The following is a 477645-nucleotide window of genomic DNA, read 5'->3' as shown; positions in this document are numbered from 1 at the left end:
ATTCCGTAGAAAGCCTTCCCTCTCTCTACCTCATCTAACAAAATTTACAACGTTTTTAGCTAGGAGAGCTCCTGAATATCTTACCTCTTACCCAAACATCATCAAAGAAAAAGCAATATGAATCTAATATTTTTAATAGTAGTGTTATTTTTAATCTTTTAATAACTAATTACTTTGAATAAGTAAAATTTATTTTACTTTAAACACAACTAAATTAAGAGTACAAAAGTGAAATATCTAAAAATTATAAACTAATTAACTTTAACAAAGATAAAAATACATCTCAGTAATCACTTTAAAATGAATAAAATAAAAATAGATAAGCTAAAAAAAAAACTAAAAATATTTGATTACATTAGGGACAGCAATCTTTCGAAAATGAAGCACCAAAAACGCAATTTTAAGCGATTTAAGGTATTTGGAGACTTTCCCTGGATATTTTGCGAAACTGAAGATCTGGAAATGAAAGTAGAGATGTTTCGCAAAATGTTTTTTATGTGAGGGGGGGGGGGGACTAGCTGACCAATTAGCTGTAACTATTGAAAATTTTTAATTCAAAGATTTCTTTTTAAAAGAAAGTGAGATTTATCCTAACATCATTATTTTTTTTGAATTAAAATCTCTTCTGCCCTGTTGTGTTTCTCAAATACGTTTTGATTTAACATAATATTTTAACAACTAATTCTAAAAACACGAAGTAATAACTTTTAATGTATATTCAAAACTAAAAACAAATAATCTAAAACATTTATGATTTCTTCTCTAAATCGTCATTATGGTACGCTAATTACTTGAAGACGAGTCAAAAAGGAGCAAACAGTCAAATCTTGTGCAAATAAAGCCTTTTTTTTACTGCATGTCGTTTATTTTACATAGCCCCAGTTGCATAAGATAAACATTCAAGCTATGTAAAATAAACAACATAAAGAAAGATAACTGTCTCTGAATCCTGCTGCAAATACAGTAAAACCTGTCTACAATACTGTTGGGAGCTAAAAAAAATATTGTTATAGTCAGGTTATTGTTGTAGACAGTTTGGTTATTTATGCTGACATTTTGCTGGGACCAAGGAAAACATCGTTATAGACAGGTTTCACTGTTTTGAGGTTCAGTGCATTGGTGTTGAGGGGGGAAAAACAGATAATCCACACTTCATTTTTTTAAAAACTTTTTTGCAGATTATACTCAGGACACTACGAAACACTTTTATTTCAAGCATATATGTACAAAAAAAAAGAAAAATAAAAAGTTATGTTTTTTTCTCAAAGTGAGGAGGCTCGGACGCCCTCGCACGAGCCTCCAATGATCTATGTGTTTATATATATGTGTGTGTGTATATATTCAGGGGTCTGTCCAGGATTTTTCGCAGGGTCCGTTTTTTGTGAAAAATCAAATAATTTTGTGAAAAATCAATTAATTTTGTGAAAAAAAATCAAATAACTTTGCAAAAAAAAAAACTTTTTTTTTGTAAAAACGAAATTTTATAATTTTGATGGTTCAAATACTGCATTATTAAAGCTTAAACTTGAGTGTTTTTCTCTTTTCTGTTGAGAAAATCATTATTGGTTGTTTTGCTAGCATTTGGGGGGAGGGGGGGGACATCGCTCTCTGGGAGATGGGCACCCCTCAAGTATCAATATTTATATACAATTCTACATTGTGTAGAAAACACAAGAAATCTTAATAAAGCGAAGTTAGCTTGAAAAAAGAATAAAATGTGATTCTCATATCGGATGTAAAAAAGATTGCACTTTTCAAAATGTAGGCATTTAAAGAAAAAAAACGGTAAATAAAGGAGTTAATTTAAAGTCAATCATCCTTGTTAGCATTGGAAAAACAAACCCATATAATTTTTTACCAAAATAATAGTTACTGATAGCATCGCAGATATGCAAGTATTGCATAACAGGTGAGAATATTTTCTAATCAAGTGACTAAAGATTTAATGCCAGTCGCTAAGTGGCGAAGTTGGTAACCCAATCTGAAGCGATCACATTTTTTCCCCACCAGTACTCCGTTTGCAGTTCTAAGTTCATTTTCTGATATATATTATTATTGTTTATTAAATCATGAGCAGGGAGAAAAGTGCTTAGGAGGCAAAGTGCTTATGAGCTGCCTTTTCAGAGCAGAGAAGATGGCAACAACGCTGCAAAATAGCTATGATAAAACAAACAAGCAAAATTATTTAAAACCAAACTGACTTTCAGCTGTTAATTTCTTTCAAAGGAACAAACAAGCATTATATTTATTTGGCAGTTAGTAGTTATTTGTTTGTAGAAAGGGCACAAGTGCAGATTTTTTTTTCTGCAAAATTAGCAGATTTTGTATAAGCTCATCCCTCTAATTTAACTTTAAAAAAGGTTTTAAAAATTGTTTTTATACACGGAAAAATATGCGTTATTTTGATTTCAGACTTGCTCTTTCAATAAACAATTTGTGAAAGATACGTTTTTGTTTATTAGAATTTTGTGAAGGGTCTGTTTTGGTTGATCGGGATTTTGTGAAAGGTCCGTTTTAGTTGATCGGATTTTTGTGAAGGGTCCATTAACGGACCCAAATTTCCTCTGGCCAGACCCCCTGATATTTTATTTATATATTAAAGAACCATCAATTTTTACAATAAATTTTTTAACAGCATTAAGTCAAAAACTAGCTTTGCTTTGAAGCTTGATTCTATTTCTATTCACAAGAAAATAATTGAATACACTTTATTTCTGCACATTTTTCAAATATTTAAAGAACTATGACACAATATTTTTTTTAAAGAAAATGAACTATTTATTCACAGCCATTAAAAAATACATTTCGTTTTAAATTGCACAACAAAGAGTATTGACCTGGTTTGACTAAAGTAAACTGGAATATACATCCGTAAAATCCAATTTTATTTTTCATTTATTGTTTAAAAAAGCTATATTACAAGAACAGTGAAATTCAAGAAGAAATGCATTCATGGCAATAAGTCCAAGTAATGGTATTTTACAATGCAACTTAAAGAGCTACTTTTTCTTGAAACGTTACTAATAATTGTCTGAAATCCCTGCAAAACGTCTTCTTGCAGGAAATTCTTCTTCACGGTCTAAGCCCTCCCCTTTCTCTCATTCTAAAAGACTGTTCAGGGAAACGATTTCTTGGTCGTGCTGTATGTAAAAAAAATAAATAAATAATTATGTACATGTTTAACAATGTAAACATACATCTCCTGCACACTTAATACTAATTAAATTACAGAAAAGAAAACATGTTCAATGAAATGCTTAAGCAAAATATTATATGCTTATTCATATTTTATCACACTTTTGATTTATTTACATAAATCAAATTCTTTGAAAAAAAAAAATCTTTTTTGAAACTCAATAGGCTTGCCTACAAAATTTAAGTCAAAGAAAAAAAAAAAAAAAAAATTGTGCCCAAAATGAAATGATTTGGAAATGCAGCTTCGAAAAAATTTCCTTTTCAATGATAGTACAATAAAATGTAGGGATAGAAAGTTTTAACCATTGAGGCCTCTAATTTTACAATGTAACAAAAGTTTTAAATCATCCTGTATCCTAGAATCTCGGAATGCACATTTTTCTCTTCTATTTTTTAAAAATGAAGCACCAAAATTTAAACATTCCAAATGAATAAAACAACTTACATTGGAAAGCATTCTCTCGCAGAAACTGTCTTGGTTCAATAGGTAAACAGACAAGTTCGTCGATGGTTTGACTTGTAATGGAATTACTTTCCTTTAATGATCTACACAACTGCTCAAATATATGGCTTGTTTCTTTATCATTGATTTTATCTACTGATTTCTGAAGAGCATCAAGCTGTGGAAAAATGAGCAAATGAACATTTCAATTCTGTCAAAGTAATCTACATGATACAAACATTAACGTAAAATCCCAAAAGTAACCCCCCCCCCCGTATTTTCAAAACAAAATTTGTTGATTTCAGAAGGGGGGGGGGGTTATAATCGAGATTTTAAAAAAAAATTAGCCAAAATAATAGTTTTAAGTAGTATTAATTTTAGAGTACAGAAAAGAAATAATAAGTAAATAAGAGTGAATGAAGAGTGAGAAATTAATTAAAACCTGTCATAATTTTCTTGTAATAAATTGCAAGTGGGTGCCATTTTTTTTCGAAAGAAAAGATTTTGCATCTTAGTTGGCAAAACTCCCTATAATTTATCGCTTCAAAAGAAATCATGTTCTGAATATAATAAGGATACAGTAAAAGAAGCAAAATCCTAATGTTCTTGTTTCAAAATAGAAGCAAAAATCACAATTTCAACATCAAATTTGTAACAAAAATCGTAATTTTGCAAACTGCGCATTACAAAATTTGCGAACGTAAAAACAGACAAATCTCTTACTCGATTTAGTAAAATATACATTTCTGATGATCCTAAACTCATTCAAGTACTTTATTTCTCCTTTAAAAAAGATTATTTTTAACTTTTGCACTACTTTTTAAAAAACGCGTTTCCAGTACAATTGCATAAATTTCTTTTGTAATACATATGAACAAAAAAAAAAAAAATTGAATTTTGACATCTTAAATTCAAATTATGTTTTTCGCAATCACATGTTTTTTTGCGTGTGTGTGTGTGTGTGTGTAGGATATGAACGCAAATATGGAGAAGGTTTTCGCTAGAGGAGCAGCATCCTGAGGCCGGTCGATGGTGGTGCTGCAGAGGGAGGCGGGGGAAAATAAAATCATAGGAATTCAAAACTGCCAAGTAAGAACAATAAGCAATCGTGATTGCTCAAATAAATAAATAAATAAAAATTCATTTGAATTTTGACATCTGGAATTCAACTTATGTTTTTCGCGATCACGAGTGTATGTAGGCGTGTGTAGGATATGAATGCAACCTGGAGACTTTTCGCAAGAGGAGCAGCATCGAGAGGGGACAATCAACGGTGGTGCTGCAGAGGGAGGCGGGGGGGGGGATAAAATCATAGGAATTCAAAACAGTCAAATAAGAACAATAAGCAATGTGATTGCTCAAAAAGACGCCCTTGCTTCAAAAGGAATCTAGATATTTTCCAATGAATACACTGTGGAGACCATTTCTCTTTTTTTTTTTAAATCAGTGTTTTCTTTTTTTTTTTTTTAGATAAGAAAACCTGCACATGGAGGGGGAAACTAAACCTCTGTAAAGGCTTTCTAAGTAAAGCAGAAAATCTTTTTTTTTTGGAGGGAGTGGCAAATGAAAATGATCGGAAAGGTAAAGATAATTTTTAGGTGAAGGAAAGGGGGGGGGGCTATAATTGATAGGGGAGTTACTTTCGGGATTTTACGGTACATACATTAATGAAATTTTTTTAAAGAAAGTTGCGCACTTTCAGTGGAAATTATATAATTTTTTTTACTCTTGATTTTTTTTCTTTACGTATTTTATTTATTTGTATATTTGGGAATACATATTGTTAGATAATAAATTATAAAAATAGGTTAAATACATAGGTTAATACATGTGATGCATTAGAAAGGAAAATATTTAAATAGCATGACTGTATGAACAAGAACAATATTGTCAGCACATTATACCTGACAAGTTCTGAAGTTTCCCCCCTTCTATAGTGCTGGTAATTTCAATTGAATGTGTGAAATTTAGAGGCAGGCAGATGTTGAATGCTTGAGACTTTTGGGAGAGCTTAGTTGCCTGTAGAGCCAATATTGTATCGTTTTACAATAGACACCAGATATTTCCTTCTTTTCTAGCTCCCCCTTATTTTTCATGGAACAGAATTTTTCCTCCATCAAAAACTTGACTAATTCATATAGAGTACCAAAAAATCCCATTTCTGATTTATTTCAGAATAATTACTGGTATTAATGAGAGCAATTAATTCAGGGTATCATACTACCTACATTTACCAGTAGATTAACAGAAACTACAAATATTGTGCTTTATTACAGAAGTAAATACGAATAGCTGTTTTGGTATAGGCAAATACTAATAAAATGTGTGAAACTTGGGGGGGGGGGGGGGGAAATGAATTAAGTCATACCACAGGAGCACACTCATAATCAAATAAGAAAGGAGAGCTCCATACCTTTCAGATGAGCCTAAGGTAAGAAGAAATTTAAATGACAAAGACTTTGCCCTTATTTTATAAACGAAAATTCAACACAATTGGGAAACACAAATCATAGTGAAAGGTTTATTGTTTGTACATCATGTATTATTTTCCACTAAATAAAAGTACTGTCACTAAACAGCATAAATTTTTCTTTAATAATTTTTTTTCCAAAACAGCAAAAAAGGAAACTGTTTCAGCAAGGGCAGATTGGAACCCTGGGGACCCTGCAATGATAACTTTTCAATATTGAATTTAAAAAAAAAGAATTTTAGAGGACTTTAGGCATTTTTGAAGGGGTGAGGGAAAATATTTCGTAGATAAAGTCAAAAATAAAAAAAATAAAAATAAAAAAAAAGCAATTGCAGCAGGGTTTCCATGGGTTCTTGAAAATCCTTTTAAGTGCTTCGTCTTAGTGCTATATTACAAAAGGGCTTAATTTTGAACAAAAGTTCTTGATTATTTTGACAAGGTGCTTTATTTTTGATTTTTTAAGCAAGTCTTTACAATAAAAAATTCTTTAATTTTTTTTTAAATCACCTCTTTCTTCAAATCCCATTGTTGATTTCTTTTACTGAAATTTGACATTTCAATGAATTACTTTGTTAATGATTTCAAATGCTTTTTTTCTTTTCAAAATTAATACCAACCACTTTCAAGATGCTTCTCTGCTCCTATTTTCTGCTTACTGTTACAATTACTGAAACTCTGCAAAGAAGTTGGATTTACTTCGAATTTCTTGAAAAAATTCATCAAAAGAGCTTTTTCAAGCAATTGCATATTTTTCCTGTCGAAATTTTTGCAGACTCTTGTATTCTTTTTTTTTCTGGTCCTTTCTCTTGTATTACAGTTGAACTCTTAATACTATGACATTTAATACTAAATCACGACTAAAACAAACATTTTGTTCGTTAAGTTTGGTTTGCTATCAAATTACATTAAAAATTTTAAGCACAATGCATATATTAAATTGAAAGTCTCAGCTTAGATGAACAAAAAATTCTCACTTCTCTACTTAAAATATCTGTGGTTGAATACTGTAATTTTCGTTTTTAGAAATTATTCATCATTTTGTTAGGGTAGTAAAAGTCCCATTGTGTAAAGAGAAGAAACTATTAAATATTTTACATAGAAAAAAAAAGCCAGAACCTGTGGACATTTCAATTTACTCTACCATAAAACTATTCATCTTCCATTGTGGATTACAACCTATTCCATAATTGCCGATTATCATTTTCCTTTTTTCAATATTTTCCAAAAAAAAAAAATTCATTTTAAGAAATAAGAGATTTTTTTTCTGAATGTACTAATACAGTAAAACCTCTCTATTACGGACACCTACGGGGACATAAATATTGTCCGGTTTAAAGGGGTGTCCGCTTTCCCGAGGGACACGTAAAAAAAAAAAAAAATTAACTCTAATTTGAATTCCGAAACTTTGAATTCAAATTATGTTTTTCGCAATCACGAGTTGCGACAAGACTCTACTGGTTAGAGTTATTGTTTCTAGAAATGGCTCCCCCGCCCAAGCATGTCCCTCCTCCTGGGTGCTTACGTGTATATAGTTGTGTGCATGTGTGTGTAGGCTTACGTGTGTGCACGTAGGCGTGTGTATGTGTGTAAAGGCGCGCGCGTGTTGGCGACTATGTATGCGCATGCGTGTGTAGGACATGGACGCCACCGCCCAGCAAAAGTGGATTCCGGGGGGACAGTGCTCAGGATCAGCCGCGCCGCCGCCGCGGTGGACGGTCGTGCTGCAAGCCTGATGGTCCAAGCTGAAAAAGGAACCGGAACATCATGGACTGTCAAGTGAGAACAATAAGCAATCGTGATTGCTCAAAAAAAAACGAATTTTTAAATAACCTACTTATTACAAAATAATTAATAACACTTCTTAAAAGAAACTTATTCTGAGATCAAAAGTTATATGCTTGTAATTACAGAAAAGTAACGAAATGTAATAACTGTTACATATGCTTCAATTCAAGGTTTTCAAGAAATAAACTATAAAACAAACCCAGAGAAAATACAAAAACATACCTATGTCAGTTTCGTGAAAAAAGATGTAATTGAAGTTTGTTTTGAGTAGTTTTTGCTCATCATATCTTCATGATAAATTTTAAGTTCTTGCGTTAATTTTACCCCTACTTCATCATTTCTTTCGGTGCAAAAATGTCTTAGTTGATCAATGTATATTTGAGCATCACGTAAGCTTCTAATTTTCGTTTCTTCAGAAGATACTTCCACTACTATCTGAGGATCGTCGTCTTCTCCTTCACTTTCGGTTTCGTTATGTGTTATGCTTTCAACTATTTCCTCCATTTCTAAGGAATTGATTTCACATTCAACATCACCATCAATTTCAGCAAATTCATTGCCAATTAAAACATTTTCACCACTGAGGCGTATTAATTTTGTTAAATCATTAACGGGTTCTTCGTTATTTACTGTTCCTTCTTCGGCAACAGGTAGATCTTTTTTGAACCCAGCTTTGTTCGCTTTCCATTGAAAGCCAAGTTTTCGCGGATTCATACCTTTAAAGCACCTTGGCTTTGCCGCTTTTCCTATAATTAAGGGTTGCTCTTTAACACCATCCATACTAGAGCATAATAAGACCGTTAAACACTCTTTTGACATTTTGCCACCATGACATTTTTCACCTTTAAAGCACATGGCTTTTTCAGGTAATGCACGGTAAAAAAGCCCTGTTTCATTGGCATTTAAAATATTTTCGGGATCATAGTCTTTAATTATGGATGACAGTTTCTCGACCCATTCATTTGCCGTTTCTGGATTTATAGTAGCGGACTCTCCACTTATTGCATTAAAAGAAACAGAATGTCTCTTCCGAAATCTTTCAAGCCATCCATTCAAGGCTTTAAAATCCTTTACTCCAAGGCTCTGCGCAGCTTCTAGTGCTTTTGTTTGCAGCATTGGTCCTGACACAGAAACTTGATTGCTTCGCACTTGGCAAAACCATTCGAACACGCATTTATCAATTTGATATGAAGGTCCCTCTTCAGATGACATTCTGTACTGCTTGCTTTTTCCATTCTCGCACCAAGCTTTCATTAACTTTTCTCTATTTTTTACAATTTCTGCCGCTTGTGTTTTTCCTATGTTAAAATGCTCTGCTAATTTTCTTACACCACATTTTTCACTTTTGTGATATTCGAGCACCTCAATTTTTTCTTTTAAAGTCAAAGCTTTGCGAGGCATTTTTTCCAACGTCGATTCGGATAAGGACACACTCGACTACAGGGTCAAATGCAAAACTTATTCCAAAAACTCTTAAAATGAAATAATCCTTCCAAGGAAGCTGCTCCACCTCCCCTTTCTTTGGCAACGATCCCCCATTATTCCGATCCATAAATTTTCAGCTTTCTTTTTCCCTTTAAGATAAACTCAATAACTGGAATTAAGAACGCATCACTTCTCAACCATCGGCCCCGTCCATTAAAAGGCGCCGATGAAGAACAGCAAAGGCCGCAGTAATAAAACTTAAAAATATATAAACGAATCACCAATTCTCTTTTGTAAACTCTGAAGACCACATGGCAGACAGTTTAATTACTCTTGGGAAAGATAAGGTGTTCGGCCAGTGTACCATGTGTTTTGTTCACTTAAGCCACACTCAATGACCAACAATTGCCTTTCTGGGAATCTGAGCTGTCCCCAGGAGCCTAAAATGTACTCCCTACCCCCAAACAATAGGTTCTACATTCATTTCCCACTTCAGCAGATTTTTTCCTGGCAGATTCTGAACCGGTTGTGCATTTTCGCAATGGGGTGAATAAATTTTATGGTTTATTGTGGAAGGAGGAAAGGTGTTGCTCATTGTTATCTCTGGTTCTCTTTGTGTCAATTATTGAAAAAGTCCTGTATTGGAATAAATCTCTCTTTTTTCTTTCAAGGAGAAAGAGTCAGGTTTGCTGAAATAGTCCGTCGGTGTCCGCTTTAATGAGAGAAGAAAGAGCTTTTTTCCAAGAAATGTTGTGTCCGTGTCCGGTTAAGTGAGTGTCCGCTTTAATGAGGGGCATTTTAATGGCTTAACCATAGAAAAGGGATGGGAAAAAAAGAAACTGTCCGTAAAGAGAGGTGTCCGCTTTAAAGGGGTGTCCGTTAAGCGAGGTTTCACTGTAGTTAGATTACAATGTGGGTATTAATTGTAATGTTTTTAAATATAGGTAAGCAATAAGCATTTCTTTGTTTTTTCATATTATCATTCATTGACGGTTGTTACGAATAACGGCTAATGCAAACAAATTTGTGGATTTTTGACATTTCGTATTAACCGAGTTTAACTATTTTAATTTTCAATAATTATTTTAAGCTTTGAAACTTTAACTAAAACTTTTAGTATTATTCAGTGTTTTCTATTATTATATATTGCTATTTTAAGATTATAATCATATGTGCGGATATGGGAACTTAAATTTCTTAGTGCTCAGAGTTTGATTTAGTTTATTTTTTGTTAATTAAATTCTAATAAATATTTTTATGCTTGCGTTTTAAATTATCAAAATACAAACACAAACCTTAGGTATGTTTTTAAAAATAATTTTTAAACGCAATATTGGACCGCTCTGCAAAATCACAAGAAGCTCCACAAAACTTCTGTAAATGATTCTCGAATCCTTGTTTAACAATTTTAAATCTTGCAATAAGCTTAAATTTTGTGTTTTTAATATCAGTATTTGTTTATGCTGTTGTCCTAGTTTTTAAATTTCATTAAAATTTATACTTGTCTTCCATCATTTTTTACTGGGATCTTCATTAACCATGTATAAAGAGACAATACAGGGTGGCGACAGGAACTGTGAAAAAAAGTTCCCTGACTTTTCCCTGATTAAGTTCACCAAATTTCCCTGATTTACGTTACCAATGATAATGGTTTCCTTCCTTTGCTCTACTTGAAATCCATTGTATGTTTGTATAAAATACAGTATTTTAAACGTGTTAAGTTGTGAAAAGTTGATGAACTAAAGATATATTTAAAAAAGATGCTACTTTTTTAACAAAATGGTAAAAAAAAAACATATCAAGTGAATTGTTTTTGGAAAAAAAAACTACAAAAGAGTACATTAAATTTTTCTACATGGAAAGATTATAGAAAATTTTTAAAAAGTACTTTACTTCTAGAAACCACTTAGCATAAGAATGTATTAGAAGAAAAATTAAAATCACTCTTAAAAACATATGTGTATTTATGAGAATGAAGAAGGAATTGAAATTATTTTGAACTAAATTTTCAAACAGTATAATAATTGTTGCAAGAATAACAAGTAATAGTGAAAGAATGGAAGTAATGTAGTTATGCTTATTTAACTAATTGACATTTATGCAAAACAGATGAAACCTTTTGACATCCATTCATAGGGAGATTTTCTCTAATCAAGAACATAGGTTTTAATGAATGAATACAACATTTTAACAATAAAAAAATAAAGATATTTACTTAAGTACACAAGTTAACTCTATTTCAAATGATTTAAGTATGTAACGAAAAAATCTTAGATCGCTTTTGTAAGAAACAACTTTGAAATGCAAGGAAAAAAAACAGAAAAAAAAAGCAATTAGTCAACTTTAAAATATATAAAAGAAGAATATAACTTGGTTATAAAATAAAAGAAACATTTAAGTCTGAAGAAAAGAAAAGCTTTATAATCTGCGGTGACATCAAATAGTATAGCGGCAAAAATCTAAGTTTTTTTTAAGTAGTATTAGAAATCAAATTACCCCCCCCCCCCCCTTGAAAAATTTCAGCATCTGCCCTTGCGTTTGAGTAACATCTTGAAACATAAAGCTTACCGAGGTCTGGCAAATTTCACCACGAATGCGAGTCTGAAGGGGTGCATCTTGATCAGTAGCTCGGCGAAGAATATCAAAAGCATCTTGAACTCGATCAAGACCAGCAAAACACATTAGCTGGGGGAAAAAAAGCCACAAAATTTACTTTAAGTAATTAAAGAATTTGCTACTGATGAACAATTGGTTTGCTTAAACATTTTTTATACTAAAGATAACAACTATGGCAAACTATTCTACTTTTCTAAATATATTTTTTCAATGCATTTAAATCCCCAAATCCTTTTCAACATTTAAACAAGGATTTTATTTCTTTAACATAAAAGTTGAACCAGAAAAAAAAATCTTACCTTCAAGTTATTGCCAGTTATGTTATTGAATCGATCAATGCTGGATAAAATCTCAAGAGCTACATCAGGTCTATTCTGCAATGAAAAGAAAATGCATTAATTTATAAGAAAATATAATTACAAATAGCATTTTAAACAATAACATACATTAATCAAGTAATAAATTTTGCATGCATATTGCAGAATGATATTTTAAGTGTCTATTCTATACAATACTTTTTGAAATCCACAATTGGTATACAGTCAGATCCCGCAACAACGCGACCCGACTTGCCCGAAATGGCTATAACGCGAGTATTTTTTTTTTATGAGTAATGAATTTTTTATTGCGGATACAAATTGCTCTCCTGCAACATGAATTTTTTTGAAACGAGCGGCCACGCGTCAGAATCGGTTTCGTTGACACTAAATATTGGTTTTGTGAATGAACTTTCATCCCTTTAGCATCTCTGAAAGTGGAAGTTCAAACACTGTATTTATACAAATAACTGCTCTGATTCCAAAGTTTTTTTTCTTCACTTCACATATGAACATTATGAAATAGAATGGCTCCCAAACACGCTTTTTTGTCTAAGGTTTGGGGGAAGTGGAAATAAAAAGAGAAAGCTTCTGACCATTAAAGAAAAGGTCAAGATTCTCGATATGATTGAACAATTAAACAGTAATTTGAAGGTAGCACGACAATTCGGTATGAGTTAATCTTCGATACATACAACTAAAATTCAAGAAAAGGAATTCCATAAATGTTCAGAGCTTAGTTTTAATACTGAAGCTCGGAGAGTAGTAGTGTTTGAGCAAAATAAACATCATGAAAATGGGAGCTGCTCTTTCATTGTGGCTTGAAAAGGGCAGAAAGAGGGGTGTTCCCACACTGCATAAACAATCATCTTTGTCATTTAAAAAATTATAATTAAGTTTAAGATATCTACTGTTCAGTGCTATTATAATGCAGTAATGTACTTAATGTAAGCACTGTACTGTTTTAAGTCATATCTCTCATTGATCATTGATTTTGAGCATCCTAACAGTAATTTATATTAAATGGTTATGTTTTTTTTCTAAAATAAAGTAAAAAATCAGTTCTTTATAAAAGATACGGTAATATATGGTTAAGAAATGGTTTAAAACAATTTGAGGAATGTTAACACACGTCTGAAATAATTGGAATTGCTTATGAAAATTTCCAAACATATGTTGTTCCACAATGTGAAATTTCAACTTGGGTGAGGGGTCTTGGAACGCGTCCATCGCGTAAGTAGGGATCCAACTGTACTCCAATAATATTTTCGACAAATAAAGGAGCCAATCTTTCTGATAAAATAGATGAAAAAATTTTGTATGCCATACACAGTGGCTTATGCCTCTGTCAGGGTTCATACTCATTTTTAAAAGTGAAAATTAAGGACTTTTTAAGGACTCGCAAAAAAATTTCAGGACTCATCGAAAATAAATAGATAACTGTAGGTGCACTATTTCAAAATTTTCCAGGGGGGGGGGCAAAGTATTTGATACATATTATATTTACACATGCATTGTTCCCAAAATGCAGGTAGAGGTGCAAGTGACTGCAATGCCCCATTTTCAGTGAGTTATATTTTTTAGCCTACTTTCCCAGTAAAAGTCAGAAAAAGAAGAAAAAAGCATGAAAGAAGGTTTAATGCATCTTAAACAAAAAAACGCGAAAAACAAAAAAAAGTAAAAAAAATTAAATAATTAAATATATATTGAAAAATTAAAAATTGGAAAGTAGGGTATTGAGATGGGAGAAAATGTCTGTCTGTCCCCCCCCCCAAAACTATTGAATGAATAGTCTGATTCGAACAAACTTTTTTTTGTTCGAAAGATCTCGGCGAGGACACCTCATTCCCCTATTTCACTTTTTGATTTGAACTATTTTTTGTTCCATTTTGAACAGTTAAAAAAACTTAACATTAGTGCCTACGGGGAAATTCAAGGCAATTCCAAACTGTGAGGCGAATTTGCTTCAAACTTTGTAGGAAAAAGCTTTTGATGAAAAATTTGTGTATAAAATATCTTTGATTTGAACAATTTTCTGTTCAATTTTGAACAGTTCAAATCCCTTAACATTAGCGCCTACGGGGAAACTGAAAGTCGATGTAGATTCCGTACTTGAAGGTGGATTTACTTCAAACAAATTTTGTTGGAAATAGCTCTTGACCCCAAACTCGGACTCCGAGAATTTAGGGGCACCTGACTCCGACTCCTGTGCCCGACAATTAATCGGACTCCGACTCCTTGACTTCGTAGCTTTGGCAAAAATTTATACACGGAGGACAAATGACTGACTCCGATTCTTAGATATTTGACTCCGACTCCTTTACCCTAAAATGAGATTGACTCCGACTCCGCAGCTATGTTTTTGACTGTGAAATAATTATTGTTGATCTGACTTGTTTTTATTTTTACGCTAAAGTTTTAATTTAGGTATTCAGTTTTCGGTATTTTTTTTTTTTTTTTGACAATGAAAATTATTTCTTTAAGTTGACATTTTATTGTTTTTATTTGTTTTGGTAAGTGCATTAATTCATTTGAAAAATTGGTTATGGCAACAGGGGAAAAAGAAACAATTTTTTTTTTTTGATATGATGTATTTATCTTAATGAGCTTATTATTTTTTCGTTTTGAAAGCTGTTAAAGATTTTTTTAATAGAAAAAAGTGTATTAGCTGCTTTGTTCAAAAGTTGCTATTTTATTGGTTCGTTTTTTTTTTTTTTTTACGGATCTAATTTTTTTTTAGATAAGTGAGAAATATTTTATTCCTAGAAATCAGCTTAAAGTATTTTAAAAATATGTTTGAAAACATTTGCGATTTTAGCTATTTTTGAGAATATTGATCAGGTACTAGAAGGTAGTATGGGTATACAGGAAAGTAGGCTCATCTAGTTCTAGACAGAGCTTTTTGTTAATTTCATACATGGCAAGAATGAGAGTGGTAAGAGCAAAAAAAGAATTTTTTAAATGATGCAGAAAAGGGATGCGATCAAAATAGCCCCTGGAGTCCATGACATTCCAATTCAACAAAAAATGACTATTTTACCAGATAATACAAAACGTTTTGTTTTAAATAATTGTTTAGTAATTTATTTAATACATGGCACCAATGGTTGGAAGTAGCGACGCTACTGTAGTAGCTACATTTTTCAGTAGTTTGTAGTGTAGCACAGTACTTTAAAAAAAAAAAAAAAAAAAGGATAGTAGCAAGTCGTACTGGTTCAAGTCTTACAGAATAAAACTTGCATCAGTCCGATTCTTAAGACTGAAAAATACGAGCTGACAGACATATTTTGACACCATATATTCTGTTTGACACCATTAGTTTGTTTGGCATCAAAATTTTCACATTTCCCCAATATTTAACTTCAGTAGAGCATGGCTCAGAAAGAAAAGAATAAGCCATAATTGCCAAGTAGTACCACATTTGTGTTTTCTGTCAGCAGAGAAGGTCCCGTGGATAAACATTTTAGATGTTCATTAGATTATTGTGCCAATATCCTCCTAATATGGAAGCTACTGTAAATATTATGTAAGAGAATGATATTGAACTGTCTTGGCCGGCTAACAATCTCAACTTACGTGAGGGATGCGTTCCAAGACTTCTTACGCAGGTTGAAATTTTGCTATGTGGAAAAGGGTACCTATAAGATTTTTTTTTAACATACCAATTATTTTAGATAATTGAAAACTTCCATCAAACTGTTTTAACCCATTTCTTAACTTCCTATTAACAAGAATTTGAAAATATATTTTCAAAAATATCCAGTATTTTGATATATATCTGATACTTTCAATCAGCACAAGTTAAAGTCTTCAAGATAGTAAATGCATCCTCAAATCACTTTTAATTTTCTTATATTATTACTACAATACGTAGACATAAAATTAAAGCTTCTTTCATTATTTATATCTAATATTTCAATTTACATTTTTATCAATTTTAATGGTGTAAATTTAGCATTAACTGTTATATGCATTCTTCTTCTGTATGCTGCTTTTACAGTTATATGATTCAGAAATTAAAAAAAAATATGCATTAGTCGGTGCACAGTCATTAGACATTTTTTTTTCTAACCAACATTTTATTTAATTAGGCACTATTAATATGACTTAAAATTGTTACATTGCTAATAATTTTATCAATCTTTACTAAAAAGATTAGGCTTAAACTTAAGACTTTACTTAAAGGTGAAAGTCTCTCTGTCCGGATCTCTATCTGGATGTCTGTGGCGCACATAGCGCCTAGACCGTTTGGTCAAATTTTATGAAATTTGGCACAAAACTAATTTGTAGCATGGGGGTGTGCACCTCGAAGCGACTTTTTGAAAATTCGATTTTGTTCTTTTTCTATTCCAATTTAACGAAAATTTTTCCAAGCAAAATTATCATAAGATGGACGAGTAAATTACCAAGTAATCATAACGTGGAACTGTAACATGGGCAAGCCAATTGGTAGAAAATTCACCATATATTATTTGTAAATATACAGGCGAATCAAAAGACCTTTTAATTTTCTACTACGGGCAAAGCCATGCGGGTACACTAGTATAAAATAAAAAGGAATATTATATTACTTTGTTATATTAATGATGTAATAATACATCATAAAAATATAGTACATACCTTTTTGGTTATTTTTAATAATAAATGAACAATATTACTATGATTAATAGAATTTTTTGTATTGAAAATACTGTAGTCGGAAAAATAAATATCGGATATATATCTTGATATGTATCAAGATAGATATCGACTGTATAACGGTGAACCCTGCTATTACCGAATAATAATACTGCAGTTAAATAAAAGCTCTGTTATTGAATAAAAATAAGGTTAGAATGCACAAAATCAATGGGAGAGAATGACATAAAATTAAACAGACAGTACATATAGTATGTAGCAATAATAAAATCCAATAGTACAATAGTATTGTACAGTAGATACAGTAATTATATTCAATGCACTTTTTAGTTGTTCCAAGCATATGGAAAATCTTTAAATTTCTTTAGTTGTCTGAAATTTTCTATTTTTACTTCCATTTAAAAATTTGGACAAACAGCCCGCTTATGTGAAATTATGTTTCATTAACTTCATATTTAAAATGAAAAAGATGTGGAGTGGGGATTTGTAAATTAACAAAGCGATGTTTTGACTAGTACAGTGTGAGGTACTTTTGCTTTCAATGATGGAAGGGAAAAGTCCATTCACGAAACTAATATTTAGTACCCAATAAAGAAGGTGATACCTGACCCTTGCAATTCCCTCCGGAAAACTTTCGTGTTGCAGGATGAGGAATTCGCCTACACTCCAAAATTGGTTACTCGAGAAAAACTCGCTATTTAGAAATTTCACGTAAGTTGAATCACGTTGGAGCGCAAGTCCACTGTAGTTTAAAACTGCACATTGAATTAAAATAAGCATTTTTAGCTGTGTTTCATATTTCCGATATTTATTAATATTTGATTATAAATACTAGTAACATTGCAGATATTTTTCCTATTTCTTTATTTTTTCTTTTTTTCTGATTTAACATTGATATATCAAGAAAATAAAAGTCCATTATTAAATATTGTTAGTTTTTGAGGTCATTCGGAAAAATTGAAAATTGCTCTTATTTCATTTTATCAGTAGCGTAAGAAAGGAAATAGTGTCCAGGTCTGTACCACTAGCCTGAAGCTGAAAATCAATTAACTAGTTCCTACAAAATATAAGCTCCTATAAAATTAACTCCTATAATGAAAATTAAAGTTCTTTTTTGTTTAAAAGATGTTTTTTACCATCTAATTCAATTTTATGTACATATATGTATGTCTGTATGAAATTTTAATCAAAATATGACTGCATCTATTCACATTTTCTTTGCACTTCTTGAAAGAAATATTCACTGTCAGGGAGGGGCGGATTCAGTAATTTTTGTAAGGGGGGTCAAGTTTTTATGGTCAGTGTTACACCTAATGCGTAAAATGGTTAAGCGGAGGTGTTTAAATGAGCCAATTTATTAATCTAAACCACTTTTTGAATTTTTTTGTCCAATAGGGAAGTTTTCGATTTTTCAATTTTATTTTTATGTATGAACATCATTGGTGAAAAAATTTTTGCGATACGATAAGTAGTTTTTTTTAAATTAATTTTTAAAGTTCAAGCTCTGGTGACGTCAAATGGCATAGGAAGTGACGTCATCCCCTCTCCTGATAGGGGAGAAGCGAAGGTCACGCATTCGACTTCGAAGACGAAACGTAAAAGGCTTTCTCCTCGCATTTAACACCTCGCGTTTCTGGAACATTAAACCTCTCATCCTCTCGAAAATATTCGAATATCTCATTGGTGTTACTTGAGGAAGATTATTTAGATTGTGCTTTAACGAATCCGGCCTCCATAGTGTGTTCAAATGGATTATTGAATTTTTAAAAAATAAAAATATCAGCGCGCTCAAAATGTTCCTAGCGAAAACAAGGGATCTTCGGCGGAAGGCTGCCCATTCGCGCCCTGTGACGTAGGCTCGTGACGTTTCAGAAGCGCGCACTTTTGCGCATGGATTTTTAAAAATTCATTAAAAATTGTTGACCTAACAAATTTTGTCTAACTCCCGCAAGGAAGGTAAACACTAAGTTTAGCAGATGCCTTCTGTTTCACATTACTGTAGCTATCAAGTGAATGAAATGTCAGAATTCAAGTTGTATGGCTAAATCATTTTATTTATAATTATCCTATAATTAACAACTGTAAAACAAACTATAACATGAGTAAAATGTATAAACAAATATGAGGAATTTCAACTCTCAAAAACATCCTTCATGTTCCAAAGGAACATCCTCCAAAAAAAACACATTTGACACCCTAACTTGACTTATCCTAAAAATGTTTCAAAAATTTTAAGTCCCTAACTCTCATGGTGAAACTCTAAAAGCCATCCCCTAAGTGCAGGACGTCGCCACAACAGCGAACGATCCTCTCAAAAAATACGACTATCGTCAGTCGAAAATGAGAAACGCGAGCAGAAGCGATCTCCTTCTCATTTCCCCCTGCTTATATAATACAGCGCACTCTATGCACGTCACGCCGGATATGCCTACGTAAGAGCTCAGTCTGGATGCTTCCAGAACATTCGATTTGCCGCGGAGCTATCGGGAGATTACATCATCTCCGTTCGTGCTCTGACGTCACATCCTTCTTCCTGACGAAACACGTCGTTCGAAGTCGTTCTGATGTTTACAGGTTGATTCTCCCGTACGCGAATTGAAACAAGCGTCCTTTAAGGGACAAGATTAACTGCCTTTTCATTATTAAAGAAATACAAGTGAGTAAAAACATTTACACTTAGTTTTCACTTAGCTTTCAAATTGAATTGTTGAGAATATTTCTCAAATAGACATTTTTGGCTATCAAAAATCAACCACGGTGTTTTAAAATTCGGCGATGGTGAATTTTTTAGTTTTGAGGGTCAATTAACAATATCCAACAGCCAAAATAGGAACATTTAATAGGTTGCAACTTCCCTATTCTCAAACGGTGTGTATGTGTATGCTTTTCATTTATTTATTTTTAAAAAGTAGCGACTACTTTTCAAAAGCAGTTTGTAGTTGCTGCATTTTGAAAAAAGTAGTTGTAGTTAACTACATTTGTAATAAAGTAGTTGTAGTTTGCTCCAATAAAAAAAGTAGTTTTTCCAACCACTGCATGGCACATATTGTTCTTAAAGCATAGGTGTTTATTTTTCAAACCTGGGTTATGAAAAAAGATCAGGAAAATGAGAATAACATTATTATGGGGAGAAAAATATTCGTATATTCAAGTATTATTTTTTTGTTTTTTTTTAACATACATTATAGGAGTGCGAGGCAAATTGAAAGAAAAGAACTAAAATCCCTTTTCATTAAGATATTTTAACTATGGTTTTGTTGTTATTGCTTTTCATCTGTTATTATTAATATCCCATTTTGCTGCATTGCACCCTTTCTTGCAAGTTTGTGTCTATAAAAATTTTAATTTTGAAAGAGAGGCAGCAATTTCTAACCCCTGAGTCCTGCAATAAAGGGTTGAGGGAACTAGAGTTCAATCTTGGCTACATCACTCAATAATATCAATTTTTCATATTTTTAAGAGAACAAGATTTTTTAATTAAAAACATTTAAGGTATTGAAAATGAGAATGTTAATACATCACTTGCTACCTTCCCTCTATTGGGACCTTCCCTCTTGCTAAACAGAAAGGGCCTTGTGAACTTAGGGACCCTTGAGAAAGTGACGGTCCCTGGTTCACCTTTCAGAAAATTAAGTTTTTTTTAAGGGTTTTTTAGGGACCTTAATTTTGCTTGATGAAATTCAGGGCATTGGGTTTCTTAAAGAAGTACAAACCCTGTCTGTGTGTATAGGGGTTTCAAGTTCATAAACAATATGATCTATTACAGAAAATATACAATTAAAAGATGAGAAAAACAAGGTAAAACGAGATTCCTTAGTAAATATTCAAATTCAAGAATCATACTTGTTTCAAGGCAAGAGCAATTACAAATGTCAGTGCTTTTCGAATGATAGGCACTCTTGCCTCTCGAGCTTGGGTAACTAAATCTGTAGCGAATTGGTATGTTTCTGGAGTATTCTGTAAAAAAAGTAATAATTTAACAATAGAAGAAAGCAAAAATGTTAAATGACCACAATTAAAGAATAGTAACATTTTATTTAAATTTGTAATCAACATTTGTAATAGGAGCTAAAGCTTTATACAAATACAATATTAAGTTAAATCCCAAATAATATATTATTTTAGAATTAAAATTCTTAATACTTTTTTGATGCCTTTTTTGTTTTACAAGTAAAAAAAGTTAAAATAATTCAAAATGTAACAAAATTTATGAGCTTTACAGTTAATTTACGTTTTCAATCCAATCTAGAAAAATGGTTATTGTCTGTAAATCATTACAACTACTACGTAAATAACTGATTTTAAAAAATGTTCTTCTAAGCCTTTAAAAATATGTAATAATACTTAATTATTTACCATTTGTTTCATACAAATTCGAGTCATAAAACGTAACTACATAATACATAGATGACCACAGAACCTTGAAAAAGTCGAACATAAATTAAATTTCAAGTTTCTTAAACATTCATAATTAAAAATAGAAACACTTACCATTTTATAGCAAGCTCCTGTAGCTAGTACCATAGCTTCTCTGGGAAATTTAGTTTCTGCTAATTGTTTTGCTTGCATAGATTTGAATGCTTCTACAATTTCTGGAAACATTTCGTTCTTAAAATAAAGATCCATGGCCAAAAGATATGATTTCAATTGGTCAAAGAATCCATCAAGGTCCTACATGTTAAAAGCAATTGGTAAAATGAAACATCTCATCAATTTAAGAAATTTTCAATATTAATAACTTAAATGCAGTAGATTTCTATAATTTATTATTCTTGCTTATTTTATTATTTTATGTCACAGGATTAAACTGGTTAGAGGGTTTTCAATTCGGGCAAATTCATGTAAAATGCGGACCAAATATGGATGAAATACCAATCGTTTCAAAAAATATTGACCATTTTTAACTGAATAATCAACTTAAGTCAGAAAGAATTAAGTGGTAAGTTATATGAACATAATACTAGCAAATTATGCCATCGCCATCATCGATGAATATCTTATACATTAGAAATATATTAAGGGATTTTTAAAAAAACCTTTTCATTAACTTAATTTAAATAGCAACTGGTGATATAAGAAAGCAGTGTACAGATAATTTATGATGATTCACTAAACATCCTTAGAAAATATACTTTCAGGGAAATTTTCTCATAGCATGGGAGAAAAAAAAAACTTTCTGATAAGCAAACAACTTGTTCGTATGTTTTAGCTAATATTTTTAGAGCCCGGAAAATAATAACTTTCGTTCAAAACCAATTCAACTTCAGGGTTAGTTTTTTGAGAAATAGTGTAGTTTTAATAATTTAAAGTGTCTAAAAAATTCCCCTATCAAATTTTTTTCCCAGCAAAATCCAACACCAAAATCGGTTGAGAAACTTTTTTAATTTTGGATGGAATGATAGATCAAAATATAAGTATTTGAGCTGTATTATACATTTTTGGATAATTAAATTGGTAAAAAGATACATCATTAACTATCTAATCCGAGAAGAGAATTGTTTCTTAAGAATGTGTAGCTTAACTGTTGTAACAGTTGCTTAACACTTTCAATGTAATTTTACTAATATTTCCATCTTTTAGGAAATAAATAAGTAATATGAAATTATAAATGAAAAAAAAAAAATGTTGTACATAATCCATTACACATATGCTTTGTGGTACACTAATCTATGGTGCTATATATATATATATATATAAATAATAATAATAAAAGTGAAAAATATTGGAAAGACCATTCTCTTTTAGTTCATAGTTAAAACTTTGGTCTTTTGACCATAATTAATGAATCCTCCACGGCTGATGAGCTCTGGATTCATACTTTATCTTTTTCTACTTAATAGCTGTTTGCATTTTTCCTTCTTATCATCTTTTATTATTTATAATTTGTTTAATATTTGAAATTCTGTTTGCTTAATTTTATATATATATATATTTATTGTAAATCAACATTTAAGTACAAAAAACACGTTTGAAGAATAATACATACAATAAGCATTGAAAGAAAAACAATGCTCTCAGTTACACCCAAAAGCAAACAGAAGAATCCAAAGAAAAAAATCAAAAACGCTACATATCTTTCAGAAGAACTCGGCACGGCAGAACATGTGCAAGACATTGTTTAGATACTAATAGTGATGTAAAATACTCGGGTATTTATTTTTAGGGGTAAATACCCAAGGTATATACCCGGGTAAATACCCAAAATGGGTAAATATCCGGGTATTTATTTCAAAAATTTATATTCAACTAAAATACTTTTCTGTATGTATTCCATTTTGTATATATACAACCAACCATATACAAAACAATAAATTTTTGGCCCAAAAATTGTATTTTTGATCACATATTTAGAGAATTATTGTGTGAAACAGCTTAGCAATCTAATATGATATTCGCATTAAATGTGTTGGATATGCCTAATCAATGTTGATAGCCAAATTTCAGATATAAAAAGCCATTCTACAAAAAGAAAAAAGCTTAACTGGTTACAAAAAAAGCTTAACTGGTTACAAAAAAGCAAACATCAATTTTTTAAGGTCCTAGTCTTTTATAACCCAGTAATATGTCCCTGCATGACATCAAAATGTAACGAAATGTTGCTCAATTGATTATTACTATTTATTTACCTATATCTTATGCAGAAATTTCCTCCAAACTTAGTTCAATTGTTCAGGTATATTCTGTATCACACACACACACACACACACATATATATATATATATATATATATATATATATATATATATATATATATATATATATATATGAAAAATCCTTTGCTATATATATATATATATATACACACATAATATACATAAACATTTAAAATTCATTTAAAATTTTTAATCTTTTATTTTAGGGTTTATGTTTAAAAAAGAAAATAGTCACCTTTTAATACTACCTAAAAATTTTTTGCAAAGTGCACAATTACTAGGGGATTTACCCTGCCTTCGGATAAACACCCAAAAAAATATTTACCTTCCCACCCTACAGGGGAGCAAATGCAAATGAACAAGGCAACAGAAAAGAAAATTTTGCTTTTTTTTTTTTTTTTTTTTGCTTATTAATGTGAAAACTGTTTCTATATTTTCCATGTTATCACTTAACTATCAATAAAATAAATAACACCATAGTGTCTTAATAACTTCTCAGTTTATTCTTCCAAACATCCCTCATGCTTCCTTTTTTTTCATTTTGGATATGACTAACCTAGATTGTGATTTTGAAATCCGGAAGTTCATGATGAATTGCTTATACTTCTCCAATTATGACATTGAAAAGAAAGATTCTTTGGTTCACGATATGTTTCTTTCATGATTTCATCAAGTCTTTCAATAAAAAATATTATAAACTGTGTAATACATATGTATATATCAGTTTTACCAATTATTTCATATTTAGATTTTTAAAAAAAATTCTCATTCACTTTTTTGCACTTTTTATAAAATACCCAGTTTTTGGGTATTTACCCAGGCTTTGGGTAAATACCCAAAAAATATTTACCTACCCGCTGGGTATTTACCCGATCCACATCACTAGATACTAATGAGTTAATATTTTTAGCAATTTCATGGTTCACTCTTTTTTGCCACAATAATAGTTGATGTCAGAGGTTCCCAACCTTTTCTCTCTTGCAAACAACTTCCAAAGTCTGAAAGAAGTTGGCAAACCCCTTGGGTACTAGGTAATAAGTAACAAGCAAAAAAAAAAAAACGTGCGCACACATACGTACGCATAGATAAAGTTTGGGAGATTTTTTTTAGTTTGATGCTGCTCCGTAGTTTATAACGAGAATGAAACCACAATTCAAAATACAGAACTACAAATATTGCTATGAACTAAAATGATCGCTAAAAAATTAATACAATACAAATTCACCAAAAGAATAAACACAGTAATCATTCTGTGCTTCAATCAACTTTGAAAAACAAAACTTTTTGAAAAAAACATTTTTTTCTTGTGAAACGAAGAGGCTCAAAGTTTGGCTGAAATTTTTCGGACACTAAGGTACATTTATCTCTAACCACTGTAATGAATGAGTAACCAACCTTTTCGACTTTGTGCGCCGGAGACCCATCTCCTCGATGTTTCTCTTGGCATATTATATTTCCTTGCAGCTGCAGGAATTGCTAAATCACCTTCAACTTAAAATTAGTGCAGCCTCTAAATCATAGTCTGAATTTTTCTTTTCCCTTTTTCTTGCATACACCCCAGGCATTTTCATTAAATAAATAAAAAATTTGAATTAGAAAAGAGTAGGTAGGTAATAGGTTGTAAATATGAATGACAAGTTTAGCTTTTGAATTCTACACATTAATAATACATACTTTATTTTTGTTACCTGTAAAAATCTTCTAAATTTCCGTTTAAGACCTATTTATGGATTTTGTCAATTTACTTTCATTATGAATTAAAATTTGCTAAGCCTAACTATGCCCCATTTCACCCCACCACATGAAAATAGCAACAAAAAAAGAAAGAACTGATACTTTTTCTACCTGTTTTTTGCAAATTGTAGATGAAAGTCTGTTCTAACTGATAACACTTGAGAAAATTGAAAAAAAAATGTATAGCAAGATTTTAAGAAGTTTGTCAGGCTTCCTAAAAATTCACATGTGACTTGAGAAACAAAATGTCAGTGTAGTGCTCCCAGCAATTTACACAGAAACTTTTAAAAAATCAGAATTGTAGCCAAAAAGCCCCTCATAACTTGTGTAAAGTTTGAGAAAAATTCAGCCAGACCAAAAATTTTTATAAATAAAAATACACAGCATGACCCATTTCACCCCATGACCCATTTCACCCCACCTGACCCTAACGAGAATGAAACCACAATTCAAAATACAGAACTACAAATATTGCTATGAGCTAAAATGATTTTAATACAATACAAATTCACCAAAAGAATAAACACAGTAATCATTCTGTGCTTCAATCAACTTTGAAAAATTTTTGAAAAAAACATTTTTTTGTGAAACGAAGAGGCTCAAAGTTTGGCTGAAATTTTTCTGACACTTAGGTACATTTATCTCTAACCACTGTAATGAATGAGTAAAACGTGTCTATTGAAAAATAATAGAAACTTCTATTTTCAATATACGCATTTACTCCAATTTTTACACAATATGTAATTTTTATACACAATACGTAATTCACTTACTACCAGAGAAATTTTCTACACAAATTTCATAAATTCCTTATTCACATATACCGCAAATTAAGTTGCATGGTTAAATTCCGTTGATTTTTTTTAACTGTGTAAACCTGACACTGTCTTACTTTCACCCACGAAATTTTTTTATGATAATTAATTTTTCATACTTCTTGTGGTATTCTTGGATTGCTAGTCATTCTTTCCCTTTTTCGACAATAAAGCGCGGAGTAAATTGCAGTCATTGTAGTGTGAAAATTATAGCAACAAACAACAACATGATCTCACTTCTATGCATTTGACTCAATACTAGAGAAGAGTGATAGCTCTTTGTCGGACTCAAATGGTAAAGAAACTAAAGATCAAAATATTTTAGATGCTCGTATATGCGCCATGTAATGTTTTAATCATGTTTAATCAATCTTTCCAATCAAAAGCATCTGAGGAAATGAAAGCCTTCAAATTCTTTCATCTGAGGACATTGTATTCATAAGTAGAGCTTTTTCAACATGGCTTCAGGGCTATCATTGTCCAATGGGAGAGTAAAGGGTCATTCCATAGTGACTAACGTAACATTCACATCTGATTTTCAAACTCTTTTTACTTACACCGGGAGTAAAAATAAATGTGTTTTGGTTTAATATGCAGATTTAAAATGTAAAAGGTGACTATTTTTCATTTCTACCAAGAATTTGAAGCAAAATAAGCGCTGGCAGGTGTTTTTTCACCAAAAAAGGCATCATGACTAACGTAACATTTTTGCAACCCTGAGAAACAATGCTTATGTTACAAGACAAATTTTTCTGAAACTTACACAGGCATTTGAAATTGGCCGATATATTTGTAAGAGGTAAACAATCTATTTTTAAAAATGTACTACAGATTTGTTACAGATGAATCTTTTTTGGCCCTTAAGGGTACTTTTACTAAAAACTGTGTGTGACTAACGTAACGGGACTAACGTAACCATCGAATAGCTAGCAACGAATGCATATCAAAAACTTTTTATAATTAATTTCTTGCTCTTATATAACTTTTACACTTTTTAGGAACCTTCTTTGTGTTGCATTATGGTTCTTTCTTTACTTTTTTTCTATATTAGTGTAAGAAATTGAATGGAAGGATTCAGTTCAATTAACTCAATTTGAATGTGTGAAAAAATGAACAAATAAAAAAACTGCTTTTACAAAGTAAATAACATCATTCTTGAGCTAATTAAATCCTAAATATCTCTCTTTTAAAAAATTTACTTTATGCAAGTTGATAGTTTCACCGAATTCTAGTAGTCTGTCGATATACTAGTTATCATCATAAGAAACTCCGCAGTACTTTTCAGTGACATATTATATTTTAAGGTTTACTGATTCATCGAACGAATAGTGTTGTGCATTTTTTGAATTAAAATGTAATGTTGAAAAAAAAAAATCGAACGTTTTTACAGAATGCATTTTAATTCCAGATATCACTGCAAATGTTTGAATTTCTAAATGATCATTCTTGCATTTTCTGAAATATATGGCAGCAGCGCTTATTGTCACTGCATCATGTAACGTCTTCAAATGTTTTCCAACGAGCAGTCATTACTTCATTTTAATAATAGGTGGAGATGTATTTTCTAAAAAATAGAGACGTTCTTCTCTGTTAAGACTGTATTTCTATTATCTTAATTCTTAAGCTTGTATTCTTGTGTTGAGTGCACATTCAGGAGAGTACTCATTTTGCTTTACTCACCTTTTTTTCTTTTTTAATAATTCTTTAAATTGAAAGTATCTTTTTAAAGACCTTTAAAAAAGTATTTTTCTAAGTAAACAGAAGGCCTACAATGTAATGTTACTGGTATTTTTCACCCTTTATATTTTTAATCAATATAGAATACCTACATATTCAAAAAATTGTCCATGAAAATTTACATTAAATTAAATAAGTTTTAAATATTAGCAATCATTTTATAAATGTTACGTTAGTCACATGCAAACTGTTGCGTTAGTCACAGCTCAAATGTTACGTTAGTCACACTAGTTATTTTATATCTACTGATACTAAAATAAATATTTTGCACTTTTTAAGTAGATATGACACACATGTAAGAAAATAAAAAGTGTTGTTTGGCTCAATCATCTGGTTTAGTTTTTTAACAGAAAATAGTACATTTTCGTGACTACCGTAACGAAATATTTTCAGTGAAATAACCAAACTAATTGAAATACTTATCTTATAATGTATGCAAAAAGAACAGTCAATTTTATTCGGCCAACATCTAATCATTTAGAATAAACATAGTTCTTTTAAAAATTTGGAAAAAATTTTACATTATGCAAGTGAACTTAGACGCATGTTTTTTGTGCATGCTAAGCCTTTTCTACAACCTCGCACGTTTACAGCCAGAAGAAAAACACCAAATGGAATTTTTTCAAACTGTTACTGGATTTATGTACTAGAAAGTATGCTGAATGAAATGATAGGTCACAATTAAGGCTTTGTGGGAAAAAATTTCTGAGGTTGAGGTTGACATTTCTATGGAATGACCCTAAACTATTTAAATGTAAAATATGTCAGGAAGCATGCAAATATTTTCATGTTAAGAGTATTGAATGTGCGAGAGACAAATGAATAAAAAAGGAGCAAAATTTGGCTGAAACCACTTGAACATGAAACTTTATCAGAAACAAGAGCGTTAAAACTCCGCCATCACGACATTTTTTTCGCGAACCACTGGTTGGGAACCGCTGGTTTATGCCTACCAAATGACTTTTCCAGTATCAACTAAACCAAATGCAAAGTAAATAAACCTCAGTATACACAAAAGAATTTTCTTGATAAAAATAAAAAGAGGAAAACTTTGGGCAGTTTAAGTGACAGAAATTTATAAGGGGCTCTGAACTGTAGGATAAAGTGAGAAAATGTCTCAAAATGATACAAAGCAGGAATTTTCTTAAGTTTAAGCAATCTTTTCATATATGAGGAACTATCAGCATTAGCTTATCTTTTTCTGTGCCTCTAGTATCTATAACTAACTGAACTGCATTAAAAAAAAAAAGTTAGCCTTCCACTGTAAGTCTGTCATCAACTTATTTTATGCTTGAAATGACGAAAGTAACACTTTTTGAAGCACGATATGACCCAGGAAAATCTCTAGTTAGACTTAACTGAAAGTTTCTTTTTATGAACAAGTATAAAAGTTCTTTCTTTCAGCTTCACAATAAGCAGTGTTTGATTGTCTTACTAATTTAAATAAATTTACTAGAGCTTTGAGAAAAAAGATCAAAAATGCCAAATTTTACTCATTTGCAGAGCAAAAAATAGCTATATCTCCAAAATAAAAAAAATTTCTGAGAAAAAAAATTCCAGTTTGGGAGCACAGAATATTAGTGCTTTTTTCCTACCAAATTTCATAAAAAACAAAAATGGTGTGGCACAAAATTTTCTGAAAATTTGTCAATTTTATATGGAGTGATCCTAGACAGAGAACACAAAATAGGGTTTATTTCATGATGCCCAAAATTAAAAATTATTAATGCAGAAAAAGTATTTTAAAAAATGAGGGGAAATACTTAAAAGTAACTTTAAGAAAAAGCACTCTACCATTTCAAGAAAAGTTTGTTCTTGTTATAAAGAACTTGATTTATTTTTATCAAATGACAGCTACTGATATCATTGTGAAATAAAGACATTGAATACACAAAGCTGTAATAAAAAAAAAAAAAAACTAACAGAGGTCATTAACTCAACTTGGATCTCTAAAATAAATCACAATCTTCAAGCAACATGTTAAACACTTAATGAGAAAAATCAAAAGAATCTGAACTCACTGGATCGCTGAAAAAATTTAAAATGATTTCTTTTTTTTTGAGATAGTAGAACAGTCTCATAGCTACAGGTCCGAATATAAATGTACCAAAGCGTAATTCTTTATTCTGCTTATGAAACCTTTGGGAAAGACAAAAGTTTTTTCACATATAAATTAAGACTTAAAAAGATAATAATGAATAATTGTTAAATGCTGATACAGAAAATGCAAAATTTTGACAATAAAGTAACTTGAGTTAAACTTGAGCTAAAAATGTTCAGATAAAACATTACAAAGAAGTCAAAATTCAAAATCGTTAAATGCCTTAAAATATGTTTGAAGAGGATAATAAATTCAGAAAACTTCAAGAATAAAAAATCCGATTCAGGGCTGTCCATAAAAAGCAGGGGCGTAGCTAAGGGGGGGACAACCCCCCCCCCCCCCGAAATGTTTGTCTAAAAAAAAGGAGAGAGAAAGGAAGAAAAGAGAAGAGAAAAAAAAGAAAAAGAAAAAAAAATCAAAACTACTTATTTTCTAAATAGTAATGGTGAAAAATTCACTTCGCTCCCCCCCCCCCCCCCGTGCCATTGAAAATCAGCTCCATGAGTGACCCTTAAGCCTAAAGACGCCTCACTCCTCACTCTGCTGCGACATTTTTTTTGATAATTGAGTGAAATTTTACACTTCGCTTTAGAAATGAGATTGACTTGTTAAATCCGCGTATATGTAGCCTTTTTTTGTCATAGATTCTGCAAACTGTTAAATATGTTTAATTTTTATGAGCGGCGCAGTGGGAATATTACATACAGTTGAATCTGTATACTTCGAATTTCACAGGAAGGAAAAAAATTGAGATAAAGAGGTCTTAAGATAAGTGGGCTTTAAAAAACTTTATAGAAATTTGGAATATGATGGTGAAAATTTGAAATCCATACTAAAGACAATATGGGCTCTTGATCAAAATTACCCCGTATTAATTTTGTTAGGTCTGAATTCTATTTTTACATTATTAAGGGGAGTCAGAACCCTGTATACTGTCAGTGTTAATTTGCAAAGGCTTTCTGAAAATCTATTAAAGAAACAATTAAGAAATTTTTTCTTTACCTTAAGTAGACTCTTTTCTCTATACTGAAGTAAAATTTTTACAGAAAGAAAGCTTAGTTTTTTTTTTTTTTAAATTCTAATGTGTAAGTTAATGTATTTTTTTCAAAAAATGTATTTTGCAACACGAAATCAGCTTTATTAAAAAAAAATTTCGAATGTGAGAAATACAGTAAAACCTGTCTACAACGATACTGTTGGGACCTAAAAATACCGTAATAGACAGGTTATCGCTATAGACAGTTTGATTATTCATGCTGACATTTTGCTGCAGCCAAAAAAAAATTATTGTTATAGACAGTTATCGTTATAGACAGTATCGTTATACACAGGTGTCACTGTATTTTACTTCAGTATATGCAATTTGATGTATGGAATAGGTGGTAAAAATTTCAAAGCCTAACACAATTTAGTTTTGGAGAAAAAGGAACATTTAGTTTCAAAAATACCATTTCGAGATATTGCAATTCAAAAGGATAAATTATACCTCAACAAAATAGGTTTATAATTTTTTTAAGTTTATTTAGACTTACTTCTAATATGAGCACGATCAAGAAGTTTGTATCATTAAAAAAGTATTGAAATGGAGTTTCAAAACATATAAAAATAAAAGAAAATTGAAATTTTGAAAGTATTTTGGGTACTGACTCCCCTTAAGTGCTTAATTGCGAATTTAAGGAATCATTTTGACAGTAAAAGAAACTTTAAGCATATCTTTTTCAAGAAAAAGTCTTTTTTTGCTTCTTAGTGCCTGATTTTTTTTTTTTTTTTGATTCATTATTTATCTTCTTGAGGTTAGCAATTGCTGCAAATCTAACCTGGCCAATATTCTAGGATTTTCCTTTTTTCATCACTTGAAAAAATCTTATACTTTCTTTTCACTCCTATCATCTCGGTTTTCTGTAAGGAATCACAATTTTAAGAAAGAGAGCGACCAAAGAACAGTACTAAACCATATAACAGAGCAAAATGGCTTTTAACTTGAATGACCTTTAACCATGAACTTGAAATACTCATCCATAATGCAACTAATACTCAACTTGTGAATTTCTCCAAATTTAAATGGAGGAAAAAGAAAAAAAAAGTTAAATTTTCCAAAACACTTTTAAAAAATAAATAAATAAAAATTCTTTGCTTTTGTTTGACACAAGTATCGAACTTGGGGCACCCCATTCCAAAGTATGTAAGATTCACTTCCCTCCTCTTACTATTATTTTTTAATACTAAAAAAAGTTTATATATACATATATATATATATATATATACATATAGATATTTACATATATATACATATATATATACATATTGTTACAAATCCTGCAAATAGTAATTATTGTAGTAGCGTAACCTGTAAATAGTTTCCCATAATGAATATACAACCCCTTTCCATTCGGCTGAAGTATACGTCCCCCTATTTCCTTTTCTTTTCATTGATAAAATCTGATAACGGTCTACGCATTTCGAGAAGCGGTAAGAATGTTGTGGAAACTTCTTTGATGTTTATAAAAGTGTCCTGCGTGATAAAAAGAGAATTTGTTCTGAGAGTGTATTAGCTCTGTTTATTGCGAGGCATTTCGCTGTGTTGTTTTCGTATTTGGAAGTAAATACGTGTGTAAACGTTGAGTTTACGGTGTTGTGTGATAATTGCTTAATTGCTGATGAATAATTTAGCAGTTGTTGACGATATTTCCTGTGCATAGTGTAAATAAATTCTCTGTGTTTTTAATCAAGAACTGTGTCGTCCTTTCGAGAAGTTGGAAGCCTCACCGAATCCGTTACAATATATATATACACATATATATATATACACACATATATATATACACACATATATATATACATATATATACATATATAAAAGAAGTAACCCCCCCCCCCCTGAATGTCGGGTCTAGCTACGCCTCTGATAAAAAGAATATCACTTTTTTTTTTCAACATATTTGACCAACTTGTCACACTTCACCATACACCCTCTCGTTGTCACACTATACATCAACATAAAACTGGAAGCAAATCTCAAAAACAGGAGAGTTTGCAGGTCTGCCATATAATGCTAGTGATTTCCACTTGTAGTTAGAAAATCTTCACTCTTTTGGCACATTTTTTCGTTGTGAAACCTACGTGCAATTCAATTGTCGTTTTTAATTGCCAGCCCCGTTTTGCCGAAAAATTTATAATTTATTTCAAGAAACATCTATAAAACGAAGATTAGATCTCATGGTACAAAATTCCCTGGGAAATAATGGGAAAAAAAATTTGGGGAGGCAAAACTAAAATATTCCCAGACTTTTACCGGACATTTTTAACGATGTCAATTTCCCAGACAATTCCAGGTTTTCTCAGAGTGTTATGAACCCTATATATTTTACAAACACATTGTTATAAAAATGGTCTTTATTTCAACCAAAATGTGATGTCTCGCTTCATGTCCCTCCCTTTAACAAACTTAAATTTCACAAAATCCCCTCAAAGCTTAATATTTATGAATGATACCTTATTCAAAATATTTAACAATTTTATTTGCAAAAAGAAAGCTTAAGTGTAGTTCTAAAAAGGTGGGAACAAAAATGTTGCTTTTAAGTCATTTTAAAATTTTGGAATTTGAAATCAATTTTGCTTTTATTGCATAGCATGTACACCTAGAACATCAAACACAAACATAAAAAGACAGCAGGTATTTATAAAAATTAATAGCAAATTTAATGATCGGTCCGACACTGTTGGCGAAAACCGGAATTCCTCTCTGGTAACCCTTTGCTTATCGTACGCTGTGAGTTGTCGCCAATCAGGGTTTGCTTGGCAATTTTTGCCACCTTTGTTTATTATTCGTTATGATCATAACTTGAGTTTCCACTGTATGTATATAATGTTAAACGTATTGATTTGTGAAAAATATCAATGGATTAAAGAAATTAACATCATAATAGCCTTTTTTAGTAAGGTTAAAAGACAGAAGATCATATTATAATATTGAATAAATGGACAAAATTATCGGCGTCTAGATCGTAACGCAATTTGGACATCTCACATATGAAAAATTACCATATAAGCTTTGTGCTACAATATGATCAAGGTGAAAAAGCAACGTAAATAAAGCACAAATATTGGAGAAAATACAGCATATAGCTATTTCAAGGCTACAATGGAGCCTCTTCAACAGTGCAAAAAGCTCACCAACACAACCAGAAGTTGCGAGAGAACTGACAACAACCAGGTGGACACCGGCTCCATTGTAGCCTTGAAATAGCTATATGCTGTATTTTCTCCAATATTTGTGCTTTTATTTATATTGTTTTTTCACCTTAATCATCTCACATATATGTTTAAGAAAATGATTTTGCTTCAAAGATACTGCATAAAAACATATGAAAACACTTTAAAATGATTGACAATTGATTTTGAGGATTGAAAAATACCTTTAAAACATATGAATCATATATTTAGTACTCAAATAATAGCATTGTCAAGATCGTAACTTTTGGATATAATGAAACTTCCAACTTCCTTTTTTTCTAAAATGTTTTACACAATAAATAATCTGTCTTTCATTTTTTAATTTGTAGAAAATTTTATCAAAAAAATATTTAGTTTGAGATTCATACCCTTAATTTTGTTTTGAAACGTTTGGAAATTATTTTAAAAAAAAATTTTTTTGATGGTACATTTGCTTTGTTAATATTTTGAAAGTCCAAAATTGTGCCTTTTAGCAAAGAAAATATTTTTAAAAGGGTATTTGAAGAGCATTTTTCCATAATTTATGTCCATTCTTGTCTCTATAAAGTATTATTATTTAACTCAAAAAAATTTGAGTCAATTAAAATGAAAGTTATTTGGTGTTGAAGCTTCAAAGTTGAGGTCTGTGTTTGCTCCCACCTTTTGAGAACTGCCCTTAAAACAAATTCAAAAAATCGAACCTTTTCATCATCTGGATGCATAACTCCATTTCTTCGGGCTTATCTTCACATGAATGAACAACAGTTTTCAAATCTTCCGTGAAAATCATCGATGGTACAGAGCTATTCAGTTGAGCTTTCATTCGATTGTAAAAATTATCTATGTGGTAAATTTTAAGTAATTAATACTGTAGATGAATACATATATTTTAAAGATCAATTTTAACACTAATATAATTTCAATATGTATATACAGTATTCTCACGATGTCACAAAGTCAAAAGTACAGTAAAAAAAATTCGAGATAGAGTTTTTGAGATTACAATGTTATAATCATAATAAAATAATATTCTAAAAATTAGTCACAATAGTTAAAAATAAGTAGAAACATATAATGAAAGTTTTTTAAAAAATCTTAAAATAAAAAAAAAATTTATTTTTTAAATGAGCCAAAAATAATAGAGAAAAAGAACACTCTAATGAAATAGTAAAATGTAGTGATTTACCACGGCTAAACGTATCAAAGATTTGGATTACCATGTTGCAGAACGGTTTCGAAAAAGTTTTTTGTGCCCCGGAACAAAAGAAAATGGGCAAAGGATGGCACCATTCCATGTGTCTCTAAAGGGGTTTCCTGTTCATCTCCCTTTCTTAGGGAGGTGGAAATAGAGTCAAAACTCAAAAGGTCCAACGAAGTGACCAGAGAAGGGGGGCGAAAAGTTTAAGGTAAGTTTTTTGGGCTTCTCAGGACTTACATTTTCTGACACCCCAGGGCTCTAGAATGTAAGTGACAGTAGATAAGCTTCTCCGAATCATTCCTAGCCCCCTGAGGGAAATAAGAGTGTGCCCAATTTTTGGAAACATTCCTCGTTACATCAAGACTAGAGATGTAAAATTTCTGGAAATTTTGAAATGATGGAAAGAACCTTTATTTACCGGTTTTTTTCGGAGAAAATGGAAAATCGATTTTTTTATGAATAAAAATAGAGTTTCTTAATAGCTCAGTGTTTCTTGGAACATATAAAGAGTTAAGCATTAAAAAATATATGCAATCCACAAATCTTTTTCTATTCGACAGAAGTACACATAAAGGTAAGTTTAATTAGGAAGAAAAAACCTTTTTGTTTTGTTTATTGTCCTAGTTTTTATAACTGAGAGCTTTCTTGGTGAAACACCAGAAATAAGTCAAGTCGTTGTGCAGCCAGTAATATTGGGTAAGGTGTATCTAACCTTAACAATTACATTTTCTATTTTAGATTAAATGTGCTTGCAGTGACGTCATCTTCGGTATACGGTTGCGTTCGAATAGTAGAACCGGTGGATTCTTGATTTGGTTATTTCGCTGTTGTCGTTTATGTTAAATTCATTGTGTGAATGTTAATTGATTTTCTTTTTAATTTGAAATTTGCTTGGCGAATTTAGCGATAAACAGTGAAGTTGCGCATTATTTGTTTATTTTGCATTTAAGTTTTTAAAGGGTGTTCATGCATTTTAGTTAAAAAACATGATTATTGATTTTTTGACATCAGAAAGGGGATGGGGAGGTATTTTTTTTAACTCTAGAGGTTTTTTTTTTTCCTTTTTCTCAAATGTTAGCTTTCCTATAGTTAAATTTTTAATGTGGGTTGCAGGATTTCCTTTTTGTCCTAGATGTACTGTGTTTTTTAATTGTGTTGTTTTTCTGCTGGAGAGTTGAATCCTTTTCCGTACAGGATACGCAATTTCCTTTTTGTCCTAGATGCACCATGCTTTTTAATCGCAATTGCATATCTGCCAGAGTTCGTTTCGCTTGCTAAAGGGCGGTTCACTTATCGGCCGTCTGTCCCGTCCATCCGGTTTTTTTGACGTGACGGACTGCCGATGAAAGCAGAGTAGCATTCACATACCAGACTTGCCAACCTTATGAAAAGAAAAAACAGGAGATCCAGTCAAAGCTTTAAGGGAGAAAAAGGGAGATTTTAAACGATGCTATAATAAGTAAAAAACACTGTTATAACAAGTATTTATTTAATTTTTTAATGCAAGTGAATTCACTCATATAATCGCTCTTTTTGTTTGTAGATTTTTTTTTCAGACATCGCTAAAGATGAATGTTAAACTACAACGCACGCTGTAGATCAAGATGAAAACACGGGGCGCAGTTAGCATGCGTCTGAAAACTGAACGATACCGCGAAAACGGCAACGGTGCATGCGTGAGATAGAAGTGGAAGTGAGAACGTAGAGTTAAACCAAAATACCATCTCCGGAAGCATTTCGGTCGACACTCCGAACGCACCCATCGGATGTTTGCCGCTCACCTTGCGTTCGACGAACCTCACCGGTCGATCGGTAAGTAACCGGTTACTAGAGACGTACCGAGTAGCACTTTGGCCGAGTAGCCGAGTACCGAGTACTCGGCCTTTCACTACTCGGGCGAGTTTCCCAGTACCAATTATGTTGAAAGAAGGACCACCGACATACACCGATGAATTTTGAACTTATTGAAATAGTAGTATAGACCTTGTCCATATAATAGTTTTTAAACTAAATTCCTGCTGAAATTTAACTACAAAATTTTGCAAAAATATTGTTTAAATTAAAAATGAATAAATAAAAGGTATGACTTATCAAGTTAGAATTAAAACAAATTATACAAATTTATTCATTATAGGTCTAGTTCGCTAAACATAAATAATTATTAAAAGCAAAAAAACCAATGTGCAGGAACACTGCAGACACGTTTTTCTGTGTTACAAGGATCGTCTTTTCAGTGCATAACATGTGAACTAAAGACTGTAAAGGCATACGACAAAAAATTCGACTTTTGCTGGATGCCTTTAAATCAACGAGCTCACATTTTGTGCATTGAAAAAGAAATTCCTTGTAACGCCAAAACACGTGTCTGCAGTGATCCTGCACTGTGCTTCTAACGTTGTTTTATTTCCTTTTATTTTTAAAACTAAGGTATTTTTATATATCTTATAATTAATTTTAGTTTGTAGCAAAAATTCCTAATTTGCACAATTTTCAACAAAAAAGTTTTATTAACTTTCGAGACATTCGAACCAAGATTTATTTCATTGAAGTATTTCAAACTTCATTATTCTCAAAATTTAAATTTGAATTGTAAATGGTTGCAGAAAATTATATATGCTTGAGCTTTTTTGTAAATTTTAATGTATTCAATTTCTTGCAACTACTCGGTATTGGCCGAGTATCTGATCAAAATTTGGCCGAGTACCGAGCACTCGGCATATTGGCCGAGTACCGAGTAGTTACCGAGTACTCGGTACGTCTCTACAAGTTACTAACCGCAGCGTTCTATGATCAACCGGTTACCGTATCCATTACCATTCTAAGCAGTTGATTGGTTGATTGGAGCACGTGATCATTAGCTGTCACGTGATTAACTAACCGGTCATGCTCATTGAACGTGAGCTCACTGAGCAGTGCGGGTTTGCTCTGCTAGCCATGCCATCTATTAGGGCTCTAACTATTTTAAGGAAGAAAATTAAGTTTAATTTAAAAAAAGAAAAAAACCCGAAAAAAATAAAAAAACGGGAGAAATGGATACTGAAACGTACAACCGGGAGAATGGAGTAAAAAACGGGAGTCTCCCATGAAAAACGGGAGAGTTGGCAGGTCTGACATACGGTTGCTGTATATAAATTATGTGACTGAATTCACCCATCAGAGAGAAGAGCACGCTGCTTGGCGGAAGCCAATGAAATGCCGTTCTACTTTTGACGGCCATCAGATATCAAGGTTCTTCTAATCGAAACCGGTTCCGTCCAAGATGGCTTGCTGTCATGGCAACTGCCAATCTGCCGTAGGCGGTGAACTTGGGTAAAAACAGGGGAGAGGAGCATAGATTTTTTTAAATTCAATGGACTTGATGATGGGGTGAAACCCATTTCTAATAATTTCGTAAATTAGCAGAGTATAATAAATGACTTTAAATTTTTTTAAAAGAAGAAATAGCTTCATTTGCTATCAACACTTCAAATAAAAACCATAATCATTTTTAATAAATATTTCTACGATGACCAATTTAATCCGAAGTAAAAAGCTTTAAAAAAAGTATTGTACTATTAATATGAGTTGTCAGGATAAAATGAATATCACTGGTAATAATCATTTTTCTATTATTCAATAGACTAACTCTGTAAAACTATCTTCTAACACAATGCCATTGTGATGGGAAAAAGAGCGAAGTCTTCCGACTACACAAACATCGTGCATTAGATCGCGGAGTGTAAGTGACGAAGAGACAAAGACCAGATTCTTTTATCTTCTGCCTAATTACCATATCATTCACTAATTACCATATCACCACATAAGACCAGATGCCAACGCCCATTACACGTGTATAATGCAATTGGCTCGAGTCAGCAATGACGATATAAGCCACTCATTCTTCAGCGTCACACTCGTGCCACTGCCCTTGAATGACCTTCACATTTGTGCGGACGAAAAGAGAGCAAGATAACATCCGATAAATTTCCGATTAGGAATTGGTGAAAAATACAATGTAGGAAAGTACTAATAATAGATTAATATAATGCAGATTGAATAGTAAAAAGTGAGAAACATAAAAGAGCATTTTTATGCAACAGAACTTCCTTTAAATTCTTAGCACTGGCATCACCGTGCGGTACAGATAGTATATTACAGATAGTATAGCTTTTAATTTTAGGTTCAAGTTCTTTTGGTTTATTGTTTAACATGTGGTGTGTTTAGCCCAATGTTACTCTGTATTGCATACACCTGGAGCTTAAACATTCTCTTTTTAGTTTGTAGTTTAATTTTTTGGTCTTTTGACCATATTTATTGAATTCTCCAGATGATGAGCTCTGGATTCAACCTTTCGACTTGTTTCTATTAAATTGATGCCTGTATTTTCCTTTTTCTCATCATTATTTTTCTTAAAAGATGTTTAAAACTTATTTTGCTTGCATAGAGGGTGGTCCAAAAAAGGCCCTTTTTAAAAAATTCCTGATTTTTATTGGTCCTACCCCCTCATTCGGTTCCATCTGAGTAAAAAATAATTATTGTGAAGTTTGAGCTCATAATTTTAACATTTATAGGTAGCTCAACAGCCTCAAAGTTCCGCGTTTTACCATTTTATGCCATAAATGCAGACAGAAATAAAATTGACGCTAGGAAAAGCATATAATTTAATTAAAATTGCCAGCATTTTGTAAGTTAAAAATAGTTACATAATAATAATATTTCAACAGTTATGTATATGGCTTTCCTTAGTACACATTACAAACTCTGCTTTTTACATCCGGGACAATGTTCTGCGACAACTTGCAACAAGAATTGGAATTGTTCTTCATTGCGTGTCATTTCTCCATTTAACTCTTTTATAAGGGCTATACCCCTTTCAGGATTATCATTAACCACTGAAATTCCTTGAATAATCCTTTTTGCTTTCTTAAAATCCTCCTGAAGCTCCCAGATTTCTGGATCTACGTGGATGAAGGTATCAGGTAAACCAATGCTTTGAAAAAATGAAATTGACCCCTTTGTCACAAGTTCTTCAAATTTCATATCCATAAAATGTGTTAGCAAAATCTTAGGGCGCTTCACCACATTATTTTTCCCGTTTACTTCACTCATCGCCTTCACCATCTGTCTTTTAATGCAGTGTGGCACTTTATTGGCAAAAAGAGCTAATGCCACGAGCTCTTCTGACAAATACCGCAGGTGATTGGCAAATTTCAGCGTTGCAGTTTTGCTTATGTCTTCATCAATCTTTTTATACTTCAATAAAGATTTCATTGAAATCATTATACGGTGCATTTTGAGGCATAGAAGCAGTCATCCAAGCCTTTAAATACACACGTACAACAAATATGCATAGTTTTTTGCAATCCCTTTTCTTCTATTGACGTGATGGTAAATTGACAGCTAAACATCCATATTTTGAAACAATACAAAATTTTGGACAGACATCTAGCATGATGCATAGCCCCAGATGCTACAAATTTGATACCATGTGAAGGAGCTTTACTGAGAAATATTAAGCATAGTTCAAGACATTCTCGATAATCATCTCTCACTTGCATGTCATTTAGTAATCTTTCAGCAAATACTATTGTATCATCCTTTACATCTGTCATTTGTGCTAAAATGTCCTTATTGTTGATGCCTATGATGTATTTGTCTTTGTCTATGAATTCCTAGTAGGCCTAGAATCGTTTAAAAAGAGGTACGTCTGGTGCGTAAGAAAAACTCAAACATTTATTAAACACTGCACCAGTAATTAATTCCATAATATGATGTCGACATGGAAAATATAGTAACCTTTTCTTTAGTTTTTGCTCTAGTAAAACACGGGTACCCTTGCTTTCCCCAGTATTGACACTTGTTGTATCAAAGCACATTGCAGAAACTTTGTCAGTTAGGCCCCAGTCCTGCAAAGCTCATCTTCTTAAAGGTCAAAGATTTACGGTCGCCACTCGCCACGTGGCGACTCAGTTTTCAAAATTGGCAACCCCAAAAAATTTCTGCAGTCGCCAACTTTTTTTGGGGGTTATTTTTATTTTAGATCCCAAGAAAAGAATTCCACACCACTTCACAGATGCATCAGTACAATAAGGATTCACCGATAGAGACCGTTCTCCGACTGAATGTTGTATATTTTACAAAGCTTGCATGTTCTCACTTCCTGCCTGTATGTTGGTTATTTTACGTTGCTTGAATGTTCCTCTTATGCAACATTCAAACAGCATCCGCACATTAGTTCGCCACGTAAAGCAGACAGAGTAACGTTTTCTGAAACGGGACAAGCATTCATACTTTGCGGAACGCGAAAAAGGCACATGTTAGTCTCTCACCCAATAGAGCGAGCTCATCTCGTGAAGACCAATGAAATGCGACGCCCAACTCTACGGACGTCAGAGCCGTCAGATATCTGGCTTCTCGTCCCGTCGACGGGTCCTGTACAATACGGCTTGCTGTCATGGCAACGCCGGTCGAAAACTGGTTTCTGGGAGAAAAGCATACGTCAGTGACGGATGTACGGACGCAGTGTGAATGTTGCATTACGCGATTCAGGTCATGTAAAATAAGCTAGAATACAGTGAATTAGGAAACCATTTGCACAAGATTAGAGCGTTTCCTCTTTTGTCTCGATTCTTTGTTTTTCAAGTAATTAGTGTACTATAATCATGATTTCAAGAAGAAATCATTATATCTTAGATTATATTTCAGATTAATTTTTATTATGCCTTGAAAGTAATTAGCTTTTCACGTTTTTAGTTTAGTTTCCGAAATGGTATATTAAATTGAAAATTTATTCTTTTACATTGTATTATACACAGCCTCCAATTATACGAAGCTTTTTATTTCTTCAGGCATTTTTTTTTCGTCAGGGAAATTTCAAATTTTGCCACAAAAAAAAAATTTCCCAGGGAATTTTGTACCTTGAGTTCTAATCTTCGTTTTTATCGAAGTTTCCTGAAAAAAAATGTATAAGTTTTGAGGCAAAATGACGCTGGCAATAAAATAAAAAAGGCAACCCAAAAAAAAAAAAAAAAAAAAATCCGTGGACGCCATTTTTGCCCCCAATAGTTCCAAAGAAAAAAATAAATTCCTAGGGTGAACAGGAATTGTGCACAAATTTAGTGGGAGAAGATTTTCCTGCATCTAAAGCACAAGCCTGCAGATGGTAGGGTCAATTGGGAAAATCATTTTTTAATCGAAAAATCTTTTCAGCTACAAATGAAACGTAGTCGCCATTTTTGGTCATTCATAAGATGGAAGTAGACACGATCATTAAATGCCTTTGTTTCCAAAAACAAAGCAGAATTGGATGTTTTCTTTAACTGCAAACTAATGAAAACAATGCAAAAAAATTATTTCTTAATTTTTTGTCATAGCCGCCATATGTGGTCATTCCCAAGATGTAGTACACAAGACTTTTTAAGTGCCTAAGTTTCCGAAAATGGCATTGGATGTTTATTGCAATGCAAAATATTGATAACGCAAAATGTGCCTTTTTTTTCCGGGTAATTAGTAATTACTTTCTGGAAAAATGCGAAATTTTATCTCCAGAACATTTTTTTTAATTCTAATTGATTTAGACGCTTATATGCTAAAAACTGACTATTTTGTCTTAATTGTAGATTTTTAGGGATTAATTATTATTTATAACTACCTTTATGCTACAAATTCAAAAATTTACTCATTGTCTTAAATTTTTTACTTAGTTGCCATATTTGGTGTTTGCGATAGAAGTACACAAAAATTTACAAAAACATAATTAGATGTTTATCTGAATGTCTATTGAAAGCAAATGTGCAAAAATGAAAATTTTTAATTTTAATGCAAGCATCCTTTATATGCAAAAGGGGGAAAAAAACTGATTATTGGCATTGGCCTATAATCGACGGATGTTGACTTGTGTTAGAATGCATTATATGGTATGCCCATCGATGCAACTAGTTAATCATATTTATACTGAAAAATAGCTTTGTACTTTGCTCAATATGTTTTGTGTTTCATACTACAAAGAAAATAAAAAGATTCGTAAACCAAAAGCGGAGAAAGATTGCTGCCGATTACAGCAAAACGCTAATATGCATGACATATGGCATCAAAGAAATGCTAAAATAAGTTGAAAGTACATTGTTTTTAACAAATAGTTAACAAATAAAAGCAATTTTCAACAAAATGTTTAAAAAAAAAACTTGAATTGCAACAGAAATTTTGTTAAAAAAATCCAAGTTTTTTTTATTATTATTTTACAAGTGGAAAAGTTTCAGTTCTTACGCATTGCTACTTTGAACAATTTCGACTATTTTGAAAATATTGTTACTTAAACTTAATTTTGAATGAAGCGAGTAACCTGGACTTTACTAAAAAATAACCGGGAAAACCTGAAAAAGTCAGGGCATTTGTTTTAACCAAAATTGTATGAACCCTGTATTACTTTTTTCAAATTCTTTTTCTAAAAAAGTTTTATGTTTTGCTTTAAAGCTTGTTCTGAAAGTATGAAAATATTATGCAAATTTTGGCTCTTTTAAAGTGAAAAAAAAAAGACACCATATTGTATGTTTTCTTACATAAACCCTCGAAGGTCGTTCCGCTCCTATTTGATTCCCAATTAACTCAAACAGCCTTTATTCTGAAAATCGTCAAAATAGGAAGACAAATTTTTTAATTTGAAACTTGAAAAGATAACTTGTTTTTGATCGCACAAAGCCCCCCCCCCCTTTAACATTCCTTTGCTATAGTCAATGTTCTATGTTGTCCCATGAATCCTGCATTTCATTGAAAATCCTATACATGATTAAAAATAGGGGAAAAAAATTGTATCACTATATTTCTATAAACTAGATCTTATATTTCTGCTGTGATGTGGACAATAATACTCGCGATCGATTAGGAATACGTTCCATTGAAAATCGTTTAAACAATGGGGGCTAATTTCTATTTATTCGAATAACTATTGTAATTTTTTAATCTTCAACCGCATCAGATTAAAATATAAGCCAAATAGCCAGTCCTTTGATTGTTTACCCATCATAGTCTTCCTAACATGGAGATGCTGCGTATGGAACGTAGTCGCCATGTTTGGTCAAACTCTTAGTTCAAATAATGCAAAAAGGTTTTTTTTTTTTGGAAATATATTCTTGGTAAATGCCAACTGGAGGAGGTTTGTATTTAATTATTTTTATGCCAAAAAAACCCCCAATAATCTTAATTATTGAAAAAATTCAAATCATATGTTTATCTAATATTTTTTCCATTCCCTTCATGCTAATTTTCTTACAGTTAATTCTTTTCATTAAACTAGTTACCTGAAAAGTGCATGCTGATTTTTACTGCCATGGCGTTTGCAATGATTTATAAAACGATTTTAAAGGAATTCATTGTTTTTATGGGAAATACCTTTTTTTTTTTTTTTTTCACTGTGGGAACATGTTACTGTGCACACTACTTTATTTTTGGTTTAATGATATTTTTTTTCTTATGAAAATTTAAAACGGTTGGTTGGAATGAACCATTTGCTTCAAGAACTCTCAACCTTCACCCAATGCCTCTTATATTTCCATGATTAATATAATTTACATTTCTTGTTAGCATTCCTTTAGCATCACTTTTTTGAGTCTAGTGGCCATTGGCCACTTGAAAATTTTCTGAATCTTGAGGTCTACATCTTCTTTATTTTTTTGTATCACTGTACTTCTGTTTTTGTTTTGTTTTTCAATAACTTCCATTGTTACTAATGTTTTTCTAACTTGGGATGACAGTTCTGGGCTCTTTGTACAGGTATTCTGGCTTTCTGCCAAAATTTTGTTATTTCTTCTATTCTATTTCTTGAAGATTCTCTTACGGTTTTCTTTAATTCAATATGGTTATGAAAAATCATAGCCAATACCATATGAATTGAAGGTAGTTTACTACCTGTCAGCTCACTTATGGTTGAACTAAGAAGATAAACCTCAGATTTTGATCTAATTGATGTATTTGCCATGCTCAATTATTTTAAAGTAAAGAGACATATGCATTTCAAAAACAAGTGCAAACTGCCATTCCAACAGTGGTGAAATCAAAACCAAAACAATTAAGAATACATACATAAGCAACAACAAGTTGAAAATTTATTCAATCACGACTGTTAAAGGAATAGATTTCATGCATTTATAAAAGTATTTTCATAATGACTACTGTTAAGTCTCTATATAAAATAGAAATTTTATAAAGCAATTGTTTTCTTTTTAATAAAAATAGCAATTGTATTTTACCTTAGTGAGGTCAATGGTCTTGTATCGTATGCGTTCTATTCAGCAATGATGAAAACTTTATCTGCATTGAGCTACCTCTAAATATTATCGAAATGTTTTCAAATTTTGTCTGATTTATTTTTTAATACATTGGAACAAAATTGGAGGGTAGGACTCAAAAAATGTTCACCTTCGAAATTTTGGACCACCTTATAGCATACTTTATATATGTATATTAGAGTGGTCCTTATTTATATAGGAAACTTTTTTTGGGCGGAATTCAACAAGTGATGCCCCCTAGTTTTGTGACACTATAATAAAAAGTAATATGTGCAAAATTTAACTCGATTGGTCAATAATAACACTTGCCGCTAGGACATTAAACTTTGACACTTTTGATAATTTTCTCACAAATCTTAGAGTTTTTACTTCAGACCCTGTACATTGTTTGTTCTACGTTTGCAAAACATTTTTTTAGTGAGGTTGCACTAAAATTAATCTTTTTAATTACTTCATATCATCTAAAGATCTTACATTATATAAGAATGAAATAGTGCTTTAGAAACTTTACCTCAATCCAGTGGTGTAGCTAGAGTGTTTGCCGCCTGGGGCGGTTCCTCAGTTTGCAGCTTTTTCGTTGTGAAACAGCTAATATATAAAACTGTCAAAGATGCTTAAATTAAAACTAGCAATTTAATTGAAAAAAAAAAAAGGCTTACTTATTCTCTATATACTTTCAAAAGAAAAAAAGAGGGAGGATACGGGCCACACTTGGAGAAAATTGTTAAACTTAAGTAAAAAAACAATTTTAGTAAACTTATTAGAAAGGGCACGTTGGTTTGCTCCCGATTTTTTAAAAAATTAGTCTCTTTTAGCGTTTTTTTGTTGACCTTAGGGAATCAGTAGCAACGAAAGGAAATCTTACGAAATTTTAAAATGCAGTAAGGCTACTTAGAAAAAGTCAAGGAAATCGAGAATGATCGGATATTCGATGCAATAATTTTAAGCTCTGAAATATGCAATTTTAGGCTATCTGTGGCAACACAATTCCATGCGTATTCCAACGCAGTTGTAGGCGTTAGAGGAGAGAGGGGCACTGAGGTTTCTTACTGAAATGTTTTTAAAATTGAAAATTTTTAAGGGTATCTTTGGTGGTTTGAGTGAAAGGTGAAGGTTCAGGTTCTTTCCTTGGAAATTTTTCGATACGAAGACTCAAAAACGCAGTTCTAGGCTGTCTTTGGTGACGTTGAAGGGTTCCCTAATGGCTTAAAAAATGTTAAACCAGGAGGTTCTCTCCTGAAAATTTTCCGTAATTGACGTCCGACTTTGGGCTTTGTTTTATAATGTTAGGAGGAAGAGGAGACAGAGGGAGGTTTTCCTCTAGAAATCCTTCTTAAGGTAGAAGTTCATTTTAGACTATCTCTCAGAAGGAAGGGTTAGCGAGCTCTCCTACTCACTTAAAATTTGGGCTATCTTTGAGGACGTTAGGAATAGGGGTAAAGAGTTCTTCCTTGGGAAATTTTCCAAAATTGAAGTTTTTAAAACGCAGTTTTAATCTTTGGAGACGGTAGGTAAGAGGGGGAGGGCGATTAAATTCTCTCTCAGAAAAATTCCAAAATTGAAGTCCTAAAAACTTATTTTAGGTTATATTTGATCACGTTAGGAGATCAAGGAAAGTCAGGATTCAAATCTTGTTTTTACAAATTGATATTGAAGTATCGAAGCTTTAAAAACATAATTTTAAACTAGATGCTGGGACTTTACAGAGCTGCCAACCTCAAAATTAAAAAAAAATTGGAGCACTTAAGGGGAAAAATAGGAGCAATGAGGGTTAAAATAGGAGTACGAAATCGTGGCCTGTGCTAAACCTTACTTCCGTACCGTAAGCTTCTATAAGTTCTAAGCACCATTACAATGCTTTTCTGAATTTTCATGTTAGATTTTGAACCAAACTACAACCAAGTTTAAAATAAAATTATTTTACATTCAAAAAGCATCATTACGTAGGCACATATTGAAAAGCTAAAAAAAACGTGATTATTGTTTGATTTAATACAACTGCAACCTTTTTTAAAAATATTCTGTTATACATATCCTCATGGGTGCAAGTTTGGTGATGTGTTCAAGACAGAAAATATTTTCAGACACCCCCCCCCCCCGTCCCAAGCATGCATGCTTAAGGAAAAATTTATGTGTATAAATGTTGTAGATTTTATCTATGCCAGTTTTGGAATCCATGTTTGATTTGAATTTCAAGCTTTTGACTTTTCTAACAACATGAACGTAGTTTAAATTGTAATATTTAAGCGTTTTGATATTGTAATTCCAAAAACCTAAAAACCGCCAACAACGGGGGGGGGGGGGGGGGGGGGGGGGATCTCACCCATAATTTTTTTTTAATTGACGTCTATAATACCCAATGGTAGACCATTTTGGTAAAGTTTAGGGAAAGGAGATGTTCAAGGACTCTCTAACATCAATTTTTTCAAACTGATTACCCCAAAATCACTCTCCCCGAAATTGAAGCTTTAAAAACGAAATTATACTCCATCTTTCATAACGTTTATACGTTTTTTGAATGCATTATCGAAAGGATGGAGTTCAGGAACTCTCCTTCGGCAATATTTCGAAATTGAAGTTCCAAAATCGCAGATTTAGACAATGTTGGATAATGTTAGGGCTAAAAGCGTTCGGGGCTCCCCGCCGTTAGTTTTTTTGCCGATCGTAAACATTTTTATTGCCGCAATAAAATCGCTTGGGACATAAGATTTTCACTTTTGCAACATAAATCAATTTTGATCGAAAAGTTTACCTACGGTAGCGCCAATTTAACCAGAAAAGCAGGAAATATGGGGGAAGGGTATGGGCGACTAATGATAATAAACTGGCAACATTCCCCCACAGTCTTCATTTGGAAAAGAATTATTTAATAAGATAGCAGATGGTGAAATTTGCCATAAAAAAACCGCTTCAGTGAAGTAGATACTATTTTCAAACGAGGTATATTTTCCAATATTCATTAATTTAAAAAAGCATTAGGGGAACTGAATCCTCACCCCAGGGAGGGCCCTCAAATCACATTCCTCTTAAGGCACTCAAATATAGCCTTAAGTGGCATTTTAAATATTTCAGCTTCGAAAAATTTTCGGAAGAGGACTCCCGAACCCCTTCTTCTGAATTCACCACAAATATCCTAAATTTGAGTTTTAAGGCTTCAGTTTCTAATTTTTTTCTAGGAACAGTACCCCCCTTTACATATATACATGACTTATGACAGCTCTAAAGTTTTAATACTTTAATTTCGGAAATTTTTGGAAAGAAGCTTCCGACTCCCTTCCTCCTTAAGTCATCCAAAGATATCCCAAAACAGAGCTCTTAAAATTTCAGAAACAGAAATATTTCGGGCTGGGCGGCGGAATACCCCTCCCCCCCTCTTTGTGTTTATAAAAGCAGTATAAATTTGTGTTTTAAGATTTATTTTTCTATTGAAGGAACAACTCCCCTCCCCTCATCACCAAAGACAAACCGAAGATTTAAGACCCCGAATTCCCTAACTCTTACTTAACTCAGTCAAAAATAGTCAAATTAGCAGTTTAATACTTCAGCATGGAGAAATTTTCGGGGGAGAGAACCATCCCCCCCCCCTTAACTTCTTCCCCTAAGTTCACTAAATTTCACTTAAATTTGCGGTTTCCCTTATTCATCACCGAAGTTTAAAGAATTTCAGTTCTAAAACTTGTTGAGAGAAGGCCTTCGGACTCCTTCCTTAGTCCCCAAAGACTATCTAAAGCCGAGTTCTAAATACTTCAGCTTCGAATTTTTTCGGGGGAAGGGGGACCCCGAACCCCAAGACGGTTGAAAGTTGCGCTTTTAAGGCTCCAGTTTCGGAATTTCGCCTAAAGAGAGCCCTACCCCTTGACATTGCCAAAGACAACCTAAAAGTTAAGACTTCAATTACAAACACTTTTCGGGAAAGGGTCCCGAATTCCCTTTCTCTGAAGAAACTTAAGAATAGCCTCAAATAGTTTTTAATACATCAGCTATAAAACATTTTCAGTTTAGAACATCAAAACCATCTCATCAGTTCACCAAAGATTGCCCAAATTAATGTTTTTAAGACTCCAGTTTCCGATTTTTTTTTTTTATAATAACCTCCCCATTTTTACATCATTAAAGACAGTCTTAACATTTTTGGCTTTTAAATTTTTAAGAGTTTGCAGAGGAAAAACCCCGAAACACTCCTAGCTTCAAAAATGACTTTCAATTCAGTTTTTCAATATTTCATTCCGGAGCCCTTGAGTAGCCACCCCCTCCCTCGTCTTAGATTGTCCAAGTAAAAAACCTTTAAAGACCTCAGTTTCGTGGGCTAATTTGCGGACTCACTCTCTTTGCAAGAGCAGCGTTTTTTTGCAAATTTGTGTTTCCGTTATTTTTCTTGTTTCCTTTTCTCTCTCTCCCCCCCTTCCCCTCATATTTTCATTCTAGCAAGTGTTAGATTGAAAGACATTAGTATTTAGTGATTCCTCAAGTCTAAGAAGATTTTACCAGAAACATGTCGAAAATGCAGGAACAGTTGCCCATTCGTGTTTCAAAACCAGCTTGAAAATTTCCCGATTCTTTCCAAAATTCCCATTTTCACTAAAATCTTTAAAGTCCCTGATAGTTCCCGTTTTGCCTGGTGTGTGGACGCTAGGGTGGAACGAAAAAAAAAGATTTTGATTTTCAATTTGCCGTAGTGCGGAAAAGTTGCCTTTTCATGCAAACAAGATGGAAAAAAAAAATATGAAAAATATTGAAGCACGTCTTGAGGTGCCGCAAAGAGCATAAAGTTTTGCAAAATTGCAATTTTTGCTACATTTAAAATTTTTTTTTAAAAATTTCAAAATTTATCTTTATGCTTCCTATGCTGTCGAAAAGCAATTTTTATGCTCAACAGGTCGCACAATAACTTTTTTTTTGTTGCTGTTCGGATTGTGTCTTGAGGTGCCGCGAGAGCAAAGTAAGTTTCGCAAAAACGCACTTTTTGCCGAATGCAGTGGCATCTGGAAACTTGAGTCATTGCAGCTGCGGATGTTTAAATGGGGCGGGGCTGGTCAGCAGTGATTTGTGTGAGTGGGGCTAAGCTCAGATCAGGTGTCAATTTCTTTGTCGAGTTGAGTTAGTGAGCAACGTGAAATTTCGTTGGTTGGTAAGATACTTCATTGTTGTGAGTTGCAATGGCTCATTCTAAACAAGTGCAGATGAGACAAACATCAGAATGTCCTATTTTTGGAATTTTTAGCAATTTCAATGAAGTTTTACAACCTACTTACGAAGATGTTATAAAATGCTACTGTTTTATTAGACACTGCTTAAAAAATGCAGCTGGAAAAGATCTTTCTGTAAGTGAAATATATATGACTTTTTAGTTTCCAGAATAGATTACATTTGGTCAAGAGCTTCTTTGAGACAACAGGAATAGAAACCTAATGGATTCTTAGATGGTAAAACAAAAGAATCAAACGAATTTAAAGACAAAATAGGTCAACAGCTGGAAACCTTTTCTAATCTTCCTGTGGTTACTTCCTTACCTATTGAAAATAACCTTCTTTTTGAGAACATACAGGACGTAAGTACCGATCACAAATATGTATTGGATATGTGTGTCACTATATCAAGTGGGACTTGCTCACTTGATTTATCTTCAAGGAACCTGGGAAAACTTCCCCACTCCAGATGACTTACATTTGCAAACCGCATATTTCGATTCTACGTGGCATCTAAAAATCCGACTAAAAATCTCAAGACTCTGACTCAGCACATTGTTAAAGTGTAGTAAAGTATAGTTTCCTTTATATGGGCGCGGCATTTCGCTAAAATTGTTTGAAACAAATAATAATACTGAAATATATTAATAGTAATCATAATTCATTCATTAATTTTCAAGAAAGGATCCATTTCTTGTATAGATCAAGTGGGCAATGCGTATGCTCCTGTGTGGTTTAACATCAAGTTAAAACCTACTCGTACTTACGGCTCTAAACATTTATTTGAACGTATCTTACATTCACGATATCTCTCTCATGATTTTAAGAACATTATAGACCGGGTTATATAAAGAAATGGGTATTTTGATGCAACAGAAAATCTCCATTTGGCTATGTCATGCAAAGAGTGTAGAAATGTAAGAGAACTTGGATTACAACATGTGTTGAATGCAGGAACACAAAGTAGAGGCTGGGTTATAAGAAGTTTAAAGTTTAACAAACAATTTTTGCTGCCAAAGATTACATCGATTTGATCTCATGGGGTGAAAATGAAATAAACGAAACCCCTTGGTAAAACAATTGTCTAGTGAATCCCTCAAAGTGAAACTTGTAACCCCTAAGCAGCTCTTTAAAAGTATGGTTCAGTCGCAGGAGACGAAAAATTGACTCAAGAGTTATTTAGAAGAAAGAGTCACTTGGTACAAAAAAAAAAAAAACACATTAATGTGTCAAAGAATTAGACACAAACATCATACAGGTTTAACCATTTATTTACAATCATTAAGAATACTTTAAATGGTAAAAATGGAATAGTTAATGTCTTTTATAGTATACTAGTGATATCCACACGGCTGTGCCCGTTGTAGAAAAATTAAAAGGTCATTTGGTTTGCTTGTATATTTATAAATAATGTAAGAAGAATTTCTCGCCAATTGGCTTGCCCATGTTACGGTTCCACGTTACCCTTGGTAATTTACTCTCCCATCTTATAATTTTGCTCGGGTAAATGTGATTAAAATTGGAATAGAAAAAGAACAAAATCGAATTTTCGAAAAATCGCTTCAAGGTGCACACTCCCCATGCTACTAACTAACTTTGTACCAAATTTCATGAAAATCGGCCGAACGGTTTAGGCGCTATGCGCGTCACAGAGATCCAGACAAAGATATAGATCACCAGACAGACTTTCAGCTTTATTATTAGTAAATATTATAATTTTTTTTTAAACTGTGTTTTATAATTAGCATTTTTTTCCTAATGTAATGCTTAAAAAATGTATTTACAGTCATATTTTGTGCCGTTATCTACAGTAGGAAAGCATAAAAAGAAATTTCATTGTTAAATGGAAATTTCGGTTATTATCAAACTTGAAGCTCGTTGCGGCACCTAAAGATGTTGCAGTAAAGCAATGAAATTTCTTCTGCTTCTTTTTCAATTTAAATGACAACTTTTCCCCCCTACGGCAAACCAAAAAATTGAAAAAAAAATTTAAGGTCATTTTCGTTCCACCCTAGTGGACGCCCTTTACTGTGGCGTAAACATTTCATCTCGTCAGCAATTACTCTCAATCGGGAATTCAGATTCAACTCTTAGACATTTTTTGAAAAAAAAAAGCGAAAGGATGATTGCAAATGGAGAGAGAAAAGGCTAAATTTTCAAATAGAGACGATTAATTCGATAAATTAGGGAGAATAATGAGGAACTTCGCGGTCCGCAATGCAGTGAGTTGGAAATAACAGAGCAAACTAAAAAAAGTCTAATGGCGCGAGTCTAAAAGTCACTCCTCCAAAAGCACGTCTCAAACAAAACAAGCCCATGGCGGAAAATTGAGATAATGATGACAAATTCGCAATTATGGAACGGTCCAGTAATTAATGCATATTTTTTAATCACTCAATTTTTTTTTAAAGTAAAAACTGAAGGAAAGTCATCGAATTTCTTTCCGTCCCGACCTCTGTCTCGGAAATTTCGTCCAAGACGGAAATCCGTCCTGAGACTGAAGTCTTGCACCCATGCATATCCCACATGTATTGAAAATGCATTGCGTAAGAACACATTGAAGATTAAAAAACAATTACTTCTTAGACTAGGAAGTAAAGCAACTTCATAGTAAAGGTCAAGACTTGGAAATTTTCTAAGTGACCACTAGACTCCAAAAACTTAGTGGCCAACACTGTCCCCAAGTTTTGAAATACAAACTGGAGGGGGGGAGGGCAGTTTTTACAACTTCCATAAAAAAATAGATGAATAGAACTTTGCATATTCTAAAAGAGAGTTATTCAAATTTTTTTTGCACACGGAAAATTTAAGAAATTTAAGTTAAAATAGGTTTCTGATTTATTTTTAAAAAATAAGTAAATAAATGAGAAGTCAGCAGGAACCTTCATTTTAGATGAAATAGTTTCAGTTTATAGCAAAGCCTCCAAGGCAATGAGAGGATCAAATACAGATAAAATTTCCCCTTCAAGAAAATAATTTAAAAAAAAAACATAACTTTTTGCTTTTTGTTATTTTTAATAGTTTACATTGAGACAAAGAACCAATTCTGTTTTTGGAAACTAAGGCTATTAATAATTGTCCACTTCCATGTTGCAAATGATAAACATGGCAAAAACACAAAAAATTTAAGATGATAGATTTTTGAAATTTTTGCATTAAAAGTAATTATAAATAATTAATAATTCTTAAAAAACTAAAATTTAGATGAAATAGTCAGTTTTTAGCACATTAGCGTCTAAACCAATGAGGATAAAATAATATGCTGAAGAAAAAAATTTGCTGCTTACAAGAAAAAAATTAAGAATTTTCCGAAAAAAAAAGTTCATTTTGCATTATTTTCAATAGTTTGCATTGCAATAAACATCTAATTCCGATTTTGAAAACTAGGCCACTTAAGAGTCTTGTGTACTTAAATCTTGCAAGTGACCAAATATAGCGACTAAGTCAAAAATTCAGGTATTAAATTTTGAATTTGTTGCATGAAAACAATTTAAAAATAAAAAATCGCCTTGAGACAATTTAATCGAGAATTTTCAGCACATTTGTGTCCAAAGCAATAAGGATAAGATGAAATTTTAAATAGTATAATTGTTTTCATTTCTCAATAAAATTATTTAAAATAACCAAAAAAAAAAACATTTTGCAGCACATTTTGCTGATTTTCATTAGTTTGCAGTTAAAAGAAACCCCCAATTCTGCTTTGTCTTTGAAAACGAAAGCACTTAAGCATCGTCTACTTCCATCTTCTGAATGACCAAACATGGCGGCTACGTTTTGCACGTAGCTGAAATGCTCAATGGAAAAACGACATTCTCCGATCGATTAGCGCTCCCACTCAGTGTTTATCTTGACACTAATGCTTCCAGGGCATTAAATTGCCTCCTCTTTTGTTGAGTTTGTGCACAATTCCTACCTTCGAGGATAGAGAAGTTTTTTCTTTTTCTTCAGAAATCAAAAAGTGTACAAGCAAAGTAAAAAAAACGGAGTTTTTTGGAACAAATCGGATTTTTGGAGTACACAAGAAAAATTCGAGAAACTCCAGGAAAAACCAGAGCACTTGGCAAGAATGACTTTAGAACAGAGGCAGGATGAGAGTTCTCTCCCGGAAAGTTTTCAGAATTAAAGGCCTAGATATGTACTTTTTGGCTGTGTTTGCTATGGTAGAGGAAATGGTAGGGTTAGGGGATCTGCTCAGAAATTTTCCAACATTGAGGTCTAAAAATGCGTTTTTAAACTATCTTGGGTGATAGCAGGAAAAGGGATGATATTTGAGGGCTGTCCAGCCTAAAAACATTTTCGCACTATTAGACTACAGATTGGAGGTGGGAGAGGTTCCCAAACAGAATTATTTGAAACTCAAAATACTTTAAAATGCATTTTAGACTATGTTTGGATATGTTGAGGGTCCAAACCAAGTTTTGAAAAATGAAATTCGCTTACTTTCCATAAGGAATAGACTAACATGCGTGATCCAAAATTGTCGGATAGATTATCTACTCTCAAAAGTAGGAAAACGGAATTCCCTTATACTTCCTTTGAAGAAGAGAACTCTTGTAAAGAGTGGGAAAAGCAAATTCTGCAACATATAAAGTGTGATGAGCAATAAATTGTTTTGTGTAACATTTTACACCTCCCCTCTTTTTTTTACTCTTGTCACCATTTTCCTGAAGTAAAAAAAAAGGAAGTTTTTGTTTCACGAGCAGGCTTTCAAGAAACTCTTAAAATCCTGTATTAGCTTTTTCTTATAAAAAAAATTGGAAAAGTTCATTATTTTTGTCTTTCTGAAGGTAACTTCTAGCCTAAATAACAGATTTTTTAAAAAATACTATGCACTTTTCATAACAGACTCAAAAAGACAATAACTTTTCTGGGTCAGAATGGAATATTAAAATATTCCTTTAGTTTTCAACTATTGCAATAAAACAACATCACAAACAAAGAAAAGTACGGCTCAAGTCAGGTAGAGAACTTATTATCAAGCTTTCAATCATAAATTTGAGTGTTGAAACACGTATATTTTTCTGGGAAAGTTTGGTTTGAAATGACTTGAGCCTCACTTATCTTCATCTGTGGTGTCATTCCTTGAAATAATTGAAAACTACAGGAATACTTAAATTGTCTATTATGCCCCAGAAAATTTTATTTTGTCCTTTTGAGTGCTTTAAGAAGATATTTTCTGGCCTGCAATAGCAGATGAAAAGCATTATTTCCTTATTTGGAAAATGCGTTCATTTTTTCCACATAAAAAGGGCCAATTTGCCGCCCTTAGAAAAGTGCTGCCCGGGGCGGACCGCTCCCCCCCTAGCTACGCCACTGCCTTAATCATACCTTTTTCCCAATGTATCTGAATCGTGTGCATTTTTTTCCGATAGTTTTGGACTGTCTGTAAAATAAATTGCTTTTGTGACTCATATTTGGTAAATTGATTGTGAAATTCCTCGATTAATTGTGCTCCTCTTTGAGTTGCATCATTCACAACTTTCAGCATTTTAACAATATCTCTTTCTTTTGAAAAGCTTCTTTCATTTTGCCATGAATCAGAATCAAATAGGAAAAAACCTTTTGGTTTTTGTAACTTATTAAACAGTTTTATTGAATTGTAATTGATACTATTAAGAGGAAGATCTTTACTAAGAAAGTATTCCAAATTATACTGTTATCTGAACTTTTTTATACAGTCATGAGACACGTCTTCCATATTGGCAAGCAATTTTTGGAGTAGCCTTTTCCTATCTTCAAAGTTAATTCCTTCATCCAGTACGGACAAAGCTAGTTCATCCCCTAAATAATATAAGTGATTTATAAATTTTCCAATCACTGCTTCTGCTACATGTTTGTCATCATTTTGTACACTACTAGTTTTTTAGACACTTTTTTTTTTAAAGGAAAATAGGGAGGTTCGGGTTGCTGCGAAAAATCATATTTTCATACAGAATTTAACTGAAAAACAGCGCTGTAGAACAGCATTTACAGGCTTTCTCTTCATGTAAGGTCAATTTAAATTGCTTCCTAAATATATACATTTTCAAACAATAAATTCCTTTTGCCACCCATCTGGTTCTGGGATAAGCTCCAGGTTGCCGAAAACATATCCCTGTATGAAGGACTTCACCAGGAAATATTATTACAAGTTATGCGAATTTTATGTAATCTTTCTCAATTCCACATTTTACGACCAATATGTCATCAACTTCGTCTTTTAGAATTTAAGTGTTATGTGTACTTGATTGACATGTTATTAGTTCTGAATGATGGAGATCTTTCCACAAAATTTTGAAGCAATTAAAAAATGGTATATCGGGTCTAGAACTAAGAAAGGCAAGAACTTCTTTAAGAACACAGTCTGCAGTATGATTTCAAGTGCATGATGATAGTAATCCAAATGTAATATATATCTGTTCAGTTTTTGATGAAAAAAATGCATGCGCAATTTAAAAGGCTGGTATTGCAAGCCGTTGTATCAAACACAACAGCTTGAACAGTTAGTAATAATGAGCAATCATCTAAGATAGCATATACAACTGAAGAAATATATCAGGAATTAGGAGTAGCTGTTCAACAATTGGGACCTGAAGCTATCACAGTAAGCCTATTGGCTTTTTTTTTTTTTTTTTGCTGTTACATCTGGATATAGCTTTGTATTAGTGTGAATAACTAAAAAATCTAAATTTAAATTCATTAATTTGATTTTACCTTGAAGATTTTCTCTTGCTCTCTTAAGGTATGTACGATTGATCACAAGGTCGTTTGGATTTACATTTACTTCATCTACATAGGCTTTTGATAAATGAACAGCATCTTTGTACCTAATATGGTATTTGTCTAACAGTGATGAAAGGCGAGCAGATATCAATAGTTGTCAAGCTTTTTTGCCTTGTGGTAAACCAGATATAGAAAAAAGTTTCAACAGGTTAGTATAGATACCCATTTTGGTTTTAAATCTTGTGAATTGCAAAAAGAATTTGATGATAATAAGAAGAAAATTAATTTAAAGTATAGATTTTACATTATTCCGATCTGGAATTTATTTAAATTTATATTTTAGATATGGAAAATACAGTATATTTTTATGTTAGACTAATCGAGGATTTTTCAAAATTTATATTTTAAGAATTAAAAATTGCATAAACATTTAAGTATATTTATAACTAAAGAACAACAAATCAAACTATAATTGCCATTACTTATAATTATAGCATACCTGCCAACCTACGAGAAAAAAAATCCGGAAGATTTTTTTATTTTTATCCACAAGATTTTAAGGCAAAATAAAATCAAACAGAACCCATATCCTCTTTTTATTTAACAATATATTAGTTATGAATTTCATATCAATTGAACTTACTTTCGTTTAGTAAATATTACTTTTATTGCTTTCTTTAAAAGTTTGGAAATAACATTTGGTACTCATTTTAAAAAAAGAACAAAGCACAAACAGCTCGAACTGAGAGAACGAGAAGATAATCGGCGCCGAAATCGAGCCCCTAGTTGCCAGGCGCGACGCTTGCTTTGATTGGATCCCAAAGAAGTCATGCGCTGTATCACTCCGCGACGTCATAACCTTGCCTCACTTCTTCTGCCATTCTCCTACGGCAACCTTTCCTTGGCTACTTGGCCTAAAACGTTCCACAAAAGAACCGTTAGCGCCAAAATTGGCGAGATACAATTTTTTTCCTACAAAACGTGAAAAATCCGGAAGATTTTGCTCATAACCGGAAAAACGGAAAAGGAGATAAAAATCCGTAAAACTTCCGGGAAATCCGGAAGGCTTGGCAGGTATGTTATAGCATTGAAACCTTGCAACCCTATTTGCCACACCTATTACATACACAGGAAATTTTGTAAATCAAATGAGGAGGCAATTTGTTGTTGTCAAAGATTATTCATTAATGTCTTAGGCCATTCATTAATATCCTTTAGAATCCTCTGTGTTCATGTTCATTTGGTGGAAAGAAATGTTCACTTGCCGCTTGGTTTGAAACAAGCGCATAATAGTGGCATGCCTTACCCAAGGCCATTGGTGCACTTGTACCCTCTGTAACATGTAAAATTTTAAGGAATGAAAGTGAGAGAATGGTCGGTCTGGAAGAAACAATATCTATTGAGGTTCAAAATAAATTACTTTAAATACGAAACGTAAGAATATTTTAACATAAAAATAAGAAAATCCGAAATTTTTTTTCGAAACGCAAAAAAGGGGCCCAAGGGGCACAGGTTAATATTCATGGATTGACTTAAAATTTTGCAAGGATCATTTATTTGTACAGTAAAACCTGTAAAGTTGACCACCTTTGTAAGTTGACCACCTGTCTATGTTGACCGCTTTTGTCAGGAACGGAATTAGTCCTATCTTGTATAATGAAGGAAAACCTCTGTAACTTGACCACCTTTATATCTTGGCCACCTGTCTATCTTGACTACTAATGTACCCCAAATTTGGTTTGGAGTATAGTAAAAAACCCTATATAAGTTGACCACTTGATTTATTTTTTAAAACTTAATTTAACAAATTATTTTATTTTATTATTATTTTTTTATAGCTTTCCAGGAATATTTTTGATGCCAGACCAGCATTTTGCCAACTAAATAAAATAGCATAACCAAACCTCCTTGTAAGTTAAACCACACTGAAAAACTACTAAGAACCCTTTTATTCTCCAAACTTGTTTTTCTTTTGATCTTCTATTTCAGATTACCTTTTATACTCTCTGTTCAATTAAAACATGTGTCAGTACAAAAATTTTTTTCCTGTTGTAATATTTTGTGGCAACACTGGAATTGTGCTAGAGTAAATGTTACTTGCATTGCAGTATTTCTGGTGCAAGGGATTAAGAAATAGAACATTTTCATTTTCAACTGCCTTTTAGACCTAACAGAATCCAGCTTGTTGCTCTTTATGTTATAGTTTTACATAAAATGGCTTCAAAAAAAAAAAAAAAAAAGTTAGTTGAACTTGAGATTGATAAAAAGTATGAAATATTAAAATTGAAAAGGGAGAAATCCAGAGAAAATTAGCCGACACATATGGAATTTCCAAAACTAGTGTCTAATAAGTGCGCCAAACTTCAATAGGGAGTTATTTTTTTGAAAGGTAGATCATTATGGTTATATGTATTAAATGTATATGAGAAAAAAAAATAAGCGCAAAATTTGTTATTTTTGATTAGCTATGAATTTTTTGGAACTATTAATATCAAATAACTTTTTATAAACAATGATTTTTGATCAATTTACTGAAATTTTAAATTTACATGACACATTATACGTCATTCTGAGAAAATAACCTCTAAAAATATTTGAATAACATTTTAAATTATTGTTTCAAAGTAATGTTAAACAATGAAAGTGAGTTGAACGGAAAGAGTAAGTGTCAATTAGTCAAAAAATGAATACATGGTGCAAGAAATGACAAAAAAAATATATAAATAAATCATTACCCCCTTTATAAGTTGACCACCTGTCTAAGTTGACCACCAAAGTACTGCACCGCAAGTGGTCAACTTACACAGGTTTCACTGTATAATGGAACAAATTGAGGGGGAGTTGCGTAAAATATCTACAACTTCAAAAATAAAGACCAACCTAATGTGTATATATACCACAGAAAGATAAAAGGCACTGTGTCAGAAAAATAAAATTTGCCAGGAGATGAGATTGAAGTTTTTCTTTTGTAACGATTTGTATTACTGGTTTGTACACCCATATGTGGGTGTAGATACACAGAGTCACATTCAAGGGGTGGATTTGTAGGGTTCAAAACACATCAAAAAATTTCAAAATCATTCCAAAAAATGCTTACAAAAATTTCAAACAAAACAAATACAGCATTTCCCTTCAGATTTTAAAAATCTGATGCTGAAAAAAACAAGATTTTTTTTTTTAATTAAAAGGGACAAATATCTGTATTTAACATATTTTTATCACTGTCAAAACACATAAAGCAGTATTACTTCGAGTGGGTGAAAATGAGTATATGCATCTATTCTTTTCAGTTTTCGAAAAGACATCAATTATTTAATAGCGGTACAAGCAAGTCATGTAGTGTGCACTTTTTTTTCTTCATTTAATAGATTTGTCATTTTCATTTGCTTTAAATAACTTATTATAACAAAAATCAAGCAAATATATGAATGAAATAAATTTTAATTGATTAATTAGGTTTCAACAGAAATGTGTTTGATAAAACCTTTGAAACAAAAGTCTGGTGACGGCACAGTGCACATACAGTATAACCCTGATTTGACATAGTAAAAAGAGTGGAAAAATTTGTTGTTCAATCAAGGATATCGTTAAATCGAGGAACATACACATTCAATGCAGTCAAATCTGGAGCAGGGAAATATATCATTAAATTGTGAAAATCGTTAAATCAAAGTTATACTGTATATAAATGCACGTAACAATTTTTTTTTAATGCAATTTTCTGTAAAACCTCACAACTAAAATTTAAAAATTTTTTAAAAAGACATTAGATTTTAGAATTTATATAGAAAGCTATGGTTTTTTAAACTCTCCGATGGTTTTGAATAGAGACGTACCAAGTAGCACTTTGGCTGAGTATCGAGTACTCGGCCTTTCACTACTCGGCCGAGTACCGAGTTCCAACTATGCTTTAAGAAGAACCACAGACACAGACGTGATGAATTTCGAACCTATTAAAATAGTAGTATAGACCTCCATGTCCATATAATAGTTTTTAAAACAAAATTCCTGCTGAAATTTAATTATGCATTATGTCAAAAATTTTGTTTATGTCAAAAATTTTATAAAAAGGCAATTTTTAAAATTAAAAATAAACAAATAAATTATAAGTATGATTAATCAAGTTGGAATTAAAACAAATTATATCAATCGATTTTAGTTCTAGTCGGGGGGTGCACAGAAATTTTAGGGTCTGTCACAAATGACTTTTCTGGGGCCCCCTCCGTATTGTTTACCTCTAAATTTCATGCCTAGTTAAAAAAATATTAGGCCGTCTACAGGCTTGGGCCAACAGGGTGTCCCTTCTCTCCACCCTCCCTGTTCAAGCTCCTGGTTCTAGTCCGCCAAACATAATAATGTAAACATTTCATATTTTTTACACAGCTCTTTTTAATAAAAAAGTTTTATTAACTTAGTGGACATTGAAAAGATTTACTCCATTGAAGCATAACAAACTTCATTATTCTCAAAATTTAAATTTGACTTGTAAATTTGAATTGTAAATGATTGCAGTATATTATATGGTTGCACTCTTTATTAATTCTAAAATCTGCCTTAACAATATTCCATTTTTTACAACTACTCGGCATTGGCCGAGTATCTGATCAAAATTTGGCCGAGCACCAAGCATTAAACGGGTAATCGGTGCGTCTCTAGTTTTGAACGTCTTATCACGCCCTAACAAGCATGTTTTAAAAGCATTTTACACTTTTTTTTATGTTAAATGTTGTTGTCAAATGGTCCAAGGAGCAGGGCGATTGCCAGGCATTGATAGAAGGATTTACTTGATTTAGATGGCAAGTTACTCAAGAAAAAAAAATTATGGGGAAGAATTTCAGGCATCTTACTCATGACACCGTCAGAAGGTTAAGTTGCCGTATTTTCCTGCGTATTATCCGCAGTTCCTAAAATCGGCCTGAAGAAAAAAGCTTTGAATAATCCGCGGGTAATAGGATGTAAAAAAAATGAAGTTTGAATTTAACATACCATTTGAGCAACTAAACAAAAAACATAAAAAGAAAGCATAATCAATATTAATCTGAAATATAATCTATATATAATGATTTCTTTTTGAGATCAAGATTACAGTACAGTAATTACTTGAAAAACAGATCCAAGACAAAGGAACAAATGGTCTTATCTTGTGCAAATGGCTTCCTAATTCACTGTAATGTTGATTATTTTACAGGGACTGAATCGCATAAGAGGAACATTCAAGCAACGTAAAATAACCAACATACAAGGAGGCAGTGAGAAGGAACATGCAAGCAATGTGAAATAAACAACATTCAGTCGGCGTACCGTCTCTTATCGGTGAATCAGTGTTGGTGTTAAGAAAAAAAATCGCAGATAATACGCGGCAGCGTATTATCTGCGACCTCATAATATATCCGCACCTCATAAACTTTACCTTATTTAACAGATAATCCGAGGATTATACGCAGGAAAATATGGTATGTATATTTCTGCTAAAAAGAAAATATGGATTGCAGATATCTTTGAGTACAAGTAATTTTTTCAAAATATAAGACAATCGACATACAATGGGAGAAAAAAGAAGAAACAAATGCTACCTACCTCTCATGTTTCCTATGCGGCTGATGGTTCGTTGGCGAGCCTCTGCATATTTATCTATACCCAGGAACTGTTCATTATACAGAAATCTTACATCTGCAAAAAATATTAATAAATTATACAACAAAGACAGTTTGAATAAAAAAATTTCACTCAACAGCACATTTAAATATTCAACATAGGCTGAAATATAGCTACAGAACATTTTGCTTAATTTATAATGACAAATTTTATCCCAGCAAAGTCCCAACTTTGACATGGTTTACATCTTTTATTTTTACAGCGAGAATTTATTCATTGGATTAGATACACAGTTCTTACTAGGGCTAGACGACATACCAATATACCATCCTATACTGAATATCGATATATATTTACTACAGCAATACGATATTCAGATTTCCATCCATCATCATTGGACCAGACTTAATTGCAAACTAATTGATATAATGACTAAAAAATCCATAATTATTCAGTTCTGTATGCTTTCTGGGTGTATCATGCTTGCTAACTCTTTCAGATTTCCCAGAAGTTTTAAAGGTTTTCATACCTTTTTCGGTTTTTGTGTTTATTAGTAAAATCTTCAGGTTTTTTCATGTTAAAGAGAAAAGAAAAATTTCATCTTGCCACTTTTGTCGACTTCGAGACTTTGCGCAATGTAGCGCCAAGCTGTGTCTTTATAGCCAGGGTTGCTGTAGGAGAATTCACTCTGCAGAAGCTGCCAGCAGGAGTGTCAAGTTGCTTGGATTGAATGAGTAAAATCAATATAATATTGGTATTTCATTTGATAACAGCTGAAACTTTTCAGAGAGTTATTCAGAGTAAAGGACTCACTCCTATGAGTCTCATGTTGAAAACATTATTGCGTTGCATAAATCTATTCGCAAAAAATACTTTACTTATGTAATATGCATTAGGGTCAGAAGGGGGAAAATGGGTCATAAAACCATAACATCTTAATAGTTTCTGAAGTATAAAAGATTAAATGATTTAATTTGACATGGAGTAAGCTTAAAAAATTTAGAAATAATTCAAATAATTCCTTGATCTAAAATTGCATTATTATTTATTTTATTTAAATTAAATGAGTGACGAAGAATTTCCCGTATCGGGGCAATTATGGGTCACACATGGGGTAAATATGGGTCACCTCCCTATTTTTAAAGTAATCCTTGTTAAAAGTAATTAACCATTCTAAATTATTGTTTCTTAGCTTTTTAATGACAAAAAATTTTATATTAAAGAAATAACACATTATAATTGAAGTAATTTGATGTTACTCTTACTAGTCGACTACAATTAGTTATTGCTCTTTACTCTAAGCTCAGGATTCCATGAAGAAATTTCTTTAATATTTGTGTGCAACCTTCAACAATCATGTTTCTGTCAACTGCAAGTTGTCTTCTTTATAATTTCAATTAACTAGACAAAAAAAAATATGCACTTAAATTACTTCTAAAAATATCTCACTTGGACAAATAAAATTTCCGACACCTTGTTCCAGAAAATTCATTTCTGCCTTTTCCTTGTCCACATTTTAAGCTACTTTCCCATTGTAGAATATGCCGTTATCATCATTCATCACAAAGTCTATCTGATGTTCAAGCACAGAATGAATTCGGTTGTAGCACCATCTTTAAACATTTTTAAAGAATGAATATTTTTGCAATTGAGTTATTGCAGATTCTTCCCGCTTTTTCTCGTTGTCATAAACAATTCCAAAACAAGTTCATTTTGCATTAAAAGCCAGCCTATATCAGCTTGTCGAGGTATTTTTATTTTTTTGGAAACAGGGTTTTCTCGATGACTACATCTGTGCTTTGCATATGATTTCTCTTTTCTGCTTTTTTTCCCTTGCAGTTCCAAGATTTGTTATAACTACTGAATTTATCCCCTTATTTGGTACTCTAGGGATTCATATTAATTTGTTTCCCATTTTGATACTTGATGTGTGCCAATATTGCATGCCGAAATAGTTTATCTTCAAAGCTGGAATTAATTTGCTAGCCAAAAGGGCATACTTCAGCAGCAATTGAAGATGATATATCTTCCAATGTTGCACTTGGAGCATTAAAATTTCTTTCTGAGAGAAAGTTTGGCACAGAAAAAGATAAGTTGAAGTTAACACTTAATATTATTCACATAGAAATAAATAAGAAAAACATCTAAAATATCAGAAAATATACTGACCAAGAATTATACCCCGGTGACACAGATTTACACCACTAGACTGGGGTATAATTTAGTATACTTTTAACACTAACTATTTTTAAAAAGAAAAAAAAAAGAATGTTGGTATGAAAAGCTTATACCATTTGCTATTAAAAAACAGCATCAACAAAATTGTTTCTTCAAAAGTGTTACCTACACGAATCTTGAAAAAAATCACGATTTTCCGAAACAATCTCTTTTGAAGATTTTTTTTAGAAGTGTGAAAACTATATTTTTTCTATTACAGTGAAGCACTGTTTATACGTTTCTCTTTTTTATAAGTTTTCATCAATTATACGTTTTTAAAATTGGTCCCTGCAAAGTCTAATTCACATTATCCTATACTTATTATACGTTTTTTCGTTTGTACGCTTTTTTCATACAGCTCCCTGTGTTTTCATATATGCTCCCTGTGTAATTGGAAGGGCCATTGACAAAAAATGGCAATGGGGCAAAGACCCCAAAGAAAGGACACCAAGATAGGTTTATAGAAAGGTAGGTTCTGCAAAAAAAAAAAAAAACTGATACTAAACAGCATTTTAAAATTAAGATTATTTTTAAATTTTAAGCGATAAGTGATAAGTTCAATAGGGTTTATTACCTACCATAATTCTTAATTCCCAATAAAAATATAATTTGAACAAATAATCTGTTACGCAGATGAGTTACATGGAGAAGTGAATTAAATGCCCGATAAAACGGCTTGGTACAAAGGATAAAAAGAGCTTATCAAATTGTCGGACAACTAATTTTTGATAAATAATATAACAAAATGACAAGACACTATATGATGCATAATTCATGATGAAAAGGAAGATTTTTGTACAATTAGTGTATTCAGCTTATAATAATAGAGTGAAATAAAATGGACATTTAATATACTTATTATGCTTCTTTTCTCTTGAAATACGCGGGACAACAGGGTATTACTGGTTACACACCGTCTTAAAGAATTCATAATGATACTTTTTTATGAAATATAAATACAATATTATATAAACCGGCAACGTGACTTTGGAAAAATCAAAGACAAGAAGGCACAGCGCAGAAGACCATTAAAACTGCGCATGAGTTTAGCTGTACGCTTGTTTCTGTGTATTTACGAATCAATTTTAAAAATGTATAGGGTAAAATAATAACTTTCTAGCACAATCCTCAAAATTTGAAACTTATCAGAAAGGAGTTTTTGTTCGAAAAGTAATTTATTGATGTCATTGATCTCTTTCTTCTTCAAAGATATCACACCATGACTGTAACGCGTTCATTTATTATTGTGTTTACTGTTTTTGTTGTTGTTGTTTCTGTACCTGTAAAATCAAACGCAGTCATTCCATCTTGCACTTTTGATTTTATTTTCCAGTATCCAGTCATGATTTGTCTGCAGTAATCCGCCAAATTTATCTATGTGTTATGTTGTAAAAAAAGAAATTGTCAATTTTATATGATCCGTACATCTGGTTTATTTTATGTAAGCGGCAAATGATTTTTTTAAAAATATTTTATTATACTTTTTCAAAATAGTATTTTTTATTTTGCTTTGTCATGTATGCCCATTATAAGATGTTTCATATGAAATTTTTTTTCTCCTCATTTGTTTGAAAGTCTTCAGTAAAGATTGTTGAAGTACACTCTCCTATGTGGAAATCCTATGTGGTCATAGGATTATTTCAGAGAGAATGAAATATTATTTTCCCTTTTTTATTACAGTCAGAGTGCCCATCCAAAACCACCGAGAGGGTCCGCAACAGAGCCAGCCTTAACGAATGTGAGGTTTGATTGGGTCCCTTTACAGAATAATTGTATTTAATTTAAGACACAAAAGCAGAATGAGAGTGAATTTAAAAAACGTTAGACACTGATAAATTTTTGATGGCAATTCAGTGCTTTGACAGAAAAGTTTCGTACCTATAGCATATATAATAATAATAATAAGTTCAGCATTTAAGCATAAATCAAACTAGCATAAACCCAACTCTCAACTATTTATTAATAACTCGCATTCCATAAATATTCAATGTTGCCACTCACATTGTAACAATACTACATCCATTCTTTTCTTTTCTTTTTCCTTTTTTTTAAACTCAAAACAAACAAAATTTTGAAACAAATAAAAGTACACTTATGTACAGTTCTTACGTGAAAATATAGTCCTGGTGCCACTTAGATTTTTGTCTATGTTGTATCGGTGGTGATAAGTTTGTTGACATGGTTGATGTTGAAGCGTTTGGATCTACCATTAATGTAGATTGATCTTCCTGTTCATCTTCATTCGCATCTTCAATATCAGCTGCAGTTTTCGAATATTTTTCATTTGTATGACTGATATATTCCTTAACATGAGTTATATTTCTTTGGTAGCAAACTCTGTTTGGATCTTTTATAGTAACTGCGTTTCCTTTTCTTCCAGCAACAGTCATCGGTATTTATTTGAGCGTAGTTGTCAATTTATTTTCTTTCTGTTGCTTCACAATTACTATATCCCTTAGATTGATGTTACTCGCTTTGGCTTTGCGTTCTTGATCTGCATATTGTTTTCCTTTATCCTTAAGAAATTCATCTTTATCTTAATCTCTGATTTCTTCATTTGTGAATTTTACAGTATTTTCTCTTATATCAGGTAGCTTACTTCTGATTTTTCTTCCAAACATTGGTTCTCCAGGAGGAACACTGTTAGTAGAATGTGGTGTGACACAATATACAAAAAGGAATTCTTGCCTCCAGTTTTTTCTTGTTGCATGTGCAATTGTCAGTCTTTTCTAGTGATGTGGATCGGGTAAATACCCAGTGGGTAGGTAAATATTTTTTGGGTATTTACCCGGGTATTTACCCAAGGCCCGGGTAAATACCCAAAAACTGGGTATTTTACAAAAATTGCAAAAAAGTGAATTTTTTTTTTTTAATCTAAGTATGAAATAATTGGTAAAACTGATATACACATATATGTATTACACAGTTTATAATATTTTTTTATTGAAAGACTTGATGAAATCATGAAAGAAACATATCGTGAACCAAAGAATCTTTCTTTTCAATGTCATAATTGGAGAAGTATAAGCAATTCATTATGAGCTTCATGATTTCAAAATCACAATCTAGGTTAGTCATATCCAAAATGAAAAAAAAAGAAGCATGAGGGATGTTTAGGAGAATAAACTGAGAAGTTATTAAGACTATCGTGTTAATTATTTTATTGATATTTTAGTGATAACATGGAAAATATAGAAACAGTTTTCTCATTAATAAGCAAAAAAAAAAAAAAAAGAACAATATTCTTTTCTGTTGCCTTGCTCATTTGCATTTGCTCCCATGTAGGGTGGGAAGGTAAATATTTTTTGGGGTATTTATTCGAAGGCAGGGTAAATCCCCTAGTAATTGTTCATTTTGCAAAAAAAAAATTTAGGTGGTATTAAAAGGTGACTATTTTCTTTTTTAAACATAAACCCTAAAATAAAAGATTAAAAATTTTAAATGTTTATGTATATTATGTGTGTGTGTGTATATATATGTGTGTGTGTGTGATACAGAATACACCTGAACAATTAAACTAAGTTTGGAGGAAATTTCTGCATAAGATATAGGTAAATAAATAGTAATAATAAATTGAGCGACATTTCGTTACATTTTGATGTCATGCAGGGACATATTACTGGGTTATAAATGACTAGGACCTTAAAAAATTGATGTTTGCTTTTTTTGTAACCAGTTAACCTTTTTACTTTTTGTAGAATGGCTTTTTATATCTGAAATTTGGCTATCAACATTGATTAGGCATATCCAACACATTTAATGTGAATATCATATTAGATTGCTGAGCTGTTTCACACAATAATTCTTTAAATATGTGATCAAAATACAATTTTTGGGCAAAAATTTATTGTTTTGTATATTGTTGATTGTATATATACATAATGGAATACATACAGAAAAGTATTTTAGTTGAATATAAATTTTTGAAATAAATACCCGGGTATTTACCCATTTTGGGTATTTATCCGGGTATATACCCTGGGTATTTACCCCTCAAAATAAATACCCGGGTATTTTACATCACTAGTCTTTTCAAAATTGTCTGGTTTCGCCTTTCAACTTGGCCATTTGCTTGTGGCCATAAAGGAAATGTATGATGATGCTCAATACCCCTTTCTAATAAAAACTTCTTGAAATTTTTATCAATAAATGTCTTACTGTTATCAATCATAACATGTTTTGGAAAACCATATCTAGCAAACATCTCTGTCACTTGAGTAATTAAAACTTGTGCATGTAAAGACCTTGCAATTAAAACTTCAAAATATATACTATAATAATCCACAATATTCCGCAAATATTCTCCTGTTGGTAGGGGGCCTAAATAATGCATCGAGATGTACTCCCATGCCTCTGATGGTAATTCAGTTCGTGTCCTTGGCTCAGGTGGATGTGGAATAGTAACCAGTTGACATCCATGACAAGATCTCACGAATTTGTCTACAGCTTTGTCCATGTTGTACCACCATTACCTTGCTTCTTAGTAACCTTTTCATTGCTGTCATTCCTGTAACATATTGTATACTAATGAGCATCGACTTGTAGCGCATGCGCGGTTGCCAATGCTTTGGCTGGGAAAGTCAGTCCATGGAGTGTGAATAAAACAGTTAGACGTTCATATGATTTATAAATATATAACAATTCCCATATAACCTTCATGTGCTAATTCTAAACACTTTCTTTGATGATCCGCTGGGCATATAATTCTTGTACCTCTCAACAGAATTCCATTAATTTCACAAAATTAAGTTTTTATTATCTCATAATGTCTCTGATCTTTAGCCCAATTGTTTGTTCGTAAACTGTTCTTCAATTTCTGAAGATGGCGATCTTTATTTGTAGCAATTTTTATGTCTTCTAATTTAAGAGCTATGGGCACATTAACTTCAACAATATTATGTATGAAATTCTGCTCTTCATTAGATCTTGCTTCATCTTCTACCGATTCAGAAATATCCAATAATCTTGATAATGGATTTGAAAAATTTGTTTTTCCAGGCTTGTAGACGATTTCGTACGAATAGCTCATCAGCCTTAACACCCATCTTTCAATTCTTATGCATGATGTATGACAAATGCTAAATATTGTCTGCAAAGGCTTACGATCTGTGACCAGTTCAAACGTTTTTCCAAATGTATAAATGTGAAATGTTTCACAGGCCCAAACTAAATCAAGAGCTTCCTTTTCTGTTTGAGAATATCTTTTCCCCACACTACTTATTGCTTTACTTGCATAGCGAATGATTCTGGGTCCTTCCTTCTGAAACTGGACCAACACTGCTCCGAGTCCTACTGGACTAGCATCACAGTAAATTCTTGTACGTGAATCTGGATTATAAAATCCTAAAGTTGGCACTTTGGCGATTATTTTCTTCCATTTATCAAAAGCTTCATTTTGTTTCGGTCCCCAGTTAACAGATTCATCTTTTTTCTTTAGTTTTCTTTAAGGCTCCGCAATTGTTGCAAGATTCGGAATAAGTTTTGCAGAAAAATTGACTGATCCTAAAAAACTTCTAACTTTACTGACTGTTTTGGGGCATCGAAACATCGAAAATTTTCAACTTCATTTTTATTTTTCACTGTTGGTTCAATACCTTCTTTGCTAATGTGGTGATTTAAGAACGTTATTTCTTTTAACCCAAAATTACATTTCTCTTTATTTAATGTAAGTCCTTTTTCTCTTACAACATTTAAGACATTTTCTAAATTTTTGTCATGTTGACTATTCTTTCCATTAACGATTAAATCATCCATATAAATGCAAATTCCTGGGTGGTTCTGAAATGTTTGAGTCATTACTTGCTGACAGGGCCGTCCAAAGCTCTGACGGCACCCGGGGCAAAAGTTTCCTGGTGCCCCCCCCCCCCCGAGACAGACAGAAAAATCAAGTTAGCTATAACATCAGTGCATAATACATACTTGAATTTCTTACATATTAATGAACAGAACAATCAGAAGGCTATGCATACTACAAATTAAAAGACAAGCAATGAACATAAGAAAAATAAATACCTTTGTGCTGAACATTAAAGTAAGACAAAACAATGTAAGCAGAAGCACAAATTTGTAAATTACAGCAGACACGTGTTTCGGCGTTACAGGGAACACCTTTTTCAATGCAAAAAATAATGAGCTTATGGATGAAAAGACATCCGACAAAAGCCAAGAGCAGATAAGCATGCAGCTTAAAAGATAAAAACAGCGGATTAGCCAAACACCAATGACAAAGTTATAAACCGATCCGGAACCAATAGGAATGCAAGCAAAGGCCAAGAGCTTTCTCTTAGGTACGAACCCAGATTGAAAGAATTCAATTGGACAAAGATTAAGCCGAAGCTTAAACAAAAAGAAAAGAAATTGTCAGTAACCGTGAACCGCAAGAAAAGGAAAGCTGAATGGAAAACCATGAAATAAAATAAACAGAAACAAAAAATATTCAAAAAAAGGAAAAATAAAGATAAATAGAAGAAAATGGGGGGGGGGGGGGTGTCAGTCAAGACAAAAAGGTAAAAATAAACAAAGGAAGATAGATAAAAATGAATGGGAAAAGAGGGGGGGGAGTGGGGAAAGGACAGTATTAAAGATATGGGAGCCAAATGTTAGAAAAATATGGAACTGCACTAAGATCGTTAACTAAGTTAGAACTGTTCCTCAAAATATGAGAGGATTCCCTAAAGTCAAGATCTGATGAATTGGGGCATTTTTGGATAATCTGATAAGAGTTAAAATCAAAAGAGTGATTCGAATCCCAACAGTGTTGAGCAATACTAGACTTATTTAATTGTTTTTTCACATAATTTTGATGCTCTTTCAAGCGAATTTTTAAAGCACGCCGAGTCTGTCCAATATAGGCAAGTTTACAACTACAATTAATTCTATAAATTCCACAACAATTAAGAGGGTGAATAGGATCTTTAAGAGAAGAGAATGAAAGTTTATTAATAGGAGAGAACACCACCTGGAATTGGAAACGTTTTAGAATCTCAGGGGTCTGTCCAGAATTTTTCACAGGGTCCGTTTTTTGTGAAAAATAAAATAATTTTGTTAAAAATCAATTATTTTTGTGAAAAATCAAATAATTAAAAAAAAAATTTTTTTCTTGTAAAAACGAAAGTTTAGACTCTTGAGATGGTGGAAACTGCATCATTGACACTTAAAGTTGAGTGTTTTCTCTCTTTTCTGTTGAGAATATCATTCTTGAGTGTTTTTCTAGTATTTGAAGGGAGGGGGAGGCATCGCTCCCTGGGAGATGGGCACCCCTCAAGTATCAATATTTATCTACCATTCTACATCATGTTAAATTATACTAGAAATGTTTTTTGTATAGTATTTAAAATAACTGTAAGAAAAAAAAATTAGGCAGGGGTTCAGCATTTAACTTTTTAACCCAAGACACTGTTTAACAGCACAGAGTTTCGTTCAAACCTTATAAACTCCGTGATTTTCACAAAAATAAAAAAATATTTTATTTGTTTACCTCTTAACTAAGCGTACTAAACATCAAAAATTCAAAAAATCAGATTTCCACAGCGGATGCAGAGAGATTGCAATCCTCAAAGTGAATGAATCAAAAATATAACAAGAAGTTCTGTCTAGAACTAGACGAGCCTACTTTCCCGTATACCCATACTACTTTCTAGTACCTGATCAATGTTCTCAAAATAGCTAAAATCGCAAATTGTTTCAATCATATTTTTCCAATATTTTAAGCTACTTTCTAGGAATAAAATATTCCTCACTCATCTAAAAAAAAAAGCAGCACTTTTTAAACAAAGCAGCTAATACACTTTTTTCCATTAAAAAATTTTTTTTAACAGCTTTCAAAACGAAAAAATAATAATTAAAATTAATAAGCTCATTAAAATAAATACATCATATCAAAAAAAAAATCGTTTCTTTTTCCCCTGTTGCCAAAAATAATTTTTTAAATGAATTAATGCACTTAAGTAAAAACAATTAAAATGTCAACGGAAAGAAATACTTTTCATTGTCAAAAAAAAAAATCGTCTGCGCGTATCTTTATGTAGAAACATAAATGACTTCGAGTTTATTCACCGGAAACTGAATACCTAAATAAAAACTTTAGCGTTAAAACAAAAACAAATCACATCAACAATAATTATTTCACAGTCAAAACCATAGCGTTGGAGTCGGAGTCAATCTAATTTTGGGATGAAGGAGTCGGAGTCGAATATCCAAGAATCGGAGTCAGTCATTTGTCCGTGTATAAATTTTTGCCAAAGCTAGGAAGTCATAGTCGAAGTCGGGGTCCGATTAATTGTCGGGCACAGGAGTCGGATTCGGATTCAGGTGCCCCTAAATTCTAGGAGTCGGAGTCTGGAGTTCGGCGTCAAGAGCTATTTCCAACAAAATTTGTTTGAAGTAAATCCGCCTACAAGTATGGAATCTACATTGACTTTCAGTTTCCCCGTAGGCGCTAATGTTAAGGGATTTGAACTGTTCAAAATTGAACAGAAAATTGTTCAAATCAAAAAAATATTTTATATACAAGTTTTTCATCAAAAGCTTTTTCCTACAAAGTTTGTTTGAAGCAAATTCGCCTCACAGTTCGGAATTGCCTTGAATTTCCCCGTAGGAGCTAATGTTAAGTTTTTTTGAACTGTTTAAAATTGAACAAAAAATAGTTCAAACCAAAAAGCAAAATATGGGAATGAGGTGTCCTTGCCGAGATCTTTCGAACAAAAAAAAGTTCGTTCGAATCGGACTGTTCATTCAAAAGTTATTAGGGGGGGACAGACAGACAGACCGACAGACATTTTTCCCCATCTCAATACCCTACTTTCCAATTTTTAATTTTTCGATATTTATTTAATTATTTTATTTATTTTTGACTTTTTTTTGCTTTTCGGGATATTTTTAAGATGCATTAAGCCTTCTTTCATGCTTTTTTCTTCTTTTTCTGATTTTTACTGGGAAAGTAGGCTAAAAACGGCTTGTAAAATAAATATTTTTGATAAAATTACTTTTGAATTGCATTTTAGAGTCCTATGATAAACATATCATTAATATCTGGACACAGTTGAAGCAAAAATAAATAAATAAATAAATGAAATAAAAAATAAACCATCGATTCAGCATTTTAATTATTGACTCATAAAAGAAAATGGAATTCCCCTATAAAAACTTGAAATAAGCTTTGTTACAAAAAAAAGAGACTTTTCATTTATTTGCATCCTAATAAAGCAAAGTTAGCTTGAAAAAAAGAATAAAATATGATTCTCATATCGGATGTAAAAAGATTGCGTTTTTCAAAATGTAGACATCTATAGAAAAAAATAACGATGAATAAAAGTTTATTTAAAGTTAATTATCCTTTTAATTATCGAAAAGCCAAACCCGTATAACTTTCTCCCAAAATAAGTTTAACATCGCACCACCAGACGCTAAGTGGTGATAAGTTTAAATTTTGTAACCCTATACCGTAAAATCCCGAAAGTACCCCCCCCTATCGATTATAGCCCCCCCCTTTTTTGTGAAAAGTGAAATCACTTTAAAATCCTGAATATACCCCCCCCCCCCCCCTTCACCTGAAACTTTTCCGATCATCTTCATTTGCCACTCCCTGCAAAAAAAGGATAACATTTTCTGCTTTACTTGGAAAGCATTTACAAAGGTTTAGTTTCCCCCTCCATGTGCAGTTTTGCTTTTCTAAAAAAAAAGAAAGAAAGAAAGAAAACACAATGATTTAAAGCAAACAAAAATTGTCTCCATAGTTTATTCCTTCCAAAATGTCTAGACTCCTTTTGATGCAAGGGAACCCTTTTTTTTTGTTCATAAGTATTACAAAAGAAATTTATACGATTGTACTGCTTTTTATTCCATTTGGAAGGAGCATTTTTGTTCTGATTTGTGAAACTGAACGATCTTCAACACGGAGCCATTTTGAAAACGTGACACCATTTTGGAAACGTGTTGCTTAAAAAGTAGCGCGAAACTTAAAAATAACCTTTTTTAAAGGAGAAATAATGTAATTGAACGAGTTTAGGATCATCAGAAATGTAAACTTTACTAAATCGAGTAAGAGATTTGTCTGTGTTTGCGTTCGCGATTTTTGCAAAGCTCAGTTTTCGAAATTACAATCTTCGTAACGAATTTGCGGCCGTGATTGCGATTTTCGCTTCTTTTCTGAAACAAGAACATTAAGATTTTAATTCTTTTACTGTAACCTTATTACTTTCAGTACATAATGAATTTTCAAGCGATAAATTATATGGGTTTCGCCAACTTAAGGTGCAAAATCCTTTCTTTCGAAAAAAAAGTGCGCCCTCATGCAATTTATTACTACTAAAAAATTATGACAAGTTTTTATTAATTAATTTCTCTTTCTTCATTAATATTAACTCTTATTAACTTATTATTTCTTTTCTGTACTCTAAAATTAATACTACTAAAAACAATTATTTTCACTAATTTTTCAGAAAAATCTCGATTATAACCCCCCCCCCCCCTTTTGAAATCAACAAGTTTTGTTTTGAAAATAGGGGGGGGTTACTTTCGGGATTTTACGGTATGAAGCGATCACATCCGCCCCACCCGTACTATCCTTTGTAGTTCTAAATTCATTTCACTGTATATATTATTGATGATTAAATCATGAGTGGGGAGAAAAGTCCTTACTAGGCCTATTCAGAGAATGTTGACGATTTTCCAAAAAAGTTTACAACAACACCGCTGCATAAAACAAACAAGCAAAATTATAAACCAAACTGACTTTCAGCTGTTAAATTCTTTCAAAGAAACCAACAACAGGCATTATATTTATTTGGCGGTAGTAATTATTTATGGCTTGCAGGAGCATCACAAGAATGCCGATTTTTTTTTTCCTTTTGCAAAATTAGCTGATTTTGTATAAGTTGATTCCTTTAATTTAACTTTAAATATGCTGTATTATTTTAATTTGAGATTTGCTCTTTCAATAAACAATTTGTGAAAGATCCGTTTTTGTTTACCAGAATTTTGTGAAGGGTCCGTTTTGGTTGATTGGATTTTTGTGAAAGGTCCGTTTTGGTTGATCGGATTTTTGTGAAAGGTCCGTTTTGGTTGATCGGATTTTTGTGGTCCGTTAACGGACCCAAATTTGCTCTGGTCAGACCCCTGAATCTTAGCAACCTGATAGCTTACATATGGAAAGAATGGCAAAACAACCAAATTCTTTCTGATGAAGGTTCGGTTTAGAACATTAGTTTGGGATTTATTTGAAAGTTTTTTATAAATGGAATCAATCAAAGTTGGCGGATAGTCTCTATCAATTGCCACAGCTTTAAGATAATTAAGTTCCACTTTAAGAAGTTCCGACGAAGAACAAATATTAATTGCGCGATAAACAAAAGAATTGAAAGCAGAATATTTTTGATTTGGAGGATGAGACGATAGTCTATGAGGAGGTAAAGAAACAGCAAAAGGTTTGCGATAAACAGTAGTTTCAAAACCAATTTCAGATTCCTTTCAGGCCGATTGTTTCCAATATTGGTACAGCTTCGTACAAACTTGCAAAATATTTAGTCTTTGTGTTTTCTCCCCTTAGGAGTCACAATTTATTTACTATTAAAAATTCTGTTGAGTTTGTTAAAAAAATTCATAGTTTCGTTCCAAATAATTCTTTTATGGCTTCTTTTGACGTTAACTCTTTATTTACGAACGTTCCCGTCGAGGGTTCATTGTTATGCCTTCGTAGAAGACTTTCTGAATTTCATTTCACCAATACGGAAATTGAGGATTTAATTTTCCTTACCCGTACTTGTCTTAAGCAATGTTCTTTTTTTTTTAATGGGAAATTTTATATTATGTTAGATGGTCTGGCTATGGGAAACCCACTTAGCCCCATTCTTAGTGATATTTACATGCATTATTTTGAGGTTAAGCTGTTCCAAAAACTGAGGTTTCAATTTTATGTTCGGTATATTGATGATTGTTTTATTCTAATGAACCAGAATCAGTTTGAGTGTGATGAGGTTTAGTCTATTTTAAACTCCATTGATCCTCATATTCAGTTTTCTTGTGAGGAAGAACGGAATAATTGCATTTCATTTCTTGATGTACTTGTTTCTCGTACTGAAATTGGTTTTGAAACTACTGTTTATCGCAAACCTTTTGCTGTTTCTTTACCTCCTCATAGACTATCGTCTCATCCTCCAAATCAAAAATATTCTGCTTTCAATTCTTTTGTTTATCGCGCAATTAATATTTGTTCTTCGTCGGAACTTCTTAAAGTGGAACTTAATTATCTTAAAGCTGTGGCAATTGATAGAGACTATCCGCCAACTTTGATTGATTCCATTTATAAAAAATTTTCAAATAAATCCCAAACTAATGTTCTTAACCGAACCTTCATCAGAAAGAATTTGGTTGTTTTGCCATTCTTTCCATCTGTAAGCTATCAGGTTGCTAAGATTCTAACACGTTTCCAATTCCAGGTGGTGTTCTCTCCTATTAATAAACTTTCATTCTCTTCTCTTAAAGATCCTATTCACCCTCTTAATTGTTGTGGAATTTATAGAATTAATTGCAGTTGTAAACTTGCCTATATTGGACAGACTCCGCGCTCTTTAAAAATTCGCTTGAAAGAGCATCAAAATTATGTGAAAAAACAATTAAATAAGTCTAGTATTGCTCAACACTGTTGGGATTCGAATCACTCTTTTGATTTTAACTCTTATCAGATTATCCAAAAATGCCCCAATTCATCAGATCTTGACTTTTGGGAATCCTTTCATATTTTGAGGAACAGTTCTAACTTAGTTAACGATCTTAGTGCAGTTCCATATTTTTCTAACATTTGGCTCCCATATCTTTAATACTGTCCTTTCCCCCCCCCCCCTCTCTTTTCCCATTCATTTTTATCTATCTTCCTTTGTTTATTTTTACCTTTTTGTCTTGACTGTCACCCCCCCCCCCCCCATTTTCTTCTATTTATCTTTATTTTTCCTTTTTTCGAATATTTTTTGTTTCTGTTTATTTTATTTCATGGTTTTCCATTCAGCTTTCCTTTTCTTGCAGTTCACGGTTACTGACAATTTCTTTTCTTTTTGTTTAAGCTTTGGCTTAATCTTTGTCCAATTGAATTCTTTCATTCTGGGTTCGTACCTAAGAGAAAGCTCTTGGCCTTTGCTTGCATTCCTATTGGTTCCGGATCGGTTTATAACTTTGTCATTGGTGTTTGGCTAATCCGCTGTTTTTATCTTTTAAGCTGCATGCTTATCTGCTCTTGGCTTTTGTCGGATGTCTTTTCATCCATAAACTCATTATTTTTTGCATTGAAAAAGGCGTTCCCTGTAACGCCGAAACACGTGTCTGCTGTAATTTACAAATTTCTGCTTCTGCTTACGTTGTTTTGTCTTACTTTAAAGCAATGAACATGTTTCTAATATTTGTAAAACATTAATGCCCCAAAAACTTTTTGAAAAATGGAAATGTTAAAAATTCAAATATTTATCTAGTAAAATATTATCGCACTTCATAAGAAACTAACAGTTAAAACTGAAAAGGGTTTTTTATATTGATCAAACTCAGAACACAAATAAATAAGTTGCTGATTATAAATAGAAAATGTATTTAAGTAAATTACATCAAAATTAGATTTCGATCTGGACTCATCCAATGATTCTTTTCAAGAGTTTTTTGTGGTTTTACTTGTATCAACTTAATACCAACTTTCATATGTGTTATAAACAAAGATGTTATTCTTTTGCATCAAATATTTGTAAGTTTTAGGGTGAAGTCCACAAATACTCAACAACATCGAAAATCACTCAGAATTGCGTTTTGGAGCTCTAATTTCGAAAAATCACTGGCCCTAATATTACAAAATAAGGCCTTACAAATTGCGTTTTAAGACTTAAGTTTAAGAAAATATTTGTGCAAGGTTCCCCATGCCACCTTTCTTTTATATCACAAAAAATGGGTTTTTTAAACAACACTTACAAAAAAATTTAAGTGGAATTGCCCCTGAATGTAAAAGATGGCATAAAGTTTTTGAACCATAATTTTAAACGATTTTCCTGGGAAATGCTCCAGATTCTCACGTCCATAAAATCTTCAAAGTTCGTCTAAAGTTGCGTTTTTGAAACTTCAATTTCGAAAACTTGCAGGAGGAGAAGGAATTGATTTCAATGTGTTTAAAAAAAATAATCGATCGGAAACAGTTTCTGAGCTCCCTCCCTAACGTCAATAATCATGGCCTATAGTTGCGTTTTTAAGGCTAAAATTGCGTTTTCAAAACTAAAAGCTTCAAACTTTTGACTGGACACCTTTTGACATTTTTTGCTATCAGATCAAAAAAAAAAAATCTCTTCTTTGTTTTTTCAATGTGCCCCCTTAAACTTTTTCTGGTTACGTCACTGCACGCAGGGGGAGAATTCTAGCAAATTTTGAGAACTAGACAAAGGAGAAGTGCCTTTTGTTTGATTCCAAACAGTTATATTCTCAGAAATTGTATGTGCTTCAATCATACAAAGTAAACTAATGTTTTGGAAACAGAGAGAGGAATATTTTCGTGCCCTAGGAAAAAAATAGAGAATCATTGCAATGATTCTGTATTTTGTGTTTTTCACTGTGTATCTATGATACATAAAATGAGGGGGCGCCGCAAGGCGCCCTTAATTTTATGCAATCGGGGCATTTTATACGATGAGGGGCGCCTTGCTGTGCCCTTCATTTCGTGTGAATGTCGTCGTGTTCCATTGAAACGAGGGGCGCTTTGCGGCGCCTCCTCATTTCGTGGCGCTGATACATTTCTGGTCTACAATTTACTCCAATCATTAGGCGTTTATAACGAAATAAACCTAAATGTGTACAAAAAGTAGTAATGTTTCTAGATTTTTCTTCGAGTTCAATTTGATGATATTCCCATTTTATACCCAGTTTACTGAACACTGTGCTACCATTTAGTTCATGTAAAACTTCATCGATTAGAGGAATAGGAAATCTTTCTCTTTCTATATCTTGATTTGCAATTCTCATGTCTATACATAGTCTCTACTTTCCTTCTTTTTCAGGTGCAACAACAATAGGTGATACTCATGGAGTTGAACCATCAACTTTTTCAAATATGTCATGTTTCAGCAAATCATTTATCAATTCTTTCACATGTGATCTTAAGTTGTACGGTAACCTTCTTACTGGTTCTGCAACCCCTTTTGCATCATCTTTAATTGGAATTTTTAATTGAAAGTTCTATAATTTACCAATGTCTTGAAACCCATCTTGAAACTTTCCAACAACATCTTCACAACTTGGATCCTTCTCTTCAGATGAAATATTTGATTCCTTTACATTTTATCCTAACCTCAGTACATTAAGTTTAATAGCAGTCTCTTTATCTAATAATGAGCTTCCTTCACCTTCAAATACAAAAAATTCAATATTTTCCAATTGTTTACCATGCATTACTTTTATACTAGCTCTAAAAGCACCCAATACTTTTAATGGATTTTTATCTCCATAAGAATACATCTTCTTATCAACTAAATTTTTGCATTTGATTTTAAATGATTTTAATCTCTCCCATTCTTTTTTTTTTTTTTTTTTTTCAATTACATTACAGCTAGCACCTGAATTAATAATCATAGGTACCTTAACACTTCCCAAAATGCATGTAATATACTCACTTTTGTTATTATATGGAAGTGAAAACACAAATTCATTTTCATCTTCATTATCAGGAGAATTAAAATTTTTTACAATCTTTTCTTTCTCTTGGAATTTTTTTGGCGCACTGTCAATGACTCAGTTTGGGCCATGGTGGGGTACCCCCTGGTTGTACTTAAATTATAATCATACAAAATCTTCAGAAGTGTTAAAATCATAATTTGTGTAATATGGATGCTCATTATCCAATCAACTGTTGTATAATATCTCCACTACTTAAAACCACACAATATATGAGGCCAAGGAGGAAGGATTCACTGAATCGCTTGGTTAGTTGGTACTAACGGCAGCACTAGACACCTAGCCATTCCTGAAAAGATGTGAAAAGTACGGCTGTTGTTGATCTTTTGTGTGTTAAACAAAAAAAATTTTAAAGTATGCATCTAAATATTGACAATATAAATGGAAAGAGCGTACATGTTGTAGTAGATTTGTACAGAAGTGTTACATAGAAAGTAGTGGTGTAATTGTAATTTTCTGTCAGAAAGAGAGGAGCATATAATTCCTTACATATGTATCATGGCGGACTCCCATTTTTGGGGCACTTTGCAATGCATTTTTGAAGTCCCTTTATGTTATGTAATGTAACCATTTTTTCATGTGTGTTTTGGATTCCTATTGGGGCCCTAATGTCATGAGGGCCCCTCGCATTTTTGATGTAGTAAATCTTCAACTGTATAACAGTTGGGCTGAAAAGTTCATAGGTTAGCATAGTAAAACATATTTTTTCGGTAAAATTTGAATATATTATTTAACATAGTTGCCTTCGAGGGCGATACAGTGATTATAGTGATCATAGTTTTTCAATACCAGTTTTATTGTATGATTTCTTCTTAGCCTCAGTTTCGGCTATTCCCTCAGCAGAAGTGCTTAATATCTTTTCAGCGAGAATTTTTTTGAGGTATGCAAAGAGGAAAAGGTAACTGGGGGGCTAGATCTGGAGAATACAGTGGTTATTGAAGCAATTCATAGCCTAACTCTTGCAATTTTGCCATAGTTTTCATTGATTTGTGTCATGGTGCATTGTCTTGATAAAACAGAACTTTTTTCTTCAGATGAGGCCGTTGTTTTGTGACTTCAGCGTTCAAATGCTCCAACAGCCTTATACAGGGCGAGTCAAAATTAATATAGCGATTACTAACGGCTACAACAATTTAATGAAAAAAAAATTATCAGTAAGATTTTCACAGAATGTAGACGGAACTTCAAAATTATTTACGTAAAGAGAAAATTTCGTCGGCGATACAATCAAGAACCTCCAAAACGAACAACATACATAGATAGCTGACCAAGTACTTCAGAATGTATGGAATGAAATGGACTATCGCTTAGATGTTGTCCGTGAAACCCGAGGAAATCTCATAGGAAGTCTCTGAGGTATTCATACAAAATTTTGAAATTCCATCTAAATTCTGTAAAAATCTTACCGATCAATTTTTTTTATTAAATAGTTATAGCCATTTGTAATCGCTATATTCATTTTGACTCACCCTGTATAATAAATGCTGTTGATGGGCTGACTATTTTCGAGGCAATCTATTAATACACTAAACTCCCGATTATCGGTGGTCAGTTTATCCGCAGCTCGGATTATTAGCGGGTCTTTTCACTATTTTTTTTTAAAGGTCATTAAATGTTTTTTAAACTTATGATTATGTTATTGTTCGTTTTTAGTTTTCACATATGTATTTTTTTTTACATTCAGTCTTAGTAGATGGAATGTAGATATGTTCTTTGCAAAAATTTAAATGTATGTGTGAGTGTTATTCATATTTTTTAGCTATTGTATACAGTTGCATTGTTTTTTAACTATTATTCGGACTATCCGCAATTTTCGCTTATCCGGGGTTACCATGCCATCCTATTCCGCGGATAATCAGGAGTTTACTGTATAATATGTGCACCCCAGAATAGTGATGCCATAACCTTGCCATCCTACTGTTGTGTCTTTCTACACTTTGGATTCGATTCATCGCGTTCAGTTCATTCGGCTGACTGTCAATTGGACTCTGGAGTGCAGTGATGGAGCCATGTTTCATCCATAGTGATATATTGATGGAAAAATTAGATTTTATTACGGTTGAATATCGATAAACACTGTTCCGAATCTTCAAAATGTTGTTGCTTTTGAGCCATTGTGAGCATGAACGGCACCCACTTTGCACACATCTTTTGCATGTCCAAATATTCATTCATGGTATACCCAACACATTTCTTTGATATCTTAAAGGTCTCGACTATCTCAGTCAACCTCACTTTAAGATCAAAAATATTTTCTGGACTTTTTTGATGTTTTCGTTGGTATCAGCCTCTTTGGTATGTCCACTACATGCATCATCTCCAATGTTGATTTTGTCCAGTTTAAATGTAGCAAACCACTTCTCAACGGTTGAGCTACCTGTTTGAGTCGTAAATAATGTATCTCAAGCCAAACTTTAGCTTCAACAGTATTTGTTTTCTCCAAAAAGCATTGTTTCATTGACGCACGAAATTCTTTGTTACTCATTTTTTACACAATAGCAAACGTTTCTTCACTCTCAACACTATATCTCACAAACCAGATATCCAACAACTGTTAAGTTAATAAGTATATCTTTTGAAGGTTGGTACTAACTAAAAACAGCATGGATTTAACTCTATTAACGTCCTCTATATGTCATTCTACGAACTTTTCAGCCCACCTGTTAACACACCAGAACTTCATTAATCCAGCCCCCCTTTATCTGGATCTCCAGTTTATCCGGATCAAATTTGTAGAGTTTAAAACCGTCTTATATTCACACTATTAATATTTTTTAAATTTTAATAGCTGAACTGTTAGTGCCCCAAACATTTGCTTTTTATTTTGATTAAATGTACAACTCTTGCATACATTGCACAATAAATTTTAGCAATCTAACCAGTGATTGTATTCAAATCTGGAAAGTATAAGAATAGATGACTGGAGCTAAATATTAGGGAAGTGTAGGTTTAGGGGGCAATTTTTTCTGCATACTTTTGTATATGTATGTACCAGGACTAGAAAAATCTTAAAGACTTTACATATCCTACAGGGCATGTTTGTCTAAAAGGTACATGCCCGAATAAACTTTTACATACCCAGGTTTTTTTTAAATTGTATAATAATAAAAATATTTGAGTTTGTTGTCTAGCATTAATCACACAAAAAATTAATTTCACAGCTTTATATCTGAATGAAGAATTATTTCAATATACAACATAAAAAAGTTTAAATAAATAGTACATAAGTCATTAAAATTAAAAATACTTAATTTAAAAATTGTAATAATTACATGCCCGGCTGGCATGTAAGGGTAAAAGATTCATGCTCGATCGGAATTTTTACATGCCCCAAGCATGTTGGGCAATATAATTTTTGAGCCCTGGTATATACAAATTATTAAGGGCTGAAAGTTAAAAATTCATTAATTTAGTGAAGATGTGGTTTGTTAAGGAAAGAATTGTTTTCCTAACAATTTGTTAAATTAGCAGTAAGTTACCACCCCTAAGCAAGGGGTGGCTAAGGCATGCCCCAATTCTACATGCAATGTACCAGACAGCAAAGTTATCACATCCTGAAATGGTAGTAGTTTTGTTCTTATTAGAACTCCTCATTCAGGAGTAGTGAATAACTGAGCTGGGATGCAGATGTCATCTCATTGAAGCTGAGAGTGCCGACAAACTGGTAGATAAAGTGAATTTATCTTACCAGCGAGTGTCCAATAAATTCAATTTATCTACCAGTTTGTTGGCACTCTCAGCTTCAATGAGATGACATCTGCCTCCAGCTCGGTTATTCACTATTCCTAACTGAGGAGTTAAGAACAAAACTGCAGTCTCAGGATGTGACAACCGGGTTATCTGGTATATTGCATGTAATTTGTTTGATTGTTGTTGTTTTTTTACTGAAGTTTACCTGTTACATGCAGGAAACACTTTCGGACATCAATTTCAGACTTCTGTATTCTAGCAAAATAACTTCCCAACCCATAATTGCAAATTTTTTATTGGCTTTATTTTCCCACTAATTATTTTTGAGCGCTAATTTCAAACAGAAACAAAAAGCAGGCTATTCCACAGAAAATTAGACATTTCTTCCCACATGTAAAGTTCTACATTTTATTTAAAAAGCAATATTTAAAAAGAAAAAAAAAAAACATTTTTTTGCCATATGAGGCATTGAGCAAAGGGATGTAAGTGGCAAAATTAAAAATTTAGAGATAACTAGTACAATTAGAAGGGGAACCTCTCCTCTGTCTTGGGGCAAGATATAGTACATGTTGCCCTGGTAGGTGCTGGTGTAGAGCATGATTAAGAAGAAAAAAATCAATAAAAGCCTACCTAGGATATTATCTTTAAACGTGTTTTACTCAAAACTTGAAAATGTCCTCTTACATCCCTTTGCTTCTCACTGCCTCAAATGTGTGATTCAAGCATTTTTAAAGCTTTTTTTTTTTTTTTTAAGTTTTAAGATGAAATACAAAGCTTTCATGTGCAGGACCGAATGGCTGCTTTTTGTTCGTACAGCCTGTTTTCTTCTTATCAATAACTATACCAAGTTTTATTTAAAATCTTTTCAGGCTGTATATCCTTTGAAAGATCATCATGAGCAATGTATCCTCACCGAGTAGCACTGATGGGTATTCTGTTTCATATGAAAAGCAGAAGAGAATATTCAAGATAATTGTTATTGGTGATTCCAATGTTGGAAAAACTTGCTTAACATACAGGTTCTGTGGTGGAAAGTTTCCTTTGCGAACAGAAGCTACTATTGGAGTTGATTTTCGAGAAAGACAAGTTATTGTTGATGATGAACCAATAAAGGTGATATTTTCTTTTTTAAGTGAACTATATATGAGTCATATCAAAACATTTTATATTTTTATTTGACTACAAGAGTTTTATGGATTTGTTTCGATATATTTTTAAGTATCTTTCACTCAATATAGAATTTTATTCTTTATGGTTAAGAGTATTATTTATTTATTTATTTATTCATTTTTTAATTTAGTTTTTGCTTGGGGTATGTGTGCTTCTGCTTTATTTTTCATTTTTTATTTTACAGTACTGTATAAGCACTTGTTTTCGCAAGGCTTTAATTTTCGCAAATCTCATGAGCTCAGCCTGATTACGAAAATTTAAGCCTCACGAAGTATTTCAACATATACTCATATTATAAACTTTTGGTTCCGTTCACAAAAAATCATGAAAATTTTCAGTTCTCAAAATCACCGATATCTCCATTTTCGCGAAAATTTCAGCTTGCGAAATAAGTGCTTTTTACAGCATTGTTTATGTTATTGTTTCTGCAATGAATAAGACAGATATTGACAAAGGTAATTTTTTGCACAAATGCACTTTTATAGAATATCCATAATTATTTTCCAATTAACAGCTAATGAGTGCCTGTAAAGAAGTCCTTTGATAAAAGTTTAAGTGCCAACTTCAAGCAAAGTGTATATCTATAGAAAGTTGTTGAACTAAAGACTAATGTATGATGAGAGTTTTTGAAACCTTAAGTTGAAAAAATGAGTGAAGTTTTGGGATTTAAAAAAAACTAATACGTTTAAATTAATTTTGAGTCAGAAAATTGCTCTTTTCTACACATTAATGGAAAATTTTACCTTTTTTTTAAAAACTTGATTGCTTGGCATGTTTCATTTGACACAACTTTTATTTTAAAGGTAGGTCATGTAATGCTTAGCAATGCAGCTAGTTATATATATATTCAACTATCTCAACCTTTTCCATAAACTATTGCAAAACTCAACAGTAGCATAGCTTTTTTTTTCATTGAATATAAATTTTTAAAAAAGCATACCAGTTTGTTAAATTTTCAAATCAATTTTTTGTCAAGGAGGGAAATTTAAGTGTACATTTCCTCTCTCGATATCCAAGTCTTTGAGTGCTTGGTCAAGACCTTTTATTGGTATTTAAAAGCCTGTCAGATAAACAGGGTTGTGAACAGGAAGGGAGAAGGGACACCTGCTGGCCCGGACTCGAGCTTGAAGGGGGCTCAATATATTTAAAATAAGGTGTGAAATAAAAGGGTAAACAATATGGGGGGGGGGTCCCAAAAAAGTTATTTATGATGGGCCCCAAAATTTCTGTGCACGCCCCTGCAGACACCTACTGGACAATTCAGCAATACGGACCCATTACTCAATAATCCTCGATTTGCGACCCAAAGCACTTGTGTACAATATTGTTTAAAAATGTTGTCTTGCATTTAGTTCTCGTAAGCATTTATTACTTTAGTTTTGTAGTTTTAATTTCATTATTTATCTGAGTATCTTTTTCGTTAACCTGTCCTTATATAAAACTTTTTATTCAAAGCTGCAACTCTGGGACACTGCTGGTCAGGAACGCTTTCGAAAAAGCATGATTCCCCATTACTATCGAAATGTACATGCCGTAGTTTTTGTCTATGATGTAACGAAAATGGTTTCTTTCCAAAATCTCTCTCACTGGATTGGTGAATTCAATATGTATCAAGGTCAGTGTGCAGATATTCCAAAAATATTAGTTGGGAATAAATGTGACTGCAAATCTACTATAGCTGTAAGTACTAATATGGCACAGAAGTTTGCAGATAGTCATGACATGCCGTTGTTTGAAACTTCTGCTACCGATGATAATGAAGCAGATCACGTTGATGCTATTTTCATGACTTTAGCTCATAAACTGAAAAATCACAAACCAATGATGACACCTAGTTCATCAAGAAGTTTTAGCAGTAGGAATTCAAGACCAGCTCTGCAATTAGATTACAAAAAATATGGAGAAAGTGAATCTGATTCCAACAAATTTGGCTGTTGCTAGTTGCTTTGTGAAGAAATGATTCTTCACACCTAAAACTTTTATATTATATTAATACTCAAATTTTAAATTTTGATATCCTGTTAGCAGCTGTTTACATGACATTCTTTTGTTATTGTAGATCTTGTATGTAATGTAATATAATAATGAATTCCATGTTTTGTGGTTGTGTGATGTATAAAGGCTTCTGTCATTGATGTTATCTTAGAATAAATTATTTGTATCTGTAAAGTTTGATTTCTGTCAATTCAATGAGCTGCTTATTTATTTCTTTTTTAATGTTACATGTAACTTGCAGACAATGTCTTATAGCTAATGCAAAAATGTAAATCTTACGGATTGCTCCGAAATTATGCAGTCTGAAACCATAAACCCAATGTATAAAATTGTTGTAATTTATAGATTGCTGTGCAGTATATATTAAAAACTTTTTTCTACAGAATGGTTATTCTGTTTTTTCATTTTTATTTCTTTGTGACATCATTGCCCATCTTTTATATTATTTTAATAAACACGTTTAAAAAAGGGTTTGAATTTTTTGAGAATTTTGTTGCTTATAAAAATGTTAAGAACCTTTGTACTGATGAACCTTTGTACTTTGAAAAATGATGTGATTTTTGTCCATAGGATATTTAGTTATACTGAAAAAGAAGCATATACCTTAATTGGGAGATAAATTATGTCTGTACCCTCAAAACAAAACTTTTATTTCCAAAATTTTTCTCCATCTTTTACATCATTTCTTTATTCCAACTACAGGCACTTGGACGATCTCTAAATGCTGCTGTTCTCAGAGTATACCTATTGTTCACAAGACCAAAGAGAGCATAATTTTCGTTTTTATGGCTTTAATTTCGAAACTAGAGAGAGAACCCCCTTTTCCCATGCCCTTTCACAAATGCCTTGGTATGTAGCAAAAAAATTGCTTTCTTTTATTAGGCAGAAATGTCAACGGAAACTAGCTTATCCAGCCCTTATCAATTAACTTGCTTAAAAGCAACTTAAATAAAAATTTTTGGGACTTCAATTACAAACGATCTTTGATAGGACCCCTCCCTCCCTAGTTTATATCGTTATGATAGCTTTAAAAGAAGGTTTTTGGAGGAGCTCGCGAATTTTCCATCCCTTTCTAAAATATGTATAAAAATAGTAAAAAATCGAATTTTTAGAGCCTCAAATGCAAAATATTTCCAGGAAGGAAGGATTCTAAGCTCTTCCTTAAATGTAAGCAAACATTACCTAAAGGTGCATTTTTAGGATGGACAGCTGAAGAGCTAGAAGAGCATCCCTCCTCTTCTTACTTCTCAATGTATAATGACAGACTATATTGGTTTCTAACTAAGCTTTATTTTCGAAAAGTATTTTGGGGCCAGCACCTGAAACCTGACCTTTCTCGGTACATAATCAAAAATAGACAAAATACGTTTTTAGTTTCCTAATTTTCAAAAATTACTCGGCAATTAAAATCTTGAAACATTTTCAAGGGAGATTCCTAAATCCACCCCCTCACCTAATGTCCCGATACCCCGAAAATTGAGTTTTTAAAACTTCATTTAAATAAAATTTCTGGGGAGTTTGGAGTTTGTTCAAAAATTTCGGATGGCCCCTCCCAAAACGATCTACTGGATCTGCCACTGTGGGTACATAACATATAATGAGAAGGAACGTTTGATATCATTAAAAAACATTTTTTTTTTTAAAGAAGAATATGTTGCAATATTATCTACAAATTTTCGTCAACAAAATTTGCCGAATAAGGAATTTTTTGGGAACTCGCGGTGGTTTCCCAAAATTGTGCACTCCTGAATGTGAAAAGGCATTTCTTCACAAGCTTGACAGTTTATATTTTGGGAGCAGTTTTTGACATGTTTTTGAGATTTGCTTCTCTTATGGGAAGGGGGTGGCAGATTTCAAATCTGCTAGGGGCGTCATGGACCTAAATTTGGCCTTGGTGTGGTCCCAAAATCGGAATATTTGGAAACATTTCCAATTTTATAAAAACAGTTGAAGGTGTTCAACCCATGTTTTTTCACTGCATTATCCATCAACAAGCCTTGTGGGGGAACACTTGAAAGTAGCTGAAGTAATGAACGTAGCTGTCGAAACAGCTAATTTCACTTGATCAAGTTCTCTAAAACACCGTGAATTAAAAAAAATTCTTGCTGAAATTGACAGCGTTTACCCAGATGTTCCGTACCATTGTGAGTGCTTGTTGAGCACAAGCAAAGTATTGCGGCGGTTTTCCGAACTTCGAGAAGCAATTGACATTTTTATGACTGAACAGCGTAGCCATGTACCTGAACTTTTGACAGTTTATTTGTATGTAAATTGCCTGACGTTGTTGATATCACGACGCATATTAATTTTCTGAATTTGAAATTGCAAAGTGAAAAATTTTCAGTATCCGTTTGTGACTTGTACTACCGTGTCAAAGCTTTTAGACAAAAACTCATACCTTTGGAAAAGCATTTAGGATCTATAAAATTTGATTACTTTGAAACATGTAAGAACTTAAGTGCACTATGCACTGACCTTTCCCAAGGATTACGTTTTGGAAGTCATGTCTCAGCTACGACATGAGTTTGAAACCCGCTTTGAAGAAACTCATTAAAAACCCTTTTAAGTGTGATATTGACAAGATGCCTTCTGATATGCAACTGGAACTGGAAATCATCGAGTTAGGAACTAAGGACTTACTCAAGAAAGCTTTGTAATAATGCCACAAGAAAGGTAACCTACTTCCATTTTACAGTTCTCAGGCATCGCAGCGTTCCTATATTCCTATATTTCAGGAAAAGTTCCTATTTTCCAATATTTTCAGTTTCCGCTTCCTTTTTTTTTTAAACTTCCCCCCCCCCCCCGACTTTTAGCTACTGCCTCTTCCGCGAGCCACGTGCAGACGCCATTTTATCTTAGCAGGGCTGCCAAATGGTCCGATTTTCCCGCCAAAGTTCGTTTTTTATGGTAAAGTCCGCTTTAGACCGCTTTTTAACATTTTGGTCTGATTAGTTCGCTTTTATATTGTTTTTATTTAAATATCAGATTTTAAAAGTTTTTCATTTCGTTAAAAGTTACTTTACACCCAAACGCTCCGCCGAAGCACGTGTTAAACCAAGTTCGTACGCCCATAAAAAAAACCTTGAAAAGTTCTTGGGGAAAAAAAAGGTCTTTTTTTTTCAAGTGTTTGAAAGCCTTGAAAATGTATGAAAGTTTCTTTATTGCTTGAATTCTTTCAAAAAACATTGGATTGTGTTTCAATAGTGCAATTTTCTGAACATATATATTCGGTTTGGTTTATCGCGAAAATTCGCTTTCGTGTTTGAGGTTTCAATCGTTTTGCATCTTGTAAATATGTTGATGTTTTCCACAATTGGAAGTTATTTTAACATTTGCTACTTTAGTTTAGCTCATTTTTAACATGCTTTTATTAGTTCGTTTAATTTCAATAATTGACGAAGGAAATATTTTAGAAACCATGGCAACATTGAACTTACTCGGACTTCGCGGAAAAGTGCTTCTCGCGTCTGAAATTTCAACCCTTTTGCATCTTGTAAATATTTTGATGTGTTCCACAATTGGAAGTTATTTTGACATATGCTACGTTAGAGTAGCTTATCTTTCGTTTAATTTCAATAATTAACGATGAAATTACTTTGGCAACCATGGTAACATTGAGCTCATTCGGACTTCGCGGAAAATTGCTTCTCGTGCTTGAAATTTCAATCCTTTTGCATCTTGTAAACATTTTGATGTATTTGACAATTGGAAGTTATTTTGACATATGCTACTTTAGATTAGCTTATTTTTCATTTAATTTCAATAACTGACGAAGGAAATATTTTGGAAACCATTGCAACATTGAATTTACTCGGACTTCGCGGAAAAATGCTTCTTGCGTTTGAAGTTTCAATCCTTTTGCATCTTGTAAATATTTTGATGTTTTCCACAATTGGAAGTTATTTGGACATATGCTACCTTAGTTTAGCTTATTTTTCGATTAATTGCAATAATTAACGAAGGAAATATTTTGGAAACCATAACAACATTGAGCTTATTCGGACTTCGCGGAAAATTGCATCTCACGTTTGAAATTTCAATCCTTTTGCATCTTGTGAACATTTTGATGTTTTTAACAATTGGAAGTTATTTTGACATATGCTACTATAGATTAGCTTATTTTTCATTTAATTTCAATAATTAATGAAGGAATTATTTTGTAAGTCATAGTAGCATTGAACTTACTCAGACTTCGCGGAAAAATGCTTCCCGCGTTTGAAATTTCAATCCTTTTGCATCTTGTAAATATTTTGATGTGTTCCACAATTGGAAGTTATTTTGACATATGCTACTTTAGATCCGCTTATTTTTCATTTAATTTCAATAATTAACGAAGGAATTATTTTGGAAACCATGGTAACATTAAACTTACTTGGACTTCGTGGAAAATTGCTTTTTGTGTTTGAAATTTCAATCTTTTTGAATCATGTAAATATTGAAATATTTTGCCCAATCGAATGTTATTTTCCCATATGCCACCTTAGATTAGCATGTTTTATGTTTGATTTAGTAGAAAATAAATATGTTTTATGGGAAACATGCCAACATTGAACTTGGTTCATGAAAATATGCTTCTGTGAGCTTTCAATCGTTTTGCATCTTATAAATATTTTTATATTTATGGCAATTAGAAGTTATTTTGACATACTACGTCAGATTAACTCGATTTAATTTTTATTTAAATAAATAAAAAATTAATATTTTTTGTGTTTAATTCAAGTTTATTTAGTTTTCCAAACTTAATTTTGCTTATTATTTGCTTATTTTTGTTTATTAGTTTTTTTTTTGTGGGGGGGGGATATTAAATTTAAACAATTGAGTACATAACATTTTAAAGTGGCATTTGTATATGAAACAAAGTTGAATTACGTAGTTTTATGAAGTTGAATTTGTGTATATCATTTCATTGTCATGATGCCTGCTGTTGTTGTTGTCATGTGCCAGCTAGGCTGGCAATTTGGGGTGCGCTGCTTCATTTTTCCAACCGTACCGTCATTTGGTGTGAAGTCTGACTTCCACAGTAGGTACACATGTCATAAGGACCCGTTTATAGGGTAGGCAACCAGTCACAGCATAACAACACATTCACACAAAGAAAGGACAAGAGAGAGAAAGTATGTCCCTGCCCGAGCTGGGATTCGAACCCGGACCTTCCTGTCCTCAAGACAAGGCAGGCGGCGTGATGCCTGCTAAGAGGGAGGGGGATTTATTTTTCCTCCCCATAAAAGTTCAAAGCACTCATGGCCCTGCAATCATGGAGTAATTTTTTTAATGTAAGCTTTATGATTCTCGAAAATATACTTTGAATATGAAAATTGCAAAACTAAGCCTCATGTGATCTGCTTCCCTTTCTGATTGAGCATCTCAGACATTTTTAGGAAAACTTTGAATACAGTAGATCTGTTTGGTGTGTGATAGATTCATATCGGTTGTGAAGGGATATAATGCTACTAAGAAGCATTGCAAGACAGAAAAACACAAAAATAATTTTAAACTAAGGAAAGATGAAGCACAGCTTCATCTATCCCTTCTGTGGGACTACCAGCATCCCTGGTTCAATTCAAAATGTATCATTATGCCTATTTAATTCTAAGGAGGCTGCCTTAAGTGATGAGCTGAGTGCCTCCCCCCCCCCCCTCCCATCCAAATGTTTGTGTAAATAATATTATTCAATGGATAAAAAGATCAGTTGTGCAGAAGATAATAAAGGAATTGTATCATTAAAAATCTCAGTATTATGGTTAATTAACAAATTATCTTCACAGATTTAGCAGCAGGCAGCTAATTTGCCTTTTGGTGCTTCCTTGGGTTTAAATGGAATGGTCCTCCCAAGGTCCTTTTTTTAATCCTAATGGGTCCTCTTGTTAATTGAAAATGGTCCTCTTTTACCCTTTTCTAAAGCTGAAATGTGTTGGGAGCCCTGTACCGTGTTTCTTCCCGAGTTGAGCAGCGTTCGACTTCAGCTCGTCTGCGCAGCTCAATTCTGCGTCCATGAAGCTCCTGCGCAAGTCCTCAAAACTTCACTTTCGAACTCGGCGTCGATGAACTTGGGCGATTTTGACGATGTCATTCTAGGAAGGGCTCTCCGGCTAACTACCGTTTCGGGTCTCCACACGCGCAATTTTTTTCTTTTTCCGGAACTTTGTGTTTGGCTACAGCTGCAATTATTGCTACTTGCGGGATAGCTCATCTCAACTTCGATTGTTTTGGTTTTAATTGTGCGGAATGTAGGTGCTGCAGTTCGCGTATCAACTAAACGTTCATTTTAATAACAATGCCTCCAAAGAGGTTGCACAGCCAAATTTTCAGAAAAGAATACGCAAAGCTGTTCTCGATTTCAAAGGAATCGAGGAAATCGGAAAGACATACACACTTTGGGGTCATTCCAGACGCAAATTGGGTCCGCTTTGCGACCCCTTCACAAATTTACGCATCATAAAAGCGACTTTATTCACAAAATTCCACATCTCAAAAGCAACTCATTCACAAAATTTCACATCCCAAAATAAATATACAAATAACATAATAGAGTAAATCTGGAGCTATCATTTTTTCCAACCGGAAAGCTACCGGACCAGCAGCTAAGCAGCTACGAGTGAAACATAGCTGCCATATTTGGTCATTCACGGGATGGAATCAGACAAGATGCTTAAGTGCTAAAGATTATAAGAACAAAGCAGAATTGTATTTTTAGACTTATTTATGCGCATGTATTGCACTTATGTCAGGTAGTGTTATTACATGTTTTTAATCGAATAGTAGTAGTATTACATTTTGAAAAAAAAGTCATACTGGCCAGCCTTGTTATAAAAATTCCTGTATATATCCTTTTTTTCCCCAAAATGTTCCTATATTATTTCGAAAAATTCCTTTATTGTTCACAGAAAATTCCTATATTTTCTATCGAATTCCTATATTTTTTCCAGAAAATTCCTATATTTTCCTATATTTTTGTTGGCAAATATCACTTCTATCCCTGAGTTCTCTACCAGAAAAAAATTTTAAGATCTGAAAAAATCATGCTAGAGCAATGTTTTTTTTTTTGTATCCACTTACAAATATGAACAGACATTTTCAAAATTAAAGTATACTAAATCTAAGTAAGATCTTTTTTATCAGACGAGCCCTAAAATCCGCTACTGATCATAAACTTATGATTTGCTTTCTGACCCGCCATAACTCTTCTAGGTAAGCACATACATATGCATTTTTTTATGTTAATTACTAATTCAATGAAAAAAGAAGTAATAGACAAATCACGATAATATATACCCTTGGGTTTAAAACCAAGGTTTGAGTTACATATCTTTTTTTCGCACTGTGCTTAAATTCCAATAACACTCGAAAAGTAAACAAAAATGATAAGGGTAAGTTCAAATTTTCTTCTAGGTATATTCAAATATTCTTTACTTTTTATATGAAGTAATAATTAAAAATATATATATAGTTACACACGCACAAAATTTCCGCACCACGATGCCCGTGAAATTTTTTTTAAAGATGTCCCTTCAATAAATGAAAATCCCCCACCCCCACCCACTCTCAGTGTAAATAATCCTTTTTCTTTAAATAAAATACGTGCACATTAGGGTGTCCCAGAAAAAACGAAAGTTGGATTTTTAAGTTGCACACCCTCTTATATATTTTTCTTTTATTTCAAAACAATTGTAAAAAAAGTTTCATTTAATTTGAACAATGGCAACCTGTGCCGACTGGCGCTTGAAAGTGTATACCAGCTCTGCAGGGCTATAGGGGCAACGTTTTCTCAATATGACGTTTCCAAAAAAAAAAAAAAAAAAAATCCGATTAGGTCTAGAACATTGCTGGTTCCCACTTTCAGTCGCAAGTCGGCACAGGTTGCCGTTGTTCAAATTATATGAAACTTTTTAATTTTTTTGACCTGAAAAGAAAACTATAAAAGAGGTTTTCCCGACTTGAAAAATCGACTTTCGGTTTTTTCAACACCCTCCCTACTAGCAAAATTTCTTGCATCAACCTTGACAGATCTTGATATTATGCTGACGGCGTCAATATTGACGTGTTTTATACTGCATAAAGCTTGCATAAAGATTAAAAAGCAATATTACAATAACAACATGTATGCAACATTGCATTCATCTTAAAATATCAATATTGATATTACCTTAAAATAACAACATTGCATACATGTTGACACCGTCAAGATGATATTGATTTCATGCTGTCGCCGTCAAGGTAATTAGTACACAATAGAACAGGTGGCCCTTCGTTGATACTTGCGCATGCGCACAGTTCTTTCTACCCAGCGTCCCTCGCATTGCTAGCACATCTTCCTGCTTCAACCTGCGATTCAGTCAGTTCAGAGGAGATGCACGTGGCCTTGCATTCTTTAGGCTTGGTTAAGTTGGTTGCTTAGTTATTAGTGTGGAATAGCAGAGGCGTAGGAACTTTGTAAAAGTAGGGAGAGCTGGGGAAAATTTTTTCTCCGATGAAATTAGCTTCTACGCTCATGCTTCTCTTTTTCCCAGCAATTTTTTCAATCATATTTAATACATACATTGTATATGGAGAAAATAAGATGATAAAAGTAGGGGTTCGGTCAATATTCGATGATGAGCACGTAAAGATAGGAGGGAGGTCCAGAGAATCTCCCCCGGAAATTTTTCGAAATTCCAGTTCTTAAACGTAGTTTTAGGCAATATTTGTTAACGTTAAGGGGCGAAAAGGTTCGAGTACCCTCCTTGTAAAGTTTTGATTTTGATGTCTAAAAATGCGATTATATATCATATTTGCTGACGTTAGTGAAAATGATATGACTTCAGTGTCCTTGAACGATTTTTCGAATTGATTTACATCTTCTTCCGAATGTTTCGAATTTGAAGTTCCAAAAACACAACAGTGGACAATTTTCAATGATGTTAGGGAGAAGAAGTGGGGGGAGGTCTAGGGCTTTCCCAGGGCTGGATTTAGGGGAGGGCAGGCGGGGCTACTGCCCTGGGGCCAGTGGCGTATTGGTTGGAAAAATCGGCCCTGGCATTAGGAGATGTAGCGGCCCCATAGCTCTTATGGATATTAAATTTTACCTAACGATTTTGGGATATCACTCAAATATGAGGATATTATTCTTAACAACTAAATATGTTTTATTTAAACAAAATTTAACAGATATGAGCATTTCTGCGCTTTAATGGTGAACAAATTGATACAGCATTAGCTAAACCTTATTTTGGGGAAAATTTTTGATTGTAATTGTCCATTTAAGTATTTTTATAATGCCCAGAACTTGATTGAATATTTCCTTAATGATAACACTGCTTGGCTATGGGTCCTGTCATAAACATCCCCTTTTTTATACTGCCATATCCTGACGACCCCAGACTCGATGTGAGGTTAGAAACCTGGTGGGAGGGGTCGGATACGAGTTTGGCAGACCCTTAATATTTCTTTAAATGCATATATCAATACAAAGAGAGAGAGACAGAGAGAGTGGAGTTAGCTTTTCTGGCTTCTGGGAGTCATTAAAGTATTAGCAATATAAACTGAATGGAAAGATTAACATTGAGTCTGAAATAGAGGGGTCCGGGGGGCAAAATTTTCAAAATTGTAGTCTTAAAACCTCAATTTTAGACTATTTAATGATGTTAGGGGAGCGTAAGTTCAGGTTTTCTCCTGCTGCAATTTTTCAGAAGTGGAAATCTACAAAACAGAATTTTACATTATCTTCGAGTGTATGGTATGAAGAGCGGTTCCCGGGGCTCTCCTCTGAAATTTTTAAAAATATATTAGCTCTGAAAACGCAGTTTTAGAAGATCATTGGTGGTTTTAAGTCGAGATAGATTCCAAGGCCATCCAATAGAAAATTTTCAAATTGAAGCCTTAAAAGCCAGCAAAACTTGAAAATTAAGTTCCAAAAACGAAATTTTTGCCGACATTCAGTGATGTTAGGAAAAGGAGTTTTCAGGAGGCTCACCCCGGGAAATTTTCGAAACTGAAGCACTAAAAACGAGATTTAAAACGTTTTTCATTGATGATGCCGAGAGAGAGGAGGGGATGGGGCACTTTCCCAGAAAATTTTTGATACTGTTAATTTTAAAAGTTTTAGACTATCTTTGGAAATGTTAAAAAAAATGGGAGAGGTTCGAGTACTTTCCTCCAGCAAATTTTCGAAACTTGATGCTCCTCAATGGTATTTTAAGATTGCATATTTTAAAATAATTTTACGGAAAAAAATATTTTGTCACTTTTATTCCAATTGTTATAAACAGGGTCGCCGAGAGCAAAAGCGGATCCGGGAAAAAAATGACAAAGGTCAATTTTTCACAAGCCTCCTTCAGTTGCATTTTATAGCAATTATGAACTGTCATTTATAAATAAAAGCGTCAAAGAGACCAAAGGTATTTTAACTTTTTATGACCGCTAAGGTTCCCCTGATTTTTTTTCTTTTTTTTTTAAATTTATTCATTTATTTTTATTATACCACTAAAAATATATTGGCAGCCCCAGAGCTGGACTAACTAAAAGTAAGGCCCTAGGCCCACATTAATTTGGAGGCCCCCTGAAGACTATGCACTGTTTGAGTCACATTTTTAAAGCACAAAAGCACTTTTGGAGGCCTCTTTGTCTATTCACACAACTATGCATAAATCACTTATGTGCACTTACGAATCCCCTTTGGACCCCGTCATAATCATGACCAAGTAAATTCGTTACTGGCAGAATGATTAAAAATTCCCCTTTGAAGAAGTTTTTTCCAATTAATAAGTCATAGTTTTTTATTTTTTTTTAAAATACATGTATTTTTCATATCGTTGCAATGTTATGCATAATTCTTTAAAAAAATGTGGGGCCCCTTAGGAACATTCGGCCCAGGCCTAGTCAGTCTGTGTGGTAATCAGGCCCTGGGCAGCCCCATTTCAGAAATTCCCCCTTCTCCCCTCGTGCTGACGGCCCTACGGTGCGAGTTTGCGTTATTCTAAACACATGCGCGCAAAATTTACATTTTGCAGTTAGTAGACAGACCCGAAAGTCTTTGCTGTAAGTTGATCGGCCCCAAGCATGACCGGCCCACCGGGCAAATGCCCCGGTTGCCCGCCGACAGTATCTGCCACTGCCTGGGCCCTCCACAACAAAGGGGCCCCCGACAAAAAAAAAATGTACAAAATATCCTAACTTTCACAGGTCAGCAAATTTTTTGTTTTTTCTCCCAGACATTTTTTTTTTTGGTTTGTATTTCTACAAAGAATGTTTCATAATATCATATGAAAATAACCTTAAAAGTACTTAACTTTTAAAATGAAATGTATGCTTAGATATAAATAAAAAAAACCATAATTTTAAGTCTATAAATTATTATAATAATAATATAAAAAAATAAATAGCAGTAACTTCAGGCTGTACTTACTATTAAATTGTTGATCGAAAATATCGGATATATACATATATATCAAAATATTCGGATACATATCAAAGTATTGGATGTTTTCGAAACCTTTTTGAACCCTGATTAGGGGCCTCCACATTTCTAAATCTGGCCCTGGGCTTTCCTCCAGAAAATTTTCAGAGCTTCTGCAATGGGGTTATCAAAAGAGGTTCAGAGATTCCTTCTCCTTCAATTTTTCAAAATAGTAGTCTAAAAAACGAGACTGTGGATCTTATTTACTGGCATTATGGGCCCCTAGCATTTTTTTGAAATTGAATCCCCAAAAACGGAATATTATATAATCTCCCATGTTGTTGGAGGACAGGGCATTCATCAGGGACTCTCTTCCGGAAATTCTCAGGAAATCGAACAATGAAAACAAAATTTGAGGCACTGTAATAATTTGGAAGGAAAGGGAGGGCTTCAGCAGCATAAGCATTTAGAAGCTTTTCTTATTTTCTGAGAAAAGGGAATAGCTGAAAAAGTTCGTTCCATATTATATTGTTCTGGTAAATTTGGTTATTTTAGTAAAAGTACTCGATAGAGTACTTAATATTGTTGGAGCTTTTTTCTGCAATAATAAATAAAAAGTAAGAATTTTAGCATGAAAATACATCTATCTGTAAGTGACAAAAAAAAATCTTATTTTAAGAAAGCAAAAAATAGGAATATTAAATATAACTTCGAAAATTATAATATGTTAAAAGTGTCATTTCAATAAATTCATACCTTTTAAAACTGTTAATTGTTTTTAGAATTATTGAAAGACTTTGATGAATATTGTAATGAATATTTCACCGATTTTGATTGTGAATTTTTGTTCTTGTAGTACCATTAGTATTCTTTGAATGATATTTATCTTTGCAGTTTTACAACTTCATATAAAAAATATCTACCCCTGACGGTTTTAAGTAAAACAAATTGTTTTTTTAGATTATGCTTTCAATTTCAATACATTTCCAAGGGAGAGCTTCCACCTATTAATCCAATGTTACAAAATATAGCCTGAAATTGGGTTTCGAAAACTTCACTGTCAAAAATTTTCTGGGGACAACCTCTGATCCTTCTTTTACCGTCATCAAAGAACTGCATCTTCATTATAATTTCTTTCCCCCTCACTTAACGTGCCCAAAGAGTGTTTAAGATTGAGTTTTAAAATCGGAAACTTTCAGATATTACCGGGGGAGGGCCTCTAACAATCACTACAGCTAAAAATTTTGTTTTCCCGGTCCTGCCAAATGTCTGGAACACTACTTTAGGAAGTAAAGTTTAATTCTTCCATATTGAGTAGAGTATTTCACTTTTATAACAAAATTAAAAAATATATTTTGGGAAAAGACATGATGCAAAACCTCCGACAGAAAGTGTTGCAGTGATATGAATTCTATTTCATGTATTGCCACAGTACGTTTGCTTTTTAAAAGAGCAATTTACTTCTGGTTCTTTGCACGAAAATTAAAATTTATCAAACATGTTATTTCAAAACTTTTTTTTTCAAACAAAGATCATGAGTTCTTGTTCTTTTCACCTGTCAGTAGTTGACTTCCTTTGATTTTATTTTTCTATGATTATAATGCAAACTTCTTTGTTGCACAGGCCTCCACAAACATGTCCCTCCTCCTCGTTGATGGCATCTTTTTTTTTTTGACAAATATCTCAAATGTAACATGTATAAAAGGTAGTTTCACAAAAACGTGGACGACCTGCAATTGACACTTTTCATTTCAAAATAGAATTCAATAACATCATAATTTGAAATGTAAAGGAGCTAATCCATGAGCCTCTGTGAGCATGTCTCTTCCCCTGGGTGATGTGCCTCGGAATTGAATTATTTATAGACGACCTTCTCTACTTTACAACCCTTATATGCAGAAATAGTATCCAGCACACAGCATTCATTTGAATTTTGACGTCTTGAATTCAAATCATGGTTGTGATAAAAGCCTTTAGTAGAACCAAGAAATCCAGACATAATTTGAATTCAAGATCTCAAAATTCATTTTTTTTAATAATATCTTTTGTCTTTTGACAAATATCTCAACAGTAACATGTACATAAGGTAGTTTCACAAAAACATGGACGTCCTGCACTTGACACCTATTTTCATTTAAAAATAATAGTTTTGAAATGTAAAGGAGAAATCTTTTCCATTTTGTTAAAATTTGGTTTTGATAATCTTCATAATTTCCTTCCTCAAACTCCCTTTAAGCGATGCAATTATTGATAACAGCTCGTTAGCCCAGAGGACAATAATCTAGACTCTTTCTCTAGCCATAAAACAGTTTTGCCTTCAACGGAACAACGTATAAAAAAATTCAGAAGCTTTGAAAACTCGGAAGAAATTCTGATGATTTACAAACACCAGCAGATGCCACTAAAGAAACAACAATTTATCAATCAATCTCGCGAAAGCTGAACTGGTTTGCAAAGGAGTGGCCGGATATCAGATAGTTTAAAATCAGCCAGATATGCAGGATACCAGATAGTCACTGGACATCCTGTGCATCCCTAAAAATAAATCAATAGAAATAAATTATAGAACAATGACGGAAATAAATTACGTTTGATGTAGCATTGTGACAAATACAAAACACAGCAGTGCTAAATTTGCAACAATACAATAGTAATATTGCAAACATGATATATATTTATTCTAAACTTGGTAATATACAGATAAAAAATAATTTAAAACATGAAATTTAACACTTAAAAAGGAAAACAGTTTCTCCTTTATAAGTTTAAACCACAAAGTCATTCTTAATACAAGCTTGATATTATTGGTTTGTTAAAAGCTGCTGCGGTTGTCTGACACCTTCTAGCTTTTCAAAATGCTTTCTGGCATTCTTTATATTGAGCAAAGTGATAGCAGGTGCTAGGGGGAAAAAATTGAAACTGTAATACAAATAAAGATTTTTAAACATTACAAAAATATTATGTACAGTCGCAACAGCAATTCAATACATTATTTCCTTTTCATTGCTTGAGGATATGTACCACTATTTAAGGAATAAGAAAAATGATAAATCAAAAGTAGGAATCTTTTTAATGCCATGGATAATACCTTCACTTATTAAAATTTTAGTGTAACTTTCACAACAAATGAATTTTCCTAAGTAGAATTATAACAGGGTTTTCTACTTCCCTCAAGATTAAAAAATTTTATTTTAATTTAAAAAAAAAACATCAAGCAGAAAACACTAACCTATCATCAACTATCACCATAGATAGTAGGTGAAGAACCTGCAACCTCTGCATGTTTGTTTTGCGACCTAAACAAAGCTGGCTCTGGTATTAATATTAAACTAAAAAAATTGTAAATACCAAGACATGGATCTTAAAAATTGTTACAATAAAACAATCCAAATTACTTGCAAAATAAGATGTCTGTGTTGAACTATCTTTAGTCATCAGTGTAAAAATGTCTGGTCAGTAAAATTAAGCATTCTAGAAACATTCAGGTGGCTTGGACTTTTTCATACCAGAATATATATATAGAGGTTTTCAGATTTTAATGAGCATACCCAACACGGACACCCCTGCCGTGAAGCTGAGATTCGAAATACATTTAATAGATATATCGAATATGCCTAGGGAACAGCAAATGAAGCTTTTTTTTAAAAAAAAGTTTCCCACTATGTAGTCTTATCCAAATATTCAATTACTTGCAAGACAGAAATAAAAGCTGAAGTTCCACTTGTTTTCATCGGATTTTGAAATTATTTGATTTTTTTTTTATGTTAAAAATTTTTAAAACTGAAAAAAAAAACTGTTAGTTTTATTCATAAATATTCTTTTAAAAATATCACTGGAAAAAAATAGGACCATTATTATTATTTTTAATGCTTGAAATGTGAAGCATTACAAAATATTTTTCTTAATTTCATTCTAAGCAATATTCAAACAAGTAATTGTCAAAAAATCTAAAAAAAATCTTGTAGCAAATGATTATTTGGGTGTAAATACAAAAAGATTTTTGATTGTAACCTATGTTAAATAATAAATAAACGACTTGATTTTTTTTCCTATTAATTTTCATACTGTGAAATAAGTCAATAAAACTATTTATACCAAAGCTATAACAATCACATATAAGTTGATTTTATGTGTTTATCAACTTATTTGGCCTCTTTTAGCTTGGCCTTATTAAACTCTTCGTTACTGGAGAATTTAAATGAGTCCTCCAGTGGCAAAAAAGGTACCCCACTTCCAGCCATAGATAATAAAAACATTTCCTTGTACTGCATGTCTGCAATGATCAACCACCTTTGCAACCACCAAGGAGAGGAATTGTGTTGCTTTTAAAAGAAATAAACAAATATGTGCACTTTCAGATTTGTAGAGTAACATAAAATTCGAAAATCAATTTATTACTACCAGAATAACTTTCAAAGTGCTTTGACATTACGAAACAAAACTAAAACTTCTAATTATATCATAACAATTGCATATTGTAATTTCAAAAATAATACAGATAAAAGATTCAAACTGCAGCTGAATATTAATTACCTTTTAAAATTGTTAATTAAACTTACATTCAAACATTAAATGTGAAAAGAGTTGAGTTATTCAATTTGGTATGAGGAAGGAAGAAGTTTCAAGGTAAGGAAGGGCATGTTCTCTGTTTTCCAAAATAAATGAACTCTTTTTTACTACAGATATTTTACAATGTATTTAAATCAGTTAAACTGTAAAGTTATTTCCATAGCAGAATTTTTTTAGAAATTTATTGAAACTAATAATGCAATAGATATTGCAAACCAGAAAAAAATCGGAAAGTTTAACTTACTTATATTTGGGTCGGATATAACAACCATTACGTAAGTATTTGGCGTAAAAACATCTATGTATGCAGAAAAAATTTCCATTGGATAATTGCATACTCTGAAACTGAGCTGCTATCTTGCTACAACTTAGCTTGAACTGTTTGATAATATTAGAAACTTTTTCAAAACGATGGACATCTCTATGCTCTTTTCTTTCAGCTCTAGCAATGACCTACAGAAAATAAAAGTTTTTAAAGTTTTTTTTTTTGTACAGAAATTGAATTTAGTCATTATCTAACATTTTAAATGAAATCAGTAGTAAAAGGTTGTATAAAAAATGATTCAATTATACATGTTAAAAGAACAAATGAAATGTCTGTAGCACATTAAAATATAATTCTGCACATTTTCCTCAATAAAATTTTTTGGGAGGAAAAAAAAGAGAACCAACTTTAAAACGGCAAGCTGGAAATTGCTCTAAAAAGCAAAAAATAATTTTATTCTTTAAACAGAATAGATAAAATCAGGCCCGGACCTATGCATTTGCAGCCCTTGGGGGGGAGGGCACACACATCTAAGGAGATGTAGCCCCAAGAAACCGAAAAAAACTAAATACATTGTTAAAAACTAGACTCAAATATTAACAGTTGAAAATATTTTTATAATGCTTTGCAAAAATGCGAGGAAAAATTTTAACTCAACACATATTAATTGAGTACATAAGCGAGGAGTTGGGGGTGGAGCAATGTAAAGTTATGAGAGACTTATTTTCTTGCTAACATAACTTATAAAGGAAACAAGTAAATTAAAAACCTTTAAACAGTAATGGCAATACATAAATAAATAAAACGAGTTGAAATATTGAAGCAATTCAAAACATGCAACAATCACTCGTTAAAAACATTCAAGATATTTTTGGGGAGGGGGCAGAACAATCTAGTGGATGGTTAGACAGGGTTCATACACTTTTGGTTAAAAAAAGTTCCCTGACTTTTCCAGGTTTTCCAGGTTGTTTTTTAGAAAATTCCAGGTTACTCGCTTCATTAAAAATTTAAGTTTAAATAGTAATATTTTCAAAATAATTAAAATTGTTTAAAGTAGCAATGCAGAAGAACTGAAACTTCTCCCCTTAGATTTAAAAAAAAAAAAAAAATACTTGGATTTTTTTTCCTTTGTTTTCTCTGTCAAAATTTTAAGTTTTTTTTAAACACTTTGTTCAAAATTGTTTTAATTTGTTTACTATTTGTTGAAAACAGAGTACTTTCAACTTATTTTAGCGTTTTTTTGATGTCACGCGTAATAATATAGCGTTTTGCTGTAGTCCTGCAGCAAGCTTTTAGCATCCGCTTTTGGTTTGCAATACTTTTTATTTTCTTATAAGTAGGTTACACAAAACATATTGAGCAAAATGCAAAGCTAAATTTTTAGTATAAATATCGTTAACTTGTTGCATCAATTGGCATACCATGTAATGCATAGTAACAAAAAATCAACATCCGCCGATCATAGGCCAATGCCAATAATCTTTTTTTTTTTCACATATTAAAGGACGCTTACATTAAAATTTCAAATTTTCTTTTCCAGAAAGTATTAGTTAATTTTCAAAAATTCAGAACTTTTTGCACATTTTAATGTTATTTTCAATGTTACTCATTGATATAAACATCCAATTCTGTTTCTGGAAGTTTAAGTCTACTTCCATTGTGCAAACGATCAAATATGGCGACAAAGTGAAAAATTTAAAATAAGTAGATTTTTGGATTTGTAGTATAAAAGTAGTAATAAATAATTAATAATCCTTAAAAGGATACAATAAAAGCAAAATAGTCAGTATTTAGCACATAAGAGTCTAAATCAATTAAAACAAAAAAATGTTATGAAGATTAAATTTTGCATTTTTCCAGAAAATAATTACAAATTATCCGGAAAAAAGGCACAATTTGTGTTGTTTTCAATAGTTTGCATTGCAATTAACATCCCAATGCCGCTTTTGGGAACTTAGGCACTTAAAAAGTCATGTGTACTTCCATCTTGGGAATGACCAAATATGGCGGCTATGCCCAAAAATAAGAAGTAACTTTTTTAATTTGTCGCATGAAGACAATTAAAAAATAATCTTCATGAAACTACAATTCATTGAAAAGTTTTTATCACATTTGCGTCCGAGGCAGTGAGGATAAGATTAAATTTTAAGAACAAAATTTTTCATTTCTCAAGAAAATTATTTTAAATAACAATAGAAAAACAATTTGTAGACCATTTTTGTTATTTTCATCAGTTTTCAATTAAAGAAAACATCCAATTCTGCTTTGTTTTTAGAAACTTAGGCATTTTAGGATCGTATCTACATCCATCTTGTGAATGACCAAAGATGGCGACTACGTTTCACACGTAGCTGAAATGAATTTCCGATCAAAAAAAAAAAAAACTATTTCCCCGATCGACCTTCCCATCTACAGGTTGTGCTTCCGAAGCAGTAAATTGTCTTCTCTCCTTTTGAGTTAGTGCATAATTGCTGTTCCACCTGATTTTTTTTCCCTTGGGAACTACTGAGAGCCAAAAATGGCAACTGCTGAAGATTTTTTGGGTCGCCACTTTTTTCATTGCTTTAAAATTGTTACAATTTTTTTTATAATACATCGATAAAAATGAAGATTAGATCTCATAAAACCAAATTCCTTGGGAAAAAATTGGGAAAAGAAAAATTTTGGGGACACATTTGGAAAATTCCCTGACATTTTTGACTATGTCATTTTCCATGATAATTCCAAGTTTTCCCGGAGCGTACGAACCCTGAACCGAATAGAATGTTGTGGCAACCCATCTAAAACTTTAGGCAGTAGAAAGAAATGCGTTCCCCTCACTGACTCCATGCAAGAAAATCTTCGCTCTTTTGGCGCATTTTTCGTTGTGAAAAAAAAAAAACGTTTATTTCTCGATCGCAGTTTTTAAGTGCCCAGCGTCGGTTTAGATAAAAATTTACAATTTTTTTTCGTGAAATCACAATAAAAACGAAGACTAGATCTCATGGTACTTAATTCCTTGGGGGAAAAAAATGGAAATTTTTTTTTTTGGAGGACAAAATTTGAAAACTCCCTGACTTTTCCCTGACATTTTTGACAGTGTCATTTTCCCTGACAATTCCCGGTTTTCCCGGAATTCCCGGAGCGTACGAACCCTGTTAGAGGCCCTGCTGATTTTTTGCAGAGGAGCCAAAAATTTATAGATTGGAGCCTAGATAAAATCAGATTTAACAATAGTTCAATTAAAAATGTAAATTTTAATGGACCTATGTTCTTCAAAGCATCTGCTTACATTACATTAATAACAACACATCTGTGCATCAGTATTAATATTTTATTCTTAATTTTGACTAGTTTTCACAAAAAATGTTAACAAAAAAGGGTTACACATTCATTTCCCTATCCTTTTTGTGCTGACTTTACTTTTTAGAGTAATTTCCAGCTGCAGGTTTGAAGTTGATTCCTTTTTTTTTCAAAAATATTTTATTAAGCAAAACTGACAGCATTACTTAAAAAGAAGTTGTACTGTTACGAGGAAACTTTATGGAAGTCCAGTTTCATAGAGGACATTTTTGTAGTACTATAGTGCCTAGAAAGAGTAGTGTGCCGGACCGGCGCTTTTTCCCCACGATTCTTGAAGACAAATTATATGAAAACCGCTAGATGGCAGTGCGGACGAGGTGTACGTTCAATTTCGCGGTGTTTACATTAGTAGACGCAGGATTTTGTTACAATTTAGTTCCGCGTTTCTCTTTTTTACCTTTATTTCGTGAATATTTCATGAAACTGCGTTTAAGGCTTTTAACGGAGGCATCAAAGTTGAACATCGGAAGAAATAAAGCTTTATCTTGTTTCGTACCAGGGTGCAAAAGTGGGTACAAAACATGCAAGGAAAAAGTTACGCTTTTTAAAGCTCCAGTAGATGAAGAAAAACTAAAGTGAAACTCGTTAATTCCCAGGTTAGATAAAGTTTTTGATAAATATTGTTTAATTTGTGCTCTGCATTTCGAAAAACATTTTGTTGAAATGCATTTTAAGCATATTATAAATGGTGAGGAAGTTTTGATTCCTCAGGGAAAAACTTTTTTGAAAGATGAGGCAATTCCTACAATTTTCCCAAGTCTGCCAACATACTTTACTAAAAAATTACCTAAGAGAAAAGGTCCATCAGGAATTATGCAGTTAAGAAAAATGTTCCCTGTTTGAAAAAAATAAAACTTGATCTTTCCGCAGATGAAACTGAAATAACCACGTATAAATCTATTATAAATGAAAATTGTTCATATTAATTTGCCTAACGAATATTGGGTATGTATGAAATTTAAAAAATCTCCAAATATTGTAGTTTTTGTATATAATGAAAATTATGTGGAAAATAATATTAACGATAAAAAGATCATTATTGAAGTAGACACAAAGACAAGGATGTTTTCAAAACAAAATTTTACACAATTGACTGAAAATTTGATACTTATATTTTAAGGCAAATGTATTATCAATTGAGATGGCTTTGGGCGCAGTTTGTTGTTGTTTTTAATGCCACTCTGGGAGACTCAAGCCCCATTCATGTAGCCAGCATGAGTTAAAAGCAGAAAGGAGCGACTGCTGAGTCAATGAGGCCCCTAAATGAGAAAGAACCCGACTTGGGTGCGATATATGGTAGCACCACCTCTACAGTTTATAGGTCTGGAGGATAGGTTGGAAATCTCCAGCAACACTACACCTAGTAACTGTTAGCGACCGACCATTCGACTTTCGGACAAACGGAATCAACGAGCACGTAAGTTATATTTAAAAAAAAAAAATTTTAATTTCAGCCTTTTAAAATCCTGTACGAAATTGATAATTATTTTTGTTATCGTCCCCCGTTATCGAGATAAAAGGTATTTAAGTCTCCCGAAATTTTAAGAAAAGTGGCAAATTTAAACACTTGGCGAGGGATTGAAGGTAACAATTTCTCACAGACGATTTCCTCGTCTGCATGTGGCAGGACATCCATATCTACAGAGTGTGAGAAAGATGTCTGTCCCCATCTGTTACCATAACCATATATTTTAGGTTCTTGGAGCAATTTCGTAAAAAGATAGAATATATTTTAATTGTTTAAAACTCACCAGTAAATTCAAAGTAGTCTGAAAAATAGATTCCCGGTTTTAAAAGACGTAATTTATCCGGCGGGCATATGTATGAAACCCCCATGTGACTAAACACCCGACAAGTCAATCACGTGTTTCGCCCATCGGCGGACGTGACGTCAGGCCTCAGTGAGTTGAGGATCTTTCTGCTGGTAGCAGTCAAGAATGCAAATTTAAGAAATAGCAACAGTTAAATGCTTAACTGTGAGTTGCTTTCAGATGCAACAGATGTAAATTTTGATGATGTCATGTCATTGCGTCGGGGTAACAGAGAAGGTTTAAATAGAAAGTCAATCAATTAATCGATCTCTTATGATTTGCTTCCGTTCTGCAGACGGTGTGTTTTGATTTGAGCATGTGTGCTCGAATAGATTGATTTATCCACGCAGAGAACGTGGAGGTTTTCAGATAAGTAGTAACAAGATTCGATAGCCTGCTAACAGTGCAGGATGTTCTAAAACAGTGCCCTACAAGTAACGAAGGAGTTTTTTTTTAAGGAATATAAATTTGAAGAGTTGATGTTTTTCAAGTATTAGGCCTAACAGGGCCGGAAGGTTCATGGAAGGTTCATCTAGCATATACTCGATTACGGAGCCGGTCGGACTGGATTGAATCCACTATATGGTGAGGTAGCCTCTGCTAGTGGAAGGTTCCTGTTTTGCTTGAAACTGGGCAAATAATTTCCTGTGCTGCCTCTTCGGTGGCATGTGTGTGCCTAGGATTGATTGACCATGGATTCTGGTCTGCTGTCCACGAGTGGACATTTTCAACTTGTCTGAACATCCGACAGATGGATGTTGCCATCGTTGTTTTGTGTGCCAAGTTTAAAGTATGGACTCCCAGTGGTATGATTATTTAAAATAGTTTTTCTGGACAGCTACCATCGTTGTGGCATGGCGTAGGGTTAAATGTTTAAAAATATTAGGAACGTTTTAGAACTATTGATGATTTTTCCAGTAATTGAATCTTGTGATTTTTTCTCTGTGATATTTGTTTGTTGGGGGGGTTTTATTATGTTTGTATTGTTAATAGGGGATATGCTTTTATAAATGTTTTATTGTTTTTGTCTACTTACATTTTACACATGTTTTTGAATAAAATGTTATTTAAATTGAAATTCAGTTTCCATTGCTTCATTTCTCCCGAACTTACCATTCCACATCCGTTGGTCTACCTTTAAAAAGGCCAACAAGTGGTAGCAGAGCATGGTTTGGTCTGTTTGGGAGATTTGATGAAGTTTTCAAATGAAATTGTGTAAAGTTTTAAGAAATAGGAAAAATTTACTACTTGGTCAGTTGAAATTTAATTGCTTTTAATGGAAGTTTTAAATTGTTACCGTTAAAGTTGTGGCTCCTAATATGAGACTTGGAGTAAATTTAAAACAAATTGATCCCCCAAACGTTTTTGACCAAGGTAGCTGTATTTAAGTAAAAATCAAGTGTTTTCTTGAATATGAATTGATTCGCCGCCGGATTAATGGGAATTTTAAATAATTGTATGAAAATGTCTTTTAGTAATTTAGAATTTTAATTAATTAGATTTTGGCCGAGTGATTTTTAATAGCATATTATTGGGCTATTTTTTCGGCAATGTGAAAATAAAGTAAGTGTCTCAAAAACTGAAATGTTCCCATGGGGGGAAATGTTTTAAAGACAGGTGGAAGACGTAGAAATAAATAGAATGTTTGGCATGAAGCCTATTTGTCAATGAATATAAAAGGTTTGGCTATTTTGCCCTTGAGGTCTTCCTATTAGAAACTAAAAGATGTTTCTGGAAAATAAAATCTAATTAATGAATTGAAACTAAAATTTGTTTCTGGGGTCTAAATTAAGAATTATAGTGTTTCCAAAAGTATAAGTTAGGGAAACTTTAATTTGAAACTAAGTGTTTCTAAGGGTCTGGATTTGTTTCTGTGTGAGACTTAAATTGTTTCAGAACCCTAAATCATGAAAAGTTGAAAAAAAAATTGTGTTTCATGAATTTTAAAAACAATATAAGAATTTTTTCCAATTGATGCTTTGCCGTGTGTTTTAATAGCATATAAGGTTCAGCTATTGTTTAGGCTGTTAGTATAAGAATGAAATCAATTGGAAGAGGGCCGTGGATTTTATTAGCATATAAGAGTTTTAGCTATTTTTCCCGGTCGTAAAACATTTGTATTAGAAATTTGAAGTTTATGCCGTATTTTTAAATAGCATATAAGTGTTTCGCTATTTTTCGGCAGTAAAAATGTGTATAAGAATTTTTAAATTAATTAGATTTTTGCCATGTATTATAATAGCATATTAGTTTTAGCTATTTTTGGCTGTAAATATAAGAAATTGTTTCTCAAAACATGAAAAGCTCCCATAGGAGAATGTTTTGGAGACGGGGGGAATGACTTTGGAATTATTTCCTGGCAGGAAGCCTTTGTATAAGAATTTTAAGTTTTTGGGCGGTCTTGCAATATTAGGTCTTCCTAAAATTGAAACTGTGTTGTTTCAGAAATCTAATTAATGAAGAGGAACTGAAACTGTTCCTGAAATGAGAAAAATAAAATGTTTCAAAATTGAAGAATTATGAATGAAATTCAAAGTATGGAAAAATTTTGAAACTGTGTTTCATGTGTAAACTAAAATTGTTTAGGAAACCAGTATGATGAAAATAAGCGACACTAAAATTATTTCTGAAAGCTTAAATTTGGAAACTATGTTTTTGAAAATTCTAAAGTTAGAGAAATGCAAAACTAAAAGAGTTTGTTTTTGAAAAAATTTAAAGGTTGGAAACTAGAAGTGTTTCTTGAAAACATAAACGAACAATGTTTGAAACTAAAAAAGGTTTCTGATAGTATAAATTGTTATCTGGTTTTCACGAAGATCTAAGATGGGGGGAATACTAAAATAAAATTGAGAGGGTAACCGGCCTCTGTTTGTAAAAATAGTAAAGTAAAATTTTTTTTTGAATGTGTGTTCTGTGAACCCCATGTGTGAAAACAAGTATTTTAAAAATGTAGAAACTCGTTCAATGTTTTCATGAAATTTTTCAAATGTGTTTATACAAATAGTTTGAATTGTATTTAAGTGTGCTTTTACGAATTGTCTCCAAGAGGGGGGAACTTGTTAGCATAACCATATATTTTAGGTTCTTGGAGCAATTTCGTAAAAAGATAGAATGTATTTTAATTGTTTAAAACTCACCAGTAAATTCAAACTAGTCTGAAAAATAGATTCCCGGTTTTAAAAGACGTAATTTATCCGGCGGGCGTATGTATGAAACCCCCATGTGACTAAACACCCGACAAGTCAATCACGTGTTTCGCCCATCGGCGGACGTGACGTCAGGCCTCAATGAGTTGAGGATCTTTTTGCTGGTAGCAGTCAAGAATGCAAATTTAAGAAATAGCAACAGTTAAATGCTTAACTGTGAGTTGCTTTCAGATGCAACAGATGTAAATTTTGATGATGTCATGTCATTGCGTCGGGGGTAACAGAGAAGGTTTAAATAGAAAGTCAATCAATCAATCGATCTCTTATGATTTGCTTCCGTTCTGCAGATGGTGTGTTTTGATTTGAGCATGTGTGCTTGAATAGATTGATTTATCCACGCAGAGGACGTGGAGGTTTTCAGATATGTAGTAACAAGATTCGATAGCCTGCTAACAGTGCAGGATGTTCTAAAACAGTGCCCTACAAGTAACGAAGGAGTTTTTTTTAAGGAATATAAATTTGAAGAGTTGATGTTTTTTAAGTATTAGGCCTAACAGGGCCGGAAGGTTCATCTGGCATATACTCGATTACGGAGCCGGTCGGACTGGATTGAATCCACTATATGGTGAGGTAGCCTCTGCTAGTGGAAGGTTCCTGTTTTGCTTGAAAATGGGCAAATAATTTCCTGTGCTGCCTCTTCGGTGGCATGTGTGTGCCTAGGATTGATTGACCATGGATTCTGGTCTGCTGTCCACGAGTGAAAATTTTCAACTCGTCTGAACATCCGACAGATGGATGTTGCCTTCGTTGTTTTGTGTGCCAAGTTTAAAGTATGGACTCCCAGTGGTATGATTATTTAAAAGTTTTTCTGGACAACTACCATCGTTGTGGCATGGCGTAGGGTTAAATGTTTAAAAATATTAGGAACGTTTTAGAACTATTGATGATTTTTCCACCACTTTGTTGGGGGGGGGGGGTTTTATTATATTCGTATTGTTAATAGGGGATATGCTTTTATAAATGTTTGATTGTTTTTGCCTATTTACATTTTACACATGTTTTTGAATAAAATGTTATTTAAATTGAAATTCAGTTTCCATTGCTTCATTTCTCCCGAACTTACCATTCCACATCCGTTGGTCTACCTTTAAAAAGGCCAATACCATCGAAACTCGCTAAATTTGGAACAACGAGACTCGCTTTTCTTAAAATTCCCATAGGCTTTAAAATCACATATATCGACAACGGGAAAATATTTTTTGCGTCCAAAACCATGCATCACAATGTTCTTTTGATCGCTACTTATTTAGATTTTTTAATTGTAACACTGTAATGTTGTTTCCTGATTAAGGTCAGGGAGGTTCAGAAGCTGCGCTTCCTCTTAAAAGAACATTTTAAAGCTATCATAAGCAATGTTAGACAAAGGAGAGGGACGAGGAGGTTCCCCATTTGTTTTTAGTTTTGAAGGATACATTTCTTTCGCTATTTTACATCTGAGATAAAAGATAAAAATACATAAATACTTTTTTTTGACAATGATAATGTCAGATTCAAAAGCACTTCTATTTCGATAATTATCGACAACAAAACCGTTTGCTGACAGGTTCTAAAGACAATTTTTTTTATGTAATATTAATTAAAAATAAAACATGCCATACATAATGCGATTCCTTTATTATATTTTACACTATTCATTCTTTGTAAAACAAATAAAAAACCATCTTATCCTAACACGTTTCTTACCTTCCATACGCAAATGGAACATAATCTCTGCCAAATCACTTGTTGACCGCGCAATTTCTAATGTGAAATACCGACTTGGAAAATATTACCTTAGAATGAGTTTGACCCCCCCCCCCCCAAAGGTACGTAGAGGCTTTTCCAACCCCCCTTCCCCCTCGGCACCCTTACGTATTTAATGAATAGCCCCTTCCCAGACAACCACAAATATCTGTTAGACATCCAAAAAGATCCACTACACATCGAGATATCTGCTGGATATTTTAGTTATCTGGCAGACATCCAGGAATATCCAAGTCATTGATTTGGAGTTTCTAATATCTACCAGATATCCATACTGTTACATGTTTTAGATATGGATATTCGGATATCCACTGGACATCTGGGTATATCCAAATCGTGGATTTGGATCTTTTTCATATCTGTGAGACATCCAGACTTTTACATGTTTCAGATATAGATATTTGGATATCCTGTAGATAACTATTCGATAACCTTCATGCTACATAGCAAATGTCTAGGACATATCTTTTTCAAGATATCTCTTAGATATTTGACTTATAGATATTGTAGGGTTTATTTACATTCAGACATCTGCGTGAAATTGTTTTATTTTTCATGTTTTATTAAAAAACAATGTTTTTCATTGCATTGAAATGTGTGGCATAGTGTTAATTAACTAACTTAAACGCTTGAGGCCTCGTGCTCTCCACATTTTACAAAACGTGGTTAATCAGTTAGAGTCGAGCAGCCGCGCCATTTCTCTGGCTTCTTGTGTTCTGTTTTGAACACAAAAGATCGTTGTGTTCGATACAAATACAAATACAAATACAAATGTGACGACCAGCAACAGGCACTGGGCCCAGCTAGGCTGGTCCTAGTCAATTAATTAGTCCCCAATGAAGATCAATGGCCCTCTTAAAGCTATCCACTCCCTTGCTCATTACTACCTCTTCCGGTAAGCTATTCCAAGTGCCCACGACCCTGCTAAAGTAGTAGTTTTTCCTGATTTCCAAGTTAGCCTGAGATTTAAATAGCTTAAAACAATGACCCCTTGTCCTGCTTTCCCCGCAAAAATTTAATCCATTTACATCTTTCATTTTGATAAATTTAAATAACTGAATCATGTCCCCTCTGACTCTCCTTTGCTCCAGGCTATACATGTTAAGCCTATTAAGTCTGGTATCATAATCTAAATCTGAGAGTCCCCTTACTAATTTAGTTACCCTTCTTTGAACCCTTTCCAATACAAAAATATCTTTCTTCAGATAAGGCGACCAAAACTGAACAGCATACTCCAAATGAGGTCTTACTAAACTCCTATATAAAGAAGCAGAAGAACTTTCTTAGATTTGTTTGAAATAGATCTATTGATGAACCCAAGCATTTTGTTGGCTTTGTTACTAGCAATACTGCACTGTTGACTAAACTTGAAGTCCTGATTTATAAAGACACCCAGATCCATAACATTTTCTGCCTGATTTATGACTGAACCCTGTAAACGATATCTCATACGCTTATTTCCATGACCTAAGTGTAGCACTTGACATTTCCCTACATTAACTGCCATACCCCAATTATCTGCCCACTTAGTAATATGATCTAAATCCTCTTGCAGCTGTTTTACTTGTTCTTCATTTTCGACAATCCCCATAACTTTTACATCGTCAGCAAAACAATTCATGCTTCCAGAAATATTATCATTGATGTCATTCATAAATATAATAAACAAAAGAGGCCCTAAAACTGATCCCTGAGGAACCCCACTTAAAACATCACTCCAATTAGAATGATTTCCTCTCACAACTACTCTTTGCTTCCTACCAGTAAGCCAATTTCTAACCCAAAGTAAAGTTTTTCCTCCTATTCCAATGTCAGCTAACTTGCTGAGAAGAGCAACATGCGGTACCTTGTCAAAAGCTTTTTGAAAATCAATATAAACAACATCCACACATTTTTTGTTATCTAAAGCTGAGGTAACCTTGTCGTAGAAATGCAATAAATTAGTAGTACAGGATTTACCTTTCCTGAAACCATACTGCAAACTAGTCAACAGACTATTAGTCTCTAAGAACATCATGATCTTAATTTTGATCAAAGTTTCGAAAATCTTACAAATCACCGAAGTCAAACTTACAGGTCTATAATTCCCAGCAATACCTTTAGACCCCTTCTTGAAGAGTGGCATTATGTTAGCCAGCTTCCAGTCCTCTGGCACCGTCCCCGAGTTATAAGAAGCATTGAAAATATTCAAAATAACATCCACTAATTCCTCTGCACATTCAACTAAAATTTTTGGATAAATATTATCTGGTCCCGGAGCTTTAGTTGCTTTAATCTTTTTCAAATGAAATAAAACTTCCTCCCTGGAAAATACAAAATCCTCAAGCTGTATAATAGCTTGTGTCTTGTTAGTGTCAACTGTTGAGATACAGTTATCGTTAAACACACTGGAAAAAAAGTTATTTAGAACATTTGCAATATCCCTATCGTTTTGGATTAAATTTCCATACTCATCAACCAAAGGCCCAATTTGACTGTTTCGAGCTTTCCCAGAATTAGCGTAAGCAAAAAACCTCTTAGGGTTCCCATCAATGTCATCTGCCAGCCTTTGCTCCAATTCCCTTTTCTGAATCCGTACCAAATACTTAAAATTTCGCCTTGCCTTACCATACTGGAGCCTCTCCGCACTCTGACCAGTTTCTTTAAACTTACGAAAAGTGGCTTGCTTATAATTAAGAGCTTCTTTAGTCTCCCTGGAGAACCACATGGGCCAAATTTTGGTACTAACACCTTTTCTCCTAAATGGAACATAGTCCCCAACGGTTTTAGCAAGTTCATCCTTAAATTCCGTCCACTGCTGATCTACGTCGCTATTTTCCAACCCTGACGAAAAAACCTCTTTCAAGCTCTGCCTAAGTGCAACAAAATCGGTGTTTCTGAAATTGGGCACAAACCTAAAATTATCATCTTTGCACACTTCAAATTTAACCCGGAACCTAATGCTGTTATGATCACTATCTCCAATATGCTCCCCTACACTCAACCCCTGAACAAAACTACCTATGTCACAAAAAACTAGATCCAAAATGGCCTCCTCTCGAGTTCCCTGAGTTACAACTTGATCTAAGAAACAGTCACCAATTACTTTTAAAAATTCCTCTTCTTTGCCATTACCAGGATAAAAATTATTCCAATCAATACCCGGAAAATTGAAATCCCCCATTATGATAACGGATCCCTTACTGGACATGTCACTAATAATACGGTACATCTGTTCATCTTGTCCCTGGTTTGAATTAGGTGGCCTATAAATGTTTCCAAAGCGTAGCTTTATGCCCTTACTGCTCATCAACTCCAGCCAAACCATATCAATATCAGTAGGCTTATCATTTATGACCAATTCATTGCAAATAAAATTGTCTCTAACATAAAATAAAACCCCACCACCTCTTTTACCTACTCTATCCTGTCTGAATAAATTATACCCAGCAATATGTAATAACTCTGCATCAGATTCGGTAGCCCATGTCTCTGTAATTCCGATAACATCCAACTTCTCATCCATAACTATGCTTTTCAATTCATCCATCTTGTTCCTAATACTGCGAGCATTGGTATAGAAAACTTTAAGCATGCCTAAGTTGCTTTTATTTAACACCCTGAAATTTCCTAAATTACAATTGTTAACATTACTACTCTTGTTTGTCACTTTATTTCCATTTCTAGCAATACCCAAAAACATATCATTCTCTCGATACCTGGTGCTTGAACCATGCCCCCCATTCCAACTTAGTTTTTTGACTCCAAAGCCCTTAAAATTAATCCACTAACCATTTTGACCCCTGTAGAGCTCAGATGCAGGCCATCCCTAGCAATCCAATCCCGTTTACAATGACTCCATACATCAATGAACCTGATACTGCGCTTTTCGCAAATTGACTTCAGTAGCAAGTTCATACACCTCGCACGTTGATTTAGCCAGCTCCTATGCACTCCATACCTGGGAAGCAAACCAACCACTTGGACATTTGTCGAAAAGCTGGTTGCTTTATCCAACAGGGATTCCCATTCCCTAGAAAACTCCTCATTTTTACTGTGGCCTACATCATTTGTTCCCACCCACAAAGTAACCATGTCCTCCTTATTCAATACTCCCTTCTTTTCAGCAACCATATTAACGTCTTTTACCCGAGCCCCTGGTAAACAACACCTAGCCACCTTACGCTTTACTCTCCCAACTGTGTTACCCACCTCCCTTACCATAGAGTCCCCCAAAATTACACCCTTAGTTTCCCAATCTAACTCCTCATTTGAAACTTCCCCCTGAATCTCTGGAACATTTATACCCTCTACAACTGGCTTACACCCTAATGCTAACTGGGCTTCCAAAACTAGCATCTTAAGTCTTAAGTCTGAGAGTTCAGCACATTTAGTGCAAATATAATCCTCTTCAAAAACAGACTCATTTTCCCCCTTATACAGGCAGAACATATGACATAGATCACAAGAGATCCACCTGTCCCCCTTCCCACTCTTTACCTCTTTCATAATGCATATAACACCCACTTTGATATTTTGAGTTTGTATTATGTATTAATTTGTATTAGTTTATTTCTTCATGTTATTGTGCATATATTTTTGATATATGTTGGTTTAATTTGCATTTTAATTATTTTGAATTTTAGCTGTGATTTTATGCTTTGCTTAATAATTCATATTAATAAAATCTGTAGGTGAACAATTATTTAGCATCATTTCTTTTCAATCGTTATAGTATGTTTTTGACATAGCTATGTTCTTTTTTAGCAAAACTAACATAATGGTTTAACGGTTGAAATTTTTTTCCTAGCATAAACTCGCTTATTTTTGTAGCATAACTAGCTAACTTCATGCGACATATGCGAAGGCCAGGCATAATTCAAAGATGGTAACAGGCCCAGCTGTAGATGCTTCCCTATCTATTATTTAATTTTTTTATGTACAGTACTTGTTTATGTGTATGTAAATAAAGATCTTTGAGCTATTTCTGTCGGTTTCTCTAAATTTTTAATAAAGGGGTTCATTTCACTAAAATATTTGTCATAAGATATAATTTTTATGTATTATAATTGTTATACGATATAATTTTTCAGCTTCTCAAAAAGTGGAATGAAGTCAAGATTACAGTTCCAAACACAATGTACATAATTTGATTATACAGGGTTAGGGAAACCTTTAAAAGCAGAGAGAGTACAGGAAATTCAAAAGTCCTGGAACTTTTGATAATTTTTTTACAACTCTGGAAAATGCAGGGAATTTTTATTAAATTGAAGTTGCAAAAACCAATGCCCAAATATGTGAACTTCCAAAAAGAAAATAATAATTGAAAAAAGAGAGATCAAGAACAAAATAAAATTAAGAGATAGTAAGTTTTACTTTGAAGTTTTTTTTTCTCTAGTACGTTTTTAACTGTCTAGCATAAAAGCAAACATTATTTATTGCTTTGTTTGCAATTAATCTTGAATTTTATGCTAAAAGACCTTTTTTATTTAAAAATTAAACTTTACCTAAATTCAGTCACAATGCTATCATTTCAGTTATGATTACTTTTTCTTTATATTATTGGCGGAGAAATGAAGGAAAACTCATCCTTTGTATGAAAGAAAATCTGTAAGTAATTACTACAAAGTTTGTAAGACAGATATAAAAACTCAATTTTTTTTTATTAATAAATAAGTTATTTATAAATAACTATCAATAACATGGCTGTTATACTGCGCATTGAGCCTGTAAAATTGTATATATTTATAAATAACTTATTCATAAGTTTATTCATAAGTTTAAAAAAACTTCGATTTCTAAAGCCCTAAATCTTTACAACTTCATACTATTTGAACAATAAGACATCGTTTATAATATTGTGGAAATTAAAAATTTTCGTAAGAATATACAGTGAAAGACATGTTACTAATTTGTTTAATATTTTAAAACTGTAAGAAAATTTACAGGTTTAAAAATCAAAACATTTTGTATTAACAGATGAGTTAGTTATAAATATCAACACTTCTACTCATATTATCAGTAAATGGGCTGTTATAACTGCATTGGGCCTTGAAAATGAAGATATTTATAAATAATTTATTTTTAATACAAAAAAAAAGCAATTAAACCTGTAAATTTGCTTACAGCTTAAAAGTATATTTAAAACTACATCAAATCCAAAGAACATCGCTTTTGATATCTCATATACATCTAAGAGATTTAAAATGCATATCTATTCCATAACTATACGATATCCTAGAGCTATCTGGATATAATATCATCTGAACATGAAAGAGATGTCTATAGCATATCCAAGAGCTATCCAAAACCTCCCTTCCATATCTCCAGCATATCCAAGGGAGATCGAGATATCTCGACGTCGCTTGGATTCCAGACGTTGCAACCTTTTTACCTGTGGTGGATATTCTCTTGGACATTCGGATATGCTATAGATATCTGTTGGATAAGGTCAATGTTCAGCTTGTTATCCCTTAGATATCTATAGGAAGTAGTTTAGAGATATGTGGCTGTCTGGGTTATAGTCTATTATTTTCATTGAAGATAAATTAGCATAAGGTAATTTTATGTTCTTCAAAAAATAAATGAACACCCATGTAACAAATAGCACTTATTACAGAATTTGTCTTTTGTGCAGAAATGAGTTCAATCCAAAAAACGGGGCTTTTAAACTGCGAAATGAGCATGCAATCGCTGATTTAAAACGAGTCTGATTGAGGAGCATAACGTACTCCTCGAGCGCAGCGCCATCTGGGTTTTCCTCAGATCTGACCTCACTTTTTCCGCGTCGATCGGCACACTACTCTTTCTAGGCACTATAGTAGTACTGCAGGTGTTTTTTTTTTTTTTTTTTTTTTTTTGTACATGGGAATCTTTAAGGCTTTGGAAGTTCAGTTTACTGGAGATTTTCTAGCTGTATTGCAGTTTTTTTTAGTGTACTAAAGTGAATGAGGGGCTTGGTAGGTAGGAAAGAAATTTAAAAGCTCTTTCAGCGAAAAATCAGTAGTGTTTTTAAAAATTAGTTTAGCCAGTTTTTCTTAACAGAAATTAACTCAACTTTCTTTATTAGAAGTCTATATTTTTTAGACGTTCATTAATTCTCTTTGTTAAATTGAAAATAATTTTTCACAGAGAACAATACAGTAAATATTTTTAATTTATGTTCAGTTAACAATGTTAAATTTTCCTAAAAAATGTAATTAGATAGTGTAGCATAAAGTCAAAGTCTAAGTTTGCGCTTCTTGCAATCGGTTTAGGAATGTTTATGTTATTCAGGATTGTACAATTGACCCTTCCATCTCCCATGCTTGTAATCGGGGGAAGTATAAGGGTCGTATGAAAACTAAACTTGTGCATCGGAACATGGGGCAAAAGTCCCAAATCTCTAAAGTATAAAAACTCCATCTAATCTTATGAGAGATATAGAGAGTAGCGAATATGAGAAAACATATTATATAGAGGATAGGATATTCTTCAGGATGAGTAGTGAGTAGTCTCCATCTTCCATTTCACCCCCCTCCCTTTGACAGTTCTAATGTTCAAAGAGTTATGATTATGCCATGTGCACCCCATGTATGTCATGTGCCCATGCCCCTTGTTGAATAAAATTATAGTCTAAATTATTAATCTTACCCCCCTCTTAATTCAAAACACAACGCAATGCTCATGTCTCTATAGGCACAGGGCAGAGTTTTGACACTAGCATGGGTGACACCCAGGGCGGTAACTTATGTTGTCACCCCCCCCCCCCTCTACAAACGCAAAAAAAACTTTTAATATCCAATGTAAACATGAAATTCATACAATTTTCAGAAACAACTACATTTGTGTTGTAACAAAATTTTAAGTGGGGTAATGTACAAAAGAAAAATAAAAACAACAACCAGATTTTCAGATAACTTTTCCCCAGACGCATGTGTGCATCGAGAGGACAAAAAAAGTAAGTAAAATTGATGGCCTCTTAATTATTTTAAACGTACCTCAAACCAGGGTTGGCAAGTTTCTGCCAAGGCAGTTAAAACCACTGGTAGAAACCGGTTAAAACCGGCATGGCAAAAATCACTTTCTGCCACATTTGCGGCAAAAACTGGCAAAAACTCACAAAATGAAAAAAGAATTAAATTATTGACATGCAATTGAAAGTGCATGGAAAAAATGATTATTAACTAAAGCACAATTTAATTACAATATTACCACAATTTAAAATCAAATGTTACATTGTTTGGACCCTGCAGTTGCTTCTTAGAAAAGGTGGTTTCTAAAATCTAATCAGTGTCTTAATCTAATATGTACAAATGAGAAACTTTAGAATATTCCTGCAACAGAAGAGCTAGAAGGCAATGCATGAAGGAACAAGCAATGTTTGTGAAACTTTCATCGATTGCATATTTTTTTAAAACTGCTCCACCATATAGTAACTGGGGTAGTGGGAGAAATTCAACTGGAAAAATATTTCAAGAAATTGGGCCAATTTGTTTTGCAAAGCTGTGACATTAGGTACAAAATCTATGTTAATATTAGCAAGTAAAATTCTGGCACTTTCTTCTTAAAGCACGCGATAATTTCGATCACAAACAATTTAGATGAAGCATATATAAGGGTCATTCCATGTCAATTCAACCAAGCCATGACACCCACCGACTTGGATTTTGATGAAACTTGGTGAGTTTAGTCTTTTATTGTAGAAAAGTATCCACATCCATTTTTTCTTCTCAATCTGCTTTAGTTTTCATTTTACAGCCAGTCAAAATTTTGAAATTTTTGTATTTTCCAAACTATGACGATTCTGCTTGTTGATTGAAAATAATTTGTATTTCATTTATTTTTCAGCCAATTTTTATGAAAATTTACAGTAATATTTTAAAAATAGAAAAAAAATATTTTCATAATTTTTCCCCTAAAATTATGAAATACGTTAAAGTCAATATCAACCAAAGGGAATATGATAATCAAAAAAATTCTTTTTTCCTGATGATCTTTGATGTGTGTTCTGCCATTAAAAAAAATAAAATTAATGGCTTTTTCAGTTCTTTATATTTTTAGCTTAAAAATATATCTGCTTCATTGTTTTTTTTTTTTTTAATTTTATTTATTTTTTATTTTCCCACACTATTTTCAAAAAATGAATGTATTTAAAAATATAAAAATCTTAATAATTTGCACATAAAATATTCTTACTTTTTATACAAAAATGCTATTTTAAAAAAAAATCATTACATAGTACACTAGTGCAGTCAGAAATACCTTCTGGAGGGGGGTTTTGGATGAAAAATACCTACTGGAAGGGTTTTTTGGACCAAAAATACCTTCTAAAGGGGATTTTTGATTAAAAATACCTTCTGAAGGGGATTTCTTGATCAAAAAATCTTCTAAAGGCGGATTTTTTCATCAAAACAGTCCTTTCATGTGCAGAAACTACTGTATTAGAATACGCATATATGTTAAAACCAATGCCTTTGGGAGAATCTTAAAAGTGTGTTCTGCCATTTAAAAACAATAAAATTAATGGCTATTCCATTTCTTTTTATTTATGTATATATTCAAAACAAAATATTTTCAAAAAATTTTCATTACTCAATTTGTTTACATAGCTGTATTATTTGCTAGAATAAAGAGCCTACAAACACAATTTTTAATGTATTTTTTTATTAAAAATTCAGCATCTATCAAATCAGCCTGTTATTCCTATTATTTACAAGATATTTTTTTATTTACTTTTTCTATGAAATATTGATTCAACTTAAATGTTTTTCCAACTTCTTTGTATAGTATGATGATTAATATTTTATTATTACCTTTTGCAGAAAGTCAAACTTTTTCAGAAATATTTTGTGATGCAGACAAATAGTTTGAATTCTTCTTCTGATTCAGTGCGTAGCTTTAGGAAAAATTTGTTCATCTTCAGATAAATCATTAACATTTTCTATAACTTGTGTGCTCCATGACTAAATTTGTGACAATGAGTTAATGTCAACTCTCCCACACTACACTTATCTTCCATTTTTCTTACTAAAACAGGTAAACATAAGCAGCTCTAAGCACACAGAACATCAAAATGTAACTTACTGCAATAGGAATTAAAGTATCTCAAAGTTTGACTCAAATATCTGACAGTTTCAGTCTTACTTTATGTTCAGCATTTAATTTGCCTCTCTATGTGTGAGAAAATCCTTTTTGCTCCTTGAAACATTGATCAAAAGGGGATATCAAATTTTAAAAAGTTTTTTTCTGACTCAACAGTATATTTATTTGTAACAATGAATCAGATGGCAACTAAGGAATTGTTTTAGAAAATACCCTTTAGAAACTCTCAGTTTAACAATATAATCCTTCTTCATGCAATAAAACTAGAACACTCTTTAAATTTATAACTTCTTGTACAGGACTATGAGTCTTGCTGTTTGGTAGGAACATACGGCGCATAATTATAATTTGACAGCAATTTCGAGTTTGAGTGCTTAAGAATTTTCTTTTATTTTTGAAAAACAATAGAACTGCTTTAATAATCAGATATTTAAAAAAGGGTATTTTTTATCAACAAACATATTTGTATGCCCACTTGTTAAGAGAAACTCTATATGAACAAATTTCATGAACTCCTTTTTTACATACACCACAAAGCAAGTTGCATAGTTTATTCCTTTGATTTTTTTTTTAACTGTGTTATTCACACTGGAGCAAGTTTCACCCAGAAAATTTTTCTCAAGTAAAAATATTTTTTCCCATCATTGATGTATTTCTGGGTTGCCAATCATTCCTTCTCTTTTCCATCATTAAAAGCTCATAGGAAATTGTTGCTAACAAACACAGCAACTCCTTGTCCCACTTTAATAGTGAAGCAGGCGTTCCCATATGCTCTATGTACTGTTTCCATTAAGTTTAATCGAATTTTCTAATCAAAAGCTACTGAGAAAACGAAAGTATTTATTTGCTTTCAACTTCATATACCTTGTATCCATAAGTGTAACTTCTTCAGCACTCTATGGAACCCCGCAGCTTGCAAGAGACAAATACATAAATGATGAGTAAACAGCACATGAATTAGAAACTTCCGCCATTACAATAGTATTTTTGAGAACACCCTTTCTACCCCTCAGCCCTCACGAACCCCTAGGGGTTCGCAAACTACTGGTTGGGAAATGTGTAGATGAAGAAAGATTTGTTTCACTTTTACAGTAGCAGAACATTTCACAGGCTAGAAGAAAGATGAGAACATTTTTGAATAGACTACTATGTCAGTGGTGCAGCAAAGGGGGGGAGGGGGTGATCCCCCCCCCCCAAAGGCATTGGTTTTAACATACATGCGTATTCTAATACAATAGTTTTACAATAGTTTATGCATATGAAAGGACTGTTTTGATGAAAAAATCCCCTTTCAGAAGATATTTTTGATCAAGAAAACCCCTTCAGAAGGTATTGTTGATCAAAAAACCCCTCCAGAAGGTATTACTGATCCAAGAAAAACCTTCTAGTAGGGATTTTTGGTCCAAAACCCCCCTCCAGAAGGTATTTCTGGCTGCAATAGTGTACTATGTAATGAAATTTGTAAAAAAAATTGCATTTTTGTGATTAAAATAAAAATTAAGAGTATTTCATGTGCAAATTATTGAGATATTTATATTTTTAAATGCATTCATTTTTTGATAATAGTGTGGGAAAAAATAAATAAATAAATAAAAAAAAAACAATGAAGCAGATATATTTTTAAGCTAAAAATATAAAGAACTGAAAAAGCCATTAATTTTATTTTTTTTAATGGCAGAACACACATCTAAGATTATCAGGAAAAAAGAATTTTTTTGATTAACATACTCCCTTTGGTTGATATTGACATTAACGTATTTCATACTTTTAGAAAAAAAATTATGAAAATAATTTTTTTCTACTTTTAAAATATTCCTTAGAATTTTTTTATATTTTTTTCTGAAATCCTCATACTTTCATTGATATTACTGTAAATTTTCATAAAAATTGGCTGAAAAATAAATGAAATACAAATTATTTTCAATCAACGAGCAGAATCGTCATAGTTTGGAAAATACTACCGTATATACTCGCGTATAGGTCGATCTCATGTATAAGTCGACCCCCCCTTTTTCAGAGAAAAAATCCAGAAAAAATCTAAAACCCGCGTATAAGTCGACCCCCATACTTTCCAAAAACATCGCGAATTATTTTCAAAGAAATTTCAAAATAATGAACACATTTATTTACAAATAAAATAGGAATTAAATAGGAAAACATTTCTAAAAGCCTTCAAACTCGGATTCCGAGTCGGACGCAAAAAAAAAGTTCATTAAAGTCCGCTTCCGTCATCACCGCGTCATCGTATACATCGGCGGCTGCAGAATCGTGAATGACATCAGAGGTTGCGTTCGACGAACCTCACCAGTAAACCGGTAAGTAACCAGTTACTAACCGCGGCGTTCTATGATCAACCGGTTACCGCAGCGGTTACCATTCTAAGCAGTTGATTGGTTGATTTGAGCACGTGATCATTAGCTGTCACGTGATTCACTAACCGGTTTGCTCCCGGTCGTGCTCGTCGAACGCACTCTCAGTCTGAATGGCGTGACTGTTGACGATAAATATTTTCATACGTTTCACGATATTTGTTAATTGCTGATTTGATCCTTAATAAAGAAGAATAAAATTCTTTATTTATGTGTATTATTTAGGTTTTTTTAGTTATTATTTTTGAATAAGTTTACTTTTTCACACGATCAACTTATCAGCAACTACCTGTAACTGCACATCGGCATTTCTCGTAGCTTCCCAGCTCTCGTTGATCGGGAAAAAAATTTCGGAAAATTTGACCCGCATATAAGTCGACCCCCCTTCCTTTGATCTCATTTTTTGGACAAAATTTCTTGACTTATACGCGAGTATATACGGTAAACATTCAAAATTTCGACTGGCTGTAAAATGAAAACTAAACCAGATTGAGAAGAAAAAATTGATGTGGATACTTTTCTACATTAAAGGACTAAACTCGCCAAGTTGTATCAAAATCCGTGTCGGTGGGTGTCAAAATGCCATTTTTATGGTTGAATTGACATGGAATGACCCATAAGTGAGCAAATTAAAATCAGAAATGCCTTTTAATTTTGTATGTCGCTCCTCTTTCCTAAGCACCTATATGATTTTTCGTCCTTTGTTAGATTAATCCAAACATTATCAGCATCTGCAATTGAAAAGTTTCCTTCTCGAACTAAATCAAGGGCACTAGCATGGGATTTTATTTTTTTAAATGATAAAATGAAGTTTAATTTTTTAGTTTACTTAAATGAATATCATTTAGCAATCACTTAAGTAATTAAAGATGCTTTTAAGTTTTTGCCAGTTTCTGCCGGTTTTTACCGGTTATAACCAGTTTCTGCCACTGGTACGGCAAAAACTAGTTTCTGCCGGCAGAAAGCCAACCCTGCCTCAAACACAGGGAAAGATAATGGAGTTCAGTTTTTTTGGTATATGAGGAAGTCACTACCAGGTCTAGGTATTGACAGTATGAACCTAATCCTGAGTATAATATTCAGCCTATGATGTGGGGTGGAAGAGAGGGGGGTCCGGATGGGTTCGCCCCGGAAATTTTTGAAATCTGTAGTCTTAAAAATGCATTTAAGCTTCATATTTTTTAAAAATTTGCCATTCCACTATGAGTGTCACCCCCCCAAACGGGTGACATCCGGGGCGGACAACCCCCTGTAGCAACGCTACTGCATAATGTATTGTTGTGTATATTATGAACATGCACATACTGTATAACCACTTTATTCACTAAATTTCCATTCCAAACAATTTGAAAATCCGAACTACCTATGATCTTGATTACTTCGGATTTTCAATCTTCTACTGTACTAAAAAGTTTGAAGATAGTGTTATTTATCAGCTGATTTTGTGATTTTTATTCAAATAGCACATTTTTTCTATGTAAGTGTGAGTAGTGGAGAAGCTCAGTATAGCAAAGCTTATCTATTTAAAACTAACAAAATACAAGCTATAGCTCGTATATTTTAAAAAAAGGGAACAACAGAATCAGCAATATTGTATTTCAGATAATTTATGAGTCAATCTCTTTGCAACCATCCATCTATGCAACAGGACTATATTTCAAAATAAATCTATTTTGATGTACTGACCCTATTTTGACATCAACAGGGTTCATACACTTTTGGTTAAAAAAAGTTCCCTGACTTTTCCAGGTTTTCCAGGTTGTTTTTTAGAAAATTCCAGGTTACTCGCTTCATTAAAAATTTAAGTTTAAATAGTAATATTTTCAAAATAATTAAAATTGTTTAAAGTAGCAATGCAGAAGAACTGAAACTTCTCCCCTTAGATTTAAAAAAAAAAAAACTTGGATTTTTTTCCTTTGTTTTCTCTGTCAAAATTTTAAGTTTTTTTTAAACACTTTGTTCAAAATTGTTTTAATTTGTTTACTATTTGTTGAAAACAGAGTACTTTCAACTTATTTTAGCGTTTTTTTGATGTCACGCGTAATAATATAGCGTTTTGCTGTAGTCCTGCAGCAAGCTTTTAGCATCCGCTTTTGGTTTGCAATACTTTTTATTTTCTTATAAGTAGGTTACACAAAACATATTGAGCAAAATGCAAAGCTAAATTTTAGTATAAATATCGTTAACTTGTTGCATCAATTGGCATACCATGTAATGCATAGTAACAAAAATCAACATCCGCCGATCATAGGCCAATGCCAATAATCTTTTTTTTTTCACATATTAAAGGACGCTTACATTAAAATTTCAAATTTTCTTTTCCAGAAAGTATTAGTTAATTTTCAAAAATTCAGAACTTTTTGCACATTTTAATGTTATTTTCAATGTTACTCATTGATATAAACATCCAATTCTGTTTCTGGAAGTTTAAGTCTACTTCCATTGTGCAAACGATCAAATATGGCGACAAAGTGAAAAATTTAAAATAAGTAGATTTTTGGATTTGTAGTATAAAAGTAGTAATAAATAATTAATAATCCTTAAAAGGATACAATAAAAGCAAAATAGTCAGTATTTAGCACATAAGAGTCTAAATCAATTAAAACAAAAAAATGTTATGAAGATTAAATTTTGCATTTTTCCAGAAAATAATTACAAATTATCCGGAAAAAAGGCACAATTTGTGTTGTTTTCAATAGTTTGCATTGCAATTAACATCCAATGCCGCTTTTGGGAACTTAGGCACTTAAAAAGTCATGTGTACTTCCATCTTGTGAATGACCAAATATGGCGGCTATGCCCAAAAATAAGAAGTAACTTTTTTAATTTGTCGCATGAAGACAATTAAAAAATAATCTTCATGAAACTACAATTCATTGAAAAGTTTTTATCACATTTGCGTCCGAGGCAGTGAGGATAAGATTAAATTTTAAGAACAAAATTTTTCATTTCTCAAGAAAATTATTTTAAATAACAATAGAAAAACAATTTGTAGACCATTTTTTGTTATTTTCATCAGTTTTCAATTAAAGAAAACATCCAATTCTGCTTTGTTTTTAGAAACTTAGGCATTTTAGGATCGTATCTACATCCATCTTGTGAATGACCAAAGATGGCGACTACGTTTCACACGTAGCTGAAATGATTTTCCGATCAAAAAAAAAAAAAACTATTTTCCCCGATCGACCTTCCCATCTACAGGTTGTGCTTCCGAAGCAGTAAATTGTCTTCTCTCCTTTTGAGTTAGTGCATAATTGCTGTTCACCTGATTTTTTTTCCCTTGGGAACTACTGAGAGCCAAAAATGGCAACTGCTGAAGATTTTTTGGGTCGCCACTTTTTTCATTGCTTTAAAATTGTTACAATTTTTTTTAAATACATCGATAAAAATGAAGATTAGATCTCATAAAACCAAATTCCTTGGGAAAAAATTGGGAAAAGAAAAATTTTGGGGACACATTTGGAAAATTCCCTGACATTTTTGACTATGTCATTTTCCATGATAATTCCAAGTTTTCCCGGAGCGTACGAACCCTGAACCGAATAGAATGTTGTGGCAACCCATCTAAAACTTTAGGCAGTAGAAAGAAATGCGTTCCCCTCACTGACTCCATGCAAGAAAATCTTCGCTCTTTTGGCGCATTTTTCGTTGTGAAAAAAAAAAAACGTTTATTTCTCGATCGCAGTTTTTAAGTGCCAGCGTCGGTTTAGATAAAAATTTACAATTTTTTTTCGTGAAATCACAATAAAAACGAAGACTAGATCTCATAGTACTTAATTCCTTGGGGAAAAAAATGGAAATTTTTTTTTTTGGAGGACAAAATTTGAAAACTCCCTGACTTTTCCCTGACATTTTTGACAGTGTCATTTTCCCTGACAATTCCCGGTTTTCCCGGAATTCCCGGAGCGTACGAACCCTGCATCAATATGTTTATCTTAACATTTATACTTAAGTATGAATTAATTATAAGTAAGATTTTAAAGGTTATTTTCTTCAAACATGAGTACTTTCTAGAGAATGAGAAAGTTTTAGAAAACAATATTAATTCCCCATTTTTTAAATTTTTTAAATTGTCTTGCATCCTTTTAATACTCTGTTGTACCACAGAAGTATTAAGGCATACACACTTTCGGAAACCCCTACAGAGTGTAGGGGTATCTGCAAATGTGGGTCAAGTAGTTGGAGAGGTTTTCGCACATTGAAATTAGCATTGGGCCGACCACAGAAAAAGTAAATGTCGAGTTACCGGGGTAGTCAAGTTTTCTGCATGTGGAGTTACCGAAGTTTTACTGTATGAATGTTAATCCTTCTCAAAAGCAGGGTTGGCTTTCTGCCGTGCCAGTGGCAGAAACTGTTTATAACCGGAAAAAACTGGCAAAAACTTAAAAGCATCTTTAATTACTTAAGTGATTGCTAAATGATATTCGTTTAAGTAAACTAAAAAATTAAACTTCATTTCATCACTTAAAAAAATAAAATCCTATGCTAATGCCCTTGACTTAGTTCAAGAAGGGAACTTTTCAATTGCAGATGCTCATAATGTTTGGATTAATTTAACAAAGGATGAAGAATCATACAGGTGCTCAGAAAAGAGGAGTGACATACAGAATTAAAAGGCATTTCTGATTTTAATTTGCTTACTTATATGCTTCATCTAAATTGTTTTGATGGAAATTATCACGTGCTTCAAGAAGAAAGTGCCAGAATTTTACTCGCCAATATTAACATAGATTTTGTACCTAATGTTACAACTTAGCAAAACAAATTGCCACAATTTCTCGAAACTTATTTTTCCAGTTGAATTTCTCCCACTACCCCATGGTGGACCAGTTAAAAAAAAAATACAATAGATGAAAGTTTCACGAACATTGCTTGTTCCTTCATGCATTGCCTGCTAGCACTTGTTGCAGGAATATTCTCATTTGTACATACTAGATTGAGAAGCTGTTTAGATTTTAGAAACCACCTTTTCTAAGAAGCAACTGCAGGGTCCAAACAATGTAACATTTGATTTTAAATTGTGGGTAATATCATAATTAAATTGTGCTTCGGTCAATAATTATTTTTTCCATGCACTTCCTATTGCATGTCAATAATTTTTTTCATTTTATGAGTTTTTGCCAGTTTCTGCTGCAATTGTGGCAGAAAGTGGTTTTTGCCATGCCGGTTTTAACAGGTTTCTACCAGTGGTTTTAACCACCTCGACAGAAACTTGCCAACCATGCTTTAAAGTGATATGTTTGTACAGTCAAGCCCCGATTTAGTGCCCACCCTTTAAAGCGCCAATCCCGTTTTACCGTCATAATTGTGTCTAAACAAATCTCCTATATAGGAGTTTTAATGTAATTTATCCGTTAAAGCGCCAACTCGATACAACGCCAGCCAAATGCCAACCCCAGAAAAATATTTTTTTCCAAATTCTACACAAAGGTGATCATTGTACTATTGCATTTCTTCCTTGTTATCTACGTGTATAATCCGCCTTACCATTGAGTGTGTCCAGGTAAAAACACCCCATGAAGAGTTCGTCAACAATAAACTTGTGGTTTACCAAGAAACGCGTTCAGTGATTGAACAGGAATAGGGGTTAATTGCTTTGTTAATGTGATCCTCTCACACACGCTTTTCAAAGCTTTAAATGGGTTCTACTATCAGTTTCGGGGGCAAGGGATGCCCTTCTGTTTTGAATACACCTGCCTATTATGCTTCCCATCATAGTAAGAAGAAAATGTTGTTTTCCTCGGGCTTTAGGAAAGATAAACTTACTGCCTGCTTTGAATAGGATTAGTGAAAGACTCAGTTCTTTCATCTACAATACTAATTACTATGCTCATAGAATTCAATTGGTCAACACTCCACACAGGGTTGTGATCTTAAGGAAGTTGTTACTCAGAAAAAATTTAGTTTATTGAGGTTGAGTTGATATAGAATTGTGAAATTAAGCCTGTTTCTTCAGTTTATGTCTGACATTGCTTATACAACGTCAAAAAGAAGTAATCTCTCCATTTCTGAGAAGCAAAAAATTTGTGAATACAAACAGAGCTGTCCAAATGCCTCACAGCAAAGCATTTCAAGTCATTTTTCTATAATGTGGAAAAAACCCATCAGCCGACTATGTATTGGAGACATCTTATGCCATAAAGAAAGGTGGTTTAATGTTGATGATGCACGAATGGATGCAATACAAATGAAATCTGCTAAACATGAGAAGTTGGAAGATGCTTTATACACTTGGATTATGCAGATGACTGCCAAAAATGCTACAATAACTGGGGATATAATCTGAGAACATGCTAAAATTTTTGGGCAGCAAATGAATATTACTGATTTTGAATATAGCAACGGTTGGCTGAATAGATTTAAAAAACGTCGTGGTCTTTCTCAACACATAAGATCTGGTGAAACTGCCAACGTTGATCCAACTATTGTGACAAGGGGCAGGGAAAAATTACGAGCCATAATTTCCCAATATGCTGTTGCTGATGTCTACAACATGGATGAGAGTGGACTTTTTTATCGTTTGCAACCAGATAAAACATTATCAAATGGAGCCGTTAAAGGATGTAAAAAAGCAAAAGACCGGGTATCACTTGTATTTTGCACAAATGTAGATGGTTCGGATAAGAGAACTGTGTCGGTTATAGGTAAAGCAGCAAAGCCTAGATGCTTTAAAAATTTCAATCCCGCTTTGTACGTCGATTATGACAGTAACCGAAAAGCATGGATGACTGCCATTTTGTTTCAAAAATGGTTGAAATCGTTTAATGATGAAATGAAGAGGAAAAAGCGGCATATTCTGCTCATAATGGATAACGCACCTTGCATAAATCAACTGCTATGAGCAATATACGGATTAAATTTTTGCCCCCTGATTGCACAGGTGTCCTTCAACCCTTAGATGCAGGAATAATCAAGTCTTTCAAAGCGCATTATCGGAAATATCATGTCAGACACATTGTCGAGCGCATCAAAAATAATATTTTTTCTCTTATTTCTTTAAAAGAAGCAATTCACTTCATAAAAAAGCATGGGATGAAGTTACACCAGATACTATTCTCAATTGTTGGAGACACACAGGTTTAGTAGATGGCGAAAAACGTAATGTTCAAAATCATGCCGAAATGCAGGAAATACAGGATAGCATCGACGAATTAACTGTTTTGGAACATCCACTTACAGCACATGAGTTCATTGATGCTGATAAATCTGCATCAACTTTCGAAGATATGACTCATGAGGACATTATTGAACTAGCAGCACCAGATTCAAATTCTGATTTGTCTGAAGAAGAAACTATTGAACATGAAGATGAGAATATCAACTCTGAGGTTGCAAAAGATTGCCTCCAGAAACTAAGAAGGTTTTTAGACAAAAATGCAAGTGATAGGAAAATGATGAACAACCTTCTCGCATTAGAAAATGACATAGAAACAGTTATTTTGAACAAAAAAAAGTCAATGCAGCATTTTAAAAATTTTTGTCCCTGAGAATAAAAAAAAGGTTCAAAATAAAAAAAAATATTGGTGGATCTCTAAAATCAATTTATTTTTGACATTTGAACTCATTACAGGGGTAAGTAAATTTGATCATATTTCTTAAAACTAATATATTTTACTTTTACATGTGTAGTCATATACTTAAAATTCGATATACCGCCTAACTCGATATAACCCCACCCTAGAATCGGATCCGACAGTGGCGTTGTATCGGAGTTTGACTGTATGTTAAAAGATAAAAGTGAAATATCATGTATAGCCATTAATTTGCATCTCTCAGTCTATTCTAATATATGGTGTCAAAAAATAAATAACAAACCAGGAGATGCTAATGCATTTTGAACTCATAATTGTTTATACATTGCAACAGTTCTTTAGTTACAAAGAGCTATTCAAGTGCTATACAAAGATATATTCAATTATTTTTTTATCTGCAATAAATTTAATATAGAAAATGAGCTGATGTTTGCATCACATGACTTCCTTTTATACCAATTTAATGTTATATCGCCATTATTGGCAATTTTAATGTGATTCAATAGTTCACTCTCTAAATATTACAATTAGTGGTCAAAATGAAACCAGATTTAAAAAAAAAAAAAAAAAAAAAAAAACACCAAATTTGTCACCAAGTTGGCGACAGAACTTGGCAACCAAAAGCTTGGCGATATATCGCCAAGTGTTTGCCAAATTATAACACCACTTGAATTTGCATTGGAATTAGCAATGATTTCCCCCCAAAAAGGTGTAAAAGACCGCCTTTGGAACATCCAAATGCTACCAAAATGGTTAGGTGCACAACTAGACCCCACTAAGAGTCTATGTACCAACAGGGGCGTAGCTAAGGGGGGGGGGGGGGGGGGGTTGGGGACAACCCCCCCCCCCCGAAAAGTTAATCTCAAAAAAAAAAGAGAAAAAGAAGAGAGAAGAGAAAGGAAAAAATTCCAAGCGATTACACACACACATATATATATATATATATATCTATATATATATATATATATATATATATATATATATATATATATATATATATAGATAGATAGATATAAAAGAAGTAACCCCCCCCCCCCCGAAAGTCGGGTCTAGCTACACCACTGTGTACCAAATTTCCACTTTCTAGAACATACCGTTCTTGAGTTATAGCGACATACGTACACACATCCACACATACAGACATGACGAGAAAACTTGTTGTAATTAACTCGGGGATCGTTAAAATGGACATTTTGGGTGTCTATATACATTCTTAGGCACTTATCCACGTGTGGTCGAGTCGAAAAAACCCTCAACAGTCATTCGGGGATGAGCAAAATGGAAATTAAGGTCGATTTGAGTGAAAAAAATTTCACGAATACAATACTTCTTTTTGTAAAAGGAGGTAAAAATGATGTGGCTCATACTTTTGTCAAAGATAAACATTTTTATGATTTTATTTTGAACAGCAATAATCATACTGATTTAGAATCGCAAGTAAACAGAGCGTAGATGTATTCAACTTACTAAAAATGTCGCCCTTTCAAATAGAAGCACTTCATCAGCTTCAATGATGTCTGCGAATTGCTTCAAATTGGCTTGTAATTGCTGCACATTAGGTATTAGCTTGTACACAATGGAAGACCATGCCTGAAGAAAATGAATAAAATTAAATTAATCTTTAATAAAATTAACCTTTGTTTTACAAAAAAGGAAATACGGTAGTTTGATTAAAGAGTCATCCATTATTTAATCATGTTGTTGCTTAGCAACATTTGAAAAAAAAAAAAAAACAGAGCCCTGTCGTAATTTCTATATTTCAGAGCCAGACTGACGCAAAAAATTGAGATTTTCCGTTTATGATAGCCACAAAATGTCTATTTGAGAGATATTCTCACCAATTCATTTTAAAAGCTAAGTGTAAACTAAATCTAAATTTTTTTTACTGACTTGTACTTCTTTAATAATGAATAAGCATTTAATCTTGTCCCTTTAAAGGACGCTTGTTTCAAATCGGAAAGCAATGTGTAAACATCGGATCGACTTCGAACGACGTGTTCGTCAGGAAGAAGGATGTGAAGTCAGAGCACGAGCTGATGTGTGATGTAATCTCCCGATGACTCCGCAGGAAATCGATTGTTCTGGAAAGATCCAGATTGGCTCTTACGTAAGCATATACGGAGTGACGTGCCGCGTGTGCGGGGATGGGATATGAGAAGGAAATAATGGAGGCAGAGGAAATGAGAAGGAAATAATCATCTGCTCGCGTTTCTCATTTTCGACTGACGATAGTCGTATTTTTAAGTTTGCCATGAGAGTTATGGACTTAAATTTTTTTGAAGCATTTTAGAATAATTCTTGTTAGGGCGTCAAATATTTTTTTGGAAAGATGTTCTTTTGGAACATGAAGATTAATTTGAGTATTGTTGAAATCCCTCATACTTGTTTATACCATTTACAGAAGTTTTTTATGATTTATATTTGTTAATTATTAGATTTATAAATAAAATGATTTAGCTTTTCAATTTGAGTTCTGACATTTCATTTACTAGATAGCTACGGAAATGTGAAATAGAAAGGCATCTGCTTAACTTTTGGTGTGTACCTTCCTTACAGGAGTTAGACACAAATTGTTAGGTCAACAGTTTATTAGTTTATTCAACAAAAATTTTTTCTTTCAGGCACGTCATTTATGGGGGCCAGTGGGGTCAATTTCACCCTTCCCTGGCTTTGGAAAATTAATGCTTAACTATACAAGTTTGTGCGGTTTCTGTTATTTTCAGATAAAATTTGCATTCAGTATACATTAGGGTGGGTCGAAAAACATTTTTCTTCTAAATAGCACAGAAAACTTCTGCATTGACATCCTAATAATGAGTAAAATAATTTAAAAAATTATGAAAAAAATTTGAAATTGCGCAAGAGCCCTCAAGTTGAGAAATTTTTTTTAAAAAAATTGGCAATTTTCAGAGCCATACTTTTTTCAAAAAAATAATTTACTTAATTTCTAATATTTTAAAAAATACACTTTGTAGTTACCGAAGTGTACAGAAAACATTTGGGAGCAGATTGTCGATCATTTGAATTCATGCAGATAGTCTTAAAATACCATCTTTAAAGTTAAAGTCTTTTTTTTTCTTAATCTGACATAAAGCTATAAAAATATACTATTAAACATCCATTTTAATATTTTAAATACATTTCTCTTGCGATGAAATGACAGAGGACTGACAACGTGCAATGCAGGCACATCATTTCAAATTTTTTTAGGGGGGTTGGGAGTCAAAGAGTGCAAATTCAATGGACGTTTCAACGGAAAAAAGCAAAACTCACACGCACCCAAATGTAAATAAATACATTTCACAAAGCCGTAGTGGTGGGGGGCAATGAACCACCCCCTAACCCCCTAAATGACAGACCTAGTCATGTGCTGGTGGCAGCAAGTCGAGTCTCACTCAACACCCTACAAATCAACCAACCAATTTGGAATTCTGAATTTGTATCAAATGTTTTTGTTTTTACTGTTACTTACTATGAAAACCTTCTCGATTTTCATGCTTGCAACATTTTTTTTCGACCTCTGTCACAAGTTTTGCTCACCTCTCAACAGATTGAGTGTGATATCAAAACATTTCAGTTATGGCAGGGCTTCGGCTTTCAATAAAAATAAAACATCCGTTTTAATGCTTTACTTATTTCTCCTTAATGTTAAAATGACTCAGAACCAACCACGTGGATTTAGCAGAAGGTCAAGTTCTCTCCCCCCTCCCTCACACACTGTGTGTGAACCCCTACCGAACCAACCAATTTGTGTGTGATTTTTCTGTTTAAGTTAAAAAAAATTTGACTTAGTATCAAATTTATTTTTCATCAAAGATCTTCATCTGAATGTTGTTTACAAAACCATCTGGGTTTTAATGCCTGCAAACTTTTCAACCAGTCTGTCACAAGTTTCATTCATCTCTCTACAGACTGAGTATGAAACGGGAATTTCACATTTTCGTTCAAACTTCCATACCACGAGCACAGAAATTTCAACAAATGATGCAGAGTTAGCTGTTAAGAATCCTAGACTCCTCAGTTAGTGCCAATGGTTAACTGTGCTAACTGGGTGTTACGACTTTAATGTTTCCTAAATTACTCCAACAAGCGTAATGCAGATACTGGAAAAATTATAGGAAAGAGCTACGCTCCTGTTTGGTTTGATATTAAGATGCATTACACCATGAAAGACTGTCTGAAGCAAAGGCATTCCCTGAAACACTGAAACATATGTCTGCAGTAATCTGCAAATTTGTGTTTTTCAGACATTGTTACTTTGCATTACTTTATATACTAAAGGTTATTCAAACAACAAAAAAATTACCGAATAACATTAAAAGAGATCCTTGATCCCGTCATTCATAGAAACTCATGCTTTTGTCATTCAGAGAATAGCGATGATATTGAACTACACACAACACATTTGACAGTTAGGCCCCTCCATCCCAAACCACGGCTTTGAGAAATAAATAAATTTACATTTGGGCGGGCGTGAGTTTTGCTGTTTTCCGTTAAACTTCCATTGAATTTGCACTCTTTGAACCTCCCCCCCCCCTTTTCTGGAAAAATTTGAAATAGCAGGCGTGCACTGTGGCCCAATCAATTTGAGTCCTGAGTGATTTCATAAGAGAAATGTATGTAAAATATTAAAACGGATGTTTAATAGCATATTTTCAGAGCTTTATGTCAGCTTAAGATTTTTTTAAATAATATGAATTTTACTTTCAAAATGGTATGTCAAGGCTATCTGCACAAATTTAAATGATCGACAATACGCCCTCAAATGTTTTCTAGACACTTCGGTAACTACAAAGTGTATTTTTTACACTATAAGAAATTAAGTAAATTATTTTTTGAAAAAAATATAGGTCTCTAAAAATTGCCCAATTTTTCTATATTTTTTTCAACTTGTGGGCTCTTGTGCGATTTCAATTGTTTTTCATAATTTTTTTAATTATTTTACTCGTTATTAGGATAAGTTTTCCGTGTCATTAGAAATTGATTAGAAAGAAAAAGTGTTTTTCAACCCACCCTAGCATACATCCTTCGCTAGTCAACCCCGGAGGAAAAAATCAAAATGACGGAAATGAAGGATTAAAATTTGGATCCACGCGATGCAATTATCAGTGAAGCATGTGTTTGACATCGGCATGCTTTCAAAACATAGGTATTACTTGATAAAGGTAGCAGAAATTCAGATTAGTTCAATTATTAGAAATCTTTTAAAACATTGTTAAAATTATATCTTAGATGAGCGATTTAGGTGATTTTTGAAAACAAAAACTTCAATCTTTTATTTTCCGTGCAGGCTAGCGCTAACATAGCTGTTTTTGGATGAGAATGTAGCACAATTTGAAAATAAGAGCAGTTGGGCACAACTATAACTTCATACCTCATACAGCGTCTCATCCCATATGGATGTGCGAAAGCAAATGCATTCCAAAGGCCTAGATAAACGTTCCAGATCTCTTTCTCTTTCGCGAAATATCTGAAAATGAAAGAAATCATTAAAATATAAAGGTTTATTAAATTCCATCATTTTTTATATTGTTAAAAGTTCGTGATACAACTTCAAACTTTCTTTGAATGATGACACAGTTCTTGAGAAAAGCACAGGAGATTTATTTACAACTATGTACAAGAAATATCGTTAACAACTGCTAAATTAACCATAGCAATTAGGCAAATATCAAATAACACCGTAATCTCCATGAAGGCACACGTATTTATTGTTGGTATAAAATATTATTTTATTTTTATTCTCGGTCCACAGCCGATAATTTAAGAAAATATTTTAAAGTTAATTGTTACCTACTTTAACCCCAGTCTGGTAAAAGTAGAATTCAACTAGTTGGTGCTAACACTTCAATGGACAATTTCCCCACGCCATAATTAATGGCGACTGTTTACTAAAGCCATTGAAGATTGCATGTCTCGATGTGTTGATTCAGAAAAAGTTGAGTTGTCACCTGATTGATTCGAATTAATTCCACTTGTTGTCCGCACGTGCCATGGAGAGGAGTACGAATCAGGGGCGGACTGGGTCCTCCATGAGGGCGCCAACCTTGACTTCCAAAGGGCGCCCCCCTTTGTCACCCCCCCCCCCCAAAAAAAAGCTCTAAACTTCAATTTTGAAATAGCCTTTTCTACACATTGATGTGAAAATTTCCCCAATTTTTTTTTGCAATTTAAGCATGATGATGATTAAACATACGTAACTTGGCACAACTTTTATTTTTGAGGTAGACCGTGGTACAACGGGAAAAGCAGCTGGTAATATATAATGACGATGTTTATACCTTTCACCTCTCAATGAAAGGTATATTTTGAACTAGCGTACCGTACCAATATACCATAAATAATAGGGGAAATATAATCTAGATGAAATTAACCATATTAAATTGATTTAAGACTAAGAAAGATAAATTCCTTTAAAATAATATACTAATTTATTAGATAAGATTTTTTCACAAAAACACACACACAAACACAATACAAACAGAAGAGTAAGAGTTATGCAGCCTGCTTTATTTTAAACGTATTTTGTTTCCTTTAAAAGAGTACATTAAATTAAAGCTTCTTCCATTTCACAGTACAAAAAATGATAATCCAAAAATTTGAAAGCAAAGAATTCATTTCGAAAATTTCATTTCTGTGATAGAAAACCTGCAACTACAGTTACATTTACTACGAATACACACTATAATGGAAAAATCATAAAATACTTCAGATAAAGTTATTAAGAAACAAACTAGATTTTCTTTTAAATAAGACATAGTTCATAGTTCCTAGAGCATGAGCTATATTGCTATTACCAAGATAAGTATGTACTATTTAGCGATGTATTAATTGAAGTTCAGTAGTACTTTTAAATGCAATATCTTCTCTACCATTTAAACGATGACAGATTATCACGCATTTTAGTCATTAAGTATTTTAAACGTAATTTAATTTTAAAAATAGCCAAACACTACTTACAAATTATCTCCAAAATTTAAAAGGGAAAGAAGATGATGAATGATTTCATTATATTACAAGATTCCTTTAAAACAGAGCATAATGATAAAAACAGCATAATTTCGCATCAATGCATAATACTAATTTTTCAACAGATGACAGCTGTGATAAATAACAACATAATGCTTACGCAAATAGTAAAAATTCCTCTGTAATATGTTATATATATTTAAAAAAGAAAAATGAATGCTAAAGCATGCTCAGACCAAAGAATTAACCAAAAATTTCAGCTCTTACGAAAACGAAAAAAATTCAGCACATGTAAATAATCTCTTCTTTACCGATGATAGAGGCAACTTATGCTAAGTTAGAAAAGATTTCCTTACTTCCTTAATGAATGGTATTTCACCATTCTTTTCTATAATTACATTTATTTCCATGTTGCGTCAGCATTCTGAACTACAAATACAAATACAAATGTGACGACCAGCAACAGGCTCTGGGCCCAGCTAGGCTGGTCCTAGTCAATTAATTAGTCCCCAATGAAGATCAATGGCCCTCTTAAAGCTATCCACTCCCTTGCTCATTACCGCCTCTTCCGGTAAGCTATTCCAAGTGCCCACGACCCTGCTAAAGTAGTAGTTTTTCCTGATTTCCAAGTTAGTTTGAGATTTAAATAGCTTAAAACAATGACCCCTTGTCCTGCTTTCCCCGCAAAAATTTAATCCATTTACATCTTTCATTTTGATAAATTTAAATAACTGAATCATGTCCCCTCTGACTCTCCTTTGCTCTAGGCTATACATGTTAAGCCTATTAAGTCTGGTATCATAATCTAAATCTGAGAGTCCCCTTACTAATTTAGTTACCCTTCTTTGAACCCTTTCCAATACAAAAATATCTTTCTTCAGATAAGGCGACCAGAACTGCACAGCATACTCCAAATGAGGTCTTACTAAACTCCTATATAAAGGCAGAAGAACTTTCATAGATTTGTTTGAAATAGATCTATTGATGAACCCAAGCATTTTGTTGGCTTTGTTACTAGCAATACTGCACTGTTGACTAAACTTGAAGTCCTGATTTATAAAGACACCCAGATCCATAACATTTTCTGCCTGATTTATGACTGAACCCTGTAAACAATATCTCATACGCTTATTTCCATGACCTAAGTGTAGCACTTGACATTTCCCTACATTAACTGCCATACCCCATTTATCTGCCCACTTAGTAATATGATTTAAATCATCTTGCAGCTGTTTTACTTGTTCTTCATTTTCGACAATCCCCATAACTTTTACATCGTCAGCAAAACAATTCATGCTTCCAGAAATATTTTCATTGATGTCATTCATAAATATAATAAACAAAAGAGGCCCTAAAACTGATCCCTGAGGAACCCCACTTAAAACATCACTCCAATTAGAATGATTTCCTCTCACAACTACTCTTTGCTTCCTACCAGTAAGCCAATTTCTAACCCAAAGTAAAGTTTTTCCTCCTATTCCAATGTCAGCTAACTTGCTGAGAAGAGCAACATGCGGTACCTTGTCAAAAGCTTTTTGAAAATCAATATAAACAACATCCACACAGTTTTTGTTATCTAAAGCTGAGGTAACCTTGTCGTAGAAATGCAATAAATTAGTAGTACAGGATTTACCTTTCCTGAAACCATACTGCAAACTAGTCAACAGACTATTAGTCTCTACGAACATCATGATCTTAATTTTGATCAAAGTTTCGAAAATCTTACAAATCACCGAAGTCAAACTTACAGGTCTATAATTCCCAGCAATACCTTTAGACCCCTTCTTGAAGAGTGGCGTTATGTTAGCCAGCTTCCAGTCCTCTGGCACCGTCCCCGAGTTATAAGAAGCATTGAAAATATTCAAAATAACATCCACTAATTCCTCTGCACATTCTACTAAAATTTTTGGATAAATATTATCTGGTCCCGGAGCTTTAGTTGCTTTAATCTTTTTCAAATGAAATAAAACCTCCTCCCTGGAAAATACAAAATCCTCAAGCTGTATAATAGCTTGTGTCTTGTTAGTGTCAACTGTTGAGATACAGTTATCATTAAACACACTGGAAAAAAAGTTATTTAGAACATTTGCAATATCCCTATCGTTTTGGATTAAATTTCCATACTCATCAACCAAAGGCCCAATTTGACTGTTTCGAGCAGACTACAATCCATGTAGTCGAGAGAAAAAAGATAAAAGCATTATTTCAAAAAATTTCATGTAGCTCTTTTAAAAACAATAATACAATGATTTTAGTACAATATTTGTTTTTCTCAAAACAGGAAATGATGATGAAAACAGTAAACTCATAGTTCAAGACATAATTGACTTAACGAAAAGAATTCTAATGCCTACATAAAAATATAATAGTATAAAAATAATGAGCGGTATAAATTATTGCATTACATTACATTTGCGATACAGAATAATAAAATCTCGTCTATAATAAGTTATGTACATTTTAAAGAAAAAAATCCTTTTATTTGATAGCAAATTACCAAGCTTTTGAAAAGAACTATGATCTCAAGACTTTTCCAAAAATTGCTTATTTTTTTAATTAAAAACGAAAAAAAAAAAGAAAAAAAATCATCAGATTTAAATCTGTTACTCATTGACATGATCTAGATAATATGGACGAAGTTTTTTTTTTATGAAAATAATTCCTCAATTTTTGGGTAGTTCGCAATTTTTTTCTGGTTTTCAAGAATAGCAAATTATCAGGGTGGAAAATGCTCTTTCACAAGTCACTTGAGTCAATGGTATAGTAAGAAGATATTGATACACTTTGTAAAGTTCAATATACGACACTGAATACATGTTGTAGTCATATATAATGCTATACACGCATTTAACACACTCTTTGCAACCAGCTGTTTTCTGGCACGTTCTAGCTTCGCCTTCAGAATCTTCGTCGCTGGATAAATTACTTTCATGTGTTAAACTTTCTGTAAACCTATCCTGAATTGTGGACTTTAGTTCCGGCCAAACTTCGATGAAAGACTGAAGCTCTTCTTTCAGTTTTTCTTAGTTTAAGTCTTTTATCAATGAGTTAATTCTACTCGAAGCGTTTGAAGGAAGTCCATCTTTCTTTAACTCGGAAAATCTTCTCGGATCAAAACAAGATAAATCGAAATACAGGTCTTTTTGATTTGAAAACCTTGCGTTAAATGTGTTGTTTATTGTGTCCATCACAACATAAAACACTTTAATTTTAAATATATCTTCTTCTGTTGAAAAAGAAGAAAAGTACTTGAAAAAATAAATTTCATTTTAAAATGCTTGAAAATTTGGAAGTGCAGCCACAAACCATAAATTTAAAATTTTATAACAAATAGAAGGGGCTAGGGGGATAAATATCGAATGTGTCAAATTTAGCTCCTTGCCACATCCTGCATCAAAAATGTAAAAATCATGGTTCTCTCATTTCTGTAACATACTGCTTGTGATAAATTTTTGTGACTCACATGTTTCATATATTGCTGCTTTCCAACTGCAGTAGTTTTGGAAATTCTTTTATATTGCTTTGCGTCTACTGCATATTGTTAGTCTGTTCAGCCGGAGGGGGGGGGGGGGGGGAGGCGCACTACTTCTTTTTTTTTTTTTTTCGCCTTTGCAGTGCTTGCAATTGAAAAAAAAAAGTTGTTGTTATGAGAAATCAAGTGTTTTTTTTTCTCTTTTGAACTGGAAAGGGCAAATGAAGTGCCTTTAATAATTTGAATTGTTCTTGAGTCCTTGAACCGGATCAGATGAGCCTTTGAAATTTCTAAGCAAAGTGTGATTCAATTTTATTTTTTATCAAGTCTGGAAACTATGAATTGTCCAAATCGCTTCGAGCAAAAAAGGGGGGTGGGGACATCCAAGGATCCTAGGTTAGAGGGCGCATGGACGTAAACTGAGGGCGCATTTTTTTGGGGGGGGGGAGGTAAAGATCTCCTTATTGATTATAATCTTCTGCGAATTTTTATGGAAAACTTCATAGGCTTCGAACAAAAAATAAATAAAATGGGGGAACAAGCAATGTGCCCATGTTCGAGGGCGCAAGAACACAAAGGTCAGAAGGCGCTCATTCCCCCCCCCCCCCGCCCGGACTGCCTGTCACTTCTGGGGTGCAACGAATTCAAAGTTAGTTGTAATATAATTTTAATTGTAACCGCCTTCTGAAACTTTTGGGGATTGCATCATACCCTCCGAAAATAAGGAAGGGGGGGGGGGACGAAGGCGCACAGGTTCGAAGGACAAACAAACTGGAGGTCGCTGTTTTTTAGCACAATGATCCCTCTTCCCGAATACCGACCACTTATCAGGAGCAATCAGTCGAATTTAATTATAACACATTATTCATTATAACATCCTTCTGAAAACTTTCATAGATTGCTTTTGCTTCAATCATAAAAAAAGGTCAAAGACGAACATGCCGGTGAAGGGGGGGGGGGGGGGGGCTCTGCAAACTTTTAGAGGTAGCTTTAAAAAAAAAGTGCATACTTTGAGGGCACGAGGGCGCACAGGCCGGAGGGCGCATCGGCCCGGAGGCCGGTGGGCCGGCAGCCAGTCCGCCCCTGGTACGAATATTCGCGGCAGTGGAATAAACAAATGAGTGATAGTGGCAGTTGAAGTTAGTATGGTGACGTCATCGAGGCATGGAATCTCATTGGCTGATGAAACATATATATATTGAGGCGAGTGGCAACACTCTCTCTCTCTCTCCTCAACGATCCCCAGTTTTGTTTTGATCGTGAAGCCTAGTTCGGCTCACGTGAGGGGGGGGGGGGGTTCCCCGCGGTGCTAGCGGGGGTTTTTTTGGTGGTGTGTAACTGGTGATGAATATTCACCTTGCCTTTCAAGTAGTGGAATTTTCCAAGTCCTGGAATTAGAATGAGTCCAGGTGAAGAAACACTTGTGTTGTGTCCGGCCAATTGATATTGCCAGGGAAGTGAGTTCCGAAAATTCTACCTGATATGTTCGCCGAATCTTCGAACTGTCTAACGTTGCCTACCTGCTAAGGGCGTTCCTGAAGTGTGATCCGGAAGACTTTTTGTGCTCCTGGATGTGAATCCTTTGGACTGGCCACTGACTTCATCGACAGATTGGTGACATTTTTCTTTTACTTATTGGAACCACTTTTGTTGTGATATTTTGGGGTGTTCTTTTATGGGGATATTGTATTACAGTTCTAGTCATATTTAATAAATGTATTTTTCTGAAACATGTTTTTTGCTTGTCTCCAACTTGACATTACACGGCCAGTTAAAGTTGACTTAGTTTAAATCTCTTAAACTTTGGATTTTTAAACTTAACTTTAATTATGCCAACAAAGTGGTAGCAGAGCTCGGTCGAACGTCTTTTTAGTTGGAGACAAATTTGCAAAAATTTTCAGAAATATGGAACCGGATTATCGAAACATTAAGAAACTTAACTCCTGCAATTGGGCAACATGGTTGAAAAATATGAAAATGGTGTTGATAGAAAGAGATTTATGGGAATTAACCCAAACAAACTTAGAAGAAGGTATTTCGGCAGAAATAAAGAAACGGAGGGGCCAAGCAGTGGCGATTATTTACCTCAACATAGAGGATGAGTTAAAACAACTGATTGACGATTTAGACGATCCATATGCTGTATGGACGTCATTGAAGTTGAATTTTGAACCTCCATCTTTAACCCGTGTTGCCAGATTGTGGGAGGAGTTTTTTTCTAGTAGAACTAATGAAAAAGAAACTATTGGAATGTTTGCGACTCGATTGAAGTGTTTGCTCCGACAGTTGGAGGAGAATGGCTGCAAAATGGATAAGAAATTAAAAGGATTTCAACTAATACGTAGTTTGGATCAAAATTTCAGGGGGATAGTACAAAATATTTATAGGTGGGATGAAAATAAATTTAATTTTTCAAATCTTTTGGATGAACTTTTGGCAGAAGAGGGAAGATTAAAATTTTTAGGAAATGAAAAGTTTGGAAATAGTAGCTGCTTTTTCTGTTCAAAATAAACCCCAGACTGGGCGGAAAGTTGAAAATGTTAATAAATTTGAAACAAGAGTTTGCTTCACATGTGGCAGAAGGGGGCATATTTCGGCTCGGTGTTGGAGCAGAAAACCAAATAATCAAAATAAAGGTAATCGTAATTTTTTCAAACAAAGTAATACTCCTAAGGCTGGAATGTTTTGCACCATCAGTAAAGTATCAGCAGTACAGGCCAATAACACAAATTTGAAGGAAGAAATACCAGTATTTTTACTGGATACAGGTGCCACGGCACATTTCTGTAAAGATAGGGACCTATTTTGTGAATTGAAGCCTGTTAAAAATACAAAAATGGTGGTAGCTGTGGGCAATGTAAATAGTCAAGTCGAGGGGGTAGGGAAAATTGTTTTCGAAATTAAGACAGATGGTAGGCTAGTAACCATCACATTGAATGAGGTCTATTATGCTCCAACACTTAGACGAAATTTGCTTTCCGGATCCAGGATAGACAGTCTTGGTTTTTCTTTAAGGTGGCATCCTGGTAAAATATGTATTTTTAACAATAATGGTATCAAACTTTTCTCTGCATTTTTAATTGATAAATTGTATTTTGTAAAACCCACCTCATTTTTAAGTAATCAAAGTAGTGACTCACCACCAAATATAAATGTAACCGAGGTCAAAGGATTAGACCTGGAGTTGTGGCATGAACGGTTTTGCCATATTAATTACTATACCATTTTGGAAACTGAAAAAAAGAACTGTGTCAAAGGGCTTAATATAAAAGGTAAAAACCGGAAAGACTGTGAGCCTTGCATTATGGCGAAAAGAAGAAGGTGTTCATTTAAGTCCACCCCAGGGATAAGGTTTAGAAGACAACTTGAGCTTCTTTTCATGGATCTAGCAGGGCCATTTCCGGTGGATTCACTAGGGGGGAGAAGATATATTTTCACAATAACTGATGATTTTTCAAGGAAGTCCACTATTTACTTTCTAAAGTCAAAAGATGAAGCTTTTAAATATTTTCTTAGATACCAGAGGCATGTAGAGAGAGCCCTCAACAAGAAAATTTTGGCCATAAGGTTTGATAAAGGGGGGGAATTTACAAATTCTAATTTTGAGACCCATTTAATTAAAGAAGGCATCAGCATAGAGAGAACCAACCTTTATACTCCTGAACAAAACGGAGTAGTAGAAAGGTACAATTCGACCTTGATGAATGGGGTCTGAAAGACTCTGGACTAAAAGAAGAATTTTGGGCGGAAGCCGCCTTATGCTTTAACTATGTCAGGAATAGAACAGTTCTAAAGGAAAGGGGGGAAAACCTTATTTGAGCTGTTCTGGGAAAACAAGCCTTCAGTAAGGCATTTCCGGAGGTTTGGATGTGTTGCCTACAGAGGCATGCCAAAACAAAATTAATAGAAATTTGACTCAAGAAGTAGGAAAGGTATAATGGTGGGCTACGCAACCCAAGCAAAAGGGTACAGAATTTGGGACCCAGAGATAAAGAAAATTTTTGAAACTATCAATGTAAACTTCAGGGAAAATTTAATTTGGGGGAAATCAAATTTGAATGGGAATGTAGACAATGAGGATGATTATTCTTTTATTAAACCTATGAGTGAAGTTCTCTTAGATAAAGAAACAGATGAAATAAAGGCTCCTACCCCTTGTGAGGAAATTGAATGGGTAAGGGATGCAGTGAAAAGAAAGAAAGGGGACCGTACTGATATCTACTATTATGAAAAGGGAAATAAAACAAGGTTGAGGTCACCCAATGATGTAGAAAAATATTGTAAGGAGAATAACATTGTTTACAATCCTGAACTATTTGATTTCAAGAGTAAAAATGTACCTTATAACCCTTTGTTTGATATTTTTAATTCCCCTAATGAACAAATGGAACCCGAGCCAGAGGCAAATTTGTCAGAAGTGCTAATTCCCCAAAACTATAATCAATGCTTAAAAACCCCAAAAGTAAAACATTGGCAAGAAGCCATGTCAGAAGAAATGAAAGTGATTCAAGAAAGGGGGGTGTGGCAGTTAGTTCCCCAGCCAGTTGGTAAACCAGTACTTGGTAATAAGTGGGTCTATGACTTGAAGAGGAATGCCCAGGGGGAATTTGCCAGGTTTAAAAGCAGATTGGTTGCGATGGGAAATAGACAAGTGGCAGGTGAATAGTATTCGCAGGTTTTCTCCCCAGTCATCAATTTCTCCCTGATTAGAATGTTTTTTTCAATTCTGGTGATATTCCTAGGTTGGAGCCATTTCCAATTAGACGTAAAAAACGCATATCTTTATGCTGATTTGCATGAAGAAATCTATATGCGACAACCACAGGGTTTTGTAATCCCGGGAAAGGAAGACTGGGTATGTCGTCTAAAGAAATCGCTATATGGTCTCCATCAATTGGGGAGAAATTGGTACCTGGAAATTGATAGGGTTCTCCAAGGTCTAAATTTTGTGAAATTTTAAATATAATAACTGTGTTTATACATGAAACAGAAATGTATTTTTATTGATGTATGTAGACGACATAATTTTTGGAAAAAGTTAAATTATAATTCAGGAAACAATTCAGGAATTATCCAAACATTATGATATTAAAGAATTAGGGAGAACTAAAAAATTATTGGGGGTAGAATTTGAAGAAATAAACGGGGGGGGGGGATTTTTATACACCAAAATTCTTATATTAAGACAGTTTGAAAATTTTAAAAAGTATCAATACCCATACTTGACCCTCCCAATAGCGAAAGGTACAATTTTGTCTTTAAGTGATTGTCCAAAAACGGACCAAGAAATAAAAGAAATGGAGAAAGTACCTTATCGCAATTTATTGGGATGTTTGTCCTATATAGCAGGGAAAACTAGACCGGATATTGCCTATACAGTTAATCTATTATCTCAATTTCAAGCAAATCCGGGTAAAAAACATTGGCAATGTTTATTAAGACTTTTAGGTTATTTAAAATATACAAATTATTACAAATTAAGTCTATCTGCAATAAATGAAATTAAAATAAATGGCTTTTCTGACTCAGACTATGCTGCTAATAGGGACGATAGGATTTCGATGGGGGGAATTATTATTTACATTGACAGAGTACCTATTATCTGGCGAACATTTAAACAAAAGTGTGTTTTATCGTCTACCGTGGAAGCTGAGTATATCTAACAGAAGCAGCAAAAGAAGTGGTGTGGTTAAAGAATTTTAGAAGAAACATCACATTTTGGTATAGCTGGATATAAATTTAACGGGTCTGTGATTAATTGTGACAATATAGCTGCAATAGAATTTTCAAATTCCCCTATAGAAAATTCCAGAACAAAGCATATTGATGCCAGGTATCATTTTTTGAGAAATTTAGTAGAGGAGAATACATTTGAATTAAAATATGTGAAAAGCGCAGAAAATCCTGCGAATACGTTTACCAAGCCTCTGACTCGGGGTACATTGAGAAAAATGTGCAAATTCATTTTTGGTAATTATGAAAATGTAAAAGTTTAATATTCAAATGTGTAAATTTTCCAATGTTTCTCAAAAGTGCTTAAAATTTTTTAAAATTGTTGTTTGAAATATGTCAGTTTTTCATGTCGTTTTGAAGTGTATCGTGCTGTGTGACCGAGAAGGGGGGGATTTGTTGGCATAAAATATTATTTTATTTTTATTCTCAGTTCACAGCCGATAATTTAAGAAAATATTTTAAAGTTAATTGTTGCCTACTTTAAGCCCAGTCTGGTAAAAGTAGAATTCAACTAGTTGGTGCTAACACTTCAATCGACAATTCCCCCACACCATAATTAATGGCGACTGTTTACTAAAACCGTAGCCTACGAGAATCTGTGCTGTTGCTTCAAGAGCCTGTTATTTTCCCTTCGAAAGCGAGAGACAGAGGCAGGGAATTTCGCCCCTAGATGGCGCTCATAGCGAGGCCAACAAAGCTCTCTGACAGGTAAACACAATGTGTTTTGAACTGTCAAACTTATTAGATATCTTGCTATAATATGCATACTTTTTCAAATTTCCAACTTTCAAGCATCTAAGGCAACCCAGGTTAATCTCCCTTAACACCTGGAAATGAAAAATATTATCCTTTGAGTCACAATAGCGCGAGGAAAACAAGCCTCGAAATTGAGATAAGTTCCGGTCAGAGAATTGAAGTAATAATTTCAAACACAAAGAATGTCCTTGTTTTTCGTAAGTTTTCGTTAAAAACTTCTTTTACTCTTCTCGGTGCATTTACCAGATAACATTTTGTTTTTGCTAAATGTATTTTTATAGTTTTAATACAATTTTTTTTTTGTTTCATTAGATGCTAAAACCTAACTTTCTGAATGCAGTTTCCTTTAAACATATGAAATCCAGGGGTGCCCCCCCCCAAGCTTACTAACAAAAATCACCCCCTCCCCCAAAAAAATATTCTCTACCCTTTTTCCTTTCGTATTTTTGCTCTTTTCTTAAATAAATTTGTTTTTAAAAAATATTTTATGATTATTTATTTTTAATTATTATTATTATTTTATTAGAAAAGTTCTGTGCTACGCAAATGACATACACAAACACACAAACTAAGTAAAAAAAGTATAAACAGTTTTTAAAAAATAATTTAAATCAAAAATAAATAAATTAAAACAAAAATCCTTTTAAAACTTTTGATTCCCCTCCCACACCCCCATTTAGATGGCATTTTCTTACAATTGTGAGATTCAGCAAAATTAGATCAAAAACCTTTTCTACCCCCCCCCCCCAGAAATTGTTGATGGTACAGGCTATGTTATGACCCCCCCCCCCCCCTTGTGGTCACTCCTGACGTGTATAGCAATCCGAAGAAGCATAATTGTAAGACTTGTAAAAATATGTTTGACCTTTAGGGAATTAATTTCAATGTGAAAAGAAACAGGCGGGTGGGGGGGGTGGTCGTGGTGCAGACAGTGCTGAAATTTTTAGGAGGTAGTTTAAGAATTTTATTTGATCTCTTGGCACATGATTTAATCTCATTAACTGTCTTAACCCGGACTCCCCCCGTCCTGCTTTGAGTTTCGCTGTCTGCTTTGTTCCACACTGAAATGAATTCTCTCAAGGTCATGCATCTTTTTATCAGAGCCATAAAATACAAGCTCTTGCTTATGATTTTTCAGATATTTATGTCTGGGTGTCAATGAGGAGAGAGGGTAGGTGTAGCACAGAGAACATTGAAAATTTCAGGGGGGAGGAAGCAATTGAAGAAGGTTTTCGATCTCGTTTCATGCAGTCCCCTTTTGGGGGGTGGAGGGAGCTCCGTGCAATGGTAAGGGTGCGTCTTCGTTCTTACGTGGTTGGGCAACGTATCGCCCCTTCGAACGCTAAGGAGCGTCCTCCAATGACAAGACTCCTCAAAATGAAATTTTAAAAAAAACTTTAAAATTACCCCCTATCAATTTTTGTGAAAAAGACTACCCTTGTACCCCCGTTTGAACCCAAACGAGAAATATCCTCCCCCCCCTTTAGGATGAAGGCACACACCTTCAAATGGAAAAGCACGCCCCGTTAACGAGACTCCCCCCCCCCAAATACGATTTTTAAATCTCCTAAAATCCCCTCCCCCTTTTTATATCAATGCCAAGAGTCCCCATTCTCCATGACTCCTATTTTCTTTCCACACAAAAATGAACTCTCTAAAGGTCATGCGTCTTTTTATCAGAGACATAAAATACAAGCAATTGCCTATGCCTTTTCAGATAGTCATTAAAAAAAAAAAAAAAAAAAACCCTCCAGAAAGTATTTTGATCAAAAAAAAAAAACCCCTCCAGAAGGTATTTCTGGCTGCGCTAGTGCCACAGTTCAAAGATAAATTGTAAGGAAAAAAATGAAAAATCCAAATTTTGGTCGATTTTTCTCATTTTAAGACTCCATTGTAGCCTTAAACAATTTTTATTTTGGATGGGGGGGGGACAGCTGCCCTCCCTTGCCCTTACCCCTTCTAGCTGCGCCCATGATGACCAATAAAATGAAGTTTCGAAACTTATATTGACTTTGAACTGCAATTCATTTTCCTGCAACGACTTCGTATAGTTCTCTTTCATTATTTATATAGTATAAACTTATTTTACATATAAGATTTTTTTCGAAAGGCATTTGAGAAAATTTACCTTAAAATTTATCTTTTTATACACTGCGTATGTACTATTAGCTATGTCCAACTTCTTAATAACATCTTAAAAAAAAGAATAATATGGTGCCCGCCGTGCGGCCCACCTAGAAAAGGGGGGTCACAGCGCAGACTGCACCATTAAAATTTTTAGGGGGGTGCTCTGATGGATATTTTTCTAATTTGGGAAGGGGCTCTTGCTTTGGGGAGGGGGGTCCTTTGTGATATTTAGGAGGTGTGTGCCCTTACTCTTAGAGGGGGTGAATAGTCCTGGGTGCGCAGTGCCCAATTAAGTTATCTGGAACCTAGGTCAAACGCTCTTTCGAGGCCCTTTTGTATTTAAGTCTAAACCTCACAATTTTTGTCTTTGGCTGAAACAGTTTAAGGCATTTGGAGGCCCCTAAAAAGTGGGGGCTCTATAGTTAGTCAGTCTATTCAGTAATCAGGCCCTGCGTGCGACCGGCATGTTAGCATATGCCCTTTGGTATAAAAAGGTTGGGGACCGCTGGTATCAGAGCCCGATCATTCTGATATTAGACATGAGGCACATTTCTATTTCATGGCCCCCTAGAGCCCGACTAAGATTTTTGAAGACACTGGGCATGAAAGTCATTTCATGCCCCTTCCCCCTATTTCCGCTTATTCTGAAGCTACTAAATATTTCGATACTTGCGTATTAACCTTACCATGATAAATTTGGTGATACTTCATATCACAACATTTAAAAAGTAGAAGAGATATAGTGCACGATAATTAGACAAGATGTGGTTAAACTTCGCCAGTTACAGTTTACCGTAAATAAGTCAAAGTTATCTATTATTTAACTTTTAATAGTAAATACAGATCAAGCTGGGAATGGTTTTGGGATTTGCAAAGAGATCAAATTTTTAAGAGGAATTTTTATAAGATATTTTTTCTTTGTCTTGGCATTTGCAAAAATATCAATGAAAAATTGAACTTTAGATTCTGAGTGAAATCATTATTTATTTTTATTTAGCATGATAAATTAAGGGGATTTTGGGCCCACTGAAATCTAAGAGGAGGGGGCCTGTGCCCCGCATGCCCCTGCGGTAATCAGGCTCCAGCTGGTATAGAATATGGTTAAAAATATCTGAAACTCAAAAATGCTACTTAAATTATGAATTATAGTGTATTAAACTGTTTTGTATGTCCTCGTAATCTTCGACCATAGAAAGCAATGATTGACTATCGAAAGCCAAATTTATATATTTTTTTTTTTAAATTAGATTTCTGAGCTGAATGGAGGATAAGGAAATGCAAACTGCTTTCTTGTATCCCTTCCAAATTGAGCTATTGAGTACTTGGATAAAAGAAAAGTTGATAACAAGTGTCTTCCCCCACAACCTTCTTGTCGTTCATTGGGTGGTGTGTCATTGAAAGAATTTCCCCGAAAACCCCATGGGCAATCGCTTTGTACTCTACTAGGCGTTCCTCCCCTCGGCGTCAAAGCAAACACTAACCTTCAGAAAGGTGAAAGGTCATTCCATGCAAAATCAGCAAAATTCGCAAAAAAGTGGTGGCCGCATGGTAACAGATTTTTATGAAATTTGGTATACAGGTTCCTTTTATGCCTATATAAAAATATCTAAAATATTTTTGCTTAAAATTTTTTATTTAAATAGTTACATGCGATTGAAAATTGGTCAAATTGAACAACATTCTCAAAAATGCTAAATGTTGCACTTTTGAAGGCTTGTATCTTATTAACTATTTATTGAAAACATAAAAGTTATATGTTTTTGCAATCTGTGGAGTAGGGTACACACAAAAATTCAAATGAGGGAAAATTCAGACAACTGTAAAATTTTTCAAGAATATAGAGCTGTGTTTCTACTATTTGCTTGAAGAAAAAGAAACTCGAAATTGGTTTTTGATTTCCAAACGTAGAATAAAATTCAGAAAAATAGCATTTTCTTTCTGTTTTATGGGTCAATCCATACAGGTTCGACGAATGGTTGCGCTCGACCATTTTTAATTTTTTTGAAATTTATATCCCTAAAAGCTGCATATGAAAGATGTTTAAAACCTCTTTTATTTTTTCTCTCAACTTTGATTTTTTGGAGGTCATCAAAAGTGATTTTCGTAGTCAAAAATTGAACTTTTAGACCTTTGCATTTTGGCCAAAATCTATTTGAATTACATTTATGACAGTTAATTTAATGCTTTGATGTTAAAGTGCATAAGTTGATAGTCTTACATGCTGAGTTACGTAGCTGTACGTTAATAATTAAAATAATGGCAATAGGTTAAAGTTCAAGACCAAATGTAAAAATTTTACTCATTTCAAAGGGGGATAACTCACGTAGGGGACGGAAACACAAAATGAAATACGGCAAAAACTAATCACTGGAACCATGCTAAAAAGAGTATGTAACTGTTGCTGTGTGTTTGTGTACCCTTTATAGATTACAGCCCCTCAAAATTCGGAAAAATGACATTTTTAGACCCCTATAAACCAAAAGGGGATTGAATTTAAAATAAAATTTCCTGGCCAATTGAATATTCCATTCAAGTAATATACATGTTATACATATTGTTTTTTTTATTTGGTTTGTAAAAAAGATACAGGTCATAGAAATTAAGCAATTTCGCTAGTCAATTCACACACTAAAACGGAAATAAAAAACTTCATGGCATCTTCTTAAATTACGTATATTGTGCCCTATATAATACATTATACTGAAAAAACAATACTCAGTAACAAAGCAACAAACAGTTTTTAAACTTTCATACTTTGCATTTCCTCATAGATATGCATGGTCTACCTAAATAAAAATTTTCATTGAAATCTGTGACAAGTCAGCCACAGCTGATTTGCTCATTTCGCATGGAATGACCCAGAAAGGAAAGCAAAGTTTGCAGTTGGAGAAACATGTGTTGTCTTTTAACAACTGAAATGTCTTTGAAGATTGCAGCTCATGAGAGTTCGAATGTTTTTCGATATGTTTGGTTAGTTTTATTTAATCAGTACACAATTTTAAAATATTGATTGAAAATTACTTTACTTTATATTCACAAGTAATCCTCCAAAAGTGTAAATTACCGATTGGAATAAAACTTTGCACATCCTTCCGTAAAACACTTAAATATACTGAATACGTGTTTTTTTATCGGCAACAAACAGCTTTAACGGGATGAAATTTACCCCTAAATATTGTATAGTTGGGATATTAGAGGGTTCAGTATATTCTTTCACTTGTAATTTTGAATACTAAAATTCAAATAATGATTGGCAGTTTGAAAAAAAACTAAAATTGACGTGTTTTTGGATTTTTCTTGTTGCCTATGTCAGAAAAATTGCCTTCTTGACTAGTGGCGGATTTACTGGGGCGGGGGGGGGGGGGGGGGGGCGACAGCCCCCTCCGTGACCGTCGTTTTCTAAAACTAATAATATAGAATTGAAGGAATTACTAGCAATTCCTACTCTCTTATATCCAGTACATTCCACAAATTTGCTTTAAATTAAAAATAGACAGTGTAGTCGAGGATGAACAGCGTTACCCAATTTTTTGTTTGAACCTAAGCTTGCCCCTCCCTTTTTTTTTAACTTTAATAATTTTTATATTTCTACATAGGCGGCTCGTACGAGGGGGCAAGGGGAGCGATTGCCCTCTCACTTTCAGCAGTAAAGGGATTTTGCCCCTCCACTTTTCTAAGTTCAAAACTAAGGGTCGAATAAAGAATTATAGTGGTGATCTATCCACGTGTTCAATGAAATAATTGACTTAATAGGTGCTTGTTTTATGCATTTTTAATGTTGTTATTTCGTAAAAATTAAAATTTAACTTTGAATTTGTTGGAGTGAATCTTCTATAGCCATCTGGTCCAGTTTTTTGAGTCCGTTACTCGAATTTTTTGAAAAAGGTCAATTCATTTAGAATGACGTAAAAATTCAGCTGCCCAATTTTTGAAAAAAAAAAAAGCTTTAAGGGTGTGTCGCCCACCTCCCCACACCTCCTTTGACACCCCACTTTTTTGGGGCACCAGCCGCCTATGATTTCTATATGTGTCTTCCAACCAATTTTCAATCATGATTTGAATTTTTGGAGTTAAAATTTGAAAAAAAAAAAAAAAGAATATATTGTACTCTCTAATATTCCAATTATTCAGTACTGTCCGCCCCGCTGTCGAATCTCGTCGGTTCTAAGAAATTTTATTCAATTAAGCGGGGTATTTGATTGAAGGGTGAAATGTTCTTTACCTTTCTAAATTGACAACATTTGTCTGAAAACGTAACAATAATAAATCAATAGCTATATAAAGGGAATAATTAATGTTTTTGGTAAAACGTTTTTGAAATAAGATAAAGAAAGGACAAAATTGTTTCATAATTAATCTCAAGTCCGTATGAGAAAAAAAAAAAGTAACAAACAACTTGGGTTATTTGCCATCTTTTCTCACTTCATTATTTTTTGAATTAAGTCCATTATAGTGGATAGCTTGTTCAAGGTCTTTGGGAACGCATTTTCTGACTCTCTTTTTCCCCTCCTCCTCGTCTACCGTGCTTTGCATTTAATTTTCATTAATTGTTGTTGAAAATGTGTATTTTTTTTTTCTTTTTGTTATTCAATTTAATTCTCGAATGCGCTTTTTTTTTGCAATGACAAAGACAAACGAAATTTGATAGAATAGTGGGCATGTTTTGATGTAATATGCAAGTTGTTTTTCTCGCCCGTTTTGTCGGCGAAAACTATTGCTTCATAATTTTAAGTCAATAATTTTCCTTACTTAATTTATTTCTAATTTATTTTTAAAAAATGTCAGCAAGAATATTTTTTAAAGCTGACCAATATCATTCGATAATCCGGGGAAAATATTCGATTAAGCGGGGATCTTTAACATTGCGTCTATGGGGAAATATTCGATTCCGGGAGATTTTACTTGAAAAGCGGGGTATTCATTTATCCGTTTCCCGATTAAGTGGGGCTGACAGTATTTAGAGATAAATTTCACCCCATTAAATGTATTTATTGACGATAAAAAAGTAAGTGTTTAATATTCTTAAGTGTTCTGTCGATGTGCAAAGTTTTAATTTAAATCGGCATGCGACACTAGGTCAATGTTAGTTGTCAGCTTATTTTGTTTTTCATAGAATCCCTTATTTCGGGGTCAGAGAGCCTCTAAGTGCGCCCTTGTGTGTATGGGCCCTTTTAGTTACAATAAAAGAAATTGGTGAGGAAGATAACGCTGCCCACGACATTTCCTTTCTCTGGCATAGGCAGGATTATGTTTCGGGAGGGCCCAAATGCTTACATTAAAAGCACTACCAGATTATCCATTTTTCATTAAATATGTTGAGCTATGCCATGAACATTTAAAATTTTACCAAATCATCAATAAATTGAGAAATTAAAGCAAACGTCAATTAATCAATTTCTCTAAATTTCATACTTTTTTTTTTTTCTTTTTAATATTTTCCAATTTAAGGGTGGGGGGAGCTGCTCTTCCTTGCTCCCTCCCCCTCTTGGCATGCCCGTGGTAATAATGCAGTTCGATTTAAAAATATGGTCTTTATTCTAAGTAATTTAAAATATGTCACACATGGTTGGATCCGGTAAAACATTTCGTTTAAAACTTCTTTTATCTTCTCGGAACATTTACCAAATGGCATTGGCATTGTTTTTACTAAATGTATTTTTGAGCTGTTAAGAGGACTCATCAGACAGAAATACTGCAACTCGAAATTTTGTTAATCATTATGTTTGTTGTTTATTTTCTAAATTTGATTTATTAAAATGCTCTCACAAGCTATTTTTTATGCTAGAAGGATATGCAGTAAGTTCATAAACATTGTGTTTTCGTGCAAAATGCAGCATTAGCATTAGCATTCTGAAAATCAAAAGCAGACACAGGGTTGATAAAGTAAATTACAGATCTCCCCCTCCCCCCACTTATCGATACGGCAATGAAATTATCAGGGAACGTATTTTTCGGACTTAAAACATGCTGATTTCATAATTCATTGAAGAATAAATAAATATTCAGAATAAATTTTAGAATTAGCAAAGCATTCGAAAACAAAAATAAAATTTGTTGCAAACAAAGTTTTTGCAATTTTTTTTTCGAATTTATTTGTAATACAGTGGATTTATCTATGTTTTTAAAAGTAATAGTTTTGAATAAATTTCAGGTTTTCTTTTCAGATTTTTTGTTTACGCTAAATGACTCGCAAAGAACCCTAATGAATCAAAACAGTGTAAAAGTAAAACCATAAGAACAGTGATTAATGAGGATAAAATAGCGCCTTTTTCGATCTGTAAAATTCAACAAAACGCCTGTAAATAACGTTTGGTGCGAAAAAAGTCAATAAGATATGGGGTGCGTTCTCCCTTCCGGGAACATGATAATTCTAAAAGGAGGCATGAGCAAAACCAAAAAAAAATGTGCTTGAAAATTGTTAAATTTTCTGATGGAAAAGTAAAACAACATGTATTCTGACGTAATGAGATGTCAAACACATATTCACATTTATACTGAAATAATCTTCCTATTAACCACCAAACAGTCTAAAAATGCGTTCCTAACAAAAAATTTCAGGGGGTGCCCGCAAACTCTTCTACTACTCTCCTACTTATGTGTGAATGTTAAACAGCTCAAACAAAAAAATCCATTACTATCTTCAAATTTTATTTACAAATGCAATATTTGTATTTCATTATGTTCAGTACGAAGACTGGTAAAAAATGTAGCCGTGTTGACACTGCAACCTTTCGTTCATAAGGAAAAAAGTACAATTGAGGACCTAAAGAGTTGAAGGGTTTAATTTGGATAATGGATCCTGATCCAGACCAGGATCTAGAATATTAGTAGGAGAAATCTTCCTTTTTTTTTCTTTCAATTTTTTATTCTTCGTGCTTGAAACACAACTTTCTTCAAACCCTTTGAATCATTACATATTTTGGAAAAAAAAAAAACACGTCCTGCTTCAGTTAATAAAGTTTGGGAAAATTTTATTTTTATAAGTCGACTCCCCCCTCTATAATGCATGACTCATTCGCCCTCCCAACAGGATCGTCTGGATCCGCCACTGAGATCATGCGCTATGTATTGTATCGCCCATTCGAATGCTATGGAGCGGTCCCCAATGACAAGACTACCCAAATTACACCCTGTCAATTTCAGGGGAAAAGACTGCACTTGTACCCCCGTGTGCACCCAAATCAGAAGTATTTCCCCAGGATGACTCTCAAATGCTATGGAGCACGACCCGGTAACGAGACCCCCCCCCCCCAAAATGAGAATTTTTAAATCCCTCCCCCCCTGAGCAATTTCTGTCAGGAGTCCCCATCGTGACACTCCTATCTTTTTCCACACAGAAATAAACTATCTCAAGGTCATACATCTTTTTATCAGAGCCACTTATCTTGCACTATCTAAAAAGGATATAATATTTGGATAGTGCGGGATAGATATAGTGTGGGATATGTTAGGAGAGCCCACTGGGGCTCATAACTGAGATTGCACTATAAAAAGCCTTCAAAAATTACCCACATCCCCTCCTCCGGAAAAAAATAAGATCAATGAGGCAGTTTGCGTTAATAACCCTCTTGCTTTAGGATAGTCATTTTAGAGGGTTTGGACAGCTTCGTTCTTTGGGAGTGTTTCATAGTAGTTGAGAGGTCAGTATAGGGCGGATGGGCTTTGTAGTAGCAATAAAATAAGATTGAAAACCTTCTAAAATCCCCCCCTCCAAAAAGAAAGAAATAGCGGTGCGGTCTGTTTGTGTCAGTAGTGCCAATGAAGGGGCACTCATGGTGCCAGTTCCAGCATTCTAATTTTGAAGGAGGATAATTTTATAGGGAAGCTAATTCCATCAGTTCTGTAGGGGGGGGGGGACCTGCGGCCATGTATATGTACTGAATAAAATTGCTAAATAACATCTTATGCTTTGACATAGGCTTTCCTTTAAGCTCCAAAAATTAAAATGTATTTAAAATAAAAAAAATATTTGCACCTCTTTAAAAACATTAAATTTTAAGGGGGGAGCAAGAGGGGACCATAATCCAGCTAATTTGGTAAAGAGATTTTATAGTTGCTTTTCAGTTTCTCCTACCCTCTGAAATCGCAGACCTATCTAGATAATCGAATTTTTCATTTTTTAGTGAGAATCCAAGCCAATCAGGGGTGCCCCCCCCCCCACTACTTAAAAAAAAAAATCTCAACCCTCTGTTCCTATTTTGTAGCTCATGTTTTTTTCTGTTTATTTATTTATTTATTTATTTGAATATTTTTATTTACTTACTTATTTATTTTTAATTATTATTATAATTATTACTTTATTTGAAAAGTTCTGTGCCAATAACATACCCAATATACCCGCACACACACGCAAACTAAAAAGTTAAATGAAATAAAATGTAAACAATAAAATAAAATAAATTAAAAAAATAAAATAGAGTAATAAATGAATAAAAAATAATTAAAAATCCCCCTCCCTCGAATGCCAATTACAATTAATATGACTAAAATACACAGTTGAAATTATCTATATTCGCTTTCGCTCCCAAAGAAAAAATTTATACTTTAAAAGTCAGGTCACTAGAGCCAAATTATCAATAAATTGAGAAATTGAAACACATGTCAATTATCAATTTTTCGAAATTTCATGCTTTATTTTAAAATATGTTTTCCAATTTATAGGTGCGGCTGCCCTCCCTTGCCGCCCTCTAGATACGCCCATAGTAATAATACAATTTGATTTAAAATATGTTTTTTTATTTTACGTAATTTAAAGATGTATAACAGGGTTGAGTCCGATAAAACATTTCCTTTAAAGCACTATTTAAAACTTATTATGAACATAATTTGGAGGGACATTCTTTCATTGAAGTACCTTAGAAGCTGAACTTTGACGTATCCAACAATATTTCCTTTCAGCTTTAATTTTATCAATTATTTGCTATTCAAAGCAAAAGCAAAACCGTATTTTAGCACACAAACATATGCAATCGTGCGGTTTGTTGGCAACGCTAAAAGCTGCATCTATCAGATCAAACTGAACCATATTTCTGGTCTTCTTTCAGCTTCGGAAATCGGTCAAAAATGACAGGCTCTTCAAAAAGAGCAGCGTTGCATCCTCGTAGGCTACGCTAAAATCATTGAAGATTGCATGTCTCGATGTGTTGATTCAGAAAAAGTTGAATTGTCACCTGATTGATTCGAATTAATTCCACTTGTTGTCCGCACGTGCCATGGAGAGGAGTACGAATATTCGCGGCAGTGGAATAAACAAATGAGTGATAGTGGCAGTTGAAGTTAGTGTGGTGACTGTCATCGAGGCATGGAATCTCATTGGCTGATGAAACATATATATTGAGGCGAGTGGCAACACTCTCTCTCCCTCTTTTCAACGATCCCCAGTTTTGTTTTGATCGTGAAGCCTAGTTCGGCTCACGTGGGGGGGGGGGTTCCCCACGGTGCTAGCGGGGGTTTTTTTGGTGGTGTGTAACTGGTGATGAATATTCACCTTGCCTTTCAAGTAGTGGAATTTTCCAAGTCCTGGAATTAGAATGAGTCCAGGTGAAGAAACACTTGTGTTGTGTCCGGCCAATTGATATTGCCAGGGAAGTGAGTTCCGAAAATTCTACCTGATATGTTCGCCGAATCTTCGAACTGTCTAACGTTGCCTACCTGCTAAGGGCGTTCCTGAAGTGTGATCCGGAAGACTTTTTGTGCTCCTGGATGTGAATCCTTCGGACTGGCCACTGACTTCATCGACAGATTGGCGACATTTTTCTTTTACTTATTGGAACCACTTTTGTTGTGATATTTTGGGGTGTTCTTTTATGGGGACACTGTATTACAGTTCTAGTCATATTTAATAAATGTATTTTTCTGAAACATGTTTTTTGCTTGTCTCCAACTTGACATTACACGGCCAGTTAAAGTTGGCTTAGTTTAAATCTCTTAAACTTTGGATTTTTAAACTTAACTTTAATTATGCCAACAAAGTGGTAGCAGAGCTCGGTCGAAAGTCTTTTTAGTTGGAGACAAATTTGCAAAAATTTTCAGAAATATGGAACCGGATTATCGAAACATTAAGAAACTTAACTCCTGCAATTGGGCAACATGGTTGAAAAATATGAAAATGGTGTTGATAGAAAGAGATTTATGGGAATTAACCCAAACAAAATTAGAAGAAGGTATTTCGGCAGAAATAAAGAAACGGAGGGGCCAAGCAGTGGCGATTATTTACCTCAACATAGAGGATGAGTTAAAACAACTGATTGACGATTTAGACGATCCATATGCTGTATGGACGTCATTGAAGTTGAATTTTGAACCTCCATCTTTAACCCGTGTTGCCAGATTGTGGGAGGAGTTTTTTTCTAGTAGAATTTATGAAAAAGAAACTATTGGAATGTTTGCGACTCGATTGAAGTGTTTGCTCCGACAGTTGGAGGAGAATGGCTGCAAAATGGATGAGAAATTAAAAGGATTTCAACTAATACATAGTTTGGATCAAAATTTCAGGGGGATAGTACAAAATATTTATAGGTGGGATGAAAATAAATTTAATTTTTCAAATCTTTTGGATGAACTTTTGGCAGAAGAGGGAAGATTAAAATTTTTAGGAAATGAAAAATTTGGAAATAGTAGCTGCTTTTTCTATTCAAAATAAACCCCAGACTGGGCGGAAAGTTGAAAATGTTAATAAATTTGAAACAAGAGTTTGCTTCACATGTGGCAAAAGGGGGCATATTTCGGCTCGGTGTTGGAGCAGAAAACCAAATAATCAAAATAAAGGTAATCGTAATTTTTCCAAACAAAGTAATACCCCTAAGGCTGGAATGTTTTGCACCATCAGTAAAGTATCAGCAGTACAGGCCAATAACACAAATTTGAAGGAAGAAATACCAGTATTTTTACTGGATACAGGTGCCACGGCACATTTCTGTAAAGATAGGGACCTATTTTGTGAATTGAAGCCTGTTAAAAATACAAAAATGGTGGTAGCTGTGGGCAATGTAAATAGTCAAGTCGAGGGGGTAGGGAAAATTGTTTTCGAAATTAAGACAGATGGTAGGCTAGTAACCATCACATTGAATGAGGTCTATTATGCTCCAACACTTAGACGAAATTTGCTTTCCGGATCCAGGATAGATTGGATACAGGTGCCACGGCACATTTCTTTAAGGTGGTCTTGGTTTTTCTTTAAGGTGGTATCCTGGTAAAATATGTATTTTTAACAATAATGGTATCAAACTTTTCTCTGCATTTTTAATTGATAAATTGTATTTTGTAAAACCCACCTCATTTTTAAGAAACACTTGTGTTGTGTCCGGCGAATTGATATTGCCGGGGAAGTGAATTCCGAAAATTCTACCTGATATGTTCGCCGAATCTTTGAACTGTCTAGTGTTGCCTACCTGCTAAGGGCGTTCCTGAAGTGTGATCCGTAAGACTTTTTGTGCTCCTGGATGTGAATCCTTCGGACTGGCCACTGACTTTATCGACAGATTGGTGACATTTTTCTTTTACTTATTGGAACCACTTTTGTTGTGATATTTTGGGGTGTTCTTTTATGGGGATATTGTATTACAGTTCTAGTCATATTTAATAAATGTATTTTTCTGAAACATGTTTTTTGCTTGTCTCCAACTTGACATCACACGGCCAGTTAAAGTTGGCTTAGTTTAAATCTCTTGAACTTTGGATTTTTAAACTTAACTTTAATTATGCCAACGTTTACATCCAAATACGCAAAAACACAGCGCAAAATGCCTCACAATAAACAGAATAACGGCCCAGACGAACCTCAGACCATTAAAAAGCATAACTGATTCTGCTCTCATTCACAAGACGCGCAGCGTTTTATACCAAGCCAAGAAATATCTAGAAAATCCTACTGTGTTCTACAAATTTCTCATATCTTCTTTGTATTCCATTCACAAACCTTATCGTGCAGAAATGGAGGGACCAACCCGTATGCTTCATTCGAATGTAAGGGGGTTGTATATTCATTAGAAGAAACTATTTACAGGTTGTTACTACAACAATTTTTAGATGCAGAATAATGGAATAAACGCCAAATTTAGCTAGATTACAACAAATTAATCACACAAATAATTACTATTTACAGAATTTGTAACGATAGATTTTCTTCACATTTAAAACAAGTTTTTAATTTGGTGATATAATCCAACTGAAAAGACTTAACATGAAAGTACATGAGTTTCTAAGTATGAAGCACATATTAATGAACCAACTTAGTAAAGAACAGTATACCACCAGGGCCCAATACAGGCTGATTTTGCTACCGTTTTTCGGTACCTTCACAAAAATCTTGTTTTGAAATAGATACTTTCACAAAAATCAAGTAATAAAATTAGGTAACTTCACAAAAAAACACACAAAATTTCACAAAAATTTGCATTTTAAAATATAAAATTTGTTCCTCTGTTTAAAACAAAATTTACTTATAAAATAAAATTCTAAGCAGGTTCATATGAACAATCGCTTAAATAGCAACCTTTTTGTGATATTTTAACTAATTTTTAGCTGTTTCTCGCCAAAGTGTATTTACGCAATATTATCGCAATCTTTTAACATGTTTTGGGGAACCGTTTTTCTCATAATTTCCAATATTGTACACAGTACATAGCCCATTAAGCTGAAATTACGATGGTATTTTTGGTACTTTTTAGGTCTTAAACCCCCCCCCCTCAAAAAAAAAAAAAAAACGAAATCTGTTAAAAATAATACTAGATGACACTTACACTTTTCAAATTAAAATTTCACATGCTCTACTTCTCTTTTACAAAAATAGGATGCCTCTAAAAGTTCACAAAAACAATTCTGATAAAAATTTTCCACAAAAATAGAATGATGCAAAACTTTCACAAAAACAGGTAGCGAGAAAAATATCCTGGATTGGCCCCTGACCACAGTAAATGACTATGAGCACTATAAGTATCAGAAATTACACATTAACATTCAAAAGAGAATTCTTTTTCGGATGGTGTTTGCTTATAGTTTGCTAATTTGAAAGGAGAACAATGTAAAAGTAAAATGTATGACAGATACCTCAGGTGCCATTGATGGCATGATAATTAAAGAGGACAATACAACTGTAGGGCATTGAGATCAATGATACCCGACACCACATTTTTATGATGAATTTAAAAAGTTTACATTATCTTCATATTTCTTACATAAACACAATTTTTATTTCAATGATTGCTAGGATTAAAATGAAAACCAAAGGTCGCCATATTTTGTTTCAACAATTCTGAGTTTTTTGGTCTAATACAAGGACGTATTCAGCTCAAAAAATTGACTCATTATGAGGGATCAGGGAGGTCAATTCCCCTCCCCTTGACTCTAGGGACCATGTAATTAGGTATTTTGATGTTATTCCCTATAAAATGCAGTGCATTGAGTATATATAGTGGCAGCTGCATCCCTCTGAGTCCGCCTATGGTCTACGATAAATAATTCTTAGTAGTATCTTTTTGAGTAATCAGTTAACCATGCAAGAGGCTATCCCATGAAATAACAAAATAAATAAATAATATTATTAAAAAAAAAACTTCCAAGGTTTCCCTTACAGGAAATGATCAGATTTGGTCAATAACTTTACCTGCGAATATTCCAATCTTTAACAGCGCCCAAATTCAGGGACAACAGGAAATGATCAGATTTGGTCAATAACTTTACCAGCAAATATTTCAAGCTTTAACAGCGCCCAAATTCTAAATCTGTCATGGTGTGGACAAGAAATTAGTGTAACTCCATTTACTTTCATTGATTTTAGAGTCAAAATCAATTAAGACAAGCCCATCATTTAGGGTGGTCAATTGTCCCTCTCATGGCTTTGAAAAATTAATGTTTTTACATACAATTGGGCATCGTTTCGCATCAATTCGTTCACCGACGTTTCTCTGATAAGATCAGTAAGATGACAAGGTGAGTGTGTGCCTGGGTGCTTAGCATTTATTTCAGGATGCAAATTTGAATTGAGGACTGCTATTTCAACTTATAAGGAAAAAGGAAAGAAACATGGCACAAAAATTAACAACAAAACTATAACATGATGGGTAAATGGTGCTAATGTAATCTTAACTGCATTATGGGCTCAGAAACAAAAAGGAACACTTGCTGTTAAATACAATTTTTACATTATTCTATAAATGCTATAATGTATAATTGCTCAATATCTGTAGTCTAGTTAAATTTTTTTCCAAAAAACATGCCCAAGAGAATATTTGGCTGAAACTCTGCCACATGAAATACAACTTTTACTTATAAACACTCAATAAAAACCCATAGGTCCATTTATTAAGATTAACACTGAACAGAATTAACATAAATTTTAAAAAGTATAACCCAATGACAACCTTAGAAATAAGAAACTTGAATGATGACAATTTGAATAAATTTGGGTTCTTCCCTCCTTCTCTCCCAAAAAATGAAAAAAAAAGCAATATATACTGTATTGATACCATATAAAATTTAAATTTTACTTTAAATCTAGTATTTAAAAAAATGCTTCAGTATTGGTAAAAAACTGAAAATTAAAAAACTTAATGTATCAGAGATCAAGAGCAAACCATTTTTTTTTTTTTTTTTTTTTTTTTTTTTTTTTTTGCTTTATCTTTTAAAGTTCTTTTTTTTTCTCAATTTGAAAAACAGTGATAATAAGTTATGTTTCAAAATACTATCTTAATTTAAAAACATAAAAATCAAATAACTCAGTCTTTCAAATCTAAAATACTGTGAGCATTAATAGGCAAAACAAGAAAAGTTATTAAAAATAATTCATTCTAAGCCAGGAATATAGCAACATTTCTACAGTGGTTTGGTATGATAAAACAGAGCCTGCGCTAAGCATTTGTCACCATGCCAAATACTATAAAACCATAACAGCAAAAAAAACTCCAATTAGGCAAAAATATTGGCTAACATAAAATTCTTAGAAATTTTCACAAAAAAACAGAAATAAGATTTTTCCTCAATCCTTAAAACTATTATTAGAAATTCTGTAATAAAAAAATAAGAATAAATTTGCATTGTTATTAAGTGTTTATTAAACTTAAGTGTAAACTGCACAGTGAAAATAAAAAGCACTTACAATGCATATTTTATAAAATTATTCTAGTTTTTCGGATTGAAGTGAAAAAAAAAACATAAAAATTCACCGTTAAAAATTTATTAAATTTAAGTCTTTTGCTAAAAGTTTTGGGATAAGGCTAAAACTTTTAAAATTTGGCTGATTGTTGACTAGCAATTCGAGATCTGTATAGCGCAGGCTTTGATAAAACACTTCAAAAAAATGATTTCTACACTCTGCAGGATGCAACAGCTAACTAGTGATCCTTAGCTAGGCCGTTTTTGAAGGGCGCAGCGCCCTGCCCTTTTTTATATCGGCAGAATGCGCCCTGCCCTTCATTTAGTGCGCAAAATGCGCCCTGCCCTTTTCAAAAATAAGGAATTGCTCCCTGTGTTTTTAAAAAGATATCACAAGCATCTTATCGGACCCCATGATATCCAGCAATTTCATTTGCCCAGGGATGGGTCACAAAAGCGTTCAAGTATTGTCATTGTCCCCAGAATTTCACCCTGAAAGCAGCCCCATAAATAAAGGGAGAAGCAAAGAGAGTAAATGAGATTCTCAGAATTCAGATTGGCTTATCAGTTGGGTACAAAAGCAAGTTCTTCCTTCTTCCTGGGGGGGGGGCTTAAAAGGGTGTGGGAAGGGGTCTGGTCATCTGTGAAGGGGGAGGGAGAGATTGTTTCATTCAAGCCCCATCTTTGATCTTCTGAGCAAGTATTTTCTGCTGTAGGATCAGGGGATGTTTGTGTCGCGATCAAGGTTAGCCTTGAACTTCTATTTTTTGAACTTTTCCTTTCGCCCACTGCTTTCCTGATTTGAAGTGAACTGATTGAGATAAAAAAATAAAATAGAATCGTTAGAACAACGAAAATGATTTTTTAATACAGTCCGATTTGGAAGGCTTGTTCTTTGAATTTGTAAATATTGTTAATATATTGAATTTTTTTTAGTTTGATAGTACTGTGATTTTTTTAGTCAATTTTAGTAACTCTCCATGAAGTCAAAAGATGCAAACGCCCAGAAAGAATCGGAAAATGGTAAGATTTTTACCTTGAAATTTAAACTCAAGATACCGATTATTACATTTTTTGGCGCCCCCGGGTGGGCGTTTGCAATTATATTGAATTAAGTTAAGGAAACTAATAGTATTTGATAAAGATATTTTTTTTTCTTAATATAAATGATGGAGAGTTTGAAGAAATTACGCACTCCATTACGAAGTGGTTTTTCGAGAATCGCTAACCAACTGGAAGAGTACTTAAAAGCTACAGATTGTAGTCATGATGAAATAGAAGTCTTAATTAACCAGTTGAGTGAGAAATGGTGTGCACTTGATATGAAAGAAAAAGAAATTCATGAAATATTAGCTAATGATTCTGATTGTGCTCAAGAGGATTTTAATGTTGAATATAATGTGTATGAGTCGTACAAAGAAAAATTCATACGACTTAGAACGAAAGCTGATAAAATGCTGCGCAGTACTAATAATGAAATTTCAACTGTTGTGACTGAAACGGAGTTAAATAAACGCCGATTTAAGTTACCGCGAGTTGAGTTGAAAAAATTTAATGGGGATATTAAGTAGTGGCTCGGTTTTTGGGGTCAGTTCAGAAAAATTCATGAAGACGTAAATATAGCACCTGAAGATAAATTTATCTATTTAACTCAAGCTACTGTAGAAGGCTCCCGTGCCAGGGAACTCGTTGATTCGTTTCCCCCATCTGCGGAAAATTACGAACAAGCAATTGAATGCTTAACTGCCAGATTTGGTAGGGAAGACTTGCTCATTGAAGTTTATATACGAGAATTATTGAGTCTAGTGCTGACAAATTCAATGGGTCAAAAGAAGATGCACCTGGCCAAGTTATATGATAAAATAGAATCACATATCCGAGCATTAAATTCCCTGGGTGTTACTTCCGATAAATACGCTTCGATTTTGTATCCATTAGTTGAAAGTTGTTTACCAGAAGATATTATTAGAATATGGGAAAGAAGCATGACTTTAAAAAATGAAAATACTAAAGAATTAAATAAATTGACCTCTCTAATGAATTTTTTGAAAACAGAGGTTGAAGGGGAAGAAAGAATTTCCTTAGCGAAAGAAAGTTTCAGCTTCGATTCGAGGCGAATGAAGAAACATTCCTCACCACCTCGCCCGAGTAGAGGGGAAGAAGAGAAGATTCCAACTGCAGTCGGACTTTTTGGTTCCACAAATTCGAACACGTGTGTATTTTGTGAGAAGAAAAATCATGAATCATCTGCTTGCCGATATGTGCTGAAAATGAATTTAGATGATAGAAAGAAGAAATTAATGAAAAAGGGCTGTTGTTTTTGCTGCCTTAAAGTGGGTCATAGAACTCGAACGTGTAAAGTAAGAATTAATTGTGAGCGATATAATGGAAAACATGCAACTATAATGTGCAACGAAAATAAACACCAAGAGCGTGATAAATTGAAAACAGACGTGCTGAAAGAGAATGACGGTCAAAATGCTATGAATGACACAGTACTAAGTAACCGCACTTGTAGTCCGAACATTCTGTTACAGACTTTGTACGTCAGATTGCGAGGCAATCAGGGAGGGAAAATCGTGAGATGTCTTATTGATTCTGGCTCCCAACGGTCATATCTGAGTAAACGAGTCGCTGAAGAAATGCAGTACGATCGTCTTAAAGAAGAGAAAGTTATACATAATTTGTTTGGTGGTAAAGAACACATAGAAAAACATTACCGACACAGAGTATTAGTCAGCAGTATTAACAAAGAATATCACTGCAATTTTGAGGTACTTGACCAAGAAAAAATATGTTCTAAAATACCAACTTTGAAGTTAGATCCATGTGCGCAAGAATTGAATGAAAGAAATATAATTTTGACAGATCAATTGATTCCAAAAGAAACAGAATCTAAAGACATAGATTTATTAATTGGAGCTGATGTAGCAGGTAAGCTTCTCACTGGAAAAGTCATAGTTCTGCCATGTGGACTCGTAGCGGTCGGAACACATCTTGGCTGGACCTTGATGGGGAAAATGCCATTTGACGATCATGATGACAATTCTGCAATGGTGGTAACGAATTTATTTATGAAAGATTTTACCATTACAGAAATGTGGAACCTTGATGTGATAGGCATTACTGATCCGATCATTAGAAAAGGTAAGGAAGAAAAGGATTTGCAAATGAAAATGCAATTTCAGAATTCTGTTTTTATAAATAATGAAGGACGGTATGAAGTGGCATTACCGTGGGCCGAAGATCGTCTACCATTACCTACAAATAAAGAATTAGCGCTTAAACGCCTGGAGACAACAACACGGAAACTTTGCTCTCAAAATTTAATTAATCGATATGATGAAGTTTTCAAAAATTGGGAAGATTCAGGCATAATCGAGGAAGTGAAACAAAGCGAAAATATTGATAGCGGACACTACTTGCCCCACAGACCAGTGATTAAAGAAAGCAGTTCTACTCCCGTACGGCCTGTGTTTGATGCGTCTGCAAGAACTAAGTTTTCGCCGTCACTGAATCAATGTTTAGAAGCTGGACCCAATTTAATTGAATTAATCCCATCACTTTTGCTAAGATTCAGAGAGAATAAATACGGTGTCGTTGCAGACATAGAAAAAGCTTTTTTACAGATTAGCATTAGGCCACCAGATAGAGAATATCTTAAATTTTTCTGGTGGAAGAACATAGATACAAAGGAACTGAAAATATTTCAGCACACCAAAGTTGTGTTCGGAGTAAATGGTAGTTCATTTTTATTGGGTTCAGTTTTGGATTATCATTTTCAAAATTGCGTGAAAAATACAGAACACGATCAGAAAGTTGTAGAAAAACTGAAACAGTTTTTACGTAGATAACGTTTTATCCAGCCTTGAAAGTGAAGCTGAACTTCAAGATTTCATTGAAGAATCTCGTAACATTATGGCACAAGCAAAATTCAACCTAAGATGTTGGCAATATTCGAACGATAAAAACCCTGAAGTCAAAACAAATCTTTTAGGATTGATTTGGAACCGAGAAACGGATACAATTAAATTGAGTTTGAATTGGGTAGAAGACCAACATTTTGACAAAATCACTAAACGAGTGATTCTAGCTGTTACACACAAAGTGTTTGATCCAGTGGGTTTTGTGAGTCCAGTTCTCCTTCTACCTAAGCTGATGTTGCAAGACTTGTGGAAATCTGGAATATCCTGGGATGCAGATGTAGACGAAAATATGAAAGAAAAATTTCTTCATTGGTTTGAAGACCTCTGTCTGCTAAAAGAAGTCTCAATTCCACGATGGGTGCAGTGCCATGAAAAGAATAAGAAGTCTTGTAGCATCCACACGTTTTGTGATGCCAGCGGGCGTGCCTATGCTGCTACGGTATTTTTAAGAATCCAGTCGGACACAGAGGTCGAGGTTCACTTATTAGCTTCGAAATCCAGAGTGGCTCCTGCCAAGCAAATAACTATACCTCATCTTGAATTGATTGCTGCCACTGTTGGAGCAAGACTATGCACATCAGTTTTAGAAAGTTTGCAATGGCAGAATGTTGAACTTACATTTTGGACATACTCGACTGTTGTCTTGTCTTGGATACAAAAAGGAGAAATATGGACAGTTTTCGTGGCTAACAGAGTACGTGAAATAAGGAAGTTAACAAAGCCAAATTCATGGAAATTTGTGAAAGGAGTAAAGAATCCAGCCGATCTTCCTTCCAGGGGCTGCTCAGCTAAACAACTGCTGGCGATGAGATGGTGGGAGGGCCCGCTTTGGTTAAAGAAGAATGAAGACGAATGGCCACAATTTGATTTGGTTTCCAATGATGAAGAAATTTCTCGAGAAAAGCGAAGGAGTACTGTGATAAATACCCAAGTCAATGTGGAAAGCGAAGATATGTTTCACAGATACTCAAATTATCCGAGACTCATTAGAATCATTGGATGGATTTTTTTTTAGATTCTACTTGAATTCGAAGTCTAAAAATTCTAAACAAAAAGGAAATCTAAGTGTACCGGAGATAAAAAATGCGGAAAAAAGTTTACTTAGGATGGTACAACGAGAATCATTTCCAGAAGGAACCAATGAACAAAGAATTAGACAACTTAATCCTGTGCTTGATAAAAGTGGTCTCCTAAGAGTAGAAACGAGAATTTTTGAAGAAAAGATAAGAAGAATTTTCGATTGCCAATAATTTTGCCATCGCAACACCGAATCGTGAACATGCTCATAGAAAGTAAACATCAAGAACTCAGACATGCTGGAGTTCAGGCGTTGATGAATCATCTCAGAGAGAACTATTGGATTCTCCAGAACCGGAAAACGGTTAGAAAAGCTATCTCGACATGTGTACGATGCAAACGATTCACTGTGACCCATTCAGAACCGAAATGCCCTCCTTTACCTGAGGATAGAGTTAGAGATGCAACAATATTCGAAATCACAGGAACAGATCTTGCTGGACCGTTATACTTGAGAGACGGAACGAAAGCCTGGATAGTTCTCTACACTTGTGCTGTGTATCGTGCAGTGCATATAGAACTGATAACCTCTCTAACTGCAGAAGCCTTTTTCCAAGCATTAAGAAGATTTATTGCTATACGAGGAAGGCCAGAAATTTTATATTCCGATAATGGAGGCAACTTCGTTAAAGCTCACAATGAATTAAGCAAACTAGATTGGGGAAAGATAGAATCACAGTCGTCGCTGAAGAAAATAACCTGGAGGTTCATACCACCTTCAGTCTCCCTTCGTGGGGCGGATGGTGGGAGCGGTTGATAGGTACGATAAAGCAAATTCTGCGTCGAGTTTTAGGTCAAGCTTCACTGACTTACGAAGAGCTGAACACAGTAATGTGTGATATCGAAAGCTTGATAAACTCCAGACCTTTAACGTACTCGTCAGAAGATGTAAATGATTTGGTTGCACTGTCTCCTTCCATGTTCCTCCAAGAAACCAGAGAATGCGGCGTACCTGATATCGATATGGTAGATGTCACCTACTTGCGAAAAAGATATTCATATCTACAACGAGTACGTGCAGACCTACGAAAGAGATTTCGGCAAGAATACCTTGGACAACTGAAACATGCGAGAAAATGTCCAAAGGAAGCTAAGCCTCCTTCTGTAGGCGAAATTGCTCTCATAGGATCAGACAACCTAAAACGGTTGCAATGGGCACTTGGATGAATTCTTGAAGTCCTACCAGGCAAGGATGGCATTGCCAGAGTTGTCCGCATAAAAACTAAGTCCGGAATTGTCACACGTCCTATGCAACGTGTGTACAGTTTAGAAATAACAGAAAACGATGAAGGTACACTTTTGAGAGATAAAGCCACTACTCGGAAGAACCAGGAACCAGTGGTAACGCGAAGTGGACGAATAGTAAAAGAACCCAAGAGACTAGGCTTCACAGCAGATTGAGTTCTTCATTGGTGAAGAGCTCAAGGTGGGAGGATGTCGCGATCAAGATTAGCCTTGAACTTCTATTTTTTGAACTTTTCCTTTCGCCCACCGCTTTCCTGATTTGAAGTGAACTGATTGAGATAAAAAAATAAAATAGAATCGTTAGAACAACGAAAATGATTTTTTAATACAGTCCGATTTGCAAAGCTTGTTCTTTGAATTTGTAAATATTGTTAATATATTGAATTTTTTTTAGTTTGATAGTACTGTGATTTTTTTAGTCAATTTTAGTAACTCTCCATGAAGTCAAAAGATGCAAACGCCCAGAAAGAATCGGAAAATGGTAAGATTTTTACCTTGAAATTTAAACTCAAGATACCGATTATTACAGTTTGTTCCAGGAAAAGTATAAGGGGTACTTGGAAAAAGTCTGAGTGAGAACGCAAAGGACAGGTGCCTTCTGCTAAGAGGAAATTTAAAGAGTTGAAAGGAAAGAATCTAGATGCCAGCAGATAAAATATGAAGATTAGAGATGTTTCAGGCATTTTTTCTTCTGCAAAATAGAACAGAAGAAGGGTTGGTATGCTCTTGATAAAATTTGAAAAGGGATTGGGAAAAAAGTTCAGTTTTAAGTGATTGAAAAAGTTGTGAAAGCTTATCTAGTGCTTGAATTCCTTTGGCATTCATTGAATTGGGTTTTTTTTTTCTTTTTTTAACATTTCATCAATGCAATTTTCAATTTTCTTAACATGTGTCAATATGCTTAACACGTGCATCGCACAAAATCGTCCACCGCGCTTGAGATGTCAATCCTCTTGCACCTTGTAAATATTTTAATATTTTTGACAGTCAGAAATTATTTTGACACATGCTGACATATTAGCATATTTTATGTTTTATTTTTTAAATGTACTTTATTTTTCAAACCATGCCAACATCGAACTTGCATTTTGTGGAAAAGCGCTTCTCATCTTTGAGATTTCAATTCTTTTCCATCTTGTAAATATTGTAATATATTTGACAATCGGAAGTTGTTTTGACATATGCAACCCAAGATTAGCTTATTTTATGTTTTATTTCAATAAATCATTTCACTATTTTTGGGATGTTTCGCAAAAAATTACTTCCAGTGTTTGAGATTTCAATCTGTTGCATCTTGTAAGCATTTCAGTTTTTTAACAATTGGAATGTATATTTTAACATGTGCGACTTCAATTAGCATATATTGTTTTTCATTTTAAATACTAAAAAATTAATTGTTTTTGTCTTTAGTCTTCTATATTAATTATTGCAAATAGGGTGTTAATTATTATTTCCTCATTGGTTATCACTGATTTTTTGCAAAAAAATACTAAATTTAAACAAATGAGCTCACAGTATTTTAATTCAATGTTTGGCTTGAATTGCAATATTTTTTAAAAAGTTTAATTACATCATGATCTTGATGTCTACTCAAATATTTCATGGTATAATGCAGATTACTAGGAAGTTTTTTTTTTTTTATCTAGGAAGTGGGGATCCATAATTAAATATTGTTCTTCTTACATTGCAATTCATAGGATTTTGAAATGCCTAAAGTTTTTACTCTTATGGAATAAGTAGTCAAATTTATAACCGAAAATAATGTTGAAAAACACTCAAAAGCCAAATTTCAGCATTAGCTAAATGCTCCTCAGGGAATGGGGAAAATGTGCTTAGTCAAGTGAACCCTTTTCTAAAGACAAGTGACTCGTAACTCTGGATAATATCTCTATATTTAATTCTGAAGTCAGTGGTGGCCATCGAAGAGGGGGGGAGAGCTCATGGTGCAGACTACACTTCTTGAATTTTTGCAAGGTGTTATAAATTGTTATATCTCCTTTTTTTGGGGGGGGGGGAGTGCATCGCGTTGAATAGTGCCCTGTTTATGATAACAGTGTCCCTTTCATAAACCAGCACCCTGCCCTTTTTTCCTCTAGAGTGAACACTACCTCTAACACAGCTAGCAATTTTCCGCAAAGCATACAAAGTTGAAAGCTTTTCATTTATTTATATATTTTTTAATGGATGCCTCAATTGCCAAATTGATTAACTCCACTTTTTAAAAAAAAATCCTCATTTCTGCTTTAATAGTCTTTTATCAAAGCTTAGTATGTGAATTTATATTAAATTTGGGTTCAGTATCCTTCTGAACATGTGATGGTAGAAAATGTAACATGAGGGCCTATTTACTCTTATATGGATAACACCATCTTCTTCAGAACTATTATTTATTTTTTGTTTTATAAAGTTAGTCAATTTGTCAAGTGAGGCATCCAAATATCTCATTAGAAATTTTGAAATAACTATTTGATTTTAATTTATTCTCTTTTTCCAAATGATGATCAAACAAAAGTGCTGATTTCATTCAAGTTCAGTCTGCAAAAAAGATTTATCAATAATTCGTTAAGAATAAATAAAAATAAAAAGGCATTCTAAGTTAATATCAGGGCCGATCCTAGGGTGTCGGCCGCCCGTGTGCAAAGACCTAATGTGCCGCCCCTCAAGAGTAATTTGCATATATTGACTTATCTTTGATGTCCATATAAATATTTCTTCAGATTTCTATATCAAGTTCTACTTTAAAAAAGAAAAAAAAAAGAAAAAAAAAAAAAAGAAAAATTAATTTGAATTTTGTCATCTTGAATTCAAATTATGTTTTCGCAATCACGAGTGTGTGTTTGTATGTGTGTGTGTGGGGGGGGGGGGTATGTGTATGTGTGTAGGCATATATGTTTGTGTCTGTGTGCAGTCATGAGTGTGTGAGTAGTTGTGTGTATGAGTGTTTGTGGGCGTGGGGGCGGGGTATGTGTATGTGTGTGTGTGTAAGCATATGTGTTTGTGTCTGTGTGCAGGCATGAATGTGTGGGCAGTTGTGTGTATGTGTAGGTGTCTGTATGCATGCGTGTCTGTATGTGTTTGCGTATGTGCGTAGGGGTATGTGTGTGTACGGTGGTGTTTGTGTGTGCGTGTGTGTTGGTGCGTGTATGTATGCGTGTGTGTGTAGGATATGAACGCAACCTGGAGACGGTTTTCGCTAGAGGAGCAGCATCGTAAGGCCGGCCGACGCGACGGGTGGTGCTGGCAGAGGGTGGCGCCGCGCCGGTGGGAAAAATGATAGCACGCCAAAAACAGTCAAATGAAAGCAATAAGCAATCGTGATTGCTCAAAAAACAAGAATAATGAACTTATAAAAAGGAAGAAAAGTTTTATACAGAAGACCCTCGTTTTACTCGAGGGTTACGTTCCACGAAAATGCCGCGTAAATCGAGACCGCATAAATTGAGACCTAATACTAGTGTTAAAATAGGGGTTTGGTACCGTAGATGACAAAATACCTCATTCTAGTGATGACTAATTGTGTAATAAGTTTAATGTGTACTTATATCGACTTCTTTGCACAACGTGCAAAAAGAAAACATATATTAATTTCGTTTTCTGTTTGTAAAGAGGAGCTGGTTATGACAGTCTTTTGACAGTCATTAAGAACATTTCTCTGTAATTCTTTGCAGACCATTAAGGCATCCATGAACACTTGCGTCATTTCCATGATATTATTTTTCACTAACAAATCAGATAGATCATTTCTATTGTCTAGGAATGGCTCAAAATTTTCAATGTGAACATTTTTGGTTGTGTGTCATCGATGTCGGTATCCTCGTTGGTTTTGACCGTCTTTGTTACTCCTAAAAGCTCTTCTTCCAGTGAGTTCTGAACTGTGTGAGTTTAATAACTTTACTTCTGGAAAGAGCTCTGGAACCAATCGCAGAAAATGTCTCCAGTGGCCCAAGCTCAAATTAGTAGCTCGCCAAAATGCATAATCATAATTATTACGTGTAATCTGCAATAGTTAGGAGTTTGAATTTTGGAAGAAGGGAAAATTTTATCTGTTTGCATTGCCGCATCCGCGTAAAACCGAAACTCATCCGCGTAAAATAAAATAAAGGTGTCAAATCTTAAACCGTGTATAATCGAAACCGCGTAAAATGAGGGTCTACTGTAATAAGAAACTCCTTAGGTACAATTTATATCTTTGAATAAAGTAATAGATACCAAATTTACTAGTTGTAAAAACGCATTTTATAGGGTCTGGTGGGGGAAAGTGGTCAATGGGGTAAAGTGGTCATAATTCAAATAAATGGCTATAGCTTGGAAATTAATGTTCGAATAAATGTGAAAATTTTATTTTAGTGTAGTGCATTTATAAACTATATTTTGAATACAAAATTTTACACCTGGCAAAATTTTATTTGGTAAAAAAAAAATACTTTGTGTAAATAGGAAAATTCTTAAAATCTAAACACCTTTTTTAACTTCCTTGGGAAATTTTGTTTGTTAGAATTATGAACAGATTGACTGCACAGGAAGCTTCCTACATGTCTCAAGAACTCTTACTCATTAGCAGTTAGCTGAATCTATTTTGAATAATTTGTTAGAACAATTTAAGTAAGATGGGGTAAAGTGGTCATAATATTAGGCTTAACGAATATTGTTCTTCTAAAGTCACTAAATCTTTAAGTTTAAGGCAGATATAAATTAAATATTAATTTCACTTAATATGTATTGTTTTTACAATAAACAGGGTTAAATATACGAGTATATGCGTATGTATACGCAAATACACGTGTAGGCACGTATATATACGTATTCACATAAATGCACCAATAAACACGTATTTGGGTATCTGCAAGTATTTTTTATCTATACAGATATACATTCGGCTATACACATATATTCCCGCTTATATGCTCGTATATATACGAACAATTATATACTCAGGGAGACACGTATACACGCGTACGTACTCGAGTAGACACTTGCATATAAGCATATGATGTATATGTATACAGGGTGAGTCTAAACTCTTGGTCAAATTATTAAAAGGTGTTAGACGGGAGGATAAGAAGCAAGAATCATAACAAACATCCAGAATCAAACTCAAGGCTGATGCGCTACATGCACGCAAAGCCAGAAACTGATGGATGCAAAACATGTCACAAATTTATTACACAAAGTCAATTTTACACAACATTTTAGGTTTTAAGAAAATTTTAAAGTTATTGATGAAATTTGCGGCAGCTGTAATACATGCATCGCAATCACTCTGTTGCAATTAAGAGACTTTTGAAAAACTTTCATCAGTCGCTGCACCTTTGTTGCGATGCGTGTATTAGAACTACTACAGGCCGTAACTTTTAACAACTGCTCTAAATATGTCTTAAAAACTAAAATGTCGGGTGAAATCATCTTTGTGTAACAAATTTGTGACCTGTTTTGCTAACGTCAGTTTCTGACCTTTTGTGCATGTAGCGCGTCAGCGACCATAAGTTCCTTATGATTCTTTGCTTCTTATTCTCCCCTTTCACACCACTTAGATTTTGCAAAAAATCTTGGATTCATTCTGTAAGCATACATGTATATTAGCGGATATACTCGTGGATATACGTGGATACATGTACTGGTGTAATCATGTAAATGCACGTATATACGTCTAACAGGTATAGAATCGTGTTTACACGTAAACATACGAATATACTCGTGCTTTCATATATATTTACGTGAATAGACACGTACAAACACGCACTGGATATATCCATCCACGAATTAACTCGTGTATACTCGTATAAGTATGTATGTACACTTTTATATGCGTATATGCGTCGACTGTACACGTATATACTCAGGTATGCACGCATATACTCGAGATACAAGCGCAAAACACGCATATGATATTCTTTTCTACGCTTTACTCGCATATACACGTGATACGTATATACTCGTGTAGACATGTATACACTCCTATAGGTAATCACGTATACATGCGTGAGTGAGGACTTATATGCGTGAGTATATATCACGTATACATGCGTGAGTACTACGTGTATACACTCGTGTATACACGTATATACTTGAGTAGGCATGTGCATGCTTCTGATGTATACATGTATCTATTCATATACGAACATGTTTACTCATGTCTACACGACACGTATAGTAGACTCGTGTATACCCGTATATACTCGTACATATACTTGTAACTATAAAAATAACCGAAATATACAAAAATTAGGGTAATTTGTAACGGTTTTGCAGTTTTTTTAAACTATGACCACTTTACCCCATGCTATGACCACTTTCCCCCATCCCATGGGGTAAAGTGGTAATAAATACAAAGGGAAATGAAAGTGTTATAAAATTACTTAAATTCAATATTTTTTTCCTGAAATGCAATGTACCGTGTTCTTTAATAATGCAATGTAAAATAACAACAAAAAAAGTTGAAGTGTTTAAAGAATTTATTGTTTTTATTATCCACCGAAGTTGAAAACCTACGATTTTATGACCACTTTACCCCACCAGATCCTAGTCTGTCTTCGGTGACATCAGAGAAAGGACGGAAGAGGGGGAATCAGAGGAGGGGGGATTGCTCCCAGAAAATTATTGAAATTGGCGTACGAAAAATAGTTTTAGTAATCTTTGGTTGTGTTTGGTTGCAAGGAAAAAAGAGTCTGGTGTATTCAAGGTGCATGGAGAAATTTTCGAAATTGACGTCAAATATCGTTATTTTATGAACTTTTTCGAGATTTCAGGGGAAAAGTAACGTTGGAGTTCTCTTCTAAAATTCTTTCCAAATTGAAATCAATTCGATTGCTTTATTTGTGACTGTAGCTTAAGAAAGATCGGCACTCTTCCCGAAAATTTTCCGAAACTGAAGTTTTAAATAAGCAGTTTTGTGTTATCTTTGTTGACGTTGCTAGAGGGAGGGAGATTCAATCATCTCCCATTGAAAGTTTTTGAAATTGAAGTTTAAAACGCCAATTTAGGCTGTCTTTGGTGACGGTAGGGGATCTGGCGGATTTCCTCCGGTAATTTCTGGGCACTATTGTTTAAAAAAACCCATTTTTGGCTATATTTGAAAACGATAGAGGAAACGTGAAAATATTCCAAACCAAAATATTTTTCGGAACTAAAATCCATTTTAGGCTATTTTTTGGACGGAAGGGTTTTGGAGCTCCCTAGCGGATATTTCTAAAAGCGCAATTTTATGCTATCTTTGGTGACGTTAACAAAACTGGGAAGCTTGGGCGGATCTTTCGGATATTTTTCGATATTAATATCTGAAAAACACAACTGTAGACTCTTGTCCACCTCACTTTGACGATTGATGGGTATATCCTCTAGTGCAGTAAAAAGTTGCATAAGCCAGGCAGTTCTCCTCCAGAGTTTTTTAGAAACTGAAATCCCAAAATCGCATTTTAGGCATTGTTTGATAACGTTGGGACAAAGAGAGGGCGGGGGTTCAATGTGCCCTCATGAACTGTTTTTTGAAACTGAAGTCAATTTCAAACTGAGGGGGTAGGATTAGGGGCCTCTCTAAAGATGCTAATTGAGACTATCTTTGGTAGTAATGTTTGGGAATGGATTTCGGGGTAAAAATTTCGAAAAAGAAATATGAAAAATGTCCTTAAGCAATTTTTGATGACATTAAGAAGGTCTGTCCTCTGAAAACACATTTTGGATCTTAAAGTCAACATTTTCAGGCTATGTTTGATTAAGTTAAGTTGGAAGGGGTGAATCAGAGATTTAATTTGGTCTTTAAGATCGGTGGTTCAAATAGCAAAATTTTCCGAAATTAAAGTCCTAAAAACGCCATTTTAAGCCTTCTTTAGTCTCGTCAAAGAGGTCATGGCATCCTTTTGGATCTTCGTTTTTGAGCTACGTTTAAATTTACTTCCCGGGGCTATTCATTCGTGATTTCAATTCAAAAAAAAAAAAAAAAATGCTGTAAAGGGGGAAAATTACAAAATTTTAGTTTGTCATTCATATATGTTTGACTCTCAGGGGAGTCGCAATTTTCCACTGTCTCTCCACGCATCCGCGATTGTTGAAAACAGAATTTGTTGTTTGAAATGCTTGCGAGAGTATCTAATCAGTATAGCTTTTTTAAAATATAACATATAAAATACAGTAGAACCTCTCGATAAGGGACACTAAGGGGACCAGAAAAAATGTCCCTTAAATAGAGGTGTCCCTTCTTTGGAGGTAGATGTATCGATGCATGCTGAGTACTTAACTCAGTATAATTTCTTAAAAACTAAATGCTATTAATATTCAATATAAAATGCTAAAAATTATTAACGTGCACTGAATACAAATCAAAATTATTCAAACCTCAAAATTCATCTTTTTAACAATTAAACTTTAATCAAAAATTTGACAAAGGTAAAGTTTTGTAGCATACATGAATTATGTTGAATTATTTCCTACCATGGACTTGTGTGATTTCAGGCAATTTAAAAATCAGTAGAATTTAAAATTCCAATCAGTGTTCACATTTGTAGTTTTATTTACACAAAAACATTCATGGGTCGTTGACTATCCATTGGCTGTTAGCCTACTTGAATAAGTTGCTGTGAGGAAAAAACTTGGATGTAAAGCAAAAATTTTACAATGTCAAAATTTTACTAGTTGAATTTGAGACACTTAAATTGTTGTAAATTCAATTTTTTGTATATATTTACACATTGATTTTTGTAAGTTTTCTCTGTATTTGTCCCTTAAATAGAGTGTCCCTTATTCAGAGGCAAATACATGGAGGTCCCTATTCAAAGGGACTGGGACCAAAAAAAATGTCCCTTAAATAGAGGTGTCCCTTAAAGGAGGTTCCACTGTATGTCTTCATTGTTTAGGTCTATAAAAGCTTGGGGGGGTAGTAGTCGCCCTGGGCCCTAATTGCTCCTTTTAGAAGGAACCCTTTCATGCTTCAAGAGGAGTCTATTTCCCTCATCTCCCCTCCCCTATATCCATGCCTGATTACCAGTTCTGTCATAAATTTTGCAACCAAATGAAGCATGTGTGTAAAGAGTAGATATTAATGGACGATAAACCAACAGAATGTTCCCCAACAATCTATTTTTCTTAAACTATGCTATGCTGTCGGGAAATCGGCACTTACTTGATAATTGAACCTTTAAAATTCAGCACATTTATTTGACTTATTATGAGTTATCTTCTGCGAAATTCTTGGGGAATTTTGCTTGATTAAAAGAATTATATGATGCGGCCTGCGGCCGCCCCTTGCTTTGGCCGCCCTTGTGCGGTGCACACTCTGCACACCTGCTAGGATCGGCCCTGGTTAATATGATAAAAATAACTTCCACATTTAAAACTAATTGAAATATTTGCAAGATAGAAAAGGATTATAATTTCAATTTTGAGAAGAAAAAACTTTTAAAGCTAAGTTTTACTTCAATTTTGAAACAAAACTGAAAAGAAAAGTTCCTTGAAATATCTAGCAAAAATAATAATAAATACGCAAAAGAATTGAAATCTGAAATGCAGCAAGCAATTTTCTGCGAAACATGTTGCAAAGTTTGCATATTTGTTTTTATTACTTAATTATTTTTAAATTAATTTCAAATAACAAATCAAATGTTTATTTGTTTCAAATACGGTACTTTCCTTAAAGTAAGTTTATTGCAATGAAAAAGCCATTTCATACAAGGTTGTGATAGTTTTTAAACTTAATAATTGTATTATTTTCGGATGCAAAAGGATTGAAGTCTAAAATACAATAATCAGTTCTCTGCGAAGCTTACGTTAAATCAGGGGTGCCCCCTCTCCCATAGAAAAAGGGTACATCGCCCCTAAATTTTGCAAAGACGCTCACCCCCACAAAAAAAGCAAGAGCCCTCCCCCTAAAAATGAAAAAAAAAAACCTCTCAAAACAACCCTCCCCAAAAAATTTCAATGCCGCAGTCTGAGGCATGACCTCCCCCCCCCCCCCTCGGTCGGCACCCCTTTGTGCATACAAAGTAAAATAAGAAATAACAACGTCATGTCGGCATATTATTATTATTTTATAATTTTCAGTCTTGTTTTTCCAATGCTTTTCAAAAAAATGTTTTATTTAAATTTTCAACAAATTAAAAATCAAATGCTTATTTCTTTCTACCCTAAAACTAAGTTCATAAAAAAATTACGTAATAAAAAAATATGCAGAGCGATCAATTTTCGGCGAAGCACGTGGCTCCGTGTTCGCAAACTTTTATTTTTCCATTACTTTAATTTATTTTAAACAGCTTTTCAATAAATGTTCTATTTTAGCTCACAACAAATTAAAAATCTAATGCTTATGCCTTTCCGATTCGATGTTTCCCTGAAAATAAGTTCACAAAAAGAAAAAAATAATAATAATCACAAAATAAATTATTTAAATAAAAAAATCTGTCCTACATTTGCATATAATAGCTTCCAAACTGAAAAATAATCGAAATATTTGAAGGATGCAAAGAGATTGAAATCTAATACACAGCGATCAATTTTCGGCGAAGCACTTGGCTCCATGTTCGCATACTTTTATTCTTCCATTACTTTAATTTATTTTAAACAGTTTTTCAATAAATGTAAAATCAAATGCTTATGCCTTTCCGATCCAATGTTTACCTGAAATAAAGTTCACAAAAAGAAAAAATAATAATGATAAAATAAATTATGAAAATGAAAAAAGCTGTCCTACATTTGCATATAAGAGCTTCCAAACTGAAAACTAATTGAAATATTTGAAGGATGCAAAAAGATTGATATCTTATACACAGCAACCAATTTTCCGCGAAGCATGTGGCTCCATGTTTGCATTTTTTTTATCGTTTTAATCTTCCATTTTTTAAACAGGTTTTCAACAAATATTCTATTTTAATTCAGAAGTAATTGAAAAGCAAATGTTTATTCCTTTGAAATTCGATACTTCCCCCTAAAATTAAGTTCACAAAAGCAAAAAAAAAAGAAGAAGAAAAATAAAACTACATATTCACAATGAAAAAAGTCTATTCTGTATTGATAGCTTCTGAATTTTACAGCTTATCCTAGAATTGGGGACAGAGAGGGCTTAAGGACTATCCCCCCCCCCCTCTCAAGCTTCACACAGTAGCTCTTTGAAAAAAAAAAAACTGCAAGTAGGGAGTGGTTTATTGCACTACTCTCTATTGACAAAGCTTCTTTTTTTCAGCCATTTTTCTGATCATTAGAAGCGATCTGATGTCAAGCTGCGTATGTTTGCTAAACGAAATTCCGCGAACTGAAATCGTTTCAACAGGCGTCAAAAGTAAGATTTTCATAGCACTCACCGAAAAAAAAAAAGAGATTTTAGAGACTAAATCATGAAAACAGACTTAAGAGACACTCAAGAAAAAAAAGAGACAAATAGCTAGAAAAGGGACTAGTTCCGAGGCCTGAAAGAATGTTTGGCGTCAATCTGAGGTCAGCTCGTATTTTTCAGAGTCGTCTGAATCTGATTGGTACTCGCATAAGAGTTGTATCAGTTAAATTCATTTGAAATCTCGTTTCTTTCTTCTTCTTTTCTTTTTTTTTTGAAACTTTATTTAAATGTAGTTTCCAGAAATCGCTACAAACTACATTTTTTGGTATCAAACTACTCGCTACACTACATTTTTTGAAAAGTAGTGTGCTACACTACAAACTACTAAAAATGTAGCTACTACAGTAGCGTCGCTACTTGTAGCGCGCTACTTCCAACCACTAATCTAAGGATTATAATAAAATTAGTTATGAAACTATCATATAAGGGCTTTAGACTGACATCTTCGTTTAGTAAAAAAACTTTTTTTTTCATAGAGAAAAAAAATAAAATTGGTAAAAATTCAGTTTTTTCACCACAAAAATAATATTTTTTCTTTATCAAAAAACCTAACTAAAGTTTCAAAAACGATGTCTAGATGATATATGGGTCCTTATTTGTTTATAGAAAAAAAAACTATTCAAATAGGTTAAATACTTTTGAAATAGTGTCCATTTCAAATTTAGTGTTTTGCTGGTTTTTTCCAAAATGGCTAATTTTGTGCAGAATTTTAGTAGGTTGTAACTTAAGAAAAAAAAAATTTCCTTGCCAAATCTTTTTGGGATATTTGATGTGTCCTTTAGTTGTAAATACTGCATTTTTTTCAAAAAAAAAAGGTGATGGTCATGTGACAGGCCCTGCTTGAACTGAAATGGAATGTATATTCAGTAAATTATCACCCATTAGCCAGGGCTAAAGAGAAATACGTGAAATACATCGCCAGCTCAGTCATTTCCAGCCGAGGACTGCAGTTTCGTGATTATTAGCACTCATCAGCCCGGCATAGGAAAGTGACTGAGCTGAAAATGGAAAACCTCTTAAGGAAACCGAACCATTGCTTCGGTCACTCGTCTGCTCTGCTAATTCCATATTAGCTACCAGTTTGTTTCGCACTCTTGGCTTCCTTAAGAGGTTTTCCATCTCCAGCTCAGTCACTTTCCTATGCCGAGCTGATGAGTGCTAATAAGGACGAAACTGCAGTCCTCGGCTGGAAATGACTGAGCTGTCGGTATATTTCATGAAATGGAATGGCTTATCTTTCCATTTATACAGTCTTACTGCCGTCTCTTGAAAGACTTAAAAATGGAGTTTTATTTCATTTACAAATCATAACGTAGAATCTTAAGTTATAAAAAAATAATAATAATAAAATTAAACAAAGACAAAATTTAAAAACCTTCAAAAATTTATTGAAGAAATCTTACCACATCTCTTTGATCTTCTTGCACTAAATCCATTTTATGAATGAGACAAAATATTTTGGCTTCTGGTGAGCTTTGTAAAATAGCTTCCAGACATGACTGATAATAATGCATATCTTTCTCTAATTCACGAGATTCAACGTCAAAAACGTATATAAGTACCTAAAGGAACATTTTTCATATTATTAAACACATAATAACACAAAACTTATAAATCAAATTTAAAATTACAAGGAATGATACACATGAGTTCAAGTAATTAAATTAAAATCATATATCTGTACTTCAAAGCCAAACTAATATAAGTCACACTATTATTACTTTGCAAGAGCGCGTAAAATCGTTTGCCTGGTGCATACAAGGATTGAGACTTGTGCTCTCATAACACTGGTTAATAGTCAAAAAAAATTTAATACAGAATTACATTGTAATGATTCAATACATAATATGTTGTTTAAAATGTAGCGTTTATAACTTAGAAATAATTTTTGAAGGAGATATAAAGTAGTTGAATGAGTTTAAGATTAGGATTGCATAATTTACTAAATTGTGAGTGAGTTGCCTGTTTTTACGATTGTGAGTTTTGTTAACCCGTTCAGGACTAACGACATGCGTTTGCGTCGGCTGCTTGTCCCGTCCGAATCACGGTTATTTGCGTTCTGGCGTATACTACTCAAGAATCCGAGCGACGCTAGTGTGCGGCTCCATTTCGGAATGAAATGTTTACTATCAGATGGAGTTACTTATCCATGTTCCGTCCAGATGATTGGTCTAGAACATTAGTATTTTTCTCTCTGACGTCAGAATGGGGTTCATCAAGTGTGTGATTTATTGGATTTCGTGAAAAAAAATATCAACATGTGCTACAAATGAAAAGGGAAACGCATACTCATTTTGAAATGGATGTTTCTAGTTTCGATTCCATTTATAATGGGATTTCATGAGAGATATTCTAGAAAGGGGTTTTACTTTTAGATTCATTTGTGTAGCCATGGTGAACCCGTCATCTTTACAAGGAGGAAATATCTAAATTTATGACTGATCCATCTATGGATCTTTTAGACGACATTGAAACTATAAATTATTTTTATTTTAGTTCTTCATACTGTAGACAGGGTTCATACACTTTTGGTTAAAAAAAGTTCCCTGACTTTTCCAGGTTTTCCAGGTTGTTTTTTAGAAAATTCCAGGTTACTCGCTTCATTCAAAATTTAAGTTTAAATAGTAATATTTTCAAAATAATTAAAATTGTTTAAAGTAGCAATGCAGAAGAACTGAAACTTCTCCCCTTAGATTTAAAAAAAAGAAAAGAATTTTTTTCCTTTGTTTTCTCTGTCAAAATTTTAAGTTTTCTTTAAACATTTTGTTCAAAATTGTTTTAATTTGTTTACTATTTGTTGAAAACAGAGTACTTTCAACTTATTTTAGCGTTTCTTTGATGTCACGCGTAATATTATAGCGTTTTGCTGTAGTCCTGCAGCAACCTTTTAGCATCCGCTTTTGGTTTACAATACTTTTTATTTTCTTATAAGTAGGTTACACAAAACATATTGAGCAAAATGCAAAGCTAAATTTCAGTATAAATATGGTTAACTTGTTGTATCAATCGGCATACCATGTAATGCATAGTAACAAAAATCAACATCCGCCGATCATAGGCCAATGCCAATAATCTTTTCTTTTTTTTTTTCACATATTAAAGGACGCTTACATTAAAATTTCAAATTTTCTTTTCCAGAAAGTAATAGTTAATTTCCAAAAATTCATAACTTTTTGCACATTTAATGTTATTTTCAATGTTACTCATTGATATAAACATCCAATTCTGTTTCTGGAAGTTTAAGTCTACTTCCATTGTGCAAACAATCAAATATGGCGACAAAGTGAAAAATTTAAAATAATAAGTAGATTTTTGGATTTGTAGTATAAAAGTAGTAATAAATAATTAATAATCCTTAAAAAGCTACAATAAAAGCAAAATAGTCAGTATTTAGCACATAAGAGTCTAAATCAATTAAAACAAAAAATGTTATGAAGATTAAATTTTGCATTTTTCCAGAAAATGATTACAAATTATCCGGAAAAAAAAGGCACAATTTGTGTTGTTTTCGTTTGCATTGCAATTAACATCCAATGCCGTTTTCGGGAACTTAGGCACTTAAAAAGTCTTGTGTACTTCCATCTTGGGAATGACCAAATATGGCGGCTATGCCCAAAAATAAGAAATAGCTTTTTTAATTTGTCGCATGAAGACAATTAAAAAATAATAAATCTTCATGAAACTACAATTCATTGAAAAGTTTTTATCACATTTGCGTCCGAGGCAGTGAGGATAAGATTAAGTTTTAAGAACAAAATTTTTCATTTCTCAAGAAAATTATTTTAAATAACTATAGAAAAACAATTTGTGGACCATTTTTTGTTATTTTCATCAGTTTTCAATTAAAGAAAACATCCAATTCTGCTTTGTTTTTAGAAACTTAGGCATTTTAGGGTCGTATCTACTTCCATCTTGTGAATGACCAAAGATGGCGACCACGTTTCACACGTAGCTGAAATGATTTTCGATCAAAAAAAAAAAATAAAAACGATTTTCCCCGATCGACCCTCCCATCTACAGGTTGTGCTTCCGAAGCAGTAAATTGTCTTCTCTCCTTTTGAGTTTGTGCATAATTGCTGTTCACCTGATTTTTTTTCCCTTGGGAACTACTGAGAGCCAAAAATGGCGGCTGCTGAAGATTTTTTGGGTCGCCACTTTTTTCATTGCTATAAAATTGTTACAATTTTTTTTTAATACATCGATAAAAATGAAGATTAGATCTCATAAAACCAAATTCCCTGGGGAAAAATTGGGAAAAGAAAAATTTTGGGGACACATTTGGAAAATTCCCTGACATTTTTGACTATGTCATTTTAAATGATAATTTTAAGTTTTCCCGAAGCGTACGAACCCTGAACCGAATAGAATGTTGTGGCAACCCATCTATAACTTTAGGCAGTAGAAAGAAATGCGTTCCCCTCACTGACTCCATGCAAGAAAATCTTCGCTCTTTTGGCGCATTTTTCGTTGTGAAAAAAACGTTCATTTTTCGATTGCAGTTTTTAAGTGCCAGTCGGTTTAGATAAAAATTTACAATTTTTTTCGTGAAATCACAATAAAAACGAAGACTAGACCACATGGTACTTAATTCCTTGGGAAAAAAAATTTTTTGGAGGACAAAATTTGAAATCTCCCTGACTTTTCCCTGACATTTTTGACAGTGTCATTTTCCCTGACAATACCCGGTTTTCCCGGAATTCCCGGAGCGTACGAACCCTGGTAAATACTTTCTAAAATTATACGCTGAAAAAGAAGGGAAAGGATTTAGACGGAGATGTGTTGTTTGCTCGAAGCAGAATAAAAGACTTAACATTATCTATGAGTGTAAAATGTGCAATGCACATTGCTCAGTGCTTTGAAATTTTTCATGAGGCTTTAAAATATGAAATGTTACAATATTCTTCAAGTATTTCACAAAAATTAAGCGCAACCATTTTTCCTGTTTTGTGCAAAATATACTGTCTAATTTTAATAATCTTAGTTACAGTAAAAAACAATATATTTTGTATTTTTTTATTGTTCCATTAAATTTTTTTGTTATGATTGAAATTATGACATATGTATTTTATCATATATTAAAAAATGGTTTCGTTTCTATGTGAGGTGAACATTCTATTCATTGTTATGTAATGTGTACTTTCTGAAACTGCGAATTAGGCTTAGTGGGAGAAATTGCCCTGGCCTGTACGCACAGTCCGCGTGTAAAAGCTGCCGTCCTGAGGGAGCACTGGCTTCGGCGGCTGTCGTCCCGAACGGGTTTTTGAAATTGCAATCGTCCTAATTATAACATTTAGTACCTACATGATGAATTTTCAAGCATATATTATAGGGGTTTTGCCAGCTTAAAGTGTAAAATCCTTTTTTTAGTAGAAAAAAAAAATGTGTCCTCATGCAATTTATTACCACTAGAAAATTATGACAGGTTTTTTATTAACTCATTTGTAACTCTTGTTTAATTTTAACTATGGTTTACTTATTATTTTATGTACTCTTAAACTAATACCAAGGACAGATGCAAGGGAGGGACTTTGGGGGCAATCGCCCTTCCCTTCAGGGAAATGAAAGTGTAGGCTTTCTTTGATGACATTAAGAAAAGGAGTAGGGTTCAAATCTTCCTTCCAAAAACTTTTCGAAATTGAAGCGTGAAAAAGGCAATTTTAGACTATCTTTGGTGATGTTAAAAGATGTTTGGAAGCTTTGTCTTGAACGCAGATATGTTATAGAAAGAAAGAGCTAGGGCAGAAATTACATGCCAATAAACAGCTTTTATTTCATTAAAACTAGTTGTAGACCAATATTAAGAAAAAATGAAACTATCACACAAATGCAGTTTTGACAGCACCTTTCTCTAACTTCTCTCACGGAAGTGCAGTGTCAATACGTTGTGCTATGTGAGGGTCGTTGATGGCTCAATTATTTGTCTATTTTAAAATTATTTACAGCAATATTTGTTTAGCCACAATTTCCACTGTAACAACCTACCTCTGTCACAACCAGCCCCAGTCATGCAGTAATAACATGAAAATGAAAATCGCCATTTTTCGACTAATGTTAGTCTGGCCCTGAGGCAAATATATATTCCGAAGGAAAAAAAATTAAATTTAACAAAAATTAATTATTTCATGCAATAAGAAATATATAGCAACAAACCTCCACATTCCTAAATATATTATCTCTTTGACTAGCAAAATAATTCTCCATAAAAGCTTCTTGACCTCCACAGTCCCATAAATTCAATACAAGATTTCCCAGGAAGCGTACATGAGAGTGTTCGACATCAACTGTAAATGTGCAAAAAATTTAAAAAATCTGCATAAATAAAATGTGTGTTACACTGCAATCAAAAGGAAAAAAATATATTTTTAAACAGAACAATGAATGAATAAACATTTAAAACAAATAATGAGGGAAAAGACAAATACAAGGCACATTTAAGGGAGAGTGCTAAAGGGTACCGGGCTCCTCCCGAAATAATTTTAACACTATTAAATATGAGTAGGAATTTTTTGGAAAGTTCTCAGATTATTTCACTTGATCCTGTCCCGAATTCAATTCTAATATTCATACTAGAAAAATACATAATGAATACAAATTAAAATTTGATAACAACATACTAGATGTAAAAAAAGTGTCATTAAGAGGGTTTCATTGCCCCCACCAGTCTTAATGTGGAAAATTCCCCCACATAAGTCAGAATGGTCTTAATACAGTAAAATCCCTCTAACGTGGACACTTACGGGACAATTTTTCTTGTCCGCAGAAGAAGGGTTTAATAATGTTATTTGTATTGGAGCTGGGGAATTAAAAATTGTCCGCCTTTGAGGGATGTCAGTTAGGAGGGGTTTTACTGTAGTAAGGTTAATGTACATTAAAAGATAAATACATCATAAAATCTAAGAAAAATTGAAAAGCAACAAAATTTAAATCTGAGTTTTCTCTTACATAAAAATTACTTTAAATGTGATGATATTCGTAAAAAAAATTTTAATTAGTTTTGCACTATGGTATTATACTGAAATTTTCATTCAATGCAGAAAACCGTATTTTTTGTTTACCAATTATGGAATACAGCCCTACCTAATTTCAAATTATATATAAACTAATAATATAATTAACAAAAAGAAGAAACTGACACATGAAAAATCTATCAAAATATGAAAAGGGTGAAATTCTAAATACCAAATAATTTAGGTGAAACAAAAACTGATATGTCATCAGGGGGAAGATTAGCCCCTACTCCACAAAGCTCTTTCCGTACTGCATGTGGGGAAGGTCCCAAAAACGTGTAACTTTTCTTGAGAGTAGGGTTGGCAAGTTTCTGCTGAGGTGATTAAAACCACTGGTAGAAACCGGTTAAAACCGGCATGGCAAAAACCACTTTCTGCCACTTTGCGGCAGAAACTGGCAAAAACTCACAAAATGAAAAATTAATTCTTGATATACAACAGAAATGCATGGATAAAATAATTAATCGTTAAGCACTAATTTTGTAACAAAATTATCAAAATTGAAAATCAAATGTTATTGTTTGGACCCTGCAATTGCCTCTTAGAAAATGTGGATTCACAAATCTAAATAAGCTTGCCAATATGCACAAATGAGAAATTTTAGAATATTCTTGAAACAGAAGAGCTAGCAGAGAATGCATCAAGGAGCAAGCAATGTACATGAAACTTTCATCTATTGTAAAACTGGTTCACCATGTAGTAACTGGGGTTGTGGTAAAAATTTGACTAGAAAAATAAGTTTTGAGAAATGGGGCCAATTTGTTTTGCAAAGCTTTGACATTAGGTACAAAATTCAGGCAAATAAAATTCTGGCACTTTCTTCTTGAAGCACATGACATGATAATTTCAATCACAAACAATTTAGAGGAAGCATATAAGTGAGCAAATTACAATCAAGCAATGCCTGTTTAATTCTGTATATCATTCATCTTTCTTAAGCACCCATATGATTTTTCATCTTTTGTTAGATTAATCCAAATATTTTGAGCCTCTGCAATTGAAAAGTTCCCTTTCTGAACTAAATCAAGAGCACTAGCATTGGATTTTATTTTTTAACATGATGTTTATTTTTTTAGTTTACTTAAACAAATATCATTTACAAATTACCTGAGTTATTAAAGACATTTTAAAGTTTTTGCTAGTTTCTACCGGTTTTTACCGGTTATAACCAGTTTCTGCACTGGCACGGCAAAAACTAGTTTCTGCCGGCAGAAAAGCCAACCCTGCTTGAGAGCCTTAAAACATGTAACTGAAATGGGAAAAAAACCTGTAAAATGAAGCAGCTCAGTCAAGAAACGAACCCAATTGAGAAAAGGCTAGCAAGTAAATAGATAATCAAAAGTTACGGTTAGAGGAGACGAGATGCTAGGTAAGAAAATATAGAATAACAGTCATAAAATCAGAGAACTTCACACATAAAATTTCACTGCCGCTTAAAAGAAAAAAAAACAACATTGAAAACTAGACTCACTTGTAGCTCCTAACCGACGAGTATCTCGTGCAATATAATTTGCAAAGATTATAGACCTCATACTGGTTTTTCCAGAACCACTCTTTCCCATGAGGAGAACCTAAATAGATAATTCAAAATGTAATACTCTTTTAAAATTATAGATGAAATAATATGTATCATTTGTGTAAAATTTTTCAATTTAGATGAATGAGTTTTTAAATTAAAAACCATTTTGAAATTTAATAACTACCATATTTTCGGGAGTAAGCGGGGCATCGTAATATATTCTTACAGGGTGGCGACAGGAATTCTGAAAAAAAGTTCCCTGACTTTTCCCTGATTAAGTTCACCAAATTTCCCTGATTTACATTACCAATGATAATGGTTTTCTTTCTTTGCTTTACTTGAAATCCATTGTATGTTTGTGGGCAGTTCTCAAAAGGTGGGAGCAAACACAGACCTCAACTTTGAAGCTTCAACACCAAATAACTTTCATTTTAATTAACTCAAAAATTTTTGAGTTAAATTATAATACTGTATAGAGACAAGAATTGACATAAATTATGGAAAAAATGCTCTTTAAATGCCCTTAAAAAAATATTTTCTTTGCTAAAAGGCGCAATTTTGGACATACCAAAACGTTAACTGAGCAAATGTACCATTAAAGAAAAATTTTTTTAAATTATTTCCATACGTTTCAAAAAAAATTTAAAGGTATTAATCTTACACTGAATAATTTTTTGTTAATATTTTACACAAATAACAAAAGTAAAGACAGATTATTCACTTTGTAAACGATTTTAGAAAATAGTAGGTTTGAAATTTGATGCATGTCCAAAATTTACAATCTTTAAAATGCTATTTTTTGAGAACTAAGTATATGATGTTTTCATTTTAAAGGTGTTTATCGAGCCTCGGAATCAATTTTTAATTGTTTAAAAGTGTTTTCATAAGCTTTTATGCAGTATCTTAGAAGAAAAATAATTTTTTTTAAACGTACATGTGAGATGTCCAAATGGCGTTACGATCTTGACGCCGATAATTCTGTCCATTTATTCATAATTTTTGATGATCTACTGTCTTCTAACCTCAATAAAAAACATTATTATAATGTTATCTTCTTTAATCCATTGGTATTCTGCATAATTAATATGTTACACATTGAACAATACATAAATTACAGTAGAAACATGGCTGCTTATGATCGAACCGAAAGCCATTTTGCGCTAAAATCGCCAAGCAAACCTCCGTTGGCGACAACACAGTATACGATAAGCTAAAGGTTACCAGAGGGGAATTCCAATTTGACAAATGTAGTTTATCGTCAGCTGTACCAGTTTTGGCGACTTTATCACCTGCGCTAGCAATTTTTTTTTTTTTTTTTCCACTTTTATTATTTTAGAATTCTTTTTCTCTTCTTTCTTTTGGAAACATAATTTAACGGTCTCCAAATAGAAATACGAATTTCTTTCTTCAATAATTTTTTTAGACATCATTTTAATTCTGATGACATTAGAAAAAATATTCATTATTAAAACTGATGTCACTTTTTACAATTGTATTATTTTTAATTTGAAGCTTTTTTTTAACTTTGCATCAATTTCTTCAAAATCATTCCAAAACTTTATTAAATGTAAAGAGCAGCATGTATAGCCATTCAAGTATTTCATTAATATCCTCTTTATTATTAAATTGCAAAATTTAAAAAGTAGTAAATTAAATTTTCATTGGAAAAGTTAAAAATCAGATTAACAATTGTCAAAAATGGTGAAACTTACGTTATGATGATGTCCAAAATCCGTTACCTACAGGAAAACAATGTCCAAAATCTGTTACCTACAGATTCCTGATTTAATTTGCTAATTAACAATTTTTACAAATACCTGCTGTCTTTTCATGTTCATATATTGTGTTCTAGGTATGCATACTATAGAATAAAATCAAAATTGATGTCAAATTCGAAAATTTTTGAAATTGCTCAAAGTTAACTTTTTTGTTCCCGCCTTTTGAGAACTGCCCTTGTATAAAATGCAGTATTTTAAACGTTTTAAGTTATGTAAAGTTGTTGAACTAAATATATATTTTAAAAAGATGCTACTTTTTTAAATAAAATGGTTAAAAAAAAAAAAAACAAGACAATTTTTTTTTTTGGGGGGGGGGGGGCAAATGACATACATAACAGTATATTAAATTTTTATACAATGGAGAGATTATACAAAATTAAAATTAAAAAAACTTTACTTCCAGAAACCACTTAGCATATGAATTTAAGAAACTATTAAAATTACTTTTAAAAACATGTGTATTTATGATAGTTCAAAATAATTTCAATTACTTTTTAGTTCTAAGTTTTCAAACAGCTGCAAGAATAACAAGTAATAGTGAAAGAATAGAAGTAATGCAGTTATTCTTAACTAATTGACATATTTATGCAAAACAGATGAAACCATTTGACAACCATTCATAGGGAGCTTTTCTCTAATCAAGAACATAGGTTTTAATGAATGAATACAGCATTTTAACAATAAAAAAATAAAGATATTTTCTTAAGTACACAACTCTATTTCAAATGATTTCAGTATGTAACGAGAAAAAAAATCTTAGATTGCTTTTGCAACAAACTTGGAAATGCAATGGAAAAAAAAAGGGGAAAAAAAGCAATTGGTTAATTGCAAAATATATAAAAGAATACAACTTCGTTATAAAATTAAAGAATCACTAAAGTCTGAAGAAAAGAAAACCTTTATAACCTGCGGTGACAACAAATAGCATAACGGCAAAAAACAAAGTTTTTTTAATTGAAAGTTCAATTTTAGCACTTAAATTAAAAACGCGAAGAAGTAATAACTTTTAAGCTTTTATAGTATTAATTAGAAACCAAAAATTTCTTCTTGAAATCGTGATTATAGTACCCTAATTACTTCGAGACAATGGAATCAAGGCAAAGGAGCTAAGGCATAATTGAAGGCTTCCTCTTTGCCTGTATGGTAGTTTATTTTACGTAGCATTGAAAGCATAAAAGGAAATTTCAAGCTAGGTAAAATAAACAACTAACATACACAAAAGCAATCTTAGGAAGTTCATCCTGTGGTTAAAAAGTAAGATTCAATACTTTGACGTTGAGGAAAAAAGATGCACAAATATGCGGCAGTGTATAATCGCACCTCATTAATTTAATTTTTTTTTTTCAACAGATAATTGGCGGAAAATGCGTATGGATTTAAGAGTACTTAATTTTGTTAAGCAAAAAAAAAAAATTTTTCTGCAAAAAATCAATTTTCCCTGATTTGTTGTAATTTTTTTCAAAATTCCCTGATATTTCCCTGACTTTTCCCTGATTAATAAAGTTCCCTGACTTTTCCCTGATCTGTCGCCACCCTGTCTTAAGGAAAAAGATTTTTAATGTATGCGCTGCACTCAACACTAAACTACTTAAAAGCACAAATCGTAGTAAAGGAAGCTGGAATAAAATGTGAATAAAAGAAATATTTTAAATTCTAGTTAGTATTTTTAATCAACATTAATAAAATATTTTTTAAAATCTCAATCTTGCACTTTTTTCCTTCTGCATCTGTCAATCGGCCATCGCTTTCAAGGGTTGATTTATCCGATCTCCAACGGCAAACGCATCTCTCCGCAATGCCAAACTCTCTGGTTGCATGACGATTTCCAGTTGATTGGCTTTGTTAATACTTTTAACTAACACAAACTATATTAAAAGCGAAATTAATGTGATGCAAAGCTTTGTTTGCATGTTAAAAACAGAAGATGAAAATATTTACTACATAAAATGTGAAAGAAAATATTTTGTTACCTTTTTCTTCATTGTAGCAAAGTTTCACCTTTTAAAACAGGAAAAAATTTACAATTTAATAATGAGTAATTGACAACCAAGACATATATCGCCGCCTCGCTGCTCGCTCGTGTTTTATGGAAATCGGTTAATGCAGGAACGATCCTGACAGATAAACGGGAGGCAACCCTATATTTTGGCGCTAAATGATATCATTCTCAGACTTGGCGACAAGGATTCTTCCTGTACCTCGTGTGGTTTAAAAAATGGCTTGAAGAATGTACGTAGTAATGAGTAATGTGTTAATGTATTTATTATGATGAGATTTTTACAATTAAATATGCATGAAAGTAAGTGAAACATTTTCTTGGATGTGACTATATTCAGTTGTATCTTTTTGTTTTTTTTTTATTTTAAAAAAGAGCATGTTCCTTTATTTATGCTTACTGTCTGACCACGGATTGTATGGAATGACAAACACCGTTTTACAGCCGGAAATGGATAAATTTATTATTTTTTACCGATGTTAGCTTTTGGAGAAGCAGAGTCTCATTCAAATGAGCGGAATACGCGCATCAAATTTTTACTTTTCCCCCTTATTCACATAGATTCGTTGATATGAACGTTTGAAAATTCCATGCAATCTGTGGTTGGACAGTACAACGGTCATGAAATTAAAAGCATGTATTAAGATTTATTATGGCTAGGCCTTAGGCTTTTTTCTAGATTATCATCCGTGCATCTGTACTTTCTATCCGGACAAAATTTCTATTTATTTATGTCATAATTAGACGTCTTTCAGATATCTAATATAGTATGGGAAATTGTTGTTAGACGTTAGCTTGCATAGGTGTGCATTAAGTAAACGTTTCTCGTTTGCTTGAGATTTTTGCTTCCCCCCCCCCTTGAATAATCGAAACTATTAGACTTCTTTTAATTTCCCGCCTAAATTAACGTACATTTCTTTAAGACGTCCTTAAGGATTCTTCCTGTAAGCGTGCATGTATTCACATCATTAAACGTTTATCCTTTGTGAAACATTTAGATGTTTCCTTTTCCTTGCATAATTAAAGTTACTGAGTTGCTTAATTATCCAAAATTAATCATTTTTCTCAGATGTGTTGACTTTTGTCAGAATTGTTCCTGTCAGCCTTTAGCGTGCGTAGACTTGCGTCAACTAAAAATCTGTTATCGTGAGTAAATTGATTAATTTCCTTCATTAAATAAAACCATATTGAAGTATAATTAATTTAATTACTGCCAGAATTAAATTTATTCCTGTCATCTATTCTTAAGGGCAGATTCCTCCTGTTAGCCATTAGCGTGAAAAGATGTGTTTCTAATAAACGCTATTGAAAATTGTACTGTAAAGCATTTTTGTTCCTTGAACAACTAGGAATATTTAGCAGCAAATTTAATTTTCTGCCAAAATTAACTTTCTTTCAGATATCAAGTCTTAAGTAAGGATTCTTTCTGTCTCCTGTGTAGTTGAGCATCAGATGACTTCATTCTGACATTTATTTTCTTTTCTTGTTGCATAATTGAAACTATTTAGGGCCATTCCTCCGTGACATGTGGGACAAAAATACGCTTAAATTTCATTAACATTACGTCATATCTCTTAATATTTTAATGAAACTGGGGTAAGCAATTTTTTTAATCTTTAAATTTGATACAAAGATACTTCTGAAACAATTTTGTTATTTAAATTGAAATTTATTTACATGCGTCACGTGCGGGAGATCTAAAGTCAACCTCTGGTAACTTGCTTGTGGATAAGCTAATGTTTTTGCTCTATTAATACAGCAATGACGAAACAAATTGCAGATTTTGAAAGCTATGGTTCCAATGTAAAGGAAACATATCTCATGAGTTTAGAAATAATTATTTAAACTATTGGAAAAAAAAATGTCTATTCCTATTCCATTGAAAATGGTCATTTTGTCCCGCACGTGACGGTTTCTGTATTTCATAAAAAAGAAATAATTTTTGAAGAAAGTTTTGGCTAAAGAAGTCACACATGCGTTTGTGATGTCTTAAGCAACAAAATTTTGTTCATTATTCTTTTAAATTATTATTTATTATGAAATATACGAAGCGTCACGTGCGGGAAAAAATTACCGTTTTCCGTTTAATAGCCCTTTAACTGTTCAATTTCCCGGCAAAATATTTCCTTCAAAAATTAACTCTGTAAAGGTTCTTCTTGTTAAGTCCCCTTCCCTTCAACCATCATATCTTTTCTTCTTGTAGAATATTCTCCCTATTAGCCTTCCCGGGTGTGCCAAAAATGAACATTTATTAATTTTCATATTCTTGGTGTCAGAAATCAGTATGCTGTTTAATTTGCTGTCAAAATTCATGTATTTTAGGTATTATTCTTATCCAGCATTATAGATGTGTAACAAATAGGTGTTTATCATGAGTAAAATACTTATTTCCTAATCCTTACATAATTGAAACTATTTAGCTGTTTAATTCATTACTTAAAATTATGTGCCAGATTTTTAATCTCTACTGAACTTTAAATTTGTCTAGCAACAAATGAAAGATTTTTGTAGTTTGCTAAGAGCTAAATTATTTAAGCATGAAACATTATTCTATTAAATTAGTAGGGCACCTGGTACATTTGTCAATAGAATCTGAAGTATAAGTTCACTTTTCAGTGAGCAGTCATTGTTAGAGCAATGATTGAAATCTTTGAGATTGTGGATTTTTCACTGGTCAGTCATCAGTTCCAAGTTCATCTGATGCACAAAATTCCTGCAGACATGTGTATAAAAATGCTTTATTTCAGTGTGCCCAAAGTTTAATGTTCTATTTGTATTATGAATACATTTTTCGCTTCTTGTATATTTTCAGAAGGGTTCCCCCATGTTAGTTTACCAAGATGTCAATTGTTTGATCCTGAATAGCGAGAAGATGGATGATTTCATGGAAACTTAAAGCACGACACTAGTTGAATTTAGACTTTGCATGACAGTTACTTTATTAAAGTCTGCTGCAAAGTCTTAATTTTGCTGGTAATAATGCTTTAACTGGACCTTTCAATGAACAAGAACAACCATTAGAATCTTTGAAATGCTGGGTCTATGCTTTGCAGTCAGAAATCAGTATTAAGTTCATCTGATGCACAAACTTCCTGTGGGATAAGTATAAAAATAATTATTTCAATGTGCCCAAAGTTGAATGTTCAATTTGTATTGTGAATTATGAATACATTTTTTGCTTATTGTATATTTTTCAGAAGGGTTCCTCCATGTTAGTTTACCAAGATGGCAATTGTTTGATCCTGAATAGCGAGAAGATGGATGATTTCATGGAAACTTAAAGCATGACACTAGTTGAATTTAGACTTTGCATGACAGTTACTTTATTAAAGTCTGCTACAAAGTCTTAATTTTGCTGGTAATAATGCTTTAACTGGACCTTTCAATGAACAAGAACAACCATTAGAATCTTTGAAATGCTGGGTCTATGCTTTGCAGTCAGAAATCAGTATTAAGTTCATCTGATGCACAAACTTCCTGTGGGATAAGTATAAAAATAATTATTTCAATGTGCCCAAAGTTGAATGTTCAATTTGTATTGTGAATTATGAATACATTTTTTGCTTATTGTATATTTTTCAGAAGGATTCCATGTTAGTTTACCAAGATGTCAATTGTTTGATCCTGAATAATGAGAAGATGGATGAGGTTATAGAAACTTAAAGCACACTAGTTGAATTTAGAACTTGCACAACAGTTACTTTATTAAAGTCTGCTGTGAAGTATTAATTTTGCTGGTAATAATGGTTTAAAACCAACTTGTTAAAATTCCAAGTGCATTCAACATCAGTCATATAATGTAGTCTAAATATATGATTCTTGTGTCTGATGTAATAAAAAGCATTTACAGAATTAATATAAAGGGATGTTGTCACTTAATTTATGACTAAAACCCTCTTTATAAATGCTAACATTTTTTAGGCTAATTTTCCTCAAGATAAAAAGTTTGGTTTGAACATTTTTACTTGGTCACAGATATATTTTATTTCTGGTACAATTATTTTGCTTAGAATTGTAACACAGCCGGCTTTAAAAAAAATCTGTATTCTATTTTAAAACAAATTCTTGCTGTTATCATACCAAGAATGAATATACTTCTCTAAGTTATTCCTGTAGTTAGCTCAGTACTCTAAAGTTTTTCCTGTTGCAAAAGTTTCATAAATGTCAAAAGAAAAACATTTATAAAACTTCTTTGGCATGCTGGCATTAAAACTTGGAGATCACTATCTGTAATTTTATGGTGTAAGAAATTAGGGGTATGAGGAAAGTAGAAATTAAGCAAAGTATTCTAGTGAGGGGAATCGAAAGAAAATGAGCATTAAATCAACATTGCATTTTAAGTAAAAGGTATCAGCAAAACTTAAGTGTATAATAGTAGTGGTATATATGCTTTATGTTATTGATATGTTTCAAAAATCCTGTCAAAGCAATGATATATAGTTTTTTCAATTATGTATTTAAATATTAAATTTCAAAGCTATAGTTAAAAGAGAAAATGATTGTCTTTCTTTGAGTCAAATATATTTTTCTTGTACTTTAATTTATTGTTTTCTACAAAAGCACTATATTAGTAGTTAATGGTAAAAATAATATAGTAGTTTGGTAACAAGTTTAGCATGATATGAGTCATTAGGCATGTATTTTCCGTGGGGATTTTAAAAAGATCATCCTTTCAAATTAACAGAGGAGTAATTTTAAGCTATATTCATATTTCGATGTCAAGAGCATTTGAGAAAGAGCATTAAAAATATTTGCACCATGTTGAATAAGTGCTGAAAAGCATGTGGAGACATTCCTCAATTTATCATACCATCCAATTTTTAAGAACGTTTTATTCTGGATTTGGTTATATGCTGTAATTGTGTGTTTCAGTGTTAGCATTTAAACAACACACATTACAATTATAAGTGGGTAATTTTGCTTCTACATTAAAATAAAACCACAGCATTATATTTAGCATATGCTTCACACTTAGCAGGTTTTATTTTATAATACAATCAATGTAATTGACGTTCGATTTTAACAAATTTACTGTAGTACATTCGTCCCTCGTATAACACGGTACTTGCACAACACGGTTTCGATATTACACAGTACGAAACTTCAATTTAATACTTCATGGTTTTGATATAACACGAAAGTTATCTTTAATAAAGAAGACATTTCTTTTTTGTTTAATACATTCTGTTAATGTTTGATAACTCTAATGAGGTTTTACTTTGTTTTTCATGAAACTTGGTTTCGATATATCACGATAGACATGCTTTGATTTACATTATTTCTAAGTCTCGTATAACACGGTTTCGATACAACACGATACATATTGACATAAATTTTACTATGTACATGATTAATTAGTGTAAAAAATATGTTAATAAGTTTTAAAAAGTCTCGTATAACACGATTTCGATACTACACGGAACGAATACGAGAGACGCCTGTATATTTACAAGAAAATTATCCAGCTTTATATATTAAATAGTTTTATTAAGAATTGTTATTTAACTTTATGTTTCACATAGAGTTTTATTGAGAGTTTGTCAAATTTTAATCTATTCAGAATTCTATCATGTATCATATGAAACACATTACTTGGAAAATTCTTTTCTATTTTAAACAAGTGTTATCGTTTTTTTTTTTTTTCTCCTTAATCCGTTTGCTATATGAACATTTTTCTGTATTAAACGTTTTTTTTTTTAATTACTAAAAAGTCATAGTTTTGATTTTTTTTTAAATTAAGGCTGTTTTGAGTGTACAGGCACCTGACAGGCTCGTCATTTCAAAAAAAAAAAAAAAAAAAAACCAAGGGAACGATGCGGAAAATACTCAGTTTCTATTGCAGGAGAAAATCAAGAGTAGGGAATTTTTAAACGGGGAGGGGGGGGGGGGTACATACCTAGTCACGTTAATGTCTGTTAATCATGGAGTAGGAGAGGGTAGGAATTTTTTTAGTTTGTCAGTTTGAACATACATTTGCCCTTTGTATACTTATATGCACATATTATATAAATTGGGCTAAGTAAATAACTTAATGAAGTAGTAACTTTCTCCTTGCCTTTTCGCTGCAATGAATTAATAAATAATAGTTTAACGTATCAAATCGGTGGGTAGCCTTAAGTCCAGGTAGGTTTGCGTTTTCTTTGAAGTGGAAGGGGGGGGGGGGAATTCTAACATATTCTCTATTCGGGGGGCAGCACAATCAGAAATATTTTTCTGCGGTCCTTCATTTCGAAATTTGACATGGAAGGAGGGGGGGGGGTGCACTCAATGGGATTGACTTGGAGAAAACAACGAAAAACACGCCCGCTATCCACTTATAACTAATAAAAAGCATTATTTTTCTAAAGTAAGGGGGACTTTCGTCCACGTGGAGGGGGGGGGGGCAAGTGGGGGCTCAAGCCCCACCTTGAAAATTAGAACTTCCTTGCTTTTAGTGCTTTTTTTCTAGCAAGAAAGTAAAAACATTTCTCCAGCCATTAATGAATAAATTATTAAAAGTGTCAAATTTTAATAACTCTAATCTGTACTGAAATCGGTTTCTATGCGGAAAGTATCTTACTAAACCATGGAAAAAATATCTGATCCCCTCCCCCTTTAAAATTTTGCTTATGGGCGCCCATGCCCCGAACCCCCTAAATGACGACGGACTTACTTGTGGGTCATTAGCAATCTTCGTGTTTTCATAAGCACTCAAGGATTAGTGAGAATTGCTTGAGACTCAATGAAGGTGCTCCCCCCCCCCTCCCAAAGCCCAATATCTAAGGTTGTGCTTCTGTTTTTGGGCGTCCACTGATGTCCTGTGAATTTCTTCATTTGCAAGGAAGTACTACTTTTGCTATTTACTCACGTTCTCAATAAGTCATACATATCATTTTATTACCAATCTCTGAACTCTCAATATTTATTGCCACAGTATCCAACTATTTATTGCTGCTTTTTCCAAAGCTTATGCATAACGGCATGGGGTTGGAAAAGCGATATACAGTTCATTTTGACACAAACGTTAATATTGTTTCTCTTGAAAGTTGCGTATGCTGTATCCATTTTACAAAAAAAGAAAAGAAAATATTAAAATTTTTAATGAACCATTTCTAATGAAAAATGTTACAACTATTATTTTGCAGAAAAAGTTTGCAAAATTACTGCATCTAGGGGTTCCCTCCCTCCATAATAAGACCCCATAACAGAGAAAATACCACTCGAAATACCCCCCCCCCCCATAACAATTTCGATGGTGCAGTGCGCCATGATCTCCCCAAGGTGGGTACCCCTCTCTGCATCTATATGTTTCGTAGTTATCCCCTCCCCCCAATCGGGAGCAGCACCCAGGATACCCCTTAAAATTTCTATGGTACGGTTTGTGCCACGATCCCCCTTGAGTGGGCACTCAAGGGGGTCAATTAATATGTTATCATAATTAAGGTAGTTAGTACAACGAGGGGGCCTCCGTAGCTCTGTGGTAGAAGCTTCGTCTTCCAAGCCGAAGATCGTGGGTTCGATTCCCGCCTGTGCCTTTAGTGTTATTTCCTTCTCTAGTGTTGTAAATCTTTCCTGTGTGTGTCCGGAGGCAAGGCGCTTGGCACGCAGTCCTCTATCTATGTGAAGCTGTCTAGCTTCTAAATAAATAGATAAATAAAGTGCAACGAGTGGGACTTCAGAGCAGACAGCATGATTGAAATTTTTAGGGAGAGGAGGGCTTGCTAAAAGTTGTCTTTGTCGTTTTTAGGGGATCTCATTTTGGGGATGCATTTGAGGGGAGGGGACGTCATTGTTCTTGAGGGTAAAGAGGAGCATCTCTGATTTAGGAAAGATTTTTTTTGGTGCAAATGGAATTTCCATAAAAAATGCGGAAAAACTGTAACGTCATTTAGTTTGTTTTATTATAATTCAAAATATATAACTTTAGAATACAGAACGAACCAGTTTATTTTCTTAAACTAATTTGCATTTAATGATGTTTACCATTCTTGAAAATACCAAATACATGAAAAAAAGTACTTAAAATCGGAAAGAACATACTCCTTCAGGAAGTGTTTCCAAAAAGGAAAAATAAACTGCAACTGTATTGCTTATGGTATCGCACTTTTTTTGGCATCATGTTCGTCATGTTGATAAGAACTCGCCTTGAAATAGATGAAGTCGCCAATATGGTAACCATGGACCCAGGATCGTTCCTGCATTGACCGACGTGTCTGTTTTATTTTTCTGTCACGTGAAGTTTATCTACTGCCAACTTTTAGAAACTAATAATGTCATATTAACATCGGCTGGCAGACATGTGACGTCACAAAACAGAGGAAAATACACAGAGTCCCCCCCCCCCCCCAGCACAACAACGAAAAATCCGATCCAAAATGGCTAAACTTAAGCTGATTAGCGGCTATAAAGATGTTCTGTATAAATAATATATAGCGGCTTCAAGATGTTCGCAACATGGCCCCCACTGAATAATGATCTTTAAAATAATTTATATGGCAACAGTAAACTACAACGAGCGAAAAAAAAGTAAACAGAAAATTGTTGTTGTTGCGAAACTGCACTCGAAATCTGAGGTGTTAATCGCTTTCATATTGCACTTTCAATCTATCGCCTTACAAAAACGATGGCTGGAAATATTGCCGCAGGTTCTTTATTTATTCGTTTGATGTCTGCATCTGTTGCGGCTGCTAATCATGCTGGTAAAATTATTAGAGATATATTAAAAAAAGGAGATTTAGGAATCGTAGAAAAGGTATATTGTATTTTTTTTTTTTTTTCCGATAACTAGGAAGTATAAGATGTTAACGATACGTGTATAAGAAGTTTAAGATGTAGGTAGTTTATTCTTACCTCCAGTTTTTATAGGCAAAATTTCTCAACGAAACTTTCTGCAAAATTTTTTTTTTCGTGGTTGACTGCTTATCTGTGTCACACTGTAGATTGCTTTAATGATACATATGATTTGTCTCTGTGATCTTAAGTAATTAAACACATTTAGTTATGAAGTGTTTTTGGTTGAAATGTTAAAGGCCTGGAATAAATAAATAAAGATAACGAACTACTTCGATTTTATCTCCATGTAGTTTTACAAAAACATAGTTGGTCTGCCTTTTATATTTGTGTAAAAAAATTTATTTAGCAAACTTGGATTACATTAAAAAAAAAAAAGAAAAAACAATAAATTGCAAATTAATCTGTAATTTATCTCATGAGCTATGCTAGTTACTTTGCATTAATTGAGCTTTACATTTTCCAACAACATGGAAACTTTATGAAAACATTATTTAGTTTTTCAAAAAAGAAAAAGAAAACACTTAGTTCAAACTAGTGGGCATAATCGAGTTCTCATAATCGGATCGCATACTGCATCTTTGAAATTCTTAATGGATGTTAGACTTTTTTTAGGGAGTACCCTTCTTGATGGGGGGAGGGGGGATCCGCCAGGGTGAAGAGGTGCCCAGCACATTTGAGGAATAGATACCGCTGTGATCTAAATAGTGTTATGAGTATTGTGCACGTTGCGGACATGACATTGCAAACTTAGATTAACCATAACTCCGCAAAAAGCTGAACAATATAAATGCTTTTTCTTCTTGTGAAATCAGAACAAAATACACTTCATACAGCAGAGAATATTTAAGCACTAAAATAAGTTTAAACTCCTCTAAAAAAAATTACAGGGCTGAGGACATGACGCAGAAAACGTGGCATTTGGAGTCCTGACGCATATGGCAAATTCTCTGAATTTTATCAGTAGATTAGAACTTTTTTTATGCTACAAGTTCAGTGTATGTTTACCTAAAGGGAATGAAAAGTTTTTAAACGAAAGTGAAAGGATTTTGCAGAGAATTAGCTAATTAAAATTAATCAGTGTCTTGTGGACATGACAAAAAGTTCACCTCTGGGTTTTCTGCTTCCTGACATTTTTCTTAGACATTCATCAATTCCTACATTATATATTTCTAAATATAGCTTAAATATTTTATAATTTCTGATATATTGATGTATTTTTTTATTTTTAATTACTTAAAACATTTAAAATTAGTTTTTATGAAATTTTGACATTTTAATAATTTATAAGCAAACAAATGTTGGTATAGCCATATTAGAATTTATTAATTATATCATTTATCTTTAAAGCAATTTTTGTGTCATATGAAAATAAACATTCAGAATGGTCAGGTGAAAAATCACGTAAAAGTAGATTATTATGTGTCAACTGAAATTGTTTCATATTGTGGCATTTCTAACTACTTGAAATTGTCTAACTACTTGAATTGCTATTAGCCTGAAGTGATGCTTAAGTGTTGTGCTTTCCTCATTTACTGAAGTTATATGGCCAGTGCACCAAATTTTTGATGATTCTTTGCTAATAATGCTGGGAAATGGTGGGAGTGTCGGGACAGCTATCCTGAAATTTTTTTGAAATTGAGTTCCTACAGCACAACTTTTAACAATATTTTTTTTTTTTATGCAGGGCATTTGGTAACTCTAGCGAGGAAAGGTTTGGAAACTGAAAACCAAAAATTGTAGGACATCTTTTATGATGTCTTGACATAGATGGGGTTTAACCATTCTTCTCTAAAAAGGTTTCAAAATTGAAAACTTAAATTTACACAATTGGAAACCATCTCTGATGACATTACGAGAAAGAATAGGGTTCAGTAACTCTCTTCCTTAGTTGTTTTGTAATTGAAGTCATAAAAACAAAATTTTGGACGATTTTAATAATGTTGGAGAAGGACTGCAATTCATGCATTATATATTTCTATATATAGCCTAAATATTTTATAATTTCTAATATATTGACGTATTTTTTTTTAATTTTTAATTACTTAAAACATTTAAAATTAGTTTTTATGAAATGTCAACATTTTAAGGATTTATAAGCAAGCAAAAATAGGTACTGCTATATTAAAATTTATTAATTATATCATTTATCTTTAAAGCAATTTTTGTGTCACATGAATACACATTCAGAATGGTCAGGTGAAAAATCATGTAAAAGTAGATTATTATGTGTCAACTGAAATAATTTCATATTGTGGCATTTCTAACTACTTGAACTGCTATTAGCCTGAAATGATGCTTAAGTGTCATGCTTTCCTCATTTTCTGAAATTATATGGCCAGGGCATTATCTTTCTTCAAAAACAATTTTGGGAGTCAACATTGAAGACACATGAGGCAATGTAGAATCATGAGAATGCTTTGATAGCATTTTAGAAAAAAAATGCGGCCTGATACATATGTTTTGGAATTTAAAAATTAAGAATTTAAAGAGTTTCTACTGAAAGTGATGGTATCGGCCAAACAAATGCATCAATTTCACATTAGGTTTAGGTGTCAAAATGATCATTTTCTTCGTATTACGGTCCACTCCTGCTACAACGCGATTCGACTTACGCGAAATGGCTACAACATGAATTTTTTCCAAGTGACGAATTTTAGAGCTAACGCGAAATTTTCGTCCAAAACATGAATTTTTTTGGAAGGAAGTATCAGCTTCGTTATTGGCAACAAAATATTTATTTCGTAAATGTTGTTACATCCCTTTAAGCATCACTGACAGCGAAAGTTCTCACACCAAACTAATCTACGCATTGCGTTGTTAGAGCATCAAAAAACCACTCAGCATCTTTCATTTATTCATTTTTTTCATTCTAAATATTAAAGTGTATGAAATTTCTGGCACCTCAGTGGCACCTTTATCTAAAATTTGTGAAGATGGGAAGAAAAAGAAAGTTTCTGATTTAAAAAAAAAAGCTTAGATTCTTGATGTGCTTGAACAACTACAAAGCGTCGACGGTAGCACGACATTAATATGAGTGAATCTTCCATCGTAAAATTAAAAGTCAAAACAAAAAGATATCCGTAAAAGTTCAGAACTTTGTTTCAATATTGAAGCTTGCAGAGCAGTCTAGCAAAGTAAATATTATTAAAATAGAAGCTGCTCTTGTATTGTGGATTAAAGAGATAAGAAAGAGGGGCTGTTGCCCCAAATTGAAATGTTATAAACGAAAAGGCGAAGCAACCGTATTTAAAAATGCATTAGATGAGAATAACGATCTGATCAGGGAGCATAAATCATCATTATCTTCATTTTTTAACTCATAAATATTATTGCTGTATCTACTGTTCAGTACTATTATAGTTCAGCATTTTATTATTAATACATACTTTGCGCACCGTGTTGTTTTATTTTATGTCTATATCTCCCATTCATTTTGAGCATTTAAAATATTTCATGTTGAATAAAAGTTTTTTTAATTTTTTAAATACGGTAGAAGTTCATTTCTTTATTTAAAAAATTGTAGTGTGTACTTAAGGAATTTTTTTAAGCAGTTTGAGGGGTGTTTATAAGTGTTTAAAAGAATTTGGTATGCTTTAAAAAAATGTTTTACATATATTTTTCCACAACGCGAAATTTCAACTTACGCCAGATGTCTTGGAACGCATCCTTTACGTAATTCGGGACTCAACTGTACATGACTATAACACAGTAAACAGATAGAAAAATTGCAATTTTAAAGAAAATGCACAAATTAATTTCAACACTGCAACAAAAAGTTGAAAATTTTAAACAAAAAAGATAACATTTTCTTCTACAAGCATCTCATATTAAAACGTAAAAGCTAATTATGCAGGTTTTTTTTAAATTAGGGATGCACCGGATAGTGATTTTGCTGGATACCGGATATCCGATGCCCCCTTACCTGCCGGATTCAGATATCCGAGCCGGATATCCAGCATTTCGATTGCATTGCATGTTCGCATATTTTTCTACAACGCCGTTTCAAAACAATAAATCAAACTTGTTCCACATATCATTTCTTTAAAAACATGTTAAGTACATTCAAATGTACTTTTTTAGAGCCTCTATATTTTAATTTAGGAATTGTGCTATATATAAAATGAAACATTAAAGTATTGTTTTATTTTGACAGATTTTTTCGAAAGAGATAAACTTTCGGCAAAAATTAATTCTGTATGTAATGTACACATGGTTTAAACTTTTAATTATTCATAGTTGAAATCTTAAAGGTCGTATAATGAGTCGTATTTGTTATTAGATTTGCATGACATGTAGAAATTTTTTTAAACTTCATCATAAAGTAATACATTTTCTTGTTTCCAATTTAGAAATAACAAAAAATAAAACTGTGCTTTGAAATCATTTTTATTACAGGTAATACATGTGTAAAATTTTTCTAACTTACAAGTTAAAAAAGAAAATATTAAAACAGGGCCAGTTTGACTCAAAAAATAAATAAACTTAAATAATCAACTTAAAATTTTACTTTAATTCCAGAAATTAAAGTACATTTTCTCTAAAGATGCAAATTAGCATCTTAAATACAGGGGTACCCCCCCCCTAAGAGCAAGGGCCCACCCCCTAAAAACCATAAATACCCCCCAAATAGAAATCCCCCCCCCCCAAAAAGAGAAAATACCCCTAAAACACCCCCCCCCCCCTAGCTGGGCAACCCAGTTAACAAATTAATAAACTTATGCTAAAATAATCAACTAAAAATTTTAATTTAATTTCAGAAAAGAAAGATTCACTCTCTCTAAAGATGCAAATTAGCATCTTAAATACAGGGGTGCCCCCCCTAAGAGCAAGAGCCCACCCCCTAAAAACCATAAATACCCCCCCCCACTCCAAATAGAAAACCCCCCAAAAGAGAAAAATACCCCTAAAACATCCCCCCTAGGTGGGCACCCCAGTTAACAAATTAATAAACTTATGCTAAAATAATTCACTGAAAATTTTACTTTAATTCCAGAAAACAAAGGTTCACTCTCTTAAAAGATGCAAATTAACATCTTAAATACAGTATTAAGAGTCATTCTCAACGCTTTCACTTTTTAACAACAAATTAATAAACTTAGGCTTAAATAATCAACTTAAAATTTCCCTTTAATTCCAGAAAATAACGATTCACATTATGAAACAATTAATGAAACATTAGTACCTACTTATATATTTTAGAAGTTCTAGCCTTTGCTTTAGGTTCATCTAACTTCCACATTCTGTTCATCTGTATCAGTGACTCCAATGTTAGCTGATTTAATTTGTTCTTTGCTGTTCCTGGATCATTTACATTTTCATCATCTTTGCTAGAACTGCTAGCACCTTTTAGGTTTTTATAAATCGCGCCATGCTTGAACTGAAGATGATTCCATAATGGCTTTGTTGAATATGATTTTACGGTTTTACCACGTGTAATAAAAATTTCCAAATTTTGTTTCGAGCACACTTTGCGCAATGCTTTTTTTTCTTCATTTATACAAACTGTAAAATATTCCCAAATCGGCGATTTAAATTGCGCCATTAGTAAATGTTTAGGCGGCAAGCGATCTCTTCTAAATCTGAAGAAAGTGATCCTAGCTTTAGTATATATGAGCATAGGCGGATTTATGCCAAAAGTTTTGGGGGTGCAACAGTAGCGGGGATCTGGAGGGAGGGGGGATATTCCTGGAGTAAGAAGGCAGTGTCGAAATCAGAAAGTAATTTTAGGGCGGCGCGCACTTTTAAGTCTAAAAAACTCGATGTAAACCATATTTAGTAATATTAGGGGATTGGCAGTTCTTAACATTTCAAACTGCAGGAAGTCTTCAACGAAAGTCGATGTTGTTAGAAGCAATGGGTGAATTCAGCTTCTGGTTTGGAAAGGCATTTACGCCCCAGAAAAAAATTGCAATAGTAGTTTTGAAAACGCAGTTTTACAGTTCTTGGTGATATTTTAGGGGCGAGAAAGGTACGTGGGCTCCAAGGCTATTTTTAGAAATTTAAGTCTTATAAATGTGATTATAGTCCATATTTATAGTTTGAGTTAGGAATGATACTTATGGACTGTCTCCAATCGATTTTTTGAAAAACAGATAGAAATACGTCCCCCCCCCAAACTACCTCTTTAATTTTTCATAATTGAAGTTCCAAAAACGCTATGGTGGACAAGTTTTGATGCTGTTACCAGACGGGGTGTTCTGGAGCTCTTCCCTGGAAAAGTTTTGACATTGAAGTCCTAAAAATGAAGTTCTTATGCAATACTCCATGGTATTAAAAAAAGGATTCTCCTACTAAATATTACGAAATAGAAGTTTTAAAAACCAAAACATTAATAATCTTTTGATAATATTAGAGAAAGGGGGTCGGAGACCGTTGTTCGAATATTTTCCAAAATTAAAGTCTTAAACACAAGAGTGTAAGACCATATTTGGTAATGTTTGGGACACTGCAGTTTTTCAAAACTGAAGCTCCAAAAGGGCAATTTTAAATGATTTTCAATGTTTTTAGGTGATTAGAGGATCTTTCTTGGAAATTTTGCGAAATTGAAGCCCAATAAACGAACTTTGAGATGCTCTGTAATAACTTCGGCTGGAGAGAGGCTTCGGAGAAGAAAAATTTTCAGCACTATTAGAAAAAATTAAAACGAAATAGAAAAAATGAAAACGAAATTTTAAAAAATGAAAAATGAAAAAAACAGGGAGGAGATATGAAAGAAAGAGGATTGTGCGAGGAGGGGGGGGGAGGCACACAATTCGTTTTAAGATTTTTTCCCAGCATTCTTTTTTTTTCTTAAAGTAACTGCGTTTCCCAAAATGAGAACTTTTCTTCCGTTCAATAATAAAGAATATTTTTTTAAAAACATCAACTCAGCATTTTGTGGGGAGGGTCACCGGTCTTGTGCCCCCTCCCCCTGGATGCAGCATGGCAGACAGGCCCTGATTACTGAATAGGCCAACTAGGCAGTGGCCTAGGGCCCTCAAATGGCTTAAATTACTTCAGTCCATGGCTAAAATTGTTTCAGAAAATGGCTAAATTAATGAAGTTTAAATACAGGGGGGCCCCAAAATGTATTTGGCCTAGGGCCCCTCGATGTCTTAATCGAGCCCTGACTGCAGCAAAATGTCCGGGGGTCCCCCTTCAGAAATTTTTGAAAATTTACCTTAAAAATGTTGGTTTTTAGTTGATTTCGGAGTAGATTTCATTGATCAAGTTTGTTGCAACAGTAATTTTTTTTTTGAATAAACTGTTTGAGAAATTTCTTTATTTGCATGAAATTATTTATTAGGGTTTTTTTTTTAAATGGATAAAATTACTTTAATTCTTAAGATGAAAGCACAGTTATGTTTTCCTTGCACTAGCGAAGTGTGGTGATACAATGGATTCAAGTAAATTTACTAGTATAGCAGCCAGGGCCGGATTTACGGGAGGGCAGGCGGGGCTACTGCCCCGGGCCTCCACAACAAAGGGGCCCCCACAGTAAAATTTTTACAAAATATCCTAACTTTCACGGGTCTGCAAATTTTAGGTTTAATCTCCCAGACTTTTTTTTTTTTTTTGTATTTCTACAAAGAATGCTTGCACAAAAATAATATTATTATCGATACATCAGAAAGCCCTGATTGCAAGTATTTTTTTTTATTCATTTAATTTGTAATTTGTACCTATGAGTTAAAGAGAAATAAAGTGAGTAAAAAAAAATCCGAAAAATGGTTAACTTTGCAGGTCATCCTTACAACTTCTCGCGTCTTGAGCTCAAAAATTAAAAAAAATATTTGACAAAATGACTTGAAAAGATATTTTTTAACGGAAATATCTATTGAACACGTCGATTTTCTCCCGCTTCCCCCCCCCCTTTTTTTTACATTTTTTTAAATAATAACGAAGAATTTTGAATTAATCATTAAAAATCTGTTATAATTTTCTATTAGCAACAGATTGCATTGGGGGCACTCTTTTTTTTTTTTAAACCAAAGAAAGGATTTAGCCCTTTAAGTTGGTGAAACCCCTATAATATATCAAAGTATCGGATGTTTTCAAAAATATGATGATCTTTTCGAACTCTGATTAGGGGCCTCCACTCCTTCGTTGCCCCGGGGCCTCCAACACTTCCCAATCCGGCCCTTATAGCAGCTGTGAATTTTTTTCCCCCAACTGCGTTTCAGGGTGAAATATACTAAATTATTATTATTTTTTTTTTTTGAAAACCCAACCAAAAATTTTGGGGGTGCCCCCTGGCACCCCCGTAAATCCGCCTATGTATATGAGCAAAAAGTCTGAACTAAAACTATCACGTCATTAGTTTCAGTTCAGATCTAAATAGCCCTATAGTATAATCAAAAATCATGAAGCAAAACTATGATGTCATCAGTTTTAGTTTAGATCTAAACCAAAACTTAATTGGTCTGTGTTTTGTTAAGTCTAAATGCAAAGCAAAAGTAATAGAAAAAATGACAAGACTAGAAATTGAAACTGAAAAAATAAATAAACTCTCTACGTTTATTCTTTATTAATATTTTTAGTTCATACTTGAAGCCTGAGAATTCGAATTTCACTTGCCCGATCTGCCACCCTACCTTCTCCTTCCTCTAAAATGTGTCATGCTTTCAATAAAATGAATTGTACGTTTGTTCTGAGATTTTTTTTTTCTTTTGTATATGATTTTTTTTCTAGGTAGATTTCAACTCATTTTGACGGAAGTGTAATAATTTTAAAAAGGGGGAGAAAACTTTTACGGATAACTAAAAATTGAAAAAATACAAAGCAACACAAAATTTTGGATATAAATGAATGCAATGAAAGGATTTTAGCATGTGTAGAAATATACAAGCAAATATAATTTCGAAAATAGTTCGTTTGTACAACTGCGCGCGCTGGGTGCAAGCATCAACTACGTCATTGGTCACTACACATTGGTTTCTTGATGGTTCTTCATCCTTTTAGTATCACTGAAAACGGAAGTTTCCACACCGTACTACTGTAAACATTGCTTTGGTTCAGTGCAACTATTCCGCATTTTTCATTAGTTTCTTTCATTCTTCGTTTTAATGTTCATGAGATATAATGGCACCAAAGTGTGCACTATTAAATTATTAATACACTGTAACTATATTGTTTTATTTACATGTCTCTCTCCCATTGATCATTAATTTTGTACATCGTAACAGAGATTTATGTTGAATAATACAGCTTTTTTTATGCAAGAAACGGTAATATATAGTTAAGAAATGGTTCAAAATAGTGTGAGAGGTGTTTACAAATGCCTAAAATTTTTTAGTGTGTTTCTAAAAATCCGAATTCATACATTTTTCTACTACGCTAAATTTCAACTTACGCGAGAGGAGTAGTGGAATGCATTCCTCCCGCTAGTCGGAACTTGACTATTTTAATTTTTAACACGGCCGCTCCTCCAACTTCAAGCGCTTTGATATGAAACATTTCAAGGTCGACTTTTCACTTCAGCGTGTTAAAGCAGAGAGAGTGAGAGAGGGAGGGAGAAATTATTGGCAACATACCGTCAGCAGATTCGAGAAGGAGAGGGGGGGGGGATGCGGAATGGTCGTTTTTGAAGCAGCAAGTAAAAGAGAAAGCATCATCGAAAAGTTTATGAAACAGTGAAAGCTTTAACTGGAATTTTTGCAAAAGTAAATTCAAAATTAAACCCTCATTTCGTACCGGATAACCCCACATCAACCCTGGATATCCTGCAGAAAACTGTCGGATATCCGGATCCGGAGTGGCTTGTCGGATCGGATCCCTCATAGTTCCGGATAGTTAAAAAATCAGCCGGATAGCGGATAGTTACCGGATATCCGGTGCATTCCTATTTTTAATCATCAATTATACAGGATATATTTGCTTTAATATGTTTTGTCTAATTAGAAATATTTTATGTTATAACGCGATAAAAAAATATCTTATGTTTGTTGATCTGTAATGTTGCGGATTTGACCAATTTAAAACGAAACAAAAATAAATAAAATGAATAAACATAAAAAAATATAATTTTCTTTTCATCACATGGCTGTAACATAGTAAATTGATTAAAAAAAAATACTATTTTGAGGAACATGTACCAATTAATTGCAAAGCTGTAACACATATGAATTTTTTTTTTAAATGACAACATGTCTCGTATAGCTGCAATAAATGTTCCAGCAACCATTGACTTTGTGGCAATTGCAACAGAGCAAGCTGTAGACAAGGAATTAGAATCAATTTTGTCTTTGGATAAGGATACGTCTTTGCAAATGAGGAAAATCACTCTTCCAGAAGCCAATGTTGAATTAACAAGTGATGTGTTAACAGGCCGTGCTCAACCCTTCGTGCCTGTTGGTTGTCGCCAAGATGTTTTTGTTTCATTACATAGTTTGGCCCACCCTGGTGTGCGCAAAACACAACACATGATCAAGTCAAGATTTGTTTGGCCGAAAATGTCATCACATATCACCAAATGGGTAAAATACTGCATTCCATGCCAAAAGGCTAAGATACATAGGCACGCAAAAGTACCACTAGCAAATTTTCAAGAGCCTTCCAGTAGATTCGATCACGTCCATTTGGACCTAATTGCCCCATTACCTGCATCCAATGGTTATTCCTACTGCCTAACAATGATAGACCGATTTTCTCGTTGGCCTGAGGCTCAACCCATCAAAGATATCTCGAAGGAGTCTGTTGCAGAAGCGTTTGTGACATGTTAGTTTTCCTGGTATGGAGTGCCTTCGGTGGTGTCCACTGATCAAGGACGACAGTTTGAGTTTGCACTTTTTCGCTCCCTTGCGAAGCACTTGGGAATTCATAAGTCTAGAACGACCAGCCTCAATCGGCCTGATAGAAGAGTTGCATCGTCCCCTCAAAGTTGCTATCAAGTGTTACGCCACTGAGCGGTGGATTGAAGTTATCCCTGTGACTCTCCTTGGTTTTTGTGCTGTCTTGAAGGAGGACCTAGCCTGCACACCTGCGGAATTGGTGTTTGGGTCTACACTTTGTCTGCCTGGTGAATTTTTGTACCCTTCTCGGCAACCACTTGAACCAAATGATTTTGTCAATAAGTTACAAACACATATGCAAGCTCTCCGTCCCTATGCCCCAAAAAGACATGGCTAAAGAAAAACTTTCATGTATCGAGATTTGAAGAACTGTACCCATGTTTTTCTTCGTCGCGATATGGTACGCCGTCCACTTCAAGCCACTTATGATGGTCCTTTCTTTGTTGAGCAGAGATCACATAAAGTTTTTCACTTTTGTATTAATGGAAAGTCAACACCTGTATCAGTGGATCGTGTTAAACCTGCTTACGTGATAACCCATGAGGAGCAGAGGCACCGTCATCAACACCAGGATCTGTACAGCCACTCCCTGTTGCGGAGCCCAAGCGGATGACACGTTCAGGTTGTATGGTGCGTTTACCAGCTATATTCCGTTGACACTGGAGGGGGAGTATGCAGCGCCTCTTGTAGAAGTTGGTTTGCAGTGCTAGCAGAGTACAACTCAACTCGACTTGCCAGTGCCAGTGTTGACGTTTTGAAAAGGCTTTTACCTGTTTTTAGTTCTTTACGATGCTCGTGCTTGTTTAGTGTTTTAAAGATATTAAATTGGTTCTTGTTAAAGGAATGCTATATACTCCTTTTTCTGACTCTGCAAAGTAATTTTAATTTGAAAAGTGAGCTAAAGAATGAAAGCTAAAATTAAGACCACACGACAAGTCTGAAAACTTCATCCTAATGCACTCAGAAACATTGCAACACAACTTCACCTCGTGCACTTAAAGTTATTGCATTTTCCCCAAGTCAGTTAATGAAAGAGAGAAAAAAAAAGAGCAACTCAAGAAAGAAACAAAATGCCATGTGAAATCTTCTGAAAAACACAGAGAGAAATGTTTTACCCTTCCTCCCTCTTCATATATTAGTCAGATAAATATAAGTCATTTTCCACTTCTCTCAACAACAACAGCAAAAAAGAAAAAAAAAGCAAAGCAATAAACAGGAACAAATGAGTCCATTTGTGTAGAACAAAAAGACTGATTCCCTAATGCATTTACATTATATCAACTTCTTGCTTCAGGACCTGAAGCCAGACAAAAGAATCACGTGATAACTGAGAATCATATATTCGAATGTACGACCGTTCGAATGAATCACTCAAAATGAAAAATTTGTTCGAGAAATCGACCCCGATTCACTAAGATTGAGGCGCACCTCTTCAAATGCTACGGAGCATCCCCTGAGGGTCGCCGATTGCCAGTTTACTAACCGCTACGCATAATCCTACAAAATTTAAACTAATTCGATTTGAAGCCGAGCCTCCCAAAGGCCGGGCCCATAGTTTCTGACGAACTAACATGGCCTCTCATCGAACCTACTTCCCCCAAGTATTGAAAACCCCAAATGAAGTCTAAAATCTGTTAAATTGCCCCCTTAAAACAGGCTCAATCTGGGGAGCACACAATGCATATTACACCCTAATAACAGCAAAAACTTCATGTATGTAATAATTTCTAAAAGTGCGGAGAGGTCGCCCATTCTTGACCCCTCAAATGACAGGCTTGATAGCTACACCCCCCGCCCCTCATGCTCACCCCTGCATAAACAACTCGAGAACTCAACTGGCGTCCCCTCATCCCTCTCAGGGCCATGGCGCACCCTCTCAATTGTTACGGAGCATCCGTCTAGGAAAATATCCCCCCCACCCCCCCAGAAAATTAAATGAAAAAAATCTTTATGAAAAAAACCACCCCTAACAAATTCAATGGAGTAGGTTGTGCCACGGGTCTTCCCCCCCCCCCCCCATTTTTTTGTCGAAACTCCTATAGCAGTCAACTCAACTCTGAAAAAGCTCAGAACTATGAATGAACTAGGTGAGAACTCGATTCAAACATCTGGAGAACTCAATTCAAAGTACTTCAGAAGTCAATTGCTCGATTTCAAAAGATCTCGATTGCCAATCGCTCGAGTTCTCGATTTTAAGAGATCTCAACTATCAATTACTTGAGTTTCTGATTTCAAAAGATCTCGATTTCAATCGCTTGAGTTCTTGATTTCAAAATGTCTCGACTACTAATCACTTGAATAATTGACTTGAAAAGATCTCGATTATCAATCACTCAATTATCAGAAGTATGGAAGACCGGGGCAAGATGACAAATGTCTTAATTTTTGCGTTTTTCGCTAGAAAACAGCATCAACTAGATACTACTGACTCCTATCGGCTCGTTCATTCATCAATAGTATAAAGATGGTGAAATTGTCATATTTGTAGTAGTTCTGAAGCTCTGATTATTTACCGCTGTTACATTATAACTTTTATGCATGTGTAAATAATAGTGTTCCCCCGCTTTTCCACATCAGCAGAATGCGCCCTGCCCTTTTTTAGATCGCAAAATGCGCCCCGCCCCTTAAGAAAACACGAAAATGCACCTTGTGTTTTTAAAAAGATGCCTCAAGCATCGTTTGTACTCGCACAATATGGGGGCAATTTTACTTGTCCAGCGATCGTCCGCAAAAACGCCTATTTCTTATCATTATTCCCAGAATTTCACCCTGAAAATGGCCCCATAAATAAAAGAGGAAGCAAACACTATGGCAAAGAGGGGAAGGTGATGAGATTCTAGGAATTCTAACAGGTTTATCAGTAGGAGACAAAGGCATGTTCTTAGTTGACTGGAGGTGGGAACGGGTATGGTTCTTTGGGAAGGAAGAGATCATTGTTTCATTCATCCCCATCCTTGATCTTCTGAGAATCAACAATAAGAGAGGGAATAGGACATATCCCTAGCATTTCAGCCCTTTGTATCCGTTTTTCGTTTGCAGGTGGAAGTTAGGCGCATTGCTAGTGATTGTGTAGCATTCTTTTCATATCTGTTTCTGGAAAGTTAACTTTGATTGTTTCCTAAGTAGAAAATAGTACAAAGCATACAGAGCTAAAATGCAAGGGTATTTTTTGCCCCTTGGATTTTTAACCCCTTCCTTCAGTTCAAAAAAAAAAAAGTGCTTGAAATGGAAACATATCGCTTTTCTAAGGAAATTTTCTGTGGCAAAATAATTATTTTTTTAGTTCCTTTGTGCTAAATATTTTTATTATCTTTGAATATAATTCGTAAACTTATTGACGTAATTTTCACAAAAATTGTCTGAGATAAAAATTTTGGATTGGCCAGAGCTGCTGACCAAGTTGCTCTGTCCAAGAGCTGTCCCCTCTGCTCAAGTCCAAGTATTTTTGTTTTGCACCTTGATACGACTGCATTTTTGAAGCACTACACACATTATTTTAATTTAATTATTCTGTTTGAAGTGTAATATATTTAAAAAGGAGAATTAGCATTCATCATTGTTTTGATATCTACTCAAATATGTAATGGCACAATGCACATTACTAGGCAGTTTTTTTAGGTTGGAAGGGGAGATCAGTAATTAAATACTGTTCTTCTTAAATTGAAATTGATAGGGTTTTGAAATGCCTATAACTTATAGGACAGATAGTCAAATTTAAGGCTTGAAAAGTGTTGAAAAACACACAAAGCCAAGTTTCAGCATTATCTAAATGTTCCTATGAAGTGTGGAAAACATTTGTTTGGGAGAGGGGGCTAATCCTTTTCTAAAAACAAATACATTTTCCGTATGAAATAAGGATATTTAATACTGAAGTCAGTGATGGCGGCGATCCGGGGGGGGGGGGGGGCTCATTGTTATGTATTTATGTTTGTAATTGTAATCATATTTGTATGTGTAACTGTAACCGTAACTTGTTCACTGTAGTTAGTCAGTCCTCAAAAAGTTCGAACGGCTTCAGCCGCGTGTGTGTGTGTGTACATGTTAATAAATGTATCGTAATATACTTGCAAGCCTTGATCATTCGTCTGCTGCTAATGGATAGTGCTACACGCAATACACCCCGTACACAAAAATTTTGGCGACGAGGACCGGATGATGAATCATCGCGGAATCAGCAGAACGAACTTTTGTGTTCTTTGTGAACAAAATCGAAACTGACGCCGATGCAATTCTGAATGTTCTGTAAGTTGTTTTCGCCTATATCAAGACCAATTGCAAGCATTAAAAGCATTTACGAGTCTTAATTTTTAAAATTGTGTGCAAAATTTTCGCCATCATGTCTACTATCGGAACTCTGGAACATTTTTACGTATCGAAACCTTTGTCGTGGGACTCTTACTACGAAAGATTGGAATGTTTCTTTGAAGCAAATTCTATTGAAAAAGATGAACAAAAACGTGCTGTTTTTTTAAGCGTATGTGGTCCTGACACATACTCTGTAATACGTTCCTTGGTATCACCGAACGTCCCAACGAGTATCAAGTTCCCAGATTTGATCAAAACTGTTAAAGCTCATTTTTCGCCCAAACCATCCAAAATATTTCAGCGATATTTATTTTATCGTAGGAAACAACAAAACGAAGAAACCATTTCTTCATTTGTTTCTGAATTAAGAAGATTGGCAGAACATTGCAATTTTGGAGCATCGCTAGAAGTAATGTTAAGAGATAGATTGGTTTGTGGAATTAAAGATGAAAATCTACAACGAAGATTACTCTCTGAAACTTCTCTAACGTTTTCGGATGCCCTGGGTAAAGCAATTGCAGCGGAAACTGCTAGTAGAAACGTTAAAGAAATACGAAATTCTGATTCGTTATCCGTGAAACCGATTCAAGTCAGGAATAACAACTCAACTCACAAGTGGAATCAGAAACAGAATGTAAACAAAGAGCGTTCAAAATCTAAGAACTGTTCTGGCTGTGGGGGTAATCACCCTAGAATACAGTGTAAATTTAAAGATGCTGAATGCCATGTCTGTAAGAGGAAAGGACATATTGCAAGGGTATGTAGAAGTGAATCTAATAATTTTCCAAATAATAAGCAAGTGTTTAAGAAAAATTTTAACACTAATTCTGCAAATTTAATCGACACTGTTCCTGATGTTGAGTCTCTGCAGTTAAAATATTTATGTGTAAACAATGTTAACTGTTCAAAATTGAAAGCTACTGTTCATATAAATGAATCGCCAGTTATTATGGAAGTTGACTCGGATGCTAAAGTTACAATTATTGATAATTTTACATTTAAAGAACTGTTCCCTACTAATCCTCCGAGATTAGAAAATTGTCCTTACATAATTAGAGATTACAACAAGAATGCTGTCAAAATTTTAGGACAGTGTGACGTTGACGTGCATTATTCATCTTTCAAAGGAAAACTTCAAATTTTAATTGCTAAGGAGCCTAGAGAAAGCTTGCTAGGCACAAATTGGTTTGAGCCATTGGGAATATGTTTAACTGGAGTTCATAGGATCAGTAACTTAACTTTGGACAGTGTGGTGGAAGAATTTTCAGACGTTTTCAAAGATGAGTTAGGGACTTACAAAGGTGCACCTATAACACTTAAATTAGATCCTACCTTTCGTCCAATCCAATTAAAAGCGAGAACGGTACCGTATGCACTAAAACAAAAAATCGAGAAGGAATTGCAACGGTTGCAAGAACAAGGGGCAATTGAGCCGGTGGATTATGCAGAATGGACGACTCCTGTGGTCCCGATTCTAAAATCCAATGGAGAAATTCGACTTTGCGGTGATTATAAATGCACGTTAAACAGAGTTTTGGGTCAGTACCCATATCCAGTTCCTGCTGTGAGTCAAGTGTTAGCTGAACTTGCAGGTAGTCGTTATTTCATCAAACTAGATCTTTCGCAAGCTTACCTACAACTCACCGTTGATGAAGACAGTGCTATGGCCCAGACGATTGTAACTCACAAGGGTGCATTTATATGTAAACGCTTGCAATTTGGAATATCTTCTGCTCCCAGAATTTTTCAACAGTTCATTGAAAGGCTGTTATCGAGTATTCCAGGCGTGCTGCCGTATTTTGATGATGTTTTAATAAAAGGATCAACTATGGAAGAACTTACAGAAAGATTCAGGCAAGTTTTAAAGAAGTTTTCAGAATCTGGCTTAAGACTCAACAAAGAAAAGTGCATCATCGGAGCTTCAAGTATTCAATATTTAGGATTTCACATTGATAAAGATGGAATTAAGCCAACCAAAGACAAGGTTGATGCTATTCGCAATGCTCCAACTCCCAAGTCCAAGGAAGAACTTCAAGCATTTTTAGGACTTTTAAACTTTTATCATGTGTTTTTGAAAAACAAGGCTTTCATAGCCGAACCACTTCATCGTCTCTTAGACAAGGATGCTCACTGGACGTGGACCAACACTCATCAGTCTGCATTTGAAAAGGTAAAGCGACTCCTGTCGGCGGAAACTCTACTTACTCATTTTGACGAAAAGAAGCCCATCATTTTAACTTGTGACGCATCTCAATTTGGAACCGGAGCTGTGTTAAGTCATCAACTAGAAGATGGCACTGAAGCTCCAATAGCATATTATTCACGAACGATGAATAAAACAGAACATCGATATGCACAAATCGACAAAGAAGCATTGGCTATTATTCAAGGTGTAAAGAAGTTTCATAACTTCTTAATTGGACAGAAATTTGAAATTCGCAGCGATCACAAACCGTTGCTAGGACTTTTAGCTCCGAACAAACCTATACCTTCAATGCTCTCACCAAGAATGCAGAGATAGTCGATCATGTTAAGTTCATATGATTACAATTTAGTCTATAAACCAGGAAAGGAAATAACCAACGCTGACGGTCTAAGTCACCTTCCACAGCCAATGTCGCCCAATGAAGAAAATTCTCCAATGGAAATTTTGTTGTTGGAAGCTTTGAAGAAGCCGCTTTTGAAATGTGCTGATTTAGCTCGTCTTAGGGCCCTAGATCCCATATTATCTCGAGTTCTCAACTGGACATGGAGGGGATGCCCCGAACAAAATCCCGATAAGGTATTTGAACCGTTTTACATAAGAAAGTTAGAACTGTCTGTGCACAAAGGTTGCTTGCTATGGGGAGCAAGGGTAATTATTCCAAAAAAAGCTCAAGCTGACCTGTTGGGAATATTACATAATACTCATCAGGGTATTGTTAAAACTAAAGCTCTTGCTAGAAGCTATGTCTGGTGGCCTGGCATCGACAAAGATGTAAAAAAGGTGGTCAACTCATGTGAAACGTGTCAACAGACAAGAAATGTACCTCCAAAAACGGTTATTCCATGGGAAAACACGAAGACTCCATGGGCTCGAATCCACATCGACCATGCGGGTCCATTTCAAAATTTGTTATTTCTTATTGTTGTTGATTCATTTTCTAAGTGGTTGGAAGTAGTGCGGGTTCCTTCCACCGAGTCCGCCGCAACGATAAATGCGTTAAGAAAATTATTTGCTACTCATGGTATACCCAATATACTAGTCTCGGATAATGGTCCATCCTTCACTTCTGAAGCATTTCAAGATTTTTTGGTTAGGAACGGTATTAAATTTGTTCCTACAGCACCACATCATCCATCTTCAAATGGACAGGCGGAACGCATGGTGCAGATGACTAAGAATGCCTTAAAGAGAATTATTACCAGAAATTGGGAATATCGACTTGCAGCATTCTTACTTTCTCAACACGCGACACCAAATTCTACTACAGGCGTGTCTCCTGCAGAGCTGCTGATGAATCGAAGATTAAAAACATGTCTTGACAAATTGCATCCTGACTTATCAGAAGCCATTAACGCTAAACAAGAACGGGACAACTTAAATAATCGCACAAGGGTAAAAATGTTCGCTCCCTTAGAAGCTGTTTATGCACTAGGATTCCCTCCTCATCGGAAGTGGGTTCCCGCTACAATTACAGAAGTTCTTGGCATGACTACGTACCTAGTACAAACGGATGAAGGCATGGTCTGGCGAAGACACGTTGATCAACTAAGGAGCCGGGTTGTTCCGACTTCTCAGCCGGATATTTCTGATAATTCCGATGAAATCTACTCAGATATTCTACAGAGATCACCAGTGCGGGCTCAATCTTCAGGTTCTTCTCAGGGCTCTCCTACAATGTCTGATGATTTGCCTTTAGTAGATGATGTCGACAACGGCCCAGTGCAGTCTTCGACTAATGATGATCCTGGCGCAGTGACTGCAAGCAGCCGCGGTCCTGGGCCACAGTCACAGAGGCCTGTTAGGAACAGGCATCCACCAGAATGGTTTAAAGACTATAAAACTTAGGGGGAGGAATGTTATGTATTTATGTTTGTAATTGTAATCGTATTTGTATGTGTAACTGTAACCGTAACTTGTTCACTGTAGTTAGTCAGTCCTCAAAAAGTTCGAACGACTTCGGCCGCGTGTGTGTGTACGTGTTAATAAATGTATCGTAATATACTTGCAAGCCTTGATCATTCGTCTGTTGCTAATGGATAGTGCTACACGCAATACACCCATACACAAAACTCATAGTGCAGACTACACTGTTTAAATTTTTGCAAGGTGTTTCGAGATGTTATTTCACCTCTTTATTTTTTTGGAGAAGTGGGGACTCAGTACTTTTTGAGGGGTGCATCATTGGTCTTGGCTAGGGGGACACCGCACTGAAAAAGTGCCCTTTTTATAACAAATAGTGCCCCTTTCAAAGACCAGCACCCTGCCCTTTTTTTTTCTAGTGAACACTAGTAAATAAGCTCTGCTAAAGATACAAGAATGATAGATTGTTTCTCTTTAGTATTTATGAGTAACTTAGTTTAGATACTGCCTATTACCATGAATAAATGTCAATTAATTGCCTTCTTTTATGGCAATCAAGACGAATCCTTTCAAACAGGCAGTCCAAGACACGATGATGGGCCGAAATACGGGGAAAGATGCCAATACTTTTTCTTAACAAGTCCTGCTTGTAAGGAGGAATACTGTGACCCTCCAACAGAAGAAGGGTTCTAGTGTTGCAATGCCGAGAGTGGTGGCATGAGGAATGTTCCAATTATGAAAATGGCATTTTTATTTGTGACTATTGTTAGCTGCACAATTAAACACTTCCAAATTAATTTGCAAATCATAACGCTTAATTTGATGCTTTGTAAGATGTAAAAACACAGTAAACATTTGTTAAAATATGTATTATATTCAAAAAAAAAATTGTGTTCTACCTTCTTCAGTGCTGTCATCTTGCACCGAAGCCAAAGACATTTTGCCCCAGTACTGGTTAAACACGACGATTTGTTAAGGTTATGAAAAAATAAAAATATCCTTCATTTATTTCATTTGAAAAATTTAATGGTACTATATTTAATACTACAAAGGACCACTATAACAGCTCGTGCAAAGGAAATTTTATTATCCTTAAAAATAAATTAATAAACAACAAAAATTGTTAGCATAGTCATCTTGCCCCGGTCTCCCCCTACTTGATTCCCGAGATCTCGATTATGCCCATCCCTAGGTCAAACCAATACGGTTTTAAACCAAACAACCCTGTCCCTTACTGAAAAAAAAAAGCGTTTTGTAAACCCAATAATGAATGTTATAAATTTATGAAATCATTGATGCAGTTGAAATCGAATCTTAAAATATTTTATTTCACTCTTTGTTTTTAGGGTTTTAATGACTTACAAACAGAAGCTGACAGATCTGCGCAACAGATTAATTGTGAATTCCCTGTTGAAGCATTTTCCCAAAGTTACTGTTATTGGGGAAGAGGTTTGTTTACTTTAAATAATAACTCTATACTCTTTTAAGAAGTTAATGAATTTTAATAATGTATTAAATTATTAAAAGCTGTATTGATTATTGTTAAACTCTATCAGGTGAAGATAATCTCAGTAATGTTGGTTCTTTAGAGGTTCTAAAAAAAATTCTGACTTTCACCTTCTGTTCTTTGCCGTTGATGTACTAACTCTTCTGATTCAATGCAGCCAGACCCATCATTTAAGAGGTCAGGGGGTTCTGCTTTGTTTAAAGTACCAAAGTTAAATAAAATAAAACGTAAAAAAATATATGAGGACAAAAATAAGAATATAGAAAATATAAATTTATTCATCAATAAACTCTCAGAAAAAGTCAGGGTCACCCCAAAGAAAGAAAATCGATTAATGGCGGCAGTTTTGGCTAATTCAGTGCCTGCTTACTCTGTTTCATACAGTGTTATTTTAATACTTAACTGCAAAATACAAATTTGCAGCACCTATTTATTTCAATTTTTTTGAAAAATATTTCCAAAGCGTCATGGATGTTTCATGACCATAGCAGTGAACCCATTTCTTGATTAATAATTTAAACTTTTACTGATGTCATTTTCTTCCATTATTTTGACCTAACACGTTTTTTGAAAATAAATATACAAGAGTTGTTGCTGCAATTCTCTTTTCCGACATTTGCATGCTAGTGTATTGTAAATGTGTATCTTAAATAAGGGGTTAACATATATTTACTCTGGATTTCTGCTGGGTTTTCCATAATTACTTTAAAATATAATTGCTCATCGCAAACGTCAATAAGTACAAGGTGGGATCAAAAAAGTAATGCCTCTATCACTCTAAATTTTATTTCTTTTACATATAATGGACTATTAATGCATGATGTTTAAGAGATAATCTTATTCAACTTGTAGGTATAATCCTTTTCAGATTGTTTGATACCATAGATCTGAAGCTAAAATAAAGAACTGTTATTGAATTTCTGACAAAAGAAGGTTTATGCACGTAAGGAAACTTACTTGCTAAATGTGTTCTGAAGAATACAATTTAAACTATAAAAAGCTTCAAAATCATGGCTGAACAAGCAAAACAGTTTCAATACCGTGGTTTAAAGATTGAGCAAATGTGGGCAAATTCATGGTGACCGACCAAAGTAGCAGAAATAATGAAGCGCTGGGGCGTGCATCGCAGATTCTTGAGAAAGTCTGCAGACTATTTTTTAGTTGGGGAAGAGAAAAACCTGAATTTTTTTTAGAAAAAATATTGAATTTCAGTGAACAAAAATTTGCACCTTATTTTCTGGGATATAATGTGACAGGTAGCATGTACTTGTAGATCTTATGCATTTTTGGAGTTGATCAAGATTTTTTTGATTTATCTAATGTTGGATTATGCCTTATATTTTTAATTTGCATTGGAGACTGCTGAAGAAAATTCTGCTGTAGATATAGCTAAAACCTGTGCTGCGATAACCTTAAACGGTTGTTTTGTTTAGGGGAAAGTTCATCAATAAAGATTTTACTATGCAGGAGGCATTATTTTTTGATCTCCACTCGTAAAAATGATAAAAAGATGAGTTCATTTTGAAGAAATTAAGATTTTTGCAATAAAGAACTGTCTAAAAGTTGCAATTCTGCTATAATTTTAGTGTACTTTTTCAGATTCTTTATTCATGCTCAGATTAAACACTTACAAGTTCATAAGATGATGCGAGGGGGTTGATATAAATCTTTGTATATTTTTTGCTCCAATGAACCATATTTTTAGAAAAAGGAAGACAAGATAATAAATGATTTTTGAAAACGGCAGTACTTTATAATAAACTTGTGATTTCATTAAAAAATAACTACAGAACAAATATCAGTATTTTCTTTAATTGGTTGGATCGATAGATCAAAATTTTGAGGTATGTCTTCTTCAATGGTTTTTCTTTGTAAAAGGATATTATATATGAGTTTGCCTTTGCTATAATGGCGTGGAAGAAATAGCATTTTTTTTTTTAGTGTTAAAGTTTGAAAGATAGTTATTTTTTTGAAAAATCCTCGAAGTTCTTAACAGAATTTCAAATATTTTATGTCCGAAAATACTGCTAAACTTACGATGAGTTTTAACACAATAACAAAAGCTATGTGATTACTTTGTACATTATATTCAACTAAATTGTTTGTAAAAAATTATTGATTCTTACTCATGTGATTGATTAGAACAATCAAAAAGAGGAAGCCTATAATTTACTCTTAACACAGTCTGAGGTTGAAGTAAAATCAATAAGCAGGCTTCTTCATTGCTCAATAATGATTCTATTATGTTGTTTTATATCAATGTTCAATTTTCTAGACACTCGAAAAGGTCGACAAAGATGAAGAAATTCAAGTAAATTTAGATGACTGTGAGATAATTGGAATTAAATGTCCTGAATATTTAGCAGCTGTTAAAGAAGAAGATGTAAGTTTTTTAACCTGAAGAAAAATTTTTTGCTGCATAATTTTAAATATAATCTCCTGGGTGTTAAAAATTCCAAATCAATTCTCATGTCGTTCTTTTCAGCCAGAATTTATTGCATTACATTGTTGTAGAACCCCTAGTGGAATAAACTTAAAAGATAAATAATGAGTGAGTAGTTAGTAATTATTCAAATTTCTCTCATGGCCCCCCTCTTCCCAAGAAAATATTTTGATTTGAAAATGAGCTACAAATTAATCTAGCTTAACATTGTTGTTGGGTACCTGCAACAACAATGTTAAGCAACCAAATGAACTTTTAAGTTACCCAGCTCTACTATATCATCTAAAAGACTACTGGTTTTTTACAGTACTGGCTTACATTAAAATTTTTCTAATTTTTGTAAATGTGAGAAAAAAATCATATTATAGTGAAACCTTTATGAACGACCACCTCTATTAACGACCAATTTTCAATGGCACCGATTTTCCGCCGCATATAACTAATATTAAAATACTTCTGGGAAAGACCATCGAAACCACTCCCAACGACCGGCATATCAAAAACTTCAGTTGTAACAAATACTAGGAATTTTTCGTTTGAAACCAAAAAAGAGAAACAACAAATGAAAAACAATTGAACATTTAGTTAATACACATATCAGTGTTCTCTTGTTAACAAAAGTGGAAAAAAACCAGAATATGGATTAAAATCTTTTCTCCTGTGGTTTCAAACTCGTTCCTTTCTTGTGTTCTCCTGTTCTAAATCTCAAAAATGTCACAAAAAGGAGGGCATAGTTTTTCGGACCCCTTGGGAAGCTATAAAGTTGCACAGGTATATCACGAGTCAAGTCAGGCGTGCATTCCTATCATTGAGGTAGGTTGATAAGAATAGAAGTTCTCTAAAGGATTGCTTCTTGGAATCTCTTGGTTACTTACAGGAGAGGGGGGTTGGAACGGGGCATTCCTAGGTCATTAGAATGGACAAAATCTATAGCTCCTTCGTAAAGCTAAAGAATTGGTTTCAGCGTTGCATTGGTTTTGCATTTGATCAACATTGCAGTAAAAATGTCGAAAGAGTGTTTATCTCACACTCGAGAAACGTATTGAAGTCATAAATTTACATGGGAAGGGGAAATCGGAGAGAAAATTAGCGAAAATCTTTAGCTGTGGTAAAACGCAGATCAATAAAATTATTAAAGAAAAGGCAACTCTTCTAAAAGAATGGGAAATGGATCTGCTTCTGCTGTTGTCTAATTGCTTTTCCTGATGCCTTAGTTCACGTTCTAAAAAACAAAAAAATTTTCCTGTACTCTGAACAGTTTTTAGTTCACTTGGATTTTTTTTTTTTTTTTTTTGAGGGGGGGGGACATTTCAGCATTTCCTCTCTTTGGATCCGCTTTTGTAATACTCTCCTCGCCTTTCCTGCGGCCATTCTTCAAGTTTAAGTATTAAAAACAGAAGAATTTTCCAGTATTCTGTCTGAAAAATTTTTATATGCACTAGGGTTTTTTTTTTGGGGGGGGGGGGGCTCCTTTGATACATGTAGAGGGCTCGTTCATGACCCTTCTTTCCCAGGAGAAAATTCTGGCTACTCTTGTAGGTAGAAAGTTTTTCTACAAATTAAATATTATATATATATTATATATATATATTGTTTATTTATACTTGTTTTGCTTTGCATTTTTATGGCATATTCACCAAATTCCAAGCCACGCTTACTCTTTTGAACACTAGGTGGCAGGGCTGCGCGGGGTCACTCAAAACTTCCGGCGGAAGTCTTATTTGTATTGTTTCTTACGACGAATTGCTCTGTTTACGTATCTGTAATTTGATTGAATTTTTTAAATTAATCATGAATTTCAAAGGCGCAAAATTTTCGTAAAAAGTGCGGATGTTGTTCTGCTTTCGGGTACAGCATGAGGACAGGAGCAAATAAGATGTCAAAAATAAAGATGTTCAAATGTGCGAGGTATTTACGAGCTGGAAACATTCACCTTAATCTCATCAGCTTTGTATTTTTACTGTAATGTGTGAAGATCTATATTGATCTATATTAAATTGATTATTAGAAAAACTCAACCTAAACAATTTTTTATTTGCTTCCCGCAAAGCTGAAAGTTTCCAGTGTTTTGACGGGTTTCAAACAGTTTGATTTGTGTGATTAAAATAAAGAACCACTATTCATTACCTCATGAGAAAAAAAACTTCCATAGCTCGAACTATCAATAACTCGAACCATTTAGCCCGTCTCTTGGGACTTCGAGTTATTGACGGTACTTTAATAAGGCGCTCTAATTGTAAACAAATTTAGATATTCGACAATCGGTAAACAAACACATTAATTAAAGTTATAGTATAGTATCATAGTACAGCTATTGGTATTACATTCAAAGCAATTTTAACGCAGGAGAAAGCACTCGGAGATTAAATTTAAATTTTGTTATCTTTCAATTTTTTTTTATGCCTATCAATCTTGCTACAGCAGCAAGTTGATTAAACAAACAAAAAAAAAAAGTGATGAACAAATATGTAATAAAATATATTAAATATCAAACCTGAAAATTAGGTAGCAACTGTAAACCAATAAGTGTGTGTGAACTGAAAAGCTACAACAGGAGAATTGATTGAATATGACACCAAAACTCCCTGTCATAGCCATTCTGTGTGAACACAGTGCAGAAAAGCTTCCATCTTTGAAAAAATAGCTTCAATTCACAACGTACTTGCAATCCAGTAGATTTGTGATTCTTGAAAGCAGACTTTGTATCAACTTTATTTCTGTTTAGGAGGTATTCATAAATGCTTATCATTGAAATCGTGGTAATGATCGACAAACGAAGACTCGTTTTTTTTTTTTTCTTATTTCTGTATTTAAAGGATCAGGAAAATCAGATCTGTTGATCGAAAATTTTTGAGAATAGCAAAGCCTATTATACTCATTTCATGCATTAAAATACGCAAAAGACATGATTCTACCTAGAACTGAAAGAAAACAAAATTGCCTGAACACTGTAAAAATGAGTCGTTAGCAATAGATTCGTCATCAATCTACTAAAGGATCGGTAAGGTCACAGCCATTGAAAGATAATTTTTAACAATAACTAAGTTTGACTTTCTCATTTAATGCATTGAAATACGCAGAAGACATTATTCTGCTTTTTAAAGAAGCACAACAAAATCGCTTTCGCTATGAACACTTATCTCTAGCAATGGAGATTGGCGCTTAACCGGAAATAAGACTCGCTACTTCCGGTCTACGTCCGTGGTTTGTTTGTTTATTTAGGATATTTGGTGGAATTTGGAACTCTATTGATTTTTTTTTTTTTGGTAAAGTTAAAATAGGGCAGTTAAGTGAAGTACCTTTGAAGGTGATCAAGAAGTACTCCTAAACGTGTAATTAGTTACACAAGTTAGTTAAAAACAACTTAAAGGATGTTTGAAAAATTTTTCTGAGGCACTATTGGATTCTTTCATAATACCAGAAGTTAGGCAATATATCAAAGTTTTTTCATACCAAAATTATGCCTCACAAGGATTCAATATGGGTGCCCCTTTGTCACATGGCAGATATCTAGGCAATACTCCATTTCCCTCCAATACTCGCACCAACATGTTTCTTTAATGGAAGCAAATTCATTGTGTATGCCAAGGTTAAGTTGAGTTCTTGTCCAGTAGATTGGCCCAAACTGTCACCGAAAGATGTGTTGCACTGTGATAACAGACATTGTTTTTGCTTATTCCACAGCACAAAATGCTTTCTGTAGTTTGGTAGGTGCATAGGCGGCTTTACAGGGGTGCCAGGGGGTGCACCGCACCCCCAATTTTTACTTGGGTTTTGAAAACAATTAGTTTAGTATAATACACTCAGAAACGCAGTTGGGGAAAAAATTCATAACTGCTATACTAGTAAATTTACTTGAGTCCAGTGTATCACCACACGTCGCTAGTGCAAGAAAAACATAACTGTGCTCATATTAAGAATTCAAGTAATTTTATGCATATGGAAAAAAAAAACCTAATAAATAATTTCATTCAAATAAAGAAACTTCTCAAACAATTTATTGTTCAGTGCTGTGTTATTGTATAGAATAATTGCATGTTCTGTAATTGGGTATTTATTCGTATATCAATACCAATTCTTCAATTTTTAAAACAACAATGGCTAATAAAGTCCAAAAAATAAAGCATGGCTATTGCAAGAAACTTTATCAATAAAATCTACAACGAAACATGTTCTGTAATTGGGTATTTATTCGTATATCAATACCAATTCTTCAATTTTTAAACAACAATGGCTAATAAAGTCCAAAAAATAAAGCATGGCTATTGCAAGAAACTTTATCAATAAAATCTACAACGAAATCAACAGAAAACCAGCATTTTTAAGGTAAATTTTCAAAAATTTTTGAAGGAGGACTCCCGGACATTTTACTGCAGAGGTGCATCCAAGGGGAGGGGGCACAAGACTGGTGACCTTCCCCACAAAATGTTGAGTAGATGTTTTTACAAAAATATTCTTTATGATTGAGGAGAAGAAAATGTCTAATTTTGGGAAAACGCAGTTATTTTACGAAAAAAAAAAAAGAATGTTGGGAAAATATCTTAATTTCTCTTTCAAAAAGAAAAGTTTTTCAACAGCTTCAGATTATTGGCGGCAAATTGTGTGTCTCCTCCCCCTCCTCGCACAATCCTCTTTCTTTCATATCTGCCCCCTCTCTTTTTTTTTTAAATTTTTTCTATTTTGTTTTCATTTTTTCTATTAGTTCTCAAAATTTTTCTTCTCCAAAGTCCTTTCTCCAGCCAAAGTTGTTACAGAGTACCTCAAATTTCGTTTCTTGGGCTTCACTTTCGCAAAATTTCCAAGGAAGATCTTCTAATCACCTAAATACATCAACAATCGTTTAAAATTGCGTTTTTGGAGCTTCAGTTTTGAAAAACTGCAGTGTCTCTAACGCTATCAAATATGGTTTTACACTCATGTGTTTAAGACTTTAATTTTGGAAAATATTCGAACAAGGGCCTCCGACCCCCTTTCACGAATATCATCAAAGAGTTAATATTTTGGTTTTGAAGACTACTATTTCAAAATATTTAAGTGGGAGAATCCTTTTTTTCAATACCATGGAATATTGCAGAAGAACTTTATTTTTAGGACTTCAATAGGGAAGTTTCAACCTATTAAATGTTCATATTTTGGCTATTGGATATTGTTAATTGACCCTCAAAACTAAAAAATTCACCATCGCCGAATTTTAAAACACCGTGGTTGATTTTTAATGAATTTTTAAAAATCCACGCGCAAAAGTGCGCTCTTCTGAAACGTTACGAGCCTAAGTCACAGGGCACGAATGGGCAACCTTCCGCCAAAGATCCCTTGTTTTCGCTAGGGACATTTTGAGAGCGCTGATATTTTTATTTTTTAGAAATTCAATAATCCTTTTGAACCTACAATGGAGGCCGGATTCGTTAAAGCACAATCTAAATAATCGTCCTCAAATAATATCAATGATGATATTCAAATATTTCCGAGAAAATGAGAGGTTTAATGTTCCAGAAACGCGAGGAGTTTAATGCGAGGAGATAAGCCTTTTACGTTTCGTCTTCGAAGTCGAAAGCACGTTCTTCGGTTTCTCCCATGACATGGGAACCGGTTCGCTAGCGTTTCTCTCCTATCGGAAGAGTGCATGACGTCACTTCCTATGCCATTTAACGTCACAAGGGCTTGAACTTTAAAAATTAATTTAAAAAAAACTACTTATCGTATCGCAAAAATTTTTCACCTATGATGTTTATACATGTTACTCTATCATATAAAAATAAAATTGAAAAATTGAAAACTTCCCTATTTCGAAAGTTTTCCAGGGAGAGCTCCAGAACCCCATTCTGTAACTGCATCAAAAATTGTTCTCCGTAGTATTTTTGAAACTTCAATTATGAAAAGTTAAAGAGGTAGCGTGGCGGAGGGGAAAGGGATACGTATTTCTATCTGTTCTTCAAAAAATCGATTGGAGACAGTCATGGGTGCAAGACCTTCCGTCTCAGGACGGATTTCCGTCTTGGACAAAATTTCAGAGACGGAGGTCGGGACGGAAAGAACTTCGATGACTTTCCTGCAGTTTTAAAAAGTTACTTAAAAAAGAAAAAATTGAGTATTTGAAAAATATGCTTTAATTACTGTACCGTTCCATAACCACGAATTTACATCGACATTCTGTCGATTTTCCACCATGGGCTTGTTTTTGTTTTGTTTGCAACGTGCTTTTGGAGGAGTGGCTTTAGACTCACGCCGTTTGACTTGCTTTAGGTTGCTTTGTTAGTTCCAACTCACTGCATTGCAGATCGCGGAGTTGCTCACTATTCTCCCTGATTTATCGTCTCTATTTGAAAATTTAGCCTTTTCTCTTGATCATCCTTTCGTTTTTTCATTTGTGGGGTTTTTTTTTGCAAAAAATGTCTTAAGAGTTAAATCTGAATCACCGATTGAGAGTGATTGCTGACGGGATGAAATGTTTACGCGACAGCATAACATTTCATCCCGTCCACAATCACTCCACATTGGGCGTCCACATACCACACAGGCAAAACGGGAACTATCAGGGACTTCAAAGATTTTAATGAAAATGGGAATTTTGAAAAGAATGGGGGGGGGGTAGGGATTTTAAGCTGGTTTGAAACACCGATGGGCAACTGTTCCTGAATGATTGACATGTTGCAGGTAAAATATTCTAAGACTTGAGGAATTACTAAATTCCAATGTCTTTCAATTTAACACTCGCTAGAATGGAAATATGGAAGGAGGGGTTGGGGGAAGAGAAAAGGAAACGAGAAAAAACTAACGGCATCACAAATTTGAAAAAAACGCTGCTCTTGCAAAGAGGAAAAGTCCGCAAATTAACCCACGATACTGAGGTCCTAAAACGTTAGTATCTTGGATATTCTAAGAGGAGGCGGCAGGCTACTCAAGGGCTCCATAATAAAATATCGAAAAACTGAATTCAAAGTCATTTTTGAAGTTAGGAGTGGTTTGGGATTTTTCCTCTGCAAACTCTTTAAAATTTAAAAGTCAAAAATTTTTAGACTATCCTTAATGATGTAAAAGTGGGGAGGGGGAAATTTTAAAAAAATCAGAAACTGGAGTCTTAAAAATAGTAATTTAGGCAATATTTAGCGAATTGATGAGAGATGGTTTTGGTGTTCTAACCTGAAAATGTTTTGTAGCTGATGTATTAGAAACTATTTAAGGCTGCACTCTCCCGAAAGGTGTTTGCAATTGAAGTCTTAAAACTTTCAGGATGTCGTTAACAATCTCAAGAGGGGAGGGGGGGGGAATCTTTTTAGGCGAAATTCCGAAACTGGAGTTGTAAAAGCGAACCTTTAGACTGTAGACCATCTTGGGGTTCCGTGTCCCCTTCCCAGAAAAAAATTCAAAGCTGAAGCATTCAGAACTCAGCTTTGAGTAATCTTTGAGAGACTTAAGAAACTCAATAAGAGACTCTCAATAAAGTTACGAACTTAAATTCTTAAAATTTCGGTGATTAAAAGGGGGAACCGTAAATTTAAGTCAAATTTAGTGAACTTAAGGGAAGGAGTTCGGGGAGGGGGGAAGCTCTCTCCCCCGAAAATTTCTCCATGCTGAATTTTAAAATGCTGTTTTGGCTGTTGTTGAGTGAGTTTAGAGTTAGTGGATTCGGAGGTCTTTCTCGGAACTTTTTGGAAATTGAAGTCTTTCAGTAGAAAAATAAATCTTAAACACAAACTTACAATGCCTTTAATAAACCCAAAAAGGAGGGGGTGGGGGTGGGTATACCGTCGCCCAGCTCGAAATATTTCCGTTACTGAAATTTTAAGAGCTCTGTTTTGGGCTCTCTTTGGATGACTTAAGGGGGAAGGAAGTAGGAAGCTTCTTTCAAAAGTTTCCGAAATTAAAATATTAAAACTTTTAGGCGGTCATAAGTCATGTATGTAGGTAAGGGGGTTATTGCTCCTAGAAAGAAATTTAGAAACTGAAGCATTAAAACTCAAATTTAGAATATTTGTGGTGAATTCAGAAAAAGGGTTCGGGAGTTCTCTTCCGATAAATTTTCAAAGATGAAATATTTAAAAGGCCACTTTAGGCTATATTTGAGTGCCTTAAGAGGGATTTGATTCAGGGCCCTCCCTGGGGGTGAGCATTCAGTTCCCCTATTGCTTTTTTTTTAAATTAATGAATACTGGAAAGTGTACCTCGTTTAAAAAATGTATCTACTTCACTGAAGTGGTTTTTTTATGGCTAATTTCAGCACCTGCTATCTTATAAAGACTTCTTTTTCAAATGAAGACTGTATGGGGGGAATGGTGCCAGTAGTCGCCCATACCCTTCCCCCTCCCCCTTTCCTTCTTTTCTGGTTTTTTGGCGCTACCTTGGGTAGGCTTTCCGATCATATCTGATTTATGTTGCAAAAGTGAAAATCTTATGTCCCAAGCGATTTTTCTGCTGCAAAAAATATATTTACGATCGGCAATAGACTAATGGCGGGGCCCTGAACGCTTTTACAACTAACATTATCCATTATCGTCTAAAATTGCGTTTTTGTAACTTCAGTTTCGAAATATTGCCGAAGGAGAGTTCTTGAACTTCATCCCTTCAATAATGCAGTCAAAAAGCGTATAAACGTTATGGAAGATGGAGTACAATGTCGTTATGTTTAATTTCGGGGAGAGTTCTGAGCGCCCCCCCCCCCCCCCACCTCTTTTGCTAATACTTTTGAAGGTCGCCCAATATTGTGATTTTAGGACTATCAGTTTGAAAAAATTGATCTAAGAGAGTCCTTGAATCCCTCTTTTCCCTGTACTTTACCAAATGGCCTATCATTGCGTTTTTTGGATTTCAATTTAAAAAAAATCTGGGGGAGAGCCCCCAGACCCCCGTTATTGGCGGGTTTTACGTTTTTGGAGTTACGATATCAGAAAACTTAAATATTACAATTTAAACTAAGTTCATGTTGTTATAAATGTCAAAAGCTTAATTTCTAAAATCAAACAGATTCCAAAACTGGCATATTTAAAATGTCCAACATTTATACACATAAATTTTTCCTTAAGCACACATGATGGGGGGGGGGGGGGAGAGGCTGGAAATATTTTCCGTCTTGAACACATCACCAAACTTGCACCCATGGAGACAGTCTATGAGTCTCATTCCTAACCCAAGCCATAAATATGGATTATAATTACATTTATATAGTAAGTTACCGCCCTATAGCCAGGGCTAAGGCAAAAATACATGAAATACACCGCCAGCTCAGTCAATTCCAGCCGAGGACTGCAGTTTCGTGCTTATTAGCACTCATCAGCACGGCATAGGAGTGACTGAGCTAGAGGTGGAAAACCTCTTAAGGAAACCTAGACAGGGTTCATATACTTGTGGTTAAAAAAAATTCCCTGACTTTTCCAGGTTTTCCAGGTGTTTTTAAAAAAATTCCAGGTTACTCGCTCCATTCAAAATTAAGTTTAAATAGCAATATTTTCAAATTAATTAAAATTGTTTAAAGTAGCAATGCGGAAGAACAGAAACTTCTTTCCTTAGATTTAAAAAAATATATTTTTTTTTTCTTTCCCAAATTTTAAGTTTTTTTAAACACTTTGTTCAAAATTGTTTTAATTGATTTACTAATTGTTGAAAACAAAATGCTTCCAACTTATTTTAGCGTTTTCTCGATGTCATGTGTCATGAGTAATATTAGTGTTTTGCTGTAGTGGAGCAGCAATCTTTTAACATTCGCTTTTTGTCTTTTGGTTCACAATACTCCTTTTTATTTTCTTATTAGTATGTAACACAAAACATATTGAGCAAAATACAAAGCTATTTTTCAGTATAAATATGATTAACTTGTTGCATTGATCGCCATACCAGAAAAAGCATAATAACAAAAATCAACATCCGCCGATAATAGGCCAATGCCAATAATCTTTTTTTTCTCTTTTGCTTATTAAAGAATGCTCCCATTAAAAAAAAAATTTCCTAGAAAATAATTAATTTTTAAAAATTCATAATTTGTTGCACATTTTATCTTTCAATAGTTTACATAGAGATAAACATCCAATTATCATGCAAACGACCAAATATGGCGACTAAGTGAAAAACTTAAGATAATAAGTAGATTTTTGAATTTGTAGCATAAAAGTAGTTAAATAAATAATTAATAATCCTTAAAAAACTACGTCAAAATAGTCAGTTTTTAGCTCATAAGGGTCTAAAGCAATTAGAATAAAAAAAGTTGTTAAGATAAATTTTCGCATTTTTCAAGAAAATAATTATGAATTATCCAAAAAAAAAGGCACATTTTGCGTTGTTTTCAATAGTTTGCATAGCAATAAACATCCAATGCCTTTTTCGGGAACTTCAGCACTTAAAAAGTCTTGTGTACTTCCATCTTGGGAATGACCAAATATGGCGGCTGCGCCCAAAAATAAGAAGTAATTTTTTGAATTTATAGCATGAAAACTATTAAAAAATAACAAATCTTCATGAAACTACAATTCAGTTGAAAGTTTTTAGCACAAATTGCATCCAATGAAATGAAGATAAAATTAAGTTTTAAGAACAAAATTTTTCAATTCTCAAGAAAATTATTTAAAATAATCATAATAAAACAATTTTCAGCATATTTTGTGGTACTTTCATTAATTTGCAGTTGAAGAAAACATCCAATTATGCTTTGCTTTTGGATCGTGTCTACTTCTATCTTGTGGGTGACCAAAAATGGTGACTACGTTTCACACGTAGCTTACCAGGAAACATCACGAGTTCAGTAATCATGAAAAAAGTTAAAAATGGTCGCATTCGAAAGAGTATCTTTAGAAAAAAATTTGACCCAAATATTGCGTGCCCTCGTCCTTTTGTTTTTGAGATATGGGGGGTCAAAGTCTCGAAATCTTACGAAAATTTGCCAAATTTAAAGACTTGGCAAGAAATGGAAAATACCACGTGATTTCATCGCCTGCGTCTAGCAAGACTCTCATTTCCATTTCTGGTCATCTGCAAAGCGCGTAAACGATGTTTCGAATTAACCCTTTACTTAAATGAAAAATTATCATATAAGCCATTGTGCTACAATATGATTAAGGTGAAAAAACAACGTAAATAAAGCACAAATATTCAGGAAATGCACCAATGTTCAACCAATGTTCTCTCGCAACTTTTGGTTGTGTTGGTGAGCTTCTTGCACTGATGAAGAGGCTCCATTGTAGCCTTGAAATAGCTATATGCTGCATTTTCATGAATATTTGTGCTTTATTTACGTTGTTTTTTCACCTTAATCAACCCTTTACTTGTGTGGGTAAAATTAAAAAGTAACTATGAAGCCTGTGAAATGGAAACTAGTGAGCTTTATCCAGAGGAGCTACAACTTTATAACGAAATTGAACGTAGGATTTAACTTTGTAATCGTGATAATAATGCATTTCAGAATTTAAGTGCATTTCAAATATGTTTTACTTAACTAATTTAAGTTTGTACTCTTGTAATGAAATGTGTTGTAAGTAATTAATAATTATGTACGAGAATTAATATGAATAAGTAAAAAAAACATGCTTATTAAAGCTTATATATTGAAAATAAAATGGATAGTTTTTGATGTTGAAAGAACATGATCATGGATTGTAGTATCCCAGCTCTTATTTATTTTTTCAAAAGTTATTATCATTCATGAAGTTTTATTGTCTGACCACTGCTAGCGAAAATGTTTAATTTAAAATCAAAAAAAATAACTAAAAAAAAGAAAACAACGGATAGTAAATGTCAAAAATTTGCACAGCAAAACTAACGATGTCGGAAATTACTTCATAACAGATTCTTATCAAAAATTTTATAGTCGACGTTCATTACAACAACCCCTGTAGTTCGAAAAAGTCTGTCACTGCAACTGAAAGTCGCTATAACGTAAATGCACATCATATTGCATGTTATTTAGTCATTTTTAAAAATACTGAAGTCACTTTTACCAATTATGTTTCACGTTAAAAGGGAATTCAAATACGAGCAAAATAAAAATCAATACAGTTTTTTTTTATTTGACTTGTTAGAGGGTTTACACATAACTTGAAAACGATACACATAACGAAAAGCACACTGGGAATAACTTACAGAAATCGTTTTTTTTTAATTTGAGAACATGGTTTGAAATCTTTAAAAATGTCGTTTTCTTCGTATTTAGATACTGTTGAAGACTTAGATTTACGACTTTTCAAAAAAAAAAAAAGACTTTAAAGTGTGTTTACCGTTTCTCTACGGTTATCATATTTTTTTCAAAACAGTTTCATCATCGAATAAACTCTTTCAGTGGAAATATTTCACCCGCAGAAGCATAAAAGTTTTAAACATCAGTTTTTTAACAGACAGTCTTAAGAATAACAAAAAATTCCATTGTTTTTACAATAAAATAAAACAAATATTTCGGGCTGTGGCGTTTTCCCCTATACAGTTGCACGTTAATATCCCAGAACACAAGCCCCTAAAAATTTTAATGCCGCAATCTGTGCCACGAAACCCCGCGCCATGGTAGTCACCCCGAGTAAAGAATTAATGCGATATTTCTCACGCGCTTTGTTGGTGACCAAATATGGAAGTGAAATGTCTTGTCAGATGCAGATGTTGAATTTGCGCCGTACCTTCCATTTCTGAACAAAACTCGCTAAATTTGGCGACTTTACTAAAAATTTCGGCAATTTTTAAGACATCATATTTCGATAACGTGGTCACGAGGGCACGTAGTTTCAGTGCCATAAACATGTTTTCCAATGCTCTTTCAAATGCCACCAATTTGGAATTTTTTTGAATTTCCTTGATCGTGATGTTTCCTGGTTAGAAGACTTTCCGATTTAAAAAAAAAATGATTTTCCCAGATCCCCATCCCCATTTTCAGGCTTGTGCTCCCGAAGCAGTAAATTGTCCTCTTCCCTGTTGAGTTTGTGCATAATTCTTATTCACCCGAGGAATTATTTTTTTGAGAACTATTGAAGGTCAAAAATGGCGGCTGTGAAAGTTTTTTTGGGTCGCCACTTTTTTAATTGCCAGTTTCATTTCGCCTCAAAATTTTTACAATTTAGGAAAAATAGTTAAAAGGAAAATTAGATCTCATGAAACAAAATTCCCTGGGAAAAAATTGAAAAAAAAAAAAATTGGGGGGGGCAAATTTGGAAAATTCCCTGACATTTCCCTGACATTTTTAACTGTCAGTTTCCCTGACAATTCCAGGTTTTCCCGCAGCGTACGAACCCTGCTAGAGTGCCAAACAAACTGGTAGCTAATACAGAATTAGCACTAACCAGACGAGTGACCGAAACAATGGTTCGGTTCAATTCGAATATTGAAGGCAAGGACCTATATATAGGGCGGCCTAAGGCCTAGGGGGGCCCTATATATTAAACACATTTAACATATTAAAAATTCATTAATATTAATATATGATATTTTAAATAAATTTCAGTGATGAATTAAGTTTCAACTACTTGATTTTTTTTTTTTTTTTTTTTTACAGGAACATTTTGAATTCAAGCACATTAGCTTTTAATATCGTATGAGGAAGAAATCCGTAAAACTGAATTACAACGAAAATCGTTTCTTCGCTCCATTAAAATTTCATAATGTAAAAGAATAATTGAGTGCATTATTTGTGCAAGTCATTTCAAAAAAATTTTATCAAAAAAAAAAAAATTTACAAATCTTAATTAATAAAAACTTTTTTTTGGATTTTAATAGGTGATGAAACTAATTATGGCAGTGATAGTACTAAAAGTTTTCAATGCGCTGACAAAACCGATGTGCTGCCAACGGGAATTGAACCGAAGCCCTCCCACCTTTTAAGCGTGTGTGCTATCCTCCCTGCTACATAGTTTCTAAAGAGTGGGGACTAAGTAATTTTTATATACGATATTGCAAGCATCGTGTTTCCAAACCTAAATATCGAAATTATCAGATATCATGATAATTTTAAAATATACAACGGATTTATATGTACTAATATAGCAGCAAACCCTGCGAAAACAGGAGGAAATAAAAAGAACTAAAATGGTTTTAGAATGTAAAAGCCAATTGATTCATAAATCCACGCTAGCAGATTTAAAAATTTAAAAAAAGGTCAAACGTACGCTTGCTAATGGTTTTAAAGCAACAACTTTATAATATAAATTACGTAAAAGAGAACCCTTTAATTATCCAGTTTTGTTTGTAAATACAAACTTTTTAACATTGAGTACAGTAACCTGATCGGCGCGTGTTTAAACCCTGAATGTCGCCAAAGCATGCTTTTTTCATGGATCGGAAAATCCAGTATTAAAACTAATATTACAGGAAAGCAGTGTTGCCAGATTCGGGAAAATTTCCCCATTTTGGGGAAATCTGGTGCTCTCTGGGGAAATTTTGGGGAAATGGGTTTTGAGGGGAATTCATTGAGGAAACATTTTTTTCTTGGGGAAAAAAAACCTCGGGGAAAAAATAATTTTTTTCGTATTTAAATTCGCGTCAAGAAGTTGTTTGTATCAAACAGCGTTGGTTTAGCTTTGCTCAACTTTATGGAATTTGCATTTCGCATTATGTGGAATATTATGCAACGGAATTTGCTTTAATGTTCTGCGTGAGTAACTAGTTTTGATATGTGAATTAGGTACAAATAAGTGATGAAGAATGTTCTTGGATAAATGTATACAAAAATCATAGTTTAAATGTACATACAGAAGCAGCGTAGTAAATGCGAGTAGAAAAAAAATATTTGGTTATTTCTTATCTTTCAGTAATGCGCTTGTATTTATGACTAGTGGCAACTGCACCGCTTTGCCCATAGTAGAAAATTAAAAGGTCTTTTGGATCCCCTGTATACTTACAAATAATGCATGATGAATTTCTCGTCAATTGGCTTGCCCACATTACGGTTCCAAGTTATGATAACTTGGTAATTTACTCGTCCATTTTATCATAATTTTGCTCGGAAAAATGTTCTTAAAATTGGAATAAAAAAGGAACAAAATCGAATTTTCGAAAAATCGCTTAAAGGTGCACACCCCCATGCTACAAACTAATTCTTTGCCAAATTTCATGAAAATCGGCCGAACGATCTAGGCGCTATGCGCGTCACAGAGATTTTGACAGAGAGACTTTCAGCTTTATTATTAGTAAAGAAAGATAAAGATAAAGAAGACAAAAAAAAAAGCGAAAGAGTTAAGGGAAAAAAGTTGGGGAATTTTGTAAGAAAATTTGGCTATTTGGGGGGGGGGAATTTTTTTCAAGAGACAAGAATATTAGAGGAATTCGATTCATTTTATGAAAATATTAGTGGAAAAATAATTTTTGAATTTGGGGAATTTCGATAGAAAACATCACTTTTTGGGGAAAAGTTGATAGGGAATTGGGGAAATCTGGATTTGACCATCTGGCAACACTGCAGGAAAGAAAACACTATGATTTTCAAAAGAAAGTAAGTTAACACATTAAAGCAGTGCTTCTCAACCTTTTTTACTTTGCGGCCCACTTAAGAAATTTCTAGATCAACAAGGCACACTAAACTTAATTTTGCAATGGTAATATAGAAATGTTTTTATCATTCACTGGTAAAAAGACGGGAGTGGGGGAACTTTTTCACAACAATTGTAACTGTAGTGTATTTAAATTTATTTAGAAAGTAGAAATATTCGGAATGTGTATTGAAGTTGATAATAAATAACAAACCTACCTATATCAGACTTTACAGAAAATTATACTTGATACGTTTCAAAGCATTTCTGTCAAACATATCATTAAAGTGCACACTGCAGTTAAACGATTTATCAAATAATGATACACTTGAGGAGCAAAGCTGTTTGATGTTTGGCTCTATGCTGGACACGAAGTTCTTGATCAGGCTCTTTAAAGATGATCTCTTGCTGTTTTCTTTTATAAATGTGAGGATTGAGAAGCTGAGTTCGCAAAGATATGTAGTTGAAAATGGTAGCAGCACATCAATAGCAAGGCAAGAGATGGTAGGATACTCATTTTTAACCAGCAACCAAAATTCGTCCAGAAGCACCTCGCTCAACTTAAGTTTAAGAGTACGGTCGCTCTTGAGGTTCATAAATTTTCTCGTGCCTTCAAAGAAAGGTCTTTAACTAATGCATCCGCAGATGAAGAGAATGGAACTCGAATCCAGTCATACTGTTTCATGTTAACATTCTTGAAAAGTGCTTAAACTTGTCCTGAAGTATAACTAAATGTCCTGCCACTACATTCAGCAGCTTTTTTCCATGTCATTTCCTTTACATACCATGTTGACGGTCTGTCTGAACATGTCCAATGAGCCACGATTTACTTCTTCTCTCAACAGCTGAATTTTTGATTTGAACCAGTTTAGCTTGTCCATACATGTAACCCAAATTTTCTTCTTGTCCTTGCATTTTCTGATTCAATTCGTTAAGGTGTTCAAAAATGTCAGCCATGTAAGCTAGTTTTGCCAGACAATATTTGTCTTTCAACAGACTGGCGTGCTGCATTTTGTTTTTTAAAATCAAAAACTGTCGTACCTCGTCCCTCAATTCGAAAATTCTTGATAGTACCTTATGATAGTACGTGAAAGCCAGCGAATCTCTGTATGAAGAAGTAGGGAGTGGTGATCTGCCACCAGTTGTTCACAAAGTATACGGAGAAAAGGCGAGAGTTTTATGGAATTCATGACTTCAGCTCATTTGGTAAGTTCTTTCCCATGAGAACTTCATGGTGGAGGAAACAGTGTATGGTTTTAATTTCCAGTTTGCCAAGTCTTAGAACCGAGCTTTGAGAAACTACGATAAAATGAAATTAGTATCGGAACTGGAAAAGAGGGAAACAAAAGTTAAAGAAAGCTGGGGCTAAAATTCTGGGCGGGAGGGTACGATCCCTGCCTGGGGGAGGGGGCGATACTCCCGTTTGCGAAAGAGTTAGAAAAAATTCTGTACAATTAGTCTATTTCATGGAAATTAGAATCTGTTTTCAAAAACTGAAAGTTATGGGATCACAAGAAGTTTAAAAGAGGTGGGGCAGCAAGTCCCGCCTCTCCTCTTGTTGGGTATGTCTTATTGCACATGATCGACAGGGTGAATTGAGAAATTACAGAACGATACAAACGCTATTCGATCGTTACTTTAAAATAAAATACTTCAAGGCTCTTTCTTTTTATATAACTACGAAAATACTGCGGCACACCTGGTTCCTTGTCGTGGCGCACCGGAGTGCCGCGGCACCCCGGTTGCAAAGCCCTGCATTAAAGTACATCCTAAATGTATTGGTTTGCCATCAAAATCAAAAACTTGGCTTAGGATACAAAAAACAAAACCTTGAACATAAGCCTAGCAAAACAAAACAATTTTTCCTAAATTCCTGGGGAAATTTTCTCATTAGTGAAGGCAAGATATAGGTAACAAACACGTCAAAGAATGTAAAACTAAAAATTAAATTACACAGTTTTCCGTATTTTAAAAGGAATCTTTCTTTTTTCTTTGAGCGCGTGTTGCGGGCAATGCAAATTCTATGGACGGGAACTTGAGCATAGGACGGTTTTCGCCAGTGACCAATCAGCGTGCAGTATGCGTGTGTCGCATCTCTCAGTATAAAAGATCACTACTCTCTGCACACCTATATATATATTTTTTTAAAGGTACATTCTTTTTCATACACCCCATTTATTAAGTATTATAAAACATAACTAGTCATCTAACTTTTAAACTACATATATCATTTCTTGTATTCATAAATAGTGTTTAACTGAAATACTAATGCCTTGTGAAGAAAAGCTAAAAAGAAATCAAAGCCCTATTGTGCTAAAAAGGGGGAATGTTTTACGTTTAATATGTTCAATCTTTTGTATTTATTTGTACCTTTTATTTGCAGGTTGTTATTTGGGTTGATCCATTAGATGGAACTGCTGAATATACACAAGGTATAAATAATCTCTGGAAAACTATGAAAGTTTGTATCTTCTATGATGAAGCAATATTTGTTTTAGCATAAGTCAGGATTTCCTTTAGGGTCGCATTTTTTGCAAAATTTGAAAACACAGTCTAAGTTACGAAAATGAAGCAAGATATTTTCGCTTTTATGCTTAAAAAAGAAAAAAAAATGATTTACAATCAGAAAATGAGCAAGCATCTCCATACTGAGCTTGATCTTTTTCTTTATTTTAAATTTTAAAGAAACATTAGCTGATGTGCATTTATTTCTCTAAAGATCTCATGTCTAAATTTTGAATTTTGCTTTCAACTGGAGATGAAACACATAGAGTCAGTGAAAAGATGTGTAAACATATTCTTTAACCTTCGACATTTTAGCATTTTGCTAAAGCTTTTTTCCCAATTTTAGCCTTTTTGCTCAGGAACGTTTGAACTCGGCTTAAAACCTATGGCATAAATACGCACTTTATGTCTCAAAGATCAATAGTAAAGGTCAGGGGCGGCAAATAAGGGATGCGAGAGGGGGCGGTTGCACCCCCAAATTTTTCACTAAGAATAATATAAAATGGTAAAATTCAATTTAGATAACTTAGAAAATCATTTGCCTGAATTTTCAGAACAGAAAAAACTGATGGAGGATAAGTGTTTGCCTTAACTAAAGAAGTAATCTCTTCATATGGGTTAAATATTTCAAAATTGAGTGATGGAGCATCTTGTATGAGATACCCGTACAGTGTAGAGTCTGTGCAAATTTTTCGCTTAAATTCCATGTCATTTTACATAAATTTTTATGCTCATATTATAACTTAATGTTCAGCTAGTAAGTGTTCATTGACGCCATGTACTAGAAACACATTTTAGCAACTCGGTGTATCATATGCTTTCATGGGAACTTTTTGTAAAGATATGCTATTTTTGAAAAACATCTCACATCAAAAAATACTTTCACATCAACAAATTTATCTTGAGGCTCTTTACTTGACAATCTCTGAGTGACACAAGATGGTCTTCAAGAGTTATAAAAGCCCCCTGGAAGAATTACTGGAAAGCGACCTTTTCATTGATAAAAAATTTGATGTCATTTTAATATGTATGCCTTTGTCTGAATTTTTTGTTTACTTTATTTATACTGCGGAGCGTTTTTTTGATAAATGCTACACTCTATCATAAAAATTTTAATTTGCTAATCTTAATTCTTGGATTGACAATTGAAACTCTTAGTAATTTTCGCATTAATGCATACTTGAACCAGGTGTGGAACTTTGTGACAGAACTTTTCGTAAGTTTTTAATGTATGCCAATGTGGAAGAGGTGACAAACCCAGATGAAGTTTTAGTCAAAATATTAAATCAATATTTTGAATAAACTGATCAATTCAGTTTCTCAAGAAATTGAGACAGGATTTAGTGAGATATATTTATTATTGGTCTTAACTTCAATATTATGTAGGTCAGTTATAAAAAGCGAAAAAGAAAATATTACACTTATAAGTAATAGCATGAGGGAAGAGGAATTGTTTTGTGAATTGTGATTATACTTTTTAATGACACAAAATAAATACTAGCCTATTTAAAAAGCTTTGTTGGTTATTTTAAAGAGAGGAATCTAAAGGAAATGTGCTTTTTTGACATAACTTTCTTGCTTCCATTGTTTTTTGACTGTTTCAATCAGGTCAGTCATTCGAAAGATGACTTCCGTGATTAAATTGAAAAACCGATGTAAATAAAGCACAAATTTACACGAAAATACAGCATATAGCTATTTTAAGGCTACAATAATGGAGCCTCTTCATCGGTGTAAAAAACTACGCACACAACCAGAAAGTTGTAGGAGAACTGAACGTCAACCAATTTTGACTTTCGTGTCTCAGGAGGTTAGAGAATTGCCTTCGAAGCGCAATGAGGCAAAGCAAGACCTTCCTCTTTAACTATACTGGCAATAAATTAAGTCTTTGGATATTGATTAACTATAGTTACAAAATTTTCTGTTCTTCCTGACTCCAAAAATAGCAGATTAAAACTTTATTAAAAAATAAAAACTAGTACCGAGATATTTTGTGAGATAACTTATAACAAAATTAATTTAAAGCTTCGGTCGAAAAAATTTTATTGTTCTTTACAAACCTAATTATTCTTAACATTAAAACCATTTAATTATCAGTTCTTGTTAAACAATATGTATTTTATACCGTTCTGAGGAAATTCATGTTCAAGAAACTCGCCCCCCCCCCCAAACGAAATGCTGAAATGCCGCCCCTGGTAAAGGTGGAGTGTATAAAAAATAAATAAATAAATAAAACTTGTTGCCGAAAAAAAATAATTTTAATACCATTTATTATTTCAGCTTGATCTGCACATTTTGCTGAAAATCCAGTTTCATTTGATGTTTATATTTCCTTAATTACACTGCGACAAAAATCCCTTCAAAATGCCTTCTGACTCCATTTCTGCTGTTTCTTATGTACAATGACTCACTGAATTCATATATGACCACCTTTTTCTTCCATCACGTCCCACTTTTTGGAAATGGCGCCCCTCCACCTAAATTTGTTTAGTTTTTGACAGTTTCACTGCTATCATTTTTATTAAGAGTGGAAGGAAACATTATATTAACTGTTAACATTCTTCTGAGGGGCTAGAGAGGTGCAGAATTCAAAAGCAGGAACATTTGGAGCAAGTTGGGTGACTCACGGGGCATTCCCTCCCTAAAATATTTTTAAAAATCATCAAAAATGATATTTTTTTGCTAGGTTTTTGTTTTACATTTTATTCACATACGAGGGCGGTTTGATAAGTCCGTGACTTTTGAAGGAAAAAATCAAAATAAATACCAAAATGCAATTTATAGTTATATTTGGCAATACCCGTGAAATTTGCAGACGATATTTAAATTTTGTTGTGTTTTATTGGCATCGAATGAAAACAGCAGACTATTTTTATTTCGTTATGGAGAAAAAAGAATTTCGCGTGTTGATTAAGCATTACTTTTTGCGCAGAGAAACGATTTCCAAAACGGAACAAAAGTTGAAAAAATATTATTGTGAGTCTGCTCCATCACATGGTATGATTCACAAGTGGTTTACAGAATTTCGTTGTGGCCGTACGAGCACAACAGACGCATAACGTTCTGGACGTCCAATTGAAGTCACGAATGAAGAAATAATCAACAAAATCCATGACATCGTGCTAGAAGACCGCCGTGTGAAAGTGCCTGAGATAGTTAATATGGTAAACATATCATCTGAACGTGTATGCAACATTTTGCACGAACATTTGTGCATGAAAAAGTTATCAGCAAGATGGGTGCCGCGTTTGCTGACAGTGGATCAAAAACGGAATCGTGTAACAATGTCAAAGCAGTGTTTAGACAAATTAAAGCGTAATCCAAGTGAATTTTTGCAACGTTATGTGACCATGGATGAAACTTGGATACATTACTACACACCAGAAATGAAAGAACAGTCAAAACAGTGGACTTCAGCTATGGAAACTGGCAAAAACAGTTCCATCAGCCGGCAAGGTTATGGCTTCAGTTTTCTGGGATTCAAAGAGCATAATCCACATTGACTACCTTGAAAAAGGAAAAACAATCACGGGACAGTATTATGCTAATTTATTAGACAGTTTTAATGCAAAATTAAGAGAAAAACGACCCCATTTGTCCAAGAAAAAAGTGCTGTTCCATCACGATAACGCTCCAGCTCACGCATCTGCAATTGCAACCACAAAATTGCTTGAATTAAGCTATGAATTGGTTCCTAATCCAGCATATTCCCCAGACTTGGCCCCCAGTGACTTTTTTCTGTTTCCAAATTTAAAAAAATGGCTTAGTGGAAGGAGATTTTGCTCAAATGATGAGATCATTAATGCCACAAATGAGTATTTTGATGACCTTCAGACATCTTATTTTTTAGACGGGTTAGAAAAGTTGGAACATCGTTGGAAAAATGTATAGCTGTGAAAGGAGATTATGTTGAAAAATAAATTGCATTTTGGTTTTGATTTTGATTTTTTCATTTAAAAGTCACAGACTTATCAAACCACCCTCGTATCTTTCAGCATAAAACCAAATGATCAGACTTACTCCTAAGAACCCTGTGTCAAAAAAAAAAAATTATGTTGTAATATTTAATATATATATATATATATATATATATATATATATATATATATATATATATAAAATAGTAATAAAAGTGAAAAATATTGAAAAGACCACACCAAGAGCCCATAGATGCGCATCGCAGCAAAACTAAAAAGCCAAGTAAATATAAAATTAAGCAAACAGAATTACAAATATTAAACAAACTATAAATAACAAATGATGATAAAAAGGAAAAATGCAAACAGCCATTAAGTAGGAATAGAAAAAGAGTGAATCCAGAGCTCATCAGCCGTGGAGGATTCATTAATTATGGCCAAAAGACCAAAATTTTAACTATAAACTAGAAGAGAATGCTTAAGCTCCAGTACATGTAATATAGAGTAACAATGGGCAAATGCACCACTTGTTAAGCTAAAGACAATAAACTAGAGCTCAAACCTAAAACTAAAAGCAGGGGGTTTCGCCTCGACTAATTAGGAAAACAAGTTCCGATAATTAGCCTTCCACGGGACAGTACCTGCCAATAACAAAATTGTCTCACCTTGAAATCCAAGTAAACATATCCTGTCCGTTGTTCAGCATGATAAAAAAGCCTATCCATTCGTCAACAAAACATTAAAAATATAAAAACCATGTCCAAAAAACAGTCCAAAGACGTACCAGGTCACCTGTTTCGCACGTGTAAAAATTTTATCCACTACGGTGATTCATAAAAAAAATGGTTTGTCACGGTTGTATCATACATTTACACAGTTAAACAGTTTCAAAAGAAGCGAAATGTTCATCGAAGGCTATACTTAAGACTGTCCCATTTTATGAAAAAAACTTCCTTTACCCAATAGATGGCGCAAAATGTTGCACCCTGGTTGTGACGAAAGCATCATGCTCGTTGTACGTTTTAGCCGCAAACTAGTTTTACAACTGACAGGATTTACGCGACATCCAGAAAAGGGGACAAACCGGAATTTGTGTGGAGGAGATATTGTTCTTCAGAGGAGTCAGTGAGGAATGTCTTTCATTGTTCGAAACACACCCCTCAAGTGCCTTCAGGCATTGACAGCGCGAAGGAATCGGAAAAGCAAACAAAACCGCTGCAGAGAAATGAGATGAGAGCATTTTTGCTTCGATTTGAAGTTTAGATCAGAAATGATTTCGTTATACCAAGGGTTCATCTTTTTAACCGCGGAAACTTCGGTAAATTTATCGCAACATATTTTAGAAATGTCTTCTTTTTGGCTATTAAATCTACTAATAAAAGTTGTCAATCTAATGTATTTTTTTTTTTTTTTAAATATTAATCTTTAGAAGCTTTGTTTCCTTCATGCTGCATTTATAGAAATTGCTAAATAGTAATAGAAAAGACTGGAAAGTTTGTTAAATCAGACTTGGACAGTTTAAAAGAAAATTGTGTTTGAAAGGTCACATTTTTTTAATCTTTACGAGGAATTTTACCTTTTGTTCATGACAAAGGTCCACAAAAATTACCATGGAATTACAGAGAAAACTTGGTGGTACGAATCTTTTAAAATTTTGAAGAAGAAAACATAGTTTTTTACGGCATTTAACAGGGCCCAGTCGTGCAAAGAGGGGGAGGAACAGCCCCCCCCCGAGATCGATCTTAGTTTTCGCCTAACTTGGAAATAGTCGGGGGGGGCTACGGGGGAAGAAACTGCAAATTGTGATAAAATTATGAAACTCGGCATGCTTGTAGACATTGTATAAACAAAAATTTTACAAAGGGGAGGCATTCCAAAATCCCCCCCCCCGGCTGCCATTTCTGGTCCAGAACCAAAAACGGCGATTCTTTTTAAATTTTCGTTATTATAATTTTTTTAATCATTGGTTGTGTCATTCCATGGATGTTTATTACATTTTTTATTATTTAAAACTCCAAAAAAAATCTAATTTCAGAAATAACTTCACAAAAAATGGTTTTTTAAAAATAAAATCAATATTTTTAAATTATGAGTTCTCTGAAGTGAATTTTTCCCCCATAACAGAATTACAGGTTTCTGAGTTTGAAGATACATTACATTTGTGTTATATCAAAGTAGGATTCCAGTTATCCAAACTCTAATTGCCCGAACTGTCCAATTATCCGGTCATGATGCCCCTCGTTTTAAATGACTGAGCACGCATAATTGAAACTATTTGAGAAGGGTATAATAGAATAAGGACTTGAAGAAAAAAGAGAGAAAAAAAATTAATTTTCAGACAACATAATTCTAATAGAAAGAAATTTAAAGTTAATTTTAAATTTCTGTTCATTATTATTATCGCTATTGTTGCTGTTTTTAATTCTCCGTCACCCAATTGATCATCAGTAAGCTTTTTCTCATTTTATAATTAAAAAAAACAAAAACATATATATATATATAAACAAATTCAAGTTTTGGAGCACCGTATCAAAGCTGGTGCTTTTAAAATTAAAGTTTATTAGATCATAGATTTCAACTAACTTTAGTATCGTTACTGAAACTTTGAAGGAGTTGATTTTGTGTGTGTGTTATATACAAATATACGTGTACAATATACGAATTTTGTATTAACTTATCCAATTATTTAAGACATTTTTAAACACCCTTTAAACTGTTCCAGACCATTTCTTAACAATATATTACCGTTTCTTGCATAAACAGCTGAATTTTTACCGTATTTTAAAAAAAACAGCAGTATTCAAACGATGCACAATATCAATTATCAATGGGAGAGAGAGACATGAAAAAAAAAAAAAAAACAGTACGGTACATATACAGTATGCAGTAATAATAAAGCACTACACTGTAATAGTACTATACAGTATTGCTGTGCTATCTTCGATCAGTGGCGGATTTACATTCTTTTCAAGGGGGTGGCGGTTGAAAAACGTGGAAGCCATATTTCTCCCCTCAACCCACTATGTAGGGGGGAGGGAATCAATTGCCCCCTTTTAGCCTGTATTTTAAATTTTAATCACCCCCTATCGCCCCTCACAAACTTATCGCTCCCCTCAAGAGTTAAATCTCCCTTTTGGTGGCTATCACCCCCAGGTTTAGAAACCACTGTTCTAAATCATAGCAAAATGTATCATCATACCAGTATAGTGTAATCCATGGAAGAAAAAGGTTGGAAGATACATATAGAAATATAAAAATTATTAATGTTCAAAAAAGAGGGGAGGGGCGAGCTTCGGTTTCAAATTAAAAAGTGGGTAATGCTGTCCATCTTCGACTACACTGTCTCAACTTAATTTAAAGCAAATTTGTGGAATGTACTTGATTGAAATTAATAGCAAAAGCTAGTAATTCCTTTAATTCTATATTATTGGTTTTCGAAAATGACAGTTACGGAGGGGGCGGTCGTCTCCACCACCCCCCTGGTAAATCCGCCACTGCCTTCGAACCATTTTTTAGAGTTTCAAGCGTTCAAGAATTCCTTATCTTGTCACAAATTTTCACTTTTTCTTTCTATCTTCACAAACATAGCATGAAACAGCGTGCTTTGGTGCAGAATATTTCATCACCTTTCATATTTAGAATTTAAAATATTAAAAGAAAATTGTGGAGTTGTTATTTATACACACTAACAAAGCGATGTTTTGACTAGCGCTGGGTGGGAACTAGAGCAGTTAGTGATGCTAAAAGGATGAAAGTATATTCACGAAACTAATATTTAGTAGTAAATAGCGAAGCCGTCATTTTGCGCCACGATTCCTTTCCAAAAGTTTTCGTGTTGTGGGTGAGAAATTTGCGTTAGCTCTAACATTCGTTACTCGAGAAAAACTCGCGTTATAGGCATTTGGCGTAAGTTGAATCGCTTTGGAGCGGAAGCCGACTGTATATGAGAGATATAAATGTTCAATTTCGATTGGGGAAAATGTAAATTTATCATACATTTCACGACAGTATATTTTTGAGTATTATAGTTTAAAGTTGGTTGTATTCAAAACGTTGATCAGAATAAAACATGCGTCTTGTTTTGCCACAATGACTTGAGCAGAAAACGGACAACCAAGTTAGAAAAGTTACTTATTGGATTTAGTTCAAGCACTTCTCTGCTTCCCAAACGTGATGAAATTTTAACTAAATACTGATTTTTTTTTCCTTTTGTTTTAGCAAGATTAATGACTTCCCCCCCCCCCCTTCGATGATGAGTAGTCATTTGATTGTCATCATTTTTATTTGGAGGAGAATGGAATATATACTATGACTACGAGCATTCTTCGGAAGGGCTAGAGAGGTGAAAACCAGGAAAATATGTAGCAAAAAGAGAGATCCAATGGGGTATTCCCCCAAAAATATTTTAAAAATCAATAAAACGATCTATCCTTCCTGGATTTCGTTTCAAAGTCAGGGGGAGGAGGGGCCATTGGAACCCCCTGGATTTTAGAAATATTTTTAAAAAAAGTAGTCTTTTTGTTCGTATTTTTTGTTTGTTCCTTTAAATATTAGGCAAATGTTTGGATAGGTAGCCTCTCCCCCGGAATTTTTCCGGAATTGAAGTTACCAAAACGTATTTTAATCAAGTTTTAGTGATTGGGGGGGGGGGAGAAATGATTTGGGGGTAATATGAAGGAAACTTTGGAAATTTAAGTTTCAGAAATAGAATAGTAGATTATCTTTGATGGCAAGGCGAAACGATCGGAGACCCTCACCCGGAATTTTTTTTTAAATTTAAATCCTGAAAAGGAATGTTTGTACGGTCTTTAATTATGCAAAAGGAATAGAAGGCACTCCTGTGAAATATTTCCGAAATTGAAAGCTTAAAAATCCATTTCTTTGCTATTTTTAGGGAATGGGATAGGGTTCTAGGAACTTCTCGAAATATTTCCAAAATTAAGTCCTGAAAACGCAATTACATGACATCTTTCAGGATGAGGGTTGGGGTTAAGAGACTGTCTCACAAAAAAATTCGATATTGAAGTTCCAAAAACGAACTTTCAGACAATTTTAGATAATGTTATAGTGAGGTTTTTTTCGACTCTTTCGCGGCAATTTGTAGGGATGCAAGTCCGTAAACCAAAATGTAATAATGCTGAGGGATCATCAGGCTCTTTAAATTCGCCACTACGCTCAAGTATTGATGCTTCTCTAAAATGATTTTTTTTCCTCTACATATTTTAGTTTTTAAACTGTTTAATGATATGTTTTTGAATGTGTTCTCTTATAAGAAATTCTTCGCGACTCCCTTGGAAGTCACAACATGCTGGTTGGGAACCGCTGATCTGGAGCATTAGTAATTAACCAAGCTAGTCAATTAATGGTTAAAATATTTTTTTTCTCAATAAAAGTTGTACTATACACATTCATATCTTTAGCATAAAAATGTTTGTAATTACTTTGGTATAAAGAAAAAAGCTTTAAAACTAGCATTTAACTATGTCATTACTACAGGTAGATCGTGTTTGTTAATTACTGGCGTTGAAGGCATTTTAGATCAATGCATGTAATCGACCAACCTTCAATAACAAACAGCATAAATGGATAGTTATTAAATGCATTTTTTTTTCCTTCACTGAGAATAAGCATTGATCAGCATATCTCAGTAAATGAACCTGTAAAATTAAATTTAACCTAGAAAAAGGTGATTCAACATTTTATCTGATAACAATTTGCACCAGTAAGAAAAGTGACTTCCTTGAAAACTTCTAGATGTCTCTGTAAGTATATCGTACGTAACCTTCATAATGGTCAAATCAAAACCTTTGTTACAACTTAGTTCAACTTACTGGCTGATGGTCAGTAACTCGCGGATCACACTATAATACTTCCTGTGCAATTTAAATAAACGCTTATCAATATCATGTTTACTTAATCTGTTACTTTTCCAAGTCTAAAACTTTAAAGTATAAAATTGAGATGAAGATTTACTTAATCCATTTGCACAAATTTGACATTTTTATGCTTGTATTTGCAATTTATTCCCAGAATTTTAAGCTTTGTCTTAAAATTTTGATACATTCAAATATAAAAACCATTAAACGTTACATAATATACGAAGTACCTACTTTCTAAAAAAGTTTCGTGTCTACAAGGTAATGATTTGAGCCTATTACGCGTACGCACACAATATGTAAAAATCTTTACTTTTCAAGTTCAATTTTTTTTTTTTTTTGAAAGTTCATATATTATCATACATAATACTTTGCTCTTTGTTATAAAGGGCAAATATATGCACAAAGATGTCACACCTGCGCAAATGGATTGAGCAAGGTTTTTTTAATTAAATAAGAACTATTTTCAGATCATCTTTGTCCTTCGTTAACATTAGAAAATATTAATTACTTCTTGAAAAATAGTTAAAATCGTTGTTGAAATAAAATATCACGAAATTTTAATGTTCTCTGTTGCGTCAATTTAGAAAGATATTCATTGCGGATTAGGAAAGATTGTGTGGCGAGCACTCGTAGGCCAACCCTCCAATTCTAGTTCACCCACCTGTTTCTAATAACACGGAAAATACACACGGGGACGTCCTCCATCCCCCCTTTCTCTTTCCTTGACTACAATCACTGCCGCCTCGAGCCCAAGCTACAAGCACTGACATCCGATACCACTGGCCATCACGTCGGGCACACGCATGGAAAGCCTCACTTTTTCGCAAAAATCTAGTTCATCTGCAAAACTGACTGATGGCGATATTTGTCCGGCGGGATCTCCACGCGATCACGAACAATTGGTTTTAGAGAAAAAAAATCTAGACTGATTTATGAAGAATATGAAGGAATGAAACTTGTTACAGAAAGTTTATGGTCCATATGGAATCATTTATTAGCATAAAAATGAGAAAAAAGCCGAGCTATTAATAAAATAGACCTTAATTTCACGTATCCTTACTTATTCGAGTTTTTGACGCCATCTATTGGCACTTTAGGCAACTATAAGATTAGTGGACAGAAACGAGTAAGTTTCAGAACACGTGAGCATTGAAAATTTTTTTAATGATATTTACAAAATATTTCAATTGCAATGCGTCTACATTGTTTCTATGGTTCAGAGAAAAAAATCTCGAATCTCTGTGTTTAGATGATTTTTCATGAATGTGTTTAAGAGAAATATTTCATATTTGACAAAAAGTACTTTTTAATATCATTTTGTGATAAATGTAGGTAACTCAGCAGCAATTTACTTCATGCACGTTGTTTTTTACACATTCATCTGATATAGTAAAAAGTTTCATTGCAATCCGGCGATTAGATTTTTTTTGTCGCTGTTCCCAAAGAGTCAAGTTTAGCATGTTTTTCTACCGGAACAGCCTTAAGCAGATGTTTTCAACTAGATTTTTAGGGAAGTTATTATGAAAAAGTAAGTTTTTGAGTACTGAAATTTCTTGCTTAAATGCAGAAATGGTGTTGCAAATTCTTTTAATTCTGATAGCTTGCGAAACAATAATGCCAATAAAAACCTTTTTACTAAGGCAGGAGGAGAAATCTTGTAAACTGTTAACTGCGAAATTGAATTCACGTCTTTTATCATAGATTGTAGTGGAACAATTTGAGTCAATTTGTATGTTGATATCCAAGAAATTAAAGCTATTATGATTAGAATTGGTCTTTTTGAGCGTTAATGAACTATGATAAATAGTTTTACTGAGTTCAGAAAAATTAGAAAAATTTATACACAAAAGGTCATCAATGTATCTATAACAAAGAGGTGTAGAGGAAGGATTGTCAATTAAATATTTTCGTTCATAATATAAAAGAAAAAGGTTGGCTAATGTAGAGCTAAAATTAGCTCCCATTGCTATGCCATTAATTTGAAGAAAACATGAATTACCATTTTTGAAAAAATTATTGAAAATACAAAATTTAAAAAGACCAAGAAAAAACAATTCATTAAAATCAAGGGAATCCTTGACTGAATTAAAAAGTTCTGAAACAGAGGAAAAAAGTTCAACGAGTGGGATATTGGTGAAGAGGTTTTCAAAATCAAAAGTTTCTAAGTGGTTTATATCAAGCATATTAAGTAAATTGATGACTTCAACACTATTATTAACAATCCAGAACCAATTCATTTGTTGAAGTTTAAGTTGTTCAAGAATTTTTTTGAGAAATTGTTCAAGCTTTACACTCAGATTTTTCCCAATGGTGTTGGTGGCAGAGCAAATAAATCGAAATCCAACAGGTGTTTTATGAAATTTTGGAATTGCATATAAGTAAGGTAAGTTAACAGAATCAGGACGTGGCAATTTAAAAAGTTTGTAAGCAGCAGCAAATTTTTTGATGATGGAGGATTCATTAAGTTTGGAGGAAACATAAGTGGTGGTTTTTTCGAGTTCATTTTTTAAAATATTAGCATATAATTTTTTGCAGCAGATAGAGTAATTAGAACTTGCTTTATCAACAACTGTAAAGACAAAAGCTTTTTTAAAATTATTGATGGCATTATTTTCATCAGCAGAAAGATGGAAGTATGAAGATTCAGTGTTAGCAATATCATGTAAACGTGATTTCAGTTCAATTAAAAAGTGGTGTCTATATTCAAGAAATGCATTGAGTGGAACATTAAAACAATAGGAGATTTTTCTTAAAAAATATTCAAGTTCAAATGTAAGCTTATTAAAAGCTTTTAGGAAATTAATACGAAAATTAGGCCGATATTTAGTACCCAAACTAAAAAGTTTAATGAGTTTTTTGTTTTGTAAAAAATTCAAATCACCGGTCAGAATATGACCAAAATCAGAGTTGAAGAAGATGGAATTAGAGAAATTAGCACAATTACAATCAAAATTCAAATATTTTTCAAAATTTTTTGCAACTTCTTGATAGTTTAGAATATTTTTTGAGAAAGGAGGATTGAATTTGTAGCTGAAGACAATTTGTAGATCCTTGATGGGAAAAAAAATCCAAAAGTTTACTGTGTAGTTTAGAAAAGTTTAAATAGTCGAATGATTTTTGTAAAAAACTAAAGGTGCAGTAGTAAGTTTGATGTTGTTGCGTATAACCAACTTTGTAGATCAGAAGATCATAACAAAGAAATTCAAAGTGTGAATTTTTAAAAAGGTAGTTCGGAAGGAAATTTTTAAGTTTTTTTAGAAATTTTTGTTTAAGACTAAAAAGAAATTTCCTAACATATTCAGTGTCATAAGAATGACAAAAAGAATTTTCAAGCTTATTAAGAATTTCAAAGGGCGAAAAAATGCAGAAACGAGGAGGGGATTTTCCTGATCCTCTATTATCACAGACATGATATACTTCCGTTCAAAAACAAAGAAGACAAAGAACTTCAGCATTTTCAATTTCACAGTTTTGATAAAATTTCTATTTCAATTCTAGGTTTTGAACACTCTTTGGAAAAGAGACTTTCACTAGAATCTCATTTTATTCTTCGTTTCAAATCTATTTTCCCCTATGGATTAAATTCCTCCCTTGATAATAAATTATATACAGCATACCATAACTCTTCTAAAAATCTTTGTATTTATTCTTTGTTTAGATTTGGAAATAATACAAGTACTTCTCGTTTTAATAGAGGATCAGGAAAATCCCCTCCTCGTTTCTGCATTTTTTCGCCCTTTGAAATTCTTAATAAGCTTGAAAATTCTTTTTGTCATTCTTATGACACTGAATATGTTAGGAAATTTCTTTTTGGTCTTAAACAAAAATTTCGAAAAAAAATTAAAAATTTATTTCCGAACTACCTTTTTAAAAATTCACACTTTGAATTTCTTTGTTATGATCTTCTGATCTACAAAGTTGGTTATACGCAACAACATCAAACTTACTACTGCACCTTTAGTTTTTTACAAAAATCATTCGACTATTTAAACTTTTCTAAACTACACAGTAAACTTTTGGATTTTTTTCCCATCAAGGATCTACAAATTGTCTTCAGCTACAAATTCAATCCTCCTTTCTCAAAAAATATTCTAAACTATCAAGAAGTTGCAAAAAATTTTGAAAAATATTTGAATTTTGATTGTAATTGTGCTAATTTCTCTAATTCCATCTTCTTCAACTCTGATTTTGGTCATATTCTGACCGGTGATTTGAATTTTTTACAAAACAAAAAACTCATTAAACTTTTTAGTTTGGGTACTAAATATCGGCCTAATTTTCGTATTAATTTCCTAAAAGCTTTTAATAAGCTTACATTTGAACTTGAATATTTTTTAAGAAAAATCTCCTATTGTTTTAATGTTCCACTCAATGCATTTCTTGAATATAGACACCACTTTTTAATTGAACTGAAATCACGTTTACGTGATATTGCTAACACTGAATCTTCATACTTCCATCTTTCTGCTGACGAAAATAATGCCATCAATAATTTTAAAAAAGCTTTTGTCTTTACAGTTGTTGATAAAGCAAGTTCTAATTACTCTATCTGCTGCAAAAAATTATATGCTAATATTTTGAAAAATGAACTCGAAAAAACCACCACTTATGTTTCCTCCAAACTTAATGAATCCTCCATCATCAAAAAATTTGCTGCTGCTTACAAACTTTTTAAATTGCCACGTCCTGATTCTGTTAACTTACCTTACTTATATGCAATTCCAAAATTTCATAAAACACCTGTTGGATTTCGATTTATTTGCTCTGCCACCAACACCATTGGAAAAAATCTGAGTGTAAAGCTTGAACAATTTCTCAAAAAAATTCTTGAACAACTTAAACTTCAACAAATGAATTGGTTCTGGATTGTTAATAATAGTGTTGAAGTCATCAATTTACTTAATATGCTTGATATAAACCACTTAGAAACTTTTGATTTTGAAAACCTCTTCACCAATATCCCACTCGTTGAACTTTTTTCCTCTGTTTCAGAACTTTTTAATTCAGTCAAGGATTCCCTTGATTTTAATGAATTGTTTTTTCTTGGTCTTTTTAAATTTTGTATTTTCAATAATTTTTTCAAAAATGGTAATTTATGTTTTCTTCAAATTAATGGCATAGCAATGGGAGCTAATTTTAGCTCTACATTAGCCAACCTTTTTCTTTTATATTATGAACGAAAATATTTAATTGACAATCCTTCCTCTACACCTCTTTGTTGTAGATACATTGATGACCTTTTGTGTATAAATTTTCCTAATTTTTCTGAACTCAGCAAAACTATTTATCATAGTTCATTAACGCTCAAAAAGACCAATTCTAATCATAATAGCTTTAATTTCTTGGATATCAACATACAAATTGACTCATTGTTCCACTACAATCTATGATAAAAGACGTGAATTCAATTTCGCAGTTAACAGTTTACAAGATTTCTCCTCCTGCCTTAGTAAAAAGGTTTTTATTGGCATTATTGTTTCGCAAGCTATCAGAATTAAAAGAATTTGCAACACCATTTCTGCATTTAAGCAAGAAATTTCAGTACTCAAAAACTTACTTTTTCATAATAACTTCCCTAAAAATCTAGTTGAAAACATCTGCTTAAGTATAGCCTTCGATGAACATTTCGCTTCTTTTGAAACTGTTTAACTGTGTAAATGTATGATACAACCGTGACAAACCATTTTTTTTATGAATCACCGTAGTGGATAAAATTTTTACACGTGCGAAACAGGCGACCTGGTACGTCTTTGGGCTGTTTTTTGGACATGGTTTTTGTATTTTTAATGTTTTGTTGACGAATGGATAGGCTTTTTTATCATGCTGAACAACGGACAGGATATGTTTACTTGGATTTCAAGGTAAGACAATTTTGTTATTGGCACGTACTGTCCCGTGGAAGGCTAATTATCGGAACTTGTTTTCCTAATTAGTCGAGGCGAAACCCCCTGCTTTTAGTTTTAGGTTTGAGCTCTAGTTTATTGTCTTTAGCTTAACAAGTGGTGCGTTTGCCCATTGTTACTCTATATTACATGTACTGGAGCTTAAGCATTCTCTTCTAGTTTATAGTTAAAATTTTGGTCTTTTGGTCATAATTAATGAATCCTCCACAGCTGATGAGCTCTGGATTCACTCTTTTTCTATTCCTACTTAATGGCTGTTTGCATTTTTCCTTTTTATCATCATTTGTTATTTATAGTTTGTTTAATATTTGTAATTCTGTTTGCTTAATTTTATATATATATATATATATATATATATATATATATATATATATATATATATATATATATATATATATATATATATATATATATATATACACATATACTAGCTGCATTGCCCGGCTTTGCCCGGTCTACCTTGAAAATAAAAATTGTGTCAAGTGACGTATATTCAACAATCAGGCTTAAAAAATAAATAAAAAAAAACATGATTTCCCCTCCAAACAATGACGGCAGATATTAAAATACTTTTAAGAAATTAAATCCAGAAAGATGGATTTAAAATGCGTAACCATGGAAACACAAAATAAAATAAGTTTAAGGAATTAAAGTACGACAGAAAATGGTTCACAATTTGAATGGAATCGAGATTTCTTAAACTTGATTTAAAAACGCTTGTAACTTTTTTTCCTTTCGAGATAAAAGCTTATTTTTCGACCATAAGTCGAGTTTGATCTGGAGTAAAAATGGTAGCTTTTTCCAATGGCGTCAAAAAGAAAGCTGTGGGACAATTCCTTCACTTTTTATTGATTTATTTAATGAAGAAAGTAGTGCCTAAATTTCAGCTAAGCCTAAAAAAATTCGAGCTAAAAACGCAAATAACTCTCGCCGTAGTAAAGTTAGAGCATTGAAACAAATTGTGTAGAACGCGGAAAGTTCTACCCTTTCTAACGATATGTAATATTAATATGTGCAAGTAATTTTTCACCCCCATATTTGAGAATTTATGTGAAAATTGGACGTAAATTGGAATAAAAAATGAACTATTCATCGAATTTTATTCGAACTGGTCTGCAAACCTTTTCAGAACTAAAAGGAACAAACTGTGAAAATTTCAGCACAATCGGTCGGGTAGTTCTGGAGTTTTTCGAGTTGAAACACACAGACGCTTTTTGGGGACTTCATTTTATACTATGTAGATATATATATATATATTGGAAGCATGGCATGTTGCATAGCCAGAGTTGCATCACAGACCTGCAGTAAAGCACCTTCCTGCCTTATTCAACTTGCATTCACAGATGTAATTTCAATTAAAAATGAACTTAAGTATGCTTATAACATAGTATTAATGTATATTTATATTTTAGCCCAGTAAGTTTAGGATCATTTGCACCTACTGAAATATTTTCAAAATTAATTCCTCATAGCATGTAAAGTAAATCCTAAAAAGTTCCCCAAGATCCCATATGAGCTTCCATCCAAAATGGCACATCAAAGATGGCCGCCTAATACTTCTTGTTTTCCTTATAACTCAGTCAAAAATGAAGATTTTTCAGTTCTAAATAAACCTGTATGCTCTAAAAGTAATACTGTTTCGATATATACCTTAAAATAACCAATAAAAAAGTTCAAACAATTGTTTTGAAATCAAAAACTAAAATTTCTATTTTCTACGTAATATGCAGTAGAACAAATAAGTTATTAAAATAAAGAATTTTTTTATGGTATGCTTTTTAAAATATGAACTGCAAAATGATTGATATATTCCATTCATTTAATAATCAAGTAGTTTTTATTCTGTTTCTGAAAGAAATCTTGCTATTTCTAGCTTGGAATGAGAATATGATAAGAGAAAAAAAAAAAGACTCCATAATGAATTTTCAAAAAATTGCCGAATATCATTTAACTTTAAAAATTGACACATAATATCTTTTTGAAAAGCATTTAAAATATATAAAGAGAGATAAGACAGTAATGTCAGTAAAAATCTAGAAAAAAAAAGCATTAACGTTCAATATCATCATCCTCATCTTCAAAACTGCATGGAAATTGAATTTTTTCATGTTTCACCTAAACAATGCATGCAAAACTTGGAACATTAAAGGTCTGCGTTTTCATTGGCATCTAGATCACAGTCTCACATAATTACTGTTAATTTGTAGTTATAAAACATTAAATGTGGAATTCATTCGGAAGCTTCGGGAAGTGACAAAAACATCGTGAACAATCCACCTTCTTTCATAACAGATCCCAATTTAACTGGATTCACTTCTTTCTTAAGCCACTGTTGTACTTTTGGATAAACACAAAATGGATGTTGTGAAGCAACTGCACTTATCGGTGGAAGCTTTAAAATTTGAAGAAGGAGTTTTGGTTACTTAATTATTATAGTGGTTGCATCATAAGATGTCCAGAGAATTAAGTGTTACTCTCACCAAGAAGATGTTTCAGCTTTCAGCAACACTTCTGCAATCTGGGTGAGCTTTTCTGGATGGATCACGTTAAAAACTACTGAGCTGTGAGATCAGAGAAAGCAATTTCAGTTTTTCCTTTAGCAACTTGAAAGCACAAGATTTACCTTTTCTGAATATAGCTGACGTGGAGTCGGAGTCACATCTTGTGGCTGCATGGAGCAAAAGAAGAGGATCCTTCAAGGGACCCAAGGCTTCTTGTACTTTCAATATATTGTAACATTTTTCTTTGTATTAAATTAGTTTGTAGGTAAAAAATACAGTGATGTTCCAGACGTACTTCTTTCACTTAGAATCGAGAGTATCAGTATCAATTACTGTGACTGGTCTGAAACTGTTCTGGCATGTTTTTATTGCAATTGAGCAAATTAATACATTGGCTTCCCTATCCACTTGTACAACAGTCATCCCTAGTAATTGGAAGTATTCCATCATAATTTGAATTAATCTTGATTTGTTCTCAGAATTCCGCAAAAAGTTAGTCTATTTAGTCGTTTCCACTACATTTTCTTCAAAAAGCAGTAGTCTTAGACATTTTTAACATCACCCTTCTTTATATCTTCCCAATGTTAGTTGCTAAGTCATCAACGTATCCATTAAAAACCACTGCTTCACATAAAAAGAAGTTTTTTCTGAAGACACCTGAAGTATTTGAGGCATGTCTTTTTATTATATGTCTAACTTGTCCCATGCCAATGCGTGCATTGGAAATCCTTCATCTTTAATAGACATAGAGATAAGTGGTGGGTGCCTAGCAAAAGGCTCTACTGATTCAATGATAGCTACTGCACTTGTATTTTTATCCTTTCTAAGAGAAACCCAACCAAAAAGCAAGGGTAGTTGATAGTAAGGGTAGTCATATTTTAGATATATCGTAAGTTATCGTTTGATTTGAAAACAGAAGCATTCTGGTCAAAAACTGGAAGAGTGAACTGAACGCTCATTTCTTAATAATAACCCTTTTTTTCTTCTGAAGTTTAACTTTGCCAAAAGAACTTCTTAAAGTTGAAGACAGTGATCTTTCACCGACATTTTTTCCATTGTCACATAATTATATGGAAACATAATTAAAAAAAAAATTCTTGTAAAACTATTTGCTACCTAAAATGCACAAAAAATGCCATTTTGAGAAAACAATGATCCTTTTAGTAAAAAAAAAAGAACAATTTTTGACAAATTTCTGACGTTACTTGCGAGTTTTTTTGCTTTTTCAATTCACTTAATATTACAAAAGGGATTTTGGAGCCACTTTACAATTTATGGTAGTTTCAAACAGCTAAATAGATCAGCATTGAATTTCCACACCAAAAATTTTCATTGCAGACAAAAAACACAATTTACAGATCATAAATGTTTAAAACTTTTAATGAGGAGATGTCAGTAAAACACTAGCACCAATTCAAACATGCACAGCATTTTTTAAAACTAAAAAATAACGACTATTGACTAATGTATGAGGGAAAATACTTTTAAAAAAATACTTCTAAAAATTAAAAAAATATTTACTTTAGTAGCTTATGATCCACCATTTTGAATAGAAGCTCACAGGGGAACTTAGGGAACTTTTCAGGATTCCTTCTACACTTGTTCATGAACTAATCCTGAAAAATTCAGCCAATTATAAATTTGTGATGCATCAACAATTATTTTGACCTTAATTAGTACAGTAAAATTAGGCCAAAAAATGGCCAAACCCAAACATCCAAAAAAAAAGTGAAACCTATTGCAAATTACTTCTTACCCTTCCAGCAAGAATTGGTAAAAAGTCCCAGCACTTTGCGCGTCGGGTTTTGGGGGGAAGGGGGGGGGACGAAATAATCCTCTATTTAAATAAAAATAATTTCTATTACTTAAAAAAAATTCTCAAACCTCGCAGAAATCACGCTATAATAGTAAAATAATAAACGCTCACAGAAAAAAATTCTAATTAACAGGGGTGCACAGCCGGGGGGAAGGGGGGAACGAAATAATCCTCTATTTAAATAAAACTAATTTCTATTACTTAAAAAAAATTCTCAAACCTCGCAGAAATCATGCTGTAATAGTAAAATAATAAACTCTCACAGAAAAAAATTCTAATTAACAGTGGTGCACAGGCGGGGGGGGGGGGGAATGGAGCAGCTTTGCGTCATTGGAATTTTTAAGGCAGTTTTTTCAAGGAGTATTTCTTTCTTTTTTGAGGGCTTTTATTCTGGATGGATACTCTGTCACACTTAAGGGGTGCGCCATCACATTTTTTTGGGGGGGGGACCCTGAATTTACATTCTAAAATCAACTATTGCAGTGAATTTCACGAGAAAATTTCCCTGATTTAAACTTTTCCGAAGTACAAAATGCCATACAATGATATAGTAATGTCAGAATAATAATTCTAAAAGATCTAAGCGAGCTCAGTAACCAAATTATTTGTGACTGAAATTATTAAACTGTTTAGAGCGCTGGAAAACAAAATTCCTGTGCAGCATAAAAAAAAAGTTCAAATTGACCAAAATTTCCCTACATCTTCTTGATTAACAAACTTCAACTATTCTACAATCTTTTGCCATCACCTAAGGGGGGACGAACCAAAATTGCCAATAGTGAGACGGGCAATACTGCAATTCTGCACCCTCTAAGTCGGTGTGGGTTCCCATTTGCAAACGCTGAGCTACCTCTCTTTTACGCAGCTGGTTATGTGAATTATGCTAAATATGCGGATATATACTTTCTACACTTTTGAGTACATTATGCGATAAAAAAAAATATGATCACATCAAACATCAGCTATCCAACGATCTAACTCAGTGACAAATTCAGGTGATCTAGAACCTGTAGTGATTCAACGATAGAACAAGCATTGATGAGAGCAATGAGCAATACAACAATAGAATGCTAAATATTTACACCTTTTTGTCTCCCAGTTTGGAAATCACAATCCGTTTCTAAAACCCCCAGAAGTTTCTTCCCTCTTAAGTTGGTAGTGGTATTGCTCGTTGATGATATGGTGAGTTGCGATGAGACCTTTAACGTTCTGGTAGTAACATCAAAGGATATTGAAAGGCAAACAACTTTGTGGCATTTCTTTGTAAAGGAGGTAAACAGTTATGTCTTAGCTTCTGTTACGAGTGTAGTTACTATCGGTAAAGATGTGTAAGCCCAAACCATCTTTTACACCGAATGGTATGAACAGTAAAGATGGAATAACAAATTGTTATAAACTTCTGGTACGAGTTATGCGCTGATCCTCCATCAGTATTCGATGAATCTGGTTTCAGAAGGAAAGAAATCTTGTATAGTTAAAGTGCTATTATCTGAAGCAAAAGGTTCATCCACCATCAGACTATGAACAGCTAGTGTCATATATGAGACAGTGAGAAGCAAAGGGATGTAAGTGGACATTTTCAAGTTTTGAATAAAACGGGTTTAAAGATAAGATCCTAGGTAGGCTTTCATTGATTTTCTTTTCTAAATCATGCTGTATAGAAGCAACTACCAGGTCTATTAGTACCATCTCTTGCCTCAAGATAGAGGAGAGGTTCACCAACCATTTGTACTGGTTATCTCCAAATTTTTAATTTTGCCACTTGCATCCCTTTGCTTCTCACTGCCTCATATGTAATAGATGGAAGATACCTGCTTGGTCATATTTTTGATAATGATCTGTAAGCTTCAAGGAAATATGCCAGCAATGCAGTGTATAGGTAATTTGTAAGTATGGGAAAGCTAGTGTCATTTTTGATGGGTGCAAAGAAAGCACCACATAAATATAATCTGCGTCCTATTACAACTGTCAAGCCTTCTGCTCTAGAAGACTTTCTGCGTCTCAAATCTTGTGCTTGCTCTGAGGAGTTCATTGGATGTAGTGAATGTTTGAAAAGTCTGAAAGTGGATTGAAGTGCTCAATTATATGCACAAACTGTGTTAGACATAGCTGCAACAATAACGAGTTTGCTGAGGATCTAGATTCCAAAAAACATCTTGATAACGAAAACTTTTTGTTACAATCTTAGGAGAAATCATTTGAAAGCAAAAAAACTGTTCAGCGTAATTTTTCTGGCCATTTAGTCAAATGTGCACCATTAGAGGGAGTGGGGGGAAGGATAATATTTTAGTATATAATTTTGTTTTGGGAGGTGAGCTACTGTTCTTATGGGGTGGACAGTCCTGATTTAATGCATTTTTGATTTGCATGAAATAATATTTCTACTTGAAATAAAAGGGGGGGGGGGTGAGGATTTATTTTATTTGGCGGAGGGGGAGGGGTGCTGTAGCTTTGAGAAAAGGTGCATTATCGATCTTGGAAAATAGACACACTCGATTTCTAACTTTAACTTAGCATAAAATAATGTTTCCATATGAAATGTATGGAGGGGGGTTCCGGGGGTACTGTTTCGTTTTACGGGGATAGGTGGGCTTTGTAGCATTGGTGGGTTACGTCATCCCTCTTGGGGGTCAAACACCTTTAATTTCATGCTTTTAAATTTAGTAAAACATAATATTCTCACTTTAAATTCACTCTAAAAATTCTGGAAAAATACCCAAAACAGCAATTTTTAGATGCCCCCCATTCCAAAAACCCGACGCACAATGGGGTGGACTTTTTACCTGTTCTTATTGGGAGGGTAATAAACAATTTGCACCAGGTTTAGCTTTTTTTTTTTTTTTTTTTGGATGTTTGGGTCCGACCCCTATTTTTACTGTACTAAATTTACTGGGCTATTTCTGGATATGCACCACTCCCGTTGTTTTTCACTACTTCAAGAAGTGATAAAAAATGACGGTGCTGCCTTCCTAGAAATATAAATATGCATTAATGCTATATTATAAGCCATATCTAAGTTCATTTTTAATCTTAATTATATCTGTGAATATAACTTGAATAAATGCAAATTATATTCAGACACGGGGCTCATAGAAGTGAAGTTATTACTCTGCTTCTGCAGTGAAAAAAAAAAATTTCAAACAAACCACTAGCAAAAAGAGATCTGTTTTGATCAGTGGAGCTCAACCTAGGCCCACGAAAGTGATCCATATGGCTTGTTATTATGTTCAATGTTACAAATCCAAAAATGTGTTTTAGAACCTTCCATCCTCGTTACGTATTAAGAATATTTGTTAGAAATTTGGAACCAAACAGTCAGACGTTGGACTCAAAAAAAGGAAACTTCTTATCAATAAGCTAAGTATGTAGCAATGATAACAATGATTTTTAGCTTCTAATTTTCTATACTTTTAAGTGTTTCCCTGTGCTATATAGAAAATTTTTTAGTAGATTTAGAATTTGTATGTGTTCTGGCCTGCAAGGCAGGGATACCCTCTCTCCTTAGAGCAAGGGTGCACCCCCCTCAAATGACAAAACTACCCGTTAAAACAACCACCCTTATAAATTTCAATGATGCAGCCTATGCTAGGGGGGGAAGTCTAATGCCCCCCCCCTAGGTGGGGGTACCTGCTGCAAGGATCATTTTAATATGAAGTGCCGTCTTTGGGAAAAGAATAATTGGGCACCACTGGTTACGAGTCTTTCAGCTTGAACCAAATGTTATTGCTTTTGAACTTTTGCACATCAGAGATTTTTTAAATGATTATTGTACTGCTCCCTTCCCCTCTAAATAACAATAGTAGTTTTGAAACTGTCAAAACTGAAAAAAATTGGAGGGGGGAGGGGGCATTTCTAAAAAAGAAGACTGGGAGAAATTAGTGTTCATATTTGGATTCAAGGGGACATTTTACATAATAAGCAATAGACGTGTCAGAAGCATTTTGAATGTTTTTTTTTTTTTTTTTTTTTTGCTGCATAGTGTTATCTGTACGTGTAAAAATCAATGTCCTGAGATAACATATTTACATGTATATATCAACGCACAGCCAATACCGCTGATACCTCAGACTTGAAATTTGGCAGGTGTGTCCACATCATTATGAAAGTATCCACTAAGAAAGGATTTTTTGAAATATCAATTAGTTCAGGAGAAATTAATTAAAACCCCTTAATTTCTGCAAAATTAAAACCTGTAATTGAAATTTAAATCCCTTATTTTTGAAGGCTTTCCTCCATTCAAATTATTATTCAATACTTCATCTCAACTTTTGGTCAATAGCAAATTTTAAATTTGATATTGTTTTTGTTTCTCACGTGATTCTTCGAGGTTTTTCTCAAGTCAAATAATAATATTTCTGGCTTTCGCTTTCACTTTTTCAAAACTGGAAACGAAGTTTATAGGAACATCATTACAGATAAAAAACATAAAGCATTTAAGCTTTATTTCACATCGTAAAAGTAAATGATAAAAACCAATGTCTTGAGATAACATACAGGGTGTTCCGTTTTAACCTTCAAGACCTTTATTTTCACTACCGTTAGTCCTAGATGTATACTTCCAATTTCAAAAATGTTCAAAAACAGATGCAGGGTTAAGACATTGAAAGTTTGAAGTAAAAATAAAAAGAATTCAAAAAATACAAAATTTAACTTTTTATGCCTGTCCCAGTTCCTCCAACTTATGTTTAGGGAAATAATCTCCATTAAAAAACAATACCAGCACAAAAAGTTTGAAATTTGTTTCGACCAATATTCACCGAAATAAAAAATGCAGCATTCTATGACTTACACCATTTTTCACTCGCTGTCAATAATACCCTTTGGGGGAAAATATACAAATACAAATACAAAAGTGACGACCAGCAACAGGCTCTGGGCCCAGCTAGACTGGTCCTAGTCAATTTACAATCCCCAGTGAAAATCAATGGCCCTCTTAAAACTGTCTACTCCTTTGCTCATTACCACCTCTTCCGGTAAGCTGTTCCAAGGTTCCACTACCCTGCTAAAATAATAATTTTTCCTAATATCCATGTTAGCCTGAGATTTAAATAGCTTAAAACAATGACCCCTTGTCCTGTTTTCAGTGCTAAACTTTAGCCCCGTAACATCTTTCGTTTTAATAAATTTAAACAGCTGAATCATGTCCCCTCGGTCTCTTCTTTGCTCAAGACTGTACATTTTTAGCCTTCTAAGCCTGGAATCATAATCTAAGTAGGAAAGTCCACTTATTAGCCTTGTAGCCCGCCTTTGAACCCTTTCCAATACACTAATGTCTTTCTTAAGATAAGGAGACCAAAACTGAACAGCATACTCCAAATGGGGTCTTACCAAACTTCTATATAAGGGCAGAAGAACTTCTTTAGATTTATTTGAAATAGATCTATTGATAAACCCAAGCATCTTATTGGCTTTGTTGCTAGCAATGCTGCACTGTTGGCTAAACTTAAAATCCTGACTTATTAGGACCCCCAGATCAGTAACATAGGCGGATTTAGGCCGAAACATTTGGGGGTGCAACAATAACAGGGATCTGAGGAGGGGGGGGGGGGGCTATTTCCGGAATAACAAGGCAGTGGCAAAATCAGAAAATAATTTTAGGGCGGGCCACACTTTTAAGTCTAAAAAACGCAATGTAAACCATATTTAGTAAGATTAGGGGATGGGCAATTCTTAACATTTCAAACTGCAGAAAAAGTCTTAAACGAAAGTCGATATTAGAAGCAATGGGTGAATCTAGCTACTGGTTTGGAATAGGATTCACGCCCCAGAATAAATTTGAAATAGTAGTTTTGAAAACGCAGTTTTACAGTTCTTGGTGATATTTTAGAGTCAAGAAAGGTACGTGTGGCTCCAAGGCTATTTTTAGAAATTTTAGTCTTATAAATGTGGTTATAGTCCATATTTATAGTTTGGGTTATGAATGAGACTCGTAGACTGCCTCCAATCGATTTTTTGAAAAGCAGATAGAAATACGTAACCCCCTCCCCCACGCTACCTCTTTAACTTTTCATAACTGAAGTTCCAAAAATACTACGGAGGACAATTTTTGATGCTGTTACCGGACGGGGTGTTCTGGAGCTCTTCCCTGGAAAATTTTCGAAATTGAAGTCCTAAAAATGAAGTTCTTCTGCAATAATCCATGGTATTAAAAAAAAAAAGGATTCTCCCACTTAAATGTTTCTAAATAGTAGTTTTCAAAACCAAAATATTAACATTCTTTGATGATAATAGAGAAAGGGGGGTCAGAGGCCCTTGTTCGAATATTTTCCAAAATTAAAGTCTTAAACACATGAGTGTAAGACCATATTTGGTAACGTTAGGGACACTGCAGTTTTTCAAAACTGGATTCAAGATTCAATTTCAAGATTTGGAGAAGAAACATTTTGAGGACCAATAGATAAAATGAAAACGAAATAGAAAAAAATAAAAAAAAAGGGGAGGAGGGAGATATGAAAGAAAGAGGATTGTGCGAGAAGGCACACAATTCGCCGCCAATAATCTAAAGCTGTTGAAAAATTTATATGTCAATATTTCTTTTTGAAAGAGAAATTAAGATTTTTTCCCAACGTTCTTTTTTTTTTCCGTAAAATAACTGCGTTTTCCCAAAATGAGATCTTTTCTTCTCTTCAATAATACAGAACATTTTTGTAAAAACTTCTACTCAGCATTTTGTGGGGAGGGTCACCAGTTTTGTGCCCCTTCCCCCCTGGATGCACAACTGCAGTAAATTGTCCGGTAGTCCTCCTTCAAAAAATTTTGATATTTTACCTTAAAATTTTTGGTTTTTGGTTGATTTCGGTGTAGATTTTATTGATCAAGTTTTTGCAATAGCCATGTTTTTTTTTTTTTTTTTTTTGGACTATTTATTTTGGACCCAATTACAGAACATGCAATTATTCTACACAATAACATGGCACTGAACAATAAATTCTTTGAGAAGTTTCCTTATTTACGTGAAATTATTTATTAGGTTTTTTTTCCTCCAAATGAATAAATTTACTTTAATTCTTAATATGAGCACAGTTATGTTTTTCTTTCACTAGGGACGTGTGATGATACACTGGATTTAAGTAAATTTACTAGTATAGCAGCTATGAATTTTTTCCCCCAACTGCGTTTGTGAGTGAAATATACTAAACTAATTTTTTTCAAAACCCAACCAAAAATTTTGGGGGTGCGGCGCACCCCCTGGCACCCCCGTAAATCCGCCTATGATCAGTAACTTTGTCTGCCTGACTAATGACTGAACCTTGCAAATAATAACTTGTACACTTATTTCCATGCCCTAAATGTAGCACTTGACATTTCCCAACATTAACAGCCATAACCCCTGGGCCGGATTTACAGATCTTACTCCCATGGGCCCGAACATTTTTGCCGCCGCCCCCCCCCCCCACTTGTTACTTCATTAAAAAAACGGTAATTTTATTCAAGGGTAAAATGTTTCGATTTTTATAACTTTCTCTTCTGTTCGTTGCATAGTGAATATAACAGAATATAAACAACCACGGAGACCCCTATTTTATAATACTAAATGTTCACTTTATCAAAGGTCAAAGTTGCAGTCGTTAATATGTAGTTATTGAACTCCGCTAGTAGTTGACAGAACATTTGACTTCTTGTCACATTTTTTTTGAATAGTTAAACTTTTGTAAATTGTTAGAAAAGGAATTACTTTCTTTGACCCAGGAAACAGATGTTGTGAGTATGGAAACCCATTTTCTTAGAGAAATGAGCATAACACTATAGTAAAAACAAGTAATATATAAAAAAGCTTTTTTAAAGCAATTCCTACTTAGGTCAACGTAGAAAAATAATGCATGTGCTCCATGAAGCACCATTTAAGCGTAAAATAGTTTAACTTTTTGATGGATCATTTTAATTTTAATGGAGCTTTAGGTATTGTTTTAAGCCCCGCCTCGTTTAAAAATCAACCATTTAAGTTTATACTTCAACAACTTTGTTCCGGCAGTATTTAACATGCAGTTTGTTTTGATTTGTTTTATTTCATGAAACATTTTGAACTTGCGCAGTGGAATGATGCATTCAACAATAAAAATGAATATTAATGAATTTACTATTGAAGGCTCACCTTAATATAGCATGAAATTAGTTTCATTAAAAAGTTCACAATGATTAGTTAATTAATTACTTTGATTATAGAATATTGCATTGTCATCGCATCTGAGGTCGTGTTCCAACCCCGAAAGAAATCTAATGACAGGAAGTGGGTGAAAATTGAACTGCATGATTTAAACAAGATATATATAAACAATTGAATAACATACTGAAAGGCAACGCCAAGTAAACTATTTCTCATGAAAAGAAGATTTTATTGCTGAAAATATTACGTACTTTGTTACAGAAAGGTATGACAAGATTGGGATAAAATAAGGAATTGAAATAAATGACAAGTTGCGGGTATGCTTAAGAGTGCTTTTTTTTCTTACATTTTGCCGTGGATACAAATGGGTCTAGTTCATGAAAAAAAAAAACTAATTCTTATGGTGTTAGAACTCAAAAATTACTTTTATATAGCTAAGATATCTTCATTAATTTTCCAATATGATTTATATTTTTATATATTTTGAAATAAATTGTTACGTTATTACACTACTTTGAACAGATTCAGTCCCACTCGATTCATTATGGTCGTTTTAAAAACTAACAATGCTCATGCTAGTTGAATTCAATTAATATTTAGAGGAATTAAACAAAAAAAATCAACAATATTGAAACACTAATTTTTCTCAAATTTAAAATACCTTGAACTTCCAATTCGAACAACATTAAAACTAAAAGGATGATAGAGAAAGTCAGAAACTGTGCTTTTGAATTTGCAACTAAATTACAACAAAAATAATTAAAATAAATAAAACTATTTTATTGCTGATTTTTTTTATTTATCATTTATCAAATTTAGCTATTTAATCATCAACACTCAACAAGAATTTTGAGTAAGAACGGCCTGAAGCACCGATGCAGACAATGAGTTTTTTGATGCGATGATTTTTTTCATCTTTAACTCGTCACATGAGCACAACTCAAATACTTATATCATATTATCAAGTTTTGGGCACATTAGTTTGAACGTATATTAAATGGCTTGATTAATGATAAAAAACATTCAGGATAGAAAAAAAACCTAAGAAATGAATACGTTCCAATAAAACTATGATTTGATTTATATATACAAAAAAATCAACAAGTTCCTTAAGACAAAAGCACTTCAAATACTTAAATTCAAAGGAAATTCACTACTGGTGGGTGAATAGCAGTAAGAAATTAACATAATAAATAACATTATAGATATATAAAATGAAATTTTAAAAAAGGTGTTTGCACTTGATTATTAACATATTTAGAATACGAATAATAAGAGCTGTTTCATTAAAACCTCTTACGTCTTGCTTTACTATTGGCAAATGTATGAATAACCTCATTAAAGTCTAATTTAACAGTTAAGTCATTTTCAATAGCCAAAATCGATAAATGAACTAATTTTTGTTGGCCTACTGAAGATCTCAAATAATTTTTGATCCGGGAAAGTGTGGAGAAAGATCTTTCAGCTGCACAGTTAGTTGCTGGTAATATAAAAACACTTTAAGGCAAATGCTTATGTTAGGATATAAGTCTTGGAGATCTTTTGATTTTATAAATCGATGCAGTTCTGACAGGGACATTTCTTCCGTACTATCCGGTTTTTCTTGGGACAGGAGTCCCTTTAGATGAATACACTCGATCACCAATGAAGAATATTCAATGTCAGCTGTATAAAACTTTTGCAGTGAGGCTGCTGCTGCTGTTATTTCTTCCACATCTAAGTTACGTAGATTTGACAAAAATGCAAATCTATTTGAAAACTCTTTATATACACCAATTCTCTTATTCAACTCGGTCGAAAGCTTATCAGTTATTGTTGCATAATTTTCTTGCAAGCAACAGATCTGGTTTTCTTCTGTTTCCCCACCTTCTTCAAGTTCAGATGAATCTGATTCATCATAGAATTTCCTCCTCTTTCTCTGTCTCTTATTGCTTTCAAGACAATCACCATAGGCGGATTTACGGGGGTGCCAGGGGGTGCGCCGCACCCCCAAAATTTTTCGTCGGGTGTTCAAAAAAAAAAGTAATTTAGTATATTTCACCCAGAAACGCAGTTGGGAGAAAAAAATTCATAGCTGCTATACTCAGAGCTGCCAACCTTTGAAAATCCAAAATCGTAGCTGCATTTTGCGGCGGAGGTGGGGGGAGGGAGGGGGGGGGGGCGTTCTTTCAGAATCAACAGTGATAAATTGTCAGCAGTACAATGAAGAAAAACATGATACTTAATGAATTTCAAATATAATACAGCAAGTATTAATACGGAATAAAAGATTTTATACTGAATGTTTTAAGATGATAAATTCTTGATTATTTGCTGTACCTTTCACCCGGTCGGCATGTCTTTTTGAAGTAACATCACGACCACCATTTTCAATTGAAAAATCGCTATTGCGAATAGTACATCTTACATAAACCGTCTTTAAAGATGAAATAAAGAATGGCCAAGTGCTTTTATATTTTTCGCGATATTTTTGGCAGTTTTTCCGCTTTTTTGCCGAAGAACTGACTGCATGAAAACTAAACCAGCAGCACACGTCTAGAAGTTTGATTTTCTGAACTTACCGATTTAGTTTTCATGCAGTCTGTGATTTTTTTTGGGGGGGGGAGGGGGGATTCTTGGGTTATAAATTAAAGAAACAGAAAATCGTTATTTTTGGACCCGCTTTCGTAGCGTCGTAGTTTTAATCTGTAATTCGTAGAAACTACGATTTTTTCATAGCAGTGGGCAGCTCTGGCTATATTAGTAAATTTACTTGAATCCAGTGTATCACCACAGGTCACTAGGGCGAGAAACACATAACTGTGCTCAAATTAAGAACTAAAGTAATTTTATCGATTTGAAAAAAAAAAAGTAATTCATATAATTTTATGCAAATAAAAAAATTTTTCAATCAATTTATTGTTCAGTGCCGTGTTATTGTATAGAATAATTGCATGTTTTGTAATTGGGCGTTTATTCGTACATCAATACATCAATACCAACTCTTCTATTTTGAAACAACTATTGCTAATTAAGTCCCAAAAAAAAAAAAAAAAAAAAAAAAAACATGACTGTTTCAACAAACATCATCAATAAAATCTACTCTGAAATCAACTAAAATCCAACATTTTTAAAGTAAATTTTCAAAAAATTTTGAAGGAGGACTCCCGGACATTTTGCTGCAGTGGTGCATTTTGGGAAAAGGAGGCACAAGACTGGTGACCCTCCCCACAAAATGATGAGTTGATGTTTTTTAAAAAATATTTTTAATTACTGAAGAGAGGAAAATATCTCATATTGGGAAAAGCAGTTATTTTAAGGAAAAAAAAAGAATGTTGGGAAAAAATCCGAATTTCTTTCAAAAGGAAATATTGACATTTAAATTTTTCAACAGCTTCAGATTATTGGCGGCGAATTGTGTGCCTCCTCCTCCCCCCTCCTCACACAATCCTCTTTCTTTCCTATCTCTCCGCCCCCCCCCCCTTTTTTTTCATTTTTCTATTAGATCTCAAAATTTTTCTTCTCCGGAGCCCTCTCTCCAGCCGAAGTTATTACAGAGTATCTCAAATCTCGTTTCCTGGGCTTCACTTTCGCAAAATTTCCAAGGAAGATCCTCTAATCACCAGAAAACATCGAAAATCGTTTACAATTGCGTTTTTGAAGCTTCGTTTTTTAAAAATTGCAGTGTCCCTAACGTTACCAAATATGGTCTCACACTCATGTGTTTAAGACTTCAATTTTGGAAAATATTCGAACAAGGGTCTCTTCTCTAATATCATCAAAGATTGTTAATATTTTGGTTTTGAAAACTACTGTATCGCAATATTTAAGTGGGAGAATCTTTTGGGACAGTAGCCTTCGAAATACTTTTTTTAATACCATGAAGTATTGCATAAGGACTTCATTTTTAGGACTTCAATTACGAAAATTTTCCGGTTGAGAGCTCCAGAACACCCTGTCGGTAACATCATCAAAAATTGTCCTCCATATCGTTTTTGGAACTTTAATTATGAAAAACTAAAGAGATAGTGTGCGTATTTCTATCTGTTTTTCATAAAACCTTTTGGAGACAGTCCATGAGTCTCATTCCTAACCCAAACTATAAATCTGGATTATAAGCATTTATAAGACTTAAATTTCTAAAAATAGCATTGGAGCCCCACGTACCTTTATTGCCCCTAAAATATCACCAAGAGCTGTAAAACTGGGTTTTTCCAAAATTACTATTGAGAATTTTTTCTGGGGCGTAAATCCCCCTTCCAAACTAGAAACTGGATTCACCCATTGTTAATCAAATCTAAAAACATGCTATCTAACAACATATCGACTTTCGTTTAAGACTTTTTCCGCAGTTTGAAATGTTAAGAATTGCTGATCCCCTAATGTTACTAAATATGGTTTTTTAGACCTAAAAGTGCGCTCCTCCCTAAAATTATTTTCTGATTTCGCCACTGCCTTGTCCCCCCCCCCCAGATCCCTGTTATTGTTGCACCCCCAAAATTTTCGGCCTAAATCCGCCTATGACAATCACTGTCTATGCCAAGAATATTTCTAATCTCCTGTAATTTCTTCTGCGCATCAGTAATAAAAAAATATGAAGCATTTCTCAGCTCGTTCAGAAATTTTTCAAGGGAATTGTATAAGTTAACAACAGTATACAGATTAATTCGATGGGACTGTATTTTTTCGCTTACAGAGTTGAATTTGTTTAGTACATTTCCCCAAAATGATGCCATGAATATTGTTTCAAGAGAAATGAGTTCTTTTAAAAGCCCTTTAGCTTTGCTCTTCGTAATTCTGTTCTCTTCTTGGCTATCGGTCATACTCTTTAGGCATTTTGCAATAGGCTGAAAACTTCTATTTAAGCTTTTGCAAGCATCTTCTCTTGCTGACCATCTGGTTGTGCTTAGAGTTTTAATTGTTAGGTTCTTCTCATCGGGTTTATAAAACGACTCAAGGAGGCTCCATCGATGGGTAGATGAAGAGAAAAAATTGTAGAGTGATTGCAGTAAGTCAAAAAAGTTTTTCGCAAGAGTACAACATTCTGCAGCATGGGATCCTACTAAATTGAGAGAATGGCCAGAGCAAGGAACGTAAGATATCAATGGATTTATTTCTTTTAGCTTGGCTTGTAAGCCATTATATATTCCAGACATGTTGTATGCGTTATCAAACGATTGTCCACGACAGTTTTGAATGTCTAAATTATGTGTCTTCAAAAATTCGAAAACTGCTTCTGCAAGTTCTACACTTTTATGACCTTGGTTTTTCAAAAAACCACCAAATCTCTCTTCAGGGAATCCCATTTCATTGACATATCTTAAAACAAAAGACAACTGGTCATTATGTGTCACATCGGGTGTTGAATCAACTATAATTGAGAAATATTTCGATTCTTTCACTTCTTTTAAGATAGTTTCTAGAACTTTCTTACCCATTAAATCAATTAATTCATCACATACTGTTGATGAAAGGTAAGATGTATTTCCTTGACCAGGGTTACCGTACTTTTGAATGTGTGATTTTAAGAATGGGTCAAACTCTGCAATCAATTCAAGGCACATCATAAAGTTGCCATTACTGGTGGAACCAAACACTTCATCGTCTCCTCTGAAAGCTAGTCCTCGCGATGCCAGTGTTTTAATAACGACGACAACTCTATGAAGTACTTCCCTCCAATACTTCACTTCCTCTTCAATTTGCGTTTTTAACTGCCTGTCAATGGAACCTATTTCAGCAGTTCTTTGCTTAAAGGTTAAGACACTGTCAAGATGTGTATGTGAGTTCTCATGCTCTTTAAGCCTTTGAAAACCATGCTTCCAGTCATTAAAACCACCGTCAGTAAATTGAGTTGAAGTGGTACAAAATAGTTTACACAGGCCACAAAATATAGATCCTTGGCTGGGCGAATAGATCAAGTAATCTCTATTTACTATTTCTCCTTTCGCAAGTTCTCGATTAAAGAGTGATTTTTTCAAAAACCTATTTTTTTCAGGATACGATCTTTTTGATTGTTCAAAATTTCCATCCTTATTTTGATCAAACCCATTTTTCACGAAGAAGTCTCTGGTATCATCATTGACGGTCCAGAATATTGGATCATTACTGGGCTTGTCCGTTCCACTGGAGGTACTAGACTTCGTGGGATCAAGTTGAAAACGATCATTATCCTTCCCCTCAACATCATATGCAGCTTCTTTCTCTTCAGTAATTACTTTATGTCTTTCTTCTTCTACCTCTACGTTTTCTCCGTGTTCTATAATTGAATTCGAGTTCAATTCGGAAGAAGGTTCCTCTGAACGTGGATTAGTTTTAAAAAAATTATCTATTTTTATGGTTTTATTTACAACTTCGCTTAGCTTTTTCCTCTTTTCATCTGCTTTTTTCTTATATCCTGCGCCACTGAGCCTTTCGCGTCCGTCCATCTTTTCAGATTTAAGCACAAATAGCCGATATAGTATCTGAATTCGGCCACTAAATCCACCAGGTATTTTTATTGAAATATTTGCACTGATTTAAGTATCCAAGTGTCACAGCTTTTGGTATCACACGAAAGCAAAAGTAATAATTTTCAGCACAAACATTCACTGCAATTTAAAACAATACTGTTGTGAGGGAGAGCAAAATAATACGAGCTTACGGAATAAACGAAACTTGTGCACTGTAGTAGTACCATAGCACTACCTGAAGCCCATACGTCACATTCCATCGTTTAGCCTCAGGTATAAATTTGCCTTCGGAAACGGACCGACATCTGGACACCAGACCTCTCAGTTTCCTGTGCGAAATGTATGAACATACAAATTCTTCACCCCCGAAAAAACGGCGAATATTTAGGCCCGCATTTTGAGGAACCTTCTTGAAGCGAACCTTCTCGGTCCGGCGTTTGGCGAGTTACGGTTACGACCGTTACGACTAGTAAAAAAAAATCAGCAAAAGCGCAGCCGCCGTTCATCCGTTTCCTCTCCTTATCAAACGCCCTCAAGTTCCCGCTAAAAAATACCTCCCAGACAGACACCTTTAAGCTAATTAGAACCATGTGACTGATGTTACAATCTTACAATGGTGTATTCATATTCCCAGGACCTGAGCGTGGAGTGAGGGAGACAGTCAACAATCAACCCCTTTAGCCGCGGGGGGATGTTTTTCTTGTCGCCCGGTCGGTCCTGATAAGGAAAAAAGAGGAAAATAGCTGAAAATAGTGCTTTTGCATTGTTTGGTTGGTTCTTTTCTATTTCTAGTCTCCTAGCAAGCGCCGCCCTTTATTTCCATGAAAAATATCGTATATACTTTTCAAAGATGGGAATTGCAAACGGTTCTCTTTTTTTTTTTTTTTGATAAAATTTTTAATTTAAACACATTGCCACTCTCTAGAATTTGCCGCGCTGGGCCCCGGCCCATGTGGCCCATGCTTAAATCCGGCCTTGCATACCCCATTTATCAGCCCACTCCGTAATATGATCTAGATCCTCTTGCAGCTGATTTGCTTGTTCTTCATTTTCTACAGTCCCCATAACTTTGACATCATCAGCAAAACAATTCATGTTCCCAGAAATATTTTTGTGAATATCGTTCATAAAGACAATGAACAAAACAGGCCCTAACACTGATCCTTGAGGAACCCCGCTTAAGACCTCACTCCAATTAGAATAATTTCCCCTTACAACTACTCTTTGTTTCCTTCCGGTCAGCCAATTTTTTACCCAAATGAAAGTTTTCCCTCCTATTCCTATATCAGCTAATTTGCTAAGTAGAGCAACATGCGGTACCTTATCGAAAGCTTTTTGAAAATCAATGTAAACAACATCTACAGGCTTCTTATTGTCCAAAGCCATGGTAACTTTGTCATAGAAATGTAATAAATTAGTTGCACAAGATTTATCTTTCCTAAAACCGTACTGAAAACTAGTCAATAGATTATTAGTCTCTAGAAAATTTACTATCTTAATTTTCATCAATGTTTCAAAAATTTTGCAAACCACCGAAGTTAGACTCAAAGGTCTATAATTTCCCGCACTCCCTTTAGACCCTTTCTTGAAGAGCGGTGTAATGTTAGCCAGCTTCCAGTCCTCTGGCACTGTCCCCGAATTATAAGAAGCATTGAAAATGTTTGCGATTACATCTGCTAATTCCTCTGCACATTCAACTAAAATTTTCGGATAAATATTGTAACGGATTCGGTGCGACTTCCACTTCCTTAAAATGAAGACACAGTTCTTGATAAAAGCACAGGAAATTTATTTACACTATGTACAGGAAAGATCGTCAACAACTGCTAAATTATTCATCAGCAATAAAGCAATTATCACACAACACCGTAAACTCAACGTTTACACACGTATTTACTTCCAAATACGAAAACAACACAGCGAAATGCCTCGCTATAAACAGAGCAGAAATGCTCTCAGTTCGAAATATCAATCGAAACTAACTGTTTATCCATCGCTAACGGCTTAAATACACCGAAAAGAAATTTCTCAAATATTCCACACGCTTCTGTAAAGTAGTAGACCGTTATCAATGAAAAGAAAGAAAATAGGGGTCGTATACTTTAGCCGAATGAAAAAGGGGTTGTATATTCATTACAGGAAACTATTTACAGGTTACGTTCCTACAATATTTACTATTTAGAGAATTTGTAACATTGCCCCCTTCCTAAGGACTGCACGTCCCGGGCAGTACAATCCCCAGAAAGGGTGCCAAACTTCTATCACAAGTTTACAAATATACACATTAATTAATAACTAACAGATACAGAAAACACAATAATAACAAGAAATATTACTAAACATTAAAAGCAAAAATTATCTACAACTTTTATGTTATCAACCATGGTTGTTTACGTAATACTCATGAACTATGGCCATAGTATGGGGCTAACCGATCATAATGTACAACCCTAGGTTTTGCATTAGGTGATTTTTGGATCCTCACTACGACGTCATTTAGTCGGTTAAGGACTTTGTAGGGTCCATCCCAATGCGACTGCAATTTGGGTGAAAGACCTTTCCGTCGGATGAGATTCCATAACCAAACCTTGTCGCCTTCGTTGAATTCATGTCCAGTAGACCTTGTGTCGTATCTGGTCTTCATCTTCTCCGCCGCGATGTTGATTCGCTCTCGTGCGAAGTTATGAACGTCTTCCAACCGGGCCTGGAGATCCTGGATGTACTCCTCAGGCGATGAAGGCGCATCCGGAGGACGACCGAAGACGAGATCACAAGGTAGCCGAAGCTCTCGTCCGAAGAGCATCTGAGATGGGGCAAATCCGGTAGTCTCGTGGACAGCACTGCGGTAGGCCAGCAGGAACAAAGGTAGCTTCTTGTCCCAATCCTGTTGATTTCTGGATACCATAAGCGAGAGATTATTCAGGATTGTGCGGTTAAATCTCTCCACTATGCCGTCCGATTGTGGGTGTAGTGGTGTTGTCCTAGTTTTCTTAATTCCAAGAATTTGACATAGGCCCTTAAACACAGCAGAGATGAAATTCCTCCCTTGATAGGAATGAATCTGCAAAGGTGTTCCGTATCTCGAGATCCAACGTTGGACTAGAGTCTCTGCTACGGTGGTAGCCTCTTGATCTGGAATGGGAAATGCTTCCGGCCATTTGGTGAAGTAGTCGATGGAAACAAGAATGTATTTGTTCCCATCAGCAGTTCTTGGTAGAGGACCCAGGATGTCGATCCCAATTCGTTCGAAAGGAGCTCCAACGTTGTACAGATGTAGCTTCCCTCTGCTTCTCTTCTTCGGTCCTTTACGAGCAGCACAGGCGTCACAAGAATGGCACCACTTCTCCACGTCATCCTTCGCCTTGCTCCAGAAGAAGCGCTCCCGAACTTTATTAAGGGTTTTCAAGACACCAAAATGTCCTTCAGTCGCACTACTATGTATTTCTTTCAGAACATCTGAAATCCTTGATCGGGGAAGTAGTAACTGCCACCTAGACGTTTTGCCGTCATCAGATTCCCATTTTCGGTACAGTACGCCGTTCCGTAAATGGAGTGAATTCCATAAAGCCCAGTATCTTTTTGTTGCAGGACTAAAGATGGAAACGTCCTGCCAGCTAGGTCGCCGACTGTCACTTTCCATGAACTCCAAAATTGGTTTTATGTCGGGGTCTTCAAGTTGATCTTTTCGAACTTGGTCATCACTCCATGGATCAGGTTCTGATGATGTTGGAGTCACTGTCACCTGATAGGCAGTAGGGCTAGTCGTTCCATACTGTTTCTCGATTCGGGAACAATAATTGCAGTTCTCAGGACAGGGTCTCCTTGATAAAGCGTCAGCATTACCGTGAGATAACCCTTTTCGATGCTTGATCTCCATGTCATATTCCTGGAGCCGCTGTATCCATCTGGCTATCTGGCCTTCCGGATTTTTGAAGTTCAAAAGCCAAGTTAATGAGGCATGATCTGTCCGAAGGAGAAATTTTCGGCCGTAGAGGTAATGATGGAAGTGTTCTACAGCTTTCACTATGGCCAGTAACTCCTTTCTGGTGACACAGTAATTTCGCTCCGACTTTGATAAGCATTTTCTCCAGTAAGCGATGACATGTTCATTGCCGTCAATTTCTTGGGATAAAACAGCTCCGATGCCCTCGTTGCTCGCATCAGTGTCCAGGATGAAGGGTTTTTCAGGCTGAGGATAGGCGTTGATGTTAAAGCCTCCTTCAGTCGTAGAAATGCATCTTCGCATTCTTTGGACCATTCAAACTTTTGCTTGCTCTCCGTCAGCTTATGCAAAGGCCGTGCAATGTTGGAAAAACCCTTCACAAACTTCCTATAGTACGTGCAGAGCCCCAGGAAACTTCGCAGCTGATGGATGTTTTCGGGACGACTCCAACTTTTGACCGCAGATACCTTCTCTGGATCGGTTTGCACACCCTCAGAAGAGATGATGTGACCAAGATAGTTCACTTCCCGGCGGAACAAATTACATTTGGACGGACTTAACTTCAGATTGGCTTCCTTAAGCTTTTGCAGCACCTTCCTAAGATTTGCCAGATGTTCTTCGAAGCTGCGTCCCACGATAATGATATCGTCTAAATAGACCAGACAGGATTCGTAGGAAAGTCCTCTTAATACTGTCTCCATAAGACGCTCGAACGTAGCTGGTGCATTGCAGAGGCCGAAGGGCATCACTTTAAACTGCCATAATCCTTGTCCAGTTGTAAACGCTGTCTTCTCTCGGTCATCAGGGTGTATTTCAACCTGCCAGTAGCCGCTCTTCAAGTCCAGGGTCGAAAACCACTTGTGTCCGGAAAGAGTGTCCAAGGTGTCGTCTATCCGTGGAAGAGGGTAGCTGTCTTTCTTGGTGATTTCATTCAGCCGTCGGTAATCGACACAAAATCTGGTGGAGCCATCTTTCTTTCGGACCAAGACGATGGGAGAGGCCCAAGGACTGGATGACGGTCCGATTACATCATTCTCCTTCATCTCTTTCAGGAGGGTCTCAACCTCTTCCTTCTTGGCGAACGGTAGTCCTCTTGGATGCTGTTTAATAGGGGGGTGTTCTCCAGTGTAGATCCTATGCTGCGTTAAATTCGTACGGCCAACATCCTCCAATGTAGATGAAAACAGATGCTTGAAGTCATCCACCAATTGTTCCGCAGCAGTTCTTTGGTCTTTCGTTAATGGTGCACTCCCAATTAACTTCGATGTCAAGGACTCAGAAGACACAGTCTCGGGGGAATTGATTCTTCTAATGATGCAGTTTACTGGAGTACAAGTTGCTAACACTTCTCCTTTCCGGATATTCCTTGGCCTTTCACTCACGTTGGCGACTCTCACAGGAATTACATCCTTAGAAAGGTCTACAAGCGTAGATGCTACCAGCACTCCTTTTAGGTTATTGCTTAGGTTAGGGTATTCAATGAGTCCAAATCGAAAACTATTGCTTTCTTCAAGGGAGCCAGGTATTAATGATTCTGACCTTGAGGGAATCGATAAATCTGTTTGAGCTATTATTTGATGAGCGGATTTTACATCACTTTCTGCAGGGAAAACGGCTATGTCTTCTCTCATCGAGTGCAGCTCATTAGTCTTGAAGTCGAGAGTGAAGTCATATTTCTTCAAAAAGTCCAATCCGAGAATGAAGGGGTCCGTGATATTAGCGACGAATGCCGTATGATGGTAGGTGGCATTCCCAAACACTATTTCCAAGTCCACTTTTCCGTCAATCTCAATTTTGTCACCTGTCACAGTCTGGAGACTTACGCGTGGCGATGTCCACAGCAGTTTCAATCCAAATTCACGAGCCACATCTGCCCTAATGATTGTCACATTGGCTCCAGTGTCAACAATCAGTCTGCAGGGGTTCCCATTTTCATGTGCGTAAATGAAAAGTCCATCACTGCCACTACTAGAAGAGGAAATCTGCAGAGCTTTAGTGGTGGTGATTTCCTTCCCTCGCGTAGCTTGGCGAGCCGGACAACTCCTTCGCAGGTGTCCTTCACTACCGCATTTCCAGCACTTCTGCTCTTGTTTCTTTTGGGCTGTTATGCTGCTCAAATGTCTTGTCAAATCACCGAGTTGTCTCTCAAGTTCAGCGAGGTAGGACGATCTGGAATCAGACTCATCAGTTTCCTGAGTCCGGATTAGATGGCGATCCACACGGGTTGCTTCTTGGGCGGCCTCGTATCTCATCGCATACACAACGGCAGAATTCAGGTCTTTGACATCCGCCATCCGTAGAGCTTTCTGGATTTCCGGATCTCGAACCCCGTCGATGTAGTAGTTGAGTGCCAGGTTGTCTCGAACATCCGCAGGGCAGTCGTAAAAAGCAAGATGAGACAGTCTCTCGATGTCCGCCGCAAGCTCTTGCAGGGTTTTCCCAGTTTTCTGGAAACGGGACTTCAACTGGAGTCGGCTGAAATCTTTCTGGCACTTCTCACCGAAGCGAAGCTCCAACGCAGCTGTGAGGGCGGCGAAATCCAGGCGCTGGCTGTCCGGAAGGGTCTGGAGAATGTCCGCTGCGTCACCTCTCAGGGATGCTGCAAGATGGCAGGCCTTGGTAGCAGAGTCCCATCCGTTCGCTTCCGCCACTATCATGAATTGGGTCTTGTACACCTGCCACGAACTTTTCCCATCAAATGTGGCCAGTTTAATGGACGGTCGAGCAACAGATGTGGGAGCGCAAAACTGTACAGAGCTGTTTTCCGCGGTCGCCAATCTCCTTTCCAGGTCTTTAAAGATGTCTTCTTTAAGTTGATGAAATTTTCTATCTTCTTCTTCCAGTTTATTTTCTACAGCATTGCATCGGCCTTCAACGGAACTTAATTTTTCTTCAAATTTCTCTTCGATTTTATTTTCCACTGCGATGAATCGGCCTTCAACTGCCTCAAACTTTCCTTCAATAGCATCAACTCGATGCTCTATCTCATTAAATTTATTTTCCATCACAGTCTTTACCGAAGTAAGATCGTTTTTAATTTCCTCTTGGTTAGAAACTAGGTCATTTTTCAGCACCGTTAAATCACTTTTCAATTGGTTTTGATTAGCCGCCATATCATTTTTTAATTGTTCTTGATTAGTCGCCATATCATTTTTTAATTGTTCTTGATTTGCAGTAAAACTTGCAGTCAAATCACTTTTTAATTGGTCTTGATTAGCCGCCAATTCATTTTTAACAGAGTTGATTGCATCAAGAAGTTGTTTTAATTGTTCATCCATTGCGCGATTAATCACCATAAAATTAAAGTCCAAATTCAAAAAGTTTTTATGAAAAAATGTCCAAAGTCACACTTACTCCAAGAAAGTCCAGAAGAGGCCCCACGTTGGGCGCCAATTTGTAATGGATTCGGTGCGACTTCCACTTCCTTAAAATGAAGACACAGTTCTTGATAAAAGCACAGGAAATTTATTTACACTATGTACAGGAAAGATCGTCAACAACTGCTAAATTATTCATCAGCAATAAAGCAATTATCACACAACACCGTAAACTCAACGTTTACACACGTATTTACTTCCAAATACGAAAACAACACAGCGAAATGCCTCGCTATAAACAGAGCAGAAATGCTCTCAGTTCGAAATATCAATCGAAACTAACTGTTTATCCATCGCTAACGGCTTAAATACACCGAAAAGAAATTTCTCAAATATTCCACACGCTTCTGTAAAGTAGTAGACCGTTATCAATGAAAAGAAAGAAAATAGGGGTCGTATACTTTAGCCGAATGAAAAAGGGGTTGTATATTCATTACGGGAAACTATTTACAGGTTACGTTCCTACAATAATTACTATTTACAGAATTTGTAACAATATTATCTGGGCCCAGAGCCTTAGTCTCTTTAATTTTTTTCAAATGGAGTAAAACGTCATCCCTGGAAAATACAAAGTCCTCAAGCTGTACTATAGCTTGTGTCTTGTTGGTGTCAACTGTTGAGATACAATTATCGTTAAAAACACTCGAAAAAAAGTTATTAAGAACATTAGCAATATCACTATCGTCCTGAATTAAAATTCCGTGCTCATCAACCAGTGGCCCAATATGACTATTTCGAACTTTCCCCGAATTACCGTATGCAAAAAACCTCTTGGGATTCCTGTTTATGTTATGTGCCAGTCTTTGCTCCAACTCTCTTTTCTGAATCCGTACCAAATACTTAAATTTACGCCTTGCCTTACAATATTGGAGCCTATCTGCACTGTGACCTGTTTCTCTAAACCTATGAAAAGCAGCTTGCTTGTAATTTAGAGCGTCTTTAGTTTCCCTGGAGAATCACATTGGCCAAATTTTAGTGTTGACACCCTTTCTCCTAAAAGGAACATGATCCCTAACCGTATTCGCTAGATTTTCCTTAAACTCTGCCCACTGAAGATTCACATCGCTATTGTCCAATCCAGAAGAAAAAACTGCTTTCAAACTCTGCCGAAGTGCCACAAAGTCAGTATTTCTGAAATTGGGCACAAACCTAAAATTCTCTACTTTGTGCATATCAAATTTAATCCCAAACCTAATACTGTTGTGGTCACTATCTCCAATGTGTTCCCCTACACATAACCCCTGAACAGAGCCTTCCATGTTGCAGAAAACTAGATCTAAAATCGCATCCTGTCGAGAACCCTGAGTTATAATTTGATCTAAGAAACAGTCACCAATTACTTTCAAAAAATCCTCTTCTCTGCTATTACTATGGTAAAAATTATTCCAATCAATTCCTGGAAAATTAAAATCTCCCATTATGATGACTGACCCCTTGCTAGAAATGTCACTAATAATACTAAACATCTGTTCGTCTTGACCCTGGCTTAAGTTGGGTGGCCTATAAATATTCCCCAAACGTAGTTTTTTGCTTTTATTACTAATCAACTCCAGCCAAATCATATCAATCTCATTAGGTTTATCATTAATTACCAATTCATTGCAAATTAAAGTGTCTCTGACATAAATTAAAACCCCACCACCTCTTTTACCTACTCTATCTTGTCTAAACAAATTATACCCAGCAATAGATATATTTATGAATGACATCAATGATAATATTTCTGGAAGCATGAATTGTTTTGCTGACGACGTAAAAGTTATGGGGATTGTCGAAAATGAAGAACAAGTAAAACAGCTGCAAGAGGATTTAGATCATATTACTAAGTGGGCAGATAAATGGGGTATGGCAGTTAATGTAGGGAAATGTCAAGTGCTACACTTAGGTCATGGAAATAAGCGTATGAGATATCGTTTACAGGGTTCAGTCATAAATCAGGCAGAAAATGTTATGGATCTGGGTGTCTTTATAAATCAGGACTTCAAGTTTAGTCAACAGTGCAGTATTGCTAGTAACAAAGCCAACAAAATGCTTGGGTTCATCAATAGATCTATTTCAAACAAATCTAAGAAAGTTCTTCTGCCTTTATATAGGAGTTTAGTAAGACCTCATTTGGAGTATGCTGTTCAGTTTTGGTCGCCTTATCTGAAGAAAGATATTTTTGTATTGGAAAGGGTTCAAAGAAGGGTAACTAAATTAGTAAGGGGACTCTCAGATTTAGATTATGATACCAGGCTTAATAGGCTTAACATGTATAGCCTGGAGCAAAGGAGAGTCAGAGGGGACATGATTCAGTTATTTAAATTTATCAAAATGAAAGATGTAAATGGATTAAATTTTTGCGGGGAAAGCAGGACAAGGGGTCATTGTTTTAAGCTATTTAAATCTCAGGCTAACTTGGAAATCAGGAAAAACTACTACTTTAGCAGGGTCGTGGGCACTTGGAATAGCTTACCGGAAGAGGTGGTAATGAGCAAGGGAGTGGATAGCTTTAAGAGGGCCATTGATCTTCATTGGGGACTAATTAATTGACTAGGACCAGCCTAGCTGGGCCCAGTGCCTGTTGCTGGTCGTCACATTTGTATTTGTATTTGTATAATCATCATCACTTTCGGTAGCCCATGTCTCGGTAACTCCAATAATATCCAACCTCTCATCTATAATTATGCTTTTAAATTCTTCCATCTTGTTCCTAATACTACGAGCATTTGTATAAAAAACCTTAAGTAAGCCCATCTTACTTTTATTTAATGCTGCACGATTGTTTGAATCCCAAGTGTTAAAATCTTTTCTCTTATTAGCCACCCTATTTCCGTTTCTACTAAAATCCCGATAGTTAGTACCCTTTCGAATTCTGCTCCTTAAACCATGCCCCCCATTCCAACTTAGTTTTTTGATTCTGAAGCCTCTAAAATCAAACCACTAACCATTTTGACCTCTGTAGAGCTCAGATGTAGGCCATCCCTAGCAATCCAATCTCGTTTACATCTACTCCACACATCAATAAACCTGATACTACGCTTAACGCAAATTTCCTTGAGTACCAGGTTCATACACCTAGCCCGTTGGTTTAACCAACTCCTATGCACTCCATACCTGGGAAGCAAACCAACCACTTGGACATTTGCCGAACAGTTGGTTGCTTTGTCCAACAGGGAATCCCATTCCTTTGTAAACTCATCATTGTTACTATGGCCTACATCGTTAGTTCCCACCCACAAAGTAACTACATCCTCATTATTAAATACCCCCTTCTTTTCAGCAACCCTATTTACATCTCTTATCCGAGCCCCTGGCAAACAACATCTAGCCACCTTACGTCTAACTCTGCCTATTGAGTTTCCCACCTCACGCACCATTGAATCTCCCAAAATTATACCCTTTGTTTCCCAGTCAGTCGCCTCAGCAATAACTTTCCCCTTTACCTCTGGAATTTTCCCACTATCTAACACACAGCTAATTCCCACATCCTTTTTACTAACTTCCTCCTGTAATTCTGGAATATCCCCACTATCTAACACACAGCTAATGCCAACCTCCTTTTTGCTAACTTCCCCCTTTCCCTCTGGAGTGTTTACCCCATCTACACGCCTACAGCCTAATGCTAACTCACCCTCCAAAGTAAGCATCCTAACTCTGATTTCTGAGAGTTCAACACAATTTGTGCAAATGAAATCTTTCTCAGACTCATCCTTCCCCTTAAACAAGCAGAACATCTGACATAGGTCACAAGAAATCCACTTGTCCCCTTTACCACTTTTAACCTCCTTCATTATGCATATAACTCCCATTCTAGCTCAAAATGGTACACTTAAAACGTCAATACAAAAATACAAAATTGGAGAAATAATGCTAATTATTAGAATTAGAAAGCATTGGAAGTAAAAGATACAAATATTTCTAAATCCTAAGACAAGCAGTAAATTAAAATAAACAAGTTACACCCTAAACAAAGCAGTCAGGCTTAACAAGAAATCAGCACAATTTAGGCTTAGCTACACAGAATAGAAAAACACTTTAAGAAAGCAAGTAAATCAAAAATAAGACTTAAAAGCACAAGAATACTTAATTATATGATAAAATACAATAAAAATACTGAAACTAAAGTAGTAAAATAAACAATTACAGTAAAAAATCACTTATCTCAGGAGCAGCAAAAACACTCCCCAGCAACTGTAGCGCCCTCTAGTGGCAACGAGGGTGCCGCTAGAGGACGATATAGTGGTTAACAAGTGTTTAAAATTATATGTGTGCATAAAGTGTGGTTTTTAAATTTGTTCGAGGTTTTGTAGTGCGTTTTAGCATATCACGGCAGGACATTTGCATTTATTTTTGAATAGCAATGAAAAATATAAATCTTTTTTTTTTTTTACTTCCACAACCTGTCATTTTTCTGAAAGGGCGATAAGTTCCAATCTCATCTTCTGTATGGTCCCTTAAAACTTTAAACTGGAATAACTCCTTGAGTTTTGGTTACACAAATGTCAAGTTTTTTGTGTCGGTAATAGTTTTCAATGGAGAATATTTCTCTAAATATTAGTTAGGGGCTCTACCCATATAAAAAGTTAAATTTTGGATTCATTTTTACTTTCTTCTATATCTAATATATAGAAAAAAGTATTGGATTCGTGCAAATTTTCGAATTTCGAAGGATTCGAACGTCTTGAGGTGTGCCGAGTCCATTTCGACTATTTTTGGAAAATGTCTGTCTGTCTGTGCGTGTGTGTGTCACGTATGTGTGTGACCAGTTTTCTGTGGCCGCTCTACAGCAAAAACTACCGCATGAAATCGAACGAAATTCAGCACACATATGTACCCCTATGTGAACTTGTGCCCATTGGCTTTTGGCGTGAATTCCTCCAAGGGGGGTAGAGCAATGGTACGTTTCTTGAGTTATGCATTCCTGCTATTACCCAGGAAGTAACTGGCGGAATCAAACAAAATTTGGTCCATATGTTGCCCCTAACAGGAGCAGGTGCTGATTCAATTTTGGTGTCAATAACTCAAACGGGGCTTGAGCTAAAGAACGTTTTTTGTCGTCAATTGTGACTGCTGTATCTCAAGAAATAATGAACGGAATGAAAGAAAAATTTATCGGCAAGTAGCCCTTAGTGGGTATAAGAGCTGATTTTATTTTGGTGTCAACAGCTAAAAAGGTGGTAGCGCAATCGGCCATTCTTTTTTTCCATTGTGAGTGCCCTATCTCAAGAAGTAATGCTACGTTCTGGTTGAAATTTGGAATATATGTGAATCCATATGTAAACAGGCTTTGGTTCAATTTTGACGCCAGTCGCTCCAAGAGGTGATGATTTTTTTTTTTTTTTTTTTGCGAATAAAAATATCTTTATTAATGCAACAATAAGAAAGATAAATCGTGATAGATTATCGTCTGCATATTTCTTGTGATTTTAGTTGTATGGAAATGATTGGAAATATTATCTCAATGATTTAAAATTTTTAACTGTTGCCATCTTATGTTTGTTAACAAATAAAATATTTGTAATTAATTCAAGCAAGGCTTTTAAAATAACTTTCAATTTTCGCTCTTTGATTTGCTTTTGTAATAAGTGAGACATTGGGATGGTCGTCAAGGTTTTGCATGTAATTTTGTTTTTGTTGGGAATATTGTTTCCTCGTCAAGCATGGGGAGGGATCAGAAAAAAAAAAGAAAAAAAACCATAGAAGAAAGTTTTGTGATGGCCACAACATACTAGTTATTTTTGCTTCAAACTTTCAGTATCTTAACTCTGCTGCTGATTTTGAACATTTTTACAATTGGAAGTATACATCCAGGACTAATGGTTGTGAAAAAAAATAAATAAATAAAAATAAATAAATAAAAATCTTGCAGGTTAAAATGGAACACCCTGTATATATGCTAGCATTCCCGTACCCGGCATTGCTTGGGTAAAGAAAATCAATAGTTTAAAAGGATCGTTAATGACAGTTAAGGATCAGTTAAAGGCAAAGACATATAAGGAGTCCAGGGGCTCTGTGATCCTCCCAAAAATTAGAAAAAATATTGGTAATTAGTAATTATTATAGGGAATTTTCATAACTTGGTGCCAAGCACTCTGTTATCCCCTGCTATTTCCACCTGAACAATGCCAGGTACGGGAATGCTAATATTACATAAAATGCAATTCCAAATGCAATCGGCATACAATTCTGTATGCAAGAGAAAAACAAAATGTGTTTTTTGCAGGCACATTGAAATATTTTTTGCTCATGATTCCATTATAATGAAGAGCAAAAACAATCACTATCTTTGAAAATCAGCAAGTCATAACCTATCTCAGTATTTTATGCCTCCTTTTTGCAAGGTTGGCAAGGTTTTGTACACTGCAGTAAAATCCCTGGTTTTTCCCGTCTTGTCCCAAAGTGTCCAAAGCTATATTTTTAGAGAAATTGTATTTTGTGAGAAAACATCAAAAACAGAATAATATGTAATGTTTTGAATTGGCCATTTATTCAATGTGAACATTCTACTTAACTATGCACCTGATTTTAATCTAGTTACATAGAAGAAGTTTAATCTAGTTACATAGAATTCTTGAAAAAAAAAAAAATTCAATTTGTGTGCAAATTGAATTTTGTGTTTTTTTTCTGTTTTTTTGATAATTGTAACCAAATTTTCCTATATTTATGCATGTGTGAAAATGAAAGTGTTAAAAATATAGTGCAATAATTAATTTAAATGCAATAAATGACAACTTTCAACTGAAGAAAAGCTATATGTTTGAGACTCTTTTACAGCTCTTTTTCCTCTTGAGTGTGGTGCCACTTCATGATCAAAAACTAAATTACCACCAATCTACTTTAGAAAATACTAATAATTTACTTTTAAAAATCATTAAGCTACAAAAGGTTTTTTTTTAATGTAGTAGCAGAATGTATTTTTTTTTTTTAATATTAAATAATAAAAAAAAAAGAAAGAATTATATTTCAATACTTTTCAATTTATTGTTCTTTAATCTATGATTTAAAAAATACTTTTAGTTACAATATCATGTAAAACTTACCCATAATGCAGACCCAATAAAAAAAAAATTAAGCTTTTTTTGCACCTAAATATTACACATTTAATAGCACTCCTTTGAGTTATAAAAAAAAATGGGAATTTTTATAAAATATATTTGAATGAACATTTTAGAGGAAAATATTATCAAATGCTCATTAATTTAAACTTATCAATATTTATGCATTACAAATATTGCATTAAATACGAATTGATTAGATTAGACCCCTTTAGCTTACTTTAGTGCAGTTTAAAACACTTTTGGACTGTAAAAACCAACTATCCTGTTCAAAACCCTGACTCTGCCTCTTTGAGCTCAACGTTAAATGTTTGTGTGTAAAGGACCTTCTTGTAGCATCACATTCAGCAGTTACAGTTGTTTAACTGAATGAAAGCTATCTAGAAAGATAAGGAGAAACGATACATAAAATGTATAAGTCCTGAAGTTTATACATTTTATGTATTTCTAAACTGTAAGTTCATTTGCTCTGCAAACAACAATACTCTTATTATCTTCTTCAGTAGCTCTTTAAATTTCATGGATGCAAAATTGAGCTCCAAAATTAGTAAATAAATTTTTACTCTCTCTATATACATATTTGTAGAATACATAAGCAGTAGTTATGAGCTAGTGCTATATATTATTTTTAAGTAAAATGAGTTACTAGAAAAACTCATACGAATAGCTTATGCTTTTTACTTTCTTCTATATCTAATATATAGAAGAAAGTGTTGGATTCATGCAAATTTTCGAATTTCGAATTTTGACGGATTCGAACGTTTTGAGGTGTGCTGAGTCCATTTCGACCATTTTTGGAAAATGTCTGTCTGTCTGTGTGTGTGTGTGTATGTATGTGTGTCACGTCTGTGTGTGACCAGTTTTTTGTGGCCGCTCTACAACGAAAACTACCGCATGAAATCGAATGAAATTTAGTACACATATGTGCCCCTATGTGAACTTGTGCCATTAGTTTTTGGCGCGAATTTCTCCAAGGGGGGTGGAGCAATGGGACGTTTTTCGAGTTACGCGTGCTTGCTATTCCTCAGGAAGTAACTGGCGGAATCAAACAAAATTTGGTCCATATGTTGGTATTAACAGGAACAGGTGCTGATTCAATTTTGGTGTCAATAACTCAAACGGGGGTTGAGCTATAGAACGTTTTTTGTCGTCAATTGTGACTGCTGTATCTCAAGAAATAATGAACGGAATGAAAGAAAAATTTATCGGCAAGTAGCCCTTAGTGGGTATAAGAACTGATTTTATTTTTGTGTCAACAGCTAAAAAGGGGGTAGCGCAATCACCCGTTCTTTTTTTCCATTTTGAGTGCCCTATCTCAAGAAGTAATGCTACGTTCTGGTTGAAATTTGGAATATATGTGAATCCATATGTAAACAGGCTTTGGTTCAATTTTGACGCCGATCACTCCAAGAAGTGTTGATTTTTTTTTTTTTTTTTTTTTGCGAATAAAAATATTTTTATTAATGCAACAATAAGAAAGATAAATTGTAATAGATTGTCGTCTGCGTATTTCTCGTGATTTTAATTGTATGGAAATGATAGGAAATATGATCTCAATGATTTAAAATTTTTAACTGTTGCCATCTTATGTTTGTTAATAAATAAAATATTTGTAATTAATTCAAGTAAGGCTTTTAAAGTAACTTTCAATTTTCGCTCTTTGCTTTGCTTTTGCAATAATTCAGACATTGGGATGGTCGTCAAGTTTTTGCATGTGAATATTGCTTGTTTTTGTTGGGAATATTGCTTCCTCGTCAAGCATGGAGAGGGATCAGAAAAAAAATAAAAATATAGAAGAAAGTTTCATGATGGCCACAACATACTAGTTGTGTTTTGTCATAACGAGATTGATATAGTATTTTTTCCTGCATCTGATTGATGCACAAATGGTGAAAAGTTTCATAACACTTCTTCATCTTTATCAAAACAGTTAGAAAGACTATTTGTACTAAAATTTGCAAAATAATATTAAACTTATCTGCATGTTTAAAATATATATATATATATATATATATATATATATATATATATATATATATATATATATATATATATATATATATATATATATATATATATATTTTAAATTAAGGTAAAAAGACATGAGCTAAATAAAAAGTTGAAAGTTCCTCATGGCAGTAAGTAGATGATAAATAGAAAGCTCATTTGTGGCAAGTGAAAGTTCCCTTGACTGTCTGCATTAACTGTTCACTGCGTGGATGCATAAAACATTTATAACAATAAACATATTGTTGTTTATGCATAAGAAGTTTTTTAAGGGAATACAATTTTTAATGTAATTCTAACATTTTGTACCATCTTTTTATTTTTAATCCATAGGCTTGTTAGATCATGTTACTGTTTTAATTGGACTTGCTGTGAAAGGAAAAGCCGTGGGTGGTGTTATTCATCAGCCCTATTATGATTATCAGGTACATTTCAGTCTCAAATTAAGTAAAAATCATATTTTTATAAACTTGTATGTATATTCTGCTGTGCTAAGCGCAGACTTGGTCTAATCGCTTCAATATGTCAGTCTCTAGAAGGTTTTCACTAGAGACTGATTTTAGTTTCTTGATAATAACAGGGGACCCTCGGGTGTGATGTGATGTGCTAAGCGCAAAAGTGGTATCCGCAGTTGAGTTCAAAATGAGATATTGCTCTTTAACAACTGCTCCATCTTTAAAAGTAACCCCTCCATTTTTCCAGGAGTTCTCATCCCCCTCAAGAACAAAGATGCACCTGGCCCCCTCCCCCTTATTACCACGAAGAAAAAGACTCCCCCAAAAAAGAGAGAAAATACCCCTCAAATCCCGCCTAAAAATTTCAATGATGCAGTGTGAGCCTTATGAGGGCACCCCTGACTTTTCTGAGTTTAAAATTAATAATTGTTCAAAGAATGATAAAATTGATCCATTGACATGTTTAAAGAATGAAGAACTGACTTGATAAGTGTGGTTTTTATACTTTTCTTATTGTTTCATACAAAGTTAAGTGGAGCTTTGAATTGGAAGAGAGGAGTCTACTGTGCCCATCCATCCCGTTGAGGATGGGTTCCTAATCTTTTAGAGGGTCATTTAATCAATAATAACATAATAACATTAAACTTCAAATGATGAAAAAAGTCAGCTAAAGGGGCACCACCCTCCTAACCTGCACCCCACTCCCCTGCTGCCTCCTTTGACCCCCCACAATTTTGGTGAACGATCTGCCTACAGAATAAATTATAAGTAAAAATAATTTATAAATCTGAAAAACCTGAAGTGTGTTACAACCAGTGCTCAATGTTATACGGGGGCTGTTCTGAAAGTAAGGAATGTTTTGAAATTTAAAAAACAACTAAGTATTAGAAAAAATGTATTATATTCATCCGAAACAGGGACTAAGACTAAAATTCTACTTTTCTACAAGTCACTTTTAAAATTAAGCAATATTAGCAGTGGACAAGCTTAGAAATTCTTTCATCATAGAACTCTGCTGCCTGTGATTTCACCCATTCAGCGACACGCCTCCGAAGTTCATTGTCCTCAAAGCATTGTGTTCCTCAGGGGCGCACCCAGGATTAAACTAAAGGGGGGGCTAATTTTTGGCAACCTACGGATCTTATCCCTTTCATGTCTAGAGGTTATTGAATTAAATTTTAAAAATTGCGATTTTTCTCTAAAACTTCAGGATTTTTTTTTTTTTCAGAAATTATATTATAAAGCTTTTTTGATTGTTTCAGGCTGGAAAACACAATGTCACTAAACGGAAAAAATTAGGTAATAATCTTCAGGAAATAAATCACTTTAAAATTTTACTGAAATGAATTTTTGAAAATGCATCTTTCGATACGCCCAGGGTTTTATTTGAATAGAATAAATGGTGAATACTATTGTATATTATGCTCCAGTGCTTTTGTTAGTAAGTTTTAAGCCCGACAGAAATATCTTAAAAGAAAATATTTCTATGTTATAGATACCAAATTATTGACACTCAGAATAGTCCAGGATTTATAAAGTAAACCAAAAACGATACTTTGCTCAATGATTTCATTTCATATAAAAGACAAAAAGCAAGAAAAACAGTTACTAGAATCAAACTAGTAAGAATTTATTTTAAAGGTTTTATTGACCAATCACAGAAATAAACAACATTCTTATCTACTTTGATAAAAGCAACTAAAAGTGTTACTGTAGTTGAAAGAAAATACGTTTTTACACGCCTGTCAAATTAAAAGTTTAGAGAAATACTAAATAGCCTCAATAATAATTTGTACATAATCTCAAAATTGCAAAACAAAAATTAGGCTTATTCAGAAAAGAAAAAAAAAAAAATATATATATATATATATATATATATATATATATATATATATATATATATATATATATATATATATATATATATATATAAATGGCAAGTAAATTATTTAGCACAAAGGAAACAAGCAACAAAAGTTTGGAAGATTACGAATAATAGCAAAACTACAAAACAAAATCTAGCCTCCTAGAGGATTTTTTTAGAATCGAAATGACAGCTTTACTGTTGACATCAATTTCTCGATGAATGTTCAAACTTGCCAAACCATTGAGTCTGTTTTCGCCCATCGTGTTTCTGAGATACGTTTTTACACGGCGCAGCGTAGAAAAAGATCGTTCGGCCTTACTTGTGGACACGGGAAGAGTAGAAAAAATTTTCAATAAAATATAAACATTAGGGAATAAAACCTCATCGCAAATGTTTAAAGCATCAATTGCGTTCTTGGGAGAAACAGACTTTGATTTAAAGCTGTCATACCAAAGCTGTATTTCAACCTTCAGCGCATTGCTGCTTTTGCTTTGAATATCATTTTTGTACAATTCACATAACTTAAGAAATTGTGCTTCTCTTTCACATTCCTGATCATTAGCATTTTCTCTTTCATTTAATCCGTTAGGGGGTAGCAAACATAGGAAACTTGTTAAAATTTCTTTGTGTTTCATGAACCGATTTTCTAATGAAGATCTAAAGGAGTCTATCCAGGGAATAAAAATTGCTCTTTTATAATATGCTTCCACCGTTTCTGCTGGTGGGTTACTGCGATTTTTTTGTCTGCACACTATTCTTGGCATTGTAATCGTTGTGTCCAGATGCTCAGCGGCTTTTGCAACTTCCTCAAACAATAATTTAAATTCTTCATCGACATTTTCTCGGAGCGATTTAATCCGATGAGTAACAAGCTCAGCAAAACTAATTGCTGAGAGCAAATCTTCATCGGTCCCCTACAGCTTTTTACTTAATTGGATTGTGTATCCAAGCAACTTTTCTGAGGAATATAACGATATTAGGAAGTCACTTTGGCTAATAGTGTTCAAAAGAATTGCAGCTCCCGAAGAGGCTTCTCGGTCACTCCAGTGCTTTGTGTCATCGAGAGCAACAGCTACAGGCTGAATCAGCTGCGTCATAACAAGCACTGCATCATGTCTCTGAACCCATCTTGTTGGGCAAAGTTGCAGCAGTTTTTGCTTGCTTTGGTTACTCTCTAAGGCTTGAATTTTGTTCTGAAGAATATTTTGCCTCTTTGGTGTATTAAAAAAGCTCCATAGCTTTTCAATGACACCAAAACAGTTTCTGATCGAAGTTATCTCCGAGGCATTCGTCGAGCTAGATTTAAAGAGTGAGAAGCGCTGTTGGATGAAGCTCTTGAATATAGGCTTGCACACCTTTGAATTTCCCGCTCATAGCAGCAGCTCTGTCGTAGCCTTGGCCACATAGATTATTGATATTTATGGAGCTTTCTTCTAGACCTCTAATGAGTGTTTTTGCTAAGTCGTGCCCTGTCGTTGAGCTCAAGGGCATGAACTTCAAAAAATTCTCGCATATGGTGTGTTTTTTGGAACCGCAACGGTTACATAGCGTAAACATAATGAAAACTGCTCTGTAGTTGAGATGTCAGTTGTTTCATCTGCAAGGATGCTAAAAAACCTGGATTTATTTACTTGTTCAGCTATTGTTTTAGTAATTATTTCAGTGCATGCTTCCAATACCTGGTTTTGGAAATTCCAACTAATATAAGTGGTATTTTTTCCACAAGACAGGAAGTGATTTTTTAATACTTCATCTCCAGCTTCAATTCTGGCTCGAAGTAGTGCTCTGAAGTTACCTTCATTTTCTAAAGGTCGTGAAACCGTATTAAATTCACCGTAATCCCTGTGGCCTCGAAGAGGGATATTTTGACGCCCGCATAAAATAATAGTATCAATTATGGGGATAATCTTTTCTGCATTATTCTTAGCTTGAACTTCTCTTCCTTTATCCAAAGCTCTCTCAATTGATTTGATTTTATCATCCATAACGCGTTTGAAGTTAATTATACTTATCGTAGCTTCTTTGTGATATTTTGTTTTCGCGTGGTAGTCGAACTTTTCTAGTGCTTTCTTCCAGTTCAAAAAACCTTCCTTAACCAGCTGCCCAGTTTGCTGACAGCTTCTACCAACCTCATCACTGGCAAAAAACATGCAATGCACACAATAAGCGCTGTCTTCTAGTTTAGAGTAAGCCAACCAGTTGTACTTTTCTAGCCAAAAAAACGAAAATTTTCGTTTTTGGTGTCCATACTTTTTGTAAGGAAAATCAAAATTACTCTGAGGAACCCACTTTTCATTTAACAAAGTCATCTTTTCATCGTCCGTTAAACGTTTAGCCTTAAATAGAGCTATATCCATATCACAAAATTGTCTTACATTACATTCCGTAGTATTTAAAGCAGAAGCTTGAGAGTTTGAATTTTCACCCAAAGTTTCACAAGTATATTCAGTATCAGGGTCGCATCCAGAATATTCCTGAAATGAGCCAGTTTCCCTAATATTTAAAGCAGAGGTTTGTGAGTTTGAGTTTTCATCCAAAGTTTCACAAATATATTCAGTTTCAAGGTTGCAACCAGAATATGCCTGAAATGAATAAGACAAAATAAATAAATACTAATATTTCTGTGACAAAATATTCTTTTAAAATAATAACATGAATTTTTCATTTGTTATTTTACTTTATTTATTTTATTTTTATGATTATTATTGTTATTATTATTATTTTTTTTTTGCACTTGAAAGATTTTAATTTTGATAACATTCATATTTTAACTGCTTGTGTGCCTCTAAATAATTGCTTTACTAAAATGAGGAGAATAAAATATAGTCATAAAGGAAATTTCGCTAGAAAAATACTTAATCTGCTCAACAAATGGTTGGATGTTTTATGTTTAATTAATGTATGGGGCGAGTAGTCTTTATTCGACCTCTTCATATAATTCGGTCATTTTAAAAGCCACTTGATGTACTATTTGGGAGATTAATACAGTATTTATAGATCGTCAGCGCTTTAAAATGTTTACTTCAGGCTTGAATCTGTTCTAGCGAAAACAAATTGGTAAAACTAATTTTAACCGCTAGGTAAAGTCAAATGCTTTAAATGTTACATTTGACAAGGGTTTTCTTTTCTCTATATTAGCTAATTTGTGAATACTGTTCTCAAACTGTATAGAAAAGAACTAAACCGAGTAAAATTTTTAAAATGCATAGTAAGTTCCATGTTTCGATCAAATTTTGCATCAAATTTCATTCAACGCGATCGAACGATCTTGTTTTTACAAAAACACAGAGACGTATTTTCTGTTTTAAGATTAGAATTTCATGTTTATGTACGCTTAGTAGTTGAGTGTTAAAACAGAGCACAGATAGAAAAACAATTTGTGAGGAGAATAAATTAAAAAGTGTTAATTTTGAGGAGTTAACAATCAAATGAAAAAATCAGTAGTTTTAAACACGAATTGATAACCAAACTCAATTTCCAAAAAAGTTAAGCTGTATCTGGAATTTCTATTTCAAAACAATTTACAATTTTCAAACCAGTTAAAATCGAGCATGACTATAAAATGGAAAAAAAAAAAGAAATCTAGGACAATGCATGACTTTTTAAAGATTAATTTAAAATTAGATTTTGTACATGAAGTTTAAAGTAGTAAATTTTTATTTATTCAGATAACTTCTTTTAAATTCTTAGCACGAGCATCATCGTGCGGGTACTGCTAGTAAGTCAATAAGGTAGCATTAAGTATAATTTACGTTACTAGTGTTTCCATATATTATGATCAGAATTTTCTTTTTCAAACAGACGAGTACAAAACTTCCGTATTGATATTATTATTAATATATTTTTTTACGACTAATGCGGGAAACAATGATAGATGTTTTATTAACACAAAATGGAAGATATTTCCCAAACAAATAGTTTTCTTTGTATTTTTCCTTTTAGCCAAGTTCAATAATATATTTGTGGAGCTCTTTTTTTTTTTTTTTTTTTTTCATTTTAAACCAATATTTTGATTTATCTCCTTGTGTTTTCGTATGCTTTAATTTTAACCCGTCATTCGAGCTGCAACAAAAAACTGTGAGGCATTTACTTTTTGTTATTTTTCAAGAATAAAATGTTGTTTTAAATCTATTAAAAATGTTTAGATAGGGAAAATAAAAGATTTAAAGATAAATTAATTGCATTTCTGTGCATTTAAAATTGTGGATAGAAGAAAAAAAATAACAAATTTTGTTTTTATTTTACAGAACACGGAAGTGTTCTGTATTCCCTCGTTCTTGTATTTTGAATTATTGGACCTCTCACTGAAAATGATATAACAAAAACTTAAAAATTACCTGTTTATCTATTACGCTTGGATCTATTTTGCAAGAGGCGATCTCCGAAGGCAGTTCAGATGTCCGATTTTCAGCAACTTTAAGCTTCTTAGCCTCTGAATCAACCAGTGTCAATGCAGCTTCATCCATCTTGTCAAGGTCTTTTGGATTTTTGGAAAAAAACGATAAAATAGAGCTGTTTTTTCTTTTTTTACCTTCACTCATTTTTAAAATAATTGATGGTCAAAATTAGGCTGTAGACGAAGTTCGTCTACTCAATTCACTCCAAGACTGAACAAAAAGCCTAATCTTAGCTCCGCACAAGGGAAGTCGAAAGCAGGTTTCGCGCGCTTTTGGGCTCTCGGATTGCTGTGTAACTCCGCCCTCAAAATGACATCATTTTCATACGTCAACGAAACAGAGAACCATTCGGAACGCGTTTTTTTTCGCAGCTTTTCTAATAGCGCCAATTTTCCCCTCTTTTAATGTCGGCTTTGCTTTTAGGGATTGAAAGAATCTTGTGCGTGCAAGGGCTAGCTCCCCCTGGCTTTAAAAAAGTTTTTTTTAACTAAAATAAAAATCAATTTGATATTTTTAATTGAAAAAAATAATTTAATTTAGTTTTTGAACAAAGTACAAACTTTAAAATACCTCAACAATAAATTACACCACAAGAAATATTTTGCCAAGTCTATAAGTTGGCAAGGGCCTGAAAGGGTTGCACTTTCACAACCTAGTCGCCAAAAATTATGTATAATGAACTAAACAAGGACAAAGGGGCTCAAAGGGGGGGGGGGGGACAAGGGACTTTTATCATTTCTGCGCTTCTGCCTGCTAATCAATATCAATAGGCGGTCGAGGAACGATAATTTTTGTTTCTCCGTATCTTTTACAACATAATGTACGTATTTCATATGTTACTGTATTCGCTATTTTTTTTTTTTTTATTAACACATTATATCCTTCACTTGAACCCAGTCCGAACCTTTGAAAATTTTAAATGTAGTGCTATGCGCTGGCTTTAAGCCCCAAGCCCCGATTTTGCCATAGGGGGGGCTTAAGCCCCCAAAGCCCCCCCCTGGGTGCGCGCCTGGTGTTCCTAGCCAGTTCTTCATTCTTGGACACATTTGAAAATCAGTAGGTGAAATATTGGGAACAAAAGGTAAATAAGGGAAAACCTCCCTTCATCATCGTTACTTCAGTCATTTTTAAGCTTAATGCACCATTTCCAAGTACAACTTTTATTCATTACGTTGTTTTCGTACACTCCACACACTTGGTGATAAATTTAAATAGGTTTTAGGATTTTTGCCAACAAAAACCGTATCACAGACTGCACCTGACTACTAGCGGGATTTCATAAGCAGTGCACATTTTAAATTTGAAGATTGCTGTGCAGAGATGTTCTCGTTGTGGTGACTGGATGCCGAGCACACTGACACCAAAATATATATGATTAGTGCGCACGTATTGGTGTCATATTGAAACGTTCCTTATTTTCTGAATAGCCCTCGTATTTCTCAACAACAGAATCTATGCATTTTTAATTTTATACTTGCTAAACATTATTTAAAATGTTTTAAAATCTAGCTTGCATTTCAAACCTTATAAATTTATTAATAGAGTAGTAGTACCTGTACAGCGATGCCCGTGCTAAAAATTTTATGCAAGTCCGTTGAATAAAAAAAAATTGACGCCCCCTCCCCCTTTGATTTGACATGATCATTTTGTGTAAAATGCATACACACCTTTTAAAAAAAAACCATTAAAGTTTCTTTGGAATTTAAAACTTTTTGTCAAATCATTAAATTAGATTTATAATTGCTTTAAAACTCTATTTAGCGAGTGAAGCAAATTTTACTGCAATTTAAAACATTTTGAAAAATAAACAAAAAAAGACATCAAATAATATCTTTCAAATGTAAAAATAGTTCCGCAACTGTATTGTTTATCGCCAAACCCACCCAGCATCCACGCTATCATAATCCATCTGTCTAATGAAAAAAAAAAACATCCAGTGGAACATTCTAAAATCGTCAGAAAAAAAGAAGAAAATGTCGTACATTTCACTTGGATAAAAACAAATAAAAAGTTTTTCTTTCAAAACAAATTGCCAAAACAATGAATTCCATTTTACAATTTCTTTCAAGCAATAATCCTAGACTGAACTGCTCAGTGCCTAATGTGCCAAGCGATCACGCTACCAGAACCTAGCCCTTTGTTGAGTGAAGCTGATGTTTTTAGCCTAGCTGGGCCCAGAGCCTGTTGCTGGTCGTCACATTTGTATTGTATTGTATTGTATAAATGTTTTGCCAAACAAACAAAAAATTATAAAATCACATTAACAGTAGCTTTCAAATCTTTAGATATTAAGAGCTGCGCTGCCCGGCTTTGCCCGGTCTACCTTGAGAATAAAAATTGTGTCAAGTGACATATATTCAACAATCAGGCTTAAATAAAAGAAAAAAAAAAACATGCAAAATTACCTTCCAAACAATGACGACAGATTTTAAAATACTTTTAAGAAATTAAAATGCAAGTGAAAAAGCAAGTGATTTACCAATCAATGCTATCAAATTAAATGAATAAATGTATTTGTATTCATAAAATGTCTTCTAGGTCTTTATTAAAATCCTTTTGTTACCAGAGACATTAAGATCTTCTCTTGAAAAATCTGGTGATATCTGTCCTGTTTAGTAAATTTTTCACTTTTGTGGTTCTCTTTTACTGGTTGATTCAAGGAAAGACCCAACGCTGAGTATAATGCCACTGAAGTTGAATATCTTCGGGCTAATTTCATAAAGGTATCAGCTTGTTTATGTAATGCATGTACAACATGATGCATGGCATTGGCTCCCCTCCCCAGATTTGGTTTTCATTACTTCAGTTGAATTGATTATTTCAGAAAGGGTATAAGTCCAACAAATGCAAAAAGTGGTTAGTTCATGTCAATGAACTAAATTCAGCAGTAAACTACGAAAATTTTTATGACATCTAACCAAAAGTAGAATCATTACCTCACCATAAATTGTTTCATTTCGTCCAATAAATATCCTGAAAGACGAGTTTAGAGTGATGAAAATGTAAGTCAAGTGCAACAGATTTGTTTCTGTTTTATGATAATAAAAAATAATGACTAAGTGACAAAAATAATTAGTGAAGTCTGTATTCATGAATTCATTATCTTAAGAAAATACTCTTTGAGCATTTTCTTCTCTCATCTTGTTTTAGTGAAATAATAAAGTCTGGTGTAAAAAAATAAAAAAATAACAAACTGAGACAAAAAGCAAAAATTTTACATGTGTATAAAACTACAATGGCTGTCGCTTATACAAATCACGTTGGTTCTAAACAGTTTTGATTCCCTAAAATGGCTGGTTTAATAAAGCAGCTAATTCAGTACAGCTGGATTTTATTCCATTTTTGACAATTTGCTTCATTAAAGCAGTTGATCCAATGAACCGATGTCCACTGTATATTCATCAAATTCATCCTCCATGGAAACCCTTTTTTTTTTCTGTCCTTCTCTTGTCTAGTTTTGTGTATCAAGTTCAATGTACATATTAGTATGACTATGTTGAAAATTGCACTGAATAATCATCTTGATACGTTATTTCTTCAAACAATACAAAAAAATTTCCCTTTGTACTCAATATGGGCAAAATAGTTCAGCTGATAAGCGTTACATTGCAATATTCTCTTGAAAACCGTCTATAAAATTGCTAGTCAGAAGTCGTTCCTTTGATGTACTATCGAATATTTAAATATCATGAAGTTGATAATTGAAAACATTTGTCGTCCAGTAGAATCTTTCTCCATAATCTCAATTTTTGAGATAAGTCCTCTTAAAAAGTGAAATGCACCTGTTTTAGCATTTACAGATTTCTTTGTTTTCAACACATGTGACGCCAAATCTTGATGTAATTTCAGAATTTCACTTGTAAGAGATTGGATTTCACGTGGTAATAATCTGTCATATTTGTTTAACATTCGTTTTACTTTCCTAAAATCCCGGTCGCAAAAGACAAAGGAATGTCCTCTTAGAGAAAGTCATCAGCAATCTTGTTGAATTTCTTCAGGGTGATTTCTAGAAAAAGCCTCCCGCAGTGTTGTTTTTATTTTGACTAGCGTATATCTCACTGGAGCATAGTTTTTTTCACAGTTCCTAGAGCAATGTTAATAAAATCCTTGAGAAATTAGGGAATTTCTTTCCGATTCTGTAATTTTAAATCCCTTTAACCGACGAACCTACCATTACCGAAATTATGCTAGATCAAAGGAGTTATTTGTTTTTACTTCATTACGCCAAAAAATCTAGTTCTTCTGTGATCTTGCCATTGCGTCTTCCTATTTCTTCCTTCACATTTAGTGCAAAAAGGGTGCAAGTCCAGGACTTATGCCCTTTTTGCATTAAACAAAAAATGTGACCCCTAAATTAATTGATTTGTTGTACAAGGATCGACTTCCCTGCTATACTAGTTGATGTCTCTACATACAAATATGGGAAAACCACTGCTAACTCAATTTTGAAAAAAAAAAAATGTGACTTATGCCCTTTCTGAAATAATCGATTCAGTTATAATGGCTGTTTTTACTTATGCTATATATTTATATATATACTATATATTTATATTACTATATATATATATATATATATATATATATATATATATATATATATATATATATATATATATATATATATATATATATATATATATGCTATGCATGTTTCTTACATGCACCAGAAAATGCTAAGTATCTGTTTAGTTTATCTTCTAATAAATATGCTTGGATTTTTATTTGCTTCTGTTTTTCTAAGTTTGTTATAGTAGTAGCTGTCCTCAAATGTCACGCTTCTTGGGGGAGGTGAATTCGTGTGTTTGTGACAAGGGGGAAGAAGGAGGAGGTAACAAGAAATGCGACATTGCATTTTTTTCATATTTTTTTTTTTTAAAAATGCGTGTGATATGGGTGGAGGGAGAGGGTATGGTGAAGTATTATACTCAATGGCAAAGGGGGAGTGGGGGCAAAAATGTTAATAAAAAGTGATACCATTTGTGGACAGCCCCTTAGTTAGCAGGAAGTACTGTAGTAATTAAGAAATACGCGTCACTTTGACAGCTATGTCAGTTTTAACAGTTACGTTATTTTTTAGTTTCATTTTGAATGAAACTAAAACCTTACTAACAGAAAAATGTTATTCAATAGTTTAAAGATAATAAATACAAAAAAAGTACAGTCGACTCCCGCTACAACGAGATTTGACTTACGCAAAATGGCTATAACGCGAATTTTTTCCCAAGTGACAAATTTTAGAGTTAACGCGATTTTTTAGTCCACAACACGAATTTTTTCAAAGGAAGTATCGGTTTGTTATTGGCTACTAAATATTGATTTCGTGAATGTTATTACATCTCTTCAAGCATCACTGAGAGCGAAAGTTCCCACATCAAACTAGTCTACGCATTGAGTTGTTAGTGCATCAAATAACCGCTCAGCATCTTTCATTTATTTATTTTTTTCATTCTAAATATTAAAGTTGATGAAATATATTAGTTTCTTAGTGGCACCGTTATCTTAACTTTGTGAAGATGGGAAGGAAAAGAAAGTTTCTGATTTAAAAAAAAAAGGCTAAGATTCTCGAGGTGCTTGAACAACTACAAAACACCGATGATAGAGCAACAATAAATATGAGTAGATCTTCCATGTGTACAATTAAAAGTCAAAACAAAACGATGTCCGTAAAAGTTCACAACTTAGTTTTAATGTTTAAGTTCGCAGATCAGTCTAGCAAAGTAAATAAAATAAAAATGAAAGCTGCTCTTGTATTATGGATTAAAGAGATCAGGAAGAGGGGCTGTTGTCACAAATGATCATAGACCATAAATTATCATTACCTTCCTTTTTAAACTCATAAATATAATACTATATCTACTGTACAGTGTACAGTACTATTATAGTGCATCATTTTATTATTGCTACATACTGTGCGACCGTGCTGTTTTATGTCTTTCCCTCCTATTAATCATTTATTATGTGCATCTTAAAGTATTTCATGTTGAATAAAACCCTTTTTATTTTTTAAATACAGTAAAAGATCTGTTTATTTAAGAAACTGTAATGTATAGTTGAGGAATCCTTTAACGCAGTTTGAGGGGTGTTTATACGTGTCTAAAGGAATTCGGTACAGTTCTAAAAAATTTATGTACATATATTTTTCCACAACGTGAAATTTTGACTTACGCGAGAAGTCTTGGAACACATCCCTTGCTAAGTCGGGACTCGACTGTACTTCATTTTTTAAGTTGAATTCAAAAAATACACTAGTTTCATCTTGATAATATTTTTCCTAAACTGCTTCATTTCCTTTGTTTGCATTAAAAAAAATATTATATAACGCTCAAAGTTTCTGAAAAAGTTATGATGTACTATAAAAGTTGATTAAACAAAATAATTAATAATGCAATTTGATTTTTCAGAATCAAGATGATTTGGCTAAGTTAGGTCGAACCATGTGGGGTATTGTTGGAGCAGGGAGTAGCGGAATCAATCATAAATTTCCTCCAGAGAACAAACGAATAATCACAACAACTCGCTCTCACTCTAATCCAGTCATAAATGCAACAATTGCAGCGTTAAAACCTGACGAAGTGTTACGTGTTGGAGGTGCAGGACATAAAGTGAGTATATATTTGTCTATCATTCAAAAAAATACAGAATTAGTATGATTATTTAGATTTTTATTCACTGAGTCTCATCAAAACCATATTTGAGGCAGTAAGAAGCAAAGGGATGCAAGTGGCTATTTTGAAGTTTTGAGTAAAACATGTTAAAAGATTAGCTCCTAGGTAGGCTTTCATTGAATTTTTTTTCTAAATCATGCTGTATAGCGGCAACTACCAGGACTATTAGTACCATCTCTTGCCCCAAGACTAGTGATGTGGATCGGGTAAATACCCAGTGGGTAGGTAAATATTTTTTGGGTATTTACCCAAGGCCTGGGTAAATACCCAAAAACTGGGTATTTTACAAAAAAATGCAAAAAGTGAATGATAATTTTTTTTTTAAATCTAAATATGAAATTAAAAAACTGATACATACATATGTATTACACAGTTTATAATATTTTTTATCAAAAGATTTAATGAAATTATGAAAGAAACATATCACGAACCAAAGAATCTTTCTTTTCAATGCCATAATTGAAGATGTTTGCTTTTTTTTTTTTTTTTGTAACCAGTTAAGCTTTTTACTTTTTGTAGAATTGCTTTTTATATGTGAAATTTGGCTATCAACATTGATTAGGCATATCCAACCAGGGTTGGCTTTTTGCCGGCAGAAACTGGTTTTTGCCTTGCCGGTGGCAGAAAGTGGTTATAACCGGTAAAAACCGGCAGAAACTGGCAAAAACTAGAAAACGTTTTTAATAGCTTTAGTAATTACTTAATGACAGGCAATTAAGTAAAATAAAATATATAACTCATTTCGTCATTGCAAAACTTAATATAATAGTTATTTAATAATTAGTGTAAAAATATGTTAAATAACAAGACTGACATTTCTAAAGCAAAGTAAAATTTATCGTAGTTGAAATTGCTATGGGTTAGAAATTTTAGCCTTGTAATGTTGTAAGTAACAAATTTTTCAGTTTGTTTATAATTATTTTGTTTGCTTTTAATATAAAGTGTGATATATCAAATATTTAAATAAATACAGATTTTTTTTTATTTCATTAAATTCTAAAATTCATAAACTTGTCATTTTACACTTAATAATAACTGAATAAAGCTATTCTCAAAGAACAAAGAGCTCTCCCCCCCCCCCCATTTTGATTTCTATGGAAAGCTAATAATCCAATTATATAAGTACTAACACAGTCTTCAACTTTGCTGTATGTAAGAAACAATATAATTGGTTAGATTCACTGACTCATAAATGTAAAGAGTTTTATTGGTTGAAACTAGGGGTGCAACATGGATGTCGATGTTTTGGAAACATCGATTTTTTTGTTAAAACATCGATGTTTTACTTTCAATGTTTTTGGACTATCGATGTTTTGGTTTCGATGTTTTTTCGATGCTAATGTTTTTGCATTTTAATTGAAAATTATCATAAAATTTTGCTCCAATCTTCTCGCTAGGTAATTAAGTTTACTTATGGAGTTGCCAAAAAAAATCATTTTTTGCACCCGTTTTATAAGAACAATTTTTCTGCATAGAGGATGATTTTTGGGAAGATCACTACAAGATAGTAAAAGATTAACTAGAGAGTAAAAAAGAGATCAAAGCTATTGGGAGAACCTGACACTGGTAGTCTGGTGCCAGAACTTGCAGTCTATTTCAAGGCTCCAGTTCTTAAACTAAAGGAAAATCCTGTACGCATTTGATAGTGATGGAAACTTCTGTTCCATCGAAAGAGATGTTTCTCAGACTGGTGGGATAGTCTGCGAAAAGAGAAATGCCCTTCTGGGGGGACAAAGTAAGGAAACTTCTTTTTCTCCAAACTGTCAACACCAATATTCGGGCTTACTTATCAATTTCCTCCAACAAGTCGTCCGTCTATTACCTTAAATTTGTGTTTAATTATTAACTAACAGTACAACACATATTTCTTACTCTTAAAAATTATTGTTAGAGTTAATTTTGTATTTTTAAAATAATTAGCACAACTTTTTTTCATCATTCAACTGACGGTAAGTGCATGATGCATTTTTTCTTAGATTCTTTTTTGATGTAAATTTACTTTTAGTTTAATTCAGTTTGAAAATATTTCCTTATTACTATAACTAGATTGTATTAACCGGTGCTTGTCTTATTATAAATTTTTGCCCAACTATAATACCAAGCTGTTGCGAAATTATTCTTATTAAATTATATTCATGATTTGAGGTTCAGTATTTTCAATATATTCGTCGGATACGTATTCTTTTGTATTGCTTAAATTAGTGTAGTATATTCAAAAATGTATGTTATACATTGATAAAAAGATCGATGTTTTAATTTCTAACATCGATGTTTTGATGGGTTTGAAAGAATCTTCTCAAATTTCTCCTTTGTGCACAACAAATTAAGAAATTGTTTAGGTTTAGAAACAGCGTCAAAACTTGTATTTTGTTACAGGCTGCTGCAGTGTGAAAACAATGTAAAATTTGATTTTGAATGGTGATAGTGTTGTAAATAAATTGTATTTGGGTTAATATTTAATTATTTTTCTTATACATTTTCTATTGTATGTCAGGAATTGCATTTATGTCATTTTTTGAGTTTCTGCCAGTGGTTTTTACCGCCTTGGCAGAAACCTGCAAACCCTGTATCCAACACATTTAATGTGAATATCATATTACAGTAATTTCCGGAAGAAACGCCGCATCGGCGTAAACGCCGCACTCCCCAAAAAACGCTTTAAAAATTTTTGAAATGCACAGAAACGCCACATCACCGTAAACGCCGCATACTAACGAAGCTAAAAACTTAATTATCAATGAACTTACCTTTATAAAAACAATAAACGCCGGTAGTAATTAAGTAAATGCATTGATGGAAAGTGATTTTAACAGTTTTAACACATATTCTGACAAATAAAAACACATGAACAAATTTTGCTATAAATAAAACAAACCACATTTTGACATAAATAAAAAGATATATTTTCAAGCATTACACACATTAAAAACCTTCAAAATCTGATTCTTCCGTATCGGAATTAAACAATTTTAACATGTCCTCATCTATATTGGTAGATGACACTATGTGAGGTTCAGGTTCATCAACCTCATCATCATCCTCAACAAAGTCATTTTCACTAACACAAATGCCTGCTTGGCTGAATCCAGACATAATTATTTTTTCTGTCACACAATTCCACGAGGTTGACACCCAAGTGGCAACTTCTTCATAGGAGGCACGGCGCATTTCCCCCCCCCCCCCTTAGTGAAGGAATGTAAACCGTCACTCATCCAAGCCTCCCACTGCCGTCGCATTTCAGCTTTGAAGGCCTTGTTCACCGATAAGTCCAATGGTTGTAGAACTTTGGTCAGGCCGGCAGGAATTATGGCTAACGTGGCCGAGAGTGCTTTGCACTTTGTTTTGACAGTATCCAGCAGGTGGGACCGCATACTGTCCATCCCCAGTAGGCCCTTAGGCTGGAAAAAGGCTCCTTTCCGGCGCCGCCAAACACTTTCGAGCCATTCCATCATCACGGCCTCGTTCATCCACCCTTTTTCGTTCGCCGTGATGATGACGTCCTTGGGGAAATTTCCATTTGGTATTGTTTTCCTCTTAAATATTAGAAGAGGGTTTAATTTTGCACCGTCAGCAGCACAAGCCAACACGCAAGTGAATGAGGTCTTCTCGTGACCAGTCGTAGTGATGGACACAGTTTTTACACCAGTCTGGTCGACAGTTCTGTTTGCTGGGCAGTCGAACGTCAAAGGCGTTTCATCCATGTTGATGATTTGCGAAAGCGAGAACTTCCCATTCTCGACTGAATTTTTGACGAAATCCAACAAGGCAGTTTTTTTTCCTGCCAGTCACTAGGTAACTGTTGACTAGTCGTCGTTTTACAGCGAACGGAAATTTTGTGACGAGCCATGAAACGATAACACCAGCATGGCCCGCCTTTGAAATCTTTCACGTTCATTAACTGAGCCATTTTCTTGGCTTGCAGGCGAACTTTTATTGTTGATACGGGAAAGCCCTTTTCCCTCTGCTCTTTTATCCATGCGGCAAGTTGCGTTTCTAGTTGGGGCCATTTCACAGTTCCGCTCCGTCTCGCACGTTTCGATTTTTGCATCTTTTCCAAATTTTCCTTCTCCAAGCGCCAGCGACGAACACATCTCTCATCTACGTCGAATTCTCTTCCAGCCGCCCTGTTACCAATTTCAGCAGCTCTACCGATGACTGTCAATTTGAATCCTGCAGTGTAACTGCGATGTAGCTTAGGGGCCATCGTAAATAAATTTAGAGATGCGACTGACAAAAATTCACTTTTCGCTCAGCGAGCGCTGCAAGAAGCTGCAATACAAGCGAAAGAGTTGAGGAGAGCGAAGAAAGATACAAGTGAGAGATATGCGAGCGAGAGAATGCAACAAATATCACGCCACGTGCTCGCTCCTAGCACGCTCCCGCCGAAACAGGTATGGATCAATCCATTTCACCGAACGGGTGGGGTGTAGTTCAGTCTATTTCATGGAATGAGTAGGAGGGGAAAAACGAGGAGGAAACCTGAAATCTCCTTTCTCCCAGCTTGCTTGTTTGGATTTGCGGCCGGATTTTTTTTTTTTTTTTTTCGCTTCTAAACGCTGCAGCGCTAGAAACGCCGCAGCTGAATAAAATTTTACTTTTAAACACGTATGCGCCGCGGCGTTTCTTCCGGAAATTACTGTAGATTGCTGAGTTGTTTACCACAATAATTCTTTAAATATGTGATCAAAATACAAATTTTAGGAAAAAATTTATTGTTTTGTATATAGTTGGTTACACAAGGTGTTTCGTTTTAACCTGCAAGACCTTTATTTTTGCAACCGTTAGTCCTAGATGCTTACTTCCAATTGCAAAAATATTCAGATCCAGAGTAAAGATATTGCAAGTTTGAAGCAAAAATAAAAATGAGTCAAAAACTACAAAATTTAACTTTTTATACGGCTCTGGTCCCCTAATTTATATTTAGAGAAATGATCTGAATTTAAAACTTACTGACACAAAAAAACTTGACATTTGTGCAATGAAAACTCAAGGAGATATTCCATTTGAAAGTTTTAAGGGACCATGCAGAAGATGAGATTAGAACTTATTACCCTTTCAGAATAATAACAGGTTGGCAAAGTAAAAAACAAGGTATTACATTTTTCATTTCTACTCAAAAATTCATGCAAATGTTATGCCGTGATACGCAAAAAACGCTGCAAAACCTTGAACAATTTGAAAAATCACTCTGCACACATATAATTTTATATAAACACTCATTAACTGCCATATTTTCCCCCAAAAGATGTTACTGACGGCGAGTGTAAAATGGTGTAAGTTAGAAAACGCTGCGTTTCATATCTCAATGAATATTGGTCGTACTAATGTCAAACTTTTTTTGTAATTGTTTTTCAGTGGAGATTATTTCCTTAAATATCAATAAATCAGAGGATCTGGGGCCCGTGTAAAAAGTTAAAATTTGTATTTTTTTACTCATTTTTATTTTTACTTCAAATTTTCAATATCTTAAGTCTGCATCTGATTTTGAACATTTTTGCAATTGTAAGTATGCATCTAGGACTAACGGTTGCAAAAATAGAGGTCTTGAAGGTTAAAACAAAACACTCTATATATACATAGTGGAATACATACAGAAAAGTATTTTAGTTGAATATAAATTTTTGAAATAAATACCCGGGTAAATACCCATTTTGGGTATTTGCCCTGGTATATACCCTGGGTATTTACCCCTAAAAATAAATACCCGGGTATTTTACATCACTACCCAAGACAGAGGAGAGTTTCACCTACGATTTGTACTGGTTATCTCCAAATTTTTAACTTTGCCACTTGCATCCATTTGCTTCTCAGTGCCTCATTTCATTGAGATTTGTACAGTATAAATCATACAAGTTTTCTAGCTCTGAGGGACATCAGTTTAGAGGAGTTGTGATCTTGACAGCAGAGTCAGAAATAAGAATTGAAAATTTTGGCATCTTAATGGCACCTACAGTAAACTTTCAGCTTTCAAAATAAACAATCTAGTTGCCGCTTTTAATGTACAGTCATAGAAAAAAAAACGAAACACTTTTAATTATTCGGCCATTATTCATGTTAGAAAGGAAAGAAAGGTGTCATCCGACTTGGTTTAAAGTCTTCTTTAAAACTACATAGGTAAAATTTTGATAAGGGACCATATACAAAGCAAAACGAGCACCAACTCTTGATTTTCAAATGGGAACCCCTATTTTTTGCTACATAATTATGTTTAGACCGCAAAATACAGCCAGGGTACAAAATTTCACTGCATTCCGTGCAGTAGAACACAAGTTATTAACGAAAAACGTTTTAGGGACCGTCACCACATTGAAAACGCTTCTTTCAAGGTCACGGCTTATCAAGTAACGGAATGTAAACAAAGAAAAGATCGAGATTATCCAGCTCAGTTCATGATTTTTTGAAATTCTCTCTTTTTTCCGTAATTCGATACTTTTTGGGCCGATAATGTTGCGCCAAAAAACGATTTACGGTCAAAAACTTTTTTTTTGAAAAAAAAGTTAAAATATTTACAGATTTTTGTCTATCAGAATTAACCTAAGAATGACGGACTGGGTTTGACTGGTTCATCGTATAGATCGTTGTTTAGTAAATTGAATAAGGACAAATTAAAATTAATGGAACTTTTTGCCTTTTCTAATATGAACCTATTGTATTGCTTATATAATCATTCAACAAATTAGCCTCACAAAAATGTAAATATCCAATCTTATACCAAGAATCATGATGTGAATATGTTTGATAAATGAATTGCACCTATGTTACAGGTTTATTTTGGAATGAATAGAAAGTCTTTTGATGTAAAATGAAATTGCGCGTTTTTGATTTCGCAGAACATCGGCAGAAATTTAGGCCATCGCACACAAAAATATAAGAAATATACCGCACAACGTGGGAAGACGCAGCATTAAATAGATTGGAGACACGAGCGAAGCAAGGTTTATTTATTCCGTGAAAATTTGCTCCATATACATAAAACGAACGAAGTATCAATCTGAAAAATAAAACAGAAACAGGAGAATATAAATACCCGTTATTGAGCAAACTGTTCATACTCGAACTTTATTTGGTAAAAATTTGGTTATATGAATTAACACAGTGGACAAACACGGTTAATTGTTCTAGCGGCTTTTTTGTAATAAAAAAAAAGAGAATTTGTTTCAAATCCAAATTTGATGCGGAAGATCATAATGCGTGGTAATATTAAAAAATCATAACACAATTGGCGGTTTTAGCTAAACATGTAATGGCTCTTAAAAGCAATTTAGGAAAGTAATTTCCCAATGCTATTTCTAGCAACGAGATTCGAGGTGGTCCAACTCGTAATTTAAAAAGACAAAACTTATTTTAGCTTAAACCAAGGTGAATCGAAATCAGACTTCTTGTCATTTCTCTGATTTTGTAACTTAACACCATGCAAACAAAGCTTAGTATTATTTAATTTTGTTTCGCGGACTATATACAGTAGAGAACCAATTATCCGGTAAGTTCGGGAACATCGCTATCCCGAATATCTGAATTTCCCGGTTTTCTGGATCGCTAAAAAGCGCTATTGGCCGATTGTTTAGAAAACTTAAATTATTATAGAAATAGATATATATACATTATATATATAAATCGAAATATTAAAAACTACTATAGTGAGAGAATAATTCAAACACCAAAAAATTTAACTTATTCATAAGACCTGAAACCCTCACACTGTTTGAAAAAAAAAAAAAAAACACTTTTCAACGTTTTAAAACGAAAGAAAATGAAGGGAAGGGCAAAAAACAAGTTTTTGAAAGTAAATTGCGATTTTTCTACTATAGTGTATGAAAACATTTGTTTTCATGAACGTACTGCTTTCTTTCTTTTTTTTTTTGTATAGATGTTTTATTTGCGATTACGATAGTTATTGGTAACTATTGCTTTTACATTAAGTTAATATGAATAGAAATTTTATATGTGAGTTCTTGCAGCCTTATTACAGTCTTGTGTTTAACGATTTCCAGATTCCACGATCAGCTATCCGGAAATTCGCGAATCTGGTTTTCGGCGTTTCCCGCTCTTTCGCTCTAAACGACTATAATTTAATTTAAGGCCATTCACAATAAAATATTGCATTAGAATGTGACAATATTTATTTCTTTAGGTTTTAGTTGGAATAAAACACGAAAATTTTGGACTTACGAGCGTACTTTTTTTAATTCAAGAAAATATTTCGGAAATTTTGTCCCGCATAAAGAATAACCCTTTGAAGTTCGTTTTTGTTAACTTTTTCCCGAGTTATACTTGAGTAATATGGTATTTATTAAGAAACCGTTCACAATCTTTCAGGTACTTCAAAAAAAAAATGCTTGGTTTTTCAAAAATTGCCAAAAACGCGTATTTTTGAAAAATGGCAGGAAAATCGGCAAAAAGTTGCCGGTTTTCTGGTTTCCCGGTTTTTTGGTTCCCGGATAAAAGGTTCTGCACTGTACTTGCAAATGAACATTTCCTATAGTGTGAGGCTACAGGCAGACGCACCTAGAGCAATATTACACAAAGCATAACTGAACAGATAAGTTTAATCTATCCAGAGACTACACTTTTGTCCTTGCTACGGATTTCGCAGACTGGAATCGAAATTAAGCGAGAGGGATGCAGAAGTCATCTCATTGAAGCTGAGAGTGCGAATAAACTGGTAGATAAAGTAAATTTATCTGCTGTATGTTCACGACATCTCACTGTTGAGATAAATTTTCTTCATCCACCAGTTTTTAGGCACTCTTGGCTTCAATGACATGACACCTGCTTCATTGTTCGGTTAAAACAGATGTCCGGTGCAAGGCTGTTGTGCTCATTATTAGGACGCACTGCAGTCATCGAATGGGACAACCAAACCGCAGTGGAGACGCGGGCCGCATTCAGCCCTCGCAGTTGGTCCATGTGGCCCGTTGTTTGCTTAAAGAATAGGACCAGAAAGTTAAAATAGAGTGTCAGCGTCCTAAAGGTGGGGACGAATATTCAGATATTGGATTCTGAAAAACATGCATTTAATAAGATAGGCATCTAGTAGTTGAAAACAATAATTTTTTACAACTCTATTTTTTTTTTTTTGGTCGATATTTTTCCACGTTATTAAAAAAAAAAAAAATTGAAATTTTATCTTTGTCTTGCGAGAATAGTTTTAATGTGAAATGCACGGACAATGACCGAGAAAATAAAGAGAAAAGAAAAAGGTATTTAAATTATAATTAAGAATAGACAAAAACTCAACTTAATCTAACACGCAAATTGATGTTTTGTTAAATTTTTGACGAAGTCAAAAAAAAAAAAAAGTCCACAATTAGCTACAACTACTACTTTCTTGCAGAATGAGGCTCATAGCACGCGGCCCTCTACTGCTGCTAAAATTTCCTCTCCAACCACATTGAAAATTATTCAAACACTTTACAAAAAATAATAATAATAATTCCTAAAAACCAGTAAACTTATCTAAGAGCAAATATTATCTATTGACCCATCTGGATACTGTTAAAGGCGAAACTTCACACCGTGGGCTATTTTTCGAGTGCTTTTTCCCGATTTAGACAAGGCAATAATTCTTCCTTTTAGCAAATTATTACCGGGAAGAGCCGTTAATTCTACACTGTCTATTGCAAAAAAAAAAAAAAAACAGAAGTATTTTACGTGTCGCTTTTAATTAAAAGAGTTCTATAAACTATTCTTTTATTAAACAATGAAGTAGTGTTTCGCATTATTTACACATTGACGTTTGAATGATATCCACAAAAAACTGACAGTTGCAATATTGTGTTGTTTTTCTGCAGATACAGCGAATAAATTTATGCATTTAAAAAATTCATAGACGTAACTGTAATGTAGAAAAACCACGTTATAATTGGTTTGCTTACTTTGTAGAACATTTTTTTTCTTTTTTTACGAAGAAACCAACTTTCATAATTTCTGTTTTAAAAAAGTATACGGTCCCCTAAAGTGAGAAAAAATGAAGTTTTAAGCATAGTGCAAAAACTACTGAATATTTTGAGCTCAAATTTTGGATTCCCGCATAAAAGCTCTTCTAGATTGTTTTTCTGGTAAAATTTAATATGGTTTCAGATCATATTTTTTTCAAAAAATATTTAAATAATTCATAAAAAAAGCTAAAATTACATTTTAGGTGTTGCAAAGGGCGTTTTTATTACTGGGTCGATTGATATTTTGATATAAAACAACAGTCTTTGCCGTGCCTAATCTAGTTTTTCTGTTATGAGTAAAAATATCAAAATACGTTTTAACATTACGAGAGGAATTTTTCAGAACTCAATTCTGAAGTAACGGCTGGTTCAAATTAAACAAAATTTTGTATACAGAGTTAAAAATGAATGCTGATCACAAATATGTGATAAAAAAAGGGGGTTCTCATTGAAAAAATTGAAGTTGATGCTCGTTTTAATATGAAGACGACCCCTTAACAATGATTTTTTAACATAATTATGTAGAGTTTTTTATTCCTGAAACAATGACACCTCACACGTGTCTCTAGTGTCAATAGTCTTTGAATACGATCAAGTGTTTCGTTTTTTTTTTCTATGACTGTACCAAATGTATTCATAGCATAATATATTTATATATATATATATATCATTAAATATAGAAATGCTACCTATTGCTCTTAATATAAATAAAAGAAATCTGAAAAATATATGGCAGAAAAAGATTGTTTACAAAGAGGAAAAATTGATAGGGTCTGGTGGGGGAAAGTGGTCAATGGGGTAAAGTGGTCATAATTCATATAAATGGCTATACCTTAGAAATAAATGTTCGAATGAATGTGAAAATTTTATTTTAGAGTATTGCAGTTAGAAACTACATTTTGAATACAAAATTTTACAACTGGCAATATTTTATTTGGTAAAAAAAAATATTTTGAGTGATTATAAATTTTTTTAAAATATAAACACCTTTTTTAACTTCTTTGGCGAAATTTTGTTTGTTAGAATTATGAACAGATTGACTGTGCAGGACGCTTCCTACATGTCTCAAGAACTCATACTCATTAGCAGTTAGCTGAATCTATTTTTAATAAATTTTCAGAACAATTTTAGTAAGATGGGGTAAAGTGGTCATAATATTAGGCTTAACGAATATTGTTCTTTTAAAATCACTTAATCTTTAAGTATAAGGCAGGTATAAATTAAATATTAATTTCACTTAATATGTATTGTTTTTATAGTAAACAAGAATAAATATATGAGTATATGCGCATGCATACGCATATACTTGTGTAAGCACGTATATATACGTATTCACATAAATGCACCAATAAACACGTATTTGGGTATCTCGTAGTATTTTTTATCTATACAGATATACATTCGACTATACACGTATATACCCGCTTATACTCGTACATATACGAACACTTATATACTCAGGTAGACACGACGTATATACACGTACGTACTCGAGCTAACACTTACATACTAGCATATGATATACATGTATGCAGGGTGAGTTTAAACTCTTGGGCAAATTTTTAAAAGGTGTTAGAGAGGAGGATAAGAAGTAAGAATCATAAGAAACATATGGCCACAAACTCAACGCTGACGCGCTACATGCACGCAAAGCCAGAAACTAATGAATGCAAAACAGATCACAAATTTATTACAAAAAAGACAATTTTACACAACAACTTAAGAAAGTTTTAAAGTGATTGATGAAACTTGCGCCCGCCATCTGTAATACGTACATCGCAATTACTCTGTTGCAATTACGAGACTCTTGAAAAACTTTCATCAGTCGCTGCGCCTTTGTTGCGATGCGTGTATTAGAGCTACTACAGGCCTTACTTTTTAACAACTGTCTAAATATTTCTTAAGAACTAAAATGTCGGGTAAAATCATTTTTGTGTAACAAATTTGTGACCTGTTTTCATTCTATCGATTTCTGGCTTTGTGTGCATGTAGCGCGTCAATGACCATAGGTTCCTTATGATTCTTTGCTTCTTATCTTCGCTTTTCACACCACTTAGATTTTGCCCAAGATTTTGCATTCACTATGTAAGTATACATGTATATTAGCGGATATACTCGTAGATATACGTGGATACATGTACTGGTGTTTACACGTAAACGTACGTATATACGTCTAACAAGTATAGAATCGTGTTTACACGTAAGCATACGTATATACTCTTGCTTCCACATATGTATACGTGAGTAGACACATACCAAACACGCACTGGATATATCCACGAATTAACTTGTGTATACCCGTGTATGTATGTAAGTACACTACTGGCAGTTAAAATTGCTACACCAAGAAGGAATAGTCTGAATGAAACAAAATTTTGCACACGTGATGGCAACATTGACACTAGAAAACGGTTACAAAATGAAAGCAAAATGATCATTTATTTATTACTGAAAAAATCTCACATGAATGGAGGTTTAAGTACCCTGTTGCGCCACCTCTAGTTGGAATTTAAGAACCGATACGGTCGAGCATTGAGGTACAGCAGTTTCGTACGATGTCTTATGTCTTCTCGTACCACAGTTGCTGTAAACGCGCCACTAATTTGATAAAACTTACAGGCTGTCCAATTTACCGTCTCAAGTGATCACAGATATGCTCAATTTGTGACAAGTCACAAATCGCAGACCAGAGAAAGTGATAATGCGGAAGAGGAAATCCCTTTACACCCTTGCTGTGACCGAGCATTGTCATGTTAAAAAATGGTTCCTAGGAGCCCCGTCGTGAGTGCTAACCAGGGCTGCGGAGTCGGAAGGAAAATGGCCGACTCCGACCCCGACTCCGACTCCTGGATTTTGAAACGCCCGACTCCGACTCCGACTCCGGATTTATTTTATTTTTTTACTTGTATTTTTTCAACTCCCTCTCTCCCTTCAGGGGAAGGGGGGAAACCTCTAAACAGAGATTTAAATATTAATTACTTTTTATGAAAATTTCGCATTTTGTTTTTTATTGTAAACCTAAGACGCATACAACGTTAGAAATACAATTTAAAAATCAAATTTTGCAATAGTTACGAGTTAAAAAGTGAAATGACATAAAAATCCCTTTTAAAAAATTTGAATAGGATTATCTGTAATTTCCCCCCCCCCCCTTTAATGTTTAACAAATTGATATTGATCAAATCGTGTGCTTTCAATTTTTGAAAGCTGTAACTTGAGAGAAAAAAAGCTTTTTTTCTAAATCCAAGTTTTTGAGAGGGGGTGGTTGCCCCGGGTGACACCCATCTGGTAGATGACACCAAAAGTTAATTTCAGAGTTTATTAAAAAAATATAAATATTTTAATTCTGAAAATTTTCGCGAATATGTTTTTAATTATATTTCATCAATACAATTTCAGCGAAAATAGGGCACATATACGTCAGGAGCTAATTTTACACAAAATGCGGGGGTATACAAATTTATACGAATAGCTTTTACTATACCTATATTTCTTCTTCGCTAAATTTTTAATTTACATTTTATTGGCTGCTTTAAGATTAACCTTAATATGAAGATTTTAAGATTAACTGCAATTATTGAGTGTTGTAATCACTAATAATAAGTCTTAATAAAGAAAAAAAAAAGAGATTATTTCATCGGATCTTTTGGATTCGTGCTTTCGCGCCATAACTTTTTTGAATTTACCGATCACCCTTAAACGTTTCAACCTTAGCTACGGGCCTCGACTTACTAATTTGTTACATTTCTTTTACTATTTTATAACTGAGATCGAACAAAACACTATATTTCTATTTTTATTTGAAAGTGATTAATTGAAAATGTTAGGCAACAAAATCGTTTGCTGACAGTTGCTATTAGTTCAGTTCAAAAGCAAGCAAACTAGGGGACGGCTACAGAAAGTTCGGTAAGCACTCAAGCTAGCTGATTGCCATAACGGCTGTTATTTTCTCATTAGTATCTTTTTATACATGTAATCGAACCAATTGGTAGTCAGTTTTTAAAAATTGCAAGGAGAATCAGTGAAAAGGAAAGAAAATAAGAAGCCTGGAGTCGGAGTCGGAGTCGGCATGTTTTTGAACAACTCCGACTCCGACTCCTTTACCCCAAAATCTATCCGACTCCGACTCTTCGACTCCGACTCCGACTCCGACTCCACAGCCCTGGTGCTAACACGTATGAGTTTGATCGAATGAGTGGCACGTTTACAGCAAGTGTGGTACGAGATGACACAGGATATCTTAGGAGGCTGTTATGTCTCAATACCCGATTGTTTCGCTTCAAGTACATCGTACATTCACGCTAGAGGTGGCTTAATAGGGTACTTAAACCTCCATTTATTCGAGATTTTTCCAACCATAAATAATCAATTTGCTTTAATTTTGTAATCATTTTCTAATGTCAATTTTATTATCACGTGTGTAAAATTTAGCTTCATTCTGGTAATTTCTTTTTGGTGTAGCAATTTTAATGGCCAGTATTGTATCTATGTGCACGTATATACGTCGACTATACACGTATATACTCAGAAACTCAGGTATGCACGTATATACTCGAGATACATGTGCAAACACGCAAATGATGTTCGTTTTGCGCGTATATACTCGCATATACACAGTGGCATACCAAGACGGATGGGGGCCTGGGGCGCTACTCGGAATGGGGGCCTATCTGGTATTGAAACTGAAGTTTTTCAAACTATGTCTTAGTACCATATATTACAGTAATTACTTTAAGTGGTACATTTTTACATATTTCAGGTAGTGTTGGTTTGATTTCGGACACTATTGTAAATACCACAGTAAAACACATGGTTTTAAGTGAAATTAAGTAAATATTATATTTTTAATAAAATTGTGCTTTGTCAGAAAATATCAAAAACAGAAAAAAGTCTTAAAATTATATTGTATCTAAAAAATTTATTGCATCTGAACATCCAAGTATATATTTAAAAACATATAAAACAAATTAAAGCAGCTAATTCTAATCTAGTTGTATAGAAGTTGCAATTCTTCATTACAAAATTCAATTAGTACTCATAAATTGAAATATTTTTTAAAAATATTAGTAACTACATTTTACTGACCTTTTATGCATGTGTAAAAATGAGAGCATTCAAAATATAGAACCGATTTCTAAAGCGAAGAGCGTAATTTCCCCCCGAATATCGGACAAAGCGCTAGGAACTAATTCTTTCTCTTGGCCGCAGCTCATTTCTCCATAGTCAAGTAAGCTTGCAATCGAGTATAGAATGGATGGGAAGAGGTATTATGCAGTCAAGGTCAAAAGTCCCGAAGGATTGACCAATTAAACAGTTTTATTCTGTCGAAAGGGGCATAGCAAAAAGGAAGTCCCCTTTGCTTGAGTCAGAAGGGGTCCGTCTGATTTGCTCTTAGAAGTTATATATAGCTTCGGGCAGAAAACGAAACTTAAAACCACAGAAGTGCAGCTGGTAAAAAGAAAAATTTATCTGACTGATTCTTCCAACGCCACAAAGGATAGACAACTGCTCATTTAGGAATGAATTTTTTTGGTTATATGTTTGAATTTGGTTTCAAAAGACTAGACCATCGTAGTCTTAATACACAAAACAAAACATAAAACAGATATTTTAGCTGTATACTGTAATGATCAAAAATTATAAACGTGCATCTGTTATGCATTCGTTTTTTTTTTTAATAAATTGTTTGAAAAAAAAATGCATAAAACTTTGCTGAAAGCACTTAACGAAATAAAAGCAAACGATTTTAATAGGTTTGGTTAATTTAAAAATTTGGGGCCCCCCTTAAATTTGTGGTCCAAACTCTCATGTGCCTTTGTACACTAGGATGGGTCACTGTGAAAAAAAAGTCATATTTAACAAAATTTATGATATATACTCGCATATATAGGTAACTGATTAATATTTCTAATCGTGATGTATATGACAGGTCTATTGGAAAAAAATAAGATACAATTTCGGGGCCTATGTCAAAGCGGGGTCGGTGGGACATAATTTGCCCTCTCTTTGTTTAGGCAAGAGGCACTGAGAAAATATTCATTCTACATAAAAAGACAACTTTTTATTTGTCTAAACCATGACATAAGGCAGGTCTGGCGAAAAAGAAAACGAACTAAAATTTTGGGGCCTATGTCAAAGCGGGGCCTGGGTATTGATCCCGAAGAGGAGTCACTGTGAACAAATATTTGTTCTTTAAAAAAATTATGATTTATTAAGCCAACTTGTTTAAGCATTCAAACCATGATATGCGACAATATTGGTGAAAACCAAAAATTGAAATTTAGGGGCCTATGTCAAAGCGGGGCCTGGGGAGGACCGCCCCCTCTGCCCCCCTTCGGTACGCCACTGCATATACACATGACTCGTATATACTCGTATAGACACGTATACACTTCTGTAGGCAATCACGTATACATGCTTATATGCTCGTGTATACACGAATATACTTGAGTAGGCACATGCATGCATGTATCTGATGTATACATGTATTTATTCATATATGAACATGTTTACTCATGTTTACACAACACGTATATACTCGTGCATACCCGCATATACTCGTACATATACTTATAACTATAAAAATAACCGAAATATACAAATAATAGGGTTATTTGTAACAGTTTTGCAGCTGTTTTTAACTATGACCACTTTCCCCACCCCATGGGGTAAAGTGGTCATAAATACAAAGGGAAATGAAAATGTTATAAAACTACTTAAATCAATATTTTTTTCCCTGAAATTCAATGTACATGTTCTTTAATAATGCAATGTAAAATAATAACAAAAAAAGTTGAAGTATTTAAAGAATTTATTATCCACCTAAGTTGAAAACCTACGATTTTATGACCACTTTACCTCACCAGACCCTAGTATTTTAAAATTACTTTAAACGTCAATTGCCATTCTCAACCCTTTAAAAAGAAAGCCTTGAAAGTTTTAATGCAGCCCAAAAATCTAGGGGTCAAATCAAAGTTTTTGGTCTAAAAACGTGACTAATGGCTGCTTATTTTTAACTGTTCAACACTTTTAGTTAAAAGGCTCGAAAACAAAACATCTTATTTTTAACCCCCCACATACAAAGGAAGGGGGTTATAACTTTGACATGCCTGTGTATCTGTGTGTGGCACTCTAGCGCTTAAACGGATAGAGTGATTTTAGAAAAAAAACTTTTGTTCGAAAGGAGAGTAAATAGAGAGTGTTCTTAGCTAGGTTGCATCTTTGGATGACATTAACAAAGATATTAATTAAAAACCTCTAAAAGGTTTTTTGCAGTGAAAACATGGCTAAAAATTTTGAAATTTACTACCAAAATAAAGACTTTTTCCTTGTCTGATAGAATGTGTTTGGAACATCCATGTTTCATTGAATTCGAATATAACGTTTTTTTAAAGCAGATTTCAATAACGGCTAAGCCTTTATTCATGCAATGGATAATCGAATTCATTGTTGGCCAACAAGGGGGGAAAAAAGGCCGACAAGGCAATGATTTAAAATTTTTATGTTGCCAGTTTCTATTTAATAGCAAATAAAATACTTGACATTGATTTTGAATAATATAAGGCTTTTAATTTTTTTTTTTTTTTTCAATTTTCCCTCTTGATTCTACAGTTGCGACTCGGTCAAGGGTTTTCAAAATTTTTAATTTTATTGTTGCCTGTCTTCCACTTTATTTAGGTACTGCTTTTGATTGAAGGTAAAGCACATGCCTATGTTTTTCCTAGTAAAGGATGCAAGAAATGGGATACTTGTGCACCAGAAGCACTACTGCATGCTTTTGGGGGGAAATTGACAGATATCAAAGGAAAACCCATCCAGTACCATGCTGAAGTCGAACATCTTAATTCAGGTGGTGTCTTGGCAACACATTTAGAAAATGTTCATGATTGGTATGTTGAAAATATTCCAAGTGAAGCAAAACAATCCCTACAGTAAAAACAAAAAATGATGTAACATTTTGTGCAATTATGTTTACTTTTTACAAAAAGCATATTATAAAATGTAATTATTATATCAGTTAATTTATAGTAGTTTTTTAGTACAAGTATGAAAGTGATAATGAAGATAAATTTGTTGTATATGAAGTATTTTTAATAAAACATTTTATTTGGTTTCTCAAATTGTTTTTACTTATTTTTTGTGTAAAATATGACTGCTACAGCATTTTGTACAGACAAACTGCTTTCTCTGTATTTATTTCAAATAAGAATGATTGTTGATATTAAAAATTAAATGTTTAGTTTTAAACAAGACCAAAAGATCCATTAGTAGTGGGGGGATATCAAATCTTCTGTGCATACATTTGTCACCATAAGGCTTTTAAACGGCTGGACCGATTTTGATCAAATTTTTTATGTGTAATTCAGTTGTGAAAAGCATGGATTCAAAGCGCGATGGATTGATTCGGAAACGTTTTTGTTAATTAATTTAAACATTGGATGGTTATCTTTACATAGTATAAAATGAAGTCCCCAAAAAGCGTCTGTGTGTTTGAACTCGCAAAACTTGAGAACTACCCGGCGGATTGTGCTGAAATTTTCACAGTTTGTTCCTTTAAGTCCTGAAAAGGTTTGCAGACCAGTTCGAATGAATAAAATTCGATGAATAGTTCTTTTTTAATTCCAATTTACTTCTCGTTTTTACATAAATTGTCAAATATGGGGGTAAAAAATTACTTGCACATATTAATATTACATATCGTTAGAAAGGGTAGAATTTTCCGCATTCTATGCAGTTTGTCTCAATAGGGCAGTAGCAGTCAGCTGCTTTTAGCATAGCAACGGTACCTGGCAACCGTTCCTGGTGGACAAGCAACCTCCAGTTCGTCGTATTAGCTGCATGTTATTGCGAGTGCGATGTTATTCTTTTATGCTTTTTTTTTTGTATAAAATGCATTCTGAATATTTTCAAAGCCATAATGAAGAAAAACGATGAAAAACTGAAAAAAAAGTTAATCAACAATAAGGACCAATATTTATTGAGTAAAAATGAGCTTTCAACAAAGCCATCTGACTTGACGGACTTGAATCCTGATATCGTGAATTATTCGATTTATGGCTTCAGTGCCAATGCATTAGAAGAATTTAAAGCATACTGAAGTTTAAAAGCTTATTACCTATTCTATTGTGGATGTATTTCGGATTCATTATGTGTAAATTTGCGGTGACTGAAACGATAAATAAAAATCCTGTTTAGCATACCGGCGTCTGTCCAAATATTTTTGCAATGACCTTGTTTTGTGTGCATTTAATTATATAAATATAAAATTCGATTCATTTTCTAAAGGATTGATTTTTGTTTCGAATATCATATTTTCTATGAAATTGATCCCACAATTTATGCTAAACTTAGTCTCCCAAGAAATACAAAATTTTTTGTGCAGTTTTTCAAGAGCAGATTAATTGTTGAATTGTTAGAACTTCATGAGCAAAAAAAAGACAACACACCAGAGACAGATTCAGTTTTCACACTTGCTAATAAAACTGAATTATTGGTGAACATTTTAAAATAAATGGAAGAATAGAAGAAATTTTTGGCTCCCAAAAACTAAACATGTCTTGACATAAAAGAAGTAGAAAGCATAAATAATAAAATAATTAGTGTTTTTACTGTTTAGAGTACATGCTGGAAATTGAGTATGTATATTATGTGCAAAGATAAATGATTATTCTGATTTTGAAACATTGAGAAAAACTTCCTTTGCCAACTTTTCAATCCTCTGAATATTGATAAAAGTTATCCTTCTTGTGCAAATCAGATTTATAACATGAATTGTGGAGTATATCTGCTAATTTGCATAGTAAGTTTTCAGTCATGGAAGTTTTTAGACAGACCTGTCACATTTAAGGGTCAACTGCCCCCCCCCCCCCCTCAGGCTTGTCAGTTCAAGTTTTCCAGGGGGGAGCAAACAATGCATAACCATTTTACATGTAAAAACATTAATTTTTCAATGGCCAGCTTTGAAAAATTAATGTTTTTTCATAAAAGAGTGCAGGTTTTGTTGTTTTTCAATAAAAACTTGCATTAAATATAGCCCTTTGCCCCCTACCCGAAAAATTCAAAACGACGGGCTTGTTTTTTGAATCTTTACAACAGTCTTAAATAAACTGTTATTTATTGTGGTAAATTAATTCCAATTCGTAAAGCAATATGTAATTCCATTTTGAGCGGGATTCTTTTTTGTAGTTATTGTAGAAAATTTGTTTTTGATCTCATAAATACTTGGTTTTAACAAGGCGGGTAGGTTTTGCCAAGCCTGATCGGTGCCCTTGTGCAAGTGTCTTTTAGGCACCTTTATGTTGTGGCGTTCAGGAAAATCTAGTTAACACCTGTAGTGTGTAGACAAATATAGCGAGGAAAAAATACGGTTAAATTTAGGTGTATGTTTTACTTCATAGCTCGAAGTTCTCTCAAGTTCAGTAGCTCACCTGAAATGCTAATGCGTTTCCGGAAAATAAAATACAGTGCACCATTTATACTTATCTTTTTTTATAAGTTCTTATCAATTATACGTTTTTTAAATTGGTCCCTGCAGAGTCTAATACACATTAACCTACACTTATAATACATTTTTTCATTTGTTTGCTTTTTTTCATACAGTCCCTTCAAAAACGTATAAACCGTGCTTTACTGTATTCTAATACTGAAGTTAACGCCACTCTAAATTTCTCTCTAATATTTAACTGATGAATAATTAATCAAGTTTTTATGAATATCAAAACTTAACAGGGTACTGACTATATTTCAAAATTGAAGCATAATAATATAGAGGATATTTCACCTTAAAAACTGAAATTTAATTTTTTTCTTGCAAAATAATTCTTAGGTACGGAATCGTTAAAAAGGCGTTGAATTTAATATCTAAAACAAATGCATTGTGCAAAGCTCTATTTTTTTAAATGCGATATCCAAATAGTTGAAGAAAATGGTGGGGGGAGAGGGAGAATTGAGGTTTTTAATTTTTGGTCAAGTGGTCACTTTATGGAACTAAAAGGTTAACCAAATTATTGTCTACAGTATTACAATATATAAATATTACATACAAGTAAATAATATGTAATGTGCTTACCATATTTTTATGTATGATAACATGAAACAGCCAAATTACCACAAATGATAGTTAAAAATCTGAAAAATACGTATTGCACAGATTGTAACACAACATATTCACCACAAGCAATGACACAGCCAAAGGTGGATCCAGGGAGTTAAAACCCTCTCCGAAATGAGAAAGAAACTTCAAAAATGGAAAATGTCCATTTTTTACACATAGTTTTCTTACATAACACACAAAAAAAAAAAAAAAAACGGAGTGCGTAGAATTCCATATACAGTGAAATCCCATTCAACATAATTTTCGTTACAACGAACAAAATGTGCGGTCCCATTTTAAAACGTATTAAGATGATGTATAAAACATCTCATTTTAACGAAGAGATTTTTTTCAAAAATTTGTTCCGCGAAATATTTTTTTCAACGTCAGTTCGAATATTTTGTACTTAATGCTGTTTTCAGAAACTAAAAAACAACTTTCACAAGTCGCTATGTGAAAACTCCATTTGTACTTTCAAAACAGAGCCATTCGAGGTGGAAATGCACTCATACTGAAACATGGGTTTATGTGTAACAACAAAAGCTAGTGTCTATCCAAGCGCTGTCGATTTCTGCACACCAAACGCAAGGCACCTTGCGAATTCGGAAAGGTTTCTTGTGGTCAGTATAATAACGTTTATCAATTAGAATCTTTTATAATGTCTACTGGGACCAAATATCTCACATAAAAGAAAATAGCAACACTTTTTGTGATGACGACCAGTGAATAAAAGTTCATTCAATATTTTAATTTTTTTTTCAGAATAATTAATGTGTTAATTATATTTTAGATTTTTTGTAACTGTAAAAGTTGCATATTTACATATATTAGGGTGTAGGTTTGTAAAATTGACACTTTTATAAAAATAAAGTAAGTTTTTAGACGATTCCGTTACAATGAAATATTTTATCAGTCTCTTGGAGTTCGTTGTAATGGAATTTCACTGCATTTCTTTTACTTATGTAATGCAAGGATCGATCGAATTTAAAAACCAACTTTTTCCTTCTTTTTTCATAAAAAAAAACCTAAGGATTTCACAAAACAATGATGTTACGACTAAAGACAATTATTCGGTAGTGATTATGGGAGGGAAGGAATTATACATCCGAGCCTAGGCCGGACTTATAAAGGTGGGGTAGATTATTGCAAGGCCGTAGCTAGGATTTTATTTCGGGGGGGGAGAGGGGTTTATAACGAAGAAAGTTTATAGATAAAAATGCAAAGGGCAGAGGCCCGGTAGCAGATGTTAATTTATTCTGTTAAGTCCTCTCTTTCAATTGCCGGACTGTCATCAAACCCGTTAGAGTTATAAAGGTAGGGTACTCTGTTCTAAGGAGAAGAGGTGGTTTCTGTGCCAACTCATTCTTTTTACCTACTCCAACAACTGTTTTGATAATTTTTAGGTTATCACAGCTATGGGCTTACAACCTATAAAATTCATCGACATAATCATAAATTCTTCATATGAGGGGTGATTTTCACTTATAACATATACACATCAGCAGTGCTGCAGTTAAGAAAAAATGTTTGAGGGGAGTCATTAAAAGAAAAGGTGGTTTCAAACCAATTGACATCACATTTGCATTTATTACAGTAAAAAAAAAAAAAAAAACAATTATACTACAACTACAGCATTGTGTATAAGTATAAATATGTATGTATGTAAAAAGGACCAATAGAAATTTTTTTGGAAATAAAAGTTTTTATTTGAATGTGTTATTTTTGTGCCTTCCATTCAAAATTATTAAATTGATTTCGATGATTTTTGAATGATAAAGCATCAAAAAGTTTTTCTCCCACAATGGGCAGTTAAATTGCTGATACAGTGGAACTCCATTCTGCTGGTCTCTGAAAAAGACTGTACTGATACGTTAAAATATTCCGGATTTACTTTACCCTTTTTCAGAAAGTCCACATGATTGTTTTTCTACAAACATCAAAATAATTTTTCAGCTACAAGACTCGCAGAATTTTTTTTTTAATGATAAATGTTTTATAGCTGTTTGAAGCCGCTCTAGCATCCTTTTTGCACTGTCTAATTTTTCTTTGTCTGCGAGAAGGATTTCCTCATACCGTCCAGTATTCCTTCATGGCAGTTGAGGACTAGAGCTGCTGGTACCCTTCTTGAAAATTTTCCAGCAGTTGGTGACACGTGTGGTCTCATTAAATAACGAATTCCTTCAAGATCAGATTAACTGGACGCCTTTGATGATAACGAAAACAAAGAAGATATAATTGAGAATGTCCCCACAAATGATTAAGCAATTTTAAGTACAAAAAACTCTAAAGCTATTTACATTTGTAAATGCCAACCAAGAAGTGAATTTGTAAAAAATGTTAACGAATCGTGCTATAAATGAAATTGTATCTAAAAACAATAAACAAGTAAAAAGGTTACACATCCCCCCCCCCCCTGCTTCATTGGATAAGAGTCGATTTTTAAACAATGTGCTTAGATTTTGAACAAGGCCCTGACTTATATGTCAGCACATGGGATCAAAATAAAAATAAGTGGCACATTCATTAATGGAATTCACATTTTGGATCAAATTAAATTTCAAACCAGTTAAAAAAGTTGACACAGATAAAGCAAAATGAACTTAAAATTTTAACATGAACTATTAAGTTTGACTTTATTTCTGTCCCTGTGGTAAAAATACATTATGTGGTAATCGTATGGTCTAATTTAGTGAGAAACTTTATATTTAGAATATACTACTATGTTGTTCCATCCTTGGTAGCAGAAAAGAGTCCACATTTCTATTGTCAAATTCAATGCATCCTTATGAAGTGCAAATAGTTCTTCCAAATTTTCATACCAACAAGATCATTTGCAGGGCAGAATTTTAAAGATTAACTCTGTCTCTGAACAAATGATCCAGCTAGTGAAAATTTTCCTTGTGTTTCTGATACAACTTTTTTGGCACTTCTCATCCGTAGAGAATGATAAAAAGCTTATTAAGCTCGCTGTAGTGTTTGTCGGGTATGAAAAAAATTACCATTGTAATACAAATACAAATACAAAAGTGACGACCAGCAACAGGCTCTGGGCCCAGCTAGACTGGTCCTAGTCAATTTAATCCCCAGTGAAGATCAATGGCCCTCTTAAAACTGTCTACCTCTTTGCTCATTACCACCTCTTCCGGTAAGCTGTTCCAAGGTTCCACTACCCTGCTAAAATAATAATTTTTCTTAATATCCATGTTAGCCTGAGATTTAAATATCTTAAAACAATGACCCCTTGTCCTGTTTTCAGTGCTAAACTTTAGCCCCGTAACATCTTTCGTTTTAATAAATTTAAACAGCTGAATCATGTCCCCTCGGTCTCTTCTTTGCTCAAGACTGTACATTTTGAGCCTTCTAAGCCTGGAATCATAATCTAAGTGGGAAAGTCCACTTATTAGCCTTGTAGCCGGCCTTTGAACCCTTTCCAATACATTAATGTCTTTCTTAAGATAAGGAGACCAAAACTGAACATCATACTCCAAATGGGGTCTTACCAAACTTCTATATAAGGGCAGAAGAACTTCTTTAGATTTATTTGAAATAGATCTATTGATAAACCCAAGCATCTTATTGGCTTTGTTGCTAGCAATGCTGCACTGTTGGCTAAACTTTAAATCCTGACTTATTAAGACCCCCAGATCAGTAACTTTGTCTGCCTGACTAATGACTGAACCTTGCAAATAATAACTTGTACACTTATTTCCATGCCCTAAATGTAGCACTTGACATTTCCCAACATTAACAGCCATACCCCATTTATCAGCCCACTCCGTAATATGATCTAGATCCTCTTGCAGCTGATTTGCTTGTTCTTCATTTTCTACAGTACCCATAACTTTGACATCATCAGCAAAAATAATTCATGTTCCCAGAAATATTTTTGTGAATATCGTTCATAAAGACAATGAACAAAACAGGCCCTAACACTGATCCTTGAGGAACCCCGCTTAAGACCTCACTCCAATTAGAATAATTTCCCCTTACAACTACTCTTTGTTTCCTTCCGGTCAGCCAATTTTTTACCCAAATGAAAGTTTTCCCTCCTATTCCTATATCAGCTAATTTGCTAAGTAGAGCAACATGCGGTACCTTATCGAAAGCTTTTTGAAAATCAATGTAAACAACATCTACAGGCTTCTTACTGTCCAAAGCCATGGTAACTTTGTCATAGAAATGTAATAAATTAGTTGCACAAGATTTACCTTTCCTGAAACCGTACTGAAAACTAGTCAATAGATTATTAGTCTCTAGAAAATTTACTATCTTAATTTTCATCAATGTTTCAAAAATTTTGCAAACCACCAAAGTTAGACTCACAGGTTTATAATTTCCTGCCATCCCTTTAGACCCTTTCTTGAAGAGTGGTGTAATGTTAGCCAGCTTCCAGTCCTCTGGCACTGTCCCCGAGTTATAAGAAGCATTGAAAATATTTGCGATTACATCCTCTAATTCCTCCACACATTCAACTAAAATTTTTGGATAAATATTATCTGGTCCCGGAGCCTTAGTCTCTTTAATTTTTTTCAAATGAAGTAAAACGTCATCCCTAGAAAATACAAAGTCCTCAAGCTGTACTATAGCTTGTGTCTTGTTGGTGTCAACTGTTGAGATACAGTTATCGTTAAAAACACTCGAAAAAAAGTTATTAAGAACATTAGCAATATCACTATCGTCCTGAATTAAAATTCCGTGCTCATCAACCAGTGGCCCAATATGACTATTTCGAACTCTCCCCGAATTAGCGTATGCAAAAAACCTCTTGGGATTCCTGTTTATGTTATCTGCCAGTCTTTGCTCCAACTCTCTTTTCTGAATCCGTACCAAATACTTAAATTTACGCCTTGCCTTACAATATTGGAGCCTGTCTGCACTGTGACCTGTTTCTCTAAACCTATGAAAAGCAGCTTGCTTGTAATTTAGAGCGTCTTTAGTTTCCCTGGAGAACCACATTGGCCAAATTTTAGTGTTGACACCCTTTCTCCTAAAAGGAACTTGATCCCTAACCGTATTCGCTAGATTTTCCTTAGACTCTGCCGTCTGCCCACTGAAGATTCACATCGCTATTGTCCAATCCAGAAGAAAAAACTGCTTTCAAACTCTGCCGAAGTGCCACAAAGTCAGTATTTTTGAAATTGGGCACAAACCTAAAATTCTTTACTTTGTGCATATCAAATTTAATCCCAAACCTAATACTGTTGTGGTCACTATCTCCAATGTGTTTCCCTACACATAACCCCTGAACAGAGCCTTCCATGTCGCAGAAAACTAGATCTAAAATCGCGTCCTGTCGAGTACCCTGAGTTGCAATTTGATCTAAGAAACAGTCACCAATTACTTTCAAAAATTCCTCTTCTCTGCTATTACTATGGTAAAAATTATTCCAATCAATTCCTTGAAAATTAAAATCTCCCATTATGATGACTGACCCCTTGCTAGAAATGTCACTAATAATACTAAACATCTGTTCGTCTTGACCCTGGATTAAGTTGGGTATAAATATTCCCCAAACGTAGTTTTTTGCCCTTATTACTAATCAACTCCAGCCAAATCATATCAATCTCATTAGGTTTATCATTAATTACCAATTCATTGCAAATTAGAGTGTCTCTGACATAAAATAAAACCCCACCACCTCTTTTACCTACTCTATCTTGTCTAAACAAATTATACCCAGCAATAGATAATAAATCATCATCACTTTCGGTAGCCCATGTCTCGGTAACTCCAATAATATCCAACCTCTCGTTTATAATTATGCTTTTCAATTCTTCCATCTTGTTCCTAATACTACGAGCATTTGTATAAAAAACCTTAAGTAAGCCCATCTTACTTTTATTTAATGCTGCTTATTAATGCTATTCCTTTTATTCTCAGCTGAAAGGTTTCGCCAAATTTGTTTAGGGTTATAGTTTTAGTATTGTGCGAGCAAAGTAGCCTTGGCGAGATTTCGCGTTTTTAGTTAAACCATTTTTAATTTTTATCATGAGTGGAATAAAATGGTAGTAAGATTACAGAATTCGATAACTAAAAAGAAATAATGGTCAATCAACTGAAAAGAAAACTACCACCATATATCCGTAAGAATCCTGTAGATGATTTGCATAACTTGACCTAATTAAATCGTAACTCGGATATTAGAAAAATCGAAACAGAAAAAATTAATTAATTTTAAATTAACCGATTCGGGAATTCGAGAGAAATACTTCGGCAACAAATGCAAAACAATAAGCGCTAGCCAAGCAAGGCAAAGAAGTATCATCTTCTTTCGATAATAATTTGTAATGTCATATTGAATTTTCTAGCATTAATTGTTGTTCTTGTCAGGCCACAATTATTATTTAGTTTTATCTAGAATTGATAAATATCGAATTCAACATCGTGGAAATAGCTGCTTAGAACTACGAACTACGTAGTTTGCATTAATCTTTGAATTTGAATAAATATCAGTTTTTCAATTCGATGAAAAAAAAAAAAAAAAAACGAACTTAACAACATTGACTGGACACTTTTCCTTAACCTAATTCTACATAAATGATTTAAATAACCTTTGTTACTACAGTATCCTACTGAAATAGACAGTATGCAAATAAATTTTCTTGAAAATATTTATCGCAGAACAGATTGAACTAGTATGTTGTGGCCATCACGAAACTTTCTTCTATATTTTTCTTTTTTTTTTCTGATCCCTCCCCATGCTTGACGAGGAAGCAATATTCCCAACAAAAACAAAATTACACATGCAAAAACTTGACTACCATCCCAATGTCTGAATTATTTTAAAAGCAAAGCAAAAGAGCGAAAACTGAAAGTTATTTTAAAAGCCTTGCTTGAATGAATTACAAATATTTTATTTGTTAACAAACATAAGATGGCAACAGTTAAAAATTTTAAATCATTGAGATAATATTTCCTACCATTTCCATACAATTAAAATCACGAGAAATACGCAGACGACAATGTATTACGATTTATCTTTCTTATTGTTGCATTAATAAAAATATTTTTATTCGCAAAAAAAAAAAAAAAAAAAATCAACACCTCTTGGAGCGATTGGCGTCAAAATAGAACCAAAGCCTGTTTACATATGGATTCACATATATTCCAAATTTCAACCAGAACGTAGCATTACTTCTTGAGATAGGGCACTCAAAATGGAAAAAAAGAACGGGTGATTGCGCTACCCCCTTTTTAGCTGTTGACACAAAAATAAAATCAGTTTTTATACCCACTAAGGGCTACTTGCCGATAAATTTTTCTTTCATTTTGTTCATTATTTCTTGAGATACAGCAGTCACAATTGACGACAAAAAACGTTCTATAGCTCAACCCCCGTTTGAGTTATTGACACCAAAATTGAATCAGCACCTGTTCCTGTTAGTACCAACATATGGACCAAATTTTGTTTGATTCCGCCAGTAACTTCCTGAGGAATAGCAAGCACGCGTAACTCGAAAAACGTCCCATTGCTCCACCCCCCTTGGAGGAATTCGCGCCAAAAACTAATGGGCACAAGTTCACATAGGGGCACATATGTGTACCAAATTTCGTTCGATTTCATGCGGTAGTTTTTGTTGTAGAGCGGCCACAAAAAACTGGTCACACACAGACGTGACACACATACATACACACACACACACACACACAAACACACACACATACATACACACACACAGACAGACAGACATTTTCCAAAAATAGTCGAAATGGACTCAGCACACCTCAAAACGTTCGAATCCGTCAAAATTCGAAATTCGAAAATTTGCACGAATCCAATACTTTCTTCTATATATTAGATATAGAAGAAAGTAAAAATTCAGAAAGAACGTTAAGAATTTGAACAATAAAAAATAAAAGCTCGCCAAAAATCTGTTTATAGGGTTATGGTTTTCAAATTGTGTGAAAGAATAATGTATCTTGACAAGATTTCACATATCAGGTAAATCATGTCCATGACGAATGAATTAAATGCATGATTTCTTTAGATATCCAATCATAACAGTCATAGAAATAAATTATCTAGTGTTATAAACGTTACTCTTGACAGTCTGCCACGTATGTGCACTATGTGACAAAAATGTCAACAAATGCCGGAAATGTCACGAAACTGAACTTAATATGTACTAATGTATAGAAAAAACGGTACAAAATGAAAATGCCGTTCGAAGCGAACCAAAAATTTATGAATTCCGAATTCAACATCGTGAAAATGGCTGCTTCAGGTAAAACGTAGAGAGAGAGACTTAAGCCTTCACATATCTCTTGAAAGCAACGATTTTAGGTCCCGTGATGTATTTTAAAGTAAAGTACTGGAAGGTTCATGCAACACGAAATGGGAAGATTGGGCGCCGACTATTGGGCGCCGGGAACTGGGCGCCGAGCACTTTTGGCGCCGGGAACTTTGGGCGCCAGGAACTTTGGGCTCCGAGCACTTTGGGCGCCGGGAACTTTGTGTGCCGAGCATTTTGGGCGCCGAGCACTTTTTATATAATCAATTTACAGTGGGTCCCAAAAGTGTTCGTACACTGTGAAATTTTTTAGTAAAACCAAAGTAACTCGAAACTGAATTCGAATATGAAGTTCAATATTTTTTCACATCATTCCTATGTCATTCTAAATACAAACCATTGTTTTCTTCAAAATATTGAGGGATCTCCTTTTTGAAATATGTCAGAAAACTAAGAGACAGAGAAATAACATGCCACAAAAGTCATCGTACACTCAAATATTTTCGAATAAATTCATGATTAAAATTATCATATGTCGTTTTTTTATTATTTTTGCATTGTGTTGACCCTTAACTGTCATTTGGCTTTAATTTTTCGTTTAGTTATTCCTTAATATTGGGCTTATTACTTTAAAATGGCTGGTATTCGTAAAAAACCACAAACACCATTCGAAAGTTAAATTTTTTCCTCACAGTAGCGGTAAATTGGTTTGAAATGTCTCTAAACTAGTTAATTTATATCATTCTATAGTAAAGTTCTTGATGAAATGATTTAAAGAAAGGAATCGGATCGAAAACAAGGCAAGAAAAGGTCAACAGGCAAAGTTAACAAAGCGTGATCGGAGATTTACAGTTAAAAAAATTATGAAAAGTATACATTTGAGTGCTGTAAAAGTTTCTGCAGAGTTGAATGAAAATTTTTTAATTTAATTTTCACCTAAAATTGTTCGCCAAGTTCTCTGAATAGCTGGATTACACGGGACCTCTTCCTGCAGAAATTTTCTTGGCCGTGCGAAAAGCAAAAAGCTTACGCTTTTCGCCGCAAAATCAATGATAAATAAGCTCAAAACGTTTTATAATTACGCCTTACTTACAGATAAAAATTAATTCAACATTTTTGTTTAAATTGTTGTATAATTGTAAGTAGAAGAAAAAATTAGGAACTTAATCTTAAGAACTTAGTTGCATCAGTTAATCAGGATGGTGGAGGTGTTCTAGTGTGAGGGTGCATATTAGCATTAGGACTTGGTAGTTTGGAATTTTTTGATGAAATAGTGAATCATGTTGTTCCTTTAAATATTTTAAAAACCAATTTTAATTATTAGCCAAAAATTTGTTTATTTGAAACAACTTTGTTTTTTTTATCAAAGTAACGATAAGAAGCACACGGTATCCAACGTATGCGTCTAGTGCCTCGAAAATTGTCCTAAAGTTTAGAAAATACCCCCTCAATCTCCAGATTTGAACTGAATGTAATGTATTTAGAGATATATGGAGGCTAGATTACGAAAATAGGGCTTTAAAACGAAAATAGAGCTAGAAACAGTAAGACTCGAAGTGTGGTTGAACACTTACTCAGAAATTACGCAAAAAAAAAAAGAAAGAAAAAGAATAAAATTTATTCCTAGACGTTTAAAAGGTGTTATGAATGCTGCATGATGTTCTGCTAATTAATAACTTAATCAAAAGTTAGATTATTCAATAATATATAGACATTTTGTAAAGTGTACGAAGACTTTTGTGAAATAAAATTTCCGTCACTTTTTGGTTTTTGATTTTTAAAAAATTAAGTTTTAATATTTTTTAAACACTTTTCATGTAGTTTAGTTAAAAGTTGATCATAGATCTTATAATTAAATACTTATTCCGAAATATTAATTCTAACCAATGGATTGAGGCCTATTTCGTTGAAAGTCGTAGGTGTACGAAGACTTTTGGGAGCCACTGTATTTTAAATACTAATAAAATCTTGGTTGTGTTTCTTTAAAAAAAACTATATTGTCCCCTCAAAGCAACAGTAAGATATCTTAGTGTTATATCTGTGATTAGGTATGTTACTGTTGTCCTGAAGCTATGATGTATTTTGGTTTTGCATTAAAAAAATCCAAGTTTAGACCAAAATATCTAGGACAGCATCAAGACAAGTAAAAAAAAAAAAAAAAAAATCTAAAGATGAAATGGCAGATCTACCATGTTGCAGTTGTAAGGGGCTCCCAGGACCATAAGTCTAGAAAGATGATTCAAAATTGCAGCCTTTTTTTAATTTTTTTACTTAGTTCTATGATAGACAAAGACTTAATAAACTTTTTAGAAATATCAATATTTTGAAATTTACCAAACTAAACAATGAGATGGGCTGGTAATTTCTCAAGAATGGAAAATGACAGAGCTGCGTTGACGGTCTTTAGTGCAGTCCCATTTGGACAGCGACCAATGGGTAGACCAAAAGCAAGATAGGTCGACTGTGTGGACTCTGATTTTGATTTCATTAAAATCAAAAACTGGAGGTCAACGACAAAGAGGAGGACAGCCTGGCGGGATCTCCTGAAAAAGGCCAAGGCTCGCAATGGGCCATCCACCCAATTATGATGATAATTACAGACAAAGGGGTCCCCAAAAATATATTTCAATGGGCCTCTTAAACCCATAAATCAGTCACTGAAAACTAATCTTTTGGTAACTCTGAAGTACTTTGAAGTGAATATTTACCAAATACTTGAACTACCTATAATCTGTGAAAAAGTAATTGTTTCTTATTCACAGTAATTATTACAATTGGCTAAAATCACATTGGTTTGCTCAAGACATGAATAAGTACAGAAATTCTTAATTTCTTAGTATTCCTGAACTGCTAATACTTCGTATAAGCAGGCTTGTCATTTTGAATTTTTCCAGGGTTTGTGGGGTGGGAGAGGGTATTTACTCAATGCAAATTTTATTGCAGGAACTACAACCCCCCCCCCCTTGTATATGTAACATTAATTTCTCAAAGCCAGGGGTGAGGCAATTGACCCTCCTAAATGACATGCCTGCTTATTGGAAGTTTAAATTTCGACGGGGTCAACAAGAGGCCATGTCTGCTGCCTGGTGTAAACCTAACCGGCAGCTCTGTAATGCTGTGATTAGGATTTGCGTAGCCTTCACAATACTCCCAGGTTAGGTTTGCCCCATCTATAGTGGGCCTAGCTTGGAATCTAAGTGATATATTTATGGAGGGCTGGCAAGCCCTAGCTGACAAGGGGTCTACAGTGACTCCCAAAGGTCCCAGAATTTAAATAGTAAAAAATCATGCCATTTAAATTGAAATCTGTTTCTTATTTCAAAATTTTATATCATTGGCAACCTAATTATAATTGAATCAAATTTATTAATTTTGAAAAAGGGCATAATGAGTTGTCAAAATTTTCAACTTAAAATGTACACTTTTTGTATAAGACATAGAAAAATAAGAATATTTTTGTACAAAAAAGATTCTTGGGCTCACAAAGACCTGTTGAGTCAATGAAGTTTCAATGCCATCAAAATATAAATATGCAAGACCTATATAAATTTAATAAATAAAATTGGATAGTGGTTTTCTACAAACTAAAGCTTTTGTAATCAAGGATTGTAGTGAGGTGATAGTGTTTCTAATGTTATCCTTATGCATAAAATTTAGGCCACTTTTCAGAATTTTGCTGCATAATACTAAATATCGTGCATAAAGACTTGGACACATCCAAATGGTATCGAGAATATTAGATGTGTCCCATTTCAAAAATAAACATAAAACAAGAAGTTCCGTCTAGAACTAGACGAGCCTACTTTCCCGTATACCCATACTACTTTCTAGTACCTGATCAATATTCTCAAAAATAGCTAAAATCGCAAATTTTTTCAAACATATTTTTTTAAATATTTTAAACTGATTTCTAGGAATAAAATATTCCTTACTTTTCTTCAAAAAAAAAAAAAAAAAAAAAAAAAAAAAAAAAAAAGCGAACAAATAAAATAGCAGCACCTTTTGAACAAAGCAGCTAATACACTTCTTTTCATTAAAATTTTTTTTTAACAGCTTTCAAAACGAAAAAATAATAATAAGTTCATTAAAATAAATACATCATATAAAAAAAAAATCGTTTCTTTTTCCCCTGTTGCCAAAAATAATTTTTTAAACGAATTAATGCACTTACCAAAATAAAAAAAAAAAACAATAAAATGTCAACTTAAAGAAATAATTTTCATTGTCAAAAAAAAAATCGTCTGCGCATATTTTTCGAGTTTATTCACCGAAAACTAAATACCTAAATTAAAACTTTAGCGTGAAAATAAAAACAAATCATATCAACAATAATTATTTCACAGTTAAAACCACAGCAGCGGAGTCGGAGTCGAAGTCAATCTCATTTTGGGATAAAAGAGTCGGAGTCGAATATCCAAGAATCGGAGTCAGTCATTTGTCCTCCGTGTATAAATGTTTGCCAAAGCTACGAAGTCAGAGTCGAAGTCGGGGAGTCGGAGTCCGATTAATTGTCGGGAACAGGAGTCAGAGTCGGTGTCAGGTGCCCCTAAATTCTCGGAGTCGGAGTCGGGAGTAGGTCGTCAAGAGCTATTTCCAACAAAGTTTGTTTGAAGTAAATCCGCCTTTTAGTTCGGAATCTATATTGACTTTCAGTTTCCCCTTAGGCGCTAATGTTAAGAGATTTGAACTGTTCAAAATTGAACGAAAACTTGTTCAAATCAAAAAGATATTTTCGATACATGTTTTTTATCAAAAGTTTTTCCCTACAAAGTTTGTTTGAAGCCACTTCGCTTCTAAGTTCAAGATTTATTTTTGATTTGAATTTCCCCGTAGGCGCTAATGTTAAGTTTTTTTTTGAACTGTTCAAAATTGAACGAAAAATTGTTCAAATTAAAAAATGAATTATGGGAATGAGATGTCCTCGCCGAGATCTTTCTAACAAAAAAAAATTTGTTCGAATCGGACTATTTATTCAAAAGTTATTAGGGGGGGACAGACAGACAGACCGACAGACAGACCGACAGACAGACAGACCGACAGACATTTTTCCCCATCTCAATACCCTACTTTCCAATTTTTAATTTTTCAATATTTATCTAACTATTTTATTTATTTTTGACTTTTTTTTGTTTTTCGGATATTTTTAAGATGTATTAAGCCTTCTTTCATGCATTTTTCTTCTTTCTCTGATTTTTACTGGGAAAGTAGGCTAAAAACAAGGTATTTCTAAAAATTAATCGATTGATGGTTGTTTCAATTTCAAGTTTTTACTGATGAGTTTAGCACTAGTAAAATTCAGTGCACCTTCAAACATTTATACTGCAGTGGGCAGGTAATTGGCAGTATCTGCAGAAAGTAGTTTTCGAGATATTTGAAGCAACTTGTTCTGTATTCAATACTAACAATAGGGAAATGTTGGAATAAGACATTTTTTTGCACTTTTTCTCAGCATGAAACGAATAAGCAAGCTTGTAAATTAAAGCTTACCTACAATAAGTGACAAAAATACAAAAACATTAAAAATCTTCAGATACTACCCATAACTTGCTCACGGCAGTATACTTCTCCTTTGGGAGTTCATTGAAAAGGGAAAGTTAATGGTCTTTTGTTAAATTGAAACTGCCATGGAAGTAACACAGGGTAATACAACATCAAGAACAGTTCCCTTTTGCAAACTCTCCATAAAAAAGTCATTTCTTTTGCAAAAGTGTGTTGTAACAAGACTTTTGTTTTGGGAAAAGTTTTACCAAGCGTATATCTATTGAAATCTAAATAATGAATAAAATTCTATATCATTCATATATTCTAATGATAGTTAATTTAATTGAGAAAGTTGCGCTTTAAGTGCTCCTCCTCATGAGCAAATGTAAAAAATGATATTTATTAAATTTAAAAAAAAAAAAACCCAATTGGTACTATACCCCAGCAAAATCAAAAGAATAGATGAGTGTACTCATGCGTGTACATTCAAATATATGCACCTATTAAATTAATATTTTTTGACACCTTTAAAATGTTTTACAAAAGTCTGGTACTTTCAAATTCAAAAATTTTGTATGTGATAGGTATTTAACATCTGTAGGAAACTCTGTATTGTTTTGAAACAAATGATGTTCGTAATAACTACAATAAAAATAAATACTACAGTTAAAGCACTGAGGTGGTACAATTCTTCAAAAATAATACAGTAAACTTCTGATTATCAGCGGGTCGGTTGTCACAAGTGCCGCTGATAATAAAAATCGCGGATAAAGCCCAAGAAGGCTAAAATGAGGGACAATATGGTAAAAATTGTCCTCCCACAAAAATCTAGTTGCATTGATGAGTCAATACTTTCTTCAAACTGAAAATTTATACAGTAAAAAAAGTAAAAAGGTTTAGTATTTTTGCACAACGGAACTTGCATAAATAAAGAACAAGTGTATGTACTATGTAGAAAATATTGTCTGTCTTTCACGAGAAAAGCTCCCACCGTCAAGTTTGAGCCCGTCTATTGATATAGAATCAGACTTAGTAAGACTTTCTGGGGCCATTTCGCCTCTCGTCTTCTCGCCTTTATGCAGTCATACGGGTTTTCCCTACATTAAGTTTCTCTTGAGAAAATGAGACGCGCCTCGTTACTAGGGCAGTAGACAGGCGCAGACATTTCGGCAGTGGCTTTTCTCGTGATGGTCAGACAGTACAATAAATAAATGAAACAAAAATAAATGAGTTTATTTACAATTTTTAGACAAAAAACAGTCGTTGTTTCTGCTTCTTACTGCAAAAACACGTTCCTGTTTGTTAAATGACTCGCGGATGATAGAGAGTTTATTGTAGTTTTATTTTTCTGCAAAAAAATAGAAAAAATGTAATAAAGCAAGTTTTGGAATAGTATTAGAAAAATTTCTGAGTGGGTTTAAAACACTAAAAACCCACTCATTAGATATGACCCTGAACTAAACCTGCAGTGAGAATTTAGAAAGGAAAGGTTCCTCCAGGAGGGATGGTACATACCATTGCATTTTATAGAGAAAAAATTCAAAATCGATATTTCCAAAAGCTGGAGGGGAGCAATGACAAGCCCCCTGAATACACCCTTAAATAAACAAAATTAACTAATCATAATGCAGGGTCTTCCAAAAAGAATGATCCGTGAAAAATATTAAACATCAACACTTCATATTAATTTTAAACTATTTAGATAATGAACCACTTTTTTAAAACCAAATTAAAGTGGTTCAAGTGTCCACGTTTTCGTTTTAAAAAACTAATGAAGCAAAATCAGGATCCTAAGATAATTTGATTTTTGCCATACTTTTTAATTAGTTTTTGAAAAGTTTTTAATGCACAGATATGTATTCAAAAAGTACTTTATTTCAGTGACTTTAATTACAGCACAACTTTTAAAGACAATGACATTGTTGTAGAAAAACATGTATGGAACAATTCAGCAGTAAGTTATCCAGGGCTAAGGTAGATATGCAATATACCGACAGCCTGGTTATGACATCCAGAGACTACAGTTTCGTCATTGTTATGGACTCATCAGTCTAGAACAGTCAATAACTATGCTGGAGGCAGATGTCATCACATTGATGCTTAGAGTGCCAACAGACTGGTAGCTAAATTAAAATTAACACACCAGCGAGAGTCCCCAGCAATGGTGCAGTTCAACTCGTTAATTGAAAGCAAAGCATGGGTATAAAGCAGTTTACCACCTTTTAGCCAGGGCTAAGGTAGAACTACAGGCAACATACGGAAATCATCTCATTCAAGCTGAATGAGTCTCGTATCTGCCTCTCAAGCTCGGTTCTTGAATAATTCAGACTGATGAGCCCATAACAAGGATGAAACTGCAGTCTCTGGATATCATGACTGGGATGTCAATATATTGCATGTAGTTCTGCCCTAGCCCAGTCTTAAGGACGGTAACTTTCTGCTTTATACCCATGCATTGCCTTCGATTGTTTAGTTGAAGCACAGCACTGCTGTGAACCCTTGTGATTTGCTCAATTAAATTTAGTTACCGGTTTGTTAGCACTCTTAGCTTCAATGGGATGACATCTGCCTTCAGCTTGGTGATTGACCATTCCAGACTGATGAGTCCATAACAAGGATGAAATTGCAGTCTCTGGATGTCATACATGCATAATTGACAAATGTGTAAAAATGTTTTTCTTCAAATCTTGCTCATAATCATCATTAACTTTCGAATTGAAAGCAGAAATCAAACAAAATGTTAAGTTCCTGTCTTGAATCTTGAAAGATATGCGGGCCTTTCTTTTAGTTTTCTCAATTTTTTTTTTGATGCCATATCACTTTGATCTGTTTGATTCTTATGTCACTGTTAATTAGCAATTGCAAAAAATTTTTATTTCGAAGCAACTATCATTAAATGAAATACACTTACTAGCAGCAAGTTTACCAATAAGACAGGTAATTTAATTGATTTAATCTGCCATTACTAATAAGTCAGCTAGTGTCGAGAAAGCAGGTGGTAACCAAGGCTGAGGAATTGGAGGAAAAATGACTCCGACTCTTTGACTTTGAAAAGAATAAGGTTTTGTCAAAATGTCTTCTGTTGAAAGGTTCTTCATTCATAAGGGCATAAGGATTGGTAGGGGCACCATGGGCTCTCACAACCCTTTGCACTGAATCTTATTCAGTTCCCTATTCTGCACAAAGTATGAAGTTGAGAAGACGATTGAATGTCATGGAGAAGCGTGCCATATCTTGCGCTCACTTAGGCTTCAGATCTGGCCCTTCCCCCAATTTTCCTTCCACTTCTACAGTGCCATGAATTCAAAATTAATTATAATGCAAGAATAATTAATTGCAAGCTCCTTCTGCAAACTTATATGGATTGCTTTGAACCTAAAAAAGAAAAACATGGGTGGCTCACAAGTTGTAGGGTGCTTACTTTGGCTCAAGAGCCTCCCCCCCCCCTTTCCCCCGACTACCAATCACTTCTGAAGTGCTCCCAATTCAGAGTTAATTACAATACAATATGAATAGCAACCCCTTCTGCAAGTTTTCCGGATTGCTTCACATGCCATGAATGTAAGGGAAAAAAACGGAAACGAACAAGTTCAAAGGGTGCAAGAATCCACTAGCCAAGGGCAGTCACTTTGGCTCCCCTCCCCCCTCTAACTTAACTATCACAGGTGCTATGAATTCAAAGTCAATTATACAATATTTGCTGTAAACTCCTTTCATAGGGAACATTTTAATATAATTAAGATTTTGGTGCAATCTGCAAATTGTTATCAGATATCAGTTCATTCAGGCAAAATTAACAAGGCCAAAAAAAAAAAAAAATTTTTTTAGAGCTCTGAATATATTATTATCATTAGCATACAAATGAACTCACACCTATTAGACTATAATGATTTAGTACAGTTAAGGAGTGACACAAGCTCGGAACATAAAACAATCGAAATGGAACAGCTTGCAGTTCCTGGGGCCAATGACTACTGATACCAAGTAGTTGGTGGTAGCCAAACGTGTCATTTCATTTTTTTCTAGGAAATGGGGGGGGGGGGGGGTGCGGGGGGAGTGTCCAAAGGCTGACACTGGTCGCTCAAATTCTCACAAGCCCCACAGAGCATAGGAGCAGTGACTCAACATCTTCCCACCCATCCTTTCCCCTTTTTATTTTTTTTTATAAAACTAAAAACTGAGACAGATGAAGGTGAAATTACAAATTAAATGAAAAGGATTATATTCTTTCCTGAGATAAAATGTATTTCTTAGATCATTAAATGGTAGTATTTTTTACAGATTTTCTCACGACATTTTTATTGTTAAAAAACTTTATGAACTAACCAAAATCTTCACATATTGTTTAGAGAAAACCAATAAATTAAAACATTTCAACTGCGCTTGCGCGCGGACTCTTTTGGTCTTTCTGTTTTAAGATTTTGTGTTGCTTGCTTTATATTTAGGTAGAGTCCCAACAAATTAATGAATGCGATTAGAATATTTTCACAGCGATTTCGTGAAATATTATATGAAACTACGGATATGAATACCTGATAATCTTTATAATGTAAAGGGGAAAATGACACTTCAGCATTTATTGGTTTGAAAATATTTACTTAACGTAAACGTAAAACACGTTGTGTACTTCAAAAATGATTGGAATATGAGTACAGATGTCTGTCTTTTGCGGGTATTTTACGTTAGCGTAAACAGCAGTATTATACATTTTTATTTAGGTTGATGGTTTGACTTGCTGCAATTCTAATACGCTCTTCTGAGGTTGAAAATTTGGCCCTGAAAAGGGTTTTTGATAGAAAAATCAGACTCCGAATCCATTAATAATTAAGACTCAAAACTCAATCTTTATAACGAGACCTAAAAACTAAATCAGAGAAAGATTTGTGATTTCTAATTTTTATCTGTTGCTTTCTCATATTTATTAACAAATTTAAAATGTTTAATTAATTTTAGCAAAATTTTTGAAATCAGCTAAGTCCGCGCGCAAGCGCAGTTGAAATGGCAAATTTGTGATAACCGGGATTTAACGTCGAGTCGTGATCATTCATAGACTAATAATAAGAGTAGACCGAGGTTTCTCATTCTTGCTGATGAAGAAAATTGGTTCAGAGATGTATCATGTGACTAGTGGAAGGGCTTGGCGAAGACTTTGGCAGCATGGTTGCTAGATGGCAGCATTATCTATAGTTTGGCACTCGACATGTATTTTAAGACAATGTATTTTCATTAAAAAAACTTCCAGGTGCAGAGATTGAACTGTTTTTCTTTTAGTTATGCATTATTTTGACATTAGTAATAGTTTTTGATCAGTTTTCGGTAACTTTTATTTCATTTGGAGCTGTCAGCGTTGGCGTGAACGAAATGGCGTAAACGTTTTGCGTTAACGCAAAAATGTACTAATCGGTATCTTAAATTGAAACTGTAGGTAAAAATCTTACCGTTTGCTGATTCTTCTTGGTCGCTTGCATCTTTTATTGCTTAGAGAGTTATTGAAATTGACTAAAGAAAATGCACAATACTATCTTAACGAAAAACTCACTATATTAACAAAATATTTACAACTTAGAATAACAAATTTACAAATCGGACTCCATAAAAGATCATTCTTCCGTGTTCCATCAATTCTATTTATTTTATTTCGCGCTGGCGTTGATCGTCTGCTACGATTAACGCCCGCTGTTGCTAGGATATCCACCAGTCACATGGTTTGGTTTATGAGCAGCAAAAGGGTTGCCATAGCTCGGTCTACTCTTATGGTCTATGTGATCATTAGATGTCACGTGATCGATTAACCGGTAGCTACCAGTTGAGATCGTCGAACGCAAGCATTCCTTGCGTTCGACGAACCTCACCGGTCTACCGGTCACTAACCGCAGCGTTCTATGATCAACCGGTTACCATTCTAAGCAGTTGATTGCAGCACGTGATCATTAGCTGTCACGTGATTAACTAACCGGTAGCTACCGTAACGTAAGCATTGAGAGCGTTTCAAAATTCGCCGCCGGGAACATTGGGCGCCGAGCATTTTAGGCCCCGGGAAGACTGGGCACAATATGCTCGGCGCCCAAAGTTCGCGGCGCAACAATGAAACTCGCGCCACGGCATCATAATTTGATAATGTGTGTTGGTAATGTTTAACATGAAGGGAAAGGCTTTATTGTGACAAGGCTGAACTCGATCCCGTAACTTAACAGTTTTACTGGTAAAACTGTCATTTCAGGGGAATGAAGAAACGAAAACAATGAACGCTGTCTACTGGAGTTTAGGGTTGTTCTACTGGTTTTAGGGTTACAATTTCACCTATCAAAATATCACCAAACAGGCAATTGATGCTTCGTTCAAATGTATAAGCAATTTTCACCCGTCATACCTTGACGGACGACTTTCTAGTTTATATTTATACGAGTCGCTTTGCATATATTAGTGGCAGACCCGACGAGAGGCCATGTCAGCCTCGTCGGAATCTAGGAACTTGTGCTTTTTTGGCCCCACTGACACAAGAAAAAAAAAAGAAAAATAATTTGAATTATGGCATTTTGAATTCAAATTATGTTTTTCGCAATCACGAGTGTGTATGTAGGCGGGTGTGTTTGTGTCGAGGCATGAGTGTGTGCGTATGTGTGTGTATAGGTATGTGTATGTATGCGTGTGTACTTGTGTCTGTATGCAGGCATGAGTGTGTGTGTATGTAAGTGTGCATGTATGCGTGGGTGTTTGTCTGTGTGCAGGCGTGAGTGTGTGTGGATGTGCGTGTGCAGGTGTATGTTGTATATGGACGTAACCTGGAGACGGTTTTCGCTAGAGGAGCAGCATCGTGAGGCCGGTTGATGGTGGTGCTGCAGAGGGAGGCGGTGGAAAAATAAAATCATAGGAACATCAAAACAGTCAAATGAGAACAATAAGCAATCGTGATTGCTCAAAAAAAAAAAAAAAAAAAAATCGAAAGGAAGAAAGAAAAAGGCGGAGGGAGCTCCGTATAAGCGAAAACGTAAAGACAATTTTTTTTTTTGGTACTTACGGGTGGCGGCACTTAAAATAGAATTAATTGTTTTCTAGAAAGCAGTTTTGTTTTTCTTAATTTTCTTTCTTTTAAGTTTTCTTTCGTTTTTATTTTCTTTTACTTTTTTTTCTTTTTGTTTATTTTTTAGGGGAGTAGGGGGGGGGGGGGTATAACTGATAAGGAGCCCGCCTTGACTCTCAGCGGCCCTGATTAGGGGAAAGTAGGGTTTTGTGACGACGCTCTAATGAATAGCTGGTCAGATCATGCCCCCCCCGCATTTATTAGGGGACCCTCTCCAATTTCTGTGGAGCTCAGAAATAAGTCCTGGCTGATATGTGACGCAATTTATTGAAACCCAGACAGCTCCGGACATTTTTTGAACTCGGTACTTTATATTTTCCAGCATGATCCTCTACCCTCCCCCTAAAAAGTTAGTCTGTATCCGCTCTTGGATACTGGACTATTAGTGACCCCAGAATTTCAATTCTGGAAGATTTAATGACGAGTGCAAATGAAAGATCACACGTGTTAAAATCGTGTGATCATAACGAAAAAATAAATAAATAAATAAATAAAATTAAAATGAAGTACTCAGTACCCTCTGCAACACTTTTAGGTGGGTGTTCGAGCCCCGGAGCAATCATGGAATGGTGTTGTTTCCAAAATTTTAAAAGTATTTTTTTCTGAAAGAGCATGCTTAAAAACATAGGATCTGACCATTTTTAAATAATTTGTTTAAGTTTAATACTTTTAAAAAATTACTTAAATCGGCGCGCTTTCAATGTTTATGCTTCTGTCACGCCTTGTTTCAAAAATCAGACATTTTAAAAAATTGATTAAATAACAACTGTTGGGAAAATGAAAGTATTTTCTGGGTCCATGTTATTTTTTTTGCTTATTCCATCAATTTCAGTGACAAAAAAAAAAAGAAAAAAAAAGAAAGAAAGAAAGAAAAAAAAGCTACATTTAACTGAAGAAAATAACCGCATTGGCTGCCCTGCTAGTAATTTTTACTAAACATTGAAGCAGCATGCAGACCTTGAATTAAAACTTTGTACCTTTTTGTTGAGAAATAATTGTCTTACGAAATGTTACGTTGAAATCAGTCGAGGAGAAAATCAGAAAAAGGATTTCAAGGTTTGGCTTGATGGAGGAAAAAAAATTTTGAAAAAAAAATAGAACCGACTTCAAAATTGCTCTAAAAAGTGAAAAATAATTTTATTCTTTAAACACCATCGATAATACTTTTAAACATAATTTTTGAAGTTGGCGCAAAAACGATCGATAAAACCATTCACAGCCATAACTCAGCTACAAGTATAAATTTAACCACGTCCAGTTTCTTCACTACCACATGCATTACGCATTGATGACAGCATATTTGAGTAACGATATAAACGTTTCGTTCCTAAGTTTGGATGATTTTTTGATAAAAATATGAACGAAGCATGGTTACAATGGATTTTACTTTTTGTTTTTGCGCCAACTTCAAAAATTATGTTTAAAAGTATTATCGATGGTGTTTAAAGAATAAAATTATTTTTCACTTTTTAGAGCAATTTTGAAGTCGGTTCTATTTTTTTTTCAAAATTTTTTTATTTCATTCTTTTTAGTGTAAATGTAGATATTTCAGTAAAAGTAAGAAGTTACCTAGTAAGAAGTGCGGCTCTATATCACTGTATTGCTTTAGAAAAGCCTTTATTCAAAATTATCATTACAATTACTATTAATGTTACAGTTATATGGCACCAAACTTTTATAACAATGAGTTTCATATTGTCGCGTAGATGAAGATAGCGAAGACAATGTGAAAGCCAAATGAAGCGAATACTCGTTAGTCTCAACTCGAGATCTTAATTCAGAACCACGAATGAACGTTACATCTCCTTATATACAACTTGAAAAAGTGCTGGAACTTTCCAGACTTGAAAAGATACAGAAATTAATAGAACATTCGAGAAAATACGGAAAACAGTAGAAACGAAATTTTAGTAAAATTCACTTTGTCCTAGTCGGGATTTGAACCCAGGTTGCTCGTGTGGGAGACGAGAATTCTACCACTGAGCCACCGTTATCCACGGATGGCAAGTGTGAACTTTGCTACAATATCAGTTTAATCATTTAATAGGGAAATTTACTGTTTTTTGCCCAGAACTTTTTTTCTAAAGAACAAATATGGTCAAACAAAGTAATGGGACCTAAGTTGAGCCATCCTCTATCCATTAAAAAAAGAATCATCAAAATCGGTTCACTAGGTGAGACGCTATGAGTGGACAAACAAAAAAAAAAAACATACATACGGTATGAACTGATAACCGCCTCCTTTTTGAAGTCGGTTAAAAAGACGTGGGTGGTAGAATTGCAACTGAAGGAGTTGACGAGCGAATTCGTCTTTGGACTAAACGCATTTGCATTTACTCTGAAATTATTTCACAGTCGTTCGTCTATTCTATTAAACTGATTCATATCATCGGTCACGAAAGGGAAAAATTGGTGGTCACTAAAGGACGCTGAGTGACTAAAACTGATCCCTAAATCGCCACTTAATCGACACCTGAAAACATAGTGTAATGAACTTAAAGAGTATAAAAGGCATTAACCCTCCAGAACCGGAGTCAAAATGATTAGTCTGAGAATTTGCAAACGAAAATTTACCATCCATTTCCTTTAAAATATTTTTTGAATGTCTTTTGTTTAAAATATATCTATACTGTTAATTTCTGGCAGCGCCTGTCTGTTCATTTGTAACCTCATCTCCTCCGGACTGGCAATGTCTAACGAGCCAATACTAGTAGCCGTACGGATGCCACTAGTCATAAATACAAGCGCCTGACCGAGAGATAAGAAATAACCAAATATTTTTTTTTTCTACTCGCATTTACTACGCTGCTTCTGTATCAGACGTGGCTCCAAGGGAGGGGCAGGGGGGCAATTGCCCCCCTGTCGGAAACGTCTTGCCCCCCCGTCGGGGAAAATTTAGTATTTCGTCGGGGAATCTGTTTGCTTTGGCGTTTATCGTAAATGATAAAAATTTTCTCATATATGAACTCGAAAAAAAAATTAGTAGAAAAAAAGTAGAAGTATCTTATATATATATATATATATATATATATATATAAAGGAAACAAAAAATAAATCCCCTTTGAGGCAAGGTTAGCCCGAGTCCGTATAACGTCGTCCAGATGGTGACAAAATACAGCTATTGCCTCGGGGGAAATGGTGTGTTTTGATCCTTGACATTTCTGTTTGTCGATGCAGGGTGTCGATGAGCTGGTTTTGACCTCAGGGTGTCCACTTAGACTAAAAGACTACCACTTAGACTACCCTCCCCGTCCCTGCAGAATGTAGTGGTGATTACCAGTCAGACCTAAGGCGTCGTCATCGGGTTACGAGATAAATACGTACCGAATGACAATGACGAGAGGAGAGGGGGGGGGGGGGGTCATGGGAGAAAAAACATGCTTCGGAGATTTTTGCTTTTCTATTACATTCGCTAAACAGCTCTTCATCAGCATGTCAAGTGTGCAGACCCAGACGCACTCATTGGTACGTTTTAAAGTACTTTATTTTCACTCAGAAGTTACAAGTAAGTTATTACTATAGTTATTTACAGCTTTTCTGATTATTGTTGGATTATTCTGCAACAAAACATATCGATGAGTAAACTATCCTTTTACCTCATACAAGGAAGTGTACTAAAGTATGTACTAAAGTTAATGTTTTAATTTTTTAGTGTAATGATGTCTTGTCGGCAAATGCTAAATGCAGGAAAAAAATTCTTTGGACTAATATAATAAAAGCAAATAGATGTTTAACATTTTAAATACATTTTTCTCAAAAACTTATATTGATCTTGTTTGTAGACTGCATAATAGTTTTGTTGGGAATGAAGAAGAAATGAGAATGATTTACTAAACATTGGGCTTGGCGAATCAACACACCAAACAATCATTGGATTATTAAACGTCGGGTTGGTGGCATCGGGCGTCGGGTTGGTAACATCGGGTTTGTGTTCTTTTTGAGAAAAATGTCTGGGGGAGGGGGAGGGGCGAACCTTTTGGAAAAGGGAAAATTAAAGAAATAAATAAATCATGTGTTAAAAGCAATTGAAAACATACATTTTGCTTCCAAATTTATTTTCTTCAGATGTTATCATGTAGTCGAAACTCATGTTTCTTAACTTTAAAGTAAAAGCTGCGCTTAGCCCAGACCGCTGTAATCATTTGATCGGACCAAGTCCAATTCAAAAGTCAACATTGCTCCTTCGAGATCGATCAAACCATCTTACAGACTGATACCAGACTCAATCTTGTTTAAGTTTTTTTTTTTTTTTTTCAAGCTATATTCTATTTTTTTTATTACGCTTTTTTTTCCAAGTACTAAAATAGTGTAAAAAAGCAGTGCTGCGCAGTCAGAGTCGGACAGATTTTGGAGACAAAGAGTCTGAGTCGGCATTTGTAGGTTAAAAATTCCAAGAGTCGGAGTCATTTTCCCTCAATGCCTGTAACACTGCCAGTGATCGCGGGGTCGGAGTGAGAGTTGGAATCGAACTGATTTTAAGGTAAAGGAGTCGGAGTTGAATTGTTTGTCGGTGAGTTGAAGGGGTGATTAAAAACTAATTGTATCGAAAGCCAATGTGAGCAAGAAGCAATGAGTTGTCTTTTCGTTTCCCGCGCTGTATCTCTCTGTCGACTGCTGTCATTGGTTTTTCGAATCAAAAACAATTTTTACTGTGTATTATCTTAATTTTTGAAAGAGTTTATAACTTAAAAAAAGTTTTGTTTGCCTATTTCTGTCCTGATATTTTTGTAGTTCCAACTACATCTTATAAGGCTTCAAAATGCAGAATTTTATATCTATTTTTCAAAATTTCCTCCCGGGAAGAAATCCCCGGGCCCCCTACAATTGGGAATATTTTGTACTCCACTTAAAGGGGAGTCATGTGTCACTTTCTTGATAACATTTCCCCTCTTAAGGTCAATCTAACACAGGACATCAGAAAAAACACATTAAAACACGATCAACAAAAATTAAAGTATTGCTGTATGTATCAGATGAAAGAGACAGACATAGTAAAGGAGAAAAAAAAATTTAAAAAAAAAAGCCTCTCTCTCTCTTACACCACCGAGAGAAACGTTGTTAAAACTACAAAAGGGGTCCCATACCTAAAATAGCTTAGGGCCCCGTTAAATCCAGCCATGAGTTTGAGTCGGCTATTTTCCCTCCGACTCCGTAGATCTGCAAAAATGGTCCATGTAGATAAGTTTTGAGGTAAGACTTTGAATTTGCATCCCCCCCCCCTTAGTCTGGAAAGTGAATTAAAACTTGAAATTTGAAAGTATGACAGATTTCAACTGGCATGTTCAATAAAAAGTTTGAAACTAATGGGTTATGCATTTTCGAATTATGAATGCTTCAAAAAATTTGAAAAATAAAAAAGTTAGGTATATAGTTAATTTAAAAAAAAGAAAAACCTTACACAAGAGAAACTTGTGCAATTAATGTTAATTACTTTGATACTTAATAGGTTTGTTTATGGCGTAATATCGTCGGCACTATGCTGAACTACCGAATGTGAAAATTGGCTCTTTTCAGGAGAGCCGAAACAATATTTTTGTCCACCAGACGCTTTAGTTATTTTCAATGTTTTGATTTTTATAAATAACAGTAAATAAGTGTAAATCTTATTGTTTGAAGTACAGTAAACTCTCGATTATCCGCGAAAGTCTCAGAAAAAGAAAAAAAAATAGTTAACTTAATCCTTGTGGAGAAAATTTTTGTTCTTCAAAAACACGGATCTGAAATCAATTCGTCCCAGATTTTTTTTTCCCTTTCCCATGACAAGTGCTCCTTCTCAAAAAACGTGAAAGTCGTTATGCATTTTCATCAACTTCTCTTTGACACGTGCCTCAAGGGAAAGCGTTCAGCTGATTTCGGTAAAACACATGTGTTTACTGAAGACCCCTAGTTTATCCCCGAAGGAGCGTATGACATTATCCTTATCATCTGTTCCGATTGAGAAAGGTTAGGAAAACGCCTGCAGGTCTTCTGGGAATTCTCTGATGGGGGTGGTCTTTTTTGTTGTGGTCACTGTTTTCACTTCTGGGCTGTTGAATGTTTTAGGTTGACGGAAAGTTTCTACTCATGATTTAAATTTTAATTTATTCTAGTTCTGTAGAGCTTGAAATACAAATATTTTTTAATGCCGCATCTCTTTTAAACGTTTCACGTTTTATTTACAATACAATCATTCTCAAGCAAAAGATAATTTCTGTCTTCTTTACCTCTGGTTTTAAACCTTTTTCGCATTATCCGCGACTTTCGTTATCCGCGGTATCTGGGCCAATAATTCCGCGGATAATGGGGAGTGTACAGTAGTAATAGCCCTTTCTGAATACTACGGCAAACCATTGAATTTGAAAAACGAGATTCGCGATTTTTCACCTTCGTTTGTACCGAGTTTAGCATAGTGCAGATCATATTATCAAGTTTCGTTTTTTTTTTTTTTTTTTTGATTACACAAAACACACACACACACACACACACACACACACACACACACACATTACTTTCGTTTAGTACATTCAAAAACTTAGAACCAACGGTGAGCAGTTGAAGTCGGACTGATTTTGAGGCAAAGAAGTCGGAGTCAGGAGTCGAAGGTTTAAAAATTCAACAGTCGGAGTCGATCATTTTCCCTTAAAATCTGCAACTCTGCCAGTTTGGGTGGAATCAGAGTCGAAGGCTCTAAAATTCCCTGCGGAGTCGGTCATTTTTCTTCCGACTCCGTAGTCCTGCTTAGAACTGCTGGTGTGACTATTCATTTCAATAATTCTCGCTCACTACATTTTAACTTTTATTTTCTATTTCAAACACGCTTCGGCGGCCCACACATTTTCCTCCAAATAGCTGTGATTTGTACGATGATGTTTTACCCGTTTCCAATTTCTATTTGTTATCAAATAAAATACTTGTAATGAGTTTTAGCAAACTAGGCTCTTCAAAAGATTTTCAATTTTTTCTCTTGATTCTGCTTTTGCGCTAGCAAAACTTAGTAGTTGTAATCGTTTTCCCTTTTCCATGCTTTCCCAAGTTATCCCGGAAAAATAATATAATGAAAGAAAATATAAATAAATTTAATTTTATACCTGTTCTGATTCGCGAGGTTCATCTAAATATAAAGCTAGGTATCGGACTCAAGTTTCTTCTGAATTTTTTAACTTAATATTAGTTACTCTTCTTTTGTTTACTTAAGATGTGAGTTTCTCTGCTCCCCAATAAATATTTTGAGCTAGTGGATGAGCACCGCTATAACCTTGAGCCCTGGAGTTTCCCTCCGTAAAATTTGTATTTTTATAAGGTTTGATTACGGAAGGAGGGGGGGGGGGAACCGTCAGTATCTTAATCGGTCACTAACCCCATCACCCTAACGTTACCAAACATGACCTACAATTGCGTTTTCGATGCATCAATTTTAAAACTTTTTCGGGGTGCACCTCGACTCTCACTCCCTATAAAATACCATTACAGATCGACGAAAATTTCATTTATTGGACTTCAATTTCTTAAAATTCTTTGGGGGTGAGCACCCAAATCCTTCTCTCCATGAAATTACCGAAGATCATCTAAAATTGCGTTTTCAGAGCTACAATTTCGAAAATTTCCCGGGGGAGAACCCTCGGACCCCCCTCATTTCTACACGCACAACTAAATTCCTGTTGTTAAGTTTCTTTCTCTGCATAAAACTCTGTTGAACACACATTTATAATGATTTTACATCATATTCAGATTTTTCGTCAAATTCTAATTCTCAGACAGTTTTAGTTTATTGATCTCGCGATGACCCTGCTCACAAAAGCCTAGTTTCATGTTTTTCATTTTAAATTTAATTTTTTTCCCTACATATTTCATTTTAACTATTTTAAAATTTTTATTTTTTGCTTTTAATTTTTATAGGGAATTCGTGTTCTTAGACGCAAAGAATGATTAAATTCTTTGTCATTTGAATTAGAGGGGGCAGAGCCTGATTACCGCTGGTGCATGTGGGGCACAGGCCCCTCCTCTTAGATTTCAGGGGGGCCAAAAATCCCCTTAATTTATCATGTTAATTAAAAATAAATAATGATTTCACTCAGAATCTAGAGTACAATGATATCATTGATAGTTTTGCAAATGCCAAAACAAGGAAAAAATCTATTTGTTGATAAAAATTCGCCTTAAAAGTGTGATCTCTTTGCAAATCAGAAAACCACTCCAAATTTAGTCTGTACTTACTATTAAAAGTTATATGATAGATCATTTTGGTATTTACGGTTTACTGCAACGGGAAAAGTTTAACCACATTTACATATTTATCGTAAACTACTAAATCTCTTCTACTTTTTAAATGTATATATTACAGTGATATGAGGTACCACCAAATTTAGTACGGTTGTGTAAGAACGCAAGTATCGAAATATTTTATTGCTTCAACATATAAAAAAAAAGCTGGAATGGGGGGAGGGAGGGGCGGCACAAAATGAATTTCCTGAAATAGAAATGTGCCCCATGTCTAGTGTCAGGATGATCAGGCTCTGGGGGGGGGGGGAATCTTGCAAACTAAAATTTGTCTATGCCCCCCTGTCGGGCAAGTTTGCCACCCTGTCGGGGATTTCCTAGCGCCACCACTGTTCTGTATGTACATTTAAACTATGATTTTTTTAATGTATTTTTCCAAGAACATTCTTTATCACACTTATTTTTGCCTGTTTCACATATCAATTAGTTACTCATGCAGAACTATTAATGAGAATTCCGTAGAATAATATTCCACATAATGTGAAATGCGAATTCCATAAAGTTGAGCAAAGCTAAACCAACACTGCTTGATACTAACATGTAACTACCAGATGTAAATACGCGTATTTAAATACGAAAAAAAAAAAATTCCCGAGCTTTTTTTTCCCCCCAAGTTTTCCCCAAGAAAAAAATTTTTCCCCGAAGAATTCCCCTCAAAACCCATTTCCCCAAAATTTTCCCAGAGAGCACCAGATTTCCCCAAAATGGGGAAATTTCCCCCAATCTGGCAACACTGCTCCCAAACTACACTACTGAAGACACTAAACTGGTGAAGACGTGTTGGTGAGCGAACCGCCGTAGGCGGCGAACGAGGGCTGACAAGCGATACGAGCAGGGGGCGGAGATCCCTAGTCTATACTATTTAAACCTGTGTGTGTATGTATATGTATGCCTGTATAAATATATCTTCTCCGGACTGTCAGTGTGTACCGGGTCAATACTACATATTTTGATTTTAGTAGTGCTCCAGGCTTGAATTTAGTTTAGCCTAGGACTTTGGCAAAAATGGAAACCCTTAAATCTACTGTTCAAATTAAGTGAGAAAATCGGAACACACTTAAAGTGACGCAGAAAAAAAAAGCTGTTTCGAATTACTTAGAATGTTAAGGGTTGTGGGAAAAATTGCACATACATGATTTTTGTGAATTTTTAGCGAAAAAAAAATAATTTCAAAAAGACTGATTTGAAAACTTAAAATAAAAAAACCCAGGTGCATACCCTCGGGGGCTCGAAGTATTATTTTGTATAAAGTTTCAAGGCTGTAGTTCCTATGGAATCTCCTGGATGCGGACCCGTCATGGGCAGAGTTTTACAATTTCTTTCACGTTACTTTTTTTAACTCATAGGGAAGGAGATACAGTTTGGAATAAAGAGAATTCATATGGTGCAATGTCAGGTGAGCATGGTGGGTGAAACAGCCCACCACAGCTCATCAATTTCCAAAGGATTCGCTTTGAGCAGTTAGGTCTCACATTGTCATGTTTCAGGATCACTCCTTTTGTGCTGATAATAGTGAAAACATTCTCGCCACAAATTTTACCGTCTGATTTCCCTTCCTTCCGATCGCTAAAATACTTTCTATGAGACAAAAACTTGAAAATTTGGCTTGTATCCACGATGCCGTTTCCAGATTATTTTGCTCCAAAAATCAATTGATTTTTATTACTTTCTTCTATATCTAATATATAGAAGAAAGTATTGGATTCGTGCAAATTTTCGAATTTCGACGGATTCGAACGTTTTGAGGTGTGCTGAGTCCATTTCGACTATTTTTGGAAAATGTGTGTGTGTCACGTCTGTGTGTGACCAGTTTTTTGTGGCCGCTCTACAGCAAAAACTACCGCATGAAATCGAACGAAATTTGGTACACATATGTGCCCCTATGTGAACTTGTGCCATTGGTTTTTGGCGCGAATTCCTCCAAGGGGGGTGGAGCAATGGGACGTTTTTTGAGTTACGCGTGCTTGCTATTCCTCAGGAAGTGACTGGCGGAATCAAACAAAATTTGGTCCATACGTTGTCATTAACAGGAACAGGTGCTGATTCAATTTTGGTGTCAATAACTCAAACGGGGGTTGAGCTATAGAACGTTTTTTGTCGTCAATTGTGACTGCTGTATCTCAAGAAATAATGAACGGAATGAAGGAAAAATTTATCGGCAAGTAGCCCTTAGTGGGTATAAGAGCTCATTTTATTTTGGTGTCAACAGCTAACTAGTATGTTGTGGCCATCACGAAACTTTCTTCTATATTTTTCCTTTTTTTTTTTTATTTTTCTGACCCCTCCCCATGCTTGATGAGGAAGCAATATTCCCAACCAAAAACAAAATTTCACATGAAAAAACTTGACGACCATCCCAATGTCTGAATTATTGCAAAAGCAAAGCAAAGAGCGAAAAATGAAAGTTATTTTAAAAGCATTGCTTAAATTAATTACAAATATTTTATTTATTAACAAATATAAGATGGCAACAGTTAAAAATTTTAAATCATTGAGATAATATTTCCGATCATTTCCATACAATCCCTTATCGGGCTCATACCTCGTTTCGACTCTAGTTATTGCGCTACACTCTGGCTGGGAGCATGCTCCTATCTATTTTCATTTCACTATTTTCTTTTTAAATTTCTTATCAACATTTTATCATTGTCTTAATTTTATTTTATTTTTATTCATTCAAATAGCCTAGAAATCCCCCACGGGGAAAAAAAAGTATAAAACTTTAAAAAAAATATGTAGGAAGCAAAAAAAAAAAAAAAAACTTAAACTTATTTAAATAAAGAAGAACTTTAGTTGAAATTTACTTTGAAGAGCCTTCGGCTAACCATTATGGTACTCCCGTTAGAGGAAGCCACATCTCTCGTACATCCACGCAACCATCTTCTGCGCCAAAATAAAGCCATGGCCCCAACCGGGGAACTATCAACATACCACACCAGAGGATAAGGGGCAGGGCCCCAGGTGCCTCAAGCAACGAACTTATATTTCCGTGGCATTTCCATACAATTAAAATCACCAGAAATACGCAGACGACAATCTATTACGATTTATCTTTCTTATTGTTGCATTAATAAAGCTTTTTTATTCGCAAAAAAAAATAAATAAATAAATAAAAAAATCAACACTTCTTGGAGCGATTGGCGTCCAAATTGAACCAAAGCCTGTTTACTTATGGATTCACATATATTCCAAACTTCAACCAGAACGTAGCATTACTTCTTGAGATAGGGTACTCACAATGGAAAAAAAGAACGGGTGATTGCGCTACCCCCTTTTTAGCTGTTGACACCAAAATAAAATCAGCTCTTATACCCACTAAGAGCTACTTGCCGATAAATTTTTCTTTCGTTTCGTTCATTATTTCTTGAGATACAGCAGTCACAATTGACGACAAAAAACGTTCTATAGCTCAACCCCCGTTTGAGTTATTGACACCAAAATTGAATCAGCACCTGTTCCTGTTAATGGCAACATATACATCAAATTTTGCTTGATTCCGCCAGTTACTTCCTGAGGAATAGCAAGCACGCGTAACTCAAAAAACGTCCCATTGCTCCACCCCCCTTGGAGGGATTCGCGCCAAAAACCAATGGGCACAAGTTCACATAGCGGCACATATTTGTACCAAATTTCGTTCGATTTCATGCGGTAGTTTTTGCTGTAGAGCGGCCACAAAAAACTGGTCACACACAGACGTGACACACACACATACACACACAGACAGACAGACAGACATTTTCCAAAAATAGTCGAAATGGACTCAGCACACCTCAAAACGTTCGAATCCGTCGAAATTCGAAAATTTGCACGAATCCAATACTTTCTTCTATCCTTATATATTATTTCTGTAGCCTGTTTTTGGTTTCTACGCCAGATTTTCCTCAATCTTGATCGATTTCTTTGATTTACGCCTTATTTTAAAGCTTATGGTGCTGGCTACTGACGAAAAATAGACCCGCGGTCTAAAAATTGTTTTTTTTTCAGCCGAAAAACCTGTTTTAAAGAACCAGAATGAGGTTTTCGGTTAAACTTATAACTTTAATTTGCGCTATGACCGACAGAGCTGAATAGCTCGATCGGCAGAGCGTTCTCTTCGTAACCAGGAGAATGCGTGTTCGGGCCCACGTCCGGACAATCTGCAACAAAAAATCAGAGAAATATCGCGCATTACATGAACACTTAATTAAGTGAATAACAACTATGAAGGAATAGAATAAATGAGAAGGAATCGATCCTTGCTGATATGAAAACTTGAAGTGACTTTGTGCTAAATTGCTTCGGAATTTAGCACGTACGTTTTTTTTTTTCTTTTTAAGCTTTCTGCTCTGGTAAGAAAATTAAAGCATAATGTAAGCGAAAGTATAAGTAACAGGTTTAAGATTTCAGACTAAAATAGAATTGTTTTTTGTTCTGAAAAAATAATAAATTGTATAGTGAAATATATATTCTTCTAATGAGTTTTTGACTCTTTGTACAATTAAAAAAAGTTTTCGAAAACGCCCCTTGCTGTTTCAAAACCTTGATGCTGCCTGTAGTTCTTATGCATTTTTTAAAAGCAAAGTTCTAATGCAGTTTTCCATTTTTTACGTCGCTTTTGGCAAAAAAAAAAAAAAAAAAGCCTGTGTGTGTGTTCATATTTTAATAAAGCTTAAAAGCACTGGACTTAGTTGTTCGGTTAAATTGATAAGATTTTTTTCGGTAAAGCGTTCGGCTATAAACTATCTGAACTTCGGGCAAGTTTGGGCTGTCCGATATATATAATATCAATAGTATTATATTAGTATTACGCATTACATGTACTCATGACATACAAACGTAATAAAATAAATGCAGTGGGAATGCTACTTGGTGTTTCGACTCCTTTATGCAGGCTACAGTTATCATTCGGATAAGTTGACTGTTAATCGAAGAGTTCTTCCTTTTTTTTAAGCTTTGACTACATCTAGACCATTCAGCATAATGTAAGCATAAAAAAGTATTAGATTTACCTAAAGGAAATCCTTTTTGTGCAGAAAAACATTTTCATTGTATGCTGAAATGTAAATGTTTCTAATAGCAGTGTTCGACCTTTTGTACAAATGAAAAAATACTACGCGAAATTAAAACTACGAGTTTCACCCAGTAAACCTTTAATTTTTTATTCGCGCGAATACGATATAAAGCATTAAAATTATTATAAACTTCATTAGCAAGAAATCATTTTCTACTCCTCTGCTTTCTGCTGAAAAAAAAATACATTTTGTCTACGTTCGAAAAATTACACTTAAAAAACGGACTCAGTTCAACTGGTTTTGGTTTTGAATTTTAAGTGTTCGATTAAAAGAGAAACATGTGCGGGCATTTAAGCCGTAACTCATAAAGCAACCTTCCATGTGAAATAGTTCAATATTCAAAGATAAAAACACTTATTTTCAATCTAATTTATTACTTCTCTAGAATGTTTGTTTCAATCGCTACGTGAGATCTTCGTCATTCTTTAATCAAATTCTATGCTTTTCGAATAATTTTAAATCGTATCATGCTGGTTAATGACAAAACATAGAGGCATGATCTTATTATTATTATTATTATTATTATTTTTTTTTTTTTGAAAAAAGCTTTTTTGCTGTTTTTTACTTCGCATTCCTTCAATGAATAGCTTTCGAAAAGGAAGGCGCAATTGCTGGGTTTGTTGGGGGTGTCGGGCTGTTAATCAGAATGGCGCCATTTCGAATCCGTGCCAATAAATATCTCTTTAATGTTTCTTTTTTTCCCGTCAGATGCTCACATGGGCAGGACTCTGTTTGCCACAACCTGTTTTTTTACATGCACAATTATTGCTTTTTCACGAGTCACTACTCAGCCACACTTTTAATGATATTTATGTTTGAATTGAAAATATGTACGACCAAAAGTGAGCGATGATCAAATTATCACAACATTGTATTTAACGAGGTTTTGTTACTGATGTCTTTAAATTACATGCCTTCTCTTCTGCGCTTACTTTTTTTTCGGTTCTTCTTCATAATGTTCTTCCTTTGAAATTCTTAAAGGGTGAAATACCTTATGAAACGATTCGAAGCACAGTGCGGAGTTCCGCACGGGTCGACTAGTATATTAGATATAGAAGAAAGTAAAAAGGGGGTAGCGCAATCGCCCGTTCTTTTTACTTTCTTCTATATCTAATATATAGAAGAAAGTATTGGATTCGTGCAAATTTTCGAATTTCGAATTTTGAAGGATTCGAACGTTTTGAGGTGTGCTGAGTCCATTTCGACTATTTTTGGAAAATGTCTGTCTGTCTGTGTGTGTGTATGTGTGTGTCACGTCTGTGTGTGACCAGTTTTTTGTGGCCGCTCTACAGCAAAAACTACCGCATGAAATCGAACGAAATTTGGTACACATATGTGCCCCTATGTGAACTTGTGCCCATTGGTTTTTGGCGCGAATTCCTCCAAGGGGGGTGGAGCAATGGGACGTTTTTTGAGTTTTGCTCGATTGCTATTCCCCAGGAAGTAACTGGCGGAATCAGACAAAATTTGGTCCATATGTTGTCCCTAACAGGTACAGATCCTGATTCAATTTTGGTGTCAATAGCTCAAACTGGGGTTGAGCTATAGAACGTTTTTTGCCGTCAATTGTGACTGCTGTATCTCAATAAATAATGAACGTAATCTAACAAAAATTTATCGACAAGTAGCCCTTAGAGGGTATAAGAAATGATTCCATTTTGGTGTCAACAGCTAAAAAGGGGGTGGCGCAATCGAACGTTCTTTTTTTTCCATTGTGAGTGCCATATCTCAAGAAGTAATGCTACGTTCTGGATGAAATTTGGAATAAATATGAATCCATATGTAAACAGGCGTTGGTTTAATTTTGGCGCCAATCGCTCCAGGGGGGGGGGGGCTGATTTTTTTTTAATTTGTGTGAATAAAAATAGCTTTTTAATTGCAACAATAAGAAAGATAAATCGTAACAGACTGTCGTCTGCGTTCAGCTCGTGCTTTTAATTGCATGGAAACATAGACTAATATAATAAGAGTAGACCGAGCTTTCTCAGACTTGCTGATGAAAAAAATTGGTTCATGGATACATCACGTGACTAGTGGAAAGGCTTGGCGAAAACTTTGGCAGCATGGTTGCTAGATGGCAACATTATCTATAGTTTGGCACTCGACATGTATTTTAAGACGTAATGTGTTTTCATTATAATTTTTTTTTCCAGGTGCAGAGATTGAACTGTTTTTCTTTTAGTTATGTATTATTTTGACATTCGTAATTAGTTTCTGATCACAGTTCTCAGTAACTTTTATTTCATTTGGAAATCTTGCGTTCGCGTGAACGGAATGGCGTAAACGTTTTGCGTTAACGCAAAAATGTACTAATCGGTATCTTAAATTGAAATTGTATGTAAGAATCTTACCGTTTGCCGATTCTTTTTGGGCGTTTGCATCTTTAATTGCTTAGAGAGTTATTGAAAAATTGACTAAAGAAAATGCACAGTACCATCTAAACGAAAAACTCACTATATTAACAAAATATTTACAACTTAGAATAACAAATTTACAAATAGGATTTCATAAAAGCTCATTCGTCCGTATTCCATCAATTCTATTTATTTTATTTCTCGCCCGCTGTTGCTAGGATATCCACCAGTCACATGGTTTGGTTTATGAGCAGCAAAAGGGTTGCCATAGCTCGGTCTACTCTTATTATTAGTCTATGCATGGAAATGATCCGAAATATACGATACCATAAATAAAGTCTTTTTCCGCGACAAATACTTGTGCTGCCATCTAGTAATAGAACAACAAGATAAGTTCTATCTTATTATAGTTGATTGCAAAATTAGCGGAAAAAATATTGACTGGAATTTTGTTAAAACTATTTTTCGAGTACAAAAGTGGTTAATTAAGGATGAAAACTTTTTATCCTTTCTGCAGCGAAGAGGGGATTAATTCTGTTTAAATCAATGAAATTTGCTAACTGCACAAGTTCGTTAGAGATTTTTATAAGTCATTACAAAAGTAATGTAAAAAATATGACATTTAATGCAGTTGTATAGATTATTTGAAGAGCCCAAAAAAGATGTAATACATAAAATAAAGCTTGCGATCCAAGTTATTTTGTTTTCAGCGGAGACGGGAGGGGGGATTAACGAGATTGAAAAGAAATGTAAAATGAAAATAAAGGATTTTTTTTTTTTTGCCTTTTCACTTCTCTTTTACAATTTGAAATTTTTGAAACAAATCATTAAAATGAAAACAACTATATTTTAGATTGTTCGTGGACTAAAATTAAAACAATGACACTGGTATGAAAAATATCAGACGTTGTAAAATGATCAAAAAAAAAGAAAAGAAAAGAAAAGAAAAAAAAAGAAAAATCAATAGCACAACAAAAATTAATTTCATGATAATTCAAAATTTTCTCACTACAGTGATCCAAAAATTAATATTAATAACCCTATAAGGAAAATACGGCAAAAATTTAAATGAACAAATAAGTTTTACTAAAAAGCATAACTTTTAGTAATGAAAATATCATAGAAAATAAAAAGTTTGATATTTTTCCTGAAAGCAAAACAGAAAATGGATGAGTTAAATATAAAATAGCAAATTTGCTAAACTCGTATGGAAGTGTTTCGGGGTTACAAGTAACTCCTTTTTTCTTTCAAGAGAAATGTCAGCTTGCAGATTAAAAAACTCTACCTTAGTCCATTGTCTCTACTCACGTCTTTTCTGCAGTAAAATAATAATAAAAAAGTTCCCCCATGACTTCCAAACATGTGTCAGCGAGTTTTTACCAATTTATACTTGAAAAAAAAAAATCTTTTGTTGATACATTTTTGTAAGTTCTTATTTTCCACTAAACCATCAGCGAGCACAAATAATGCCTCAGTATCAAAAATAAATAATAGAAAATATAACACACCGAAATGAAAAAAATGCCTTAAACATAATTAAACAAATAAGTTTTGCTAATAAGTATTACTTTTAGACATGTAAATATTATAACGAAGCAAAGTTTCAAAATTTTCTGCAAAGTAAAAATAATTAAGCAACGTAAGAGAAAAAGCATAAATCTATTAAAACTCTCGGGCACGTGTTTCGGGGTTACAAGGAACAGCTTTTTCCTTGCAAAATAGATATGAGCCCATGAATTTAGACTCGTGGCCAAAAAGCGATCCCCCCCCCCTTCTTTTGTATTAGAAGTTTAGCTGAAGTTCCTTTTGCCTGATTCCCCCTCCCCGTTCCCTTCTCTGTGCATCATGCGAAAACCAAAAAACACAATTTTCTTTTCGCATGTTTCAAGGGTTTCCTTTTCATTTAAATCATTTTCTTCAATCACCTTACATAATCATTGAAAAATTCCTGAAGAGATCATTCAATGCAAATATTTTTTCCCTTCGATGTATTCCAAACGCACCCCCTTTCTCTGAAGTTTATTGTTGAAAATCGTTGTTTTTTCTTCTATTTTTGTTTTTAAATGAATAATCACCTACAATGTTTTCTTTTTCTTTGTATTATTAGTTTTATCTGCGCTATTTTTTCCCCCTTATGGTTTCGTGGCGCGCATTGCCCTTTGACCAATCAGCACAGTGCATTTCTGCTGAACTTGACTTTAGCAGCGGGAATATTCCTCGTAACTCCGAAACACGTGTCCGAGAGTTTTAGTAGATTTATTATTATTTTTTATTTATTATTATTTTTTTTTTACTTTGCTTAATTGCTTTTCTTTACAGAAAATTTTCAAACTTTGCTTCGTTATGATATTTGCATATCCGAAAGTAATGCTTTTTAGCAAAACTTATCTGTTTAAATTTATTTCAGGCATTTTTTCTTTTCAGTGTGTTATTATTTCTCTTACTTATTTTCGATACTATGGCACTCCTTCATTCTCTTTGAGCTCACTAATAGTTTAGTGGAAAATAAATACCTAAAAGTACCAATTTTTTTTTTCCCCAAGTATAAATTTGCAAAATCACGCTGATACGTGTTTTGGAGTCATAGGGAGCTCTTTTTTCAATGCAGAAAAGATGTTAGCTTGTTTATGTACAGACAATCGACTGGGGCGAAGTTTTTAAATCCTCAAGCTCACATCTGTTTTGAAAGGAAAAAGGAGTTCCTTGTAACTCCGAAACACGTGCCAACGAGTTTTTGCAATGTTTTGTCATTTTGTATTTATTTATTCATTTGTTTTCGTTTTTGCTTTAAGGCTGATTTTCAAACTTTTTATTTTTCATGACACATTACTAAATGTTATGTTTTGTAGCAAAATTTATTTGTTTAGTTACATTTCAGGTATTTTTCTTCTTTTCAATGCGTTATTGTTTTTATTTTTTATTTTGATACTGAGACATTTTCATTCACTTTCAGCTCAATAATAGTTAAGTGGAAAATAAGGACTAAAGTGTACATGTAAAAGTTTTTTTTTTTTTTTTAATTTTTTTTTTTTTTTTTTTTTTTTTTTTTTTTTTTTCAAGAATTAATTTGCAAAAACTCGCTGACACGCGTTTTGAACTCAAGGGGAATACTTTTTTTATTATTTCATTGCAGGAAAGATGTGAGCTGAGACAATCGACTGATGTAGAGTTTTAAAATCCGCAAGCTCACATGGGGTTCCTTGTAACCCCGAAATACATCCGTACAAGCTTTTGCAAATTTATATCTTTTTATATTTATTAATTTATTCATTTTCGCTTTCAGGAAAAAGTCTCAAACTTTTTATTTTTCATGATAAAAGCATAACATTACTAAAAGTTATGTTTTTTAGTAAAACTGATTTATTCATTTATATTTCCACCGTCTTTTCCTAAAAAAAAGGGGGGGGGGGGTGTAACTAATGTCAATTTTTGAGTAGTGTAGTAAGAAATGTTTGAATCATCAAGAAATAAATTCTTATTGTGTTATGGTTTTTTGTTGATCATTTTTACAACGTTTGATATTTTTCATCGCAGAGTCCTTATTTTTATTCTAGCTTATGAACAATCTAAAATATGATTATTTTCATTTAATGTATAAGATGTTTTCTTCGCGTACGATTTATTTCTATAATTGTTAAATATAAAAATTAGTAAAAAAGCAAAAAAAAAAAAAAAAAAAGAAGGGTGAAAAATTTGCATTCATTTTTATTTTTCATTTTTATCACTTTTCAATATCGTTAATCCCCCCCCCCCCCGCTGAACACAACACAATTTGGATCGAAAGCTTTATTTCATCTATTACACCTCTTTCGGGTTCGAAAAATAATCTTTATAAAATATATATCTTTATAATCTTGTTTTCGTTGGGAATATTGCTTCCTCGTTAGGCATGGGGAGGGATCAGAATTATAAGAAAGATATAGAAGAAAGTTTCGTGATGGCCACAACATACTAGTTTTCCATTGTGAGTGCCCTATCTCAAGAAGTAATGCTACTTTCTGGTTGAAATTTGGAATATATGTGAATCCATATGTAAACAGGCTTTGGTTCAATTTTGGCGCCAATCGCGCCAAGAGGTGCTGATTTTTTTTTCGAATAAAAATAGCTTTATTAATGCAATAATAAGAAAGATAAATCGTAATAGATTGTCGTCTGCGTATTTCTCGTGATTTTAATTGTATGGAAATGATCGGAAATATTATCTCAATGATTTAAAATTTTAAACTGTTGCCATCTTATGTTTGTTAACAAATAAAATAATTGTTAATAATTTATGGATCTAAACAAGAACTTAATTCGGAACTCCAGCGCTCGAATACGCTACCTTGCGGTGATTTATAAAACTGCGAATGCAACTAAAACTTTGCCACGTTGCGTTCCATGTGTGTCTGTTTACGTAAACACAGGCAGTTTGTTCTGAGTATTTATTAACGCAATCGATGTGTCTTAGTTTGCTTTCAGCTACAGAAATTAATTCGTCCCTTAGTAGTATTCTCGAGCTCCTCAAAATAATGTTAGTTTTCATTATTTCCTTAATAATAGGTGAAAGCGAAAATTCTGGATTAACAAACTTGGATAACGTTCTACAAGGTAAAAAATTTTATTGTTTTGTATGAATTTGTAAGAATATGGGAGTTTTTTTAATCTTAAATTAATTAAACTTACCATATTTTACAGCAGCATTTAGTTGGAATGGACAGTATGCAAAATATTTTCTTGAATATATTATCGTAGAACAAAATGAATAACCGAGAAAGAATTTACTTTATTCCTTTTATTCTCAGCTGAAAGGTATCGCCAAATTTGTTTAGGGTTATAATTTTGGCATTGTGCGAGCAAAGTAGCCTTGGCGAGACTTCGCGTTTTTAGTTAAACCATTTTCAATTTTTATCATGAGTGGAATAAAATGGTAGTAAGATTACAGAATTCGATAAGTAAAAAGAAATAATTGTCAATCAACTGAAAAGAAAACTACCACCATATATCCGTGAGAATTTTGTTGATGATTTGCATAACATGACACAATTAAATCGTAACTCAGAAATTAGAAAAATCGAAACAGAAAATTTTTAAATTAACCGATTCGGGAATTCAAGAGAAATAACTCAGCTACAAATGGAAAACAAGCGCTAGCCAAAGCAAAGCAAAGAAGTATCATCTTCTTTTGGTAATAATTTGTAATGTCATATTAAATTTTCTAGCATTAATTGTTATTCTTGTCAGGCCACAATTATTATTTAGTTTTATCAAGAATTGATAAATATCGAATTCAACATCGTAAAAATGGCTGCTTAGAACTACGAACTTTGAATTAATATTTGACGTTTAGTAATGCTTCTTGAATTCTCATTTCTTTCTACGTGGGTCAGAATATCAACAAGAATAATTAATTTAAAAAGAATAAAGCGAAACAATCATACGTACGAACAAAAATCACAACACTTTTAGCATTTTCTTCGTTACCATGTGCGTTTGTTTTAGTTTTCAATTCCGCCATTAGACAGTGACTTCAGTGCCCCCTATAGTTCGTTGGAGTTGCGAATAAAAACGATACTATTTTACAAAAGTCAGAGAAAATCTATTCGCAACTCCAACGAACTATAGGGGGCACTGCAGTCACTGTCTAATGACCGACTTAAAAACTAAAACAAACGCATGTGGTAACGAAGAAAATGCTAAAAGTGCTGTGATTTTTGTTCGTACGTATGACATTTTTCGCTTTATTCGGAACTCCAGCCTCGAATACGCTACCTTGCGGTGATTTACAAAACTGCAAATGAAACTAAAACTTTGCCACGTTGCGTTCCACGTGTATCTATTGACGTAAGCACAGGCAGTTTGTTCTGAGTATTTATTAACGCAATCGATGTGTCTTAGTTTGCTTTCAGCTACAGAAATTAATTCGTCCCTTAGTAGTATTCTCGAGCTTCTCAAAATAATGTTAGTTTTCCTTATTTCCTTCTAAAATATGAGTTGATTGAAAATGGTGAAAGCGAAAATTCTGGATTAACAAACTTGGATAACGTTATACAAGGTAAAAAATTTTATTGTTTTGTATGAATTTGTAAGAATATGGGTTTTTTTTAATCTTAAATTTATTAAACTTACCATATTTTACAGCAGCATTTACAGTGGCTCCCAAAAGTGTTCGTACACTTTGATATTTTTTAGTAAAATCAAAATAACTCGAAACTGAATTCGAATATGAAGTCCAATATTTTTTCACGTCATTCCTATGTCATTCTAAATGCAACCCATTGGTTTTTTCAAAATATTGACGGATCTTCTTTTTGAAATGGGTCAGAAAACGAAGGGACAGAGAAATAACACGCCACAAAACCCCAGCAGCACAGCAGTATCGGCCAATGTCATAACCACGATGTTTGGTAGATTGGCCAATATCGGGTAAAGTTGGGTCGGCCAGCGTAAAACGGCTAACTTTTTTACAGTATTGGGCAATACTCGTTGCCAGTGTTGGCCAATACTGGCAAATCAAAATTGGCTAATGTTGGCCGGTAATTTTTCCCCAGTATTGGCAGATACTCGGAGCGAGTTTTGGCCAATATCGGTTAAAGTTGGGTTGGCCAGCGTCAAACGGTTGACTTTTTAACAATATTGGGCAATACTTGATGCCAGCATTGGCCAGTACCGGCCGAACTAAATTGGCCAATACCGGGTAGCAATCTCTATTGCAGCATTGGCCGATACTCGAGCCAGTACTGGCCAATGGGCCAGGTGACACTGGCCGATCATATATGTAGCTATTAGCCAGTGTTGAGCAATACTGCTAAAACAGAATTCAGTCTTTTAAAAAAAATCGGCATACAGACTTCCATCCTTCCAGTTTTAGGGTTTTGTTTTACCTCTTTTAATTGAAGGATGGAAATCTGTGTGACGATTTTTTTTTTCAAAAAACGGAATTCGTCTTTACTGAGAAGTTGTACCCATAGCTATGAAGCTTTGACACTGCACTAGAGGTATAAAACCCAGAACTGTGCGTTTGTGTTTTATTCCTAGCGCACTGGTCAAAGGTCCCTCGACCTTTCTGTCTTAAAACGATATAATTTACGGCTACAATAACTAGACTAGAGGAAAATTGACGGTTTATCATTTATTTTATAATTAGATTACTGACAGTAATATCTTTCATTTTTTTATGATTTTTAATGAGCAGCAAATTACTTTTTTTACGCCAAATGTTAAGATTGTGGGAAATTAAGATTCATTATTGTTAACAGTAAGGATCAGATTTAAGCATGATAGTTCTTCCCACTGACAGTATTTCCATTATAAATGTTTTTGTTCCCTCATTCGTTCATATAAATGATATAATCAAAATCCTTATTTTTTTCCTAAATTAATATTTTGAACAATTTATATATTTACAAGTTCATTGGGAAAAATTTTTTTATTCATTTTTTTTACATATTATCAGCTAGGTAACATGTAAAAAACATACATATTATTTATAACATAAATATGTTTCATTAAAACATACATATATATTGTGTTTACATATTATCAGCTTTTTTGTCTTCGTTTCGACCATTCAGTGTCCTTTATTTGATACTGTGAGACCGATGATCCCAATCTACAGCTCCAGCAAGTATCTGCCGATTCTGCGGCTGATAGCATTTGTATTCGCAGCATCCTACTTAATTTTTACATTTGCTAAAGAGAGAGAGAAAAAAAGCAGTCACTTAAAATATAATTACACTTTTTTTTAAACTCTGCAATGTGCAAAGCAAACACATAGTAAGGATTACTACTTATAACCAACATGTAAATTGTAAACTACATACAATGGACTCTCGTTTTTTGCAGGGGTTACATTCCACAGAAACGTAAATGAAGACTTAACAGTAATGTTAAAATAGGTTAGGTTAGGTTCCATTGATAAAAAATATGTACTAATTCCAATACAAATACACAATGGATATGAAGAAAATATGAATTAACTTAGGGAATATGAATAAGAGCTGTTTATGATATTCCTTTGGCAGTCATTTTTCTATGCAGGGCTTTTCCTTTGTGGGGCATGAGCACATCCATGGTCACTTGCATCATTTCCATGATGGGATCTTCCTTTATAAACACAAATCAGAAAGATCTACTGTCAAAATATGGCTCAAAATTTAAATGTGGAAGCTTTCGGTCAAGTATCATCAATGTTGGTATTGTTGTTGGTTTTGTTCTTATTTGTCACTTCTAAAAGCTTTTTTTCAAGTGAGCTATGAATTGTGTGAGTTTAATAACATTACCTCTGAAAAGAGCTCTAAAAATGTCTCCAGTGGCTCAAGCTCCCTTTATATAAGGGAGCATGAGCCACTGGAGACATTTTTAGCATGCCAAATATATATAAGCATGCCAAAATGCAGTTTTCATTTGTTATCTACAATCTTAGAAGTTTGAAATATGAAAATTTTGAAAAACTTTATGCATTTTAATGTTGCATCTGCATAAATCAAAACTCATCCATATATAATGAAATAACGGTGTCAAATCTTAAACTGTGTGTAATGAAATCCGTGTAAAATGAGGGTATTGCTAATTAAATTGGTAGTTAATCTGACATAAGTAGTGGTGCAACAAGAATGGTTTGAAGGTCAAACTCTCCCCAGAGTTCTTAGCTTCAACATATACTTCTATTTCTATTACTGTAGAAACGGTAGAGTTAGCAATTTGCTACCAATTAGATAAAATTAAACACATCAAGACTATAGACCTCCCCTCCCATTCAGGTAAAAATTCTTGCTGCTCCAGTGGAGATGATTAAAGACTATAAAATTATTTCACTGCTGATTATAACAGTAACGAAACATTTTCCAAATCATGTCTTATTCTTTGATAAGACTCTTTACTTTGGCAAATTTATATTTTCAAAAAGTTTCTCGCAGATTCCTACATTTTTTTTTCTTTCTTTTTGGCTTGGGGGGAGGGAAAAGTTCTCAACTTTGTACCCTTTCCCCAAAGGGTACAAGTTGAAATGGAGATATTTTTTTTACAACAATTATGTGTGATGAAATCATATGATTCCAAAAGCTTTCTTTAATAAATTTAATTTCAGCTACAAAAATGATGCTGTTCACCATCAACTAAAACGTTTGCAGATCACATGAAGATTGCTCGTGAACCACTGTGGGCTTTTAGTGGTAGCCCCCATTTACCCTTGCAATTATTAGACACAGTAAAATAACTTGTACAAATACATTATCCCTTATATTATTTTAGCAAGTATTTTTAAATTACAAAATGAAAAAATTACGCATAACTTGATTTGCGGATATAAATGATTTTCTTTGAATGGTTGTGCATTTCTGTTGTTGTAAACAGAAAGAGTCAATATCAAACAAATTTATGTAGTACAAACCTAAGCTAGGTAATTACAGCAGAAAATTTACAGGCGATAGAAATTCAATACAGATTAAATGTATAAGAAAATCACTTTGAAAATTTTTTTATCTTAGATTTAGCTTACCACCATTAAATTTAGATTGAATTAAATAGAAAAAATCTATTTTATCATTAAGTAGTTTATTCTGCATAAATTGTTAATTTTATTACTTTCAAAAATGATCTATCAAACTACTGTTCAGAGTATGAATTTTTGAGGATCAATACATTTCTTAAATTAAGATCAGATTCCATAAAACTTCTCATTCTTGCTCACAATTCTAATTGTTGTATTTTGCAAGCAAAAAGGAAAAGAAATTCTAGAGGCTTTAGATGCTAATTCTTCTAATTTTTAAAAATAATTGTATTATTATTTTATAGAAATATTTTTTTATATTCTAAATAATATTTAGAATATAAAAACATATTTCTAGGCTTGAATAAGTTCAAAATACAATGAGTATTTAAGTAAGTCTTCTATTTTCTTTGTCATTCAAAAAAAGATACTTCACAATCAAAAGTGCTTAATCGTGCACTATTGTTGAATTTACTAAGACAATCTGGTACTAGTTTTACTATAAACACTATTTTTCATGAAAACAAAATCTCCTCAGGGCTACCACTGACTTCAGCTATTAAAATAATTGCTTCTAGTAGTCTATGATATAAAAGCCTTCAAAATAGTTGCCAGATGCAGAAATAAATAGATGCGGAAAATAATTTTTGAAAAAGTCATCAGATGTAGAAAATAATTTCGAAATAGAGAACAAATTTAAATGTTCAATAATCAATAAAGAAACATACTTTTTTTGAATACATTGAAAGTTATAATTTGTACACAGTACAAAATTAATTCAGACTAAGTAATTTTAATGCAAAGGAAAATATTCAGATGTTAAATTTAAAACTTGTTGTTTTTAATTCATAATTCTCGTGACCATATGCATCAGCCTTACGATTACAAACTCGTTTAAAATTGACAATAACCAGGAAAAAAAATTAATATGAACTAGAAATGAATATATATATATATATATATATAGAAATATATATATATATATATAAGTCAATTCATTACAAATTAACATTAAATATAAAATATTCAGATTTGAAAAAAAAAAACTTGGCACTCTGCAAAAAAGAGAGGACAAATTTACTAAAAATCTCATTGTTGTAGGTTAAGCAGGTCTTTAAGAAAGTAACATTAAGGTAAAAACCTGTTTCTTATTTTAAACACTACACCCTTCTTGAAATTTAAAAAAAAACTAGTGCTCTTTTTCATTAAAAATATATTTTCCCAAGTACCAAAACTGAACTTATCTAATGATAACTCCAAAAGAGATAAAAATTCTTACAACAGAAATCTAAATAGAATTTAAGAGAAGAAAAATGTGCCTTTTAGTCCTCCTTTGTTTTGTTTATCTATCTGTGATAAAATTTGGTTGTAACCAAAGAAACATTTGCAATTTCTTAACTTAATTATATTAAACAGACATATTTTTCATATAATTTAAAATACTGCATATTCTTTCAACTTAAATATGTTTTTTCTTTTAAAATTTAACTACATAGCAAGCTTAGAAACAATTAAGTCCCCTATGTTACTTTGTTGTCTCCTGTGTTACCAAGATCAAGGTAACACAGGGGGACAAAATAGTATTAAAAATTCCCCTTGTATTAATGGAAACAATGCAAAAGTATTTTTTTTTCTTTTAAACTCAACCTGAAAGTTTTAACATGGGTTAAACAATAAAATAATTAAATCTTTCTATAATTTAATAGTAACACAGGGGACACATAAAAAAGACACTTATGTCTAAAGTTCTTTTTTCCTCACCTGGAACTCTTCAAAATAGCACATGCGAAAAAAATGGCTACTTTACATTAATAACTTGTAGGAGTACATAGCTATCGTTGACAATATTTAAGTAACACATTCTTATTATAATAATTAAAGAAGTAAGGAGGCAGTACCACAGGAGACAAAAGATTTTCTTCAATAAAATAAAAATAAATTTGAAATTTTATTTTTAAAACATGTTAGTATAATATGTTAATAATGAGTTGAAAAGAAAAAGAAACATATTTTAAAAAAATTACATGAAAAAAAAAGGTTTAAAAATAAATAAAGTGCTAAGATAAATAAATACCTTTGTGCTGAATAGTAAAGTCAGAACAAACAACGTAAGTAGAAGCACAAATTTTAAATGACAGCAGACACGTGTTTCGGCGTTACAGGGAACGCCTTTTTCAATGCAAAAAATAATGAGCTTATGGATGAAAAGACATCCGACAAAAGACAAGCTTTTGTCGGATGTCTTTTCATCCATAAGCTCATTATTTTTTGCATTGAAAAAGGCGTTCCCTGTAACGCCGAAACACGTGTCTGCTGTAATTTAAAATAAAGTGCTGTTGTGACATGGTTGTTTTATAGGACACAATTTCAATAACCCCATTCAAAAAGTAAAAAATGTACTTAATTTTAGTAATGTATCAATGAAAAATATGTCAGACCTATCATTTTTAATGTTTACATTTAACTTTGGAGTAAAATTTGGGAAAAGGTTACAGGGCAGTTCTCAAAAGGGGGAGCAAGCACAGACTTCAACTTTGAAGCTTCAACACAAAATAACTTTCATTTTAATTGACTCAAAAATTTTTGAGTTAAATAATACTGTATAGAGGCAAGAATTATGGAAAAATAAAATTATGGAATATTAATGATAAATGGAAATAATTGTTAAATATATTAAAAATTATGGAAAAAATGCTCTTCAAATACCCTTAAAAATATATTTTCATTGCTAAAAGGCACAATTTTGGACTTTCAAAACGTTAACTGGGCAAATGTACCATCAAAAAAATTTTTTTTTAATTATTTCCAACCGTTTCAAAACAAAATTAAGGGTATGAATCTCAAACTGAATATTTTTTTGATAATATTTTCTACAAATTAAAAAATTAAAGACAGATTATTAATTATGTAAAAATTTTTAAAAAAAGAAGGAAGTTGGAAGTTTCATGTATGTCCAAAAGTTACAATCTTGACAATGCTATTATTTGAGTACTAAATATATGATTTATATGTTTTAAAGGTATTTTTTGATCCTCAAAATCAATTGTTAATCATTTTAAAGTGTTTTCATATGTTTCTATGCAGTATCTTTGAAGTAAAATCACTTTTCTTAAACATATATGTGAGATGTCCAAATTGCGTTACGATCTAGACGCCGATAATTCTGTCCATTTATTCAATATTATAATATGCTCTTCTGTCTTGTAACCTTACTAACTAAAGGCTATTATAATGTTAATTTCTTTAATCCATTGCTATTTTGAACAATTAATACGTTATGCATTAAACATTACATAAATAACAGAAACTCAAGTTATGATGTAACGAGTAGTAAACAAAGGCGGCAAAAATCGCCAAGCAAACCCCGATTGGCGACAACTCACAGCGTACAATATGCAAAGGGTTACCAGAGAGGAATTCAGGTTTTTGCCAACAGCGGCGGTTTTGGCGACTTGATCACCTGCGCTGGCAAAATGGATGTTTTTTTTTTCGGATTATACAAAACCATAACAAAATTTTATTATTTTAAGACCAGTATATAAGGTCACTCATGTACGTCATAAATCCTCTATTTTTTATTGCAGAATTTAAAAATAGATAAAATTTTCATTGGAAAAGATCAAAAACTGAAACTTTCATTATGATCAGGGCTGCGGAGTCGGAAGGAAAATGGCCGACTCCGACCCCGACTCCTGGATTTTGAAACGCCCGACTCCGACTCCTGATTTTATTATTATTATTTTTTTTTAATTGTACTTTTTCAATTCCCTTTTTTTCTTCAGGAGAAGGGGGAAAACCTCTAAACAGAGATTGAAATATTAATTCTTTTTTATGAAAATTTTGCATTTTGTTTTTTTATTGTAAACCCAAGACACATACAACGTTAGAAATTCAATTTAAAACTCAAATTTTCCAATAGTTACGAGTTTAAAAGTGAGATGACTTAAAAATCCCTTTAAAAAAATTGAAAAGGATTAGCTGTAATTCTCCCCTCCCCCCCTTTAATGTTTAACAAATAGATATTGATCAAATCGTGTGCTTTCAATTTTTGAAAGCTGTAACTTGAGAGAAAAAAAGCTTTTTTCCCGACAAAGTTCTTGAGAGGGGGTGGTTTGGCCCGGGTGACACCCATCTGGTAGGTGACTTCCAAAGTTAATTTCAGAGTTTATAAAAAATATAAATATTTCAATTCTGAAAATTTTCCCAGATATATTTTAAATTATACTTTATCAATAAAATTTCAACAAATATAGGGCCCATATACATCAGGAGCTAATTTTACACAAAATTCGGCGGTGTACAAATGTGTACGAATAGCTTTTACTATACCTATATTTCTTCTTTGCTAAATTTTTAATTTAAATTTTATTGGCTGCTTTAGAATTAACCTTCATATGAAGATTTTAAGATTAACCATAATTATTGAGTGTTGTAACCAAGAAATGATTTACACTTATTTTGTTCCATACCTTTTAGTGAGAACTAAGCTTATAGAAATAGTTTTAATAAAGAACAAAAAATCGATTATTTCATCGGATCTTTTAGATTTGTGCATTTTCGCCAGAACTTATCTGAGTTTGCGGATCACTCTCAAAAGTTTCCACCTGAGCTACGGGCCTCGTCTAACTAAATTGTTATGTTCCTTTTACTATTTTATAACTGAGATTGAACAAAACACTATGTTTCTATTTTTATTTGAAAGTGATTACTTGACAATATTAGGCAACAAAACAGTCTGCTGACAGTTGCTATTAGTTAAGTTAAAAGGCAAGAAAACTAGGGGACGGCTACAGAAAGTTCGGTAAGCACTCAAGCTAGCTGATTGCCATAATGGCAGTTATTTTCTCATTAGTAGCTTTTTATACATGTAATCGAACCAATTGGTAGTCAGTTTTTAAAAAATGCAAGGAGAGTCAGTGAAAATGAAAGAAAAAAAGAGCCCCGGAGTCGGAGTCGGCATGGTTTCTAACAACTCTGACTCCGACTCCTTTACCCCAAAATTAGTCCGACTCCGACTCCACAGCCCTGATTATGATGATGTCCAAAATCTGTTACCTACCGGACAACTATATGCCCAAAATCTGTTACCTACAGACCGATCATTAAATTTGCTATTTATTAAATTGCATAAATACCTGCTGTCTTTTTATGTTTGTGTATGATGCTCTAGGTATACATGCTATGCAATAAAAGCAAAATTGATTTCAAATTCCAAAATTTTAAAAATGGCTCAAAAGCAATGTTTTTGTTCCCACCTTTTGAGAACTACCTTACAACTTAAAGTCTTGGACATTAAATGTTGCATTAACTTTGGAATGACCCAAATCATGTATCAGGAAAGAAATTATAAATTTAGATGTGTTGTTTCAGCTTAATAATTTTTCTAAACATAGATAAATTTACTATGTTACATGGAAATGCTTTAACGTTTCCAAAAACAGATAAATGTTTTCTATTTTAAAAAATTAGAAAGCTATTTTAATTTATTACCAACCAAGAAGTAAATTTGCAAAAAAATGTTAGCACAGATTCTGCTATAAGTGAAATTGTATCCAAAAACCAAAAAAAAAAAAAAAGTAAAGACTACATATTTTTCTCAATATTGGACAAGAGTCTATTTTTTAACAATATGTGTACATTTTAGTCATTGCTCTAATTTTATGTTTTCCCAATTGGAAGGTTTTTATCACTGGTCCGACAGAAAATTTAAAAAATTGCGGTACAAAAACTTTTTATAATTGGCTTTATTATTGAGCAAACTTACCAAATCATGGATCAGTGAAGTGGACTAAAGGGTTGCGGGTTCGAAGCCAGATGGTCGAAGATCCTCTGTTGTGTGGACAAACAGGTATCATTCATCTCTAGAGTCTGATGAGAGAGGATTCCCTGCTGAAAAGATCAAGAGGTCATACGGGCGGCACAACTTGAACCTCTGGCAGGGAAAATCACATAGATATTAAAAAAGGCAGTAATTAAACAAACCTAAATAATAAACATTACTGTTATGTTTCAAGTATGCATTTTATTTTTTACCAAATTACAGTGCATTCTATCCTAGTTTCAAAAATAAATATGAAAAATATCATATATAGATATACCTACACCAGCGAACCATGGCAACATACAACTGTGAAAGTCTTGTACAACTACTTAAACTTTTATTAAAGTTAAGTTCCTAACCTTGAACTATAATTCTTGAGACAAAATCAAAAATTATGTAATCGAAGAAGTCAATTTTTTTAACAGATGCAAACAAATCAAATTACTGAAAGATGTTAATGAGAAGTTTACATTAAACTCATACTTGCCATAATATCAAAATACTCTTTATAATTATAAATTATCTTTTTCACATTTAGATATAAAATAGCAAATATTAAAACATTTCAAATTTTGTTTTTGAAAATAAGGAAATATAATAACAGCATACACTATAATATGCTATTATAGGGATTTCGTTAGTTGAAGCGATTTCTTTTTTTCCTCAAATCTATGTAGTTAGTTGAGCATTTTTCTATGCATCAAAATCTTGAAGGCATATATGCTTTTTATTTAAAATACTAACAAGCAATTACTACTCCAGCAAGTAGGATGATGTAATAAGTAACCTTTTAGTAACCCCTTGTAATCTTTTGTGGTTATGATAATTTTTACAGATACAATTTTAAGCAATTATTATAGAATTAAGTATCTTTTCACTTCCAGCCATTATATTGCAATTATCTCAAATAACTTGGATAAGCACAAATCACAAATAAATTGCAAATAAATATTTAATATTACATACAACTTTGAACAATTTAGTATACAACCGCTGGAATCGCAATACAGAGAAAATACACAGCACAACAGAGATAAAGATACTATTTCTGCTTACTTTAATAACTCAATACCTTTACTTTCTTAAACTGATGTCAAGTGCCAATTACTGTTAAGTGCACCAGAACAAAAAACAGCGTCAGAGAGCATAAACTTACTACAACCCTCTTTTGCTACAGTACCTATCCATTTCCTGAGTTTGGATTTCCCTGAAAAGTAATATGTTATATGCACTTGAAATATTGAAAATATTTGTGAATTCATGAAATTATTTTCATCAAAACATCACTGTTTAAAAAAAAAATGTTTGTAAAGAATCAAAGTTTCCATCTTTTTTCCTCGAAGCCTCAAAATGTTCAGAAATTGTACATATCTGATTCAAAACTGAATTGTTAAATATATTAACTGGTTGTTGACATATATTAAATACTTATATTGCCTCACAAATAAGCGTTATACTTGACAGTAAATGACAATTATTCTAACTATATTCTAACTTATTTTTTCAAGAGCACGGGAAGAATTTTCAAGGGAAAAAAAAGAATATTTTATATGTTTTTATCTTGCTCGATGCTTGAAAACAGCTAAAATGCAATTTCCCTGTACTATATGAAATCTCTGCAAGATAAGAAAATATAAAACAAAGCAAAATAGCTGTAACATATAGAACTAAACAGTTCGGCGTCTTTTTTTTTTTTTTTTTTGTAAGTGTTAGCGATAACGTTAATATAGCTCGATTCTCAAAACGTGAAAAGGAACAATTTATAATAAAGGATAGCACAGGCTAAAAAGTTTTAATTGAATGCCTCCCCCCCCCCACGCTATTGACATCATAAAACAATCACAAACACAGCACAAGCAAATTTGGAAGGTTTTTCGGGTATTCAGAACACTATGTGTATTGAACAAAGAGTGAATGCAAAAAGTATAACACATTTCAAATTCTAGTTTAAAGAAATTTGCAATTCTATTCAATATACAAAACGATTTCAAACTTACCCACAGAACGAGTTAATGAAGCTAATAACAACAGCAATGGCGTCCTTCGACGGAGCGGAGCGAGAGAACTCCCGGCTCTGCGCATGCGTCATCAGAGAGCGCTGGATGTACAGCACAATATCGAATGGAATCGGCTAATGTCGGCCAAAGCGAAACTCCATACATTTCTTTATCGGGGACAATAGATTCCTAAATTATTTCAGAATAATTTTTCTCAATTTTATCCACTTATTAGAAGCAGCAAACATCCAATAGGAAAAATATTTTAAAGGTAATTCTCCAATTCAGAATACCAATACAGCACAGTATCGGATGCGATCGGCTAATGTCGGCAGAAGATAAAAACGCCGTACATTTCAGTATCGTGTATTATAGATCGATAAATTATTGTAAAATGACTTTTTTTTAATCCTACCTACGTATTAAAACTTAAAATGTCTTGCAAAAAGTCTGTTTTAAAAGTAATTTTCTGATTCAGAATGTCAATACAGCATAGTATTGGATGCGATCGGCCAATGTCGACAGAAGTTCAACGCCGTACATTGTATCGTGGAATATAAGTCGATAAATTATTGCAAAATGACTTTTTTTGATTGAACCTACACCTTAAAATTCAAAATGCCTTTCAACAAATATGTTTTAAAAGTAATTTTCTAATTCAGACTGTCAATACAGCACAGTATCGGATGCGATCGGCTAATGTCAGCAGAAGATAAACGCTGTACATTTCGGTATCGTGTATTATAGATCGATAAATTATTGTAAAATGAATTTTTTTCATTGTACCTACGTATAAAAATTTATAATGTCTTGCAAAAAATCTGTTTTAAAAGTAATTTTCTAATTCAGAATACTAATACTGTGCAGCATCGGATGCGATCGGCCAATGTCGGCAGAACCGAACCTCCATACGTTTCGTTTTTGTGGATAATAGATTCCTAAATTATTTCAGTATAATTTTTCCCAGTATTATCAACACATTACAGAACAAAATATTCACTAAAAAAAACTATTTTAAAAGTAATATTTTAATTCAGAATGCCAATACTGCATAGAATTGGATAAGATCGGCAAATGTTGGATGAAGCAAAAACCGTAGATTACTTTATCGTGGATGATAGGTTCCGAAGTTATTGGAAAATAACTTCTCCCAATTGTACCCACGCATTGAATTTCAAAATGCTTTGCAAGAAAACTGTTTTGAATGCACTTTAATAATTGAGATGACCAATGTTGCTGAGTATCGGACAGCATTGGACATTAGACAGGAAGCATAAATTTCCAAATATATTTTTGCAGTGCTAAATTTCGTCAAAATGTCTGTTATTCATGTTATTCTTTTGGGAGGAAATTGCGAAATGTTCTGAAAAGTAACCGTTGATTAAGTTTTTCTGATTTGACCAGTATCAGTTGGCCAAGCCTATACAGTATTGGACTAGATCGGCCAATAGCGAGGTCTGTCAATTTCTTTAATCAGGAGTTTCAAATATCAAATCTACTGGAAAAAGTCTCAGAACAGTTCTACCTTTATGCTAAACACAGAATTTCTTTAAAAAAAACGTTTTATAAAGCCTTTTCACTTTTTCAGTATCGGGATGCCAATACTGCCCAGTATTGGCCAAAATCGGGTAAAATCGTCCGACATACGACGACGCACGCCAGGTTTGGCCAATACTCGACCGATATTGGCCAAAATTGTTGTGCTACTGGGGTAGATCAGTGGCGCCGACTTGCAAAAATTATTGGGGGGGGGGCTAGACATCACCGGGGGCTTAGGAGGTTCCCCCCCCCCAATAAAGGTCAGATTTTTGTTCCTTGAAAATGCCAATTTACATATTTTCTGGTGTGTATAATTTAAACAAACAAATGTGCCATGGCGTTTTCAAAGTAAAACAATCTAAAAATTGGTATACAAATTTTCTGGTTCAACTAGATCATGTCACTTGTCTTAGTAAGAGGCATTTTTTTGTTCTTTTTTACGGGGAGCCGTGCAGTGCCGTAGCTGGGCATTGAGAAAGGTAGGGCACTTGACTTGCATAGAAAGGCACTCCCAGAGACGTCGACTAAAAAAAACATTGTGTGTGTGTGTGGGGGGGGGGGGGGGGGTGCATACCGGAGAGTCTTGCAGCGAGAAATTTTCTAAATTTGAAATTAAAAATAGTGAGTTTTAAAGCATTTTGAAGTTAATAATGAACATTAGAACTCCGAAAACTTGACAAGTCTGAAACATATTTTTTGGCTTTGAAAAATGGAAAAACTAAATACAAACATGCACAGTATTTTTGTAAAAAGGTAATTTAATTTACACATGTTTTTTAAGACCAGTTTTTTTTTCATTTAGTGATATCGGTTAACATATTCAAATGTAAACGCAGTCTCTCAATGTTTAGGTCATTTTTGAAAAATAGTTGATTTTTCAAAATTTGTTTCACCTCTGTTTAATAAAAGCAAGCACTCTTGTTCAACTGCAATGACCTGTGGGAGTCCAGTCAGGGACGGATTTGCAAGTGTGGAGGCCCCGGGGCAATGAAGGAGTGGAGGTCCCTAATCGGGGTTCGAAAAAATCATATTTTTCGAAAATATCCGATACTTGGATATAATAATATTATATCAAAGTAACAATATCATATCAAAATATTTGGATATTAAATATCCAAATATTTTGATATATATGTATATATCCGATATTTTTGACCCGTAAAAGTTAGGATATTTTGTAAAAATTTTATTGTGGGGGCCCCATTGTTGTGGAGGCCCCGAGGCAGTAGCCCCGCCTGCCCTCCTCAAATCCGGCCCTGAGTCCAGTTGATGTAAACCGCCCAATAATGCAAGATTGCGCCATTTCGCAAACCTCATCGATGTATTGCTTTGTAGTACTTTGGGATTTTGAAAGTGTGCGGTGAGCTGGCTTCGTTGTTTTCATACTTCTTTGGTATACGTCGATTCTAAGGAAGCGAAAGATGTTGAATATGTTCATTTTGTGAAGGTTTTTCTTTTAAACACAACACTCAAAAGTATTCAAAACTATCATGCCTCCAATTTAATAGACAAATCACACCCTTGTATATTTCTCCAGATCAGCAAAACTTAGATGAGCGCGTCGCAGCGCTGGCTACCAGCAACTGACTAGCCCCGTAAGTTCGCGCACTGGGACAAATTCTAAGCGTGCTTGCAGCACCATAACACTATCATTATTCACACCATTTGTTTTTCAGTTAACCTGCTTACTACCGCAATAATTATTTGTTTTAACTCATTACTGAATGTATTTTACAAGGTAACTAATATTAACTATCTTCAAACAAAGAAAATAAAAGTTGAATTTATGAGTTTAGAAAGCATAATACATATAACTAATAATTTTCTTGATTTATTGAGGGGGCTCTGCCCCCTCAAAAATATTTTTGAGGGGGCTCGGGCCCCCTCAGGCCCTATGGAGTCGGCGCCACTGTCTTAGATCATTAAATGGTAGTATGTTTTAGAGTTTCACATGACATTTTAATCGTTAAAAAACTTGATGAACTAACCAAAATCTTCAACATTGTTCAGAGAAAACCAATAAATTAAAACATCAACATAAGAGAAGCACACTCAGATCGTATATAAAAAAAATCAACAGTCAAAGAAACTCATTTTGAAACAGCATGTAATATCTATCATGTTAAAGTCTGTTCTGCGTCTCTTTCAATGTGAGTTTATTGCGAATGTTTACAGCGAGCAGAATTTTCCAAACATAACAACAATATAGACGTAAATTAAGATTCAGAAGAAACCCTACGAAAACGGAAATATTTCACAACACAAAAAACAGTAAATCGTGAAATTAAACCGAACTAAAACTTAAACAGCAATATTTCGCATTGCAATTTCTACCTTACAATAGGGAAGTATCAATCTATCAAATATTCCTATTTTAACTATTGCACATTGTTGACAGAATTACAAAACAGGTGTGGCCTAAAACGTCAGCAGCTGACGTCATTTCCCTGTTCCGATCGGAGCTCCATTTCCATGCCGTGTTACGCCTACCAGGAGGTGGAATAGCACTGTCTTTTTCCGCTTTTTAAAAGCATTTAAGCATTTTTTTCATCATGGAGCTAGGATTCACGAAAGGTCAATCCAATAACCTTCCTCAAGTAACGTCATTCATCCCAGTAAGCAAAATATCTTGCCTCAGCATTGCATAAAGGTTGATATGCAAGAAAAATCATCTTGCATCAATGCTGCCTCAATGTTGTTATGTTACTCCCTTTATGCTGTCAGCAGGCTGCCACAATATTGTCTGACAAGGTGTATGCAGCATAATATCAAGAAAATATCACCTATAATCTGCTTCTTTCGATACAAACCAGTGGGGTGAGCAAGATGGCGTTCAAGGGCCGGATTCAAGTGAAACACACACAATCGCAAAAAAGACAATCGCAATCGCCGAGATTTGCAATCGCTGTTGGCAGTCGAATTCAAGTGAAACAATTTGGACAATCGCAAGTCAGAAGTCGGGGTAGGAGCTACTGGTCGATGATAATCGCATGTACTTGGAGCGATTAACTGATGTCAACCAATGAGAGAATTAGGTTTGCGCTCCCTGGGTTTGAGATGGTTAAAATCGTGATGCAATATTTGTTTTGATGTTGAATTCATGTTCGCTCGCGTAATGGATATGTTCCGTGCTATTTTTTTTGCAACTTTCAGTTCTACAGTTAGAAAAGAAAGCAAACTGGATAAAAAATGTTGCCGTTTAAGAAATGCTTTATATGTTCCACATGCATATTGTATTTGTTTTGAATAAAACGTATGATGTTTAAAGGAAAATTACGATTTGATAATCATCCGATGAGAATGAATCTGATGAGGATCAAAGATTTTCAAATAATTTTCTCACAACGACAATTGAATAATACTTAGAGAATTTTGAATTTAAACTGCCTATTGTAATATCTGTTTGATTTGAACATGTTTGTTTCCCTACGTTGAATACATTTGCACAAGTAGTAAGTAAAAATATGTTTACTTATGAAGCAAAATGAGAGTTTTTGTTAATAATTTGGGTTATGTACAAGTTTAAATTCAAAAGTTGGAGCCAATTTCTAGAATAGTTACAAATAATCACATTGATAAGATACATCGAGTTTTGAAATGCTGATACACATTGTGCAGAGATAAGTTCTTTTTACTTCAACTAAACACATTTTTACTGTATTTTACTTATTTTAGTTCATCTAGATCATAATAGGTCTCTTTGATTTCGTTTAAACAGGTGTGATTGCAGTATATCTTCTTTGTTATTAAGGGAAGTCAGTTGTTTTTTCATCAGTAAAATGTAAACTAATTTCTTGTTACCCTGAAATAAGTGTAGCTTCAAAAAAGAAATTTAATTCAAATACAAAATTATAAAACTAATTACACCTACATGTACTGTAATACGAACAATGAAAGAACACAGTATGACCAGGGCCGGGCCTGAATCTATCAATTTTGAGGCCCCCTGTCAAAAATCAGCACGGCGGCTAACTGCCTACTAAATTTCTATGTAACTAAGGGCAGGGGCACTTTCAGTGGCATGCCCCCCTCCCCACACACACTGCAGGGTCTGCGATTATGTAGATCCCGAGGCCTGACCAAGGCCGCACAGAGGGTAGGAAAGCAGGGGCAGGGTCGTCCAAAGAGACTGACCATGTTATCTTTCCTTTTATTAAAAAAGACAGGAATGTGTTAGTATTTTAAATTAAATCTGTACTAATAATAAAGCTGAAAGTCTCTCTGTCTGGATCTCTATGACTCGCATAGCATCTAGACCATTTGGCCAATTTTCATGAAATTTAGCAAAGTTTATAGCATGAGGGTGTGCACCTCGAAGCGATTTTTAAAAAATTCAACTTTGTTCTTTTTCTATTCCAATTTTCAGAAAATTTCTCCGAACAAATTATCACAATGTGGAATAGTAAATTACGAAATCATCATAACGCGGAACTGTAACATGGGCATGCGAATTGGCGAGAAATTCACCATACATTATTTAAATATAAAAGGCGAACCAAATGACCTTTTAATTTTCTACTATAGGCAAAGCCGTGTGGGTACCACTAGTACTGAATAAAAGTAAAAAGAATACATTTTAATGCAGCTAAAGCTCAGTTTAGAGCTCGCTGTCATGTCTTCACTCCCGCCCGGCGGGGATGCCCTGCTCATCCTTCTCTTTGGACAGCCATGTGCCAGGCAAAAACTTTGAAGCTGGCTCACAAGGGGCCTGCTAGCACTGGAAATGGACACAAAGGGGTGTTTTTGGGCATTGTAGCATAACGAGGTGAAGGTTTATTTATAACTGGGCTTGCAGTGTCAGGCCAATTTTAGGTTAGGAGATACAAGTTGGAAGCTTTGAAATTCTAGGAATTTGGAATCTCCTTCCCTCTAGACTATTGCTGTTTCAGGGATACGGAGTAATAGTGGAAATTGGTTTGCTTTTGGGGTAAAAGCAGGGCAGCTGAGAGCCAAGGCGAACCTGTTATTAGTTTGGTCCCCAGCCCCCACTCTCCTCATAAAACTCTAAGCTGTGACCCCTAGTTTTCGACTAGGCTGCAATGGTCTCTCGTTGGCCCTGCGTAAACAAGTCTGAGATTTAAAAATTCAAATGCATTGCTGTAATACAATTTTCCCATCACTGCCGCACGTAAAGGCATACATTGGCCTTAAACCAGCCATGTACTTCATGTAGTATTACAGAGCTACATGCTGTATAACCCGCCACATGTCAACCGCACCATGCTGCGGACACTCACTGGTGAGATAAATTTACTTTGTCTACCAGTTTGTTGGCGTTCTCAGCTCCAATGAGTTGATACCTGCCTCCAGCTCGGTTGTTCACACTATTCCAGACTGATGAGTTCTAATAAGAACCAAACTGCAGTCTTTGGATGTGATAAACAGACTGTCTGGTACAATTGCAGGTTATTCTCTCGTACATCAAGTGCCGGTTCCAGGGCGAAGGAAGCATGTTGTAATATAACTAGATGCAAAACTCAGCTGCAGCCACCGACTGTGCAAATTTTGAAGTAAATGGGCAAAAACATAGCCATCGAGGATACAATGCTGTTTCCATCCTATCAGAGGCTACAGCAGAAGTTGTTTCTGCACATCTTGTCAGGGGGTGGATCCAGACTATGGATTTGGGAGGGGAACTTTTCTAGCAAGTATGTTTATGGGGGTGGGGGAGTTATATGAAATTACTCATTAAAAAATAACCATAAATATTGAGTTTTACAACGTATCTACTGCTTCTTAATGCCTCTTATGAAAAAAATGTATTCATTACAAATTCTAAAAGTACAATTCTTAAATAATTAGTTTAAAAAGTTTGTTCATTTTTCTATTTGTATGTGCTTAAAGGAAATAATATTTGCACCAGTGGTTCAACCACAAAAGTTTTATAGAGGGTGCACTTTTAAAATTTTCACCATCTGATAGGGCAGTTGTTGAAAAAAAAATGTTGAAATTTTAGTCTTAAGGATGCAGTTTTAGACGGCCTCTGGTGATGTTGCGAAAAAGAAAGGTTTGGGGGCCACCTGCGGAAATTAAAGTTTTAAAAACGAAATTATAGGCGATATTTATTGATGGTAGGGTCAGAGATGAGATTTTTTTGGGGGGCTGCCTCCGGTTTTTTGGAAAATAGATTTAAATCGAAAATCCCTCCGCTAAATTTTCTAAAATTGAATTTCCAAAAACGCAGTTACAGACTAACTTTGACAATACATCGAGCAGTACGGTTCTGGGGCTTTTCCCAAAAAATGTTTCGAAATTGAAGTCCTAGAAAACAAAGTTTTTGAGCGATATTCGGTGATAAAGGATTTAAACGCTTTCCCCCATTAAATTTTTCAAAACCTTAATTTTTTAATGTTCAGCTTTTCTACAGGAGCATTCGGACCCTTTTCCGGAAATTTTTCGTTATCAACATCTTAAAAAAATGACTGTAGACCATATTTGGTAACGTCAGGGGTTTGGCAATTTTTCAAAATTGAAGCTCCAAAAAAGCAATTTTAAACGATTCTCGATGTTATTAGAATGCGAGGTGTTAGGTAGTTCTCCCCTTTAAAATTTTCAAAATTGAAGTCCTGAAAACAAGACGTGCTTTAAAAGTATTGGCAGAGGAAGCGGACTTCCGACATTATGAAGACTTTCTTATTTTTAGACCGACTAAAAAAGGCGACTGTTTCCAAGGTACGTTCTATTGTTCTCTTTAATTATAGGAAATGTTTTACAAAAACATTCTACTCGGCCTTCTGGGGGATCACGGATCCTGTCGCCCTGTGTCCCCCCCCCCTCCAGCCTCCACCTCTAATAGCGCCACTGAATTGCAGTAGCTTTAAATATAATGATCAATCCTTCACCAAATAAATGCAAAAAACAGTTTAAACAGGTTTGTCTTTATTTATTTATTTATTTTTATGCAGGGAAGAGGGGAACATTCCCCAGTTCTCCTCTTTAGATCCGCTTTTGCAATTCTCTCCTATCTTTTTCTTGCGCCTTTCTTATAGTTCAAGTTTTGAAAAATGGAATTATTTTCCGGTACTCTCTTTTGAAAATTTTTAGGTACACTTGGGATTTTGGAGGGAGAACGTTCCCCCAGTTCCCCTCCCGTGGATCCGCGCCTGCATCTTGTTCGAGCACTTGCCTATTTCCTAAAAGGTCTAAATTACCTACGGAACCATTTCTTGTAGTGTATCTGGTTAATACAGTCGAATTTGCTTATAACGAGCCCTGTTTTAACGAGAACTTGGATTTAGCAAGGGAATCAAAAAGCTTTGGCTGGCCTATAAGAGCGTAATTCACCTTATGGAGCAAACCCCCGCTTTAAGCGAGCAATATTTTTGTCAGTCATAAAATTTCTGTCAATTTCCACTGCAGAAAACATTATTCTATTTCTCGAAAAATTTCATTAACATTTTAAATTAAAAAAAAAAGACATAAATCCTGAGAAAAAGTGACACAGCCTTTTTAAAAAAAATTTGTGGAGTTTAGGAGGATTTAGAAATTGTTGAAGCGAATGTTAAATCATTTCCGAGATATACTTCCAAGGATATTGTAGCTCTAAGCCTTAAGCCTTGGACATACTGTCAGACCGGCTTAATCGAATATCGTCAGTTCCAAGAAATATTATTTGATTAAGTGGTGAAATTTTACCTTTTTAAATTTACAACTTGTCTTAAAATATAATAATAAAAAAACAAGTTTTTAAGGAAAATAATTAGTGTTATTTCTTAAGTTTTAGAAATAAGCTAAATAAACAACAAAATAGTTTCTTATATAAACAAGTATATTACAAGACGTATGAAAATTATGAAAAGTAGCTTACAACTTCAGTAATGAAATCTTTATTTTTGGCACTTTTTTTTTCAGAACAACATTGTTTTTTGAAAAATTCCATAATAGGTGATTGCTCGCTCAAGATCTTTTGGGAACACTTTCTGACACCCTTTTCCCTCTCCTTGTCTACCGTATCTTACTTTAAATATTTGTCAATTTATCATCGTCTAAATTGTGTACAATATTTATTTGTGTTATTTAATCAGGTTATCGACTGCGCTGTTTTTCTTAATGTAAAGATAGTTGGCAATAAATATTACTTTATAGTTTAACTCAATGCTTGCTTGCAACCGGCTCAACCAGTTAACCGATCATATGCTTTAATCAACCAATCAACAGCTTAAAATGGTAACCGAAAGATGATAGAACGTTACGGTTAGTAACCCGTTACTCACCGGTCGACCGGTGAGGTTCGTCGAATGCAAACAATAAGTGTTCTTACTTAATTTTTTTCTAATGAATTCAAAATGTTTCTCATCAAAATTGTTTGTGAAAGCTGATTAATATTTTTCGTTTATCCGGGGAAATTATTCGATTAAGCGGGGATCTTTAGTATTGCATCTATGGGGAAATATTCGGTTCCAGGAGGTTTTATTCGTATAAACGGGTTATTCGTTTATCCGTTACCCGATTAAGCAGGGCTTATAGTATTCAATAGTTTCTAAAGTGCAGAAAAAATTCAAACTATTTTAAGCCGCAGATGCCATTGGCGATGTTCTTCATATCACGAAATCCTTGAAAAAATAACAAGAAAGAGAGAAATAAGACAGTTCAAAGAAAATAGCTAACTTTGGTGTTATATTGAAATATAAAAATAACTCAGTATGTATAAATTTTCATGATTTTTTCCACAAACCCTTTTTTTTTACGAGCACTCTGGTATATAAAACAAGCAAATGCTGCAGTCTCTTTGCGCTTGTTTTTAGTGAGTTGGACTGTACTACATATATGGGAGCAAGCCCTTGCTACAGGCGGCAACTTCTGAAAGGCGGCAAAATTCACCATAATTATTTTCTTCAAAGTTGTTCAAACTTGATATAAAACCTTGAAGGTAGACGGGTAAGGACTAGTGATGGGCATAATCGAATCACTTGAGAACTCTTATTGTCACGAATTCTTGGTTATTGATTGACTCAGCTGGAGTTCTCGATTTCAAAAGATCTGGTTTATCGATCGCTCAAGTTCTCGATTTGGAAAGATATTGATTATCAAAAGGTCTCGATAATGCCCATCACTAGTGAGGGCATCAGTTTCAACATTTGCCACAGACATATAAAAATAACAGAAAAATTAAACATCTGGCACTGCTCGCTTTTCACTATCACCCCCTCCTAAACCAGTATTAAACGACTGAATTTGAGATTTGCCCCCCTTGTCTGACTACGTTTTGCATATGCACCTTTGTGAAGTATTGCCATTATTTTTTTCCTCATTGGAAAAAAAAAACAACGGGATTTGAATCATCATTTATTTACAGCGAAATGTTTCTGCCAATTACTTTTTTTTTTCATGGATATGCAGTACATATATGTTACTGCAAAACACCAAAATTAAAGAATGTCGACTTTTACTGATGATTCACTAGAAATATTAAGTATATCACTGATGCCTTTGGTATGTGTATGTTGATATGCACTGACTAGTGTCGACATTTACCAGATTTCAGACTTTAAACAATTTACCTTTTAATGGGAGTACAATGCATGTCATAGTAGGAATTTATGCCGGGGCCATGTAGCTAAGTTTGATGCATTTTGTTATTGTACCATAATGCGCAAGTAAATGCAATTTTAGCAAATAATTGAAAAATACTAGCCTAGAATTGAGATTTTATATTAGTAAGATAGTGAACGTTAAACAAATTTACTCACTTTCAACAATCCCTTTTCATTTTCTTTCTCAACTAGTATAGTACTAACTAGTAAAATTACAACAGTGAAGAGAATTTAATTATAATTTCTCATCACAGTCGTAATTCAACTTGTATTGTTGTTCAGCTGGAAAAAAATTCCGTTGATTTCTTCAAAACGACGAAGTAGTATAATGACTATGCAGAATATTATGCCATCAAGTATTAAGTCATATTTAAAATAAGTACTGCATTTGTGGATGAAAACAATGTTAAATTGAAGAAGTATCGCATATTTTAAGTAAATAAAACCAATTTTACTTCCAATGTAAAATGAAAGCTACTGCAAAAATGCTATGGTAAACAAAAACGAGTCTTGCATTGAGTTGCCAATTTGGAATTGAAAATTTTCAACAATAACATTCCATTAATTTGCATTCAAAACAGACGCCATTGATGTTTTTCTGCACTTGCGAGAGATTTTCCAGACTTACAAGAGCTCGAGAGCAATTGCAAATTTTGCGAGGGAATCGGGACTGAAGACAATCGCAATGTTACACTTGAATTCAAATTGGGGAAATAGCGATCGCATCGGTGCATTGCGATCGGCCGTGTTTCACTTGAATCCCTGTGCAAATCACTTCAGCTCGGAAACTACGATGCTCAGTCCAGCTAGAATACAGGTCAGTGGTCAGGGGTTTGTTTGTGTATTTAGGATATTTGTGGATAAAAATCACGTGATTGCGAACGCCCCACATTTAAAATGTAGCATTTCCTTCTCGATGAAACCCCTTCGCTCCTTCAGTGTACTCCAGTTAACAAAGGTTGCGTTCGATGAGCACGACCGAGAGCGACCGGTTAGTTAATCACGTGACAACTAATGATCACGTGCTCCAATCAACCAATCAACTGCTTAGAATGGTAACCAGTGAGGTAACCGGTTGATCATAGAGTCCCTATATGAAAACGTAGTTTTCAGAGTTGCGACAACGCGGCATCATTTTCCTATTGGTCGAAGACCGCCTGAGGCAGTGTTTCTTCTTCTCCCGTAGGATTAACATGGAGCGTATGACAGTGCTGTGGAAAAACCCAGAATCTGGAAAATTTAAGGTGAGTCCAAGATTTTAATGCTCATATTACTGTTCTACAACGTTTAAATTATACGTATGTAGCTTTACTTGAGTGAGTCCATTCCTATTTCTTTACCTAATGCGTAATTATATCAAGAACATGTGTTCCGGTGTGCTAAAATTCCCTTCTGACACTTTATTTGGGTCTTTTATAGTTAGTTTTCCTGTTAAATCGATTATTCCAATCACAACGTTATTGAAAAACAGCACTTTAAGACAAGGCAAAAGTTTAAACTGTGTAAATTAAATTTTTTTAACGATAGATCTCGGTATTCGGTTTGGCGCGATCAATTTCGTGCTTGGCGACGAGTGGAAGTAAACAAAACACACACTTGTGATGTACGTGAGGATGTCTTAACATGTGATTTGTATTATAAATGCTGTATGTTGCAGAATTTTTTTTTTTTTTTTAAATAAATGTGACTTGATATTAAAACCCATTTTAACTTATGTTTTCATGTTAGGGCTTTTATTTTTCCCGATCATTGACAAAAATTGACTTATGTATCGTTTTTAATATTCCTTCAAGCTGTAAAACTCCAAGTTAAATCTTCTCTTTATGCAACGTAAGTATTTACAGTGTCAAATTTTTGTTTTTTGAAAGGAGATGCAGAGGAAATAAAATGCTTATAAATTATAGAACTTTCAATGCTTGCTGGCAGTATCTTTTAATAACATTTAGATTTAAGGAAAAACGATTTGTTATCATTTTCTGCCAAATATTTATTAGTTAAAAATTGTAAAAAAAAATGTCAATTCAATTATGAAATTAATGTCACCACATGAATTTGCCAAAGCGTTTGAGGTGGATATGAAGTAGAACACTTGCTTGACACTCGGCAGTTTTTATCGATTTTTTAGGTTGAGCGAGCCAATTTAAAATGTACTATTTTATTAAAAATTTAATGAATTGTAGGCAGTTTTGGTTATTTTGGTAATTTACTCTTTTTTATTCAACAAGCATGTCACTCGCTGTGTGTTCCATCATAAACAGAAAACTGAGATGTTCTAAGTTTGTTTCAAGTAGTGTGTTGGTACTTTTTATTATGCTCTAATTAGGGTTACTAATTTTTAGGTTGCCTTGTTATTTCCTTTACATATGCTACTCTTTCTTTATCACCTGAAGAATAAAGTGCATGCTATCACCCCGCTTCAAGTTAGTAAAAATTTCTATTTTTATTGAGAAAATGATTTTTAAATAATTATGGCCATGATTGATACATAATTAAGTTTTAACAAGGGTTGAATTACCTTTGAGATCAGGACCGTTATCATGGGTTTTTGAGATTGTAAAAGTCCTCCCAGCCACAGCTCTTGTTTGTCAGAAATTAGGTACATTTAAAGTTTTGCGTGTTGAAATATCAATACTTTTATGATAAAATGCTGAATCAAAGATTTTTTAAGTGAAACTTTTTATGCAAGGGCTTTGAAGTTATGATCCAATCTTTTTGTGTGACGAAAAGTGTTGGGGATAAGCAATGTCGGTTAGTAGGAAAGCAGTGGCTTGCTTGCCTTCAGGTATTGGAGAAAAGTGAGACATTACACTCTTCTCGCTTCCTTTCTCATTTTGTATGGTTGCATGTACTGCGTTCAGGCAGCACAGAGATCAATATGTACATTTGTTGTAAACAGATCATTTCTCTTCTTAAGAAGGAAGAAGATGATCATTATCAGTGGACACATGTATATAATTTTATGTAAAAATATGAATAAGAAACACAATCTGTTCAAAAGTGTTTGATGAATAGTTAAAATGTTTCACGTCTATCGTGTGTCATTATGACACAACCCGTTTCTTGGAATCAAACTTTAGAAGAATTCTACTCTTCTAGATCAGCAGAAAAATAAAGTACATGAAGCTCTCACCCCACATCAAGTTCGTAAAAATTTTGATATTTGGTGGGAAAATGATTTTTAAATAATCCTATCTCGATTAATGTGGAGTTAAATTTTAATTAATGTATAATTGCATTTTAAAATAAAGACTGTTATCGTGGGGTTTTGAGATTATCTGTAAAGATCAGGGTTCGAAAATATCCGATATTTTGATATACAGTCGAGTCCCGACTTACGCGAGGGATGCGTTCCAAGACCCCTCGCGTAAGTCGAAATTTCGCGTTGTGGAAAAAGGTATGTGTAAAAACTTTTATAAACATAACCAATCATTTTAGACACATGTAAACACAACCTTAAACAGTTAAAAACCTTTTCTTAACCATACCTTACTGTTTCTTACATAAAGAACTAAATTTTTATTTGTATTTAAAAAAAAGCCGTTTTATTCAACATAAAAAACTGCTATGATGCACAAAAACAATGATCAATGGGAAAGAAAGACATAAAATAAACCAGTACTGTACGTACGGCATGTAGTAAGGAGAACAAATGCCCTATAGTTGTACCGTACAGTTGATTCAGTAATGATATTTGTAACTTAAAAAAAGTTAAAATGATGATTTATGCTGCAGTTATTCTAATATATTTTTAAATACAGTTGCTTCATTGGTTCTTTTATAAAGTTTCCATCTATGGCATTACCCCTCTTCCTGTTTTCTTTAATTTACAATAAAAAAACAGCTTCCATTTTCATAATTTTTGCATTTTGCTTGGATACTATTACTCGGTGAACTTTTATGGATTTCCTTTTCTTGACCTTTAATTGTACGTATGGAAGATTCACTCATACTGTCATACCTAACTGTTGTGCTACTCTTCGAAGCATTTTTTGGTTCAGCTTCAGCTTTTCAAGAAGTTTTACTTTTTCTTTAATTGTCAGAAACGTTCTCTTTTCTTTCTATTTTCACCAACTTTAGATAAAGCAACGCTCCTAGGTGTCGTTATATTTTGTTAAATTTCGCATTTAGAATGAAAAAGAAAATAATGGAAAATGAGAAGTAGTTATTTATATAAGCGATAAAAGACTAGTACAGTGTGGATACTTCTCCTCTCAGTGATTCTAAAGGGATGAAGGTCCGTTCACGAAAAGAACTTACTCACTGCGGTTTCTTTCCGAAAATTTTCATGTTGCGGGCGAGGAATTCGCACTAGCTCAAAAATTCTTTACTGTTGAAAAAATCGCGTTATAGCCATTTCGCGTAAGTCGGATCGCTTTGTAGCGGGAATCGACTGTATATTGGATATTTTGATATTCATCCGATGTTTTCAACCAATGCAAAATAAAGTGTTTAGTAATTGCTTCCTTAAATCAGAGTTATTTATTTTCTTATATTATTATTATAATGCATCAACTTTTAATGTAATTTTTCTTTCATTATTTATATTCATTTATTACATGTTCATTATTTTGCCTCACCCACTCAAAAAGTAATTCAATTGCATCCGAGTTCATTTCAACCACTCATAAAAATAAATATATAAATAAATAAATATTCAATTTATCAGAGCTTATCTTAATTTGTTGAAGTCTTTAGAAAATCAATACTTTGTCAGGAAATAGAACATTGAAATAAAGGGGAATTCAAATGCTCTAAAACAGTGATGGCTTTCAAAACTGATTCATGTGGCCAGCTGAAATATCAGGTATAGATAAATGAATTTACTAAAAAATTTATTTATTGGCTTTATTTTAAAGAATTTAAATTCAAGCATCAGTATATTGCATTCTCTATATTTTTACTTCACTTAAATTTATGTATTAAAAACAAAGAAAAACAGTTTATAATTAATTTCTTTAGTATGCACTCACATTTTTTCAATCACAATCACAAGTAAGCGCTTTGATGAGGTAGTGGCATTCACGTAAAAGTTTAAGACAGGAGTTCAATTTTTTTCCCCGCAATCTTGACTAAAACCATTAAAAAAATTAATTCATAGTTTTCTGAAAAGTACTCAGGACTGCTGAAATAACACTTTCTGGAATAAAATTTGTTCAATATAACTGTACCATGTGATTTCATTATAGGATTTGTAGGACCATAGGAGCTATTTGTTGATCAAAAAATAAAATAAAAAATATTAATATTATTCAAATAATTGGAACCCGTACAACATGTCCCTTTGTCCAACGTGCCCCACCTCCCTCTACAATTTTGTTGTGAATATTCCTAAGTGAGGTGCAGAAAAAACAAGCAAGTTTTCTCATGTTTCCTAAAAAATTTAGAATCACGAACGTTCATTACTTATTTTAGTCATCATAAACTGATTTCTCTTCTTAAAGGCAAAGATGATGCACAGTAACAAATATGTACATAATTTTATATACATAATTAAATGAAAAACAATCTATGCTAGTCAAAAGAGACTGATGAATTCTGTAAAATATTCCCCTGTAATATGTGTTTTACTTTTTCAAGTGTTTTTAAAACACATCCTGTTATTTGAAATTAAATTTTACAACACACTTAATGCAAAGTAGTTGAAATACAGCTTTATTTCAATTAAAGTGTGTTTATTTATTTTCCAGTTATAATTTTATGAACTAGTTTAAAAAAACATTCCTGCCAATTTGTGTTCAGCCGTATTGATGATTTAGCACATTTGAAGAGTTTTACATCTGCTTTTAAATTTATTTGCCCTTAATGTTTTTTATGTTTCTTCCAGATATTCTGCAACTTGAAGAAAGCTCAACTACTAGCTTAACTATAGCCCTGATGCAGATGTTCTAGAAAACTCATGATAGTATTGTACTGTTCGCTTAAAGAATTGTATAATAGAATGATCTCCAATATTTAGTTTACAAGGATGTCCAGAAATCATTTTCCAAGTTTTCTTAGCATGACAGCTTTATCAAAATTAATGAAGTTGTTAAAAAAAATAATAAACTTCCATACATAATATGCCATTCATGTTTGTTATGCTTCTTATTATGCTGATGACTTCAGGAAATTTGTTGCTAAAAGGGTCTTTGGACTTTCAGCAATGACATGCAAACCAACAAAAATTCTGTGTTTAAATGCTAAATAGTGTAATTAAATGAAATTTTGATCTTCTTCATATAAACAGTGCTGTATTTCTGATTTGTCACGCTTATTATCATATTTATTATCATTCATTTGTATAATAATATTGAAATGTAAAGAGGTAAAACAAACAATAGTTTTGCAACAGAAATTGAGAAATAGCTGGAATTCTGTTTTGAGTCTCTAAATTTAGAGTTTTGAATTTGTTTTGTAAAACAAATGCGTTAAGGTTTATGCTTGTTTGTCATGTAAAAATATTGTTTTCAATTTAGATTTTTAATAAATTTTTCGGTATTCAATGCAAGGTTAAAAAATTCAGGTATACATAAAATTATGAAAGATATATTTAGGTTTGTTTATTTCAGCATTAAATGAACAGTTCATTGATGCTTATTCTCTTTGTGTAGTTATCCAGAAATCCCCCCCCCTCTCAAGAAGAGATTTTTCTCCCCACTTAAACTACAGGACAGGATTTGAATAACTGCAAATAACTCCAATTTTGAAAAGGATAGGTAGCAACTGTTATCTTAGTCCACTTCCGACTGTCAATGCACCTTCTCTGTTTCTGACTAAATTCTGGAAGCATTTTTCAGGATGTTGGAATATAGGTCAAATTCATCCATCCATGATACAGGGTAATGAATGGAATTGCAATCTATATGAAAAAATCTGAACAAAAATTCCATTTATTTCAATCAAGGGTTTTTTTTTCCCACAAACATTCACTTCACAAATAGTATAAAAGAAAATAAATTACAAGCATCAGTATATTTTGCCCTGTCTAATCGAAACTCCCTAACTGAGTAGATGGGAGTAAAGTCTATAACAAAATTTATTTTCTTTGTTTTTCTATGCTTATAAACGACTGGAATTTTTGATTAAACTTGTGTTTTGTCCATAGTTATTAGTTTTAGGAAATGATACTTTGGAGTAAAGAATTTTTAAAAATTTGATAATAATAACCACATTTTGAACATGTGAATATTTTAAAGTTACGTTGCATTTCAGAAAACACAAAGATTAATCTTTGCTTATTTTGTTACTTAAGCAGTTATTGACAATAATAGTTTGCCCCAAAATCTATAAAAACTACAAATTCTGTTTTGGTACCCTGAATTTGATTTTAATTGCCTCATTGAGAAAAATGTCTTTGTTTTCTCTTTTTTTTTTTTTTTTTTGTGTGTGTGTGTAAAAATGTTAGAAATTCTATGTTTGAAATAAAATTTACAGATGTAACCACATCAAAAAATAAATTTAATTTAAATGTTAATCACATTTAAATCAGAAAATTGTACAGCGTAAACTTAAACATGAAATTTTAATTAGCATTTTTTTTAATAGCAAACCATTTTAATTAGTGATATTGCTTTTTAGATGGTTACAGGAAATATTTTTAGATTTAAAACTCTTTACAATGTTTGCCTTTCCGAAACAAAAACAAGCAATTTCTAATGTGCATTATCTGTCGTTCATTTATTTATTTTCATTTTCTTACCTTTTTTTATCTCTTTATTTATTTTGAATCAATTAAATTCTAACACATGGAGGTGAGAATTCACATGCTGCAAACCAAAAAAAAAAAAAAAAAGAAATAAAAATTATTACAAAAAAAAAAAAAAAAAACTGTCTGCAGATTTAAATGGATATATTTTTGCTGAAATTAAAAAAGAATAAATTATTCCTTTGTTTTAACTGTAAAAGGCATGTGACAGCAAAGTTGCACTTTTTGAAGATTAGCCCATTAGTGACTGAAGTTTTTAATTAAACTAATGTTTTCTTTTTCGAATGAAAATGCTGAAAATTTTGTGTTTTAAATAAAGTTTATAGATACAATAACACCAAAAAGTAAATTGAACAACAGAGATCTATGTTGTTTACAACAACAACAAGATTACAACAATAAGATCATGCTATTGATCTGAAAACTTGCATGAAATAAATGAGTTTTCCTCATGCTAAATTGTTTTCAATTTTTAGTTTTTGCTTTGTCATAAAGATTCAAAATAAGTACAAGTCCTTTTTTGGTGCTCTGAATTGTTTTAATTTTGTTTCATTAAAAAAATGTCTACTATCTAACTACCTTTCATTCTAGTATTGTTTTGGTATAAAAATGTTGTTGAAAATTTTAAATAATAGATAGTGTACTTTCAAGAAATAAATATAAAATAATGGAGACATCTGTTTCTTATGCACATAAGAATGTTGAAAAAATATGTCAAAATACACCCCCCCCCCTCCTTAACTTCCCAATTTATTTCTGAATATTTCTATCTGCATCTAGTTTCAAATAAAAATGACCTCTGATTAATATAATTTCAGTTTTCAACTTTATACAAATTAATCTATTAACTAGGTGTGCCCACTAAACCATTAAAATATTCAGAGGTTCTTAATCTCTTTTTTTTTGGAGTGGGTTGGGGCGAGATAGGATCCCCGCAGTGTGGGGTGCCCCACGTCTTAAGGGGTCCAACGGCCTCTTAAATTAAAGAAAAAAATTGAAAAAACCTAGCACTAAGACTTATTTAACGTTACAAATATACACTGGAAACTATACATAATATACCACATTTCTCCTTGAAAATCTATACAGATGGAAGCAGGGGAGAAGATGGCGTTTCGGGCAGTGGAGTATTCATTCCTACTCCCTCTGGGGCCTTGGAATTTAAAATCAGAAACCCGAATTTCTGTTCAGTATTTAGATCAGAACTGATTGCTATCAGGAAGGGTCTGCAGTGTGCTGTTCAGCGGGAGGAGTGTTTCCAGGAAATCTGGATTTTGACTGACAGTCGTGCCTCAATTCAGCACCTCGCTAATTGGAGTAAAGTGGGCGACAAGACCAGCCTGGACATTCTGAGTCTACTACATACTCTTTCATCAGGACATACAATTCACTTTCAATGGATCCCCTCCCACGTTGGAGTTGAGGGTAATGAAAGGGCTGACTTTTTGGCTAGATCTGCTGCTGCGGAGGGTGAGAGCCCTTGTGGAGATCTTACTTTCAGTGAGATCTCCACAATTTCAAAAATGGAGCTCAATCGCCAATTTAAAACACCTCCCAGACACGCCTGGTATTTTGCAAAATGTCCTGGTGAGTCCTTTAGACTCAAGGGTAGACTCCTCCAGACAACATATTCGAGATTCCTGAGTGGCCACACAAATGCTCTTAGATTCTCTGGGAATATCAAGACTTTTCCGGAGTGTCACTGGTGCTCTGCTGGAGAGGTTTCACCTGAGCACATTCTATCTTGTTTGGGTTTTACGAAGGACGAGGTCCTTAGTGACCCATTGCTGTTCTTGGATTTTTTGCAGATATTTGGATTCATGGGGGTTGTTTAGCATTGCTAAACATGCCCGAGATAAGTCAAAAAAAAAAAAAAAAAAATATACACTGATGACCTCTGGGGAGGGGCTATACAGATTTTGTTGCAGGGAGGCCTAAAATGTATAGATCCTGGCCTGGATAGGATACCTTGTTTTAAGCTTCTACATATTTCTTTTATTACTCTTTCAAACTTTCCTTTGCATATACATGGGTGCCACACCCCTAACAGCACCCCCCCCCCCGTAGGTGGGCATCCTAGGCATATATTTCCTCTCGGAATTTTTAAGCTAATGCTAAACTTTGTTCCATTTAAATCAGAAAAGTGTATATTTTTCCTTTTATAGAAAAAAAATAAGTAATGCTTTTGATATCGATACAAGAAATATTTCTATGTTCAAAAATCTTTATAAAGCTTAATTTAATGTAGCAAAAACAAGCAGTTTTTATTCTTTCATTCATTTTGAATCAATTAAAATTGTAATATAATTTTCGTTGTCTCGGAATCTTTTGATTAATTTAAAATTGATCGTATTAAAAAGAATAAGGTTTAAGAAAAAAAATCTGCTCTTAATTTTGCTAACACAGGGCCATTTTTTCTTTTAATGTTTGAATCAAAATCGAGCGTTTCATTTATTGACTGCATGCATTTTCGAATCCGCGTGCTTTTACATCCTTCAGAACCCGTTTCAGCCACTCTTCCCGCTCCCGCTTGTGACTATTTTTTGTAACGAAACTCGAAAGCGAACAAGGAGCCAATCTTGCAGCTCGGCGGCAACCCTATCTTCGCCCTGTAACCGGTTGCGCTTTCCGAGCGTAGCTGTTGTCGCAACTCTGAAAACTACGTTTTCATATAGGGACTCTAGTTGATCATAGAACGCTGCGGTAAGTAACCAGTTACTTACTGGTTAACCGGTGAGGTTCGTCGAACGCACCCAAAATGCTTTGAAACAGTTAGCTTCGGCAATTTGGCAACATATTTCTCTTGATTACCGCACATTTTTAAATATGATGATGATGTTGATTTCGCGTTTTTAAGCGATATATATAATTCGTATGTTTTTCGCATGTATAATTTTATATCATATTTTGAAGCGTTTGGAAGTCTTAGGAATCCTTTTGCCTCATCCTCTAGTAATATTTGGAACGCATGCATTTGTTTCATAAGAAAATCCGTTACGCTAAGAGATTTATTAAGTTTGCTATTGCTAACGAAACGTATAGTATGTGTCTGCTTGTGATTACAAAAGAAGTGGACGTTTAACTCCCATATTGAACTGAGCTTAATTTCTTGATTGAATTCAAATAAATAGCACACTGACATTCTAAAAAGTCAGTTGTAATTGTAATGTATCAAACTTTTGAAATGATTTTTGTATGAGTACAAATGACCTGGATATGAGATGTAGGTATGTTTTCAGATATCTTATTTGAGTACATTTATGACATAATAACTAAGTTAGACGTTTTTCCACCTCCAGCTCAGTTAGTCCTATGCTGGGCTGATGAGTGCTAATAAGCACGAAACTGCAGTCCTCGGCTGGAATTGACTGAGCTGGCGGTGTATTTCATGTAAGTTAGACATGTTCATAAAAGATTTACTAGATAATTTACTGAACAACTTTCCGATGAAGTCTCTGGTCACTACTTCTCTATGTGTGGTAAATTCCTCATGATAATATAGAAACTCATTTTGACAAACACTTTAGTGTCTGTTATTCTATCACATAACTATTATTACGGGGGAGGGGGATAAAATTGCTAACTTTTTGTGTAATAACGTTTGCCATGGTTATGACACAATTTTTAAATTGACTTCACAACTTAGGTTTTAAGTATTTCCTTTTCTCCTTTGTGAATGGATTATAGGGGGACCCTGGGTAAAATGGGTATAGTTGCGTTTTTCTTGATTTTATTCTATTGGACAATAGTTTTGAAAAATAACAAATTATGATGAAAATGTTTACATAACTGGCAACATTTTGACTTGGGGGGGGGGGGGACCTAGCAACTCATTTATAAGGCTTAGCAACAGTTTTATTTTTCAGAACACAAAACAATGTGTTTATAGTGAGTGATAAACTTCTTTCTAGAAAAATTTACAGAAAGAGTTTCGGGAGTTTTTTATTTGGATTTTGATAGAAAAAGAATATTTCTAACAGAAAACTCGAAAAATAAGTAAATTTTAATATTTGCAAACATTTTATTATATTTTTAGTTGCAGGGCGTGAAATGAGTATAGCCAACATTTTCGAGTTTACGACATTGAATGCATAAAGATTGAAGATTAAAAAACTTAAATTGTCTTTGCGAGACAGTTGTTGATATTATTCATGTTTTAAACTAAAAGTATGCTTTTAAAAAGTTTTATAAATAAGTAGTCTGCATTTATTTGTTTTATTTATTATTTTGATTGCTATAACTCATGCAAATCAGTGCTTAAATGGATTATAGTTTTTGATTATTATCGATATAGTTCATGATTACTGTAGGTTAATTTATTACTAAGTTTACTATGTATATGGTTCATATAAAATATAGGTATTGATAGCTAATATGCTGTCTTTTTGTGCTTAAGTTGTGAAAATTAAGAAGTCTGAGGGGAAATTTTTTCATCTTCCCTAATAATGCAAAAATAAGAGGTCTGTAAATTAAGTAATGAGACTGATTTTTTTTTAAATTTTTTATTCGAAAAGAATTACAATTCTATATTGTCACCTTCAAAATAACTTCCTTCTGAAGCCACACAGCGTTGGAGACGTTTCGTCCACTCCTCATAGCAGTGCTGGAACTCCGATACTTTAATAACCTTTAGCTGGTCGGCTACAGCCATTTGAATGTTTTCAACTGTCCCAAAATGATTTCCCTTGAGGTGATTTTTCAACTTTGGGAAGAGAAAAAAGTCACAAGGACTCAAGTCAGGTGAATAAAGAGGCTGAGGAGCCACAGGAATGTTTTTACTGGCCAAAAACTCGTTTATTAAAATTGCTGTGTGACAAGGAGCATTATCGTGATGCAACACCCACTTGTTCTTGATGTTTGGTCTCACACGAATGACCCTTTTTCGAAGTCTTTTAAGAACCTCTCGCTATAGAAACTCTTTGTGGACGATTCTGTGAATATCAAAAAAAAAAAAAAAAAAAAACAAATCAGCATGCATTTGATCTTTGACTTCGCCATCCTTGCCTTTTTTGGCCTCGGAGAGGTTGAAGTGTGCCACTCCATGCTCTGGTGCTTGGTTTCTGGGTCGTAACTCAAAGACCCAAGACTCGTCACCAGTAATGTCATGTTCCAGAAAATGGGGGTCGTTTTCAATTGAATTCAAAAAGGCAAGGCACCTTTCCTTCTTGATGTTCTTCTGGTCTTGCAAAAGGTTTTTTGAAACCATTTTTGCGCAAATTTTTCTCATTCCCAATTCATTGGTCAAAATTTGTTGAACGGTGGTGTGAGTCAAATTTAACTCTTCCCCGATCATTCAGACTGTCAACCGACGATCTGAACGCACAAGATCCTGGATTCTGTCGGCATTTTCATCGGTTCTTGAAGATGAAGGCCTTCCGCTTCGTGGTTCATCCTCAATCGACTCTCTTCCTTCCTAAAATGCCTTAAACCACCGAAAAACCTGGGCTCTTGACAAAACACTATCTCCGTAGGCCTGCTGAAGTTTAAGAAGAGTTTCCGTTGCACTGTGCCCAAGTCTGAAGCAAAACCTGATAGCACACCATTGCTCGAAATTGAAGTCATTCATTTTTAGAACACAATAGAAAAAACTGTTTCAAAAAAAACAATCGCTATGCACAACCAAATGACTCGAGCAAGGTCAAACTCGTACGAAGGTGGATAACATGTTCCTCTGCCGCCCCACCAAGCCCCGCGCTTCCAGTGTTGCCAGATCAAACGCAACGTTGCCAGTCTCATTACATAATTTACAGACCTCGTAGGGTTAGAAGAACTGATCATCAAAAAAACTAAGTCAGCCAATCCTCAATAATAGTGGACATTATGCCTTTAATTGCAGTGAAATTACAGAGTATATTGTTCAATAGATTTTTATCCTTATATTAATATCTTATTGTGAAAAATAATAAATTCATTTTTTCACTCTGAAATTAATTTAAAATAATACTACCCATTTCACCCGACCACATGGGGTGGAATGGGTGTAAAAAGACTGAAATGATAGCTTTTTCACTAAACAATAAAATTATTTCAGTAACAAGCAATTTTCACCCGTCATACCTTGACGGGCGACTTTCTAACATTCAGATATTGCCATTCAGATAATGCCATAAAAATATCTGTCAAATGAAGCAAACTTAATTGATGTTAGAAACAATTTTCTGCATTTAACTTAAACATAAATTTCTCTTCCTCGACATCTCACGTGTAGTAAATGTACCGTAAATGGAATAATTTAAACAGAAGAAACATTTCATTTAAATGTGCTAAATACAAACACTTTAATGTAACTTAAACACTAACAATTTAATTTTATTTGAACACTTATTTTAATTTATTAAAATTTAAGCATTAATATTTGATTTTTTTCTAAAATTCAAACATTTATTAAACTTTAAACCTAAATCTTCATTTATTGAAATTTAAACATTAATCTTCATTTATTAAAATTCAAACACGGATCTTCTATTATTGAAATTCAAGCACTAAAGACTGCTTCACAGCGTTTTCGAACGCAACAAAACTGAAAGGTGGATCAAATCTAGTAGGATCGATTCATTAAAGTCGAGTTTTCACTAATGGACTCTTAAAGCGTTTGTTTTTCTGAGGCTTTTATTTTCACGATTTTTGTGAGGCCATTGCAATCGCGAAAATTTAAGCCTCCCAAAATATATTTTTTTTCAACTGTCGGTTGTCATGTTAGAAAAGCCGCGAAATTTTCAGTTTACGAAACCATCGATATCTTCTCTTCCTTTTCTCGAAAATTACGGCTTGCAAAAATAAGTGCTTTTACAGTAATCAAAAACTGGAGGTTGATAGTCATTGTAAATAGTCAAACCAGACTTTTTTTTTGTCCTATTACGGTGCTGGTTCACAATCTCTACCATCATTAAGAGTAACATTCATCCAGAACTTCTGTATTTTAAATTGCTTGACTGTTACTTTAACGTTGTTATTGTATTCATTTGCATAAAGCCGAAGAAAAATTCTAAGGCAATTATTCCATGGGTGACTAACATTTGTATCCAAAGCATAACGGTAAGCTTTTTGTCAAATTCCACACAAAATATACATTATTTAAAAAATCTTTTCTTCTGATTTATTATTCCTTTTAAGCTGAATTTAATGGTATAGCTGATTGTTAAAAATATCTTTTGATTGATTTTTAAAACATAATTAAAAACTCTGTAACCAACTGACAGGTAGATTGCTTCAATGTCCGTCAGCTACCACGTTTTTTGCTATCTTTTAAAAGCATTCGTATTGTGACATACGTTTGATGCCTGTTACGAAAATTTAATCATAGACAGTACCTGACATTTTCTTTTTGGAATGTTGTTTTCTCTGCCGAAGGGATTAATTAACCACAAAAACTGATTTACAGTGAAGTGGAATTTCTTATGACTGGCAAAAGAGAATTAATACTTGAAAATCACTTGTAAAATTCTGTAGATATATTTTAACATTCTGACTACCGTTAATTTGCATTTGGAGATATATTTTTACTCCTATTCGTGTAATTATCCTCGATTAACGGTCTGTTATAGGACCAAAACATTGACGTACCTACAAAAATGGTTAAACAAGAAAGGAAAAAAATAGAAAAAATAGTTTTTCAAGCAAAAAATGTGTATTATTGTATGTTTTTCTTACAAATTTGCATACACATTTTGACAAATTTTATGTCGAATTTTAAATAAATTATCACATTGCTTTTTTGGTACCCAAAAGTATTCAAAATATAAAAGTTCCAAGGTGTTCAGGTTTTAATTTTACCATTATAAAATTATTAATATCTATACTAAGTAATTTAGTTGTAATATTTTTTAACCAATTTAAATCCCTTAAAATACTTCTTAAGTTTAGGGTATCCGAATACCTTTGGAGTGCTTTTTAAAATTTTTTACTAATCATGAAATTTTTTTTGTAATATTTGTTAGAATGTGATTAAAAACTTACAATAACACAGAAAAAAAAATTAAATTTCAAATTATTTTTTTTGTATACTGCGAGAAAAGGTAAAAAAACAGTAAAAATAAGCACTTTTGCTAAACGTCACAACTCAATTTTAACTCAATATTAGAGCAGCCATTTTGGATCGGATTTTTCATTGTTGTGCTGCTAGGGTTACCACAGCAAAGTTACGCCAAATTTGCTGAAAATAATGTTTTATTTAATAAACAATTCACGTGCCGCTAATAATCGCTTGCAGTGAACAACCACCAAACGCGATAACTTGCCAGAAAGGACAACCACTCAAACACGGGCTCTGATCCGAAATAGCTAATCTTAAGCTGATGTGTCGGCTTGTATATATTGGGCCTTACTCAATATATTTTTTTTTTGCAAATTTTTTTAGCATTATTAAATTCCTTCCCTGGGAATGTGCTACTCTCATGCTTGTAGTTAAGGTATTTTAAAAAATGTGCAGGGTACAGCACAACGAAAGCTAAAATCACTAAAAATCTGTTACAAATCCTATGCTTTAGCAACAATAATAAAAATCAGCTACTATGAGTGTAGTACAATCCCTTTATCGCATATTGCAAAGCATATATGGACTTTGATACATAATTTTTAGTGTTATGAGGTTTTGCGTTAACATAAAATACTAAAAATTAGATTTTGAGAAAATGCTTAAAACATGTTTTGAATTCATGTCCTACCCATAACTAATGCATCTAGAGCTATGAGTGTATTTCAGTCCCTGTATTACACAATGCAAAGCATATGAACAAAATTTTATGGATATTGATGTATAATTTTTAATATTATGAGGTTTTGCGTTAACATAAAAATTTGATTTCAAGAACGAGCTTAAAACATGATTTGACTTCCTGTCTTACCCTAAAGTAATATATCTAGAGTTATGAGTGTAATTCAGTCCCTTTATTACACACTAGCAGTACCCGCACAGCGATGCCTGTGCTAAAAATTAACGCCCCCTCTGATGTGAAATGATAATTTTTCTTTGTATAAAATGCATACACACCTTTTCAAAAAAAAAAAGCTATTTAAGTTTCTTTGGAATTTAAAACTTTTTGTCAAATTATTAAATTAAATTTACAGTTGCTTTAAAACTCTATTTAGCGAGTGAAGCAGTAAATTTACAGTTGCTTTAAAACAAGCAGGGCTCATAGTCCTCCTATATTTCCTATATTTTCACAATTTGTTTGATATTCTCCTATATTTCCTATATTTTCTCACTAACTCCTATATTTTCTTTGTTGGATGTTAAATGCTACCCAAAAATGCAGAAACCTTTAATCTATTTTTTTTCTTTCTCCTCTGCACTTTGCACCCTTACATCTTTAAGGTTGGCATATGTTTTACCCTTCTATTTGATTATTTTTATGATACATACAAAATATAGATGGCTTCACTTGACACTTTTAACTTGTTTTCAATTATTTCTTTTTCTTTTAATGAGTTAACTTTGTAAGTTTAATAGTATAACGTGTTAACTTTAAGTGTGCTGCTGTAAAGATTTTGAAAGCTTTTGATTTTGTCACATATAATCTTACATGTAGTTCAAATGACCGATTGTAGCTCAAACGATTGTCTTTTTAAAATGCCGTGTACACATTTTGGTACCAATTCAACTTTGAGTACTTCAAATGTTTCAAAGCTTGTAGCTCACTGAAAAATGTAACTATCTCGATGAAATAAGTGTCATTTTGTAGGATTTCGTCTGCTTTTTTCAAATCTGTAACCATAGGAAACATTCCTATATTTTTGCATTTTGTGTGTAGATTTTCCCAAAATTTTAGAAATCGGTCTTCATCTCAGAAATTTGTTTTTTTGGCTCATTTTTTCCATCTACTCTGTTACGGTTACAAATTGCAAAGGATAATGGATAGTTCTATGCTCCACTTGGGCTCTTTTAACACCCCTTTCGTTTGGCAGATTAGGTCAAATTCAAACTTGATACATCTGTATATACATATAGATACACACATTAACTGTAAGATATGGATAATATCATTAGAGTGAGCGACAGGTAATTGAATCGGCCACTTTAATTAATCAGTTCCTCAAAAACGAAATCCTGTTTTAACATTAAAAAATTGCAGAATATTTGAATCAAACATACCGCTTAAATGAATCAAGCTTATGAGACTGACCATTTTTCTCTCTCTCCGACGAATGTGATGCATTAGAACAGTCTTTTTTATTTGATTTTGTTAAGTAAAATAAGTTTTTTTTTAATACTGAAACAAATGGGAGGTAGAATGTTGCACCCTTTTTGTAACGATTGTCTCGAGACAATGGAGTCGACGGGACTTTTCATCGTTACTGTTAGCATTGAAATGATGAGGTACCAATACCAAGGACTATGGGTAGATTGATGACATTGAAAAAAGAATGTCTACATTAATTATTACCTAGTTTTAGCAATCAATAAGAGATGCCTTTTTCGAAGCATGTGAGTTAAAATCTAAATTTTGTAATTGTTTTTTCATACTGTTTTGTGATTAAATTCTTAAAATAATCAGAGAATGGATATTTTGGGTGCGAGGTATACTTCTAATGATTTTTTGTTTGACCAAAAATTTAATTAAGTTCTCTGAAATTGTATGTAGAATTCCATGTTTAAAAGAAAAAGAAAAACACGCACGCACAATTTTTCTCAATTGAATTAAAATTGTCTTAAACATGATTCATTTTAGCAACGGTAGGTACAAAAATTCATATGCTCTCACATCTGTGACTCGTGCAAAATAGAATCATATTGATTAGAGACGTACCGAGTACTCGGTAACTACTCGGTACTCGGCCTACTCGGCCAATTTGCCGAGTACTCGGTACTCGGCCAAATTCTGATCAGATACTCGGCCAATACCGAGTAGTTGCAAAAAATTGAATATTGTCCAAGACAGATACTAAAATTTATAAAAAAAGAGCAAGCATTATATTCTGCAATCATTTACAGTTAAAATTTATAAGTCAAATTTAAATTTTGAGAATAATGAAGTTTGTGGAATAAATCTTTATTTTAATGTCCCCAAAGTTAATAAAACTTATTTATTAAAAATTATGCAAAAAAGGTATGTATAGAAAATATGGAATTTTTATATTAAAAATTGATTTTTGCTACAAACAAAAATTAGTTATAAAAATATAAATTACCTTTGCTTAAAAAATAAAATGAAATAAAACAACGTTAAAAGCACACTGCAGGAACACTGCAGACACGTGTTTTGGCATTACAAGGAATTTCTTTTTCAATGCACAAAATGGGAGCTCGTGGATTTAAAGGCATCCGACAAAAGTCGGATTTTTTTGTCGTATGTCTTTACATTCTTTAGCTCACATGTTATGCACTGAAAAAAATGTTCCTTGTAACGAGGGATCAGAAACGCGTGTCTGCAGTGTTCCTGCACATTTGTTTTATCTGCTTTTAAAAATTATTTATGTTTGGCGGATTAGAACTATAATTGATTGGTATACAGTGAAACCCCTCCTAACGGGCACCCCTCTTATGCGGACAGTTTTTAATTCCCCAGTTCCAATGCAAATAACATTATTAAACCCCTGTCCTGCGGACACCTCTCTATTGTGGACAAAAAAAAATTGTTCTGTTAGTGTCTGCATTAGAGGGATTTCACTGTAATTTGTTTTAATTCCAACTTGATTAATCATACCTTTTATTTATTTAGTTTGAATTTTAAAAATAATTTTTTGTAAAATTTTTGACACAAACAAAATTGTTTATATAATGCGTAATTAAATTTCAGCAGGAATTTAGTTTTAAAAACTATTATATGGACAAGGAGGTTTATACTACTATTCCAATAAGTTCAAAATTCATCACATGTGTGTCGGTGGTTCTTCTTAAAACATAATTGGTACTTGGTAACTCGGCCGAGTAGTGAAAGGCCGAGTACTCGGTAACTCGGTACTCGGCCGAGTAGTGAAAGGCCGAGTACTCGGTACTCGGCTACTCGGCCAAAGTGCTACTCGGTACGTCTCTAATATTGATACTGGCGCTCTCTTTTTTTTTATAGTGTTCCAAACATATTAGATGCTATACTTTTTCGAAATTCCTATATATTTTTCTACAAAACTCCTATATTTTTCCTTTTAAACTCCTATATTTTTCCTTTTAAACTCCTATATATTTTTTCCCACTTGCTATGAGCCCTGATTTAGCGAGTGAAGCAGTTTTTATTGCAATTTAAAATATTTCGCCAAATAAAACATCAAATAATATCTTTCATATGTAAAAATAATTCTGCAACTCTATTGTTTATCGCAAAACTTGCCCAGCAACCACGCTATCATAATCGATTTGTCTAACGAAAAAAAAACATTCTGTGGAACATTCAGAAATCATCCTCAGAAAAAAGAAATGTGGTACATTTTACTCGGATAAAAACAAATCAAAAGTTTCTTTTCTTTTAAAACAAATCTACAAAACAATGAATTACATTTACAGTTGCTTTAAAACAATAATCCTAGACTGAACTGCTCAGCACCTAACGCGCCAAGTGACCACGCTATCGGAATCCAGCATTTTTGCGAGTGAAGCAGATGTTTTTTCTTTAGCAATAATAAATGTTTCGCCAAACAAATAAAAAAGTATAAAATCACATTAACAGTAGCTTTCAAATCTTTATATATTAAGAGCTGCATTGCACGGCTTTGCCCGATCTACCTTGATAATAAAAATTGTGTCAAGTGACTTATATTCAACAATCAGGCTTAAGTAAAAGGAAAAAAAAAACACCATGCAAAATTAGCCTTCCAAACAATGACGACAGATATTAAAATACTTTTAAGAAATTAAAATGCAAAAGATGGATTTTAAAAGCGGAATGGAAACATGAAATAAAATAAGTTTGAGAAGTTAAATGCAAAATAAGGAAATAAACAATGGATTCAAAAAGCATAACCATGGAAACACAAAAATAAATTGATTGACACAACTTGAATCAAAAGACATATTTCGAAATTGATTTTAAAACGGTTGTAACTTTTTTCCTTTGAAGATAGAAACTAATTTGTTCGACCATAGGTCGAGAGAGATCTGGAGTAAAAAATGTGGATTTTTCCAATGGTGTCAAAAAGAAAACTGTGGGACAATTCCTTCACTTTTTTTTGATAGATTTATTGAAGAAAGTAATGCCTAAATTTCAGCTAAGCCTAAAAATGTTCCAGCTAAAAACGCAAATTACTCCCGCCGTAATTAAGTTAGAGCATTGAAACAAATTTTTTAGAACGTGGAAAATTCTACCCTTTTTTTAATGATACATAATATTAATGTGTGCAAGTAATTTTTCACCGCTTTAATAGGCAATTTACGTGAAATTTGGACCTAAATTGTAATAAAAAAGAACTATTTATCGGATTTTTTTCGAATCATAGCCTATGTTACCCAGTAAGAAGGCACCTTTCATATAGGCCCTGTTTATGCACACTCTGGCTTCACCCCGGGTTGAAGCGGAAGGTGGATAAAAGGGGGATTGCAGCCGGGTTGATGGGAAGAGCCATTTTTGTCAAATCGTGGATTCTCCTTTAAGTTTCCTTACGCTTTCGTTTCGGCGCCAATGCTGCAGTTGGATTTTTCCATAATTAGAAGAAATTAGTTTTGAAACAAAATCACCAACGCAAAAAGAACACGCACAACAATACCAAAATAAATACACACAAGGAGGAGACACATGACCACACAATGCACTGTGGGAAAAATCCGTCAATAATCCTTCAATGTAGGTGGAGGGAATTCCCTCCTGTATTGAACGCGGCTTGAAGCCGCGTTGGATGCATAAAACGGCCTTATTCCACGAATCCGGGTTGACGCCGGGTTAAATCCAGCTGCATAAACAAGGCCTTGGTGAAGGAATTTTTCAAATAGGTGCAGTGGTTCCGGAGATTACCTCGAATATATAAACACACAAAAATCCGCCATCTCTCTTTATAATATTAGTATAGATAATAACTACGGATATGTGAAGTGCATTGTTGAAATGTAAAAACTCAGTCATGGTTTTTTAATTGTTGGATATCAGATTTGAATAGTTTGATAATCATTTCAAAAATACCTGTTTTTAAACTCATTCCACCCCACCTGACCCTATGCAGTTTTCCTGCTAATTTGTGCCCTATACTTCGTTTTAACTTCTTTTATTATTGCATATATCAGCAAGATGTTATTTTATTGGGATGCCTTACGTTTCTGTTTTTGACAATGTAATGTTGATTCTGGATAATAATGTGCATTCTTTTGTTTCTTATTCTTGAACCAATTGTTTGAAACCAATCCTACAAATTCCCCTAAATAAGCTAGAATTTATTTACATACACACACACATCAAAAATTACAATTTCATTTGTTACTGCAACATTGAAGTTACTCTATTTTTTCTTGGAACCAGTATTAATTTCATTGTTGCCATATTGACTTTATGTGCTATGCGATATCGTTTTGTGAACAGCAACTGTTTGCAGGGTTGCCACGCACCTAGAAAATATGGAAAACCTGGAATTGTTAGGGAAAGTCACAAATTATTGACATTTCTGGAAATGTCAGGGAATTATTTCTCAATTTTTTGCATCTGATGGGTAAAACTGTTGCATAAAAACGTAGAAGTGTGGTAAATGTCGCATTCCAGTTAGGCGAATTTTCCTGATATTTGAGAGGAAGAAAATTCAAGCTCATTTTTAAGTACTAATTGTAATAAGGCTGCCAAATATGTATATATATACAAGAATTATAAAGCTCTGATTTGTATAATTACATTTTATTTTGCTTCTTTTGAAAAAAAAAAAAAAATCAAGCCATGCTTAGCTATATTCTAGTATTTTCCACAAAGTAGTGTCTGGTGGGGGAAAGTGGTCAATGGGGTAAAGTGGTCATTTGTGAAATAAATGGCTATAGGTTGGAAATAAATGTTCAAATAAATGTGAAAATTTTATTATGGAGTAGGGCAGTTAGAAACTATATTTTGAATACAAAATTTTACAACTGTCAAAATTTTATTTGGTGCAAAAAAAATATTTTGTGTGAATATGAAAAGTTTTTAAATTTAAACACCTCTTTTAACTTCCTTGGGAAATTTTGTTTGTTAGAATTATGAACAGATTGACTGCATAAGAAGCTTCCTACATGTCTCAAGGACTCTTACTCATTAGCAGTTAGCTGAATCTCTTTTAGATAATTTTTTAGAACAATTTAAGTAAGATGGGGTAAAGTGGTCATAATATTAGGCTTAACAAATATTGTTCTAATGCCACTTAATCGTTAAGTATAAGGCAGATATAAATTAAATTGTAATTTCACTTAATATGTATTTACAGTAAACAGGGTTAAATTTACAAGTATATGCATATGCATATGCATATACTCGTGTAGGGACGTATATAGACGTATTCACATAAATGCACCAATAAATATGTATATGAGTATCTTTAAATATTTTTAATCTATAGAGATATACATTCGACTATACACGTATATACTCGCATATGTATAAACACTTATATACTCAGGTAGACACGAATATAAGCATACGTACTCGAGTAGACACTTACATACAAGCATATGATATACAAGTAAACAGGGTGAGTTTAAAATTTTGAGCAAATTATTAAAATATGTTAAAGGGGAGGATAAGAAGCAACAATCACATAAGAAACATATGGTCACAAACACAATGCTGACGCACTACATGCACACAAATCCAGAAACTAATGGATGCAAAACAGGTCACAAATTTATATATTACACAAAGAAAATTTAACACAACATTTTAGGTCTCAAGAAAGTTTTAAAGCGATTGATGAAATTTGCAGCCTGCAACTGTAATACTCGTACATGTGCGTCGCAATCACAAAGCACTCTCTGTTGCAATAACGACACTTTTGAAAAAGTTTCATCTTTCGCTGCGCCTTTGTTGCGATGCTTGTATCAGAGCAGGGGTCTGGCCAGAGGATATTTGGGTCCGTTAACGGACCCTTCACAAAAATCCGATCAACCAAAACGGACCTTTCACAAAATCCCGATCAAACAAAACGGACCTTTCACAAAATCCCGATCAAACAAAACGGACTCTTCACAAAATTCCGATAAACAAGATCGGATCTGTCACAAATTGTTTATTGAAAGAGCAAATCTGAAAGCAAAATAACGCATATTTCTGTGTATAAACCAATAATTTTTGGAACCTTTTTGAAGTCAAATTAGAGGAATTAGCTAATACAAAATCGGCTAATTTTGAAAAAAAAAAATCGGCACTCTTGCGATGCTCCTGCAAGCGATAAATAATTGCTACTGCCAAATAAATATAATGGTTGTTTGTTTTATCACAGCTAATTAGCGGCGGTGTTGTAAACTTTTCTGAAAAGGCATTGGTAAGCACTTTTCTCCGCTCATGATTTAATAAACAATAATAATATATATCTGCGAAATGAACTTAGAACTGCAAAGGAATAGTAAGGATGAGGAAAAAATATGATCGCTTCAGATAGGGTTACCAACTTCAAAATTATCACCACTTAGCGTCTGGCGTTGAACCTTTATAATGACTTGATTAGGAAATATTCTCATCATTTTGCCTGCTTGTCAATATTTGCGTTTTTACGTTGCGGTGCGATGTTTAATTGTTATTTTGGGAGAAAATTATATGGGTTTTGATTTTTCGATGCTAACAAGGATGATTAACTTTATATAAACTCTTTTAATTACCGTTTTTTTTTCTTTAGATGTCTACATTTTGAAAAATGCAATCTTTTAACATCCGATATGAAAATCATATTTTGTTCTTTTTTCAAGCTAACTTCGCTTTATTAGCATTCAAATAAATGAAAAGTCTCTTTATTTCTGTTAGAACTCTCATTTCAAGTTTTTAAAGCAAAATTCCATTTTCTGTTATGAGTCAAAAATTAAAATGCTGGTTTATTTTATTTTATTTTTTAGGTAAACTGTGTCCACAGATATTAATGATATGTTTATCATAGGACTCTAAAATGCAATTTTAAAATAATTTTATCAAAAACATTTCTTTTACAAGCCGTTTTTATACTTTTGATGCCTTCACTTTGAGAATTGCGATCTCTTTGCATCCGCTATGGGAATCCGATTTTACGAAATTTTGATGATTATTACGCTTTGTTAAGAGGTAAACAATTGAAATATCTTTTTATTTTTGTTAAAATCACGGAATTTATAAGTTTTAAACAAAATTCTTTGCTTTTTAAGAATGTCTTGGGTCAAAAAGTTGAATGCTGAACCCTATTCTGAATTTTATTTTATTTATTCATATTTTTGTTACAATTATTTTAAGTACTGTACAGAAATATATCTAGTATAATTTAACATAATGAATGTAGAATGGTAGATAAATATTGATACTTGAAGCAGCGATGCCCCCCCCCCCCCCCGCCCCCGCCAAATATCAGAAAAAAAATCCAGAATGATTTTATCAACGTAGAAGAGGAAAACCCTCAACTTTAAGTTCAATTGATGCCGTTTGTGCCATCTCTAAATTCTAAAATTTTGTTTTGACAAAAAAAAAAATTTTTTTGACAAATTTTTTTTTTTTTTTTCGAAATTTTTTGATTTTTTACAAAAAACGGACCCTGTAAAAAATCCTGGACAGACCCCTGCAGAGCTACTACAGACCGTAACTTTTAACAACTGCTCTAAATATTTCTTTAAAACGTAAATGTTGAATAAAATCATCTTTGTGTAACAAAATTGCGATTTATTTGCATACATCAGTTTCTGGCTTTGTGTGCATGTAGCGCGTCAGTGAACGTAAATTTCTTATAGTTCTTTGCTTCTTATCCTTCCTTTTCACACTCCTTAGATTTTTGCTCAAGAACTTTTGCTCATTCTGCAGGCACACATGTATATAAGCTTATATACTCGTGTATACATACATGTACTGGTGTATACACATAAATGTATGTATATACGTCTATACAGGTATATAATCGTGTTTGCACGAACATACGTATATACTCGTGCTTCACAATATATATATATATATATATATATATGTGAGTAGGGACGTGCAAACACGCACTAGATGTATCCACCAATTAACTCGTGTATACTCGTATATGTGTGTATGTACACTTATAGATGCGTGTATATGTCTACTGTACACGTATATACTCAGATATGCACGTATGTACTCGAGATACAAGTGCATACACACATGATATTCGTTTATACGCGTATATACCCGTACCTATACGTGACACGTATATACACGTGACACAAATATACTCGTGTAGACACGCATACACTCCTGTAGGTAATCATACTTATATACTCGTGAAAACAAGTATATACTTAAGTAGGCACGTGCATGCATGTATCTGATGCATACATGTATCTACTCATATATGAACGTGTTTACTAATATTTACACGACACGTATATACTCGTGTATACACACAAATGCTTGTGCATATACTTGTAACTATAAAAATAACCGAAATATACAAATACTAGGGTTGTTTATAATGGTTTTGCATCTATTTTTCACTATGACCACTTTACCCCACGCTATGACCACTTTCCCCCACCCCATGGGGTAAAGTGGTCATAAATACAAAGGGAAAAGAAAGTGTTACAAAACTACTTAAATCAATATTTATTTTCCTAAAACTCAATGTACTGTGTTCTTTAATAATGCAATGCAAAATAAAAACAAAAAAAGTTTAAATGTTTAAAGAATTTATTGTATCTATTATTCACGTAAGTTGAAAACCTGCGATTTTATGACCACTTTAACCCACCAGACCCTACAGTGTGGTCTTACTAGTATTTTAATAGCCTTCATTCTACTTTTTTCTCATGAAATGAATGATCAAAAAAATTCAAAGTCTCAAAATTTTAGCTTTTATAGGTTAAAGCTTGTTCTTAAGGAAACATGCCAACATTGAAAGTGACTTTGCCGAAACTTTCTTAGTATGTTTGAGATTTCAGCCCTTATGCATCCTTCAAACTTTTCCATTATTTCAATGGTTAAAAGTTATTTTAACAGGGTGGCAACAGAGCAGGGAGATCAGGGAAAAGTCAGGGAAAATTGATTTAATGAAGAAAATTTTTTTTTTTTTTTTTTTGCTTTACAAAATTAAGTACTCCAATTCCCTACGCATTTTCTGCCAATTATCTGTTTAAAAAAAGTAATATTAACGAGGTGCGATTATATACTGCCGCATATTTGTGCATCTTTTTCCCTCTTCCATCTTTTTTCCTCATCATACAATACGTCAAAGTATTGAATCTTGCTTATTAACCACAGGATGAACTTCCTAAGATTGCTTCTGTCTCTGTTAGGTTGTTTATTTTACCTAGCTTGAAATTTCCTGTTACGCTTTCAATGCTACGTAAAATAAACAACCATACAGATAAAGAGGAAGCCTTCATTAATGTCTTAGCTCTTTTGCCTTTATTCCATTATCTCGAAGTAATTAAGTACTGTAATCACGATTTCAAGAAGAAATCTTTGGTTTTTTTGAATTGATGATATAAAAGCTTAAAAGTTATTACTTTTTCGGGTCTTTAATTTATTTGCTAAAATTGAACTTTCAATAAAAAAACTTTGTTTTTTGCAGTTATACTATTTGTTGTCATTGCAGATTATAAAGGTTTTCTTTTCTTCAGACTTAAGTAATTCTTTAATTTTATAACCGAGCTGTATTCTTTTATGTATTATAAAATTAACTAATTGCTTTTTTTTTTCTTTTTTTTTCTTGCATTTCAAAGTTGTTTGTTACAAAAGCAATCTAAGATTTTTTTTCGTTACATACTCAAATCATTTGAAATAGAGTTAACTTGTGTACTTAAGTAAATATCTTCATTTTTTTATTGTTAAAATGCTGTATTCATTCATTAAAACCTATGTTCTTGGTTAGAAAAGAGCTCCCTATGAATGGATGTCAAATGGTTTCATCTGTTTTGCATAAATATATCAATTAGTTATACAAGAATAACTACATTATTTCTATTCTTTCATTATTACTTGTTATTCTTGCAACAATTATTATAGTGTTTGAAAATTTAGTTCAAAATAAAGAGTGATTTTAATAGTTTCTTAAAATTCTTACGCTAAGTGGTTTCTGGAAGTAAAGTTTTTTTTTTTTAATTTTCTATAATCTTTCCAAGTATATATAAAAATTTAATATACTGTTTTGTAGGGTTTTCCCCCCTCCAAAAAATCTTTTTTTTTTAAAACAATTTTGTTAAAAGTAGCATCTTTTTAAAATAGTTCTTTAGTTCAACAACCTTACACAACTTAAAACGTTTAAAATACTGCATTTTATACAAACATACAATGGATTTCAAGTAGAGCAAAGAAAGAAAACTATTATCATTAATAACGTAAATCAGGGAAATTTGGTGAACTTAATCAGGCAAAAGTCAGGGAACTTTTTTTCACAGTTCCTGTCGCCACCCTGTTTAATTAATTCTCGAGTATAATGACTTTATTTATTTGTTTTTGAAAACTTTAACTGTATTGAGTTATTAACATAATTTTTTGTAAAAATACAAAATTGTAAAAAAAATATGAGCATCCAAATTTTTAGTTCTTCATTTGTTTTTAAAGTTAAGGATTTGTAAAAAATCTTTTTTTTAAATAAAAATTCAAGTCCATTTTAGAAGAATAGTGTAGTAATTTTCTATGGTTCTTGTGTATTAAGAATATAAATTTTAAATTGAATCATCATTGCAAAAAATATTTAGCATATATTTTTGTTTTTGAAACAGAATGAACTATGATTTTTATGGATCCTTACTTGCCAAAGAAAGATGTTACAATTTTATCCCTTTATCACAATGCTGATATTTTTTTTCCACATGTTAATCAGAAGAGTGGCGATGTCGATGTTTCAGAAACATCTATCTTGTTAAAACATTGGTGTTTTAATTTTGAACATCTTTTTTTCAAACATGAATGTTTTTTTAAAAGATGTCATACCACTTTGTTGAGATTGTAGTATCAACAAAGGCATGTTGGTCAAAAATTTGAAAGAAAAGTCTTGTAGCATTATGGACTGACAAAATGCTGTTTTTCACACTGCAAGGAGGGAGGGAGACTTAAATCAAATGAGATTTCTTACAATATGCTCAGATATGCTAGAATGGTTCTAGCATATATCTTGCAATAGGAAAAGTTGCTAAGTAAGAAAAAGCGTAAAAAAAGTGCTAACAAAAAGTTTTAAGCAAAATAAAATGTTTGCATTGAAAGGGAAACAAACTTTTTCACAACACAATTGCAGAGATTTAAAAATAAAAGTTTAATTGGAAATATCTGGTCTTTCAAAGCATTTGTAGTTAAATGTTAAGTTTGTCTTAACTTAACCCAAATTTTGATAACAATTATTTTTAATGTTTTAAAGCATTATTTGGTTAATAAAGTAAGTGTTTACAGTAAAAATTTTATTGTGTCAATATTAAAAAACATAAATTGACATTCATTTTCCTAGAATTTTTTCTAAAATCGACTGGAAAACCTTCAAATGTGGAGGAATTTCATTTTTGAACTTCTGTGGCAACCCTGTGTTTATAACAAGATTGGGTTTTGGACTGTCGAAAACTGGTTTAGGACAGGACAGGTGCCAGGGGCGGATCCAGACAGAATTCTCGGAGGGGGCCATTTGGAAAAATATGATGCTTTGGAAATTTTTGAATATTACAAATACCAATATAGAGCCCACCTTTAACCAGAGCATTTTTTAAGGAATTTTCACTAGGCGACACAAGTTTAACCTGAAGGCTATAACCGTCCCAATAATTTTCCTCTTTTCTTAACAAATGTATACATTTGTGCATATATCGTCGCCTCAAAGTGTTATTCCTGTAATCAGTACAGTTTGTTTTGAGGGGACTGTATAAAACTTCTGATTGAAGAGGAAGCCGGTATGAACGAACCGTAAGTTTTTTTTAAAAATTAACTCTGAAGTAATGGGGGCCGGGGGGTTTCTCCCCCGGAAAGTTTTGAAATTTGTAGTCTTGAAAACACATTTAGACGATCTTTGGTAATGTTAGGGGAGAAGATATTGGGTGGCTCTCCCATGTCTATTTTTCGAAAATGTAGCTTTAAGAATGCAGTTTTGGACAATCTTTGATGACGTTAGAGGGAGGAGAGATTTTGGGGGGGGGGGGGGCTCATCGAAGGAAATTTTTCTGATTTGTAATCTTAGAAATTCATTTTAACTGTCTTTCGTAATATTAAGGACTCAGGTGCCACTCCATCCCCCGCCCATTTTTCGAAATTGAAACTTTAAAAACGCAAACTTTATCTCCAATAATATTAAGAAGATGGAGGTCTGGGGGTTCTCCAACAGATTTTTTTTGCAATTGTAGAGCTAAAAACGCAGTTTAATACGATCTTTTCGTGAAGATATGTGGAGGAGAGATTCAAGGGCTCACACTGAGAAATTTTTCCAAATTACAATTACAGTCTTAAAGATGCATTCTAATTATCTTTGGTAATGGTAAGGGAGAAGAGGGTTGGAGCACTCCCCCGGAAATTGTTAGAAATTGTAGCTTTTAAAGGGTTTTAGACGATTTTTGGTGATGTTAAGGGGAGGAGAGATAAAAAAACCCATCCCAGGAAATTTTTCTAATTTATAGACTTTAAAGCGCATTTTAGACTTATCTTTGGTAAGGTTAGGGTTTGAAGAGTTTCGGAGGTTATTTAGAATGAAAAAAAAAAATTGATTCAATTTTTTTTTCAATATAACCTAGGAAAGAGGGTTTTAAAAAACTACTTGAAACTTCCTCAGTGTAAGTTTATGACCCCTTGGCATTATTTTTATATTTATGTTAGATTTTGAGGAATAATAAGAATTTTTTTAATATTTAGCTCTAAAAAAGATTTTTAACTATTTTTGAAACTTTGTCATGGTGACCATGGCCCCTCTCTCATTGTTATACTTTGTTTTTCCTTATTGTTATACTTTGTATGCATTATAAGGGAAATTTTTTGCATTTTTGCTCAAAAAAGGGGATTTTAACTATTTATGAAATTTTCTCGGAGGGGGCCATGACCCCCATGGGCCCCCTCCCTGGATCCGCCCATGACAGGTGCTTTTATTGTCCAAAACTAAGCCAAAGATAAAGCGGTGTAATTGAATCAATTCGTATTTACTGCAATATTCGTAAGGCATAAATATAGATATTAATGAGGTTTAATTAATGTTTAGTTGATAATATTTTTCTCAAATGTTCATTTAAAAAATATTTTACTAAAAAAATTGCCTATAACTATTACAGTAAAATCCTTCCTAACGGACACCCCTCTTATGCGGACAATTTTTAATTCCCCAGTTCCAATGCAAATAACATTATTAAACCCCGGTCCTGTGTACACCTCTCTATTGCAGATAGAAAAATTTGTCCCGTTAGTGTCCGCATTAGAGGGATTTTACTGTACATAAACTTCCTTGTAACAAGTTGCTAGAGTTATGAAGAGAAATTCACAACACTACCAACACAACTAATTCCAGTCCCATTTATAACTCAAAGGAATGTTATTAAATGTGCAATATTTAAGTGCAAGAAAAAAAAAAGCTTAATTTTTTTCTAATGGTTTTTGCAAATAAGTTTAGCATGATGTTATAACGAAAATTATTTTTTAAATCATAGATTAGAGAACAAAAAATTGATGGTTAAACACTTATATTATAAAACTTGTGCTGTTCTTTTTTAGTTCATATTTTTAATATAATACTTTCTGTAACTACACTCCTGTTTGTGAAAATTGAAACACAAAGGAAGCATCATAGTTGAATGAAATTTCATACACAGTTGAGTGGTTGTGGTTAGTGATGTGGATCGGGTAAATACCCAGCGGGTAGGTAAATATTTTTTGGGTATTTACCCGGGTATTTACCCAAGGCCTGGGTAAATACCCAAAAACTGGGTATTTTACAAAAATTGCAAAAAAGTGAATGGGATTTTTTTTAAAAATCTAAATGTGAAATAATTGGTAAAACTGATAGATACATATATGTATTACACAGTTTATAATATTTTTTTCTTGAAAGACTTGATGAAATCATGAAAGAAACATATGGTGAACCAAAGAATCTTTCTTTTCAATGTCATAATTGGAGAAGTATAAGCAATTCATTATGAACTTCAGGATTTCAAAATCACAATCTAGGTTAGACATATCCAAAATGAAAAAAAAGGAAGCATGAGGGATGTTTGGAAGAATAAACTGAGAAGTTATTAAGACTATCGTGTTATTTATTTTATTGATATTTAAGTGATAACATGGAAAATATAGAAACAGTTTTCACATTAATAAGCAAAAAAAGCAAAATATTCTTTTCTGTTGCCTTGCTCATTTGCATTTGCTCCCCTGTAGGGTGGGAAGGTAAATATTTTTTTTGCGTATATTTCCGAAGGCAGGGTAAATCCCCTAATAATTGCGCATTTTGCAAAAAAATTTTAGGTGGTATTAAAAGGTGACTATTTTCTTTTTTAAACATAAATCCTAAAATAAAAGATTAAAAATTTTAAATGTTTATGTTTATTATGTGTGTGTGTGTATATATATGTGTGTGTGTGATACAGAATACACCTGAACAATTGAACTAAGTTTGGAGGAAATTTCTGCATAAGATATAGGTAAATAAATAGTAATAATAAATTGAGCGACATTTCGTTACATTTTGATGTCATGCAGGGACATATTGCTGCGTTATAAAAGACTAGGACCTTAAAAAATTGATGTTTGCTTTTTTTGTAACCAGTTAATCTTTTTACTTTTTGTAGAATGGCTTTTTATATCTGAAATTTGGCCATCGACATTGATCAGGCATATCCAACACATTTAATGTGAATATCATATTAGATTGCTAAGCTGTTTCACACAATAATTCTTTAAATATGTGATCAAAATACAATTTTTGTGCAAAAATTTATTGTTTTGTATATTGTTGGTTGTATACAGAAAAGTATTTTAGTTGAATATAAATTTTTGAAATAAATACCCGGGTATTTACTCATTTTGGGTATTTACCCGGGTATATACCCTGGGTATTTACCCCTAAAAATAAATACCCGGGTATTTTACATCACTAGTTGTGGTACAAATAAATGATTACATTTTCAAACCAAACAAACAATAAAAAGAGATAGAAATTAGTATTTTGTGTGGCAACCACGCTCCTCAATAAGAGCTGCTACACGACTCGGCATGGAGCGAAACAAAGTTTGAATATCTGCCTGTGGAAGAGTATTTCATATTGTTTGTATGCGCAACCAAAGTTTGTCTGTCGAAGCAACAGGACTAGGATCACGAGCAAGATGCAGCCCAACAAAATCCTACACTTGTTCAATCGATGACATATCCAAGGAATATGCAGGCCACTTGAATGTTCACATTGAATAAATGTTTTAAACAGTCAAAAAAATAATATTGACACATTTTGTTCTGTTTTTGATATTTTCTCACAAAATGTAGTTTTGGACACAAGGGTTTTGAACAGGATGGTAAAAACCTTGCCCACCCTGATGTCATTTGAACATATGCATAAAAATAAGGAAATTTAGTTGCTAATACCATAAAAAAAAAAAAAAAAAAAAAAAATCAACTCTTGCATATAAATTGAAATTTAAATGAAGAATTTAACTTCTATGTAACTAGATTGAAATCAGTAGTATAAATGTTAAATGTTCTCATTAAATAAATGTTCAATATAAAACATTGCTTTGATACATTTTATTCTGTTTTTGATGTTTTCTCGGTTCTCGCAGAATACAATTTTTCTAAAATATAGTTTTGGACAGGACGGTAAAAACCAGGATTTTTACCGTGGTTTTTACCATAGTGTCCAAAACCTTGCCAACCCTGGTTTGTAACAATATAAAAGTCATTTGAAAGGTAAATTTTTTATGAACAAAAAGTAAAATACACGTTTTTAGTTACATATACCGGATTCCAAGTTGTCTTGCAAAATGTCTTTAAAAAGATCAATTTTTTTAAAAAACTTTCAAATACTTCTGGCTTTTTGATCATGAAATGTCAAATATACTGCTAGAAAGCATGTTTTCCCCTGATTAAGAATCACTAATAACAGATGCTTATATCAAAATACAAATCTGATTACAGAGGGAAATGTGAACTCACATCACAAAACTTGGCGGCCATATTGATGATGTCATCAACACCGTTAGAAGGCCAGAAAATTTTGTATCCCTGGCTTTTTGAACTCATCTACCTATGTATTATCTGAATCCAAAAAGGCGTACTGGTACCCAGCTGTGAAATTTTTTCACAACCCCACTAAAACTTGTTTTCTGCCTACAGGCTTGAACAGTGGTTGGAAGTAGTGCGTTACTAGTAGCGAGCTACTGTATTAAATATATTTTTAGTAGTTTGTAGTGAAGCGCACTACTTTTCAAAAAAAGTAGAGTAGCGATTAGTTCGATACCAAAAAAAATATTTTGTAGCGATTTCTGAAAACTACTTTTCAATAAAGTTTCAAAAAAAAAAAGTGTTTTCAAACGAATCTGACTGTGCAAGTAAACCTTGATCAGATTCGTAAGACTCTGAAAAACCTCAGACATAATATTTTAATGCAATACGTTCCATCTGTTGAACGCCATTAGTTTGTTTGGCATTGAAACTTTCACATTTCCCCAATTTTCCCCATGAATAGAGCATGGCTTAGAAAGAAAAGAATGAGGGATAACTGGCAATTCAGTACCGCGTCTGTTTTCTGGCAGCAGAAAATGTCCCTTGTATGAACATTTTGGATGTTGATGAGGATACCTAAAATATATGGAAACTACTGTAAATGTTATAGAATGGAATGATATTGAACTGCCCTGGCCGGCTAATAATAAAGATTACAGTGTTACAGAAATGTACGATATAATAAAAAATTTTGTTTTATGCAAACTTTACCTGTTAAGCAAAAAGGTTTCAGAATCAATGTCATCTGCATATAATCGAATCTCAACTTACGCGAGGGATGCGTTCCAAATCTTCTCACATAGGTTAAAATTTCTCATTGTGGAAAAGTATATCTATCTATACGATTTTTTTAATGAACATACCAATTATTTTAGACAGTTGAAAACACCCCTCAAACTGTTATAGCTCATTTCTTAACTTCACCTTACCGAATTTAAACATAGAGAACTGAAATTTTACTGTATTTAAAAAAAAGCTGTGTTATTGAATAAAAATACTGTTAGGATGCATAAAACCAATGGAAGAGAATGGTATAAAATGAAATAGTACGGTACATATAGTAAGTAGCAATAATAAAATGCAGCATTACAATATAATGTACAGTAGATACAGAATTATATTCGAAACACCTTTTAGTTCAAGCAAATCGAAAATCTTTCCATTTCTTTAGTTGTCAGAACCTTTCTATTTTTTCTTCCATTTTCAAACTTTAGATAAACAGTCTGCTTATGTGAAGTTATGTTTCAACAACTTCTTATTTCGAATGAAAAAAAGTGATTTGTACATTAAGGATGTGATGTTTCGACTTGTGGGGAACTTCTGCTTTCAGTGATGCTAAAGGGAAAGTTCATTCACAAAATTAATATTTAGTATCCAATAAAGATTATACTTAAGCCCTGCAATTCTGTTCTGAAAATTTTCATGTTGTGGGTGAGGAATTCGCATTAGCTCCAAAGTTATTTAAAAACTAATAAACTTTTCAACTAATAAATTATTAAATAAACTATTAAACATTTCATGGTTACTCGAGAAGAACTCACTATATAGCCAGTTTCAAATCGCGTTGTAGCCAAGTTCACTATTGTTTAAAATTACACATTGAAGTAAAGTAAGCATTTTTAGTTATGTTTCATATTTCAGATGTATTTATTAATATTTGATTATAAGCACTAGTACTGTTTTTGAGATTTTTCCTATTTCTTTATTTTTTCTTTTTTTTTTGCTGATTGAGTGTTGATATATTAATGTAATAGAAGTCGATTATTAAATATTGTAAGTTTTTGTGGTTATTCGTTAAAATTGAAAAATACTTTTATTTCATTTTATCATTGGCTTAAGAAGGGAGATGGTGTCCAGGTCTGGACCCCTAGCTTGAAGTTCAAAATCTGTTAATTAACTCCTATCTCTTTATATTTAAAAAAAGTAAGGTCAAAGAAATTCTATGGCAGGCCTGCACCCAGGAGATTCCATAGCACCCACAGCCTTGAAGTTTTCACAAAATTACTTCTAGCCCCAGTGGTTTGCACCTGTTTTTTTTTTTTTTTTTTAAATTTTGAATTAGTTTTTTTTTTTTTGTAATTAATTTTTTAAGCCCAATTTTCGCCTAAAGTGCTTATTAAAGGGGTGAAAATTGCTTGCACACCTATATTACTTGCACGTTAATATTATATATCATTGGAAAGGGTGAAATTTTCTGCATTCTACGCAGTTTGTTTCAATGCTCTAACTTAATTATGGCTGGAGTTATTTGTTTTTAGCTCGATTTTTTTAGGCTTTGCTGAAATTTAGGCACCACTTTCTTCATTAAATCTATCAGTAAAAAGTGAAGGAATTGTCCCACAGTTTTCATTTTGACACCACTGGAAAGAGCGACTTTTTTTATTCCTGACCTAACTCATTCTTTGGTCGAAAAACTAAGCTCCTATCTCCAAAGGAAAAAAGTTACAAGCTGTTTTAATCAAGTTCGAAAAATCTCATCCTCATTCGAATTATCGATGTTTTATTCGGCATTGCCATAGTTATGTCTTTTAGATTCATTTGTTTCTTCTTTCTTATTCACAAGTTTTAAGGGTTTCAATTTTGACAAAAAATCTTAGGCTCAACTCAATTTAAGCTCCGAGGTAAAGAGCAAAATATATTACTAGAGATCACGAATATGAAAGCGACTTTTCAAACGTACAAAATTGCAGTTTTCCAATGCTCAGGAGCTCCTTAGCACTTATGACTCTGCAATTTGGTACAAGTTATTTTGAAACCTGGGGAAGGGGTGCTTTTTGTTCCATAGGGAAGTCATAATGCGTTTTCAATCTGTTTCTTTTTAATTGACGATTTAAATCTTTCCGAATCAAATAAGATGGTGGAGCAATCTTCAGGGTTGGTAAGCGCCAGCAAGCAGGGAGCAGAACCCCCTAGTAATGAAAATTATAGTTTCTCTTTTGTTTAAAAGATGTTTTTTCATCATCTAAATCAATTTTATGCATATGTATGTCTATCTAAAATTTAAATCAAATTATGTCCGCATCTATCTAAGGTTTCAAGTAGCCGAGTTGCACTTCTTGAATTAAATATTCACTGTCAGGAAAGGATAAAAATTTGAAGTTGAAGTCTTTTAACTTTTATATCCTTTCTTGCAACGAATATTTGTAAAAATCATAAAAAATGTTTGGATTGACAAATTGGTTCAGTAAAGGAAAGAAAAAATAAATAATTAGTAATATTCCATGTTCAAATAATCCGATTTATCAATTTAAACCATTTTTTGAATTTTTTCGTTCAATACTCGAGAGGTGTGTATGTGTACGCTTATTATTATTATTTTTAAGTAGCGACTACATTTCAAAAGTAGTTTGTAGTTGCTACATTTTGAAAAAAGTAATTGTAGTTCGCTACAAAAAAATGTAATTTTTCCAACCACTGGGTTTTAGTACACTTTGGTTGCCATTTGCTTGAATTGTGAGAAATTCATGACCATTCTCATAGGTGCTTGCTGAGTTTTAGTTCAGCTACTGGTCTGTTTCAAGACTTCAGTTTTAGGACTAAAGACTAACACAATAGACCTCTGATTCCAGGGCTTAGTTCAGTTGTGCCCCCTTTCTTTCATTTCTGGTCATTTTGAAACATTGAAAATTGAATGTTGTGTTTAAAATTGCAGTCGCCTGTTAACTCGTACGCAGTAATAAAGTTATGTATGTCATTTTGCGCTTAAGTTTCGTATTTTGTTTCACCTTGGCTACAATAGAAATTTGCCTAGCTTGATTGGTGATATCCACAAGTACATGACAACGCTTGAATTGAGAACTTGAAGCTGTTGAATGTCGCCAACTACGAAATTTTTAGTTCTCAATAACGATAGTTAAATTAAAATTCCCAAAAGTAAAAAATGTGCCAAGTAGCCTTAGTGGGAAAAATGTACCTTTAAGGGAAAAGTACCTTGCAAACTTATGATTGCTTAGAATTTTTCTGTATTTTTTTGTATTTCAAAGCGAAGTCAGCCCTAATCATCTCGGATTGTCTACAGTTGAATGCATACAGTGGAATTTTGTTTATCCAGCCCCGTTTATCCGAATAGCAGGTTTATCATGATCAAATTTAATTTTAGAATGTTTGAAAAAATGTTTTACATTTGCACAAATAATAATCTCAAGTTATGACAGCTAAACTATGAGTATGCTAAACATTCGCTTTTTATTTTGAATAAATGTACAGCTAATGTATAGATTGCGCAATAAATTGTAGCAATCTAATTATAATGGCGTACTAGGCGCATCTGGAGACGCATCTGAAGCTAAATTAAGAATGATCAAGTGTTTAACTGAATAATATAAAGTGGATTATGTGAAACAATCCAAAGTAATTTTATTACAAAGCATTGTTTTTCCCTACAATTAAAAGTATGTCTGCTTTTTAAGGTTTTCTTTCGGTTATTTTTCATTCTACCCGGATTATCTGGATTTTTGCTTATCCCAATTGCCTTTGGTCCCAATTAGTCTAGCTAAATGAAGTTTGACTGTATTAGTATTAGTGAACTCAATAATCATAATGTCAGTTTTAGTAATTGAAATAGTGGAAACAGTTTATTTTATTGTGTTTTATGAATTTCGTTTTTCTTCTTTTTTATAGAATGTAAAGTTGAAATCATCATTGGGGAAAGAAAAAATGTGTGCATGAGACAATTGAACAGAAAATAAGTGAATTTAGGTATCACATATTGAAGAACTGCTGCTTTTCAAGTTTTAAGCTTTTTAATTTAGATTCTATCCGTAAAAAGGTCAGTTTAACTTTTTTTTATAACAATAAATCATTTTTAATCTTAAGTATCACAAAATACTAAAGAAAGGTTACTTAAACATTTTTTAAAAAATAATAAAAATCTTTTTATGCAATAATAATTAATCTTGACTGCTTCTTAAAATACAGTTGCACCAGATTTTAGAAAAATTCTCTTTTAATGTACATTTATAACCAGGGTTAGCACGTTTTTGACTGTTAGTGGTTTTAACCCATTTTTACTGTCCAATCTCCGTCTAAAACTATATAGCCCAGTAAATTTAGGATTTTTTGCACCACAAATTTATAATTAAGAAATATTTTTGGAATTAGTTCCTTATTGCATGTAGAGTAAATCCTAAACAGTCCCCTAAGTTCCCATGTGAGCTTCCATCCAAAGTGACATATAAAAAATGGGCGCCTAGTACTTTTTGTTTTCCTTATATCTCGGTCAAAATAAGATTTTTCATTTCTAAAATAACCAGTATACGCTAAAAGTAATACTGTTTCGATATATACCCTGAAATAACCAATAAAAAAGTTGAAACAATTGTTTTGATACCAAAAGCTAAAATTTCTATTTTCTGCATTATAAGCCACAAAACAAATAAGCTTCTAAAATAAAGAAGAATTTTCAAAACAGTTGCAGAGTATCATTCATTTAGTTCTTTAAAAACTGCCATGCAATATCTTTTGAAAAACCTGTAAAATATATGAAGTGAAAATAGTAATGTCAGTAAAAATCTAGAAAAAAAACATCGTTCAGCATCGCTATCATCTTCCAGGGGCTGGCCAGAGAAAATTTGGGTCCGTTAACAGACCCTTCACAAAAATCCAATCAACCAAAACAGACCTTTCACAAAATCACGATCAACCAAAACAGACCTTTCACAAAATCACGATCAATCAAAACAGACCCTTCACAAAATTCTGATAAACAAAAACGGATCTTTCACGAATTATTTATTAAAAGAGCTAATCTCAAATCAAAATAACGCAGTATATTTCCGTGTATAAAAGCGATAATGTTTGGAACCTTTTTTAAAGTTAAATTATAGGGATCAACTTACACAAAATCTGCTAATTTTGCAAAAGAAAAAAAATTGGTGCTCTTGTGATGCTCCTGCAAGCACCAAATAAATACAGTAAAAGACTGTTATAACTTTCACCTTAAAACCATAGCTTTTGTGTTATACAGGATTTTGCGTTATATAGATCATTTCACAAATTTTGAAACTAATATTCAGAATATGTCTATATATTAGCACTTCAGAATGAGTTTTATATGCAATGAGTATTAAAGCACCAATATTACAATTAGTTATTCACCAATAAATATGTTTCACAATCAAAAGAAAGGGAATTATCCTGCACTTCTGCTAGCTTCATCGTTTGCATAACAGCTGCATTTTCAAGAGCCATCTGCTGGTATTTTTTTTTTTTTTGCTATGAACACTAACTTTCATTTTAAAACTTTGAATTAAGATGGAAAGTTGAAAAACTGTTTCAAAATTTAATTTTCCTAACAATTTTTATGTTTGCAAGACAAAACAGAGGGAGTTTTTTAACTTCAAATTGTTTTGTTTATTTTGAAAAGTTGTGCGGTTTATAGAGAATTGCGTTATATAGGTCGGTGTTATAACGGTCTTCTACTGTATAATACTTTTGTTGATTTCTTTGAAAGAAATTAACAGCTGAAAGTCAGTTTGGTTTACAATTTTGCTTCTTTGTTTTATGCAGCGTCGTTGTTGTAAACTCGTCAACCTCCTCTAAATAGGTGTGGTAAGTACTTTTCTCCCCACTCATGATTTAATAAACAATAATATACAGTGAAGTGAACTTAGAACTGTAAAGGATAGTAGGGGTGGGGGGGAAATGTGATCGCTTCAGATAGGGTTACCAGCTTCAAACTTAACGCACTTAGCGTCTGGTGGTGTGATTGATGTTAACTTATTTTGGGAGAAAGCTGTATGGGTTTGATTTTTCGATGCTAAAAAGGCTAATTAACTTCTAATAAATAAACTCTTTTATTTATTATGAGTCACAAATTAAAATGCTGAATCAATTCTAAGTAATTTTATCGAAAATATTTATTTTACAAGCCGTTTTTATACGGCTTGTAAAATAAGCCGGTTTGTATAGCCGGTTTTATACTTCACTTTGAGGATTGCGATCTCTTTGCATCCACTTTGGGAATCTGATTTTTCGAATTTTCGATGTTTAGTAAATTTATGTTTTGTTAAGAAATAAACAAACAAAATATTTTTTTATTTTTGTAAAAATCACGGAGTTTATAAGTTTTAAACAAAATTCTGTGCTCTTTAACAGTGTCTTGGGTCAAAAAAATTGTGAACCCCTGCCTGAATTTCTTTGTTACAGTTATCATAAATACTATGCATATACAATTTCTAGAAAATTTAGCATAATGAAGAATGGTAAATGAATATTGATACTTGAAGAGCTGCCCATCTCCCAGAGAGCGATTCCGCCCCCCCCCCCCCCCAGAATGCTTGAAAAACACTTTAAAATGATATTCTCAACAGAAAAGTGGGGAAAATCTCAACTTTAAGTGTCAATGATGCAGTTTGCGCTATCTCAAAATTCTAAAATTTCGTTTTTACAAAAAAAATTTTTTTTTTGCAGAATTGATTTTTTACAAAAATAATTGAGTTTTCACAAAAAATGGACCCTGTGAAAAATCCTGGACAGACCCCTGTCATCCTCATCTTCAAAATTGGACACACACTGAATTTTCACATGTTTCACCTAAACAATGCATGCAAAACTTGGAACATTAAGGATCTGCATTTTCATTGGCATCTGAGATCAGTCTCACATAATTATGGTTATTTTGTAGTCACAAAACATAATATAAAAAAGATAAGGAAGAATCCGGAAGTGACGAAAGCAGTGTGCACAGTTCACTTTCTTTCATAACACATCTCCATTCAATTGGATTCATGTTTTTCTTCAGCCACTGTTGTACTAGAGGATAAACACAAAGTTAATGCTGTGAAGCTGCTGCAGGGTCATTCCACGTCAAATCAACCACAAAAATGGGATTTTAACACCCACCGTCTCGGAATTTGATCAAACTTTGTATACTTCATCCCTTTATGGTTACAAGCAAACCCCTATTTTTTTTCTTTCAGTATCAATGCGTTTTAATTTTATAGCCCTTTGAAATTTGGCGATTTTACATTTTTTGTCATTTTCGAGACACTCAAACTGAGATGTTGTTTATGAAAAAAAATGATTTCTTGGTAACTAATGCTATAATCTTTTTGAAAATTTTTACACTGACTTTGAACATGTTGATAAAAAAATATCTTAAAAATATTATTTTGCACAAAATTTTTTTAAAAAATTAAAAAATTGAAAATTCTGAATTTTTTTTTCAAAAAAGGTGTTGGCAAAAATTTGAATTTTAACAAGAGGGTCAGCTTTAAAAATCATGATTTTTTTTTAATGATCATGAATATGTACTCTAATTTATTCCATGAAACACATTAGGGGACTTTAAGGGATTCTGCCCCTCCCCCCACATTCTGGAAAAAAAGCATAAAACATCATGCAATCTTTTCCATATTCTTTAAAACAGAATTATCAACAGTTATGACAAAAATTCATATATACTGTGTGTTGAATATGGAACTTAAATATAAAAAAAATATTTAAGCTTCTATTTGATTTGAAATAGTTTAAAATATGTCAAATCAACCACAAAAATGGGATTTTAACACCTACCATGTCGGGTTTTGATGAAACTTGTTATACTTCCTTATTTTGTGGTTAAAAGCAATCCCTTAGTTTCTTTTGTTTCAATCTCAATGTATTTTGATTTTATAGACTTCTGAAACTTTTTGATTTTGCTTTTTTTGAGCAATCACGATTGCTTATTGTTCTCACTTGACCGTTTTTGGCGTCCGTGCCTTTTGCAGCTTGGACCAGGCCTGCAGCACCACCGGCGGCGGCGCGGTTGGTCCTGAGCACTGTCCCCCGAAATCCACTTTTGCTGGGCGGTGGCGTCCATGTCCCACACACACGAATGCCTACACACACACACACACACGTTTTTTTTTCTGTTTTTTTTTCTTTTTTTTTTGTCATTTTCAAAGACACTAACTGAGCTGTTGTTAATGGGAAAAAAATATTTCTCAGCTACTAATAATATTACCTTTTTGAAAATTTTCATAAAAAAATGTTAAGACTGAATATTTTTATAAAAATATTATAATAATCTAAATTTATACTAAAATTTTTTGAAAAATCAGAAAGTTAAACTTTTTTTTTTTTTGGTCAAAAAAAAACATTGTTGAAATTTTAAATTTTTAACATCAAGGTCAGTTTTAAAAATCATGATTTAAAGAAAAACTGATCATGAGTATGTGCCCTAACTTTTACTATGAAAAAAAGTTATGGGTCTTTTAGGGATTCTGTCCCCTCCCCCAGAGCCGGATTTGGAAGTGTGGAGGCCCCTAATCAGGGTTCAAAAAGATCATCATACTTTTGAAAATATCCGATACTTTGATATATATCCGAATATTTTGATATTATGTATATAGCCGATATTTTCGATTTTTTTTCACCCGTGGAAGTTAGGATATTTTGTAAAAATTTTATTAGGGGCCCCTTTGTTGTGGAGGCCCAGGGGCAGTAGCCCCGCCTGCCCTCCCCTAAATCCGGCCCTGCCCTCCCCCCCCCCCCTAGAAACAACGAAAGCATAATAGAAAAAAGTTCTTCCATGTCTTTGAAACAAGAGTTCCCAGCAATTATTTAAAAATTTAAATATAAAGTGTGTTAAGTATTGAACTCAAACATATTAATTAAATATTCAAGCTTTTTTTTTTATTTGAAATAGTTAAAAATTGTTTAAAATATAGACATTCTGAAAATAAGATATCATGAAATTCAAAAGTTGCAGACAACAATATCTGCATACGGATTACTGCATTTTAGTCCATACTACTTAAAACAAAAGTAAGTCTTAACACCAATTCCTAGTAGTAAACAATAGTAGTCCTAGTAGTATACAATTAGTAATAATATGTTCTAAATAAGGTAAATTACCTTTCCCCCTCCCCTCATAGCAAATAAAGAAATAAATTAGTATTTATACACCTCTCGTATTCAATGGATTTCGATATTTTTTTTAGTTACAATTGGAAAACATTATTATTGGCATGGAAATTTTTTTTTGTCCAGATTCCCCCCTCCCCCTCCCCCCAGCTTAATGACATAACTTGCAACTTTTCCTCAACTTACTGGGATTCTAAAATTTTAATTCCTAAAAATCTTCTAGCTGTATCACTTATACTTATTAATGCTTAACATTCACATTATGAAAATTAATTCCAGTAAATGAATTCTCTATTCTTTTTGTTTTCTTTCTTTGAAAAAACATAATAAAATCAATAATAGATTTGAAAATCTCGTGCGGAATAAATACATAATTGTCGAAAAGAGATGAAAGCTTCTTGTTAGTCAGGTCTGCTGAAGATAACAAGTCCTGCTCACACTGGTTTAAAAAACAAGTAATGGTGCCTTTTTTCTCTACACGCCTCCCATGGGGTACATTTTATCCTACCCTATAAGAATTGCACTAACAGCACAGAGTGGTTGCTGACTCCCTTGGATAAAAGATAGAATTCTCTAAAAGAGCTTTTCTAAAATTTTGAGAAAAGGTCAATATGAAAGAATGAATTGAACTAGAATAGCAATTGGATGTTGACTTATAGGGGTTCTAGCAAAATGTGTGTCAAGTTAGAAAGGTTTTCGGCCGTTGAAGTTAACATTTAGGCAAACCCTAAGAAAAATAAATGTTGAGTTACCTGAATTATCAGTGTGTGTGTCCAGCTACTGAATTTTCACTGTATTTAAATTGGAATATATATAAGGTTTATAAATCATTTGTACAAAATAAAAAGTGGTTTAAAAGAAAAAAAAAAGTGTTAAAGCAATTTAAAGCAAGGGCATATATAAGGAGGGGGCTGAGGGGGTGTAGCATACTCGTAAACTTGTGAAAAAGCTCGACATGAAAAAATTTTCCTGGAGTTTAGGTTGTCATAAAATCTGAACAAAAGTAATTCAAAAGCTCGTACTTCGTGATTCTATTGTAAAAATACTTGTTTTTAATGGATTATAGTTGCACAGCATAAATATGTATTTTCTAAAAGAAATTGTCATCCGAAGTGGCTATCAAAAACCTTCAAATGAAATATAGCCTACTTTCAAAGCGCTATAGCTCAAGTTTGTCACCTTGCTTCTTCTTTTTGTTAAAACCATTAGGAAGAACAGATTTTTTCCTTTCAAAATAAGTTTTTTTTTTAGCTGGTGTTCTTTCATTTAAGGATAAAAAATTGAGCTTGAAATTCTGTCTCTCATAGCGAATTGCCATGTTTAAGAGCAGGTTGTGGAATATTTTATTACACTGGAAGCCTGAAATTTTAGGGGCTTAAAGTACTTTTGGTTGTCAACATGTTCTAGTATTTTTATGAATTTTGAGTTCATTAACTTTTGTGTAGCACGCATGCAATGTTGCAAGAAAAACACAGTGGAGAAATTTTTTCCTGGATTTTAGAATGTCATAAATTCTGAACAAAAATGATTCAAAGCTTGTACTTTGTAGTTATATTGTCAATATACATGCTTTTAAGCGGCTATAACTGCAGAGCGTAAATATTGATTTTCTAACAGATATTGGCATCCAAAGTGGTGTCAAAATCGTTCACATGAAAAATAGCTTACTTTTAATGTGCTGTAGCTCAAGTTTGTCACCTTGCATCTTCTTTTCATTGGTACCATTAGAAAGAACATTGTTTTTTCTATAAAAATAGTTTTTCTTTCCGATGGTGTTCTTTCAGATAAGCATAAACACATGAGCTTGAAATACTGTTTGTCAATAGAGAGAAAATCTTGTTCTACAATAAATAAAGAATGCTGAATGCCATGGAAACTGACTATGGATTTTGCAACTGTTAATTGGTCAAAAAAAGATAAATAAAACACAATTTCTGACATAACAGTTGCAAAATCATTAATTCACCATTCTTTATTTATTGTGGAAAGAGAGTTTCTCACTAATCTTAATATATAAAAATCTTTTGTTCTGGCCCCGTCCTCAGGCCCGAAATAGCGGGCCTGAGTGCCATGACGCGTACTTCAGACACTGCAACTTTGAGGGTAAGCCCGATGAGGAGACGATTGACCCCTCTGGACCAGAGGGGTCAATAGCCTCCCCGGCTTTGAAAATTAATGCTTCTTAATGTACGATAACGTACTTTTTGTAGTTTTTCATTTAATTTTGCACTGGGTACATACCCTTTGCCCCCCCCTCCCCTCAAGCTTCACACTGGATTTACCTGTTTATCGGGGGTCAATTTGGTAGGTTTTAGTCTCTTTTTAAGGAGAAGGGTTTCAATCCTTAGAGGAGAGGGATGTAGGGCTGAAATTTTGCGCAGTCTGCGACATTGAAATTTTTAGGAGTGGTTTTTGAGACTTCCTTTATGTCAATTTTCGGAGGGGGCGGGGGGAGGTTTGTGGGCTCTTTTATTAGACAGATACTCCGTATCATTTGAGAGGGTGTGCCATCACCCTGGGGGGCGGGTTTGACTTTTAAAACGTGAAGTGTTTTTTTTACAGGGGTAAAATCTAGAAGGGGCGACCCATTCTGGCTTTTAGAAATTATTGTTTACATTTAAATGAAGTTTTTGCTGTTAGTAGTAATACTATGCATTGGTTACATGCCCTTTAACCCCTTCTCCCCTAAGGTGTAAAATTTGAAATATGGGCCTGAGAGTTATGATGCATACGTAGCCACTGAAAGTTCAATTTACAGGGTTCAATTGCCCTCGCCCCCTCCTTGAAAAATTTTATATTTTACATTCAAGTGGAACTAGTTTTCGTTGTTTTCCGATAAAAGTTGCATAGTAATTAATTGAGTCTGTTTTTGGGAATAAATTTAATAGATACATTTAATAGTCTTCATTGTGGGTCTCAATTCTTGGGAAATGCAGATTCAACGAGAGCTTGATTTCGGTGGCCTTCAAGGGATGTATGATTGTCAGCTACCATGTGATTATTTCGAATGATTTCGGACACTTATTAAGCAAGAAGTTGATAATGTAAACAAGTCGAGAAATCGCAGCTCTGCGCAAAAGGGCTCATTTGTTCTTGTTTATAGCTTTGCTTTTTTTTTTTGCTTCTGCTGTTGATAGTAGGGTTAGTATCTGACTTATATAGGAGAAGGGAGGGAGGGTAAAATATTTCTCGCTATGTTTTACAGAGGATTGGGATTCTTGGAGCATTAATAATCAGGGGTCTGTCCAGAATTTTTCACAGGGTCCGTTTTTTTGTGAAAAATCAATTATTTTTGTAAACAAAATTTTTTTTTAATTTTGAGATGGCGCAAACAGCATCATTGACACTTAATGTTGAGTGTTTTCCCTCTTTTCTGTTGAGAATATCATTATTTAAGTGTTTTTCGAGTATTGGGGTACGGGGAGGGCGGCATTGCTGTCTGGGAGATGGGCACCCCTCAAGTATCAATATTTATTTACCATTCCACATTATGTTAAATTATACTAGAAATGTTATATGTATAGTATTTAAAATAATTGTAACAAAGAAATTCAGGCAGGGGTTCAGCATTTAACATTTTGAACCAAGACATTGTTAAAAAGCACAGAATTTCGTTTAAAACTCATAAACTTCATGATTTTTTACAAAAATATAAAAATTTTTAATTGTTTACCTCTTAACAAAGCATACAAAACATCGAAAATTCGAAAAATCAGATTCCCATAGCAGATGCAAAGAGATAGCAATCCTCAAACTAAAAACATCAAAAGTATAAAAACGGCTGGTAAAATAAATATTTCTTATAAAATTATTTTAGAATTGCACTTTAGAGTCATTAATGTCTGGACACAGTTGAATAAAAAAAAATAAAAATAGAACCATCGATTCAGCATTTAAATTTTTGACTCATAAAAGAAAATTGAATTCTGCTTTAAAAACTTAAAATAAGCGTTGTTACAAAAATAAAGAGACTTTTCATTTATTTGCATCCTAATAAAGCGAAGTTAGCTTAAAAAAAAAAGTATGATTTTTATATCGAATGTAAAAAGATTGCGCTTTTCAAAATGTAGCTATCTAAAGAAAAAAAGATAAATAAAAGAGTTTATTTAAAATTAATTATCCTTTTTAGCATCGAAAAATCAAACCCATATAACTTTCTCCCAAAATAACAATTAAACATCGCCTACCAGACGCTAAGTGGCGATAAGTTTAAAGTTGGTAACCCTATCTGAAGCGATCACATCCCCCCCCCCATCCCTACTATCCTTTGCAGTTCTAAGTTCATTTCGCTGTATATTGTTGATTAAATCATGAGTGGGGAGAAAAGTGCTTACAACTGACTTTTTCAGAGAAGTTTGCAACAACACCGCTGCATAAAACAAACAAGCAAAATTATAAACCAAACTGACTTCAGCTGTTAATTTCTTTCATAGAAACCAACAAGCATTATATTTATTTGGCCTTAGTAGTTATTTATCGCTGCTTGCAGAAGCTAGGAGCATCGCAAGAGCGCCTTTTTTTTTTTTTTTTTCAAAATTAGCAGATTTTGTATAAGTTGATACCTCTAATTTAACTTAAAAAAAGGTTCCCAACATTATCGTTGGAAATATGCTGCGTTATTTTGATTTGAGATTTACTCTTCCAATAAACAATTTAAAAGATCCGTTTTTGTTTATCAGAATTTTGTGAAGGGTCCGTTTTGGTCGGTCGGGATTTTGTGAAAGGTCCGTTTTGGTTGGTCAGGATTTTGTGAAAGGTCCGTTTTGGTTGATCGGATTTTTGTGAAGGGTCCGTTAACGGACCCAAATTTCCTCTGGCCAGACCCCTGATAATAGTACAACTTTAAGTGGAGTTTTTTTTTCATTCCGTACGTATGATATTTGTAACTATTCTTGTTTGCGTATCATTTATTTTCGTGTGTGCATACTCTAATAATGTTATATTCGTTATACTTTTAAAATGTTGATTAGTAGTACATTTTTTACTCAACTTAAAAATTTGGAGTCATTTTTTTGAGATGCTTATTTTTTTTTATTTTTTAAAAACTGCTGAAACTGCTTGGGCTGGCAACAGTCCATTTCGAAACTTTGGGTCCCGTGGCTCCGCTTCATTTTCTTTGCGTTGGTCCTCAAAAAGGGTTAACTAATTACCAAGTTTCTCTAAAAAAAATCAGATTATTCGATTTTCAAATCATCTGAAAGTGTCGCTCGATAACGAACATTCAACAACAAGCAATATATTATCTAGAGGTGCCCACGAGAGGGTAGGGGGGGCAGTCCATGGTGCAGATAGCGCCAAAATGACGTTTAAATGGGGAGGGGGTAACTCCAGAATGCTTTTGGTCTTACTTTAGGAGGCTCTTGTTCTGGTGGGTTCTCCGTCGCGTTTGAGGAGTGGGTTTCCTCACCCTTAGGAAGATAGGCAGCCTTGTATTATAAACACACATCGTTTAAACGTTTCATACACGTAATAAAATGGTTGTTACAGCGTAACAACCGTTTTAAAATGTTTACTCAAGGAAATGTACTATCTGGTTAACCCCATTCGAAAAAAGCACCCGAGAAGATCTTATTTCAATCTAAATTAGGATGTCCATTCGTTCTTGTGAGCAACGGGACCCCTCAAGATAATCACCTTCCCCTCCAAGTAGGATAGTCCCAAAAAGAGCAAAGACCCCTCAAAAATTTGAATTACCCGGTTTGAGCCATAGCGTCTCCCTCCTAGCGATAACCTCTGCGAATGAATCAATTGAAAAGTTAACCACTCAAAAGGTTTGTTTAATTTCTCAGGGTCACATTCGAGGGGGGGGGGACGTAGGAGGAAGGTGTCCCCTCCGATTTTTAGCTAAACTGTTCCCACTTTTTAGTTTCAATATATTATTAATGTAAACAACTCTCAAGTTAAAACCTGTTCGTGTTGCCCAATCACATGTCCATATTATCATTATCCCCCACTGTTTAAAATTTTTTTGATCTAAATAACTGTCAAATGCAAAACAATATGGAAAGCAGTTCTCTACCTGTTGTTTCAACATTTCATCAACGGATTACACAACCTATGCCCCCCCCCCCTAAACCCCCTCAAATGATATAATTCCTTAATAATTTTTGTTCGAAAATATATCGTTCGATTATAAAGAGATCTCTCGATAATTGAAAATTCGACACCAAACATTCAATTATAACCCCATCATAAATAAAGCACGCAAGAAGCAATCATTCGATTTTAAAACCATTCCAAATCCATCAATTCCAAGAGCGATGACGCACCACATATGCAGGGGCGTGCACAGAAATTTCAGGGCTTGTCACAAATGACTTTGATGTGCCCCATCTATATTGTTTACCCCGACGTCCCTAATACATTTCACCTCTCATTTTAAAAATCTCGAGCCCCCTTCAGGCTCGGGCCAACAGGTGTCCCTTTTCTCCCCTCGCCCTGTGCACGCCCCTGCACGTCTGGAGGTCTCCCCCAAAAGCGCTACCCCGAAAAGAGAAATTCTCCTGAAAATTACAATCTCACAGTTTGCGTCTTAACTCCCGTCCACCTCTCCTGGTTGTCACCCTGTGCGAATGAATTACACGAGAACTAGACAAGTTGCTTTATTAAGAAATAAATAAATACCTTTGTACCAAGAAGTAACAGGAAATAACCAACTTTTGTAGCACAAATATATAGATTACTGCAGACACGTTTCTGGGGTTTCATTACTCAATGGTGTAGTCGAAGGTGGACGTAAGGGAGGGGGGGAGAGGTTCCCTCAGGTTTTAACTAAAGTATTCCCCCTTTTAACATGAAATATAATTTTAGTTTTAATGCCCCTCAAGTTAGAACCTTTTTAGTGCCCCCCAATCTTTGCTGACACCACCGGGACACACCACCCATGTCAGTCATAGATCCGTCCATGTGTTCATTCGTTAACGCCTTTCTCCCAAAAATGTATCATTGGGCTACCAAATCATCCCAAAGAATCATTTGATAATCAGGCATTCGACAGCATAGGTAGAATTAATTACAACACTATTCGAATGCAAGCACAACACACCAACTTCTACAACAAATATTCGAGAAGCAAATCTTTGATTATAAAATCATTTAGGCCGCAGGGGTATCCATTCCTCAAGTGTGCTGGCGCACCTCTTCAAAACGAACTCCCCTCCCCCTTAAGATTGCCCTGATCTCCTTTTCCTGTGCAATTTTTTTCTGGAAAACAACAAAAACCACGCCCATTTATATGTTAAAACATTAAATTTTCAGAGCCATCCCTCTGACAGGGGTGCCAACCCCCTAAGAGCAAGGGTGCACCCTCTCCTAAATTTCGCAAAGACCCCCCCCCCCCAAAAAAAATGTAAGAAATACCCCTCAAAACAACGCTTTTAAAAATTTAAATGGCGCAGCCTGCGCCATGACCCCTTCCCCCACCTGGGTGGGTACCCCTGCCTCTGATCCACTAAATGACAGATCTGTCCCGGTAACTGAATCCTTTCAGAAGTCAAAGTTCAGATTATCAAATCGATTGAGAAGTACACTGCTTGAATGATTGACTTCTCGAGAAGTCACAAAGCGAGAACTCAAGCAGTCCATCGCTCGAGAACTCGGAAAGAGATACTCGAGCAGTCCATCGCTCGAGAACTCGGAAAGTGATAATTGAGCACTCGAGCAGTCATCGCTCGAGTACTCGGAAAATGATAATCGAGAACTCGTGCAGTTCATCGCTCAAGAGCTTGAGATGCGATAATCGAGCTCTCGAGATGTGATAATCGAGAACTCGAGATACGTTAATCGAGAACTCGAGTTGTGATAATCGAGAACTCGTAATAATCGAGTTCTCGAGTGATCTTTGATAATCGAGTGATTCAATTATGAGAACTCGATTATGCCCATCACTACTGTAAACTACCTACTTAGATAATGTTGTAACATTCTGGGCTGTTGTGCCGTGGTGTGAGTGTTGTTTCTCCATAAACCACGGCACAACAACCTGGAATCTTACAACATTATTGACACCGGCTGTGAAAGCCTTCATTCTTATACCTACCTAGAGTTTTCTAAATAGCAATGTTCTGCTCTAATTAGTAATGACTAAATTTAGTACAATTAACTAGTAAAGGGTCCGCACTGAGTATTGGTCTATGAAAGGGGTCATCAATAGAGTTTGAGAATCTCTGCTTAAAACAATGCAGCTTATATATTTTTTGCTATAAAAATTTCTTTAATCCTTTTCAGAATAAAAAAAAGAATAAGAATTAAAAATAAACAGAGCTTATCAAAATAAGTACCATGGTTGTTTGTTTGCACCACATTGATTTTAACCATGGTTTAAACCAAGTTGTTTAAAAAAATATTGCTTTTTCGATTTTTTTTTTAAACTGAAATGAAGATTGCTTTGCAATCTTATTTGATTCGCTAAGATTAGAATGAATCAGACTAAAAATGCGTTACAAGTTTTGTTTAGAACAAAAAGCATTTACTGCTACAAATTTATTCTATCTGCTACTAATTTATTGCATTTCTATGACAAGGTTACCTTGGCTTTAGATAACAAAAGTGTGTGAATGTTGTTTATATTGATTTTCAAAACGTTTTCGATAAGGTACCGCATGTTGCTCTTCTCAGCAAACTAGCTAATATAGGAATAGGAGGAAAAACCTTTCTTTGCGTTATGAATTGGCTGACTGGAAGGAAATAAAGAGTAGTTGTGAGAGGAAATTATTCTAAATGGAGTGATGTTTTAAGTGGGGTTCCTCAGGGATCAGTTTTATGGCCTCTTCTGTTTATGTTTATTATTTATATGAATGATATTGATGAAAATATTTCTGGAAACATAAATTGTTTTGCTGATGATGTAAAAGTTATGGGGATTGTAGGGAATGAGGAACAAGTAAAACAGCTTCAAGAGGATTAAGTTGGCGGATAAGTGGGGTATGGCAGTTAATGTAGGGAAATGCGAAGTGTTACACTTAGGTCATGGAAATAAGCATACAAGTTCTTATTTACAGCAGAGACACCGATCGGAGCTTAAAAGTGATAGGGATCATTTTAGGCTATTTTAAAGGACTGGGGTGGTGGGGGGGGGAGGGTATAGTAATACTTAAGTTGTCCTTTCTGACTCAGAAAAGTTATTTTGTCCTTTTGAGTGCATTATGAAAACTGCTTAGTATTTTTTAAAACATTCTGTTATTTTATTCTTTTTAGTGTATAAATGTATTTCAGAAATAGAGTAATGTTGCCATCACAAAACATCACCTTATTTTTTCATATAAATGCTCTGTACTGAAATGAAAAAAACCTATATACATGTCTAAAACTTTGAGCAGTTGGCACTAAAAATTAATCCTTGTTCCTCTCTAGGATTTATTTGTTTGCTAATTTAATTAAAACCTTTTAAATATTAAAGGTTTCCCAAACTAATTTATGTTTCAATACATACAATTGTGATAAAGATCCTAATATATCTCTTTACTTAGCCCCGTTATCGATTATTGGCATATATGAGTGCAATGACAAGGAATATATTTCATCCTTGTTCTAGAGAAGTTTTGATTCAAAATCTTCATTATGATTACTATCTTAACCCATTCCATAACCAGCCCGAAACCCCTTAACGCGCATGCCGCAGATAACGAACGGAGTTGCTTTTTGCTACGTTGTACTTTTTTCCCCGTTTTGCTATCGGGATTTTAATGTTGTTTTTGCTGTTCAGCTTGTATTCGAAAATCGCTTCGCTTTATTAGTTTTTTGGCCCTGAATTAAATAGTGCAATAAAATACAAGGTTGCTAATATGTGCTGAAATATTCCTTAAATTTACACAGTACATAACGGGAAAATAAACAATAGAGGATAGGACAAAAAGCAATTATTTTTATAACACTAATTATTTTATTCAATTATTTTTTTTTTTTTTTTTTTTTTTGCTTTTACCTCAGTATATCATTTTTTTTCTTTTTATACACTTAAGAAATCTTAAGAACTGTTAAATGTAAGATGTTCTATCTTTCAAAATGGCGCAACAAAGCATTCTTCAAACAATTGACTGATCGGTACAACCTGTGAGTTGGACCTGTTGAATGGACAAAACGCTTTAATAACTGTGGGAATGATTTTCTGAGAGGATAAAAAGTATTCTTCGGTGCCTTTTGATACATTGTGACCCTTCAAAACGACCTATACACACAGAGACTGGTCGGTTCTTTTATCCTAATTCCGATGACTTTTAAATCCCTTCTGAGTGTCCAGATATCAGTTGCTCAAGCGTGGGAAGTATTTTAAAAATAAATGCTTACAAAAGATCAAAACTTGCGGCTAATCCCCTATTTCCCTAACGGATACCTTTGTGCATGCAGCTAAAAGCCCCCAGCTGAGAGAGGAATCGGCCTGGGCGGATTCCCTAAGGAGGTGCCCCCCTTGGTGTCTTGTGGTCAACCCTTCCGCATTATTTTCGTACAACAAAACAGTTTGAATCAGAAAGGAATTTCAAAGCAAGCTTTACTGCTTGTACTTGGGAACATGTCTTCAGAAGAAAAAAAAAAGAAAATTTTGCTTGAAATCGAGTTGGATTGTTTTTTCTTTTTTTTAAACATACTTGGATAAATTTTAGTTAGTTTCATAGGATTATTTACTAATTAAGGCAATTTGATTATTGAAAAGAAATCAAATGTTTATTTCTATTTTTAAAATCTCATAAAAGAAGGTGCAATTAAAACATTGGAGCTATTTTAAAACAATAAATAAAATCTGAAAAAGAAAGGGAGAAAAGGAATGTTTCGTTTTGTATGAGTAAAGCGAAAAGAACTCAAGATATTATCATTTCATTTGTACTGTAGTATATATTTTATGTTTTGCATAGGGGTCAACTATTATGCATAATCAATGCGGTCGTCATAACTTTTTGTTTGTGAAATTAAAAATATTCAAAATTGTATCACTAACACTGTATCAAAGCTACTGTATCAAAGGGTGCCGCGAATATAAAATGTTATAATTAAAGTTTGAAAATATCATGATTTAAAAATGAATAAATATTAAAAAATAATAATAGTATACAAATAACTAAAAAGCGTAGTAAACACATTATAATAATTAAAAAAAAAACATACTCGTGCAAAATTAAGATGTGTAAGATAATTAAAAAAATAATAGTGTGTAAAATAAATTATAAAATTTGAGGATTATGAACAATTTAATGAAGGTTGCTTGGGTAAGAAGGTGGATTTTTGATAACAAGAAAAAAATATTTCTGTTTCTTTGCTTTATTCAGGCATAGAAATATTGGTAAATGTGTAAGGAAATATTTTCACACTTGTTCATCAGGAGTTTGAATGCCAGAATGCTAAGAAACAAAGCTTCCACAAAAAGATAAAAATATATTGCCTGATTATTTGAAGCATAATTCGTGTCCCATCTAAGAGTAATTGAAAGGTTAATATCTTAGTAAAATAAAATTATTTACAACAAATTTCGTGAAATACTGTAAGTTACATCCCTTTTGCCTAAGGAAAAGAGCTTGATTAGCGCTTCCCTAAAAGCACCACAGCCCTACAGAGAAGCGCAATAACAGGGTTCTGCCCCTGGAAGGATCGCCGACACATATTCGGCCGAAGCAAAAACTGCTAAAAACGCCGTGACGACACAGGATCGTCGAAGGCAGTTAGGAACCACTTTCTTGCGACGAGCCTGAATCGGCCGGGGCAGTTTTAACACAAACTGCGCGGCCGATCCTGTATCGGCCGGGGCAAAGAATGGGTTAAACATTACTTGGAAGACAACAAAATTTGTAACAATGAATTTTATATTTAAACATTTGATGGGGAACTACATAAATTTGCTATTTTCCATCCTAACCAAAATAATTATTTTATTTTAGAATTTTAATTTTTCAGTGTTAACTTATACTTTAAGATTAAGCAAATCATTTAGTGAAACCCCGAAGTCTCTAAGTGATCTAGCTGCTGAGATATAAGTAAACACAGGCCTCAGATTTTTCTGTGCCAATCAGGCCAAGTGTAATAAAAGTGCTTAAAAAATGAGAATAAGAAAAAAAATACTAATTTCATTATTGGTTATGAGCTTTTGAGTAATTAAAAACAAAAAATGTTATCCAAACTTTATTATTATTATTTTTAAACTGTTACTGACTGCAAGAGGTTTGCCATTTTTTTTAGGATATTGAGAAGGGTTGCAAAGGAAAAAAGGTTGGGAACTGCTGATTTACAATATAAGTTTATACGATGCATGATTAGAGAGCCTGGATCAGTAGTGTCACAATCTATTTAACATTATTCAGTAAAATGGGCTAAAAACTCTTCTTGCATCGCGAAATTAAGTTCAATCTCAAGTATGGGAGGGGAGGAATTAAAGCTTGTAAATAATCAAAGTTTTCTGTGCAGTTTTGGTTTTAAATTAAACCATCATGTTACAGTAACCGCCACTAATAAAATCACTGGATTATAAAATCAGCCCCTTTTAAAAATCAAAACTGGAAGAACCAGGGTTGGCAAAAACCCGGGTTTTTTTAAAAAAAGCCCATGGACCCAGGGTTTTTTGGGTTTTTAAAAATAAAACCCAAAAAAACCCAACTAAAGTTGGGTTTTTTAAAATAAATATGGGTTTTTTGTCTTTTTTTAGGAAAAAATGTGGGATACTTATAGCATATTGTAGCGCAAGTATATGGACAAAGTGCAAAAATTGTCTTCGGTTAAAAAAAGCTGGGAAACTAGTTAAAATTCGGCATTTTCACAAGAAAAGTATAAAAGACAAAAAAACCCACGAATGGTGAAGTTTCTGATTTTTTAATTTTCATTATTACCAACAGTTAGGGCAAAGTTACCTACTTCTTGAGTGATAAAATCTATTGTTCGTTTTTAATTACTACATTTTTTTTTTTTTTTTTTGTATTTTACTTAATTGTATTTCATTTTGTTATGCAAAACTACTGTAGAACCTCAAGTAGTTTAACTCCCTTTTTACTGAATTCCAGCTTAATCAAAACATTTCTTTGAATTTTATGTTGGCTGTTTTTCTATTTTTGTGTACATAGTGAGAAATATTAAACTTTTTCGTAAGATAATGAAAATACTGAACATGTTCTGTTTTCTATCAACCGTTTGAAAAATCAGTTTATTTCTAAAAAAATATACCTTGTGTTTATTCGCGATTTGTGACATATTGGTTAGCAGAATATAATTCAAATGAAAGCCTTTTAACTAGATTAGTTTCCTCTGTACAATCTACATATATTGAGAAAATCAGACGTGACATGTCTTGGTCAAGATAATTTGATTTATTTTTTGACCAGTTAAAAGAAAAAAAGTTAAATACATTTATTTAAAATCTTTGAAGTATTTTTTAATGCCGTTAAGAGTTAAGAAATACTATTAAAGTTCAAAATTCATTTTTTATATTCATTGTCTGTGGTGAAGAACAAATAAAAAAGAATTTTAAATTGTAAAAGTATTTAAATTAATTAATTTTTTAAAAAACTTCTCAGAAAATTTAAAAAAAACCCCAAAAGTGGGTTAAATAATGGGTCTTTTTTAATGGGTTTTTTCAAAAAAACCCATTGGGTCCAACCCAATTGGGTCCAATTCGGCCAACCCTGGGAAGAACAGAATCATTGCAATATCAAAACATGCTAAAACCATCTTCAATAAAATCACTATCACCGTTTTATAAAATCAAACTTTTTGACGTCATACATAAAATAATGGTTAAAGAAGCACCAAGAAATGAAGAAATCTCAGAAGGTAAGGAAATCTCAGTGCCAAACTTGCCCTCTCCAATAGATGTCAGAAAAGTGCTTGAAGTTATCCGATGCACTATAGAGCAAAGAGGAAAATATAATGTTGAAAGTTACAAAACATTTTGTTAATTTTCAAATGATATTGAAACTTAACTCTCCAATTCTGGTTAAGTATTGGTTTATTGTTGTTTAATTAAAACCCTTGTGCAAATATAAAGAAATATGTACCTCATGTTTATTTAAAATGTCAACTGTATTTTGTAACATTTCAAACAAAAATAAATGAAGTAATTCGTTTCGTTTTCAGAGTATTTAAACTTGCCTTTCATTTTTTAAGTGAGTGTAGGTATGCTGGTTTATAAAATCAAGTGTCCTCAGAACAAATGTGATTTTAATAAGCGAATGGCACTGTACTTCATTATTGTTTTGATGAGTGAATACAACTTGTAAATAATTCCCTCATAAGTAATTTTAATATATAAGTGTTTACAGCTAGATTGAGATAAAGCTCAGCATTTCTATAAGTATACTTTTTCAGAAAAATAATCCAAATTTCCAAATTTTTCTTAGATTTATTAAAATTGATACAAGATTTAAAAACAAATTTTCAGTAAAAATTATTTCAACAAGCTCTATGAGGGTTTTTTTTTTTTTTTTGATATGTTTGTAAAATTAATTAAATTTTACAAATGACTTGAATATTAATGTATTTTATTTTTGTTTAGATACATTCCAACACACCTTCTACGTTCTGCTACTTCAGCTTACTGGCCAGACAGTTTATGCATTTTTTGTGGTATACAAGTTATGGCAGATACAACTGATGAATGGGAACTATCGAAGGAAAATATTCAACCATTATCAAAAGGACGAAGACATGATGTCCTTAAAGATGCTCTGGCATCTCAACCAGATGATTTAAAGGTACAACAAAGGCAACAGTTTGAAAAGGCTTTGCGTACATATGTTGGAGACGATCCATTAGGAATTTGGTACACATACATAAAATGGGTCGAACAAAATTTTCCAAAAGGAGGAATTGAGGGACAAATTGAATTACTTATTGAGCGCTGTCTCACAATATTGAAAGATGAAGCTAAATACCGCAATGATGACCGATTTATTGAAATATGGCTTAAATTTGCTAATGACTCTAATAAGCCGTTAGAGATTTTTCCACTCATGCAAAGCAATGGCATTGGTTGTAGATCTGCTAGCTTTTATATTGCTTGGGCATGGGAGCTTGAACAAGTTGGCAATGACAAAAAAGCTAATGAAATATTAACACTGGGATTACACAATAGAGCACAGCCAGTTTCAAAAATGAATTCGGCTCTTTTAGAGTTTGAAAGCAGAGTGGCTAAGAGAACGAAGTTGGGATTAGAGTTGAATGATAGAGTAAAAGATGAGCATGTTAGGTCTGCATTTTCTATTCTCAAACCTCAAAAAAAAGTGCTAGCTCCTATATCAAGAGTAGGACATTCTGTTGTAGAGCCAAACAGAACTAATATGACAATAAATAGACAGCAGCCTATGCCAAAAAATTCAAACACATCAAAAGTACCTTTTAAAATATATAATGCTGAAAATGTACCTGTCAACACTCACGTAAAATCCGAAAACCCTTCTACTTTCGTTTTACATTCTGAAAATTTCAAGGAGAATGAAAAGAAGGTTTGTAAATGGAATAAAGTAAAAGTTAAACAGCAAATGCCAAGGGTGAGATTACCTAGCACAAATGATACTGAATTCAAAGTTCATTGTGATGAAGAACAACAGATTGTTGCTGCATCTAAAGTAATTCACAAGCCATCTAATGTTCTGAGTGCTCGTAAAAGAAATTATGATCCACCTATAGCCCTATTTGAACCTCCTGATCCTATGAAAAAACCTATGTATGATAAGAGTAAAGTTTATGGTGGTGCAGAAGAATTTTCTTTTGAAGAAATTCGTGCAGCAAAATGGTTTGCGCAAAAAGAAAAACGAGATAAAGAACTAAAGTTAGCAGAACAAGAACGGAAAATTAAACAATATGAAGAAAAGGAACATCAAATGAAAAAGCAAATAGATTATCTCACAGAGAAACTAAAATACCTCCAATCTAAATTTCTAAATGACCCAACCAATGATTTTTTCAAAATTAGTATGATAAATTTATTGCAAGGAAAACCTTCAAGTTCAGAGAGTTATAGTGAAGCTGCTGATAAAATTCAGGAATTATACAATCGAACATTGAATTACTGCGCTGATGAAACACAGAGAAATTTAGAAGAACTAACTGAAAATCTAAAACAAATTTATTCAGTATGTAATACAAAGAATGCTTGTCACCAATCAAATGATGATGCAGAAAGTATTTCTCTTCTCAATAATGTGCCTCAAATAAATAAGCCAACTACTCCGTACATATTTTACCACGATCCTACAGTAGTATTAAACCAGCCTAATACTAACCTACAGGCAGATGTTATGCCAAAAAGCAAAGAGAATTTAAGTAATAAGGGCCAAGCAACTGTTCCTCAAATGAATAAACCTACCACTCCATACACATTTTTCCATGATCCTTCAGAAAAATTAAATCAGCCTAATACTAACTTGCAGCCAGATGGTCTGTTAAAAAACAAAGAAAAAGTAGATAATAAGTTAATGGACCAAGCAACTGTCCCTCAAATGAATAAGCCAACTACTCCATACAGATTTTCCCATGATCCACAAGAAAAGTCAAATCAACCTATTGGTAATTTTCAATCAGATGTTCAGTCAAAAAACATGGAAAACTTGAGTAATGAGTTAGTGGACAAAGCAATTGTTCCTCAGATAAATAAGACTGCTATTCCATATGTATTCTACCATGATCCTGCAGAAAATATAAATCAGTCTAATTATAATCAGCAATTAAATGTTCGGCTAAAAGGCAAAGAAAAATTAAATGCTAAGCCAATGAATATAAACACTACTCCTCATATAGTAGTTTACAATGATTCTCAAAATGTGATTGATAATGCTGTACCTTTGCAAGTTACTTCTGATGATAAAACAGTTAAAACCACTGAGGCAAATGTCATAGAAGCATCATGTCAGGAACTTCGTGATTTAAATAACGATGATCTTGAAAATATTCCACCTAAAGGATACATTCAACATGTTGAAAATAGAGAACTAGCAGGCATCTTAGAACCATCCAAAAATATTATGTTTATACCTTTAGAATTACAGAAAATGGAAGAAGGCTCTGATACAGATGATGAGATCGAACAGGAAGCTGTAAAACCACATTTTCCTAATGAACAAACTCTGGTGCTACCTTGCAATACTCAGCATTTTGCAGCATCAGCTTTTGTTTTTTCAACTCCTTGTGCAACTGCCAAAAGGCATCCTAGTATGATCTATTCGAAAACAGAAAATTCCATGCCTGAAACTGTAAATTCTGATCTTCAAAGTCATGAAAATTTAGAGAAAAAAGAAATGGAAAGTGCAGTTCAAAGTGTTCCATTTAAAAGTGAAAAGAAACGTGTCGATAAGGATCGAAGTACTTTTCCTATGTTGCCAAATTCTCATTTGAGTGTAATAATGGAAAATAGTAGAGAATGCTATAGTAAATCATCTTCATCATCCAGTAGCTCAGTTAATTCAACAAAAAGTATAAAATCCGACAAATATTATAGCTACCAAAGCATGAATCAGAAGCATCTTTCCAAACTAGAAACATTAAAAGAGCCAGATTCAACTCCATTAAGTTTAAAATGTAATTTTAGTGACAATAAAAAAGATGATAGTTTTCTCCAACGTAATGAACTCCCTCCTGGGCTTGAGTATTTTGAAACCAGAGAACTCATTGACCCTTTTGATGAACAGTTAAATAACTATTTTTTGAAATTTATAGACATTGAAAATGAATGCAGTAATGTGTTTTATTGCAAGCAATCAGTCAATTCTGTTAAAATAGGAGAAATAGTTCGAGCAGGTGATGAAGCTTATATGGTTCAAAATCATATTTGTGATGGTGCATATGCAAAAGTTTATGAAGTTAAAAGTGACATAGGCAGTTCAAATTCTCGAGTGGCTATTAAAGTCTGCAAAAATGCAAATGATTGGGAGCTGTATATTTGCAACAAATTATGTAAAAGATTGAAAAGAAGATCTAGCATTGATATTACAAATTCAGTTACTCAGATAATATCTGCTGTTAAATACAATGACGGTATTGTTCTTTTTCAAGAATATTGCCCTTCAGGAACTTTGCTCGATGTTGTCAATAAGCATCAACCTGAGCACTTTCCTGAGCGTATTGCTATGTATTTCACATTAGAACTGCTACACATAGTACATGAAATCCATAAATGCAATATTATTCATGGGGACATAAAGCCAGATAATATTCTTATTACAAACACTGCCTTCAGCTTAGAAGATGTGGAACATATTTCCAATAGGACTGTTTCCCTGCGCCTGGCAGATTTTGGTAGAGGGAGTGATCTTAATCTGTTTGAGAAATTATTCAATCAAAAGATATGCTTTAATACTAAGTTGGCTTCGGAATCATTTCGCTGTCCGGAAATGAGAGATGGCAAACCTTGGGTTTTTCAGCTTGACTGGCATGGAGTTTTATGTTGTGTACATGTGATGCTATTCTCTAAGTATATGGACATTAAAAAAAATGAAGCGGGTAGATGGACAATTAATAGAAAGCTCAAGAGATATTGGCATTTACCACTATGGGAGCCTCTGTTTGACACATTGCTAAACTTGCCCTCATCTTATGTAGAACCAGACATAAAACCATTTACAACTTTAATTATGGCAAAGTTGCAGCAGAATGCTTACAGTTTTACGTGCCAACTACAGAAACTTACAAAAGCAACGAAGTGATCCTTCATTTCACTTTCTGAGACATAAAATGCAAGATGATAAATAATCTCTCAACATACACTGCAGAGTATATGTTTTAATATTTAATTTTCTAAACTGTTCTTATTGATGAAATTAGCACATTTCTTACACTTGAATGATTTCTGTTATTTTTCATGACTTAGGCTAAGATTAGGCTATTTTCTTGCTTAAAAGATAGCACAATATATTTATAAGCTTTAAAAAATACTTTATTTTCAGTTTTCCTCCCTTAAAATAAGCTGCTCAATTTGTGATTATAAAAAGTTAGATGTCTATGTTAGTGTAGCTTTTTAGAATTCATATTGTGTGATTTTTTTATTTTGTATTTGAAATGTTGAATTTTTAGCAAAACACTTTAAATTTCACTTGAAAATTTATTTTTTATCTGTAAATAAAACTTTTTTAGGCTTACGTGCTTTTTGTTTTGTTCTGTATTCTGTCTTATCACTGACAAAAGAAGTAAAGAATTCCTAATAATCTTTATAAAGTAGAGGCAAGCTTTTTGTAAGTAATATCAAAAATTCCTTGGAATCCGCATAATAGATTCAATAGCCCCTAAAAAATTAATCTGAATGAAGAAAACTTCCTAAAAATGCAAACTAAAATGTAACAAAACGGAATGGTCCTGCTAAAAGTGCCCATCAAATAGAACAAGTACTTACAAATACCCATTAGTACATGGAAAACATACTAATGTAGATATAGATCAGGGAGGACCTAACCAGAAAATAATTTCACGGTGTGTTTAAAAACGTTAATGTGGAGCTTTGCGCTATTTGTGCTAATGTTCAAGTTGTCGGGTCATCTATTATGAAAGCGTTTTATGCAATTAATATACATATGAAAGATATTTGAGTTTTGTAACACTATTTTTTGGAAATTAAAAAAAAAACTTACATTTATATCTCAAAAGGAACTCCCCCCCCCCCCCCCTTATATGGCCCTGATATGGCTCCCAAATGCTCCGCTTTTGCCGCCAAAGTCCGTTCATAAGGGTAAAGTCCGCTTTTAAACATTTTGGTCCGCTTTTATGTTGTTTTTACTTAAAAATCAGATTTTAAAAGTTTTGTTACAACAAGACCATTGTTGTTGCCGAAGGGAAAGACTTAGGGAGTTTCTGAACGATTAAGCGTCCCCTCCCAATGTTTCGAAATTATAGTCCTCAAAACGAAGATTTTAGACGTTCATAATGGTATTAAGAAGAAAGGATCAGAGGTTCTCCTTAATTTTTTTGAAATTGATTTTAAAAGCTCAATTTTCGTCTTTCTTCGGTGACATAACAGGGTTTGGGACACCCCTCCACGAAATTTTTTTTGAAATTAAAGACTTCAAAACGCAATTGTTGACTATTTTCCAGTAACGTTTCTTGGAGAATCTGTTAATAACAATTGGAATAGAAGTGACAAAATAATTTTCTGCGTAAAATTATTTTAAAAAAGGCAATCTTAAAATACCATTGAGGAGCATGAAAGACTCTACACTATTAAGATGATCAAATCAAAGGCCGCCGAAATGTGAGTTTCAAACATTTTTTGACGGAACATAAAGTATTCTGTATGCTTAAGGTGCGATTATACACTGCCGCATATTTGTGCATCTTATTGAATCTTACTTATTAACCACAGGATGAACTTCCTAAGATTGCTTCTGTGTCTGTTAGGTTGTTTATTTTACTTAGATTGAAATTTCCTTTTACGCTTTCAATGCTACGTAAAATAAACAACCATACAATCAAAGAGGAAGTTTTCATTAATGCCTTAGCTCCTTTCCTCTATTCCATTCTCTCGAAGTAATTAGCGTACTTTAATCACGATTTCAAGAAGAAATCTTTGGTTTTTGAATTAATACTATAAAAGCTTAAAAGTTATTACTTCTTCGTGTTTTTAATTTAATTACTAAAATTGAACTTTCAATAAAAAAAAACTTTCTTTTTTTTGCCGTTATACTATTTGTTTTCACTGCAGATTATATAGGTTTTCTTTTCTTCAGACCTAAGTGATTCTTTAATTTTATAACAAAATTGCATTTTTCTTTTATATATTTTAAAATTAACTAATTGATTTTTTTTTCTTTTTTTCCCTTGCATTTCAAAGTTGTTTGTTACAAAGCAATCTAAGATTTTTTTTCGTTACATACTGAAATCATTTGAAATAGAGTTAACTTGTGTACTTAAGTAAATATCTTTATTTTTTTATTGTTAAAATGCTGTATTCATTTATTAAAACTTATGTTCTTGATTAGAGAAAAGCTCCCTATGAATGCATGTCAAATGGTTTCATCTGTTTTGCATAAATATGTCAATTATTTATCTAAGAATAACTACATTACTTCTATTCTTTCACTATTACTTCTTATTCTGGCAACAATTATTATACTGTTTGAAAACTTAGTTCAAAATTATTTCAATTACTTTTTAGTTCTATCATAAAAACACATATGTTTTTAAGAGTAATTTTAATAGTTTCCTTAAATTCTTATGCTAAGTGGTTTCTGAAAGTAAAGTTTTTTCTTTTAATTTTCTATAATCTTTCCATGTAGAAAAATTTAATATACTGTTGTGTAGGTCCCCCCCCCCCCCAAAAAAATTGACTTGATATGTTTTTTTTAAACCATTTTATTAAAAAAGTAGCATCTTTTTGAAATATATCTTTAGTTCAACAACTTTACACAACGTAAAACGTTTGAAATACTGCATTTTATGCAAACATACAATGGATTTCAAGTACAGCAAAGAAAGACAACCATTATCATTGGTAACGTAAATCAGGGAAATTTTCTGAACTTAATCAGGGAAATCAGGGAAAAGTCAGGGAACTTTTTTTCACAGTTCCTGTCGCCACCCTGAATAAGTTGATAGAAACCAATGTTGAAAGAATTCCCGGTGGTCCCCAGAACCCCCCTCCTAATATCGAAGATCATGTAAAATTTAAATTTTCGGGCTTCAATTTCAAATAACTTTATAACAGAACAGCCGAATCCACTCCCTCCATAACATGGAATTCCAGTTTCTAAAATTTGCTGGAGGAAAGTACTCGAACCTCTCCCTTTTTTTAACATTCCCAAAGATGGTCAAAAACTGTGTTTTTAAATTAACAGTATCAAAAATTTTCTGGGAAAGTGCCCGGTCCCCTCCTCTCTCTTGACATCATCAATGAAGAACATTTTAAATCTCGTTTTTAGTACTTCAATTTCGAAAATTTTACGGGGTGAGCCTCCTGAAAACTCCTTTTCCTAACATTACTGAAGGTCAGCAAAAATTTCGTTTTTGGAACTAACTTTCGAGTAACTGCCGGCACTCTAGTCTTTACCAACAAAGGCTTTTAAGATTTCAATTTGAAAATTTTCTGGTGGATGGCATCAAAATCTATCTCGACTTAAAATCACCAAAGATTTTCTAAAACTGCGTTTTCAGAAGATAATTTGAAATTCTGTTTTTAGATTTCCACTTTCGAAAAACTGCAGCAGGAGAAACCCTGAACCTACGCTCCCCTAACATCACCAAATATTGTGAAAAATTGAGTTTTTAAGACTACAATTTCAAAAAAAATTCCCGGGGAGAGACCCCCGGACCCTTCTATTTCAGACTCAATGTTAATCTTTCCATTAAGTTTATATTGCCAATACTTTAATGGCTCCCAGAAGCCAGAAAGCTAAAGTCCACTCTCTCTCTCTTTGTATTGATACATACGTTTGAAAAAAAATAATAAGAGGCTGCCAAATTCGTACCCGATCCCTCCCACCAGGTTTTTGACCTCGCATCGTGTTTGGGGGTCGTCAGGATATGGCAGTATAGAAAAGGGAATGTTTATGACAGGGCCCAGTAGTGTATGTTTGTGTCGAGGGACCCATCACGTTCTAAGACGGATCTAGTCTTTCACCCATGAACATCGCTAGATCAGTTTCATAAAACAGGGCAATTAAGTTACTTGTTATGACCGCAGAAAAGGACATACTAGCCAAGCAGTGTTATCATTGCGGAAATATTCAATCAAGTTCCGGCAGGGTTGGCAAGTTTCTGCCAAGGTGGTTAAAACCACTGGTAGAAACCAGTTAAAACCGGCATGGCAAAAACCACTTTCTGCCACATTTACGGCAGAAACTGGCAAAAACTCACAATATGACAAAAAAATTAACTAATCACATACAATAGAAAATGCATGGAGAAAATAATTAGTTGTTAACCAAAGCAATTTAATTACAATATTTTCAAAATCAAATGTTACATTGTTTGGACCCTGCCGTTGCCTCTTAGAAAAGTTGGTTTAAAAAATCTAAACAGTTTCTCAATTTAATATGCACAAATGAGAAACTTTAGAATATTCCTCGAACAGAAGACCTAGCAGGCAATGCATCAAGAAACAAGCAATGTTTGTGAAACTTTCTTTTTTTTTTAAACTGATCCACCATGTAGTAATTGGGATAATAGTAAAAATTTGACTGGAAAAATAAGTTTCGAGAAATGGAGCCTATTTGTTTTGCAAAGCTAACAACTTTTGCAAAGCTAACTAATAGGTACAAAATCTAGCTTAATATTGGCAAGTAAAATTCTGGCACTTTCTTCTTGAAGCGCATGATAATTTCAATCACAAGCAATTTAGATGAAGCATATAAGTGAGCATATTACAATCAGTAATGCCTGTTTAATTCTCTATGTCACACCTCTTTCCTAAGCACCCATATGAATTTTCGTCCTTTGTTAAATTAATCCAAATATTACAAGCATCTGCCTTGCATCCTCCTTGATCTGCAATTGAAAAGTTCCCTTTCCGAACTAAATCAAGGGCACTAGCATAGGATTTTATTTTTTAAAATAATGAAATGAAGTTTATTTTTTTTATTTTATCCAAACAAATATCATCTAGTAATTACTTGAGTTATTAAAGACGCTTTTAAGTTTTTGCCAGTTTCTGCCGGTTTTTAATGGTTATAAGCAGTTTCTGCCACTGGCACGGCAAAAACTAGTTTCTGCCGGCAGAAAGCCAACCCTGAGTTCCGGGCATTATAAAAATACTTAAAAATGGACAATTACAATCACAATTTTCCCCCAAAATAAGGTTTAGCTAATACTGTATCAGTTTGTTCACCATTAAAGCGCAGAAATGTTCCTATCTGCAGGGGTCGAAGTAGTCCTATATATCCTATATTTTCAAAAAAAAAAAGCATCAAAATCGTCCTATATTTTTCAAAAATGTCCTATATTTCCTATAATCCCGTTTTAAACCATATATATCTTTTAAAAAGAACGGTAAATAAATTTTCTGACATCGGATTTTTCGCTGAAAGTACGTGCCCAAACGAATTTCAAATTAAAAAACTCAACTGACTCAATTCTGCAACAGGCATCTTCTCTCATTAGCTACAGCAATGTCACGTCACTCTATAGTGGGTATATTTTTGCAATCAGTGCATTTTCTGATCGGAATGTTCTAATTTTCTTTTTGCAATCTTTTCTTTTTGTGGAATTTTGGGATCGTGAAATGGTTAGTTCCTTATATTAAAACGTAGTTTGTTGTAATAAACGGAATTATAATGGCGAAATCGCATCGTTTAACAACATTTCGTGTGGAGTTGTTGAACCAGGAGGACATTAATTCTGCAAATTTTGGTGCATGGTGCACTAAAGGAAAAGATTATTTTACCGCTTTTTGCCATTTTTGCAACTGTTCAGTGCCCATAAGCAATAGTGAATTTTCGCAATTGAAGCAGCATGCTAAAACATTCAAGCATAAAGAAAACTCTGAAAAACGTCAGAAGGATCCTTCTCAAGCTCTGTTTGTTTTTAATACAAGTGGTAAAGAGTTCAGTTTAGATATAAAATCTAAGAGCAGTGGAATTAGTACTGGTGGTAGGTCATGAGTGAGGAAGAAAAAATTAAAATGATCTTTGTTCAAATTTTCTTTAGTTATTTAGTCTATTAGTTTGAGGGGTTTTTTTAAATAAAATCATTGAAAAGAACAGGGTTCATACGGGTCATGGAAATCTTGGAAAGTCATGGAAAAAAAAATTAGCGAATTTCAGACCTGGAAAAGTCATGGAAAACTGAAATTTTTGTTCAAAGTTATGGAAAATTATTTAAAGTCATGAAAAAATGTCCGGGACAAAGAAAAAGTAACAGTTGCTAAAAGAGCATCAGAAATATTGAGTGATTTAACAGTTTTACATATTAAAATTGGAAAATTGAATAATCCCAAAATCAATTCTGAATTTTGAAATATCATTATATCCACTTCTGTAGCAGCCGCTCGTCTTCTTCTTCTTTTTTTTTTTTTTTGCATTGTGACTTTACTGCTTGGACATCACTTATTTTGCATTTACCATTATTTTCAAGACCTTTTTATATTCTGCAGTAGCGAACTTGCACATTCTTGATTTTACCACGCCCACTTAAAAAATGCAATTCAATTGCATCCGAGTTTGTTTCCATCACTCGTAAAAACTTGATTACTGAATTTATCAGAGTTTATCTCAATTTGTTGAAAGTTTTAGAAAATGAAGATCTTTAGTCAGGCGATAGAGAATACAGAAATATGGGAATTCTAATACTCTAAAACAGCACTGCCCAACACAACCCGCAGAACTAATCCATGCGACCCACGAAATGGGAATTTTGGGCGCCGAGCACTGGGCGCCGAGCACTTTGGGCACCGTGAACTTTGGGCGCCGAGCATTTTGGACGCCGGGAACTTTGGGCGCCGAGCACTTTGGGCGCTGGGAAGCGAATTTTGAAACATTCTCAATTACAGTACATTGGCAAAATTCGAAAGCTGCCAAAATGGTTGGCGAGAATTTCGCAGTGCTGCTCTTTGCGGAGCGCAATGCTGCTTATGTTCTGCTCAAGCGCCTCTGCTTGCAACCTGTGTTTGAAAACAAAGTTCATTCTAACAGTCGCGATTGTCATAAAGTTATGTATTTCTTAAACTCTGAACGATATTCTTGGTCTAATTAAACAATTATTTGAACACAATATGAATCAAGTCGTGGATGGATATTACGCTAGTTAAATTTTGTATTGAGACTTATAAATTTTGTTTACAAATGCTCCGTGTGCAGTCGTGAAAGCTTGGCTTCATCTTCATACGTTATGGCTTTCATATTTTAACTCGTATTATATTTAAAATCCTTGAAACTTATGTTTTGTCGTACATAATGAACCACTTTTTTAAAAGCAAATTAAAGTGGTTAAAGTGTCCACGTTTTCGTTTTAAAAAACTAATGAAGCAAAATAAGGATCCTAAGATGATTTGATTTTTGCCGTACTTTTTAATTAGTTTTGAAAAGTTTTTAATCCACAGATATATATTCAAAAAGTACTTTATTTCAGTGACTTTAATATTACAGCACAACTTTTAAAGACAATTACATTGTTGTAGAAAAACATGTATGGAACAATCATATTCAGCAGTAAGTTATCCAGGGCTAAGGTAGATATGCAATATACCGACAGCCTGGTTATGACATCCAGAGACTGCAGTTTCGTCATTGTTATGGACTCATCAGTCTGGAACAGTCAATAACTAAGCTGGAGGCAGATGTCATCTCATTGATGCTTAGAGTGCCAACAGACTGGTAGCTAAATTAAAATTAACACATCAGCGAGAGTCCCCAGCAATGGTGCAATTCAATTCGTCAATTGAAAGCAAAGCATGGGTATAAAGCAGTTTACCACCTTTTAGCCTGGGCTAAGGTAGAACTACAGGCAACATACGGAAATCATCTCATTAAAGCTGAATGCATCTCGTATCTGCCTCAAGCTTGGTTCTTGAATATTTCATATTGATGAGCCCATAACAAGGATGAAACTGCAGTCTCTGGATATCCTAACTGGGATGTCAGTATATTGCATGTAGTTCTGCCCTAGCCCAGTCTTAAGGGCGGTAACTTTCTGCTTTATACCTATGCATTGCCTTCGATTGTTTAGTTGAAGCACACCACTGCTGTGAACCCTTGTGATTTGCTCAATTATTTAGTTACCGGTTTGTTGGCACTCTTAGCTTCAATGAGATGACGTCTGCCTTCAGCTTGGTGATTGACCATTCCAGACTGATGAGTCCATTACAAAGATGAAATTGCAGTCTCTGGATGTCATACATGCAGAATTCACAAATGTGTAAAAAAAAATGTTTTTCTTCAAATCTTGCTCATCATCATCATTAACTTTCAAATTGGAAGCAGAAATCAAACAAAATGTTAAGTTCCTGTCTTGAATCTTGAAAGATATGCGTACCAGTCTTGTAGTTTTCTCAATTTTTCTTGATGCCATATCACTTTGGTCTGTTTGATTCTTATTTCACTGTTAATTAGCAATTGCAAATAGTTTTTATTTCGAAGCAACTATCATTAAATGAAATACACTACCAAGCAGCAAGTTTACCAATAAAACAGATCATTTAATTGATTTAATCTGCCATTACTAATAAGCCAGCTAGTGTCGAGAAAGCAGGTGGTAACCAGGGCTGGAGAATTGGAGGGAAAATGACTCCGACTCTTTGACTTTGAAAATAATAACGTTTTGACAAAATGTCTTCTGTTGAAAGGTTCTTCATTCATAAGGGCGTAAGGATTGGCAGGCGCACCATGGGCCCTCACAACCCTTTGCTCTGAATTTTATTCAGCTTCCTATTCTGCACAAAGTATGAAGTTGAGAAGATGATTGAATGTCATAGAGAAGCGTCCATATCTTGCGCTCACTTACGCTTCAGATGTGGCCCTCTTCCCCCAATTTTCCTTCCACTTCCACAGTGCCATGAATTCAAAATTAATTATAGTGCAAGAATAATTAACTGCAAGCTCCTTCTGCAAACTTATATGGATTGCTTTGAATCTAAAAAAGAAAACATGGGTGGCTCACAAGTTGTAGGGTGCTTACTTTGGCTCAAGAGCCTCCCCCCCCCTTTCCCCCAACTACCAATCACTTCTGAAGTGCTCCAAATTCAGAGTTAATTACAATACAATATGAATAGCAACCCCTTCTGCAAGTTTTCCGGATTGCTTCACACGTCATGAATGTAAGGGAAAAAACGGAAGCGAACAAGTTCAAAAGATGCAAGAATGCACTAGCCGAGGGCACTCACTTTTGCTCCCCCCCCCCTTTAAACTTAACTATCACAGGTGCTACGAATTCAAAGTCAATTATGCAATATTTGCTGTAAACTCCTTTGAGTAGGGCTGCTCTATACACTTTGAAAGTATAATTTTTTTTAAATGAAGGTGCACAGGCCCATGGGCCAATAGGTCCATTAGCCCCTCGTAGGGAACATTTTAATATAATTAAGATTTTGGTGCAATCTGCAAATTGTTATCAATTATCAGTTCATTCAGACAAGATTAGCAAGGCCAAAAAAAAATTTTTTTTTAGAGCTCTGAATATATTATTATCATTAGCATACAAATGAACTTACACCTATTAGACTATAATGATTTAGTACAGTTAAGGAGCGACACAAGCTCGGAGCATGAAACAATCGAAATGGAACAGCTTACAGTTCCCGGGGCCAATGACTACTGATTGCGAGTAGTTGGTGGTAGCCAAACGTGTCATATCAATTTTTTCCAGGAAATGGGGTAGGGGAGTGTGCAAAGGTTGTATAATTACCGTATTACCCCGCATTATCCGGCATGCAGGAAAAAAGAAAGGTTGACCAGCATTCCGGGAAATTCGAATTTTCCGGCATGCCGGATAATTCAAAGTTTATTTTGCAACAAAACAAAAGTAAATTTCCCCATTCAATTCCAATCAGAAAGCAAACCACTGCAAGGAAAAAAAAATACCAAAAGTAACCTTCTTTAAAAAAAAAAAAAAAAAATTATGCATATAATATGTGCTTGTTATTTATGGTAGGTTATTATTAATTCATTTAATTATTTGTCAATAAAGTAATCAATTCAGAAGCAATCATTGTTACTGCGATTTGTTCATAATTTTTTTAAATACATTTTTTTAGGTTCCTTTTAGAAAAGTAAGTTTAATTTTTTTTTATTAAATAGCTATGCCAATTCTTTTGCACTGGTTTAGGGGCGTCATTTACTGCTTAAATGTTTGCTTACTAAGTTTACATTTCATTTAAATAAAATTATTTGTTATTAAACTTATTTTTCTTGTTAAATAACATGACATTTTTTGTAAATATTTTTACTTCATCATTCATTGACAGGGCTGACGACAAGGGGGGCAGAGGAGGCAAATGCATAGGGGCCCGGACTCACAGAGGCTGACGATATTAAAAACATCCCTGTGCTTAAAATATACGCTCGTTGTTAAAAATTTAAATGACAAATAAGGTCAAATGCTTTAGAGCTGCTCTTTTTATTATCATGACATGTGCTTGATGGGCAGGGAATGATTAGTTTAGCTTCATTTTAAAAACTGAGCATGGGGGTGTGGCAGTGAGAAATTTCCAAGTACCGTGGTACCTGCCTGACACTGGTGTGGTACCTGCCCGACACTGGTCGCTCAAATTCTCACGAGCCCCACAGACAGTGACGTAGCTAAGGGGGGGGGGGAGGGTGCGGTCCGCCCCGGGCGGCACTTTTCTAGGGGCGGCAAATTGGCCCTTTTGATGTGGAAAAATTAAATGTATTTTCCAAATAAGGAAATTATGAAGCAATAAATAAATACCTTTGTGCCGAGGAATAACAGGAAATATCCAACGTTGTTTAGCACAAATAAACAGATTTCAGAATACACGTGTTTCGAGGTTTCTAGGAACCCCTTTTTCAATTCAAAGGTGTGAGCTTCTAGATGTAAAGACACCCAGTAAAAGTTCCCAGGGAACTTCCATACGGGACAGCTTAAGTCCCGTATTCTGGCTAATAACAATATTTTACTAAACGAGACGTTATTTTAAGGGGGAAAAAATCAAGTAAAACAAAAAGTATGAAATAAATAGCAATAAGAAAATCAAAGAGCTTAAATTTCCTAGACGGCTGACTCTATAGTAAACTGCTTGACTAACTCATTGATTGAGTCAGACTTGGATTTACAGTCAGTTTCAGCATAGTCAACCGACAGTATACCAACGCTAATTTTAAAACAAAGCGGTCAGCATATACCCTACTAGAGAGCGAAATAAAAATTTACTAAGTCAGTGTGTTTAGCTCATATAGTTAACACTGCATTTCGCCATATGCTGTTGATGCTTTAGAAATTGATGTCGAAACTTGTTTTAAAAGTTTATTCACATTTTTCTGGATCTTGCCGTTAAGCGGAATGAGCTAAAGGAGTTTTTTGAGTTTGCTAACCTGGAGTTTGTACTAAAGCCTAAAGTACATCCCGACACGATGGCTAAGTTTAGTTCCTGCTATATATAGACTCATTGAATCTTGGACTGCTCTCATGAATTATTTTTATAATTGAGGGAGAATCCATATCCCTAAGATTCTTAAAAAATTATTGCTTTTAAGTGAAGAAAGTACAGCAGAAACACAAGAAACCAATGAGGTTGCATTAGTTTTCCATTTTCTTAGTCATGTGTCCCGCGTTTTTGAAGTTACCAGTAAACAACTTCAAAATGAATCTACAACTGCAGCTGAATTTTATATTATGACTAATTTGGTAAAATAGCTAGAGAGCAGATTTAAAGATAAGTTTTATGGCTCGTCCGGCGCTAAAACCTTAAAACATCCAGATAGCAGAAAAATACAATGTCTGACTGAGGGATGCCAGAAATTTTTTGAAACAGCTCTGAATTACATGAGAAAGTGGTTTGATTTCACAGATAAAATCCCTTTTTTGTTTTAAGACCAATGGCTTTAATGGATAAAGTACAGTTTTCTGGTTTGTCACCCATAGTAGAACAGTTATATATTGGAAATAAAGTATCAGTAGATGATCTATACGATGAGTTTTCATCAATGAAGGAAGTTATTAATAGCTTAGTTGCACAAAAAGATATTGTTACAAATTCTGTCCTAGTATTTATTTTTATGATTTCTTTGTTGTAAACTGGCTGAATTTGGTGTTTATGCCATTATCTTTCACCTGAAATTATCTTAGTAATGTAACCTGTTAATAGTTTCTTCTTATGAATACACAACCCTCTTACATTCGAATGAAGTATACGGTACCTCCATTTCTGAATGATAAGATTTGTGAAGGGAATAAAAAAGAAAATATGAGAAATTGGTAGAACGTTGTAGGATTTTCTGGATCTTTCTTTGCTGGTATAAAACGCCGGGCGTCTTGTGAATGAATGAGAGTCAGTTATTTTGCTTTCTTACTGTGGAGTCTCGTTTTCAGCGTTCCGCTGGAAATTAGCCTTTGCGCTGTATTTTTGCGTATTTTGATGTAAATACGTGTGTGACCGTTTAGTTTACTGTGTTAATTGATATTTGCTTAATTGCTCTGGTTAATTTAGCAGTTGTTAACGAAATTTCTTTTACATAGTTGTAGATAAATCTTCTGTGTTTTTCTCAAGAACTGTGTCGTCATTTAAAGAAAGTTTGAAGTTGCACTGAATTCGTAACAGTATGAATGTAGGCGATAAGTAGCAAATGGTAATGGTACGTTAACATTATTTCACTCATTCAGATTTCTCGATTGGCTGGTGTGGCATTAAAAAACAAGTTTTGCACTTCGATTCCTTGCGTTACAATTTCAGATAAAGTAGTCACATTTAACAATAAAATATTTCAATAGCACCATTTATCTTTTAGCAAACTTAAGTAAAAAGCTGATTAGCACCTGTTCCTATCGACGTCGATCTGTTTACTGAATTTCGTTTCATTGCTTGCTTTATTCTTTGAGTTAGAGCTTCTTCCAAAATGTGCTCACCCATAAACATACTGAAAGAAATCTTCCGACAGCTATTAAAACATGGTTGTTTATCACCCTTTAAATATAAATAACCAGTAATTGCCCTCAATCTCAAAAATATTCAGCCCCCCCCCCCGGGGCGGACTGGGAAGGAAATTCGGCCCTGGAAACTTTCAAATCGACTGGCCCGGAAGGGGGGGGAAGGGTTCTACGGGGAATGTGAAAAACAAGCACTCTTATGCAAGTAAACACCTTAAATGAGGTGTGCAATACTAATTTTGTGGTTTTAATGATAAAAATTTATAAAATTTTATTAATTGTATCATATTATATGCCTGGTCAATAAGAAAAAAATAATTCCTTTCATGTTGTGTCCCTTTAGAATGATTAAACATGAACTGGAAAACATTTTTCAAAAGGTACCAAGACTCCCCCCCCCCTCCCCCTATTTTTTAAAAACCATTTTAAAGTATACAACTAAATTCAAAACAAATGATTAAAAAGCATTTTGAACAAAATTATTGAATAATAATCACACAGGTATCAAAGAGAATACAATTATTTTTTTTCGCATTTACTAGATGACGTAGAAAGTAAACTGAAAAATAGTCTTTTAATAATAATAAAAATAGCCGATTTTTTAACACATTGATTGACGTCGATGTTTAAAGCATACTTAAAATACTGTATGAGAGGCTAAAATCAAATTAAAACTAAGTCGAAAATTTCTCATTTGAATTTAGCTCACTTTACCTCAAAGAAACCCTAACATTTTCTAAAGGAAAATCCCGCATCCTTCGGACCTTGAAATTGAATCTGCTTTATTTTTCTTCAAGAAAGAAAAAAATTGTAATATTCAACAAATTTGTAATTGATAGTTCAAGTTGTATACACAGTGCCTTACCTGCTCTGCAAACGTCTTTAGCATTTAACCATAATGATACAAAAGATGAATGTTGTTGTTATTATTATTATTTTTTTTTTTTTTGACGTATCTTTAAATTGATTTTAAATTATACACGATGAGCAAAAAATATCCTGGGAATCAAATAAAAAAAGACAAACCTCGAGCCTCGAGCTCGCAGAAAAAAGTAGTGCAGCGTATTACGAACTGCAAGTGAGAAGCATACTCACAGTGGGAAAGACTTGCCGTTCGGGAAAAAAATATGACGTCGTTTTGTAGGCGTGGTGTGAGATGAACCAATAAGAGATTGCAGCGTGAAAATTTGAAATGGTGTTGTTTCTATGCGTTCTCGTTTCATATGGATTTTATGAATTTTAATAGTGGCTTTTTTTTTTTTTTTTTTTTTGTTTTTTTTCTTCACATATTAAACATTTTTTTATAACTAATGAAATTTCTAAAATAATTAGAGATACAAAATTTCCGGAAATTTTGCGGCGGTGGGAAAAAAAACAAACTTTTGAATTAAAATGGAAAAATTGATTTTTTAAAATTTAAAATGTTTTAATTGATATATTTTATCAGAAAGCGTTTAAAATTTTCAATATTTGAAGGTGTATGCAATCCATGGTATTTTTTTCTTTCAAACAGATATATACATAAAACTTTTGCTATTAAACTAAATTCGCCACTAGCTTTTTTTGTTCTAACTATCAGAGATTATCCAAATTAAACAAATTACAGTGTAACAAAAAAAAAAAAAATTCAAAATGCTTTTGACATAATTCTCGCTGATTCTTATGTAAAATGAGCCCCGGAATTCAAATGTGACCAACGTTTTCTCCCTACATGTCCCATTTTTTTAGAAATGGTGCCCCCCTCCCATTTTTCCCCCGTTTTCGACAGTTTACTAGCCATTATTTTTATTTAGAGGTAAAGGAAGCATAAAAATAGCCATTGATACTCTTCTGAAGGTCTAGAGAAGTGCACGGTTCCAAAGTATGAGCATTTAGACTAAGTTAAGAGACCCACAGTGGTATTCCCCCTAAAATATTTCAAAAATCATCAGAACCCATATTTTTTGTATAGGGGGTTTGTTTTACAATTTGTTCACTTATTTTGCAACCTAAAACTAGAGTATAGAGCTTACTCCTTTGAGCTCCATGTACGAAAAAATTTTTACGAAGCCAAAAAAATTAAACAAAAAGAAAAAAAAGGAAGCATCGCATTTTTTTTTAGAGTCGCATCGAGATCTTCAGTAAATAACCTTCTTGTATTATTCAACTTGCATTCCCAGATATAAGTATGATTAAAAATGAACTTAGGATATGCTTATAAAGTTGCATTAATGTATAAGGATTTATTTAGTAAAATATCTCTCATGATTTAATTTACTTCATGTGAAAGTTAGGCTTTGTTTTGTAATTCAATGAACAAGACTTTAAATTCATTTCATTTTAAATTTAGCGTAGAATAGTTTTAAAAAAATGTCAAAATCACATTGATATCTACAATAAAATGTAATATCTTTTGCAGTATTTTTCCGTATTCTGTTTCTGCTTGATGGAATAGCCAGTAATTTTGATGAATTTTCCCTCCCCTCTTGCATACACTGTTTGATCTTTTTTTAAAATCAAGATTGCTTGCTGATTTCCCTTTGCTAGGGCTTAATGTTTTCAATTTATTGTCCTTGTGACTGGCAGATAGCTAGTCACGGTGATTTAATATCATTGCGAAAATCAACCATCGGTTCGTCATGTTGTTGAACGTAAATAGCGAATTTCGGGACCCCATTCATTAATTTAACTTTTGTTTTGCAGGCGATAAATCTTTTCGTAGCTTATAAATTCTTTTCTTCGTTTTATTTATTTAATTTTTCGACACGATAAATCTATCATTTGTGAGTATTTCTCCTGTAAATAGACTTCTATTATTTTTGTCTTTTGCAAACGTCATTTTCTAATTTGTTTTTCGATGGTTGTTGTCCTTATTCTAATTAAAGTTATTTTATTTACTTTAGAAATGTCATGCGCTTTTAATTACTTTTATTTTATAGACAAAAACATTTGGGCGTATTTTTATTATGCCTCGAAAGATTTTTTTTATTTTTATTTTTGTATTCATATCCTATTTCAAATTTGATTACGAACAATACAATTTGACTGTCTCTAAATCAAGACTAATTTAAGTTATTTATTTATTCCTTTGTTTTCCATTCGGTAACGAGAGAAGCATCCTTCTAGAGTTGAAGTAGTTTTCTTAAAACAAAATCTATTTTTCAAAAACAAAAAAAGAAAAAAAAGAAAGGAAAAAAAAGAAAAGAAACGAAAAGAAGAAGGAAAAAGAAACGTGATTTGGTCGATATCATGTTTGTGCTCTCTGTTAGGCGTTATGTAGTTCAAGTACATTTGTTTTTAATATCGTATGAGGAAGAAAATCACAGAACCGAATTGCACCAACAATCTTTCCTCATCTAGTTAAAAATCATTAGGTTGAAAAAGAAATTTAGTGCAAAATTTATATTTATTTTCAAAGGTTATCTATTTGTGAACAAATCGCATTAAAAAAACAAATTCTCAATTCGAAAGAAAATATTTTTTGTTCTGATTGTTGATAAAAAGAAAAAGAAAAAAAAACTGTCAACATTAATACTAAAAATTTTTAAAAAAATAATTCGAGTTTTTTGAAAACCATGCCAACGGTGGGATTCGAACCGACCACCGCGCTAGTTCAACGCGCGTGCTTATACAACCGCGCCACGCAAGAACACAAGTTTGCCGCCCAAATACCAGTTAAACCCTTTGAATCATACGCTACTCCAGCTATCCAAGTTGTGTATGCATTAAATGAGCTGTTTAAGTTTACTAAATCATTCAATTTGCAAGTCAGTTGATATTAAGAAAATGTAGAAAGTTATTTCCATTTTTATTGTTATGTTTTTGTGTCTTCTTGAAGCTTAAAACTGAGAGCATATATATTCGAATAACGTTGATGATTTTTGGCTGCAGGAATCAGTTGTTTTAGTTCAAGGGTTCTAAATTTTTAAAATCTTTTTCTTTCTTTCTTTTTTATCTTTAAGTTACTTTTACGAAAAAGTAGAGTAACATAAAAAGCAAAATTGTATGTAGTTCGACCTGGGGAATCAATTGGTTGAGTTACGTTAATAATGTTAGTTCTATAAACTATTTTCAGAGCGCTGTGTTTCATTTTATGTGCATACAAAAATTGCTTTTTTAAAGGGTTCAACCCGTAAGACTCTCCAGTTAGATGCAAAGCGTTTTAATTGATTGCAATGGCAAAATACGAAAATCGTGCTAACACTAACATGTCCGCCATATTGAAAAAGTTCCATCTCACTTCATCTCACCACAATCTCACCACCTATGAAGCGGATGAGTAAAAAACCCGAAAACGGGTTCTTTTTTCCCGATTCCGTACAGTTCGTAATAAGCCAACAGTGCACGCCTCGGGAAATCGCCTGTTTTTCCCGATTTCACTCCCTTCCGAAGAGCTGGTAATAAGCTCCCAGGGAGGGGTTACGTTCAATGAAACAGGGTAACGATTGTCCCCTAGGCCAGTGGGGCTCGTCAGTGTACTAAGCTGAAAGGAAGAT

At 33.6% G+C, this 477645-nt stretch overlaps 5 protein-coding genes across 7 annotated transcripts; 3 read left to right on the top strand and 2 right to left on the bottom strand.

The window, feature by feature from the left end:
• Positions 1–2754: 2754 nt before the first annotated feature.
• On the bottom strand, positions 2755–66323 carry LOC129230848 (pentatricopeptide repeat-containing protein 2, mitochondrial-like). Of its 2 annotated transcripts, none has more exons than XM_054865200.1 (10): positions 66157–66323; positions 63067–63159; positions 34843–34981; positions 29850–29967; positions 21380–21559; positions 20732–20845; positions 12233–12307; positions 11886–12002; positions 3641–3815; positions 2755–3140 (listed from the first exon to the last, which is right to left on the bottom strand). In XM_054865200.1, the coding sequence occupies exons 1-10, from the start codon at positions 66230–66232 to the stop codon at positions 3073–3075; spliced, it is 1155 nt and encodes a 384-aa protein (XP_054721175.1). In that variant the 5' UTR covers positions 66233–66323; the 3' UTR covers positions 2755–3072. The 2 variants fall into 2 exon arrangements, with proteins under 2 accessions (XP_054721175.1, XP_054721176.1); XM_054865201.1 differs by having other exon boundaries at positions 66166–66323.
• A 51-nt stretch (positions 66324–66374) lies between these two features.
• On the top strand, positions 66375–88219 carry LOC129230822 (putative Ras-related protein Rab-33). 2 transcript variants are annotated; one of them, XM_054865199.1, is made up of 3 exons: positions 66375–66471; positions 85548–85791; positions 87304–88219. In XM_054865199.1, exons 2-3 carry the CDS (start codon positions 85573–85575, stop codon positions 87787–87789), a joined length of 705 nt encoding a protein of 234 aa, XP_054721174.1. In that variant the 5' UTR covers positions 66375–66471; positions 85548–85572; the 3' UTR covers positions 87790–88219. The 2 variants fall into 2 exon arrangements, with proteins under 2 accessions (XP_054721174.1, XP_054721173.1); XM_054865198.1 differs by lacking the exon at positions 66375–66471 and adding an exon at positions 66564–66742.
• A 13653-nt stretch (positions 88220–101872) lies between these two features.
• On the bottom strand, positions 101873–206350 carry LOC129230806 (ras-related GTP-binding protein A-like). Its single transcript, XM_054865197.1, is given in 10 exon segments — positions 101873–102113; positions 104028–104103; positions 104105–104236; positions 135581–135703; positions 139488–139583; positions 187226–187384; positions 191973–192103; positions 194301–194400; positions 198097–198205; positions 206315–206350. Coding segments are annotated over 9 exon segments (927 nt in total). The 5' UTR covers positions 198109–198205; positions 206315–206350; the 3' UTR covers positions 101873–102015.
• A 180-nt stretch (positions 206351–206530) lies between these two features.
• Positions 206531–330261, top strand: LOC129230790 (3'(2'),5'-bisphosphate nucleotidase 1-like). The gene is given in 9 exon segments (XM_054865196.1): positions 206531–206853; positions 227381–227422; positions 227424–227483; positions 229817–229924; positions 247793–247841; positions 299160–299251; positions 308206–308268; positions 311947–312147; positions 329826–330261. Coding segments are annotated over 9 exon segments (1002 nt in total). The 5' UTR covers positions 206531–206724; the 3' UTR covers positions 330084–330261.
• A 126033-nt stretch (positions 330262–456294) lies between these two features.
• Positions 456295–460776, top strand: LOC129228705 (uncharacterized). Its single transcript, XM_054863417.1, has one exon. It carries the CDS (start codon positions 456298–456300, stop codon positions 460357–460359), a length of 4062 nt encoding a protein of 1353 aa, XP_054719392.1. The 5' UTR covers positions 456295–456297; the 3' UTR covers positions 460360–460776.
• The last annotated feature ends 16869 nt before the right edge of the window (positions 460777–477645 follow it).

This window comes from Uloborus diversus, chromosome 1, assembly GCF_026930045.1.
Source record: "Uloborus diversus isolate 005 chromosome 1, Udiv.v.3.1, whole genome shotgun sequence".
Classification (NCBI taxonomy): domain Eukaryota; kingdom Metazoa; phylum Arthropoda; class Arachnida; order Araneae; family Uloboridae; genus Uloborus; species Uloborus diversus.
The sequence above is the reverse complement of the archived record's forward strand: the minus strand, read 5'-3'. Positions and strand labels throughout refer to the sequence as shown.

What these genes read in the sequence shown, in the direction of transcription:
- LOC129230848 (XM_054865200.1), bottom strand. Translation starts at nt 66,232, where the DNA reads ATGAATTCTTTAAGACGGTGTGTAACCAGTAATACCCTGTTGTCCCGC. An exon ending in TGCATCCAGATGATGAAAAG is followed by an intron (nt 29,968 to 34,842) that starts GTTCGATTTTTT and finishes TCTTTCCCAAAG; the next exon opens with GTTTCATAAGCAGAATAAAG. An exon ending in GCGAGAGAATGCTTTCCAAT is followed by an intron (nt 3,141 to 3,640) that starts GTAAGTTGTTTT and finishes TTTTACATACAG; the next exon opens with CACGACCAAGAAATCGTTTC.
- LOC129230822 (XM_054865199.1), top strand. Translation starts at nt 85,573, where the DNA reads ATGAGCAATGTATCCTCACCGAGTAGCACTGATGGGTATTCTGTTTCA. An exon ending in TTGATGATGAACCAATAAAG is followed by an intron (nt 85,792 to 87,303) that starts GTGATATTTTCT and finishes TTTTATTCAAAG; the next exon opens with CTGCAACTCTGGGACACTGC.
- LOC129228705 (XM_054863417.1), top strand. Translation starts at nt 456,298, where the DNA reads ATGGCAGATACAACTGATGAATGGGAACTATCGAAGGAAAATATTCAA.